The sequence below is a fragment of the Plecotus auritus genome (assembly GCF_963455305.1).
Source record: "Plecotus auritus genome assembly, chromosome: 6".
Taxonomy (NCBI): domain Eukaryota; kingdom Metazoa; phylum Chordata; class Mammalia; order Chiroptera; family Vespertilionidae; genus Plecotus; species Plecotus auritus.
The window spans coordinates 140,819,306-141,396,021 of record NC_137773.1 but is presented as its reverse complement, the minus strand read 5'-3'; the positions used below and the strand labels follow the sequence as shown (position 1 = coordinate 141,396,021).

Genomic DNA, 576,716 nt, shown 5'->3' with positions numbered 1-576,716 from the left:
CAATAGAGCGGCAAACCACGGCTCGCGAGCCGCATGTGGCTCGCGAGCCATGGTTTGCCGACCACGGCCCTAGAGAACCTTTCCTGCCATCATCTTCCCCTTTCAGGTCTCCTCCCTTCCTTGCCCCTCACTATCATATTTCTTGAAAGAGTAAGTTTACACGCTGCCAACCCTGTCTTCACCTCCCACTCATTTCTCAGCCCACGGCAATCTGGCACCCACCCCCACCACTCCTCTGAAAATGCTGTCTGTGAATCCCGGAAGCCCTTTTAATTTGGCAAAGCCTATAGTTCCTTGTCCATCCCCATCTTGCCTGACCTCTAGGTAGCGTTCTGCACTGTTAATCCCTTCTTTCCTTCTTAAAATTCACACTTGCATGATTTCCTTAACACAGCCTGCTTCAGCTGCAGTTTCTTTCCCTGTTTCTCTGGTCTTCCTATCTCTCCTCTTAAATTTGGTCTTCCTCATGCCTTTAACCACCCAACTAAATGCTGGTGGCTCCCTAACCTATATCCCCATGTGTTGTCCTGGATGTGTTCAAAAGCAAAGCTGCTGCAGAGTGTTAGGGTGAGAGTAAATGGAATTTAGGTAGATGGGGGTTCAGATTCAGGCTCTGCCCCTTATGTGTTATCTCTTGTCTTAGGCCAGTGGTTGGCAAACTCATTAGTCAATAGAGCGGCAAACCGCGGCTCGTGAGCTGTATGTGGCTCGCGAGCCGCAGTTTGCCGACCACTGTCTTAGGCCCCTTCTTTGCTAAGTAGAGTTAATATTAGTTCTTACCTCAGGGGGTGGGTATGAGGGCTAAAAGCCTTGGGCGGCAATAGGTGCTCTGTATATAGTAGCTATTATTTTTATTGTAATGATGATGACAATGATGTGGATCCCTTACTAAAAAGTCTTCATTGGCCATTCTTCTCCTACAGGGTAAAATCAAACTGACGACCCTGGCTTTCAGAATTACCCCACAGTCTGACTGTCCTTGCCTTTCCCTCTATATTAGTGCCATTTTTCTCCCATGCAAAATTCCACATCAGTGTTTTCATTTCCTTTGGGGTGATTCTCAATGCTGCATACAGAATGGGCAATAAAGAAAGGAATTCATCTTTGACCTTGATAGTCCCTGCACACTGTAGGCATTTAGTACCTAGGAGTTCCTGTGTTAAAATGAACAGCCACATCAAAAGTTAGAAACACATTCCCAACTCTTTTATTGCAATATTAGGCTATCACCACCGAATCAATGTAAACCTCCTTTGAATCTAATTACATTTCACCTTGTACTGCTGCTCAGCACAATTAGCTCCAGGAATTGACTTCCTCTGAACAGCTGTGATTCTGTGAGACCTGCTTGGGAAGTAACATTGAACCAGCATGAGAAGGTGGAGGCTGACCATACTCTGGTGGGGACCTGGGCTCATTTATGCTAATGGGTAGTTCTGTGGCCTGGGTATATCCCTTAACTTCTAAGCTTTGGTGCCCTTGGTTCATTAAAACGGTCCTGACTATCTTCATCTTTTAGGATGGTCTTAGAGGTGAAGCGAGACTACATTTAGAGGACATAGTGCATTTACTAATGTCCCAAACTCACCTCTCAAGTTTTAATATTTCTCTTTATGAAAGTTGACTAGGTCAAGTTCCTACTATTAGAATTCAGTAAGTATATAAAGCCCACTTCTTGAAAAGCCTTAATCTGTTTACTCTGTCCTCATTCAGAAGGGTCCACATTTCCCCTCATGTTGGCACATTTCTGGACCCTTTCCATTCTATTCTTTCTTTGTTGAGGTGCAATGACCTGAAAAATCACATACTCATGTCCTCAGGGTGGATCAAGGGGAATATAGGCCATATCTCACTCCAGAGCTAGTCCTGATATAACACAGCGTAGTGTTTAGGGATGTGGATTCTGCAGTCATACTTCCTGGGTTCAAAGCCCAGCTGTACCGCGATGGCAAATTACTCTGATCCTCAGTTTCCATATCTGTAAAATGAAGATACTAATAGAATCTACCTTTTAATTATTAAGAAGATTAAATGAGTTAGTATTTGTAAAGCACTTGGATTTGTGCCCAATATAGACATGTTTGTTAAGTAAATATCTAAATAGTCCTCAGAGAACAGAAATGACATGACTCCCTTATTCTGTTCTTGGGCATTCAAAGTAGTCAAAGTCTTTTACCTTCTAGAAACAGTAATTGTCTTCCTGAGGTTCATTTAAATTTTAGCATTGCTCATTCCTTCCTTCACCAAATATTTATTGCCCTTCAATTATCTTATTGATCATAGAATACAAGGCCTGCCTCACTGGTGTCCTAAAGCTAGCTCATACCAGCTCATGAGAGCCAATTATTAAGTTTTCAGGGATTTTGTGAGCCACAATTGTTGGTAGCTTGAAATCTGCTGCGGTTGCATTTACACCACTGGAGTCTTGCAGAGCCACACATCACTCCTACACCCACACCCAGCCAGTGTACAGCCCACCATTACGGAAGAGTGGAGAGGCAGATGCTGCAAGTAATCACAGAAATGAATGGAAGGTTGGAGATTCTGGTCCATGCTGCAAAAGAGGGGTCTGTAGTGCTAAGAAAGCTTGTTACTGAGAGATCTGACCTTCTCAAGGAGACCAGGGAGGTTCCCTGAGCAAGCGACAGATGAACAGAAGCCTGAAGGGACAGGCGCAATTAACTAGATGTAGAGGGTGTTGGGGGTCCTGAAAGATGGTCACAGAGGCGGAGGCTGGGTGCAGAGTGCAGAACAAGATGTGCCTAAAGGGGAAACGTTTTTAGCAGTGGGTGACAGGAGCATATTTGCATTAAGATACTACTGTGGTCATGGTGTGAAAGATAGATTATGGGGCAGGATGGGGGTAATGGAGAGGCTACTCAGTGGTCCAGGCAAGACATGATGGCAGCTCATACAAGGGAGAGGGCCATGGAGAGGGAGAAATGATGGTAGAGTAGAGTATAAGGATGGTGATGGGACTAAACCCATTGGACTTAACCTGGAAATAGATATGGAGGGTAAGGACGGGAAGGTGTCAAGTATGTCTCTCCAGTTAGGGGAACTCTAGCAGCCTGTTGCAGGGGTAATGGTCCTGCTCCACTTAGGATTTATTCGCCCACTGATGGCTCACTCAGGGACTGAGAAACCAGAACCACTGGACCAGTGCACTCTCCTCAATTATGTGAATGGCTGCTGGACCAAAAACCTACATATCAGAACCAGGATCAAAGAGAGGAAGCAAAAAGGCATCAAGTACCAGAAAGAACTTTTTCCAGTCCTCCAGTCTGAATAATCTGCCCCAGGAAATGGAGCGATCCTCAGCGCTGGAGATGCAGAAGTGGAAGCTGGTCTGGACATGGCAGGGAGACCACAAGGGGACTTGGGGTAGGGAATTCCCAATCGTGAGAGTCTCTGAAAACAGTTTTCTGCCTTATCTTCCCTCATTACTACCACTATACTTTTTTCTGATATATTTCCAATAATGATCCCAATTCTTCACTCTTCCCTGTGTCCATGCCATTTACCATATAACCCTGTAGTACCCTCCCAGCACCAGTTTTCAGGCATCTGACTTGCTTTGGCCACCAAAATGAGGAAGAAGGGATGATGTGCCAGTTCCAAACCTCAGTTCTTGCCATCTTCTGCTTCTCCCATCACCATGTGAAGGATGTTACAGGTTAGTCTGTTGCTCCAGGAGGAAAACAAGACACACATAGAGCAGAACTGCCCTAGCTAAGGTGCCCCCAGAGAAACCCAGACTGAAGCAGAGGCCCCAGTGATCTACAGATAATGAAAATAAAGCTCAGAGAGGTTGAGCAACTTGTCCAAAACCACACAGTGGATCCAAAATTCAAACCCAGTTCTCTGACTTATATTCTATGACCTCCCAGGTCTAATTAGGTTATCTTGTAGCCAGTGGTTTCACCCACATGAATGTTATCTTTGCCTGTTCGATCTCGGTATAAAAAGGAGAGGACAAAAGAGGAAGTTCATATCCTCTTTCTTCTCTAAGCCCAAGAACATTAGCTCAAAAGTTAATCATTATATCCTGGATGCAACCCCCATCTGGACCCTGGATCTGTGAGAAAATGCTGTCCAAGTTCCAAAATAGTGATTTCACACTTGGGTTCTGAGCTGCAGTCTTTCTGGAGTTGGGCAGCATCTATGTTTGCGAACACACGTGGTTTCTCATGTTCTGAGTTTTCCTGTGTTTATATCTAATCTCAGTATTCTGATTCAGATGTCTAATGTGAGTGGCATGATACAAACATTCACACTTACCCACAGGTAGGGCTTTCAGGACCACTGCATCTAGCCACAGGGGCTGTGTGCTCAACTCCAGAGCACCATTCGCATGGTTACTCTGGACTTGTGCAGCATGGTGGCTCTGAGCCTCTTATTACAGATGTCAGCACTGATCCCGAGTTAGCCAGCTCGTAATATGCCATATTCCCTGCTGGCCCCAGATATACAGTGCCTTGTAGCTATATATCCAGGTTGCTCAGATATTTCCTGAGAGGATCATAAACTAAGAACTGAATGATTATTAAAGACTAGAGGCCAGATGCACGAAAATTCGTGCAAGAGTAGGCCTTCCTTCCCCCGGCTGCTGGCACCAGCTTCCCTCCAGCACCCAGTACCAGGGCTGGCTTCCCTCGGGCCCCAACTTCGTCAGGAAGGACATCCAGTCTAATTAGCATATTATCCTTTTATTATTATAGTACATATAGCCCAAATCATAGCTCTCTGGTTCAGTGTTTCTCTGATAACAATGCCACTCCAAGTAATGTTTTCTACCACTTTATTTTTTAAAAAAATATATTTTATTGATTTTTTTTTTTTTACAGAGAGGAAGGGAGAGGGATAGAGAGTGAGAAATATCTATTAGTTGCCTCCTGCACACCCCCTACTTGGGGATGTGCCCACAACCAAGGTACATGCCCTTGACTGGAATTGAACCCAGGACCCTTCAGTCTGCAGGCTGACGCTCTATCCACTGAGCCAAACTGGTAATGGTCTACCACTTTCTTTATTGCGACCCACTACAAAAAAATAATGGGGGGAATTTTTAAAGAAATTTTCTTGGTGTCCTAACATCCTCCTCCCAGAGAGAGACCCACAGTTATCTCTAAAACCCAACTGTGATGGAAGGTCTGGTGTGTGTGTGTGTGTGTGTGTGTGTGTGTCACACAGTGGGTTAAATGCTAGCGATAGCTCAGAAGTGGTCTTGGCCTTTCAGTGAGATAACAAACAATAGTTCAGCATGGTAGGCACTTAAAAAGAGTTGGATATGTCTTATGGGAACACAGAGCCCATGAAGTACAAGCTGGAGTTGAAGTCAGGAAAGAAGAGGAGGCTGTGCCAGGCAGAGGGCACAGTGTAGGCAAACGTATGAAGTTGTGGAAGTTCCCAGTGGGCTTGGGGTGCCAACTACCTAGAACTGCACTGTGTAGTAGAGTAGCCACCAGACACATGTGGTTACAAGTGATTTAAATGTGACTATAAAACACTTTCTGGATTAAAAAGAAGAATGTAAAACCTCTCATCAGTGATTTAAATGTGACTATTAAACACTTTTAGTATTAAAAAGAAGAATGTAAAACCTCTCATCAGTGATTTTAAATATTGATTACACGTTGAAATGATAATATTTTGGGTGTGATATTGTGCTTTGTAAGAAATTTGGTCATCTGAATGACCAAATATCTATTTCTCATTAGTATTCAGTCTACAACCATGATTCCTGGCTCACAGCTCTTAAAACCCTCAGAATTTCTGGAGTGAAAGAGCAATGTAAGCATCTTTTGTCATAATATTTGGTCTTTTCTTCAGTTCCTGAAGCCTCTTGAGCACTATACAGGTCAAATAGGTGTCATGTTATTCATAACAAGTTCCTTTCCACTACAACTGGGTTTATGTTAATGAGATTACTTTTGAAGAAAAAAAACTAGGGATAGGGTTGGCTGCCAGGGTAACCAGCTATTAAGAGAGAGTTGGAACTTTTAGTCCCACCTCCTGATTTTGGGAGAGGACAGAGGGGTTAGAGGTTGAATCAGTCACCAATAGCCAATGATTTCCAGGGGTCCTCAAACTTTTTAAACAGGGGGCCAGTTCACTGTCCCTCAGAACGTTGGAGGGCCGGACTATAGTTTAAAAAAAAAAAACTATGAACAAATTCCTATGCGCACTGCGGGGCCGGGACGAATCAGCTGCTAAGCAGGACAAGCAGCGGCACCTGGCGGGCCAGATAAATATCCTCGGCGGGCCGCATGTGGCCCGCGGGCCGTAGTTTGAGGACGCCTGATTTAATCAATCATGCCTATGTACTGAAGCCTCCTTAGAAACTCAAAAGGACTGGGTTTAGAGAGCTTCTGGATTAGTGAACACATGGAGATTTAGGGAGAATGGCATGCCAAGAGAGGCATGGAGCTCTGTGCCTCTTCCCCATACTTTGCCCTATGTTTGTCTTCTATCTGGCTATTCTGAGTTATACCCTTTTAGAATAAACCAGTAATCTAGTAAGTAAACTAAATCCCATGGAAGGGATTGTGGAAACCCCTGCTTTAGAACCTGTTTTGTCAGAAGCATGGGTGACAACCTGGACTTGCAATTGGCATCTGAAATGTGGGGAGAAGGGGAGTCTCATAGGACTGAGCCTTTAACCTGTGGGATCTGATGCTATCTCCTGGTAGATAGTGTCAGAATTGAGTTGAGTGGTAGGACACCCAACTGGTGTCTGAGGGCACCCCTCCCCCCCACACACACACATTAGAATTGGTGATTAGAACATTTATTGGGTTGAGGAAAAAATATTATTTCAATTAATTTCATCTTGCTCCTTATACTTTAAAAATACGCATATTTCACAAACCTAGAATGAACTTTCCAAAAATTAATCTGGAATAAAAAAAGACCCCGAATAGCTACAGCAATCCTGAGAAAGAAGAACAAAGTAGGTGGGATCTCAATACCAGATATCAAGCTGTATTACAAAGCCACTGTTCTCAAAACTGCCTGGTATTGGCACAAGAACAGACATATAGATCAATGGAATAGAACAGAGAACCCAGAAATCGACCCAAATCACTATGCTCAATTAATATTTGACAAAAGAGGCGTGAACATACAATGGAGTCAATACAGTCTCTTCAATAAATGGTGTTGGGAAAATTGGACAGATACATTCAAAAAAATGAAACTGGACCACCAACTTACACCGTACATAAAAATAAACTCAAAATGGATCAAGGACTTAAACATATGACGGGAAACGATAAAAATACTAGAGGAATCCATAGGCAGAAAAATCTCTGACATATGCCAAAGCAATTTCTTCACTGATACTGCTCCTAGGGCAATGGAAACTAAAGAGAAAATAAACAAATGGGACTACATCAAAATAAAAAGCTTTTGCACAGCAAAGGAAACCATCAATAAACAACAAAGCCCACTGCATGGGAGAACATATTTGCCAATGATATCAACGATAAGGGTTTAATCTCCAACATTTACAGGGAACTCATGCAGCTTAACAAAAAGAAGATAAACAACCCAATCAAAAAATGGGCAACTGATCTAAATAGACACTTTTCGAAAGAAGACAGAAGGAAGTCCAAGAGACATATGAAAACCTGCTCAAAGTCACTAATCATTAGAGAGATGCAAATCAAATCAACAATGCAGTACCATCTCACACCTGTCAGAATGGCTTTCATCAACAAATCAACAAATGACAAGTGCTGGTGAGGATCCGGAGAAAAAGGAACCCTCGTGCACTGCTAGTGGGAATGCAGACTGGTGCAGCCACTGTGGAGAACAGTATGGCGTTTCCTCAAAAAACTAAAAATGGAACTCCCATTTGACCCAGTGATCCCACTTCTAGGAATATAGCCCCAGAAACCTGAAACACGAATCAGAAAGGATATATGCACCCCTATGTTCATAGCAGCACAATTCACCATAGCTAAGATTTGGAAACAGCCTAAGTACCCATCAGCAGATGAGTGGATTAAAAAACTGTGGTACATCTACACAAGGGAATACTACACTGCGGTAAAAAAGAAGTTCTTACCATTTGCAACAGCATGGATGGAGATGGAGAGCATTATGCTAAGTGAAATAAGCCAGGCAGAGAAAGATAAATATCACATGATCTCATTCATTTGTGGAATATAATGAACAACATAAACTGATGAACAAAAATAGATCCAGAGACAGAGAAACATCAATCAGAATGTCAAACCTCAGGGAAGGTAGGGGAGGGTGGGGGTAAGGGGGAGAGATCAACCAAAGGACTTATATACATGCATATAAGCCTAATCAATGGACACAGACAACAGGGGGGTAGGGGCATGAATGGGAGGTGGAGGGTAATGGGGGAATAAGGACACATATGTAATACCTTAATCAATAAAGAAATTTAAAAAATACGCCTATTAGAACATTTTAAATTCCTTATGTGACTTACATTGTATTTCTGTTAGTACTGGTCTAGAAAAACTGGGACAGTATAGGGCAATACATTCAGATTTGAGCCTTTAGTTCATGTGGGCTGACATGAGCCTTTAGACATGCCCAGTTTGACATACAACTCACAGTACTAGCCACTTCTGTTATATGGCCCTCAGCCTCTTCACACTGCTAGGTTCTCTGCCTGGCCCCTGAAGCATCTATGCTTTTGACCTTGCTATGAGCACCTGTGTGATTGCCACCCCCACTCCCCACCCGCCCCCCCAGATGGCAACCAGAGCATTGAGTGTTCCAGCTTTTCTAGACCAGTGCTTTCTAGTTGAGATATAATGGGGGGAAGTCCAAACTCTCATTCCTGGGCTGCCTGGGGAAAATGTTAGATGATGCTGAAAACCCAATCTGAATCCCAATCAAGTAAGTTCTCAGGGGGCTATTTGAGGTCTCGAATCAAAGCTATTGCAAATCCAAGTCAGACATTTTATTGCCCAAGGCTGTGTATTCAGCCATAGCTTAGAGATCAGGCACCCCCAGTGAGCCATTTATTTGCTTCTCATCAAGACTGAGTTACAGTGTGCTGTGCCCATTTCTAACTTCCCATCTGTTCTCCTCTTTGGCGAATGGCAAGGGAACAGGTGTCTGTTGCTGCTCCAAGCAGATCTTTCTCAACTGTCTTTTTGCAGATTCCTTCACTCAGTCCACACCACAAATAGTGTGTGGTTTGTATTATCATTTCCAATTTACATTTGAGCAAATCACCTGAAAGAGTTTGAATGGCCCACATAGCTTCTAAGTGGGGTTGCTGAGGTTTGGATTTGGGTCTCTGGGCTCCAAAGCCTTCTTTCCACTGCCCAACCTGGCCTCAGTCTTATTGTGTTATCTGATTTCCCAAGCTCCAATCATGAAGCTCTGTGTTAGTTAAGAGAATGCTGCAACTGTAACAGATAAACTCTAAAATCTCAGTGCTTTCACACATTTGAGATTTTTTCTCATTTATGCAAAGCTAAAACAAATATTTGACAGGCAACCTTCTATGCAGTGATTCAGGGACCCAGGTTTCACCCATGTGTGTCTCTATCACGTTCAACATGGGTTCTCAAGATCTCTGTGGGGTATCTCTCCATGGCTGCCATGACAAGATAGAATGCAGTTGACATCCTGTTGGAAGATGCAGGGACAGACAATACCTCAGGTGGCAATTGCATTCCACTTCTAGGACAGAGACTCCAAATGACAATGTCTTAAAGAGACGAGGCAAGCCCCTTCTCCCCTTCCTTCTTAAACGTGCTGCTCAGGACACAGATACGGTGGTAAGCCACATAGATGAGAGAAACACTCTTAAGGATTACAGAATATAAGAAAATAACCTAGCCCTAGCTGGTTTAGCTCAGTGAGTAGAGTGTTGAACTGCGGACTGGAAGGTCCCAGGTTTGATTCCAATCAAGGGCTTATGCTCAGGTTGTGGGCTCGGTCCCCATTAGGGGGCGTGTAGGAGGCAGCTGATCAATGATACTCTCATCATTGATGTTTCTATCTCTCCCTTCCTCTCTGAAATCAATAAAAATATTTTTTAAAAATGAAAATGAAATTCATTTTTTTTAAAAAAGAAAATATCCCAGTCCCTGAATGACTCCACAGAGCACAGTTACCACTGCCCACCTCCAGACAGTATGTGAGAGAAATGGATTTACCCCTTGTTTAAGCCCTTGTTGTTTTGGGTACATGTATCCTATACACAGGAAATCCAATTATTTTTGTCCACACAGGGCTCTGTTCTGCAAATAGTGGCTAGAAAAAGAGTTAGTCAGCCCAAAGCCCCAGCCCTCAGCACAGAAACTTAGTTGGAGGTGGGGGACAGCAGAGGGAGTAACTCCTTTGGGTACATGATGACATTTTTAAATTGTGGCAAAACACACAAAACATAAAATTTACCATTTTAACTATTTTTAAGTGTATAGTTTAGTGGCATTAAGTACATTCACAATGTTGTGCAACCATCAGCACTATCCATCTCTAGAAAACGTTCATCTTCTCAAACTGAAACTCTGCATTCATTCAACATTAATTCCCAATTCTCCTTCCCCCAGCTCCTGGCAACCACCATTCTACTTTCTGTCTCTATGACTTTGATGTCATATAAGGGGAATCATACATATAGTATTTGTCCTTTTGTGTCTGGCTTATTTCATGTAGCATAATGTCTTTACATGTTGTAGCATGTACCAGAAGTCCCTTCCTTTTGAGGCTGAATAATATTTCATTGTATGTATAGATACCACATTTTGTTTATTCATATGCATTCATCCATTGATGGACACTTGCATTATTTTCACCTTTTAGCCATTGTGAATAATGCTGCTATGATCATGGGTGTACAAATATCTCTTGGCGGGGGAAGATCTCTGTAGGAAGGGGACGATAATGTAGAAAAGGCACCCCCATATTTTTACCACGTGGACCTGGAGTGGCATGTAACCTGTCAGCTTACATTCCATTGGCAGGAGCTAGTAAAAAGGGTGTGCTAATCTATATATATCTATATATATAAATACCTAAGGGACCAAATGACCGCTCAATGCAGGAGCTGCCCCCTGGTGATCAGTGCGCTCCCATAGCAGGAGCACTGCTCAGCTGACCAACAGGCGCCAGAGTCAGGGCTCCTGGCTGGCAAGCGCCTCTGCAGTGGTGCAAGCCTCTCCCGATTGGGACTGACTGGGCACGAGCCTGTGGCAGGCGCAGCAGCCAGGATGTGCGGGAGTGGCAGGCAGGAGTGGCAGGCGGTGTTGGACTGCCGGTTTCTGCCCGATCCCCACAGACCATGCCGAGGGACCCCACCAGTGCAAGAATCCATACACTGGGCCTCTAGTTATCTATAACAGATTACACTACAATTTAGTGGCTTAAAACAATATGCATTTACTACGTGTGGTTTCTATGAGTTAGGAAATAAGAAGCAGCTTCACTAAGTAGTTCTGGCTCAGGGCTTCTCAAGAGTCTGCAGTCAAGATGTGGGCTAGGGCTACCTTCATCAGGAGACTTGACTGGGGCTAGAGGACCTGCTTCCAAGAGGGTGCACTCACTTAGCTGTTGGCAAGAGGCCTCAGTTCTTTGCCATGTAGATCTCTCCATAGGGTTGCTTGAGTGTCCTTAGAACATATCAGTGAATTTTCCCCAAACTAAGGATCCAAGAGAGCAAGGTGAAAACTGCAATATCTTTTATGACCTATTATCAGAAATTATACACTATTATTTCTGTAATATCCTATTGGCCACACAGGTCAATCCTATTCAATGTAGGAGGAGACTATACAAGGGTATGGATAGCAGGTGAAGGGGTCATTGGGAGTCATCTTGAAGTCTGACTACCACTGAGCCACCCAGATAAAAGGGCATCTGGGAAATGTCTCTGGGTGGGCAGCCATTTTCCAGCAATAACTACATATATAAGGGGTGATATTTGGTGGACATCTTGGTCATCTTGGCCAGAGACATCTCAGTGGTGTCTCTGACTACTTGTGTGAACTGGTCCACAGTTCTCCCTCTGTTCAATGCGCATGTTCTTTCCCACGAACATGGAAACCAGCACTAATATGTTCTCTCTTGGCTCCAAGCCCAAGCCAAAGCCATAAGTGGTACTTATTGGTGTAGGTCAAACCCCAGTCTCAGAGAGGCACTACTAGGGGAGGGGTATCGTCAAAAAGTATGGGTGGGAGCTGAATTAAAGGGCTAGGGGCCCAGGAAGCATGTTAGATAAGAACACTGGTTTGGGGGTCAGCAACCTGGGTTAACCCTACTTGAAATTCTTTGTCCTTCAATGAGCAATTCACCTCTTGGAGTCCAGTTTCCTGTAAAACAGGAAAACAACAACATTGACCTTGTATGGTTATTAGAAGGATTGCTAATCTAATCCAGTGTTTCCCAAGCTTGTATTTGTCTTATCTGTCTCCTTAATGCTTTTTCCATATCTGTATGCCATCTGAAGTATTATCTGATATTTTATTTATATATGTTATTAATAAAGATGTTATCTGATAACATCTTTATTATAAATAATTCATATAATATAATGTACTCATTTAAAGTATATAATTCGAAGATGGCGGCATAGGTAAACACCTAAACTGCTGCCTCGCACAACAATTTCAAAACTACAACTAAAAGACAGAACGGACTCCATCCAGAACCACAGGAAAGCTGGCTGAGTGAAAATTCTACAACTAGAAGGAAAGAGAAAAGCTCACAGAGAATTGGAGGTACGGCAAAGGGTCTTTGTGCGCGCAGAGAGGAAGGGCGGCTGAGAGCCTGGCTGACTTTCTCTGGTGGAAGGGGGAAGGAAGCCCCTGACTGCACTGAACCCCAGTTCTGACTGCACTGAACCCCAGTTCCGGGCAAGCCCCTGGGGACCCACGCTCTTACTGGGCGAGTCTGGACTCTCGGGCGGAGACTTGGGAGCTGGGGAAGGCAGAAGTCTGAAGGCGCACAAAGGCTGCGGAGGTTGCCACAGGCTTTCCCTAGTGGAAGGGAGTCGGAGGCTCCTGACTGCACTGGGCCCCAGTTCTGACTGCACTGAACCCCGGTTCCAGGCGAGCCCCTGGGGACCCACGCTCTTGTGGGGGGAGTCTGGACTCTCTGGCGGAGACTCGGGAGCCGGGGAAGGCAGAGGTCTGCACGTGCGCGCAAGGGCAAGGCTGCCGGGAAGCCAAGACTGTCTGCTTCACCCTGAAACTCCACCCCATCCAAGCCGAGCACAGAGGCTATTGCAATTTGGCAAGTCTAATCCTATAAGGCTGTCTCCAGCACCGAACTTCTCCCAGCATAGACGCAGCTGATCCTTACAGCCAACTGGCCTGGAGGTCAATTCCTCCCAGTGATACCAACAACAATCAAGACTTAACTACAACAAGGCTGTACACACAGTCCACAAAGTGGTGCACCAAGAGTGTCCACCTCAGGTTAACTGGGGAGGCCGACCCACTGGGCCATATAGGAAACCTAGCACACAAATTTACCCTACCAACTCAGGGAAGCAATGAAAATGTGGCGTCAAAGAAACAGTTCACAAACAAAAGAAATGGAGGAAAACAAACGACTGGCTATAGAATTCAAAACCACGGTTATAAGGCTTTTCAAGAATATCCTAGAAAAGGCCGATAAGTATAATGAGACCCTCGAAGATATGAAAAAGGACCAACTAGAAATTAAACATACACTGACTGAAATAAAAAATATTATACAGAGACCCAAAAACAGACTAGAGGAACACAAGAATCAAGTCACAGAATTGAAATACAAAGAAACAAAAAACACTCAACCAAAAAAGCAAAAAGCAAAAAAAAAAAATCCAAAAAGGTAAAGATAGTGTAAGAAGACTCTGGGACAACTTCAAGCGTACCAACATCAGAATTATGGGGGTGCCAGAAGAAGAGAGAGAGCAAGATACTGAAAACCTATTTGAAGAAATAATGACTGAAAACTTCCCCCACCTGGTGAAAGAAATAGACTTACAAGTCCAGGAAGCACACAGAACCCCAAACAAAAGGAATCCAAAGAGGACCACACCAAGACACATCATAATTAAAATGCCAAGAGCAAAAGACAAAGAGAGAATATTAAAAGCAGCAAGAGAAAAACAGTTAATTACCTACAAGGGAGCACCCATATGACTGTCAGCTGATTTCTCAACAGAAACTATGCAGGCCAGACGGGAGTGGCAAGAAATTTTCAATGTGATGAATAGCAAGAACCTACAACCAAGATTATTCTACCCAGCAAAGCTATCATTCAGAATTGAAGGGCAGATAAAGAGCTTCACAAATAAGAAAAAGCTAAAGGAGTTCATCACCACCAAACCAGTATTATATGAAATGCTGAAAGGTATTCTTAAAGAAGAGGAAGAAGAAAAAAGTAAAGATAAAAATTATGAACAACACAAATACATATCTATCAACAAGTGAACCTAAAAATCAAGTGAATTAAAAACCTGAGGAACAGAATAATCTGGTGAATATAATAGAATCAGGGGCATAGAAAGGGAGTGGACTGATAATTCTCAGGGGAAAGGGGTATGGGGGGTTCATGAAGAGACTGGACAAAAATCATACACCTATGGATGAGGACAGTGGGGGGGAGGTAAGGGCAGAAGGTGGGGTGGGAACTGGGTGGAGGGGAGCTACGGGGGGGAAAAGGAGGAACAATTGTAATAATCTGAATAAAGATTTATTAAAATTAAAAAAATAATAATAAAGTATATAATTCAATGTTTTAATATATTCATATAGTTGTGTAAGCATAACCACAATCAATTTTTGAACATACTTATTTTCATCACCCCAAAAAGAACCCCTGTATCCTTTAGTAATCACTCCCCATTTTCCCCCAATCTAGCTCTAGGAAGCCACATATCTAATTTCTATCCCTATGGATATGCCCATTAGGAACATTTCATGTAAATGGAATCATAAAACATGTGGTCTTTTTTCTGACTTTTTAAAAAATATATTTTATTGCTTTTTTATAGAGAGGAAGGGAGAGGGACAGAGAGTTAGAAACATCAATGAGAGAGAAACATCGACCAGCTGCCTCCTGCACACCCCCCACTGGGGATGTGCCCGCAACCAAGGCACATGCCCCCGACCGGAATCGAACCTGGGACCCTTCAGTCCGCAAGCCGATGCTCTATCCACTGAGCCAAACCGGTTAGGGCTTTTTTTCTGACTTTTTTTCAGTTAGCCTAATGTTTTCAAGATTCCTCTATTATGTAGCATGTATAAGCAGTTCATTCCTTTTCATAGCTGAATAATATTCCATTGTATGGATATTCTACATTTTACTTATCCATTCATTGATTGATGTAAATTAGGGTTGTTTTCAGTTTTGGGCTATTATCCTATATAATAAAAGCCCAGCGACCAAAACGGTGAAACGACCAGAACGACCAGAGACCAGAACACCATGGCCCCTCGCCCTGGCTGACCCTGCCCCCCAGGGAGCAGTTAGGGGCGATTAGGCAGGCAGGCAGAGTGGTTAGGGGTGATCAGGCAGGCAGGCTAGTGGTTAGGGGTGATTAGGCAGGCAGGCAGAGATGGTTAGGGGTGATCAGGCAGGCAGGTGAGTGGTTAGGGGTGATCAGGCAGGCAGGCTAGTGGTTAGGGGTGATTAGGCAGGCAGGCAGAGGTGGTTAGGGGTGATCAGGCAGGCAGGTGAGTGGTTAGGGGTGATCAGGCAGGCAGGCGAGCAGTTAGGAGCCAGCGGTCCCAGATTGCGAGAGGGATGTCCGACTGCCAGTTTAGGTCCAATACCACAGTTGAACATCCCCCAAAAGGTCCTGGATTGCGAGAGGGTGCAGGCCAGGCTGAGGGACCCCCCCCCCCCACCCTGTGCACGAATTTTGTGCACTGGGCCTCTAGTCTATAATAATAAAAGCATACTATACTAATTAGACCGAACAGCAGAATGACCTTCTGGATGTCCTTCCAGACAACCTTCCAGATGAAGCCGGGGCTGCGAGGGCTGAGCCCCTTGCATGAATTTCGTGCATCAGGCCTCTAGTGACTAATAAGATTCATGTAAGCTTTCCATGGACAGACGTTTTTAATTCTTGGATATATACTTAGGAGTGGAATTGCTGGGTCACTTGTTAGCTCTATGTTTAACCCTTTGAGGAACTGTCAGACTGTTGTGCAAAGCAGCTGCACCATTTTACTTTCTCATTAATGGTGGATGAGGGTTCCAGTTTCTTCATCTGCTCATCAGCATTTATTATCTGTTTTTTTTTTTAATAGACATTCTAATGTGGTTCATGCCAGCAGCACCTAGGAGCCAGTTAGAATGCAGAATCTTTGGCCCCATCCAGACCTACTGAATCAGAATCTGCATTTTAACACTACCCCCAATGCACGTTAAAGCATTTTTTTACATTAGACAGTAGAATGAATAATTCTAAGTTAACGATTCAGAAACCTGGACTAAGATATTACACTTGAGTTTATTCATGCAAAACCCTTATTTGAGCAACTACTATGTACCAAGCTCTGGTAAGTGCCAAGCAGGCAGAAATGAATAAGTCCCCATTCTGCCGTCAAGAAGGTCCAGGCTAGTCAGAGAGATAGATGAAAAACCAAAGATTACAGACCTCCCACTGAGTTTTTCTGACCAAATAAGTACTTGCTTTATCAATTTTTTTAAAAACGAAATGCTAAGAATTCCATGGTGGCTATTGTGGGTGTTGTTGAATGTCTGTCCAGCATGCTTTCCCTTTTGTCATCTTTCACATCCTTTGGGAAACTCCTCCCCTACTTATTTTTTTTAATTCAAAAATATTTATCGCCTTGGCCTGGTTGGACATCATTCTGTGCACCAAAAGGTCGCTGGTTCGATTCCTGGTGAAGGCACATGCCAGGGTTGTGGGCTTGATCCCCAGTATGGGGCATGTAGGAGACAGCCAGTTGATGTTCTGTCTTACATGGTTGTTTTTCTCCCTCTTCCCTCTTCTCTGTCTAAAATCAATAAAAACATATTTTTTTAAAATGTATTTATTGACCACGTTTATATGCCAAGTCCTGTTCTAGATACTAGGGATACAATGGTCAAGAAATCAGACGAGGCCCCTCTTTTCAGGAAGCTTCTTTATATTCTAGTGAGGAAGGAGAAATAAGTAATATAAAAGAGTTATAAGTATTATGGAGGAAAAATAAAAAGGGCAACAGGGTTAGGGGAGAGGTATCTTTTTGGTAGAGTTGTTAAGAACAGAATATCTAGAGAGGTAGCATTCTTGTCCAAAACCTGAGAAGGAGCCAGCCTTGTGGCAACTCAAAGAATGGTGTTTGTTTGGTTTTGGAGGCTGTCACTCTAATTTGCTTTTCCTTTATATTGACCCCGTCAGTCCTGATCAAGAGAGAGACTTGCGCTGCCACAGCAGCCCTTGCCAGCCGTGAGCCTCGCATCTGGTGCCCATCAGCTGAGTGGTGCTCCCACTGTGGGAGTGCACTGACCACCAGGGGGCAGCTCCTGCATTGAGCGTCTGCCCCCTGGTGGTCAGTGCGCGTCATAGTGACCAGTCAACTGGTCATTTGGTCATTTGGTTATTCGGTTGCTTAGACTTTTATATACACAGACTAGAGCCCTGATGCACAAAATTCTTACAAGGGGCTCAGTCTCCGCAGACACGGCGGCTGCCTCTGCCTCAGCGCATGTCCCCCCTCCACCGCAGCTTCGTCCGTCCGGAAGGTCGTCCAGTCTAATTAGCATATTACGCTTTTATTATTATAGATGTTTTAGCACTGGGTAAATCACTTTACATTACAAGAGATGGTAGCCTATAGGGGAGAAAACATGAGATTTAAAGAATACCAGACCTGCCTCTTCCTAGCTTCCTGACGCTGGGCAATTCAGTTCAGTCCATCTTGGAGAGCCTTGCTTTCCCTTTCAAGAGAGGACTCGATGCCCATCTTGGAGGGTGGAGTGTTATCAGCAAGCCACCTCCAGCTGTCAACTCCTCAGTGTTTGCTTCAGCTGGAGATAACCCCTTTGCTGAGATCATGTCCTTCCCAGGGCAGTCTGCATGTAGCATATAAACGAGGTGGGGTATAACGGTCCAGCAATTTTGGCCAGTTCAGGATGCACTCATGGTCAGGCTCGGACCAGAACTACCCCCGATTGACCAAGGCTTCATCAGGTTTTCATCAGACTTCCACTTCTCCCTCTGCCCAACCCCGCTTTCTCCTTCTTCCTTCACAGGTATTGATCCCTAACAAACATCTTGCACCCAAAACTCCATATGGCCATCTACTTTTATAGCACCCAACCTCCAGTACTGGGTGCCAGGACTGGTTTGAGTAAGCAGGTGGGGAGATGTGCTTTTGGAGTTCAATTATTCAAGGCCTGGATGGCAAGAGGGCCCAATCACCAGTGGCTGACTGAGCAGAGACAGTGCAATTATTAAAACTGCCATGAGTGGGGAATTGGGAGCGTGAACCTGTGGAAGGAAATGCACTAGCAGGCATGGTGCCTCCGATATTTGACATGAAGGGAGAACTCAGTGAGACAAATGAGATTGATGGCTGTGGTAAGCATCGCTGATGCTCTGTACCAAGGGTCTGCAAACTTTTTTCTCAAAGGGCCAGATAGAAAATATTTTAGACTTTGCAGCCCACACAGTCCTCTGCAACAACTCAGCTCTGCTGTTGCAAAGCAGCTGTAGACAATATGTAAACAGATAAAGCTTTAGAAAAACAGCCCATGAGCCAGATTTGACCTGTGGCCTATTGTTTGCTAAGTCTTGATCCATAGAAAAATAATGAACAGCTAAGAGTAACAGACAGTTGAAAGCTAGAGTTTCTTTTCTGGCGCTTTCAAAAAAGCTTTCATTTTTTTCGCTAGCAGAAGAATAAAGAAAAGTGAGGACCAACATCAGTCCCCCAGGACATAATAGAGTTAATTTTAAAGACAGTTAAATGGCTCACCAAGGCAGGTCTGCTCTGCTAAGATTATCACCCTACAGCCAATGGTTTCCAGGGGAACAAAGTCCTGATTTATCATGCTGTCTATCCATGCTGTCTATCCATGCTGTTCCTCTTGCCTGGAAAGCTCTTCCCCACTGCTCCTCTCATAGCAGCCTCCTCCTCACCCTCTAGCTCTCAGCTAAATTCCTCTACCTCTGAGGATTTCTCAGGCTGACCAAATTCTCTTTCCAGCACTCTGTTGGTTTCCATTCCACACAGTAAGTCAACCTTTTCTCTGAAGTGTGACCTACAAAAGTGTACAAATCTTAATTATACAGCTGGGTATATTTTCACAGGGTGAACCCTTCATAACCCAGATCAAGTAACAGGGCCCCCTCTCAGTCACTACCACTCCTAAGAGGACTACTACCCTGACTTCCAACACTATAGATCACTCTTCTCTGCTTGTGAACTTTACAGAAATGGAAGCCTACTTATATATACTCTTGTATGTCTGGCTGGATCTTTTACTCAGCATTACCGGGTGAGCTTCATTCATGTGGTTATAGTTTGTTCTTATGGAGTGAATATACTACAACTTTTTGGTCTGCAGTTGATATACATTTGAGCCATTTCTACTTTAGGCTATTAGGAATAGTCTGCTGTGAATATATTATGTCTTTTGATGAATGTATGCACATATCCCTATTGGGTATATTCCTAAGAAGCAGAAACCCTGTTTGGGTTTAGCAGGCCCTGCCAAAGAGTTTTCAAAATGGTTATGCAATTAACACTTTTACCAGCAATGTGTGAGAGTCCTTTTATTCCACATTCATGTCAACACTTAGTATTTTTTACCTTTTAAATTGTAGCCATTCTATTGGGTGTGTAATGGTATTATATTGGGTTTTTAATGTACATTTTTACATTTCTTCGTTAAGTAATGATGTTTAGCACTTTTCACATGTCTGTTGACCATTTTGATATTCTCCTTTGTGAAATGCCTATTCAGGTGGTTTGCCCATTTCCCCCCTCAGTTTTCTGTATATTTTATTTACTTGTAGGCGTTTCTATTTGAGTTACGGATATCAGTCTTGTCATGTATATGTATTGCAAATATCTTTTCCCAGTATTTGACTTTCCTTTTCAGTATCTCAACTTTAATGTTGTGTGCTTTTGTTTTCAGTTTAAGAGTTATTTGCATACTTAAGGGCATATAAATATTCTCTTCTCTTTTCTCCTAAATGATATATTGTTTTGCCTTTCATATTTAAATCTATGCTCCATCTGGAATTTATTTTTGTGTATGATATGGGCTCAGAGGCAAGGTTCTTTTTTTCTATATAGTTATCACATTGATCTGGCAATTTCCTTACTAGATAAAAGGCTATCTAGGATATATATTTATCCTTAAATGAGCTTTGGTAATTTGTGTCTTTTAAGGAATTTGTTTATTTAATTCAAATTGTTGAATTTATTCACATAGATTTGTACATAATATTCTCTGTTAACCTTTACTGTGTGTAGTATCTGTGGTCATGTTACCTCTCTCATTCCTGATATTGAAAATTTGTGTAATTTCTCTTTTTTTCCTGATTAGTTTGGCTAGTGGTTTATTAATATTTTCTCCCATAACCAGTCTTTGATTTTATTATTTTTGTTTCTATTTCATTCGTGTTTTTTTTTCTCTATTTTTTTCTGCTTATTTTAGGTATAAGTTTCTGTTCTTGTTTTAGTTTCTTAGAATAAATTTGAATAGAATATAAGTTAGAAACCTAGGTTATTAATTTGAAACTCTTCTAATTATAAGCATGTATTACTATAAATTTCCCTCTAAGCATAGTTTTACCTGCATCCCACAAATTTTGATATATTGTATTTTTATTTTCATTCAGTTCAAAATATTTTGTAATTTCTTCTTTCATCCATAAGCTAGTTAAGAGTGTGTTGCTTAGTTTCCGATATTGAATGAGTTTTTAAATATTTCTGTTATTGATTTCTGACTTCCATTGTAGTTCAGGAACATAATTTATATTATTTGAATCCTTTTAAATTTATTGCTTTTTATGTTGGTCCTGTATCTAGGGACTTTGACAGCTTCACTTATTAATTTTAATTGTTTGCTTTGCCCCTAAAGTTGTGAGCTAGATAATGGGCATTCTTATCTTGTTTCCAAGCACAGGAGTAAAGAATGCAATAATTGTGATGTTAGCTGCATCACTTCTACATTCTTACATTCTCATTACCTAGTTAAAAAACTTCCTTTCTATTTATAATGCTAAGATATTTTTATCATTAATAAGTGTTGGTTTTATCAAATGTTTTTTATAAATCTTTGAGATATGACTTTTCTGTTATTGTGGTGAAGTGTATTGACTGAAATTTGAGTATTAAACCATTCTGCCATTTTTCAAATAAACCTCACTCAATCATGATATATTATCCTTTTAAAAAATATATCACTGTATTTAATTTGCTAATATTTTGTATAGAAATTTTCATATCTCTATTCATGAACAATATTGGCCTACAGTATTTTTTCTGATGACATCCTTGTTTGATTTTGGTACCAGGGTTATGTTGGTTTCAAAATAATATGTTAGGCAACATTCCCTTTTTATTTTGGGGACATGATGATGTAAAATTGGTATTTTTTTTAAAATATATTTTATTGATTTTTTACAGAGAGGAAGGAAGAGGGATAGAGAGTTAGAAACATCGATGAGAGAGAAACATCGATCAGCTGCCTCTTGCACACTCCCACTGGGGATGTGCCCGCAACCAAGTTACGTGCCCTTGACCGGAATCGAACCCGGGACCCTTCAGTCCACAGGCTGACGCTCTATCCACTGAGCCAAACCGGTTTTGGCTAAAATTGGTATTTTTAATGTGTAAAAGTTGTCTCTTAAAAAAAAAAGAATATAGGACTATTTATTCTTGTTTTGATGTTGGCAAGTTGTGTTTTTCAAGTAGTGATAGCATAAGAGTTCCCTTTTCAGCACAGCAGCATGCACATTAGCTGTTAGCTCACATAAGGCAGAGAATATCTGATTTAGCATATCAACACACACTCCCTGTGGCCCATGGGCAAGGCCGGGAAGGCATCCCACACTTTTGGAGAAAAAAATATGGTGGTATATGGCAACACTTTCCATGTTGTTAAGTGCATGTTTAAAGATAGTTGGTTTTTGGCAAGGTGGGAACATATTTTGGAATGCCTGAAACTCTTTTGCTAAGCCTATCTGCGGTGCAAAGATGAGGTGGAAACCATAGATTGCTAGGCGTTTCCCTGGGTCCAAGGAAAACTGTTGTACATAGTTGCATTACCAGGTTCAGAGTAGTCAGGAGTTGAGCTGCTTTTAGGTGGTGAAGACACCTCACTGGAAATCACTTTCTGTAATCACCCGAGATACTCAGACCAAGAACTTGCTGGAAACTGAGACCAGGAAAAATAGTACATGAATCAGAAATCTGAGAAATCCTTCAGAATCTTGGCATGGGGCTATGTAGCAGCAAGGTCAGGGTCAGAAACAAAGTGAGGGCCAGGCAGGGCCACAAGGCCCTGAGCTAAAGTCACCTCCTAATTGAGGGCACTCTGTACCCTCAATAGCAGCTTGTCTGTGCCTCCCATCTTAGGGACCAGAGGCTGCCCTGGGTTCCCACAGTCACCAAGCAAGCCACCATCTCTGGCTGGAGTGGGGCAGATATTGGGACATTAATTTACCCAGTTGCTCATCGTGGGTCACAACTGAGGTATCAGGGCACTGATGACTTCCAGCCTGGTGAACAGAAGGCTTCCCTCCCTGCCCTTTCACCCATCTCTTTCCTCTTTTCTTCATAACTTCACGTTTTTTCTCCTGCCTCATTACTCCTGATTTTTCTCTCCTTTCCTTCATTTTTCCCTTCTCTCTACTTATTCCTCACTTGTGTCCACCCTTCTTTCATCTCCACCTTTAACACAGGTTTCTCCCACTCCTCCCTCCAGGCCTCTTTTCTTGGAGGTGGTTGCCAGGATATTAGACTAAAACAGTGATAGAAATGCAAACTAGGTGTTGTTGGAGCAGAAAAGAGAATGAAAATAAATTCAGATTAATAGATGTCAAGCCACAGATCTTTCAGGTAGAGCCAGCCTTTCCTATCTGGGAAGGAAGGACCAACAGCTCTCTGGCCCTGTAAGGGATTTAATGCTAGTGGATGTGGTTCTCCCCTTGGGACACAGAAGGGGCATGTACTTCTGGTGTTGTGCGCCTAGAACTTGGGAAAGAAAAAAGAAATTGGGAGAGTTGTTACCCAGAATTAGGGAGGAGAAAGGCCAATGTCCTTCTAGATCCAAAGGTTCCACTTCAAAGTGGAAGTCCCGGCATGTGATAAGGACATTTTAAAAGCCTATTAACTTGAACCTTTGGAACATTTGTTATTATGTCCCTGAGACAAACAACAGACCAGAAATCAATGGAAAACCAAACTCACTGCCCTTGCCAAGGGAGCGGTGGCACAGGCCTACAATTATGGAAATGCCCATTAGGGGAGGTAGTGATTACTGCAGATTTGGGGCAATAGACTGACTCTGTGTGTGTCACTAAGATCACACACACACACACACACACACACACACACACAGAAGATCTATAGCAAAACAATATCAAATATTATTCAACTACTACTAAAAAAGTTTTGATATTGGATTTAGAATAAGATAGAGAAAATTCCATGTTGCAACTTTTCTTGTGTTAAAGTTCAGTTGGTTTCCAACATGATGAAGACACAGAGGCTTTCTGGGTCTCCTTGATCCCCAGCCCAACTTCCTGCTTTTCCGTATGATGACTTCAAATGGATTATTTTAAAAGTCTTTAACTATTCATTTGCTCTTATCAGATAGAACTAGGTAATTACCCTTTTCAAAAAATTTCAACTTGAGGACTTCATATGCTAGTAATCTTTCCTACTTCATCCCCGCCCCCTCTCCCCCACCCCCCCCCCCCCCCCGCATTCAAATAGAAGAAATTTTCTTTCCACCTGAGGACAAAGCCAAATTCTCCTTTATGTTAATTCAAGAAAGGTCTCTTAAAACCTGGAATTACATACCCAGTTTCCTCATATCACATTCTTCAGGACTCCTTTCCTTTTTAATCTGGAGAAGGATCCCAGGCATCTATTCCTTACCTTCTTCTTTTCTCCCACTTTTGAAGTTCAGGCTCACTATCATGAAATGCAAAAACAAATTACTTATTAAAACTCTATTAGCAATCCTTGCCCCCCAGGCCTAACATTTTCTATTTTTCCTCCTCTGAATATTTAAAGACCATTTTAAAAAACATTTGACTAACTGGGTTTTTAACCAACGTTTGAACAATGATGGATTCTTGAGAACAGAATTGCTCAGAAGCCAATGTGCAGTGCAAAACGGCTCCTCTTCTGAGCCAGCTCATTTATTTGCTTGGGACAGTGAATGCTCTAATTACAACAATTTGGTTTCCTTTGTAATACTGGAATTTTCTTAAGTGTCTTTGGACACTTTCCCACCCCTCAAATATTAGTCATGCCGCTTAATGCTCAAACAAATCCTGAAGTCAACACTCTTAAACAAATTCTTTCCTATTTGCATGGAAATTAGATTTTAAAAACATTAAAATGAAAACAAGTTTCATAGCCCATGTCCATAAAATGCCTCTCCATCGGTAAGTGGACTGTAAACTTCGCTTCCAAACAGTAGCCTTCAGTTCCATTAGTTTATGATGCTTGAGAAGCTAAGCGGGAATTGCAAGCTGGCGCACTTCACTCTTGAGGGGAACGTTTCCCTGGGTGCCAGCTTCACTGTGTTTGGCTTTGCTTGTCTGAATTGAAGCACCTTTGGGTCTTTTACCTTGGTGTTTTTATTACACATAAACAAAGTAAATCTACATTTGATCTCAAGTCCGTAAGATTTGTTTGATTTTTAAATATCAGTAAATAAATAAAGCCCTAACCATCTTTGGCTATTGATAGAAAAACTAACTGCCTCCAGTGTGGGCATTAGGAATGATCATATCTCACAATTTTACCCTATCATTTTAAATTAACTAACTAGTTAACAATTTACTGAGCACCTAGTATGTACCAGATGCTGGTGTATAGAGATAAATATGATAGTGTTCATGCTGGTGGAGAGAGAGACTTGTGAAGAGATTTTAATAGAAAACAATGCATAATATAATCAAAGCAAGTTAGGTTGGTGGGAAAGTAGATAACTTTCCAGGGAAGTGAGGGAAGGCATCACAGAAGAGATAGCATTTGAAATCTGCTTTGGATAAGGAGCAGTATCCTAGCCGGAAGTTGAGCATAGGGTATATAAAAAGGGAGTTTGAGTTAGACATGGGAAGGTCTCCAAATGCCAGCAAGAAGCCTGGCCTCTATCCTCTTCACATTCATTGGGAAACATTTATTGATTCATTGGTTTATTCAACTATCTGAGTAGTTGGTCCCTGGAGGCAGGGATACAGTGGTTTGCTGGGATCTTCTTTGGCTCCTCCAGTCCACCATCACCTTTCTCTGAGCCTCTGTATGCCCTGAGAGGCTGGCCCATGACCTCTGGGTTCTGGTTATAGGTGACAAATTAGAGGCACTATCAAGAGAACAGAGGGCAAGGGGAGGGTAGGTATTTACATCCCTGTTACCTTCCTGTGGAGTTACAGTGCCTGAATCTCCCAGGCCACAGCTGGTCAGTCCACCCTCTTCAGATAGCTCTCTCTCGGGGTCAAGGAAACTTCTCCCACTCCTTAGTCTCAGGCCTGTGCTGGTGATGACCAGCGAGTGGGCAAGAGCGGCTGGTATCTGCCTCCTCCCACCCCCAGGCACTGCACCATCTTTGTTGCTCTCCTTAAACTCTGCCTGCACTGTTTTCAGTCTCTTTATTAAGTTTTCTTCAATTACTCTGCTTGGGGGGTGTGCCATCTGTCTCCTCCCAGGACAGTGACTCAAAAATGGCAAATGAGGTCCCAACTCTCATGCAGCTCATCATCTAGTACTCTTGAATTTGTGTAAGCAGGAGAAGACTGGATCAGATATTTGTGTTTTGGGAAAATCACTGGATTGAGGCGAAAGATTTAAATGGAGGGGAAGGGTCCTGAGGGAAGGGGCTCTTACTGTTGTCCAGGTAACAGATGCAGATGTCCCATATCAAGGAGGGGAGAGGGAGGAATGGTCAGAGGGAGAGGGGCGGGGGATGAAAGAATCATTTGGAAAACCATGAGGTTTTGGCAGGATCTGGCGAGTAAGAAGAAATAGTCAAGGGTAGTGCTTATGTCCTGGCTGGGGTAACTGGGTGGATGTTCCAACCCTGACCTGGGGAACCCGGGAGAAAGAGTTAATAGGCAAGGAGAGACGATGAGGGCTTTGGCATTAAACATATTACGTGTATATTGCCAGTGGGACATCCAAGTGATTGTGTCTGGCCAGCTATTAGATATATAGGTTTGTGGGAGAGGTCAAGGTGATAAATATGGATCTGGGCATTCCTTGGAGTCTGGGTGGGCATGAAGTCAAGGAAGTGTTTAAGACAGACAAGAGAGAACGTGCTGAGTGAGCACCCCAGAGGGCCCCTGAGAGATCCCGTAGGGCTATGATTTGTAAAGAGCAGCTCAGCACTGATGCAAGGGCCTGAAGCTCCCCTCTGTCAGTGATGGGTCCCTACATCTCAGCCCCAAGGTGGCAGTTGGGGTCTTACACCACGTGCATGTCTAGGAAATGCCATTGAAGCTGCCCTTGATTATTCAGGTTTGCCAAGCTTCCCAGGCTCCTGTTCCCCTGAATGTGGAGATGGGTAAGGAAGAGATAGGACAATGTGAGTCTGAATTAGCCCCAGACATAGTCTGAAAGTGGGATTTTTAGAAATCACTGGTATGTTTTGGTAACGTGGCTGAGGTCACCCCTCTGGTCTGTGATGGCACTGGGGTTAGAGCTGAGGTCTGCTCTCAACGCCATTATCCCTGTACTAAAGAGCAGAGAACAGGGTAGGGGCTGGCTGGAAAGGCCAGGTGGAAGAAGGGTAGAGGTAACTGCTGGAGCAGAAGCAAAGGGGCAATTTGCCCGCTGAGAAATGGCAAGTGAGGTGTCTAGAAAGGAAGGTTTAGCCCAAGGAGGCAGGGTCTCGTGTGCCATCTGAGGTAGGTCTTTGTGCTTAGTCATTGAAGCTGCATGGGGGGAGTAATGCAGCCTCCTTCGTGCTTTCGGAAGAGTCACTCTTGTATAGAGCACCTCCCTGGGCACGAGGCGTGGTCTTTCCACCCACATGCTGCAATCCTTTTCAGACTTCACAACAACCTATATTCCTCACTCTGAAGGCACAGAACCACCATGCAGAGAGTGAGTAGGTCCATTAAAGAGGTGGAGCTGGGTCCCCTGTTCAGGCTTTGCATCTCTCATCCCTAGTCCCCCCAAAGCTCCCACCTTAGCTGGTGGGAATAATAAATACAGGAGTGCTCTGGGATCTATAACAATATTTCCCAGATATGGTGAGTGGGCAAGAGGGGCTGATATCTGCCTCCTCCCACCCCCAGGCACCCTCAGACCCAGGAGCAGGATCCCTGATTAGGGTGTTCAGGGTCATGAGCCATAGAAGGCTTCATCTATGTTATTTTTCCCCATGCTCTTGCCTCTCATTTTGGTCCAAAAGTACCTGCTGTTCTTTAGGAGGGATTAAAGGGTTTGAGTGGCCCAGGGAGTAAGTACCCAGGGGAGGGAAAGCAGAGCCTGTTCTGAGTTTAGTATGAGGGAAACCTTGCTGCCCAGCCTGCCTGGCAGATGCTGTGACCCAGCAAAGGTGTACCTGTGGTGGGAGCTCTCAGTCAGCTGGAGTCTCAGGGAGCTGCACATGAAACCCCACATCATAGAACAATGAGTGGGATTGAAAGGTAGTACAGGCTGACTTGTTTCCCCCAAAATTCATATGCTGAAGTCCCAGTCACCCAGTACCTCAGGATGCAACTTTATTTGGAGACTAGAGGCCCTATGCACGAAATTTGTGCAAGGGTAGACCTTCCTTCCCCTGGCTGCTAGCACTGGCTTCCTTCCGGCTGTCGGAACCATGGGCTTCCCCCAGCTGCAGGCAGCCAGCCCTGCCCCCTGCCCACACCCACCTTTGCCTGGTGCTGCCCACATCTGCCACCATCCCCCTTCCTTCCTTCCTGATTGATCACCCTGCCAGCCGGTGTCCTGGGCCTCCCTCTGCCAGGTGATCCTAGGGCAATGGTGGGGCCCCTCCCCCACCCCTCCACCAATTGCATCGCACCTGCCTTGGCTGGCCTGGTGCCAATGTGTGTCATAGCGTGGTCATCCGGACTGTCGTTCTGCTGTTCAGGCCATTTTGCTGTTCAGCTGTTTGGTCGATTTGCATGTTATGCTTTTATTATTATAGACTAGAGGCCTGGTGCACAAAATTCGTGCATGGGGGCAGTGTCCCTCAGCCCAGCCTGCATCCTCTCCAATCTGGGACCCCTCAAGGGGTGTCCGACTGCCCGTTTAGGCCCCATCCCTCTCACAATCCAGGACTGCTGGCTCCCAACTGCTCGCCTGCCTGCCTTCCTGATTGCCCCTAACCGCTTCTGCCTGCCAGCCTGATCACCCCCTAACCACTCCCCTGCCAGCCTGATTGATGCCTAACTGCTCCTCCCCTGTAGGCCTGGTCACCCCCAACTGCTCTCCCCTGCAGGCCTGGGTCTCCCCCAACTGCCCTCCCCTGCAGGCCTGGTCAACCCTAGCTGCCCTCCCCTGCAGGCCTCATCCCCCCCAACTGCTCTCCCCTGCTGGCCTGGGTCCCTCCCAACTGCCTTTCCCTGCAGGCCTGGTCGCCCCCAACTTCCCTCCTCTGCCGGCTTGGTCACCCCTAACTGCCCTCCCCTGCAGGCTTGATCGCCCCCAACTGCCCTCCCTTGCAGGCCTGGTCCCTCCCAACTTCCCTCCCTTGCTGGCCATCTTCTGGTGGCCATCTTGTGTCCACTTGGGGGCAGGATCTTTGACCACATGGGGGCAGCCATCTTGTGTGTTGGAGTGATGGTCAATCTGCATATTACTCTTTTATTAGCTAGGATAAAGGCCTGGTGCACGGGTGGGGGCCAGCTGGTTTGCCCTGAAGGGTGTCCCGGATCAGGGTGGGGGTTCCCTTGGGGTGTGGGGTGGCCTGGGCGAGGGGCCTGTGGTGGTTTGCAGGCCAGCCACGCCCCCTGGTGACCCAAGTGGAGGCCCTGGTATCTGGGGTTTATTTATCTTCTATAATTGAAACTTTGTAGCCTGGAGCGGAGCCAAGCCTTCTGCTTGCTCTGTGGTGGCAGCCATTTCTGTTGGGATATATGTATCTTCTATAATTGAAACTTTGTAGCCTTAAGTGGAGGCCTGGACCGGCCAGGGCTGCAGAAGCTTGGCTTCCTCCATCGCCGCAGGCAACCCTAGCCTCCTGCTCTTTCCAGTTTCGTGGCTGCCGCCATTTCTGTTTGGATTTATGTATCTTGTATCATTGAAACTTTGTAGCCTTGAGTGGAGGCCTAGGCCGGCAAGGGCAGGCGGAAAGCTTGGCTTCCTCCATTGTCAGGGAAACCCAAGCCTCCCTCCTGCTCTCTGTGGCCGTAGCCATCTTGGTTGGGTTTATTTGCGTATTCGCTCCTGATTGGCTTGTGGGCGTGGCTTGTGGTTGTAGCGGAGTGATGGTTAATTTGCATATTACTCTTATTAGATAGGATAAGGCTTTGTAGGGTTTTGTGTGTGTGTGTGTGTATTGATTTCAGAAAGAAAGGGACAGGGAGAGATAGAATCATCAATGACAAGAGAGAATCATTGATCAGCTGCCTACTGCACGCCCCTACTGGGGATTGAGCCTGTGCTGTGATGGGAATCGAACCATGACCTCCTGGTTCATAGGTCAATGCTCAACCACTGAGATAGGGTTTTTAAAGAAGTGATTTGGTTAGGCCGTTGGGGAGGGGCCCTCATTCAATAGGACTGGTGTCCTTATAAGAAGAGAAAGACATACCAGCAGCACCCACATAGAGGGACACCCACGTGAAAAGGGCAGCCAATGAGAGGCCTCAGAGGAAACCAACCCTGCTGATGCTTTGAATCTTGAACTTCAGCCTCTAGAAGTGTAAGACATAAATTTTTGTTGTTTAAGCCACCCAGTCTATGGCACTTTATTATGGCAACCGAGCAGACTAGCATAGAAGGCAAGGTGATAGGATGGTGAAGGCCTGGGGCGGGGTGGTGGAAGCAGGCTAGAAGAGGTCAATGGGGGGATAAAGGGGGACATATGTAATACTTTCAACGATAAATATTTTTTTAAAAAAAGAAGGCAAGATGATAATAAAATTAGTTATGATTCTGAGTTATGGTATCTCAGAATCATGCTGCTACACCTACTACAACCATTCACTCCCTGCATCTGCGTTTCACCCCCTAAATAAAGAAGTTGTTTGAAGGATGAGGACATGCCCTATGCCTTCATACCTTGACATATTCAACTAAATAAATAATTTAGACAAGAAAAGTAGTGAGTTAACATATGTGGCTGATTAGAAGGAAGACTGGACCGTGGACAGTTATGCTGTGTGGTGCAGGTGCCCTGTGCCTTATGTATAATCTCACTCAATTCCAAGAACAGCCATTTGCCATGTACCTTATGAACCCCTGGGCTGCAGGCAGGGCAGGTAACTTGCCCCAAGTCACAGTCATAGTACTAGAGCTGGTATCAAACCCAGGCCCGGCCAAGTCTAGAATCATAATTATTTCCATTATCCTCTGTACTTAAGTCCCTAGGGCAGTGGTCGGCAAACCGCGGCTCGCGAGCCACATGCGGCTCTTTGGCCCCTTGAGTGTGGCTCTTCCACAAAATACCACGGCCTGGGCAAGTCTATTTTGAAGAAGTGGCGTTAGAAGAAGTTTCAGTTTAAAAAATGTGGCTCTCAAAAGAAATTTCAATCATTGTACTGTTGATATTTGGCTCTGTTGACTAATGAGTTTGCTGACCATGAGTCGCAACAGAGCCAAATTACTCATTAGTCAACAGAGCCAAATATCAACAGTACAACGATTGAAATTTCTTTTGAGAGCCAAATTTTTTAAACTTAAACTTCTAACACCACTTCTTCAAAATAGACTCGCCCAGGCCATGGTATTTTGTGGAAGAGCCACACTCAAGGGGCCAAAGAGCCGCATGTGGCTCGCGAGCCGCGGTTTGCCGACCACTGCCCTAGGGGATTAAAAAGAAGACAGGGGCCCTGTATCCTCCTCCCCCAATCTCACATTCAAGCCCACAATACAAGTTATACACAAATGAAAAAGTGATGAGCAGTCAGTCCCAGGTGATATACCTACTCACCATGACATGGAACTACTGGACTCTGCTCTCCCACCCACATGCTTGCCAGGTGGAACTGGGCTTCACAGAGAGGCCCACAGTAAAGATTTTGGCCCTGGGGGTTTTACTTGCAGACATGATCCCAACATTTGCAGTTTTCTTGGTTCACAACACCTAGCCCAGTTTTTCCCTAACTACAGATTAACTGTGTCTGTGGCCCTGATCCCCAGCTAAATATTCCTGGACCCTTGACTTTGGGCTCTGACCTCCCCATTTGTCCTGGTTGCAAACTGAGCACTCCTTTCCACACCCATTTTGACTGGTGCTTGCAAGTTCCTAGGTCACCAGTTCTTGGATCTGATTCCAGGTGGTGATAAGAAGCAGAAGTCATTCTGGGCAGGTAATGATCAAGTGTAAGAGGAAGAAACACCCCCAGGAAACAGAACCTTTTAGACATAAAGCGAAAAGACCTGCCATGTCAAACAATCTCAGTAATGGCTTTGGCATTTTGATCGGCTTCGCAATTCTCTTCTCCTTTCTGAAAATCCATGTACACCCTCATTCTGACTCGCTGACTTGCTTGTAAGAAGGCATCAATACACACATCATCAGTCAAAATGCACACAAAACAGAGAGCATAGAGGAATTTGAGTTACTCTGAGTGGAGTAAGCTCCAATGAGTGGAAGCAAAAAAAATACAAAAGACCAGTGTGGAAAAGAGGGGTGAGGGAGGAAGACCCCCAGTATCAGGTGAAAGACTCTCACTTCTCACACCCACCTCTTCTCCTTGGGTTCATCTATGAGTACAAAGGCAGCAAGTTGATTTAAGTTAATTTGGCAACTCTGATTGAGAAGGATTTGGAGACTTACAGGGGACCTTTTTGTTATGGATTAGTTATGTCTGCCAGAGCCATAGGCTGCAGACTGGTGGGGTGCAGCCCACTGATTTGGCATCCCAATAAAGCCACATTCATCGCCTGCTAGATTTCAAGTATTACTGCAACTTGAGTTCTTCTGCTCCCCACCCATACAAAGTTGCCCCCCACTGCCATAGATGCTGCAACCAACCCCATGTGTGGTATGCCCACTGTCCCCTGATGATCACCCCCAGGACTCTCCCTTCTGGCTGGGATAGTTCATCCAGTCTTCACTTCTACCTGTCCCTAGCTTCCTGCTTGAGAGGAATAAACAAGCAAATGTATAGATCATTTGGCATTATCAGCACATAGTAGGTACCATAAATTAATCTTATTACATCACAACAGTCAGTCTTCCTTAATAAATGATAATTGAGTGCCTACTAAGTGTCAGGAATTTCCTATAGCTTCTCCCATTTAATCCTCCTGACTGCCATAGAAGGTAGGTACTACTATCATAGTTCCCGTTTTACAGATAAGGAAACTGAGGCTCAAGATGTGAAATTTCCTTGTCAAAATTAAATAAGCTGTAGGTGATGAACCAGAGATTACATCCCAGTCATGTCTGGTTGAAAGCTCAGTCCCTTTTCAGTGTTTGCCATGTAGGCTCTCTCCCACAGTCAGAGCATTTCTTCCCTCTTAGCCCCCTATACACTGCCTAAAGATCTACAGTACCCACAGTGCTGGGTGTCAGTCTGCACTTGTCTACAGAGCATGGAGGCACCTTCTGGGTGTCCTTGTGCAGTTTCAATAGGACAAAGTCAAGAGCTTGTGCCTAGCATCCATTCCTACTCCCTGAAACTCTCCAAACACTCTGGCCACAAATCTGAGGCCTCAGGAGTAGGCTGGTAGATGCTGGCTCCCAGCTGCCTTTGCATTTCCAGCAGGGAAATTACACTTAATTACCTTTCAGTGCATTTATTTGAGCATTCATTCTGGCTGATGTCTTCCATGGAACTTTTTGAAGCAGGAAGAAAGACTTTAAGAGGTGTGATTACAAGAGCTTTATCACTGGGCTGAACTGGTTCTGTGGGGGCACTGCTCCCTTCAGAGGCAGCTGCCCTGGCCACCTGGTCGCCTGCTCACATGGATACCAGCTTGGCTGTCCTGCTGTGCTGCAGGTGAATTTCTGTGCACTCTCAGCTTCCTCCTCTGCTTCGCCCCTCCCCTGTTGATGAATGTGAGTGAGACAGTCTGGACGTGGACTTGGAAAGGGCAGAGGAGGGGAAGGAGAGTGGGAATGGACACGTCCTGCAGAAGGTGAGCCTTGGAGCAGTGGCTGGTGCACCTCAGGCACCTTCTGTGCCTTAGTCCCCCATCTCAGAGAATACAGTTACGTCTCTCCATTCCCACATGGTGGAGTCATACCTGGCCTTTTGCTGCCAACACACACACCCATAGACTCACCCCAATTTCCACGCCAATCCGGACCAATGCAAGAAATGCACCAGTGGCCCTGGCACCAACATCCAGTTGTGCCCCACAGTTCTGAACGCCAGGATAATATCCAAGGAAGAGGTGCTGTGGATTCACCACCTGGACCCCATCTGTGTGCTGACAGCGCCTCCTCTGGAGACCTGGTGGGTAAAACCCCTGTTGGGATAGCTCTGAAGCAGGTTCTGTGCTGTCCCCTGGAGGTCTCCTGCAAGCCAGGCTGTAGTTGCCTACAGAGATAGTGTGATTTATAACAGCCACCCCCTCCCCTACTGGTATTTCCTAGGATCACATGCCAAATAAATGATTTTTGCTTAAACACTTGCCTCCAGTCTGCTTCTGGGAAAACCAAACCAAGACATTTCACACACCATTCCCAGCCTCATCTGCTGCCCCCAGATTGGGTGAGCTCTCCAGAAGACACACTGGTTCAGCCCAGCAGGCTCAGCCTTCCTCTCTCCCCACACTTCCTTTACTAACTTTGTACTTCTCCCACTACCACCTTCAGGACTGGGGTCTGGCTGTCAACTGGAGTCTTGCCCATTGGGACCTTAAATATTTGCCATCTATGGTTTCCTCTACTCCGCTCCATCCGTCCCAGTGGCAGAAATCTCCAACATCTGCTAGGACCCTTGAAGATGCTTGCATCATGTGCCTGGTGCAGTCACAATTTCAGAGACAGGCCTTCATTCTTTCCTTCCCGTGAGTTGAAGGACCTGGCTCAGACAGGAAGAGAATCAGGGCCCTAGGCAGAGACAGGATAGCTCAATACAAAGACCCAAAGTGTAGAAGGCAGACAGATATGTGTTCAGATCTCTTGCTCTACCTTGTGCGAGTTCATCTTTGAGATTCAGCATCTTTATCCTTAAATGACAGGTGGTGGATATGGTTTGTGCTCCCTCTTCCAGAGTACAAAGTTAGATCATGGCTGTCCAGCCAGGGATGGCATTTCTCAGCCCTCTGCTCACTCAGTGACTAGTTCTCACCAGTGGAATATAAGTGGAAGGGATGTGTGTCACTTCTGGGCCAGTGCGGTTAAGGAGCAGATAGATGTATCTTCATCATCTCTTTCAATTTCCTCCTAGATGCGGAGAACTCCAGAGTCTAAGCCTAGGTCTCTGAATCACCATGTTGAGGACAGCTATGTGCCAACCAGAAACACCAGCGTTGGAGCATGTGAGCAAAAACTACTAAATTGTGGGGGTTTATTTGTAACTACAGGCCCGGTGCACAAACTTGTGCATGGGTGGGGTCCCTCAGGGTGGCCTGTGGGGATCGGGCCCCAGCTCGCACCTCTAGGCTCGCAGCCCCACAGCTCCGCCTGGCACCTCACCACGGCCTGGCACCGCCCCTTCACCTGCTACACCATCCTGCCTGTGGGCGATTGATTAGAGCCGAGGCCGGCTGCCTGGCTCCCTTAGTACCTGGGAGCCGGGCGGCAGCCCTGCTCCCGCCACTCTGCTGGTTGCCATCTGCGGGGTGATGGGCAGGGCGGTTGGGTCGCGGCTTGTACCTGCCTTGGCCTGGCACCGCCAGCTCACCTGCTCCACCATCTTGTCGTGGTCCGCTCTCATTGGGGCCTGGTAGCGCCTCCACTGCCGCCTGCTGCCAGAGCCCTGTTGTCCTTGCCCACCATGTTCTGCGCCGCCCCCTGGTGGTCAGCGCACATTATAGTGAGCAGTCGAACTCCTGGTCCAACTCTCAGTCGAACAATTTGCATATTAGGCTTTTATTATATAGGATAGCAACTGGCATGACCTTAACCAATACATAATGTTATGTCCATGTTGTCACGACCTAAGATATAATACTGATAGCTGGTGTGTTAGGAGCACTGATTGTGTGCCAGACACTATTCTTGATATGTGCTATTATTGAATCCTCAAAGCAGCCACATTATCCACATTTTTTTTAGCTGGGGAAACCCTTGCCCAGAGAGGTAAAATTATATGGCCAAGGTCACACAGCTAAGCAATGCTAGATCTGAGCTCTTAACCATCAGGCAAAATTGCCTCCCTCGCATGCACAGCATTGACACAGTGCCTGCCACAAATGCTTCCTAAATGGGCGTCATCTTGGTTAATCAGGCCAGGGCCACTGTTCTGGGGGCAGATGAAATAGACAAGGCTAGGCTTTTAGGGTCACGGGAGCCCTCAACCAGGGTCACATAAAATGCTGACCTTTCATTGCTCCCCAGACATGCCCCTGAGTGATTCCTCATTTGGCCCCCTTGCTGGTGGGTAGCATGAAAATAAACCTAGATTTCCTGGGGCAAAAACATCCCCTGGGAGCCCTTCCCTGGAACTAGCAGGCCCTCAAGGGACTGGACAAGCAACACCCCTGTTCCCCTCGGAGGGGCCTTCCCAAGGCCCCCTGGGATGGCTGCTTGTCCCTTGGCCTCAGTCCAGCTTCCAGCAGGACTATTTCTGGCCAGGCGGGTAATAGATTTCTGTCTCCTTTTTGAGGGCCTTTTGTGTGCCCTCCAACCCAGAGCCAAATGCTCACCCTCCAAAGGGGGAAAAAAAAAAAAAAAGAAGCTGTGTTTTCCAGTCCCTGCATGAGACTTGTGGAGCAGGAAGACCTGGGGGAGAGCTGGCCCAAGGTTTTATTTATGTTAATTGCCCACCCCTCTTCCTGGCCCCTCACTTCACAAAGCTCTCTTGTGGGACACCAGTGAAGCATCTAATGTGTAGTGTATATCGAGGCAAGGGTGCCTGCCCTGCATTTCCTGGCTCATGATTTATGAGGTGAGGCTGCGCTTGCCTCCCTCTCTGCTTCCCACCCTGCCTGGTCCAGGAGATACAGCTAGAATTCTCTCTGATGGGGTCCAGGATCGGACACCCTGCCACACCACTCTAGGAACCTACTGTGCCTCTGCCTGCCTGTCAGAGGCTCCACAAAGCCATGATTTCCACATTGTATACAGGGAACTGAGGCAAAAATTAGGTAGATGTGGGTGCTAATTAAGAGAGCGTGGACCGGCAGAAATTGTCTTCACTAGAGCCCAGTGTTTTCCACACTGATCTACTCACGGAAATCTCTGGGAGGTGTTTAAAAATAGTAATTTAGTCATGTTGGGACCTGTGGTCCCAGAGGGTCAACTTTAATAGGCATCAGAGACTTGCTCAGGGATTATGTTGAAACACTCCAAGGCCCCAGCCCCAACCTGAACCTGGACCCCATCTTGAATCTCCAGGGATGGTGCCTGGGTGTTTTGCTTTCAATGAGTCTGAGAAACTCCCAAATATGAAAGCTGAAAGGGACTGTAAAATCCATAGAGTCCAGATTTCCCATTTTCCAGATGAAAACATTGAGGCTTGGAGGAAAATGGGATCTTGACAAAGGTAACACATCAAGGGTGGTTGGGTCTTTCTCTGGGTGTCTGCAGGAGGTCAGAGGAAGAGCTTCACCAACTTAGGTGTGGATGGACTTGAGTAGTGAGACCTCTTGGAGGCCGATGCTGGCACCTGATTCTAGGCATTCTGTGCCCCCATCACGCGGTCTCAGAAAAGCCTCCTCCACTTTCTTGAGGTGTGACAGCCCTGCTCTCTAACTTAGTCAGGACTTGGCATCCACAGAGTTGGATTGAAGACTGTCAGGCCCCTGGCAGGAAGTCTGGGCTGTTCTAGAGGAGGAAGCCACAGCCATAACTTAGCCTATGTGACATGGTCCAAGTCTGCCTTTTCCCATCACCCACCCCAACAGCCTGTGGGTCCCTGGGACACCTGTCCCCAGGCGCGCAGGCAGACTGCTTTGACAATGGCTGCATGTGTGTTTGTGCGAATTAAACAGAAATAGGTGGGCAGAAAGGAAACAATTTATAATTCATGGAAGATGGTGCCTGATTTAGAATTTCCTTTCAAGTTTGAGAATTTTGGTCCAATGTGAACAGGCAGCAATGCCCTAACAGAGGAACATGGACTCAGAGCCAGATGTCTTACATCCCAGTTCTGGCACGTGGCTGTATGCCCCGTGAATGCTATCCAGCCCAGGAGTCCTTACCTGTAGTGTGGGTCGTCATCTGTCCTGCACAGCTTGTGGGGACTGTGACGTGAGATAGGTAGGTAAAAATTCCTGGAACAACCAGGTGCTGGGTAAATGATTGTTAAATAGGAGCCTAAAAAGGACACACAAACACTTCACAGAGTGAACCCTCTCACCTGTCCATGCGGAGATTCTGCACACCGAGCACATTCTTTCCTGAGAGGCATATGTTAACAGACTTCATTGTTCCTGCAGTGCTTCCGAAAAGAGTGAGAATGTAGTTGGGTAAATATTTTTCAGGAAAATTATATCTTTTGATACTTTTTCTGCCCTCAGACACATGTGAAAATGGATGGAATTAACACAGAAATATCTTCTTAAATGGTTTTCCCTTAATTTTTATTCAAGTATTGCAGAAAAATGCACAAATTGTGTTAGTTTCATGGTTTTACTCACTGACGGCATCCATGAAACCAGCACTCAGGTTGAGAAGCGTCTAGTGGCAGCATCGCAGAAGCCTCTGCTGTGCCCTTCCCAGCCGCTTCCTACCCTTAGCTTGCACAACCACTGTCCTGAGTCCTACCCGTCTGCCTTGGAACTTTATAGGAACAGGTTTGTATCTGTATCTGGCTTCTTTCCTTCATTGTTGCATTGGTGAAATCCATCGATCCTCTTCCAACATCTGAACATTTCAGGTGATCCACATCCTCGAAAACTCCTGTTTTGTCTGTCTTGCATTTTAGTGATTCTGGTGGGTGTGTAGAGGGATTTCACTGTGGCATCAATTTACCTTTCCCTGATCAGTAATAAGGTTGAGTCTCCTAACATATACTTATTGGCCATTTGGACATTCTCTTGGTAAAGTACATCTTCAAGTCTTTTACCCAGGCCTCTAGTCGGCTACCTGTCATCTTACTAATGTGTAGGTGCTTTTTTAAAATTCTGAATACTCTTTATTTTTTTAGGGCCTTTTAGAAGACTTACCCTCACTTAGATATTTCACCCTGAGTTCTGTGGTTGCTCCGGTGTTGATGGAAACCTGTTGAGTATAAGCATTCAATAGACTCACTCTTCCCCAGCTCTCAGTAACAGCTTAATGCTGCATATTCCCTGCAGAGGGCAGGGCAGCTCCTCTGCACCCAGAGAAGCTGGAGAAGTTTGTCTCTGGCCTTCTCCCTCCTCCACCTCCTTCTGTGCCTCTTCTTTACTTTTACTTTACTTTTGTTTACTTCTTTACTTTGGTTCCCTTATGTTGTAACTAGCTGCTGTCATTTTGAATTAAAGCTTTGCAGCTAGTTACAACATAAGGGAACTATTTCAGTATTTTAACAACAGGTTTATGTGCTCTAGAACATACCAGCTGGACACCAGCCACACTCATTGCTAAGTCCTGACCAGGTCTGTGGTGGCAGGCTTATTCCCATCTTAGCCTCACCTTTGCCTGGTTCCAGAAGAAACAGCTCCCAGAGACTCCTCTAGCTTACTTCCATCCCATATCACTATCCTTTAGATCCTCAAACCTGATGCTTATCACACATTCCTAGTCACAAGTCAGTAGCTTCATGGATTCCACTTTGCCATGCTCCATAATAGAGCATTTTGGGAGGCCAGAGAAATAAAGCTTTAATTATGGAATTACAGGCACAATGAGAGGTGGTTAAGGGAGATGTTTTCATAGGGGTCAATCCAGCTAGCTTAAGTGAACCAGTAAAAGGCTGTTGTTGGACATCCTTCCAGAGGGTGGATATACATTACTCTGTGCTGCCTGTCTCCAGAGCAGGAAACTAAAAGGGCTTGTGGAAGTTATTGCCTTGACATTTTGACTGAGCCATTTCCCTCCAGGTGGGTGACCCAGAGCCTATTTGTGTTGGGCAGAGACCAAAAATAACATCCATGTCCCCCAAAGCATTCTCTTCTGCACATTCAAGTTCTAAAAAGATATTTTAAAAAGGTTAGGCATCTCCTCTGGGAAAGGCATTTTGTTTTCTTGCTTGAGCAAAGAATGTGCTTAAAGCCCCCAATTGACCCTGCCAGCCTGGGCAGAAGGATGATTTCATCCATGAGGGTCAATATGAGGGTAAAACTTGAAACACTTTTAGACCAGTTATTTTTTTAATGAAATATATGCTCAAGAGCAAAAATTCAAGTAATACAGAAGATCTGAATACTCAGCCTAAATTTTCAGCACTTGGTGGAAGAACAAGCGTGTTATCAGCATCATTTCCATGAGTGCACCAGTCAGCAAAATATATGTTATGCTGTGGTAACAAGAAACCCCAAGATCTCTGTGGCTTACAGCCGCAAAGGTTTATTTCTTACTCAAGTTCCTTGTCCGCTAGGGATTGGCTATGGTCCTGTTTCATGTTTCTTCCACTCTAGGACCCCGGCTGGCAGAGCAGCCTGTTTCTGATATGTTGCTGTCTCATAGTCAAAGGGAAACAGAGAACTCAATGGCACCAGACAATGGCTCTTAAAGCTTCTTCCCACAAGAGACACTTGTTACTTCCTCTCACATTTCATTGGCCAGAACAAGTCACATGGCCACGCCAGAGGTCAATATAGAGAGAGAGCGCATATGTTGATCAATTTTACAACCTTTCATAATGGACAAAGGTCAGAATGACCTTCTGCTTCTCTAGACCATTTATTCCCTCTACCTGTGCACCCCTGTATCATTGTCCCCAGCATGTCCTAAAGTATGTTCTGCGCAATGCCATTTTCCCTGATGTCAGTAAGTGTTGGGAGATGAAAGAGTTCCATTGTTAAATAAGTTTGGGAAACATTGGGTTAAATGGGGATCTTTACTGTAGGGGCTCTCAGCACCTTTAATAGAAAGTGCATTGTTGATTTTAAAGGAAATAAATAAGTGGGCCCACTGCTTGGTGCTTCTAGGTCAAGATTCATAACTGTGGCTGCACACTAGAATTAACTAGGGGAGATTTTAAAGACATCCTGATGCCCAGGCCATACCCTAGACCAGTGGTTCTCAACCTTCCTAATGCCACGACCCTTTAATACAGTTCCTCAAGTTGTGGTGACCCCCAACCATAAAATTATTTTTGTTGCTACTTCATAACTAATTTTGCTACTGTTAATGAATCGTAAATATCTGTGTTTTCCGATGGTCTTAGGCTCTACAGCAGCGGTTCTCAACCTGTGGGTCGCCTAAGACCATCGGAAAACACAGATATTTATATTACGATTCATAACAGTAGCAAAATTACAGTTATGAAGTAGCAACGAAAATAATTTTATGGTTGGGGGTCACCACAACATGAGGAACTGTATTAAAGGGTCGCGGCATTAGGAAGGTTGAGAACCACTGCCCTAGACCAATGATCTGAGCATCTCTTGGATGTGGGTATTTCTTGAAGCTCCCCTGGCAATTCCAATGGCAGCCAAGTTTGGGAACCATTTCTAGAAGAAAGATAAATCTGAGGAATTGGCTTCCCATAGGCTCCATCCAGCAGCCAATACCCAGAGGGGCGAGGGTTGATTTATAGCACTTTCTTGCATGTATTGAAGAGACTAACTATAGCCAGAATGTTCAGCACAGAACCAGAGGAATGTAATGAACCCAAAGAACCAAGGTTCTGATGTTGGCAGAGACCTCCTACTTTATAAATGGTAGCATTGCCGACTTCATCTCTCTTTGTGGACTTAGCTATGCCAGAGGCCTGAGCCCCTACCCCTGGGGCTTACACTGGAACATCACCAAATTTGTCTGTGATCTCCACACCAAACAGGAACATTTCTATGGTCTGCCTTTTCCCTTAAGTAAACATTAGACTCTTTAACAAGGTCACTAGTGTCTTAATATCAATCTCCATCTATCCTGTCAGGACCCTTGCAACACTGTGCATGTTTTCAGACTTACCAGACCATAAACCTTGTCATAAAGGGCATCTAGGCACTGGTGTTCCCTGGACCCCTTTGCCCCATAAAATAAGCTTTAACTAAGGTGTGTAAGATGAACTTACAGACCCACTTAAAGGAGACACTCTTCTACCTCCTGAATCATTCCCCTTCCTCCTCTGAAGGAATGATGAAATGTGCACCCCCTAGGGGCTAAATGTGGGTAATTGCATACCTCTCTGGTTGGAAGGAGCTTTACACTGAGCCCTTCCTGTTGAAGAGTTTTAAGTATTAATGACACCTTCGCTCCCAACTGGGGTGTTCTCCCCAATGCATGCAGAAACTCTGAAAAACAGAGAATGACCCTCCGAAGCATTTTGTGCTCAGATTCCTCTCATCAGTGTTCTTTAGAAATGAGTCTGGAAGGAGTGAGACAGGAGCTAGTGTAGAAACTGCCAGAGCCATAGTCTGTATTTGTCCCGAGTGGGGTGATTGAGTATGTAACCACTGCATCCCTAGGTAACTCACGAAGCCAGGACACCACGGTCAGAGTCACACTCTTGCATCTTGGACATCCCCCTATTGGTCGTTGCATGCATGGTATGGTAAGGAATCCACTCCATCTCTCTCCCCAGCCACCCTGAGGTTCCCCAAGTCAGAGCTGATGTTTACTCACCTCTGCATCCACATGATCCAACACAGTTCCTGGCACATAGTAGACACTCAATAAATGTTGTACAACAGCATGCAAAAATATCTTTCATCTTAAAGGACCCCTAATGGTCTCAAGGCTGAAGTTGCCCATGTCTGTTTTACAGGGTTAAATTCAGATAAATCCCAGGGGAGTGAGAAGAGCATTTAGATTCCTTTGACATCCATACTGGGGAATATCAGCACAGGCTTAGAGATTAACAGCTTTACTGTGGCTGTGAAGGAAATGGAAAATTAAGGCCTGTGTTTTGGGTGATGGAATAGAATTGGTTCTCTTTATGACTCCCAGAGAGAAACATTTCCATCATCTCAATTTATATAAAGCAATCTTAAGGCCAAGAAGAGATAAGTGGAGTAATTTCAGAAACCCTCAATTTAGGCACTTTATTAAATCCCACAAGTCTGAAATTGCTGCACATGAACTTTTCTGCAAGCATTGCATCTCCCAGGGCCAGCTTATCCTCAGATAACTAATTGAGCGGGTTAAGGGTGCTGTAGACTGGGACCTGGGACAGGAACAGGAAGGGAGGGGTGGGAGCTGAGTGTGGTAGTGACTTTGAATGGCAGGCCAAGAGTCTGGGCTTTATCTCCTAGGCTGAGATTTTAGTGTATTTGAAGATTATGTGGGATGGTATTGAAAACACATCTGCCTGCACTTTTCTCCTACTCTTCATGAAATTCTTCTTCAGTAGGGAGCTACTCAGACAAGCAAATCTGAGCAGGTAAGTGACATCATAGTGTAAGAAGCCCAGCCACCTGGGTTTCCACGCACAGCAGCAGACTGTCATCTGTGTCCTGCTCCATCCTCTCTCCTTGACCCCTTTACTGCACACCTGCCTGACTTCTACCTGCCAGCCCTGCATTCCTTTCTTGAGGGCTCTCTCTGGTCCCAGAGCCACTCTTCCCTCACCGACAGCAGGCCAGAAATGCCAGGGGGAATTAACACTTCCTGGAGCAGCCTGGGAATGCTGATGGGAAGGATGTATAAACTCCCAGCTCCCTCATCCATAGAGCAAGGGAGCTTAGAGATGCATGTTCTATGCTGTCGCCCAGAGGTCCCTAGCAGGGTGGAGCTCCAGCTGCCCACAGGGGCCACTGTTGATGACACACCCTCTGTCAGTTTCCTTCCCTTCCCTGTCTCACTTCCTACTCTGCCCCCACCCCCAGCTGTTTCCAGAGATCACCTCCCAACCACCTGCCCTCAGACCCTTGTCTCAGGCTTTCTGGGAGAATCTAAACCACGGCTGTCAGTGAGAGCTGTGTGACCTTGGACAAGTAGCTTAAATCCTGGGAGTCCCAGTTTCCTCGTCGGTGAAATGGGGATAATGTTACCTAAGCCATAGGGCAGGTGTCACAAACAGGAGGCCTAGGGGACTAGATGTGACCTGCAAGTAGGTTTTATCTGGTATCCAAGGGGTTTTAAAATAATTTACTATGGAGTCCATGGATTGCATTCCAAAGAAAGCATATAATCTATAATAATAAAAGCATAATATGCTAATTAGACTGGACAGTCAAAGGGCCTTCCGGATGTCATTCTGGACGAAGCCACGGTGGTGGGCCGAGGCAGAGGCAGTTAGGGGTGATGAGACAGATAGGCAAGTGGTTAGGGGCGATGAGGTAGGCATGCAGAGTGGTTAGGGGTGATCAGGTAGGCAGGCAGGTAAGCAGTTAGGAGCCAGTGGTCCCAGATTGTGAGAGGGATGTCCCCTGTGGGGTCCTGGATTGCCAGAGGTTGCAGGCCAGGCTGAGGGACACCCCACTGCCTGTGCACAAATTTTGTACACCAGGCCTCTAGTGTTTCTATAAAGCATAGAGAATCATGTAATAAACATCTGTGTACCCACCTCCCAGCTTGTGAAATAGACCAACCCCAAGACTGCTCAGCCTGTCTCCCCTACCCCCAAGGGTCAATACTATGCTGAATTTTGTGTTTTTCATCTCCATACTTTATCCACAGTTTTACTTTAGATGTAAATGATTAGTATTTCATTTTGCATTTTTATAAATTGAGAAGTTTCCAATCAAAATCCAGATTTCCAACTACCTTTCAAAACAATCAGAAGAGCCCTGGCTGGTGTGGCTCAGTGTTTGAGTGCTGTCCATGCACCAAGAGGTCGCCAGTTCAATTCCCGGTCAGGGCACATGCCTGAGTTGCAGGCTCAATCCCCAGTAGGGGGTGTGCAGGAGACAGCTGATCAATGATTCTCTCTCATCATTGATGTTTCTATCTCTCTCTCTCCCCCTTCTTCTCTGAAATCATTAAAAATATATTTTAAAAAACACACAGCAATCAGAAGATCTGGACTCACACTTTCACATGTGGTTGGGGACCTAGTAGGTGGGGCCAGGATCCCCATGTGCCCACAGTGCCCACCACCCACTGTGTCCTGCCCTGGGCTGCATCATTCTTCGTGTTACCTGCTTGTTGTTCCCTGCAGACATCCGAGCTGGTAGATTCTCATCGAAAGAACCTTTCCAGTGAGATATCCCATGGGAGCCCTTTGCAGAGAGCCTGACACAGAATTAGTGATAAATGAAGTGACTCCCTATCACTGTCAATATCAGTGACATCCAAGGAGGCAGCAGCCTCAGCACCCTTGTCTTGAGGATGATGAGGTGACATGATGAGGCCAAGGCCACCCATGTGGACAGAGGTAGGATAAAGATTCCACCAAGCACCATGCTTGGGACAGAGCATCTGCAAGGCTACTGGGCTTCAACTCTTGGGGGCAAGTAGTCCACGGTGACCTCCCTCAGGCCTCATGTGAGCATCAGCTGAGTTCTTCCAAGACTGTCCCTAACCTAGATCCACCTGCCGCTTACATAGCCCCCACTAAGAAACCAAAGGCTGGGGCAGGTGGAGAGAACTTTGGCCAAACAGTTCCTATCTTGGCTTCCCAGATGAGAGAGAAAGGGATGCACCAGAACTCTGCCTCCCAGAGCAGATCTGCCATCTCGCTGGGCACCGAGGTGGACATTGGGGCCTGTGAATCGTCGCCAGCGGATGGAGCTTTGTTTGCCTCACTGAGTCCTGACCAGGGGCCGGCCGGAGAGAGGGCTCTTTCCTGAAGGGCTGGACTTTCCCACAGGAACAAAGTGGGGCTTGTTAGTCGGGCATGAATCTTGGCGTGGGGCGGCCCGGGCCAGGCTCCGCGCTGCCAGGCGGCAGCTCAGCGATATCAGGCAAATTCCGCCTTCCGCACAGCTGGGGCTGACAGCAGGAAGCCCCAGGGAGGCTCCAAACAAAGGCAGAAAAATGGGCCACGTTTATTCATTCACTGACCAGCCCAGGCCTGGCTGGCCCATGGGCCCTGTCTCCATGGTGATGGGCAGCCTTTGGAGCTCTTGGTTGGCTCCTCCGTGACCAGTGCCTCTTCATTCCCGTACCCCCGACACATAGGCACCCAGCACCCTGTGGCTGCCTCGGCACAGCTTTGCTCCATGTTGTTTTGGGGGACATGGGCTAAGCTGATGAAGAATCAAGGGCTTGCAAGAAGTCAGGAGTGAGCCTATGTTGAGTTCTGAAGGCCAGACACATGGCTAGTCTTTGGTAAGTGGGGTGAAGGTGATGGATGCAAGTCCATACACTAGCTAAGCACCTACTGTGTGCTGAACCAGGGGAGCATGCATCAAGCCAATTCAGCTTGTCCTCTCCAGTCTCATTCTAATACAGCATGCAAAAGTAGAGGTCTGTTTGAGCCCAGTGAGTGAGATACTGCTTCAGCCTGGGAAGGAGTATCAGATAGGGAACTTCCCAGAAGAACCGACATTGACATTGGGTCTTGAGGGGTGCACAGGAGTTTGCCAAGTGGGGAGGAAGAGGGCATTCCAGGTGAAAGTAACAGTGTGAACAAAGGCCCTGAGGCCTAAAAGTACATGGTGTGATTAAGAGTAATTGTAAGTTTCTATTCAATTACTAAAGTGAACTGGATGTAGCTGGAATGAGACAGAATGGGAGTGGGATGACCATGTGATATGACACAGAGAAGCAGGGCCATCACTCCCTAGTCACGCCCAGAATAGGCCCTTGGGACTTGCTTTGAGTTGTGAATTTTGGGACGGACACAAATTAATGTATATCCAGTACTTTGCAGTGGACAGAGCTCTTTCAGATACACATGCTCTTATTTAGTACTATAACCACCTTACAGGAGGGAACCTACAGGTCTCTGAGCCAGGAAGTGGCCTAGCTGGACTGGGAGGCAGGGGCCCGAGTCTGACATTCATGCTCTACCCACTCTTCTTCATCTCCCTCTACAGCAGCAGGGATGGGGAACCTTTTTGCTGCCAAGGGCCATTTGGATATTTATAACATCATTCATTTAATCTAAATTTATGTTGCTATAAAAAAAAGCTCCTAGATTTATTGAATTTCAAGTCCCACCTGCGATTGCTTTGGAGGGCCAGACTCAATGATTTCGAGGGCCTTATATGGCCTGCGGGCCAGACATTCCCTATAGAAAGGTTGTGAAGGCACCCACCCCTCCCCCCCCCCGCCAGGATAGGTATTTATAGCCCAGTAATGTAAGTGCCACCTTACTCTCAGGAGCCCTGAGATCCTGAGAAAGGGCTGGGACCCGACAGATGATAAATGATCATGAGCACCACCTGGTCAGTACTCTGAAGTTTTAGAACAGTTGCAAAGAAAGGAACCACAAATCTCCTTTTGGCACCATTCCTAGCTGGTACCAGAAGGAGCTAGAAACTCCTGGGCAGGGATAAGTCTAAATCCTAGAACAACTTGCAATCTGGAATATTGGGGACATGCCAGGGCCTGGTGACAGGGACGAGAGAGGCCATCAGTGATTGATGACTAGAGAATACTTCCTGTCTTTGACAGGCCTGCTCTGTGTCTTTGGTACAGGGTCTCCTGGTTTGAGCCAGAGGGCTGGGTATTCAGGGGTTAACTTGGGACCCAAAGGCTGTCAGGAGAGGGAGTGCCCTGGGACATGGCCAGGTTATCCTGTCATGGAGTCATTCAGTTTTCACAAGAAACCCGAGGTAGAATGGTGGTCTCCATTTTACAGGTGAAGCCACTGAGTCTCAGAGAGGCAGTGGCTCACTGCATCCCACAGCTGTGGAGCAACAGAACTGTGCTCTTCCCACGCTCGAGGGCAGCGCTCTTGCTGAAAGGTTTGCTCACCGTGACTGAGTTTCCTCGTGCTCTCGGCCCCTCCTGACTGGATCTCTGGTTCCCTGACCTTCACTCAGAGGACAGGTCTCTCCACCTCTGTGGCTCCTGGCGATTATGCCATTGGCTGCCTCTGTGAGGTGCCCTCAATGTGTCCAACCTTTTCCAAGTGAACCATGCCTCCAGCTCCTTCTGCTCTTCAGACTTGGTTGGATGTTATTGATCCTGAAATCTGCTCTGAGCCTGCTTCACCTGGTAATACTACCTGGAAAAAAAGGAGAAGGAGAAGAAAAAGAAAGGAAGGAGGGAGGAAGGAAGGAAGAAAAAAAAAAGGATATGAGAGATGAGCATCAAAAGCCTCCTGCATACTGGCCTCTTAGAGTGGTTTTGGCTTTGGACTAAAGAAGAAATGAAAATAATATCTTACCATTATTTAGGATGAAAATGGCAAATACATAGGCTAGGAGGGGGTGCCCTCCCATCTTGGCAGACATAGCTAAGTGATCATAGCCCACTTTCTGGCTCGGCTTGGCTTCAGCTTCAGAATCCTCAACACAGTTACCCCTGGTCATTCCCTCTTCGCTCTCCGGAGAGCTTGCTCACAGTCTGGCAGATGTAACTATCTTCCCTTCACAGACAAGGAGACTGCGGGCTGGAGTGACTTCCTCTGCAGCACTCAGCAATTTCATAACAGAACCAGGTTGAGAACTGAGGGATCTCCACTCTTAGTCTATTCAGGTCCTGTTTAGAAGTCCCAGTGCAATCAAGGTGTGGCATTTGAGTAGATTTCTCTTTAATTCTTTCCCACCCCTCGAAAACCCACCCAGTCCCAGCTTCCACTACTTTGGCCAGGAAACGCATCCCCTGATGTGGAGATAGGAAGCATCACTAAATCTGGTCATCCTCTGAAGCGCCCAGCCTCAGGACTTCCTGGGGCATGCATGAACGCTGCTGCCACAAATTTGCTCTGACAGCGCTGACAAGGGGAGGCAAGAGATGTTTGTATAGCTCTACTGGGCCAGAGGGAGCTGCTGGGGGAAGCTCCCAGGCTGGTGGGCCGGGGCAACTTGAGAGCCATAAGGGCAACCTAGGGGGTGAGTTCACAGCCCCCCAGCTGACGGCTGATTCTGGGTGTGGGCATAGATGACCCAGCTCCCTGACCTTGCATGTTAGTTTGGCTGCTGAACTGAATGAAGCCTCATTCTTCGAGCCAAGCCTCTGCTGTATATTTTACTCTCTTGTTTTTCTTTGACCTTCCTCTGCATCTCCACACTCAGTGGGTGCCAACTGTCTACCACCTACCTGCCTGGATTCCTGCTCAAGGCTTGCTCCCAGGTGGCTGTGTTTTTCTATTCATCTGCTAGGACACCCACTGCTCACCTTCTCCTTGCTGTCTGCCTTGCAACTAAGTGAAAATGTCTCACCAGTCCTCATTCCACCTGCCAGACTTACCTTCTTCCCCATCACCTGCAGATAGGTACTTCCCAGACACACCTGACCTGCTCTGGCTCATTGGCATGGTGAGGCCCTCAACCCTTTCTCTCCTGGGTACCATTAGCCTTCCAGACAAATTCACCTAAATCTTTCTTGACCTAACTCTGTCCCAGAAATTGTCACCTTTGCTGTAACAAATACCTATATTAGCTGCCAGGTAAAGTGCAAGTACTTGTGCATTTATGTGTCTCAGGCAGTGGAGAGTGTCCTTTTTCACTCTGTCTCCACTGAGCAAGTCTACTTGTAATTTTTTAAATCCTCACCCAAGGATATATTTATTGATTTTTTAGAGAGAGAGGAAGGGGGGGGGGAGAGAGAGAGAGAGAGAAGCATTGATGTGAGAAAGAAACATTGATCAGTGCCTCCCATACGTACCTGGACCAGGAATCGAACCCACAACCATTTTGGTGTATGGGATGATGCTCCAACCGAGCCACCTGGCCGGGGCTGCTTGTAATCTCATAGACTTGGCTCACCTTCTCCTTCCTCCACCTCAGCAATCAGACTAATGACACAAGTCATTATTTCCTGAGCACCTGCTCTGTGCCAGGCACTGTGCTAGGGGTTTTGCCTACATGGCTTCTTTATGATATTCTTGCAAGGGAGCCAGCATGCTCCCTAATTTTGAAGATGAGGAAACAGCTTCAAGGATGGAGATCACTTTGCCCCCAGATCACCAAGCCTGTAAGTGGCAGAACTGTGTCTAGAAGTCAGGACCGTCTCCAGAGACCATGCCTACCTTGGCACACTGCTTTTCCAGCCGAGGAGGGAGCTTAAGGACATCTACCATCCAGAACACTTGGAATTTTTGTTGGAACACAGAAGGGAATCATGCGTGTCCTATCACCAAAGAACTGATACTTTATCTGGGGAAACAAAACAACTCATTGCCAGCCAATATTCATTGATATTTCATAGCAAGGAAAATGGCAAAAGAGGTTTCATTTCACCTGCCAATGCCATTCATTTGGTGATGTCTGCTTGAGTGCTGTGTGGGATAGGCATCTAAGGCAGCCGTAGACCCAGTGGGGGAAAAGCTCAGCAATCAATTATTAATGTCTGTTTGGAGCACAGGAGTGGGCAGTAGAGGTACATGTGCCACAAAGTTCATTACTCTGTGTCTACACCAGCCGTGGGCAAACTACGGCCCGTGGGCCGGATCCTGCCCATTTGGCTGTTCTATCCGGCCCGCGCAGCCAAAAGAGCAGAGGGTTCTCTTGCTCTCCCCTCCGCTCCTTTACTTTGAATTTATATTAGTTCACACAAACACTCCATCCATGCTTTTGTTCCGGCCCTCCGGTCCAGTTTAAGAACCCATTGTGGCCCTCGAGTCAAAAAGTTTGCCCACCCCTGGCAGTAGAAAATACGGGAATTTCTATTAAGTTCCTAATTGTGTAAAGCGATATTAGAAGGAAGAAAGAAACTAGAGTGATTAGAAAAGACTGCCTGAAGGAGGTAAGATATGAGCTGTTTAGGGTCACTGTGCCCCCTCTCCGGGATCTGAGGTATCATCTGGGCCAGATTGAATATATTCAGATGTGACAAAAGTTTGATTCTTCCTATGCCTTTGTTTCCCTTCTTTAAAATAGTTATTGCTGTAAAAAATAAGATTTGGAATGTCCTTTCTGTCCCCAGTGTTCCTAACCAATCCTGTCATAAGGGTAGAAGGCTTTTTTCTCACCTCCTGACTTTCTGTGCGTGAGTCCTTCCTTCTGGGAACCGCAGTAGGAGCCCCTTGCCCTGGAATCACTGTGACCAGAGCTGGGCATTGTGTGGGTGTGTGCTGCCCTCGTGTGGCTAAGATGAACATTGCACTAATGTTGGAAGGGCTTCTGCCCCTTAAGCAGGACTCGGGGAGACTCAGGTGCTGAAAAACCAATGCAGGGTCCGGAGGGGCTGTGTCTCTAGGCCTGAGGTCACTTGTTGGCATGCTCCATCAGCTAATGGTTCTCCTAATGTGGGGTCTCCCATTACCTCATTGTTATCCCAAAATTTGGGAGAAGTGACTGCCATGTACTGGGCACACATCTGCTAACACCCTTACCTAGTCTGTCTGATTTGATCATCACTTGGACCCTGCCAGGTAGTTGGCATGATGGCTCAGAGAGATCAAAGCTACACAGCAAATTGAGGATGGGAAACTCCCTTGAGGAATTCCAGAGTATGGCAGGGAGGACACCCTCCTTCCTCTGGTGGGGTTTAGACTCTAGCTCTGGAAGCCTGGCAAGAAGTCAAGGAAGTTTGGAAAGGCCCCAGCACTCACATACACACTTTAATCTCTTCAGCTCTTCACCCAACCCCTTCCACACCCTGCCAGCCCCGACTTTGTGACCCAGGGGAAAGTTACTTAACCTCTCTGAGTCCTGACTCAGTGTTGCAAATAGGGTTAATAATGCCCTTTTTAGGGTTGTCATACACAGAATCGACTGAATATAAGTTAAGCACAGTATCAGGAAGACAGCGCATGCTCATAAATTACTCCCCCAAGACTGCAGCATCCACAAAGGTAGGGGTTATATCTGCTGTGTTCACTCCTATAACCCCAGCCATTTGGATGGGTCAGTTCCCAAAGAAGAGCAAGCTCAGCTTTAATAGTGGGGTCTTTGCAATCGGATGCCTGAGTTCCAGTCCTGGTGCTGACTCTTTGGTCTGGGTGGCCATGACAGGACTCAGTTACAGATGAGGTTAACCATTTGCTCTATGGGATAGTGTAAATGAATGGGCGAATGTGAATAAAGAGCCTGATATGTAGCTAATGTCCAAATAAATGCTAGCGAGTAGTCTAAGATGGGGATTCAATATTAGCTGTTGATGCTGTAAGGAGGAGGATTAATAGTCAATGGGTTGTTCGAATTTCCCCTCAAGGCTGCACCAGCTGCAGCTCTAACCTGACCTCCTCTGAATTCATGTGTTTGGTAGAAGAAGGGCAGTGATGGAGTGCCCTCCTGGTCTCCTAGAAACTACCACCAGCACAAGGTCACCAGCCCTCAGTAGTGATGGGTTCCCAGTGGAGGGGAGCGGGCTGTAGACTTGAACTCTCTCCACCCTGTGCTGCTCTGCCTGACCTGGGATGGGGGCTCAGGGCTGGCACACAATGAAGGGCTCTTTCCTCTTCTTAAACAGATCAAACTGGTCTTACAGATTAGTGCTGCAGTTGGAGCTGGACTTAAAGGTAGGAAGAGAAAGTGGCACAAGTGTGGTGAGCTCTAAGATAGAAGCCTTAGACGGCAACATGCATACGACCTACCTGAGGATCTTGCTGGGATGTAGATTCTGACCTAGTAGGGCTGGGGGTTGGGGAGGAGGAGTAACTGAGGTTCTGCATTTGTAACAAGTTCCTAGGTCACACCAATGCTGTTGGTCCAAGGCCATATTTTGGTTCTAGTATCTCGTGTGTATGCTTTAGTGGCTCCTGATCTGAAAAGCACGTCCGATATGGCTGTGCCAGGTCAAGTCAGGTGACCGCTGGAGCTCTCACTGGCCTCTGGGGGTCCTTGCTATAAGGCAACCTTGGCTGTGATGCATAGCCTTACTTTAATGCTGTTACTGTCTTCTGTTTTCCAGCTTTATGATTGACAGGTGAAAATTGTGTATATTTAAGGTGTAAACGTCATGTTTTGATATACAAAACATTGTGTGAAATTATTGTGAAATGTGAAGTGATTACCACAATCAAGCTAATTAACACATCCATCATCTCACATAGTTATTATATGAAAGTGTGTGTATGTGTGATGAGAACACTTGAGATCTTTTCTCTTAGCAAATTTCAAGTATACATCACATTATTATTAACTACCATACTGTGCATTAGGTCATGCTGTTACTACATCTTTTTTCCTGCAATAGACCTTAGATGGGTAAGCATTGCCATTTAGGATCCTGTCAGTTTTTGTCTTTTTTTTCCCCAGTGGAATCCAGTCTAGTTGCCACCATTAGTGCAACAGGCCTGTACATACTGCCCCTTGTGGGTGGGGCACTGTGCTCAGCTCTGTGGAGAGGTAGTTAAAGCTCCACTCTGTTCTCTCAGGAGAGCTGTGATTCTCAGCCTTGGCAATACATTGGTATCCCTGGGGAGCTTTAAAAGTACTGGGCCTGGGCCCCATCCCTAGAGATTCATATGTAATGATGGTCAGGGGGTGACCTTGGCATTGGGTTTTTAAAAAGCTCTGCAAGTGATTCTAATATGCAGCCTGTACAGCATGAATCACTCACATAGATCATGCAGCAATAATATTAGAAGGGGAAAGTGCTGAGTGTGGGTTGAGAAGGGAACTAGGCCACCATCCATGTCAGGGTCATAGGAGAAAGGGCCCTTTACAAAGTCTTGTCCCGGGGTACAGTTGGTGTTAAATTTCCCACCTGTGATGGTTAATTTTATGTGTCAACTTGACTGTATCAAGGGGTGCCCAGGTGAAACCATTTTAGGGGGGGTGCATCTGTGAGGGTGTTTCTGGAGGAGATCAGCATTTGAATCAGCGGGCTCAGTAAATTAGACTGCCTTCCCCAGTGTGAGTGGGCAACATCCCATCTGTTGAGGGCCCGAAGAGAACAGAAAGTGCAGGAAGGAGGAATTTGCACTCCCCCCCCTTTTTTTCTTCCTCACAGCTTCAGCTGGGACATCTCATTTCATCTAATTTTCTCCTGCCTTGAAATGGGATTTATATCATCAGCTCCCCTGGTTTTCAGGCCTTTGGACTCGGACTGAATTATATCACTAGCTTCCCTGGTTCTCCAGCTTTCAGATGGCAGATCATGAGACTTCTCAACCTCCATGTAGCAGGGCCAATTTCTCATAATCTCATATTCTCCCACCCTTCTTTCACACATTCTACCTACCTACCTACCTACCTACCTACCTACCTACCTATCTATGCTGGTTCTGTTTCTCCCTAGAATCCTGACCAATACACCACTCAAAGTAGGGACCAGTGTGGAAGTCCTGCATTTTGAGATACTAGTGGCATTCTGAGTGAGGGCACAGGGAGAGAAGACAACACTGAAACCCAAAGAAAGGCTGTCATCTGCAAGGACTTCTGACCCCATCACACTTGGGTGAGGGGACACTTGGGGACATATGTCTCATGACACACACCAGGAGTAAAACCCAATGCAGACACACAAGAGTGTCACTCAGAAGTGACTATAGCTGGTTTCTCTTCCAGGGTCTAAAGCAGCTCAGCTTCTCTGTCCCTGTGCAGGCCTCTGGGTTACAGGTGTTGTGTGTTTGTTATGACCTAGAGTGAGGCCTTTCCTCTCTCCAAGCTGTGCTGTGATTCTTGCTTCAGAGAGTTGGCATCAGGATCCCACTACCTTGTATGTCATCAGGCCTCACAACTCTGCCTACATTCACAGACAATAAACCAGTCAGAGAAAGACAAATATCCCATGATCTCACTTATAGGTGGAATCTAGTGAACAAAATAAACTGGCACCAATCTTTCAATATGCAGAAGGGGACTGGGAGGAGAGCTCTCTGCCTGGCCTGGCGGTGTCTGCTGGGCACACTGAGCTCCTCTCAGCCTCACGCAGGCTAAGCGCTCTCCAGGGTCCTGACCTGGGCCTGAGTTTGGTTCTCTGTCCTGGATGCTGGCTCCTCAGCCACAGGTTCCCGATAGTAGAATCCAGGGCTCAAGGGCAATTTTACCACATCACCCTGGAACAATTTAGAAATTTATTTTTAATCAGTTTTAAAACCAATTTTTAAAGTTAGTTTTACCTTTCCTTGCCAATATTTTAAAATGTTTTCAATACAGATCTGGAACGTTTTTGGTTTTTATTCTTGGTTTGCCTTCGTCCATCAAGTCACAACTTTCCCACTCTTATTTCTCTCTTCTCCCTCTCTCCTTTCTTTTTTCTTTTTATTCTCTCTCTGTTTCTCTCCCTTTTATCTCTCTCCTCAGACTGAGTGTCTGCTTCTTCCAGGGGTCAAGGAAGTACATTCTAATCATCCTTAAAAATGATTGCCATTGACTTCACTTAATTTAGAGCTCGAGTTTGAATTTAAATAATTCTGAAGTTCTCTAGACTAGGAAACCCTTAATTCTCCACAAGCTCTCGTGTTGCTAGAACATTTTCTTGCCATTTGGGGATGACTTGACTCCACTTCTTACACCAGCCTCAAATCACAGTGGAGAAACTTGGTTGCTGAATCCATTCATTCAACAAATATGTACTGAACCCGTGCTATGTGCCTGGCATTGCTCTAGATGCAGGAAATGCAACCTTGAAAAAGACAGATACATACCCCTGCCCTCAGGGAGCTGGCACGCTCACAGGGGAGATGATATGATGAAGCTGGTAGAATGAAGCCTTCCCATTGCTGTATGAGGCTGAGAAATCATACAGAAAAAAACCCAACAGAACCAGTAACAAGATACCCCAAACATCCAAAGTGAACTCAACAGCTGCTGGTCTTGGGTGCAGTTTCAGATTGCCATCCTGGTGGGTGGGAGAGACACCAAGGCTGTGGGCCTCCTCATTAGAGGAAAGGGGGTGAACTGACAGGTCCACAGGAGAAAACACAAGGAAATCCTTTACTTGTTCCAGGGGTCAGAGAATTGGGGAAAAGAAGGAGCTAAGATTTGGGTACAGAGGGAGAAGATTTGAGGCCACAGGGGCTTTCAAGGGGTGAACTCTGAGCCAAATCACAGCTTTGTCTGAAGGTAGACCTGCTCTCCTCTTGAAATGCACATATTTCTAAAGCCCTAGACTGCCCAATATGTCGAAAAAGTTTCCAGATATTCCTACTGCTGGCATTCATGGCCAATTCCAGAGCACACTCCATCACTGTGTGTGCTGTGAAACACAGCACAAGTTGTGAAATGCTACAAGCTTTGGGAGGAGAAAGGGGACATTGCCAATGGGGATTAGATCCATATACTTTAATCCAGGAAAACCAATTTTGGAAATTTATCCTGTGAAAACATTTAAAAATAGAGAAAGTGCTTTTCAGGGGCAAAACACATTCGAGGCCATGGAAATTAGAACTGGGAAAGTCCAGAAACAATATAAATGTCCTCTTGTGGGGATAAGCGAGCTGTGGCGTATTAATTGGTGGGTGTTCAATTTATTACTAAATCATAAACATAAGGCCCCAACAGATTATAAATGTCAGAAATCCTCCAGGTCCCCTGCTCTCAGAAATGAGAAAACTGAGTTCTGGCGAGCAGGAGTGATTTCTGAGATCGTGTGTAAGGCTAGACCCTGGCCAGGACCAGCCTCAGGGCCACCTTGCAGTCCAGCTTCCTCTCCACCATTCCAGAATTCAAAGGGAGGCTTATACTTAATTCTGAAAATGAGTTTGAGTTTTGGGGGAAACACAGGCAGGACATTAAGTGCCATGAATTTGAGAGCATTGAGTGCCTTTGAGTGACACTGAGAATGTTGATGCGTCTCCAAGGCCCTCCAATGCTGATGAGTCCACTGAAAACCTCAGTGGGGAGCTCCTGGGTCTTTTCTTTTTAAAAAAATATGTGTGTGTGTGTGTTTTTTAATTTACTTTAGAGAAAGAGGAAGGAAGAAGGAGAGAGAGATAGAAACATCAATGATGAGAGAGAATCGTTGATTGGCTGCCTCCCACATGCCCTCTCCTGGGGATCAAGCCTGCAACCCGGGCATGTACCCTGACCGGGAATTAAACCGTGATCTCCTGGCTCATGGACTGATACTCAACCACTGAACCGCACCAGACGAGCCTGGGTCTTTTTTTCTCTCCCAGTTTTATTGAGACATAATTAGCAAATACAACTGTATATATTTAAAGCATTCAATGCTTTAATTTGATATACATTGTGAAATGATTACAAGTTAATTGACTCATCCATTGTTTCAGTTACCTTTGTGTGTGTGAGAACGTGTAGGATCTATTCCCTTAGCAAACTTCAAGTATACAGTACAGAATTAATCACTATAGTCACCCTCCTCCTGGTCTTTAATGTCTCTCTGATGGTGCTGAGTTCTCTTTTCACAAAAAGCAAAGGGGGTGAGGAAGTCCCAGACCAGATGAGAGTCTCTCTATCTAGAATTTAATCACATTATTTTTGTTTTTATTTTATGTTTACAGTTACATTCTAATTAGGGGGAGTCACACTGATGTCTCATTTATGGCAGTGTTATAAGATTTATTTTTATATAACTTTATTTAAGTAAAAAGGTGAGTTGTTTTAAATAAAGCTATTGAGGATTGTGAAGGGGTATACGAATGTGGCAGAAGTCAGGAAGGGGAACCAGAATGGAGAAAACCTGGGAAGCACTGCCTTGAGCCACCTTGCATTTAGAATATTTGTCAGTCTGCATAGGGAATGGTGAGGTGAGAGAGAAGAACTCAAAATTGTACATGCACATTGGTGGCAATTATATAAAAAAGAATTATGCATTTGGTTTGTGGTGAAAGGAAAGATGATAAGCTAAATAGGCAAGGAAAGATTTTTGTTCTGTTTCATTTGTTTTAAAAATAGAGACTTGGACATGTTTGTAGGCTGAGGGGAAAGATTCAGGACGGACATGGACATTTATTCATAGATACATTCATTCATTTATTTCATAGTAGGTATTAAGCACCTACTTTGTGCTAGAACTTTGCTAGTTGCTGGACACACAGTAGTGTACAAAAACAGAAAAAAAAAACTTTTCTTTTAGGGGTTTGTATTCTCATGGGGGAAGACAGCAACAAATAATACACAGGTATGTTATGTGTCCAGTGGTAGAAAATGTCATGTGAAAAAAAATCAGTCGGGGAAATGGAGGTAGAGAGTGACAGGGAGGGGTGGAATGCTGTTCTTTAATGGGTGGTCAGAGAAAGCCTTGCTGATGAGGGATATTTGAATAAGTCCCAAATGAAGTGAGAGTGTGAGCTGGGAGATCTGAAAGAAGAGTGCTTTTGGTGAAAGAAAGAGCAAGTGTGGTTGTGAGAAACAGCAAGTGTGGTTGGGGAGGAGTGAGTGAGGGGAGAGCAGCAAAAGAGTCAGAAATCATGTGGGGCCAGATAGGACAGTGTAAGGACTTTGGCTTTTACTCTTGACTGAAATGAGATCTGGGGGATTTGAAGCAGAAAAATGTCAATTATTGACTGACCCTTCATGTGAAGGACCTTGGATATTGAGAAATGACTGAAGGGGCGGGGAGAGATATGGATGCGGGGGCTATTGCAATAGTTCAGACCAGAACTCTCAGTGACTCAGACTGAGGTGGTAGTTGTTGGTTATAAACATCAAATAAACAGTAACTGAAAGGTAATTAATAGGATGATTCATGGTAAGGCAATGGGCTGCAGAAGCAGGTGGGAGTGAGACCAAGAAGATTGAGGTAAGGGAAGTGAGGAATTATCCTAGAAAGGGAGGTAGAATATTCTTTCCCCTGGGGAGGACGGAGATGCAGACCATCGAGCAACAGACATATAGAGGAGGAGGTGAGAGAAAATGAGAAGCTCAGGGGCAGGGCCTGGGGTACGCCAGGAAACAGGACCCAGAGTTCCCTGTAAATAATGACAGAAGAGGGAAGATACCCTGGCAGAAGGAGAGCAAGTACCTGTTCCCTGTCCATTTTAAGCCCACAAGTTCAAGTCTTTCCCTGCTGGGCTCACCACTATCTACCGAACCCCCAGCAATGGGTCTGGCTTAGAGTGGGTTCTCAGCCAAGTTTTGAGGGAACTAATGGATAAAATGGATGAAGATGGATGGAAGGCTCGATGGAAATATAGATGGAAGGAAGAAGGAATGAAAGAATGGAAGGATAATATGCTAGAATAGGTGTCAGAACTTCTAGCTCAAAATTACTTTAAAATGAAAGAATGGACAAAATAGTAAAAAAGTTTTGAGCGGTGCATTGGGGAATAACCGATTTGAATCAGATTTGAATAGATGAAAATCAATCTATAAGTCAAAGTTTCCTTGGAGGATCAGAGTTAGAGCAGCAGGAGCTGGTAATCTGAAGGGATGTTTTAATCAAGCTGCCTAGCCTGACAAATGCAGTTCTTCACCCACTATGGAATTAGGAAAACTGCACTGTTCTTGAAATTAGGAAAGCTAGGTACAAGTGAAGCAGTTGTTCCCCTTAAGCAGGTACGGAGCACAGTCTGACAGAGTTTAGTCCCCTGGGGGAATATAGGCTGGAGAGACAAGTTATCAGGCCTGCAGCCAAGTAGAGCTGCACTCCAGGGTTGGGTAGAATAAAAGTTTTCAGCATAAATTCAGTCATATAACATACAACCTTTCTCTTCCCTACATCTGAACTTGATTCTTTTATTTCTCATTCCTTTAAGATGTTCCTAGGAAACCAAGCCAATCTGATGGGCTAATTCATACTAAAGTGTTGGTGGCCATTGGGAAATCAGCCATTCCACTACCTTACACCAATTTGTCATTGGAACTAGGATCAAAAGCGAGGAAATGACTTGATCAACCTGGAATAGAGAACAGGGTCATGGAGAGCTGTTTAGAGATGACACTTGAGCTGAGTCTGGAAGGTGTTAGAGAATGAAGGAGGAGAAGAGAATTACAGGCAGAAGGAACAGAGTGAATGAAGGCATGGAAATACAGGGCTCTTTAAGCCATTCTAGATGCCTGGTGCAGAGATGAGGCTTGGAGGAAATGAGGCTGGAAAGCTGAGATGTATCAAATCACATATGATGTTGTATGCTTAGCTAAGGAATTTGGACCTGATCTTGTAAGCATTGGGAAACTCCTGAAGAATCTGGAGCCAGTCATCTTAGAGGCAGCAAATTATAGTGGTTAAGAGCATGGACTTTAAAGCCAGATTGCCTGGGTTCAAGTCTTGCCTCTGACACTCATTAGTTGTAACCTTGGACAAGTTACTTAACTCTCTGGACCTCGGTTCCCCATCTGTAAAACGGTACCTTTGTGAAGATAGTAGGTGTTATGTAAGAGCTAAGCACCATGCCTAGCATATACTAAGTATTCTGTGTGTCTATGCTAGCAGCTTTCTCCTCCTCCTCTTACTCCTCCTCCTCCTTGTCATCTTCGTCATCATCATCATCATCACCACTATTAGGTTTTTGAAAGATCCTTCTAATAGCTAATGTTTTGGGGTGGATAGCAACAGGGTCAACCTCAAATAGGAAGACCAGGTACAGTAACTCAGGGTGAGGGGGGTTGGAGTAGACTATGACCTGAAGGCCAAATCCAGCCTGCTGCCTGGTTTTGTAAATAAAGTTTTATTGGAACACAGTTACACCCCCTTATTGACATACCGGCTACTATGGCTTTCACACTACAGCAGCATAATTGAGTAGTTGCAACAGAGACTATCTAGCCCTCAAACCTGAAAATGTTCACTATCTGGCCCTTAACAGGTAGGATTTGCTGACCCCTTAGCAGGGCACATGCTTCTATGCTCCTCCAGCTATCTTCACGAGGGCCTGCCCACTCTTTCTAGGCTCCGAATACATATGGCTCTGCACCTCCCAGCCATCATCCCGAACAGATGGACAAGATGCTTAGATTCTCCTAACTCAATTTCCTCTACAATTAGTTTGTACGTCTTTATTGTTCTTTTGCAAATTAATTCTTTCATCTTCAAATCTGTAAAGGAAAGAAATATTGAGAGCAGCCCATGACCTCTCTGGCAGTTTTCAATTTTTTTCTCCTCATTTTTAGCTTTCATTACCCCCAGGATGGCATCTAATTATTTCTTGAATAATCATGTCTCCTGGGCTCTGAGGAAATTTGAGAAGTTTGCTCCCTATTATGTTTTCCAAATTAGTTTCTCTTCAATTTTTGTGCGCTCTCTTTTGTCTCTTCATCTTGGTTCAGCCAAAAATAGTTTCTCAAATTGAGTGCTAAATTCTTCAGTATTTTGTTCACTTCAATTAACTTTCCTCAGGACTCTCTTTGGTTTTATAAATGAGGTCTCTGCTGGGCTGCCTTTTAATGCCAGCCTCGCCTCTTGGCCTCTTCAAACTCCGTGAAGGCTGGGGGCTGGAGGATTTGAGGGAAGGGTGGGCGGGGGGTGTAGAAAGAAGCAGGACATCTGGTGTGTCTGGACACTGCTACTTACAAGTTGATGGATATTGGGCAAGTTGACCTTTGATTTCCTCATCTATAAAATGGGAGGAGGTACTTACTGCATTGAAAAGCATATTGATGAGAGGTATCAGTATTTTAATGATGGATGCTGGGGAACAATCACTGAGAGAATAACACTCCTTCTTCACTGTTTCTCGGCCTCTAGAGGGTTACCCTTAGTCAAGGCCACGCACATGCTTGAAGTCCAATGACCAAGCCCTTAGCAGTAGCTTCACTCACAGGAGAAATTCAGGAAGCAAAAGTATTATTAACATCATCATAATATCATCTGTATAGCAAAATGCTTTTCAGTTTACAAGTTTCTTCCACACGCATTTTGTTACTTCACAGCCTCCTGGAACCCCATGGGGTAGCCTGCACCAAGGCATCAACTCATTTTTAAAGTCCTGCAGAACTACAGGCATACCTCATCTCATTGTTCTTCACTTTATTGTGCTTCAGCGATGCTGTGGGTTTTTTTACAAATTGAAGGCAGGATCAGCAAAAAGATTATGACTTGCTTTATTATGATACTCACTTTATTGGGGTGGTCTGGAACCCAACCCACAATATCTCTTAGATATGCCTGTATTTATAACAAACAACAAAAAAGGAAAAGTATGTATAAAACTCGTTCTTTCTTTCTTTTTTAGATTCAAGTTCAGGTTTATTGAGTTTTTTTATTTTAATATATTTTTTTTATTGTTTAAAGCAGTGGTCTGCAAACTCATTAGTCAACAGAGCCAAATATCAACAGTACAACGATTGAAATTTCTTTTGAGAGCCAAATTTTTTAAACTTCTTCTAACGCCACTTCTTCAAAATAGACTCGCCCAGGCCATGGTATTTTGTGGAAGAGCCACACTCAAGGGGCCAAAGAGCCACATGTGGCTCGCAAGCCGCAGTTTGCTGTCCACTGGTTTAAAGTATTACATGTAGTAGTACATATATCTCCTTATTTTTCCCCATTGACCTTCCCCCATCTTTTTTTTTTTTAATATATCCCTATTGATTTCAGAGAGGAAGGGAGAGGAAGAGAGAGATAGAAACATCAGTGATAAGAGAGAATCATTGATTGGCTGCCTCCCACATGCCCCCCACTGGAGATTGAGTCCACAATCCAGGCATGTGCCCCTGACTGGAATTGAACCCGGGACCCTTCAGTCCACAGGCCGACACTCTATTCACTGAGCCAAACCAGCCAGAGCTAAAACTGTTTCTTAATAGAACTTTTAAAAATGATTTTTCTCAAGGAAGTGTCTTTTCTGCTAGGATTTGTATTTATGACCCAAACACACTTATAGGACCAGGAAGGTGGCTTTGGGGGTTAGAAGCACAAGCCTTGGGCCAGGAGAACGGAGTTCAAACTTGGCCTTGGGTTGGTTTAGGTTTATGACTCTGGACCAATTACCTCACCTCTCTGTGCCTCAGGTTCCTCATCTGCAAAGTGGGGGAAATGATGGTTCCTAGATCACAGGGCCATTGTAAGAGAGAGATAGAAACATCAATATTGAGAGAGAATCATCCATTGACTGCTTCCTGAATGCCCCCTACTGGGGATTGAGCCCACAACCTGGGCATGTGCCCTGACCAGGAATTGAGCCATAACTCCTCGTTCATGGGTCATGCTCAACCACTAAACCACACCGGTTGGGCTCAAGTATCATTTTTAATGGGTGCCTGATACTCCACTGAGTCTCCTGCTTGCAAGCCACTGTGGGTGTTGGGTCATTTTGCTGCTATAAAGGCTCCAGCTGTACTAGACCTTCTTGGCACCTGCATAACTTCCCTCCTGGAGTCTCAAGTCCCTCTGTTGATCTGCTAGTTGATGACTGAAGAATTGGGTGTAAGGAAGACTTCTCAGGTCGGGAGGGAGAGTGGCAACTGTGAGTCATCACAGAATCCTAAAGGCCGCTGAGGTTCCCAGGAGCTGGGCTCAGGCTGGGGACACTGGTGTTGAGCTAGGTAGGAGATGCAGTTGCTCTGTCTGGCTCCTGTGGTGGCACCTAGCAGCACTGGGTGGCAGGCTTGTCCTGCTTTTAAGGACACCAGTGTTCCCACAATGCATCCCAGAGTGAGCATAGAGGAGGCTTTGCTGGTGGGATCACCTCCCCTCCTCTTCTCATGCCCTGTCCCTTCTCATGTCCTCCCCCACCTCTGTGCTCACACTGTCTATGGTAACAGCCTTCACCACAGGACAGGCACAGGGCTCACTCAGCATTTCATCCTCCCTACCAGCCACAGGTTCCATTAGTGGATCCATTTCACGGCAGAAGAGATTGAGGCACAGAGAAGTCAGGGCACTTGCACACCTTGTTGAGAAACCCAGGTCTGGGTCTAGAGCCTGCATCCACGTCTGCCAGAATTTCCCTACTGGGTCACTCATCTTGCTCACTAGTCTTGACTCTAAGTGACTGAAGATCATCAAGGATTAAATCTACTGCTGAAGGGCAAAGGTCTGCATTTCTTAAATATATTCAAAAGGACTGGAATTTGGTGTCATCATTTATTGGCCTGAATGCTCCTATCCACCAGGCTGTGCAATCTGTTAGTCAGGAATCACATCAATTTACCTTTGGTCTCAAGCACCTGTTATGAGGAGCTCACATATCTGGTGTAGGAGCCAATGCTCCAGCCCAGTTCTGCTTTTGGAAAGGGAGTTCTCAAAAGAGAGTCACAGCAGCTTCTTGAGACGAGCAGGTGCTCTACTCTCAAAGGTCATTTTGGAAGTTGTGGGTCAGGGACTTTTCATATGTCCAAATTGCCTAGTGCTCACCACGCCCTTAAGTCTGGGATCACTGACTCATCGCGCAGATGAGGAAACTGAGGTAGATGTGTATAGGTACGAGGAGGTATGGAAAGAATGGGCAGCTTCCACCAATGGCCAAGCTGCTGTGGGTCTTGCTATTTCTGCCCCCAGTTTCCTATGCTTGCATCTGGTACCAATCCAGTTCCAATCAAGTCACTGATCCGTTTCATCTCGTCTTTTCTTTGCCTCTCAGGATGATATCCAGGTCAATGTCATCCTGGCAAACGCTGCATTGTTTCCTTTTGGTTCTGATTTTTGTCGTCTCCCTTGGGGCACCTTACCATCTCTTTCCAACTTTCATCTAGATACAGTTGTCCTGACAAAAGTTGCCCCATGAAACTTCTGACGCCACATTTGACTTGGAGTGGAGAAATCCCAACTACTCTCTCTTGCCTGCCTCTTGGGAGCAGTGTTGTGCCCTGGGCTGCCCTAAAGTCAAGATACCTATGACTTTGCTCTGTACACCTGTTGCTCCAGGATGTTTCTGAGCAGTAAGCATCTTTCTTCCCTGAGAGTTCTGCCATTCCCTCTCCTGGTCTGGCCAGAAGATAACAGTCTAGCAGTGGGGTCTGCAACCCCCAGTCCTGGCCTTTGCTGACATCCTGTGTCATACACCAGCTCTACCCAAGTCCATCCCAGGTGGGTAGGGCCTTGTCAGCAGTCAGGTCCATAAATCATGTGTGTGGGGCTTGAAAAGGTTGGGGCCAGCCCAGCCTGACTAGCCTTGGCTGCCAGGCAGTCTCTAAGAGTCCCTCCCCATTCTAGGGGACTAGAGTTTTGCTCCAAATCCTATCCTAAGGACTGCCTAGGGCCCTGCTTTGGCCCTCAATCTTCCTCTAGGGGTGCCCCCTAGATTCTGTGTAACAGTCACCCCATGCTGTCTGACCCCCAAGTTTTGACCTCCCACCTGCACTCTATCACTGCAGGACTCTTCCTTCCTGGGAGGCACCTCACCTGCATTGAGCTCAACCTGAGCTACCATCAGATAACCACTCATGCATGGGCCTGGAGTCACACCAGACTTGGGTTCTTGGCCCAGGTCCCCCTCATTGCTATGTGACCTTGAATAAGTCAATCTTCTCTCTTAGCTAAGCAATCATCACATTATATAGAGGGCAGTAATTCCCACTTTGCAGATAGGAGGGAGGAGGATAAAAATGTAAAAACATCCAGCTAGCACACATAGTCTCCTCCCTTGGTGGTAGCATTCATTCATTCATTCATTCATTCATTCATTCTGATTTATTGAGTATCTCTTATGATGGGCAAAGGCCAAATATGGTCCTTGCTAGACACATACCAAGTTTAGACTATGTGGGTAATGACTAGTGCTATTAAAAAATAAGGCTATGGGGAGAAGGGTGGGGGTGTCTGGGAAGGTGACATTTGAACAGGGACTTGAATTATATGAAGAACCAGCCATGAAGCAATCTGGAGTCGAGGAGTCACAGGTCCTGAGATAGGATCATGCCTGGGGTGCAGTTAGGAGATCAGTGTGGCTAAGGGGAAGGGAGGTGGGTCAGTGAGGTTGGTTGGACTGAGAAGGAGTTTTTGTTCTCCTCCAGGTGCAGTGGGGGCAGTGGGAGGTGGAGAGCAGGCTGTAACATGATCTGATTTTCATTTTCCAAGGTTGCATTGAGTCCCTGTCACTGGCCTGTGCTGGGGCCATGGACAGCTCCACCCAGCCACTAGGATGATGGGCCTCTGCCAGCTATATACCTGGAAAGGGAAATCACCAGGTGGGAAGGGGGAGCCAGACAAGCTCCCAGTGGGTCCTGGACCCTGTGACTGTCCTGGGAGGCCTATCCTGCCACTGGCCCACGCTACCCTGGCTGGAGCACCCCCCAGAACCCAGCAGCCAGGGAGATGGTGTAGGCAAGGAGGAAGGCTGAAGACTCCAGTGCTCATGGTGGATAACGGGCCGGTTTACAACTTCTGGATTTGATCCTTGGGTAATTTTGGTTTCAGTGAGGAGGCTGGTGAATGGGAAGAAGAAAAGGAGGAGGGAAGTGGAGGAGGTAGGTAAGGAGAGAGATGAGAAGGAGGGGGGAGGAGGAAGGTGAAGAGGAGGAGGTAAAGGAGAGAACTCAGAGGAGGAGGAAGAAGGTGGGAAAGAAATGTGAGGAGGAGGGTGGAAGGAGGGAGGTAAGGATTAGATGAGGAAGAGAGGGAGGAAGAGAGTGTCAGTGCACTTGCTTTACTGGAGCAATTTCAAATTCACGCATGGGGGAAACTATGTCAGAGCCCTTCTGGACCCATCAGTATTAGATGCCCATACATTTTAGGAGTTAGAAACCAAGTAATTTTAGAGAAAGAGGGGAAAAAAAAGCTGTCCTAGTTCTGTAATTGGCTCCCAAGGCTCTGCTCAACAATTATTAAAATACTGGCATGAAACCTCCAAGAGAAACTGCTCTAGGCCCTATCATTTGCGTAAGAAAAGCAGAGGCCTTTCCATGGAGTGTCAGTTGTGGTACGTTTCAAGGTCAGATAATTAACTTTATTAAGAGTCAGATTTGCAAGGGGAATAGGGACCAAGACTTGGGTGTCCCTAGCTAAACAGAATCTTACTGAACAGAACTCGCAGCCTCGGGATCTGAGGGATCGTTTCTTTGAACAGTGGTTCTTAAGGTGAAGTCCATGGGCCCTCCTCCTTCCCAAAGTGCACAAGCAGCTCCAGGAGATCCATGAGCCTCCTGAAACTGGAGACAAAATTTCCCTAGGTCCGTGGTTCTTGCAGTGAGACCACAGCAGTAGCCTCACCTGGGAATGTATTGGCAACACAGATTCCCAGGCCTTACCCCAGACCTACTGAGTCACACACTCAGGGATTGGGGCCCAGTCATCTGTTTTAACTAGCCTCCAGGGGATTCCGATGCTCACTCCCATTCAATGCTGGCCAAAGCTGTGCTCTTTACCAGGACACAGCAGCTGAGAGTGGGGCCTTGGGGGTCATCCTGACCTGGATTCAGATCCCAGTGCTGCGACTTAGTTGCTGTGTGAGCTTGAGCAAGTCATTTAACCTCTCTAAGCTTCTCTTCCCTCATTTACAAAATGAGATAATAAAAACCTTGGGACATTGGGGGGGACTTTTAATACAGCAATGATGACAGCTTTAGTCTTCATTAACAAGAGTCCTAATGAGATGTGATAATGTCTTTGAGGAGGGGAATGGTATGAACAGAAGTGTGGATTAGAAAGACAACTCTGTAGGATGACTCAAGTACCTGAGTGGCTACAGGTAGTACCTCCAGTGATTAGGGTCATAGCTATAGTAGCAGCAGTGAGTGGTGTGGGTGGTGGGGGTGAAAGGGTCATCAGAGGTCAAGTGGACAGGGCTTGCAAGCAGTTTGATTCATTCAACAAATATCTATTGAGCATCTACAATGTGCCAACCCCTATTCTGGACCTGCCCTCACAGAGCTCATGTGCTTATAGAAAATAAAGTCAGTGAGCAAGCAAAGGGATGCATAAGGATTTCAGAGCATGGTTAGTGCCATGAAAAATGCTGAACAGGGTGACAGGGCAGAGAGGGACATGGGGGAGGTAAGGTGATCAGCGCAGGTGGCATTGAGTGGAGACCTTATAACAAGTAGGAGCCAGCCAGGAGAAGATTCTGGGGACAAGCATGCAGGCAGAGGGAAGAGCGAATGCAAAGGCCTGGAGGTCAGAAGAATGTGGTGTGTGAGAGGAACAGAAGGAAGGGCAGAGGCCTGAGAGTGCCCAGGGCACTGTGCCTCTCACCTCTCTGAGACTCTCCTCTTTCACGAAGGGCCATTGTGAGGAACCGATGATATCCTGAATGTATCCAAGTCTGGCACATAGCAGGCCCTAGAAAAGTGTTTGCCATTACCCCACAATGGCCAGCTTAATATTTCCTGTGGCAAGGATTCTAGCCATCTATCAAGACCGAAATCAGCATGAAAATTAGAAATAAAAGTTCTGATGGCTTTAGACCAATATCAGGTGTTAAAATAAGAGGCAGTTCCCTTCAAGCAACAGATATTGATTGAGCATCCACCGAGGAAGATAAATTTGGGGTCACAGAGGATTGTAAATGCCCCATCCCTGGCACAGTTTACCAACTCATGACTCACGCCAGTCACCTCTCTGAAGGGAGGTGAGATGTCCAACAATAGTTTAGCATTATAAATACTTATTGAGTCAAGCCCCCTAGAACATGCATGTGATGGGATCTAGAGCTCACCATTGATAGGATGTAGCAGCAGGGATATGGGGAATATGGGTGCAGACCATGTTAAGCTGTAGACTCATTAACTGGCAGGTGATCGGCACGATTCCCTCCTTAACTTCATGAGCCTTAGTTTCCTCATCTGCAAAAGGGGGATAATCTCAGTGCCTACCAGGGTAGTTGAGAGGATGATATGATGTAATGTACAGTTTTGAGCACAGACTAAAACAAACTAAGAGTCACTAAATGGTAGCTGCCATTATTATCATTAACAATATCATTATCATTATCATCAATAGTCGTACCAGAAAGGAAAGTTCTACCTCAGGGCTTCCTGGAGGGACATTGAACCATGGTGCATCTGTGGTCAGGTATAGGATGCAGGGAGGGTAGCCCTTTGTCAGCCAGTCTGAGACAGAGTCAGAAACCCCAGAGGCTGCTGGCAGCAAGGAGCATAAAGGAGCTGCTTTGTGATACCTTTACCTATAAGCCTTCCCTGATTGTTTTGAGTGCTCCCAGAGCCTTTGCACTTACTTTTGTGGGGGTCACAGATCCTGCTATGATGTAGTAGTTTGTCCTTCCATCAGACTGAGAGCTCTTTGATGTTAAGGCTTGAGAATGACCCATGTTTGTACTTCTAGGTTCAAGCATAGTCACCTGGAGTGTAGTGGTTGCTTGAATGACTAAACCAATGGAAAAACAAAGTGAAGAATGAATGACTAAATGAATGGGAGTAAATGCGCTGGCTTGTCCAAAAAGGAGCAAATTTGGGGTGGAGAGGGTGAGGAAAAATGCCTCTCCCCTGGAATGATTTTGGCTTGTGACAGCTGCACCTCTTTTCTTGGACACAAGGGGACGCCATTACTGCAAAGCCCACCAAGGCGAGACTGCAGGAATCACAGCAGTTCCCCAGAAAACTGACCTGATGTTAAGTCAGCCTCCCTGAGACCTGAGTGGTGGGTTACAAGAGAGGAACTTGCTAACAATGACAAGCAGCTTACAGTAGAGGTGGTGAGCTCTGTGTTGCTGCAGGTGTGCAAATGGAAGCTGGCTTCCAGTCCTGGTCTCTGAAGTCAGCCCTAGGCCTTTTCTGAGATATCCAGGGGCCTCTCACCAGCCTGAGACGGGGGAAGGAAAGCCTTTGGCTCTCCTCAGAGAGTTCTCCCCTCTCCCTCTTGCCACCAGCGAACACCTTCATCAGATAACAACTGAGAAAAGTTTCCCCAAAAGTTGTTCCATTTTTGTTGTTGTTTTTAATCATATCAAATGTACAGAAAGTTGTAGCAGTAGTACAAAGAGCTTTTCCCTCTGAACCATTTGAAAGTAAGCTGCTAACATGATACCCTATCTTCCAAATATTTTGTTTGTATTTCTTACAAACAAGGACATTCCCTACCTCACCACAAGCACCCACATCAGGAAGTTAACATCAGTGTACCATCTAATCCTCAGACCTCATTCATAGTTCACCAACTACCCCAATGGAGTCCTTTATATAGAAGGATCCCATCCTGGTTATATCTCTTTAGTCCTTTGTCTCCTTCATTCTAGAATAGCTCCTCAGTCTTCCTGAGGCCAACATGACCTTGACACTTCAAAGATTGCAGCAGGCCAGGCAAGTTGTAGAATGTCCCTCAACTTCATTTTGGCTACTATTCTTCATTATTGGGTTCAGGTTGCCCATTTTTGGTAGGAATATCACAGAAGGGATGTATTCTTCTCATTGCATGCAGTTAGGTAGCACACAATTTCTATTTGTCCCATTACTAGTCACGTGAACTTTAATCACTAGATAAGGTGGTGTCTGCCAGGTTTCTCTGCAGTAAAGTCCCTTTTTTCCCCCTTTATCACCAAAAAGTATTTTCTAGAACGGGTACATTGTAATTATGTGAATAATCCATTCCCAATCAAACTTTCACCTCTGCTGGATTTAGCATTTATTCATGACTCTTGCCTGAATCAAGTGTTATCAGCACTGTGGCCAATTGGTGATTTTCTGATCTGACCATTTGTTCTAAATTTATCAGTTGGCAACCCAACTGTAAGGAAAAGCTTTCTCCTCTCCCATGTATTTACTCATTTATATATGGACTTATGTATTCCCATTTTATTTAATGGATTATAATTTATAACTGTGAATGTTTATTTCGATGCTCAAATTGTATCCTATTTGGCCAGCAGGAACTTTTTCAAGCTGGCTCCAGTGTTCTTTTAAAGTGCCCCCAGCATTCTTTGAACACTTTCTTTCTCACACAAAATAGTGCAGGTTCATCTTGTGTTTCTGCCCCGGTTCTTCCTGTTTGCGAGGAGCCTCTGTTTATTTTTCGTCAAAAGGGCATTTGCAACCTCATTGCTCTGACTTCCAGGCTGTGAGAAGCCTCCCTATGCAAGAGGTCAGGGATTGGAATCTGCAGTCCAACTGACATGGGTGTAGATCCCACCACTTGCTAGCAGTGTTTCCTTGGGCGAGTCATTAAAGCCTTGTAAGTCTTTCCTCGTGTGTAAAATGGATATAATAGTCTCACCCCCTCACTGGGGAAGAAACGAGGGAGACCACTCCTAAAGATGGGTGGTTAGCCCCTAGGGCTCACTTTGCTACCACTGGCTTAACACACCACAGAACTGATCACATGGCCAATGGTCTGGGAAATGATGAAGGGATTCCTGGTTCTGCTGCAGAGGTTAGAGAGCCCAGTTAGAGACCCTAACTCTGTTGAGCTCACCTGGTGGTACAACTTTCCCTGTCTGAGTTGCCACTTCATTCCTTCCAGCAGGACTTGAAATTTATCCTGTCTTCCAGCACCTTTTTGGTGAAAAAAGTTGAATGTTTGTAGGAATGAGACACACATGCAATTGGGGTTTTGTGAGGGGAGCCTTCACATCTTAGAGATGCACCTTAGGTAAAGCTCCTGACATGCAGAAAGTGCTTAATAATTGATAACTCCTACTATGCTTCTGCTCTTCAAGCAATTGAATGAGTTTGGGAAATGCTGCATTCCAGAGCACTCTTGGAGATTCATAATGCAGGTCAGGATAATACAGATGCTGGTAACGCAGACTTGTATTTTGTTTCTGGAAGGAAGGAGCTTGTCACATAATAGATGCACAGTAAATGCTAAGTGGATTATCTCCTCACCCACCAATCATTCTTCCTCCTCATTTTTCCATCTTTATGCCATGGACCTTTCAATCCCTCTGTCTCAGATTCTCTCCTCCCTCTGCTCTGTCCTCCACCTTCTGTCTTTTGGCCCCTCTATGGTCTCTTAAACACCATGCATCTCTAACTGCTTCCGCAGAGGTCCAAGCCTTCATCATTCCTTGCCTCAGAGGGAATAATTTGCATATTCCCTCTTCATCATTCCTTTGGGTCTCAGTCTCCAGTCTGCAGCACCATCACCCATGCATTCCACACCCTTCAGCAAATGTGTTGCCTGCTGAAGTCCATGCCAGCTCCTCAGCCTGGCATTCAAGACTCATAGTCTTCCAGTCCTTGGGGTAGTCCTGCCCCCAGGTAGACCTAGGAATGCACATTTTAACTAGGGTGTCTGTCGTAGGGAATCCTGCTTCACTGCAAGATATTAAAATAGCCATCCCAATTTCCTTTAGATTAGTATTTGTATGGTAGGTCCTTTTCTCTTGTTTTCCTTTAAACTTATTTGTATCTTTATATTCCAAGTGGTTTACTATAGACAGCATGTAGTTAGGTCTTACTTTTTAATCCAGTCTGACAACATCTGCCTTTTAACTGGTGTGTTTATGCCATTTAAATTTTATGTGATTATTGATATAATTGGATTTAAATCTACAATCTTGGAATCTGCTTTCTATTTGTCCTACCAATTCTTTATTCACTTCCCCCTCTTTTTTTTTTCCACTCAAGTATTTTTTTATGATTCTACTTTATTTCCTTGTTGGCTTATTATATACCCATTTTTTAGCAGTTGCTTTAGGGTTTGTATACATACTAGTGACCCACATTAAAAGGGAATTAATTAGAGGAAATAATTTAATATTGCTATTTGCTCTTTCTCTATAATAGAAGTGTCAGAGATGAAAGAAAACTAGTAAAATGTATATCAAAATCTTCCTCCTGTCAGAGTCTGGGGCATGCCACGGGAACCAGAGTCAAGTCCCCGCCCACCCACGTGCACCTCAAAATTGCGCGAGACCCCGACCAGGCCGGCCCCACCCGCATTGGGCTAGATCCAGATCCGGCCGGCCCCACCCCTGTCAAGCCCCACTGGTGGGGGGCGTGGCCTCAGGTCACCTGGCCTGGCACTGGGGCAGGGAGTGCAACCTCAGGTCCCCCATCAAGCCCTGCCAGGCGGGGTGCATGGCCTGAGGTCCCCCGGCCTGGGCCAGGGCAGGGGCGCACCTTGAGGTCCCCTGTCAAGCTCCGTGGGTGGGCGGCGTGGCCTGAGGTCTCCCGTCAAGCCCCGCATGGTGGGGGGGCATGGCCTGTGGTCCCCCATCAAGCCCTGCCAGGTGGGGGGCATGGCCTGAGGTCCCCTGCCAAGCCCCACCAGGCGGGGGCACAGCCTGAGGTCCCCTGCCAAGCCCTGGCCCAGCACCACGCAGCCTCAGGTCCCTGCTGATTGCTCATTAAGGCTCATTATGGGAACTTGGCCTCCACTGTGGGCGCAGCCATCTTGTGTTATGGGATACCCGCCTCTGCTGTGGGCACAGACATCTTGTTATGGCGTGATGGTTAACTTGCATATTCCCTCTTTATTAGATAGGATATTTAATTTATCACAGACTACATTCAAGCATGCCACTTCTCATGGAGTGGAATGTAAGAACGCAGACAGAACACTTCAGTTTACTCTCTTGGCTTTTGTCATGCATTTTACTTCTATTTCTATTATAAAACCCACAATAAATCATTACTTTTGCTTTAAACAGATAATTATCCTTTTTAAAAATATGTTTTTATTGATTTTAGAGAGAGAGGAAAGGAGAAGGAGAAAGAGAGAGAGAAAAACAGAGAGAGACATCAGTGAGAGAGAAACATCAATCAGCTACCTCCTGCACACCCCCTACTGGGGATCGAGCCCACAACCCAGGCATGTGCCCTGACTGGGAATCTAACCAGCAACCTCTCCGTGTATGAAACAGTGCTCAACCAACTGAGCCATGCTGGCCAGGGTGGCAGTTAATTATCTTTTAAAGAGATCTAAAACCATTATTTCTTATTAATCCATCTGTTTCTTACTTCCAGTACTCCACATTCCATTGTGTAGACCCATATTTTCCATCTGATTATAATTTCCCTTCTGCTAAAAGAGTTTCTTTAACATTTCTTGAGGGGCTTCTGATGAAGTGTGTGTGTCTAAAAAAAAGTCTTTATCTCACTTTTGTTGTTTGTTTTTTTAAAAAAAATTATAGCTCCATGGAGGTATAATTTACATATAAAGTTCACCTTTAAAAATCTACAATTCAGTGCACAAGTTAACTGTCACTACTATCTAATTTTAGTACGTTTTTATTACCCCAAAAAGAAACCCCTATATCCATTTGCACTCACTCACTCATTATTTCCCCCTCCCCGTAAGCCTTAGGCAACCACCAATCTATTTTCTGTCTCTATAGATTTGCCTACTCTGGACATTTCATATAATTGGAAACATACAATATGTGGCCTTTTGTGTCGACTTCTTTCACTTAACATGACTTTGAAGTTTATCCATGTTGTAGCATGTTATCAGTACTTTGTTTTTATGACTGGATAATATTCCATTATAGGGGTATTTCACATTTTGTTTATCCATTATCGGTTGATAAAGGCTTGGTTTGTTTTTACCCTTGGCTATTACAAATAATGCTGCTATAGATATTCGTGCACAAGTTTTTGTGTGTGGAAATTTGTTTTCAGATCTCTTAAGTATATACCTAGGAAAAAAATTGCTAGGTAAATTGATAAGTCTACATTTACTCTTTTGAGGAATTGCCAGACTATTTTCCATAGTAGCTACACCATGTTACAGTCTAACCAGCAATATAGTAGGGTTCCAGTTTCTCCACATCCTCACCAATCTTTCTGGTTTGTTTTCTTTCATTTTTGAAAGATGTTTTTACTATGTATAGAATTCTAGATTGACACTTTTCTCTTTCAGTACTTTTAAAATGTTGTTCCACCTTTTTCTGGCTTTTATTGTTTCCCATGAAAAATCTGCTGTTATTCTTTTCTTTCCCTTGTTTCCCTGTACATAATGTGTGCTTTCTCTCTGGCTGCTTTTAAGATTTCCTCTTTTTTAGTCATTTTAAGAAGCCTAATTATGGTATAGTTTTTAAATATTTCCTATGTTTGAGCCTCTTGAGTCTGTGTATGAATAGTTTTCATCAACATTTTAAAATACTTGGCCATTATTCCTTAGCATATTTTTTCAGTTCCTCCCACAACCTCTTTTTTATCTCTACTTTGGAGACTGAATATTGGGCCCTTTGTTTCATAGCTCATGGATACTTCGTTCATTTTCTTCTTTATTTTTCTCCCTGTATTTCATTTCTCCCTGTATTTCATATTCATAAAGTTCACTAATATTTTCTTCTGCTGAAGCTAATGCTATTAATCCCATCCATATCCCTCACATTCTATTTTTAATCTCTAAATGTTTGATTTGGGAGTGTTTTATATTTTCCACATCTCCTCTTTATATGCCAATGTTTTCCTTTATCTTCTTGTGTATGTAGTGTATTTTTTAAGCAGCTGTTTTAATGTCATTCTGCTAATTCTACCATCTGCATAATTTCTGGACCTGTTTCAATCCAATGAGTGTCTCACTATGGGTCACATTTTTCTAGTTCTTTACATGCCTAGTAATTAAAAGAACATTTTATTGTGGATTTAATGTTGAGAAATAGATAGAAAATTCCTTCAATTTTCTTTAAATATTCTTTAACTTTGTTCTGATGCAGTTAAGTTACTAGGAAACAGTTTGATACTTTAGAGGCTTGCTTTTAAGCTTTGTTATGGGAGAACAAAACATCCTTTATGCTAGGCCTAATTTGGCTCCACTACTAAGGAAATTGCCTTCTGAGTACTCTACTTGATGCCCTGCGTGTTAGAATGTCTTCCACTCTGGCTAGTGTGAATACAAACCATTACAGACCCTGTGTGAATTGGGGTGTTGGGAATTATTCTTTTCACTCCTTTTCAATGGTTCCTTCCCAACCCTTTGGTAGTTTCCTCACACGCATTTGCTAATCGGTACTTAAGACTTGAGGGGAACCTTCTAAAGCTCTCCAGGGTCCTCTCTGTGCAGCATTCTACTCTCTTTGCTCTTCCCTGCAAATTCCAGCCTTTTCAAGCTCTATGGATTTTCAGTTCTACCTCCTCAAGAAGACTACTAGGTTCTCGGTGGGTTCCTTTTCTCTGTCCTGTGGCCTGGAGACTCTCACCAGAAAATAATGCAGTGCATTCAGTATAGGGCTCTCCACTTGTCTCCCTTCTCCCAGGAATCACCATACTGCACTCCTGTTATCCAATATCTATATTACTTACTATAATCCTGTCTGTTTCTCTTTTTAGTTGTTTAAGGTGGGGTGTGTGTGTGTGTGTAAATCACTCCTTTGTGGCCAGAAGTTCAAGTCCCCATTATTTGTTATTAAATCTCTCATTTAAAAATTTGTTAAACTTATTTCCTTACTACCAAGGTTAAAGATTTGTTCAAGTATATGCAAAGCCATTTGTAACGCCTCTTTTATCATTTGTTCACATCTCCTGTGCTCATTTTTCTAGTGAAGAAGTCTTAGTATTTTCTTATTGATTTTTCTCCACTCTTTATACTTAAAGCTTTTACACTTGATGAATAACCACAGTGAAAGCACCTCTGTGACCACCACCAAGGTCCATAAAGAGAGTTTTACCAGCATTCCAGAAGCTTCCCCTTGTGGCCCTGCTATTCATGACCCCACCTTCTTCCCCAAGCATAACTGACATGCTGACCTCTAATGATTAGTTTTGCCTGTTTGAATTCTATGTAAATCGAATCATATGGGATATGTCCTTTTGTGTTCAACTTCTTTCATTCAGAATTCATTATGATTGTTGGATCCAACCATGGTGTTGCATGTAGTAGTAAGTTTTTCTCTTCAATGTTGTATGAATATACACAATATGTTTATGTGTCCTACGGATAGTGGACACATAAACATAGGTTGCTTCTATATTTTGGATATTTTGAATAATACCGCTTTGTTTTATTTTCACATTTAGATCTAAAGTCCACCTGTGTTTTCTTATCTGTGTTTTAATACCACATTGTCTCAGTTACTGCAGGTTTAAAATATACCTGGATATCTAGTGGTGTACATGTTCTAACATTCTTTCCATTTGTTATTTTTTCTCATTGCCCATGACCACATACATGATCAATTGAGATGAGCACAGCTTAAATTAAAGCTTGGTCCATTTTTTGTTCAGCCAACCATGATCATGGAGATCAGCTTCTCCTACTTGCAAACAAAGAAAGACACTGCTACCACAAATCCTGTCTGGAATTCTCTGCTATGGAAGCCTCCCAGTGCACACAGCTAGACTCCCCACATACATCTGTTTCTGGGTCTGAGACTCTGGAGTCTGACAAACCTGAATTCAAATCTCTACTCTGCCACTGTGAGACTTGGGTACAAATGAGACCTGGGGCAAGTTGCTTTTCTTTTGTAGCCTCTGTTTCCTCATCTATAAAATGGTAGTAGTCATACTACTTAACTAATAAGGTTATTGTGAGGAGTAAGTAAAACTATGTAAAATATGTAATACATGCAGTAATAGACAGGTATCATCATCATTATCATCATTATTATTGCCCCATAGTCTTGCCCAGCCTAGTAGCAGGATGGGCCAGACCCAAGTCAAGCATCTTGCTGCATTCACACTGATCATGTGGCCTCTTCTGAGAACTAGGCTTCCATCTTCTTCTTGGGCCAAGACCTGTTTTACCTGTGACCCTTCTCAACCCCTCTGACATACCTCCAGTTATCCAGCCCTGGGTTCCAGATATTCAGTTCCTGTCTTCTCCCATATGGTAGGGCATATTGATTTTGGACTTTTATCTTCTACAGGGGTCCTCAAACTTTTTAAACAGGGGGCCAGTTCACTGTCCCTCAGACCGTTGGAGGGCCGGACTATAGTTTAAAAAAAAAACTATGAACAAATTCCTATGCGCACTGCGGGCCCGGGACGAGTCGGCTGCTAAGCAGGACAGGCAGCGGCACCCGGTGGTCCGGATAAATGTCCTTGGCGGGCCACATGTGGCCTGCGGGCCGTAGTTTGAGGACGCCTGTTAGAACTAAGAGAGGATAAATTTCTGTTGTTTTAAGCCACCCAGTGGACATTAATATGGCCTCCCTCTCTCTGCTCATTTGCCTGATAGACACCAAATCGTTGCTCCTGCCTGGACTTCCCCATTCAATCAGCATTCTTGATTTCCAGTGACAGAATCTAGGAAAGGATTAAGCAGAAAAGGACATCTGGCAGTGTAAGGAATCTCCTACGGGGCTGTAGAGGGGTTCTTGGAAGTGGGCTGATATCAAGGAGGGAAGACACTAAAAATAGCCCAATCCCAACCATAGGACCCATTGCGTGTAAGGTAGGCAAATTCTACAACAGATCCTTACCTCTTTGTATTCACACCCTTATGTGAATCCCCTCCCTTGAGTGTGCATGGTTTTAGTGTCCTACTTCTAATGAATAGAATACTGTAAAAAGTGATGGGGGCATGTTAATTCTTATACTGAGTACAAAAAGGCTCTGGCTCCCTCTTGCTCACCCTCTCTTGCTCTCTCACTTGCTTACTCTCATGGAAGGTAGCTGCCATGTTGAGAGCTGCTCAGTGGAGGGACCCTGTTGAGAGTGACCAATAGCCAGTGAGGAACTAAGGCCCTTGGTCCAAAACCCCATGAGGAACAAAATCCTGCCAGCAAGGATAGGAGTGATGTTGGAAGCTGATCCTTTCTTGGTTGATCCTGCAATCCTGGCTGACAACTTGATTGCAGCCTCATGAGAAACCCTGAGCCAGGGGACTCAGCTAAACAGTGCTCACAGGAACTATGAGATCATAAATGTTTGTTCTTTTACACTGCTCAGTTTGGGGGTGATTTGTTACACAGCAGTAGATAACTAACAAGGGGCAATCACTAGGAGAGGACCTGGTCACTAGACTGGTGATTTGTGTTTACCTGCAGGATGAATCACCCACTGTCCCCACCCCTTTGGTCCTTCATTCTAGATAGAAAAATTCCTAGGTGGGAGCATTTGATTGGCAGGATTTAGGTCAAGTGCTGAAAAAAAAAGGGCTACGGATGCTATATGGACAAAAAGAAAAAAAATCAGTCTGTTTAGGCTTCCTGTTTGTATGCTTATAGTAATCCTGACTTCTTCTTAGCATTTATCTATGTCACTAAATCATTAAAGTCTTGTCCATTAGACTGTAGGTTCCTGGAAGGCAAAAACGATCTGTGTTGTTCATTACTCATTTCCTTGCACCTAACACATGGCCTAACCCATAGTAGGTGCTCAATAAATGCTTGATAAATGAATGGATGTATGGATGGGTGAATGAAAGCTTGGCACCATTTATTTTATTTTATGCACATTGTCTTTTCAATATTTCCTAAGCTTTTCTTATCATAAAAATCAGCTGCAATGCTTCTTAAAAATTCAGAATTATGGGGTTCATCACAGTGTTGGAATGCAGCCCAGGAAATTATATTTTAACAGTGCCCATGTTATTTAGGTAACCTATAACTAGGGACATCTGTATGGGGGATATTTGTCTCTTAAGGCCTTGTGCCCCTCGGCTCAGCCCACCACTAGCTGAAACACATCTGGATATTTTATAGTCTTTTTCTCTGGGACAAATGACCCTTGTTCTTTACTTTTTTAAATAATTTTTTTCTTTTCTTATATGAATAACCCATAGACACAGACAACAGTGTGGTGCTGGCCAGAGGGAAGGAGGATAGGGGTCTGGATGAAGGTGACTGAGCAATTTTTTTGGAGGACCTGCTGGTCTCCCCCTATAGTCATCTGCAATGTCCTCTTTGCATTCTTTCTGCTTTCTCTATGACCTTCAAACATCGATCCTGTCATTGGACACTGAGGGACTTTTGTGCAGCACTGTGTATGGGGCATCTCAGCCTCTTTAGCACCCATAGGCAGCATTGAGTTACGTATCTCACATCTCACTTAGTATTATGGGGCTATGGGGATGGTGAAAATAGACATGACCTGTTGAAGATGGGCTGAAAATGAACATTAAAAGATGATTATAAAAGAGAGCCATCTGTTAAGTGCCAGATGAACAGTAGAGATGGTGAGTGCTATGGGAATTAATGTAGGGAGTAAGGCCAGCAACTGAAGCATTCAGGGACATCTGTATAGGGGAGGAGTGACTTGAGCTGGGCTTCAAAGAAAGATGATTGAATCCAGTGAAGTAACCAAAGGAAAAAAAAAAAAGGAAAGACTATACCAGGCAGGAAGAATTGAGTGAGAAAAGCTGTGGAGATAAAAATCGCCATGGTGAGTGTTCTGGCTATTACAGTCATCCCCCTGTATCCATGGGGGATATGTTCCAAGACCCCCAGTGGATTCCTGAAACTGTGGATAGTACTAAACCCTATATTCAGGGTGGGGCAAAAGTAGATTTACAGTTGTGAGTATGCAAAACACAGAGTTTATTCTTATGTTATTCTTTATTAACTATTGTATTACTAGAGGCCCAGTGCATGAAAATTCATACTCGGGGGGGGGGGGGTTCCCTCAGCCTGGCCTGCCCCCTCTCACAGTCTGGGAGCCCTCAGGGGTGGGAGGTGACCTGGCAATCAGGGGAAGCTGACACCCTCATCACACCTTTGCTGCTGCCACTGCTGGCAGCGCAAGCCTCGGCCAGCCCTGGGTGGCTGGGCAGCTGCCATCCAAGGCTTGCCTGCACCTCGGGCCGGCCCTGGGTGGCTGGGCAGCTGCCATCCAAGGCTGGCCTGCACCTCGAGCATCGACTGGGCAGCTGCCATCTGAGGCTTGCCTGCACCTCGGGCCGGCCCTGGGTGGCTGGGGGGCTGAGAGGACTGGGCACCGCCATCTTGTGGCTGTGGGCACTGCCATCTTTGAGGGCATGGCAATCAATTAGCATATTCCCTCCTTATTGGCTGTGGGTGCTGCCATCTTTGAGGGCGTGGCAGTCAATTAGCATATTCCCTCCTTATTGGCTGTGGGCACCGCCATCTTTGAGGGTGTGACAGTCAATTAGCATATTTCCTCCTTATTGGCTGTGAGCGCTGTCATCTTTTTGATGGCATGAGGGTCAATTAGCATATTCCCTCTTTATTAGATAGGATTGTCCATATGAACAATTGTAAACCTACTTTTGCCCCTACTCTGTATGCTCTGTTTATTCCTGTACATATGTACCTATGATAAAGTTTAATTTAAAAATTAGGCACAGTAAGAGACTAAAAATAATAAGTAATAATAAAATAGGACAATTATTATAAAATATTGTAATAAAAGTTATGTGGATGTGATCTCTCTCTCAAGATATCTTACTGTGTTGTACTCACTTTTTCACTTTAAAGAATAACTTCACGGCTTCTCTTTGTCATATCCAAATTGCCAGCATCACTACTCTTACACTTTGGGGCCATTATTAAGTAAAATAAGGGTTACTTGAACCCAAGCACTGCAACACCAAGACAATTGATCTGATAACCAAGCAGGCCATTAAGTGACTAATGGCTAATGGGCAGAGAGCGTGTGCAGGGTGGGGCGGGGGGGAGAGATACGCTGGACAAAGGGATGATTCACACATGGGCAGGACGTAGTAAGACGGTGAGAGATTTCATCACACTGCTCAGAACTACATGCAATTTAAAACGTATAAATCATTTCTAGAATTTTTCATTTAATATGTTCAGATCATGGATGACCATGGGTAACTGAAACCTTGAAAAGTGAAACCGCAGATAAAGGGAACTACTGTACTGTGTAATAATTCACCCCAAAATTTAGAGGCTTAAAATAACAACAATTAATATATTATCTCTTGTGGTTTCTGTGGGCCAGGAAATCAGGAAAGGCTCAGCTAGATGGCTCTGGTTTTGGGTTTCTCATATGGTCACAGTGAGTCAGTGGCTGAGCTGAGATGGGATGGGGGTGGGGTGGCTGAAGCATTGGGAGCTAGCTGGCAGGGTCTCTATCTCTCTTTCTCTCTCTCTCTCTTTCTCTCTCTCTAGTCTCAGGGCCTGTCCTGTGATCCATCTGTGTGGATTAGCTTGGTCTTCCCCACAGGTAAGTCAGCTGGCTTACATAATGGCTTAGGTATCCACAGGTGAATGTCTAAAGAGACCCAGGTCTAGCCTAGCCTCAAAGTCAAATAATGTCATTTCTGCTGAATTCGATTGGTCAAAGCCCACCTAGTTTGAAGGGGAGGGGACATAAACCCCACTTCCCAATGGGAGAAATGTTGAAGTCACATTATGAGAAGAGCATGTGGGTGAGAGAGATTGTTGTGTTCCTCTTTGGAAAATGCCATCGATCTACCACAGCAAGTTTGAGGAACGTGTAAGAGACCATCTTGGCTGTACCAAGAGGTCTGTGATGATTCATTTTATGTGTCAACTTGACTGGGCTAAGGAATGCCCAGATACCTGGTAAAACTCATGTGTGTCTGTGAGTGTGACTCCAGAATAGACCAGCATTTGAATTTGTGAACTGAGTAAAGCAGATTGCCCTCCCCAGTGTGAGTGGGCATCATCCAATTCTTTGAGGGCCTGAATAGAACAAAAAGGTAGAGGAAGGGTGAACGCTCTCTCTCAATTTGAGCTGGGACTTCTGCTTCTCGTGCCCTGGGACATTGCTGCTCCTAGTTCTCAGGCCTTTGGACTCAGGCTGAATTATACCACCAACTTCCTGAGTCTCCAGCTTGCCAATAGCAGATTGTGGGACTCTCATCCTCCATAATCATGTCAGCCAATTTCTAGAATAAATCTCTATTATATATGCATATACATATATATAATCTCATATATATGTGTGTGTGTGTATATATATATATATATATCCTGTGTGTGCGTGAGTGTGTGTGTGTGTGTGTGTGTGTGTGTGTGTGTGTGTGTGTGTGTAATTGATTCTGAAGAAACCTAACACAGGGTCCATATGGTGGTTTGAGGAATTAAGCTCATAGAGATTGGAAGGGGTGAGCTTTTTAGGAGGAATGAATTTGGACTTGGTCTGAAGGCAGAGAGAACAATGAAGGTTTGTGAAACAGGAATGAGATTTTGGGGAAAGTAAAATTTGGTGCTGCTTGAGGAAAGTATGGAGGAAGGAGAGAGCCATTTAGGGATGGGAGCAACATCACATTGTTGAATCAGCTTGTGAGCATCTGTGATCCCTGGGTCTTTTTCTTCTATGCCTGGGTGCATTACTGCATTGGAATTGCTTTTCCATCTCTCCCAATGTCAAAGTCAATTGCTTTTGCATCTCCAAAAATTTTGTAGGTTTTTTTTTTATTTGGCCAGGTCATGTTTTTCCATAGGTCAAGAGCACTCTGAGGGTCTCTTCCTTTCTCCTGGAGTATTAGAAACTACCCCAAATGCAGTGTTATATGCAGTTTTGATGCACACACTCTAGGTCCCTCTGCCTGGGTCGTGAATTGACCTAGATGAGTCTGGCTCTGATTTCAGTAGGCCTCGTCTGCCCTGATGCCAGACTGTGAGCAATCTCCCACAGAGAGAGCCCCTAGTACTGGCCCTTCCTGACTACCTGACTTGGTAAAATAACTTAACCTCCCTGAGACTAATTTTCTTTATCTGTAAATGGAGATTATAATGGGACCAATGTGCTGAGGCTTTAGCAAGATAAACCATGAAAAGCACTCAGCTCAGAGCCCAGCCTCTAGTAGCCTCTCAATGAGCATGAGCTGTTATTACCAAGATCTGGAAAGTATCGTCCAGGATCAAAAGCTCCATATGGTGTGGTAAAAAGAGAATAGGGTCCACAGTCAGATATCACATTCAAAGTCTAGCTGGGCCATTTGCTAGGAGTTTGACTTTGGGAAAATCACTCTCTCTATCCATCCATCTATCCATCCAACCACACAAAACCTATTTTTTAAGTATTTTTCTGCCTGGAAGTGAGTTCAGTGCTCAGGATTTATAAATGGATAAAGCCATCCCAGCTCCTACCTTCATGGAATTTACAGTCCCTTGGGGAACACCGATGTTGAACACCTAGTAACCTGTAGGTTGTGTGCTCATGATGGAGGAACAAGGTGCTAACCCAGTGATTTTCAACAAGGGATGATTTTGCTTCCCTCAGCGGACATTTGTTAATATCTGGAGATATTTTTGGTTGCACAACTTGGGGGTGCTACTGGCATCTGTGACCCTTGGGCCAGGAATGCTGCTAAACATTTTATAATACACTGGAGACCCGATGCACAAAAATCATGCAAGAGTAGGCCTTCCTTCCCTTGGCTGCCAGCACAGGCTTCCCTCTGGCACCCAGGACCTGGGTTTTGCTCCAGCCACTGGCAGGCACCTGGGACCCAGGCTTCCCTCCAGCCCTGGCTTTATCTGGAAGGACGTCCAGAAAGATGTCCAGTCTAATTAGCATATTACCCTTTTATTATTATAGATAGGTTAGCCTCCACAACTAAGAATTGTGCAGCCCCACATGTCAAAATTGTCGAGGCTGAGAAACACTATAGGAGCTCATGGCAGGGAGTCCTCAACTAGTAAGGGAGGTGGAATGTCAGAGTAGGCTCCCCTGAAGAAGTGACATTAGAGATCTCAAAGACAAATTAACTAGTCAGTGTGAATGTATGTGGAAAGGGAGCTTGTGGGGTGGAATAGTGTTCCTGGCAAGAGAGAGCAGAAAAGTTAATTGCTCCTGGAATATAAAAAGTGCTGGGGGTTGGGAGGTACTGATGATATTGCACAGGTGAAGCACATGCTACAGGAAAAGTCTAGCATTCAGTGGGCCAGGCCCTGGGCTGAACACTTCACATGCATTATCTCATTGAATCCTCACTGCAGCACTCTAAAATATGTGCAGTTGTTTTCCCTTTTACAGCTGCTTTACAGAAATGACAGTTTTAAGGTCACGATGCTTTTGTTGCCACAGAGCCTGACACCAAACACATCTAAGTCCAGGCACCAAGGAGGAACTCAAGTTGTGTTTGTTGATTGAGTAGGTGAGCAAAACCAACATAAAGCACAGCTGAGTTAAACAGAGAGGACTGTCCCGTTGGGCCTGCAGCATTGAGGCAGAGCCACACCTGTCTGTCATTTAGGCAAGTGAGGAAATGTCCCTGTATCTGCATGGCCCTGAATGTCCTGTCTTCTCTTGTTCCTTCTTACCCCCTCAAAGGAGAACACATTCCAGAGGCCACCTTCATTCTCAATTCCCTGTCCTGTCACCTCATCACAGGATGTGGAATTGGCCTGGCATGATCTGCTTCTCAAAGGCCACTTCATAGCTGTGGGATAACTGAGGATACATCTGCTGACCTACATTGTGCCTTTTCACAGCATGGCCTGTGGGATCCACAGCAACCCACAAGGAGTTCACAAAAGCGTAGGTTCCCAGACCCCATCCCAGGCTCTGAGGGCGGGGTGCAGGAAGATTTAACAATCTGTAGGTTGTAGATTTTCACAGTATCCTCAGATGACTTTTAGGTAGGCTAAAGTGTGAGAAATGGCACCATGAACCAGCAGAACAGCCAGCATTTGGTATGCAGCCTGCATCTACAGAGTGGTCCCAGCATGTCCTACATTTGTTGAGACCTGTGTGCTGGGCTCCAAGCTAAACCCTTCCTTGCATGGCTTACTCAGGGATCTGTGTGATGTACTGGTACTACTCCCTTCATTTTACAGATGAGGAAAATGAGGCCCAGAGCATTGGCGTGTCTTTCTTCCATCCAAGCAGCCTGATCTGTGGTACAGAAAAATACCACCTCATTAAATACAAGTGCTGAAATCTGTGGGCTGGAGGAGTTCATTTGTTTGAGCTCACCTTGCTGGTTGTGAAATAGCCCAGCTTTTTCTTTTTCTTCTCTCTCCCCATCCCCTCCTCGCCCCCCTTCCTCCTCCCAGTAATTTACCCAAGAGAAAGGCCCCTAGATGTTATTGAAATGAATGAACTGGGGGAGATATTGTGTGAATCCAGCTCCAAGGGAGGAATGAGAATCAAGAAAAACCCAGTGAGGAGCTAGGACAGTGACCCGGCAGGGCTGGCGTCCTGTGCAAGGGAAATTGATTCTCTGAGACCTCCAGGCAAAGCAGTCTTGCACCCAGCAAGAGTGATGCCATTAAACTTGTCTGTAAACACTGGATCTTTGCTTAGCTGGGCTGGGTCGTTTCTCTGGCACCTGTCTGCAGCCTGTTGACCCTCCATCCTCCAGGCCACACCCCCTGGTTGAGTGTCCCAGCTTACACAGCATCTCCTGCACTCTCATCTCTTCCATTCTAGCCCCTGCAATACAGCCAGATGGGTCTTTCCACAACACAACTGGAACCATTGTGTCCCTCCTTGCCCATCACCTGCCCACTGTCTCCCCTGGCCAGGGCCCCTGCATTTGGCCCCAAACCATCTTTCCCCACCATTCTCTCCAAAGCACAGTCCCAAGGGATTTCATGGCTCACCTGGAGGAAGTTGGGAAGAGCAGGGTAGAATGAGGTTACTTCCCTATGGGCCATGTCCCCCGATAGCTTATGGCTCTATGGCATGAAGAAGGGCAGATAGACTGATCCACAAATACATGTAATGTGCAACAACAACCCTTCCCTATGTGCAGGACATGTCACAATGTCACACCCAACCATGAGTGAGGACAATAGGGGCCGGTGCAGGGAGGGCCTTGTTGAACCCTTCTATGACCAACCTGAAGACAGCAGGAGCATAGTTCTGCAGGAAGAGCAGCCAAGGGAGCACTAACTCCGTTTGCTGTGACTGCTCCACTGACGAGCTGTGTGGCTGTATGAGTCACTCTGAACCTCATCTGCGCATGGAGCTTGTGTGACTCCTCTCCCACAGGGTTGCTGGAAGGATTTTTGTAAGATAATGTGTGTGAAGGTGCGTTGCATACTCTGAATGCTTGGTGCATGCAGCACACTATTATCAGGCATTATCAAAGCGAGCTGGCCCTCTATCCAGAATCCGAGATCTCCAAATCCTTTCACTTTAGCTGCTCCCCAATAATGGCCTGCCTGGTAGGGCCGGCTGTGTTTCTGATTTTGACTCTCAGGCAAACATCGATCTGGGGTGTGCTTTGTGAGGATGGATGAGTGAACACCCAGCCACTCTTCAAACTGGAACTGAGCCTTTAAATGATTAATGTATTCAGGCTGCAAATAGTACCTTACATCCCAGTGCCTCCAGGATGCTTGGAACATCCTCAGCACTTTGGAACATGAGGCGAAGCAGAGATGTGGCTCTGTTTGCTAAATTTAGGGTTGGGTGCTCCTTTGTGTAAACAGGATGCTACAGAGTTGGGGGCAGGACTGGTCTCCTCTATTCAGGTGGGTGTGAGGTTTTGTTTCCTCCCTGGTAAACTGGAAAGAAGCCTGAGTTAGGAATAAGAGACATGGGCTTGGGTCTTAACATTCTCTTCAACTGGTTGTATGACTTCTCTGAGTATTGGCTTCCTAACTTGTAAAATGGAGACATCACTCTCACACGGAAAAGCTTTTTGGAAACTAAGAAGCAAGCACCCGGCAGGCACAAAGCTTCTGGGTTTGTTTGTAGACTCTGTGTCTTGAGGAAAAATTGCATGGTGGGATCTATATGCTCTTAGGCTCACTTATGGGGCATAATGGGATGTTGATTAGCTCCAAGCTCACCCTTGTCTCTGATCCCAGGGCAGCTGACTTAGGGCTTCTGGATCTAAATGATGCTGCCTTTTTTTCTCTTCACCACTTAGTTCCCTGGTTAGGCCTGACACATAGTAGGCTTTCATAAAAATGGTCGTTGGATGGATGAGGGCACCACTGCAGTGATGAAAACTGGATCACCCACCCAGTCCCACAAGGAAAGTGTACTGGATGGAAACATCTCAAATAGACTGCATCTTTCCTATTAGTGACCACTGCTTCTGATCCCGCTGAGGACAGGGATAGTGGTGTGGAATTACATATTATTAATTTCATTTATATGTCAATTTGGAGCCTGCCTTGCCTGAGCTCCACCACACAGAAACATCCATGAACGTGAGTGTCACCTGGAACGTCTTCACATGAGAACAATCGCCCATGCAGACAAGCAGAAGCACATGAGTCATTACCACCACCTCCAGGGCTATAGTCATCACCTCAAAATCTTGGAACAACCAGACCCCTGTACACACACTTGCCTTTTGTTTCTCCCTCTAGTCTGGTTCACTGTTTTTCACACTTGACTGGACCTAAACCATTGCAACAGTAGGATTTTTCCAGGGCAAGTTTGACCCTGCCTCATTCACCCACCTTAGGCCCTGTCTTCCCTACCACCGCAGTACATAGTCCTGCTGTACACAACTTGATCACTGCTGTACCCTAGGCACCTGGTGCAATCCTTGTATAGATGATTGATTGATAGGTAGCTAGGTAGGTAGGTAGGTAGATAGATAGATAGATAGATAGATAGATAGATAGATAGATAGACAGATAGACAGAGTCATAATTATAGACATAGGTATATATAACTGCTCAGTAAATGTTTGTCACTTGATTTACTAGGTATTAATTAACAGAACAGATGGACGTTTGAAATCTCAGGGGCTTGGTATTATAAAGGTATATTTCTTGTTCATGCAAAGTCTCTTCTCTATTCAGTGATTCAGGGTCTTCCTGGCTCTGTAATCTGCACTTGTAGCCACACAAATCTCCATGGCACAGAGGGAAAAGAAGGAGGAGGTGCATCAGCTCTTATCTGTGTCAGCCTAGTAATGCACACATTCCCTTGGCTTACAGTCCATCAGCCAGAGTAGACATGCAGCCCCAAGTCAATGGCTAAGGGCGCTAGCAAATGCAGGGGAGCCCCTGGACTATTTGGAGCACCCTAGTTACTATGCCATAGAACTAAGGCTTGACCAGGATATGACCCTGGATTAACCCAACCTGACTTTCTGAGTAGCTGTGTGTGCCAGGTACTGCATGAGGGGCTTTTCCAGCTTTTCCCTCATGCCCTTCTCCCAACACTGCAGAGAGGCATAAATGAATAACTCCATGTAGCGGATGAGTAAACTGAAGCTGAGTGTAGTCAACCACTTGTCCAAGTTCACATAGCCACCAAGTAGCAAAACCATCATTCAAACATGGGCTTGCTTTTTAACTCCAACCCCAGTGCCTTCTCTACTGTCGTCTAGATGTTCTATGAGCACAAATGGTCAAGGGGCTTCAAGACAAAGAAGAGGGGGGACCTGAGAATATGTGGGAACATGGGCAGGGAGAAAGGATGTAAAGGGTCAGATGTAGCCAAAGGAATACATGTGCTGCCATCTTTGTGTGGTATTGTTCAGGAAGCAAGCACTAGACTTGGAAAAACAGCTACTTTTGTAAAGAGAGGTGAAGACAGGAGATGCCTTATAAATGTGACTCAATTTATTGACTGCCTCTCACAAAAGTCCCTTGGACACTCAAGAGAGTCATTTAGATTTTGCCTCATCTTTGAGAAATGAGGACTGTCTCACCATGCTTTCAGGTCATTTTTGAAATGAACATTTCTTCTACCCCACAGAGAACTCATTATTCAGAGTTCTTTTTTTTCCTTGTCAACTTATTTTTTGGTCTGTTGGAATCCCAGAGGGGATAATAAATATAAACAGTAGGAAGCGAAACAAAAGAAAAGAGAAAAAAAAAGAAAGAGACAGGTTCAGTATTCAACAAACTACCTTTAATAAGTGGGTTCAGTATTGTTAACAGGTCTTCATCTGCTCTCAGAAAACCTTTAAGAGGTCTGTTCTGAATACAATAACCTCAATTTGAGTTATGGAGTTGGGGAGAGATGATCCATTTTTATATAGGAGAGCCCTGTGGTTTGGATCAAAACCTCTGATATGCTATTAGACTTGGCCAACAACTACTCAGCCCAGGGCTGTTTGAAAACTTGGGGAGGCAGCTTCATTAAGCAGCTCTGCTGAGTGACTTAAGGAAGACCATTTGGTCACTGGGCAGCTCTGACCATGAGAATGTTCACTTTTCTATTGACTCCATATCCGCCTTCCTGACCCTAGCACCTAAGTGCCCTAGTTCTGTCCCATTCTTCTTTCCTGGGACAAACTATAGGGGCACTTGTTTTATCAAATTTCTCACAGACATAAAAAGTTGGTCACTGAACTATTTCACAGGACCTGAATGAAGCCTTGAACTTCATTGAATGAAGATTTCAGGTTGTGTTACATCAGGTTGTAGGTGGCAGCCACTGCAGGGAAGTGTGGAAACCTAGAGGACAGAACTTTGGTCCCAGGACCACGAATGTGGCCTGCGCATTCATGAGTGTTGGTTGCAGGGAGCGGCATGGAGTTGCAGAAGCTCTTAAATGCATCTCTGTCACTTGGTCGAAGTGACAGCTACTTAAGCCCACCCATGGCTCCCTGTTACCTTCAGATTTCCCCATGCAAGTTGGTAGAAATACAGGATTTGGTCCTGACAATTCTCATGTTGAGGAAGCAGTGCTGCATTCCACAGTCTGAAGGAAGATGCCCATATTGGGCAGAAAGTACAAAAGGAAGCCCGAGAGGACAGAGGCCATCACAATTCATTCTCTTCTGATTTACTTTCCTTCAAATGCTAAAACGGCATTAAAGGAAAAAATAAAACAAGACAAAACACAAAATTGCTTTCATTCTCTATCTTTTTCATCTCTTCCACATGTATACATAATTTTATGTAGTTATAATCAGGGCATTGACAAATTTTGCATTTCTCCTCCTAATGAAGTTTTCCCCAGGGCCCAGCCTCTGGCTTAGTCCCAGGTAGATACAGAGGTGAGGGACTCTGTGCTTGTGTTTGGGCTCTGGCCCCATTCCAGATTCCTCCCCAACTCCTTCTCCTGTCTCCACACCCTCCAACATCCCCAATACCACCCCACCATTCTGCCATAGGAACTTGGCCTGTATGGAGCATGCTTAGTATTTTACTGTCCTGCAAGGTGAGCATAATATCCCTTTTCCTACAGATGTGGAAACTGAGGCTCAGAAGGGAGGCAGCTTGCCCACCAACCAGGCCTTCCCACTCTGAAGCCTGGGGTCTTGGCTACTTCTGAATCAGTCTATCCCATGTTTCTGCTCCAGCCACCTGCCTGGTACCCCTGTTCTCACCTGACAAACATAGAGCCAAACAGAATGACTGACGCACAACCCCTTTAGGATCCAGTTCTTTGGCTCAGGGGTGGAGGTGGGCCCTATACATGATGGGTATATTTACCAGGAGAAAGTCGTGGCTCAGAGTATGGTTAGGCCAGTTGCTTACAGGCTGTGATCTTGGGCAAGTTTCTCAACCTCTCTCTGTCTCAGTTTCCTCATCTGTGAAATAGAATCTATCTCATTTGGCTGTTGTGAAGAATAAATGAGCTGATAAAAGCAAACCACATAAAACAGTGTGGCACATAAATACAATATAATTGCCATTGATGTTGTTGTTATTATTTTATTATTATCATCATCATCTCTGACTGTGACATGTCATTTGTAGGCAGAATACACTCACCCCTGCCCCACTGGCCTCTCTACTACATTTTTTTTTTATTTGGGGGCCGAGGCTTCACAAGTCATAGGATTTTCTGATAGAAAACATTTACTGTAGTCCTACTGTGTGTCAAGTCTTTTATATTCATTATCTCTATTCCTAACAACTAAAACAGGTATTACAACCACCATTTTTTGAAGAGAAAACAAAGATTCAGGCTCCCACAGCTGGTCAGAGGCACAGCCAGGTATTGAACACGGGGCAGTTTGGCACCAGAGCCTGGTTCTCTCTTCCACTTTTCACTGGCAGATAGGGTGCTTACATTTTTCTCTCCTCCTTGGGGGTTCTTTCTGAGGAAGTTCGGTTCTTACTTTGATGGCATGCCATGCTATTCAGCAAGGAAGAGTGGCTTTGTGGGGATCGTGTGAACTGGATCTTCCAGACCATCCCTGCTATTGGCCAGGAAAAGCTGAGAAGACCAGGACCTTGTCCTTGACCGGAGCCCGTGTTCTCAGCACGGCACAGCATGCCTCCCCAGGTCTCTGGAAAATTCTCTTGGGGAAGCTGGATATAAGAAGCTTCTTCCATTCTTTCCTCCTTTTGCCTTCTTCATTCATCACCAAATATTTTTTGAGCCCTACAATGTGCCAGGCCCTATGATAAGTGCACAGTATGTCTCTAACCCCCGACCTAGTGCAAAGGCCCTGAGGTGGGAGGGAGTTTGGTGTGTTGGGATAGAGGGGAGGCCAGTGTGAGTGGCGCTAGCTGAAGCTGGGAAAGTGGGAGAAGATGAGCCTGGAGAGGTGGGCAGTGGCCAGACCTTGGTGGCCTCCTCTGCTCTGAGGTTATATTCTAAATGTAAATGCCCTCGGTTGTTCTGAGGCTGTGAGACCCACTGTGAGCTTATTAGTGGCCCCACCTATGCCTGCTTCCCTCCTCCCCCCCACCCTGGGGCCCTCCATTCATGTTCCAACCACCCCTTAGCTACTCCAGCTAGAACTGTAGAGTCCTCCTCTCACTTCCCTCACCCTCATCATCCATCATCTTATCTACTTCCCCTTCTACAAGTTTCTTCATTACATCCCTTCCTATCCAGCCTTGGGCCCCTCCTCTGGGTCAGGGTCCCCACTCTCTGTATGAGCTTGTGATAGTCATTCTCTACTGTCTCCATCCTTCACAAACTCCTTCAAACTGAAATCAAGCTGCGTCACTCTCCACCTGTAAAACCTTCCAGTACTCCTCAGAGTCTGTGCTGTGCTGTTCAATACAGTAGCTGCTAACCACAGGTGACTACTTGGATCTAAGTTATTAAAGTTAAATAAAATTTAAAATGCACTTCCTTAGTCATGTGAGCCACATCTCAAGTGCTCAACAGTCACATGTGGTGCCATATTGAGCAGCACAAATATAGAATAGTTGCCTCATCACTGAAAGTTCTGTTGGACAATGCCAGACTTTATGAGATAAAATCCAAACTTGTTAGCCTGGTATTTAAAGCCTTAAACAATCTGGTCCCATTTGGCTTGTCCCAGTTCATTTCCCACCAGCCCTTCCTGTGCACTCTCAGCTCCAACCACATCACACAACTCTATGATTCCCAATCATACTTGTGTTAGTGTTTCTCATGTACCCTTCTAGAGTTTATGCAAGTATGTGTTGCATGTGTATGTGGACATGTCTTTGTGTGTGAGTATATATACAGTATATGTGTATACGTATATGTGTGTGTCTATTTTCTTGTCACCCCCCTTTCTTATACAAAAGGTAGAGTACTAAGGCTTCTTTTGGGGGTGTTTAAAGTGTTATAAAATTAGATTACAGTGATGGTTGCACAACTCTTTAAATATACAAAAAGCCATTGAATTGTCACAGTTGAACCTAATGGCAGACAAATTATATCTCAATAAAATTTGAAATTTTTCAAAAAAAATAAAAAATGTTTTAGATTTAGAATACTGCATATGCTGATACAGACTGTTTTGCATCTGCTTTTTAAAAAATTTCACAATATAGCCTGGAGCTCTTTCCCAATCACTGTATACAGAGCTTCCTCATTCTTTATACAGCTGCAGAGTATTCCATTGTGTAAATATTCCATCTGATTTACCATAGCTCCAGCTGATAGACATTTGGGGTCATTCCAGCCTTTGTTGTTCTGGACAATGCTACAGGAATAATGTTGCATGTGTGGGCTGCTGTATTTGTAGAACAACTTTCTACAAGGGGGATTGCTGGGCCAAAGAATAGCTGCATTTGTTATTTTGACAATTATTGCAAATCTCCCGTCATAGAATTACACTGGGAGTACCTATTCCCCAAGATTCACCGACAGACTTTTGAATGAATTATCAATTTACTTTTAAATTACATTTAACTTAAGAGTGGGACTAAGCAGCTTTTTCATATATTTAAGAGCCTTTTGGGTTTATTTTGGGGGGAACTGCCTGTTCATGTCCTTAGCCCATATTTATTATGTTGCTGTTGCTGGTCTTTTTTATCTTGATTTCTAGAAGCTCTTTGTATATTGCAGCAATTACCCTGTCTGTGATATAAGATACACCTTTTTCCCAATTTGTCATTTGCCTCTTGTGATTTTACTTATGTTTTTGTTTTCCCACATAGAAATTTAAAAGGTTTTTAAAAAAATCTTGATAAATGTACCAATTTTATTATTTCGGCTTTTGGATTTTGAATGCTAGAAATAAGTTACCCATTCAAGGTCTTAAAGACATTTGTTTTATTTTGATACTTTATGGATTTATGTTTTTGCTACTAAATCAGAATTTTATCTACTTGATCCACTGAGTGTATGGTGTGGTGTATGAATCCAACCATCTCTTTTTCCAAAGGACTACACATTCATCTCAACCTCATTTATTAATAAGTGCATTTCTTCCCCCACTGATTTGAGATATTGCCTTTACCATGTACCAACCTTTATCACGTATCAACCTCCTGTACAGATTTGACCTTATTTCTGGACTAATCTGTTCCATTGGTATGCCTATCTCTTTATGTGCCAATACCAAACTTTTAATGGTTAAGTTTTATGGTATAAATATGATTTAAACCCACCTCCCCATGATACTTTCCAAGATATCCTTAAACAAATAAAACCGGCTTCTCCCTCTGCTCTGAATCCACAGTATGTCTCTGACCCCCAACCTACTGCAAGCTCCTTAAAACAGGGCCTTGCCCTTTATGACTGTGACCCCAAAGTGCTTGGGGTAGGGCCTGACACAGGGCAGGTCACCAGCATCACATTCATCCCTCTCGTCACAGTGTTAACCTTCAAGCACACAGGGTTCTGGATTCCCAGGTGTCAATTGTTTCTGCGTTTGAAAACGAAGATATAACTTCCCTGCCTCCAACCTTCTGGCATTTCTCCCAGAGTCCCCCAGATGTCTCAGGACCCAGCCTGTGGCTCTGCAGAGAACGTGGGCATTTTCAGGACTGGGTGCTCCACTTTAGGCCCTGGATGCTCAAGAGCCCTCAGGGACTGGCCTCCCCTCTCCTCTCTTGGACTTCATGGCCCGTTGACCCCACTGTTTCATGTCCACTGGGAGGTTCCTTCCTTTTGCAGAGAGAGTGGAGTTGGAGTCTTATTATTCTTTCTTTTGTCAGTAAGACAACAAGGACACTTTGCCCTGCCTTTGTTGTCCACTCTGCCCTGAAGACTCTGCAATGGAAAAAAAAACTTTTTCTTTTGATCCTAGAGATATTTTTACAAGTCTGGGCCAGTTCCTGACTATCAGCTCTTTTTACACATCAGGCCACTTTTAGGGGCTGACCAGCATTTAACAAACAGTTCTGAAGCCTATCCTTATAGCAGAACCCATTCGTTTTCAGCAAGGAGCCTGCATGGACACAGAAAAACAACACCAGTATAGCATTGAGTACGATGGGGTATGCACTGTGTGGTCTTTCTGGGTTTCTGATGCAGCTGGTAGCACAGTGTGACATTTTCTCAAGCTAAGGTGGACCTTAAACCTGTCTAGGCCACTTCATCCTCTCATTTTGTCCATGACATCACTGAGCTTCAGGGACGTGACAACACTCCAGATTCCCAGGAAGCCAGACACAGGGCTGAGAATTGGGACATGGTTCTCTGGCCTTTCACCAGCCTTACTGTCCTCTCCCTGTCCCTCGCTCCCGTGGCTAGATACCATAAACCTCCAAAACATTTCCTTATTCCCTGTATTCCCCCCCACACCTTGACTGCTTCACGGGGGGATCCAAGCCAGCACAATTTCTCATCTGCATCTTCTCAGTTTCTCCTCATTGCTTGAGATCTTTACAAAATGCCATTCTGATCAGATCACCTTCTTGCTTAGTAACTCTCAAGGGCTCCTTATTACTTTTTGCTAATTATTTAAACTCTTTATTTTTGAAATAATTGTAGATTGGCATGCAATTGCAAGAAATAGTAGAAAAGTCCTGGGTACCTTTAGAAACCCAGTTTCCCCCAACATAAATATCTTGAATCACTGTTCCATGTTGCTTTTAAGATAAAGATAGAGATTACTATTCTAGTTTGGCACTGGAATCAGAGAGATCTGGAGTCAAATGCTGGTTTCGCCACTGGCCAGGTGACTTTGGCAAGTCATTTTGCTTCTCTGAGCCTCAGATTCTTTGAGTACAAAATGTACAGTAAAGGTACTCACCTCAAAATGTTGCTTGAGAGTTAAAGAGATAATGCTTAAAAAGTGCTTAAAACAGAGACTGGCATTTTGATTGGCATTCAATAAATGGTAGAATGGCCTGGCATGATATGGTCCTTACCTACCTCTTCTTGCCCACAACCTGCCTTGCTCTCACTGCTCTAACCACACTTCTTTCTGAATCTTCCTCTCTTCTTGCTCCTTCCCCATCCCAGGACCTTTGCTCATGCTTGTCCCTCTTTCCTGAATATTTTTTACCTCTGCACATTATTAACTCTGCTTTAGTCTTCAGTCCAAGCATTCCCTCATCAGAGGAGCCTTTGTGACTGTACAAACCTACTTGCATTCCTTCCTTTACAGTGCTCACAATTTCCTCTTTCAAGGACTTATTTCAGGATACAAATATATAACAATATTTGTTTTTATTTGTTGTTCTCCCCCACCACACTATGAGTATGGAAAAGTCAAGATAATGTTTGTTTTGCTCATCAAAGTATCCCCAGCACCAAGCAGAGGGTGTGGCATTGAGGACGGACAAATATATATTTCACAACTGAATCAATAAGCAAATGTCAGGGTTAGGTAGGGAGAGAAAGTGATGATGAGGATGATGGCGAGATTTTAATAGCAAATATTTATTAAATGTTTATTGTGTGCCATGCAATACACTTAACACTTGGTATGAATTATCTCATTTAATTACTAACATTTAAAATAACCTCAGTCATTCTTTATCCAGATTCATTTTTTTTTTTTTTTTGGTTTGGCTTTCTATCACTGCCTGATATTATATGTTTATTTAGTATCTGATTTCCTCACTAATATAAACTTCGAGAGCTCAGAAATTTAGTCTTTGCTCCCTTCTCTGTCTGTAGAACCTAGAATAGTGTCTAGCACACAGTACGTGCTTAATGATTATCTATGACAACCAGAGCTGATTCCCACAGAGTCATCTGGGAGCTGGTGTAGACAAGCAGGCTCAGAGTTCTGCCTGAGGGATGTGGGGCTGGAGAAATTGCACACTACCAGTTGCTTGTTGAGAGCTGCTCCCAGGGCAATACCTCTCCAGCAGGTCTGGTTTGCTCTGGGAGTCTTCCAAGTCAGACAGAAATTCTCAGGCAAACTGTGGCATGTTTTTGCCAAGGGCAAGTAGTGGGGCACTAGCCAGTGCCTTTTTCAGATGCCATTCAGAATCTCACCATCCAAAGGTTGCTGTATTTTCTCCCAAGATGACATTTAAAAACCACATATTTATAGGCAAAAAGTCATTCCTCCTCTCTCCCCCCAGCTCTGCCGCTCTCCCCACCCACACACTCTTCCTCTCACTTGCTGGGGTCCTAACATACTTCAAGGTCTAGTTTAGATCCCTTTAGGTCCAAGCTGGAGGAAGCCCCAGAGATTACTTGGTGCCCCTTCCAACTCAGTGAAGGGGTTCAGCCTCACTCTATGGGAAGGCATCCTTGTCAGGGCTACAGTCTGATCTCTGGGTGGCCCTATTCTACCCTCCCTAGTCTCATAGAATACATCCTAGTCCAGTGGTCGGCAAACTCATTAGTCAACAAAGCAGCAAACCGCGGCTCATGAGCCGCAGTTTGCCGACCACTGTCCTAGTCCATAGGCAGGGCCTGGAAACCATCCACTCTCTCCCCTGCATTCTCCACAGTTCCTGATGTGACAGGGTTCCCTGCCTCCAACTGCATTCGTTTTTATAGCAGCTACCCCTGGCATATATTAAATCCACAGTCAATTTGAATCCGCAGCATTTTCCATCAAACACTTGCTTCCAAGTGAGACGGCGACCCCCCATCTGAAGCTGAAGGATTGCATCTGCAGAACCACAGGACAGAACAGGCTCTTGGTCCAGGATGAATTTCATCTAGATAAACACAGCCCATGGAGGCATCTGTTTTGCCTCTTCTCGCCATGTTGGTCGATGTTCAGCCCAAGAATCATTCTCTTTCATGGAGAAATGGAGTTGAACACATTTCCCTTATTTCTATCCTCCCTCCTTTTATTTCAAGGAGGGGCTCTGTGCCTACCTACTCTTATTACAGAACCCAGCTAAAATCGCCACTTTTGCTTTCCTTAGCATCTAGGTCTGTGCAAACCTGAGCTTGTTGTCAGTAAGACAACAAGGACACTTTGCCCTGCCTTTGTTGTCCACTCTGCCCTGAAGACTCTGCAATGGAGTCTTCCTATCCCACCAGCCCTTTCGAAGGAAAAGAATTTGTACACACTCATCTTCGAATCCTTCACACCGTGCTAAGGCCTGGCTCACATAGGTACACACATGTCAAATAAATGAATGGGTGAATTCTCTGCCTGGGACCCAAGACCATCTATGGTCATCTTCCTTCTTGCCTCTCATTCCATGTCGCACTTCACACACCCGTACTCCAGCCACATCAGATCCCTCACTTCTGCTTCTCATCCCCCATCTCTGTTGTCTTTCCCTGAAATGCCCTTGCTCCTGCTTTCTCCTCCTCTTGAGGCATCTTCCTGGGGATGGAGAAATGGTAGCTGGCCTGCTGTTCCTCTCTCAATCAGTGTCTTCGCTGTTCATGCCTTCATTTGCTCAACTACAAAATGATCTGAGGTCTGATTCCCCGGAAATAGAGCCTGAAATGGGCATTCTGGTGCATGGAATTTAATTGAGGGAGTGCTCTCTGGAGAAATCTATAGGGGAAAGAGGGAGAAGGAACTCAGGAAAGATGTGGTTTCTGAAGAAGTCCACCCTCAGCCTGATCCCAGGGGGAGCTGGAGGATGAGTTGCTCCATAGAGGTTATTGCCACCTAGGGGTTCCCACCAGCCAAAGATAATATCTGCAGAAAGGGGCAGGTGGGAGTAGCCATACCCACAGAGCCAGAAGCTGGGTGTGCCTGCCAGGTAGAGGGCAGGGGGCATCAGTAGCATCTGCTAACAAACACCTGCCTTATAGAATTGTTGGGAGGATGAAATCAGCATATTTAAAATACTAAGAATATTCCTGGCTGATGTGGCTCAGTTGGTTGGGCAAAGTCCTGTGCACCAAAAGGTTGCTAATTCAATTCACTGTCAGAGCACATGTGTGGGTTGTGGGCTCAATCTCCGCGTGTAGGAGGCAGCTGATCAATGTTCCACTCTCACATAGATGTCTCTCTCTCTCTCTCCCTCTCTGTTCCTCTCTCTCTAGAAATCAATAAAAAATCTTTTAAAAATACTAAGACTAGTCATCAACACTTAATAGAGTTTAGCTCTTGTTCCTATTATTTGTACACTTGCTTCAAAACAAAGCTAAAATTCCACCCCTGAAGTCTTCCTCATCACTATCTAGAGGATTAATTGTTCCTCCCCTGTGCTGCCTCAGCACTTGGTGTTTTTCCTTCTCATTTAAATTTTAAAACTGCACAAGTTAAGCATGGTAGCATTGTTATTGTGTAAGAGTCTAACAGGGCCTGAAATATACTAGTATAGGGTAGACTGTTCTGCTCTCCGCCTGCATCCTCCCCTGAGGAAATTCCTGTTAAGTCTCCACTGGTTGCACTTTTGGTCTCAAGTGTGTCTGGCTGCCTTGTTTTGGGAGAGTTGGGTTTTCCTGGTTGCATTGAGAGTCCCTTACTGGAAGGCATCTGGCTTGTTCTTTCCTTTATCCCCTGCTCATCTCAGAGTCATCCCAACTTTCTAGATCATTGGATGGGGATGGGTGGAGTAGGTGTCAAATACACATTTCCAACCTCCTCTCTTTGGAGATTCCAACTCTGGAGACATGAGTCAGCCTCAGGAATCTCTTTACAGATTCTGCTTACATGTTCTCCAGATATGAGGTAATATAGTTTAGGAATATTGTTTTCAAGGTGGCTTCCATCTGATGAGCACCTTGCTCATTGATTTATTTCAATGTCTCCTGCTTAGTAGGATGATCATTTTGAGTGTATGCATTTAATGACTTTGTGACTAAAATAGTAAAACATGGTCATTATAGAGAATTTGAAAGTAAAGTCAGCTTTATTCCCATCGCATCAAAAATACTTTTGAGGGACTTTCACAGGCCTTGAGCTGACACCATCATTCCCAGTTTTGCTGTTGGCCATTTTGGACCCCTGCCCCTCTAACAGGCCAGCAGGGACCCATGCTTCTTTCTCTTCTGAGGAACTCAGAGATGACATGCTCACTAGCTGGCCAAACGCTAGTCACTTCCTCATATCTTCTTTCTCTTCCCCCCAGAGGAAAGAGGCTGTTTCCCTCATAATTTGCTGCCAGTTACATCTTTTAAGAAGTCTTCAAATTCACGAGTGTTGTCAGGGCCCTGTTTTTAGTGGGGTGGGACTTCTCCTAGGTGTCCAGGTTGTTCCAGCTCCCTCACTCCCAAGTGTGCTTCTGAATGATCAGTGTGACTGCCTGTGTCCTCACTTCACACCCCCATCACCTCACATAAACTTGGCCACATCTGAGTAATTCCTCACCCTCCCCTGCCCATTATCAGATGAGGAAACTGAGACTCATGGTGGAGAGGTAGCTTGCCTAAGTTCCCTCATGTAGCAGTAGGCCTTCCAGTCTGGTTCTGATCCCAATGCCTCAGCTGATTCCACCCCGTTCCCCCGCCCCCCCGCCACACACACACACACACACACACACACACACACACACACACTTCTGTCAGCTACACTGAAGTACTACTTCCACTTCATTCCCATGATCCTTTGTGTCTCTGAGGTGGCCATGATTACATTCTGCCAGAGAGAGAAGGGGGAGTGTGTGTCTGTGTGTAAATAGATAACATTGATCTTTCTCCTTCTAACCCAGAGGTCATAAGCTGCCAACCTGCTGGCCAGAGATCTACCACAGCTATATTGTTTGGTCCTCTCAGAGCTCTAAATTTTTAAAAATTAGTTGATAACATTTAAAGATCAAGAATATTCACATAAAATTTTAGATGTCAGGCTTCTCTTGAAAAAAAAGAAAGAAAACTGGCAGACTAGGTTCTTATCCCTTCTTGGCCACATTAAAGTGGACCTAAGTAGTGGCTATAACAGGGCCAATGTCACAGTCCCCACCGCTCCTTATCACCTCCCCAAACCGAGCCAGTGTCAGCTGCTATTTGTCACCTCACATACATTATTGCTTTTTCTTATTGGTAGATCCCAGGAAAGAAAGCCATCAGTTAGACCAGCCCACCTCAGTATTGCCAGGTCCTTATAGGCATTTGAGTTTGCAGTCCTTACCAGATCACCCTTGCGAATCCTAGAACCTTAGCACACAGTAGGTGCTCAAGAGTAACTAGAGCTACCATTTGTTGAGTGCTTATCCTCAAAGAGGCTATGGAATTTTTCACCCTTTTACCAGATGAACTGATAGGCTCAGAGAGATCAAGGGCATATCTAAGGTCACATAGCTGATGAGTTTTGTCACTGTGACTTTTGTGTGTCATTCATTTTTGCAGAGTTGTCTCATATTTTACAACTTTTCACACCCATTCCTTTTGCCTTTTCAACTTGCCTGCTGGTTTCTGAAGGTTTCATAAAAGAAATAGTAACTAAAGCTAAACCTTGGCACCATGACCGGGCAGAGACTGATTGAGAGAGGGAGAAAAGCGTTTTCATCCAAGGAACAGATGAGAGACAAACATGTAGAGTGCTAAATGTGTATCCAAAGGGGCATTGTGAACTAAGGGGGGAAAGGGGCCAGAGCATGAAAGGCCTTGAATGGCAGCCTGAAACTATAGTACTTCCGAGGGCAGTAGGGAGCTATGAAAGGTTTTAGAGCAGGAGGGGACATGATCTGCTTCTGGCTTCATGAAGGCTATTGTGGCAGTAGGATGAGGTAGAGAGGATGACACTGTGAGAATCCAGAAGAGAGGTGTTAGGTGCCTGGAGCAGAGCCCTTCAACAGAGGGCAGAGAGCAGATTCCAGGGGACTGTGGGCCAGAGGGGACATCAGTAAGGACTTGGTGATGGGAGTGCTGGAGCTGGCCATCTGGAGACACTGCAGTGTCATTAGCTGGGATGGGGGAGGTGGGAAGAAATGTGGGTTGGTCGGGCATCCATGGAGAGATGTCCTCTGGGCACCTCAGAGAGAGGACAGGGCCACAGCAGGAGTTGCAGAGCCACCTGCCAAGCCAGGTGTGGAGCAGTGAGAATGGAGTGCTCTGAGCCAAGAAGAGCCTGGAGATATTTCCTCTCACACCTGTTGGATGTCCTTCTGATCACTGACCTCCAGGCTGCCCCTCTTTTTCCTAAGCATAAGCCTCCAAGAGTGAATATCTTCTGCCCCATCCCAGGGCTGCAGAGCACAGGCCATGATGAATTTTGGCTTCATGAATAGTGGCAAGATCCCAGTCATTTCCAAGAAGCAAGTGATCCAGACACCCAGAGCCCAGCGTTTCCCCAGGCTCCTCATTCACCAAACCAAGGCCTGGGGAGGGGGATTCCCATCGTCAACCCCTCCTGCCCCCTCCTCACCCCCATGGAGGCCCTTCTTCTTCTCTTCCTGCCAGCAGAGCAGTGCATTTGGCTTTTTATAAAGCCAATAAATAAATAAAGCAGGCATGATTAATTGATAGCATGGAGCAGACCAAGGCGCTGGGAGTCAGGTGGCCCGGCTTCCTGGTGGAGCAAGGCTTTTCAGCGACCTGGGGCCTGTGCCAAGAAGGGGAAACCTGCTTTGGGGAGGTGCTTACAGTGTGTGCCTGGCTTTTTTGCTTTTCTTCTCAGGCTGGGACTCTGTCCTGGGCTCCTCCAGGCCCTAGGCCGTAAGCCAGGTTAGAGGCCAGAGGCCAGGAGCCAACAGGTAACCCTGCCCTACCCCCATCCTTTCTCAGTGTCAGTCCACCAAAGCTATGTCTTCCCATATCCCGGCTCCACACCTCAATTCACCCCACACTGTGTGACCTTAGGCTAACACCTCTCTTCTGGATTCTCACAGTGTCATCCTCTCTACCTCATCCTAAGGCTTAGCCACACAGGTTCCAGTTGTGTTGGGGAGCCGGGATGGGGCTGGGGCACCCTGAACCAGGGGAAAAGGTGGAGAGAGGTGTTTCCAAGAGCCGGGCTGATTGGGGGGAGGGGCGGTGGAGTGGGGTAAGTGGCAGGTTCCCATAGAGGTTCCTGGAGAAGACACCCAGGAGAGGCCAGAGACCCCTCTGCCGGCCGCCCCACATGTGCGTTGGTGGAGCGAGCAGGCTGGACAACGCACTCCAGTCCTGTAGGGCGCTCTCCTTGCAGAGTTTGGGGAGGGCAAAGGGGTAGTGCGCAGGGAGGAGGGAGCGGGGAGGAGGGAGCGGGGAGGGGAGGGAGGCGGGCGGAGCGCAGTGCAGCGGCGGCAGAGGCGGCAGCGGAGGGAGGAAGGCAGGCGGGCGGCTGAGGGGCCGCGGCGAGGCGAGCGCGGGCAGCCGCGGCAGAGGATCGCAGCCGCAGCGGGGCCGGGCCGGGCCGGGCGCGCACCAGTGGCGGCGGCAGCGGCAGCATCTCGCTCGTGGAGCCGGCGCAGGTGAGGCAGGGGCGTCAGGTCCGGACTCTGGGCCTCCTCCCCTCTCCCCTGGCTTCCTTTCCATAGGTACTCAGCCCCGGGAATCCCTGCGGGCCAGAGCCCCAACCTACGCCGGTGCACGTCCTGGGTCCCCCTTTGCCCCGCGCAGGCAGGCGCCTTGTCAGCAGTGACCTTGAGCTGGCACCAGGCGGCGGGTGACGCGGGCCGGGGTGGGCGCCTGCGGACCCGGCGCCTGTGAACGCCGGGAGGGGACGCTCAGCGCGCCTTTAGCGCGCAAACTTTCCGGCTCCGAACAGCCCTGAACTGGGGGGCATCCAGGGTGCTAGAACCCTCCTAATTTTGTCCTTCCCAGTTGGCTTGACTTCTCTGCCTGGTCTCTCCCCAGTATTGCGCCCCCTCGCCCTTTATCCAGGCCGCGATTCCTGCAGGTCAGGAACATGACTAGAGCTGTGGACTGTGACCCTGGGCTGGGGGCTTCTCTCTCCAAAGGTGTCTTCTCCCCTGAGTCCCAAGTGTGCGCTGGTGTACCCTCCACCAGGTGCTCTCCACATCTCTAGCTTTGCCTTTTTCTTAAGCCCTTCACCCTGCCCATAGCTCTTCTCTAATCACAATGGGGGTGGGAGAGGGCTGTTCTTGGGGGAGTCCCTCACCTAGTGACACATAGCTCTGAAGCCCCACACTCCCTTGGGCTCTCAGATCCGCAGCTTAAAATTTCAGCTCTGCTTTAAAGGCTCCTTCAGAAAGTGGGCTCAGGCTGGTATCCAGCCCCAGGCCCCCATGATGGATTGATATGTTCCTGGACATCTGGACTCACCCAGGGCCTGGTCACTCTGAAGCCTCCTATGGTCTCAGGAGGAAGGGATGCCCTGGCCTTGGGGTGTGCCCTGGCCTCCTAGAACATTATTAGCCTTGGAAAAGGGAAATGAGGCTCAGAGAGAGTTAGCCAGACTCAAGGTCACACAGCCAGCCCGAGAGGAGCAAGAACTGGGCTTTCTCATTATAATGGATTGGGAGTGATGGAGAAGACTTCTGTTTGGTTCCTACACATGGGGATATGGCTCTGAGGACAATCTGTCTCTTACTATCTCTGTGACCTCTGACAAGTCATTTCCCCTCTCTGACTCACTTTCTCCATGTGTAAAATGAGGGTAGCTACCTCAATAGAGTTGGTCTGATAGCTGAGTTAATGTTCTTTTAAGTTCTTACCATTCATGCCTAGTGCATGGTATGCATCCAAAAATTTTTGGCTACAACATGTGAATTTCCTTTCTGAGCCTGGAAGGGAAATAAATCTTTCCCATCCTTTTCCTTCTGCTTCTGGCTCCTAGATTTATGTGGGTTCACCCCTGTGGCTCTGTGGGCTGCTGGGAGGCAGGCAGTGCCTGTTGGAACCCTGCAAACCTGTGCTCTACTAGTATGTGGAGTGTTGGGTGGAGGCAAGGGTTCCAGCACACTCAAGAGCCTGCTGGCCCACTGGTCAGGCTAACTTAAGCTGTGGCTTCCTGCTGCTTCAATGGGGAAACCAATCTCTAATTTCTATCTGGGAAATGAAGACAAGGCTCTGCTGCGGCTCTAGGAAAAGACCCCCTCTCCATGCAGTACAATGGGAGGAGCATCATTCTCACCTCATCCATCTGACCCACTCTTCTCCTACCTCTGTGAGATATCATTTCTTCCCCCAGAGACACTATTGGCAGCAGAGGAGATGGTGTGGGTTGGGGGGATGGGGAACTCATTCATTCATTCACTCACTCACCAAACCTTGATTTATGCCTTCTCTGAGTCAAGAGATGCTTAGAAATACAGAGAGATTGGCCATATCTGGCAGCTATGACATATCTACCAGGTGCCAGACATTTGCTAGGCACCGGAGACACATTCATTCATGTGATAAATTTTTATTAAGTACTTAATATGTGCTAAGCACAGTTTGACGTGCCAGGGACATGGGTAAATAAAACAGACCTCCTCCCAACTGTCTAGGATAACCATATAATTTGTCATCCAAACTGAGACACTGTCAAGAATGAGAAAGGGCATTATTAATAACTAGAGGCCCGGTGCACGGATTCGTGCACTGGTGGGGTCCCTCTGCCTGGCCTGCTCCTTCTTGCAATCCGGGACCCCTCTGGGGATGTTGGACTGCTGGTTTCAGCCCAATGCCTGCAGATGGCCTGCGGGAATCGACCAAAACCGGCAGTCTGACATTCCCCGAGGGCTGTAGCAGTGCTCGAAGCGGCAGGCAGCCAGGGAAGAGCCTGAGCTAGGGCCCAGGCACTGCCCCGCTCATCCCAGTCTCTTCACCTGCCATTGCTGCCACTCAGTGTCGCTGCTGCAGAGGTGGGAGAAGCTCCTGCTGCCACAGCTGCACTTGCCAGCCATGAGCCTGGCTTCTGGCTGAGCGGTGCTCCGCTGTGGGAGTGCACTGACCACCAGGGGGCAGCTCCTGCATTGAGTGTCTGCCCCCTGGTGGTCTGTGCCCATCATATCAACTGGTCGAGCAGTTGACTGGTGATAACGGTTGCTTAGGCTTTTGTTATATAGATAACACCAGGACCATTCAACCAATTTGGGATATGTGGCTATCCTGTGACCTCATGTGTCCACACCACTGTTAATATTTTGAGCTTGTCTTTTGCCAGGCTCTGTGCTAAGCACTTTAGGGTTATCATCTGATTGAATCCTTACAGTGTTGTGAAGCTAGCTAGTTTACCATCTGTGTGCATCTGGTTACTAGTGGAGCCCCTTCTGCAACTTAATTCCTGGGCTGCACTGCCTCACCAGAGATAGGTGAGTCTCTGCCTCACCAGAGATAGGGCCCAAGGCTACTCTCTTTCTCTCTCAAAGAGGCACATAGACAACTGTTAAGCAGGAATACAAATGCTGTCATAGATATGCCATAGGGGCGCAGATGGAGGGACAGATTCTGCCTGGACGAATCAGAGGCAGCTTCCTGGAGGGGGGACTGTTGATCTGGACCTTGAGTCATGAGTTAAGATTTTGACAGACCGTGCAGATTAAAGGGAGAGCATTCAAGGCCCAGGTTGATAAGGGTTGGAGATGTGGGGTATGTGCACTGTTTGGGGATACCAACTCAAAATATATCTGGATCCACTTGTGACCAGACATGAGTTATGTCTGAAACAGTAGGAGACAGTGAATATTCAGTCCAGGAGTAGTGTGCTATGGCATTCGATGAGCTCAGCATTTCAGAAGGATGCTCTAAAGATGGGCTGTTCTGTGGGCCTGGAGCAGAGAGAATTTGTTGTACTAGATTTCCCTTTGACAAGATTTTCTAGTGCCTGATCTATACCAGAGATTGCCTGCAAGGTCAGGGAAATCATTTTGTTATATAGAGTCACTGCAGAAGAATTTTACCAGCATCTGTAGCAGCAAAAGGGTTTCACCCGGCAAAGTGATTGCCAACAAGAGAAATATTAACCTACTTAAGGGAGAGGGTTTTTAGTAGCACCATTTGCAAATAAATAATATACTTATTATATGTTAAATCTTTTCTCTGTTAAATCTCATAAAAAAAGCTCTAACTTCCTTTCCTTTCCTCCTCTCTATGTCATCGCTGTCACCATATAAATCTGAGAATAATAAAACTATATTTTGTAGTAATGTCTCATTTCTCAAATTTTCATTAATTCAGGTTGGTCTCCTTTCCTCCCTCCCCAATGAAGTGGAATTATCAAATCTTTATGGTATCTAAAAATTTGAACCCATTAATAGAGAGCCAAAAAAAAAAAAGGGTGTCAATTATTGGGGTCTGGGGATTGGAAAAACAGACTAGAAAGGTCTGAGAAGTGGAAGAAAACATGATGGAAGATGGGAAGGAGGAAGGAGTGTGTGGCTTGTGCAGTCAGTCACACAGGGGCCTGTGTTGAGAAGGGCCACACACGTGATTTAATGCTCTGTGGTTGCCATATTGAAATGCTTAATAATTTTTCGCTGGGGGCAGGGGCGGGTGGGGCACATTTTCATTATGTACTGGGTCTCACAAATTATGTAGCCAATCTTGGGAGGGAGAAAAATATAGAGGTAGGAAGTAGAAAAGGAGGAGGGACACCACACAGTGGGGAAAAGGGAGCACATGGGAGGAAGCCCTGGGTGGGGTTGGTCACAAGGCACAGGGAGCAGGGGAAAACATGGGCAGGAGCCTTTATTTTGGTTTCTTCAGAAGGGATTGGGGAAGGTGGGTTTACAGATTTAGCATCGCTTGGTTTGAATAATTTCAGTGGCTCGGGACATAGGGGCTGTCCCTAGCTGTCTAGTACCTGGCACTGGGGTGATTAGGGCAGGAGAATAATGAATGGCCCAGCGTGCAAGAACCCCATAAAGAAAGAAGTGAGGAGGAGTATGGAAGTATGCTGACTCTGCCCCTTCCCACCTGTCCTCACTCCAGCAAGTCATAGAACTTTAAAGTTAAGGTACCCCTTCAGGAGTATCTGGGCCAACTCCTTGATTTCACAGAAAAGGGGAAAGATTGGCCCAGAGAGGGAAAGCAACTTCTCCAAGGTCACACAGCATTCACTTATTCTTTGGTTCACTGTTGTTGTATATTGAATTGTGTCCTCAGCATTTCAGGAGGGGATACCAACTCAAAATATATCTGAGGGAGCTGAGCTAGAATTTGTTCAAACCACTACTTGGTTAGTATTTACTTTTTCTAGAACAGAGTTATAAGTAAAGCAGATCCATCAGACTGAACCAGTTAGGTTCTGAATTCCTGTTTCATTTAATGTCATCCCCAGTGAGTCTGGAACATAGTAGATAATCAATACACAATTGTATAAGTTTCCTAGGGCTGCTGTAACAAATTATCACAAATTGAGGAGCTTAAAACAACAGAAATTTATTCTCTCACAGTTCTAGAAGCTAGTAATCCAAAATCAAGGTGTCAGAAGGTCCACACTCTCACCAAAATCTGTAGGGAAGAATCCTTTTTCCCTCTTCCTAACTTCTGATGGTTGCCAGCAACCTTTGCTGCTCCTTAGCTTGTAGCTACATTACTCCCATTTCTGCCTCTGTCTTCTTTGTATGTGTGTCTCTATTTACAAATTTCTCTCTCTTTATAAGGACACCAGTCATATTGAAATAGGGCCCACCCTAATCAAGTATGACCTCATCCTGATTACATCTGCAAAGACCCTATTTCCAAATAAGGTCAAATTCACAGGTACTCCCACATGTCTTTTGGAGAGGACACAATTCAATATACAACAACAGTGAACCAAAGAATAAGTGAATGTTTATGATTTCAGATAAGAATGAGTTCCCTTCCCCCAAAGTTAATACCAGTTCTGAAGAATCAAGAGTCCTTTAGAAGGTGAAAACAAAAACAGTAACAATGTTTCAATCCACCTGTAGAGAGAAAATAGTCCAAGTGGACACAATAGCATCTCCCACATGCACCAGCCTGCTGGCTTATAATGCTGGCACCATCATTTTCTGATTGTGTCTGTGTGATCTTGGGTAGGTGGTGTCAGCTCTCTGTTTCCTCATATGTATCACAAGAGACTTAACATTTTCTACCACGTGGGAACTTTTGTGAGGAATGACAAAAATTAAGACAAGTTCTTCGAACAGTGCCTGGCACACAGTAGGCACTTTCTAGATGTCAGCATTCATTGCTACCATCATCATCATCTTGTAATTTACAGAGCACTTTTCACATATCTTTATATCTTTCTATCTCTACAGCAAGTCTATGATGTGGCTCAATAAATATCAGTTTCCACTCTAGCCAGTTTGGCTCAGTGGATAGAACATTGGTCCTCAGATTGAAGGGTTCCAGGTTCAGTTCTGGTCAAGGGCATGTACCCTGTTTGCAGACTTGATCTCGGGCCCTGGTCAGAATGTGTGAGGGAGGCAACCAATCAATGTGTCTCTCTCACATTGGTGTGTCTCTCCTCCTTCCTTCCACTCTCTCTAAAAATCAATGGAAAAATATCCTCGAGAAAAGATTAACGTAAATAAATAAATAAATAAATAAATAAATAAATAAATATCAGTTCCCAGCCCTCTGATGTGAAGACATTGCTATCAGATATTTTCTGGTTTCATGGGGCTGAGAGGTTGGGGAGCAGTGACGCGTCAGGCCATGGTAGGGATGGATGTGAGGGGAAGTAGCCAGTATCCAAAAATGGGAAATGGCTTCAGCATCTGTTGCCCAATTGTCACTGTGCTTCCTGGAAGGTGGGACTGATTAGGTCTTTTGTAACCTGTATCCTTAGGCCCTAGCATGTAGTACGTGGTTGATAAATGTGTGATGGATGAATGGATTTCTTATAAAACACAAATAGTCACTTCCTCCACTCCAACAACAATAACAAGACCCTAGGATGTGGCTACCTTGCCTAAGTAGTGATTTCTGTTCACTAAAACTCACAGGTGAGCTGTCAACATATGATCAACTTGAAAAAAATCTGCTTTTGATGTTATTTGAGGGAACAAACCATTGAGGTGAACCGCTGGTGGTCATGTTATAGAACTGAGTGAGTTCTGAGGGGCAGAGGTGTATAGAGGGTCCAACACGTAGGTGGGATATAAGAGGTACTGTGTGTAGTGGATGGGCATTGGAGAGAGATGCCACATTCAACCAAATTTCCCAAATGTTGCCATCAAGGGTAGATAAGAACATGAGGCTAGGAAAGTTCTCTCTCAGCAAATCAGTGCAAAGGACAGCTAGCTGAATTCCAAAAAAAACTGAACATTTTTATTGTGCAGTAATATAATGATGTTTAAGAGTGCATAGGAACACATTCTGGACAGACCTCTTACTAGTTGTGTGACTTTGGGCAAGTGGCTTAGCTTTTCTGTGCTTCCATTTCCTCAGCAGTAAAAAAAGAAAAATAAAAGTAGTGCATGGGATTGTTTTAAGGATTAAGATTTGTGAAGTGTTTAGCAAAGAACATGGATCATAAATATCATCTCCCTCCCTTGCCCTCTTCTTCATCCTCCCACTTCTCCTTCTTTTTAATGTACTGATTTGGTTAGTCATTAGTGATTTTAAAATACTCCCAGTTTCTTACTCTTTAGGCACATGATAAATTGAACTTTCTTACCTCTTTTGACATTAGTTGTAGCCATGTGTCTTCCTTTGGCAGTGAACTTTGAGAAGTGATATGTGTCATTTCTGGGTGGAAGCTCCAATAACCAGCATGCTGTTTACCACTTTTCCCTTTTCCTCCCTTGGCAATTGAGGCAATGGAGCCTCCTTCAGTCTGATTCCTGAGTGAGAGTGATACAGAACAGAACCCCCAGCCAATCCATGATGGACATGTAGCATCACTGGGCAGTAAGCCTTTGCTTTAAGCCACTGGCACTTTGGGCTTATTCATTATTGCAGCATAACCTGGCCCATCTTGACTGATACAGGTAGGGAGTGAGTTGAAATAATCACAATTTGTTTAGAGATATCCATGAGTCTTTTAATACTTTCAAGTGTGATGCCAAAAAGTTTAGTGTTTGAAGGTGAGTAAGAACCACTGTCCTATGAGTTTAAGGCCAGTCTCCCTAGCATGACATATATGGACCTTTCTAATTTCACCCTGGCCTCATCTACTTTTGTCTCCACATGTTCTCTGAGCTCTTCCTGACAAATACACAGCATCCTTGAAATGGGCCACGTGTTTGCACATCTCCAGGCCTTTACTCATGCCCTGTCTAGAATGGCTACGGTGGAGTGGAACAAGTGCATGGCGGGGGGGAAGGGGAGCACTGGGCTTGATCTGTGAGGCACAGAAGGTATAATTAGGACTGAGAATGAGATTCCTGTTCACGGTGAGTTTTCTAGCCATTAGAGCTTGGCCTGGCAGAGGTGGGGTGTCATCAAGGGGGTTCCTGGTTAGCGGAACTAGTGCAAATTCTTCAATCCTGTCACACATGACTTTAGGTGAGATTGGCCAAAGAAGATGGATCTTAGCTGCAATTCTGTATCTATTTTTACCTTTTCAAAATAAAAATAACTTTTACCCCCTGATTATAGACATGTTACATAATGATTATAGAAAATTCAAATAGTATTGAAAAGTACAAAGAAAGGAAACTCAAATAAATGCCACAAAATAGCCAACCTCCAAAAATATTTTATCAAATGTCCTTCCAGACATTTCTCTAAGATTGATAGGTAAATAGAAAGATGGTGTGTGTTTTTTTTAATCTTTCTCACTCAGTAGTAGAGTATGGACATCTTAAATATCAATAAATATACCTCTAATTCATCTTTTATAAGTAGCTCTGCCATAATTGATTTAATGGATCCCTTCCTGATGGACACTTAGGTTGTATTCATAATTTTGCTATTATAGACAACACTGTAACAAACATTCTTATATGTGGACCCCTGGGCATGTGTCCAGGCATTTTCTGAGGATGAATTCCTAGAAGTGGAGTTGCTGAATCAAGCAAAACTGTTTGGAATGAAAGAAGAGAAGAAAGCTGTGGTATGATTAGGTAGAGAAATCATTTCCGGCTTAAGGGCAACCTGAAAAGGGTCTGAAGGAAGAAGGAGGTGAGTGGGAGATTGCAGCTGGGCTGGAAGGTTGGAGGAAGTGAAAGAAGGGGAGAGGATGTGGAGGGAGCTGGTTTAGAGGACCTCAGTTCCCAGTTTGAAATGATCCATTCCCCAGACAAAGGCAAAATGCATATGGCAGTTATAATTTATGTAGATCCAGACAATTATAAGCACTTGGTGTGCTCAGTTCTATTCGAGCTTCATCACCACCTTGCGAGAAAGACCTCTGTTCTCATCTTACAGAGGAGCAAAGTGAAGCCTGGAGAGGATGTGGTGAAAAGAGCAGATAGATGTCCTCATTTTATAGTATGTAGGCTTCTTCACAGTCCTCAACTTTCCTTTGCACAGACCATAGGCTAGCTCATGCCTCCAGTCTTTGCAGATACCATTTCGTCTGAAAGGCCAACACTTCCTCACTCTTGGGAAGGAAGACTGGTCATATGTGACTTCTTTGTGAAACTTTTTTTTATGACCCCCCCATCCACCCCTCCCACCCCTGAAAGCAAGACAGAGTGGGTCAGGGCTCAGAAAGCAGGCCATCACCAGAGCATTAACTATTGTGTTTTAACTTTGAACTAGGGAGTCCACTTTTGGCTTCAGTGAATTGGATTCCCTGACTCAACTGAAAAACAAATAAGACCCTTTCTTATTGCACGTAATCAAAACTTTGCAGGTGCGTAATTCAACAGCTCATCCATGCCATTGAAACCCACAGTCTTGCCGAAACCGGTTTGGCTCAGTGGATAGAGCGTCGGCCTGCGGACTCAAGGGTCCCAGGTTCAATTCCGGTCAAGGGCATGTACCTTGGTTGCGGGCACATCCCCAGTGGGAGGTGTGCAGGAGGCAGCTGATCGATGTTTCTAGCTCTCTATCCCTCTCCCTTCCTCTCTGTAAAATATCAATAAAATATATTAAAAAAAAAAAAAGAAACCCACAGTCTTTCTTTTCTTCTCCTCTGCCATTAGCAGCCAGAAGAATTTCCTATATCCCAAGCATCCCCTGCAGATATCACAGTGCCCAGAGGGCAAAAGGCATCTCTGTGTCTCTTTTATCAGGGAGGATGTCCCAACCAACTTCCCCTGTGTCTCATTGGCTGGAGTTGGGGCACATGGCCATCCATGCCTAACCCAATTACAGCTTAAAATGACCAAGACTGCCCGGCCACCGGCAACCGGCCACCGCCACCGTGGCTCAGTGAACCAGGAGGTGATTGTTTGATTCCCAGTCGGATCACATGCCTGGGTTCGGGGTTGGGGGGTGCAAGAAGCAGCCAATCAGTGATTCTCTCTCATCATTGATATCTCTCTCTCTCTCTCTCTCTCTCTCTCTCTCTCTCTCTCTCTCTCTCTCTGTCTCTCTCTCTCTCTCTCCCCTTCTCCCCCCTCCCTCCCTCTCCCTTCCTCTCTGAAATCAATAAAAATATATTTAAAAATATTTTTTTAAAAAAAGAGAACCAAGACTTATCTCTGAGTCGGTTAGGATATAGTCAGGACTCTTCCAGCCAAAAAGGAGGAGAGAATGACCACTGGAGAGGCCACTCTTGCACTTGTGTACTTGTTATAGGACCCAGAGCCCACCCAACTATGTGCTCACTCTCCTGGCTCCCCTGCTAGGTTGGGTGATATGAGAGAACAGGGGATTGGGGTTTATTTCTTCCCCTGTCCTTTGCAGGTAAGCAAACGGTTTTTCACATGTAGATATTGAGGAAACTATTGGTTGAAAGAAATTAATCAGTAGGTGCTTCAAGAGACTCCATCAGACCTTGAGATTTAAGGATTCTCTGGGTACCAGCAATGCCAATGCTCTGTTAATTTGATGGGTGATTTTTGTATTTTGAAGAGTATATAGGAATGGCTTACATTGTCCTCATAGTTGTGGGGAAAATACTAGAACTTTAAAAAGATGTAGAATAGATGCCCAGAAAAGCAGAACAAGGTGTATTAGGGACTAGATACCATGAAGGGCAGAGGTAAGTGGTGGAGAAAAATATTTGTGTACTCCTCAGAGAGTGGACATGAGTGTGACGGAATTGAGGCAGTGAAGGCACCGACTAGGCCTGAAGGGGACTCATTCCTGAGGGCCTACTCTGTGCTGGGCATCATATTTGTACCTATTTTGTCTCACCCTTCTTGTGTCTCTATGTAAATGGGGAAGCTGAGGCTCAGAGGATAAGGTTGCTTGTCCAATACCACTGAGCCAAGAAGTGGTGGAATTTGGCTGAAAAAGCAGATCTGTTCTGTAAAGCTGGCTCCCTTCTGCAAAGGGGCCATGATGGCCATAAGGGGCCCACCTAAGTCCAATGGGAAATGGAAAGGGGAGCCTGGAAACTGACAGGAGGGCCTAGAAAAGGCTTGGTGCAGTGAAAACACAAGAGAAAAATCCCAGTGGAAGAGGTGTTTATACCAGAATTCAGGGTGGGCTTGAGGAGCCACTCTCTTTGGTATTGAACTTGACTTCAAATCCCTGATCTACCAATTAATAGCTATGATCTTGGGCAGGACACTTCCCTTTTCTATACCTCAGTTTCTTCCGTTATAAAATGATGATAATAGTTAACTATGTGCCCAGTGACTGGCATATAATAAGAATTTAATAAATGGAGTGATTATAATTATCATTACTGTTGTTGCTGTTCTTTTAGAACTTGGGGGGTAACCAGATCTAGAGGTGACTGGCTCTCAGGTATGTCTTGGTCACCATATGTATTGGACCTTGGCTTCATCCCTCCCAGCCTGACTCTCTAAGCCTCACCTGTAAAGTGCGGGGGTTGGGCCCGTTGACTTCTAGCATCCTCCCTTGTTCCAAACCCTGCACTTGTGTGAGGTGGAAGGGGGAGGCTGTGAAGACAAAAGGAATCAGAATAGAGTGAGGGGGATGCCTTTATTCTAGGGAAGCAAAGCAAGGGAAGGGCAGAGAATGGAAGGAAGAACAAGGGGAGCCAGTGGAGGCTGAGCAGCCAGAGAGGACCAGGCAGGTGTGCAAGCCCCAGGCTGGGCAATTTGGAGGCGGGCACAGAAGGAAACGGCTAAAACTAAATGAGGCAGAAGCACATTGAGAACAGCTGCCTCTAAAACCTGCCCAGGTTGTGGGAGAACCAGAGGGACAGGAATCAATCACAGCTCTTCCTGATGCTTAATATCTGAGGTGTGGGGGGCAGGGCTTTGAAGCATGTGTGTTCAAAGACTGAAATTGAATTTCTCCAAAGTTTGCAGGAACATTGCAATTATGCCTGAGAACATGGCTATGAAATCCCCTTGAAATCTATTTTTGGGCACAAGGTTTTATAACCAGAGTCAGAAATTGAGTGGAAGTGTGTGGGAGGCTGACCCTGGATAGTTTCCATGTTTGAGAGGAGGGGAAAGAATATTTTTAACTACAAACACCATGTCTCATAGGGTGAGACTAGGGAGGAGGCAGCCTCACCCCTTTGGGTTTCTTACCCACTGCCATGTTAAGACAGGAACTGTCTTTGACAGAAGTTACTAAAGTCTCTTACTCAGAGTGGGTGGCTGGAGGCTTGGGATTGAGTGATGGAACTTGTCTGAGACTTTTGTGTTTAGGAATAGAGATATCTGAAACTTAATTTTCTAGAGACTCCTGCACTTGTGTACTTGTTATAGGACCCAGGGTACTTTGTCTGGCCAGAGACTTTGCTCTTACACTATTATATCAGTTAGCTACTGCTACGTAACAAAGTGACCAAAACTTGGTGTTCTAAAGCAGTAAGTTTGTATTATTGCTGAATAACCCACAGGACAGCTGGATGGTTTTTCTGGTCCTGGCTGGGTTTCCTCACATGTCTGTGCTTAGCTATTGGTCAGGCAGGTAGCTCTGCTGATCTGGGTGGGCTCTCTCACATATTTGTGGGTTGGCTGGCTCTGATTGGCCTAGGCATCCTCAAACTACAGCCCACGGGCCACATGCGGCCCGCCGAGGACATTTATCCGGCCCTCTGGGTGCCGCTGCCTGTCCTGCTTAGCAGCCGACTCGTCCCGGGCCCACAGTGCACATAGGAATTTGTTCATAGTTTTTTTTTTTAACTATAGTCCGGCCCTCCAACGATCTGAGGGACAGTGAACTGGCCCCCTGTTTAAAAAGTTTGAGGACCCCTGGCCCTAGGATGATTCAGTTGGGATGGCTCATCTCCATTCCATGCTCACCTGAGTTTGTTCACATGGCAGTGGCAATGGCAGGGCTGTGTGAGCCAAGGACAGAAATACACAAGGACTCTAGAGACCCAGGTGTAGAATTGGCACAGTGTCACTTTCAATGCATGCTGTTCGCCAAAGCAAGTTAAGAAGTCACCTCAAATTCAAGGATGAGGAAATATGATGATACCTCTTAATGGCAAAGTCAACTAGAAAAGGCTTGGATCTAGGCAGGCCTTTATCTAGGACCATTGATGCCTTCAATATGCATAACCGCCAGCTTCAGTGTTGGCCTCCAGAGCTGTCACTGCCACAGTGGGTGTCCATCCCTCCTAAAAGTCCTCCTGAAGCCCAGGATTCCCTTGTTGTGCAAAGAGTTTTTCACAAGAGTCTTATTTGTGGAACCAGGAAAATGTATGCCCCCAAACAATGAGAGATTTTCATTCATGAGACTGACAGAAATTAAAAAGTGTGATCCTCTCAAGAATTGGTGAGAACGTGGGGAATGTAGATACTATATACACTGCTGGTCAGCGTTTCCATGCCATGGCCCATTCTGCAGCATCTGTTAGAATTGAGAATACATGTAAGGGTTTAACAGTGGAATACTACTCAACAATAAAAGGGAATGAACTGTTGATATAAGCAACCACCTGGATGAACCTCAAGGAGTGAAAAAGGCCGATTCCCACTGCTTACGTACTGCATGATTCCATTTAGGTAACATTAGTGAAATGACATAATTACAGAGATGGAGAACAGGTGAGTGGCTGTCAGGGGTTAGGGATGGGGAGAGGGGCATGCAGCCATAAAGGGGAGTAGGAGGAGGCCATGTGGTGACGGTACAGTTGAATATGTTGGTGGTGGTGGTGTGGACACAAAGGTACATATATGATAAAATTGCCTAGAGTTACACATAGGCACACAAGTGGCTATACAACTGGTATAATCTGAATAAGCTCTGTGGATTGTACCAATGTCCTTTTCTTGGTTTTGATATTGTATTCTATTCATGCAAGATCTTGGCTTTGGGAGAGGCTGCTGGAAGGGTATGTAGGTCTTCATCATACATTTTCTTGAAACCTCCTGCAAATCTACAATTATTTCCAAACAAAAAGTTAAATGTAACTACACAGGTCCTCTGGCCTGGCAAGCTCACACTATTGTTAGTGTCCATCACAGAGACATGATTCTGTGCCCTGGGAGGCTTATGCAGATGGTCACTGAACACTGTTTAATATTGAAGCGTTGAAAACCACTGGAAATAACCCAAATGTATTCTTTCACCTAATAATCATTTATTAAGCTCCTACTATGTGTCAGGCACTATGCCAGGCTCTGGGGATATAGCTGTGAACAAAATAGTCCAAGTCCCTGCCCATATGGGATTCATGTTTTAGTGATTGTCCTACAATAGGTGATTAAATAAACCACCAAGTAGCTGCGCTGAGGAATTCCATGGTTCTGTCTCCAGAACATATTACTGTGAGGAAAGAGAAAGAAGCAGAATCAGGCATTTAATAATTTATTTAAAGAAGAACAAAGAACCTTAATAGATATTTACAGAACATTCCATCTAAAAATATCAGAATACACATTCCTTTCAAATGTACGTGTTCCATATACAGGATAGACCACATATTAGGCCACAAAACAAGTCTCAATAAACTTAAGAAGACTGAAATCATATTAAGTATCTTTTCTAACCACAGTGGTATGAAACTAGAAATCAATCACAAGAAGAAAAGGGTGGGGGGAGAACAAAACACACAGTCAAATAAAGGAAGGGCCAAGCGTTGGAGTGCACTTTGTTGGCTATTAAGCTAGCCCACCTCACTAGAATTTTGAGCTGTTTTGTTCCTTCAGTTACCCCACATCTGAGCAGGCCTGTCACGTAGGAGGAACTCAAATATCTGTTAAAGGAAAGAGATCATTGTACCCATTTTATAGGTTGGCCAATGAAAATAGGAAGTCCTTAGCAATGATATATTGGCTTTATTCCCAAGAGAGCTGTGAAGTATTGATTGAATACCCTTGATCTTGAGGATACCATATATTTTTCTTTCAACTTTGTCATCATGAGCGCATTTCCTGCAGCTCCAAGTAGTTGTGATTGTCAAATCTTAGGTCTTACTTGTCCACACGGGTAGGTTGTGGAATGGTTTCACACTCTTGTGATTCATGATACAGTATGTCAGGCACACTTGCCTGCATTATGTCATTTAATCCTATTGATCTTGTTTGGGACACAATTGATATTCACGCATTTTCTATGTATCTCAAACCCCAATCCATCCTGTAAGTTTTTATGTACACAGAGATAGATGGCTGGAAGCAGAAGGGTCAGTATGGGACCCAGAAATTCCCTGGAACCTGCATGAGTGCCTTAGAGGACTGGGATGCATTCTCTTTTCTCTCTGCCCCCCACTCAGCTTGTTAGAGAACCCCCTGTTGTCCTGTGGTCCACGGGGAAGGCTCCTCACTCTCAGATGAAGGGCTTCTGCCACCCACTGTGTCGCTCCCTCTCTGTAACCTCCGTGTGTGGTTTAGAACTGAACACAGAACAGACATCTGTGAACTGTTTGCTGGGTTGTTATGAGTTGAGAATGTTTAAAAGCAAGTGCTGAATTTTCAATCACAAGTAACACTTGTATAGCACTTAGCTTTTACTGTAAGAGAAAAGATTGTGTTCATCTCCTTCAAATCACACTAGTTTATGTGATAAGATAACTTACCAGCGAGGAAACAAACACTCAAAGCAACTCACTCACTCATTCATTCATTCATTCATTCACTAAATATGTCTTGAGGGCCTCATGTGAGCCCGTGACTGGTCCTGGACGTGTAGCTTTGACCCAGCACCATCCTCAGGATGAGGAAGCAGGCATGCAGGTTACTCAGTGTCACTGGAAACCTGCATCGTGGAGGTTCACAGTGCTGCCATGCCTTGCTGTCCCTATCAGACCACAAACCATCTTTTCAAGTGTCAGGCAAGCTGCTGAAATATGAAGATGCTCTTGGGGTTACCGAGGGAATCATTTCAAACCCAGGGATCCCCCAGAATGTGGGCATCAGTAGCTGTGATCATGACCTCAACCTGTCCCCTCATCCGTTTCCCTGCTGGGTCCTTGCAAATCATTTATCACTGTGCTGCAGAAAAAAGCTTGCGAGGCCAGACGACTTGTCTGCAGCCCGTGAGTCTCGGCGCCCACAAAGCAGAAATTAATGAATGATGGTTGGGGAGAGAGTCGGGGAATAGGACAGCAGCTATTTTAGGCTCCCGCTGCCAAAGCAGATCCTAATGCCTGCATCTGTGTGTTAACTGTGTCCGCCCTTCGAGCAGAAATCGAAATCACATTGGCTTGATTTTGTTTGCTTGCCAACTCCAAGCTCCTCAAGTTTGTGTGTCTTGTAAAAATATGCAGATTTTGAATTAATAAAAAGAAAATAGAGCTACTGTGAAGATGGATTCTCGTTCTCTCTCTTTCTGACTTACTATGAGTCATCAAAACTTTCTCAGAGCCAGCCAGTAAAATAGACCAAGGTCAGAATGACCTGAGTTCCCATCTTTACTTTTTCACTTTAACTGTCCCTCGACCTCTCTGGGCTTTAGTTTTCTCAACTGTAAAGTGGGGACCAGAAGGTAGCATTGTTAGAGGATTCAGGGAGATACTGTATGGGAAAGTTCCTGGCACCTGTAATCCCTTCCTCGATGTTTACCCCTTATCTATAAGGAAAACCATAACCTCCTTTCTTCCTAGGAAGAATATGGCCTCGGGGTATTAAGGTTTGAGTGTGAGCTGCTGTGTGATTCTGGGGTTTTTGGCATTGATGGGTTCATGAGACATGGAGAAGGAAAGTCTCCATCCTTCTGCCTCAGGGTCCATGCCATGTCTGGGACAGAGAAATGGAAATATAATATTAATTGATTATCAGAATTTTGCTGAGCATCTCCTAAGTGCAGTCCCAATCAGCCAAACCCCAGCAGCAAGCTAACCTTCATGATGACTGTGGGGACTTCCTTGTGAGTTCTGGTGCTGGTCTTTGGTGCTGGGCCCACGCATCATGGAAATGGATCTGAGTTCAATGTGGTTGTTCTCTAAAAAGCAGCAGTTCGTTTTCATGTATAAATCTGAGCACTGCCTTCCTGGGGCTTGGCCGTGTCAGGCTCCAGGTGGATGACTGCTGTGGGGAACCAGGAGAAATGTGAGCTCTCAGGGTGAAGCCCTTGGTGGGGGTGGGTCCAGAGTACCACCGCTGGAGCACTCAGGCCCTCTCTTAGCCAGATGGGGCTGCTGGTCTTGTCCTCCTAAAGCTGCTGGGACATGTGGGGGCCTGGGTAACAGCAAAGGGAACGTAACTTAACGTGGTAGCCAATTGGGACCCACCTCACGGCACTCATGGCCTGGAATGCTTTCCTTCATGGCACAGTCTGTTGTGGTTATTTAGGAAGGTCACTCTCTGAACAGTCCTGTGATGGAGAGATGTCTCTGTCTCCACTTTACAGACGAGACCCCGAGGCTCCAAGAAACTAAGGAAACCTGGAAATCACATAGCCAGCAACTAGAATACAGCCAGAACCTTCTCCCGCCCGTGCTGTTTCCATTCTTATGTTAAAAGAAACATTCCTACTTTGACTAGAAAGTATCTGGTTATGAAGAACTGGACTCTGAGTAGGCCTTCAGAAAGTGCCTTCCACATGGGTAAACAATTCAGTAAAGATTCCACAGGTACCTGCCGAGCACCAACTATGTCAGTACTGTACTAGGTATTTGGGATTCACCAGTGAGCACAGAGCTACACAATAGGTGATTATGGATTGAGTTTAAGAAACTTGATTCAAAGGCTTTTCTAAAATGGATTTGGGCATCTTTTAATTCATAACCAGGTGAGAATTATCAAGCCATGATCTTTCCCATAATTAAGTGAATGATTTTTCTCCGGGAGTCGATTTTGCTGCTTCTCACTGTTGTATGCAGCTGGGCCCTGGGTCCTATCAAAGCCACCTTTCTGTCTCTGGGGGTCATTATGAGAAAATGCATCTATACTTCACACAATTTAATCATTAAAAGGTAGAGAGTTTAAATTCATTTAACAGCTTGAGTGAGTGACTAGAGCAAGTGACTTAAATTTCAGAAGCCTGTTTCTTTATCTGTAAAATGAAAACAGTAGAACCTTTTGTAAGAAGAGACTGAGATATGGAAATATATATCTACTAGAGGCCCGTAGTTACATTTAACTTTTTGTTTTTTTTGCACGGATTCATGCACCGGTGAGGTCCCTTGGCCTGGCCTGTGGGGATTGGGCCGAAACTGGCTCTCAGACATCCGCCGAGGGATCCTGGATTGCGAGAGGGTGCAGGCCAGGCCTAGGGACCCCATCAGTGCATGATTGGAGCCAGAGAGAACTGGTGGGAGGGCTCCAGGGCGTGTCTAGCCTGTCTCACCCAGTCCTGATCAGCCAAACCTTAGCAGCAAACTAACCAATGGGTTGGAGCAAATGCCCCCTGGTGGTCAGAGAGCATCATAGTGACTGGTCAAATAGTCAGACACTTAGCATATTAGACTTTTATTATATATGATGTCTTTTTATCTCCATCCATCCATCCACCCATCCATTCATTACTTAGTCTATATTGGCATGTGTGAGTGCTTTGAGTCAGCTGTTAAGAGTGTGACAGTCCAAGGTTCTACAGTAATGAAAGCTCCCCTGTTGAGCCTCCTATTGATCTTTTTTTAAAAATAAATCTTTATTGTTCAGATTATTACAGGTGTTCCTCTTTTTTTTCCCCCCATAGCTCCCCTCCACCTGATTCCCCACCCCACCCCATGCCCTTACCCCCTGCCACTGTCTTCATCCATAGGTGTAAGATTTTTGTCCAATCTCTTCCCGCACCCCTCACACTCCCTTCCCCCTGAGAATTGTCAGTCTACTCCCTTTCTATGTCCCTGATTCTATTATATTCATCAGTCCATTCTGTTCATCAGATTTTTTATTCACTTGATTTTTAGATTCACTTGTTGGTAGGTATGTATTTGTTGTCATTTTGTTGTTCATAATTTTTATCTCTACCTTTATCTCCTTCTTCCTCTTCTTAAAAAATACCCTTCAGCATTTCATATAATCCTGGTGTGGTGGTGATGAACTTTTTTAGCTTTTTCTTGTCTGTGAAGCTCTTTATCTGATCTTCAATTCTGAATGATAGCTTTGCTGGGTAGAATAATCTTGGTTGTAAGTTCTTGCTGTTCATCACTTTGAATATTTCTTGCCACTCCCTTCTGGCCTGCATGGTTTCTGTTGAGAAATCAGCTGACAGTCGTATGGGTACTCCCTTGTAGGTAACTAACTGTTTTTCTCTTGCTGCTTTCAAGATTCTCTCTTTGTCTTTTGCCCTTGGCATTTTAATTATGATGTGTCTTGGTGTGGTCCTCTTTGGATTCCTCTTGTTTGGGGTTCTCTGCGCTTCCTGGACTTGTAAGTCTATTTCTTTCACCAGGTAGGGAAAGTTTTCAGTCATTATTTATTCTAATAGGTTTTCAATATTTTACTCTCTCTCTTCTTCTGGCACCCCAATAATTCGGATGTTGGTATGCTTAAAGTTGTCCCAGAGGCTCCTTACACTATCTTCATATTTTTGGATTCTTTTTTCTTTTTGTTTTTCTGGTTGGGTGTTTTTTGTTTCCTTATATTTCAGATCTTTGGTTTGATTCTTGGGGTCCTTTGATCTACAGTTGAATTTCTGTATATTCTTTATTTCAGACAGTGTATGCTTAATTTCTGACTGGTCCTTTTCCATTTTTTTGGCATTCTCATTAAGGTCCTTGAAGGTTTCACTAAGCTCCTCGGAGGTCTCGTCAAGTTTCTCGGCGGTTTTTAGAAGATTCTTAAGTAACCTTATAAATGTGGTTTTGAACTCTATGTCCAGTAGTTTGCTTTCCTCCATTTCTTTCATTTGTGACATGTTTCTTTGTCTCCACATTTTGTTGCTTCCCTGTGTTGATGGAGTGGTTTTCTGTGGTAGGTGACCAGTGGTTCAGCCTATCACCTGAGGTAGACACTCTTGGTGCACCCCTTTGTGGGCTGAGTGCAAAGTCTTGGTGTAGTTAAGCCTTGATTGCTGTTGGTACACTGGGAGGAATTGACCTCCAGGCCAATTGGCTGTGAGGACCCGCTGTGTCTATAATGGAAGAACTGCTGTGCTGGAGACATGCTTATGGGGCAGGACTTGCTTCAGTGGGGCTTTGGTGCTCACTGAGTCTGCCTCTTGAATGTGTCACTTATGGATGTGAGTAGTTGAAATCTGGTGTCGTCTCACACTGAACACTAGATACACTAGCTTCTGGATCTCCAATGGGGTGCAGGTCAGCTACTGTCTGAGGCCACCCAGCAGGAGCTACAGCGAGAACTACAGTTTTCTCCTCTTTGCTTGGGGTTTGGAGGTTTTGGAACTGTCTGACCAGAGCTGCAGTTTGTTAGGTTAAGCTGCGATAGGACAGACCATTTATATGCAAAAGCCGCTGTGTGGAGCTTGGGTGGATTTGTAGATTGTGTGGGGCAGGGTCTCAGGGAGTCACTAGGCTAGGGTGTGGCAAACAGCGATGGCTGCCAGTCAGCCATCTCTGCATCTCTGCGTTTCCAAGTCCCTGTGTCCCGCCCCCCAGCACAGTAAACGATGATTGCTGCACGCACCTCTGCAAGAAAGCCACCCTCACTTTCTGACCCGATGGCAGACAGTCCAGCTTCTCCCCATAGGAGTTTGGGTCCCCAGTGTCTCCCCAGAAACTGGAGTTCCGAGTAATCGGGAGCTTGTCTCCCTTCAGGTTGAAAAAAGCAGCGCACCCAGTCGCCCGCCACCAGCCCGATTCACGCGCCTCCGTACCTCAGCTTTTCAGCACTTGTGCACGTCTCAATGCTCTTTTCTCTTTCCTTCTAGTTGTAGAACTTCCACTCAGCCAGCTTTCCTGTGGTTCTGGGTGATAGACGTTTTGTCTTTTAGTTGTAGTTTTGAAATTGTTGTGCGAGACAGCAGTTTAGGTGTTTACCTATGCCGCCATCTTGGTAGGTTCCTGATCTTAAAGGGACCTTGTTCCAGAAATTGGGTGTATACTCTTCTGTGTCAGTCACAGGTGGTGACCAAAGTCATGGCTTGGACTTAGCTCCCTCCCAGTCCCTTTTCTGCTTTGCCTTTTCAAAATGAAGACTTGCATTCTTTTGTCATTAACATTATTGTTGCAGTTTGTCCCCAGAGTCTTTGTGTCTGCTCTGCAGTGTGAGGCCAGAATCCTCTGTATTTGGGGGATGGCAGGAGTGGATTGGTGTATGTTGCCCCTCCCCTCTTCAATTTTGATCTCTGGGGCAGGCCTTCTGCTATCTCTAGGATGTTGTTCCTTCTCTCCTTTGAGCACTTAACTCTGCCCACGCAATACCCACTGCTGGGTGGAGGATGTGCAGCAAACATCTTAACAGCATGGCAGAGTGTAACAAATAAGGAAGGGCACTAATGGCCACCAGGCTTCCTCCATGTGCAAAGTACATCATCTTAAGTGGTTTCCCAGCAACCGCATGAGGGCCAGTGCTGGTCCACAGCAGGGTTCTCTGGGCCTAGGAATTGAGGGACAGTGGGGGAGATTTCTATAAAGCCAAGAGAAAAGGAGGCCCTTTTGTCCTCAGATTACCACCTTCCCACTCTTTCTTTGTTAAAATGGCCTTTTCTCTATGATGCTGATACAAGAAGGCAGTCTTTTTATTTATTTATTTACTCAATTATTTTTTGTTTGGCAGCACTAGACTGATTTGCCTAGTGTTATTTTGGTTGGTTGGTTGGTTTTGTTTTGCTTTTAATTTTACTGGCCCAGCACATCCCTAAATCTGGGAAACACTGACATCTTATTCTAGGAGGGGTTTTATCTTAGTTAATAGTCCTAACAATTTTGTGAAATAGATATGATTGTTCCCATTGCATGGATGAGAAAACTGAGGTGCAGAGAGTTCATAATAGCAAAGACAAGTCTCAAACCTAGTCTGTCTCATGCCAAAGCCCTCACTTGTCCCCCTCCCTAGCCCAGGGCTACTCCAAGTGGCTCAGAATGGTCAAGGTGATGGACTACGTAGAATATATTGAGATCTGTACCAGATAACTCAAGGGCTACATAGTGCTGACAGATGGGTAGGTGGTCTTGAACCTTCAAATCTGGTATTCACACACAGCTCAAAGTGGATCATGTCCACTGGTCATGGATCTGTCCTTCTCCCCAGCACCTCACACCAAGTAATTGCAGCATGAACATTGGTCCACATCAGTACAGTAAAGGGGAAATCTTTTATGATCCTTTTGCTTTTCCATTGTTTTTCTTTTTAATCCTCACCTGATGATATATTTATTGTTATTTTATAGAGGGGGGAGGGAGAGGGAGAGGGAGAGGGAGAGGGAGAGGGAGAGAGAGAGAGAGAGAGAGAGAGAGAGAGAGAGAGAGAGAGAGAGAGAGAGAGAGAGGAACACATCTATGAGAGAGAGAAACATCCATTGGTTATCTCTCCTACATGCCCTGACTAGGGATCGAACCCACAACCTAGATATGTGCCCTGATCGGGAATCCAACCCACAACCTTTTGGTGTACAGGATGATGTTCCCACCAACCAAGCCACCGGGCCAGGGCTTTGCTTTGCCTTTTTAAACTGAGTACTACACTAATACCGCTCAGGGCTATGTCCCTTTCTCTCTTCACTGCAGTTCTGTCCTCAAATCAGCCAAGGTTTCCATCTTTCCCATCTGATGCCACAGGAAATTAATGGCCTGGCATTCTGGTGAGTAAGTGCTTGGCGGGTTTTATAATATGACTTTACTGGTTTGGCTTCTGCTGGCCAGAAGTGGTTTGGTGAAGGATAAATCATGACGAAATGGGAATCTGTTTGCCTTAACTTTGTCCCCTTCTGAGAATGAATTTTCTTTCTCTGGTGGCTGTCTTAGAGGACTCAGGTCATTTGGCACAAACCAACAGGGACAATCTATAACTAAAATGGACTCTGACTCATTTCTGAATAAAAGGTTTTTCCTTCTGATCTTGGACAGTAGGTAGGTGAGGCAAAAGATGTATAGAAGAGTGTTGATAAGTAAGACATATCTGTTATTTTAGGTTTGTGCTCTCAAGAGTCAACGTGCTGTTGATGACAGGTTCCATAGCGACAGGTGCTACACCTTAGAATTGGGATGTCCTTCCCACTGTGGGCCACTGGGGCCCTCTCTGTGGCTGGAGGTCCTCAGAGAATGGCTGACATCTGGCAGCAGGGATCAGCCCTCATTGTTTTGGGTCTGAGAGCAACTTCACATATCTCATCTTCTGGGTGTTCCTGATAACCCCACAAGGTGGACCATTGTGAACTGGCCTCTCTCAGTGTTAGAGAAACTGAGGCTGGGAAAAGTAAATAGCAAAAACACCTAATACTTTCCTCACAGGAGTTGTGGGAGAATTTATTGAGTATATGATACGAATAATGATAACGAATATATATATATGTGTATATATAAAAATCAGAACCAGTAGTTGGCACATAGGAAGTGTTCAATAAATTTTGGCTATTGTCCATTATTATTATTTCTAAGGCCACACAACTAATAACTGGCAGATGTCTTGAGTCCCAATGACTCTTTTGATTTCCACTGTTTTATCACCTTGTTATTTGTTGTTCCACTGAGACTAAAATGCCTGATTAGAGCAAATTTCCTCGAGAGCTGTTCCCAGAAGTTTCTGAACTGTAGAAAACAGTGTTGGCCTGAAATGCCATTGGAATGCATCTTATATTCGATTTGTATATTCAACAGAAGCATTAAGATCGCTCTTTAGCAAGATGATACAAGTAGACAGTACCTGAGCACTTGGTATATACCACACATCATGCCAAGCATTTAACATGGATTATCTCGCTTAATCCTCACAGCAATACTTTGTGCAACTTATTTGTATTGTCCCCATTTATATATGAGGAGACTGGGATGCAGAGGGATTAATTGTCAACCAGAGGAGGTCGCCAGTAAAAGGCAGAACTAAGTCCAAAACCCATGCTTTTTATTTCCTAAGGCATATGTGTATTAGAAGGTCTTCCATGTGGAAGCAATTTCTCTATACCACCCCTTTGGGTCACGCATAATGTGTCAGCCACAGCCCTATGTTCTCAGCACCAAATATGCTTTCAGAAGGTTCTAGTCCTCACTTGTGCCTCTCTAACATCCCAGACTCCTCTTTGGACCTCAATATCCCCATCTGTATAATGAGCATGTTAGGTGGTTTCAGTACTGCACCTCACCCCCACCCCAATGTTCCAGAATTAGAAGCTTCCATGAATGGAGTCCAACTGCTTTTGTTCTGAGTTTTATCTTTTTAGAGCATAGAAACTACTATTTAGAAAATGTTCTCAGTTTACTTATCTGCAAAATAGGGTTGCTGTGAAGATTTACTAAGAATGCAATAAGCACCTAGAAAGGTACCTGGAACATAGTGAGTGCTTAATAACTACTCACTTTAAGGAAACAAAAGTACATCTATTCTATGGAGACACTTGTCACATACTCGTGGGAGTCCCAAGACATAGTCCCTGCTCTCCACAAGCCTAACATCCATTTGAGGAAACCATGTAGAGTTGACTGATCTCTTGGTGCCTTTCTTTGGAAAATAAATCATGCTGGGCTGCCTTTTTTCAGAGGCATTTAACCACTCTCTGCTTAAACAAATTAAAGTTCTCATTCTGCATGGCCCAAATGGGGCAACCATAAGAAAGCAAAAAGGAAGGGGAAGAAGACAAAGGACACAGGAAGGTGGAAAAGATGGAATAAGCATTTTACAAGTTAGCCTTGAGAGGAGAATGAGTGGCTCATTAAAACAAAGTCACCCATGCTCCAGATGGATCCATCTGATTGAAGGCTGTCCTTTGGTGTCTTTAGCTAAAAAGTCCACATCCTGTCTAATAAAGAAGGAATATGCTAATTGACCATCACACCTCACAAAAGATGGCAGTGCCCACATCCAATAAGGAAGGAATATGCTAATTGACTGCCACACCCTCAAAGATGGCGGCACCCACAGCCACAAGATGGCAGCACCCAGTACCCTCAGCCCCGTTGGGGTGGCAGGTACGCGCCTGCTGCCTCTGGAGTCCCCCAGTCCCCTCAGCCTCCCAGCTACCCAGGGCCGGCCCAAGGTGCCTGCAAGCCTCAGATATCGGCTGCCCAGCCACCTAGGGCTGGCCCGAGGTGCAAGCAAGCCTCAGATGTTGGCTGCCCAGCTGCCCAGGGCAGGCCTGAGGCATAGGCAAGCCTTGGATGGTGGCTGCCCAGCTGCCCGGGGCTGCCCAAGGCTCAGGTAACCAGGTTCGACCAAGGGTTGCACTGCCAGCAGTGGCAGCAACAGAGGTGTGATGGGGGATTGCCGGGTTGCCTCCCTTCCCTGAGGGCTCCCGGACTGTGAGAGGGGGCAGGCCGGGCTGAGGGACCCCCATCCAGTGCATGAATTTTCATGCACTGGGCCTCTAGTGTCATATAAAAAGAGACTTCATTTTATAAATGGGAAGCATTTGAGTTGGGGCTTAAAAGACAAATCAGTGAAGAGTGGAACTAGAATTCTGGTTGCCCAAGATTTGTCCATCACAAAGGTCACACATGTATGCATTCATGTGTGTATTTGTGCATGTACACACACACCACTAGAGCATAGGCACCTTTGTGCACATTAGGAAAAGGTGCCCCCTTAGGGACAGAAGCAGCCCTAAGGCACCTCGGTTGGCAAACAGACAGTGCGCTGGATGTAAACCCTACTTGCCTTCTGAGCCAGGTGCATGTGGCCCTGCACAGAGGTGAGTGCAGTCACACACATACTCCCAGCAGAAGAGGAGACTGTTAGCTGAGGTCTGGTAATCTCACAGTGAAGTGGAGACACCTCAGCTAGAGTCTCCACTGAACATGTGGCTTGCTTTCCAAGAGTCACTTCTACAAAACCCACAGCTTTGCTTTGCTTTCTCAGCTGCCTGCTTGAAGATAGTCAGTTTTGTTCTGTGCCTCTTCCCAACCCATCTGGTCCCAGCAAGCACACTTACTGGTCTGACTCCAGAGTGTGGATTTTATTCTTCATTAGGTACCCTCTTTCACTGGGAAACAAGTTTTGAGTCCTGCCATTTACAGAGTGCCTCATTTGATCCTTGCAGTAACCCTGAGGATTAGATAGCTGAGAATTAATACACCCATTTTACAGAAGAGGAAGTGAGCTCTGAGAGAGGAACCTCAGATAAACAAAATGTCATGGGTGATCTGGATTTAGAGAGTGTGTCACATGGTCTTGAGTGAGTCCATAGCTCAAGTTAGCTTCTGGTAAATTCTCGTGAAAGTGTAAACCTTCACAATCTTTCAGGCCTAGCTTCCCTTCCCCATCTCCTCTGACCTGAACCCCCATCCTGACCAACTGTCTTCCATGATGAACTCACAACAACAGAAACTCAACAGTTGTCTTGATTTTGTCATTGTCCCAAGTAAAATAGCCATCTAGTTGCTATAGGAACTTGTTGCCAAACAGTCAATTAGCGTTTGTTGTTAGTGTGATCCCTGCTGTGGTTACTGCTGTGGTCATCATTGCTACAAAGCTGCTTCTAAGAGCTGGAGCGGGACCCAGACATGTTGAACACTTCTCTTTAGAAATTGCCTTCAGAGCCTAGGTTCCATTGCCACAAATATCCTAAGATAATAAATCTTCTCTAATTTCCACTTAGACAGATAGCATATCAGTGCCAGGCTAGAGTGAGTACTAAATAGATCATTGATGAATGAGGCAATTAATTGATGAATCCTTTGAGGGTGGTATTTAATAGAGTCTTTCAGTTGCCAGTGGCCAAATCACAACACAAATTAATATAAGGAAAAAAAAAGAATGTATTGGCTCACACAACTGCAAAGTACAGGGGTAAGGGCATCAGGCACAGCTGAATCCAGAGGCTCAAATCATATTACAAAGGCTTGGTTTTCCTCTCCTCTCAGCTCTGCCTCCAGTGTTGGCATTATTCTCAGGGGTTCTTCCTTCATGGTAAACCAGATGGCCACCAGTAGTTCTGTCCTGACCTGGTTCTTACAGCTAGCTCACAAACTTAGACAAAGGATAATATTTTCCCTTCCCTGTCCACAAAGCAAATCTCATAGATGAACTGAGATGGCCCAGCTTAGGTCATGTACCTTCCCCTTTAAACCAATCACTGTGGGCAGAGGGATGGGCTGCCAGGGTTGGCCAGGGGAGGCACAGTGATTGACAGCTTCACCCAAGCCCTATAGGATGGGAAAGAGATCATTCTCTAATGAAGACTGGGGCTCTGCAGACAGAAGGTGCTCACTCAAGGGCAGATGAAGATTCTGGAACGGGTAAAATGTCAGTAGGATTATAAATTGGGTGATAAGGCTTTAGGTCAAAATGAGAAATAAAGTAAGGAAACATTTTCTTGGATGATTCACCACCGACCTTGAAAGGGGTGTTGGCAGAGATGTTCTCAGTGGTGGCAGCCAAAAAGAACAAGTCATGCTTCTCCCAGAGACTTCTTTGATGGGCAGAGAATCTTAAGGTTGGAGTTCCTATTAGCCAATCATTACTCTCCCCCCTCCCACCCCCATTCTATAGGAAGAAATGAGCAGAGCCATGAAGTCAGCAAAACTTGTCTTTAGCGAACATTCACACCCACTCCCCTCTTCCCAGCCCACGAGGAAGTTTTCCACTATGGTAATTTAGTAGCAATATCTTCCCTCACATGTCCCCTGCGTCTCTTTCTCTGGCTCATCATAGGCATTAGAAAGCATGGTTAAGAGCACAGACCCTGCAGCCACCTGAACCTGGGTTCGAACTCTAGGACTACCCCTTAATGGTTTGACCTCTCTGAGCCTCAGTTTTCTCCTGTGTAAAATGGATCTAATAACAGTACCTATCTGGCAGGGGCCTTGTGAAGGTCAATGAGATTGTGGAGGTGAAGTGCATACAGCAAAGACTCAATGGGCATATGTATGATCATTATTAGTAACCACATTCATTTTGTGCTCCCATCTTTTAGCGTGCCAGATTCCATAGAAAGAGCTAACGTGTGCACAACGCTTACGGGTCTACAGTCTAAGGACTCTGTGCACACAAAGAATAGGCCGGTCTCACATTCCAATCCTCATTCCAGTTGCAAAACTGCTTCCTGCCAGGTATGCTGTGGTTGCCTTATCAGAAGCCAGTGGAATCATGAACTGACCCTTGTGGCCTCCTATCCTCAGTCCTTCTTTAACCAGGCCCCAGGCTTCGTATGGAGGATTCTAGAATTTCTTGTGTTTCTCTTGGATTTATTCACCTGCCTCTGCCCTAGGGCAGTGGTCGGCAAACTCATTAGTCAACAGAGAGTCAAGAGGCTCGAGAGCCGCAATTTGCCGACCACTGCCCTAGGGGAAGTCCTCATACTCAGAGTCCACAGGGACCCCTTGCCTGGGGTGTCCTTTTTATGGACCTTCATGCAACTTCTCTTTCCTAGAAAGCTTCCAGGTTTAGAATATTAAATTAATTAATTTTATTTTATTTAAAATATAGGCTATGCTTACTAAGCATTCCCCTTAGTGCTTTTATTTAAAATATAGGCTATGCTTACTAAGCATTCCCCTTAGTGCTTTGTAAATACTTCTACTGCCTTATTTAATCACCGCTATAGGGTAGGTGCTATTGTTATCTTCTTTTTACAGGTGAAGAAATTTAGATATAAAGGAGTTAAGTAGCTTACAAGGTCACATAGCCAATTAATGGGGAGTTTGGATTTGAATCCAAGTCTCTTTGCTCCAAGGTCATGTTCTTGGCCAGTAATCAGATTCTGTACCTCTCTGATTCATGCTTCCCGTCTTAGGTTTTAATCTTAGGGTCCTCCCTACCTTCCAAGGTAACACATGCATTTAAATGGGACTTAGTGCTCCAAACATGCTGTCAGATGCAAAGCAAAAAGATTTCAGACCAGGTGATAGAGGCAGATGGGAAGTCCTTAATGGCAGACCTTAGTAAGGCATGGATGGAAGCCCAGATAATCCTAAGATTCCTTTCCAGCAGTCTCTGATTATTAGGGGAATTAGTGTGATTTGTTGAAAGAAGGGAATCTGGATGTGGAGTCCTAGTGAACTCCTACTCATTCCTTGATGCCCAGGTCCAATGCTTCCTCCTCAGGGAAGCCTTCCCTAACTGCCTCAAGCATTTGTGATCCCCCTAGGCTGCCAATCATCCTTTTATCTAGCAAGTACTTTTTAAGCACCTACTGTGTGCCTGGAGATCATAAATTTTCCATACCAAACTGCAAACTCTCAAGGCAAGGACTAGATTAGCAGAATAGTTACCTTTGCAGGTTTTGGAGCTAGACTGTGTGTTTGAATCATCATTCCTTCATTTACTAGTAGTATGACTTTGGGTAAATTCCTTAATCTTGGTCAGTATCAGTTTTCCCCTCTGTTAAATGAGCCTAAAAATAGTATCTGCCTCTCAGACTCTCCAAGTATAGTTGTAAATATTACTTGAGTTTATATGTCTGAATATGGTAAGTACTTAATAATTCTTGCTATGTAACAGGTGCTTTATAATTGTTAGCAGTTGTTATTGAGGCTGTTTTTCATATTTGTAGGTACTGAGGATCAAGCACAGTACCTATAGCCAGTAGGTGCCCCATGAATGTTTGTGTGAACAGGAGAAGGAGGGAGAGAAGAAAGAAAGGGGGCAGGGAGAGAGGGAGAGAAGAAAAAAGGAAGGGAGAGAGAGAATTGAATACTTCACCCTTCTGCACGTGAATCCTCTCACTGTGAAATAGGGAGACATGCACCTGCCTCCCAGCTTGTTGGGTGGATTAGTGGGGTGCATAGAATGTGACAGCACCTTGGAAATGGGAGGTGCCTTGCATAGAGTGGAGAGATTGTGATCATGTTGGCTGCAGGAATAAATAACCTGGGGCTAGGCCTCTGGGACCCCAGCATGGGACCCAGCCTGGGAATGCAGTCACTCAGGAAGGGCTGGGAAACCTGTAGGAATCTGCCACCTGGGATATCCCACCTGTAGTGGGTCAGCCTCCGATGAGTTCTGAGACCACCATCTGCTCTCCAGGAAACTTGCACCTTCCAAGAGAAAGAATTAGCATACTCACAGTAGTTCTTGTATTTGGAGGGACACAGAATATGACTTAAAAAGGGCTGTCACACTGGTCATAACATCTGATTGGCAGGTTGAGGATGGATCACAGTTCTCCTTTTTGGATGTGAACACTAAAGCATCAAGCGTTGAGCAATCTGTTTATGGTCACACTGCTGCAAAGGCCAGAGTTGGGGCTTATGGCCACACAACAGAGCAAAGTCTGACCCCAGGCCCTTAAAAGAATGAGGGTAACTTTAGGTTCCATAAAAGGGGAAATTTCATAGGGACAAGGTAGCTGTGCTGGTCCATGACAGCCCCATCCCTCCCTCACTCTCTGTTCACACAGATATTCATGGGACACCTACTGGATGCAGGTATTCTGCTTGGTTCTCAGGATAAAAATATGAAAACCAGTCGCAATAACAACTGGTAACATAAAGCACCTGCTGTATGGCAAGAGTTATGAGGTACCTACCATATTCAGACATATAAACTCAAGTAATCTTACCAGCCACACTCAGAGAGGCAGGTACTATTTTTAGGCTCATTTAACATAACCAAGGGGAAACAGAGTCTGACCCTACTCACCTGGGCCTCCAGACTCATCAGAGACCACAGACTCCTGCAGCAGGAAGAAATGGAGGCCAGTCCATGCAGTGCTCCATTTTACAGATGCCAAAATGGAGGCACCAAGAGGGGCAGTGATCTCTCCCAGGGCCACAGAGCAAGTTGGTGGCTGGCAATGGGAATCTCTAGTGCCAGGGGGTTTTCAAGGTTTTCTTTTGAAGATTTCAGGATCTAGCAGAGAATAATGTAACCAACATTATTTATTTATTCAACTAATTTTTATTGCATACCTAGTATGTGTCAGGCACTTTTCTAGGTGCTGGGACTCCATCAGTGAACAAACCAAAGATCCCTCATAGAGCTGACATGCTACTAACGTTCGTGCACCATTAAGTCACCACCAGCAAGAAATAAAATATTTTTCATATAATTGAACCTTTCTGCTCACTTATTCCACACACACCTTACCACCCTGGAAATGCCACAATCCCGATTTTGAGGTTTATCATCCACCAGGCATCTTTTGATATTTCCAGTACATATGCATACTTTATGTAAGTGGATCGTACTGTTACCAGACAGGGACTGGCCAAGAGAGGGTCTACTGTAGCATGTGGGTTTGTGATTTCCTGTAGGAAAGATTTCACAACACGTGTCCAGGTGATTTTGAGAGTATGTTTTATTAAAGCTGGGGACCGTGAAACAAAGGAAGGACCTTGAGTAGAAGAAGCAACAAGGGAGAGCCGCGGTGCTCTGCTTTGGCTCCATAAAAGTGTTATAGGAAAGTGAGTCACGTTGGAGCTGCTTACAGGAAAGTCAGAGGAAAAGGGGGCCTTAGAAACAGGATCGGGGGATAAGCCTGGGGTGAGCTGCCACTGCCACTGCTCCTCTGGTTTCAAGTCTCATGGAGACCCTTAGAGTTTAGGAGGAAGTACAGAAGTGGCATGGGTGTGCTCTAGATAGATCCTGCATTGAGTCTTTGTGGGTTTGTGGTTTTTTTCCTGTGAGCGAGAATTTTAGGGAAGGGTTTTAATAGAATACTTATCAGCTTTCCAGGTGTGTTTTTAATATGCTGATGCATCAGAATGAGCATATAGGATAGTTTGGAATTATTCTTTGGTCTGTTTTACTTTTATCTTGGGTCTGTCTGGCTTTAATAGGGTTTTTGCTATTTGTTCCCGATTTCATCTGTCCTTGGGTTTAGCTGGCACAAATGGCATTAATTGGCTCTCTGCTTTATTTTCCCCAACCTGGGTGATTTAAGCTGTGTATTTTCTGGTTAGGGAGGAGAGGTATAAACCATTTGCTATCAAGTGTCCTTGGTTAAGGTAGACAAGGTCTTGCGATTCACTAGCTGGCTGTAAGTTGTTCAAATTGCTTGGCCTTGTTCAATTTTCTTATCTGTTTCCCCATTCCACTTGCCCAGAAATTTTCCTAGCGTCTTACTATCCTGCCACAATACTGTACATACCATATTTTTCCATGTATAAGATGCTATTTTTTTCTAAAATCATTAGACTGAAAATCAAGGGGCATCTTATACATGGGAGTCAGCTGAGGAGGAGCTGTGCGGGTACTTAGCTACCCATACCTTATCAAATAGGCTTCCTCCAATCACGAACCTTATTGTTACTGATGTCAGCTGATGCCATAATTGGAGGTGGAGGTGGAGAGTGCGCAGATGCAACAAGGACCAGAGTGTTCTGAGCCCATAGAGTTGTCAAAAAATAAAAAGATAAATACCGGTAAGCGATTGTCTTACTCTGCAAAATTCAAACTGAATGTAATCAGCTATGCAAAAGAGCATGGAAATAGAGCTGCAGAGAGACAATTTGGACCTCCTTGCACTGAGTGTATGATCACACAGTGGAGAAAACAGGAAGAACAACTCCTTAAGATGCCAAAAAAGAAGAAGGCCTTAAGAGAAAAACCAGCAAAATGTTTAAAATATTGATTTCTTAATTTGGGGTTGGAAAAGTGGGAGGCGTCTTATACACGGAAAAATACAGTAACTTTCTGCAACTTACTATCATTTGAGGATATATTCAGATCGATATATGAGGCACTAGTTCATTTTTTACTGCTGTGCAATATTCCACTGTATGGAGATCTGACCATTTATTTGTTCTGATATTTCACAATGACAAGAGTCCCTTCAACTTCAGCCTTGGCCCTCTTGATTATTCTCCAAATTGGACAGGATCTGGAAGCCAAAAAGGATATCTGCTCCTTTTATTTAAAGTGAATTGTTGGTTACCAAGCATCTACCATGCAAGGCCTTGGTTAGCTGTGATTAGGGGTAAAATGATGATGGTGGCCTCCCCTGGGGAGGGTATCCTGCTAGCTCCTTCAATCCTATTCAGGGGTTCCAGATTGGGATGCTATCAATGGAAGAGCATTGCTGAACAGACCTCCTTAGAGTCCCTGACATTTAGAAGATGGGAAAGGAGATCAAATAGCTGAGCATAGACTTAGTGTGTGTGTGTGTGTGTATCTGTGTCTGAGAGCAAAAGAGAGAAATGGCATGTGCATTATCTCGTAAACATCCCTGTGACATAATTTATTAGTTTTCTCTTGCTGCATAACAAATCATCACAAACTTAATGGCTTAAAACAACACACATTTATTATCTCACAGTCTCCATAGGGCAGGAGTCCAGACAAGGCTTATTTGGGTATTCTGCTCAAGGTCTCACCAAGCTGCAATACAGGCTGGGGCGGGGTCTCCTCTGTGGTTCAGGGCCCTCTTGGCAGAACGCATTTTCTTGCAGCTATAGAACTCATCAGTTCTCCAAGGCCAGCAGGAGAGAGGCTCCAGACCAGGGGTGGGGAACGTCTGGCCCGAGGACCATATAAGGCCCGTGAAATCATTGGTCTGCCCCTACCAAGGCATTAGGAGTGAGTTAATTAAATGTTTGACCAAATATAGCAGGCTAATATTTAAGTTCATAATTTTGCATGGCTCTCAAATGATGTTATAAATATCCAAATGGCCATTGTCAGAAAAAAGGCTCCCCATCCCTGCCTAGACCCTCTTTTAAAGGATCACCTGATTAGGTCAGTCCCACTCAGGATAATCTCCATATGACTTTAACTTAAAGTCAGCCGATGAGGAATCTTATTTACATGTGCAAAATCCCTTCACCTTTGCTATATAACCTAACATGATCACTGGAGTGATATGCCATCATATGTACAGGTCCTGCCCACATGCAAGGGGAGAGAATTTTTCAGGGTGTGTACACCAAGGGGTGGGAAACTTGAGGGCCACTTGGAATTCTGCCTACCACAGGTTGGTGCTATTGTTTCACCATTTTAACTCAGCAAAGTGAATTGGTTAGCCGAGGTCACACTTAAGCAGGTGGGCGCTGGGATTCAAATTCTAGCCTACCTTGAGAGCACAAGTTCTCTCACTGCTGCCAGAAGCTCTCAATACTTTTCTGAGAGGGGAGAGGAACCTCCTCCCCATGCTTCACAGACATGTGCTCTCTTGGGTACCACACATTCCCAGGCCCCTTCTAGGAGAAAGGCCATCTTCTCAGCTAGACCTGGATTCACAGAAGCCAGGGTCAATCCCTTAGCCACCAAGCTAGCCCCAGCACACAGTAGGTGCTCAACAGATATTTGCTTGCTGTGGGCAGCTTGTATGTCCTTTCCCTTTCTTCCTCTAAGCTGGCCACTTCTGGGACTGCTGAGCACATTTTTCAGGGAACACCAGATTTAAGCTACAGAATTTCATCTCACAGTTTGGCAAGGACACGATGCTCCAGTTAACTTAGGGATTGCCCATCCAGATTTCATGAAACATTTTTATAGTTTCTATTCTTTTTATAAAAACAATAAAAATTATTTTCAGCATGGGAAATACCAATGAGCAAAATAGAAATAATAATAAAAAGTTAAGCACCTGGAAATCTAGCCTGCTATAAAACCACTGTGAGCACCTTCTTTCAGCAGGCAGAATAGCCTAGCAGTTAGGAGTGTAGATGCTTGGGTCACTGGCCTCATTTTTAATTCTGGCGTCCCTGTCACTAGCTGTGTGACCTTGGGGAGAAGCTGTTTAATTTTTCTGTGCCTCAGTTTCTTCTCCTACAAAATGAGTGTGTCACTAGTACCTGCTTTATAGGGCTGTGGGAGGAGTAAATGGGGTCATGTATGGAAAGTACTTAGAACAGGGCCTGGCACACAGTATGTTTTATGTAATTGTTTGTCATTAATATTGTTTTGATAAAAAAGGATCATACTTAATATGCTATCTTATAATATGCTTTCTTCACATCACATGTCTTTCCTTGCCAGTAGATATTTACCCATTACATAATTTAAAGTGGATAAATCCCCTTCCACTTCATGTATTCAAGCAATCCTTTATTGTGGGCCTATATGTATTTGCATTCTTTAACTATTATAAATAACACTGTAGGGAACGGCCTTGCAGTTTTTGTGTAATCCTTACTTTTCTCTGCTCTAGAATGGCTTTCTCAGAGTATCCAAAGGCCATTCAGTTCCTTGGAGAGATCCCCATTGTCCTTCTGTTGAGTGCCAGGTAGAGTCAAATTGACCTCTGGAGCCCTGGCCGATTTGGCTCAGTGGATAGAACATCAGCCCTTGGACTAGAGTCCTGGGTTCGATTCTGGCCAAGTGCACATACCTCCGTTGCAGGGTCAATCCCTGGCCTCAGTCGGGGTCACGTGAACAAGGCAACCAATCGATGTGTCTCTCTCACATCGATGTTTCTCTCTCTCTCTGTCTTTCCCTCTCCTTTCCACTCTCTCTAAGAATCAATGGAAAAATATCCTGGGGTAAGTATTAACAACAAAATTGACCTCTGGAGACATTTTGCCACCAATTTAGTCCTCACCAGGAGTCTGTGAGTGGTTCTGTCTCCCATGCCAAAACCTGCCACACAGGGGATCAGTCTTTATATTCACTACCTGAAGGTGAGTGAGGGGCTGCTCCAGGACCAGCTCTTCAGACACCGTGGGCTGTGCCTGGACCCTTGAAGGTATTTGCTCCTCAATTATGAGCAAGGAGGTGCCCCAGTATGGAGCAGGCTAGGCCAATGTAGAGGGCCAGAACAGCTCCAGACACTACAATTTGTTCTTATGACTGAAAACATATGATGCCTATTCACTCTTTATTCCTATGAAAATAAATCAATAATCAAAAATGCCGTGAACTACAGATATATGTAGCAACATGCCTGAATCTCAAAAAGATGATGTTGAGTAAGAGAAGGCAGACCCCAGAGGGAACTTGCTGACTGATCCCTTTCGTGGGAGAGTAAAGAATAGGCAGAACTCCCTTGCCGGTGTGGTTCAGTTGATTGGAGCGTTGCATCATCCTGTATACTGAAAGATTTCGGGTTCAATCCCTGGTCCGGGCACATATGGAGGGCAAGCAGTCGATGTTCTCCCTCACATCAATGTATCTCTCTCTGTCTCTGTCTCTGTCTCTGTTTCTGTCTCTCTTCCTTTCTCTCTCTCTAAAATCAGTGAGCATGTCCTCAGGTAAGGATTAAAACAAACAAACAAAAAGAATAGGCAGAATTCATCTGTGATGACAGAACTCACAGGGAGAAGAGGATGGACAGGAAGGGGACGTGTGGGAGGCAGGTTATTTCTGTGTTTTGACCCAAGGGCTGGACACATAAGTGTGTTCAGTTTATAAAAATGCAGTACCTGGCATTTGTGTTATTTCTGTGAAATTTAATAAAATGTTTACTACAATTAAATCCGATTGCCCTCACCTATGTAGTATTCCTGTCTGGAATGTTTACTAAGAATCTAACTGTGAGAAATAGTAAGACAAATCCAATTAAGGGACTTCCCCAAATACCTACATTGCAAGAAAGAAAATATCTGGAGAACTGTTCTAAATTAAAGGAGAATAAAGTGACATGACAACAAAACCTAATGCATGATCCTGGGTAGAAAAAGAAGTTCTAAAGACCAGGGACAACTGGGGAAATTTAAACAGGACTGTGGATTAGATGATGCACTGTGTCAATATTGAACCCTCTGGGATGGAAATAGGATGATGGAATTGTGCTTGTGTGGGAGAATGTCTTTGTTCTTAGGAAATTCATGCTCAAGTACTTAAAACTAAAATGGACTGATATCTCGGGGGAAAAGGAGGGAGATAGGGAGAGAAACAGAGCACAGATGAGGTTGAATGTTAACAATTGATGAATGTAAGTGAAGAGTACTTCTGGCATTAAGATATTCTGGCAAATCTTCTGGGAGATTGAAATTTTCAAAATAAAAATTTGGGAAATAAAGAAAAAAATACTATTTCCTATTTTTTAAAGAAAGAAAGAAAATTTACCAATCATCAAGTTATGGAACTGTGTCTTTTACCTGTTAGGCATTTCGTACACATTATATACAATCTCATGAGTCCTTTGGGTCTTTATAAATAATACAAATCCAACCAAATAACTAAAGTGGACATTTATTGGTCCACATATCTGAACAATCCAAAGATATACAGCTTCAGGTCAGGTTTGATCCTTTTAGGGTTTGAAAGGTTTGACCCATTTTCTCTCCCTGTTTCTCTGCTCTGGTTCTTCTAATTTGGCCTCACTTTCAGAATATTCTCCCCTCCTGAGCATTAGCTGGCTGCCAGGACCAACTGGATAGAGGGTAAACTCCCCATAGGGAGAAGAGAAAGGATGCTGGAAAGGCTTCCGAAATGGCTTCCACACCTGCATGTAATCCATGAGGCAGATGTGTATATCAGGAACTCATGACTCAGAGAAGTTATGTAATTTGTCCAAGGTCTCACAACCAGGAAAGGAAAGCTGGCATTTGAACCTGGGTCTGCCTGCCTCCCCTTCCCTCTTTTTTATACAAGTACCTATGTTATTACAAAAAGTCTGCAAAAATGGCAGAGAAGAGAGCACCTGAATGCCATCCTGACACCATCACTTTTGTATGTTTACTTCCGGTCTTCCTTAATCTCCAAAGGTTTTTTTCTCTTTTTTTTTTTTAAGGGAAGCACATGAAATCAGATATAGATATGAGAACCCCTGAAGACCCCCAAGCTACCAGGACACCCTCCATTTGGGAGCATCTAGGGTCAGATGTTCTAGCCTGTATTTAAGGCTAACCCTTTCCAATGCAGGGTTCCAGATTTGCCTTTACCAAGTGGTAAATCATCTATTCAGGCAACGGGCAACTACTTGGGAAATGAAAGTAATGGTAATGGAATTAATGGAAGTGCTGCATGTTCCCATTGGTTCATATTGTCAATCACAACATATCTTAACCCTCACAACATTCATGAGTGTGCACATTATGACCCCTGTTTTTTTAGAGGCTCTGAGAAGAGCAATGACTAGTCCAGGTCACCATCAGCATGTAGCAGAGGCAGGAGCCAAGCCACGCCCTGTGCCAACTCTTTAAATCACAACCTTGAGCTTCCACCAGGCCTTCTTTGAATAATCCTGGGAGCATGTGCCACCCTCGCCCCCACCCCTACCATGGGTTATAAGAACTGGAATCAAAGGCCCCTCTGTTGTTGGAGAAGTCCTCCGGCTTTGCTTCAGCCCAGGCACTTTCTTTCAAGGGGTAGGATCTGCGCTAATAAAAACAAGTGTCATTTTACAGTGCTTCCTATAAATCTGTTAGTGACCTTTAATAAAAATGTATGACCCTAATAATCCTGTTCTGAACACCCTGGTCAGATCATCGCTCACTGACCAGTAATCTGCAAACCTTTAAAATTTAGTGACTGGACCTGGGCCCATGCCAGGGGTCCCGCTCCAAGTGATGAGAAGGGATGAATAATGATTAATCCAAACCACTTGGTGCCAAATGCAAAGCTGTTTTTTTAAAAAAAATCAGGCCATTGGGCTGGGAATCCTATGAAGAGCAGTACTGGAAGACACCTGGGCTTCCCAGAGAGTCCATAAACCAAATTTAGCCCCACCTGCCTGATCTTTTCCCAAGGCCTTTCTCTTCCTCCATGTCATCATGGAGCCAGAAATAAAGTGTGACACTCACTATCCAGCTGTAGTGGACAAAATCCAAGGGCATGTCCTGAACCCATGAGTGTGTCCACTTTGCTTACGGGGTTGGAAACCAGAGCACCGCAGGGAGGTTGGGGAAGCTGGGATTGACCTGGGTTTTCAGCGTCTCATTTGTTCATAGTTCTCTCACCAGAAACCCAAGTGGGTCATTGAACCATTCGGGACTGATGATCTTGAAGAATCGCCAAAAGTTTGCAGGCCCAAAACACCTTATCAAAATAAAATCATACTGCTTTTGCTCTGAGGCTCTGTAACAGGCAAATACAGATATTTGCACAGACAGTGAAGTACCTTGGGGCTCCCTGCACAATGCATCCTGCAGAGGTCCTCAACAACTTTTGCCTTCTCTATCACTCAGGATTCGGGGGAATGATGCATCATGGGGACTTCAAGGTGATATATTTTCCTTCATCAAAGGGCTCCTCCCAGGTCACCAGCATCCTTTGGGTCTTCCACCTCAAGTTCCTAAGCAGCTTTGGAGCTTCTCCACCAAATTCCCAATTTGAAGAAGGGGCATTTGTAAATCACACGGGCACCAGCCACAAGCACTTCTCTTTCTTTATGGAGGAGGGAGCACGGATTCTGGAATCCCAGACAGTCCAAACAAAAGGCACTGGAAACCGCTGGATCCTTGCTGCTCTAAGTGCGCCCCTCCCCTCACCATCAGCAGCATCAGTATGGGAGCATTACATAAGTGCAGAATCTCAGACAAGGCTTCCTGGGACCTGGAATTCAGGGCTCAAATAGGATGGGTACCAGGCCTACTGAGTCGGAATCTGCCGTTCAATAAGAGCCCCAGGTGATCCATGTGCACATGAAAGTTTGAGATGCATTGACCTAGTCCACGCTTCCCCACTGTGTATTTTGGAAACAGAGGCACAGAGAGGGCCCCAAACCACACAGCAAGTTGGTAGCTGAACTGAAGCCAGTTCTCAAGATTCTCAGCTTTCTGCTGCTTTCTTCTGCCCCCTGCCATCTCCTTTACCACAAACCTGTGTTCCAGCTGTTTTCTGCCATGCTCGTGGCTTGCTGAAAGAACAGGAGGGATGCTGACTATTAGGGTGTCTCTAGGGCAGTGTACTTCAGGATGCCCAGAGGATAACCATTCAGGTGAGAAATGACCACATTTGCACCTAAAACATTCAAGAATTTCAGAGTTAAAGGGACCTTAAACGTCAGTTGATGCAGAAAACCTTTTATAGATTCCCTGCATCAAGGCCAGCCAGCTCCGCTTGGATGCCTGTAGTGACAGGGAAGTTACTACCTCAGAGGGCACCAACTCCGTTGTTGGAAAACACTAATTGCTTTTGTATTCATTTCCAATATTAGATTTAATTCTGCCTTGCTGAGCTTCTACCCACCAATGCTACTTCCACTCCCTGGAGTAGCTTAGAAAGGCCCAGGCCCTCTTCCACTCAAGACTTCTTTAGACACTTAAACACTAATATCAGGACTTACCTTCCCTGTTTTGTTATTCCTTTCCTGCATCCTCAAACCACCATCTCAGTCATTATCTTCAGAGCTGCCTGTCAATATCACTCTTCAAGGGAGTTGAATATCACACTTTAGCTCAGGATGGCCCAGTCCAAAAAAGGGGGCACTATCACCTCTTTTGATTATATTCTACCTCTTTTAATGCAACCTAATTTTGATTTTTTTTATTTTAAGCAACAACATCACACTGTTAACTCCTATTAACCCTGTCAAATATGCCTCTCAAAGCTTCATCACATGAACTACTACCAAGCAAATCCCCCCACTGATTTGTACTTAATTGTCTAAGACCAGATGCCTGACTTTCATCTATCCTTGAGTATCATTCTCTCTCGGTCTGGGTTTCTGCCTGTTGGGATAATTTTGGCTCTCAAGTCTTTTACTTTGTGAATTAGTCATCCTCCCAGCTGAGCTAACCTCAGCCAACCCTCAAACATTTATTGAGCACCTACTGAGCATTCAGGGTCAGAATTAGAAGATAAAAGTGGGACATGTGTCCCTGTCTCTTAGGGGGTTTACAGTCTGGTTGTAAAATGAGGACTCATCTCCAGGGCACAGAGGCAAGTGCAAACCAAGGCCAAGGTTGGGAGGCAGTGTCTAAGGAAGCTCTTATTCAGGGAGGTCTGTGAATCACCCAGCTTACGACTGCCCAGGAGCTTGTCAAAAACACAGGTACCTGGACCCACTCAGCTCAGGGACCTAACCCCTTCATGTTCCTGTAACTCCATAGGTGACTCTGACACAAGCCAAAGTTAGAATCCACAGTTTAAAGGGCTGAAGGAGGTGAGGCCAGAACACAGGGGTCAGGGAGGAGCTGGAAGAGGGGAAGGGAGGGGAGGGGTGGGGCACTCTAGATGCAAAATAATGGGGCATAGGCACAGGCCAGGGGGGGCTCTGGAGACTGTGCTGGGTGAGACAGAGATTAGCTGACCGGCTGTGCCCCAGCCCTGCTCAAGAAAATTCTGCAGCATCTCCATGCTGTAACCTCAAAGATGTGGCCCTGAGTTCAAAAACACCTCAGTGTCCTGAGTGGGGGTCCCAAACTGAGTCCTCTTTTTGACAAGAAGAGAAAAGCATTTGGCAAATAGTCCCACATCCTGTTCTCATGAGTACTGTGGCTTCCCACAGGTTCCCCACCCACACATTCTGAAAAGGGTCGTCATCGCCCCCCCCCACCCCCCATAGTATAGTCTTAGTATCTCAGTTGTTGGATGTTTGCTTCCTGAGGCTGAATTTAGCATTTATAAGCAGTGTGACTTTGGGATAGGGTCTCTAACATCTTTTATAAAAGGGGGATAAAATATTACCTCTTTCTCAGGTTGCTGTGATCTAACATGATCCAGTGAGTGCTTGCTGCTTACTGTGTGCTGTACTCAGTGCTCAGGGCTGGGGATACAGCCAGAAAGAAGCAGATGGGGGGCCCTTCCCTCAGCAAAGATAAATTCTCATGGAGACAGACAGCAAACAAAATACACTGAGTGTTTTAGATGGTAAGAAGTGCAATTGATAAAAAATAAAACAGGACAGAGTGATCAGGAATTTCGGGTGAAGAAGAAGGGGGTGCAATTTTTTTTTTTAAAATATATATATTTTATTGATTTTTTACAGAGAAGAAGGGAGAGGGATAGAGAGTTAGAAACATCGATGAGAGAGAAACATCGATCAGCTGCCTCCTGCACACCTCCTACTGGTGATGTGCCTGCAACCAAGGTACATGCCCTTGACCGGAATCGAACCTGGGACCTTTCAGTCCGCAGGCTGACGCTCTATCCACTGAGCCAAACCGGTTTCGGCAGGGGGTGCAATTTTAAATAGGAGGTTGGGAAGGTGACATTTGAATGAAGACTTGAAGGAGGTCAGGGAGGGAGCCATGAGGATAACTGGAAAAGAGCCTTCTAGGAATGGGAACAGCCAGTTCAAAGACCCTGAGGCAGGGGCATGCCTGGAGGCATAGAGGGTCAGTTTATGGTGAGCACATAGTACGTGATTCAATTGCTCAATATTATCACTGATATACTTAATAGTACTTATAATCTTGATAGAGCCATAGAATTTCACTTGTGAAGCTGTGGCAGTTAGACCATGGATCAGGAGTTAGATTCCTCTGGGTTTGAATCCCACCTCTGCAATTCTCAGGCTGTGTGATTGTGGCCAAGTCTCTTGACTTCTCTGAACTTCCACCCAATGGTGACAATAATAAGACCTAAAGTTCAAATTTGTCATGGGGATCAATCAAATGCACAGAAGTATGGAGTTGACCCTAAAGTGCAGGGCACTGATGAGCTGCTCTGAGCACCCAGCATCACTCTCCCACTATACAGGCTGTGAAGCCATGCCCCAATGCTGCCACACAAGGTCACATGGCACCAATAAAGCCTGAGAGTTCTCTCACCCATGCCCACCCCCACACTTTCTATCCTAGTTCAGCTATTTCTTTTTAAAAGTGAAACTCAGCCTTTGATTTTAAAAATAGATCATTCAGAATTCTCCTTCCTCTAATTAGGTTGTGTCAGTTGTTTATTTTGCATAGTGAGGACGGGAGCTTGAAATTTACCTGGAAGACTGGAGAGAGACCTAAACTGACAGAGTTTTTTGGCCACTCATCTCTCTATCCTGTTCTTTCTGAATGTAGCTCCTGTTCAGAACACACTGGATCTGGGGTCAAAGGATTCAGGTTTGAATTGGGACATACTTTACTTAGCAATGTGTGCCCCAATTCAAACCTCTCTCGACCTCATTTCTAAATCTATAGAATGGGGTCACCAGTCAAGGTGCCCTGTAGAGCTCAGGGCCTCTTTGTAAAGATCAAAGGATGGGGACATGCTAAAGTGCCTCGGTGTTGACGGGCTGAGTGTTCAGACGGTGTGGGACTTCCTGATGTGGCTGCAGCCTAGGTTGACATGCTAAGAGCAGGGAACCCAGAATGGCCATGTACTGAGCCACCTTTCCCCACTGCCTTATTTCTGGAGGGTTTATACTAAGAAAGGTCAGCCTCAGGAACCCATTTGGGTCCTCCAACCCCTAGAGATGTCTCCAAATCACCCAAGGGCAGCATGTCGTGGTGTTTGAGAGCAAGGACAATTCTGAATTAAATAGGTTCAGACTGGAATACCCCCGCCATGGCTGACCAGCTAGATGACCTTGAGCTAGTGACTTGGCCTCTGCCTCAGTTTCCTGATCTATAAAGTGGGGAGAATAAATAACTCTTCTGGCCATTGCAAGGACTTCTGGACAGTGCCCAGCAAAGAGTAGGTGTTGGTAGGAACTACTTCTGAAATGGTCCTGCCCAATCTCTTCATTTTCCAAATGGGGAGACTGAGGCCCAGCTGGGAAAAGAGTCTGCTCAATAAGACACTGCCAGCCAGTGGCCATGCTGAGCCTCTTGGGTCTCTAGGGCTCTGTCTTGCTGGAGCCCCAGTGAGGGTGGAAACCTTGCCTAGATCCTCACAGAAGTCTAAAGTGGGGGGAATAGTCCCCATTGCCTGGTAATCTACTAAAGTGGGAAACCAGGAAAAAGGTGGTGGAATTTTGAAGCTCAGAGAGTAGTTCAGGCAGAACTTCATGTTCCTGAAGGGGTGAGAGACCCTCCCCTCTTCTCCAGCCAAACCCACTAAGCTCCAGAGGAAAGCAGATCTGGGTGTGGGGACCTGTGCCCCTCTGCCCTTGTGGGCTCCTCTCCTCCAGGGCAACAAGATTAAAAACATGCAGAGTCTCCCCATGCCAGGAAGGGAGTGGGAGAAAGATGGCCAGGGACTGGCCAGGGATTGGAGTCTGGTCTATCTATCCATTCACTCTTCCTCTGAGCTTCCACCAGTGCATCTTGAAGGGTGCTGAGTGGACAGGGAAGACCATCAGATGTGCCCAGACTTCCTTTCCCTGGAGGGGGAAACAGATGTACACTTGGACATTCCTAGTGAACAGGAGGCCCCAAGGACTGTGAACCAGAGAGAGCCGGTACCATCAGTAGTGACCTGGGGGACTGCCGGCAAGAGGTGGAGATTGGAGAGCTTGGTGGGACTTGGTGAAGAGGAGGGAAAGGCCCTGGTTACTGGCCTGCAGCTCTGTGCAGATCAGTACCAGTGGTTCCAGGAAGGCAGGGGAGAGCCTCCTAGAGAAGGATGGAGAGGGGCTCTGGGTTCAGAGAAGGTGTGTGTCTAACATGGGGCACAAGGCCACGGGGTTGATATTTTACCCCCATTTGAAAGAGTTGCTTCCCCGGACCCTTTGGTGGTCACTCTGAGTCCCTGCCAAGTCTCTGCTTTTAGAAGCAGCACCGGATGGGGCAGTCCCTAGTCAGCCAAATCCCTCTAAGTGTCTTTGGGGGCTCAGGCCAAGCAGCCAGGGGCACAATGTGCAGCAGGAAACCTCAAAGCCATGAACTAGATTTGATCTACCACAGGCTTCTTCTAACCAAAAGCAAATCCTTAACTGTGTCTGAATTTTGCTTACTTTCTCTGTGACGTGGATAGTGGGGGCCATTCAGGAGGCTCTCGGAAGTTCCTTCCACCCTGAGGAATCCCTCACGGTTGTGCCTCACAGTGAGGGCAGAAGCAGAGCCCTTCACCGGCAGGTTCAGGCAGCAGCCCTCTGTCTGTTTTTCCTTCTGTGATTGATTTCTCTCTGCTCCCAGCTCTGACACCTGCTGATTCCTGTGCTGAGTGGGTAGGACCCCTAAAGTAAGAGCTGATACCATGCCTGTCATTCCTTCAGGAGCTTAAGTTATCAGAAGGGGATGTGGAACCTAAATTTTAGGAAGAAATTACTCTTTGGCAAGCACCAAAGTGTTTCAATTACAAGTTCCCACACATCTTTGCTTTCATTCACTCATCCAGGCAATATTTATTGAGAGTCTACTATGTGCTAGGGGTACAACAATGAGCAAAATCAGATGAAGTCTCCTCCCCATCCAGCTGGGAGACAGACCTTAATCAAGGAATCATAGAGCTATGTGTCAAGTTGTATCTGTGGTGAGAGATGCACACAGGGCATACATGGAGCTGTGGGAGGGTTGTAGGGGGTGCAGCCTGTGCATCATGGTCAGGAAAGGCTTCCCTGAAGAAGTGATGTTGAGCCACAGCCTACAGGATGGGGAGGAGTTATTCAGGCTAAGGGAATAATGAAGAAACAGAGAAGTCGGCCTGTGCAAAAGGCCTGTTGCCTGAACTCTGAAACAAGGAGGGTGTGATGCAGGCTAAGATGGGTGGGGCTGGACCTGAGCTTGGCCAATCCCTGTGGAATTTTTTCCTCACTCCCAAGGCAAAGGGAAGTTTCATGGGTGTTTGAAGCAAGGGAGCTGGAGAGCAGGTGGTGAGGTGACACAGAGCAATTTGCATTCCTAAAAGGTCAGGTGGTAAGGGGCTGAGGTGGATGGGGAAGCCTGGGGAGGAGCTACCTCAGTTATCTGGGCAAGAGGCCCCGAGAAGGGCAGAGCAACAGGAATGGAGAGGAGTGGCTGGATTGAGAGAACACAGAATGAAATGACAGGACGTGGAGATGGAGCACTTGCGGGGAGGGTGTTCTGATGATTCCAGGTTTCTGGTTTAGGTATCTATGCAATTGCTCGTGTTTTGACTGGAATTGAACCCAGAACCATTCAGTCCTCAGGCCAGTGCTCTAGCTACTGAGCCAAACCAGCCAGGGCTGCTCATACCTTTTACTGAGATGGGAGAGACTGAAAGAAGACTAAAATTTGTGGGGAAAAGATTAACTTTTTCTTTTTCCCCAAATTAGGCAAATGTGGCCCTCTCCATTTCCTTTCTTTTTCAAGGCACCAGGGAGATCAAATACCTTTGCTCTTGTGTTTCCAACGATCTTTTATCATCTCTCTTACCTCTGAGAAAAATCAAATTAAAAATATGCTTCACAGACCCAGGTCTGAGGCTCACAAAAGAGTTTTGGTGAATAGGATTAGTTCCTAAGTCCCAGAAAAGCTGTGGGGTCAAGCCAGGCGGAGAGGGAGATCCAACCCACAGAGAAGCTGAATCTCATGACCAGGGAGCCTTTCAGAGGTACCCTTGGTGACGCCCACTTGCCACAGGACCCAAATCTTTCAGGAAAGGAGCTCCGGCCTTTGTAAGTAACTCAACTGCCCTGGAGTTGGGGGCTAGGCAAAAGGGGCTTTGCTTCGGGGGGAAAGGGACATGTGGGCTTGGGTTTCCTTGGGGACCCCAGAAGCCACTTTATTATTAGGACAAATCAAGTCCTCACAGCCACGGGGCCCCAAGTTGCTTCTAAGAAGGGGGGGGGGGGCGGGCAGGTTATGATCTTTCCCCAAGAAACCTGCCAGGGAGGTGACAGGTGCACAGGATGGAAGGACTCAGGGTCCCAGCTCCAGAGTGAAACACTCAGGGTTTAAATTCCTTGGCTGTGGGCCCCCATGCTACCTCCCAGGGCCTTAGTTTCTCCATCTGTAACACAGGCATGATGCTATACATGACCTTTCAGGGGAGATGTCAGCAATCAACGAGACCCCTTATAACATGCTCACTTTCTTGCCTGGCACACAGGCTTTGGGATGGGGTGGTATCTTTGTAAAACAATACTTTTGACCACAAGGCACTCTCTCACTCAGTAAGGTCCTTCCGTGGATAAAGATAGAGGGGACCCAATCCTGTCCTCAGAGAGCCCGAAGTCTCCTAAATGAGATGATCGTATCTTAGCCTCCACTCCTCATGGGGGGTGGGAGGGTGATTCTTGCCAAGTCCAGACCCAGTGGGTGGTGTAGTGAGCACAGCTCATGGCCCCTCACACCCCTCCTGTGTCTGCACTCCCCTCACCTAGCTGGGGTGAGCTTATGCCTCAAATGGCCATATCTAGGACTCTTCTTGCCAGCACCTGCAGAAAACCAAAAATTCCTGGGAGGTTCTATCCCCTCTGGTGTGGAGGTCCTTAGGTGACTGGTGGTTGGGAGAGGGTGAAAGCCCAGCTCCTCTCCCTGTTGGGCAACCCTGAGTATGATTTATCCCCCCAGAGCTTTCAGCAGCAATGGGTTGGAGCTGCCATGGAGAGTTCTGCCTGAATCACACCCTTGCTTGTTCCCTTCTTGTTCCTGGCTGGTGGTTTCCCCCTCTCCCTTACTGTTCTCCCCGGGTGTGCTCTCTTTATACATCACTGGCACAGAACCCTCATCTTAGCAATAAGAGCACCTGTTTTCCCATTCCCCAGATGAGGGGACTGGGGTGCAGGGAATTTCAGCCACTTCCTCAGATGTCTCACAGCCAGGGGTGGCTGAGCTGGGCCTTGGGCCAGTTGTGTTGTGACTCCAAAGCCCAGGTTTTTTCCACTCTGCAGCATGTATGTGATAAGCGTTAAAGCAGAGAGAGAGAGAGAGAGAGAGAGAGAGAGAGAGAGAGAGAGAGAGAAAGGGACAGCAAACTATCATGTTTGGTCATGAGCGTAGATGGTGTATGGCTGACACTGAGCAGTCTGTGGAAGCACAGTGAAATTTTTCAGATGGAGATGATGGGAATGGCATTGTGGGAAGAGGGAACAGCATGTGCAAAGGCATAGGGGTATGAAAGACACTGCTTGTTGGGGAAGCATATGTACCCTCCTCTTCCTGCCTCATCATTTCCCACCTCCTGACTGCCTCCCTACTTCCACCCCAAGCTCCTCCAGTGTATTCTCCAACAGAAGCAGCCAGCAAGGAGGCTTCTTAAAATGTAAAATATAAAAATGTCTTTTAAAAATGTAAATTTGATCATGCCTCACTAAGCCTCCTCCAAAGAAACCCTTCAGTGACTTCCTCTTCCACTTAGAAATAAATCTAAACATCTTTCCATGTCTAACTATCCCTGGTGATCTGGCCCACCCAGGCTCACCCCGCGTCTCCTGCCCTGCTCTCCTTCGCTCTCACCAGCCACCCTGGACAGGGTCTAGCTGTGTTCTCTTTTAGAGGAAGAAACTTTCTTCCTTTAGAGAATGATTTTTAACCGGTGTGCCGCAAGAATTTTTAAAGCATGCAATACTTGACTATTTAGTCAGGGGCACTGACTTCTTTTCCCTTAGATTGTCAAATTAAAAAAAAAAAATGACAACCATAAACACAATAGCCATCCAGTGTGTTAATCAAAATTATACTGATTTTTTTTGTCAGATTGGAAAAAATAAATTTTGGTGTGCCACAGAATTTTAATAATTAGTTTATGTGTGCCGTGAGATGAAAAAGATTGAAAATCTCTGCTCTAGATCTTCGCAGGGTTGGCTTCTTCTCATCCTTGAGGTCTCAGTTTATGTCAGTACTGAGAGAAGTCTCACCCAGCAGGTTGACCTGTTGGATTCATTTGTAACACCAGTTGTCAGGCTTAACTGTTTCCTCCTCTCTCACCTCTTTATCTCAAGTGCCTCTAGCAATGCCTGGCACTTAGTGGGTGCTTAAGAATAATTGCCACCCTACCTTGTTTGGCTCAGTGGATAGAGCGTCAGGCCTGTGGACTGAAAGGTCCTGGGACTGAAAGGTCCTGGGTTCGATTCCAGTCAAGGGCACATGCCTGGGTTGCAGGCTCAATCCTCAGTAGGGGGTATGCAGGAGGCAGCCGAACAATGATTCTCTCTCATCATTGATGTTTCTATCTCTCTCTCCCTCTCCCATCCTCTCTGAAATTAATATATACATATATATATATATATATATATATATATATATATATATATATATCTTTAAAAATAAAAAGAATAATTGCCACATTTGCCTGGTGTGTGTGAAAGGATCAGAGGCTGAGGAGAGGCCTTGAATGGCAAGGTAAGGCATTTGGACATAATCCTTTGAATAATAAGGAGTTACCAGTTCAGGCTGCAAATTCGCCCACAGCTAATGAAAATTAGGCACTTTCAAGTCTTGAAAAAAATATTCCCTGGGTGGGTTGCTGGAAAGCAGCAGTATGATAAGAGTCATTACATGACTGGCTTTCACCCTAACTGCTTTGGGGAACACCCATTGAACAGAAGTCCCACATAGGAGCTCTGCCAGCCTGCTGCTCTGAGTGCTTACCTTAGAAATACCCAGTAGAAGACACTGCCTTTTTTTTTTTTTTTTGCTTTGATTTTTTTTTTTTTTGTATTATAGTAAAATATATAAAACATAAAATTTACCATTTTAATCAATTTTAGTTATTTGGTGAAATAGCATAAAGTACATTCACATTGTAGTAGAACTGTCAGCACCATCCATCTCCAGAACTTTTCATCTTCCCAAACTGAAACTGCCCATTAAACACTAATTCCCATTTCCCTTGGCCCGAGCCCCTGGCAACCACCATTCTACTTTCTGTCTCTATGGGTCTGACTGCTCTGGGGACTGCATATACCAGGTACACTGGTTAATAATGCAGATTTTTTTTCAATAGATGGAGTTACACATATGTTGATATATATGCGATTTGATATGTATGCTATTTTGTTGTATTGACAACAAGCTTCAAAACTTCATATGTCAAATTTTCTGAAGGTGTTAACATCATAGATATTTTTACGCTTAAAAATGTTGAATTTCGTGCCAAAAGAAGAGCATTAGCGGGAAGTTTTAATTCATTACTTTATATTGAAGAAAAGTGCTGCTGAAAGTTATCGTATACTTCGGGAAGCTTATGGTGAACATGCTCCATCTCAAGATACTTGTGAACGCTGGTTTAAACGCTTTAAAAGTGATGATTTCGATGTGAAAGATAAAGAACGTCCAGGTCAACTGAAAAAGTTTGAAGACCAACAATTACAAGCATTATTGGATGAAGATGCATGTCAAACTCAAAAACAACTTGCAGAAAGATTAAACGTTGCTCAGCAAACAATTTCCGATCGTTTACAAGCAATGGGAAAGATTTTAAAGGAAGAAAAATGGGTGTCACATCAACTGAACGAAAGACAAATGGAAAACCGAAAAGTCATCAGTAAAATGTTGCTTCAACAGCATGAAAAAAAGTCTTTTTTGCATCGAATTGTGACTGGCGATGAAAAGTTGATTTATTTTGAGAATCCCAAACACACAAAATCATGGCTTGATCCAGGTCAACCATCAACATCGACTGCAAGGCCAAATTCCTTTGGAAAGAAGACAATGCTCTGTGTTTGGTGTATTATGAGCTTCTAAAACCAGGTGAAACCGTTAATACTGATCGCTACTGACAACAAGTAATCCAATTGAACCATGCTTTGATCGTTAAAACGACCAGAATGGGCCAGAAGACACGGCAAAGTAATTTTGCTTCATGATGATGCACCAGCACACACTTCAAAACCAGTTAAAGACACGTTAAAGGATCTTGCCTGGGAAGTATTAACCCACCCGCCATATTCACCAGACCTTGCTCCTTCAGATTACCACTTGTTCCTTCGATGGCACACGCACTTTCTGAGCAGCACTTCAAAATGTACAAAGAAGTGGAAATTTGGGTCTCTGAATGGTTTGCCTCAAAACAAGCAAAGTTCTATTGGGACAGTATCCACAAATTACCTAAAAGATGGGGGAAATGTGTAGCTAGCGATGGACATTACTTTGAATAAAGCACTTTTGATGTTTCTCTTGAAATTATCGTGTTTTCTTTGATTACAAAATCTGCATTATTAACCGGTACAACTGGTAAGTGGAATCATTTTCCCTTTGTTGCTGGCTTATTTCATTTAACATAATGTCCTCAAGGTTCATCCATGTTGTAGCATGTGTCAGAACTCCCTTCCTTTTTAAGACTGAATAATATTCCACTTTTTTTTGTCCCCTCATTCTGTCTATTCTTCAGTAAATGGACACTTGGGTTGTTTCAACCCTTTGGCTCTTATAAATTATGCTGCTAATTAACATGATTGTACAAGCATCTGTTCAAGTCCTGTTATGTATAAACCCAAGAGTGTAATTCCTGGAACACATGGTATTTTACTTTTAATTTTTGAGGAACCCCCATACTGTGTTCCATAGTGGTTGCACCAAGGACACTGCCTTTTGCTGCATTCCTCCATGTACTTATGCAGGCAAGACCTCCTTGGATTCAGATCACCCTGTAACATCTATGTTCAGTGTTACTATAACAACTTAAGTGACTAAGTTAAAGCTGATGTCTAGTTTGCTGAAGTGAACATAACCAGAAATGGGACAGGTCTGCTTTGTGAGTTTAAAAGATCTTAACTTATAGCTTCACCTCATGTCTGACTCCTAAAGGGGACTGCCCATCCTTTATTTTCCTTGATGTAATTATGGATGGGTGATAGATTTCATCTTTTTTATTAATTTCTTTATTGATTAAGGTATCACATATTTGTCCTCATCCCTCATACCCATCCCAAACCCCTCCCCACGCATGCCCCCACCCCCCTGTTGTCTGTGATCACTGGTTAGACTTATATGCATGCATACAAGTCCTTTGGTTGATCGCTCCCCCTTCCCCCACCCTCCCCTACCTTCCCTCTGAGGTTTGACAGTCTGATCGATGCTTCCCTGTCATCTTGATATGATGGAAATATTCTACTTGAGGATGGCCCAGAGTATCTGCCCCTGAAGAGAGTGTGTGGGATTACCAGCCTTCAGGGGCAATTCACACCAACCAGGCCACATCCAGGGATGGAATGGACACAAGAAGATATATTTATTCGTTTATGATTTTTAAGAAATAGCCCCCATTCTCATGACCAGAATATTTTCTCCTTGAAGCCCCAGAGCTCCATGGGAAACCAACTCATAATAGAAAGCCATTATATTGATTTACCTTTGAACCATTACCCTGACCAGAAACCTAGAACTGTCATGATCAATGCATTCTCTCATGGTTTACCAAGTTATGTGGGCATCATAAAATAGCCCCAAAATGAAGCAACGGAGTAAGAGGGAAGGAGTGTGGGATGGCATCATGCTAAAGAACTCTCTCAATGGGTAAGGATTGGTTAGACGATTACAGTTGTTGACACTAGCTAAATCTACCACTACCTTCACCCACTCATTTACCTGCTCACTGATCCATCCATCCATCTGTTTATCCATCCATATATCCATCCCTGAGCTAACAAGTTTAATAGTACAGAGAAAAGTTATCCAAGCTGAAGGAATATCATGTGCAAAGGGCCTGAAGGAGTCTGTTGGCCAGTAGAGCTGGATTGTGACACAAGATGAGGCTGGAGGGGTAAGCAGGGGCCAGACTATGTGGGCATGTGGAGACCGTAGGAATTTCTGACTATACTAATGGTATCAATAGAACTTTCTGTGGTGATGGAAATATACTGTATATGTGGGTCCAATTTAATAGCCACTAGCTGCTTATTGCAACTGAGCACTTGAAATTTAGCTAATCTGACTGAGGAACTGAACTTTTGTTTCCATTTCATTTTAATTAATTTTAATTTAAATGGTCACATCTGGCTCATGGCTGCTGTGTTGGACTATTCAGGTCTATACCCTAAAAATACTGGGAGGCCACATGAAGTGTTGTAGCAAGGGGTGAATCACCATGATCACGCCATGTCTGGCTGCCATGTGGATAATGGATTGGGAAAAGAGAGGGTGTGGAAACATCCAGTGAGGTGGCTTCTGCCATGGTCCAGTAAAGAGGAGTGGACACCTGGACTGGGATCAGGGCAAGATGGAGGTAGGGAGAAGTGAAGAGATTTGGGAAATCAACAGGACTTGGTGAGGAGGGAGATGGTGATTTTGAAGTGCATCGAGGTAACCTCCTGGTCTCTGGCAGACACAGTGAGTTGGAAGAAGGGTGCTTTCTCTGAGACCTGGAATCCTGGAAGAGGGCCATATTTGGGGGAGTTTGGAGTTCCTGAGTTCTGCTTGGGCCACATTGAGCAAGAGTCGTTTTGAGTTATCTAAGGGGATATGTCAGTTGGGAGCTGGAGCTCTGAGAAGTGTGAATGTGTGGAAATTAAGAGCATGGGTGTGTATGGGCAAGGAAAAGGCATTGGCCAAAGTCTTGATTGCCTCCAACTTCGACGCTGGGTGGATGAAGATGCAACTGCAGAGGTGATGTCAGAGGAAACCAGGATGGTGTGAGACCATGCAAGATTATTGCAAGGACTTTGTTTTCATTCTTGAAGACAATGGGGAACCATTTGAGGGTTTTGAGACAAGGAGTCAAATGTGGCTTGGGTTGAGCAGGACCAGTCCTGTTAGGAGGAAGCTTGGGGCAGAAACAGAGAGACCAGTGATGCCATAATCCAGGACAGAAATAATAGTGATGGAAAAATACAGTAGTTGGCAGTGGAGATAGTCAGATTCTGGATTACTTAAAGGTGAACTGAATGTGGGAGAGGACTTATGGACACTGCCAAGGTTTTGAGCTTGAGAACTGGGAGAATGAAGTTGTCTTTAACAGAGCTAGAGAAGATAATCAGAAAATCGGGGTGGAGAGGAATGTAAAGAGTTTGGATTTTAAATATATTAAACTTGAGATGCCTGTTAGAAATCTCAGAGGAACTGTCAAGCAGACAGGTAGATACAATGGTCCAGGATGGAGATATAAATTAGGGAGTATTAACATGGAGTGAGATAATCTAGGTAGTAAATGTAGACAGAGAAGAGGACCAAGATTCTCTGACTGATTCTGCCTATTCTCTCTCTCTCTCTCTCTCTCTCTCTCTCTCTCTCTCTCTCTCTCTCTCTCTCTCCCTCTCTCTCTCTCTCTCTCCCACACACACACAACTGTTTTTCATCTTTTGTTCTTACCAACAACTGTGCTCTATTGTCCCTCACTCCACCCAGCCATTAACAGCTCCTCAATTTACCAGTCCTCAGTTTTGGCCACAAGAAGAGAGAAACTAACTTCTCTTTCTCAAGTGAAGTTCTAAAATCTCAGGGAAGGAATCTGATTGGTCTAGCTGGCTCAGGTGCCTACCCCTAAACCAATCAGCTTTGCCAGGGTGTGGCTACCTAAGTAATCATGTGGGCACAGTTCCCTGAAATGGCTGGGCATCCTGGGCAGGCACAAATCCAGTATGGTTTTCAAACATGGGTTTAAGGGCACACAAGTGACTCTTTCTTAAGGGAAGACTACCCAGCAAGACATGGACCAGGAAATGCCTGTGTGAGGAGTACCTCCTGTCTATAGACCAGCAAAGTCACTTTCCTCAGTTCTCCAATCAAGTTGCTGAAGCTGAGTCATGATTGACTACTGCTACATCTATTACTGTCATCCTCCCAGCCCCTCCCATTGCCTCGGTCAGCTCCGCAGTCTTTGAGTTGATTTCCTTGCTGATTTTCTGAGAAGACTGTTTTCAACCTTCTCCTCACAACTTAGACTCCCATGTCTGCATCCAAAGGCTCACAGCCAGTCCTTTGCTTCCAGGTGATATGCCATCTTTTCAGGAATAAGCCATGGAGGAAAGTAGAGAGCAGCCTGGAATTAGGTGATGAGGACTGTTGCATGTGAACTTCATCATCTTCCCTTCAGGCCTTGTCCACCCTCCCTTCTCTCCGTGAAGAAGCGGGGCTCCTTTGCGCACTTCCCTGGACTTCATTCACCCCTGACTTTTACTTCCCCATCTGACTATTCTTTTATCGATCACCATCAACTTCTTTTCTTCTCAGACATGTTCAAGCTTCCTCTTTTGATGCTTTCACTGTCCATGGATCATCTTTTAACCTCTCCTTTCTTTTCCAGTCTGAGTTTCCAAGAGAGAGCTCTACACCTGCTGCCCACCCGGTACCCCATCCTCTGAAACTCTAGCAGGGTCCCAGCCTGTCATGGGCAAACCCAAGGGGCCCTTTTCATGCCCATCCTCCCCACTTCCCCACAGCAGCTGTGGTGACAGATTCTGGACAGTCTGCCCAACTTCTTCTTCATGGAACTCTGCTGCTCGGCTTCTGTGTGGGAAAGTTTTGCACCTAGGTGATTGTGGTGGGGCGGGGGGAGAAAAAACAAAGCAAAGAGGGGGGGACTATTCAGATTTCAGTCAGATATGAGGGCACTTTCCCATCCACTGCGCCTCCAGATTCCTGCCACTCACCTTCCTCTCTCCCAGACTTACCTACCCAAGACCCCTGAGCACACCTTCTCTCTCCTGTTTTCACTTTTATAGGCCCATATCACCTGTCAGTTATGCCTTCCCCTCATCTGCCCCATGGAAACCCTCTCTATGGGCTGACACAACTCAAATTCTTCTTTCGCCTCAATCCTGCCCCTTCCCAAACCCTCACCCTGTGGAAGGGGCTGCCCATTTGCTCTCACCCCCATTACCAACTATGCACAGAAGCCCCATGGCTTTGCTGAATCACAGCATCATATAATGTTCCTTTGTAGTCTGTCATTCACCTGGCAATTAATCACATCCTGCTGTGCTCCATCTCTGATGCTGTTGATTTGCAGGATGCTTCATGCCTTGTATTATTATGTAACTCCCCACGTGTTGTCTCATCAACCTGAATTAAGTTCCGGTGGGGTTGGGGGAGTAGGCAGGGTGACTTATCTGTCTTTGAATTCTCCAAAGCTCTTAGCAGAATGGCTCACACAGGAGATGCTCAATAAATGCGTGACGATTGATGGGTTTGTTGTTGATTTTTCTCCAACCTATGCTTTATGCTGCTGTCAGAAAAATCTTTCTCAAGGATTGTGCTCATTATATAACTCATCTAGCTCCTTCAATTCAGTCTGCCAGCATTATTGAGCGTTTGCTGGGTGGGTGGTACTGGGTAGAGACTTTGAGGGTGAAAAAAGGGTAAATGAAGAAACAACTGATAGAGGCCCCCACGGGCCTGACATACTCAGGAAATGGTCACAAGTGGAAGGTGCATATGGAATTAGGCAATGAATAGAAGAACCTTGAAGGGCCTGGGAACTCAGAGCAGTGGGGATATCTTAATAGCTCCTCTGGTCATAAAGGCTGATGTTGGGAGGTAGAGGTGCTTGAGCTGGGTCTCTTGAATGAGGAGATTTGGGACAGGAAGGGAGAAATTCCTGGCAAGGAAAATTGGAGGAGCAAAGTGATGCAGCCAGGACTATGATTGCAGCGTTTGTGTCCTCTCAACCATCCCCAGGACAATGTGAGAAGGTCAGAAACCAATGTGATTTGCAGAAACGTCTGAGTCTTTATAGATTTCCGGAGGGTCATCGATGTTCCCAATAGGCAATCTCACTCAGCTCATGAATGCACTAACAAACAGCGATATCAGCCAGAACTCTCTCAACACCCACTTGCTCTCCCATCTCTTGCCATTTTAGCTCCCCTCCTGTCAGGTGGAAGCCCTCTGCCCCTGATCTGGCATCTGAATCCAGGGATGCAAAGGGTGGGCTTTGGGTGCTTGTCTCTGGGTAGGGTGGTCCACTTGTCCCTTAGTCGCCTGTGATAGCACCTAGCAAGCCACCCTGAGCAAGGCTCCATGCGTCAAGATTTTTTGCAACAGGGAGGTCAGGTGGGTCCTCCCAGGTTCCCTGGAGCCACATCAAAGATCCTGTGAGCACCGTGGTGCCACAGCTTTATGTTGTAACACAGGAGGGTGTAGCCTCCCACTCCTCCCTTTGACTTCTATTCTAGTCACATAAGGAGACTCTGAATGTTTTAGGATGAAGGGAGACCCAGACTATCACCCCAGGAACTAGCCGCAAATGAAGTAGAAATGGGGTCTGTGGGGGGACATGTGAACCAAGATTCCAGGTTTCACCCAGGGTGGTATTACAGGAGATAAATACAAACCCAGTTCCTGGGCCTTGTTTCTCACACCTGTCTCCTATGGCCTCTTTTTTGTCTTTTTGTAACATTTTTCGGGGGTGTAATTTCAACTGTTATTCACAAGCACTCACTGTTTACATTTTCCTCCTGTGCTCTGTGTGTGCTCACGTGTGCACATCTTCTGAGCAAGTTGCAGACCTACTTATACTTCACCTCTAAATATGTCAGTGTGTATTTCCTAAGAACATAAAACCAGTACAATTATCAAAATCTGGAAATTTAACATCAATCCAATGCTATTGCTTAATCCATTATCCATCACATACCATCAACTGCCCCAATAATGTGCTTTAAAGCTTTCCCCCTGGATTCTTTGAGTACACACACCCTTTTTTATTTTTAACTTTTTGTTTGCAAATAATTTTAAGATCTCAGAATAGTCACAAGAATACTGCAGAGAACATTCATAGATTGTATCTAGATTCACCTACTGTTGATGTTTTTCTTCACTTGCTTTACCATTTACACAAATTCTTGCTTTCATTCTTTCTTTTTCTTCCTCCCTTCCTCTCTCCCTTCCTTCCATGTTTCCTTCCTTCCTTCCTTCCTTCCTTCCTTCCTTCCTTCCTTCCTTCCTTCCTTCCATGTTTCCTTCCTTCCTTCCTTCCTTCCTTTCTTCCTTCTTTCCTTCCTTCCTTCCTATTCACATACATAAGATTTTTTTCCTAAACCATTTGAGAGTGACTTGCATTCACATATCCCTTTGCTCCTAAATACTTCAATTGTATTTCCTAAGAATAGAAACATTCCACAGTACAGTAATATACTCCATAAAATTAACGCTGATATAATTCTTTTTTATTAAGATGAAATTCACATAACATAAAATTAATTGTTTTAAAGTGAACAATTCAATGGCATTTAGTACATCACAATGTCATGCCACCACCACATCTATCTACTTCCAAAACATTTTCGTCACTCCAAAAATAGACCTTGTACCCATTAAGTATTTTCTCCCCATTTCTCTCCTTCCTCCAGCCCCTGGTAACCATCTATCTGTGCTCTGTCTCTATAGATTTATCTGTTCTGGGTGCATCAATGGAATTATATAGTATGTGACCTTTTATGTCTGGCTTCTTTCACTTAGCATACTATTTTCAGAGTCATCAACATTGTAGTATGTATCATCACTTCATTCCTTTTTATGACTGAATAATATTCCATTGTATGGATATACCACAATTTGTGTATCACTTCATCCATTGATGGACATTTTAGGTTGTTTTCACCTTTTGGCTATTGTGAATAGTGCTTCTATGAAGATACCTGTACATATATTTGTTTGGATACCTATTTTCAATTCTTTTGGGCATATGCCTAGCAGTAGAATTACTGGGTCAGATGGAAATTCTATATTTAACTTTTTGAGGAACAACCAAACTGTTTCCACAATAGTTGTATCATTTTACTTTCACCAACTACATACACAAGTTCTGATTTCTCCACATGCTCAGCAACACTTATTATTTTCCATTTTTGTTTGCTTATTTGATTACTAGTGGCCCGGTGCACGAAATTCGTGCACATCAAAGGGGGGTTAATTAGAGGAAATAATTTAATATTGCTATTTGCCCTTTATCTATAATAGAAGTGTCAGAGATGAAAGAAAATTAGTAAAATGTATATGAAAACCTTCCTCCTTTCAGAGTCTGGGGCACACCACGGGACCCAGAGTCAGGTCCCCGTCCACCCACATGCACCTCAAAATCGCGTGAGACCCAGACCTGGCCGCCCCCCCCCCCCGCCCCACTCATTGGCATAGATCCAGACCTGGCTAGTCCCACCCTTGTCAAGCCCCGCAGGGAAGGGAATGTAGCCTTAGGTCCCCTGGCCTGGTGCCAGGACGGGGGGCATGGCCGGAGGTCCCCCAGCCCAGACTGGGGTGGGGGGGCGTGCCTTGAGGTCCCCTGTCAAGCCCCGCCAGGTGTGGGACATGGCCTGAGATTCCCTGTCAAGCCCCGCTGGGTGGGGGACATGACCTGAGGTCCCCCATCAAGCCCCACCAGGCAGGGGCGGGGGCGAAGACTCAGGTCCCCCGGCCTGGCACCGGGAGGGGGGAACAGCCTCAGGTCCCCTGTCAAGCCCCATCAGCAGGGGGGTGCAGCCTCAGGTTCCTCCTGGGTGGGGGGCGCGGCCTGAGTTCCCCTGACCCAGCACTGGGGGTGCACCTTGAGGTCCCCTGTCAAGCCCCACCAGGGGGGCACAGCCTCAGGTCCCCTGGCTCAGTGCTGGGGCGGGGGGGGTGCGGCCTGAGGTCCCCTAGCCCAGCACCAGGACAGGAAGTGCACCTTGAGGTCCCCTGTCAAGCCCTGCTGGTGGGGGGTGTGGCCTGAAGTCCCCTGTCAAGCCCCACCTGGTGGGGGGTGCGGCCTGAGGTCCCCTGGCCTGGCACTGGGGCGGGGGGAGCAGCCTGAGGTCCCCTAGCCCAGCACCAGGATAGGAAGCGCACCTTGAGGTCCCCTGTCAAGCCCTGCAGGGTGTGGAAGGCGGGCTGAGGTCCCCTGTCAAGCCCCACGGGGGCGGGGGAGGGCGTAGCCTCAGGTCCCTGCTGATTGCTTGTTAAGGCTCCTTATGGGAAGTTGGCCTCAGCTGTGGGTACAGCCATCTTTGTGACAGAGTGATGGTTAACTAGCATATTCCCTCTTTATTAGATAAGATTAGAGCCATTCTAGTGAGTATGAAGTGTGGTTTTGATTTGCATTTCCCTGATGGTTAATGATGTTGAGTCTCATTTTATGTGCTGTGGACCATAGGTACATCTTGAATGGGGTGTTTGTCTTTTTTTATAAATTGTAACAGTTCTTTATTCTGGATACTAGACTTTCATCAGATAAAAAAATTATAAATATTTTATCCCATTCTATAGGTTGTCTTTTCACTTTCTTTTTTAAAAATATTTTTTTATTGATTTCAGAGAGGAAGGGAGAGGGAGAGAGAGATAGAAGAATCAATGATGAGAGAGAATCATTGATTGGTTGCCTCCTGCACGTCCCCCATTGGGGATTGAGCCCGAAACCTGGGCATGTGCCCTGATGAGGAATTGAACCGTGACCTCCTGGTTCATAGGTTGATGCTCAACCCCTGAGCCACACCAGTTGGGTTTTTCACTTTCTCAATAATGTCCTTTGATGTACAAAAGTTTTATTTTAATGAAGTCCAATTAATCTATTTTTCTTTCGTTGCTTATACTTTTGGTGTGTGCTATAATTCTTTTATCTAATTTGCTGCTCTGTTTCAAGGGGAAAAGATAAGTCACTTGCATTTGGTTGACATAACTCCTTAGCTTCCTTTAATTTAGAACATTTACCCAACCTTTCTTTGACTTTTATGACACTGAAATTTTTCAAAGAATACAGTCCCTGTACTTTTTTATAGAATGTTCTTCATTTTGGGTTTGTCTGATATTTCCTCATGATTAGCTTCCAGAGATACCTTTTCAGCCAGAACACTGCCTAGGCAATGCTGTCCTTCCCAGGACATCGAGCCTAAAGGCACATGATGCCCAAGAGCCCTGCACTGGAGATGTTAATTTTGATTATCTAGCAAGGTATCATTTAATTCCTCCACTGTATCCTTACCAATTTGTCTCCAACCTCAAAGACCATGTAAATATCCTGCTTCTCCACAAAGCTTTCCTAGACTGAGCATCCATTGATAACCTGTGCCTGATCCATTCTGTACTGTGATGGGTTCCAAATGCTGATTTGCAACTCCAGCACTCTCCCTGCATTTACCAGGTGGGTCGTGGCACTCTAAACAAGAGCTCTCCCTTCTCTCCGTTGATTCATTGATTTATCTTTTTTTTCGATGTGTTCATGAATTCCTATCTTTCCCTCAGTGGTTTATAATTCATTACAGTGTTTAATTATTTTGTTGGTTAAATCATCTCAGAATTGGCCAGTGGGAGCCCCTATAAGATGCTGTTTGTGTCCTTGTAACAGGCCTCCATATCTCTCTCTCTCTCTCTCTCTCTCTCTCTCTCTCTCTCTCTCTCTCTCTCTCTGTGTGTGTGTGTGTGTGTGTGTGTGTGTGTGTGTGTGTGTGGCTAACAAGATGTTCCTCCTGGCTCACCATGAATCCAGCCCTGCAGTTAGCCATTTATCTAAGGATCTATGGTTCCTGTTAGAGGAAAATTGCATTAGAGAGCAAGATCTTTGCCCCAGGTGGCCACACACCTTTGCCAGGCCCCCTCCATATATAGGTGATGTGGAGGGATCAGAGCTGCTTCCCTCCCTGGCCGTGGCTCTGCGTGGAGCCCCCGCAGTCACAAGTGTAAAACACCCAGCCCACCATAGCAAGTACTCAAAACAGATTGGCCTCAGGCATTATTTCATGCCACATCTCTTTTTAGCTAAATCTTTGTGCATACCTGTGTTAATTTCCAGAGGAGTGGGCCTCCTGCATCATGAAAAATCATGTATTCTTTAAACATAGAAATGGATTATTTGGTGGTATGTGAGCACAGGGCTCTGCAGAGTTATACAGGCCGGACACTTGTGTCTATGTACTTGCTGTGGTCCCCATCCATCCTTCCTTACTCATCATGTACTTGGCCCCTAGAGGGCCTGAGTTTGCAATCCCAGGTCAAGACACTGCCTCCCTAGTCAACCAGTCCCAGGTGAGATTTGCTTTCTTGGCTGCAGCGTTCCACCTTTGCACCCCTGCTGTAGTGGATCCTGCTGTTTCTGTGTGTTTCCTTTTGTTCAGTTATGGTCCCAAGGTTGTTGGTTGCACTGAATTCGTTTGAGACTCTGAGGTTGCTTCCCACCCTAGGGATTCCCTAGTCCTCCCTGCCTTGAGTCACATGTCTACACTGTTGGTCAGGAAGCCATTAACATTCTCATCCAGATCAATGATCAACATGTTGAAGTCCCCTTTGACAGAAACATGTGCTGTCAAAGATGCCCCTCTAGTTGACAGTTCCAAATTCATTAGGTCATCCAAACACTGTGAATCCCTCTGTTATACTGTGACCTGGTCCTCCTCTCTGCAACATTTCCTCAAAAGCATCAAGAGAGACCTCCCCGCTCCGCCCCCCCCCCCCCCCCCCCGCCTCCCCGCCACACACACACACTGTTCTTGTTTCTCTGCTCAGAGATCCCTGTGAGAGACAGCAGGAGGCAGGAATATTCCAGGCAGAGGTGGCAGGGTCGGGGGAGGGGGGGGGGTGGCGGTGGGAGGCGGGTTTGAGCTGAGGATGTCCAGGCCTTGTTCTCCTCCCCCATTGCCGAACCTCCCAGGAATCCCCAGGAAGGTCACTGCTTCTCCCTGCAGCCTCTGGCACCTCCTGCCTTCAGGCCCTCCCACAGTTCCTCAGATCCCAGACAACCACTGGGAGGTCATGTCACAGGGCCCTCCCTTCCCCTGGATGACCCCTAGAGAAACCAATTGTTCCCAGGCCAGCGCCACCCCCTTGCCAACTCCCCTCTGTGGAGTTTGCAGCCTGAGGATGCAAACTCCACCGAGGGGAACTGTTTTCTCCCGTGGGGCCACCTGAGTCCTCTGTGCTAACCTTTGCACAATGGCCAAATCATTTCCCACCTTCAGAGCGAGCCCTATATGGTGAAAGAGTCCCTTAGATGTGAGATCAAATCCTGCTGCCTTGCTGTGTAGATAAGTGCCTTAGCCCCTTAGCCCTCAGACTCTGCATCTGTATAAGGGGAATGAGAACATTGCCAGTGTACCGATTCCTCACCATTTGCCAATCCACCAGAGTACCTGCCCTTTCCCCTCCCCGCCCCTACCCCATCCCAGGTTGCCTGAGACTAACAGGATTCCTGAGATGTAAGACTTTCAGTGCTAAGATATGGACAGTCCCTAGGAAGATCAGGATGGTTAGTCACCCTCTGGCCCTACCCAGATTCACTCTCCACCCTGCTCTGTGATGTGGGAGACTGACCCCCAGGGACTGCTCCTGTGAGCTCCTCTGCCCTCCAGCGTTAGCTTGGGTTCAGCCAATAGGAGGCACCAGCAGGAGATGGGAGGGTTGGAGGAGAGGAGGGGGTGGTATTTCTTCCTCGCTCCCTCTCTGCTTCCAGGCCTCTGCCATGGCTCCAGCTGTCACTGGGCTCCATTGACCCTATTTCTCCTTGTCCCTTCAAGTTTAGGTGAGGTAATAACCTTCCACCCAACAGCTAGCCCTTTGGGTACCTTAATACCCCTTCTAGGACCGCATCTACTCCTTGCAAATATTGCCTGCATTCATTTCTTTTTAAATTCATCTTTATTGTTGAAAGTATTACAGATGTCCCTTTTTCTTCCCCCATTGACCCCCTCCACCCTGCACCCACACCCTAAAGTCTCTCATGTGAGCCATCTGAGGTAAATGCTGCTGGGTGTGTGGCAAGGATTCAATTATATACTGTTTCTGAAGGACCCAGCTCAGTGGCTGACACAAGATGAGTGCTCTGTAATCTTTTTACTGTTTACTCTTCTTATCGTGCTAATTTCTAGCTGTCACCTTTTTTTTTTTTTTTTTTTAATCTGGGTGGGATAGAAAGTGTACTGGGTTTGTAGGTCCTGAATATATGGCCTTGGGCAAATCCCTTTATCTCTCTGAGCTTCAGTTTCCTCATCCTGAAATGGGGTTAATAACAGTATCCTCTGCTGTTGACTGGTGGGTGTTTTGAATCTGTGCTTGGTGTCATCTAAAGCCGTGATCAATGGTGCAAGACCCTCCCCATGGCCTCCACTGCCTTGTGAGCAAGAGGAGGACCGTCATCTTTGCCCCCAAAAATCTACTAGTATATCTGGATGAGAAAATGCTGCTTCTCTGTCCTTGTTTGTCCCCAGGTAAGCACTGGTGACAAAGTACAACAGTCAGAGGTTGTTTTCAAAGTTTCTCTCTTGGCATCTGGCCCTGAAGCAGCTCCTTCACTCAACCTTTCCATCTGGCAGATCAAGAGGAGGATGCAAAATGTGGGTTTTTGCCAGCTCCTCAGTTGGTACAGCTTCTCATCTGCCAAATAGGGATGGTGCAGCACCTCCCAGGCACTCCCTTTGTGGGTTGAAACAGAATGTGAACAGCCATCATTGAGCTCTGCCAGTGTGTCTCCCAGGGGAGGTGGGAGAGAATGGGGTGCAGGACTTAACACTGGTTTAGAAAACACCCTTCTCAAAGCAAATGGCCCCGATGTGGCTGGAAGGTGTAATGATTAGCATAGTACACACTTAGAACCCTAAGATCCCTTCCAGCTTTGAGATTGGGAGGCTCTTGTGTCCCCTATTGCAGTGCTCAATGGCCTGTTGCATTAATTTTTGTTAGGAGCACCCTGTCTTTTCTTTGATCATTTGGGTTGCAAGTTGTATAGGTTCAGTTTTGATGGTGATACATCTTTTTCCATCTTTTGTTTTGAACATATGTTGAAGTGCATTTCTTGTAGGTAGCACAGAGTTGTGTCTTGCATTTTTACTAATCTGACAATCTCTGCCTTTTCATTGGGGCTGCTTAGACCACTTACATCCATTGTGATCATAGATATAGTTAGCTTTAAATCTCTCATCTTGCTATTTGTCTTATCAGTTTTTTGTTTCCCTTTTTCTGCTATCTTTTGAATTCATTGAATGTCTTTATGATTTTATTTCCTTTGTTAATTTATCAGTTCTATTATTTTGTTCTTTTAGGATTTATAGATCTTTAATTTATCACAGTCTATCTTCAAGTGATATGTTACATTACATGTTGTATATAGTATATCTTATAATAGTATACTTCCATTCCTCCCCCAGATCTTTGTATTAATATTGTCATATACTTTACTTTTGTGTATGTTGTAAACACCACACTACTTTTTATTATTTTTGTATAAACAGTCAATATCTTTTTTAAAGTTTTGAGTAATTTTTTAAAATCTTCTATATTTGCCTATTTATTTTCCATTTCCAATGTTCTCCATTCCTTAAAATAATCTGTATTCCCATTTGGTATTATTTTCCTTCTGTCTGAAAGACTTCCTTTAGCATTTCCTATAATAACTGTTGGTGATGAATTCTTTCAGATTTTGTGTGTCTGAACATGTCTACTTCGCCCTTGTCTTTGAAAGATATGTTTGCTGATAGTTTACAGTTATTTTTCTTTCTGGGTTTTAAAGATATTGCTCCACTGTCTTCTCACTTATGTATCTCACCACAATGAGAAATCCATCATCATGTTTCTTTGTATCTTTTATTCTGGCTGCTTTTAATATTTGTCTTTATCCCATGTTTTGGGAATTTTTACTTTGATGAGACTTGGTACAGTTTTCTTTATATTTCTTGTGCTTGGGATTCTTTGGTTTCGTGTGTGGTTGTGTGTGTGTGTTTGTGTGTGTATGTGTGTGTGTGTGTGTGTGTGTGTGTGTTTATAGTTTTCATCCAACGTTGGAAATTTTTCAGCCATTATTTCTTCAGATTTCTTTTCTGCACTTCCTCCCCTTTCTCGTCTCCTATGAGGACTACAGTGAATGTATGTTAGGCCACTTAACATTGTCCCACAGCTCGCTGATGTTCTGTTCAGTTTTTTATTCTCTCTTCTCATTTTTGTTGCTGTCTTCAAGTTCACTAATCTTTCTTTCCACACTGTCTAATATTGATCTCATCCAGTATCTTTTTTTATTTCACACATTGTAGTTTTCATCTCTATAAGTTCAATCAGTATCTTTTTTTGTATCTTCTTTATCTCTACTTAACTTTTGGAACATGTAGAATCCAGTTATAATAACTGTTATTGTGTCCTTATCTGCTCATTCTGACATCTGGGTCAGTTCTGATTGACTGATCTTCTCATTATGATTGTAATTTCCTTCTTCTTTGCATGCCTGATAATTATTAGATTCTAGACACTGCATTTTACCTTGTTGGGTGCTAGATATTTTTGTGCCCCTATCAATATTCTTGAGCTCAACTGAGATGCAGGTAAGCTACTTGGAAGCAGTTTGATCCTTTTGGGTCTGGCTTTGAATATTTGTGAGATGGGCCCAAAGCAGTGCTCAGTGTAGGGCTCATTATTCCCCTCTCCTCAGGCAAGACCCTTCCTTAACTCAATGTCCCACAAATCCTGAGATTTGCCAGTCTGGCTGGTGGCAACAGGCACTACTCCCAGCCCTGCCTGAGAGTCAGGCTTTGTTCCTTCTAATCCTTTGGGTGGTTCTTTCCCAGAAATTATTCCTGATCTCCCTGGGTCTTAGGCATCTGGGCCTCTCTGCCTGGGTGAGCTCATTTTCTAGTTTCCTCACACACAGACCCTCGGCTGATCTCCAGAGATCTCTCTCTACACTGCTCTCATCTCTCTAGTTCTCAGTCCTGGACTCTCAGCTCCATCTCCTCAATTCAGAGAGTTCACTAAGTTCCACCTGTTTTCCCTCCTGAGCAGTGAGTGGCCTGGAAACCTCTTAAGGTAGTAAGCTGAGGCAATCACTGGGTTCACCTCATATTTTCCATCTCTCAGTTATCACTTACTGTCATTGTCTGATGTCTAGTTGCAAACAAATCATCGTTTTGTATATTTTGACCATTTTTAGTTGTTTGCAGGCATGAGGATGAATTGGTCTTTGTTACTCCATCTTGGCTGGAAGTGGAAGTCCACTGAGCAGTTTAAATCAGGAAAGCAATGAACCAGCTCTGTTTCTAGAACAATCTGTGTTCTAAAAGTTATTCCTGATCTTCCTGGGGTCTTAGGCATCTGGGCCCCTCTGCCTGAGTGAGCTCATTTCCTAGTTTTCTCCAGCCCAGGGAGGTGGTGTTGGCATGAAGCCAGCCCTTGAAGACCAGCCCTGTGCATTTCCCAGGAAGTGGCCCAGCCTCCCCTGCTGTTACCTCACATTCTTGTCTGCAGGTCCCTGGCAGTCAGAAGCAGGGAGCGTTTGGTTAAGCAAAGCAACTTGTCACTGTATTGGCAAGAGTGAGGGAGTTGATGCCATGAGAAGAGGAATTAGGGTTTACATTGGACCAGCACTTCCGCCTCAGACTCATCCACACCCTGACCCCCATGGGACTTTTAACCCCTTCCTAGAGGCTGGAGTTATGAGAGGTCTCCCAGATGCTAAGTGGTATAATTTGTGTCTCTGAGCACTTGTGCAGGTTTTGGGGCCCAGAGCATTGATTTGGGTGCCTCCAAAGGGTCCTCTGCCCTTGCCCATGTCCCCAGGAGGCCAGCAGGAAGACCTGGGAGTGACTCTAAGAGCCACCCACAGCCTTCCTGCCAGCAGGAATCTCTTTGAGCTAAGGCTGGAGCAGCTCAGTGAAACACCCCCTGGGGACCATTTACAGAGGCAGGCCTTGCCTGGTCAGTGCAAAGCTGGCAGGGATTGATGAGGAGGTCTGATGGGAAGGGGGGCGGGGGAGACATCCTTGTCAGGGAAGAACAGGGCCTTGTGGCAGGATGCCTGTGGCTGCTGTGTTGTCACTGCATGCAAAATGCTACCTAAGAGGAGCCAGTGGAATTTTCCACCAAGGCTAAATTATGGCGGACTGTGCTAGACAGCAGCCTCTGATTCTTGTCTGTCCCTGTGATGTCCAGTGCCCAGAACACTGGAGAAGGCAGAGGACACAGGAAAAATGGCACAGGGGTGAGATGAAGAAGCTTCACTACTGGGCACACACCTAACAGCCAGAGTTAATTGTGTTGTCTGGTGTTCTCAGATGTCATCTGTGGAGGAAAGGGAACGGCATGTGGTTCCAGAGCTGCTTCCCAATTACTTGACCTGCAACATTCCTAACCATTGAAATTCTTAATCAGAGCCTCCAAACTGGGGTGAGGGCTGAGGGGAGGGTCTTCAGGCTTATTCTGTGAATTTGTGTTTAATTTTGTGTATATTACATAATCTCACCTACTGGTTTAGTTACCCAAATTGGGAGAGGTCATGGGAAAACCTGAATTTTCAACTTCTCTTGAAAATTTAGAAGCTCAGGCATCCCTGAGCTGAGGGGTGAACACTCTCCAAACCCCCACAGTGCCCACAATTCCCTATTACCTTCCACATACCGGACCAGTGAGCACCCACTGATTCCTGTGGACACTCACCTTATGATCCTGTGAGTGATGGAAGACCCTGTCCTCTGCTGTATAGAGCCTGTCCCCCTCTAGTTTCCACTCAAGGGGTCCCTGGAACTACATGGAAGGATCATCTCCCTTTTCATTTGTAACAGCCTCATGTTGCTGTGTCTCCCTTACACACTCAACTCAAATCTCCCAGCCTCCTGACAAGAGTCTTGGATCCACATATAACAGGGCTTCCTGATCAACCTGCCCCTTGACAAAGTGACCTGAAGCTCATTCCTGGGAAAGTGGAGCAGTTTGTCTTGGCAAAGGGCAAAGCCTTACACCACAGGCATGACCTGCTCATGTGGCATTCTGGCTGCTGAGGGGCTCACAGGGGAGGGACTTGGGGGACAGGTCCTTGTGGGTGACCTGGCTAGTCTGAGATGGGAAGAGGGTGAAAAGATAATCATGTACTCTTCTTCCATGAAGAGGACAGTCCATCCCTCTGAAGGAAGGGGGCTGAGCCAAAGCCTATGATTTGGAAGCTCCCAAAGGGATGCATTTTGTATTTTCTGTATGTCACAGTGACCCCAAAGACATGTTTCCTCAAGGCCACAGAGAGAATGTTTGGGGGCTCTTTTGAGTATTGGGGAGCTTTTCAGTTGGTTGGGGTTTGGGCACTGGCCTGGAGCTTCTATAAGAGGCCATGGAAGGTACATTTTTTTAGGGGAGGAGAGGCTTGTGCCATCCCTGGGCTGTCTCCCAGACTGAGTTGGATGGGGCCCTCACAGGGTCACCTTGGGATACAGTGCTATGGCAGATATTAAAACTATGGAAACCAGGGTCTCACCATGCAGCCACCACCGCCAGCTAACAGTGAGCTGGCCATAAGCAAGTCATAGGGCCTCAGTTGCCATGTGCACCTGGAAGGAGCATTTTGCTGCAGGTAACACTATATAGCTAAAAGTACTAAAGTAATAAGCACCTAGTAGTGGAAGATCCCAGGTTGATTCAGTAAGGATTCAGGTGCCATCTCATTGTGTCAGGGAACAGTCACGCTCAATGCCATCCAATAGTTCACCTACACAAAAAAATCATCTGCAGGCTGGATTCAACTTGTGGCTATTGTCCATGCTCAGGAGGCACAGAGAAGAATAGGATTTTCCTGAGATCACGCAGCAAGATAGCGGCTGAGCCCAAATCTTCTGACCCAAGAGGGACCTCCTGGGCCTGCTGCACATTAACTTCAAAGTCCATTCTCTCTCTGGATGTTGGACAATATTTTAGCTTTGGGTTCAAACCATGTAGGGTGAGAAATACAGCACTCCAGAAATTTTTTCTATAAGAAACAAACGGGGGAATTGATAGCAAGTCATGTTAAATCTCCTGGCACCGTCTGAAGAGTGGCCAGCAATTTTAATCCTGAAACTGTGTTTGACATGGAGCCATTTCTGTCCTCTTGTTTAGAAGGCAGAGGACTCAATGCCTCCCCTTTAAGGGAGTCAGAGCCCATCGTTCATGGAGTATGGAGCCCCTTTTTTTGTTTTTGTTTTTTGTTTTTTGTTTTTTTCTGAGCTGCCTGGCCCCATGTAGGGCTAGGGGAGGGAACAGTGGGGTACACGCTGTGTGATCTGTCCTGCTGTGTCCACAGCAGACCCTTGACAAAGACCTTGTCTCCCAAAGTCTGGCCTCCAGGAGCAGGTCTCAGTAGGAGCTTGTGTACCACTGATTAGATGGGAGGCAGAGTGATTAACAGCACAGGCCTTGTTGCTGAATGGAACTGGATTTGAATTTTGCTCTGTCACTTACCAGCTGTGTAAATTTGAGCAAGCCACTTCACCTCTCTGTGCCTCAGGAGTCTTCATCTATAAAATGGGTCAACAATACTTATGTGAAGAATTGGAATACAACTCTGTTCCTACTTAAAGTTCCTATAGGTAGGAAAGACAGACTTGTCACTCAGCTATTAACAGTAGTCTTTTTTTTTTTTTAAATATATTTTATTGATTTTTTTACAGAGAGGAAGGGAGAGGGATAGAGAGTTAGAAACATCGATGAGAGAGAAACATCGATCAGCTGCCTCCTGCACACCCCCCACTGGGGACGTGCCCGCAACCAAGGTACATGCCCTTGACCGGAATCGAACCTGGGACCTTTCAGTCCGCAGGCTGACGCTCTATCCACTGAGCCAAACCGGTTTTGGCAACAGTAGTCTTAATTACAACAAATCAACATGTAGTTCACTGAATTAAGAAACAAAAAATTTGGGGTAGCAACAAAATTGGCAATTGCTTTCCCCTTCTGATTTATGCCTAGGTTAATTTTTTTAATTTTAAAAATTATTTATATAGCATTTACTATGTGGAAAACTCTGTGCTAAGCAGTTTACAAATATTGACTCATTTAATCCTTACACCCATTCTCTGAGGCAGGTACTATTTTACAAATTTACAGATAAGGAAATTGAGACCAGAGAGAGGAAGTAACTTGCTCCAGTAACAAGCTGCAGGGCTGGGCTGCAAAACCAATCCATATGGCTTAGGGGCTGTTCAAGTAACAATTACTTCCTCCTTTGCTGCTTTATTCCTCTGAAACACTTTTTCCTATTTGGAATTGATCAACTAAAAGGAATAAGCCATTCTTCTTCAACCTGAGGAAGTAGTTGAAAGACTGTGATGTTGGGAGATAAAAGACATAGATCAAATTTCCACTCTGCCTCCTGCCCAGCTATGTGTGTGACACAGGCCAAGTAAGTCCCCGGCCCCTGAGCCTGTCTTTTCTCATCTCTAAACTGGGCTGATAGCCCACCTACTCCTCAATTGGAGGGAAATGGACTTAGCCAATGGATATGAAAGTGCTTTATAAAGCCTTAAATGCAGTCTTTGGGGCTTGGGGAAGTTAAATAGAATCATAAAGCTGGTTTTCACTAAAAAAGTGTCCAGCACTTAAGGGTTGCTCTCCATTGTCTATGCGGGTCCAGAGGCTCACAGTGAAACCAACAAGCAAAGAGCAACCCACACCCCTCGCCATGGCGAGTGGTCATTCTGACCTTGGGCTTGTCCTAAGACCCTGCCTGGACTCTCTGCTCCAGAGTTCAGGGGTATTGAACAATCAGCCACTGAGAAGCTCAGCTCTCCCTCAATGCACAGCATCAAAACCCATGTGAGTTGTAAGAGGATTGCTGCCTTTGCGTTACTTGGCGATATTTTGTTTAAATGAATTTATGCCATGGATTAATATAGTTTGTGAGCTGAACTGCTTACTTGGCAAGCAGGGGGAAATGAACAGGATTTTAAGAAATCTGGTGTGAAATCAGTTTTTAGAATGAGGGTGTGCCTGGGGTTGTGGAGCTGGACTCCAGAAGAAGCACCCTTGCTTTCCATCCCTCCCGGGCCACTTCCCAACTGGGACACTCCACCTGCAACCAAAGCTCTCCCTCTCCTCTGGAAAATAACAGTGCCTACCACAGGGTGGTGGGGCAAGAGGATGCACGTGGGAGGCTGCACAGTCCCTGGTGTGCAGCACCGCTCAGCTCCATGAGAGCAGACTCTGTGCCCCTCATGGGCATGTGGCACATGGGAAGCCCTCAGTGAAAATGTGTGGAATCAACAAATGAGTGGTAAATACAGTCATTTGTTATTCTTCACAGATTCCTTGTTACTTATTATATTCTCCTACTTGCTGAAATTTATTTGTAACCTCCAAATCCATACTCACGGTGCTTTCACAGTCATTGTAAACATGTGCAGAGCAGTGAAAATTTTGAGTCACCCAATGCACACGTTCCCAGCTGAGGCCAGACAAGGTGTCGCTCTGCCTTCTTATCTCAGCTCTCATATGTAAACAAATACGCTGTTTTGCAGTCTACTTGGTGCCACTTTTTTTTCTTATTTTTGCACTTTTTGTTGGTGATTTTGCTATTTAAAATGACCCTATGCTGTCTAGTGTTCCGAAGCCAAGAAGGTTGTGATGTGTCTTATGGAGAAAATGAGTGTGTCAGATGAGCTTTCTTCAGGTGTGAGTTATAGCACTGTTGACCACGAGTTCAATGTTAATGAGTCAACAGTAGATATTAAATAAGGTGTCTTTACACAGAAACATAGATAAAACAAAGTTATGTGTTGGTAAATTGATGAAAAGGCTGTGAATAGAGGTTCGCAGGAACCTAACCCTGTATTTCCCCTAGGAACAAGGTTTCAGTATTCACTAATTCAGTTTTGTAGAACATGATTACTGCAAATAATGAAAATTAACTGAATAGCAATAGTTATATGATTATTATTGTTTTTATTATTCAAAAGGGAGTCCATTAGTTGGAGCATCACCCCATTCACCAAAGGGTTTTGGGTTCAATCCCCAGTCGGGAAGCATACAGGAGCTACCTGATCAATAATGTTTCTCCTCTCTCTCTCTTCCTCTCTCTCTCTCACTCTCCTTCGCCTCTCTCTAAAATAAATAACATGTCCTTGGGTGAGGATTAAACAAAAAAGGAGTCAGGAAAGAGGTTGGAGTTTGGAGTTCTCTCATCTTGACCATGGTTATGAAGATCACATATGATAATGTCTGTGAAAGGTGGTTGTAAACTGTGAAGTCTGTGGATGAGCATTGCAAGTGGCATCACATTAACTATTGCATGGACAATACTATTCCAGGGAAGTTGTCCTGCACGGAGGCCTCTGGGGAGGGCCTGCCTTGGTCCATGGGGCTGAGATTGAACTTTAGGGCCTTAAGAAACTACACTGAAAGGAACAGGAGAAGTCCTAGTGGACTTCACAGGCATCATTTCCCTGCATATGCCAAAATTTGGATGAGGGCTGTTCCTGCCTACTGTCCACTCTATGGCCAGCATCCAGTCTGGGCCACATTGTCTCTTGCCTGGACAGTAGCATGGCTGCCTCACTGCTCTCAACCTCTCCTCTGGGTTTTCTACGTCCATTCTCCACATCACTGTGACTGGCCTCCTCACTCTTCCACTTTATGCCCTTTAATGCTTCCCATTTTCCCAGGAAATAAACCCAAAGCCCTGCCTGTGACCCATGAGTCTCTGGGCAGCCAGGCCCCTGCTCATGTCTTCAGCTTCCCTGACACTATGCTGTCCCTTACTCTCTGCTGCAGCCATACTGGCTTCCTCTCAGAGCCTTGAATGTGCTATGCTCCTCCTGCCACAGAGCCTTTGTACTTGCTAAACCTCTGTTTTTGTGACCCAATCCCCCACCTCCACCACTTTCACCTGATCACAGCCTGCACATCCTTCAGGTCTCAGCACAAGTCACTTCCTTGATGACCCTGCCCAGAACAAAGGGGGCCCCTCACAGCCCCCGCTCTACCCCACTTTCCCTTTTACTGAACCTGACACTTCACATTTATTTGAGTGACCATTTGGTAAATGACCATCTTCCCATCCCTTCCCCTAAACTTTAAACTCTATGAGGTCAGACACTAGAACTGCCTTAGCTCACCACTGAATCCCCAGAGCAGAGGAAAGGGCCTGGCACATTGTAGATGCTCAATAAACGCAGTAAGTGAGCAAGCATCCATACCCATGCTGCCCACTGGGGAAAATCCTACTGGACTAGATCCAGGCTCTCCCTGGCAGTTTACAAACAGAAGGACAATGAGCTGACATCTTTGGAGCCCCCCAACCATATACATGGATTATCTCCTTCAATTCTCTCAACTATCCAATGAAGTGGAGAACTAATATGTCCCCTGTTTTGGAAGAAAATGATGCTTCTCAGAGAGACAGGGAGAACTGACCCAAGGTCACAAGCGAAGAAGGGGCAAGGACAAGATTTGTACTCAGGTCTGGCTGACCCAGGAACCTGTGCTTTGAGCCTCTACCTCTGACCCCTCCCTTGTCTTCTCACCTTTGGTTTGTCCACACCCTGTACATGACAGTTTTATATGCAAAGAGATGCATTATTTGGGGATTGAGAACTTGACCTCATGTCACAGCCATTCAGATGTTTTCTCCTTTGTTTCTTTTTTTAAAGTATATTTTTATTGATTTCAGAGAGGCAGGGGGAGAGAGAGAGATAGAAACATCAATGATTAGAGAAAATCATTGATCAATTGCCTCTTGCAGCCCCACCCCACCCCACCTCCACCACCACTGGGGATTGAGCCTACAACCCAGGCATGTGCTCTGATCAACCACACCAGGCTGGGCTGTTTTCTCCTTTGTATACTCTGGGTCCAAAGGCAGAGCCCTCTTGCTGATTCTGTTCTTGGGGGGCGACTTGACTGGCTGCCTTCAGCGTATCACTTTGCAGAAGCCAAATCTGACTGACAGATTAAGTGCCTATAGTCAGCATTGGAGGTGCTTGGGGAGGCTTTGGCCTCTGGAAGGCATTGGAGGGCCACAGGATGCTGAGATAGTAGAACTCATTTGACTCGACCCCTTATTTTACACATGGGGAAACAGAGGTCCAGGAAAGGGAGGGAGTTTATCCAAGGTCAGAGCGTTTTAAAAACAAAATGAGAAGCAGAGACTCTGGGCTTTCTGGGCACTGTTGTTCACCTTTGCCTCAAGGTCTCGCTGGCAAAATGGAAACTGGAGAAGGTTATCTCTACCAGTCTGTTATGGTACCTGAAATTTCACCATTAATTCTTTTGTCTTAGAGAAATTCTGCTAGTTCTCTAACAGAATGAAAATACCCTTGGATGGGTGAAGTGGGGAGAGAGATCCTAAGTCATCAAACAATTTATTCGTGTCTCCCCTCATCCCCTCTCTCTCCATCTATATCTCCATCTATTCACTTATCTGTCTCTCCAGCCATCCTTATACCTATCCATCCACCTATCCATCCATCTACTCACCCATTCATCCATCCATCCATCTACCTACCAACCCCTTCACCCATGCAGCCCTTTTACCAGATTCTCACTGAACACCAATTCTGTGACTATTTCTGTGGGATAAAACAATAAGTAAGTCTCAGTTTGGGCCTCTGCAGAGCCCCCAGTGTCCTGGAAGCAGCAGAGCTATGAGGCCACATTTCCTTTGCCCTGTAAGGACCACACTGAGGGAGGTGTTCACAGCTGGGCTTCACAAGCAGAAAGAATCTACTGACCCTCATTCCAGCTCTTGCTGTGTGTGCTTGGGCAAGGCTGCTCCCCTTTGGACTCAGTGCACCCATCTGTGATGTGGGCAGATTGGACTAGATTCATGTTTCCCAGACTCCAGTCATTCATACACCTCCCTCCACACCTGTAGATTAGATCACCTGCACTAGAAAGTACTTAATGTCTTTATTCAAATGAGCTCACTTTTTTTTTTAACCTAAATAAATTTTAGAATGAAACCTTACTGCTACCATAATGGGAAAACATGGTAATAGCTGTTATAAATAAAAAGTAACTGTAAAAATAATTGTTAAAAAGTAGGCAAACTGCTAGTGTGGTTAAATTCTGGGTAGACATTGCTTCCTACTAGTGTGGTTAAATTCTAGGTAGACATTGCCTGTTCTTGGTTAGGAGAGAACTTAGCAAGTATTGGAGAGGTGGTAAAAGTCACCTCGGACTCTCCCCTGGGAGTGTTTTCCCTGCAGCGTGCATGGAGTGATGGTGGGGATGAGGGTCACCCCTGAAGGGTCTGAGTATAGATGCCACTCTTGTGCAGGAGGGGAAACATTGCCCTGGAGGAAGCTTCAGTTCACATGCTGTCCCAGACACTCCCTTCTGAGCCCTTTGCATGTGCCCTGGGCCTGACCCTCCTGAGAAATCGCACCTTTCCTGTAGGCCTCCCAGAAGGGTCAGGAAGCCGTGAGTCAGATTCTGTAACTCAAACTGGGTGGTATCTACTTCAAATCCTGACCGAGGAGGGAAACCAATATGGAAATCTGAAGCCAGCCCATCAGTGCTTAGCAGGCGTCAGGTGCAGCCCATCACTCAGAGAGGGCCCTGACCTTTTCCAGTTTTACCTTTGGCCACCAGACTTCTCCATCCTGTCTCTATCACCCCTAACCCAGGGTCCCTAAAGCCCATGACAGTATAGGGTCCCCATGGTGTGGTCTTTCTGAATTTCCCTGTGGCATTATCAGGTCTGATCAGAAAACAGTATGTCTCTTAGATAAGCCAATGCCTGAAGTGTCTCACTAACTCTTCATGCCCCTGGAAGGCAGGTGATCTGGCGGATGGAGCCAAAAGGTCCGGGGTTTGGGTTACCTTGTGTTCTGATGGCTCCCTGCGTGTCCTCACCTCTGGGTTTAGGGGGTTGCTGAGCCTGCTGCAGCAACACTAACATCAAGGGTATTATTTACTTGAAAAAATGGTCCATTTTGGACTCAGATTTCAGAAGAATATTTGAAATACTAAAGCTGCTGCCAACTCTGTTGAGGACAGAGAAAAGGCCTTGGCTCCAGCTGGGGCCCGTGGCAGGGAGGGGTGGTCTTTGCAGCCCCCAGACCTCACTCCCAGATCTGAACAGCCAAGTCAGAAAAGCCCCGAGTGGGGAAAGGTTAAAAACACAGCATTGGGTTTTGCCTTAGAAAGTGCTTTTCCTCTCCAGGTAATAGGTATATTCTCTCATGCAGTTCTTGCAATTCCGGTCTTCCTTCCTTCCTTCCTTCCTTTTTTCCTTCCTTCCTTTTTTCCTTCCTTCCTTCTGTCCTTCCTCCAGGCTGATGTTCAACTAACTAGCATGGTCAGGAGAGCCCTGTAGGTTATTTATAGCTTGTGGACCTCTTGGTACATGCCATGGCCATACTATTTGTCAAATATTTTAAATCTCCTTTATTCAAAAATATTTATTCAGCACACTGTCAAGCCCTGGGACACCTCAGTGTCCAGACATGGTCCCTTGCTCAAATGCTTGTGGTCCACTGCAGAAGGAGACGTGTCCCCGACTGCAGCGCAAGGATTGTTGTGGTAGAGATCCAGACATTGTGGCTGCTGTGGGACCTGGAGGAGGGTGTCCTCCCATCTTGGCCAGAAATAAAGCAGATATTTTGAAAAAGTTACCCAGAGAGTAAAATTCCACACCCCAGACTTTCATTAAATCCCCTATTGACAGAGCAGGAAGGTACCTGAGAGATCTTTGAAACTAGCATTCCCTCCCAAAGTGGGTTCTGAGGAATGCTAGTTTTGTGGTGTGTCAATAGACATTACTCAAAGAAATGTTCCAAGGTCAAGGTAGTTTGGGAAAAGCTGAGTCAAGCAAAGAAACGAAGCTGGTTTCTATGTTGCAGGACTGAGCAGAGCCTTGATCTATTTAGTCATTGCTTTCTGAAATCTACTAGGAAGGCAATGGCTCCAGCATGAAACACAGTGCCATGTTTGCAGGAGCCTCTCAAAAGACTAGTGCTCCCTGGTGTCACCTGAGAAACTCTAGTCTAGTCCAACTCCCTTGTTCACAGATAAAGGAAACTGAGGCCGAGAGAGTGGCTGGCATTTGCCCAATATTTTACAGGGAGCAGGGGGCCACGCTAGGACTAAAACCCAGGGCTCCTTCCCTGCAAGAAGGCTCTTTAGGGTGTGTGGTTTGGGCTTTGAGTGCTATTGGCACATGAGAAGCGTGGGATCCATGTGGGCTGAAGCAGTCCTGGAAAGATTCCTGGAGGAGGTGGGATATGAGCTGGAAAGTCTCGGGCTCCTGGTTGCCATTGACTCGTGACTTTATTGTCTAAACAGTAGTACCACTGCAAATCAGATATACACTCACTGATGCCAGTTTGCCTGGAAAGGACTTCAGGCTGGGCAAGGCTTCCCACCAGGGAGATTTCAGTCCCTGAACTCACAAAGGATGCAAGCACTCGCAAGTGCATTTTCCAGGTCCTCTCTTCCTGAAAGCCTTGCCTGACTGCACTGCAACCTCTAAGCCAAAATGATCTCTCACCCAAATTCTTGCCCTGGGTGTCATTTTATTGTGAGTTTTGTTTTTAGCTAGTGTGAGAGTAGAGTTGGTGGTTTAGTCTTCTTTGTTACAGTTAATGTTTATCAGGAATTTACTGCATGCCGGGCACAGCACTCAGTGTTTCCCCTTCTCATTTACCTTCTCCATTCAGTGGCTGTTTCTAACCTCATTTTATGGAAGAGAAAACTGAGGCTCAGGAGGTTGAAGTGACTTGCTTAAGAACATGGACCAGTAAATGATGCAGAGACTCGAACCCAGGCTTTTGTGTTTCTTTAGTGTCTGGCTTGTGAAATTGGACAGAACTGAATCATGGATAATCTCACAAGCATCCTGCTCTCCCTGGGGCAGTGATCTGAAGCCTGGTCTCTCCTGTGTCTACAAGGCTGGAGTTGGGGCCCCTGCCGAGCGACCATGCTCCACGCTCAGCACTGTCTTAGCTCATTGACTGTAAGAGGATCCAGGGTGTGTGCCCTTCTACACCTGCAATGTAGAAGGGCAAGAATCATAGACTGACAGCTGGCATGGCCCCCAGGCTCCTAGACACACTGCCCCTATGTCCGACTTACCCAAGACCCTTTAGGAGTCCTGATTTCACTCTCCCTCATCTTGCTCCAGAACTTTCCATGCTGGGGGCCCGGCAGTTTTTCCACCGATTACCCCCATCTCAATCCCTCACCTTTATTTATGGACAGAAAAACTTGGACCCAGGGTTCACAGCTGTTGTCCTTGTGGATGAAATTTAACAGTGGTGACACCCAAGAAGCAGCCTGCCTTGGTTTAGGCCAAGGGCTGGGGTCTTCTTTCTTCCATAATTAAAAATTCACCAGTGAAGACAGATTGCTCATCAATCTTTCATCCCAACAGTTCCTGCTGGGGAAGAAAGGGGCACCGGCCTCGCTGCCCACAGCCCAGGACCTTGCTCATGTGCATGAGTTCAGGGCCTTGTGTGTGCAACAGGGACACCCAAGCTGGGGAGGCCCATTGAATATCACAGGGCACTGGGTGTGACAGATGGCCAATACTGAGCTCTCTGCCTCCCATAACCTGAGACATCAGGAAGAGGCCCACAAAGGGTCAAAAAGAGAGTGTGTGGAGCAAAACAGTCAGGAGGCGTCTGAATAGCCACATGGCTAGTCCTATCCGATTGACACTAGGGGAGATGTGCACTTAAAGTTGCTAAGAGAGTAGATCTTAAATGTTCTCACCACAACAAAGAAATGGTAATGCTGTGATGTGATGGAGGTGTTAGCTAACACGATGGTGGTAATGACATATAATGACCTGATCATTACTAAGCATATCAGATGAATACATTTTACACCTTAAGTGTACACAATGTTATATGTCAGTTGTGCCTCAATAAAGCTGAAGAAATATATATATATATATATATATATATATTCCATGTAATATATATATATATATATATATATATATATATATATATATATATATTCATTCCATGTTTTAGCCAAGTGGAAAAAGTTAATACAAACAAGCGAACAGTGGGATAAGGTGTTGGAGGACCTCAGCACAGGGCCAGCCTGGAGAAAGCACCCTCGTCGGCAATGCTAGTTATTACTGCCGATGGTGTTGCCTCTGCCTCAGAACTCACCGACTGTGCTGGTCTAAGGATGTTAGGTAACTTCTCAGGGACTGAATTTGCTAATCGGTAACACGGGAATCTTAACAGTGCCTGCCTCAGGAAGTTGGGGTGAGGTGTGAATGAACTGGAGATCCCTTGATGTTGTAAAATCGAGTAAGCCCAGCCTGACATCAGTCGCCTGACACAGCCAGGCCCTCATGTGTTCTGGGCCAGGAGGAAGAGACAGCCTGGCGGACAAAGCACTGGCTCTGTCAGTATCCGCTTGTGTGGCCTGTGCAAGGCCCACTCATTTCCTGGCCTGTTTTCCCATCTGACCAAAGTAGGTACCAGAGCAGATGATCTCCTGGGTCACTTCCGACTCTGGGTTCCAGGAAACCCTGCACATGGTTGCCTCTTGTCAGGCTAGTGCTTTTCCCAGAAGAGATTTGGGGAGGGGAGTCCTCCGCTGGCCACTTTGTGCGTCCTGTGACCACTGTGTCAGCCTCGTGCCTGCAGCTGTGCTCCCGGACCTCTGGGAACCTGGGCTGGGCTGTCTTTCCCAGAATGGAACAGCCTGCCTCCACAGTGAGAGGAATTTGAAGGCTGTCTAGTGGAAGAGAACAGGCAGAGGCAGTGAGGGGGACTCAGAACCTGGGCTAAGCTCCAAATGCTGGGGGCCAGGGCAGGGGCAGGCACTGGGGGATATGGCAGAAAACTGGAGTTCAGGCCAGGTGAGCAGGACAGAGGCTTGGCACCAACTAATAGGCCTTGGGGTAGAACTGAGCTCCTGACACTTGGGAGGACCTGGTTAGCCTTGCCTTGGGGCCTGAGGCTCCTGTGGGTGAACAGAAACAGGACCACTGTGCTGGACATCTGCCATTTGCCCCTTGAGATTCGCTCTCCACCCTTTCTCCCCACCTGTGCCCCAGGAGGTGTCTTGTATGCATCAGTGCCCCTCTCCCCCTCTGGCTTCCTGTTGGCTTTCCAGGCATCCTCAAACTACGGCCCGTGGGCCACATGCGGCCTGCTGAGGACATTTATCCGGCCCACCAGGTGCCACTGCCTGTCCTGCTTAGCAGCTGACTCGTCCCGGGCCCGCAGTGCGCATAGGAATTTGTTCATAGTTTTTTTTTTTAAACTATAGTCTGGCCCTCCAACGGTCTGAGGGACAGTGAACTGGCCCCCTGTTTAAAAAGTTTGAGGACCCCTGGAATGTGGAGCTTTGGAAGGATATAGAGTGAGGGGGGAGAAACGTTAGGGTATTTAGTCTCTCAGCTCGCTTTCTCCCTCAGAGTCACCTTAAGTTGGCTGCATGCCTTGTCCACAGGTGACAACTCTGTTGGGGTCTCTTCCACGCAGCCCTCTCTGTGCCTGGGTCTGGAAACCATTCTCTCCTCCCACCCCCTTCCAGACTAGGGGTGGTAGCAAAGGAACCCTCACTTCTCCTCTCCTGCCCATGCCTTTGTCAAAATGTCCTTTATTAAACACTCAGGACCCTGTCTGACTCATCTCCACAGCTGCAGAGCAAGAATATTGGAAAGGGACCCTGGAGAGGGGGCAGCAGGGCTCCCCATCCAAACTTTGTCTGGAGTCTGCCCCCATCTTCTTTCCCTGGATTTCTCCAAGGGACGGTCCTGGCATTCTCCCTCCGGATTTCTCAGTTGTTGTGTCTGGAGCAGGAAAAGGGAAGGGAGGCGTGGGAGCCCAGGCAAACCCAAAAGGTGAACATACTGGGCTTCCAGGTCAAGGGCAGACACCAGAGCAGGGGCTGAACTCCAGGTAGGGGGCAGAGGGAGATGGCAGACAGGTTGGGATAGAGGAGCATTTGTGGGTCTACAGAGGTAGCCCATGTGGATCCAGCCCTGCAGCACCCTGCTGGCACTCGGCCCAGAGGTGCAGCTCTCCCCAAGGGATTCAGAAAGTGAGACTAATGCATGAAATCCCTTGGTTTCTAAATACTGGGATCAGTTCAAGTATTAAAATTTCAACCAAATTTGAAATAGCCAGATCTGGATCCCTGGCCACCAGTTTGTGACCTATAAAATACAAGCCCCTCTGATGGGCCTTTCTGATCTCTTTGCTTGTAGGTTTCCCACACCTGGAGCCAGACTGAGAGCAGCCCGGGAGACAGGTGAGTGTTTGAGCAAGACCCTTGGTTCACCTGGGGGGACTCAGGATCCCTACCCATAGCGGTGTGCACACTTCAGCGCCGTTAGTGGCCCCAGAGCTGTTAGTGGTTTGCAAACCACCTGTCTGTACAGTCAGCCACCCCCTATCTTCCCACCCCTGCTGCTCTGACCACCTTTCCAATACTGGAGCTCTCAGCAGCCACTCCCAAAAACCTGTGGGCCTGCAGGTAGCAGGGAGGAAGAGGGGAGCTCCAAGCTGATTGGAAGCTGCAGTTTGGACATATTTCCTGCATGTATGACTTCTCCCCTTTCCAGTCCCCACAGAGCCTGGGTGTTGTCATCTTTACTTCGGTGTGATATCCTACCAAATAGAGGTGCACTCGGATTAGTAAATGTCCTTTTGAGATAAAGAGCAATATTTCTGTGCAGACTGGCTATCATATCAGTCATTCATCCTTTACTATCTTTTAACACCATCATGGAAGTTTTGTTTGTTTGGGGAGGGGGTACTTGAGAAGGGGGAGTAATGTGCCCAGGGCCTGAGCCCAGCCTGGGAGCCTGAAGAGGCCTATCCCCTGGGAGCTTAATGACTGTGAGTCCATCCATTTACAAATGAACATTTGGGGACACAGCCTCCCTTGCCTGGGGCACTGCCTGGGAGTTCTGCCAGTGGCCCGGGGCTTCTACTTCCCCAGCAATGTCTAAGAAATTGTCCTTCACGGTGTGTGCTTGTGTGGACCTGGCTTCATTCCTAGGTGGAATAAGCTTGTTCCCGTGTTTGATAGAATAGAACCTTCCCCAACCAGTGCCCCTCCCCGTGACCTGTCATAGCACCCAAATTGCCACCATCTGTGTCACTCCTTGGGAGTGGATGAGAATGCTTTAAAAGCTTCCTTCAAAATGTCATCTGTAGGTTAGTAGTGGTTATTTCTAACTTATGAGAATATGAGCAATTTCGGTTTTCTGTTTTCCAAGTTTTATGTAATAAGTATGTGTTGCTTTAGTCCCCAAACCCCAGCCCCAAATGCTATCTGGAGTGGTCCAGCAACCCATGGGCACCCATGTCCATTGTAGAAATTATCTGACCAGATTAGCCCCAGCAGATAGCAGGGTTTGGGGAACTGGGACATGGAACAGGTAACTTTTGATGGAGAAGTAAAAGGTGATACTAGGGAAGGATTAAAGATCTATCAAAAGTGAATGTGGCCTCCTCCTCTGATTTTCCTGTGGTCAGGAGCTAAAGAGACAAATTATTTTCTGAAAATAATATAGCCTTGGTTTGTCCCTTTGTTAAAGTTCTTATCACCTCAGAATATAATTTTTCTCCCTCTCCACACTTTGCTCCTCCAAGAGCGGGGGCCCTATCTACTCTGCATTTCCAGGGCTCAGCAAGGTGTTAATTGTATGGGAACTTGTATTTGCTGAGTCCCTGTCCCATGACAGGCACAGAGCTAAGGATGTGATGGGAACCTCTTACTTCAGTTCATCCTGAGAACAAGACAGAATGCTTCTCCCCATTCTGCAGGTAAGGAGACCGAGGCTCAGGAAGTGAAGCAGTTTGCCCAAGGTCACAACCGGTGAGAGGCTGGATAGAAGCCCATGTCCATCTGACTTCAAAGACCTAAATTTTTCCACCACATGCCTGTGAAAGCAACGTCACTTTTTCAAAAGGTTGGAAAATACAGATAACAACTGATTCACAGTTTTACGTCCTTGTTACCACAGGGTTTTATTCTTCCTCTTTGTATCTATCTATGCTTGCTCTGACATGCTACTGCATTCTTCTCTAGGCTGTCACACCACTGTGGCTGTTCTCAAACACTTAGTACGTCAGTGAGAATTTGTGATCCAGATGAGCAGGTGGAGCATCACCTGGTGGGATCAGGTGGGCCTTGTTGGCTCATGTGCCTGTGAGGCACACACCAGCCCTGCCTCCTCCCATCCCTGCACACCAATGCCTCATGTTGCCAGTGAGATCAGAAGGTGGAACAGGACATTTGGGCTGGATGTGGAGCCATCCTGGAGTCGTCCTGTCCCCACAGACCCTGTCCTAAGGTAGTGTGTGTAATGGTTAAACTCTTGGTGGTAGAGCCAGGCAAAACTGACTTTCAGTCCTGACTGCTTCATTCCCAAACTGTAGGTAGCCTTGGACAAGTGAGTGACGGTACTTCTCTGTGCCTCAGTTTCCCAATCTGTAAAATGCATACCCACTCCATCGAGTGTTGTGATTATAGCCAGACCCCCTCCTTCCTTTTCCTTTCTAAGTAACCAGGCTTTAACCTGAAGGGCAACTTTGTCATAGCCAGGGATGGATATCACTTTCTGGCATTGACTATAGCCATATAGTGTAGGTTTTCTTTGTTCTTCCTTTTGTATTTTTTTTAGAGATGTCTAAAATTATTACATAGATTCTAGGGAGCTTTTAATATGTGTGATTAGAAGTTGTTACACCCCCAGAGTGGCATAACTTTATAGAACATTTTAGGAATTTAAAAAAGTTTTCTCTTTCAAAATGTGAGTAACCAGTAATTCCACTTTTAGTGAGTTTGCCCTGAGGAAATATCCCAAGACACATACTAAGATTTATCTACAGGGATGTTTATGGCAGCATTGTTTTTATCAGTGAAAAATGGGGAACACCCATGAGTGCAATAGCAGGGATTGGGGATGCCTCTCATGGCACATATAGATAGTGGAAGGTTCTAGGCAGCCATTGTATACAATGGTTGAGATGAATTTTTAATAACTTAGGGGGAAACATTCAGATTTCAGTGCTAAGTGAAAAGGCAAATTGCCAAATTTAATTCTAACTGAATTTTTAAAAATAGATACAAAGGACATAAGTAAGCAAAGTAGAAAAAGATGAGAGAATGAGAGGGTGGGGAAGTGTGGGAGGGTAACAGGTAAGTTATTTTCTTCTCTGTGCTTTTCTGCATTTTCTATGTCCCACAATGGGATGTTCACTGCGTATATTATTATCACAAAGAGTAGTTATAGTTAAGAAAAATTCTCTGCCCCCACCATATGCGTGTATGTGTGCCAGTCAGCAATATATATTAGCATTTTCCACTCAAAAGAGTTCTTTTTCTCAAAACGTTTTTTATCCAAAGCCAATGCCAATGTCATGTGGTCTTCCATCCCTAGAACTGTCTTTGGGGTCCGTATTAGTTTGCTAAGGCTGCCATAACAAAATACCACAGACTATGTGGCTTAGGCAATAGAAACTTATTTCCTCACAGTTCTGGAAGCCAGAAGGCCAAGATCAAGGTGTTGGCAAGTGTGGTTTCTTCTGAGGCCCTTTTCCTTGGCTTGTAGATAGCCACTTTCTCCCGGTGTCCTCACATGTTCTTTCCTTGTCTGTGTTGTCTGTGCCCTAATCTTCCCTTCTTATAGTGCCATCAGTCATATTGGATTAGGTCCACCCTAATGACTTCATTTTACCTTAATCACCTCTTTAGAGACTCTGTCTCCAAATACAGTCACATTCTGGGCTGCTGGAGTTGGTGCTTCAACAAATGAATTTTGGGGTCACAACTTGGCTCATAATAGGGGCAGCCTGCCTACTTCTGGTGACTGTGGCTATCTATTTTGCAGAGCACGGAGCTTGAAGCTTGAGTAGGAGCAGGGGAATGTAGATGAAAAAGACATTGTCCCTGCCTAGGGGTCCCCAGGGAGGTATAATGCAGACACCTAATGCAAGGAGTACACCTCCTCTCTCCAGCAGGACCCAGAGCAAAAGTATAACCCTTCCTAGCTGAGCCCATCCATCACCAATTGGCTGCTGAAGGTTAGAGCAAAAGAGTTCAGCCCACAAAAATTAATTTTACTAAGAAACTCTCATATACTTCTACTATGCTAAGAAGTAGTGAGATAGCTATAAACAATTAAATCACTCAAATGGACTTCAAAAATAATTTTTCTTAGCATAACTCAAAAACAATTTTTATTTATAAAATCAATGGTGGAGAAAAGGAATAGGATGAGCAAGTCAGTTATGGAAAGTTGTGGTTGTTGAGTTAGTGGAAGCAATGCTGATTATGTCAGTGGGTAATGAGAGAAACAGTCACTGAGAGTGAGAGCAATAGGGAGAAGCTGAGGCAGGCATCCAGTGGCAAGCAGGCACCTTAGATTTAAGGTGAAAGGTAATAGGGAGCCATAGCAGGTTCTTGAGCAAAGGTGGAACAGAATGAGAACAGAGCTAAGAGAGACTGCAGCAGAAAAATCTAGTTAGGAGGCTTTGCAGAAGTGCTGTGATGAGGTACTAGATATATAAGTGGCACTCCAGAGGAAGATTTGGGAAGACGTTATTAGTACTATTTCATTTTTCTGGGCCTTTTTCCATGCCTTTTCCTCTAATCACCCCCAACCTGGTAAACTCCTAAGCACCCTTTAAGACCCCATTCATGGAGCCTCTCTGCCCTGAAGCTTTTCTTGACTCCTAGGAAGTCACTCCTTCTCTTGGGCTTCCCCCCAACTAGAGCACTGGCATACCATATTATGGGGACCTGTCTACACATCCTCCTGTTTGCTCTGGGCCTCACTCAGCTGAGAAGTGGGTGCTCAGCAAGTGTCTGTGGGGCAAGATTGATGATGTAAAGGAAACCAGTGATTGGGTATAGGCTGCAGAGGAAGTTAGGTTAAAATATGATTCCAGGGTGAGTCTATAAAATTCTACAAATTATCAAGTTCCTATTATGAGTGTGGCACTGGTAAGAGAGGAGTAAGCAAGGTCCCTACCCTTGTGGCACTTACAGCCTAATAGGGAAACAGATGATCAAATAATAATTATAATATGATGAATGCTAGGAAGCCAGTTGGCTATGAGAGCCTAATAGTGGGGGAGGATGGTAGAGACAAAGAAGGCTTCCTTAAAGAAGCACTTACTTACAATGAAAATTGCTTCCAATTTTCCATCTACTTGAGTAGGGAGGTCATAGATGTTAGATGATGGACCAAAATGGGGGTGAGAAAAAGGGAAGCCTACAAAGGGCACAGCCGGCACAAAGGTCCTGCGGTGAGTGAGAAGCATTGGAAACACAGAAACTGAGCTTCACTAGGGAGCAAGGGGGAGGCTGCTGAAGGAAGGACAGCATCGTAAGGCCACTATGGTCAGGAGCGTTTAGATTTTAGCCTAAGAACACCAGGAAGCTACTGGAGGGTTATAGTCAGTGAGTGATGGGAACAGATTTCTGTTTTCAAAGACTTCCCTGGCTGCTGCTATGGAGTGAGTAGATGGCTGGGAGCAGGAAAGGGCCAGTTGGGAGTCTGATGCAGTTATGCAGGTGAGAAATGGTGGTGGCCTGGACTCGGTGGTTGTGGGTGGTGAGAAGTGGACCAAAAAGAATGACAGTCAAGATGTGGGCAGAAAAGGAGAGTCAAGAATGACTCCAGGTCTTGGATTTAGGTGAGAGCAGAAAGGAGGACATTCACAGAGATATTTGGGGAGTGCCTTTGCCAAACTCACTTCATGTTGAGCCCCAGTAGTCCTATGTCAGCCCCTCAGAGGGGTTGTGACTCACATGGACCCCCGCAGGTCAGTGGACAGGAATGGCAGGACCTCTCAAAGTCTAGGGAGGTGAAGAGGCCACTGGCCTGAGGCCCAGTGTCAGGGCCCAGGCTGGGTCCCAGACCTGAGCCCAGGCTCTTGGAGTTGTGGAGGGGATGGATGGTTGAGAAAACCTGGCCCCACAATGCATGATAGCTTAGTTTTCAGTATTTTCCTCTGATTCAGCAAAATCTCTTCTCTCAGAACCTTTCCTGGGAAACTGACAATTGATTGTTATTCCTAGAGATTTGCTTGGTACTCACTTTTTATTTCTTGCTCAAATGTCCTGGGACTTCCTGCCCTGGTAGAGGTCCACCCAGGAGTAACCTAAATAACATCTGATGGGTCTGATCCATCCACCTCTCAGATAACTCTGGCAGTGACTCTGGGACACAGGCCAGGAGGTATTAGCATTCTCCCATTCTGCAGATAACAAAACTGAGGCTCACAGAGAGGAGCCACTTGTCCAAAGTCACACAACTCAGAAATGGGAGAAACAAGACTAAACCCCAAGTAAGGAGTTTCCATGTCCAGTGCATTTTTCTCAATCGTGTTTTTTGTCTTTAATTTCTTAGTAACTTTTGATGTAAATGGTCTGCCACATTTTGCTTTCAGAGCATCTGTTTGTTACCTGCTAACAAAGCATGTTTTTTAAAAGGGTTTAAACTGTATAGCCCTATTGTGATTCCTTCCACCTCTATGTAAATAAGCCTATAACAACCAGCTGCAAAGCAAGAGATTCCATGAGATACTAGATCATTTGTATGAAACCTTTCCCTGCACCTGGCCAGTTTTCTTGGTGGCATATATTTATTCATTTGACAAATATTTATTAAGCCTAGTACTGGGAATACAGCAGCAAACCATGTGGCTGTGGTCCCTGTCCTCAGAGAGCTGCAATTCTACTAAGGGAGATGGATGATAAGCAATTACAGTCACACATAATTAATGCTATAAAGGCTCTCGGGAGAATAAAGCCAGTGAGAGGAGAGAGAGGAGGGGAGGGGCTGGAGGGTGGGAAGGGAAGACCTCTCTGAGGAGGTGGCCTTTAGGACTAGAATGAAAGGAATGAGGACCTAGAACATTCCAGGAAAAAGGAAAGGCATAGCCCTAAGGCAGGTGAAGGCTTGGGCTGTCTGGGGAATATGGAGGAGCCAGGATGGCAAGAAATAGAGCAGGGAGCAAGTGGTAGGAAGTGAGGTCAGGGAGGGAGGTGAGTAGTCAGACAGATAGGGAGGACTTTGCTTCATTTCAGGTGGGATGGGGGCATGTGAGAACTCAGGCAGGGGAGTGACTCTGGCTGGCTTGCCTTAACGGAGGCCCCCTGGGCACATGAGTGGAAGCACGGAGACCAGGAAGGAGGCTGCTACAGTAACTCAGGGGAGAGAGGATGGGGCTGGAGAAGGACAGCATCAGAAGGTGGAGAAAGGGGCCCCGTATTCTGAGTAGGTGAAGGTTGAGCTGATTGGACCCACTCTTAGAGTGCGTATGGGGGAAGAGGGAAGGCGAGGAATCGTGGGTGACGCTTGAGGTGTATTTCTGACACCAACTGGGGTACTGAAATTCAAATCTGGTGCTAACTCCCTAGAGTTAGCACAGACACCACCCTCCCCCCAGTTAAAGAACACAGTTCCCAAGGAGACTGTCTCCACTTCAGGTGACAGCCGCAAGTGTGGTCCCCAACCTACCTCATTTCTGATGGGCCAGCTACAACTCTGCGGGTTCCCACACCCACTCTGGTTTGATAACTTGCTGGAATGACTCATAGAACTTGGGAAAGCACTATATTTACAATTGCAGTTCTGTTATAAAGGTTACAGATCAAGACCACCCAAATGAAGACAGACACAGGGTGAGGTCTGGCAGAGTCCCATGAGGGACATGCCACCCTGTGGCACATCGATTGTTCACTAACCAAGATCCACTGGGCTCCTGAGATTTTAGATTTTATTGGGGTTTCATTATGCAGGCACAGGTGATTAAAAATCTCCATCCTCCCTCCCCTAACTCAAAGCCCGTCTTCTAACCCCTCAGTTGGTCTTTCTGGTGATCAGCCCCCATCCCAACTTAGCTGGTTAACATAAACTCATGTGTGGTCCCCGGGGCTCTATTCCAAGGATATAGAGTCTCCCTCCCAGGAACCAGGGGCAAAAGACAATCAAATGCTTTATTATACAACAGGATCTAGAGGCAAGTGAGGCTGAGGATGCCTGGCCCCCTCCTACTCCCGCCCATTCTCACCAGGTAGCCTCAGAGCCAGTTCTTAAAAAGCCAGTGCTTGGCAGGTTACCTGCTGCAGTCCTATCTCATAGCTTTCTGGAACTGCCCTACCTAGTTCTCAGTATCTTCCATGAGCCCCTGGAGGGGCAGTTAGGAGAGAGGAAAGCCCATCTCTTGAGCAGTTGCCATGTGCGAGTGCCGTGCCCGGAGCTTTGTGGGCACTATTTCACTTGAGACTTGCACCACTTCTGAAAGGGTGGGAATCGCTCTCTCCATTTCACGTGCAGGCAGACTGGGGCTCAGAGAGGCCAAGTAACTTACCCTGGATGACCCAGTCAATGAGCACCCAGAGCAGGATGGGAAGCGGTGTCCATGGGACCGCAAGCCTCAGTCTAGAGCAGTGGTTGGCACACCGCGGCTCGCTAGCCACATGCGGCTCTTTGGCCCCTTGAGTGTGGCTCTTCCACAAAATACCATGGCCTGGGTGAGTCTATTTTGAAGAAGTGGCATTAGAAGAAGTTTAAGTTTAAAAAATTTGGCTCTCAAAAGAAATTTCAATCGTTGTACTGTTGATATTTGGCTCTGTTGACTAATGAGTTTGCTGACCACTGGTCTAGGGGTCCTCAAACTTTTTAAACAGGGGGCCAGTTCACTGTCCCTCAGACCGTTGGAGGGCCGGACTATAGTTTAAAAAAAAAAACTATGAACAAATTCCTATGTGCACTGCGGGCCTGGGACGAGTTGGCTGCTAAGCAGGACAGGCAGCCGCACCCGGTGGGCCGGATAAATGTCCTCAGCGGGCCGCATGTGGCCCGCGAGCGTAGTTTGAGGACCCCTGGGTCTGCCTCCTGCTGCCCGGTATGCATGCCCTCAGGCGTGGTCAGTGAGGCTGGTACGACATTGATCCTGAGCTAGTCTCTCAGCTGCTCCTTTCTCCTCCATGCCTTTGCAACCCTAGGGGCCTGCTTTCCTCAAATCCAGTTCACATTGGACTCCACTTTGGAAATCCCTTGGGCAAATCTTGGGAAAGCCCAAGGTCCTGGAAATGCCCCTAAATGAGGCCACTCAAAAACTAAGCAAAGAAAATGAGAAGCTTTAAGAGTCCAGAGGACAGAACTGATTGGTCAGGGCTAGAAGGAAAGGTTAGCCCAGAGCCTAGAATAGTGGAATCTTTTCCTAAGGATGGATGCATAGATAAATAGATGAGAGAGACATAGAAAGGAAAAAAGGGGGGACAGGGAGAAACAAAGGAACCAGGAATGGTCAGAGAGGGTAGGCTGAGTCACAGCTTTTTCCAGACCTGTAATGAGTCCATTGGGAATGTGAGATGACATCAGAAGCAGCACAGTGTGGGGGGTTGAGAGGGAGGGAGCACAGTTGGTTGAGGAGTGACCTAGCACTATGGGGTCATTCACTGTCTGGCCATGAACTCACCCATGAACAGACCAAAGGTACTGTAGTGTCCCAGTGATATTCACCTCTCAGCCCTGAAACATCAAAAGATGCTGAAATTGCAAGTGAGTTCTGCTGTTCATTATTTTTTGAATTTTATACCGATTCCCATTAAAACAAAACCAAAAACCTGGTTGGCAAAGGAGTTAACTCTCATAGGGTTCACCTTCAGCTACCTGGAACTCCCTCCACAGCCCCTCCCCTTGCATAGACAGTCAGAGGGCCTTCCTCCACTCTGTCCAGTGACATTTTTGTGTTGGCAAATGGTTTACATCTGCCCTCACCAATGACCTTTAGTTATATGTTTTTTTAATTTAGTTTAGTTCTTTAATTTTCTACCTCATTTTACACAAACTCGCAAAGATCCTAGCTTCAGCCAGGCGTGCCAAGGAGGCTCGTAGTAGCAGGACTGATCAATGCCGGGAGGCTGCTTGCGGCTGCCAGAGCCGCAGTCCTGAGTGGGGGTGGCTGCGGGCTCTGCAGCAGTGGCTCTGTCCGCCTCTGATGCTGGCAGCCAGAGCTCCGGACAGCTGCTCACTCTGCAGAAGAGCCTAGGGTACCGGAGAGATTTGCTCCTCTGTCAGCACTCGCCCAGGACACACTTGGAAGGGTAAGTGAGGGGCTGCAGGTGCTGTGGACAATGGAGACTGGGAAGGAGCCAGGGGCTCTGGGACTTCTAGAAAAACAAAGCTGATAAAGCTGTTGCTGCTGCGGTTGAAGGAGGAAATAGCTCAAGAGCTATTCCTGGTGATTCTGTGAAGTAGCAGCAGGACTTGGCTCTGTCTACACTTGAGGTGGCCCAGAATTCTGGGGAAGGAAGGTTGCTATTGGCTTGCACCCAAAGCAAGGCGGTTATAGGACTTCCCCGAAGGAACTGCGCTCCTTCCCTCATTCTTTGCCAGGACCATATACATGCCAGGCTCCCTGCTGGGTACCAGGGGGTTCGAGGAGCACTAGAATGAGGCCTCTACCTAGAAATACTCCTAGTCTTGCCAGGAGGATGGTTGTTTAGATAACTGTAGTGTCATGTGATATATGAAAGGAGATGGTCTGTCAAAGTCAGGAAGAGGTTAACTGGGCTTCGGGTGCTAGAGAATATTTTATAGATAAGGGGCCATTTGGGTTGGGTCTCAAAGGATGAGTAGGAGTTCCTCAAAAGGCAGCCAAGATGTTATGGACATACAAAAAATATAATAATGTGTGATAACGGGCTCATCAGGCCTGAGCAGAGGTTATGGAAAGTTAGCAGAAGAGTCCGATAGGGCCATATCATGAAAGGCCTCAAATGCCAGGTAAAGGAGTTTGGACTCAGTCCTGCAGGTAGGTGAAAGGCACTGAAGACTTTAAAACAGTGGTGTGACATGGTCATTTTTGCATCTTAGAAAACTCAGTCTGGCTATAGCATGGACAGGGTGAGGAGAAACACCGTAAGATCCGGAAGAGAAAAACGTGACCTCAAAGTCATGGAGGCCAAGGCTTTAGACTGAGACCATGGAGTCAGAAGGTGGGAACAGGGGGCAGCACTGTTCTTTTCTGAGGTTGAGTGGCAAGGCTGGTGAAGGATCAACTGTGAGGGAAAAGGAGGGCAGGGCACTGGGTGGGCGATAGGGCCTCTTGATGAGAGGGGACATGCGGGAGGGAGGAGCAGGTGGAGGGAAGAAGGAAGTAATGAACTCCATGAGAAAATCTCTGGAGGTTCCTAGTCAAAGCTGGATTCCTATTACTCCACATGTGGACACTGAACTTGTGATATCAGCCATCAGTCAGACAGCAAGGTCTTACCCTGCACCTACTGTGCGCTTAGCCTCATATTGGGAATCATACTGAGTACAAATATGGAAAAGAGGTGTCACATCCCCACTGTGGGCATATTTTCCAAATATTGAAAGGGAATGCAACTGTGCAGAGCCTAAGCTTGAAGTTGGGCATTTAAAATGACCTCGTGTTTTGGCTAGATGCCAGGAGACCCTGGACAGGATGGCAGAGAGCCAGGGGAGGGGTGACTAGAGACTAGTTAATTGAGCATTGCCTCTGCCCACCATTGACCCTTCTCCTAGAAGGCCAGAGATTCTGCTTGGCTTTGGAAAAGACCTTAAGGTTAGTAGAAAGCCCCAGTGCTGGAGGTGTGGGGGATCTCCCAGGTCAAAGTCACCAGGACAGAAAATTTTATTGTATTGTGCTGGGCATTCCCCTGTCTGGACATATTCAATCCTCACACAAGAGGATCAGAGAGGCAAAGCATCTAGCCATGTCATACAGCCAGTACATAGTAGAACTGGGTTCCTGCCCAAGCCTGGCCAACTTGGGTGTAGGGTTTCTCCTCTCCCTATACTGACCACCACACTAGTGGTGCACTTCAGTCTCTGGGTGAATTGAGAGAGTACATGTAAAAACAGTATGAGCCCTAACTGGTTTTGCTCAGTGGATAGAGCATCGGCCTGCGGACTGAAGGGTCCCGGGTTCGATTCTGGTCAAGGGTTGCAGGCACATCCCCAGTAGGGGGTGTGTAGGAGGCAGCTGATTGATGTTTCTAACTCTCTATCCCTCTCCCTTCCTCTCTGTAAAATATCAATAAAATATGTTTTAAAAATAAATAAATAAATAAATAAATAAATAAATACAGTATGACATTCATCCCAGAATTATCGAAATAGAGGGGTGTGTGTGTGTGTGTGTGTGTGTGTGTGTGTGTGTATAGACTTCTTCATCATACTTATATTTATTGAGCACCTACTATGTGCCAGGCCTTGGGGATATAGCAGTGACTGAGACTGACATTGTCCAGGCTCTCAGGGAGTTGTGGGTGGGCATATGGGGAAGGCCTTTTACATAAGCAGATATGTACAAACACAAGCACACACATAGGCATGCCTTGGTGTTCTAAACCAATGTTAGGAGGATAGACACATTCACCTCACCCAGACACACACAAATACATGCCCCCATGCTCACACTCACAATATCCACCGCTCCGTGCACACCTGTTCACCCACAGGAGTTAACTAAAGAGAGGGATCTAGAACGATAGCCTGATATGGTAGCAGGAGGATTTGAAGTGCCGCTTGCCCTACTTCTCCACAAAGGCCATTGCAGGATCTCAGTGCAGGCTCCTATATCCACCCCCCTCCTCCCACCAGTCACAGTTGAGCTCCTGGAGTTAAATGGTGCAGACTGCAGCTTTGCCCAGGGACTCTGCTGAGAGTCGTCATCACCATCTGTTAAACATGGGCATAGGCGCTTGGTGTGCATCGTCTATCACCTTTACTCCAGCCCAGGAAGTGGATACAGTTGTTACCTCCGTTTTATAGGTGAGGAAACCAAGGCTTACAACACCAGTGAAGCCAAACTAAATATACCTGGGGACTGCAGTCTGCAGCCTCTCCTGGACATCTTGTCTAGGGCCTCATTCAGCTCGAACAGAGCCTAGACTTGAACCCTGAACTCCTCAACTGAAAACAGCAGCCCTGTGTGAGGGCTGCTCAGGATGACCTGGATGCCAGGGGCCACTTTGGACAGTGGAGTCCTGAAGTCTTTCCTGTCGCTTTCTGAAAAGCTGAGACCTCCCGAGACATGGGCACTTCTTTCCTGACACTCCAGGCCTGGTTCCTGGAGCCACTGTCCAGTTTCCTTCACGCATGGCCCCTTTGGGCAATGACTTATCAGGTGAGAAGAGAGAACTTTGAGCCAAACAGAGAGGCAGAAGACTACCGCTCAGGGTGGTGATCAGGCCAGCTTTGCATTCCCCACCACACTCCAGCCTGTCTCTCCACCATACAATGGGGATAATAATTGTATTCCAATTGGGTTCTTTTGAGTGTTAAATAAGTTTCCACATGTGAAATACTTAGCCCAGAGCTTGCACACAGGCCAGCACTGTTGTTTTGTTACTATTAGCATCTGCCCATCCACCCACTAGTGATTTCCTATGGGCCTGTCTGGTGGAGGAGTTAGTGTGTTATGCTTTAGAGAGATGGGGGAAGCTCACTTTCTAATAGGGAGATGGAAGTATGAATAAACAAGGGTGCTTTGATGTTTAGGGGGTTGTTTCCTCATCAGACAGGGTGAGGAAGGAGATTCCAGGAAGAGGAACCAACAGAGGCAAAAGGTCAGGGCAAGAACAGTCAGATGCACTGGAGAAACTAGACATGGAACAGGAAGAGCAGGTTCTGCTATCCACAGGACCCAGACACTTGGGTGTAAGGCAATATGGAGGGGTGGGAACTGTGGCCAACTGGAAAGTGCTCTGGGGGAAATAGGACTCAGCTCTAGGCAATTGTTGTGAAGGAAAGCTGGCCCAGTATTGCCAGGTCTTCCAGGTTTTGAAGAGATGCCAGGAACCTAGGTTTTTATGTGAAATCTCATAACTTTGAAACATGGGGCCAACACTAGGGAAGCCAAACAAAATATACCTGGTGAGTACCATCTGCAGCCTCAACTGTAGACCCTAGCAGTGGGGTGGATGGTGAGTGGTGTCACCAGAAGAAATGTAGCTGTGGTTCCAGACTCTATGTTGTGCCGGCAGGCTGGGTCTGACATTTGGGTCCAGGATCTGCCACATAGGTGATGCCTAATTCACACTTGCTCTACAGATGAGTCAGGGAATTTGGACTTTATCTGGAAGCTCAGGGGAGACTCTGAGGTTGGGAGCAGAGGAGTGAGGTAATGGGAAGTTTGTCTTACGGCTATCACTCCATATGCCACAGGGAAGCTGGCTTGGAGGGGGGCAGATGACAGGCAGAGAGGCGGGTCAGGATGCTTAACAGGACTCCAGGCAGAAGGTCATACTGCCCAGGACCAAGACTATTGGGTGAGAGGAGAGGAGTCCAATCTATGCAGAGATGAACTTGGAGAGTGCAGGAGAGGAGAGGCCAGGGTGTGCCACCAGCTCCCTGACCCACCTGGTGACCCAGTGGTGCTTCTCACTAAAGAAAGTAATTGGGGATGAGAAATGTGCAGGGGCAGTGAGAGGAGGTATGATAAGTCTGGTTTGGGCCAAGTTAAGTTTAGATGCCCATGGGACACCCAAGGAAAGATGTGTCCCTGCCAAACATGCAGGTCTCAAGAGAGGGAAGGCTGAGGACTCAAAGTTACACCCCCATCTGGCTCTCACTGTCTCTCCAGGGACCCTTACGCTCACTGTGCTCTGTAGTCTGAGTTGAGAAGTTTATTTCTTGGGTTTTGGTTTGTGTTTTGTTCCTAGAAAGGCTGAAGAGGGAGAAGGTGGATTGATCCTTAGTGCCAGAACAGATGTCTGTGAACACATCAACTCTGATAGGCTCTCCCCACCCACCCCATGATGTGGGCAGCTGGTTGTGGGGCAGGAACACATGGATTACCCAGGCCCCACAGTTACTACATAATAATACCTTATTCCCAAAAGCCAGTCTCTGAGCCCGGCTATTTTGTGCTCTTGCAATGGGATTTTACCTGCCCTTGAGAGAAGAAAAGGATTTGCTAAGCAGATTGATGGTTTAACAAGCCCACTTAGGAAAGCAGGCTTTTAGCAGCAGCATTTGCATTCCAACAATGAGTGTACAAATTATAAATGACTTCTTGTCTATTTTTAAAGTAGTTTTAAGACTTCTCTTCCGCTGTCAAGAGTGTCACTGAGTGTACCAAGGATATTCACAACACCCCTGTGCTCCTTTTGGGAAAGGAAGGAAGGAAGGGAGGGAGGGAGGGAGGGAAGGAGGGAGGGAGGGAGGGAGGGAGGGAGGGAGGGAGGGAGGGAGGGAGGGAGGAAGGGAGGGAGGGAGGGAGGAAGGGATTATTCTATTATAGCAGTGATTTTCAACTGGTGCACCACAAGAATTTTTCTAACATGCAATACCTGACTATTTAGTCATGGGCACTGACCGCTTTTCCCTTAGATAAAGGAGGGGGAACTCCAGCCCCGGGCCATATAAGGCTCTGAAATCATTTGGTCTGGTCCTGCCAAGGCATTAGAGATCAGTTAATTAAATGTTTGACCAAATATAGCAGGCTAATTTTTAAGTTGATAATTTTGTATGGCCCAAGAATGATGTTATAAATATCCAAATGGCCCTTGGCAGAAAAAAGGTTCCCCACCTCTGCTTTAGATTGTCAATTAACAAAACGACAACAACCAACATAGCAATAGCTGTCTGGTGTGAATGGATCAAAATTATACCTATTTTTTTTTTGTCAGATTGGCATAAGCTATATTTTTTGGTGTGCCACAGAGTTTTAGTCATTAGTTTATGTGTGTCATGAGATGAAAAAGGTTGTAAATCACTGTATTCGAGAACTAGCATTCATTGAGCATCTGCCAAATCACCAGGCACTGTGCTAGGCATTTTAGTGTCATTTAAGGCTCACAGTGGTCCCCAGAGAGGTGTCTATTTTGTCAATTTTTACAGAGGAAAGAAGGTGAGGCCCAGAGACAGGGCTGCCAGTGCAGATATGCTCAGCTTGCAAGGACCAGGCCACCCCGGTCTGAGTTCTTTCTAAATACACCTCACAGGGGTTTCTCACTAATTCAAGTTTCTGTCACTTGACCAGAGCAGGAATGGTCTGAAATTATAGCTTATTGGGATTTGGAGAGCTGGGGCGGGGGGTGGCGGGGGAGCCTAAAGGGAAGGAAAAGGTGGAAGAGGGAGCTAAGTCAAGAAAAGGACTTGTTCATCCACCCATTAGTTCAGAGAGAAGAAACAGCCGTACAAATGGAGAAGGAGGGAGTCTCTGAAGGAAAGTATCAAATATGACCTGGTTCAAATCCCAGCTTTGCCAGAAGCACCCCTTGGACAAGTCCTTACTCTCTCTGGGTCTCAGTTTCTGCATCTGCAAAGAATGGAGTTTGTCCTCCAGATCAGCTTTCCCCACCTACAGTCATTTGTGTTGTGCTTACAATTTTCACCATGTCCGAAAACCACCTGCACTATTATCCACTTATTCTTACTTTTATCTATTCATCACTTTACTTGCTTATACTAGTTTAAAGATAAACTTTATTATGCAACTTAAATGGAATAGAAATCACTTGTCAGTCATAGAAGCTAACCATCAAATAAATACCAAAAAGAATAAAAATATATTATTATGTTAAATTCTACCCATCTGTTGTGGCCTGAGGTCTGCTCCCCACCCCCACCACTCCCATCTCTGTCTCTGTTAGAAGGGTAGGGGTTCAGCAAGTGCCAGCAGATGGGTGTTAAAGACACACTGGCTTTGAGCTGAGTCATTTTTCCTGGAAAGAACCAGCACGAAGAAAGGGAGCTGGAACCCCGTTTCCCCATCGTGGGGCAGCGTCATTTAGCCCCTCCTGAAATTCCCTCCCCAGCGGTCTCCAGGGTCTGAGGTCATGCTCTGCAGAAAGCCAGGCCAGATGTGGTTATAACCCTGCTGGCACTGACACAGCCTGGGGAAATCTGGGCTTGGGAAGTCCACAGAGGGGCACGAAAGAGGACAGGAAGTAGGCAGGATTCCAGGTCAGCTCCCCTTTCTGTGACCAGGAGGTGACTGTGCTTTCATGCTTCCTCCCTTTTGGTGAGGCTGGGGAGGGCAGAGCCGCTACAAGGGGCTTCAACCCAGCAGTCTTTCTGCCTTCCTGGCTTGCTGCTCGAGCCTCATTTTCTTCCTCTGCCAGGTGGGAAGGACACCTGGAAGCCCCTCAAGCTTGCCCTGGGTCACCTTCAGGGTAGGGCAGCCTATAATCCCTGTAATCCCATATTAATGAATTTATGTGCCCAGGATCAGGCTTAGTGGGGAGAAATGGAAAAAACTAAGCAAGCTCCTCTCTCTCCCTGGGAGGGTAGGGGTAACCGACAATGCTCATAATGGAGTCAGTGGTGCTAAATCCCTCATCAACACTGAGCCCTAGTCAGACTCCTTTGGGCTCCAACCAAGTTCTGGGGTTGTGGGTCCCCTCTGTGGCCTTCTCTGCTGTCGTGTGAGCTTGTACGGTACGTGCGTACGTGCATGAGTGGATTTTCCCCTCCTTGCCTCTGATGGGGCCTTCCCTACTTGGCTTTGCTCAGCTGCTGGCCTTAATGAGGAGGGAGGACAGGGAATGGGAGGGATAGACTTACTCTGAGCCACCAAGAGCAGACAGAGAATGTTAGATTAAAAGAATCTTAGAGACTTCATAGTGTATTGTTACTCCACAACCAGGGTTCAAATTATGACCTCCATTTCACAAATGAGGAAACCAAGGCCCAGAGAGAGAAAGGTCTAACAGCCTGTCTGGGGCAGAGCCAAGCCAGACCCGGGCTTCCTGACTCTGGCCCAGGCCTCTCTACCTACATTATTCCTCCTCTCAGGGGAGCTGATGTGGGTGGCTTCCGTCAGAAATGCCCTGCCAAGTGGGTGTTCATTAAATGGACCTTGTGCTCGGGGTTTGATCCAATTAGACTCTTATCTGTGCTAATGCTAAGTGTTTCAGGAGCATCTTTGCTCACACTCACCTCCAGTCGTGGCTTCTATGGACACCTTCCCCTTGAGGTTGTAGCCTGTCCTTTGCCAAGCTTGACACACGAAACTCACCTGGGCAGGCAGGCAAGGCTGCCCAGGCTCCCAGCACACATAAGAGGACTGCTCCCCACTTGCAGGGTGTCCTCTCTGTGTGCACCGGGACCTCTTCTTTCAGAGCATCTGACTTGTGCAGGCTCAGAGTATGTCCAGGTCTTGGAATCTGGGGTCTTGTCTGACTACAGGATGGACTCTTTAGCTGCTGGATGATGAGTCACAATTACAGACCCAAGCTCTCTCTGGGGGACTTCTCAGTTTTGCCCTGCCTCTGACACTTCATCTAGTCTCTGTCTGACCTCCATCTGTTTTCCATGGTCACCCTGCTCATTCCAGCTCATCTTCCCAGGTCCTCCCCAACTTTGCAGGGAGGGAAGAAGTTGGCTTTCTGGTGAGTAAGGTACCTGTTGTTCCCCAGGTCCCCCTAGGACAGTTGCATGCAAGCCCTCAGAGCCCCCTGCCCAAGTCTGAACCAGAGTTGGCACGGGTTGGGCCAAGAGCAGAGAGAGGGCTGTCCATCCTGCTGATGGAGAACTAAAGCACCAACCCGTCTGGAGTTTGAAACCAGAAGCTTGTGAGTAAAGCCATAGCCGACGCCACTAATGCCACCGAGCCAGTTCCCACCATGAAAGGGCCTTTTGTTTTATTCCCTGGTTCCTGGGTGAGCAGTGATTCCATTTTAATTAAATACTCAGCAGCTGAGGCTGAGCAAGCTGCCAGAGCCCTCTTCCCCGGGGCACAGGGGGAACGACAAAGGAGAGGTGAGGGGCCCCCACCCTGGCTGGAATTGTGAGCAGGAGCAGTGGAGCCCGGGGAAGGTAGTTCTATGCTGGTCAGCAGCTGGTTAATGTTCAGTACAGAGGAATTCACCCTGCAGGATGCCAACCTTCCTTGGGTGTCCGGTTAACGGTACCTTCAGGGACACACTTGGGAAATTAAAGCCAAGGACAGGAGGAAGATATATTTTTTTTTATTTTGCACAGACCCAGGAGGGACTCAGGGAGGGGCTGATGTAGGGCTGTGCTGGGATGGCAGGCTTTCTACCCCCTGCTGACCCCAGCCCCTCTGCTCTCTGATACCATCTTCTCCGCCTGCCACATGTTGGCTTCTTGCTCAGAAACAGTCCACTATTCAGCAAGACAGCACAGACAAAACTCTGAATCAAGAGACCTGAGGGAAAACTCAGCCCAGTTACCTTCTGATCTTACCTCCACCTTGATCCTTGTCATTGAGGTTCAAATGTCTCCTCCCCTTAGAAGCCCTCCAAAATCTGGCTTAACTCCTACCACCCCACATTCTGTGTTACCCATCATGCTGAAATCATCTTGTTTGTGTATTTGAATTCTTGTGTGCTGGCTGTCTCTCCCCTATAGAATGTAAGCTCTGTGAGGTCAGGGGCTTGGTCTACTTTAGTCACTCAGTGTCTGGCACAGATCAAGTGCTCAGTAATGGTTGAATGAATTAATACACTTCGGTAAAGTGTATTCCACCTGATGGCAAAGACTCTACCTAAAAATGAGACATAGGGTAAAAGTCCCTTGTGAACACCCTGATTCTGGGGCTAATCAGCAGAGTTTCCCTGAGCCCCTGTCCTGCTCTGTGCCAGTCTCTGTGCTGGGCAGTGTTGGGGTACAGAGATGAAGCCAGCACCATGTCTACCCTCAAGGGGCTGTAAGTCAAGGGGAAGACAGACACAGAATCACAGTTCAGTGGGATACAGCTGTAACGGAGGGGACACTCTTGGAGGAGCCAACAATCAAGGAGGATGAGCAAGAGTCCCCTGGCAGAGAAGAGCCCACAGTTAGAGGTGGAGTGTCCAAAAAGGGTGGGGCCAGTTCTGAGAACCAAAGGTGAGAAATGGCAAAGCCTGGAATTGGAGGATAAGTGAAGATCTGTTTCTAAGGGGCTTCAAATGCCACACCCCGGCTCCGACTGCAGTGGGAAGCCACTGAAAGTTATTCAGCAAAGGCAGTGTACCAGCAGAGCTGTGTGTTAGGAAGATGCCTCCAGCAGGAGCTTGGAGTGTGAACTGAGGCCCTAGAGGATGTAGGGCCTGCCTTTGCTCCCTCTGGGGAAAGGGAATATGATCCCAGACACTGGGCCACTCTCTGAGGACGATTGTAAGTGCAGGCCTCTGCAGAGGGTCTGGTGGTAATGCAGGGGGAGGGGGATCACTTACCTGTTATAAGATATGCTTCCCTCTGAAAGGGATAAATGTCTTCCTAGACCAGAGGCCAAGAGGGCAGGTACCACGTCAGTGTTCCCTGGTATGATCTCTAGGCCTGAGACTGCAGGTCATCACCCTGCTTAGTTTGTTCCAGGACTGAGACGCCACCTCGGAAATGTTATCCTCTTGTTTAAATGCATGTTGTGCGGTCAATCAACAAACACTTATTTAGGGCAGACCAGGTTTTTGTTTGTTCATTTCCTTGCTTACTTTTTGCTTTATTCTATTCAACCACAGATTCTCCTAGGATGGGGAGTGAGGGGACCTGCATGGGCAAAGGCTCAGAGGTCAGAGTAAGTTTGGAATAAGTTGAAGAGGAGGTTAAGGATATTTTCTTTTAAATCTCTGTAGGCTTGGAGTAGAGTTCTCTTTCTCTCAGTGAACAGTTGGGAGATGTAGAAACACATTTCTTTGTGTCCACCACACATTTTTGTCATTTAAGAACAAAGTTTGTGTCTTTAGGCTACATGCCTGATGACATGTAGACCAAGCCCCTATCCTCATTGTGTTGGCCTTCTCCAGGGGAGAGATAGCCAGTACACAGGAATTCAAATAATTAAGGTAGGTTATCTCTTCATCTTGATAACAATCCATGAAGTAAGAACTGTAATTACCTCCATTTCACAGTTGAGTAAGCTGAGATGCAGAGCAGGTAAGTCACTTGCTCAAGGTCACACAGTTTGGAAGCAGAGCAACTGGGTTTTGAACCCAGACCCTCTACTCACAAACCCTGTTTTTATCCACTACAGCAGTGCCTTGTCCTTTACCTATCTCTGAAGCTAGGTTAGTTAACCGCAAGTTATGTCAATTCACCTTTTTTTTTTGAGGCCTTTCTGAAACATAGACCTCATACCTTCCCGTGAATTCTGGGAAGGCCTGTGCATTCTAAGGAGTCTACTTTGCTGGTGGGTTTCTCACTTATTTTCCCCTGATATCTGACTTTCCGAGTAGCCCTACCTGGAGTCTAATCCTTCCCCTCCTAATTATGTGACCTTCACTGTTTGTAAGTCCTTTTGCTACTTGATCCTTGCCACATCCTTTTGAGAGTTGGTGGCTTGAGGGCCATTTGACAGAGGAAGTGACCAGGGCACAAGTCTTGAGGACAATGACAATAATAAAATTGCAGCAGCTAAAATGTATGCAGGGCTTTCTTATAGGTAGTAGTAGATACTGTTGTTGTTCCCATTTAGCCGATGTTGAAACTGAGGCACCGATCTCTAGAGCAACTCATCCAAGTTCACAGCAAGTAAGAGGTGAAACTGAGGTTCAAACACAGGAAGTCTGGCTCCAGAATCCATACTCTGAACCATTTCACTCAGCTGCCAAACATTTGGCTTATGGGGAGAAGGGCAGAAGCAGTGGCAAATATTTGGGCATGACTTGATTGGCATTACTGCTCCCTACTTTAGCTCCATTGGTGGCTGCCTCTTTCATTCCATCTCAACCTAGGGTTTCGGACTGCCCTGGCCACAACAGAATCCTGCAGGTTTCATGCTTCAGGGGTTGGTTTTAAGTGCTGTTAGTCCTGAGAGGATGTGCTTGTGTGTGTGTGTGTGTGCACGCGCACGCACGCGCATGTGTACTTGCTTGCTGTGCCACATGCAGGTTTGCTGAGATTCCTTGTAGAGTGTGCCTGGGGAAACCTAGCACATCCACGCTCTCCCTGACTCCCTTAGCCTCCTTCACTGAGGAGGAAGTCTTTCTTGACTGTGTTTCTCCCATCCGTGGATGGCAGCTGACTGTAGAGTTTTCATCTTAGGGACACAGAGAAGTGGCCTTTCAAAATAATTTGAGCCTTTAGGAAACTCTGGTTTCCTTTTGAAACTAAGCCATGCAGGAATGACAGCGAAGGAATTCACAATCCTGCCTGGGACTGTTTTTTCCTCTTTGAAGAAATATGGGCTTTTTTAGCTACTGGAGTGACTCTTAACCTATTCTAAAGTGATAGCCTCTCACTCTACAACTGTGATATGGGTCATGCTAATTAAAAAAATGTTTATAAGGACTTTTTTCAAAGCCTTGGCATCTCTCTCGAGGTAATGAGAGACACCTTGGAGACCTGCAAAATATAAATGTGCATGATATAAATGATAAACTTTATTTACTCAGCAGACATTTCTTGGATGTCTATACTGTGCATGATGTGGGACTTACAGTGATGTTCAGACCCACATAGTCCCTGCCTTCATAGAACTTGGGTTCCATACAGGGAGAAGACAATGCACTAGTGAATCAAGTAGATCATTTCAGATAGTGGTGAGTGCCAGGGACCATATGGCATAAGGTGATGTGATAGAATGACGAGAGGCTACTTAGTCAGAGAGGCCCTCTCTGAAGAGGAGGCCTTGGAGCTGAGAGTGCAGTGACAAGCAGGCAGCTTTGCAAAGATCTGAGGGGAGAGCATCCTGGGAAGATGGTACAGTCAATGCAAATGCATCAAGTTGGGAATGAGCTTGGTGAGTTCAAGGAGCATCAAGGAAGAGGACATCAGTAGGAGATGAGGTCAGAGAACTGGGCAGAGGCCATTTACATAAAGCCTTGTAGGCCAATCAAAGAGCTTGGATTTTATTCTATTAAGTAGACTACATTTTTGTTAATTAATAAATGTTTGACTCCATGAAAGGTGATATATTATGGTTATTTTATTGTTTTGCTCTCAAAACAAAATTTTCAAACATCAGGTAAACAATTTTGATTAAGGTATGCAGGTTCTCTTTTTTTATTGTAGTTTTATTTATTTTTTATCTTTTTATTATTGTTTAAAGTGTTAAATATAGTATTACATATGTCTCCTCTTCCCCCATTGACCTTCCCTCAGCTACCCCCACCCCCTAGCACATGCCCTCACCCCCTAGTGTCTGTGTTCATTGGTTATGCTTATGTGCATGCATACAAGTCCTTTGGTTGATCTCTTACCCTCCACACCCCCCGCCACCCTCCCCTGCCTTATGCAGATTCTCTTTAAATGAGTCATGGCAGCTTGATGTAATGATCACAGGGTTCAAGTTTCAGCTCTGAGATTTCCTAACTGTGTGACCTTCGGCAAGCCATCTACTATTCCCAAGCCTCTGTTTCCTTATGTGCACAATATGGTAATATTTATAAACTGCCAGGTGGTATGTCACTGAAAATATGTATTATTCCATTGAAAATTCTCCTCTAAGACACCCCTTACTAATTAGGCCTTAGATTGCACCTAGGGGAGGAGATGCTTACTGGAGTGGTAAGAAAAGGTCTTGAATTACCTCAAATGGGTGTGGTGTGTAGAGGGGTGATATCTAAGAAGAGATCTAACACCCCAGCTTATACCCTGATGACCTCCACCACTCCTCCTTCCCCCAAAGGTTCCCAACACCTAACAGTGCCCTGTACCTAAAGACCAAGTTATAGCAGAAGATGTCAACCCTGCAATGGCTTCCTGGTCGGAGTGGGAGGGATCTGTCCAAGACAAGCCGAGAGCCTTGAAGTATACTGAGATCAAAATCCTGGAGCCAATCAGCACAAGGACTCTTGGAGCTCTCCAAGGTCCTGGCAAGCAGGGAAATCCCAGAACATTTCAGTCACCTCCAACTCCAGATGCATTGTCTTAGAAATGGATTGTGGTTACCACTGCTGGACCAAGAATGAGTGTTTGGAAAAGGAACCATATTCGGGATCATGCAGACCTGGGCACAGACAATAGGGTGGCAAGGGCCTGGGCCAGGGTGGGAACCAGGTGGAGGGGAGCTATGGAGGGAAAAAAGAGGGACATCTGTAATAATCTCAACAATAAAGATTAATTTTAAAAAATATATCTAACTAGCCTTGGCCTGGTGGCTCAGTTGGTTGAAGTGTTGTCCCATGCACCAAAAGGTTGTGGGTTCCATCCCCGGTCAAAGCACTTACAGGAGGCAGCTAATCAATGTTTCTCTTTCACATAGATACTTCTCTCTCTCCCTTCCTCTCTCTATAAAGAAATCAATTAAAACACATTTTAAAAATAGCTAACCAGCTGATGACCTTATCCACTTAAACCTCCATTTCCTCATCTATAAAATGGGAATCGTGATGCCCATTTCTCATTGGCTGTATGAGTTAATGAACTAAAGCATTAAAAGAACCTAATGCAATGTCAGACAAATACAGATGCTCATTAAATAGATGTTTTTCTCCCCAGGTAGAGAACTCTCAGAGAAGCCTGTTTCTGGGCCAGAATATTGGTTATAAGAGTATGGACTCTGGGGTTTCTCAAACCTAGTATAAATTGCAGCTTTGTTTCCTCCTGGATGTGTGAGTGACTAAACCATTATCAGTCTCAGTTTCCTCACCTGTAAAATAGGGCTAGTCCTGAATAATTAATAGGGTCTAATAGCTAGAATTTGGTAAGTACCCAACAAAACCTTGTGATTTGTACTGAATTTTTAGGTCACCTTCCTTTCCTTCTCTCTTCTAAATAGAAGTGAATTTGGAACCCACCTCTAACCTGACAGCAGGTCATTGACGTTTCTCTGAACCCCATTATGAGGGGGAAGACAGTAAATGGAAACAAATGGACATGTTCCTTTGTGACCGTGTGAAAGGAAATGAAACCTGAGTTGTCTGAGTTGAACAGATATTACCACCAGGGGAACACCATCAGTCTTTGGTGGAGTCTAAGGCACATGACCATCATTGTTTCATGGACATGACCCCAAGAAAAATATGTGTGTGTTTTTTTCTTACGCCCTTGGAATATAAGAGCAAAAATGTCTGTGAGGTTTGTTACTAAAGTTTCATATTCATTGAGAAAGAAGAATGAAGCTGTGGTCCTTTGAATGCCTAAAACTTTTCCAACAGAAAAGCACAAAGTTGGGATGGGCAGAAACCCTGTGGAACAAAGAGGAAAGCACATGGGTATTGAGAAACCACAAGGCTTGACTTCCAATGTCTACTACACCCCTTAGCTGGTTGACTTATTTGTGTTTAACTTTTAATTATGGAGACTTCAATCATATTGAAAATAGAGGCACACTCTCCCTCCTGGGAACATGCCAGAGCCTTTCCCTTCTCCCTCTTCTTCCTCCACAAGCGTGCATCTCCTAAACTCTAAGGTACCTCATGAGACTTGCAACCAAGGGAGCAATGGGCAGTGGCAGCTCATCCCAGGCCAACCCCCTGAACCTTTTCCAAGGCCCCCTTTTCTCTGACTCTCCAGTGAGCTGATAGCAGTCCCACCTTGGCTCACCTCTTTCCCGTAACGTTTCTAGAAAGCCAAAGCAGCCCCGCCTAGTTTTCTCCTGTTGCTTCTTCTGTCATAGGCCCTCCTTGTTTCACTGTCCCCAGCTTCAACAAATGTACTCTCAAAAACACCTGGAAAAGAAAAAAAATAAAGCCCCCTGTACTCAATACCCAGCTTCAATAATTATCAACCATGGGTTAATCTTGTTTCACCTCTCCCCCATCCTTTTCCCTTCCTCTTGTATTGTAGTGAGGCAAATCAGCTGGGTGCAATAAGTATTCACCTCTCTGAGCCCAGTTTCCTAAGCTCTCAGTTGGGGTGATAGTGACATCATAGGGTGTCTGGGAAAATAAAAGAAGAGCATAATGAAGTCCTAACAGTGGTTGTCCTCAGTGCCTGTGAGTGCCCTTGTCTTCCCAGCCTCCCACCTAGTTGAACCTTAGACCAATGCAGACTGGGGCCTCAGAGCTCCTTCTCCATGTTGAAGTTCTCTGATCTGCCTCCTACTCAAACCTGACTTCTGCATGTAGAACTTCTGGAACTAGGCCCCCATTATTCTATTTGCTCCTCATCTTTGGTAATTAAGGTTGCCTCTCAATCCTCTGGTCTGTTTTGATCCAGGGCTGATGAAAATGCGGTGGAATTGAAAGTCAGGAATTTCTATCACACTAGTTAAATGGCTTTCACCAGTGCAGACCTCAGCTCCTTCATCTGGAATAGTACCACCTTCATGTTTGCAAAATTTAAGCGATGGGGACTGTTACAAAGCTAATATTTGTTATTCATTCACTTTGGAGTAAGCATTGTGGAAAGGGATTGTAGCCATCAAGGAATACAGAGAAATGGAGCAAGAGGAGATACCTGAGATCAAGAGAAGTTGTGTTTAAAGGATGGGAGAGAGCACAGTGTGCTTGGAAGCAGTAGAGAGGGAGCAAGAAGAATGATTCAGGGGAGAGAGGCCGGGGTAGCCACTGGAGTGAGCTCTTGTGTGAGGCTTCAGTGTCAGTGGGCATTCGGTCACAGAGGCTTTAGTAATCAGCTGGTATGTGACCCTTATTCTTAAATCTTTGGGGCCATTGAAGAGCTTTGAGAAGGGGAGGTGACATGATCATGCCTGCTAGGTGGAGGACAGATGGTGAGGGCAAGACAGTTTGAAGAGGCCCATCAATGGGGGTTTGGGGAATATTCAAGTGAAGGAGACCATAAGCTCCTTACTGAATCCCCAGTGCCTGGCACGTCCTCTGGAGGGATTCAGTTAAATATTCAATGAAGGAGCATCTGCAATGCTTCTGGGACATCTGCTGGGGAAGTTCATGCATGGTGGGAAGCACCAGTGTTCTTTTCAGAAGAATGTGTTGACTTGGGGGTCACCAGCACTGCGGTTCAGCTGTGGGAGGGAGAGGATTTATCAGATAAAGTATATCTAGCCAGGACTTGTAAACTCACATGCCAATAGGGACCGAGCACATTGTGTAAATACAGAAGTAATTACACCAGAGAGTTGTAATGCAACAGGGAGTGGTAGAGACTGTGCAAACTGGTGGCACGTGCCATCTCAAAAGCTCAGCAGCTACTCAGCCCCAGCTCAGGTATCTCCTCTTGCTCCATTTCTCTGTATTCCTTGATGGCTACAATCCCTTTCCACAATGCTTACTCCAAAGTGAGTGAATAACAAATATTAGCTTTGCAACAGTTGCCTGCAGACCCAGTGTTGCCAGAATTTTCAAGAGGATAACAGAAGTTTAGATTTTTTCTAACACTAGTCTGGTAGCTCCTTCATTTTTTAAATATGTTTTTCTTATTGATTTCAGAGAGGGGAAAGGAGAGGGACAGAAAGATAGAAACATCAATGATGAAAGAGAATTATTGATTGGCTGCCTCCTGTATGCCCCCTTCTGGGGTCTGAGCCTGCAATCCAGGCATGTGTCCTGACCGGGAATCAAACCATGACCTCCTAGTTCATGGGTCGCCTCTCAACCACTGAGCCACACTGGCTGGACCAGAAGTTTAGATTTTTGTGTGAATTCACCCATCCTTTAAACCAAAGTGAAGCATAGAAATATAATTTAAGCCGCATGGGTAATTTAAATTTTTCCAGTAGTTACATTAAAGAAGTTAAGTTGCCTTGACAAATTTGACTTAGTGGATAGAGCATCGACCTGCGGACTGAAGGGTTCTGGATTTGATTCTGGTCAAGGGCACAAAACTCAGTTGCAGGCTAGGTCCTCAGCCCTGGTTAGGGCATGTAGGAGACAACCAATCGATGTGTCTCTCTCACACTGATGTTTCTCTCTCTCTCAGTCTCTCTCAGTCTCTCTCTCTCTCTCTCTCTCTCTCTCTCTCTCTCTCTCTCTCCCTCTCTCTCCCTTCCACTCTCTCTAAAAATTAATGGAAAAATATCCTCAGGTGAGAATTAACAAACAAAAAAAGGAAGAAATTGAATTTTATTTTGATATATTTTATTTAACCAAATACATCCAAAGCATTATTTCAACATGTAATCAACAAAACAAAACAACAAGGGGGAAGACATTTCTATCCTCTTTTTTTCACACTAAGTCTTTAAAATCCAGTATGTATTTTACTAAAGCACAGCTCAGATAGGACTAGTCACATTTCAGCTTAGTGGCTCTAATTGTTTTAAAGCACAGTGAGGGTCAAACAGAAGAGGGCTCTAGGCATTGGTGCCCACCTTGCTGGTGCTGGAATGGAGTAACTTGCCCAGAGCCCTGTAACTTGCTCAACCCTCCTGCTCTGGCATTTTTGCACTCGGGCCTGGCTGGCATCCCTCCCCCTGCCCCTCCCCATGCTGAGTTGTCTGCCAGGGGAGACACCAGGGATAATGAGGCATTTTTGAACCTTCAGCAGGAAACTCTACTTGCCTGGTATCACCACTCTACAGTTTGTGCAGTGTGGAGACCAGGAAGGGTGTCCAGGAGCCAAACCTTCATGTCAGTGGACATGGCCAGCTGGTCTTTGAAACCTGATCCCCAGTCCCTTAGTCCAAGGCATGTGCACAGGGGCACATGCTGCAGACCCTCTTTCCGGATGCCAGGGCTGTGAGCACAGCTGCCTTCCCCTCAGCTTCAGCAACTTCCCCTGGGGAGGAGGGCGCATGGGGCCTCCACACAAATGAACTGACAGAATCCATAGCTCCCACGACCCTGGGAAGCTGCTGAGGAAAGCGAATGCTAATGATGAGACAGAGTAGATCCAAGAGCATTTCTGCCTCCCTCTCCACTTTGGGCTGCCAAGCAGAAGGAGGTGAGGACACACCAGCCCTGGGCAGTCCAGGGAAGAAAGGATTGGTTGGAAGTGGTCCTGGAGCCTTGAGCAAATCAAGGACATTTTAGAAGTTTCTTCCCCCCTATTTTATTAAGGTTAATTTTCTTACAGTAAAAGTAACCTCATTTAATGTACAGTTCTGTGAGTTTTCACAAATGCATACAGTTGTGTAACCACCATTCTAATCAAGATATAGAGCAGTTTCATCATCCCTAAAAATTATCCCCTATCACTTTGCTGTCAACTTCTTCCCTCTCTCCAATCTCTAGCCACCATTAATCTATAGATTTGCCTTTTCCATAACACCATATTGATGGAATTGTACACTATGTAGCCTTTGAGTCTAGCTTTTTTCACTCACCATGGTGCATTTGAGATTCTGTAGCATATACCAGTAATTCATTGAGTAGTATTCCATTGTAAGGATGCCCCAAAGTTTGTTTATTCTGTCATTTAATCATTGATTGAGAGGTATTAGGATTGTTTTCAGGTTTGGGTAATTATTAATAAAGCCACTTTATTTGTAACACTTAGGAGTGGGATTGCTGGGTTATATGATGCTGATATTTAATTTTGTATGAAACTGCCCAACTCTTTTTCTGGAATGGGTGCCCCATTTTGCATCCTCACCAGCAATGAATGAGAGTCCCAGTTGCTTCACATCCTCACCAGAACTTAGTATTGTAATCACTTTTGTTTTTAGCCATTTTGATAAGTGTTGGGGGCTATTACCAAGTACCTCCTAAGTGCTAGGAGGTACTAAGTGCTCTACCCACATTATCTCATCAAATGTTGGGTCTATGATACCATCTTGCAGGTTTAGAAACTGAGGCCTAGAGAAGTCTCTGAGGTCCCTCAGGACAAGGGCTGGCCCAGATCATGGAATCACAACTGTCTGATTTGAAGCTGAGCCTTTCCCCTGGGCCATCCTGAGAGGTCATGCCCAATGCAGGGATGAGGTCACCCCACAGGAAAACTGGGTTCAGCACAGACTTGCCTTTCCTTCTGCTCTAGCACGACTCTCATGACAGTCACTTCTTAGCCTGTCTGCCTCCTTGAGGTCTGTCAGCTCTTTGAGAGGCTGTGCGGTAGTCAGCTATGTATCTCCAGGCCTGGGTCAGACCCAACAAAAGAGCCAGCCAGCAAGTGTAGGAGCTCCTGCTGCAAGGCTGACTCCCAGGCTGGCCCCTGCGAGGCTTCTATCTTTCTCTGCATTCCAACAGCCTTTCTAGACCACTGGTCTCATCCCCTAAAGAGGGAGCTACTGAGAAGATGGGGCAAGAGGTCAGGAGGACCAGGCCAGGCGTGAACAGTTCTGCCAGCCCTGACCCACCCCAGCCCCCCAGGTCCTCTCAAGGACTGGCTTCTCAAAACCAGGTGCACAGTCCCCCTCCCCAGTCTGTGGGCTTTCTTTCCTCATGCCTAGAAGAGAAGTCAGGATCTAGGAAACTTCTTACTATCTCCCAATTCCTCCTAATATTTAATATACAGGTGCATGAGGCATTGCCAGCAATTGACAACTCTGGGAATCCATCTAGACTTGAAATATAGACGGGAAGATTATTTCCAGTTGGATCTACATCTAGTTATTTTCTTCTTAACAGTAATTTGTATTTTTTATTGTCATAACTAGGTAGGAGCTACTGACATCCAGTGGGTAAAGGCCAAAAGAATTATGCAGCCCAAAATGTCCACAGTGCCATGGTTGGGAATCCTGCCATAGTCAAAGAGTTCATAAGAGCCCAGTACTTAGCACAACTCCTGGAATACAGTGAATATGCAATACACCATTTGTGAATAAGTGAGCCTGTGAAAAGACACATCTGTCTGTGATAAGTAAAATCTGGCAGAGAATAAGTAATGTAGCAGTGGCATGGTGGGATTACTAAAGATTCTTATTTTCCTCTCTGCTTATCTATATTTTTAAAAAATTCTCCCACTATGAATTTATATTGCTTCTGTAATTAAAACTTAAGCCTTAGCTGGTTTTGCTCAGTAGTTAAAGCGTCAGCCCTAGGACTGAAGGGTCACAGGTTCAATTCCGGTCAAGGGCACGTGCCTGAGGCAACCAATCGATGTGTCTTTCTCACATCAATGTTTCTATCTCTCCTCCTTTCTTCCACTCTATCTGAAAAATCAGTGAAAAAAATCCTCCAGTGAAGATTAACAAAAAACCCACAAAACTTTATTTAAGGAAGAAAAAGACAGAATAGGCATAAACTGTGTACTGAATATATACAGTAACTAAATTCATTCACTTATTTAACCAATATTTATTGATCCCTCACTACATACCAGACATGGTTCTAGAAACTGGGGACACATAGTTGTGGCGGGGGGAGGAAATAAAGTTGCCCTCTTAGAGATTATGTTCTATCAGAAAGAGACAACAAAGAACTAAACAAATAAATGTATGGTATTTATAATACAACAGAATAGCTAGTGGTACCAAGAGCTATGAGGAAAACTGGAGCAGGGTTAGGGGAAGAATGTGATGAAGAGCTGATCAGAGGAGACCTCTAAGGAGGTGACTTTTGAGTAAGGACCTGAACACTGCTGGCGAGCAGAACATGACATGATGAATGAACCAAGTGTGGATGTCATGTGTGTTTAAAGCGAGACATGCACTACCCTTCTCTGGAAGGTCTCTCTCCGTCAAGCTTTGAGAAATGGCAGGAATTCTTATTTTGGAAATGCAATCTATCAAGATGCTCCCTCTGACACCTCTGAGAAGAGGCTGATGGTGTGTTTCTAAGCAGTGCCTTCCTCTGAGAAGGACAGGAAGGATGCACAGGCATATAAGGTATGGACTTTCAAAGATGGGGAAAAGGTTCTTTCAAGGAACCTCACAGGTCCTCTTCTAGGGGGGGGCAGTGTAGAGTTCAACTCTCAACACTTGCCTGCTGTGTGACTTTGGTCAGGTTGCTTAAACTCACTGAGCCTCAGCTTTCTCATCTGCAAAATGGCAACACTAACATGTGCCCCACTGGGGTGATGGAGACTCGGATGAGATGATACAATGCAGTGGGTATCCTTCTCTCTCTCTCTCTCTCTCTCTCTCTCTCTCTCTCTCTCTCTCTCTCTCTCTCTCTGAATCTCCAGTCTAGAGAGGAGAAACAGAGTGATGGTTGTCAACTTGGGGAGTTAATCAAAGACCTGCAAAGTCTCTGCAACTCTCAGGCATGGGCACTCACAATAAGCTCTGCATCACCTCTGGCTCTTACTCCTTTGTCCCCAGAGCTCAGGTCCCAAAGAATACAGTGACCCCAAAACTAAGGGTTTCTCCCTGGACCTGGTTGCTTTGGAATGGGAAAAGGTATTTTTAAATGTTCTTGCAAGTGCCAAAGTGTGTCTTGTTAAAAATAAGGTTTGTGTTCATTGAAATGCTGTTCAGGTTCACCACTCTGCCACAGTGTTTAAATTAACCACATTGTGCACCGAGCGAATTCCAAACAGCGTGTGAATCATTTGAGTCAAAAAATTTGGGACCTGCTATTTGCTAAAGTTGGATCTTATTTGTGTTCTGTATTTACCTAACACACTCTTTTATAGCACTAACTCCGTGCCAGGCACTGTTCGATGTGCTTTGCAAATATCAATGCCTTTAACCCTCACCCTAGCCCATGGTGTTTCCAATTTTACAGTTGAGGAAATCAAGGCAGTGAGTTAAATTACTTGCCCAGATTTCTACAGCATGCCATTGGGGGGTTTTGCTAACATTTTGGCCACAGGGAAACCTTGCTTATAACCTGCACTGCCAAAAGCCGCCCAACTTACCCTTGTGTCCTTTTTAGGAAATTAGGAATTCCTTGCAATGCCTAGGTAAGGAATTTCCTGCAGCATTCCCTCCTTACCTGCCTGTGGACTTGGCAGCCTTTTGGAGTCCTGCAGATAAATCACCTATATGCGTTATTTTAAGTGTCCTTTTGTGGTTCCCCATCACCCCGGCTTTAAGCCAGCCTTCTCCCGCTGGCTCCTGCCCCTGCTTTGTCCCAGTTACCTGGCCCAGGCTTCCAGATTTTCTTATATGCTCTTCCAGATCTCTGACCTCCCCCCTCCAGCTAAATCTCCTCTCCCTGAATGACTCAGCTCAGTTTCTGCCTCTTCCAAGAGCCTTCTGGGCTCTGCTGGCCCCATTTACCCTCATCTACAGAACTTCTCTTGTGCTTCTAGAATCTACTTGCAACATGCAAGCTAGTCCTGTTGTGCTTTTCTTGTGTTTGCAGTTAGAGACTGTTCCTGGAATGTGGGACATTGGTGAATTCAAATCCCAGCTCTGCCGCATACTTGCATGACCTTGGGCAGGTCCCTTTATCTCTGAGACTCCATTTTCACTTCCATAAAATGGGCATAACAGTAGTTCCCAAGCTCCTATAGTGTTGTTGTGAAAAATAACAATGTAAAATCTCATAGTCTCCACTTAATCTATGGCAGAGGTCAGCCAACTTTTTTTTTTTGTAAAGGGCCAGATAATAAATATTTCAGTCTTTGCAGATTGGACAATTTCTGTCACAACTTTTCAGCTCTGTTGTAGTGTGTAAACAGCCATAGACCATACATAAACAAGTGAGTGTGACTGTGTTCAAATAAAACTTTATTTACAAACACAGATGGAAGCCAGATTTGGCCCACAAACTGTATTGTTTGCTGACACCTGGTCTATAGAGCAGCCTTTGTTATGATTATCTCTGAAATGCTGTAGAAGATCAGAAGAGCGAAAGCTCCCACTCTCCTGACAGACATGATAGTGAAGAGCAAGGCATGGGAGCAGGCAGGCGGGGAGCAGGCAGGTGGGCAACAGGGAGTCAGGGAGCAGGTGGCTGAGGACTGGGATAAGACCCAAAGATAAAGAAGCAGAGGGTGGGGGAGGGGCTCAATGTAGAGCATGTGTGCAGGAGTATTATGAGAGGGGGCCTGGAGATAGCAGTTCAGGCCAGGTCAGGCTGACCTTAAATGCCACACTCATTCACAGAATCACCAGTTCCCTCATGTAACAAGTATCGACTGAGTACCTACTAAGTGCCATGCATCGTGCTGTGTGCTGAGGCCACAGGAGAGCAAGACACACAGAAAACCTGGCCTCATAAGAACTTAGGTTCCCTTGGAAGAACTGAGGCCCAGAGAGGTTAATGACTCCCTTGGGGTCACATAGCCATCTTTTGGTTCAATGCATTCCAAAGTTATTGTGGTTGCAGTGAGAAAAGCACAGGACTCAGGTTCACAGTGACCTGGACTTGACCTCGCTTCCCCTGCCAGGCAGTCCTGTCACCTCTGTGGGCCTCAGTTTCACTGAAGGCAATATGAGGCCCATGATCCACACTCCCCCATTGATGCAGGATGGTTGGGACCTCAGCCTGTCCTTGCTGTCAGAGACCCTGTGTCATGGCTTCACGAGTTCCCTGATGCCTCCCTGTGACCAAGGCACTCAGAACTCCTACTTGCTAGGGAGCATTAGCAACGTAGTGAAGCTAAATGGCGTGACTTGTGCTATAATTAAGGAAGGGCATGGGGCGGGGTGGCACTTTGGGGCAGACTTTCTGGGTCTCCTTCTTGGAGCATCCCAGAGTGAAGGGCAGCTGCACAGACACCCACCTTGACCACCTGGATGGCAGGCCCCATTCTATGTGCCTTCAAGAGGAACCCCTCCTTATTCCCTTTTACAGAGCAAGAAACCAAAGCCTGAGAGAATGAGAGATACTCCCCGACTAGATTTCAGTTTAACTGTAGTGATCACTGAGAGTACACTAGGAGCTGGGCACTTTCTCTTCTGTAATGTAATTCTCAGAGCGCCCCTGTGAGGTGGGGACGACCCTTCCCATCTCTTTCACTCTCTGAGTAAGATTGCACAGTAAAATGAAGAAAGCTGACGTGTAGCTGGATAGATTTTTACCTCCGTTTATACCTATGTGACCACCATCCAGTTTATAGCATATTCCCAGCTCCCAGGGGCTCTCCCATTCCCCTTCCCCATGATTCTCCCCTTCACCTACCCAGAGGTAACCACTACTTTGACTTTATCACCATAGACTTGTTCTGCCTACTCTCGAACCTGTATCAATAGAATCAGATGCTATATTCTTTCTTGTGTCTGGATTCCTTTGCTTGCCATGTCTCTTAAGATTGATCCCCTGTTGTTAGGGGCCTTCATGGTCCATTCTATTTCAGTGCTCCGTAGTATTCCTTTGCATGATTGCATCACAAGTTCTTCTGTTCTCCTGTGGGTGGGTGGATGTTTTGGATGTTTCTAGGTTTAAGTCTCTATGAATGTTCATGTCAAGTCTTTGGACATATATTTTTCATCGCTCTTATTCAGAGTAGGATTGTTAGCCATTAGGTAGGTATAAGTTTAGCTGCCCCAGAAACTGCCAAACCTTTTTCCAAAATGGCCATTTCATTTCCTACTCCCACCAGCAATTTATGAGAGTTCCTATTGTGCCATGTCCTCATCAACTCTTGGAACAATCATTTTCATTTCAGTCATGCTGGCAAGGATATAATTATACCCATTTCATGGAAGCAGAAACCGAGGCTCAGAGATGCTAGGCCACTTGCCCCAAACCACATGGCTACTGATATCAGAGCAGAGATTCAGGTTCTGTAAGATTCTGAACTCTGGGACTGTGTCATAGCCAAAATCCAAGACATGGAACTCAGAACAGAATCAGAACGGCAGAGGTGCTTGTAAATGTTTTCTGAACATGAAGCAGACGGTTGAAAACCAGAACATTAGTCAAGTGGCAGTGACAAGCCATGCCAGTGCTCATCCCCCCATGGCATAGTGCCTTGGGTCCCCTCCAATATCCCCAAGGAGAGCCCAGGCTCCCTGGTAACCCTGCTCTCCCAGGCCACTCTGCCAGCAATGAGTTGCCATGGGCTTGCCAGGAATGACTGTTCTTTTGGGGGCTGGCAGGACACAGTCTCCATTCTGCAGCCCAGGTCCCTCTCAGAGCCCCATCTCAGGGGCTCTGCTGTGCCCAAAGGCACTGATTGTTCCTCTCAGGAAAACAACCCGTCTGAGGTTGGGAGATTAATGGGACTGCTGGGACTGCCGAACATGGAGATTCCTGGTTGGCTCTGGCACAGCCTCAAATTTCTAGAGCCTGTGTTCCCCTGTGTGTGCCTTGGGAATTAAAGCTGGGGCCTCAGACACCAAGAGCCCAAGATCCTAGACCAGCTCTACTACTGTCTTCCTGGGTGACATCAGGAAAGTTACCTTCCCTCTCTGAGCTCCTGTCACTGTGCATAACATGGAGACACTGGCTAAGAAGAGGCTGGGGCTTGGAGGCCTCCCTCAGGATTCCTTATGGCAACTTGGTAGTTTTGCCACAACTGTGGACCACCCAGGCCAAGTTCTAATGTGCATATGATTCTCCTGGGGGTCTTGTTAAGTGCAGATTCTGACTCAGTGAGTCTGGGCTGGGGTATGAAATCTTGGATTTCTATCAAGCTCCTGGGTTATACTGATGCTGCTATTCTAAGGACCACATTTAGGGTAGCCACAGCCTAGGCACCCCTCCCTCAATCCAATCTTTTAATTACCTTTTCCTAAACTTAGGTTTATCCTAACCAGTAACATAGATGAACCACTGGTTTGAAGTACCAGGCATATTTTTTGCCAAACACACAATGAAATGGACACATTAACTATTGACATAAGGATGGTTTCCCAGGTTACATCAAGCTCATCTCCCTGGCCAGTTCTTTAAATGGACTCTGGACCTTTAATCATTCTGGTTGAAATTAGCCTGGGTAACGAGGGGAGATCCAGCCAGGACCACCCATGCCCATGTGGAGGGCCTTCTGCCAAGAGTGCAGCAAGACCTCCTCAGTCCCTGCCTTTCCTCCAGGTCTCTTCACTCAAAGAAGTCATCCCAGCGTCTTGGGCACCTCTTGAGGCTGGATGAAGTCAGGAGAACTGGGTTTGAGACGTTGCTGTGCCAGCAGCTAGCTGTAGGCCTGGGAGGAGCACGTTACAGCACTCAGGGAACCATCCGTTGTGTGGAGAAAATTAGACAACATACAAAGAGCTTGTTAAGTTGGAATGTGTGCCTTGTGAATAAGGGATGATTTACAATTTTTCTACCTTGTTTGGAACCAAACACATGCAGTCTATAGAGCCCAGGCTTTGCTCTGTTTTCAGACGTTAGATTCTCTCTCAAGTAATCATCCCACCCCTGGGTTATCCTAGAGGCTGTAGATTTGGGCCAAACAAGCACACGTGGTCTACTCAGAAATCCAGAGACTCTCTCCTGCCCAGCTTGCCCAGAGACCGCTCACCAGCCCTGTAGACCCCCCACCAACCTTCACAACTACCAGTGTTAAGAACAAAGGACTTTTGTGCACCTTCCCCAACCTCCCTACCCCAGATGTGATCTGGCCTGCACCTGCTTCCAGCTAAATCTTCCTGAGCTCGTACCCACAGATCATTCACTTGCTCACGAACCTTCATAGCTCCCCACAACTCTGGAACTCTATGCAGACCCCTCACCACAGACAAAGCTCCAACATAACTTTGCAGCATCCCTGTTCTCGACACACACACACACCCTAATATGAGAAACTTGCTCTCCCCAAAGCATTCTCTGAGCTTGCCCATCTCCAGTTTCTGCTCCTCCTCCCTCCAGTTGGATTGTGCCTTTATTCCTTCTCTCAATTTCCAGCAAGGTATGTCATGCCCAACCCCCAGAGCCACATATGTGTTCTCTGACTTTTACATATGCATATACTAGTATACACCCATCTTTGACTCTGACTTACACTCACCACTGGTGTGTAGTGTGTGTAGTGGTTCTAGCTCCTGCCAACTATAAAGCTAGTCCTACCTGGCACTAGGACCACACTCAGTGCTTTTTCCAATGACCTTTTATGGTCATTATCTCATTTGAACCACATCTGTCTCCGTTTTCTCATCTGCAAAATATGTATAATATCAGGGCCCATAGGCTCAGCCCTCTCCCACATTCCCCCAGTACACCCTCCACCCAGCAATTCTGGATTCTGGTTCAGACAGCTTTTGCTGGTGGTGAAGCCTGAGTGGGAGGGTTGGGGAACCTAGCCTGACCCATCCCTTCCCCTTAGGTACTGCCCATGGAGGGCAGGTTGCACTGTGAACCCAGGCACTGAGCAGTCAGGAGGGGGTGGCTTAGCCAAAGATTCAGAAATGCTGTTGTGTCGTCAGGGGCCTGTGGATATAGGGGCCTGGGTGTGTCCCAGCCCTGCAGGCCCTGAGAGGCAGGCCCAAGAGGCAAGTTAGTTGGCAATAGGAGTTGCTTCCATTGTAGATAAGCCAAGTAAAGCCAAGTCTCCCACCCTCATATCCACGCCCACTAGGTCTCCCTTCCCCCACATCCTCCCCCATTCCCTCAAGTCTCTCACCCCTGAATGATCTGCCTTCTCCCTCCCCACACTGCCAAGACCTGTTTAATCTTTAAAATTAATATTTTAAGCTTTGCCAAGTTCCTTACACTCATGACCTAATTTAATCTTTAAAATAGGCAAGTAGTTATTATTTTTAAATATCTTTTCTCCATTTTATGAAAGCAATATAGGTATAGTGAAACCAAAAGAACAATTAGAAGGTAGAGGTAAGAAAAAATAAAAAATACAAACTCATTTCTCAAAAGGAAACTGAGGTACAGATACACTTGAGTAATTTATCGACAGTGACCCATTTGGCAATGTCAGAGCTGGGGCATGGATCAGGTCTGTCTCATTATTTTCTATGATTCCACACTGCCTCGATTTCAAACTGCTTTTTTAAAAAGTAATCAAACAATGTTATAGAAAGTTTTTTTAAATCAAAGGAAAAGTATGGCACTATCATGTTTTTGTATTCCCTTATGGCTTTATTTTTTTGCATTCTATTATTACAATATAATTGTGAAGTGCAATCAATTTTATATTGTATTTTTTAATTGATTCATTTTTCAGTGTTCTTTTCTATAAAACTGGATGTGACCTAAGGTTGGAGTGAGGAAGGGACATTAGCCTGCATGCAAAGCACAGGGCCCAGCACCTATTAAGTGCTCAGTCAAAATAAACACTATATTGCGGTAGACATTATAATCATGATTTTAAATAGCCATGCCCTAGAACAGTGGTCGGCAAACTCATTAGTCAACAGAGCCAAATATCAACAGTACAACGACTGACATTTCTTTTGAGAGCCAAATTTTTTAAACTTAAACTATATAGGTAGGTACATTGTTATTAACTTAATTAGGGTACTCCTAAGCTGGCCTTTGCTAAAAACTCAAGGGTCCAAAGAGCCACATGTGGCTTGCTAGCCGCAGTTTGCCGACCACTGCCCTAGAACATCTAGTCAATGTACCGCAATTGACTGAACCATTTCTGTGTTTCTGAACAATGAGAAGGATTATAATTTTTGTTATAAATAACAGTACAATGAGCTGGATTATGGCCTCACATCTGATTCACTTGACTGCATCCAGCATCCAGCAAAATGGCCAAGTTCTCCCCATCAAGGGCACATCAAGGGCACACTTGAGGACTCCATACACCTATGTAGAGGAAGAGAAGCGTGAACATTTATTGATCACTAATGATGTACCTAGTATTAGGCCAGATACATTTATACTTGCCTTTCTTAATTCTCACAAGTCCCATTTTACAGGTGAGGAAAACTGAGGCTCAGGCAGGAAAAAAAACACACAAAGAAATAACCTGCTCTCTATTAGCTAAGACTCTTGATTAATTATAGTGTTATTTTTCTTAATATGGCACTTTTAAGGGAAAGCAAATAAAACCCAAGAACTCCTTTTAAGTTTTTAAAGAAAAACTCCACTTATGTCCAGGAGTAGCTTACCCCTTAACCTTCTCTATTCCTAGTCCTGACTGGCAAGGACTTGGAGGGCTGGAAGGGGGCTCAGTTCTGAAAGCCTGAAAAGACCAAGAAAAACAGAATTCCTATGCAGCTTCTGCTCCTCTGAGACAGGAAGATAACCAGTGCCGGGGTGGGTGGGCAGGAGGAACACGTGGAGGCCGCGTGGGGGTGGGACTGAGATTTTGGAACCCCCGCTGCCCTCTCCCACCTTCCCCCAGTACACCCTCCACCCAGCCCGTTTGTCTCTCTGGTCCTCAGTGTCCCCACGTTTTCAGTGATCCTAGAAGGGACTTCCAGCTCTGAAATTTGGTGAAGTGAGTTGACATTTTTAACAGTGAGTTAACTTAAACAAAATGGTTAGAGTTATTTTCCTTCAAGTTCTGTATTACTAAGAAAATAGAAGAGTGGGATGAGGAGACAGGGAGCTTTCACAGGTATTGCATATATTTATGAATTATGGGATATGTTTATACAGTAAACAGAAAAAAAAGTCATTACAAGAAAAGAAAGCAGTCTGGCCCCTGCTCAGTGCTTCTGAGGTTCTTTCTGAGGCCCCCCATGATCTCAGTGACTTCATTGGCTCCCTCCTCCTTCATCCCTAGAGATGTAAGCAGCAGGACCCTTTGACCCTATTCCTACCTGGGCTGTGTCCACCACCTGCCTGCACCAGGCAACCTCCTTTCCACTTAAGGCCCAGTTTGAATCGAGAGCATGCTCAATTCAGAAATGTAGCAACAGCAAGAAAAACTAGCATATACCAAGTGTGTGCCCTGCACCAGGCACTGTGCTACGTGTTCCACACATTCTCTCCTTCATCCTCTCAGGGGGGAAGTGCTGCTATGATGCCTTTCACAGGGCAGAGACTAGATTCAGAAGGGCCAGCACTTGCCAGGCCCCGGTAGATCCTGAATTAGGGCAGTCTGGCTCCAGAGCCAAGACCATGGCCATCTTGCTGGGTGCATGAGGCTCAGAGGAAGGGCAAGCAATGCTGGGGGTGGGGACATGAGGCTTGCAAGCTAGGCCTTTAGGGGGCATCCAGCAGGGCCTGCAGGGGAAGAAGAGCCTGTGCCAAGGTGGCTGGAACCTGGCAGTCTCAGGGGGTGGTCTGATGCACTGGGTGAAAGTGTGTTGAAGGGCAGCTGAGGGTGGCGGCAGTGTTAGAGGCCACGTTAAAAGCAGGGTTTGGAGTAAAAGTGAACAGAAGAAAAAGTCAGTATGGGGAAAGCCCCTTGCTCTGTTTGCTCTGAGAATGCCTGCAGCCAGGCAGATCCCCCAGGCAGAGCACTGGGCAATTCTTCTCTAAGGAAACTCACCAGCCCCCAAAGAAACCCCCATGGATACTGCCATGTTAGAGTTTCCTAATGCACAGCCTACCTCGGCCACCTCCAGTGAAGCCCAGCCTTCACGGATCACCCCCACCCCACAGAGCTCCCAGTCAGCTGTTTAGTGCTTCTCCCCTAAATGGAAATAGACATCCAGGCTCAGCAAGCATCTGAAGGAAGCAGGGACCAAAACAGAGAAAAAAGAAAGTGGGAGAAAATAGAGATGATGCAGAAAGCAGAAGATAACTTCCCCAAACCACTGTAATTAACATCTCAGAGAGAGAAGGAGAAGATATGCATCCATGAGACAGAGAGGCAATAAAGGAACTATTGGGAGAACAAAAAGAACTCTTGGAAACCAGCATTTTAAAGTCTCAAATGAATATTCCAATAGGATTTGTAAAGGGAGGGGAAGGGGAAGAGACTGGAAGGATCTGGCTGCTGAATGGACGTTTGGGGAAGGGCTGGTGAGAGACTTCTGGGTTCGAGCAGAGCCCTTATTTGCTGAGCTGGCAACTCACAGGAGAAAAGCAGGTTGTGGGAGGCCAAGAATGGATTCATTCTAAATGAGTTGGGCTGGAAGGCAATCCACCAGCAAAGAAGCAGAGGGTTGAAACCCTCTGAGAGGAAGCCATCGTTCTCAGAGTTTGAACCCTGGTGTCTCATAGGGCATCTACTTCAGCCAGCGCTTTTCAAAGGGAACCCAAACCCAGCCTCTGAGATACTTGTCAACAACACAGGTTCCCAGCCTGCCAGATCAAAACTTGGAGCACAGAAATATGCATCTCAACAAGCTCCCCTGGAGTCAGATAAATGCCAAAGTTCAGGACCCACTGATTTCCGAAGCGAGCGGTAGACGGATCCAGGGAAGAACTAGAGAAGTTAGGATAAAAGGAGCGAACAGGAAGCACAGGTAGGTTTAAACCCAGGAGGACACTCCACTGGTGCGCTCTGCCATCCCGGTGCAATGAAATTATTACTAATTTCCAAATAGCAACAGCTCTTCAGTAGCAAAATCACTGATTCAGGAAGCAATTAACATAGACATTCAATCAATTATTCATTGCATTACTAATGTGTAGCAGTAATCAAATTGGCCTTTTCATATGTATTTTTTCTTTTAATTAACTCTGTCCAAAACTGGAGTAAAGATCCCATGCATAAATGCATTCAGCTAATTTTAAAAAGGAGGAGAGGGGAGGGAAAGCATTTTATCTCCTTATCACCTCTTCAAAGAACCCTCTGGCAGGAATTGCTTTGTGTGCTGGTTGATGTTATGCTCACATAGTTTGAGATGCACAAGGAATTCCCAAATCCCTGTAGGTACCTGAGATTCTATCATTAGTGATTAGATGAAGCCTGATTGTGGCAGAATAGAAAGAGCACTGGACTAGGAGTCCAGAGACCCAGCTTCCAATTTTAGATCTGCCATTGATTGCCTCTCTGAACCTCAGTTTCTCCCACTAAGGGGATTAGACACTGCTAAACAGTCTTCCAACTCCGACATTACTCTCCTCGTGTTACCACTGCTAATGCCCCTGAGCCCGTTAGTCTGAATGAGTTTATGGCCCTTCTTTTAAGAATTGACCAGAGAGGTCAGGCCCAGTCACTCCAGAGCCATTCACCTGGGAGACTTGATTGACCACCACACGCCTCCTCCTGCCTTCTAATAATTGCTAGCAGTTGTCAAGTGCTCCTTATGTGCCAGGCACTAAGTGTTGTTTTTTTAACTGTGGTAAAAATATACATAATGTCAAGTTTACCATTTTATCTATGTTTAAGTGTAGTTTAGTGGCAGTAAGTATATTCACATTGTTGCACAAACATCACCACCTTCCAGCTCCAGAAAATTTCACCTTCCCAAACTAAAACGCTTGTGTAAGTTTTATGTGGATTATTTTCATGGACTCCTCACCACAACTCTGTGAGATAGGGTCTGTTGTTATCCCTGTGTATCAGAACCACAGCCATAGCCATACTGTGTAATAAACATCCACAATACCTTAGCCAGATACAATCTAAGCACTTCTTTAGCTCAGGAGTCTGCAGGCGGGCCAGGGGTCGGCTGATCCAGGCTGGCTTCCTTTGTCTCTGAGCTTCTGCCTGCAGCCAGCAAACTCATTGAGGGGAATGTTCTTCTCATAGTGATGGCAGAGGCACAAGCGGGCAGATGGAAACCCACAACACCCCTCAAGGTCTAGATTCCTATCTGCCAAACTAAGTCACACAGCCAAATGCAAAGCCAACAGAAAGGAAATTGACTGTACTCCCTGAATGAGAGTAACAGCAATGTTACTTAGCAAAAGGCATGAATCGGGCAAGCTCAAGAATGGGGGCCAATGATGTATATGGATCTCCCGTAGCTCCATTGTAAATTACTCATTCCTTCCTCACAGGATCATTTAAAAGAGTGGCCAGGATGCCATGGGAAGTCATGCAGGACACTGCTGGGTACAGAAGAGCCCAGCTCATTTCCTGTAGGTAGGGATTCATCCAAAATGTATTTACTTACGGGCACACAGCCCCCCGACCCCCACCCCCATCACAGAGATTTCAACTTTCTTCCACAGTTTACAACTCCATCCAGTGCTTCTGGGAGCAGAACTTGAGCAGCCCAGCCAAATTTATCTGGCCCACCCTGCCAGGCTCCCAGCACTTGCCACATTGTTCACCACACACCCATGTTTGTGCCTTTGCTCATGTGGACCTCTTCATGGAAACCAGGTCAGGGCTCTCTTCTCCAGGCTGTCTGCCACTAGAGACTCCAGGCAGAGAGCTGGCTCCCGGCCTTGTGTGGTACTGCTGGCTTTCATAGCCCATGGCGCCCAAGGCCACAGATCACCTGCCCTATCTCCTTGCACCCTGACAAAGGCTCTGTCTCTGACATCACTGGATAGTCCTCCTGCCCCCAGGCAAGGACCTTCCCCAGCTTCTGTCCATCTCAAGAGAGCTGGAGAAGCCAGGGTGATGGCATTGACCCTGTGGGCACCACATCCATCTTGGGAATATTCTTCTCTTTACTTGGGGTAACCACAGCATGAGGAACTTCTAGAACACCTCCCCCTCCTCAACCCCTAGAGTTTTAGAATTACTGTTGGAGCAGCTGGAACATGGAGAGATTTCTCTCTTTTCATTTGAGGCCCTAGGTAGATGAAAAATATGAAGTAGGCCAGCTTCCTGACCCAGAATTTTATATTTAAACCTAGCTTTCCATATGCACTTTAGTAATGACAGTGAGAATTTATCTTCATTAAGGACCAAAGGACAGGGTGGGCTCAGGTTGGCAAAGTGGGCATGGCAGACAGCGGGAGGGGCCTTTTAGGCCTGGGTCAAGATGGCAGGATGCTGATGGGGCTGAGAAATCATGGGAAAAGCGGTCTGTCCTTGGAAGGCACAGGAAGCCCTTCGCTTGTGGAGGACTGGGCTGGGCTCCAGTGGGGGTCACCCTGTGCCAGTTTATTATTCCACATGCCAGGGGTTTTCTATGTGTAACTCTTCACTAAGAAGCCTTTGTGTTCACATAATTTTGGCCAGAGAAAGTGAGGAATCTACCTTCTTACCCTTGCCTTAATTATGGGATAAAATCAGCTATGATAGTTGACAACAATTTCTTTGTTTCAGGTACAACTAGGACCCATTACAGCTCTAGCCCAACCTACTGGGAAGACATAGATTTCTTAAAAGCACAAACAATGGACCAAGCTGACCACATGGTCACTAAGCAAAGCGGTGGTCACCTTAGTGATGTGACTTGAAGGTTGCCAGGAAGCTCTCCTGCTGAAAATTGCTCCCACTCACCAAACTGCTGCTGCCTGCAATTCCACCATTAGCATCAAATCATAAAACATCATGTTGTAATTAGCTTAGGAACCTGTCTAGTTCAGTGTCCTGGCTCTAATTACTCTTGGAGAATACCTGAACAGGCCCCTTATTTTAGAGTGAACTTGCGGCAGAGCTGGGATGAGAGTTCAAGGGATGAGATTCTCAGTCTAACACTAAATTCCCGACGCTGGTGCTCTCAAACTTTCCTGTGCATTTCAATCTCCTAGGGACTTTGTTAAAAATGCATATCCTGCGTCAGCATGTATGGCATGTGGCCTAAAATTCTGCATTTCTGACAAGCTCTCTCATTCAATCCTCATAACTATCATGAAAGAGATGTTGTTATCCCCATTTTATAGATGAGAAAAATGGAGGCTCAGAGAGTTAGGTAATGTGACATGCAAAACAATAGCTCTTTTAAAATGTTAGTGCTTTTATTCTAGGAATCTGTGAATATGGGACCTTATATGGCTGAAGAGACTTTGCAGATGTGATTAAGGTTATGGAACTTGGGGCAAAGATTATCCTGGATTTTCTAGGTGGGCCAAATCTAATCACATGCATTCTCAAAAGTAGACAAGCTTTCCCAGCTGTAGTCAGAGAGAGCTGTGACGATTAAAACAGGTCAGAGATCAACCAAAGAATTTGTATGCATATATGCATGACCCATGGATACAGACAATAGGGTGGTGAAGGCCTGGCGTGGGGGATGATGGGGACAGACTAGAAGGGGTCAATGGGGGGAAAAAATGGGACAGATGTAATACTTTCAACAATAAAGATTTAATTTTAAAAAATAAAAAAGAGGGTCAGAGACATGTGATGTTTGCTGGCTTTGAAGATGGAGAAAGGGACATAAGCCAAGGAATACAGACAGCCTCTAGAAGCTGGAAAAGGCAAGAGAATAGATTCTCCCCTAGAGCCTCCAGAGAAGAATGCAGTCCTGCCCACACCTTGATCTTAGAGTGAGGCCGGTGCTGGAATTCTGACCTTCTGAACTGTAAAATGATACATTTGTGTTGTTTGAAGCCACTAAGTTTGTGGTAATTTGTTATGACAACAGAAAAAAAAATGCAGATTCTGGTGCCCAGAGTGGGTTGTTGCTTTTATAAATATTTTGAAATGTAGAGTAGCGTTAAAACTGGGCAGTGGGCATAGGCTGGAAGAATTTTGAGAAGTATGATAGAAAACCCCCCGAGGGCCTTGAATATGCTGTTAGCAGAAGTATGGTTATTATCGCCTTGCTTAGTGGTGACTTAGAAGGAAATAAAGAGCACCATGTAGAAACGGTCAGTAGCAATATGGACATTTCAAGGCACTGCCAGTGAGGGCTCGGGAGAAAATGAGGATTATGTTATTGGAAACTGGACCCCCGTCATCCCCTAAGCCAGGCCTTCGCCATCCTATTGTCTGTGTCTATGGGTTATTCATATATGCATACAAGTTCTTTGGTTGATTTCTGCCTTGTTACACAGGGGCAGAAGTCTTAGCAGGATTGTGTCCTGTGGTTATGTGGGAAACAGAATCCTATCTCATAAAGAGGAAATATGCTAATTAACCATCACTCCATCACAAAGATGGCTGCACCCACAGCTGAGGCCAAGTTCCCATAAGGATCCTTAACAAGCAATCAGCAGGGACCTGAGGCTACACCCTCCCCCACCCCTGTGGGGCTTGACAGGGGACCTCAGGCCACCTTCCACACCTGGCAGGGCTTGACAGGGGACCTCAAGGTGTGCTTCCCATCCTGGTGCTGGGCTAGGGGACCTCAGGCTGCTCCCCCCGCCCCAGTGCCAGGCCAGGGGACCTCAAGCCGCACCCCCCACCTGGCAGGGCCTGACAGGGGACCTCAGGCCACGCCCCCCACCCAGCGGGGCTTGACGGGGGACCTCAAGGTGCGCTTCCTGTCCTGGTGCTGGGCTAGGGGACCTCAGGTTGCTCCCCCGGCCCCAGCTCCAGGCCGGGGGACCTTAGGCCGCATCCCCTGCCCCAGCACCGAGCCAGGGGACCTGAGGCTGTGCCCCCCTGTCTGGCGGGGCTTGACAGGGGACCTCAAAGTGCACCCCCAGTGCTGGGTCGGGAGAACTCAGGCCGTGCCCCCCCGCCCAGGGGGGACCTGAGGCTGCACCCCCCTGCTGATGGGGCTTGATAGGGGACCTGAGGCTGTTCCCCGCTCCTGGTGCCAGGCTGGGGGACCTGAGGCTGCGCACCCCTCCCCCCGCCTGGCGGGACTTGAAGGGGGACCTCAGGCCATGTCCCACACCTGGCAGGCTTGACGGGTGACCTCAAGTCACGCCCCACCACCCCAGTCTGGGCTGGGGGACCTCAGGCCACGCCCCCTGTCCTGGCACCGGGCCAGGGGACCTGAGGGTACGTTCCCTGCCCGGAGGGGCTTGACAAGGGTGGGACTAGCCAGGTCTGGATCTATCCCAATGGGGGGGGGGGGGCGCGGCCGGGTCTGGGTCTCACTCGATTTTGAGGCCCATGTGGGTGGGCAAGGACTTGACTCTGGGTCCCGTAGTGTGCCCCAGACTCTGACAGGAGGAAGGTTTTCATATACATTTTACTAATTTTCTTTCATCTCTGACACTTCTATTATAGAGAAAGGGCAAATAGCAATATTAAATTATTTTCTCTAATTAATCCCCTTTTAATGTGCACGAATTTTGTGCACCGGGCCACTAGTTTGTAATAATGAACTTGGATATTTAGCTGAGATTTCTAAGTAAAGCGTTAACGGTTGTCTGGTTACTTCTTGCTGCTTATAGAAAAATATGAGAAGAAAAAGACAAATTTGAGGGAAGAACTGTTAAACAAAAAGGAAGCAGGACTTGATGATTGAGGAGTTCTCTGCCTATCTCACTGTGAAAAGATGTTAAAATAAAGAGGCTCACTCTCAGGAAATCACATTCTAGAGAAAAGCCTGAGTGTGGAACTATACAACTTTCTGCTCATACCTTAAGATCAAAAGTGCAACATATTTAGTCACACAAAATGCTCTTTAAAGAGATTAAGGGAGTGAGTCACAGATCCCCTCCATCAAGCCAGAAAGTATGCTTGAGGTTGTAATTCCTCAGCCATCTCAGGAAATACCAAAAATTACAAAGGGATTATCTAGGAAACATATGGCCATAAGCCTCTTGTCTGATAGAGTGAACCTCCATGACATATACAGGAGACCCACAGTTTTTTGAGAATGTTATACTGGCAGAAACACTGTCATCTTGGGCTGAGATAGAATATGAAATGAAAGAAGGCTGTCAGACCCCCTAAAATTCCTCTGCCAGTACAGAGGCTGGTAAAATTAGTCATCCACAAACACATGCTACCTTCCATGAAAAAGGAAGGAAGACTTAGATCAGGCGTCCTCAAACTACGGCCCGCGGGCCACATGCGGCCCGCCGGTGCCGCTGCCTGTCCTGCTTAGCAGACGACTCATCCCAGGCCCGCAGTGAGCATAGGAATTTGTTCATAGTGTTTTTTTTTAACTATAGTCCGGCCCTCCTACGGTCTGAGGGACAGTGAACTGGCCCCCTGTTTAAAAAGTTTGAGGACCCCTGAAGATGGTGACGTGGCAAGCCCAGAGGATGAAACCCCAAGTCACAGAGGTTTATTCCCAGACCTTGAGACTTAATGGAATTTACCTGGCTGGATTTCAAAATTGCCTGGGAGCAGTGACTCTTTTTTTCCTTCTATTTTCTCATGTTTTGAATAGGAATGTCTATAACTGTTATCTTACATCTGTCTCATCATCATATTTTAGGAACAGATAACTTGTTTCTTTAGAGCAGGGGTTCTCAAACTTTTTAAACAGGGGGCCAGTTCACTGTCCCTCAGACCGTTGGAGGGCCGTACTATAGTTTAAAAAAAAACAAACTATGAACAAATTCCTATGCGCATTGCGGGCCCGGGACGAGTCGGCTGCTAAGCAGGACAGGCAGCGGCACTTGGTGGGCCGGATAAATGTCCTCGGGGGGCCGTATGTGGCCCGCGGGTCATAGTTTGAGGACGCCTGCTTTAGAAGAATTGGACCCCAGGTGGAATCATACCCAGAGTCCCACCCATTCCAGTTTACATGGTTTAGTTGATGACATTTGGGACTTTTGAGCTGAAGTGATTCAAATGAGATTTTGAACTTCAAATTGATGTTTATAATAGGGTGAGAATTTGGGGGACCTTCTGATGGAGGGAATGTATTTTGCATGTGGGATGGACATGAATATTAGCAGGCCAGATGACAGTTTGTTGTAGACAGAATCATAACCCCCAGATCCATACCCTAATCCCCAGAACCTGTGAATATGTTACCTTACATGGCAAAAGGGACATCACAGATGTGATTAAGTTAAAGAATCTGAGCTGGGGAGATTATCCTGGATTATCTAGGTGGGCCCAACACCAGTTCTTAAAAGTAGAGAAGTTTTTCCAGCTGTGGTCAAAGAGAGACGTGATGATGATGGAAAACGGGTCATAGAGATGTGATGTTTGCTGGCTTTGAAGGTGGAGAAAGGCGTGTGAACCAAGGAATGCTGACCACCTCTCGAAGCTGAAAAAGGCAAGAAACAGATTTAGACTCTAAAGGTTCTAGGGGGAAATCTGTTTCTTGCCTTTTAGAGAAGAACACAGCCCTGCTGACACCTTGAGTTTAGCCTAGTGAGACTAGTGCTGGAATTCTGACTTGCACAACTGTGAGATGATACACTTGCATGTTTTAAGCCACTAACTGTGTGGTAATTCATGACAGCAACAGAAAACTAATACAAGCAACTTCTCAAAATGGTACAGCTCACAGGGAGGTGGTAGTAGAACTTGGGCTGCTTTGATTCCTGTGCTTCTGCTCTTTCCCCTATAATGGACTTCTTCCGGGTGGAAGTTAAGCTTTGACCTCTTATTTTAATTGTAAACGTCCCTGGACAAGTAAGCCTCGAAGTGCTAGATCTGCATGGATTTTAGACTGCAAACAACAGATTGATTCTGGATGATTTGGGCAGGAAAGGAGTTTATTAAAAGCACCTGGGGACTTAGAAGAACCCTCAGCGAGGACTGGGAACTGGGCTCAGGGATGTTTGACCAGGATCAAGACCCCACGGTCTGCAGCAGAACCAGCCTGCAGAGGACCCCTCACCCAAGGTCACTGCCTCTGCACGCACCAGTTCCCAATGCCAAGTCTGGGAGAGCTACTTCTGTAGCGTGGAGCCTAACCCTGAGCAGCAAAGGAGGTGGGGAAGCCAGTCACAGGCATTTTCAGCTTGTTGAGTGGGGAAGCATGCTCTGGGTCTCAAGGTTGGCAGCTCCCCAAATAGAAGAAGGGGTTCAGACACTAGGTAGCCAAAGTATATGACAAGAGTCCCAGGGACAATGTGACAGGCCAGGCTGGATTTTAAACATTCTTCCTATGGTCCAAATAAGCCATAAAATGGCCCCCAGTAGACACCAGTTTAGCTTTCTAATTTCATTTCCTCTCTTTCTACTCCTGGAAATTCTCCAAAGTCCTTTGGCCAACCATGTGTCCCAGTTTGTGTGTGTCAAATAGAGTCAGTAGGTAGAGGCAGCCCCATGGGATGTAAAGAGCAGTCCCCACCATGAGCCCCACTAGCCTGGCATTGCTGACCCCTGGTGGGACCTTTCACTTCTGGGCCTCGCCTCCTCCACTGTCATCACAGAGGGCTGAGCCTGAGCCCCTCCTAGCCCAGATACTCCCCAAGGCTCCAAATGGCTCAACTTAATATTTTTTCTTGAAGTCACTTGCTTTAACCATTTAAATATCATCCTTAGCTTTGTCATCAGGAATAATATCCAGGAAGTCTGCGTTTACATTCTAGTTATATATATTTTTTTCTGCTTCATAAAAGTAATCCATAATTACTAAAATAAGAAAAGCTGTTTGTCAGGGCACCTTCTAAAAGCATCTCTACCACTTTTTGGGAGAGGAAAGGAATCAAGTCAGTCCTGTTTCCACCACTTCACGTGGGACCCAGGGCAAGTCACTTCACCTCTCCAAACTTTAGTCTCTTCACCCACAAAATAGGCTGAATTCTTCTAAAATATATCACCTATAAAGCCAGGGCAGTTCCTTGCACATACTAGGTGCTCAGTAAAGGGTAGCTATGGTTTTCAAGATTGTCACCTTTGTCACATTACTCTTGGGTGGAGCATGGGCTTTGGAGCCACATGAGGATTTGACACCTGGCTCTGATGCTTCCTGGAGTGTAAACTCAGGTAATTCATGTTACCTCTCTGAGCCTGACTTTCCTCATCTGGAAAAAGAGGACAGCAACCCGCGTCACAGAATTAACCGGAGGCTCAGTCGAGATGGAAAGGGCTCTGCAAATAGCGGCTGTGGTTATATTTGGCCTGATTGTTTTTCCTGTTGATGGCAAAGCTCAATCCTTTCTCTCTCTCTCTCTTTTTTTTTCTTTCCATGGACACTGGTCAGTCTGCAGGCTTTTAGTTTGCCTGTCTGTTGTTCAAACAAAAATGAGGCAGGGACAATGGAAAATTGAGGCTAAGTGTCTGCATTCTAAATAGTGGAACCACATAAATGGAAAGAGATTATTTTAGGGTTGGAACGAGTGGCCAAGGCTGGGGAATGTTATCTGAATCATTTGAGCAGCTAGTAAGAGATGTTGCCTGATCTTATCGGGGAAGTCACCCATGATACTCAAACCAAGCCAATGGCTCCTCAAGACCCCTCTTCCAAACAGACATTTCTGAAGCAGTGGGAGCAAAAAATAGCTGGTAGTAAACTGATTGTCAACAGTCAGAATGGAGGTGTGGGAGGCAAACTTTCCCTTGTGCTCCAGCCACCTAATCCAGCCATCTAAACCTATGTCTCCTTAGATCTCAAAAAATTTAGGCTTTCTCTGGGCCTTATGTTTGGGAGGTTGTTTTTATCCTTTTGAATGTCAGGTGTATGGATATATCCACACTACAAGTCACCCCTAACCCCTGATCCTGCCAGTGGCCTAAAAGCCCAGCCTGCTTTGAATATTGCTTCCTGGACTCACATACCTTTGGAGTGTGGATGGTGGAAGGGTGGGAGCAGGCTGGCTTAGCTCTACCATCATGGTCCAGACAGGCCCTCCGCCGCCCTCCCCAGTGTCCCCTGTATAGGCTGAGCAGAGGAGAGGTTTGCCTTTCATTCAGCAGCGGCTCTGCACCTGATGCTGGCTGGCATGACTTGAACCTTAGACCCCATCCCTAGAAAGGACCAGGCGCACCCTTCCTGGTTCTCCTTGACTCCCCTGAGAGACAGAATCTGCCTTCAGCAACCAAAGGCCTCTGCATCTTGCCTTCCATTCACCTGGGGAGCAGGGGTCAATTTTGGAATTGGCCAAACAGGAAATACTATCTTAGCCCTTCTCAGAAGACTATCAATGCTTCCTCCTTCACACAACTCACTCCATCTTCAATGGCCTCTGGGTACAGTAGGTTAATTTGTTCATTCTCATCATGAACCCAATAACCATTCATTAATTCCTGGAGCACTTACTAGGTGCTATGGATAAAACATAGTCCTGACTGGCATGGAGTTCCAAGTCTAGTCATTGTTTTCTATCATGATATCCCATTCCCCAAGGCTAGCACATAATCCTTATCTATAATAATAAAAGCATAATATGCAAATTGACTGAACGGCCAAACAGCACAGCAGAATCACCACCTGGATGACCATCGGGACGACCACACTATGACACCCACTGGCGCCAGGCCAGCCAAGGCAGGTGCAATGCGATTGGTCGGGGGCCTGGCCATCGCCCCATAATTGCCCTGCAGAGGGAGGCCCAGGCCACCAGCTGGCAGGGCAATCGATCAATCGGGGACTCCACAATCACCCCAAAGAGGAAGGCCCAGGCCACTGACCAGCGTGCTGCGGCGGGTGGGTGGGTCCTCCCTCTGTGGGGACAATCCATCACGGAGCCCCAGACAGGTGGGCAGGGCCTACCTCTTTGGGGTGATCAATTGCGGGGCTCCCCGACTGTGAGAGGGCACAGGCTGGGCTGAGGATTTCGTGCACTGGATCTCTAATGTTCATAATAACAATCAATAGAAATAATCACAATAATCTAACTAACGCTTATGCTCTGGCTGAAGCACCTCTGCAAAGCACTTTGCATGAATTTTCTCATGAAAATCTCACAATTATCTTGTGAAGCAACCTCTGGTATCCATTTTACAGATGGGGAAACTGAGACTCAGAGAAATAATACATCTTGCCCAAGGCCATGCCCCTCAGATGACAAAGCCACACTGGTGGGTTCCTCGTCTTCTTCCCATCATGCCTCTCCTGTCAGCGTGCACAAAATCAGCATTAGTCAATTCAGGTTTGATTTGGCCTCCTCTTTACACAGGAAATATTCTCATTGTGGTGATTCCTAAAGTTAAAGCTCAAAGAGGTCAATAGACTTTCCTGAAGCCACCCAGCTGAGACTTTGGTTTTGGCACTTCTGGTTGCAAATCTACTTTTGCTGAATCACGTAGCCCCTAAATTCCAAACGGGCATTTTGTCCTTCAATTAGGTTTTGATTAGCTAGGGCTAAAAGGACGTCTTGTAAGTTTATAAAATATACCTTGGACACCTGGCTCCTGTCACACTCTGGCTGTAAGGAGAGACTGCCATCAGGAGAATCCATTCTGAAAAGAGGGGGCCCAGTCTGACTGTCATTGGTGGGAAGGGGGAGCATTCCGGGTTGTCACAATGGCTGTAAACTAGTGATTTTCAACTGGTGTGCCACAACATTTTTTAAAACATGCAATACCTGACTATTTAGTCAGGGGCACTGACCTCTTCTCCCTTAGATTGTCAAATAAACAAATGACAACAGCCAACACAACAGTAGCCATCTGGTGTGGATGAATCAAAATTATACCTTTTTTTTTGTGGGGGGGGGGGGGCGGTCAGATTGCAAAAAAATATATTTTTGGTGTGCCGCAGAATTTTAGTAATTAGTTTATGTGTGCCATGAGATGAAGAAGGTTGAAAACCGCTGCTGTGGACTGCTGTCTCTTGTGAGCAGGAAGCAGGGGTGCTATAGGCCCTGCAGTGCACATCCAGGACCTGTCCTGAGTCTGGCCAGAGTCAAATGTTTCGTTGGATGTTGATGTCAGTGAAAATTCTGTTGGTTTGTATCTATGCTCAGAACCCAACTCTGCTACATATTAACACAGTAACATGCTAGAATTTCCAGGAATAGAACTACCAAGTATATTGAAGGAAAACCGTACTCATTGTGTTCAGAACTTCACCAAGAACTGTTCCCATTTTAAAACTCAGAACCAGCAGCAGCATCTGTGGTAGTTGATATGCAAATAACAGCCCTGTCTGTGTTAGTGGCTGTCACCTTTCCAGTGATTCAATGTATATCTGTGAATATTATTTATTTAGCCCTCACTTCAAAATGTCAAATGTAAAAAAAACGAGAGAGAGTTGACAATACTCAGTTGAATATTGTCTCCTCTTTCATCCAAACCTGTTCATCCCAACTAGAATCCATCATCTGACTGCCTCATTATGTCTTCTAGTGTCATCACACACAGTCATTGAGATGTGGAAATGAACCTCGTGTTGTTACAGATGACTTTCCTTTTATTTCTCCTCTATATTACAGTTGAGGCATTATACACCTTTTTAAAATTATGTGTATTGGTAGCTTACATTACCTGTGTGTTTGCTTTCAGGATAATCAAAGGAGTATTGGGTCATACAGGGCTGCCTTGTCCCTAATTGCTGGAACTTCAAAGCATTAGCTCTTACCCCAGGCCTCTGAAGTCTGTTCCCCCACTAGACTAGTGGGTAAATAGTGGGTGTTGATAGAAAATGGGTGATGGCCATTTGGGTGGACAGACAGGAAAGTGAATGGATGGATGCATGGACAGGTGGGTGCACAAAGAATTGAGTAGATGGATGGACATAGTAGGTGAATAGACAGATGAGTGGCCAGGTAGGTAGATTGATACAAGAGTAGGTGGACAAATAAGTGAACTGATGGGTTGGATTGGTTCACAGACAGGCAGGTGGTGAACAGACAGACTGATGGGTGGATAGATACATAGGTAGGCAGACACAGATGGATGGGTGGATGGACAGATGGGGAGGTGGGTGGGTAGAGGAATAGATGAGTGGATGGTTAGGTAGAGGCATGCATGAATGAAATGAGAAATAGTGGAAGGAGAGGCACAGAAAGGTTTATTCACTTGCCCAAGGTCACACAGATAGTAGAATTTGGAACCCATTCCTTTAATTACTGCATTACATTCGATTAAATCACTTGCCCAAGTCACCAGTCAGGAATAGGTGAAACCAAACTTTGAACCTGGATTTGTTTGACTCATTACTACTCCACTGGCTGAAGACTGGAAAATATGAGGGGTCAATTGTGACACAGGAGCCTGGACCTCGTCCTCAGGCAACCAGGGAGCTGGCAAAGGGTTTGTTTAAGCCTGGCTATCACATAATCACTTCTGAGTTTACCAAGACAAGTCACCCAGCAATGTAGTGGCAGGTTTTAAGGGAGCCCACTCATCAGGAAACTGTTGTAGTAATAGTCAACAAGTCAGCCAGAGATATGACTGAGAGGGCAAAGAAGCAAGAATGGGTTCAAGAGACTTCTAGCATTTGAGCTGTCAGAACCTGGTGATTAAACCCATGTGAGAGATAAGGAACAGTAGAAATCACAGAGATCTGTGTGATGAACATAGTCACTTCCCCTTCTTGAGCCTTGCCTCCTGCATCAAATGTGTTAGTTAGGGCAATAAAGGCTAGGCTGCTATAACAGAGAGACCTCAAAATACTGTGGCTTAACCAAGGTAGAAGTGTTTTTCTAGGATAACACTTGGCTGCTCTAGCCTGACATAGGTGCTCTGCTCCACAATGTCACTCATTGACTCAGGTTCCCTTCGCTTCATTTCTCTGCCACTTAGGATGTTGCTCTCATCAGCACGGCAGAAGCTGGATCCAAAGCATATCACATTCCAGCTCACAGGGAGGGGAACCAGATGGAGAACACACACACAAATGTTTTAAGGCAAAGTCTAGAAGTAACACACATTTGTTCTATTCATATGCCACTTGATGAGGATTTGGTCACATGGCTACACCTAGCTGCCGGGGAGACTAAGAAGCATAGGCTATCTGAGCAACCATGTGCCCAACCAGATCTCACTTACCCTGAGGGAAACACCTTTGGGAGGACAACAGAAAATCTATCATATCTTGGAATTGTTGGGGTACAGAGTTATTACCAGGACAACATGAGATACTGTTCATGGCGTACCTGGCACAGGACTGGCATGAGGTGGAAGCACACAAAGGAACAGTAAGGTGCTCCCAGAGCTGTGAGGTATGGTCACAAAATCAGGATGTGGCGAAAGAGATCAGACATATCTAGAGGCAGTTTCAAAATGGAAAGTCTTTCATGCCAGAATCTGGGTAAGGCAGGGTTGGGTGAGGGAATGTCATAGGAGAAGAGGGAAACAAGGTCAGCCTGGAGCCAGGATGGAGATGAAGGCAGAGGGATTTTGGCAAGAAACATGCCCCCCCCCTGCCCCCACCTTGGGGAGGAAGGGAAGAGGGGCTGCTGGTCTAACAGCCCACCTGTGCAGCCAACTTAACTCAGATGTGAACATGGAGGGGCAGGAAGCCAACCGGGACAACAGAAACCACTCCAGGTACTTCAGACAGAGGGAATTTAATGCAGGGAATTGGTGGCATGGTAATAGAATAGAAGCCACGTAAAGAACAGGGAGGCAAACCAGGGATTAGCAACAGCAGAAAGTTGCTGCCACCCTGTGGCTGTTGTTAATCAGCCCCCAAGAGTTTGGTTAGCATGAGTCTGTTCCCAATGGACAGATCCACATGGCCTTAGCTGCCCTGATCAAGATTCCAAGCGTCAGAGCCAAGGCTAGACCCAGAACGGAGATCTGGCTGCATCCTTGACACTTACTTCTCACCAGAGTTAGGGGAAGTTTCTGCAGTGGCAGCACTATGGAAACACACTCCATGTAGGACTTGTATGTGTGTGGACACCAGCTGATATCATTTACCATAGCTACTACTCTTCCCCTTCCACCCATTCGTGCCCTGCCTCACCATAGCTCCTATGTCCAGGAGACAAGAGATCAATCTCCAAATATCTGAAGAGCTACCTTGGTCAGAAGTGTGGGCTTGTTTGCTGTGTCTCCTGGATGGTGGAACTGGGTGAAAGTATAAGCAGCCTTGGTTCTCAACTTGGCTCCACTACTTAGGAGCTATATATCCTTGAACAAGTTGCTTAACCTCTCTGAGCTTCAGTTTCCTCTTCTGCAAAATGAGGATGTTAATACTGCCCCTGGAGAATTGTTTACAGGGATTAAATGAATTAGTCATAGCAAGGTGGCTAACACAATGGCCTGGTTTTCTTGTTCATTGTTATTAATGATATCTAGTTACAGTGAGGCAAATTTCAGTGGAAAGAAGTGATTTCCAACAGTCTGGGACAACCAATGTTGAGAGGCTGCCTTGGTAGGTGGTGAGGTCCCTTTCACAAAAGGTATGCAAGTAGAAAAGCCTGGCAATTGCTTGTCAGGGCTCAGAAATCCACTGCAGATAGGGAGGAGTTGCTCTGGATGTCCTCTGAGGTCCCAGACAGCCTGAAACGCAATGATTGGAGTATTTCCTATAACTTTTCAGGGGCAATCTGGGGGTCACCCACATTCAAGGAGGTTATGGTTCTCAGACTTTGACAAGTTTAACCAGCAATGCCTGGTTATCTCATCTGTGATAATATGAGGAGGAAAGCTACATAAGATCTTGGCCACCCAAATGGTGAGGGTTAGAGTGGTTCTATGATGACTTAACTGGTTTACTTACCTGTCAGGAGGTAGTATGGAATAGTGGTTAGGACTTCAGCTTCTGGAGGCAGGCAAAACTGGCCTTAGTCCTGGTCCAACCGCTGAGCAGTTGACCTTTTAAACGTTGCTTAACCTCTCTGGCTTCAGTGTCTCCATCTGTTAAGTGGTGATGATAGTATCTTCCTCATAGGTTGATGTAAGAATTGGATGAAATAATATATGCAAAGTTCTTAGCTCAGTTGTTGAGCCATAGTCAACACTCAATATAAGGTGCTTATACTTTAAGAATTTTTTTTAAAGGATGTGTCAGCCTATGTATACAATAAGATTGAAGAGAAATGAGCTAGGGCATCAAAAAACAATGGTAGAAAAATAAGATGGAACCATGGGAAGGTTAGTTCACAGCATGTAGGCTTTGTATTTGGTTTTGAGTTTCCTAGAAGCCAAATCAGAGGGAAGCCAGATTACTTGTGGATACATATATAATTGTAACAATACCTAATGTAAAAACAATCATATTCATTATAGAATACATGGGTGGGTATTACATAATTTATTTAATTAATCCCCAATGATGGGTATTTATATTGTTTACAGTTTTTTTCTATCATAAACAATGTTACAATGAATATCCAAGTACCCACATGTTTGACTGATTCTTGAATACTTACCTAGCACTTCTATCAATTCAATGACCTTCCAGAGTCTTTCTGAAGAGAAAAGACAGAGATCGGATGGGCTAAGGGTCCTGAGAAGAGATTAGGGACTAGAGATGGAGAAGAGCTGGTCGGGGGAGAGGGCAAGGCAAGAAGTGATTCAGGGAATCAGACATCCAGCCATTGTTGCCTGCTGAGTATTCACTACTCCCCCAATGCCCAGTGGGAGAGATCCTAGGGACTGAAAAGGGAAAATGAGACAAAATGTCCACCATAGCAAGAATTCATCATGAGCTTATGCTAGATATGATACTGAGAATAGCAGCTCACCCTCCCACCCACACACAGACGCATGCCTCACTCTTCAGCCATGCCACTCTACTCGCTATTCCCATCATGCCTCTGCTCCTGCTACCCCTCCAGTCTGGAACACCCTCTCATTGGTTCTGGCCCCCAGTAAGCCTCTCAAGATGCAACTCAAATCATCTCTCTTTCAGAAAGACTTTTGTCCCCACCCCACAGCACTAAGAGTAGCACAGTTCCTCCTACAATGTAGCACCATGACTATTTATGTAGTGGTGAGCCCCACCCAACACCCGGCTCTGATGTTGTCTTACTGAGTCCCTCACAGAAGCATGTTCTAGAAATAAACAAGGGACACAGCTTTTGTATGAGGTGACTTGAAGGTACAGGGTAGCCTCGCAGTTAAATGCAGCAACTTTAAAGTCAGAAAGCGTTCAGAATTATGGCTCTGCCTCTTGCTAGCTATGTGACCTTGGGCAAGTCACTTCACCTCTCTGAGCCTCAGCCTTCTCATCTGTAAAATAAGGATAATAATAATATAGCTGACATATTCTGATCCATGTGCCACACATTGCAGATATTTGCTTATTTAAATGTCAGGGGACTCATGGAGAGTTCATCACTATGAAGAAATACAGTATTTAGCACATGTGCCATGAGAGGCAGATGCTGCCATATGCCTCTCTGGCAGGGCATTCATAGACCAGCTGTCTTCCCTGTCATTCACTCAGACGATCAGTTGAGCACTGACTTGGACTGGATACAGTGTTAGCCTCAGAGTATGACTTTAGACAGTACAAGTGTTCTCTGCTCTCACGAGCTCTAAGCCTCGTGGGAGTGACAAGTATCAAACAAATCATCATGCAGATAACTGCACAGTTTCCACCCCAGGTAATTGCTATGAGAGACATGTACATAAAGCTATGCAAGCCCAACAGCAATGGCTTCTGATTTGAGGGTTAAGAGAAGACCATTCTGCAGCGGTGACCTGGCTGATCAAAAAGATATGCCAGAAAGAAATAAGTGCACATGTGGTCCAGGTAGAGGCCCTGAGGTAGGAAGGGGTCTTATGCACTGGGAACTCTGAAGGAAGGCCACTGTGCTGGAGCCTAGAGAGCAGGAGATGGTGCTGGGAGGAGGGTGGGTAGAGAGGGGCTTGCACGATGTGTGTGGCGTTTGGACTTCATCCTGATTGCAGGAGAGCCATCAAAGGACTGAAGCTTCATGTGATGGGATTCAGCTTCCAGAAGACCTCTCTGTTGCAAAGTGGATTATTGGGGGCAAGAGTGGGAGCTAGGAGTCCCGGTGTAAGGTTCTGCAGTCGTGCAGGTGAGCAAAGAGGTTGGACTTATGAGATTGATGACAGTGTAGGGAACAGGCTGTAAGAGGTACTGGGTGTGGAAGCTACCAGATTGGGTGGTGGGCTGGTTGTGAGTGGGTGATGGATGGCAGACAACTGGTTGACTGGCTGAAGAAGCCATATCCTGAGATGGGAAGACTGGAGGAGGAGCAGGCTGGAGAGAAGGATAGGACTCAGTTGGGGCCATGAGACATTTGAGGTGCTTTTTAGTTGTAAAGGCCTGCCACTCAGAAGAGGGGCCAGCCATGAGGAGGTTTCTTTGGTTTTTCAACACATTAAGGAGCCTCAGTGAGACATCACAGGTTGTCAGCTCATCTCTTAAACACCTGCTGAGCGCCATGCCTCCTAGGAGGGCATGTCTTGGCTCTCCATGGCCTTCGTCAGAAGCTTGGAGCATTCCCACTGCAGAGTTCCCACTCCCAAGGCTTCCCCATCCTGGCCCACCTGTGACACCTCGTTATAAAGGGCGTCCATGACACAGTGGTTTTCCCTGGTTTGTTCAGAAGCCCAGCTGCTGCCTTTGAGTTGTTCCCATCTTATTATCCCCGGAGTTTCTACTTCTTTTTGTGAAAATTTAATTTTCTTCTAGATTTGAAAGGGCCTGGACCAGCTGTTCAGGTTTGGGAAGTCAGAGTTAAATGCACCATGATCAAAGGCTGAAAGAGGCCAGCAGCATCCATCTCAGCAGCTCCTTAAATCAGAGCAACTTTACTCCTCCCAAAATGGAAAGCAAATCGCTCAGCATGGACACTTGAAAGCAGGAGTGTTAGGCAATTCCCAGCCTTCAAACTGCCTGCTGCATCTTTGAACCATTTTGCTCTAGAAATGGCATACCCAGGCTTCGTCCTGAGCTCCCCATGAGGAGACGTGCAGAGATGGCATTTCTGGGCCTTGTACCTCCTTGAAGTTTCTTTCAAATCAAGCCCAGGATAAATCTCGAGAAGCCAACAAGCTCTGAGAATTATCTCCAAGCTCCCTCCTACCCAGCCCACCCCCAGGTCTTCTGAGCAGGATTAGAAATCAGGCCACCTGGATGCAAACCCCAGCATCACAGGCTGGCAACCTTGAGCATATATGTCTGTGCCCTGGGTTTGCTCATCTCTAAAATGGGCTGATAACTTCCATGTCTGCCTCACTAGGTTTTGAGAGGCCTTAGTAAGTCACAAACTGTGAAAGTGCTTTGTAAACAGAAACATACCCCCATCAGTGGTTACTATTGTTCATCTTCTTACCTACCCAGTGATACTTGCATTTCAAAAAATAAGGAACTTTGAGAAGCAGGCAGTGTTTCTCAGAGAAGAAAAGCATTTCTAAAATGCTGGAAAACAAATTAGTGTTTGAAGGGCAGGGACACCAGGTGTGAAGTTACCTTGAGAGCCATGAGGTATAAAAATAGCAGAGTAGGTGACAGGAGCAGCTGGCCTCCCTCCTGGAGGCTACAGGGCCACCGTCTGTTACTCTCCTCCTTCCACTCCTTTCCTCTCTTCCCCTCATCTCTCCTGCCTTCCTGTCCTCCCCTTCTTCTCTTCTAATGTCTTCCCTCACACATTTTTTTTATTTTTTAGCACACTGGGTTTTTTTTAAATTTACCATCTTAACTATTTTAAAGTGAATGTTTCAGTAGTGTTCATTATATTCACATTGCTGTGCAACAAATCTATAGAACTTTTTCATCTTGCAAAACTGAAACTCTATACCCATTAAACACCAGTTCTCCTTTCCTCCACCTATCTTTCTCCTGTTTTTTTCTTCTGAGTGCCATTCTCCCTTTTGGTTCCAAGAAAGCTATGTAAGTTAAGAATCTTTCTGTTGAAAGTGACTCAAACTGGCTTACACCCAAAAAGGAGTGGATTGGCTTGAGTAACTGAAAAGTCCTGGGGTAACAGGCTTCAGGTACAGCTGGATCCAGGGGCTGGAACAATAATCAGAACTTATTCTCTCCTCTCTCTGTCTTTCAGCCCCGTCTGTGCTGGCTTTACCATTAGGCATGCTCTACTTATTAGGATCCTGTTCTTCCTTCCCAGTTTTGCCCAGTATTGCATATGGGGGAAATGTCCCCGTATTACTTCCTTGCCACAGTGCCTTCATAGTATCATATTCAGCCAGGATACAGCCCTGCCCCACTCCCAGCTTTGGGGCATACCTGGCCCCACCACTGGCCCTTCTGGTCCCACTTCCTCCCAATTACATTGGTCCTGCCACCATGATGGGCCACCTTCTAGTTCCTAGAAGAATGACATAGAAACAGCATAGGCCTCAGACTCACACAGATCTGAGTTCAAATCCCTCCTCTGCCACTTACTGAGATGATGATGGGGGAAAGATAAAAACAGAATAATTATATAGAACATTGCCATCTGGTACAAAGTCCATTCTAGCCATTTCTGAGCACTCTCCCTAACTTGTGCACAGCCCTCAGTGACTGCCCTGCAGTCCATTTCTCCTTCTTCCCCAGAGGGCCAGCACCAGTGCCCTGTCCTCTGGGAATCTGCCCCCTCCACCCCTGCCCCCTGCACCCCAATGCAGCCTGGTCTCTCCTGCAGGCCTCACCTAGATCACTCTCTCCATTTCTCTCCTACTGAAAGGTCCTCCTGCCTCCTTCCATTTCACTGCCGAGCACAACTGCCCTGGGAATCCAGCCTCGTCCAGGCAGCCCAGATGCTGCAGAGGCAGTGAGAGTCTTAAAACGATCTCTGACATACTTTTCATAAGTCCTTAAAGGCTCACATATCCCAGGCATCTACCTGCCCTCCAGCATCTTCATTTATCTCCTCAGCAGGCAATATCCCAGGGGCCATGAACTGGAACTTCCTTCCAGAGCCTACAGTGACCACAGAGGGCCTACATCCCATGTGCATCTCTGTGTCTCAGAACAGAGCCCAGCCCAGGAAGCCACAGATATCCTTTCTAATAAAGAGGGAATATGCTAATTGACCCTCACACCATCGCAGAGATGAAGGCGCCCACAGCCAATAAGGAGGGAATATGCTAATTGTCTGCCCCACCCTCAAAGATGGCGGCACCCACAGCCACAAGATGGTAGCACCCAATCCCCTCAGCCCCGCCAGGGTGGCAGGCATGCAGCAAGGCCAGGCCTGCCTCGAGGCGGGCCCAGCCGCTCTGTGCGCCTGCCTCTGGAGACCCCCAGTTCCCTCAGCCCCCCAGCTGCCCAGGGCCAGCCCAAGGCACAGGCAAGCCTCGGATGGCGGCTGGCCAGCCACCCAGGGCCACCCGAGGCTCAGGTAACCAGGGCCGGCCAAGGCTTAAGCTGCCGGCAGTGGCAGCAGCAGAGGTATGATGAGGTGTTGCCTTCCCCTGATCGCTGGGTCGCCTTCCGCTCCTGAGGGCTCCTGGACTGTGAGAGGGGGCAGGCCAGGCTGAGGGACACCCCCACTCCAGTGCATGAATTTTCATGCACCAGACCTCTAATCAATAATAAATACCCAGCCAGGGAGGGAAGGAGAGAAGTCACCCCTGGAGCCAGGAGTGACTAATGGTGGAAGAGCAGGAATCCTGGGGTGAGAATACCACCCCAGTCTGGTGTCCCAGGAGGAAAAGCAAGAACTGAAATATCACAGTCCTGGGTTTAAATCCTGACTTAGCTACCGAACTGCTGTGTGACCTTGGGCAAAGCCCTTTACCTCTCTGAGCCTTAGTTTTGCTCATCTGCAAAATAGGGACAATTGTGCCCACCCCAGAGGATGGCTGTGAGCATTCAGTGACACAGTACATGAAGAGGATCAATGAATATGAGTTTCCTATGAATAAGAAATAATGAATAGGCATAACTAAATATTACCTATAAAATAGTATAAATAATGTAATAACATTTCAGTCCTGCATATGTCTTCTGAGTACACACTAGGTGGCCTCCCTCTGTTCCTCAAACCTGCCAAGCACACTCCCCTCTTCAGAGATTTTGCCCTTTCAGTTTCCTCCCCAGAAATGCTTTTTCCCACATTTCTGTGTGGCTCATTCCATTCCCTCTCTTCAGTCAGGGCTTAAATACCACCTCCTCAAAGAGGCCTTCTCTGCCCTCTTATCCAAAATAGAGGCTCTCCTGTTACTCCCTGCCCCTTGCCCTGCCTTTTTAGCTTCATCGGCGAGATCCCTTCCTGGTACATCTTTTTTTTTAATTTGTGTAGATTGTTCAGCGTCTGTCTCCCCTGCCGCTAGAAAGTCAGCTGTTGGGGACAGAGACCTTGTTCCCTCTGTCCTCCCAAAGCTAGAGGAAAGCCTGGCACATAGTAGGCACTTGATAAAGATTTGAGTTCTAAGATCTGAGTTCTAAGAGATGCCCTGGAGACCTTGGTTTTGTACTAGGTGGCATCTAAGATGATAACCATTCTAATGAAACCAAGTGCCACTTGCTGCATGCCACTCTGCGCCATCACTGCACTAAACCCTCCCCATGTGCTCCTCACCCAGCCCCACGATGGAGGTCCTGCCACTGTTCCCACTGAACAGAGGAAATGAAGCTCAGAGAAGGGGTGGAACTGGCCCAGAATCATGCAGGCACAGCCAGGATTGGAGGCCAGGTAGGTCTGCCTCCATGGCTTAGTCCCTAAACACAAAAATCAGGGTACCACAGGGATGTCAGAAGCCCAGCACAAAGAGAAGAGCATGACCTTTGGGTCAGGAAAGGCTGCCTGGAGGAGAGGGCATTTGAGCTGGACCTTGATGGATACATAGGAGCCTTCCAGGCAAAGAGGAGGTAGAGGAGCACTCAGGTGTCAATCCTGAGTTCATTCCACAAGCATTCATTTAGTGCCTGTGTGTGTCAGGCAGAGATAGCACCTTTAGGGAATGAGGCCTTCAAATTCCGAAGGAATCTGAGGTGTTAGAGTCAGCAGCCTTGTTAGAACCAGGGCAGGGCCTGGACCTCACTGAGAGAAAGGGAGAAGCAGGCATTGAGCACCCACTGGGTGCCAGACATGGCGCCACAGACTTCCCTTTATCCTCTCACATTATATCCTCACCATTTGATGTGGAAGGTGATGTGCCCACTTTCAAATGAAGAAACTGAGGCTCAAAGGCCATGCACTGCGAGTTCTGGCTCCAGACCACCTGTGTTTGGTGGGGAGGACATAGGAAGAGAGTGCCTTCTATCTGCCTCTAGCCAACAGACACAGAGGAGCTGGGGTTTGGGGCCCAGGTCCTGATCAGGCTGGTTGTTGATAATCAGCAGAGAAATGGCCTATAAGATAGTGGACAGTCTTGGTGGCCTGCAGGAGATCCGACCCACACCCGGAGGTCTCAGCTGTCTGTGCCACTTGCTTTGTGACCCTGAACAAATCACTTTATTTCTCCCAGCCTCCTTTTCCTTAACTCCAGGGAGTTAAATGTCTCCCAGGCCCCTCTTCTGGCTCAGACCGTGCAGATTTCGAAGCTTGGTGTGCTTCCTATCGCTGCTCTGACGAGTTACCACAAACTGAGTTGCTTAAAATTTACCAGCTAACATTTCTATAGGTCAGAAGTCTGCTGCAGGTTTTCTGGGCTAACATCACGGCAGGGCTGCGTTCCTCCTGGAGGATCTCATGGAAGATGATTCCTTACTTTTCCCAGCTTCTAGAGGTGGCCATGTTCCTCACAGGCCCTTCCTTCGTCGTCAGGCCGGCCTTGTTTTTCTCTCATGACATGCTGACTTCTCTGCCTTCCTCTTCCACTTTGCAGGACCCTTGTGATTACATTGAACCCACCCAAATCATTCCACATCATCTCCCCTCTCAAGGTCAGCCCATGAGCAACCTTAATTCCATCTGCAACTTTCATTCCCCTTTGTAACCTAACAGTCACAGGCTCCAGGGATTAGACCATGGATGTCTTTGGGTGGCCATTGTTCCACCTGAAAAACAAGACATTTGGGGGAGACTTTGGGCAAACTGCTTCTTGTCTTTGGACTTCAGCTTCTATATTTAGAAATGGGGGTGATCATTATGACCCTCCCCCCCCCCCCCATACAGCTGCTTTGTAAACAGACTGTGATGATGTGCGTTCAGGTGGATTGCAGAAGGTCAGGCACTGTGCGTGGGGTTCAGTCTTTATTTCTGGGGTGTTTCAGTGGCTGGTAGCATCATCTGATGGCTCTCACTAGGTACTCAAGCCTTCTTATGCTTTGCCCTGAAAGGCTGCACCCCCACCCCCACAGCCGACCCTGAGAAAACAAATGTGAGTCTGTCAACTCTTCCTGCTTGTTATAATCTGTCTTCTTTTCACAGAACCCCAGGGGGCCCTGGGATTTAGGAGTTGGGGAATGTCACTCAAGGATGCCTATTGAGCGCTGAACAATAGCCCCTCATGAGGTCATACGGCCTCTTAGCAACCACTCAGGCCCTTAGTAACCAGCCCAGAAGTGTTGATATTTACCCAACAGAAACTTTGGGTTATATGGATAACGCCCAGTTCCTTCCAGAGAGCCACAGGCCCTCAAAAGCAAGTTCCACCCACTAGTAGCTGCTGTTCTGGCTCTTCTAAGAGCAGGCCTGGGAGAGAGCAGGGAGCTGTTCCTCTCCTGGGACTCATTTTCCACCACAATATGGGGATCAAACTAAATGATCAACAAAGAGGGTGCCCATGCATCCTGTTTGGCCTGGAACAATCCCAACTTATCATGATTATTAAAAGTATCCTTTTAATTCTCAAAAGTGTCCCCAAATTGGAAGATCCATTTTCTGCTAACACTAAGGTCATTCCCAGCCCGTGATTCTATTTTTCTTCCCCTCCAGTCTCTTCCCCTGAGCTGAACTAATCCTGGGACTCATTCTGTGTCATGCTGTGAGCTTGGGAAACTGAGGAAAACCAGACATGGTGCCTGCTCTGGGGAGCTTCCAGGCCAGGGAAGAATACCACTTAAGCACTCTGCAGAACTCTAGGATTGAATCCAGGACCTTGTAATTCTCAGCCTCACTTGCATTCTCCCCACTAAGCTATTTTAGTAAATAATAATACTCCTTAATATTCGAGTGGCATTTTGCAGTTTCTAAAGCATTTCCCTTCTGTTACCTTATTTCACCCTGACATCAATGATTTTCACATATCTCCATTGCTCAGATGAGGAGCTAGAGGCCAGAGGTCTTTGAGGGAAGTGGGTTAAGACAGCGAGTGGCAAGGAAGCAACTCATCTCCATTTCCTCACCTGTGAAAAAGAAATGTCATCACCTGCTTCATAGAACTGTAATGAAAAATAAATGAGACAACACATACAAAGTCCTTTTAAAAAAATACCAGCTGCCCTGGCAGTGTGGCTCAGTTGGTTGGGCCTTGTCCCATGAACCAAGGGGGTCACTGGTTCCATTCCTAGTTGGGGCACATGCCCGAGTTATGGACTTAATCCCTAGTTGGGGATGTGTGGGAGGTGGCGGATCGATGTTCCACTCTCCCATCGATGTTTCTCTTTCTCTCTCCCTCTCCGCTCTCTGAAAATCAATGGAAATGAAAAAATAACAGCTGCCAAAAATGAATGCCTCTGCTGTGAGCTGTCGTGCCCCAGCAGTTGCATTTCTGGAACATTCGCCTGCTTCTCACGTACCCGCAGACACCACTTTGGGGATCTCCTGAAATATTTCAGAGCACTAGAAACAGATCTTATTGGAATTACAGCTCTGCCTCCAGGAGCTGTGTGACCTGCTTCCAGCCTCGGTTTCTTCATCTGTAAAATGGGCATGAGAACAGGTAGTTCTGAGGATGAAATAGAGCAAAGCACATAAAGGGCTTGGTATTCAAAGTGGATGGGACTGTATTACTTTCTGATGTTCAGTGTTTGAGGAGTCTTTGAACCTGGGAGAGGGAAGGGAGTACCCACAAGGTGGGATTTGCCTCCCACCCCAGGAGCCAGTGCCAGCACACATTTTAGGGTCTTTGCTTCCAGTGGCGTTGACAGTGAGGGAGTTCAGCTGATGAAAGCTGTTCCCTCCATGCCCCATTCACCTTAGGGAGGAGAAGGGGCCCCCCTTCCCCTTTTCTTTACAGAGCAGCTCCACAGGGGTAAATCTGTCAGGTTCCATGGTGATGCCTAAGTGGTTTCCTGCCCACGCCCCTTGCTAGTGCTATGAGTCACCACCCAGCTCTGAGGTGGCGGCCGTGGGAAGGGTGTTCCCTCTCTGGCTGCAGAAATGCTGTTGCAGGATTGCTCTAGAAAGCCAAAACCAGGCCCCATGATAAGCACAGCTACCCTTCTTATGCAACTTATGACATTGTTCAAAAGCAATGTTAATGTTCTTAACTTCCGTTTGCCGAGGGCCCTAGAGAGCTTGCCCAGCCCGGACCTCATGTTCTGCTTTCAACAGCCCAGGCAGAGGCTAGCATTCACATTTGACAGGTGGGGAAACTAAGCCGCACCTGAGGCCACAGGACTAGGACACTCCCAGCCTGGCTCTCTGCACCAGCCCTCAAAACTATCCCCACTGGCCATCCTAGTTAGCTTTTGGAACCAGAGACAGAACAAAACAGGTAAATTTGATACATTTTATTCTTTTTCAAATGAATGTAATTGTTAGCATTTATGTCCTGCTGCTGGGGTAGAAGTTTGAACTCCGATTTCTGATAAAAAAAAAAAAATCTATTTCTGTCCTATGAGCTAATTAAGAATCAGAGCTGAGCTCCAGGAGGCTGCGGGAGAGAGGGAGTATAAAATATCTGCATAGTCATTCGGGGGATTTTGCTTGTTGGCTGCCTTTGGCTGGAGTCCTCTTAATGAAACACCTCCACTGTCTTGCCCAGGCCAGGGAGAAATAGCCATAAACAAGAGTGGATGGGACAGAAAGGGTCCACATGCATTCCACCCACCTCAGTCCTGTTTAAGCCTTAAACTTGCTTGACCCAAGTCAAGAAAAGCCAGACTGCACCTTTCAGCCAAAGAACTGAGTCCCATCCTGCCAGCAACCCGGGCTGGTTGATATATCTGCTCTGCGTCAGGCCTTGGCCACTGTACATGACAGCTTCCTTCTCTCCCAAAGCCACTGCGAATGTTTCCCCTTCGTCTGCACCATGACCTCACCCAGAATAGATTTCCTACTATTTAAAACTATTTAAAATTAATTCTGTAGATTTTGGGGTGACACTGATCTTCTCCATAATCAGAAGAGTATGTGATGTTGGTGCCCAGATAGCCTGGGTTCCTGGAATGGACACATTAAGTCTTGACAGGCTGCCTGTAAAATGAATTTTTTTTAATATCAGCACCTGTATTCTATAGACTTTCATTGGAGCACTCCATTGAGAATGTGTCCGTCTGAAAGGGATAAGAGCCCTATACCTCAGATTATACTGGATCTTTTTTTTTTTTTTTTTTTTTTTTTTAGGAAAAAAGAACCACATAGAGAAAAGTATGCTTCTGAAAACGAACAAAAAATCTGATCTTTAGAATGAGGATTTGCAAAGGAAAAAATATATTGTTCTGTAGTTGAGTTAATCTTGAAGTGACTGAAAAGAGAAACCGTAGCCTACAGCAATGTAAAATGCTCTAAGTTCCAATGTGGTCCTTATTCTTCAGTAAAGTGTCTTGTCCCATCACTGCTATTTGCTTAGGTTCTAAGTCTCAGAAGAAAAATCAGTATGTCTTATCAGCTCCCCTTTGAGATAAATATTTATTGCTTTCACATTGTTCATAATTCTTCAGTTGCTCATTGTAACGAGACTTCAGAAGCTTTGTTCTCTGTTGGTAGCCAGCCACAAAACACTCACTTGGGCTGAGTCCGCAACCTGTCTTGCAATACAAGTCATTGTTATTATGGACTCCTTGGGGCTCTTAACAGAAGGTAACCACATAGCATGATATTAGAAATCATATAGGATTTGGAGTCAGACCAACTTGGTATGTGGCCTTAAGCAGGTGACTTAACCTCTCTGAGCTATGTGGCTTCCTCCCCTCAATTCTAACATTACCAAGCAAGGTCAGTTGCCCATCCTCATGCACCCCTATACTTGTGTTGGCTTTTGTTCACCACACTGAGCTATACAGTTAGTTCCCTTGTCTATCTTCCCATTTCCCACAGGCTCCAAGAGTTCCCTGGGGCAGAGTCTTGTCATATCTGTGTCCCAGTGCCCAATACAGGGTCTGGCAAGGAGCAGAGAGGCCAGGGGTTGGGTGGGTGGGAAGAAGAAGGAAAGAAAGGATGGAGGGAGAAAGGACAAGTAGAGGGATATGCAAACTTTAAACTCCAATGCAACTCACAGTTATTTACTGTAACTGTGGACTGGCCTAAATGATAAGACATGCTAAAAATTATAATATTGTTGCCACATATCACTTCCCAGTTTTCAGCACTGACATCACCATCATTTTATAGTTAACCATATTGACCACTTATTTATACGTGTAAGTCTCTTTACCCTCCCAACCGTCTGTGAGGTAGGTACTACTATGGTCCTCCATTTGACAGATAGTACAGCAGAGGTAAGGAAAGGTTGAATCACTCACCCACATGACACAGCTGGTACATGGTTAGAGCTTGGATTTGAGCTGAGGTTCCTAAGATTCCAGAGCCAGAGCATTTAAACAGCATGCTCCCTGTACCCAACTCAAAGCTTGACAAGTAGTTAATTTCAATAAAGAGTCCTGAATGAATGAATGAATGAATGAAGTGAGTTAATGTGCCTCCATGGCCATTGACTCTCAGTCTTACTCTTAATTCTTTCTTCCTGGCATATATGATTATTAAAACAAAAAGTCTAAGCTTAATTGGGCCTGGGCTCAGATTTGGACTTTCCATGTCACCCTGGGAAAGTCGCTTCTCTCTGAGCATCAGATTGATTCCCATCAAATGGGAATAATATTAGTGCCTTCCTTTCTCAGGCTGCATTCTCCCAGAAGCAGACCACAGGACAATAATTCAAGTGCAAGCAATTTATGTGGGAGGCACGGGAATGCTGATAAGGGAGGGGGTAAATGAGACATAAAAGAGAAGGAGATGTTTTCAAGAAAGTTAATTACCACTGTGGACAACTGGGGCTCAATCACGCTGGGGACTCTGGGAGCCATTGGAGAACTCATAGCTCACAGTGTCCACACCTGAGGAGCAAAGAAGCTGGGGTAGTGATATGGTGCACCAACTCCCACCAGTCATTGGCTGAGGGTGCTGGAGTGGGAAGAGTGGTATCACTTCTCTAGAACTTGCCCACCAGAGAAGGTCCTCAGGCAAAAAGCTGCAGATGCTGTGGGGGAAATCGCACCAAGTGGTTAGTTAGATCTGTGGAATTATGGGCAGGGCAATAGCAGCATCTCTGAACTCTTAGCATCACCATAAGGATTAAGTGGGTTCCTTAACTCACTTGGAGTGCAAACTCTTGCACATATTAAACATTCAATGACTGGCAGCCTTAAGGGGCCTTTTTCCTCCATGTGATACAAAACAGATGCCCTTGGGATTTGCTCCTTAGAACCTTGTCACCAATCTATAAGCAGCAATATGATTCTGCTGAGTGCCAGGGGATGGGGTACAGCAGTGAGCATTGCCAGCAGGGTCCTGGCCATCCAACATTTATAACCCTTTCTGGCTGACAGAAGATGAATGAGAAATGACAGACTCATCTCTGGTAATGACTGGAGCAGTGCTCAGAGTGGTGAGGACCAAGGGAGCTGCCTGTCCACCCCCTTCACTTTACAGAGAGGGACTCAGCCCAGGGCACACAGCTGAGGGGGGCAGTGCCAAGACTGGACTCCTCATCCAGTGCTCCTCCCAACTTCCTTCAAAGTGGGTGTCACACATGTGAAGGGCATTAGGCAAACTCTCCAGCTGGGATGCCCAGCGATTACTTTTGTAGCACAGGAAGCATGTTCTGCATATGCCTAAACAGAAATTCCCTCTATGTGGCTTCCCTCCAACCTCTGGTACAAGATGGTTTTGCTTACGAGGGACTTCACCTTCTCTGGACAGCTGTCCAGATAGTCCTTGCCTGCAAGCTCTCTGGGGACAATATTTTAGAAGTTTCATGAAACAAATGCATAAGAACAAGGATCTGGCCTCTCTGTCATGGGTCAGCTGTGTGGCCTTAAGCTACTCTCCCTTTCTGATCCTGTTTCCTCATCTGTAAAATGGGGACCTTGAATGAAATGGTGGGCATGAGAGAGATTTGGGAGATGTAAACTGCCTACGTCTTATGGGCAGGGGGAGTATTATTATCATTGTTGTTGATATTGTTGTTAGGAATGATGTCACCTTGGGCCAGCCAGTTCTTCTCTCTATGAATCCTATCTTCTTTTCCCACTGGCTGTTGTCAACCCCAAAGGATCAGGAAGGCAATCCCAGAGACCTGCAGCCATAGAATATGACCTTGTTAGGTTTGGGAAAAAACTGTATGTTCCAACCCCTTGTAATGGGGGAAACTGAAGCCTGGAGAGGGAAGAGGACTTGTCTAAAGCCACCCACCTTCAGTGGCTGTCAGCTTTTGCCCACAGACTTACCACCCACAGCTCTTGCCCATATCTACCAAAAACTTTGCCTGCCCCAGCCCCTCTACCCCACACATCGGCCCAGCCAGGGAAGCCTGGGAGGGCACAGGCCTCTTGCTGTTCAGTTCCCGGCTGCAGGCATGTTCCCTTCTGCTGCAAGTCAAGGTTTCTGCCTCTGAGTTTGTGTGTGGCAGATGGCTTAGCAGAACTGAGCCTCGATTGCTGATGGGGGCAGCAGGTCTGGAGCATGGGAAGTAGAACCTACTGGCTTTGGGAGCCACACAGTCTGGCTTGGCCACTGTTAGGTGTGTACCTTCAGATGTGTGGTCTTACCTCTAAGGGTCTGTCTCCCATTTTTAAAATGGGGCAATAAGGTGAATAGGCCGTTCCTCATCAATCTGATAAGCAGGTGTGGCTTCATAGTGGGAGAGGATACAGATGTGGTGGGGGGGGGGGGGACTTTGGAGGCTGATTTCTATCTCTGGAGAGGAGAAGTGGTGGGAAAGTGGGGACCTCAGGAAGGAGGAATCCCTAGCAGGCCCCAAGTCCTGGCCTGGAGTGGAGCTGTCCAAGGTTCTGTCCCTCCATGCCCCCCAGGGAGGAGCTGAGTGGCCCTAGTTGTGTGGAGAGGCTGGTGGCTGGGCAGAGCCAGGCAAAGCCCAGGGACCTGGCCCCTTCCTCCGTTTTCAGTAGGTGACCCTGCACAGAGGGGCTGTATAGGATCAGACTGAGGTGGGGGGTGGGGGCAACCTGAGGTGGTGCTTTAGTCCAGAGACTGAAGGCTGGGAAGGAGGGGGTGTGCTGAGGGGCTGTCAGATGCCTCCTTTCCTCCCTCTCTAGTCCCCTGGTGGAATCAGGCTGATGGATAACTATCAGGCACTAAACTCCAGCCTCAGGGAGCAGGTGGGTAGTCATTTAAAAAGAGGGAGCTCTGAGGGTGGTGCTAGGAAATGGGCAAGCTGGTCTTCTTATACTAACGTGCCATGTGCTAGCATGTTTTCCTACATGCGTGTTTACTATGGAAAATGGGGAATATATATAGACTTTTTATAGAAGAATAAAAAAACTTAACTCCACCAGTGTTGATATTTGGAGAACATGATATCTTTCAATGTTATATGTTTCAACATTATGTCTTTTTTTATACTATAAACATAGATTTCTTGTTGGGGCCAGGAAAATTGAGATCCTATTTTATTTCCATTATCTATGCGGCTTTTTTCACTTGAGGATATTAAGAAATTTTCCTGGGTCATTCAAAATTATTTGAAAACATGATTTTTGATGGATACATAATCTTCTATTTTGTGGCTGCTCAGTAATTTACTGAACTAACCCACTAGGGTTGGATATTAAGGTTATGTCCAAATTATTGACATGATTTAAAAGGGAAAACACTGATGAACATCTTTATGACTAAAATGTTCGCATTTCCAATTATTTCCATTAGAATCCTATCTAATAAAAGAGTAATATGCAAATTGACCATCACTCCAACACACAAGATGGCTGCCCCCTTGTGGTCAAAGATGGCTGCCCCCATGTGGACACAAGATGGCCACCACAAGATGGCCTGCAGGGGAGGGCAGTTGTGGGCGATCAGGCCTGCAGGGGAGGGCAGTTGGGGGTGACCAGGCCTGCAGGGGAGGGCAGTTAGGGGTGACCAGGCAGGCAGGGGAGGGCAGTTAGGGGCAATCGGGCCAGCAGGGGAGCCAGTTAGGCATTGATCAGGCTGGCAGGGGAGTGGTTAGGGGGCAATCAGACAGGCAGGCAGGCAGGAGAGAGGTTGGGAGCCAGTAGTCCTGGATTGTGAGAGGGATGTCTCACTGCCTGTTTAGGCCCTAAACAGGCAGTCGGACATCCCTCAAGGGGTCCCAGATTGGAGAGGGTGCAGGCTGGGCTGAGGGACATACCCTCCTCTGTGCACAAATTTCATGCACCGGGCCTCTAGTATGTTCATAATAAGCAAAATTACTGGCTCAGAGACTGTACATTTTTTCTTTTATTATGTTTTAATATCATATTTTGACACATGCAAAAGAAATTACGTAGCATATATGTTAGTTTGATAATACAATGTATATTATGGACCTACCACCCAACTCAAGAACTGAATGACAGCAATTATTTTGCGTATTCCTAAGAATGTGAGTCTCCCCACCTCAACCTCTGCTTCTTCCATAGGAAACGATTATCCTGTGTTTATCATTTCTTTGCTTTTTTTTCCCCTATAGACTGTAATTTTAGAGCAGTTTTAGGTTCACAACAAAACTGAGCAGAAAGCACATAGAATTCCCATGTGCCGTGTTTCTTAAACATTTTTATCTCGTGGGTGTATGCTTACACTACCTATAATTTAGTTCTGCTTTTGTTTTAGTTCTTTGAAATAGCATTACATAGTTTGCAATCTTCTGAGACTTGCTTCTTCCAGGCAACATTGTTTCTCAGACTTATCCATGTGGTGGCTGCTGCTGGAACTGATGCATTCTCGTTGCTGGCATGAAGATACCATAGTCTCCTGCTGGTGGACATGTGGGTTGTTTCCAGGGTTCAGCTCTTGCAAACAATGTTGATGGGAACATTCCTGGCCATGGTGCCATTTACTTAGAAAAGGAACATGGGAGGGAAAACTTATTTGGAAGGATTGAATCAAGAGTGGAGTATGCACAAGCTTGAGTTAAGGTGTCTGTAGGCCATAAACTGATTTGATTTTTGGGGAGAGTTGCAACAAAGAACATCTCATGGGCTTGCCTGAGCTAGAGCGGCGGTCGCCAACAGGTGGTCCGTGAGGTCCGAAAGGTTGGCGACCACTGAGCTAGAGTATGCCATTTCTCAAGCTTAGCTGCAGTGGTCAGTGATCTTGGGCCTGTGAGCACAAGTAGCACCTTCTGCCGTGCCCACCTTTGAGAAGGCAGGGTTTGTGAAGGGAACAGTTCCCCCACCTTTCAGTCTCTGTGCCTTTAAATCTGAGTGTCCCTAAGTGTGAAGTATGTGTCTCTGACGGTACCTAGAAGGATATTAGGTAGTATGCAAGATCAGCCCATCAACTGATAGGAAAACTAGTCTATTTTCGGTTCTCTTTCAGTCTTCCAGGTCACATCAAGGCAAAAGGAGCTAGTGCATCTGTAATTACAGCCTTGTCCCCACTAAACATTGTCTAAACTGAGCAGAGAGCAAGCTCAGGGTCTTAACGGGACAATCAGATCCACTAAATGGAAGGACATCTTGTTGCATTTCTTTGATGCAGTCATCTTTTATTTGTGGTGCGTAGCATTGGTTTTCCATTGATGGTAGTGACAAAGTTTCTTTTTAAAATAATGTTTAAGTTTTAGTCAATCAAGTTATTAAGAAAAAACAAACATGAGCTTGATTAAAGGACAGATACTAACCATCTTGACAGTATATTTAATTGACTCAGGTTTGGAAAACACTGACCTCAATCAGTCATCCTCAGACTTTCTGTCTCAGGACCCTTTATATTCTTAAAAATGATTGAGAACCCCAAAGAGTTTTGTTTATGTGAATACTCTGCATATTTACCATGTTAGAAATTAAAATTGGGGTTTTAATATTTATTAATTCATTTAAAATATCAATCATAAATTCACTATGGTACCATATACAACATATTTTATGAAAAATAACTGTATTTTACAAAATAAAAATAAATTAGTGAGAAGAGTAATGTTTTACATTTTTACCAATCTCTTTAATGACTTAATTGAGGGCAGCTGGATTCTCATCTGCTTCTGCATTCCATCTATTGCTATATGATGTGTTGGTTAATGTATATGAAGAAATTCCACCCTCACAGAGATATGTGATTGGAAAAGAGAGAAGTATTTTAATAACCTTTTCAGATAATTATAGATTTTTTTCTTCAATACTACACCCAAACTTAATAAGTGATAGTGTATTAGTTTGCTACAGATGCCATAACAAAATGCCACAGGCTGGCTGGCTTTAATAACAGAAGTGTATTTTCTCACAGTTTTGGAACCTTGAAGTCCAAGATCAAGGCTTTATCAGGGTTGGTTTTTTCTGAGGTCTCTCTCCTTGGTTTGTGTGGGCTGTCTTCTTGCTGTGTCCTTACATGGCCTTTCCTCTGTGCACATGCATCCTTGGTGTCTCTTTGTGTGTCCCAATTTCCTCTACTTATAAAGACATCAGTCCATTAGGGCCCACCTAAAATGACCTCATTTTACCTTCATCGCCTCTTTTAAAGGCCTTATCTCCTAATGCAGTCACATTCTCAGATACTGGGAAGTTAGGACTATAACACATGAATTTTAGAGGGGACACAATTCAGGCCATGATAGCATCTTAAAAATTAGTTGCAATGAAGAATCTAAAGCCATCTCAATAAATTTTACCTGCTGTGCATTAAAATCCATTTTCTCTATCTTACACTTTAATGAATCTGTTACCTATGCATGCTTTTCTAACATCATTTATTGGCCATTTAGAAAATATTGGCTCATTGAGTTGTATAGATCTTTCTAATAGTTACACATTTTGTTATATAAGATTTTTTAAAATCATATCTGTAATCTCACCACTGACCTCATCAGAAGTGTTTCTGCATCATGGGAAGCTGTCAAGCTCATGATATCAAATACAAGTTTTCCAAAATTCTGATTTTCACTTTGAAATCTCAAATTTTATCATTAGCAACAAAAATTGCCAGTTGTTTTCCTTAAAGCAGTAATCTTACTTTGTTTACTTTTTGAGAAAATTCTGCCAAACACCCAAGTCTGAATAACCCTCGTTTGTCTGTCAGTTGTTCCCTTGGGTAAAAAAAAAAAAAAAAAAAAAAATAGCATTTCATGAAAACAGAGGCTAATTCAGCTCACAACTCAAATGATCGCACAAAAACTTTTCCTCTAACACCCATCATAGTTTGGTGTGCAACAGACATATCCTATGTATTCTTCCCATTTCATGTTCTCAAGGGTCAAGCTTTAATGAAATTAATCATTTTTCCTGCTTCACCCAGGATATTCCTAAGTGAGGCTGGCATTTTTGTACCGCAATTGTGTGGTGATGAAAGAGTAGAATAACTGCTGTACAATTTGGTGACACTCCCTTGATTTGCACTAGGGCACCAGCAGACTTACTCACCATTGCTTTTGCACCAGCAGTGTAAATATCAACACAGTGAGGATGGCAAATGGCATCCTAGTGTTATTAGGAAAATAATTTTGACCTCTCAGTCCACCTAGAAGGGTCTTAGGAACTGTCAGGGGCATGTGGATTACACATTGAGAACTGCTGATGTAGATAAAAATACAGAGAAGATTTGGGGCCAGACAGGGCAGAGCCTCGAAAATGACATTGGTGCCAGAGTCACAAGGCCTTGGTGTGCACCAGGCTCTTCTAGTGTAGAACTAAGTGGCTTTGGATAAGTCACTGTTCTCTGGAAGCCAGACACTTAACACACAAAACTGGTGGGTGCTTCCTACATCCCAGAGCTGGGGAAGTGGGGAGATGAGGCCCAGACTTGAGAGCCTCTTAATGCATAAATGGTAATGCACAGACCAGCGGGAGCAACCAGCAGCTTTGAGGAATGAGGCCAAGTTATGAACTTTCACATCCTGGCTTAAGCCATTTATGATTAGAAACACTGCTTGGATTCCTGTATTCCCCTGAAGAGAAAAAGAGAGCTAGGCCTGGAAACCCTGAAAGAAATCCAATTGGGTTTCTAATTTTAACAAATTGACAACTTTGGGGCTCTGCTTCAAGTCACCCATTACCACATATAAAAGTCCACATTTCCTCTTGTCTCCTATTGGACAGGTAAGCTCTGACCCAAGTCAGGTAGAAGGCTGGAATCCCATGGGAAATGACAAGCATTTCAGAAAATAAGATTTGATTAGCAGTGTCAAGAAGATAGGTGATTCTGTAAAACTCCAGGGAGCTAGGAAGTACTTGTTAAAAGGTTTTCAAGTGGACTTCCGCTTCCAGGAACATGGAGTAGAGGTACTTCTACTTCTTCCACTCACAAAGTGCAACTAAAACGCTTGAACATTATATATTAAAAAACAAACATTAGCCCTGACCAGTGTGGTTCAATTAGTTGGAGCATCGTCCCATACACCAAAAGATGGTAGGTTCGATTCCTGGTTAGGGAACATACCCAGGTTGCAGATTCAATCCCCCAGTCGGGGCATGTGCTGGAGGCAATTGATCAATGTTTCTCTCTCACATCAATATTTTTCTTTCTCCCTTCCTCTAAAATAAATAAACAAACAAACAAACAAACAAACAAATAAATAAATAAATAAAATTAAAAACTCTGCTAATGAACAACACTTATGAACAAAAATAGATCCAGAGACATAGAAGCATCAAACAGACTGTCAAACCTCAGAGGGAAGGCAGGGGAGGGTGGGTGGGTAGGAATAGATCAACCAATGAACTTGTATACATATATGTATAACCCAGGGACACATGCAATAGGGTGGTGAAGGCCTGTGGTGGGGGCAGGGCAGGCTGGGAGAAGTCAATTGGGGGGGAAAGGGGGCATATGTAATACTTTCAACAATAAAGATTTTAAAAAATAAAAAACTATATTTTAAAAAATAAAATGCAGAACAAACCAAAAAAAAAAAAAAAAAACTCTGAAAGGGAGAGAGAAAGAAGACAGATCTGTTAGGGATCTGCAGACCCAAGAAACAACATAGTAGTGAGTTTCTGGGCTTTCTTTTGTCTCACATATCCCAGAGTTAGAACTGAAGAAGCAAGAAATGAGGAAATGCCAATGAGTAAGCAAAACACACACACAAAAAAAACAAAAGACAAGACATCAACAGAAGTTTGCTCTCTCTAGCCAACGAACAAGAAAGGGAGCAACACTTTTATTTTTTTTAATAATTATTTATTGTTGAAAGTATTACCAATGTCCCCTTCCCCCCCCCCCCATTGACCCCCTCCAGCCCGCACCCACCCCTGCTCCAGGCCCTCACCACCCCATTGTCTGTGTCCACAGGGCCATACATATATGAACACAAGAAAGGGGCAACATTTTTAGATAAAAACTGCTCTACCAGCCAAACACCATAAAAAACACTGTGTCCCCTGACCCCACCAGCAAAGATTGAGTAGAGAAACTAGACTTCTACTTTCATCAGGCTATAATGAAGTACCACTGGGATGGTGTCAGAGAAGGACAAGTACGGAGTCAGGACTTTCATTCCCCACTGGGTGGTAACAAGACCTCACCCCCCAGAACCCATGGTGTCAGTAGAGTAATAACAAGGCACTCCTAACCTTCCCATCCAGGGAGCTATCAGTGGAAGCCTAATGGAGAGCTGGCGTTTCCAACCCCCATTCCTGTACTGCAGTAATGTCAGAGGAAGCCAGCTGAAATACTGGTAGAAGGGTTAAATATGATCCAGAGGCCATAACATAATATCCCAAATGCCCAGACTTCAATTGAAATTTATTTATACCAAGAACTAGGAAGATCTCAAACTGAATGTCAAAAGACAATCAGTAGATGTCAACTTTGAGATTACAGAGATGTTATTTTATCCGACAAAGATTTTTTAAAGCAGCTATCATAAAAATGCTTTAAGGGTCAGTTATGAACACACTTGAAACAAATTTAAAAAATAGAAAGATATAGCAATGAAATAGAAGACATAGAAAAGAACCAAATGGAAATTTTAGAACTGAAATATAAGATAACTGAAATTTTGTTAGAAACTCAGTGGATGTGCTTAACAGTGAACTGGAAGGAACAGAGAAAAGAAATCATTGAACTAGAACTTAGGACAATAAGAATTATCTAATCTGGATAACAAAGTAAAATAGACTTTTACTTTTTTGTGAGACTATAACAAAAAAATCTAATGTGTATGTCATTGAACTCCTGAAAGAAAATGAAAAGGGGAGTGGGGCTGAAAAACTACTTGAAAAAAAATTTCTAAAAACTTCTAAAATTCAGCAAACAAAAAACCATAAACCTACAGATTCAAGAAGCTGAGAAAACTCCAAAGAGGATAAACCCAAATTAATCCACACCAAGATACAAAGTAGTTAAACTCCTGAAAACTAAAAACAAAACTAAAATTTTTAAAGCAGTGATAGAGAAATACTGTAAGTCACTTATCAGGGGGAAACAATTTGAATGCCAGTGGATTTCTCATCGGAAACCATGGAGGCCAAAAGGAAGTGGCACAACATCTTTTTCAAATACTGAAAGGAAAGAATTCTGTCAAGTAAGAATTCTATATCCAGCAACAAGATTCTTTAGGAATTAAGGGAAAATCAAGACATTCCCAGATGAAGGAAAACTAAGAGAATTTGTTGTTAGAAAATCAACCTAAAACAATGCTAAAAGAAGTTTTACATGCCAGGACTGACCAGCAGACCCTGAGCGATGGATGATCTACTCTGACACACGTTTCTGTGAAAGAGAAGGCTAAGGGGCTGTTTGGCTATAGGCACCAAACATCCCCATTCACGTGTCTCCTTAGACTTTTATTGTAACAAAAGCTTGAACTAAAATTAACTTGTTAAGTATCCTTGAGAAAGCACATGCTTCTACATGGTCAGGTCTAAAGACTAACCATAGAGATTCCAGTAAAATACCAAGGGGCTTGGACTTGTTTGGAAAATCAAGGCAGGGGCTGCCGCCTTTGGCAAGGCCCCACCTAAAGGCCCCCAACCTTTCGGAGAATCCTCCTTACAGACTTTCCAACCAAATCCCATGCTTCCCCACATCTACAAACAGAAAGGGAAAACATTTTTAAAGGAATCTTAGAATATCAGAAAGGAAAAAAGAATCTAGTAAGCAAAAATGTGGGTAAATGCAATAGAAATTCTTTCTCCATAGCTTTCTAAATTATGTTCGATGGTTAAAGCAAAAATTATAAAACTTTTAGATATGGTTGTAAGTGTATGTAGCAATAACAGAAAACAAAAAAATAAAATTGTAGACTTAAATTTTAACATATTACATTTAATCTCCAGACCAGATAGTTTCACTGGAGAATTTTACTAAATGTTTTAAAAAAAAAAACACACACCAATTCTACACAATGTCTTTAAGTAAATTGAAGAGGAGGGAACACTTTTCAGTTCAATTCATGAAGCTAGAATTACCCTGATATCAAAACCAGACAAAGACAGTACAACAAATAAAAATAAAAACTACAAGCCCACATCCCTCATAAATATAGATGTGAAAATCTTGAATGAGATATTAGCAAATAGAATTCAACAATGTAAAAAAAATTATGCCTTATGACCAAGTAGGGTTTATTCCAGTAATGCAAGGTTGATTCAACATTTTAAAATCAACAAATATAATCCACTATATTAATAGGCTAAAGAAGAAAATTCATATGATCACATCCATCGATTCAGGAAAAATATTTCATAAAATTCAACACTGATTTATGATATAATGCTCAGAAAAATAGAAATAGAAGGGAACTTTCTCAATTTGATAAAGAATGCCTACAAGAAAATACATCTAACATAATAGCTAATGGTTAAAGACTAAATGCCTTCCCTAAAATTAGGAACAAGACAAGGTATCAACTCTCATCACATATTCAATTACTAGCCAGTGCAATAAGATAAGCTAAGGCATGAAGATTGGAAATAAAGAACTAAAACTGTTCCTATTTGCAGATAACTTCATTTTCTACATTAAAAATCCCAAAGGATCTACAAAAAAAGAAAACCTCCTAGGACTAATAAATGAGTTTGGGAAGGTCATAGGATACAAGACACATAGAAAAATCTATTGTATTTCTGTATATAAGATTTGTATACTGAAAACTACAAAACACTGAAAACAGAAATCAAAGAATACCTAAATATATGAAGTGACATAGTGTGTTCATGGATTGGAAGACTCAGCAAAGTTAAGACTTCATTTCACTGCAATTCCTACCAAAATCCCAGCAAAATTTTTGTAGATATAGAAATTGTTATTCTAAAATTTATACAGGAAATGTAAAAGAGCTAGAATAGCTGACATAGTTTTGAAAAAGAATAAATTGAAAAGAATCAGAATACCTGATTTCAAGATTTATTACACAAAAATCAAAACTGTGTAGTACTGACAGAGAGATGACATATAGATCAATGGAATGGAATAGAGGATCTAGAAATAGACCTATACAAATAAGCCACACCCATTTTTAACAAAGGTACAAAAGCAATTCAATGAAGGAAAGATGATAATCTTTTCAACCAATGGTTCTGAAGTCATTGGACATCCATGGGTTAAAACACACACACACACACACACACCTTCTACCTAAGTCTTGCACCTTATACAAAAATGAACTCAAACTGGACCACAGATTTAAATGTAAAACTAAAACTTATGGCTTAAAAAAAATGTAAGAAGAAAATATTCAAGATCTAGAGCGAGGTAAAGCATTCTTAGACTTGACACCAAAAGCATGATCCATAAAAGAAAAAAATGATAAACCAAACTTAACCAAAATTAAAAGCTTTTGCTCTACAAAAGACTCTGTTAAGAAGATGAAAAGATAAGCTACAGATTGGAAGGAAATATTTGCAAACCACAAAATCTGACAAAGTACTGATATCTGACATATATTTTAAAACTCAACAGTAAAAGAAAAAAAAATCAAACAATCCAATTAAAAAATAAGCAAAGATCATGAAGAAACATTTCTCCAACGAGTATATATACAGATGGCAAATAAGCACATGAAAAGACATTTGACATCATTAGTCATTAGAGAATTGCAAATTAAAACCACAATGAGATATTACACACCTATCAGAATGGCTAAAATAAAAAATAACACCACCAAATGTTGATGAGGATTCTGAAAAACTGGATGATTCATACTTTGCTGGTGGAAATATAAAATGGTACAGCCACTCTGTAAAAGTTTGGAAGTTTCTTTTTAAAAACACACACAACTAGACATGCAACTACCATGCAACTCAACAATTGCACTCTTGGGCATGTATCCAAATAAATGAGAACTTATGTCTACACAAAACACCTATACACAAGTATTTATAGCAGTTTTACTCACAACAGCCCCAAATTGGAAATAAACCAGATATTTTTTGTGGATGAATGAATGGTTAAACAAACAGTGGTACATCTACCAATGAATAGCATTCAGCAATAAAAAAAAATTAACTATTGATACACACAACAACTGGATGGATAAATCTCCAGAGAATTATTCTAAATCCGAAAAGATTACATATGGCGTGATTCCACTTATAGAACATCATTGGATGAGCAATATTTTAGACATGGAGAACAGTTTCATGACTGCCAGCGTTTAGGATTGAAGGTGGGGAGGAAATGAATGTGACTATAAAGGGTTGGACTCAGTAAGCATGTGATGGAACAGTCCTGATTGTAGTGGTGGTTACATAAAACTACATATGTGATAAAAGTGCATAAACCTACACAACCACAGACACACACACACAAACACACACACACACATACACACACACACACACACACGTGTGTGAATGCACATAAAAATAGATATTATCTCTATCCTGAAGTTGAGGAAATGGAGATTCAGAAAGGTTGAGCCACCAGGCCCAGGGACTCTGTCTCTCCAAAGCATACTTGCATGACCACTTTACCACACCCCTGCCCTGGCAGGCTACCCCAACCAGCAGACAGAGGACAGAGACCCCAGCTTGACACCCCTGACAGCAGGTGGACTTGATTTCCCAAGACAGGGCCAGAGAGGGGTGAAGCCCATCCGGCAAGTTTTGATGGGGGAGGCAGGGGCTGGGTCCCCATTTGGTTGGGTCAGCCCCTAGGAGGTAGGTGAGGAGAAGGGCGCCCCTGCTTCTCTTCTATCTCCATCCTTACCTAACTCTGGCCCCAGCCCAGTGCCAGCACACAGAATACACCACGCCAGTCTTCCCTTTCTACTCCTTCCTGACTCAGGTCCCCATCAAGTCACCCACCCCTAATCATTGCCATCTCCCTTTTCCACAGCTGAACTTCGTCACCCAGTCCCCAGAGCCAGCAAGACATGGGCCCCACTTTCCAACCCCCCAACGCCTTTCATTTAACCAGACACATGGAGGGGTGAGTTGAAGACTGGGGATTTGTTGGGGGTGGGGTAGATGTGGGAAGAGGGCACTGTTGCGGGGCTGCTAATGGAGGTTCAACCGAGCAGGAAAGCAGGGTTTGACAGCAGCGAACTTTCCTGTGCCGCCCTGGCAGGGACACATGAATTACTTATGCACCATTGTGCTGCTTTGGGGAAATTCCCTTACATCCCTTTTGTGTTTGCATAGGGAGTAGGCACAGAACGCAGAGGAGGAGGAGGACAGCATCACTTCACACAGTGAACCGAGCGAGTCTCAGTTCTCTCACCTGTAAAATGGGGACAGTGCAGCATCTTCTTGTGTTAGTCAAGCAAAGGTGATCCATGTAAAGTGCTTAGCAGAGTAGCTGGAACATAGTGGCTGCTCAATAAATGCTTGTGGAATGAATAGGCATGCGAGGTGCCCAAGGCGGGTTAGTTAAATGGGCAGCCCTCTCTCTGGGGTCAAAATGCCATTCAGCCTTCCAGAGCCAGCTGACATGGCAGCTCTGTGAGATTTCTCTGACTCCTAGCCTGGATTAAGCACATCTTCCTCTGTATCCCGAAGCCCTTTGGGAGGGCCTTTGTTGTTGCCTTGCTCAGTTTACCTTACGTTATATATCTCCGAACCCCAAAGTCCATGCCCCACACCCCCATCCCCACCCCTGTGGAGGACCAGAGCTCAAACTGCTAATCTTTCAGCATCAGACCCAACTTACCTTCTGCAAGAAATCCTCTGAGTCAGAGCTCGGAGTCATGATCTTGTCTGACTTCCCAGAAGGCGTCTATAACCCTTTCACAGATGAGCAGACTGAGACCTCCCTTGCCAGCCAAGAGGTGGGAGAGCCAGGATGCAACTCCAAGATCCTGAGGTCGCTTCCTATTATCTGCCCTTACTGCCAGGGCAAGGAAGATAAGTAACTCCAGACCGAGTCAGGGAGGGAGCAAACAGGCAGACTGGCCAGGCGCCTCTGTCCCCAGCCCTGGGAGATCACCCAGACCTCTTGCTTTGCTGAAGTTTTGTTTCTCACCCAAGCACTCTGGGACTAACCCGACTGTTTGCAAACACATTACATAATTGCTCACATATTTATTTAATGCCATCTCTTGAATATTAAACAATTGATAATACAGAACAGAAACATAGGCATTTAAACCCAGCAGCTTTTGACAGGCGTGGGTGGGCAAGGAGGTTGAGGCGAGCCATTGATGAGCCATCCTGTCAGAGGGGGAGGTGACATCTCCCCTCTCCTCCTCCCAAGATGAGTGAGAGGCTTCTCAGGCCCATGGCTGGCAACCGCAGTGGAATTTTCACCGTGGGGCTCAACCTCTTTCATTATATAAAGAGATGCATTCTCTCTTCCCTGAAGGAGGCTTGGAGCCAGTGTTTATTTGTTTACTAGCGTTTATAGAGCACCCTCTATGTGCAGTCACTGTTATGCTTTTATTCACCCCGGGGGCGCCCTGGGAATGAAACAGACATGACCCCTGTCCTCATGGTGCCGACACTCCAGCAGACAGGTGACCAAATAAATAAAGAAGATAGGTTCAGGGCATCATAAGACTGAAAAAACAAAACAGGGTGGCAGGTAGGGAGTGATGGGCAGTTGCTGAGGAGGGAACTTTGACCAGAGCTCTCACTGGTAGAAGCAGCCAGACATGCAGAGGTCCAGGGGTTGAAGAAGAGCATGGAGGGCAGTGGGCTGGGAGGAGTGAGCAAAGGCCCTACATGAGTGATGCATGCAAAGGAATGCCTGCTCCAGGGCCGATGGGGCCAGGCCTAGAAGCACCCCATGCAAAGTTTGAATTATAGTCTATGTGTAGTGGCAAAACTATTGGAGGGTCCTAGCAATCTAGTGAATGTTTGGAAAACATTTCTCTTCATCTGGGAGAGGACTGGCAGGTGACAGGTGTGCCAGGAAGAGCTGGGTCAAAGTTCCTGGTCTACAATGCTGGGGAGTGGTCAGGGAGAATCTAGGCAAAGCATAGGAATGGCTGCCAAGGCCCCAAATGCTTGTAGATCTGTTAAAATGAGTTTCTCCCAGGCAGCAGTGGAGGGCCTGGCCTGACCCAGGAATCATAGTAACACCAGTGATATAGATGATAACAGTATCTAGGATTTACTAAGTACTTACCATGAGCTAGGAAAGGACATACCCTCTGTCCTCACCACCAACCTGCAACATATGCAGTTTTATTGTTCCCATTTCACAGTAAAAGGAAACAAGGCACAGAGTGGTTAAGTAAAACACCCAGGATAGCTGAGCAGGTAAGTAGCAAAGCTGATCCATCTTGACTCCACACATATGGTCCTCAATCCATGTTGACTGAAAGAATAAGAATAATAGCAATAATGATGGCAATCACGTAAGACAGTGTTAGTTATGTGCCAGGCCCTATTCTAAGTGCTTTAAAAATATTAATAATTTAGTCTTCACAACAGCCCCATAAGGTAGTCATAAACACTATCCCTACCTTATAAAAGGAGAAACTGAAGCAAAGAGTATTAAACTCACTTATCCAAGGTGGTACTCAAACCCAGGAGGTCTGGCTCAAGTTCATGATTTTAGCAAAATGCCGTGGGAGTTGAGGAAACTGGGGAACCAGCAATCCAACTCAGCTATGTCTGCATTTCTAAGTCTGGGGTTGAGGCCACTTGCCAGCAAGCATTCAGCAGCACCCATCCTGGGCTGGGCCAGGGGATACAGGTGTGTGAGGTGTTGCTGCAGGAGCCAGGAGCAACCATGACTGGCAGCATCTGGCTCCCCATTGGCCAAAGAAGAGCCTCCCAGACCCTGACCTATAGCCTGCAACTGAGGAAATGAGCCATTGCAGCCTACTTGGAGAAATGTCACCTCCTAGATCCAGGAATGGGGAAATCCCTTCAGAGCATCCAGAGAGAAATGAACTGAGAGAGGTTAATGGACTCTAAGAATATTTATGGGAAATGTTTTACTCCAAGTCTGTGCCACAATAACATCCAAAACATTCTCAGTAGAAATACCTTATAAGTAAAAATTACAGGCATCCTTTCTTATAAATAAATGTGATTAGTAGAAGTTCCATGTTGGACCAAGGTATTAGGCGGTTATAACTAACACCAATGTACAAAGTAACTCATCCCCCTTCAAATGTGGACGGTAATTCCCACTTGAGGGGCAGTGGTGGCGGGGGGTGAGGGGGAACAGTACATGGGAATTGCTCTGAAAAAGGTGAAAGCTTGCACAAATGAGGGCTTTAAAAGCACTCCAGGCTTCTTAAATGCCTTATCCTCTTAGGCAGTAGGAACGTTTCCTTCCTTTCTGTTTCCTCAATGAGAGAATGGAGAAAACCATACACCCTCCCCCCTGGCCAGAGTCTGAAATACAGGGGACAGAGCAAAGAGGTTGGGCCAGTGCATCCCAAACCTCTGGTACTAACAGTTAATTCCAGGGAGCTCTTCTGCACAGGTCTGTCTTGGGGTTGAGGGTCATGTGGCACCCTATTGACAGCCTAGCCACACAGCTCACAGTCCTGGTGCAATCCTGCAGTTGTTTACATGCTCTCCCACCTCAGTGTTCTCTTCTTTTAAATGCGAGTAAGAAGCCCTTCCCTTAGAGCAGTGGTTCTCAACCTTTCTAATGCCACAACCCTTTAATACAGATCCCCATGTTGTGGTGACCCCCAACCATAAAATTATTTTCGTTGCTGCTTCATAACTAATTTTGCTACTGTTAATGAATCATAATGTAAATATCTGTGTTTTCCAATGGTCTTAGGCTCTACAGCAACGGTTCTCAACCTGTGGGTCTCAACCCCGCTAGCAGGGTCGCCTAAGACCATCGGAAAACACAGATATTTACATTATGATTCATTAACAGTAGCAAAATTACAGTTATGAAGCAGCAACGAAAATAATTTTATGGTTGGGGGTCACCACAACATGGGGATCTGTATTAAAGGGTTGCGGCATTAGAAAGGTTGAGAACCAGAGGATTTTGGAAGGATTAAGTGGGAGAGAAATCCTGATGTGTCCAGCAGAGGGCCTAGGATATTAGGCACTGCTTAGTGGTCCTCTGTTCTCCTGGTGGCCCCAATGGGAACAGTAGCCTCAAATTGTGGGGACTCCGGGCTCCTTTCCACTGGGACCGTGTCGGTCTCTCTCACAAGTACTGGGAATAGACATCCGTATTGCTTGCTGAGGCTGCTGTAACAAAGCACCTCGAACTGAGTGGCTTAAAGTAACAAACACATGTTGTCTCATAGTCCAGGAGGCTGGACGTCCAACATCATGGATTCAGCAGGGTTTGTTCCTTCTGAGCATCACGGCAGAGAATCTGTGCCAGGCCTCTCCCCCAGCTGCTGGTGGTTTGGTGGCAATCTTTGGAGTTCCTTGGTTTCTGAGTGTGCTACCCTCATCCCCCTTCACACCATCTTCCCTCCATGAGTGTCTGTCTCTGTGCCCAAATTTCCCCTTTAAAAGGATACCAATTATATTGGATCAGAGCCCACCCTAATCACCTCATCTTAACTTGCTTGCCTCTATAAAGACTCTACCTCCAAGTGAGGTCATATTTGTAGGCTCCCCGCATATCTCTACAAAAGGAAGGGATACAATTCAACCCATAACACCATCATAATTGTTTGAAGCTGATTCTAAACAGGCTGCCAGTTCATTCATAACATTTCTCAAATAGACTCAAAGAATATTTTGTGTCATTTTCCGAAAGAGCAATGTCCTTCAAAATCATAGACTCTTTAGCTTTCAGAAGATTCCCATTGATGCTTGGCCTTCACAAACTTCAGTCTGGGTCTCTGGTCATTATATTACACAAAGAGAAAGTGGGTTTGAACTCAGGCTCTTTGTCAAGAACTCAGGCCCAATTATGTGCTGGACTCTGGGAATATGGGGAGCCAGGGTCCTAGCCTTCGAGGAGGTCACGGGGAAGGCCACAAGGAAAGGCAGATGACAGGCAGGTGAGCAGCTGGCTGTTACTGGGCAAGTGGGTGCTGGGGCCACCAGGGCCCTTCCCAGCAATGATCTACAAGGAGCAGGAGAAAAGGCTTCCTTCCTGGGCCACTTCCTGCCTTGAAGTGAGAAATGTCACCTTGAAGGGAGAAATGTCCTTCCTGAGTACTCCGAGGACCACGGGAGAACCCCAGTCACTCTTTGTGTGGTCAGATAATTGATCAGTCACTCAGCTTTCATTCTGGAATGAGATCTTGAGTCCCTGCCTACATAGCAAGTCCTGAAGTGCACAAGAACCCAGGGCCCATCAACCCCATAGTACCCCCAGCTTGGCCAGGGTCCCTGAGGGGTCTGTGGTAGACCACCCTTCTTGCCAGATCCTCATTCTTAAAATAAACTTCCCAACCGTGAATATTGGAAGTTCCCAATCACTTGAACTGAGAGCACGATAACCTACATTTCCAACGCTATAGTGACCACTGAGGACAAGGCACTATGAACTGGTCGGAATGCACCAGACTAGGCACACTACGTGCTGGGTTCGAATCCCAACGCTGCCACTCTGAGCTTTGTGATCCTAGGTGAATGTTGCCACTTTTTCTGTCTCGGTTTCCCCATATGCAAAGTAGAGATGGTTCTCACCTCACAGATGAGGGAAGTCTATAAAGGGCCTCATGTGATGCTGGCCCCCCAGCAGGCACTCTCCCTCTTCTCTCTCTGGGCCTCAGTTTCCTCCTCTGCAAACAAGGGACTTGGACCAAGTGGATTCTGGCCAGCTCTGTAGGGCTTTGGGGAGTGGCCTCCAGGAAGTCCAGCATCTGGCAGGGCAGAGGAAACCTCCCACACCCACAAACCAGAAGCTGCTGTGGGACCTGGGCAGGTGCTCCCTGCTCTGTGCAGGCCTGGTGGCTCAGGCTGACTGGTGAGGCGCCCCTGACTCGGGGGCTTCCAGGGCGGTTGCTGAGGGAACCAGTACCCATGAGCCTGGTAGGCATTTGCTCAAAACTATTTGTTGCTTCTGAGTCAAGGGCTACTGGGCTCCAGATATCATTGAGCCCCCTCAGGTCAGTGGGAGAACTAAGGCTCCCCTCCCCAGGTCAGTGGGAGAACTAAGAAGGGACCTGCCTTCCTTTCACTAGGTCAAGAATAATAAAACTTACAGGATTTTATTATTAGAAGGAACCAACGAACTCCTCCACAATCCCACCCAATGCTAAAAGCTTTATCCAGAATCCTTGACTGGTAACTTTTTAATTTCTTCCTAGTTACCTCCAGGGTTGGGGACCTCATTACATGTTATGTGCAAAGCGGAGAGATGGCACGCCATTCATGAACTTCATGTTCAGGCATTTTATATATGAAGAACTTCTCACTCAAGGCCATTTGACTCTTATTTTAGACACAATTTTAACATGAGTTATCTGTTTCTTAAATTAGAGAATAGAAGACCCTCCTCAGGTTTCGCCTCCCCTGGAACAGTCCCCAATGTAACTTCCACCCCCATGAAAATCAATCACTTTATCCTCTGTCCGGCCTCTTCAGATGTGCCTCTGTAGAATGTATCATAACATGTTTTATTTGGTTATTTAGTTATATCTCTCCCACTAAACCCCTAACTCCCCAAGGGGGTAGAGGAGGTGGAAAGAGCTTGCTTGGGGCTTTGACTCAAATAAGTGTAATGTTCATGCCCTATTTCCTCCTACCTGTGTGACCCAGAGGAAGTGACCTAACCTCTCTGAGCACACGTATCAATCAATGTGTTCACAATCTCCCTGAGCCCAGAGTCCAGGTCTTGGTGATCTCTGTATCCCTAGTCCCTGACACACGGTGGATGCTTAGCACTTGTTGAGTAAAGGAAGTACCAGGAGGCCTCTGGGTGTGGTACAATATGAAGTCACAGGAGAGGGAGTTTGCTACTAGGAGCAAATACACCACAGTCATAGAGAGCTTGCAGAGTTAAGCCGAGAGCTGAGACAAAACAGGAAAATAAGATGCACGGGCTTAAAACATGCTGCTTAGTGAAGGGACAGCAGAGGTAAACATGCTTGGGAGAGCCTCCCATCACCACCCAGCAGTCACCCCACAGGAACCACCAGCACTGTGGTCCCTGCACTAGCTTGGACATATGCATCTAGCACCTGTGTGACTTAAACTGGGTTTTAAAAAGCGAGAGGCTGGGAAGCAAAGGAAGTCACTACATTGACTAAATAATATGTTTGCGACATAGATGTTCAACTATTTGTCAAATAGGAGCTGTTGTGACTAGCAAAATATCAATTCACTTAAAAACGAAATAAATAGTCGGGTTAGTTCCTCACCCCTGAAAGGCTTAAAATAAAACGTACGTCAGCACATGAAGAGGAAGATATGGGAGCTGGGAAACCACTCGTGTGGAAACACTCCCTCTCCAGTGATGTTGGAGAAAGGATGTGGGCTCTGCTTCATGGAAAACAAGAAATGGTTTTTGCCTGTTCAGGTATGTTATAAGGCAGTGGTCGGCAAACTCATTGGTCAACAGAGCCAAATATCAACAGTACAACGATTGAACTTCCTTTTGAGAGCCAAATTTTTTAAAATTCTTCTAACGCCACTTCTTCAAAACAGACTTGCCCAGGCCGTGGTATTTTGTGGAAGAGCCACACTCAAGGGGCCAAAGAGCCGCATGTGGCTCGCGAGCCGCAGTTTGCTGACCACGGTTATAAGGGAACAAGCAAGGAGTGTCATGGGGCCAAGAGACAGGGTGGATGGGAGACTGTCGCCATTTTCCCCTGTAGTCCAGGGAGGCTTCCTGAAGGAGGTGAGATCTGGGCTGTTGGCCCAGGCCCTCCCCACCTCTCCTGGCCTGGCCTCTGCCAGTGTTCACACCCTGTGTCCTGATTCCTTGGAAACCTCCGTTCTTGGGTCCTGCCAGATGCACACATGGCAGCTGCCCTTTCCTCACGTTCCCAGGGCCTCCCAGCGTACAGGGAGTCCTCAGAACAAAAAGCACTTCCAGGTAGTCAGGACTAGAGCCAGGGCACGGCTGATAGGATCAGAAACGTCAAGTGAACAGTGGCCCAGGAGGAAACTGGGACACAGGAATGCCCACCACCCACACTGCTTTTGGCAGAGGCCACTGTTTCGCCAATCTCACAGCCCTGCGGAAGCCAGCCCCTGGCCTTGATAGCCAGCTACCCTCCCTTGCCCCTCCCAATCCGGCCTCTCCCCCTTGCTGATCCCAAGGCCCAAAAGGAAGGCAGCCCTGCTGGCAGCAAGAGGCAACCACAACCAGCACCGTGGCTACAGCAGACTGCAGACTTCTGCAGTGGCTGTTGGTGCTGAAGCCGAGAGGTCAGAATAGGGGTTTGTGTCTGTGGCTTGAGACCCAGCGGGGTCACCGGGAGATTCACCACCATCTCCAGCCCAGGTATGGGAGGGCGGGTTCATTGGGCACTGGCCATGGCTCTGGACTGGCTGAACCCCTCAGGGGCCTGGATCTCCAGGGCACAGGGCTGCTGAGATGGAAACAACTTAGTGTAAGGGGAGGGACCTGCAAGCCTTTGAATTCTGGGCTAGGAGGGAAGGTGGAGGGTGAGGCCTGTTCACAGGGCCCTTTGGAATTGAAGAGGAGCTCGGCTGGGGAACAGTCTCTGGCCCACACAGTTTATGGATGCCCTTTCTCCAGAGGGCTGTTAGAGTGTGCAAGAGCATGAGCTCTGGAGCCAGATTGCCCAGGTTCAAATCCTGGCACCTGTGTACAACTTTGCACATTTGCCTCGGTCTCTCTGTGCCTCAGTTTCTACCCTGTAAAATGGAGGTGGTGATAACCATATCTATTTTATTTGGCTGTTGTGAGGATCAAATGAGATGATAAACACAGCCCCTTAGCGCAGGTAAGTGTTCCACGACTCTGAGCATCCTCACTGGAACTGGCTTTCAGAGGCCACAGGGTCAGTCTGGAGACCCTTTAGGCTACCTGCCCATTTCACAGATGCAACTACAAAGGAGACCAACTCAGACTTTTGAGTCATACAGACCAGGGTTTGAATCCTGTATCTGTAAATTTGTCAGCTAGGAAGCCTTAGACAAGTCCTTGCCCTCTGACCTACTTCATGGCATACTTAAAAAGATGAAATTATGCTGCAAACACATAAAAGATTTACCCTGTACCTCATACTTAAATTAGGAGCCACTATCACCACCACCACCATCATCATCACCATCATCACTGTTACTACTTATTGGTGGTGTTGTTATTGCTATTGTTATAATTAATATCAGGAAATGGAGACTTAGAGAGGAAAAGGGACTTGCCAGTGGCCACACACCAAGTCAGAGGGCAGGACAGGCCCCAGCATGGCCTTCTAACCCCCATCCCTATTCTTTCTGCTCCCCTCACCATCTCAGTGGCCTTTATTGGTCTTTGTTGTCTCTCAACACATCCTGCCTAGAGCTTAGTTTCTCCTTGCAAGAGGTCCCCCTAAAGCATCTGAGAACCCTAGAGCACTAACTGCATTGTTTCTGGGCACAGATCTTGGGGCATCACACAGGGGAAACTGGCATCCCCCAAGAGGCTGGGCCAACAGAGAGCAGGGTCGGGGGGCACCGTCTTCCATGATTTCCACAGCCCTATCCCAAAGCCCTCCAGCTTCCCCACTGTCCTAGGGATCCTTAGCCAGGATGCAGGCAGAATGCAGCTTTTGAGGGCTGATGTCGGAAGTGCAGAACTTCTTGCACCCCAAGGAGCTCCTTAAGAAGGGAAGGATCGGGACTCCAACTTTCACCAAAGTTTCCTTGGACACTGAGGTAGGTCTAAGGGTTATCCTCAGGGGTCTCCTGGTTCTATTAGTAGAGGTAGGCCCTCTCTGAAGGCTTGTCTCTGTCTCTTTCACCATCTGGCATTCAGAGTTTGGATCGTCCCTAGCAGGGAGGGATGGAGACACAAGAAAAGCCAGAGAAGGGGGACAATCGGGTTTGCTTTAAGGAGAAATAAGAGCATATACCTGTTTTAATAATATAAATGTTACATGAGCAATTTATTCAACACTTACTTATGTACCGGGCACTGTGCTAAGAACTTATGTATGTTATCTCACTTAATTTTCACTACAGCCTCATCAGGTAAAAAATATCAGTATATTCATTTTACAGATGAGTGAACTAGAAGTGGCTTACTTATACACCACATGGTGACTACATATGCCAAACAAATGATATCAAAGAATGATGGACTCAGGGTAGAATGTAATAGGGAGCACTGCGGACTGTGGCAAATTGAAGAGAGACATTCAATTGTTTTTTGTAGAGGCATGATACACATTCATTAAAGTGGATAAAATGCTCTAATCTTAAATGCAATACTTAATGATTTTTACGTATATTTGTAGATGTGACCACAACCCAGATCAAACTATAGAATATTCCTGGTACCCTAAAACATTCCTTCTAAGGCATTAAAATTTTTTTTTAATTCTGCAAAACTTTCACAGCCAAAAAGAACCTAAAGAGATATGATGACTAAATATAATGTGGGATTTGGAACAGAAAAGAGGACTTTAGGTAAAAACTAAGGAAATTTGAAGAAAATATGGACTGTACTTAATATTAACATTTCAATATTGATTTATTAATTGTGACAAATGTACCATACTAATATAAGCTGTTAATAATAGGGGAAACTGTATATGGAGTAGATGAGAACTCTCTGTACTTTTCTTAGCAATTTTTTGGTAAATCTAAAATTGTTCTGAAACAAAACATTATTTATTTATTTATAATGTGTTTATTAATTTTTAGAGAGAGAGGGGAAGGGAGAGGGATAGAGAGATAGAAATGCCAATGAGCAACATCATCAATGGGCTGCCTCCTTCACGCCCCCTACTGGGGGTCAAGCCCCAAACCCTAGCATGTGCCCTGACCAGGAATCAAACTGGTGACCTCTTGATTCATGGATTGAGGAGCAACTACTGAGCAACACTGGCCAGGCCACATTTTATTTTTTAAAAAAGCATTCTGCAAACACTCAAGCAAAATATGTCCTTGAGCTGGGTCTGGCTTTTGAGCTGCCAGTTTGTGACTTCCAATAGTCTAATGTTCTCATTTTACATTTGAGGAAATTGAGGCCCAGAAAGGGGAGGCCCCTTGTACAGGGCTCCACATAATGTCAGTGGCAGAACCAAGACTCAAAGGCTGGTTGGTACTCCAGCGGTAAAAAGTGGGTCTGGGGGTGTAGGTGGGGGGCTGCTGAGGCTTCCCTGACAATGTGCCTTGCTGAGGACTTGCTCCTGCAGGAAGCTGCCAGGGGCCACCCACCTTCCCTCTGCTGCTTCCTCCTGAGCTCTCCTGGGCTGTTAGTTGAAAACCAGTTCTCCCACTGGCCTCAGCAATAGAGGGAGTGGTCATGGGCAGCTCCTTTTCTGACAAGAGGATATCACTTTCCTGATCCAGCCAGCCTCAGTGCACCTTACAGCTGTCCCTCATGCCCAGCACACGGTCTGAGTTGAGTGCTGGATTGATGGGTGAGTAGAAAAATAAAGGAGGGAAGAAATAAATGTCAAGGGTGGGTGCTTGGGGTGTTTAGGGGCAGATAAAGCCAAGAGCACAGACTCCACACCAGATGGCCTACATCACACCCTGGCTCTGCATGATCTTGGGCAAGTCACTTAACCTCTTTGTGCATCAATTTCCTCATCTTAAAATGGAGATAACAGATGACCTTACAGAATTGTTGAGAGAATTAAGGAGTTGATTAACATATGAGGGAGGGAAGTAATCGATTAAGAGAGAAAAAAAAGGGGAAATAGGGAAGGGTGTATTTAGTTTTCATATCGGGACATAGAAATTTGGACAAAGCCACAAGTCTGGCCACTAACACAGGAAAGGGGATGAGTAGTTTCATGCTGTGGTTAGAGCACAAATTCCAGAGCCAGGCTGCCAGGGTTCAAGTCCCAAGGCCACCACTTACTAGCCATGTGGTCTTGGATGAGTAAGTTAACTTCTCTGTGCTTTTGTGTCTTCATCTGTAAAGTGGTGACAGTGGCTCCCACCTCACAAGGTTGTTATGAGAATTAAGTAATTTACTGGTCTGTGATTAGTGCTTAGGACTATTCCTGGTATGTTTAAGACAACACTTGGCTTATAGCAAGTATTTGTTAAATAAATGGGAAAGCCCACTCTTCTCTGAGGGGCCCTGACTCACCAGGCACGGTAAATCCCTTACCTCCTGAATCCAGGCGAGAACCACCCTTAATGAAGTCAGATGAGGAGAAGGCTGAACTGGTAACCAACCAGCTGCCCATCTCTAAGGCCTCACCCACCTTCGGCCAATCCCAGAGTGGGCAGCATTTCCAATATTTTAAAAGAAACCAGAAATCTAGATTCTAATGCACGATCTCCCAATTTTTAAACATTGGCATTTGTTCAATTTTATATTAAGCTCTGAGCAAAACAAACAGATGTATTTTAAGCTGGCTACTCTCCCAAGTGGTTGGTTTGCAGCTTTTACCCCAATCTAGCCCTGCTTTCTTTTATTTTTCTCCTGAATTTTAGAGAAAAGGAAACTGAGACCCAGAGAGAAGTGCTTGGACCAGCTGTGTCTGACCAATTAGTGAAGCCAAAAGCAGTCTCCTAGCTCCCCAATCCTGGTGGCTAGTGACAAGGGAGTCCCTGGGTAATTTGACCAGACTTTGGACTAGGTGAGGGAGGGGAATTTCCCCCTCAGCCTGGGGCTCTTCCAGTAGCATATTTGAAATACAATATTTGTTAATTAGGTGCCATCTGCACCATGTGTCAGGGGTGCAGCTGAATATAAAGCAGGGGTCTCCCCCAGAGCAAAGATTTACAATGCACAGAGCCACAGATTCACTCCTGGCCCTGGCCCAGCAGGTGAGGGGCCTGGATTCCAAGGGGCTCCTGAATCTCAAGCTGAAAGAGGGAGCTATCAGTGAACTCTATGGTCAAAAAAGCCACTACATGAGAGCTGGAGCAGTTGAGGAGAGAAGGGCAGTGTGTTCTGGAAAGAAATTTTAGAGGGGTATTTTGGGGGAAGAGGGCTCATTTACAGCAGCGATTTTCAACCAGTGTGCCTCAAGAATTTTTTTTTTTTTTTTAAATATATTTTATTGATTTTTTACAGAGAGGAAGGGAGAGGGATAGAGAGTTAGAAACATCGATGAGAGAGAAACATCGATCAGCTGCCTCCTGCACGCCTCCCACTGGGGATGTGCCCGCAACCAAGGTACATGCCCTTGACCGGAATCGAACCCGGGACCCTTCAGTCCGCAGGCCGACGCTCTATCCACTGAGCCAAACCGGTTTTGGCAAGAATTTTTAAAACATGCAATACCTGACTATTTAGACAGGAGCACTGACCTCTTTTCCCTTAGATTGTCAAATTTAAAAATGACAACAGCCTCTCAGGTAAGGTGGCTCAGTTGATTGGAATGTCATCCCGTACAGGTTTGATTCCCGGTTGTGGCACATACCTAGGTTGCCGGATTGACCCCCGGTCAGGACATGTACCGGAGGTAGCCAAATGACATTTCTCTCTCAAATTGATGTTTCTCTCCCTCTCTCTCACCCTTCCTCTCCCTCTCTAAAATCAATAAAACATATCCTCAGGTGAAGATTTAAAAAGTGGTAGCAGCCAGCACAGCCGTCCGGTGTGAATGGATCAAATTTATGCCATGGTGTTTTTTTGTCAGATCAGCAAAAAATATATTTTTTGGTGTGCCACAGAATTTTAGTGTTTAGTTTATGCATGCCATGAGATGAAAAAGTTGAAAATTCCTGATTTATAGGCTTGTAAAACTCAGAATTTGAGTTGTTGTTTTCTTTTCTATCGAAAAAAACACTCTCTGATTCCCTCTTACTTAACCTGTCTGCACCTCTACTTCATCATCTGTCAAATGGGGATCAAAATTGTATTCACTTCCTGCAGTTTGTGATGAGGATGAAATGAGACAACACGTGCAGAGAGGATTAAACAGTACAAATCAGCGATTGTTTTCATTGTCCGCAGCAGCCAGCCTGCCTGCTTGCACTAGTGGTGGCTTGAGAACCTTTCACTCTTCGCCTTTCTTTACCCTAACTCTACACGTCTGTGGTCTTTGTTTTGTCTGGAGAGCCAAGTGCATATACCAGCTGTGGAGCACCTCTCGGAGTCAGGTTCTGTGCTAGCCCCTTCCACCGTTTTCTCTTCCTTACCCTCAGAGCAGCCGTGGGAAGCCACCACCATCACCATCTTTTCAGATGAAGAACCTGAGGCTCTAGGAGGGAACTTCACTTACCCAAGGTCACCCCCAGTTGGGGATATGACCTTGAGTAAGCCCCATTACCTTCCTGAGCCTCCCGCTTCCTCATCTGTAAAAGGAGGTTCAGGACACCTATCCCGGGCCGCTGTGAGGATCTATGAGGTAATGAGTTGGAAAGTGCCTGGTCAGCTGTAAATCCAAGCCAAACGGACATCGATGTGAGTCCTGCAGAGGCCTGCTCCTGTTTAGGGTTCAGTTCATTTTGGCAGCAAGATCCATGGAGAAAAGTTATTTCAAGTGTCTTTTTCTTGGGTGGTTTCCAAAATGCATCATCTCCCTCCAGCTAACAAGTGCAAAACTCGCTTCCACAGGGGCTTTGCTCAAAGCAAGTAACTTCCCATGGGATAACCTGAGAACTGAAAAAGAAGGGCATGAGGGTCCCAGGGAAGACGGGGTCACAGAGAAGGCCTCAGGCTACAGAGTCAGACAGATGTGGGTCCAAATCCTGGCTCTCCCACTTGTTAGCTGTGTGACCTTGATCCAGCTAGTTAACCTTTCTGAGCCCCATCCAGAGGATTGTTATGATGAAGGGGATGAGAACAGTAGTTGAGAAGAAGCAAAGCTTGGAGGTCCACTAACATCCAGTGGGACCAATACCAAATCCAAGGCTGGGGCTGCAGACCTTACATGGGGTGGGGAGCAGGATAGAAACTAGTCAAGGGACCCAGAAAACGGTCAACTACTGAACCGGGAAAGGAAGACTGGTCAAGTAGTGCTCAGCAGAAAACATACCCTGGACCATGAGCAGCTGGAGAGCAGGCACTGTGTACTTTTCATCTCAGTGGCCTGGCACACTATAGGTGCACAGCATCCATTTCAAACACTGAATTTAATATTCACTTTCTGCCTCATAATCCTCTGTGACGTGTAGGACAGTAGCCAGTTCTGTTCATTGACAGATTTGGGTTCAAATCTAAGCTCTTCCCTTTCTGGCTAGGTAGCCTTGGGCAAGTGACCTCCCCTCTCTGACTCTCAGTTTCCTCCTCCGTAAATGGGCTGATGCTGCCTCCCCAGCAGTTATTGTAGGAGTGGGAGATGATGTATGTGAAAGCACCAACATGGTCCGAGGCATTCTGAGAGGCAGCAGTAAATGCTGATGCTCCTTACAAGGGTAGCCCAGGGCCACCTCTGCCTTCCCTACTCACACACAGGCTGAATTCCCAAAGGCGCTCAGGATTTGTCTTTTCCATCACAGGTGACACAACACAAGCACCTGGGCTGTGTAGGGCTAGGAAGAGTGAAGTGTCACCTCTGTTCCCACTGCAGCTTTATATAATTTCCACACTGCACTGTGTTGGTTGGACATGGTGGGGTTAACATCCATAAAACACCTCAAAAATGAGCTACTACAGGCAAACCACTCAAGATCAAGGAACAAACTGCCCTCGGGGACTAAAACGCCCATCCTCCATCGCTAGCATTCACCCATTGCTGCAGGTTTATTAGTGTCTCTGGATGTTTTCAGGTTGCTAGTTCGAGAATAAAGGGCTTTCTGGTGCCACATTCCATGTCTTATTCTCGAGGATGGCCTGTCAGCTCCACAGTCTCGCTTGACTATTTATGAGTGCTTCTCTGGTACCTGCAGGTCAAGCTGAATTCCCGAAAGGTGGGACTGGCTCTGTCTTTCCCTGTGGCAGAAAACCCACCAAGGTGGGCCTGTGAGGCTGGGACCCAGAGAGTTTGGGATATGTGTGCCCTTGAAGTCTGAAGCTGGCAAAGGTCTCCGGCAGAGCTTGTCCATGTCTGCTACATTCTCTCCCTGTTCATTCAGTGCAGACCCTGTCCTAGGAACCTCCTCCTCAGAACTGGGAACAGGTTTTGCCCTGTGGTTAGTTAGGAAAATCTTGCTTTATCTCCTGGCACCATTGGAGGATCTCCATAGCTATGTGCAGGGGCCTTAGAGAGTTTACCTGTAGCAATTTAGCCTCATCACCAACCTCTGAACCCATGGTGAAAAAGTCACATAGTTTGGTCCAATACACGTCAAAATGCAAAAGCACAATGTCAGCTCCTCCAGCTCATACCTCTTTCTCTGCACTTATTTAGGATTTTTCTCCTCCCATCTCCACAGGCAACAAGGGGTTTGCCCAACCTCCATTAACTGGCAAGACCAGGACTCTGAGCTTAAAACCAGCCCCCACCCACCCCCACCCTTTATCACCTGCTCAAGCTGACTCCCACCCCAGCCTCTACCTCTGGGCCCCAAAGCTAATTACAGGTTTCCCTAAATCATGCTAAGGTAAAGCTAATTAAATCAGGGTCGGCCAACAATTTTCTGGCTTGGGGCAGGCAGTCCAACACCTCTCTTCTACCCCAGGATCCTAAAACCACGGCTTGCAGCTTCGTTCGAGTTTGAGAATAGGGTTTTATCACTTAGGACTGATTTTAGGAAGAGCAGCAAACAGGACATTTTCCCAACTGCTCCTTTGCACCATGTCAGGGTGACCATGTGGGTCAGGTTGGGGGCTTGAAAAATTGAGGTGCAGCCAAATCTGTGCTGCTAGGGGAAGGTGTGTGCAGAGACAAAGTAGGTAACATCTTCTTCTTGGCAACTCCCCACCATGGGGGGTGCCCCGCCCATCCACATCGGCATCTCTGTAGCGTGAGCAAAAGCCCTATCTTCAATCCCAGTCCTGCCACTTGCTACACTTGCTAGGTGAATACCCTGGGGCAGGAGACTCTGCCTCTCTGTGCCTCATGCTCCTCATCTAGTAATGATAGTGCCTACCTCACAGAGTTGCTGAGAACTAAATGAGAAAACGTCTAAGGCAGCCAGTGTGGAACAAATTTCTGAGCCATTGTTTGTTGAATGAACAAGTGCCTGGCGCAGAACCACATACACCAAAGAATATTAGTTTTCTTGTCCTTGGATTTATAACTGTGAATATTCATGGGACAGGGTGGCTACGTTCCAAAAAGCTTTATGTGAATAAATTGCATATTTTCCCCCTTTGAGATGCAAGCGTGAGGGCAGCAGGGGTAGGAACTGAGGGCTCCATTCTCACCACCTGCTCTTCCTTTTTCTGGGCCTCAGCATCCCCCTCTGTAAAGAGAAGCCACTTGCTCATTGTCACTCAGAATGAGAGACTTGTACCAGACATAAGTTCCACCTGTGATTCTCAGTTCCTTCCTGCTCTGTTTCCTCATTAGCTGTGTCCTCACTATCTTCCTAGAAGGAGCCAATGTCCAAGACCAGCACGTGGCCTTCATTATTTGCCACCACCACACCCCAAGCTACTTGATTGTGGACAATGAGTGACATACTTAACTAATTAAGGAGGCCCCAAAGGCCGGGAACATATGGGGGCAGGTCCACTATATGCCTGAGGACCTACTCTCAGCCAAGGCCAGCATAATACTCTGGAGTCTGGTTTGAATCCCAGATAGCTGTGTGGCCTTGGGCAAGTTACCTAACCTTTCTGTGCTTCCATTTTTTTTCTCTGAAAAATGGGCATGATAATAACTGTATATCCCTTATAGTGTTGCTGTAAAAACTGAGTTTATATGTGCCAAGTGCTTAGAACAGGACCTGGAACTTAGTTGGTGCTCCCCAAACATTTGTCATTACTCATATTTCAGAACCAGGATCTCACTGAAACTCACCACAGCCAGCCCAGCCTGGGGGTCTGATGGCTCCCATTTTATGGATGAGGTTCGGGGAGGAGAAGCCACGTGCCCTGGTCACCCAGAAATGAAATCCTTGCTGCAGTCCTCTGTCTCAGTGAGGACAAGCAGGGCTGGGGCAGCACAGGGGTGACTGAGAAGAGCCAGGCCTTCCTCAGAGGTGCAGGCAGAATAGGGAGGTGGCTATAAATATGAGAGATGAGGGGCTTTCTAACTAGGCCAGGAATGTGTGTTAGTCATTGAGGTCAGAACAGGCTGCAGTGGCTCTTGGCTGGGAAAAGAGTGTATCCAGGAGTGAGCTCTCCTGGGCTCAGGTAAAGCCTGATGATCCGAGGAGGAGGGTGACGAGCAGTGCTCAGCTAGGAGACACACTGGCACCACCCACCTTTGTGATAGGGGCAAGGGTGACCCCCCGGAATGCCTCTCCTACCCCTTCTAATTGCCAAGAAATCCTTCTATAACCCAGATTAGATCAGTCACCCAAACTCACCAGTGGGCCCAGGCCACAGCTGCCATTCCCAAAAAGTAGAGCTAGCCACCATTCTGGGGAGTGAACAAGCTCATCCTTTCTATTTTAATAGCTGTGTACTTATGTTAATGTGTTAGGAGAAAAATACAACTATGATCAAATTTATGTTCTCATGGCTATGAATGCTTAAGATGATGCTAAGTAGGTGTATATGTTTTCAAAAGAGGGAGTTGATTTTTTAAGAATGTGAAGTATGTGCTAGTACACGTGGAACTGGCAAACATTATGACTGAGGTTTCGTGGGTTCTGGGTCACAGTCAAAATGCTAACCCCCTTGCTGTGGGGTTCCAATTATTTTCTGTGACTCCCACTCACAGCCATCCCTGCCTTGCCCCAAACATCCCAGGCACTTGTACCCTCTCCCACCTCCACTCTCACTGTGCCCACATCTGGGATGCCTTTCCCATCCACCTTTCAACTGGCAAGGACCAGGAGAAATGAGATCCTCGCTGGAACTTCCACGAGGCCAAATGGAAGCATCCTCCTTCAGGCCACCCAGGCCCTTGTCCATCCACTGCCACTCCCTGTACTGCGTGAGGGCTACCATAGCTGGGACCATTGCTCCCTCTGTGGCGATGGGGAAAGCAAGGTCTGGGTGTGTCTGTTTTCCTACCTGCTGTGCCCAGCTCAATGCCTGGCACTGAGCACAGGCCCAGGAAGCAGACATCTGGTCACATTCTGAAGCTGTCACTGCCTGGCTATAGACCATGCATATGCAACCTCACCCTTGAGGCTTAGTCCACTCCCTCATCTCTCACATAGGGGACAACAACTTCCCTTCCTGGGGGAGGGAGTGGTGCATGGAGTCAGCGAGTTACTCCACCTAAAGGTACCTAGGGACATGTGCCTGGCAGGTTGTCAGCGTTCCACAGACATTGGCTCTGATGATTCACCTCACCAAGGCTATGGTCATTATCAGAGGCCAGGGGATATTCATTGAGTCCACAATGATGCAGGGTAGAGGGGAGGGAGATAAGACTAGAGCATCTTTGCATTTAGGACCAGAGAAAGCTCTTGGCACCTATTTACTCCACCCCTCTCATTTTGAATATGGGGAAACTGAGGCCCACACCTCAGCCTGGAACAGAGCTCATGACTTCCATCTATGGTTGTCCCACCATCACCTCCCTCCCCAGACTGGGGGAAAGGTGACTGAGGCCAGGACTCACCTGCCCAGCCAGACACTGTAGTCCCCTTGCCCTCAGTTTCCCTCACCTCTTCAGCATGGGCCAGCGAGGAATTCCAGGGGCAATGGCTCGCAATTCTCACTTCACTGAGGCAGTGAGTCAAAAGCCTTATTCTTTGTAAATTCCTCTGATAGGTGGAAGCAGACATGACCTTTGTCATTTGTTATTTTTAGCAGAGCAGGCGAGGAATGATAAAAACCTGTATGGGAGCTGACTATAAATAACATGTCTGTGGCGTATTTTTCTAAACACATTTAAAAATTGTAGATCTAAACAAGTCTTACCCTTCAAAGCAGAATAGCAGTGTTAGCCTGGCACTTTACAATCAACAGAGCCAATTTCACAAAAGACATTGCTGGGGATCACTACACAGGTCCCTGAGGGAGACTCTGTTATTGCCCCCATCTTGCAGATGAGGAAATGAGAATGAGATTCGGCCAGTAAGCTGTCAGCAGAGTGCCTGCCCCAGGACAAGAGCCCCAGTATAGATCACTGTTCTTATTGTGGTGCCTTCAAGAGACCGAATAGCTTGTCCAGGGAGAAGGAAGGGAGCAGGACCCTGACCTCCGTGGGGCCACCTGTCTCTAAAAGCTATGAACCAGTAGCCATTGGAAAGATGAGAGGAGTGGGCAGTGGGTGTTGTGGAACCTTCAGGATGAGAGTTTGAGTAAAAAGGTGGTGGCTAGAGTGCTGGAGGAAAAGGGGGAGGGGGGAGAGAGAAGGTAATTGGGCATCAGTTTTCTAGGGCAGTGCCACCCCAGAGTCACCTCATCTGACACTGAAATCCCTTTGGGCAGAGCAGTGATCGAGTGATCCAAGGCAAGCCCCGTGATGGGAGAGTAAGCGAGATGACCCAAGAGCAGGTTTCCAGTGCTGGGTGGGCAATGGCAGTGGGCAGGGAGGAAAAGGTCAAAGGAAACTAGAGCAGAAAAGCAATCTGGGGACACAAAAGGCAGTGACTCCAGACAGCGTTGAGCTCCTGCCCAGGGCTCAGTGGTGTGCAGTGAACTTGGAGTGACCGGCTCTCAGGAGATGAGGCCCACTTTATAGTGTTCACCAGTTTTCTGGCAGGTGGGGGGTGGGGGGTGGTAAATGCTCCCACCCTGGCAAATTGCAAGCTACCAACACAAAATCGTCAATATGCACAGTCAGCTCTCCTGAGTCAACGCAAGCAACTCCAGAACACCATTGGGCAAGACTGCTGCCACGCCAAGCCTCCAGGATAGGATACTGTGGTCCTGCTCGCTTCAAGGGAGAGAAGAGGGGCTCAGGCTCATTTTCAGCTAACATTAATTGTGCCTGTAACACATGAACTAACTGTGGCATTTCAGTTAATTCTCAGCACAATCCTCCAAGGTAGACATTATCTCTAGCTTACTGCTAGACTCAGAGAGGTGAAGTGACTTGTACAAGGCCATACAGCCAGTGAGTGATGGAACCTGGATTTGAACCTAGGTGTGTGTGAGTTCAGAGCCCATACCCAAGGCATACAGCTGGCCTCAAGCCAGGATAATTCTAGAAACTGAGTTGGGGATGGGTTTTCAGGCAGGAGTTCATGGGTGGGCTCCTCTGTGGGACTGGCAGCTGAAAGCCCCAACCAAGTCTCAGAGGAGTTGGCTACCAACCTTGGGGGAGGTCCTAAGAGGGTTGAGACACCCCTACAGGGGGAGAGTGCTGAGCAGGAACACTGTCTCCCCCTCATCTCAGGGCAGAGCCACCACTTGGCACCTCACAGGGCTCCCTAAACCATCCCTCCCTCCTTCTATGCAACTGAGTATCCTATGGAGCCCTGCTCTAGGAGGCAGTCCCGACATTGCTGGGCATGTAGTAGGTGCTCAATTAATGCTAAAGAAATGAAGAAATGAACCAATGATATCTTCACATTCTCTATCATTTTGTTTGAAATCAGAGACCAGATTTGCTATGACTTAAAAGGGTTGTCACCTTTGCAGAACAGAGATGGAGAAGCAAGGCAGACTTTGCTAGGCACTGTGTTATGTGCCCCATACATACATGTTACTCATCGAAGCCTCCTAACACTCTCATAATTGCAGGTATTATTATTCCCACTTCACAGATGTAGACATTGAGGTTCAACTTGGTCAAGTGATTAGCCCAAGGCCACCCAATACTAAGTGGAAGAATAGGGGTTCAATCCTGTATCTTTTTTTTATCTCCAAGCCCCTGCTCTATTGTGCTATGTCCCCCCAAAACAAAATAGCATCTTATATCTGAGAAGCTGCTTTCAGTTTGCCAAGACCCATCCACCTCCTTCTTATACGTCATTTTTGCAAATCAGTCTGTGGGGTTGGCAGGGCAGAAAGGCTGGGGAGAGAGGAGGGTGGACTCAGGAGAGCAGGACATCCCCTACCCCAGCTGGCTCCTGATCCAGTGTTCACCCCACCCCCTGGGGCAGCCTGTCAGTGGCCTTGTAGTGAGAGAGCTGGCCCAGACTTGAGGGCAGTCCCATCCACAGAGGGCCTGCAGAATGGAACAAGTATGCCTGGAACGCCTCCCCACTGATGCAGGGTCTCCTTGAAGGAGAGCTCTGGCCCCTGTGCAGATGTTCTTTGGAGCCATATTTGATGAAGATGAGTTCTAAGCAAGATGGCCCCACAAGGTGACAGTGGGCTTTTCTTGTAGGGTTAAAGGGCTGTCCTGGGGCCAGCCCTTGCCTCCCAGCCCTTGCCTTGCGGTGGTGTGTCCAAGGTAGGTGGCTGCCCCTCTCTGGACCTCAGGTTTCCCATCTGTAAAATAGAGTAAGGCTGACAAAGGGTCCCCAACAGCACCTCCCAGCCCCAGTGGGCCACAATTCCACATAAACCAGATCCATAGGCAGGTCCCAAAGGGAATTCCCTCTGGGGAGAATGTGGGAGGCCCCATAGGATTGACTTAGGAGACCATCAAGGCTCTGTCAGCATTGCCCAGCATCCCTCGCCCCCTCCCCCCCATCTCTGGCTGCACACCCCACCTCCACCCTGCTCCCTTTGGCCACTTGCTGGACAACCTGGCAGGGCCCAGGCATTTCCCAGACTAGCAGGGTAGTGAAGAAGATGTCTGAGCTCAAAACCCAGTGCTACTTACCAAGAAGACAACCTTGGCCAAGTTATGTGACCCCTCTGTACCTCAGTTTTATCATCTGTAAAATGGGGATGATAATCAGACTACAGTAAAGGGTAGGAATTAAAAGAGCCAAGACATGAAAAGTTGTTAGAATAACATTCCATGGCATGTGGTAATTATTCACTCAATGCCACCACTCAGTACTATTATTTGTAATAATTCATAGTAATACCATCTCTTCTACTCAGCAGCTCTCAAACAGGGCTACCATTAGGGGCAGCCTGGGGGCCTAAGGGAGCACTGGATTGAGAGTTCTCAGCCCAGAACTCTCATTTTAATTATCCCTGGCCCCAGGGGGTAGGGGCTTCTTCACTTCTCCTGGCCTCAGTTTCCCCTTCTGTCAGGTAGCTCCCCTCAGCTCCCAGCACCTTTGGGACTCCATAAAGATCTACTGGATGTTCTTGTCCTCCTGGCTGTGGCTCTGTGCAAGCAAAACCCCTATCCTGCTTGCTGACATGTGCCCGGAGCAGGGTCGGCTCCAGTCACGGTTGGAAGAATGAATGTGTTGCCTGTGGAAGGTGTGATGTTACTGTGGTGTGGCTGTCTGACAACAGTGTGGAATTCTATCATATGGCAGACCCCTCACCAAGGGCTTTATGTTCCTCATCCTGTTTAATACTTAAAACCCTTCTAAGGTTCCTCCTATTTCTGTGATGAGGACAGAAATCTATAATGTGGTCTAAAATGCTCCCACCCCCTTTCCTGCTTATTCCCTATACTCTTCCCCTCTAGTCATTCAGGCCTCCTTTCAATCCCTTGGGAATTTATTAAGTTCTTTCCAGCCTCAGGGCCTTTGCATATGTCATTCCCTTTCTCAGGAACATCACGTTTACCTAGTGAGCTGCAGTTCAGCCTGCAGACCCCAGCCCAGTCACCACCCCCTTGGGGAAACCTTTGTGTGATTCACCCTTCTACTCCCACCATAGGCAGCCATGTCCTCCTATGGACTGTGCTCGTGGCCTCTGCCCTTTCATCTCATGCCCCTGTGTACAGTTACATTGGTTTGTGTGTTCATTTCTTTTCACATCTGTCTTTAAACCCTCTCGAGAGTAGACACCATAGGCTTTTCTGTTTACTGCTGTATCCTCGGCACATAGCACAGAACCCAGCAAATACTAGGTGTTGATGGATGCTTGTTGAACAAATGAGCAGGCAGAGAGGTAGGAAGTATGCCTGTCTTACAAATAAGGAGCTTGAGGCCAGAGAGATGAAGAGACTTGCCCAGAGTCATGGGGAAACAGGATTAGCACGAGTCCATTGGGTTCCAGCTCCCAAGCTCTTGTCACCCAACCTCACTCCCTTGTCACCTTTGAGTACAATGGAGGACTGAAGCAGGTGAGCCCCTTCGCATTTCAGAGGGAGGGGGCCTGAGTGACAGGGCAAGGTCTTCTGTTCCTCTGAGAGCCCTGGCTGCTTGGAAACCTCTCACTGCACCTCTGCCAGTCTTCCAGGAAAGATCTGAGTTCTAATTCTGCCTCTAGCTATGTACTTGTCACCTCCACTCTCCAGACCTCAGTTTCTTCATCAGTAAAATGGGAATGATACTCTCCACATAGTGGGTTAATAGATTGTGCATTGGCACACAGGAAAGCATTCGGCAGAGACAGCTGATGTTGCCCCTGTGGACTCCATTCCACCCTGATGACACATGGATAGCTGGGATGGCCACATTTTATTCCCTAACTTCCTATTGGTTCCAATCCCAGCAGTGTCCAGCCATCAAGCCAGTCAGCTTGCAGCATTCTCAATTGTCACCCACTCTTCTCCTATTCTCTCTCTGGCATCACTCTTTCTCTACTGGGTCCTTCCAGCCTCCTCAATGGGAACACATCCAGAGAGATCACAGGCTGTGTGGCAGACAGTGGTTTGAAGGCCCAGTCCTGTGCCACACAGCTGTGCACCCCTGACCAAGACACATACCCTCTAAGTTGAGGACTAATAACACCAAATTCTCCTGGGGTAGTGATGAGGACTAGATGATAGCTCGTGTGTTAAGTGGCTGGCACATAGCAGGTGCTCAGCAAATGTCAGGTTTCCTCCCCTGGATTCATCATACCCATTCCCTGCCTCCTTTTTCCTCTTCCTGTTTCCTCAAAGGAGTCAGCCTTCCAGCAGGAGTGAAAACACACACACACACACACACACACACACACACAAATGTTAACTAGGGACCCCAGCACAGAACCTCACATTCAGTGAGAGCTGACTATATATTTGCTGAATGAATAATGCAAAGGAATGCATTAGTAATGGTGAAATGTCAGGCTGTAGAGGGAGCATTTAGGGACAGGGGCTCCTCCCTGCGTGCTCAACTCACCTCAAGTCCAACCCTGGACTCAGGCCTTCTGATCCCAGTTGAGACATTTCTGGTCTTGGGTATTGGAGTGAAGTTAGGGTCTTCCTTTCCTCTGCCCTTGCTGGGCATACAGAGTGAGCCCGGTTCATTGACAGGTTCAGGAAATAGCAACTCTTAAGCCAGGAACTCCAAGCAAATGCAAAGAAAATTTCCAGAGCCACAGAGAGATACAAATACTAGTTTAAAACTACCAAGGGAATTGTTTTTTCATTCAACAAACCTACCCTCATCAGTTCAATCAATATTTATTGAGGCTCTGTGCCCAGTACTGGCAATACAACAGGCAGATGAGACCTATTCCCTATCCCCAGAGAATCCCCTAGCCCAGTGGTCGGCAAACTCATTAGTCAACAGAGCCAAATATCAACAGTACAACGATTGAAATTTCTTTTGAGAGCCAAATTTTTTAAACTTAAACTTCTTCTAACACCACTTCTTCAAAATAGACTCGCCCAGGCCGTGGTATTTTGTGGAAGAGCCACACTCAAGGGGCCAAACAGACGCATATGGCTCGCAAGCCGCTGTTTGCCAACCACGGCCCTAGCCTGATATACAAGTCAGATACACATAAAAAGTTCAATTGCAAGAATCTCTTTTTAGGAGGGGAGGGGCAATGGAGGGGAAATCATTAAAGGCTTCATGGAAGAGGGGTTGCTGGATCTGACTCTTGAAGGATGAGTAGGTGTGCTCCAGGCAGAGAAGTGGGGGGGGGGGGGGAGGGGGAGGGGTGGCCCCCAACCGAGTGGATGGTGCATGCAAAGGAACAGAGGCACGGAAATGCAAGAGTGTGTCTAAGGAGCAAGGGAGGCTTGGTGTAGGAAAAGTAGACAGAGGACAATGGGAGATGTCTAAAATAGTCATCTGGGCCTCATGAACCATGGTAAGGAATTTGGGTTTGATGCTGAAGGCACAGGGGAGCCAAAGAAGGGTTTAGAGGAATTGAGAAAGCTCTTTAAAATACAGGGGGTAGATAAATGGGAGGGAGATGCAGGAGAAGAGGCAGGGAGACTGATGGGAGGAGTTGGGATTGATGGATGGGAGAAGGCAGTGTGTATGTGTGCCTGTTAACAAGATGGCATGTTAACTAAAAGTGGTAGGATAGCTGAGACCTGGAAAAGGCAGCCTCCCCCAGGAAGTTCTCCCAGGGTAGCTCTTGACTCCTCAGGCTCTCCCAGGAGAGAAAGTGCCAACTCCCTAATTGGCCCTTGTTCCTGGCCTCTTGGACTCTCAGAGGGGTTACAAGGTCAACCATCACAACATACTTGCCCTGCCAGCTAGAAGGCTAGCATAGGCCCTCCAGGCTGAAGATTTATGACCTGTTCCAGTGAGAGGCCACACCTGCAGCTGTGGGAAATTCAGGTTCCATTGGCTCCCTGGACAACATAGTCTATTGGCTAGGAGTGGGGCCTCATGCAGCACTGGTTTTGAGCCCCAGTTCCCGTACTCATTCTATGACCCTGGGCAACATTGTTTCACCTCTCTATGCATCGGTTTCCTCATCTGTAAAATGGGGATAAAAATAGGACCTACCTCCCAGGATGTTGTGAAGCTCACATCATGAGACACACAGTAGGATGTCAGTGTGAATGGTGGCTGGAGTTTGCCAGCAGTCAGGCCTGCACCCGCCTTATTGAGGGAGTAAGAACCATGGGGAGGAGCCAGGAATTAGGGCCTGGGTTCAAGTCTCAGCAGAGTTGCTTGGGCCCTAGAGACCAGTCCTGACCAGCCCCAACCAGTGACATATGAGAGCCCTCATACCCCAGTGGGATGAGGGACTGAAACAGACCCACCCCCTAACATTTCCCAGGAGCTATCCAGAGAATCTTACCCCTTACCCCCACACTACCATGTTTCTTCTATTAATAACAGCTGCCTTCTCCTTTAGCTTGCAACTCTGCCAAATAGGTATTATTGTCCCCATTTTGCAGATGAGAAAACTGGGATTCAGGGAGGTTGGATCATTTGCCCAAGGTCACATAGCCGGTAAATGAAGGAGCTGGAATTTGAATCCAGGTCTGTCTGGCCACAAAGTCCCAGCCCAAGGTTGGGTTGGCTGAGAGAGTTTGGGGCCTTGGTAGGCGTGGGGATGGGCCCGCAGACGGTGGAGGAGCGACTTGGGACAAAACAGGCCATGTGGTCCCCCAGGCACACATTCTGTGGCCTCTCAAGGCCATGGTCCTAGGAGAGCCTGAGCTATGTGCCTCACATTTAGGTAACTTGAGGCAGGGACAGAGGGAAGGGTCTAGAGCTTGAGTGAGACAGATATGGTTTCTAACCTCGCCTCTTGTCCTCACTGGCTCTATAACTCCCTGCAAGTCGCTCGAGGTCTCCAGGCCTCAATTTTCTTTTCTGTAAAATTGGAAGAAGCCCAGTTTCTCTGAGGTGAGTTGTGGAGGTCAGACAAGGGAGGGATGTGAGCAGCCTTTGGATGGATTCTTGTCCCCTAAGGGGCCCTGTCAGCATCTCTTTGTAACAGCAGCTGACCCAAGAGCTGCCCTAAAATCCCTGCCCAGGTGTCAGAAGACCCTGAGCTGGGCAAGGTAAGGGCAGATGTAGCCCTCAATCCTGCTTCTCCTCATAGGGCAAGCAATGGAGAGCCCACAGCTTACAGAGAAGACACAGCTGGCCTCTGAGTGCATCTGTTTCTGCCTCCATCAGACCTGTGTGGACCTACCTCATCTGTCTCCCTTATGCAGATTGCCACCATCAGATTGGGCCAAGCTGCCCACCCCCATCCCTAGGCAGACTGACCCTCTCCACTCCCCACACTCCCCTGCTCTAGGATATGTTCCAAGGGAGAAAACATGGTCTGGCCAACTAAACACCATCTAAAAATCAAACTAGACTGGCTCTCCCCTTACCCCTGCCTCATTTCTCATGCCTTCCCCCAACCCTGACCCTCGCTCCATGTCCACCAAATCAGTAATCCTCCTGGCCAGCTTCCTGCCTCTCTCCCCCTCTTCCCTGTAGGTAACCCTGACCTGTCGTTTCCAATCTTCCCGGAGTTGCAACACTAGCGCCATTATTTGTCTGATTTCACAACACCTCTGCCTGTCCAGTTGGCCCTGCCTCTGAACATATCCTGTAAGGACAGGCCAGATGCCCCAGGTGTGTCTGCTGCAGGAAGGGGAGGCACAGGAGGCAGGGAGTGGACAAATATCTGGGATCAAGTTCCACACTTGACCTTGGGCAAGTCATCCTTTTCTTGAGGCCTCAGTTTACTCAACTGTAAAATAGGAGAATTGCATAGGAGTCCTTGAAGGGCCTTCTAGTTCTGGCATTTGACGAATCAAAATCACAACAGCGGATTCATTCAAGGTTTTACTATGGCATCTACCACATGCTGGGAGCTGGGACTCTGGAGACAGCTTATGTGGTCATAGGCCAATGAGAGAGACAGATGTGTAGACCATCACAATACGATGTGGTCAGAGGATGGACAGAGTCATGAACTACTTTTCTTGGTGGAATCAGGAAGGATTGTCTGAGAAAAGAACACTTGAGTTGGACTCTGAAGATTGAGTCGAAGTTCATGGGCCTAACCTAAGGAAAAACTTTCAAACTATGCTATTCAGCATTTGGACTATCTCAGAAGTTAGCAGGGTGGGTATCCCGAAATTAGGGTGTGGATACAGAAGTACACAAGGCCTGGAATGCCAAGGAGATGGAAGCTTACCCAGGTGCCAATTCTAGCCTTTGATTCTGGGAACGAAAACCCAGGAATTCCTGAGAATTTGGTGTCTGTTGGTGAAGGCCCAGCCACCACAAACAGGCCAGTGAGCAGGTAGGACTCGGGACTTCCAAGTAGATGAGTGTGAGGGCTCCCAGCCATCCCACACCATGCTGACCTCCACACGGAAAGAGCCCTGGGCTTGGAGTCTGTCTTGGGTCACAGGTTTGGCTTACTCCTTCCTAGCTGAGGGACCTTGTCCTGGCCACCACAAACCTCTGAGCCACACACAGCTTCCTCATCTGTAACTTGGGTGCTCAGCAGCCACTCCAGTAGTTGTTATGAGGATCAAGGGATTTACTGTTTTGCAGGCAAGGTGGCCTTTGAAAATGTAAACTGTGTTGGACATGGGAAGGATAATTATTGTTGAAATGGTGGTTCATAACCAGTCCCTCGAGGGGCTGTTTGTTTTGTAATCTAGGAAAGTGTTGCCCCCAATGATGTTATAGTAATAATGGTGGGATTCAGAACACAGACTCATTTGCTCAGACCAACTGCATATGAGCTGCAATATGCCTTTCACCCTCTGCCCTTCTTTGCCACCCTCACCCCGCCATCTCAGATCAGTTTTACTTAGTCCTATGTTGGGGGACAGAGGCTGCCTCTAGGTCTTGGAGAAAAGGGGACTCCTGGCCTGGCCCAACCCTGGAACGGGGGCTGACTTAGAAGTCTGCCTGGAAGGGGCCAGTGGAGTCCCCCATCCATACCCCCAAAAAGTGGGCCCATGTGGGAACTCCCTGTCCTGGGCTGTTGGTGGGAGGCAAGAGGCTTTCTGAGAGCTGTCCTGGGCTGCTCTGGTACCCTAGCTAGGTACCTGCTTTGCCTGCCCAGTGAAACCCAGGGCCACCCAGTGCTCAGCATCCTTAGTTTCTCAGCATCCTCCCTGCATTGAGTCCTCTCTATCTGGCCCAGGGATAGAATGGGACCCTTGCTGGGGCTTGGGGGGGAGGGGTAATGGTGGAGGCAATGAAGAGTAAGGGGTTATCAGTGTGGTCCTGCTGGCAGGGGCCCTGCTGTGGTGCTCTCAGCTCTCTGCTTCCCATGCCCCTCTGCCCAGCCAGTTCTGATTTTGGTGCAGTGCAGACTTTCAGCTTAACGAGACAAATTGATATTCTGTGCCAGCCCAGGGATGGAGCGGCAGCTCGGGACACTCTGGCAGGCAGCTCAGAAGTGGGCAGGGGGTGGGGGCAGGGGAAGGAGGCAGCTTCCATCTGGAGCTGCCTCCTCGGGCAACTCTCAGCGCTACCCCCCCCATGCACCCCCTCCACACTGACAGGTGCCCTGAGACTTGCCCTGAAGGTCCTTCCACCTTCAGTGACCTCCTCCCAAGCAGAGCACTCCCTCCTGGAGGGGGCAGGGCAGTGGAGTGGGAGGCTTCTAAAGCTAAGAGAAGCCCCTCCACCCACTGTGACCTCCTAACCTTGCTCCTAGGGCTGCCCCCACCATTCTGGAATTAAAGGAGCAGCAGCTCCGCCAGAGATGAGGCAGGAAGATGTGGGAGGGGTTCCACCCCTCTTTGGGAGTCCCTGAGGTGCTCTGGACATCATCTGTTCCCCAATATGGCCAGCCCCCAACTCATCGCAGATGTCCCCATGGATTATGTAGATGCACAAGACATATGCAGACATCCCTGCCAGTGGGTACCTGTCAGGAGAGAAAGCACCCCTTAAAGGGGTCTTCTGCCAGGCCTGCAGCCCCCGCAGGTGGGAGTGCATACCGGCCTGTGGCTGGGTTGCAGAGGTAGTGTTTAGGTGGCAGCAGGGAACTCACTGCAGGCTCTACTCTGCAGGCCCTGCAACCACAGATGTGTAAGTCCACTCCAACCCCCACGTGACCTTTGCCCCCAGGTATGGGAGTGTCCTGACTAAAAAGAGGGAGGGGCAGATCCCCTTCCCAGCCACGGGAGGCCCCCCAGAAAGAAGGGGAGGACTTAGACCCATTTTTTCCCTCTCTGCTATCATTACCCCACCCCTTCCACCACTGGAGGGATCCCTCCCTCCTGCTCAGCCCCAAACCTATCCTCACCATGCCCTTGACATTCCCTCCTACTTCGAGGGAGCCGGCTGATTCCTGGGACTCTGCCAGCTTTAGTTCCTCTTGATCCCACGGGAGGAATTAAAACCGCAAACAACACCGTGGTGGTTCGGTCCAAGCAACACCCCCCCACACACCGCCCCCTACTCTCCTCCCCTGTCCGCCCAGCAGAAAGAGCCCTCGCAGAGGCCCTCCCCTGTTCTCCGCCCCCTCCCCCAGCCTCCGGCAACGCAGCGGCAGGGGTGGCCTCTGCCTCCCCCGAGATCGCATTTTTGCCGGTGCGATGCTCTCCTAGAAGCCAGCGCCGCGCCTCCGCCCCCCGCCCCCCCACCTGCTCGGGAAGGATGGTACAGTCTGCAGAGGGACCGGGCACGCTGGCTGGGCTCAGCCGCGGCACCAGCTGCCGCACCGCGATTCTGGGGCTGCCCGCTTGTAAACCCTGCCGGATTTGTGCCGATTTTCGTAGCCAAGTAAGTACCGGCATCCCCCAGCATGAGAAAATAAAAAATAAAAAGCTCCCCACTTCGCTCTCCCCTTACTCCCTCACCCATTTTATTTTGTTTCATTTCATTTGCTTTTTCTCAGCGCTTATGGTGGTGGTGGTGGTGGCAGCGTGGAGAGGGGGGGTGCGAGCTGGGCTTGTTTATCTGGCAGCAGCCGAGGCTGCATTGGGAGTTGCTGCTGAGAGAGACACTAGTTTGAGGGTCTGACCGTGCGTTGGGGCTGAGGGCTGGAGTGCCGGGGACACGGGCAGGGGAGCCTCGGACAGGCGGATGCCTGGGGTCTCAAGTAGATTCCAGCAGCCTCTAAACAGCAAATGCCTCAGTGGATGTTATTATGCAAGGGCCGGCAAGCTGGTGGTGGGGAGCAGGTGTGTGTGGGGGAGGGAGGGGGGAGGTTCTCTTCCCTCTGAGCTCCTGGACCTGGGTACCCTGCCTACCCCAGCCAGGGTCCCAGGAAAGAGGCAGCAGGAGGCCCCCCACGGAGGGTGGGGTAGGCTGCCGCGTGCTGGGACTCACCAGGTCTGGCCAGCCAGCCTGGGCATGTGGCAGCAGGAACCAGGTCCCTGAGAGGGCCAGGATGGGGACACAAGTAGGATGGCCAGGCCGTTTTGCAGCAGTCATGCTGGGTGGTAGAGTTGGCACTTTCTGCCAACTGGAAGCCCAGTTCCTCAACCAGTCTGGGTGGCCTCTGGCTGAGCACTTGGACACCTGGGCTTCTCCCTGCCCCCTGCAGGGTCAAAATTGGGAAAACCAGCAGGGGACTTCTGAACTCCCAGAGGATGGGCTGCTGTGGGCAGCCTTCCCTCACTAGCCAAGTGGCCTTTCCACACCACTTTGGTCCTCTGCTCACCCACGTTGTGAAGGGAGGGGTCTCTGCACTGGCCAGCCCCAGTCAGGCAAGGGCCCCAGGAGTCTCAGGGTCCCCACACAGAGGCCCAGCCTGGCTCGACCTTCAGAAGGGTAAGTGAGCAGGCAAACTCGCCAGCAGATGCACACCCCTGGCCCAGTGCAGAAGGAGCTCCCCTCCTCACCTGCATTGCTCTCTAAATCATTGAGAGGAGGCAGAGCTGATATTTAGGGCAGTTCCAGGGGTGGTGGGCGCCATCCAGAGAAATTCCCCTTTGACGTGTGCAGTAGGAGGGGGCTTGGAGTACAGACTGCCAGGGCTTCTACCTATTAACTTCCTTGAAGGGGCAGTGACAGATTTGGGGCTGTGGCTCTGGGTCCAGGAAAGATACCAATGTTATTTAGCCACCTTCATATGTCCAGTCCCATTCTCATCAGGGCCTATACATACCCACAGATTTGCACAGATGCATATATACGATAGAGTGCCCATTGTAATGCACGATATAGTCCAATCATAGACACTCATATAGAGTACCCATGCCTACAGATACAGTCCACCACTTGGGAATATACTCACATCCCTATATACCATCTAGCTCACCTGCAAAATACAGCCTGCACATGAATGCAGCATGCACGCACGCACACACACCTGTGAAGAAAGCATGCCCACATATGCAGGTAGCACAAACATAGGAATGCAGTAGGCTGCACATGGGAAGTTGGCATACATGTAGTGCCCTACAGCAGCCACAGTGTGGTGTGTGCCCATGTGAGGGCTGGCCCTGGTGTGAAAGCTATAAGCACACACATATGGGGTCCTGAATGCCAGCTGCATGCATGTCTGCACATTGGCAAGTACATGGCATGCTGGAATGTGCCCACAAGTGAATGTAGGTTGCACATGTAGAAGACAGCCCTGGGCACACACAGATGCAGCACCTCTGCGGGATACTAAATGCACACCCCCACTCAGCCTCCAGGCATCTCGTGGAATTGAAGGTGCCTCTGGGCACTGGGGAGAGGCTAGCACTTCAGGGGCCTTCCCGTGAGGACAGAAGGACACTGGCCTCCAAGTGGCAGCCGCAGCCCTACACAAGCCTGAGGGGAGGGCCAGCCCACATTTCCAGAGAGCTGGGATTGGATTCAGCAAGGCCATCTTGGGTTATTGATGTTCTGCAGGGAAGGCTGCCCAGTGTTGGAAAGGAGACAGAAGGGGGCGGGCGCAACAGCTTCCCATGACCCAGACCACCAGGACCCCACAGGCCCCCTTCTCTGGCACCAGGAAACCAGCACACTGGTGGGGGATCTCTGAGCGATGGGGCCCCAGATGCCTCCAACATTCTCCAAAGTCCTCTCCAGACAGAAGGTCAGAAAAGCTGCCTGTGGCTTACGCTGTAGAAAGACAATCGCTGGGCCCCTTTATCTGTTCTCCAACTGCCCCCTCTCCCTTTCTCCCTACCCAGCACAATTATGGGTCAGGGGAATTGGGTAAATAATAACCCAGCAAGGACTCACTGAGCAAATTCTCTGCATACATCACTACGGTGGGGCCTCGCCTGGCCTTGTTATTCTCCTGCACAGATGAAGCAGCAGCACAGAGAAATGTAGACACTCACCCAAGGTCACACAGCTAGAACATGCAGAGATGGAAGCCAGGCCATCAGGCCCCCTGCCTGCCATCTTAGACCCTCACTTCCCCTCCTGTGTGAGTCCAGTTCCAATTTGGGGTGCCAAAATCTCGAGAACCAACAGGTCAAAAATGTGTGGGTTTTTTGTGTGGTTTTTTTTGTGTGTGTGTGTGTGTGTGTGTGAGGATCCAAGAAAGGGTCTAGAGCAGGGGTGGGCAAACTTTTTGACTCGAGGGCCACAATGGGTTCTTAAACTGGACCGGAGGGCCGGAACAAAAGCATGGATGGAGTGTTTGTGTGAACTAATATAAATTCAAAGTAAACATCATTACATAAAAGGGTACGGTCTTTCAGCTCCGCGGGCCGGATAGAGCAGCCAAACGGGCCGGATCCGGCCCGCGGGCCGTAGTTTGCCCACGGCTGGTCTAGAGGGTCTCCTGTAGGTAAAGACAAAGCCTTCCCTGGGCACATGTGGACCTGTCTTAGGCAGCCAGATAACACTGCCACCCCTTTACCACATGGAATTGATAGCACCTAAAAAACCAAAGCAGATGAGTACACGCAGATGTTACCTGGCCTGGGTCTGTTTGTTAGAGGGAAACTAAGGCCCAGCCAGGTCCAAGGTCACATTGTGCTCTCTGGAGAGCAGGGAATCTTGCCAACCTCTCTCAGGTCCCGGGCAAGAAGCAGCAGCTGCCTGTTTGGGCCCCTCGTTTTCCCCAGATGTCTGACTCCACGTTAAAAAGATGAGCACACCAGGCCCAGCTTCTGCTCCTGACTAGCTGTGTGACCTTGGGCAAGTCACTTCATCTCTCTGCATCTCAGTCTTTTCATCTGTGAGCAGGGCATGCCTGTCCTGCCCTGCCTCAACCCACAGCTGTCTGAGAGCCTTGGATACTGTGGAAGGCTGTGCATAAAGGCGTGGTTGGCGCCAGAACCTGGGACCAGAGCAGGTGAGCATCTTGCTTCTGCTATTGGCCAAGGTCAGGAGGGGAATCAAGGAAGGAAAATCTCTAGACTGGTGGATCTCAAGCATCAATGGACATGAGTCACCTGGTGAGGGCCAGGTTTCTGCTCCCTCCCCTGATTCAGGAGGTCTTGAGGGCTACATTGTCACAGGTGCCCCAGGGAGCCAAGGTGATTGAGAGTGGGCTTGAGGGAGCTCATAGGCTTTCAGAGCTGGAGGGACCTGAGCATCATGCGCTGCCCCCACTCCTGCCACATCTAGAGAAACTAAGGTTGCCTGGCAAGTTGGTGGCAGAATGAGACTGAAACTCAAGTCCCTAGCCCTCCAGTCCTCTTTGCCACCCCTAGGCCCTGGCTTCACCCTGCATCACTAAATCAGGCCCTTCTGGGGGCAGGTCAACCTTCAAATCCAAAATGAGGCTATATTCTCAGCAATGTGGCTGAAAGGGTGCTCCAAAGAGACCCACCGGGCCTTCTGGTTGGTCCTGGTGAAGCCTCTGCCAGCCATTTGACAGTGGGGAAATGACTCCTCTTCTATAAATCTTAGCCTTCATTTTTCTAGAAGGGGGTTAGATTTAAAGCAGGAATGTGTGGAAGATTTTAAATAATGTGTGTGAAGCAGCTGGCACATAGTAGGTGCAGGGTCAAGATAGAGAGTACTGGGGAACCCTGAGGTGCAGGATGTGGCTCCTCTCGGCTCCCTTAGAGGAGCTGTGTGGTGTGCAGGTGCTGGGTGCTACATGCACACACATGTTGTGGCAGGGGTGGGGTGGGGGAGTGGACAGGCTTCCTCCCCTAACCCTACCTGGAATACACAGTTCTGTGTGGGATGCAGGGCTGGGTCTCCTGGCCAGGACAGTGAACCTGCAGTTATTCATTTCTCGCTTCCAATGGGAGCCTCAAACTTTAAGAAAATAGTTAGGGAGAATGTTCTCCCGGACAGATTCAGCTGAATGTCTATAAGAGCTGGTAGTAGATGGAGAAGATGGCAAGGGCCTGGTGTTCACAGCAGTAGGGTAGCGCCTCAGTTCACCCATCAGTAAAGTGTATGATAATAATACCCACCTCTCAGGCTGTTGTGAGGGGCAAATGGGAGAAGTAATGGGCATAAAGTGCTGAGCTCAGGCTCATATTTATGGCTCAGTGAATGGAAGTTGTCAAGATTGACAATCAGAAGGTGTGAGTTCAATAGCTACCTCTGCCACTTAGGGATGCCCTTGTATCGTCACTTTGCCTCGTCAAACCTTGGTTTTTGATCTGTAAAATGGAAATATGCCACTCCATTTGGAAAATGGAAGGCTGCCAATTCATAGGGCTGCTCTATGACAACAATAAACAGTAGGTGACTCTTTCCACAGCAACTCCTGAGAACCTACTGGATGTGCTGAGGGCTTCACCATGGTCTCTTGTTGGGATCCCTGCAGTGGATGGAGGGAGTGTTGTTAAGATCTTAGAAGCATCACCTGGCCCATGTGGCTCAGTGGTTGAGCATCGACCTATGAACCAGGAGGTCACCGTTTTATTCCCAGTCAGGGTACATGCCCAGGCTGAGGGCTCCATCCCCAGTGGGGGTGTGCAGGAGGCAGCCAATCAATGATTTTCTCTCATCATTGATGTTCCTATCTCTCTCCCTTCCTCTCTGAAATCAATAAAAAAATTTTAAAAATAATAAAGATCTTAGAAGCATAATACACAATCTAGGAAACTTCTGAAGAGTCAGAGTGGAGGGCAAGGTGGCTGGGCCTGGTGGAGGTGGGGTGAGGGACCAGGGCTGGCGTCCCTGAGGCTAAAGAGATCCCCAGGTGGGGAGAGAAGGCCTTTTGGCTTGAGGGCCAAAGTAGCTGGTTCTGGGCCCAGCTCAGTCACTGTGGGTGAGCTTAGGCAAGTCGTGTCAGCTCCCTGGTCTCATGATTTCCCTTTGAAAGAGGGGGCAGTGATCCTGCCCACGTTGTGTCTTCAGTGAGCCTCCTGCCCTCTGGCTCTGGGGTGAAGGGGTTGAGACAATGCAAGTCTGCAATCGCCACTGTGTTTGTTTCCTATGGTTGCCATAACAAATTACCACAAATTGGGTGGCTTAACACAGCAAAACTTGATTCTCTCACAGTTTTAGAGGCTGCAAGTCTGAAATCAAGGTGTTAGCAGGGCTGGTTCCTTCTGGAGGTCCCGAAGGAGAGTCCACCCCTTCCTCTTCCAGCTTCTGATGGTGGCCAGCACTCCTTGGCATTCCTTGGCTTGTAGCTGCATCACTTCAATCTCTGTGTCCATCTTTACATCACCTTCTTCTCTAGGTGTCTCTTTGTCCTCTCCTTTTTTTTGTTTATAAGAACATCAGTCATTAGATATAATCACCCTAAATCCAGGATAATTTCATCTCCAGATCTTTAACTAAATACATCTACAAAAACCCTTTTTCTAAATAAGGACACATTTTTGAGGTTCCAGGTGGACATGAATTTTTTTAATATATTTTTATTGATTTCAGAGAGGAAGGGAGAGAGGGAGAGAGAGATAGAAACATCAATGATGAGAGAGAATCATTGATTGGCTGCCTTCTGCATGCCCCCTACTGGGGATCAAGCCCGCAACCCAGGCATGTGCCCTTGACTGGAATTGAACCTGGAACCCTTCAGTCCACAGGCCGACGCTCTATCCACTGAGCCAAACCAGCTAGGGCTGGACATGAATTTGAGGGGAGATGGTATTCAACCCACTATAGTCACTAATATTTATTTACTGCTAGTAAGTCCTTTGCATGGTGTCTTATTTCTTCCTATTACCCATTTTACAGATAAAGAAACCAAGATCAGGGAAGTTAAGAATATGCCCAAGTCATACAGCAAGTGAGGGACAGCTCTGGGATTTGAACCCAGGTCTCTGGTGATCATTCTTTAGTCCACTTTTTTGGAGCTTCCTAGGGCTGCTCATAGCCAGGAATTCATGGGCAGGAACTCCAGCAAACCCTGTGTTGACTCAAAGAGAAGAGCTGGCGGCGGGGAGGGGAGCTTGGAGGTGTGAAGGGGGCTGCACAGGAGAAGGTTGAGAGACCACAGTCCTTTAAATCTGTCACTCACTCTCTGTGAACCTCAGTGTCCTCACCTGGAGAAAGGGGACAGCAATACCAAACTTGTGGAGTAATTGCCAAGTTCTAAAGTGTTAAACATAGTACCAGTTACTAAGAGCTAAAATGTATCCATCCTCAGCACTTTGCAAACACTTTTTCATTTGACATGTGGTACAGTCATTGCTTATTCCAGGCCACAGCCTACCTAATAAGTGACTTTACCATTAAAGAGCTGTGTGTTGTTGAACTAGCGACTTACCCTCAGTTTACTTCTCCATAAAATGAGGGTCACATTAGTATGCACCTTCCTAGTTGTTCTGAGAGACAAATGGGATTTAGGTAAAGTGCCTAGCCTGGGGTGATGGTCCAGGTAAAGGATCAGAGGGTGTTTCCTCATTTGTAAAATTGGGGTAATAATAGTGTTGTTGTTATTATTATTATTATACTATTTGTTGTGTGAGGTTTTGGTGAAGCAACCAGAGGAAGCACTTGGCTCAGGGCTTGTCCAGAGATCAGTAGTTAAGTGACCTCCTCTCGTGCCATCAGAAATGCAACGAATTAAAATCCCAGCACCAGTGTTTACTGCTGTGTGGCCTTAAGCCAGTAGCTTTGCCTCTCATAGCTTGGCGTCCTGACAAAGTAGGGTTGAGAAAACCTGCCTCACAAAGCAGTTTGTATGATGTGATGTGATGGATAGAAACCTGTCACAAATGGAACCCCAGTCATCCCAGACATTCGAAATATGTCAAGCTTCTGTCCTGCTTCCAGGGAGAGGCCCTCAGAACAGGTCATCCTAGTCCAAGGGGGAAGATTAGATTTTTGCAAAGATGGTGAGAGGCCATGCTGTACTGGAACAGGGGGTTGGAGGAGCCTGTGGGAGGAATCTGTGAATGGGTGAACCTGGTTAGGGTCCAAGAGCCACAAAGCTTGGAAGGAAGGAAGCAGGTCTCTCTCTGGGGCTCCCATGCCAACCTGAGCAGTTTCCTGTAAAGTGGTAATGTTCTCCATGCTGGCTTGGGCTGCTCCTCTGGGCCATGCCAGGCCGTCCCAGGGGCCACTTTACAGGAGCCATGGGGAGCATCATTCAGAGGAGCTTTTCCAGCCTGGCTTCCTCAAACCCCTGCCTCACTGGGCTGGCTCAGGGATCTAAGCTGTCAGTTTTCTGTTGAGGCTGTGGAGGGGTGGGGCATACTTGGGAAGCCGTTTGGGGGGTGTCCTCCAGCCTGCCTGAGGTTCTGTGTTGGGTGTGGGCCACAAGCTCATTGGGAGCAAGGGGTGCTAGGCTCTGGCTGACAGTCTTCTCAGCATTCTAATCTGTGCCCGTGGGCAGGGCACACAACCCACGTGGCCTGACTCAGCCGTGACGTAGCATGGTGGTTCCAGACCAAGTCTGCCCAGCGTCAAATCCGAGGTCTGGGGGCTGGCCAGCTATGCATCCTTCATCTTCAAGCCTCGGTCCCCTCAGCTGCTAAATGGGGATAGTAATAGTGCCCTGTAGGGTTGTTGTGGTTAAAGCTGAATTGTGTGGGTTCCCAGATGCATGTTTTGATATCTCTGAAACAGGGTGCCTGTTACAACTGGCAAGTCACAGTAGACCAGCCATGCCTTTGTCTTAAGTACACATAGAGTAGTACTGCATCTTACAATGGATGTATCTCAGATTCAGTGAAATATGGTAAGTAAGATAAAACCTATAAAGAATTTAGAACAGGGCTACCAGGCTGGTGGGAACAAGCCATTCTCCCAAGCTCAGTCATGATGAGATTTTAGGTATTTCTGTGTACCTCACAGGAGCCTTTGTGTCCTCTTCTGAAAGAATGGGCATGAGAATACCCACCTCCTAGGGTTGTTATGAGAAGCCAGCACGTTTATGTGTGTATCATATGCCCAGCAGAGTGCCTGTATGGAGTAGGTGCTTAATAATTCGCAGCTCAAAACAAACAGCAAAGATGATAGTACAGGGAGGAGTTAAAAGCACAGACTCTAGGATTCCAATTCTTGCTCCACCACCTCCTTACTGTGTGACCTTGTACAAGTTTCTTAACTTCTCTGTGCCTTAGTTCCACCATCTGTAAAAATAGAGATAATGAAAGTATCCAATTCATAGGATGGCTGTGGGAATTAAATAAAATTAAAGTGCTTAGGGAAGTACTTTGCAAAAGTGTAGGCCAATGGTTGGCAAACTGCGGCTTGCGAGCCGCGGTTTGCCGCTCTGTTGACTAATGAGTTTGCCGACCACTGACCTAGACTCTCGATTCCAGTAATTACAGGCTGTTGTTGTTCCTTGTGATTAAGCCCCTATCCCAGTGGTCGGCAAACTCATTAGTCAACAGAGCCGCAGTTTGCCCACCACTGGTGTAGGCAATTATTATTTGATGAACTTTTAACGAGTCTCTTCTAGTTCAATTAATGGTAGCTAAAATAGACACTTGGCTCAATAAAATAACAATACAGACCACACTCATTTTACAGATGGGGTAGCTGAGGCCCAAGATGCATGTTGGTTTGTCCAAAGTCACACAGCTGCCTCCCCCCAGTGCTAGAACCGCACCCCAATGTCCAGTCACCAGCTTGATGTTGCCTCCTTGCCTGTGTTAGTCTAGGACTCTATGATTCTTATGAGAAGGGGGTTCTTGACAGGGGAGGGATGGTTTCTAGAAGAAGCTGCAGCCAGATGTGGTTTCCTTCTTTCTTCATGTTTCTCTCTATTTACCACAGTACAGGGGAAGGGGCTGGGCTGGGCTGTGTCCAAGGTCAGCTGAGCCGGCCAACCACTGCATAAGCCAGCACTTCCTGGCCTCCAAGTGTCTTCTCAGTGGCTGCTGCAGAGTTGACACAGCAAAACTCCCTCCTGAAGAGAGCAAAAGCTCCGGCTGGCCAGCTGGTCCAGCCACCAGGCAGTGTCAGGGCCACAAAAATGGGTTGGGGAAGGCGTTGAGGAGCAGAGACCTAGGTGCAGCCTGGCTTTGACAAACACTGGCAGTGACCTTGGACCTGTCACAGTCCCTCTTGGACATCTGTTTCCCATCTTTGAAATAAGGACTTTGGGGTCAAAAAGGGCCTCCAAGCACTTTAAATGTCTAAGATTCAAAATTGCTCTGGCATTACTGATCATCAGTCACAGGAAGGAACACAGTAAGGAGCTCATGGCTGAGTGTGTGTACACTTCTGTGTGGATCTAGGAGCAAGCCTGACCCAGCAGCAGCTGCAATTCATCCCAGGGTGGTTCTTCAGAGAAGGAGGCAGATGGAAGGTACACAGCCCAGCAGCTAGGGTATAGGCACTGCAGGCTGGCAAAGGGTACCCAGGCAGGGCAAGACAGTGTCAAAGATGTCATATTTATTTGCAATGCAAAGGTTGCTAAACCCAGTTTTTCCTAGCAACTATCCAAAGACAGGATATTAAGAGCTCTTTAAGCCACTTTAACTTTATCAATGTATGTGACTTAATTCATATTAAAATTCGGCCCTTTTCCCCATCCCACCTCCAGCAAATTTTGGGTTTCTAAACTCAGAGGATCTTGAAGAGGGGAGAGAATGTAAATCAATAAAATCAATACTGGCTAAGGACTTGGTGTGTGCTGGCCATGTGCCAGGCTCCTCACTGACCCAGACATGAATCAGCTCCAGAAACACCTCTCACTGGGGAGCCCAGGCAGCCCCAGAAGAAAGTGGCAGCTGATAGCAGATATCCAGCTGGGGGCTGAACCATGAATGACTTCCATGGCCAAGACTGGGATCCTCACCAACTGGACCCCATAGGGCCTCAGTTTCTTCATCTATAAAATGGGACCAGCGTAGGGCGGAGTCTGTGGCCTTGGCTACCCCTATGCTCAGACAACAGAACTAAGTGTGGCTGGGTATTGTGGTCCAGGGCTGTTTCTGGGTGTTTCTCTGCCCTCTCAGAGACTGAATCTTCTCCGATGGCCTCAGGGGAAGGGAATTCCAATAACTTCCCTTGCCCTGAGAACCTTCTCCAGAAAGTCTCTCTGAAGAGAGAGTGACCTTGAGTCAGACCTCTACAAGGGGACTACAGTCGCGAAACATGAGTGCAAATGCTGGCTTTGGAAAGGGGCCAACAAGCCTTTACACCACAATCTCCCCCAAGCCGCACTACAGCCTCCAAGGCAACCTCGAATAATTACAGCCATCGTTAACCGAGCACATTCCATGCTGGGCTCTCTATGCACAAGTGTTCCTGCACCCCTACAAGTGTGAAAGGCTCCTGTGAGGTACACAGAAATACCTAAAATACCTACTTATAGAGGAGGAGACTGGTCTCTGGGAAGAGCTGAACTCACAGGGAGATTAAGGCCCAAAGCAGAGTTGCCCAAGGTTGCCAAGGGAGAGCCCAGAGGACTGGGACTCTGTCCATGGTGTTGACTACCCCTCCTCTCCCACTATGCTCACATACTACCCAGCCCTCCAGGAGAAAGGGCAGAGCCTTGAGCCAGACCTTAAGCCAGGAACAGGGCCATTCATACCCGGAATGTGTCTCCAACACAACTGCCCACAGGGGCACAGGGACAAGTTCAGGACACCCTTAAGATGACCCCTTGGCAACAACAGGCCTGGGCCCAGGAATCAACCATGTCCTTGCTCTTCATCCTCAATCCCTAAAAGACACTGGGTAACCCTCATTAAGTTGGAGGTACACTGGGTCCACATTTTGGGGAGAGAGGACTTACATTTCTTAAGCAGCTACCGAGGGAACTATAGTTCAAATACCTGTAGGTGAGTTATTGTTCCTTTCTGCCTCAGCTGCTTTTCCTCTATGTGGGGGAAATGACTGCAGCCATGTGGAGATTATGCACAATGCGAGTGAAAGGCCCTGTGTAGCTCCTGTCCGATTCCTGGTCACTGCTGTGATTATCACCTGACCAGAAACATTTCCATCTCATGTTCATCCTGCGAAGAAGGCATTCTTATCCTCACTTTATAGATGGGGACACAGGTCCCTCAGAGAAGTCCAGGGACTCACTCCTGGTCCCCCAGGTTAATAATGATGCCATGAGTGGGAGCCCATCAGTTCATATACTATGAGTTATAGTCTTGGAACTTCAGAGGGCAGCCAGGAACATACTATCTAGATGGAGATTGTTTCTGCCAGGGAGACAAAACAACAGATTGCAAAACTGTGGAATCATAGATGGACGAGACAGCACAGGTAGTGGTTAAGAGCAAACCCTAGACTTTAATTCTAAGCCTAGCACTTCTTAGCTGTGTGGCCTTGAACTAGTGACTTAACCTCTCTGTGCTTCAGTCTCCTCACCTGCAAAAGTGAAGTAAATAATAGCACCAACTTCTTGTGCGAATTAAATAATTTAATAGATGTAAAGAACTTAGAACAGGGCCTGACACAGGAAACTCAATGAAGTATCAGCTGTTTATTATTATTAACCATGGAATCAGAATGGGAGGGGGAGCCAGGCCCTGCCCTTTCCCTCTCTCCCTGAATCTTGCCCCAGCCTTCTCCATGGACCCCCATGGTCAGCAAGGGACCATTCCAAGAATGTCATCTGGCTTGCCCCTTTCTGGTCAAGGTCTCCACTGTTCCCCATTGCCAAATAGATAGGCCCAGACTCCTCGGCCTGCATTCAGTACATCTGTGATGTAGCCCACATCTCCTCCATGATTCATCTTCCTCAGTTAATTACTTCATCCACTAAGTCAGTCAAGAATTTAGTCATTCAGTAGAAATTGGAGTATAGTTCTGCCCTTTCCCCACCTCTGAGCCTTTGCCCAAGCTGTGCCCATCCCCAACACACCCCTTAGCCATTCTTCAAAGCCCCCCTTAAATGCCTTTTTCTTCAGGAAGCCTTTGTGCCTCTCCCCTTATTGTAAGCTCCCAGGCTGCAGACCCTGGACCTCTGGGTCATGCCCCAGCTGATGAGCTTGGTTTGTTTTCATTTTTGTGTTTTTCAGAGATTTCATTAGAATGTTTTTGGATAAACACAATGAATAAATGAAAGAATGAACTTCCTTGTTGGTTCTCCATATGCTGTCCCCCAATCCCACCCCAATCATGTGTTTTCCCTAAGGGGCCAGGTGGATCCTTTTAACAATATAAATCAGATTGTGGTGCTCTCTGCTTAAAACCCAATAGACCTCCCTATGATGCACAGGATCCAGACTCCTTTCCATAGCCTGTGAGCACTTCATAGTCTGGCCCCCCACCCACCCCTCTTTCCTCACTCACTCTTCTCTAGCTTACTGGCCTCCTTTCCATTCCATGAACTCATCAGCCTCTTTCCTGCCTCGGGGCCTTCGTGTGTGCTGTTTCCCCATCCAGAATGCGTTTTCTCTTTCTCCTTACAAGATAGCTTCCTTCTCATCAAGCTAAATGGTATTTCCCCACTTAGGCTATTTAAAGGAGCTTCTTCTGTCACAGCACTTGTTTTTTAATAGAATTTATCACAATTGACATTCTTTTCAGTATTTATTCCCTTGTTTGTTGTCTGCCTCTCTCAATCACCTTCTTGACTGCTGGAAGCTTACTATCTCATTTACTCTTGTATTTAAGGGCCTAGGATGGCGGGGGGAGGAGGGCTGGCGAGTTCTGTTTTGTGCATCTGTGAAGGAGAAAGCAGTGTCCTGCCTCAACGTCACACCTGACCCGCTATCTGCAAGACAGGGAAGGAATGATTGTGGGAGGTTTCCCAGGAACCTCATGCTCACCCCACCTCCCTGTGGGGGTGGGGTGGAGAGAAAGTGGGCAAGAGGTGCGGCCTAAATGACGCAAATGCAGTTTCTAGTCTCCTGCCATTTACAGTCTAGCTGGGGAGAAGGCAGCAGACAGGTGGGTCTACACCAGGTCGCAGCAGGATGGTTTGAGGCAGGAGAAAGCAGAGGAAGGCACGAGAGGAAGAGCTTGGTGGCGTGCAGTTCTCTGGGAAATTGGGCTTTGTTGCATCGTTTGTAGTCCTCTGAGTATTTTTTATCTTGAGGACACCTCGTTTAGGAACCAGGACTTAATAAAGGGAAATTTCTGTTGATTAAACCCATATAGAGCTGAGCTCTGAAAAGAGCACACCTGACACTTACCTGTCCCACCCCACAAGTCCCAGCCTTCTCCCCCAGCAAGGCACCCCAGAGCTGCCCACCCATGAGGTGGCCAGAAAAGCAGCCAGGCAACAACCATTTGGCAAACCCTATTTCCCTTTTTAAACTGCAAATTTATATCACATGCTTGTTGAAACAAGGGAATGATACAGAAGGATCTATAGTAAAATAACTAATTTTCTTCTCCCCACATGTGCCTCATGTAACCTCTATTAATATCCTGTTTTGTCGATTCTGGAATGTACATTTTTTCCACATTTCACATCCCTGAGATCAGGATATATGTGGGAGCTGATGACAAGTCATAGTTTTGCTGGAAGCCCTCTATCTTTCTTAGCGATACAAAAAATCATGATGGAACATAGGATTCGACTTAGAATCAACGAAATCTGGCAACTTGCTGTTTCTTTCTCTTGCTTGTTCTTTCACTTACTGGCAGATATAAATTCAGAGGGTTTCTGTTTCTTTCCTAGGGGATCATTTTATTCATACCCATGACCTTATTCTGTCCCTAGTGGACTGTGGCCATCCAGGTGGCTCGGCAGGCTTTGAATGAGAGGCAGCAGAGGTGAGTGCACATGACGCTGGCTCCGGAGCTGCCAGCCCTGCCTTTTCCCAGCTGTGGTGTGCCCTCTCTATGCCCCCATGCTCACATGAAGGCACTAGCATATGTGCACCTGGGGCTGGCACTTCCCTTCTTTCCCCCGGCATGGATGGTGTGGCATAACAGGACACGTCATTGTCCCTCCCCAACCAGGTAGCCCTGAGACCCAGAGGATGCCAGGGAGTCTGAGCTCAAATACAAAAGTTGGGTGCAAAAGGTTGGCTTCAAAAAGGCACATGCAAACAAAGGCAGGAGGTAAAGTCAGAAAACAGGCTCAAAGGTCAAAAGAGAGAACAGAAGGGCAGAAAACATGAACCTGAAAAGACATTTCCCTCAAAGCAAATAAGACATTTTTAAATATCAATGGAAGCAAATAGAGGCTTCTCAGTAAGGAGAAAGGCGCAGAAAGTTCAAGGTGATCTACCGGCCTCATTGGCTCAGCCCTCTTCAGGTGAAGGTCCAGCATACTAGGAGTCCCTGGCAGCCAGATGCACCTGCTGGCCACAGACCCCTGAGTTCCTTCTAGCATTGGTTTCTGAATCAGACTGCTGCTGACTGAGCACAATGCCATTGACTTAGGCACTGTTCTACGTGCTCTGTGGGACTTAGTTACTACAACATCCCTCTGGCTCTTATTACCCCCATCTATATATATATAAAAGCCAAGCGGCTGGAACGACTGGTTGCTTTGATGCCCACTGAGGCCCCAGTTGCCCCCCCCCCCACACCCCAATCATGGGTGGGGCCAGCCGGTCAACCACCCATGTCCCCTCCCCCAGGCCAGCCCAGCCCTGATCGGCCCCAATTGGAGCAGGCCAGCCAGACCCCACTAGTGCACGAATTCGTGCACCGGGCCTCTAGTTTTACATATGAGGAAACGGAGGCTCTGCAACATACAGTGACCTGCCCAAGGGCACCCAGCCAGCAGGCTGACTCCAGAGCACCCAGCTTAACCAAGACAACAGTGGCCTCACAGTCCCAGAGTGCTCAGTCTAGCAGGGAGATCAGTAAACATGAAGCAACATGAGCACCAGGCCGGGGGCAGGCACTTCGTTGGGCAGCCAGGGAACAACCTTGAGAGGGCCGCACACAGTAGCCAGCTTAGTGGAAGGATAAATAAGAACTAGCCAGCTGGAAGGAGGGAGAAGGTGGGGAGGTTGCTCCAGGCACAGGCACGGCTTGAGCAGTGTGGAGGCCACCACCAGCCAGCAGCCTAGAGGCTCCAGGCAGGGGTGGCGAGTGCTCAGCTGGAGAGGTGGCTGAGCCAAGCAAAGGGCTGAACAGTTTTAAGCTGGGAAGTAATGTGATAGGATTGGCCATTTGGAAGACCCTGCGGCATCAGTGAGAAGAACGGTTTGGAAGGAAGAGCCTAGAGGCCCACAAGGAGAAAGTCAGATAGGCATCCCGTGAACAAGGGCAAAATGGAGAACACGTTTCCAAGAAAGGGGACACGGGCCAGCTGACAGGACTTTAGGACTCACAGGAGGCATCAGGGGAGGCTAGAGTGAGTCCTAGTTAATGTTGGAGTTGTTGGGGCCCTTTAAAAAGGGATGGAGGTGGTGAGAGGTGGACCAGGCAGAAGCAGTGAGAGCCCAGATCACATGCGGCTTTGTAGGTCATGGTATGGAGTTTGGGTTTGACCCTGACATTGAAGGTCTTAGGCAGGGTGCAACACATACACAGCCCCATCTAACTGCTATGTGAAAAAGGGATTATTACCTCATTCAGTCCTTACAACAGTTCTGGGCAGTTGGTGATGATATTCTCATTTTACAGATTTAAAAAACTGAGTTGCACGGGTAGTAGGTAGCAGAGGAAGGTTTGAACCCATGTCTGCGCGACCATATCCTGCATGCTTGATCAGTGGGCACCCATGGAAGGTTCCTGGACTGGGAAATGATATGGTGCAAGTAGAATTGAAGGATGCTAACCAGGGGGAGGTGCCTCAGGTTTGGTACCTGCCCCTGCACCTCCATGCCCCTAGGAGCAGAGTCCTGGCTGAAGGGCCAGCCTTTGGGCCAGATAGGGAAGCCCTTTGCTTAAGCCACCCACCCAGTAGACCATGTCAGCTGGTGCTCAGCCTGTCTTTGTGATTCTCTGTAGAATGAGCAGGAAGGATGGGCAAGGCTCTGCCTACCCCACCCACATCTCTGGAAAAAATACGGAGAAAGGCAGAACAAAGGCCTGTTCTGTGAGGAGACAATCGAGGGGCAAAGGGAGCAGGACTCACTGGCTGGAGAGGAGCCTGTTGCAGGTCTGCCAGGCCAGGGGTGGCTGTGGCAGGTGTGACCCCCACTTGCCCTTAGCAACCACCCACAGGAGAGGACGTAAAACCATCACCTGCCTCCTCTTCTAATCCTTTTTGTAACCCCACTGCTCCGCTCCTGTGCCCTTACTCAATGCAAAGCTCAGGGATAAAGGCACTGCCATGTCTGTCACCCACCAGCCAGTGACCTCACCACTCTGAGCCTCAGTTTCAACAGCTACAAGAAGCCCTTCACTCAATGCCTGGCACATAGTAAGTTTAAAAAGCAGACACTGCCTCTGTGATGACAGAGATGACAGTGGCTACCCAGCCTCCTACGTCTCCTGGCCTCTTGCCCCATGCCTCTGCCTCCCTCTCCTCCCCTTCCCCCCCTCCTCTATCTCCCTAGCTGAGGCCAAACAGGACTCAAACCAAGCCCTCACCCAGCGCCTTTCACAGAGGGTTCCCATCAAGTCAGCTCTGTCCAGGCTCTGCTCCAGGCCAGGCTCTGTGCCAGACCTTCTGTCTCATCCTTATCTTACCCTCCCGACAACAGTACAGTGGACACGTCCTCATCCCCATTTCATGTCTGAGGAAACCGAGGCTCAGAGCCATGAAGGAGTCTGTACAGAAAGTGAGGAGCTGGGCTCAAACCCAGGTCTGCACAGGAAATTGCCTCTTTTCCCAACCTGCTGGGGCATTTTCTAGGGCTCTCAGTGAAGGCTGTATTCTGTTGAGGGCCTCTAAAGTGTAAGGGGATTTTCCTGCATTTGGAGGTGAGGTTTTATGAGAAGAGAGGTGATGCAATGGGTCATTGCCCTGATTCTGCAGTAGCTGGGAATTAGGGCTGTGGGAGCCCTGCAGCGGGGTCAGCAGGACAGGGTCAGAGCTGGGATGAGCAAAGATCAGCCTGGCTGGTGAGTGAAGACAGTCCAGAGTAGAGCAATCTGGGGACAGGTGGTGAGGAATTAAGCGGGGCAGAAGGGGGTAGTGGCTATAGCAGGTGGGTGTGGAAAACTAAGAATGCCAGAGACCTTCCCAGAGCCAGCAGCCTTGGAATGGCTGTGGTGATAAAGGCGGGGGAGATGCCGAGGATCCTCACCTTTGTGCAGATCCCCAGCCTGTCCCTTCCTCTCACGGAAAGGCAGCTGGGAAGCTGTGTGCCCGTGGGGGAGGCAGATGGCGGCCAGGCAACGGGGAGGATCCAGCTTGTACCCTCCACGACCTGCAGAACATCCAGGTCTCTCCCTCCCAGGAAGCCTCTGGTCCCTTTAGAGATGGCCAGAGTTTCTCTGCACCTTTCCCATCCTCAGTCCGCAGAACTGACACGCAGTCAGTGCCAGCACACATCACGAACGCTTCAGACCTACAGAATTCCTCCAGCTGCCTCTTTTCACAGGGAGGAGTTGGGCTCAGAAAGGTCTAGTAACTAGTTGCTCAAGGTCACACACTGAACAGGTGGCAGAGAAAATAGACTCTGGGCTTGTGACTCACTCCTAGGGGAGCATCTTATGTGTTTCCATCCAGAAGAGAAAGGGATCCCCATTTTCCTTGTGCTGTGCTGGGGACTGATGGTGATGCACTGGTTCCTGCACTTTTTCGTGGGCAGCTCCAGCGTCTGCCTGGGCTGCAGTGGGCCAGTCCAGCAGTTTGATTTTACTTTTTTGGAAGTATTTTTCAGGGAGGTGTTTGGAGGCCAGCCAACAAGTCTTTTCTGCCACCATGGAAATTTCCAACAAAGGAATTATTAAAACCTCCCGTGACCCTTCTCCCACCCCATTATGAAAAACAGCTCTTTGGTGGCCAGGCAGTGGGCAGAGCAGCTGAAATCCCAGAATGAAACATGCAGAGAATTCCCCAGTGAGAGACTCCCAAGTAGATGGCTAATCAGACCCAAGAGATCCCAGTTTGGAACCCAGGCAGCCTCTCAGGAAAGGATTTCCAGCTGCTGTGGGCCAGGAGCCAGGGTGTCTCCTGAGTCCAGGACTTCCTCCTGTCAGAGCTCAGGGGGTGTTGGCAGGGCCTTGCACGTCATTGATGCTCAATAAATGTTGGTTGTTAAGTAGGTGCGTAAGTAGGTTGGTAAGAAGGAAGGACAGAGGGAGGATGAGATAGGTCCCATTAGGAATCATCTGTGCCGTGTGACCTTGGTCAATCACTTCACTCCTGTGCTGTCCGACTTTCTGTAAAATGGAGACAGTTATACCTACCTTTCAAGGTGGGTTGAAATGAGAAATAATGCATGTGAAGTGCCTGGCATAATAAACACCAGTGACTTGATCATCTCCATCATCACCCTGAAGATGAAGTAGAATAGATAACATGTGAGCTTGGGAGACAGCCCTGAATCTGTCTCAGAAACCCCTTATGAGCTGTGTCACCTTTGGCAAGTGACTTCACTTCTCTGGGCCTCAGTTTCCTGATCCATGAAATGGGGATAAAAAAGGAGCACCTGTTGCAAGGTTAATTGTAGGGATCAAATGAGAGTCAAATTTGCCAAGGAAGCACTGCTCCTCCCCACAGTGTTGTTCCTCTGGTTCTGACCAGGAGGGGCAGGGCAGGGGGTAGTGGTGGGTCTAGAATGGCAGAGAGACACCCCTTCCTGAACTAGGGAATGGGTAGGGTATTTTCGTTTAGACCTCTGTGAGCGAGCAGAATACAGGATCCTCAGTGCAGGGGTTAGGGCCAGCTGAGAATGCTGCTGTGATTGACAAGCCTTCAAGGAGACCTGGAGTCAGTGGAGCCTGGACTAGAGGTTCCCTGGGGATACACAGCTCAGGGACAATGACCACCACACTCTGAGGTTCCAGCCTTCGTCCAGCCCCTGAACTTCCCACTCTCCCTCTTCTCTCACCCACAACCTGGTCAGGAACGATCTGCTCTTGGGCCAGTTCTCACCCACTTGGATGGGGCAAAGCAGGGAATGGGCTTCTCTGGGCCCAGATGTGTCCCATTTAGGCAACAGGAGCTAAGGGTCAGTTGGTGTGAGCGAGCAGGCAGTAATTGGGAAGCATGCATTTCAAAACAATTAAGGGGTTGACTTCTGGAGCCTGGCAGAGCTGGATTCCAGTCCTGCCTTCCCAGCTGTGCAGACGGGGCAAGCTGTCCAAGCCTCAGGCTCCTCATCTGTAAAATGGGCATAACCGGTTGGCTGTGAAGATGAAATGAAACAGTGTACATAAACACTGCAGGGTACTACCTGGCAAGGGCCTGCACTCATTTACCAACTCAACTGTGTGCTGAGCATCTACCATGTGCCAGCACTAATGTGGGTGGGGGAGGGTGAATATGGTGAACAAACAAGGTAGTCTAGGGTGATCAACATGCCCTGATTTGCCCAGGACATTCCTGATTTTAGCACTAGAAGTCCTGTATCCCAGAACACCCCTCAGTCTCAGGCAAACCAGAATAGCTGGTCACCCTAATACAATCTGTGCCCTTATGGAGTTTAAAGTTTAGTGAGAGAAACAGATAGTAAATATGTAACAGTCATGGTAAATAAAGGTGATATTTAAATAATAACACCGAGTAAAGGAGTAGGCTTGTTATTTTTGATGGGGTGATCAGGGCAGGCCTCTCCAAGGAGGTGACATTTGAGCAAGGACCTCAAGAGGTTAGGGAGTAAGACATGTACATCTGGGGAAAGCACTGCAGGCAGAGGGAACAGTATAGGCAAAAGCCCTGAAGTAGGACATTGTAGGAACAGAAAAGGGTATAGGGTCAGTTGAAAAAGGTTGGCCAGTCGAATTAATTGGGACGCCCTTCAAAAGTAAGTAATATAAGTGCCAACTCAAGTTAGCCTAAGAAAACATTATGCTTTGGCTAACCTAACAGGAAAAGAAAAAAGGTATGGCTATATCCTGGTGCTCAAATAAGGTCTTTTCATTACTCAGTTTGCAGGTGTGTTACCTTCATTTTTAGGAAGGTCCCAGCAGCCCCAGGCAGACCTCCTACCCATCTGTAACTGCAGCAAAAAGACATGCTCTGTTCTGGGGTCCAGGCATGGCAGGTGGCAGCAGTCTGAGGTCTAATGTGGCTGGAGCAGAGAGTTGGAAGATAAAGTTGTGGAAGAGGAAGGAGGCAGGAGGAGCAGCAGGGCCAGAGCACCTGGGTCTGGCCTTGTAGATTCCAATGACTTTGGATTTAGTTCTGAATGTGATAGAAGCCACTGGAAGGTTTTAAGCAGGGAATTGGCATGATCCAATTTATGTTTTAGGGATATCAATCTTGTTAGTGTGTGGAGAATGTGTTGTAGGAGGCTGGGGACAGCAGGGAGAACAACTAGGAGGCTAGTTCAATCACCCAGATATGAAGAGAAGGGAATGGACTTGAGAGGGACTTAGGACAAAGCCTGGACCATGCTTTGGGTCTGGGTAGGGGTAGGAATATAGGCAAAAACTTGGGTCTCAGCCCCAAAGGAACTGGGGTATGGGAGGGAGTTAGGGACAAGGCCAGCCAGTCCCTAGAGTTGGGGCCTATTTGCCTGGATGACACAAGCCCCCTGAGTCACATGGGATCTTTGAATCCCCTCCCAGTTAGGGACGAGCTGAGCCCAGAGCCTGAAGCCTGAAGTTTGCAGGTGGGTCCAAATGGCCTCAGCTATGAGGAAAGAAGTGTGGAAGGGCAGGGAGCCTACCAGCAACCATGGGAGACCCAGAATTGAGGGAGCCTCCTATTTTAGCCATGGTTATTCCTCATTCCTTCAGTCCTTAGAGGAACATCAAAGTCCAGCTTGGGTCCCAGAGCTTCTAATGTTCTGGCTTTCACTTTGTGCCTAAGGGCAGCTAAGGTGTCTCCTCTGCCCACCAAGGAGACTGGTTGAAGTCCAATGCAAGGAAAGACTTGCCCAGAAGGTTTTGGCTTGTAGGAGGCAATAGGCCCCCATTGGGGTCACCTGCCTCCTGAACCACCAGACTGGACTAAGTCCTGGGCCACTTCTAGAATGGGTCTAGTTTTGTATGTCCAAGTAGATGAGCCATGAGCATTTTTATAAGGTTCCTGACCAGCCTTCTGGTATGGCCATCTCCAGGTATAACTAAGTTAAGCCTCTGAGGACATGTACCTGGGGGCAGAAGGGACTCAGTTCTCCATGCACCATTCTAGGGATGTGTCCATGCCCAAATCTGGCAGCTGATGAACAGAAGACTAAGGCACAGAGAATCTAGGAGAGTTGTCTATATTTGGGAGCATGGCTGGGCTCAAGGTCATCTATGGAACACCCCTTTGGGGGCTCAGCACTTTCATACATATCAACAGCATCTCTTCTATTACAACAATTTTGCAGGGGGTGGGGGTGTTGCTTTTCCCACTTTCCAGATGAAGAAACTGAGGCTGAGAAAGGTCTGTATGGCATTTGTTACATAATAAGTTCCCAGAAGTTTGAAATCAACCTAGTGAGTGTCACCTCCTGCCCCCTAGAGATCATGCACTGAAAGTCATGGCTTCCCACCTTGGGAAGAACATTCATAGCCAAGGAAATCAATCTTTTCATTCCATGCATCCATCCTCCCTCCCTCCCTTCCTCCCTCCCTCCCTCCATCCCTCCTTTTCTTTTCTTTTTTTTTCCTTCCTTCCCATACTATTTACAGATGACCTACTGTGTGCTAGACACTGTGCTAGACCCTTGGAATACAATAGTGATTTAAAAAATACAGGCCCTGCCCTCAGTGGTCCAGTGTCAAACACTAATCCAACAGTCACACAAAAACATGTAAAATACAGTATAGTAAGTGAATCAGGGAAGGCCCCCTGAGCAGGTGGGATTAAGCTTCAATAGAAGGATGAGTAGGAATTTACTAGGTAATGATGGGGAGGAAACAACATTAGCTTTCCAGGCAGAGAGAACAGAACAAAATCCTGGTGGGTAGAATGAGTAGCATGGCTGCAGCAGAGAGAGGCAGGAAAATGGGATGTTGGAGCCAGGACAGACCACCCAGGGCTTTGAAGATCACATTAAAGAGTTTTGTCTTTATCTAAAGCAGTACCAGTATGGGTGGAGGGAGGTTGTGATATGATCAGAATTGCTTTTCCAAGTGCCAGCAGAGAAGCCAGTTAAGAGGCTACTATAGCCTTGGCTGGGTTGCTCAGTTGATTGGAACATTGTCCAATACACCAAAAGATTGCAGGTTCGATTCCCTGTCAGGGCACATACCTAAGTTGTGGATTCAGTCCCTGGCTGGGGCATGAACGGAGGCAACTGATCAATGTTCCTCTCTCACATCAATGTTTCTTTCTCTCTCTCTCTTACTCTCTCTAAAATCAATAAAAATGTATATCCTCAGGTGAGGATTTAAAAAAGAGAGAGAGAGAGAGGCTACTGTACTCATCCTGGCAAGAGATGAAAAAACTTGAACAAGGGGTAGGAGCTGTGAAGATGCAGGGAAATTAGTGGTTTCAATGAAATGTAGGATGTAGCAAAATCAATAGAACTTGGATGATGGAGAGGAAAGTGACAGGAGTGACTTGTTTTCTAGCATACTAACAGTGAACCCCAAGGGAGAATAAGGTAGGGGTAAGAAAGCTTAAGGGTTGGATTTCAGAAATGTTAAGTTTGAACTCCTACCTCACACTACACAAATCAAATCAAGATAGAAGAAAACAGGGGGCAAGCTTCATGACATTGGATTTAGCACAAGCACAGGCAACAAAAGAAAAAAAAATAGATAAGTTGGACTCAATCACACTTAAAAACTTTGGTGCATTAAATGATACTATCAACAGAGTGAAAAGATAACCCATGGAATGGGAGAAAATACCTACAAATTGTATATTTGACAAGCGTTTAATATTTAGAATACATAAAGTACTACTACAACTCAACAAATAAAAGACAACCCAATGCAAAAATGGGTAAAGGGCTTGAATAGACATTTCCCCAATGAAAATATACAAATGGCCAATAAACATATGAAAAAAATGCTCAACATCACTAATCATTAGGGAAATGCAAACTAAAACACAGTGAGATTCCATCTCATACCCATTAGGATGGCTACTATAAAACACAAAACAAAACAGAAAATAGTGAGTGTTGGTGAGGATGTGGAGAAACTGGGACAGTGGGTGCTATTGGAGGAAGTGTCAAATGGTGCAGCTGCTAGGGGAATTTATATGGTGTTCCTTCAAAAAATTAAACATAGAATTACCATATGATCCAGCAATTCTACTTGTGACTATATCCCCAAAGGAACTGAAAGCAAGCACTCAGATATTTCTACACCCTTGTTCATAGCTGCATTATTCATTATAGCCAAGATGAGGAAGCAACTTATCAACAGATAAGGAAAGTATGGTGTATACATACAAGGGAATATTATTCAGCCTTAAAAAGGGAAGAATTTCTGCCTGGCCAGTTTTGCTCAGTGGTTGAGCGTTGACCTATGAACCGGTCAGGGCACATGAACTGGGTTACGGGCTTGATCCCCAGTGTGGGGCATTCAGGAGACAGCCAATCAATGATTCTCTCTCATCATTAAAGTTTCTCTCTCTCTCCCTCTCCCTTCCTCTCTGAAATCAATTATATATATACTAGAGGCTCAGCACATGAAATTTGTGCACTGGGGGGTCCCTCAGCCCAGCCTGCATCCTCTCACAGTCCGGGAGCCCTTGAGGGATGTCCGACTGATGGCTTAGGCTCACTCCCGCAGAGCAGACCTCAGCTGGCAGGCAGACAGACATCTTTAGCACTGCTGCGGAGGCAGGAGAAACTCCCGCCACCACTGCTGCGCTTGCCAGCCGTGAGCCCAGCTTCTGGCTGAGTGGTGCTTCCCCTGTGGGAGTGCACTGACCATCAGGGCGCAGCTCCTGCATTGAGCATCTGCCCCCTAGTGATCAGTGCGCATCATAGTGACCAGTCATTCCACCATTCAGTCGATTTGTATATTAGCCTTTTATTATATAGGATATTTTAAAGGGAAGAAATTCTGACACATGCTACAACATGGATGAATCTTGAATACATTGTGCTAAGTGTCACAAAATGACAAATATTGTATGATTTTACTTATATGAGATCTCTGAGCAATAAAGTAAAATAGTGGTTGCTAGGGGTTGGGGAGAAGGGGAAATGGGTAAAAGGTTTCAGCTTGGGAAGATTAAAAAGTTCTGGAGATGGATAGTGGTGATGACTACACAACAATATGAATGTGTTTAATGCCACTGAATATACTCTTAAAAATGGTAAATTTTGTTATGGAGATTTAACCACAATAAAAAGACAAGTAGATGGAAAAAATTAAGGTAATTCATAGTTCTGAACATAAAAACTGCAATTATAAAGCTTCTAGAAGAAAACAGGAAAATATCTTACCACCTTGAAGTAAGAAATGATTTTTCAGAGAAGACACAAAAAACACTTATCATAAAAGAAAAAATGGACAAGTTGGACTTGAAATCTGTTGAGTATGAAGTGTGGGAACATCCAAGTAGAAAGACCAGGTAGGAAGCTGGTGTCTGTTGGTCATGATGAGGCCTGGACTGGAGGGCCTCCATGTTGAGGCTCCTGCAGTTACTATTTCAAGCTACAATCTGCCTTTTGGGTCCACAGTGGAGGCACCTACCTTAGGGCCCACCAAACTAGACTAAGTGACTTTGAGCCACTTCTGGAATGGGTCTAGTTGTGGATGTCCAAGCAGATGAGCCCCTGAGTGTTTTCCCAAGGTACCTGCTCAACATGACTAATGATGAGTGGCATCTTACTGGGGTGCAGCCAAACTTGGGGTGCATCTGAGATAACAGCTCTCTGTATAGCTTTTGCCTTCACTCCTGTCCTTGGGGCTAATGAGGGAGTCAGATGAAATCTAATTTCCTCTAAACTAGAGGCTGATCAATTATGGTTACAGGAGCTTGCTGTCTAGAAAAATTAGCTTTGCCATATGCTTGGAAAAGAACAGCATCCAAGTTCTTTCTCCTCCACCATGTTGGCATGGAGGGGAGTTGGTTATTGCAGGATCCCGGGTGACAGGACCATGGGAAAGATGTGGAGCGAGAAGTGATTGTCAAGTGGTCTTGCCTTGGGTGTCCAGGACTCAAACCTTGCTCTCTCTAACCATCCCCAGATGCCTGGATTTCCTAGCTTTGGCATCTTGTTGTTATTTCTACCCATCATTCATTGGAAAGCAGGGAGCTGAGTTGGTCCCACAATATATGATTCTGGGGCTTTGTGGTACAAAGGGGTTAGGGACTCCTTTAAGAAGCTGATGAAAGTCACAGGCTTTCTTCTTAGAAAAATGTAAATCTACACAAACCTTACAAAGGACCCTTCATGGACCTCAGCTAATGACAGCCTGATACGGGGCTCCCTAAAATGACACCCACCTCACCCAAAGCTTTCCTGCTTAGCCCTCTAGTTATCTTCTGAGGTATCATTATGCCAATTTTGCAGATTAAAAATCTGAAGCTCCTGTGTACAAACTCTACTATCCTCCCATAAATAACAATTCATGTTAAACCTCAGGACTGGGCTTGGCACATACAACATAACAGTAGGCACTAAACAGTAGCTTTCTTGCCACTGTTTTGTCATTCTCACAATGATTCTATTGACTATTTAGCATTACTCAGGAAAGAAGATAGATTGTACTGTTCTCTTTTTAAAGGATTTTTAAACAGAGTTTCTGATATCTTTTAAAGTTAAATATTTAGTCAAAGTCATTTTAGCCATAATGGCTCCTGACATGTACAGGGATTAGTGCACTGGTCAGGATATGGGATGCTAGCTGTTACAATAAGCAGTCCCCAAGTTTATTTGGTGGTTCAAGTTTATTTGTTGCTCATATGACAGGGAGTAGCTCTCCTGGTGGCTCTTCTCCAGTGGAGACTCAGGGACACAGGTTCTTACCGTCTATGACACATGGTTTCCACAGTTGCCATACAATGGAAAGAAATAGCATGGATGATAACATGGATGAGTTTATGGCCAAGCCTATTAGTGGAATGCAGTACTTCTGCCCCCATTTCATTGGTCAGAACCTAATCATATCACCCCAATTTACGTGTATTCCCAGGAAAATGAATAAGATTGATGTGCTGACATCATAAGCTATATAAACGTTGAGTCACTATGTTGTACACCTGAAACTAATGTAATATTGTACATCAACTATACTTTAATTTTTAAAAAAATGTATTTAAAAAGAAAAAAAAAAAACCTGAAGCTCAGAGAGGTAACCCAAGCTGCCTGTCTGGTCCCAAAAGGAGCAACAGGCCCTTTGAGCTGGGAATTCCCAAACTCACTCTCTCCTCCTGTACAGTTGGGAGTCCCCACCCCCAGCTTCTCTGAGTGGGAGTACAATGTAGTCAGTGGGGGGACCCTGGATGGTGGAGGGTAGAGCTTTTGTCTGAATCACCTTTGAGTTCCCAGTACCCAACCCAAAGTCCCAGAATCGACCAACTGAATGATTAGATGGGAGGATCCTCTCTCTGGCTTTGGAGGTAGAAATGCTCTTAGACATCATCTCTATCCATCCTAGCTCTATGACCTGGGCCTCTCTGAGCCTCAGTTGCCCTGTACCAAAAAAAAAAGGTGGCGGGGGGGACCTCAACACTCCTCTCACAAGATGGTTAGAAAGACGAAAGGAAACAGTTGTGTGTCAGGCACTGTGCTCAGTGTTTCACATGTCACCTCTCTCAGAGCCGAAGCAGGGGTGTATAAATAGCCCACATCTCACAGATGAAGAAACTAAGACCCAGAGCAAGGCACTTACCTAGCCAAGGCCATGTAGCAAGCAGGAGAGCTGGAATTAGAGCCCAGGTCCATCTGACCTATCTGTGCCCTTGACCAAATGCATGGCACCTGACACCAAGTAGGTGCTCCAAAAATGCGCAAGTTGCCCCTTCTGAGCTTTCTTCAGGAGCCTATAGTTGGTAACATTAAACATAAGACAGAATAAAAGTGGCCCAGGGCGGGTATAGGAGCTTTGTATGACCCCCTCCAGGCCAAGTCCTTAATGTGCTTTTTTATTTCCTACACAGTAAAGTCTCTCATCATAAGCTCAGGGCAATAGTAAGGGAAGTAAAATTCACTGCTCTTTTTCTCTGCTTTCATCTTTTCATTTCTCTCTCCCCACTACTGCTGCAATGGCAAGTGGGAGGCCCAGCAAATGCCCAGTGTGACCACCCCTCATTCTCACACCCACTCGCCTCCTCCCTCTGTTAACCTTCCTTCCTCCAAGTGTGTTCAGAGCAGAAGCCCAGGCTCAGCTGGAAGTGATGAAGTTCACGTGCTCAGCCCACCGCAGCTGTGATGGTGCATCTCAGATTGTGGGGCACAAGGGCTCACCATGAGCCTTGGACATGCTGGGCCCAAGTCACAGAGATGGACCAGCCTCCTTCCCTTGGAGCTCCCAGAAAGACTATAATAGTGTAGTATGTCCAGAAGGCCATAGAAACACAGAGGAGGGTGTTGCAAAGTCTGCCCTGGAGGAAGCAAGAGTTACAATTCACTTTTGCCTGTAGAAGGACACGTCAGGCAAGGGAACTGCCTGGGCCAGTGGTCGGCAAACTGCGGCTCACGAGCCACATGCAGCTCGCGAGCCGCGGTTTGCCGCTCTGTTGACTAATGAGTTTGCCGACCACTGGCCTGGGCAAAAGCCTGGAGGTGTGGACCCTCCCAAGGTGTTTATTATTATTGGAAAGAAGGATACAAGGAAGGGGTCGAAGGACATGAGATTGGAGAAGCAGGCAGGGCCTGTGTCTCAGGCTAAGGATTTTGAACCTTGCTCTGAGGATAGTAGGGAGTCACTGAAAGCTGTTGAGCAGAGAAGTCACCTAATGGGGTCAGTCAGTGTGGCTACATGGCTGCTGGGGCTCCTCTCTAAGCCTCTACCCTTCTCTCACTACACTTTCTCCTCTGATGATCTCACCCTGTCCCATGGCTTTAAATACATCTCTAAGCTGCTGATTCCCATATTTATATCTTCAGCCGGAGTCTCTCTTCTGCACTCCCAACTCATCATCCAACTGGCCACTTGGCATCTCTCCTTGGACATCTCACAAGCATCTCAAAGTTAACAAGTCCAAAACAGGATTCTTGATCATGCCCACCCACCCCCCCAAACCCACTCCTTCCCCGACTTCCCATCCCAGTAAATGGCACTGCCAACCAGCTTCTTGCTGAAGGAGAGTCTTTATTGGCCATGCTCCTCCTCCCCCTTCTCCTGGATCAACCTTTTGGTTTCACATCCTAACTCTCACCTGCCCACGTCTCTTCAACACTACTGCCACCCCTGCAGTCAGCGCCCTGTCCCCATTTGCCCCGATGACACAGCAGCCATCTCTTTCTCCCTACTCTCCTTCTTACCCCCTGATAGTTCATTCTCCAATGAATGAGGGATCTTAAAAACAAACAAACGAAAAAAAACTTTGTGCTAATCTGCCACCTAAAATTCTTTAGAGGTGCCCCTCTGCACCTGGGATAAAATCCAACTCCTCACCACGGCTTCGAAGCATTGCAGTCCGGCCCCTGCCCTTGTCTGAGCTTACCTTTTCTCACTCTCCCTTACTCACATGCCCCTCTCTGGGTTATTAAAAGCATGCCCCACCCCTCCCCACCTCAGGATCTTTGCCTGTGTTATTCCCTGGAACACTCTGGCCCAGCTCTTTGCATATCTACCCAGCAAAATAGGTCTCTTGACAGTTGGTCATAACACCTTATTCTCTTCAAAGCACTGTTCACCATCTGTCTTCCCCAGGAGCAAGCACAATGTGCCAGGCACACAGTAGGTGCTTATTAAATAACTATTGCAGTAATAAATCAGAATATAGCAGGGGAAAGAGAATGAGATCTGAAAGGATAATGGAAGAGCAAGTAGAAAAGGAACTACCACCAGATGGGATGTCTGGATTTTATTCTAGAGGCACTGGGGAGCCACAGAAAGTTCTTGAGCATAGTCATGGAAGTGGAAGTGATCAGTAGAGCAAGGGAGGCTGTATGCCTGGTGGTCATGTGATTATGCTCTGAAATCAAACTGTCTTAGGTCAGATCTTGGTTCAATTCCTTCCGAACTGTGAGACCTTGGGCAAACCACTTAGCCTCTCTGAGCCTTGGTTTCCTCCTTGGTAAAATGGCACCTTCTAATGAAGCCTACGCATAAGGCTATCGAGAGGTTAAATGAGATGGTGCATGTAAAGCTCCTGGGATGTCATAAGTTCTCAATAAACATTGGCTGATTCTGCTGCTGTAGGATTGTTGGTGCTGCTTATTATGGCCAGGTATGTCTGGCATCGCATTTGGCACTGGGGAACCAGCCCTGGCCGTTAGTAAGCTTACAGTCTGATGGGGGAGATGGGCAGATAAAAGCTCTGCCTTTGGTTGCTCAGGGTAAACACCCTACTATAGGTACAAGGTAGGCCCTGTGCAAACAGAGAATTAAATCTGGTAGAGTCTGGGAAGCCCTCCCAGAAGAAGTGACATTGGATTTCTGGGTGACAATTTCCTTGAGAGAATATTTTGAGTCAGCAGCCACTGGCCCGTGAATAAGGGGGGGCGGGGGTGCATGTTCTGGCTGCTCAGCTTCCAAAATAACCCAGATTCAAGGGCGGACAAGCAAGCAAGCCCCAGGAGCCACCACCAGGCCTTCCCTGGATGGGTTCCAGTGACCTTGGATCAGTCCTTGCCCTTCCTGGGGCCCCCAGATAGCAAGATGGCCTGGCAGAGGGATGCCCAGGCCAGAGCTCCCCCGTCCCTTCAAGCCGAGGGTCTGGGGAGTCAGCACAGGCACCACAGTGTAGGCCCTCTCTCCTCTCACGTGCAGGCCACTGAGATGCCCCCATGAGACCTGAGTCATGTTTGCTTTCCAGCTTCTAGGCCAGCAGTTTGACTACCAGGGCCAAAGAGGACGAGCTCTGGAACTCGGGCCCTGCCCTCTCCCTCAGCCTCTGTGTCTCGACTCCCATCCCACATGTACCCATCACTGTGTCTTTGCTCCAGTTCCTCTGGCTCTTTGTCTGTGTCTCCACCTCCCTCTCCCTCTCCTTTTCCCTTCTTTCTCTTTTCCTCCGTCTCTCCCTCCCTCTCCTCCTCCTCCTTTCTATCTATCTCCCTCTCCCTCTCCTCTCTTTTCTTCTACCTCCCTCTCTGTCTCACTCTCTTGAAGTCTGCCTCTGTTTCTCTCTCCCTCTTCCCCCCTCTCCCTCTCACCTCTCAGCCTCTCAGGTTGCTCTCTGCCTTACAGCTTCTTTTTCTCCCCTTTCTTTTCCTTCCGCCCCTACCCCCTTCTCTCCCTCCAGTGGAGGCATCCTAAAACACAGGCGTGTGTGCACAAATACACACACACACACACACACACACACACACACACACACACACACACACACACACACACTGATCCCCCTTAAGACCAGAGCCTAGGCTTTAGCCCTGCTGCTTTCCACCCACAAGTCCCATTCCTCCCACCCATCCCCAGACCCACAAACCAAAGCCTGGCCCAGGACACAAGGATGAAGATAGGATTGGGCAGAGAGGTGGATATTGAAGCGAATAGAGATAGCCGGGGAGAAGAGGGTGTTCCGTCTTCCCCCTGACCTTCCCTCACCCTTGTGCTCAGAGCAGGGGCCCGGGAGGAGGTTCCTGAGCTGTGTCCTCCCTCTGTGCAGCTGCTGGGCTTCCCAGTGTCAGACAGCAGGTCAGGTCATTGGGCCCATTCAGCAGAATTATAAATAGCAGCTTGTGCCCAGCCTGGCCCACAGAGCAACCTACGCTGCCGCAGGGTCCCCAGGGCCCCTGTCCTCTACCCCTCCATCCATCTCTCTGAGGCAAGGCCTGCCCCTCCCCTGTGCCGCCAGTGGGTCCTCAGGTCAGTATCTGATGTGCTGTCACCATAGCAACCTGCTTGTCCAGCCCAGGCTTAGGTTTCTGGGAGGTGTGGGCAACTGAGGTAGAAGGTCCAGTGGCCTGGAATCAAAGTTTATGGCTCTGTGCTGGGGCTTTTCTCTCTTGTGGGCTGGGGAATGGGGTCCTGTCCCCCGGAAGTCTCAGCCTTCTGGGGGACAGTGGGCAGAGATGTCTGATACTGGGAGACCTGGCATAGGAGGACCACCGGAGGCCTCTGCCACTGAACTAGGGCAGTGGGTTAGCCCTGGCCTTGAAGCCAGAGAGTTGTGGGTTTAAATCCTACATCCATGCCTGCTACTTAGGTCACGTTGGGACCACCATTTAACCCTCTGAGCCCCCCCCCCCCCCGCACCACTTTCCCCGTTTCCAGGGGTTGCTGTGAGGCAGGTCCCTCAGTCCTCTTAGCCCCTGGGGGCAGGGCAGGGGCTGGTGAAGCTTGCACTGACCTGGGTTCCAATCTGGCTTCTGCCATTCACCAGCTGTATGATCTCAAATAGGTTGCACAATCTCTCCGAGCCTCAGTTTCCCCATCTATAAAATAGGCACGAAAACAGTGACTGCACCTCACCATGTTGTTTGAGGATGAATTGGGCCTCGGTGGGAGAAGCCATTGGTATAGTGCCCTGCACATGGCAGCCACACTTGCCATCACTTTCTGAACTGTTTTTTTCTATTCCAACCTTCTTGGCCGAGATGACCCTGCCTTTATCACTAATTCACTGGTCACTTCAGACAACAGTCTCCCCATCTGCAAAATGACCACAGGACCACTCAGGCCCTACCCAGGTCTGAGATTTGTATATCTCAAGCAGCCCCACTAGGCTGGGCCGTATCTAATATTATATACTGACGTCCTCACCAGGCCCTGTCCTTAGCTCTTGAAACCTGAGCTGCATAGTTGCCTAGCAACCAAGGCGTGAGCTCAGAAGGCTTGGGTGTCAGGGTGTCCAGCTGCAGCCCCTTCCCTGGAGGCCAGAGTCCCAGCAGGGGGGATAAGGCCAGGGACCATTGCCCAGCCCAGCCCAGGAGGGGCCTCCTGCTCCTCTCACACCTGTCCAGGTCCAGCCTGTCTGAGAGCCCACTTTTTCAGGGTAAAAGGGACCATTGGCCTCAGATATTTTTATAGGTAGGGCACGTGGTCAGACTCAGAGAGAAACCGGAGCCTCCTCTCGCTGCTAATTGATACAGTGGCTGTCACCATCACCATCTCCCTGGAAGCTTGCAGCCAGGTTTGTCCAAAAGCATGGAGAAGTCCCTGACCCTCTCTCAGCACTGCCCTCAGGAGACTGATGCCACCTCCTGGAGCTCCCAGGGCACCGTGCATGGCCACACTTAACAAATCATACCACCCTTATGTTTACCTGCACGACCTCTCTCACGTTTCCATTCATTCACCCAGCAAATATTTTACTGACCATCCATCCCCGCTCTATTATATTCTGCCTGAGTGACCTTGGGCAAGTTACTTAAACTCTCTTTGCCTTAGTTTCCTTTTCTGAAAAAAATGTGGATAATAAGAATACCTGCCTTGGAGAATTGTGATGTGGGTCAAATGAGATGACATGTATACAGTGCTTGGCACATAGAAAATGTTCCATAAATATTAGCTTATCATGATTTTTTTTTTATTAAACTGTTAAAATGTTCAGTCACTCTGCCAGAGGGAACAATGCACAGCTTTTTGAAAACAGGGCTGTGTCCAGTTTCACTCCATCCACATTGCATCCCACATAACCCTAACCCTAACTCTAACCCACAGCTCCTGGCCCACCAGCTCTGGAGATGACCAGCTCTGGAGCTGCATCTTTTGTGCAGGATCTTGAGCCCCCAGGTCACTTCGTGAGGAAGTCACTCTCTGTGGGACCTGTGATAGGCCCCTGAATCTCTTTAGCCCTAGTTTCCTACTTGTGAAATAGAAAAATTCAGTAGGTTCTCGGTGGCCTTCAAACTGAAAAGCTCTTTAGGAACAATCTTATAAAATGCCATTTTGTTATCACTGTCTTTTTGTTCAGGGTGAACCCTAATGGCAGAGTTCCCTGAGAGCTACAGTAAAAGTTTGCCAGATGAGTAGAGGTGAAAAATGAACTGTTTCCCCTGAAATTCATTACTGCTCAGGGAACTAATTAGTGAAACATTGACTTTAAACATCTTTTACAGTCCGGGTACAGGCTACATCATCCACAAAGTTACCAACGTGGGTTTGAAATCTCATTGTAGATTTTCCACCTCTGCCTGTGTTTGGGGTGGGGAGGGACAAGTAGTCCCATGGATGCTTGAGGTGGACTTAAACAGCAGGGCAGACAGCTCCTGGAGGGAGGGGATCTGGCATTTACAGGAACCTGAGCATGAATACCTCCTGCATTTTGCACCCTAGGTTCAATTTGCCTTACCCTAACCCCAGCACTGTGTCCTCTTTAAACCTCAGTCCCCTCATCTTTAAAATGGGCACCCTGCTCCCTCTGCCCCATGGTCACAGGTGAGACAGAGGAGGATGTACTGGGAAGAACCCTTTCCAGTAACAGTCCTTCTTAATAAGAAGATAGCTATGCTACCCATGGAAGAGCGCTGGGCTGGTGGCCAGCTCTCCCCAGAGCCTAGCATTCGGGAGCAAAGCCACTTTGGGTGGCCGCCAGCCCTCTGGCCTAGGGGCTGTTTCTAACAGCAGGTAATGCGGTCAGGCTGACGGCTCCAGGATTTCACCCTCGACTTCTTCCAAACACAGGAAGGGGCTGCCATCTGCTTCCCACCCCTCACCCCCAGGCTGCCAGGTCAGCCAAAACTCCCGCCCCACACCTGTCAGCAGTGCAGGGAAAAGAACCCAATAGGGGGTTCCCTAGTGGATGCTAAAGCTAGTGATATCCTGGGGGCCTCCACCAGGACACTGTGCACTATTCCTCCACCTTGGGGAGGAGCAGGGAGACACTGGGTTTCTCTCTCCCCCCTGAACACCACATTTCACTCCACCGGTGTCCCCACTATGGGGCAGCTCCATTTGTGCTGACTCTGGGTCTGGAAATCTGTTGAGTGCCATGGTCAAGAGCACAGCCCTGGGACTCAGACCCTAATGCTGATTCTAATGTGACCTTGGCCAGCCACCCCACCATCTGAATCTCAGGTTCCTCATCTATAAAATGCAGAAGAGTGTCTACCTCAGGGTCTATCATGGATATGAGTGAGATCATGCCTGGGAAAAAAACTGAATACAATAAGTGGTACTTGATAGTAATAAAACTTTGCTACTCTTAACTATTATTTTTGTTTCTATTACTGATGTTCTGATGTCATTATTACTGTGGCCACCTTCCTGCCAGAAATGTTATCTCGTGTCCTCTTCTATCATTCCTGCAGGCCAGGGCTGGTACACAGAAGGTGCTCATTGCATGTCTCTGCCTTTGAATTTAAATTCAAATGTTTGTTGAGGAAGTGGATGAGCCTATGACCCAGGCAGCCTTGTTCCCTCTCAGTTTATGAGGTCAAGCTGTGTGTTCCTCTAGCCACTCAGAAAGCTCCTGTTAGACACCAACTGAGTCTGTCAGATGCACTGGGGACCTAGAAATGGATGGGCACAGCCCTCTAGGACATGAACAGTCAAGCCCGATGGAGGGATCAGTTCACTCTTCCTGGAGAATGGGATCAGCATAGTGCTCACCAAGGAGGGGCCTTCTGAGTTGGGCCCTGCAGGGTGAATAGGAGTCTACCAGACAGAGAAGCAGAAGGGAAGGAAACAGCTTGTGCTAATGCATGGAAAGTGGTCCACAAGGGAGCTCTGAGTTGATTTTTTTATTATTAAAGCAAGAAATCCACCCCCCATGGACATCTCAGTATCCAGAGGATAACTGGCTGATTCAAGGGCACACACATGCCCATCAGAGTGGGGGGTGCCAGGAGTCAGGGAGCCCCCTTCCCTGGCCTGACCCAGCATCCAAGACTTAACACAACTGAGCATGTGAAGGTCTCTTGGAAATCATCTAGTCCAACATCCTCATTTTACTGATGGAGAAACTGAGACCCAAAGAGGGAAGACAGGAGAGCAGGTACAGCTAATGGGGGACCTTCTAGCCAGGTTGGAGATGACCAGCTCTGGAGCTGCATCTTCTGTGCAGGATCTTGAGCCCCCAGGTCACTTCGTGAGGAAGTCACTCTCTGTGGGACCTGTGATAGGCCCCTGAATCTCTTTAGCCCTAGTTTCCTACTTGTGAAATAGAAAAATTCAGTAGGTTCTCGGTGGCCTTCAAACTGAAAAGCTCTTTAGGAACACTCTTATAAAATGCCATTTTGTCATCACTGTCTTTTTGTTCAGGGTGAACCCTAATGACAGAGTTCCCTGAGAGCTACAGTCATCTGATGGAATGGTTTCTGGGTTTAGAGGTTCAGAGCCACCCGGTAGACAGTCTCAGAGATAATGGCGAGGCATCTATGACAAGCAGGCTATCCACACCTTATATGTAACCACACATGTGCTCTGCTCTGCCCTGACATTCATAGACACATCAGTACATGCATGCCTGGTTGCACAACCATGCATACATTCTACTCTACATATACACACATATACAACACACATTTACGCAATCATGGACATGAACTTCCAGTGGAAAAGAGGGAGCAGGGGTATTCTGCATGAGTCATAAAATGCCCTTTAACTCTGAAATAGTAAAAATAGAAGAAAATTTCAGGTCAACCTAAAAGAACTTTGAAAAACCACAAGCACTGGCACAGATGATTATGGAAGGAGGGAATGAACCCCTGTCAAGGGAGGCGTGTAAGCACAAGCAGGACTTGACACGGGTACAGTGAAGAGGCTTAGGCATCGCAGGGATTTTCACCTCTGAGGTCCCTTCTGGTCTCTAGAGTCAAGTGAGCTCGGGGAGTCAGGGCTTCTTCTGACTTTTCTGTCAAGTTTTGCAATAATGGTGCCCTTTTGGTGGCCCTGCATAGACTCACATTATCTTCCAACAACCCTGTGAGGTAGGGATGATTATTGTCCCCGTTTTAGAGGTCTGACAACTGAGGCCAGAGAGCTGCCTTGATTTTCCCACACTCACTCAGTGATGGCAGAGCAAGGGTTCTAGCCCAGATTTCTATGACTCTAAGCCTTAAACAAAGGGGTTCTAACCCCCACTAAGTTGTGAGTCAAATGAAACGTGGTTTAAGAATCCAGAGAAGAGAAGTTTCTGGAGTGAAAGGAAATTCCCAAGAGAAGATGGCACTGGCAATGGTAGATCTAGGGACCCAGATATGGGGTGGAACATAACAGGCAAAGAAGAGATGGTGGTCCAGGTAGGGATCCCTGCCATGCAATATATGGAAGTGCAGCTGTTACAGTGGCCGCAATGATGGGAACAGGAGGGTGCCAGGCTGTACATACCCGCCGTGGGCTTGCTCACTTTCATTTCTGGGCTTGGAGCCTCAAGATCAGGCCATGGGTCTGCACAGCTTCAGTAAGGCTGGGGTCCCCTGGGTCTGCATCCCCCGGGGTGGCTGCATTTGCATCTGTCCCTGCACAGATGGCTGGTGAGCACAGCTAGCAGCCCTCATCCCCACCCGCACCCCCTTCTGTCGCGGGGACTCGGCTGCACCGGGGAGCGTGGTATGGTTTTATTTTTAGAAGTGGCACCATCTGTTCAAGGTGCCGGGTGGATTCTGTTTGTCTCCGCAGTGGCCGGGACAGCCATGCCAAGTCAGAGGAAAACTGCAGAGCTGGCCGGCGGGGTGGTCACTAATTAGCATGCCGACCTGCTGAATGCAAGAGCCAACGAGATTCCATAGGCCTCAGGGTGTGAGATTCTGGAATCTGGGGGCTGGGGCTGCTAGTGGGGTGGCTCTGGGGCCAGGGCAACTAACTCAAAGGACAAGCACAGCGTGGGATGCATCCTGTGTTCCTAGCACCCCGCCTAGTCCCTGGGCCTGAGCCTGGGCCTGCCTCCTGGCAGATTCAGTGTCCTGCCCTGATCTTATCCCTGACCTCCAGCTTTGGGTGGAAAATGGGGAAGAGACATCAGGAGAAAAGAACATGGCTAGTCCATAAGGATCCTCTGTGGGACCTAACATTGGGTGTGGCAGAAGACACTGTCGTGAGCAGTTTGGTCCAGCGGGGCTGGCACATCTCCCCACTGGACTCCAAATGCTTCCATGTATCCCACCGCCTGAGCTACCGCCACATTGGGCTTCTGAGTCATCTTGGGGAGGATTTAGGCTGGTGATTCCAAGCAGAGGCTCTGATGGAAGACTGCCTGGGTTCAAATCCAACAGTTATGTGATCCTAGGCAATTTCCTTAATCTGGCAGAGCCTCCATTTGCTCGTCTGTGGAATGGGATGCTGGTAGCAGCTACCTCATAGGTTCCAGGTGTAGATTTGCTGAGTTGCTGCCTGTAAGGCTGTGGATTGCACCTGGGTGCATTCAGCATCAGCTCCTCCTACCATATGGCTGACCAGGTTCACTTTTCAAATGCAGACTGCACCCTAACGTTTGTTGTCCTCCGTGTCCTTCCACAATCATATTGCTTTCTCAGTTGTGGAACCAGTACTGGTGGAGGCCTATGCCATGCTGAGGGTTGGGGAGGTCTTGTTCTCAGGAAGTTCATGGCCTAGTGAGGGAGACACGCTGGCAAGACTCACTCCAAGACTGAGGTTAGAGGGTGTGAAATTGAGGAACAAACCACACATGATGGGCTGGCAGTGGGAAGAGGGTTGGAATTTAGAGCCGGGGAATTAGAGAAGTTGGTATGCTGGGACTTGGAGAGGAAAGTTTTGATTAATGGGAAAGCAAGTGTAGACAGTCCTGGAGAGAGAGAACAGTGTATGCAAAGGGTGGGAGGCAGAGCATACATTCGTTGTTCTGGAAATGCAAGAGTTCAGTTAGACCAGAGCTCAGGGAGGCTAGCTCCGGGCCAATCAGGCAGGATCCTGGATGGCAGTGGGGAGCCAGTGGTGGTTTTTAATCCAGAGAATGGTGTGCACAATCTGAGAGGCAGCATAATATGGTGGTTTCAGCATCAAAGAGGTCCCATTTCTGCTCCTGCCTCTACCGCTTGCTAGCTGTGTGATCCTGGGCATGATGTTATTTTACTTCTCTGAGCTTCAGTTTCCTCGTCATAATAATGCCTGCCTCGTGGGCTTATTGTAGGATAAGGTGTGTTCAGAGCCTAACACAGCTCCTGGCACATGGACACCACTCAGTGAAGGGCAGTCACCATCAGCATCACTCTGAGGACAGTGAAAGGACAATTGAGGGGCCAGTCAGGAGGCCATGGATGAGGAGCCTGCATTCTCAGCCCACAAAGAATGACTTTCCACCACATCTTACCTTCCTTCTACTCTGGTCTGGACCCCAAAGGACTCACTAGCTATTCAAAAGTAATCTTCCAACTTGGACTCATCCCCTGGCACGCCTGTGGATGAATAGTCCTACTCCACCCCATAGAGGAAAAATTTTAATAAGCTCAGTCAGACTGAGATGCTACCACTTAAATATGATTCTGGCAGGAACCAGAAGGAAAGAATCATGCACAGTGCAAAAGAATGGGTCACTAGTGGTGGGTTTCTGGTACTGGTGACAGATGGCATTGATGGACCAGGGTGAGTTCTCTGTGCATGCACTTTAGTGTCCCTGAGTGGCCTTTTGTTTAGTGTCATTTTGTTGGCTCACACCTGTTCACTAGGATACCCCATTGTCTGAGAACCTAGCTTTGAGTGTCAGTACCAAATTTCTGAGGTCAGCTCTCCATGCCTATTCACAGAGCTCATGAAACAGGCCCTGTGCCTTCCCCAGTCAACCTACACCCAGCACCTCAGGCTTCCCAACCCCACACTTTGTTGGTGGGCACTGCTATCCTAGAAAGCTCTTGGGGCACTTATAATCCTTTGCTCTATGTCGGTCAGCACCACCGCGTGTGGACAGCTCCTTGGCACCCGGTTCTTAAAGCCCACCTCATACCCCGAGTCAGCACTGTGTCCTTGGGAACAGCTCCCAGTGAAGACACTTCCTCAGTGCGTGTTTCTTTGTCCTCCCCAGAGGGGATGTCAGTCAGCACCAGGACCACGTGAACAGCACTCACTCCCAGCCACCGCTGGTCAGCCCTGCAGGGAGTGGGGGCCTGCAGTTATCAGGTTCCTTGACCTCAGCCATCCAATCCCTCCCCAGCACCCACCTCCATCCATCAATCAGTACTTTATCCCCAGAGACAGCTCCCTGCACAGTCAGAGGTGAAGCCTGAAAACTCACCAAGTCATCTGTTGTGTGTGGCCAGAGCACTGACACCACAGAACCCTGTGCTTCACTACAGGAACCAGAGGCAAGGGCAGGAGCCTGGTCTTTTGGAGAAAGGGATGTGAGTGAGCATGGCGGGGTGGGCGCCTTAAGCGTATCTCTGTGTGTGTTTGATATCTGCCTCTGCTATTCCCTACCAAGGACCTTTCACCAGTCACTGTACTCTCTTTATCCCTTTTTTCTCCTCTGTAAAACAAGGTGCCAGCAGTTACTGTATCATAGGGTTGTTGTGAAGGATTAAATGAGATAACAAATGTAAAGTACATAGGATGGTGCTTGGCACATAGTAGCTGCAGTCTAAGCATTGCCGTTATTATCATTCTTTTTCTCCCCCTCCCCCCCCCCCCCGCCCCCTTTCAGGCCTCTGCTTGTAATCCATGGGAGAGCAGGAGGAAGATGAAGGTAGGATGGGACAGTGTCACTGCAACCAGTTAGGATCTAGAGGCTGGGGGCAATCAGGGCAGCAAATGGGGCCTCAAGGAGGTCAGTGCAGCTATAGGGATAGATAGGCAAGTGAGAGCTGAGGCCAGAGAGGTTGCCAAGGCTTTTGGCTGAAGCCAGAGAATGAGGTCCAGAGCAGCTTGTTCATCCCAAGCACAGTCACCGTCCACAACCTTCTTAATGCATGTCCTTTTCTTGCAGCCCAAAGTGAAGTCTCCACACACTTTTCTGTCTCCACTAGGCTTTCTTGCCTCCATCTGCTAGTGACTTTACTATTTTAGCTTCATCAGGAAACTCTCAAAGATTTTTTAAGGAAAGATTTCTAAATAAGGAGCATATCAAGGGTACAAATCTTGGAAAGCAGACATTGCCCTGCCAAGACCCAAGAAGGGCAGTGCATGTCAAAGACAGCCGGTGAATTTTGATCAGCTCGTGACTACTGGGTTCTAGGGCATTTCTCCTTCCTTCGGCCTGCAGCCAAGCAGGACTTGGCCTGCAATGGGGATGATATGGTGGCAAAGAGGCCCAAGGAATTATGCGTGCTCTGAGAAGCAAGTAACAGATGATGGGAGAATCCTTGAGGATGGTGCTACACTGGTCCTTTGAGACTGAGTATCTTTCCATACTCCCTCTCACTTTACAGAAAAGGAAATTGAGGCACAGAAGAGAAGGCTACAGTCCAAGGCCATACTACAAGTTGGTGAAGAACAATGGGGCACAGAGGAAAGATGGAGGCCTTGGACTAAAACAAGTGTATTTAAGCTGTGTCAAGTCCTATCTTAATAGCTTTGGCCACCTGTAACCTCTCTGAGTCCCAGCTTCCTCACCTGTAAGGTAGGGACAGTGATACCACACAGCCCATGGAGGCTTATATTAAGCAAGACCAATTAATAGTAGTGGTCAAGCCAAGATCGGGACCCAGCTGATCTGGTTCCCAGGAAAGTGCCATTTGGATTACATCCTTCCAAAATCTGAAGCAAAAGTTGTGCAGGAATCACTCAACTCAGCCTGCAGATCCTGGCCTTGGAGTTGTCACAGGGGGTTCTTTATGGCAGAGTGATCAGACCTTAAATCACAGGGTCTGCTCACCTCTCTTGCTCTCCTCAGAATCCTAATGATTTGGGGCAGGGCCTGAGATGCACCTCCTTAGTTGACTGACTTGACTGAGTGGAAGAATGGAGAGATAGACAGATGGACAAATGGATGGACAGCAAATGATGGATGGATAGATGGATGGGCAGATGGATAGGTGGGTAGGTGGGTGGATGGATGCATGGATGGATGGACAGATAGATGGATGAATGGATTGACAAGTAGATAAGTGGGAGGATGAATAGGTATTAAGACACTTGGAAGACTAGAAATGGGTGTTTTCTACCATCTAACATTGGCAGCTCCTCTGGAGAACAGGGATAGTGGAGGGGGTTGAACCTGGTAGGCAGCTAAGGGCTGGATCTCCTCTCCCTCAGGACAGGCATGAGGATAAGAAGGTACATGAAAAGTCCTACATCACGAACATCCCACCCCCTGGCCCTGCTTCTGCTATCTGTGCCTTCGGGGCTGATGCATGGCTGTTTCTGCCAGACTTTTTAATTTTTTTTAGATTTTCCTTTTCTGGTTAGCAGGATAGGAGTTTTCTAAAAATAGCACTAAATTTGCCTCTGAGGTATTCGTTTTTCAGTTCCCTTCCTCATTCCCAGTTCCCTCTCCTAAACTGTGAGAATTCAAAGCTGAGATTTTCTTTGTCAGCTTTGATGCACACACACACACACACACACACACACACACACACACACACACTCTGTGGGGCCTGTCTACTTAGAGACAGGTGTGGGCACAGACATCTCTGGCTCACTCACACTCACAGACACATACTCATGCTGGCAGTCCAATATAACTGCACAGCAAACCTTTTCCTTCAGGGTCACCCACACTAGGCACAAATCTATCAACACACCGCAGGGACCATCACACACACACACACACACACACACACACACACACAGAAAGGGGCATCTAAGGCAGTAGCTACAATAGTCTGGCTGAGGCTGAGGGAGGAGCAGTTGTCTGTGGCTGGTGGCTGAGTCCACCCATTTTCCTGGGTGATAGCCTAGTTGGAGGTTCCCATTGCTGGGATAGGGGGCCCTACAGAAAGACCAGAATTTGCATCTAGGAGAGGAAAGAAAATGTCCTACCCCAAAGAAACTAGTCAGCCAGGACCAGAGCAGACGGGAAACTAGCCTTCTGTGTTGTGCCAAGCTGGGACCCTCCCCAACCTTTTGAGCAGTGCCAGAGGCCTTGTGGGTATGGTCCTGTCAGTCTGAGTTCTGCGTTGAGCACAGTAGTGTGGGGGACTGAGGATAGAGGCATTGAGTTATCATGATTAGGACAACCACATTTAACAAGTTCTTCCTCTGTGCCAGGAACTGGGCTAAGCTCTATCTCAATTGGTCCTCACAAAACCCTATGAGGTAGGCTGCGAAGTTGGCTTTGTTGGGGAGGAGAAAACCAAGACACAGGGAGAGGTTAAGAGCCTTGCCCAAATCACAAAACTAACCAATGGCAGCACCAACCCTCCTCACCCGGGGTCCCTAGATGGGGCCTGTGTCCCCTACATTTATCAGGCTGCCAGAGATTATTCAAAGAGAAGATGACTTTCAAAATACATATTAAGGTGGCATTTAAATTCAGCACATCTTAAAACAGAAGAATTCAGCATTCAAAAGTTATTTTTAACACATAATTCATTTGCAATTGTCCCAGCTACCATCCTTCAGCAGGATTTAAAAAGCTGTTGGTTTGGGGTTTTGTTTTCTTTTTTAATCCTTCCTTCGAAAGATAGATTCCTTCTTTGTTAAATTAACTAAAAAAAACACACACACACAAAAAAAAACATTGCTCCTTCCTCTGCAAGCGTCCTTCCTGGCAAAGACTTTTTATTAAGGTGCCCCTAACCTATTCTTGAGTCATTGAAATGTAACAATACAGTCATTTAAATGCTAATGAGATGAAATCGAAATGCATAAATCCAATATTGTCAGAATGTTCTCCTGGATTCTGAAGGTCCTGGCACTGTCAAAGCCTAAAGGGACCCTCAGAGAGCACTAGTCAAATCTCTTCACTTTCCACATGGAGAAACTGAGGTCCAGGGAAGAAAGGGGCTTGGTCAAGTTCATGCTGCAGGAGCTTGGAAAACAGGGAGGGGCTTTCAGTGGGCTCTGGCCTCAGGTGGCTATGTGACCCCTAGTGTGTTGCTCACCCCCTCTGTGCCCAGAACTGGTCCTATGTCCTGCCCAGGCCCCTGTCTCATTCCCCGCAGCCACTATAACAGAATACCATAGACCGGGTTACTTAAACAACGGAAATTTTTTCTCGCAGTTCTGAAGACTGGATAGTTCCGCTCAAGGTGCCGACCGATTGGGTTCTTAGTGAGGGCCCTCTTCCTGTCTCGCTATGTCCTCACATGTCCGAGAAAGATCTTTCATGTCACTTTTTATAAGAACACCAATCCCATTCATGAGGCCTCCACCCTCATGACCTAATTACCTCTTAAAGGCCCCACCTCCTGATACCATCACATTGGGAATTAGAGCTTCAACATGTTAATTTGGGATAAACACATTCAGTCCATAGTAGCCTGTGTGTCTGTTTTTTTTAGGGCAGGAGTGAGTGCAGTGTTGAGAACTGGCTGCAAATGAACCTCATTGCAACCATGAGAGAGCTTTACTTCTAATAACAGGGTGGGAGGGGAAGGTACAGGAGCCTGCATTGAAGGGTCTCCATAGGTCCTCATGGCAGCCTGTTAGACAGATGGGTCAACTCCAGTTTGCAGAGAGACCCACCAGTGAGGTTAGATGACTTCTCCAAGGTCACACCACTCATTAAATGTCTCAGCTATACAGTGGTAGTTCAGGTGGTATTTGGGCAAGGCAGCAAGGATGTCAGAGTCTGGTGAGCTATGACTGAGGGGACAGCTGCCTGCTCCAGCCTCACACCCATGCCTCATTATGATGAAAGGAACCTGGGACATGGAGGGCAGGGGATGCATCTCAAAGAAAAAAGTATGATTACCGATTGTGATATCTTTCCTTATCTCTAGCAAACCTATAAGATAGGCAGGGTAGGAATCACTAGCCCATTTTACAGATGAGGAATCTGAGATCCAAGGACTCCCAATGGATGGATGACCCAGGGACTAATCTAGACATTCATTCATTCATCAAGCATTTATTGGGAGCCTTCTGGATGCCAGGTACCATAGTAGGTACAAAAGTGACATGACTACTGCCCACTGGGGAAGGGAGACAGCTAAGCAGGCCCAAGCAATAGCATGTGAAGTACGGTATGATACAGGAGGCATCCAGTAGTCAGGAGCATTTACATAGCCCTGCATGGTCAGGGAAGGCTTTCAAGTAAAGGACATTGCTGGGCAGAACCGGTCATTGTCAAGGCAGCAAAGGCTGGGGGAGTGGAAAGTGTTTCAGTCTAGAGAATTCAGGAAACTGATAGATTCTACACTAACAGGCAGGTCTTCAGCTCTCCGTCTATCAGAATATCATTTGAGAGGCCTCATATAAGTACTTCTGTGCCAATGGACTTCAAGCTCTCTAAGCAAGGAAATCCCACAGTTAGATCAAATACCAAAGTGAGCTCTGCAACTTAGAAGGAAAAACCAAGGTGCCCAGAACAGGGTTGGTCTCATGCATGCACTGGTGACATGCAGGAGCAAGGGGTGATGGTTTGGGGACAAGCCACATCAGAAGAGTAACTACAGTGGGAAGTCTCAATGAAGGAAGTTTAAGATCAAAAATCTACAGTGTTAAAATTCTGGTTTTTAACTGATTTTGCTATTCCAGCATTTCATTCTTCTATACCTGCTCACACAGGTCCCTTTCTGAACCTTTTACTATGTCTCTCCTGACCTTTTACTAATAGATAATTGTATACTTCAGTTTCTTCCATGTCCATCTTTTGGCTTAAGGCCTACTTAACCTGCAGAAGGGAAAATATTCCCTACTCATCTTCCCTGATACCCTGGGTCAGATCAGATCTTTCTTCTCTGGTTGTCCACAGCACCTGGGATTTGCCATCATGGCAAACCCATCATGTTATATAGAAATTACCCATTTAATTGTTTCTCCTCTTTACTGTCAGCTCCTGGAAGGCAGGGACCATGTCTGAATTGTTCAGTGCTTGAAACAGAGTAGATGCCCAAAATAGTTATTGGATGGATGGATGGATGGATGGATGGATGGATGGACGGACGGACGGACGGACGGACAGTTAGATAGGTAGATAGATTGTTGAAGATCATTATTCATCTTAACACAATAGTCATTAAAATTACCAGTAGGCCGTTATTAACTCATTCCTACTATTGTCATCACAAATATAATTACTGCTAATGCTTCTCATGGCTCGTGCTGTCAGATGTAATTATGAGTGCCTCTAAGCCACACCACAGGTATCAGAGAGACAGATAGAAAACAGTGCCTCAAGTTTAGAAAGTCCTTCATGGTTTACAAAGCACTTACATTCACATATGACACTTTATTAAGTAGCCTAAGAACCCCAGGAGGGAGTTTCACCAGGGAAGGCAGCAAAGTGTCCTGATTAAGAGAATGTCTCTGGATCCAGAGAACCTGAGTTTAAATCCCAACTCCGCCACTCACTAGCTGTGTGGCCTTGGACAGATCTTATCACCTCTCTTGGCCTCAGTTTCCTCATATGTTCTGTGTGGGTAATAAGACCGTCTGTCTCCTAAAGCAGTTATATGGGTTGGTAACAATCAAAATAACTATGGAGTGCTTATTCAGTAATTACTAGGCTCAGTTGTAAGTATTTTACATGAAATAACTAATTTAAACCTCATAACACCTATGAGGTAGATACTATTATTCCCCCTCCTTTTTAAAGACCATATAACTGAAGTTAATTTGCCTCCCATCCTGCTGGGAGGTGGAGGAATCAGAATTTGAACAGAAAACTGTGGCTTTTAGAGTTCCTATTGTTAACCTCCACAGCACCTGTACATGCGGGCATCCTTGGTCCCTGCCTCGTCTGTTGGTCCCAGTGTAAAGATAAGGCTTCCGGCTGCAGCCTTGGGTAAAAGTGCCCTCCTGGAAGGCATGACCGTGTCTCCTGCAGCTCCAGCACCCCTTAACCTTAGCTAGGAAGCGCCATACCCCAGATGGAAACATCAGATTTGAACATGGTTTATAGTTAGCTCCCAGTAAATTAGTAGGCAGCAAGAAGAGATGGACTATTGTCTTACATATGAGGAAACCAAGCCTCAGTAAAGCGGAGGGACTTGCCCAGGGTTCCACAGGGTTTGGGAGAACTTGGATGGGAACCCAGATTGCCCAGACTCCATCCTGTGTTCTTCACTGAACTCAGGCACGATCTACCCACCAGCCTTGTCTCTTCAAGAGAAAGGAGAGAGTGCCCCTTAGGGGAAGGGGAGAGAGCACCAGGGTGGAAGTCAGGAAACCAGACATGCAGGCCCCTCTGCTTTAGCTCTTTGTGGCTCTGGACAAGGCCCTTTTCCTTCTGAACTTCAGGTTCCTCATTGGGGAAAATGAGATTAACTCTAAAATGTCACCAGCTCTGAAATTCTGTGCAAGAGGAAAGGATTGCAAAGGAGAGAGATGGGGCAAGGGAGAGGCAACAAGAGGGAGAAGCTGGGGCTGAGGTGTGGTCTCAATCCCATCTTCCTCCCTCCATTCCCCCTCACTGTCCTGGACCTAAATGGCCAGCTGTCTGAGACTGCTGGGTGGAGCCGGTCCCCGTGCCAGGCCCAGCCGAGCTCAACAGGGGCCCTTTGTCACCCAACGCTTGCCGAGGCCTTGGCCACTGGTGTTGGGTGTCCAAGCAGATTGGATTCTCTCCTGGCAGCCCTGCAGATGCCGCACTCCTGCAAGGCTGGCCAGGCAGGCAGAGAGAAGCCAACGCTCCCTCCTCTTCCTGGGCTCCCAGAGGAACGTGGAGGCCACTATCTATGGTGCTGGACTGTGAGAGCCCCCAGGTGAGGTCTCCCTGGACCCCAGCTCATGTTTCGGGCTAAGCTGTGGGCTCAGTGATGTCCTGGTGCATACGCATGATCTGGCTCCTCTGGCCCAGCCAAGAGCTTTAATTAATGTGATTGGGGGCTTAGGGTGGAGGTGGGTGGCTTTCTCCCATCCCCATGCCTGTAAGACCCAAGTGGAGAGGACAGTGTGTATCAGCAGGTATAGGTGGCATGGACAGGGGTGACATCTATAGGTGGGGAGTATGCCCCAAATTGTGTGGACATAGGATGTGTGTAAACACGTTGGCATAGTGAGAGAAACAGGGGCCTTTGTGTGCACAGAGGGGCTGTGAACACAGGTGTTTTTGAGGGAAGGAGGTTGGGATGTTAGATGTATGCCAGAAGTGTTACTGCTTGTAACACTGTGTGTGGCAGAGAGGGGGGTGTTTACCAGCATGTGTGGGAAGTTGGGCTTGTGAATTGTGTGGGGTGGGCCCTAAAAGTAGGTGGATTGGGTGTTGCAGGGCACCCTGAACCTATGGGTCTGAGGGTGTGTGTGCACCGGGGTGTGTGTTGTGAATACAGTGTGTTACATAGCACAGTGGACAATTAGGAAATTGGGTATTTTATGCCTTGGGTATTATATCATGGGGTCTCCAGGAGAGTGCCAGTATGTTAAGATTTATAGTATGTGCTGGTGTGTTATGGGGTGTCATACAAAACACCCACATTAGGGTGCCTGGGTGTTACTTTGGGTGGGCACACATACATACACTGGGCCTTCCTGAGCACCCATCCCATAAGGCCTCCAGTTCCTGACTCTTGTCACCACTCTGTGCTTGCCCCCACAGGAGCCACCGTCCCTGACCATGTAGATGCCAGCTCCGGGGAGCAGCATGGGCCCCGCTGAATGGAGACTACTGGGACTAGAGCCCTGAGCCCCTCCAGCCCCTGGACTTCACCCTGCACCCAGAGACACCCCTTGGAGTTCACCACTGCTGTTGTCAGCCCACCTCGACTGCCCCCTCCCCCTGGGACCCGGAGTCGGCCACCAGGAGCCGCAGCCATCCAGTGAGGTTGGGCTGAGGACAGCCGCACAGAGCCATCACCCAGTAGCCTCTGGTCCAGTGCTGACCCTCGGGCCCACCCTGAGCAGGGACTGTGGCAAACATGGGTGACATGACCAACAGCGACTTTTACTCCAAAAACCAAAGAAATGAGTCGAGCCATGGGGGCGAGTTTGGGTGCACGTTGGAGGAGCTCCGCTCCCTCATGGAACTGCGGAGCACTGAAGCTGTGGTCAAGATCAAGGAGACTTACGGGGACACCGAAGCCATCTGCCGGCGCCTCAAAACCTCACCTATCGAAGGTAGGTGTGGGGGACTCAGACCCAGGGCTGTCGTCCTGGTGACTGCCATGTGTGTTGGCTCCATGAGCAATATGCATAATATTTAACCTCAGGGATGTCTTGGACAAGGGCTGATATGCCAGTTTGGCCATTCTGGTGTATTCTAGCTGAGGGTCAGCCCCTTTGGATAGGCCAGAGGATGGGGCTTCCATTTTCTCCCCATTGTGAGTTGGGGTCTGACCCAAGCCACCTGCAGAGAAAACCACAGGAACAAAGCTGGGTCAGGGCCTATGTTCTGGAAACCAGATGCCAAAATCAGCCAGAATGGGCAACTCACATCCATTTCAGGAGTGGGCTCAGTCTGGGAGGCACCCAGTCTCCAAGGCGGGGCCAGAAGGGAGGCTGGTGGGGCCAGAAGAGAAGCCATGCCTTGCTTGTCTTTGTCAAAGCTCAGGTGGGGCTCCTGCTTCCCCCTCCCCCATCTACAGTGGTTGGATTCCAGGATCCAGCCACCTAGCCCCTGGCCTCCCTTCCCCAGGCCCCCAAAATTCCCTTGTCTGGGCTCCAGCATGGAACCACAGCATTGCTGCAATGCAGCCAATTCCAGCTCCCCAACCCCTGCCTCTGGACTGGGTCCTCTCCGAGTGTCCCAAATCCAGACTCTGACTTGGGGACTCCTAGGTCTCTGGGCAGCCATAGGCCTTGAAAACTGCTGGACAGACAGGGCAGGCAGGAAGATGGGCCATTACGGGAAGGGTGACAGGTGTCATGTCTGTCTTGCCCTTGACATGGGTGTGGGACTTTCTTGCAACCGCCAAAATAAGGAGGCCTGCAACGCCAGAGAAAAGATTTCACCCTCCTGGGGGCTTCTCCGGAGGGGGCCAAAGCCCAGCCGTCCACCGTGAGGCAGAGAGGAGAGAACCAGTCCAGCTCACTCACCAGAACTCAGTTTGAGTCTCCACCCCCACATGACGGAAAAGAGTTCCCCACATGATCCCCAAAGGCATGGTGTGAGGCTCTTCTCAGGGAGTCCCCAATCCTATAACTTTTTGCAAAGAGGTTGCATCAAGCCTCAGTTTCTTTCTCTGGAAAATGTGGCCAGCACCTACTTCACAGTGCCTAGTGCAGGCAGTAGGTGCTCAACAATGGGCAGCCATATTATTCTAAGGAGAGTGGACGACGATTCCTCCCCCAGGTATAGACCACAACCTGGGAGGCAGGCAGCATCTGAATCCTTATCCCCCTATGACAGAGAACAAATCTGAGGCCAGAGATTCCTCTCACTCACCTCCTAACTCCAGTCCCCACGCCTTGTGCATGGCTGGGCACTAACCCTGAATGCATTTCCTATAGATGTTGCTTATGGACCTAGTTGCTCAGCTGGGACCTGCCAGTCTGTGGTTGCCTGTGTCTGCACCCCACTGCACCCAGTAGCTTGGGGCATCTGTGTCTCTCTTCTTCTGGGGCCCTTTTGAGTCAGGAGGAAGAGCTAAGCCTGTTCCTTCTTCCAAGATTGGCTGCTGTCTCTGATGTGCCTACGGGCTGAGCCCAAGCTGAAGTTTAGAAACACCTTTGTTTTCTTGGTGTCTGATTGTTTGGGCAGGGCAGGTAGGAGTAGAGGAAACATCCTCTCTTCACTGTGTGCTTCTAGCTCAGGTCTTGAGAATGACCACATGTGGCCCTGCAATGGAAGCGGTCTCTGCCTTGGGGCTCCTGAACCCCAGCCTTGTGCGGACACTAGTCTGTGGCAGAATGGCTGTGCGTACCTCCGCCACCAGGCTGGCATACCCGGCCTCCTAAGAGGCAGGGCTGTCCAAGGGGTCTTTGCCTGGTGAACAGGACCAGGAGATTCTCTTGAATCAGGAGTTTTTAAGTGTCTCTGGGCTCCAGGCCTAGATGAAAGCTGTGGCCCTTCTCCTCAGAAAAGCAGCCAACTGCATGCAACAGATATGGCTCATACCATCAGGCCTTCACAGAGCGCCACAAAAAATTCCGTCCTCCCCTCCCACTTGACAGGCTCTCACCCGCTGGGACATTGAGTGGCCCATCACCAAGCTCCAGCACTGTGTGGGGCCAATTCCAGTCGGCTCATTGTGTCCTGCACCTGAGGGCAGGAATCCTGTCCTGCTCCTCTCCATAATTCAACACCTAGTCTGGTGTCTGGCACAGAGGAGAGTATGTAGCTTGCTCATAAAACCCTGAGACATGGCCATTGAGTCCCTAGCCCACAGGGAGCAAGCAGCTCAAATGTCAGCAACCAAATCAGTAAGTAATCCAGACCAAGTGCAGCACAGGCCCCAGAGCTCATAGGAGAGATGAGGTGGGTGGGCAGTGAAGGTCAGAGCAGGCTTCCTGGAGGAGAAGGTGTTGGGCTATGGAGGAAAGAGAAGAGAATAAAGCATGGAATAAAGCAGCATTTCTTAAACAGAATTCCATAGAATTTCAGTGTGTTATAAGAATTAGGCATTACATGAAAAGTAAAGGTGACTCAGTTTTCTCATCTGTAAAATGGAAAGAATAGTGACAGCTCTGACTAGTGCTCTGCCACCTGCCAGCTGTGTGTCTGCCTTTACACCTTTTGTCTGACCTCTCTAAGCTTTGGTTTCCTCATTTTTCATGAGGACCAAATGAGATCTCTGATGGGAAAGGTCTCAGAGGAGGAGGAAAGCCTGTGATAGGGTTAACCAGAGCCCTGCTGCATTGGTCCCTAGAAGGATCTCCCAGGGTGCAGGTGGAGCTAGAAAAGGCTTGGGGAGGGGCAGAAGAGCATAATACCACAGACCCTAGATTTGGATGCCCTGGGTTCAAATCCCAGTCCTGCCATTTACCTGCTGTGTGACTGTGGGCAAGTTACTTGACCTCTCTCTGCCTCAGTTTCCTCATTATCTCCTGTAAATGGGGAAATTGATAGTGGTTACTTCATAGGGTTGTGGTGAGGACAAAGTGGGATAGCTTGGAGGAGCACTTGGCACATGGGCAGACTAAACACCTCAATTTCCCCATCAGTAAAGTGGGTTGTGAACATTCTCATTCACTGAGATCAGTATCTAAGTGACTAATAAATGTCATCTCTTATTGGTCTTCATTGATTATTACTACTCTGGAAGAAGCAGTCACATTCTCCAGAAAGGGTGGAATCTGACTCTTCTGGAACACTGGTCAGTGTCCCCACATGGTGCCTCACTTTGTAGTGGGCTATTCTGCATCCTTATTACACATGTGCCTGGAAGCAGGAGTTGTTATCTCATTTTACAGATGAGGAGCATGAGGATTTGAGGTCATCACCACAGTTCACATCAAAGCAGACTTTGAACACAGCTCTGATGGCGACCAGGTGTGCCATCAGCCCCGAGCCAGGCATGTGCACCTGGGCACAGACCTCTAGGTGCTCTCTGTCTGATGAGGGCCTGAGTAGGGTGGGCCACCAGGGAACTTTTTGTTCTCTCTCATGTTTAGCATTTGTCCTGACCTGTGTGCCTCTTCTGATTTACAGAAGTGCTTCGCCTCCAGCCCAGCCCCTAACTTAGAGCCGTGTGGTGTGGATCTGTGCCAGTTCCACACAGGGACTCAGGTTGGCCATTCCTGACACCCCTGCCCCTAATCTGCTCCCAATGAGCAAGCCCTGGCCTCTGAATCACACTATAGGAAACTGCTCCAGGCCATGCATAAATTAGCCTTCCCCTTCATCCAGCTAACTTTAAGCAAAAAGATCTCTGCAAGTGATAGAGAGGGTTTAAAGTCGTGGAAATCTATTCCCACCCAGGGCACCGCCTGCTGCCAGCACAGGCCAGAGGCTCAGCTCCCACAGACAGGCAGTGTTGGATTTTCTACCAAAAGGCCCAACTCTGGGGACAACTGCTGTGTAAACCTCATCCCTGTGAGGCCAGGGGTGGCCTCTGCCCCCGACTTGAGCTTCATTTATTTCCTTTTCCTCTACTAGTTCTGTTCTATTCTGGTAATGCCTTTTCCTCTGCCCTCACTGCCCGCTTTGCTTCCACACCCTTTCACTCGGGGACATAGGGCCCCAGAGACCCAGGTTCAAATCCTGGTTGGCTTACTCTTACAAGACACTGGGAGAATTTAATGTAACCTCTCTGAGCCTTAGTTGCCTTATCTGTGAAATGGGGATACTAACACTACCTAACTCTCAGATGTTGTCCACATGAAAGGCTTAATGCAGTGTTTGGTAGATGCCAGACACTGATGAAATGGTGATATCATTGTTATCATTATGCCTAATATTTCTTTTCGAAAACAATATGCATGAGCCCCATCCTTGTGAGTTAGGCAATTAATAAGACAGTGCCCAGCGAAGAGTTAATGTGCTGTTAGAGGAGACTTCCCAGAGTAGGCAAACTCATGATGAGTCTGGAAAGATGGGTAGTGGATGTTGGGGTGGCTTGTGAGATCCTGGAAGCAGGAACTGTTTGTCATTCTCCACCGTGTCCCCAGTGTGATGCCTGGGGGCTCGGAATTATTCACAGAAGGAAGGAAGGGAGAAAGAAGAGATGGGGAAGCCCTGGTGCCCCTCCCTGTGTAGGATAGAAGGCTGCAACCTGGGGACAGGACACAGGACACCCTATGTCACCCATGGAACAGTTGGCTTCAGGTCCGCAAGCCTAGAGTGGCACTTCCCTAAGCTGCCCCACACACAGCTCGCGTCCTTCACTTCCTGTCACCCGCACCTCAGGCTGTCGGAGGGGCAGCTCAAACAAGTCCCACTGGGCACTCCCTGTATTGCATGTTTCGCAGTGTGGGAGAAAGGGGAACAACGAAGATGGGGTAGCAGCAGGTGGGGTGGGAACTGGATACTTCAGAGTGTTGTGAAACGGAACCTCCAGTTAATTTTGTATGAATCCTACAGCCTGCCCAAGTGGAGAAGACAGAGGGGCTGGGGGAGGATAGGAGGGCAAATCATGGGGGCTGGTGCCTCGTATTGCATAAATATGATGTTAGCAGAGAATGTCCCTCCAACCTGGCAGGGCTCAGGTCATCCACAGAGCTGCTGCCACCAACTGGGCATGGGAGAGTGTGGAGGCAGCAGGTGGGGGTCTTCTGTTTGTCATTGTGATGTCACTGTCTGTTTCCCCAAGGATCACTGGGCCCTGACAGGTTGACAGGGAAACTGAGGCAGCCACAGATTCAGTTGTGTGCCAGACAGGGTGAAGCTGGGGACTGCTCAGATACAGGGTCCACATGGGGAGTTCACTGCCTGGCCAGAGATAAATGTGAACAGCTCCCTGGGTCTTCATATAAGGCCCAGGACTCTGTCGGGTGCAAGGCCTGGAGGAGAAAAACATCAAAGTATTTAAGAGACTGAGAAAACTAGCCACCTTTGCAAATACATGCATGGGTCAGGGAGGGGAAAGCATGAAGATTGTTGGGGAGGTGGGGAGGGGGGCAGTTTCCAACCTCATCTGTCACCACAGACAAGATACTTAGATTCTCATGACCTCACTTTTCTTATTTGTAAAATGGGGATTGTGCTACTTCACTCTTTGCCATTCGGAGATAGTGATTTGAAATACTCCAGTGCCAATGGGCACCTCTTTCTCAGGGCCTCCCCTTAAGTACCAGAACAGACTCTCAGTGGCACAAGCAGGAGTCACATGGCCAATCTTGAACCAATCTATGTGGCCGGAAGATGGAATAGGCTAATAGGTCAGACCTGGGTCACATGCTTGCTACAGAGGGGCCAGTCCACCCAAACCACATGGAAACTGGAGGGGGAGAGGGAAACGGAGGCAAAATACACATGCTTGTGGGCCTACTGTGTAGAAGGCTCCTGCTGTCTGCTGAGGAGTGTATGGAGGAAGAGCAGGCATGTTCTGTGTTCTTGAGGGGTCTTTGACCTGATGCGGAGAAAGGATAGAATTAAGAAGGCAGTTGAGGAGTGAAGGCAGGATTCAGAGCACCAAATATGGAGTGATAATAGCCAAATCACAGCACTGTTAATTGTTACACCATGGTAATAGGCATAAACTGGGTCTGTCTGGGCAAAGTAGGTCTACGACTAGTGTTCCAGCAGTGAAGTGGCCCACTCAGGTCATAGTCAAATTCTGGCTCCACTTCTTATCCAGCTGTGGAGCATTGGGCCCTTTCTTTAACCTCTCTGTGCTTCAGCTTCTTTATCTGTGACATGGAATAATAACAGTGCCTCTTTCATAGGGTTGTCGTGAGGGTCAGAGTAATACGTGTAAAGTGCTTAGTGCCTGGCACATGGCAGGTGCTATATTAGGGTCAGCTGTTTTATTGTTCTACTAGAGGCCCAGTGCATGAAATTCGTGCATGGGTAGGGTCCCTAGGCTGGCTGGCAATCAGGGCTGATCTGTGGGGCGACCAGTGGGGCGATCGGTGGGGCTGCCCACTCATCGGGCCCACCCCCTGCCACTGCTGCCAGTTGCTTCCCTCTGCGGGGCAACAGGCAGGGCAGTTGGGGGGGGGGGGTCCCTACTGGCACCTGCCTTGGCTGGCCTGTGGGCTGGGGGCAGCTCCTGCATTAAGCATCTGCCCCCTGGTGGTCAGTGAGTGTCATAGCAACCAGTCATTCTGCCATTCGGTCGATTTGCATATTAGGCTTTTATTATATAGGACTAGAAGCCCAGCGTGCGAAATTGTGCGGCCCCGCCTACACCCTGCCCGAGCCACTGCCGCCACTGCTGCCACGGGCCTTGTGAGCTCATTTGTGCCTAGCTGGTCCCCATTCCTCTCTCCCCAGTGTTGAGTGTCTGAGCTGTTGGCTGCTCCAAACCATTTGGCTCTTTCCTTTAGTAACAGCTTTTACCTTCTGCCTCAATTCCTCTCCCAGCTCGTGCCCTTCCCCAACGCGCAGTCTCCCCCAACCTCAGGCTGCGTGCACCCCAGCCCCTCCCCCCATGGCGGGAGCACCTCCGGTCGCCACCTGGGGACCTGCACCACGCTCCCCGCCCCCGCCCACCCAGCACCTATCCCCTGTGCCCTCTTCACCGTGTGGCCCATGGAGAGCCAGTGTCACAGGACTCTCCCGAGTCCCAGAGTCCCGCCCCGTGGGGCCGGTGCCACAGGACTCCCCTGATGCACCTCCTGGGCAAATCCCCACCAGTGCCCACGGGGACACAGAGTCAAGTCCCCGCCCACTCACGTGCGCCTCACAGCACACGTAGTTCCACCCACCCACGCATGCCTGTCGTGCACGCAGCCTCCTGCTGATCAGTCGTTACCGCGTGATGGCGTGATGACCACAGGCTTTTTATAATATAGGATAGCAGGAACTCTCTGTGTGACTATAAGGGACAAGTTGGATTTAAATTAGTGGAGCTAAGAAAGGTAGCTTATCTGAGCAGATCAATGGGCTTGAGCAACAAATGTGAATCTATGATTTCTTTTTTAATGTCAGCACCATATTTGATTTGCAGTACTTATACACCCCACCCCACCACCACCACCAGGGGGGAAAATCCTTTAAAAGCACAGCTTTCTATGAAAGTCTGATGAATCATATGTGGACACTTTCCAAAATGCTACCCGCACATCTTTCTGAATCATCAATAAAATAAACCCACCTGTTGATTAATATGTGCTATCCACTTTCCTAGGGTGGGGGCAGGAGAGTGTGTGCTAGGCAAACAGTTCTGCAGGCCTGGGGGTGGCTAGCAGAGTGCAAAACAGATAGGGAAAGAGCCCGACCTGTCACTGACCAAGCACTTCTAAGTGGATATCAGCAGGACTAGAGGACCTCATGTCCCAAGGAAGGCATGCTGCCCAAATAGGTGCTTTGCACAGTCAGGTACCTAAATGGGGAATAGAGGATATGGGCAGTGGGGGGAGCCTCTCACCAGGCAGACCGACCATGCGAAAAGCCTGAGTCCCAAAGCCACCCACCGGCTGTAATTTACTGTGTGCAAACTTACCAGGTTCACACTCTCTCTCTCATGTAGTCCTCACAGCAGCCCCTTGAGCAGGAAACAAATGCTTGGAGAGGAAGCCATCTCCATGGAGGCATCTTTGCTTTGCAGAATGAATATACACTAAACGCTAAGTGCCTAGTGCATGCTCAAAAAAGAGGAGGAATGAGAAGAGTATTAACTTGGAGTCCCAGCTCCAGCACTGAGACCCTTGAGCAAGTCACTCCATCTCTCTGAGCCTCACTTCCCCATCTGTAAATGACATCATAATAATGCCCACCTTCCAGAACCAGAAGATACAGGTGTTCAGAGAATATCCCATTGCTTCCCCTGCTTCTATCATGCCAAGTGGAGATGTAGTCTGACACATACTCATTTGTTAAACAGATACGTGTGTTATACTATGTGCAGGCTTGGGCCACATTGCTCTTCTGGGAAGAGAAGTTCTAAACACTCTGCAGGAGCGATTTGTGTGTGGTGTGGCTATACATGAGACAGATGGGAGGCCGGGACAGGGACAGCCTTCCAGGACATTCCCTTTCCATACCAGGAGCAGAGATAGAGGTCAGATAGGAGACAACCCCAGGGGCACAGAGGCAGACAGGATCCAGTAGGAAAGATGGCAGCCAGGGGCAGGGGCTAGGGAGGAGCCCCTTCTGACTGCCTTTCTTCCCAGAGCTCCCTAAAGATTCCCAGGAAAGGGGCTGCAGAGTTGGGTTGTACATCACCCCTTTCCTGAAGACTCTCCCCTTCTAGCTGCAGTCCTGGCTACTAGCTGTGATATCAGAGATGCATCACCTCATTGAATCTTCACCAACCTTTGAAGCAGGAACTGTTCGTATCCCCAATTTATGGATGGGGAAATCGAGGCTCAGGGCACCACTACTAACAAGAGGCCCAGTCAGGATTGGTACCCAGACAAGCTGGGTCCCGAATGTGCACATATCCTCTTAATCTACTGCCTCCTGTTGCCAAAGTAACTCTACAACAAGAGGGCGTGTGCTGAAGGTTAAGGAAGGGTCAGCCCTGCCTGATTGGCGAGGCTTCCAAGGACAGGGAGGAGCTGAACATGCAGAGTAGGGAGGAGAGCACATTCTTAGTGCGGGTGACAGCCTGAGCGAAGGCCCTGAGGAGAAACCGGAATGTGCACGGGCGACATGAGGAATTCATTGTGCTGGAGCTTAGGATATATCTCAAAGGGCAGAGGACTCCAGCCCACAGACGATGGATTGACTTCTGTAGACTCTAGGTTTTAGTTGGTTTGATGCAGTATGTGCAGACTGTCATCTTGGATAACAGGTCTTTCTGTGCCATCCATGTGAGTGTGGAATGAGCTGTGAGCTCTATGAGGGTAAGGCCCTGAGTATAGTTCCTCTCCAGGGGCCAGGTGAGCCAAAGAACTCACTGAGTGCAGGGAAACTGAAGGTTCCCTTGGGGTTCTACAGAGGTGCCTTAGGGGACAGGGCAGTGCTGAGTGGCCTTTCCTCCCCACCATGTACCAGAGAGGCTCCTCTATTTAATCTGTTTTGCATGGTAGGGCATCTGGTAAAATTTTTAAAAGGGTGTTTTTGTTTTTATTTTCAAAAGGAAAGAAAAAAATTTTAAACCTCTGGTATAGGAGAAAGGTGCTAAATTAGAGTGTCGAAAGCCTGGGTTGGGGCCCAGGTAATTTAAGTTCCCAGTGCCTCAGTTTTTATATCTGTAAAATGGAGCACGTAATATCCAGCTCCCAGGACCCATACTAATCTGTTGGTTAAGTGAGAAAATACACACAGAGTACCTGGTCCCCAGGGGACCCTCGGGGAAGGTTCACCTTGCACCACCCCACCCTAGCCATGGTCTGGCCTCGTGTGCTCCAACCACCTGTGTAGCTGAGCTGGGGAGACTGAAGAGGAGACCAGCCTGACTTTGGCCCTTATTAGCCAAGACTCTCCCCAAGCTCCACGTTAAAAAAGAGGGTGGATCTGGCAGTCTCTGCGGCTATTTCAGACTCAGACATTCTAGAATTGTGGACTTGCTGCTGCAGTGCCCCCAGGAGTGCCGACATCAGACTGGCCAGAGGGAGGCTAGCTCACAGCCGGGCCCCAGATTCCTCTTCCCTTGAAAGACTGACATCAAATCCTTTGGGTATGGCCAAGGCCCCACCACAGCCCAGGCAGGGGCAGGGCCCTTGGCCTCTTGCCCCAAACCCAGGCCCAGCAAACTTTTCCTCCCAGGAAGCTTTGGAGCCCTACCCACACTGGCTTCCAAAGGCCCATGTGTGTGCCCTGGTCTGGGCCTCTGGGACACCGGACTCGGATTACTTTGCACCCCTGGGTTTCCGTTTTCTTATCTGTCAAGTGGGCTGAAGAGTGAGAGATGTTGCTCAGTAATGCAGGCTGGACTGTCTCTAGCGTTAGGCAACCTCGAATGTCCACCCAGCCTGGGTCCCACAGAGGTCAAGAGAGCTGAAGCAGCCTCTCCCTCCAGGCCTGCCTGTCACACGAGAGGCCCTGACAGAGCAGGTAACTTATTTATGCAGGCCCCCCTCACCCCATGACGATTATCTTACTCCTCCTGGCACAATCCAAGCCCCTGCTGTGGTTTCAGACCTGGAGTTATTTATAGTCAGTGGAAATTAGCACCTCTGCAGATGGTTCCCTTGTACCCACCTGGCAGCGTCAGCCTCCACCCCAAAGGGAGGCCCCCTGGAAATTTCCGTGGTCCCAGCAAATGATCCAAGGGACCATTTCTAAACAGAGAAAATTCGGCTCTTTCTGTGGGATAGCTCTGGACAAGTTGCCATGGAGTTGAGAGGTACAAGCAAGCTCTCCAGCTCTATGATAAGGAAGGGCTGCATGGAAGAGGTGGTATTGAGCAAGATGTTGAGAGACAGCAGGATTTGCAGTGGGGAAAGGCACTCCAGGTAGAGGGAAAAGTATGGACAAAGGCACAGAGGCAAAGAAGAAGGATATGTAAAAGGAAGAGCCAATCATCTGGTCAGGGCAGGGAGCAACCAGAAGTAGTGATGATAATTAAGAGTAACTGAGCATTATAGATGTTCCAGATACCATTCTAAGCGCTTTACATACATCATACCTCATTCAGTCCCCCCAACCACCTTATGGAGTAGGCACTGGTATTATCCTCATTTTTACACATAAAGAAATTGAGGCACAGAGAAGTTAAATAACTTGCCCATGGTCACACAGCTAATGAACAGAGGAATTGGATTCAAACCCTGGCAGGCAACTCCAGAGTCTGTACTATGACTGTAAATGTTAAGTCAAAAAGTTTGGGCTTAAATTAAGTGGCAAAATGGAACCCCAACTGTTCTTGAGCAGAGAAGTAGTGTGGCTAAGACAATGGGTCTGGCAGTAATGAGTTTGGTTTGGAATGGGGAGATAAAGCCAGTGGGGAGGGAGGAACAGACATCTGAAAGAGGGGTGCCAGGGTTGGACCTGGCCAGGGAGGTGGTGATAGAGAGGAGGAAGCTTCAAGCAGCAGAACTCAGCCTGTAATAGGTGACAGAGAGAGGGGTGTCAACTCAGAATCATTTTCAAGATAGCACTAGCTGCTCTTGATAGAGATGAGCCAACAAGGAGAGGAGCAAGATTGGGGGTGAGATAAAAGGTTTGTGCTGGGCCTGGGGGATAGGATGGCGGGCCTGGAACCCTAGAGAGAGGTGGGCCTGGATGTGGAACATCCAGATGACAGAGATATCTATAGAGAAGTCTTGTCTCTACTAACAAGTCCCAAACCTGCATGGGGGGAGTCAACCGTGGGAAGGCAGAGATTTGGGCGTGTATTGTTCACCACTGTATCCTGGCACCTAGAACTGTGCCCAGCATACAGTACGCTCAATAAATATGCAGGAATGAATTCACCTGGGGGTTCATCAAGCACAGGTCCTTAGGGAGCATCAGCTTCTAAGGGAACAGGCATCAGGCAAAGTAGAAGTCAGAGAACAGAAGGAGAATGTTGGCTGCAGGTAGGGTATGATCAGGGTGTCTGACACTGGATGAGCAGTCACTTAGACATAGGGGTTGCAGGAGAATTGAAGGAAGACAATGAAGGAGTAACAGCCTCAAGGACAGACTACTAGATGAACTCTTGGAAAGATGTCTGCTGGACAAAAGAGCAGAATACAGCATTCCCTGGGGCTGCCCTGCCAAATACACACCAGCTCAGTCCAGGCAGGGCAGATGGGACAAGAGCCTGGGGGACTCATGGACCCATGGGTCCACAGGTCTAGAATGGCTCTCAGGAACCGTTTCATCCAACAATCCCAGGGTGCACATGAGACTCTGAGGCCCAGGAGGGAAGAAACTTACCCAAGTGCACATTGGGTGAAGACCAAACCCAGGGCTGGGGCTCCAGAATTGCCCCTGCACTTGGTAAAGGGGGCAGATGTCCCTCTTCTCTATCCCCATTGCAGCCTGGACCTCCCCACAGACCCTCAGCTCTCTCATCTATCCCTGCCCTGCCGCAGTGTAGTTTCCAGGGGCTGCCATAATAAATGACTGCAAACTGAGTGACTTAAAGAACAGAAATGCATTGTCTCACTATTCTGGAGGCTGGAAGTCTGAGATCAAGGTGTGTGTGTGGCGGGGGGGGGGGGGGGGGGGGGGGCGGCGCGGGCGGGGAGACATCATTCAACCCAGAACATTCTAACTTGAGACAGTCACTTCTGTGCTTGCAGCCTCAGTTTCTCTTCTATAAAGTGGGGATATGATGGGAACAGATGAGGACCATGGTGAGAGCAAATGAGCTCACTTCTGTATGAACCTGTGTCTCCAAGAGCCCATCACGCAGTGCAGCCTAAGCATTAAGCAGCAGATGCCCTGGGTCTGAATCCCAGCAAATGACTTCACCTCTCAGACCGTTTACTCATCTGTGACGTAGTGCTGATTCCTGGGCCGTTGTGAGGAATAAATGAGCTGGCATAAGTAAGCACGCACAGCACAGTGCAGGAAGCCCACAGCGAGTGGAACTGCCATCATTATTATGCAGTGGAAATTAGCATCAGTGACATTGTACATTGAGGCACAATGTACCCAAGGTCACTTGCCAACAGGTTGCCATCATTCTATCATTATCATCATCATCATGAACATATTATAGTTGTAAGAAGCTGAGGCCCAGAGAGTGAAAGATCTTATCCAAGCTTGCATAGCCATCTGACACAAAACCAAATGAGAATCTTTTTTAACCACATCCCTATGTGATATATTTTTTAAGTAATTCCTAAATGCCCAACATTAGCTCTTTCAGCTGTTCTATGGAACATTACAGAAAGTAGATGTTACAGAGAACATAAAGCAACGTGGATAAGGCTCATGAAATAATGTGGCATGAACAAAGCAGGGCTTGGCATGGTACATGACAAGAACTCCATAAAAACAAATGCAGGGAGAAAAGACTTAAAGGAACCATCCAGGCTGTTCCTGTGTTGGGGTTGTGGGGTGAGATTAGGGGCGATGGTTTTTCAGCTTCTCTTTCTGCACCGGTGAGTAAGGTGGGTCAATGAAGGCATGCTGGTTGTAAGCAAAAAAAGCTGACTTCGTGGGCAGAATGGGGTGGTCTGCCCAAGTTGGAGCAAAGGCTGAAAACCCTAGTTGTGTTTTCCTGAGTGAAACTGGGACATGCAGGGATCTGTGGCAGGACTGGCAGAATAGATGCCTTTGGGGAATGTGGGGCGGGGGGAAATCCACTCCCGCTGTTTGGGGCCCTGTGTCACTCAGGATTCCAGGCGGTGCTGTGCTAGTACATGCCATCACCCAGTTCTCTGGGTCAGGAGGGAGTCCTCCTTTGCAGTGTGTGCTGATTTTGTAGTTTAAATGCTCCCACCATGTCACCAGTACGATGGCATTAATGCACAGTTGGGAGGAGATGTGCAGTAGCCCACCATTAAATAGTATTTCTACCACGCAGATTCAAGAGAGTAGAGCCTGTCTGGCCAATGTGGCTCAGTGACTGAGCATCAGTCTATGAACCAGGAGATTACAATTCATTTCTTGGTCAAAGCACATGCCCAGGTTGTGAGGTCAATCCCCAGTAGGGGGCGTACAGGAGGCAGCCAATCAATGATTCCCTCTCATCATTGATGTTTCTATCTCTCTCCCTTCCTCTCTGAAGTCAATAAAAATATATTAAAAATAAAATAAATCAAAGAATCCAGGGCTTAATCCTGAGAACAGCAAGCCAAAGGACCCATCTAGGAGAGGTACAGGGTCTCAAAGCAGCCACAGCCAACCCACACCCCAACCCCACCTCAGCCCCCCACCTTCTCCAGGAAGGAAAGTAAATAAACTAATTATCTTGTCACACTGCCTGAGAGCCCACCCTTAGAAATTCTCCTAAGAGGACACAGACACCCCTAGTTGAAGAGTATCCTAGGACAGTCTTCTCAAGTACCCCTAAGGGTAGATGAGAGTGAATGGGGACCCTCAGGGGTTGGGAGTGACCCAGATATGAGGGAAATACCCCTGAAGGCTTAGGTCAAATCCCACAACTATAGGCAGAGTGGGCGTCCTAAGCCTAGTGAATCCATGATTCGCTAGGAAGCCCCATTGACCCTCCAGGAAGATGCTAGGTCTCTCCTGTGACTGCAGGTCTCTAGCTCATGGCCACAGTTGGCCAAGGTGAAGAGCAGCCTCCCACCTGAGAACCCGAGTGTCTCCAGCTCCCTCTTATTGGGGATCATCTGGTGGCTAGCAGAAGGCTTGGCCTAGGGCAAGCCAGGTGATCTGATTTAGAAAGGAGCCGGAGGAGAGGTGCTGCCCTGTCCTCCAGTAATAGCTGAGTTGGTGACTACCTTGTATGGAGCAGCAAACCAAGATGACACTATTATCCCTATTTTGAGGAAACAGAGTTGACTAAATTGCCCAAGTCACACAGCTGTTGGAGTAAAACCTGGGCCTGGATGAGGCCATACCTCATGCGCTTAACCATCTATCAAAAGGAGAGGAGGAGGTGTCCCAGGACTCCATGTTCCCCACAGAGTGGTGCTTGGACTCTGGCCCAGAGGCCTGGGAATTTTCAGTTGCTCCAAACACCCTGGAGCACAAGCCCAAATATGAGAAAGAGGGACAGGGTTGGGGTTAGGCAGACAGACACCCGATCTGTTAATGGGGTGGCTGAGATTTGATTCTGATTTCCGGGTCTCACGCACTGCCTCTTTGTGCCCAGCAAGAGCCCCTGAGCCTGGGCCTCATGGACTACAAAAGATGAGTTTGGGGATAAATGGTGATAGGAGGAGAGTTGATTTGGGGTGGTGAACACACAATACAATATACAGATGATGTATTATAGAATTGTATACCTGAAACCTATATAATTGTATTAACCAGTGTCACCGCAATAAATTCAGTGGGGGGAAAAGGGTGAGTCTGGAATCCCAGACCCAGGGATTGTAGGCTGTCAGCCCTGGAGCCATTTGGCAGGGCCTGGACATGGAATACTGACTGAGAGTCCAATGCTGGCTCCTCTACTCACTTGCTGTGTGATCTCAGATAAATTACTTGCCCTCTCTGAGCTTCAGTTTTCACATCTGAAAAGTAGGTTTAGATATGCCTGCCTACAGGGTTAAGAAAATTAAATGATAATAATGGGTGTATAAGCCCCTCCATTTTTCATCATCCCCCCTTCCAAATTCTTCTCCCCACAGTGGCCAGAGTAAACTTAATTATGAGTCCACTTATGCCACCCCTTGCTCAAAACCTAATGGCTCCCACTGCTCTTAGAATGACATCTAAACTTCTCACTGTGACCTGCAGACCTGGCATGATCCAGCCACTATCCTGTTGCAGGGTCTTTAAGAACAGGCTGCCAGGCCCTTAGGAGAGCTGAGTCTCAGAGCTTCCTTTAAAACTGTAGAGCTGGACCCTCCATTAATACCACTTGGGGTTCCAGAATAAATTAAAGATTGTAATTGAAAATCAATGATAATAATTATAATGTTGAAACTATAGATGCCTTGCTCCTTACTACCCTCCACAAAATTTTGACACATTCTTTGGTGGGGTGTGATGCCCCACCCCCTGGCTAAGACTGATTTCATTCATTTATTCATTTATACATCCTTTAAGGAAGTGTTTATTGAGCACCTACTTAATACTAGATACCATTCTCGGTGCTGGGGATAAAGCAGTGAACAAAGATCCCTTCCCTCACAAAGCTTACAGAAACAAATAAGTGAACAAGAAGATATCAGATGGACAAGGGCTTTAAGAGTAACTAGGGGGAGGGACAGCTTAGATGGGCAGTCAAGGGGGGCTTCCCTGTGGAGGTGACATTTAACCTAAGTCTCAACTGACATGCTGGATGCCTAAGAATTGCTTTCCACACTTGACTAAGGGTGAGTTCCAGTGGGGCTCTGGGTCTTCAGTGTTTTTAGTTCCCCTATGTTAATGTCTTGGGCTCTGTCAGGCATTCTGCCAGGCCCTGTAACCTTCATGATCTCCTTTTATATCATGGCTACCTTGGGAGATAAGCATTTTCAGCCTCTCATTTTATAGTAAAGAAACTGAGGCTCAGCCCTGGCTGGTGTTGCTCAGTGATTAGAGCATCGGCCCATGCACGGAAGGCTTGCAGGTTCAATTCCCAGTCAAGGGCATGTACCTGGATTGCAGGTTCGATCCCCAGCCCTGGTTGGGGCTCATGCAGGAGGCAACCAATCGATGTGTCTCTTTCACATTGATGTTTCTCTTCCCTCCCTCCCTCCCTTCCACTCTCTAAAAAAATCAATGGAAAAAATATCCTCGGGTGAGGATTCATAAAAAAGAAAAAAGACGAAGAAAAAATTGAAGCTCAGAGAGGACTTGAACAGGGTCACACACAGTAAGTGGGTGACAGAGTCAGGACTTATCTTTGAGTCTCCTAACTTGGCCAGTACTGGGCCTCTTCCCACACCTCTTTCCTTGCTGAATGAGTTTGGGGAAATCATGGTATTAGGGGAGAATAAAAGCCTCCTACTCTATTAGAAGCTGATGTTGTCAGCTAAGGCCCATGAGGCCAATGGGTGTTCAGGGAGATGAAAGGTCACCAAATTATTTCAATCCCAGAGAAACAGGTATGTGGGAAAATCCTGGGCAAGCCCCACTGCAGGAAAAAAAAAAAAAAAAAATCCCTGCCAAGGCAAATTGTTGAGCAATGCAGGTAGCTTTGTAAATTACCACACTTTGGCTCAACGCTTAACAACCTAAAATGTTTTCTTTCCACTTGAGAGAGGCATCTGTAGTATATCTTATGGGTAGGCAGGAACCATTCTATACTTTTGGATTTTGTGCTTTCTGAGGGCAAGGGCAGTTTCATTTACCTCTGAAACCCAGCACCCAGCAAGGATTTTATATAAATAAAAACCTGGGTGATGATTGCATGCATGTGTGCATGCTGGACTGCCCGGTCCCTACTCCACCTCCCCCAACCAGAACCCACAACCCAGCTCAGCTTAGGGACCACAGAGATAGCAGAGACTCTAACCCTGGCCAAAGCCTCCAGCAGTGTCTTCACCACCTCCCTGTACATGTCCCTTCCCAGCTTCCCTGCATTCCCTCTGCCTGGTAAGGCATGTCCCTTTTATCCCTGCCTAGAGGTTGGGTCCTGGGGGAGGGTACCAGCCTGGGAGGGGCTGCGATCTGACTACCACCCCCTTGCCAGCCTCAAGAACTTACGAGCTGGCACAAAGCTACCAGCATCCTCTTGAAGTCCTGGGAGATCTAATTACCCAGAAAGGAGAAAGTGTTGAGCGAATGAGCACAGGGCTCGGCATAATCAGTTTTTGACTGCTGCAGTTAATGCGAGCCCAGGCTGCAAAGCTGTCCCTCTGATGTTCTGATAACAGGCTCCCTCCATGGCTAGCTGTTTGATCTGAAACTGCCAGCTTTTCTGTCACCCCCAAAAGCTTTTCTAAATTGTCCTAAAATTACCATCTCTGGGAGCCAGCCATGCTTCAGGCCCTGGCTCAGGAATGAATAAAGTACAGCCAAGAGGTGGGAGACTTAAAAAACAAAAATGAGGTGGGCTGATGGAGACTTCCCTGAGGTCCCGGGTGAGTCCCAGTCCTGAGATTAATTCTCAGCACTGGAGTGGGGTGGGGGGACTTGCATCTTGTTTCAGTATTTTGGCCATTTTACAGATGAGGCAACAGGTACAGTGTACCCGAGGCCACTTGCCAACAGATTGCAGAGGTGACATTCCCACCTGGCCCAAGCCCCCATTCTTTAAGTGTATTCCAGATGCCCTCAGGTCTTAGATATTTTTCCCTCTCCCTATTTTGTGCATTTGAATTTCAGAGCCCCATGGGACACATCATGCCAGCTCTGTCCTGAAGTTTTGTCCCCAAAAATTGCCAGGGATGATGATTTTCTACAAACGTGTTTCTCGTTAATCAGTATTTTTACCTTTTGCTATAAATAGCCAAAAAAAATAATTGCCTCCAGTAGATTTTGGACCAAGCAGTACAGGGTTTAAGGGTGTCAGCCACCCCCCCTTTGCAGAAATGCGTAGTTAAACTAACAGTGAGAGGATTATGAGCACCTACTGAGCACTGGGCATTGGGAAAACTCCTTCGTTTGCTTATTCACCCCTTCAAAAGGGGTTTCCTGAGCACTTACTGTGTGCTAGATATAGTTGTAGGCCCTGGGGATAGACACAGCCTTGAATAAAATAAATGTCACTGCCCTTGTGGGGCTTGCATTCGAGTGTGAATGGCAAATAAATAAATAATTGAAATTATATATTGCAGTAAGGTCTCTGGAGGATATAAGCAAAAGCCTGGGATTGGGAATAACAGATCTTCTGAGATCCTGGGATCAGGAGGCAGAGAAGACCTGGATAATGGAAGGGAGGCTGCCACGTGGAATGAGGAGGGAGCATGGGCAAAGGCTCAGAGATGGGACCTGAGGCAACATTTGGCAAGAAGTGAAGCCAGGATGGTGAGCAGGAGCTGGACAACAGGAACCTGGAGGAGGAGTGTGGGTTTTTCCTCTAAAGTGAGGCAGCTGTAGGACAGCCAAGAACAGAAGAGTGACATAGTACATTGTCTCATTCATTTTCACCAAGGCCCTGCAAAGCAGGTACTTAACCCTCACTCCAGCAGGTGAGCAGTGACAGAGTGAGAAGAGAGATGGTTTAGCCAGTGAGGTGACAAAGCCACTTGTTGAACCCAAACGTGGGTGAGGATCTCTGCATAGCCCAGCCAGCTAAGGTGGGCGTGGCCAAAACCTCAGCTAGGCTCCTACCCAGTGCCCTGCCCCCAAATGTCTTGGCACTTTGTTCTGTTCCTTTTAGTTTTGTTGCTGGGCCTCAGGCTGAACAAAACTTAATGGGATGTGATTTGAGGGTTCATCGGGAACATTTTGTTTCCTCATAAAATTGCAAGCCTTGGCAGAGATGTGCGTTCCTGGTTGCTGGGCAACTAGGTATGACCCCATGAGTAGTGGGGGTGAGGATTCTTCCCAGAGAGAAGTGGCTAGTCCACCCACCTTTCCCTCCCCACAACTCCCTTCAAGACGCAGACCCTCCCATCCAGTCAGGAGAACTCACAATGAGGGGGACAACATACAAAGTAGATGTAAGCAGGAGAGGGTAACAATTTCAAAGAGACATTAAATGGGCTCAGCCCCACCCCAAAGGAAAAGTAAAGAGAAGGACCTATTCCAATATGTAGGGAAAATCCTTTATGACCACAATAGTGGCCCACACTTTACCATGTGCCAAACACTGTTTTAAGCATGTTAACATATATTAATTCATCATATCTTCACAAGAACCTTATGAAGTAGATACTATCATCACCCCCATTTTAAAGATGGGAAAACTGAGGCACCTGAGGCAGTCTGGCCCCAGGCCTGGAACCGAAACAAATGGATGGATGGATGGATGGATGGATGGAATGATTAGGAGTCAGCAGGAAGAAATAGAACACTTGAGAGATTTACTCAAAAACTGGAGTTGAATCAATTCAACTCTTAACAGGGCCCTGTTGTGTGCTAGACAATTTACTTTCTACAGGAATGAGGTAAAGAACTCAAGCTGGTGGAACAGGAGTAGAGGCAAATAGGCCATATTTACCAGAGTGTGGTAGGTACTATGAGAGAGAAGAAAAGGATGCTGGGAGAAGATGCATTGAGGCAGATCCCAAAGAAGGTGACAGACATAGGCCTGGGAAAGGAACCAAAGACAGAAGGAGAAGCATTTCAGGTGGCATTTTATCACCTTGGATGGGAATTAATTTTTTAGGTGCCGGTCTCTGCTCTACTACCATCACCACCCCAGCCTGTGAGCAACTCAAAGCAAGGGTCATGTGTAATTTATCTTTGTGTCCTTAGGAGACAACACATATCTGACATTTTGTATACAGCAATCACAAAATGTTTGTTTTAAAAATATGTAAACACAGAAGAAAGGAAAGGGGAATGAATGAATGAATGAATGAATGAATGAATGAGAATGGGCTTACCTATAGAACAAGGGATGTGAGACACTTTTTGCTGAGCATTTAGAGCATTTAGAGCCATTGCAAGTTCCATACTGGAGAAGGAAAAGTCCACAATGGGCACTTAAGGGAGATCAGAGCAGCATAAATTGTGGGGCAGAAGGTGGTGGGACTGGGAGGGAGACCCAGTGAGGAGCCATTGCAGAAACCGCTAATTGAGAGATACTGGGAGCCCAGATTCAGATGATGATCTCAAGAGTGAAGAAGAAAGGTCAAATCCAAGAACCACCAAGGAGGCTGGTCAATCTGGTCTGAAAGAGGAATAGATTTGAAGGAAACCAAGAGCTTCGTCTTAGATTTGCTGAGTTGGAGATGTGGGCAAAACAATCAAGTGGGGCTACCTTGTGGGCCCCAGGAAACCCTGGCCCAGAGACTGAAGGAGAGAGAGGACAGGATGAGAGACATAGCAAATACCTGGAAGGCAAGTCCCCATCTGTGGCAGACATCACTAATCAACCCCAATGCTCAGACTCCTCCATCTCAACTCCAGGTAGCCCCTATTAATCAATCACAGTTGAATTGCAAGATTAAATGTTTTTGTTGCCCCTATCCTAGGGGCAGCAAGGGGAGCCTTCAGACTGAGCCACTCTCTGACAGCCAGAATAAAAGAGGGAAAGGGGCAATGAAGGAGTAGATGCGGGATCAGTGAGTCCTCTAAATTAATGTCAGGTGTAAACCTCCTGAGATCCAGGTCGGAATCATGAACTTTTCCCTCTATAAGCCTTTAAACTCTTCTTTTAAGAAAGACTTTAAAAGCTTACAGAGTTTAAATGCTTAAATTCTTTAAGAGTTAAAAAAAAAAAAAAAGAAGAACTCTTTTTTTTTTTAAGCACAGTCACCCAGCTGTTATTATTCTTTCATTCCAATTAGTGAAAAAGCATTCATTCTTATGAATAATAATATTCTGAGGGTACAGTTTGATAACTTTCCTGATAAGCCTAACTATTCTCAACTTATTTCAGTTTTATTACTTGGTGAAGACTTTAGGGAGCATGTTTTTCTCCTACTGAGGGATCTGTAGCCTGTCAACCATTCATTCCATACCTGTTTGTTGAATACCTACTGTGTGCTGGGCTCTGTTCTAGGTAACATGACTGTCTCCACCAACCTCCTCATGGAGCTCACAGACTGGTGAACTAAAACAACAGCCAGCCTCAGAGCCATCTAAGGTTTCACAGGTGGCCAGGGCTGATGACCTTTCCTTTTCACAGACAGTCAGCTTAACAACTGAAAAAAGAGAGAGAATGTTCTCAGTCTCCTCCCAATTATCAAGGAAGCATTGAAGGTCCCTGCTTTCAAACTGGCAAGAGCAGGGGCATGGATGTTCCTTCTCTTTCTAAGAAGGGCAGACTCACCTCCCAGCAGGAGTGGCACCCAGGGGATGGCCAGGGACCTGTGGGTCCTCCTGCATCTCAGGAACCAGATTTCTAAACCAGAGACACACAACTTCTCTCGTGCTTAGAATTAGCAAAACTTCAGGAACAGTTTGCTAAAGGAAGCACACACTCTCCCAAAACAATGCACTTCTAAATAATACCAAGAGAGAATGTGGCAGGTTTCTAGATAGAGACTTTAGTGGGTTTGCCATAAATCAGTAAATTAATGTGGTGATGACAATGGATGCTCCAATTGTATTCACTGTGTATGTTTTCTCAGTGGTCACCGTGGCTCTAGTATTAGTGTGATCCTTGGTCAGTCCATTACCAACCATCACCACCCCACACCCGCTGAGGGAGGGGAGTAGCCAGCTTCCTGCCAAACAGGAAGTGGCTGGCACGTAAAATGAAAGAGGTGATAACCCTTCTCAGTTGCACAGGCAGCAACAGAGGGGCCTTTGTCAAGTTATTAGAGAGACACACAAAACATTTAAATTACAAAAGAATCCCCAACAGTGTGCAGTTAAACATCAACATGATGGTAGATATGGGGTGCAATTGCTTAGCCATTTCCAAAAGAGATACCCACAAGCACCAATGTCATAGGACAACAAGAGCATGGGGTCTTGGTGTCTCAAGACCTGGGTTCTTGTCCTTGTTATGCCACTACTAATTGCATGAGTTCAAACAAGTCACTTCATATCCTGTTCCCTCCTCCATAGAGTGTAGACAAGGCCATTGGCCTTATGTAGTTGATGTGCTTTAATGGGTAAATTTAGGGCATAATTATCAACGTCCACTCTATGCCAAGCACTGTGTGCTGTGCATTATCTCATATAACCTTCTCATCGGCCCTCTGAGGTCTGAAGGATATCCCCATTTTATAGCCCAGAAGGCCCAGAGAAGTTGACTTGCCTCAGGTCTCCCCACTGGAAAGTGGTACAGCTATAGCCGTTGTTAGTCACTGGATGCTGTGACCACACAGTTCAAAGGATATGGTAACTCCATTACAGAGTAAGGCCCCCAAATGGATGTAGAAAATCCAGGGAGGTTGGGAACTGACATTTCTTCTCACCAGTGTATGACCAGGGAGGTGCACAGTCACAATTTATTGAATGAATGGATGAATGAGTGAGGCCAAACACATGTAGTTCAGAAGAGGACTCAAGTTGGTTTCCCTAGGTTCAGTTCCAGCTCTGCTACTTACTAGTTGTGTGTAAAATGGAATGATGATAGGCCCTCCCACAGAAGTCACTTCAAGGATTAAATGAGTTTATACATGTGATAGCAGGTAGTGTAGAAGCTGGTACAGAGTAGACATAAGTGTCATCTGTAATGGTGAGGATGAGGGATTTAACCAGAGGGTTTTATATGTATGCTGTGATTGAGCCTTATAGCTGTTGCCCCAAATGTTGTTATAGCCAATGATCCTCCTTCCCTCTCTCCCTCTCTCTCTCCTTCCCTCTCCCTCCCCGTCACTTTCTCCCTCCATCTCCCTCTCCTTTTCCCTCTCTACCTTTTCTTCATCCGCAGGCACAGTGAGTATTTACTGTGTACAATCTATAACCAAGGACATAAAATGAAATGACACAGTCTGTGCCTTTCAGGAGCTCAAAATTGAGTAATCAGTTAAAATACCACTTAATAACTTCTATAGGGGGACAAGGCAGCAGAGATGGGACGTTAGATCAGTGTGGGTAGTCAGGGGTGGCTTCCTGAAGAAGGTGCTGTGAGCCATCCCAGAGGATGAGGGTTGGAAGGGCAGCCCTGCAGGTGAGTGGCCAGACCGAGAGAGAGCAGGCATGCTGGAGGGGCAGAGGGGGAAGAGATAAGAGGTTTGCCACCAAACTGCACCCTCTGCGCTGCACACACACACAGCACAGGTTCATCCCTCAGTCGGGAAGCACCCTCCACTTGGTGTGGGGCCACAGCACTGACCCAGCAGCCTTAGAAGGCCCTTCATAAAAGGTTAATGGCTTCATGAATGAATGATGCAGTTACAAGAGAAGTGTGCAAAAGGATCTTGGAATTCTTAAGCAAGAAGAGTCCTTTGAGAGCTAATCCAAGCCCCTCAGTCAAGAGGAAGGGGAACCCAGGAGGTCACATGGCTAGTGATTGGAGGAAGATCAACACGTCTTCATTTGGGTTCCCCCAAAAGCAGGGTGAATCGACAATAGGGTGCAGGTTGTCTATTTAGGAGTGGTCTCAGGAATCAGAGAGTGAGGAGAGAATAACAAAGAGAGAAACACCCATATAAGGTATGCTATTGAGCTGGTTACTGCTGTGAGCAACAAGGCTCAATCCTACCAGGGCCTTGGCAGCAAGTATGTGGGCTGTGCCTCAGAATTGCCCCTCCCAGGGTACAAGGCTAGAGCATTTGTGCTGATTCCCAGCTCCTGCTGTGTATGGACAGTTTGGATAACTCCTAGCACTTCCGGGCCCCCTGCTTGGGAGCACCTAGTTACTCCCCACTGCACTGCAGGAAAAGCCCTAAAGCAGAGGTGAGGTTCAGTGGGCACATGAGGGGGTACAGCCAGCATGCTCAAGAGCTACCCACCACACTGTAGCTTGGAGTCACAAAGGACTGAGGGGCCGTGGCCCTGGGCATAAAAAAACAAATATCACCGCTCCTTAGGAGATAATAATAGTACCAGCAATGGCTTCCATTAATTGAAGTATTTCTCTGCACCAACTGCCATGCTGAGTGCATTGTGTGCACTGCCTCATGTAATGCACATACCCATCTTAGAGGGTAGCTACCAGTGACCCCATTGTACAGATGAAGAAACAAAGGCCCAGAGCTATGTATATAACTTGTTTAAGGTCAGACAGCTAGAAATTGATAGAGTTACAATTCAAACTCAGTCTATCTGACTCCATAGTCCTCCCTAAGCCTCCAGCCTCACAGGTGAACCTGCCAAGTGGCCCAGGTGCAAGGAGCATGTCAGAGTTCAAGGCTCTAAAACATTCCCCTTCAAAGGATGCAGCATGCATGAACAGTCCAGAGCATGGATCCAGGCACCTTCAGTGATTCACCTTAGGGAGAGGCACTTTCTTCCCTTCCTCATCCATAAAACAGGTCTCCTATAATGCTTTTCCAGCCTCCTTCATAAGGGTCAGCCTGGGGAAAAGAGCTAGCACAGGTTCTCTGCAGTGAGGGAAACCCAGGTTCATGTTCTGGGGGGTATGGTGCAGTGGATAAGACAGATTCCAGATTCAGATGAGCCTGGAGTTGAAACCCAGATGATACAGGTTTCTTTATATCCCTGTGCCTCGGTTTCTCCATCTATAAAATGGGGTAACAAAATGAAGTCACAGGGAAACCATGAGACCTACATGAAATAATGCCCATATGGGGCCTAGCACAGAGGAGGTGCTCAAGGGAGCCGTGGGTGTCATCATTACTTTGACCTTTAGGTCTGAAACCTCCCGTGGTCCCTTAACCTCTGTGAGTCCAGGTTTCTTCATGTACAGCAAAGACCTCTTTATAGCCCCTTATAGAGTTGCAAGGCCCACACGTGGTAATGCACATGGACGTAGTTCCTAAAACAACTTTCTCAAGGGAGTTTCGCTCAGCTTTCTGGGATCTTCATAGGTTTTCTGGTTTGCTTAATAATTGTCACACCACCACCTTCCTTCCCCCATCCCAAGTCTCTTGTCCACCCCCACCTCCTAATTCTTTCTTCTTGAGGGAGAATCAATTTCTAAGAGACACCTCTTGGTCCTCAGAGAAGCTGCCTTTGTAAAGAGCTGGAGAAGCTAGTGTTACAGAAATGAAAGCCTCTGCTTTCCTGGTTTTTATTTCTGTTATTGGATCTCACCAACAATTGCCCCCCAATAATAACTTCAGGCACCTAAGTGGAAAGTATGAGGGATGCTCCAGGGTGAGGCTGAAGCTACACATGTGTGCTTCTCCAAGTTCTTTTGTAAGCTGTTTCAGCAACAAAGACAGAAGAGTCCACTGAGGCAGTTGGGCACAGAAAAAAAAGTGACTTGAGAAGACGCCAAGTATCTGCCCTGTCCCCCAATTCTCAGTGTGAAAATGCCTTAGAGCAGACATTGGAGTCAAGCATTGCCCACCTCTTACCTCCTTTCTTCCTATGCAGTGTGTCTAGGAGAGGCCACATGTTGATTAAATATGTATCAGACCAAGACAATGCAGTCCCTTCCCTCTTGGAGCTTGGAGTCATCAGGGGAACCAAATATTAAGAAAAATCAGTTACATTATTAATTATTAAAATAATCATAAGATAAAAAGGATTTTCTGGAAGCTATAAGAATATTCAAAAAGGGCTCAAACCTATGGGAGGGGGAGGGGGACAGATTCACCTAAAGGAAGCCTGAGTTAGGTGCAAGGTGGGGAGGAGCATTCCAAGCAGAGGGAACAGCACATGCAAAGGCCCTGAGACGGGAAAGCACTTACATTGAAGCCACAGAAAAGAGGCTGGTGTCACTGGAGCACAGAGGTGGTGAAGAGATGTGACATCAGAAGAAAGCAGGGGCCAGCCACACTGTACAGGGCCTTCCAGATCATGGCAAGGAAAGTAGATCTTAGCTCTATGCAAAGGAAGCCACTGTAGCATTTTAAGCAAAGGCCTAACATTAACAGTGCACTTTACACTTTTAAAACATCCCTCTAATCGCTGGATATACTATAGACTGGATTGAGGGTGAGAGCAGGGAGACCAGTGAGATGGCTACTGAAGCCATCCTAGACTAATGTGCATGTGGGGAAGGGGAGTGGTCATATCAGATAAGTGTTTGTTAGGGTGGATGTACACAGGTAGTAAGTGATGAAGCCAAGATTCTAACCCAGGAAAATTTGTACCCACGTCCACTCCATCCAAACAAACCTATATTTTCTTACAATATGGACTGATTTCCCCCCTTTAAATTAAATTTTCAATTATTCAAGTAAAACATAAGCACGTTCTCTTGGTTAAAATTAAAGTATTTCAGTCAAAGCTAAAGTCTCCTTGGCCACTGAAATTAATCGTAATGCCCTTCCCCCTCCTCAGAAGTCCCACCTTCATGTGTTTGGAGCAGATCCTTACAGGCTTGTTGCTACACATTTACATATACTAGTATGTGTACCCATAGAAAATATACACTATTGTTTTGTTAAATTTTCTGTTTTACATAAGTGGAATTAAACTATACATATTACTCTATAACTTGCTTTTTTCACTCAACAGTTTGCCTTGGAAAGCCTTCTATGTTAGTACACATATATGGATCTCATTTTTTTTAACTGTTGCATAGTATTTTATGGACTGGATGTACCACAGTTTATTTAGCCCACTCACTTTCCAAAGACAGAAATGCATTTTTGCTATAAATGTTGTAGGGTTTGTGGATTTTTTCTTTTAAAATATAAGACTTTTATTTATGCTAATGGAGGAACCCACACCACAGTGGCAACACAAATATTTAGCAACACCCAGGCTAGTGACTAAGTTTTCCCATTTCCCTTCAGGTGCTTGGCATCCCTGTGAGCTGGTTCTTGTCCATTGCCAAGTCTCTGATTATAGCAAAAGGCTGTATTGAAAGCAACAAGGAGAGTGGTGGAATTGTCGGCTTTTATTTCAGTGCTGGGTCCTGAAGCACACACATTCTGGCATGGTGTGAAAGGAATATAGCTATGGAGACTTGAAAGCCTGGATTTAAATCCTGGCTTTAGTTGTGTGACCCTGAACAAGTCACTTTTCCTCTCTGAGTCTCAGTTTCTCCACCCATAAAATGAAGTTTATAATCCCAACCCTATACAATGGCCAAGAGGATTAAATGCAAGTCATGACATATAAAGTGATAGTCTTATAAAAGCACATACATGTGCATTTAGCACCTGCCCTCCTCACCCCTGCAGCACCAGTGTAGTGTGTTGGGGTGGTCCTGCATCTCTGAAGGAATCACTCAAGGTCACAGAACACTGCTGCAGATGCAGTGTGGGGGTGGCATTTGAGGAAAGGGATTTTTCTGCCCAGATTCTAGACACCAACTGTATGCCAGACACTGCCCATATTGCACCTCATTTCATCTTCACCCCAGTGGGCAGAGCTAGGTTGCCCCTCTTTCCCAATTTGGGGATGAAGAAACTGAGAGGGGACACCATTTGCCCAAGGTCTCTTTAAGTGGTAGAGTGAAGACTGGTACTTCACCCCCTCTGCCTCCACAGCTGTCCTGGGAGGCTGCAGGCAGCAGCTCTTCAGAGCGCCCCCTCCTGGAGGGATAGGGAAGCTCCCTTCGTGATGACATCTACGTTCAACCATCAAGACCCCTGCACAGAAGGGGAGAAAAACAGTTTTTCTGACCTCCATTTTTCCAGGGGGATGAGATAAAGGCTTCTCTGAATCAAATCTCTTTAAAGGGCAGAGAGAGGGCATATGAAATGGCCATAATTTTTGTGCAATAAGGTTCAGCTCTTTAAAGTTCACTTGAGCAAGATGTGTCCCCTCCCTTGGTGAGTCAGGAATCAGGAGTCCAGCCCTGTAACTGGATCACCCTGTATCTGAGTCAAGTCATTTCCCCGCCTCTCAATTTTCCCACCTGTCAAACAGGGTGAGACTACCTGTCTTGCTCTAACAGTGGGGGAACCAGGGAGAAAGGACTGGAGGGGCTTTAAGGTAGGGTTGTCAGATATAACAAAGAAAAATACAGGATATCCAGTTAAATTTGAATTTCAGATAAAAAATAACGTTTTTATTACTACTATGTCCCCAATATTACATGGGACACAGCTTATACTAAAAGTTGTTTACTGTTTATCTGGAATTCAAAGTTAACTGGACGTCCTGTATTTTATCTGGAAAACCTATTCAGGGCCCCCAGCTCCATTGGACACCCCCATTCTTTGGTACAGATAACTGATATTTTCATTGCTTCAAGATGAACCCCTGGCCACCCACCTTTCAACCAGGTCCCCACCACCGGCTCCCACATGCCCTCCATACACACTTCCCTGCCCACATTAAAATTCTGGAGCCATGAGCAAAGAGGTTTTGTGGGTCTAAGAATTCCTACAGTGGAAACTGGGGTGGAAATTCAGTCTGACTTGGGGAAAAGACAAGTGATGCGTTTAAATCAGTGGGGAAATTTGTGCCTACATATGTGTCAAGATGGTTAGAGGGACAGTGTCTGGAATGCTTACGAGCAACTGGTTTCATTCTGTGCCATGTCCATGTGCACATAAACTAGTGGACACCACATCCACACGTTTACAGAAAAACCAGCCCGTGCTGTGGCCAGGCACATTCATGCCAATGGTCAAATGCTGTATCCACAGCTGTGTGCTGCATCTGCGTGCACCTGTGCATAGCTAGATACCGGTTTTGTATGTGAGCAAGTGAACCAATAACGCTACCTACATGTGATCACTCATAATGGATCCATAGAAAAGTCCCCTGGGGCTGTGACATATCAGAGAGACACCCCTGACCCTGCCCATCTGGAACCATCAACACCGTGATATGATTGTAAACTCCAGGCGCTGACACATACCCACCGTGCCTGCTGGACAATAGCCATCAGATTTGTTCTGAACTTAGAGCAACTGCCCAGTCAGACGCAAACCACAGGGAAGTTACACTGTGCTCTTCTCCCACAGCAAAATTGTTGAGCCATGTTTGTTAACTGGCTCTTACAGGTGGCACGTGGCCACCCAGGTGTACAGGCACCTCTGGGTGGCCTCAGCACCCACATCTCTATGTCTGCTCCCCAGTGAGGCAGGAGAGGGAGTGAGGGAGGGAGGGAGGGAGGGAGGGAGGGAGGGAGGAAGGGAGGGAGGGAAGGAGGTGGGTTTTCCTGAGGGCCTACTGTGTGCTGGCACAAACAGCCTCCTCTAGGGAATGAAATTAGCATCCAGAAGATAGTCGCAGCAAAGGGTAGGTCTCAGTCAGTATTTGACCCCCAGAGCCAAAACTTGGCACAGGAAAGATGCTAGTGAATGAGTGACCTGAGTGACAAATGCTACCAGGGAAGGACAAGAAGGTTGGGTTGTTCTTTTTCTTTTTTTTTTTTAAATATATTTTTATTGATTTCAGAGAGGAAGGGAGAGGGTGAGAGTGATAGAAACATCAATGCTGAGAATCATTGATTGGCTGCCTCCTGCATGCCCCCTACTGCATCCCAGGCATGTGCCCTGACTGGGAATCGAACTGTGACCTCCTGATTCATAGGTCAATGCTCAACCACTGAGCACACAAACCAGGCAGGATGGGTTGTTCTTGCTGGGTAAATCAAGGAAGGCTTTCAGGAGATGGTGGTAAATTTTCTTCTGGGTCTCAGAAGACTAAATATCTCAACAGAGGAGAGGGGTGAGTGTCTTGGTTTAGGAGCCAACTGAACCAAGACAGGCAGAAAAATGCCAGGTATCTTATGAGGCATGTTACTTGGCAGAAAAGTGGGATAAACACAGCCAGGCTGAGAGTAAGGCAAGGAGAGTTCTTGGGACAACCTCAGAGAAGCTATCGTGAGCCCAGGAGTTAGATGCAGCAATGAATGGGGTGTAGAGCAGGTCAGGGATACTGTCAGAGCAACCTTGAGTGTGCGCTCCTAACACCACACTGCCTGATCTCTACTGGTTTCCTTTATCTCCCACCTTATTACTAGTTTCTCTTTCTCCAGACCTTTTCAGCTGGCGGAAGACAGGTCTGAATATCATCCCCACATCCCCTGTGGCCTCAAGTCTGGGTTTGTCAGCTTTTCAAACCACAGCACTGTTCCCTCCTCTGCTGCCTCAAGGTAGATTGTGAGCCTGGCTGTAGGCAGCTTTCAGGAAGGGAAACAGGCCCTGTGGGAGCTGGCAAGCCCTGCAGAAGGAAGAAAAAGGTAGACCCAGGCTCTGTCCCCCACCCACTGTGTGTACTAAACAAGCTGCTATCCTCTCGGGCCTGCAGCAGTACCCCATGTGCCAGCGTTGTTGGTGTGGCTCAAAACCCCTGTCAGGTTAGTTCCCTCCCTCCCTCTCCCACAAGGCAGTGGTTCTTCAACCGGAGCCTGCATTCCTGTCCCCAGGGGAGAGCTGTCCCAATGTACAAGCCTGGGCCCCACCTCCAGAAGATCCAAGGCAGGAAGTCTAGGTGTGCTGATAATTTGTTATTTCTAGCCTGTGTTCAGGTAATGCTGAAGCTGCTGTTCTGGGAACCACAAAGTCTTAGATCCTGGCTGTGTGTCCCTGGGAAGCTCTTAAGACTCCCAAGCCCACGTCTCACCCCAGCTCAATTTCATGGGAATTTCTAGTTTTGGAGCCCAGACATTAATATTTTTTAAATGCCCTGGTGATTCTAATGTACAGTAAAGTCAGGAGCAAGTGGGGGAGGGTTGGGGGGTGGTAATCAGAGTAACAAACAGCTGATACTTATCAAGCTCTTACCATGTGCCAGGTGTCAGCTCCTGCACATCAGATGTGCTTCCTCCTCCCACTGACTCTATGAGGTATGTGCTATCACTAGTCCCAAGTTGCATGTGAGAAAGCTAAGGCCCAGAGAGGGAAAGTCATCTGCCCAAGGTCACACAGCTGGGAAGTAGAAACTCTCAGACTTGTTTCTTCTCCCATTCATTGTTTTGTCTTGAACATTGTGAATTTCCCAAACTCGCCGGCAACGATGCTTTTGTAAACTGCCCATTCTCCCTGGCCTCTGACAGGGTACACACACATCAACTCCTCCTCCCACATACAGCCCCATGCCACATACCTTCATGTGTCCAGACCTGAGCACGGACACACAGCCACACCCCAGGTGTGTGCATACCACAGACAGCCTCTCCCAAGTACTCCATCACACATCTGCCTTCTGGGGGGCCTCACGGGCACCACCTTATTGGAATCTTGGTTCTGTTTTTTAAATGCATGCAGCAGGGCCATGAAACCACCTCCGGTTTTCATGGGAAAGCATTCGAAGTTCTTTAATCTGAAATGTCCTAAGCTCCCCAGAGTGACAGGATCAGGCTGGTATGAATTAATGACTCATGTCGGCTTAATCAGGGAAGGTCACTGTAGGGCATTTGTTCTGAGCAGACACAGCCCACCTTTGGCCAGATCAGACTGGAGCGGAGCAGATGTGAGCACTGAGCTCTGTGACAAGAGGCCTGACTCAGTTGCCTTCCCAACAGTATGACCCTATGCCTCAGTGTACACACCTGCATAATGGGGTGATCACAATAGAAGAAGAGGGTTTTACAGTTCACAAAGCTCTGTCAGAGCCTTGGTTCTGTTTGATCCTCAAGTAAGATAGCTTAAGGCCCCTCCACCCCAGAGAGAGTGAGTGATGTACTCAAGGTCACACAACAAGTAAAAATGCATCTAAATGAGGTCTCAGGACCAAAGTAGAGGTGTGTTGTGGCTGGGATGGTGGGTTCTGATATATCTAAGACAGGGTAGAAAGTAAGTCATATTTTATGTCCCCATTCTTTCAGAAATATCTGGGTGCCACCTTCCAGGCCCAGAGTAACAGAAGGAGTGGTAGTGTGCTAGTTAGTGGTAGTGAGGTAGTTAGTGGTAGTGTAGTAGTTAGTAGGAGTGGTGGTAGTTAGTAGTAACAAGTGCATCTATCATTTATGAGGGTCAACTGTGCCAGCCTTTAAGCCTTAGCATATTCCTGATCTTTCGTCAATCCTGCAAGACTCTTGTACTTTTATCCCATTTCACAGAAGTGGAAACTGAGGCTTAGAGTGGAAAATGATTTGCACAAAGCACCAACTCTGAACCAAAGAGCATCTGGGATTTGAACCCAGTTCTGAAGTCATTAGAAATAAGGGCCTGGCCCAGCTGGTGTGGCTCAGTGGTTGTGTGTCGATCTAGGAACCGGGAGGTCACAGTTCGATTCCAGTCCAATTCCAGTCAGGGCACGTGCCCAGGTTGCAGGCTCGATCCCCAGTAGGGGGTGGCATTGAGGCAGCCGATCAATGATTGTCTCTCATCATTGATGTTTCTATCTCTCTCTCACCCTCTCCCTTCCTCTCTGAAATCAATCTCTCTCTCTCTCTCTCTCTCTCTCTCTCTCTCTCTCTCTCTCTCTATATATATATATATATATATATATATATATATATATATATATATGTTTTTGTTTTTTTTAAATAAGGGCCTGGTTCCTACTCACCCCACCTCTGGAAACAGCCTGCCCTCAGCTCACTTCTACCTTCCCCTCGCCTCTGCCTCTGCAGCTGTGGCCTCTGCAGCCGTGGCCTCCTGCCCCTGGCCTCTGAGGGAGCAGTTGGTTTTCACAGTAGCATCCAGCAGCGTGTGGAGAGTCTGAGGGACATGATTACTGTGCTTACTTTTTACTTGAAATCATTTGCTCAGGCAGTGGACAGGTCCACTCAGCCACACAACGCCTCCCAATATCAAACAGCTTCAGTGGGCAAAGTTCATTCCGGCTCCCACTGGGGATTGAAAAAATTCTCCAGGGTCCCTTTGCTGGAAAGAAGGATGCTCAGCTTCAGGGGGCCACAGAGTAGGGGAGGAGAGATCAGGAGTCATCTGGATGGCCTAGAAAACTCACCCTGAGCACCCCCCCCCCCCCCGGCCCCTCCACCAATAGCCAGAGGCCCCTATTTTTTTTTTAATATATTGTTTAATATATTTTATTGATTTTTTACAGAGAGGAAGGGAGAGGGATAGAGAGTCAGAAACATCGATGAGAGAGAAACATCGATCAGCTGCCTCCTGCACACTCCCTACTGGGGATGTGCCCGCAACCAAGGTACATGCCCTTGACCAGAATCGAACCTGGAACCCTTGAGTCCGCAGGCCGATGCTCTATCCACTGAGCCAAACCGGTCAGGGCCAGAGGCCCCTATTTTTATCCCAGCCTGTTGGCATGAGGTGCTTTGTTTTGGTGCCCCATACACAGAAAGAACAATGCCCTGTCTCCAGTAAACAGGGCAGAAAGTAAGTCATATCTATGTCCCCATTCTCTCATCATGCCCCTTTATCCTGACACTCTCACCTCTAACCCAGCACCTGTGCCTTTACTTACCTCAGTAGCTTTTTAAAAATTCTGACTAATTATGCATGTCCTACCTCTAAAGCAGTTTATGAAAGTTTGTTTCATACAGAAAGATTTTATATGACTTAAGTGAGGAAATTCAGACAAAGGGGAGAAAGGAAAAATAAGATGATGATTCACAGGCATAGCACATGCCACTACAGTACAGCTCCAAGCAGGGAGCTGCAAATTCAGTGCTGAGCTACCAGACAGGCAAGGGGAAGAGGGCAATAAGTTGAGTTCCATGAGCCAGAATCTCCATTAGATCACCCTTCACCCTCACCACAAGGCCTGCATAATGATGACCCTTTGTGGCACACAATACACGTGTCCTTGTCTGTGGAGACCATCTGTCCCCTCTCCTGAGGGGCAAACCAGGGAAGCTCCAGCCACATTCGCTTTACCCAAGCCCTTTAAGGTTTCTTAGGCCTTTGAAGACCCCCTCTTCCCCACCCACATCCTTTCACCTGATTAACCCCCACTTCTTCTTCTAAGCTCACCCAATTACACTTCCTACAGGAAACCCTTCCTGGCAGCCAGTCTCCTCACTGCTGTATCCCCAACATACAGAGCAATGTTAGGCTCATAGTAGGTGCTCAATAAATATTTGTTGATTGTTTAAATGAGCAAGTGATGATCAGATGCATACCATCCAATACAACCCTAACTACTTTCTCTACCTTGAGAGGGGCTGAATAGAGGGGGAGGAGAAGGAGGAACTCGGGCTTCCTTAAGTAAGAGGCTCCTGAGCACTGGGGCCCTCTATCTAATGCCAGGACACCCATGGCCAGTAGTCCAGCGTCTGCATGCACTCTCCCTTTCCTTCTTCCCTATCCACCTTCAGCTCGCCTATTAGGAAGAACCCTCTGCCTCCCTCTGCCCCCAAAAGAACTTAAGCCGGCACTCAGTGTCGCCCCGAGCTTTCCTTAACTGGAAACATGTCCCCAGAGCCAAGGCAGGATCAGTGTTCAGGTCAGAGAACTTTCACAATTCCCAGCTCCCTGAGGTCTGTGCGCCTGCGTTGGAGCCAGATGTCGGGATGTTTATGTGGAATAGCCTGAGTTTTTAATGTTTGTGACAAATTTCCATTTGTTTAAAGCATAGTGCCAACCAAACAAAACCCCTCTGGTGGCCTGAGGCTACCATTTGTAGCACTCAAGGCTGGATCCAAAATGGCTAAGAAAAGAAAGGATGGCCTTCCAAGCAGAGAAATTGGGGAACTGGCAGAGGCAAAGGCTTAAAGGCTGGGGGCGGGGGGAGGGAAATACCGTTTATGTCTAGGTCAGCTGGATAGAGATGAACTCTGGGACAAGGATTCCTCAAATATCCAATGACAGCCAGCAGCCATTACAACAAATAATTCCTTTACAACTGAAGTCCCCCACACTCTGCACTTGGCTTTCTCCTTTTATGTAACAAATAGAACACACAAGTTCTGACTCCAGGTGCTGGAATATTTTTTATTGTGAAGGCACTTACTGCATCTTTGCAGTTTAGAGAGCATTCACTCACATTCCCCTCTGAATAGCTCACCACAGTCTAGGAGTTAATTTGCTCCCATTTTATTGATGACAAAACTGAGTCTCTGAAGCAACTGGCCCAAGTTCATCCACAAACCTCTACCTCTTGCACAAAAAGAAACTCACGTTGAAAACCCACAACCCCACACAGCGTCCGATATCAATTCCTAGGCATTTGTAGTTTCTGAATTTTCAGTGCCTGGCTGGTTTTTTCTAGTATATTTGACACCGTGTATTAATTTTTAATATGCTAAATGGTGAGATGCTCTCTAATCTAACTTGAATCTCCTACACCATTCATCTCTCACACCAGCCTTGGTTATTTCTGCTCCCCAAACTAGGCATGTTCCTTTTCAGCCAGAAGGCAGGGGGACTATGCGATTCCACTCCGGGGTAGGGTTTGGACTCAGATGGCATGGGTTCAAATCCCTGTTCTGAGTGACTCTGGGTAAGTGACCCTTAGTGCCTCAGTTTCCCCATCTGTAAAATGTGGGCAACAGCAGGGGATTGGTATCCCAAGCTACAGCTCAGCCTACCTTCCCCTGAGAAAGAGAGGTGAGTGAGAGGTCATAGCCACCAACTGCCCTTTCAGCTACCCCACATGAGCCTCAACACTTAAGGTTCCCATCTTGGATTTGCATACTGGGGTGTTTGTTGTTGTGAAAACTGCCTAACAATTTCTACCACAGAAACAGCCCTAGCAGAACACACAAATATTTTTATTCTGTGAGCTGTTATTTCTGAAAAACAGAGGGGCTCACAGAAGCTTGTGAGGAGCAGGGCAGGGCCTGATGCTGGGGAGGGAGCAACTCAGGAGAGAAGAGGAAGCGACAGAGAGGCTGTTCTGCTCTATCCCCTCCCCCTTCCAGCCTTCTCCCCTTTCCCAACCTTGGGGTCTCAAACTAGCAATCCCGGGGCCAAATTCAGCTACGGATGTGTTGTATTTGGCCCAGGAATGATTTTACTGGGAAGATTTTACATCAAATTCCAGGTGTCCAGATTATTTTAGATTAGAAGATCTTCTACACTGGGCCCACATTCTCCCACAGGAGCTGAGAAATAACTGCTCTCTTTAGAAGAGCTGAGATTCTTCTCTTTGTCCCAGTCCCCACCACTCTCTGTTGTCTCCCACCCATCTACTTCACTCATTCATAAAGCTTACTTGGCCCTCACAGCTATTCGAATTTGCAACCCCTGGCCTCTGCCCTGTCCCAGGACCCAGCATCTCAATGTCAGGCCTGTGAATCCCCAGTGTGGCAGAACCCCTGGGCCATGGCCAGATTCCCTGAACTAGAGAACACCCACATTTTCAACTAGTCACACTGTAGACTCCAGAACATTTGAATCACAGACCCTCAGAAGATTCAGCAACTCACCTCTCTCTGAGTCATTCAGGAGGGGCCCAGGAGATGGGCTGGCCACACCCCTACCAAACTTCTTAGTGAAGCTCTTTATTTACACCAAGCCTTATGAGGAACCCCAAAATACCAACAGACCCCAGCAGGACCACTTCAGAGCCTGCAGACCTTGGAACCCTGGATCCTTCTATTGAACTCCCCTCTTGTCAAGATGGGGAAACTGAGTCTCAGAGAAAGGAATTGGGTGGCCAAAGGCATAGCAAACTGCTACAATAGGCCAATGTTGACTGGTCATAGCCCCCTCCCTTCCTCAGAGGCCTACCCACGCTCTTGAATTCTCCCTTCTTCCGTTGCTCAAAACCCACTCCCAGGAGAAAGCCTGAAACTCCTTCAGTCCATGGTATCCAGAACTGGTGATGGCTTTTGCCTCTCAGGAAATCTAAAGGAACTAGAGCTTTTAGTTAAAGAAATGAAGCCCGTGAAAGAATTGCAGACATTGGCTGTGGATAGAATTAGGCAAAGGAGGAAAAACAAGGAACCTGCCTGCAGTTTCTAGAATCACTCTACGTCATGTGTGATTAGAACAAGGCTGGACTAGGTTCTCAGCCCCAAGGCAGCAGCTTGGTCTCATGAAGGCCCCAGTCTCCCCATCTATAAAATGGGCATAACCCAGCTCTGAGATCCCTCATTCTCAGTGCACAGGCAGGACATTGGCTATCCAGAGCTTATCCCCACTAATAGGCAAGCTGGATGCAAGAGCCATCCCCGGCCTATCCCAGAGGGTCTCAGCCAGTCTGGCTCTTGGAGGCTCCCAATGGAGGTCTCATTGTCAGCATCAGAGGAGGCTCAGCACCTAAACCCCAGACAGGGACATACCCATCTCCCTGTATCCCTGAGCCACAGACTGCTGGACACCCAGGACCACTGAGCTTTCTTTACTTCACTCTCCCCAGCACTGGCACCAGATTGCACCCACAGTAGAGGTTCAAGAAACATGCACTGAATGAACAAATGGATGAATGAGCCAACAAATGGCAGGTTGTTAGAATCCCCTACCAATGTGACATTAGACCACATGCTCCCTTAACTGTAACAGCAGAATGTTCCATCGCTCTGACCCCAACATTCTAATAATGGTACTGTTCTAGAGATCCCTCTGGATCCCCACTTCTCACAAGTTGACTGAGGCCAGAGGTCTGATGAGGTCTGTCCCCTCCCCCTCCCCCCACCGCCTCCCCCTACCCCTTTCCATCCCTCAGCTGTCTTCATTAAATCACAGGTGAGCTGGGGTTTGGCTGGCCTCAGGGACAGGACTGACATTGCTCTGCTGCAGGGGACCATTCATGCTGCGTTTTCCATGATGACACCTCAGGGCAGGCTCATAATACTCGAGCATGTCACCTGTGTCCAGTGGGTGGGAGGAATCTAAGGTGGTTGGTGACCTCGAGTGCAGGCCCTGGAAGAATCAGACTGGTCTCTTCAACAAGGCACAGGTTGTACACGAGTTGGAACACAGGTAAGCCCTGCTGTGGTCAAGGCCATGCTAGGTGATGGCAGGGAGATGCGGTCTGCCCGGGGTAGAGGGGCGGTCTTCTCAGCAGAGGGCCCTGAGAAGGGGCTCGCCAGTGTAGATGGGAAGAAAGGCTCTTTCTAGCTCACTGTACAGCATGAGCAAGGCAGGAAGTGTGCCAGGGCACTGGATAGGGAAAAATGAAATGGCAACAGTGACTTGGGTGACACAGGATAGCAGCAAAGGAAAGAAAGAAGCAAGGGGAAGCACTTGCCTTCAAAGAGCCCAGTAAACAGAGACGCTGGCCCCTCCCACTGGATCTGCCTTTGTCTGTCCCACCCCTGAATTTCCACTGTGAGAGGTTTCTGTTCCAGGCTCCTCTTCTAAGGCACAAATGCACCTGAGGGAAGGTGGGGCCATCCACCCAGTTGAGCATCCACCCCTCCCCTCCAAGCACCACTCTAGCATGTCATGTGTGTCCTTCGGGGGTCAGCTCTTCGGGGCAGGCACTCTGTCTGTCCTTTTTGCCATTCTATCCCAGTGTCCAGAACAGTGCCAGGCACATAGTAGGTGCTCAGCAAACACTCAATGACTGCATGAATTATCTCATGAGACGCTCACAAGCACCCATGGGTTAGGTACGCTCACCCTCCCACACAGCCTGGGATTCTAACCCAGGCAGGAGCTTCCTAGTCTGTGTTCAACAGGGCAGGCAGGTGCAAAGCAGGAGCAAGGGTGCGGGTGCAAGGTGGGCATGATGCTGGGTATTCACTTCCTGTAAGAAATGACCATAAACCAGTGTCTTTGAATAAGGGAAATGGGTTCTCCCACTGTTCTGGAGGCCAAAAGTCTGAAGTCAAGGTGTCGGCAGGGTCATGCTCCTTCCAAAAGTTCCAGGTTACATTCCATTCCTTGACTCTTCCAGCTTCTGTTGGCTCTGGGCTTTCCTTGGCTTGTGGCTGCATCACTACAATCTCCACTCCATCTCCACATGGCTTTCTTCCCTCTGTGTCTGTGTCTTCTCTTCTGTCTCTTACAAGGACACCTGTCATTGGGTTAGGGCCTATCTGGATAATCCAGGGTGATGTCATCTCAAAACCCTTAGTTTTATCCGCAAAGACCATTCTCCCAAATAAGGTCACATTCACAGGTTCTGGGGAGTGCTGGGCTCTAGGCTGGTGCCTGCAAGTTTCCTGCTTTGTTTTTCCCTCTCTCTGTTCTTTGCCATGTGGCCAGACCCACTTGGGACAATTCCGGGTACGTGTGTGTCTCTCCTGGGCCCTCCAGGCCAACCTCTATGTACTCTGTCCACAGGTTTGCCAGGCACAGCTCCAGATCTAGAAAAGAGAAAGCAGATTTTTGGACAAAACTTTATACCTCCAAAGAAGCCAAAAACCTTCCTGCAGCTCGTGTGGGAAGCGCTGCAAGATGTGACACTGATCATCCTGGAAATCGCGGCCATCATCTCCCTGGGGCTCTCCTTCTACCACCCACCTGGCGAGAGCCAAGAAGGTAAGGCAGGGGGACCCCTGCTCCCCTCCCTGCAACATGTGTGCCCAGCCACACCAGAGGGCATTCCCTGCTAACAGGCACTACTCCTTCCAGGTGAAGAAGCCAAGACCCAAGGGGCTGGGTCTCACCCCCAGCCAATCAGTGGCCGAGCCAAAACCCAGGCTCAGAGCCCTGCCCCTAGTGTTCCCAAGTGTGAAATGCAAGGGCTGGACCAACAATAGTAATAATTATAATGATCATTTATTGAGCACTTACAGCATGCCAAGATCTGTGCTGAAATGTCCTCCTAACAGCCCCCATAAGGTAGTGCATGATTCTGCCCATTTTAAAGACATGGAACCAAGGCACAGAGAAGTTCGTTAACTTGCTCAAGGTCACCCAGCTAATTAAGAGTCCTTAGGTTTTGTAGTGGAGCTTAGAAAAACTGCTGCCAGGTCCCTCTCTGAGAGAGTCTGGTTTTATTGGATGGAATCCAAGTGAGGGTGGCTCCGGAAGTGACTGCTCTCTGAGAGCTCCCCACTCTCACATCTGATGACAAAGCCCCCAAATTGCTTACCTGGTGGGCTGCATTCACACTTTTTGATTTGACAGTGCTTCAGCCCATTCACAGAGATTCCTCTCAGGTCCCCTGCCCTCTGGGTACTCGATCCTCTGAAGGACCCTCCTTCAGCTCCAAAGCTGGGCTTCTCCTCAGAACCCCAAGTCACTCATTGCTTGAGGCATGCAACTATGAAAAAAAAATCATGCACTGAATATTCTAGAACACGGATTACAAACGATAGCCCACAAGCCAAACCTGGCTCACTTTCCTGTTTTTGTATGGCCCATGAACTAAGATTGGTTTTTACATTTTCAAATGGTTGAAAAAGTGAAAATAATATTATTTTGTAACATGTGGCTTTTACATGAAATTCCTACTTCATTGTGTAACAATAATGTTTTATTGGAACACTCCCATTTCTTTTTCATATTGTCTACGCTGCTTTCCTACTATAATGGCAGAGGTAAGTAGCTGCGACAAAGACTATATGTATGGCCCACAAGGCCTAAAATATTTACTATCTGGCCTTTTACAGAGAAAGTTTGCCAACCTCTTTCCTAGAAGGTCAGGATGTGGCATTTTGCCTCAAGAAAACCATTCTTCTTCTCCTTAATCCCCTCCAATCTGAGTGTGGAGGTCAACTGCCTCAATTTTATACATAATATTACTAAGTTGATTTTTTTTCTCCATGGCATCTCTCCAAAAAGGGTTTAAAGGCATAATAAAGACATGTCTCATAATATGAGGTCATATAGAAAGCCAGACAGAAAAGGAATGGAAGCAAATAAACTATGTTTGCTACTATGATTGGGAGATAAATTTGATTTTGAGCTTCCTGGCAGCCAAGGCAGAAAGGGAGTTAGGATGATTTGCATAGCTCAGATTATCAACAGGAGGAAAAACAGTCCTGTAGGAGGATAGCATGCCCCTGATTATGAATTCTGGGATGAACTTTCACATAGGCCATAAGAGATGAATCATGGGCAGCATTCTTTGCAGAAGTTTTATAGAAAATGTTGAAGAAGATCGTGCATGGCTATTTGAATAGGCCTTGAACGGAGCTAAGGGTGCAACACAAAAACATAATAGTTGTTCTTACTATTTTTATAAATACCACTAGCTGAGAGCTTTTACAGTAGAGGTTCATTTGATCCTCACAACAACCCTGTGGGTAGGTGCTATTATTATCCAGGAAACCGAGGCCCTGAAATAGGAAATGACTTGCTCCGTCACTCGCTAGGAAGCACAGAACCATGACTCAGACAGAGACGTTCTGGCTTCTGAGTCCTTGCTCCTATCATTCAGAAAGAGATGGAGTTGAGGCAGTGCCAGCTGAGTAAGTGACCTCATGTGACCCAATTCAGTGCAAGATTAGAACTCAGAGGGCAAGTAGTGGACGGGGTGCAGCCGGAGCATGCATAGAGCTTCCAGTGTGTGCCAGGGAGAGCCTTCCAGAGCCCTCCAAACAGATGCCTCTGATCACCTCCATCTTCAAGAGGTGGAAACCAAGGCCCAGAGTGAGGACGCACTTGCCTAAGGCCGCACAGCTTGTACACAGTAGGGCTGGATCTGAAACCCAAGTCTTCTGGTTCTTTTCACTGCCCTTCCATGCCTCCAGCTGAGACACTAGTACAGACCATACTCTGGGTCAATGAGGGCAGTTGTGCACACTCTAGCTCAGCCGTGGGCAAACTACGGCCCGCGGGCCGGATCCGGCTGTTCTATCTGGTTCTCTTGCTCTCCCCTCCGCTCCTTTACTTTGAATTTATATTAGTTCACACAAACACTCCATCCATGCTTTTGTTCCGGCCCTCCGGTCCAGTTTAAGAACCCATTGTGGCCCTCGAGTCAAAAAGTTTGCCCACCCCTGCTATAGAGTGCCTTGCAGCACCCACAGCCCTTCCCTGTTTTCGTTCTTGGCTCAGAGAGCTCTAGACCAGGGGTGGGCAAACTTTTTGACTCAAGGGCCACAATGGGTTCTTAAACTGGACCGGAGGGCCGGAACAAAAGCATGGATGGAGTGTTTGTGTGAACTAATATAAATTCAAAGTAAAGGAGCGGAGGGGAGAGCAAGAGAACCCTCCGCTCTTTCGGCTCCGCGGGCCGGATAGAACAGCCGAACGGGCCGGATTCAGCCCGCGGGCCGTAGTTTGCCCACGGCTGGTCTAGACACTTGTCAGAGGTCACACAGCGTATTTGTGACAGGGCTGGGATCAACACACCCAGTGCTCTCAACTCCCTGCCCATGACAGTTTCCCTAGTGCCAGAGTGCTAGCAGAGTGACAGGCACATAGTAGGTGCTTAGAAAACGTTTGTGGCTTGACCAATTTTGAGAGTCTTTATTTGGTAACCACCTAGGTCCTAGGAGGTAGCTTCCCAATGTTACTGGTTAACAAACAGAGAGAGGCCCAGAGAGGCCATGTGCATTCTCCGAGGTCACACAGAATGAGGCCACACCTTAGAAAATCTCAGATCCAGGGGAAGCAGCTGCAGATTCCACAGACCCTGTGGTCACAACCTCTAGGTCCCGTTTCTGCCCCAGTCTGAGGGGACCCAGAGGAGATCTCGGCAAGGCCTGCTCACTCTCTGCTTTCTTCCTGTTCCTGGTCTCTTCCCCCTAATGCACCAGGGGCAGCAGGAGTTGTTCCCAGAGTCCAGCGGCTCCCGATGGCTGAAGACCTAACCCAGAGATCCAGACCCCACTTTCTGGCCATTCCAAGGCACGATGTAACCATCAGCCAGTTGTCAGAAGGAAATTAAAGCTAATGGGCTTTGCTGGCAGAGTGAGTGCTCTGATGGGCCCAGAGGGCTCCTTGGTATTGAATCAGCAAGGGCAGCAGGCAGGACTGGGAGTCAAGGCAATGGGGTGCGAATCCCACTCAACTGCCATGCCTGGTTTCCAGAAGCCGGTCCAAGGAGAGCAGCTCATGAAAAGGGGGAGTGAATCAATACTTATTGTGTGCCATGTGCCAGGCCCTTACTAGGTCCAGGTCTCACCAAGTCCCTGGGGTCATCGCACTTTACAGCTGTCCAAACTGAGGCTTAAAGAGGCCAAGTCGCTTACTCTTGGTCACACAGCAGAGCCTGGACTTGAAGCCAGGTCTTTCCAATTCTAGAACCTGAAGGCTTTCCATTGTCCTGGGATGTTTCCAAGTGTCTTGAATGCTTCAATAACTAATTGGGTTGTGTGGGGGGGAGCACATTAACGAAGCACACAACAGGGAAAGAACAGCCTTCCCCATGCAGAGCATGTAGCAGGGGCAGGGAATAACAAAAGCTCTGTAAAGTGAAGCACTGGGCTCTGTATCTCAAATCACTCCCCTGAAGTTTAAGAGAATGCCTTTCCATATACTGGGTTTCTATTTAGCAAGGTTCACCTGTGTTTTCCAGCTTTTTTGGGGAGGGGTGGGGGCGGGGAGGGTAATTGGTGTCGTTCATGGTGGTAGAGGGAACTCTAGTTCCCCTCCTCCTGTCATCACGTGGTCTGGAATATAGCTGGATCCCCTCTGTGACACGGGGCTCATGGCTCCATTCAGGCCGGCTGTGGGACTGGAATGCCATAATGTGTGCCAAATGCTGGGCAACAGGAAGCAGCAGCTCTAACTGAGCCTGTGTGCGCACTGCAGTAGCTGCTTTACATAAAGGCTCACCCTGAGTCCTCCCACTCCCCTAGGAGGGAACGCCTGTCAGTGCCCTCATTCTGCAGATGAGAAAACCCAGGCACTGCGGTTCAGTAGCTAGCTCCTGGGCACACAGCAGTTAAGTAGTACAGCTGGGATTTGAACTCAGGGCTGGCCCAATGTCCGTTATCCACACGATAATGAGTATCATTACAACCAAAGGCTGATCCAATTAAACAGTTTAAAATTACTGGAAAAGCTTTGAAATTCCCAAAGGAAAAAGGTAGCTTTGAGAACCTTATACAGCAATGTGATTGTTACCTAGCCTGTACAAAACAGTTGGGGACACACACTGCCCATCCACATTAATTCTATACCATCCCAGCCTGGACACACTAGCTGAGCCTGGACCCTCCCAGCTGCTGGGAGCTAAAAAAAAACACAACACACAACTCTCTGGTACCACTTGGCCTTTTTGTCATGTTGTTTCTGTCCGCTGACTTTCCCAGATGCTCCTGCTGAGGTCTCCTAAAACTGCTGTTCTGTCCTGGCCATTGTGGCTCAGTTAGTTGGGTGTCGTCCATGCACCAAAGGTTTCTGGCTCCATTCCCAGTCAAGGGCACATGCCTAGGTTTGGGGCTCAATCACTGGTAAGGGGCATGCAGGAGGTAGCCAATTAATGTTTGGCTTCACATCGATGTTTCTTTCTCTCTCTCTCCCTCTCCCTTCCTCCCTCTCTAAAAATCAATAAAAAATATTTTTTAAAAACCTGTTGTTCTCTCGCCCTGGCCGGCGTGACCCAATGGTTAGAGTATTGGCCCGAGCACCAGAGAGTCACGGGTCTGATTCCCAGTCAAGGGCATGTGCCTGGGTTGCAGGTTTGATCCCTGCCCCCCATCAGGGCACATGTGAGAGGCAACCAATCCATGTGTCTCTCTCACATCAATGTTTTTCTCTCTCTACTTTCTCTCTCTCCTCCTCCCCCCTCCATTCCACTCTCTCTAAAAATCAATGGGAAAAAATATCCTCCCGTGAGGATTAACCAAAAATAACAACAAAACCTGCTGTTCTCTCTTCCTTGGGATTGAATTGAACTTCCATACAATTGGCCATAGGTCGGTCTATGACAATATTTTCTACTTTCCACATGAGGCCAGCAAGTGGCAGAGAGTATAGTAGGCTCAGTGACAGTGGGCAGGGCAGGTCCAGTGTCAGATTCTAGGCCCAGGTCTGGATTCAAACTCCAGATCTGCTGTGTGACCCCAGGTGAGTCACTGTCCCTCTCTGAACTGCTTCCCTTTTTTCAGCCATCTTGATGATTAAAGTGAGTGCTTGGCATATAGCAGGTCTTGCAAATAGGCCAGTCGCCTGCCCAACCCCCAGGGGAGAGAACTACCCTGAGTTTTCCAGGAATGGATGGTCAGACATGGAAAGGGCTGTTCTCTACCCACACCCTCATCCCCAGTGGAAAAAGGACCTGAGCTAGTCCTGGCTGCAGCAATCACCTTGGCTGTGTCACCTCAGTTTCTGGGTCTCAGTTTCCTCACCTGTTAATGGGGGAAATACCACTCACTCTCTGGATCCTGTGGGGAAGCAGAAGACAGAGTGTGTGTAAGGGCTAGGAAATGCCCTAGCACTTGGCACCATATGGACAGGACCTGCCTTTGCGTCTGAGGCCTTTGCATTAAATGTGTGTGTGTGTTTTTTTTCATTTTCTTTTTCACATGTTGGGCCCGGCAGGCCTCAAGCAATTTGAGGGCCCAGACTGGGAGGTTCAACAGAGCAAGGGTGTGAGGTGTAGGTCACACTGAGGCTCAGATGGAATGTGGGTATCCTCACGGTGTGGTTGGGGCTCAAATCCAACAAAGGCCAAGTAAGAACCTCCTGTGACTGAGCACAGGCCAGAGCTTCCACCTTCTTTTCCTTGAGCCCAGAAAGTGGTCTCAATGAACCCCATTTTGCAGATGAGGATGCTGCAGCTCAGGAATAACAGTGATTGACGCAGGCTAGTACAGGGACAGCAGTGGGATTAGAACCAGCTCGTCGGAGGGCAGTTCCAGTGCTGTGGTTCCTACCCCCCAACCTGGAGACCTGCCTCGTGGTTGCTGGAAGAATGGAGGAAAGGACAGCAGAAAAACTACATTTTAAACCCTAAAGCAGGTACAATGTTGATTGGCCCCATTCTGTTACATCCTCACTTTTTCTCGTTTCTTGTTAAGCAGGCATCTCTTTTGTACCAGGGCTATGCTGGAGATGCTATGGACCTCACCTCATTAAATTCCAGCCCTCAGAGTGGTCCCTAAGATAAGGACTATTCTTCCTATTTTACAGATAAGAAAATGGAGGTTCAGAGAGGTGAAGTCATTACCCAAGATCTCACAGCTAGAACAAAGGCAGAAATCCACAGTAGGCTCTGAAGTCAGATATCCTAGCTCCCCACTTGCCCTTCGTAGCTTAGACAAGTCATGTGGCTTCTCTAAGAAGCCTCAGCTTCCACATCTGTGAAATGGGCAGAGTAAGTGCTCTGAGATAATGTGTGTGAAGCCCTTTGCACAGGGCTTGGCACCTAGATGCACTGAATAAATGATTCATGATTATCTGATTATCAACATTTTTTGTTTGACAGAGCTGGGATTTAAAGCCAGACCACTCGAGGCCCCATCTGCCTAGCTGACCCCACACCATTTGCTTCCTTCTATTCTCTGCAGGATGTGCCACAGCCCAGGCTGGGTCTGAGGATGAAGGGGAGGCAGAGGCAGGCTGGATTGAGGGGGCTGCCATCCTCCTCTCAGTCATCTGTGTGGTCCTGGTCACGGCCTTCAACGATTGGAGCAAAGAGAAGCAGTTCCGGGGCCTGCAGAGCCGCATCGAGCAGGAGCAGAAGTTCACCGTGATCCGGGCTGGCCAAGTGGTCCAGATTCCTGTGGCCGAGATTGTGGTTGGGGACATCGCCCAAATAAAATATGGTAAGTGTCCCAACCGCAGAGCTACATGCTAGAGCTGGAGCAGAGATGGGACAGGCCAAGCAGACCAAAGAGGCTGGCCCAGGGAAGGAGGTGGGTCCCTGAAGGCTGATCCCAAGCCAAGATGTCTTCTGCGATCCTTTGGAAGTAGAAGGCTACTTCCTGGAGGGAGTAGATTTCAGAATTGATTTAACTCAGAAATTGCAAATACTTGGCACATGTGCCACAACTCTCAATACCTGTAGACGTTACTAATCAGTCACAGCTCAGGGCCTCCATACAACCTCAGAAGCTTTCTCGACACAATACTCCAAGGACTACTAATACTCAGAATGGGTTTATGGGATGAAGTCCATTTCCTATCCCTGATTTGGCTATTGATGGATGGTTGTTGGGCCAGAGAGGGTGTTATGGGGAGTGAACATAGATGAGTGAACAGTCTAAGCCTATGATACTACCTTGGAGAAAGTGAGCAAGCTGGTGTCAAAGGAGTTTAGATGAGTATGTCCTTGGGGAAGTAGAGGCAGAAGATGGAAGCGAGACTGGAGTATACCCCTCCTCACTTAGCCCTCGGGGGCTTGGTTTCCTCTGATAATGTGACTGTCCTGGAGTCTCCTCTGCCTAGTCCAGATGGACTAATCCCTTTCCAAAGAATTCCTCAAATCGTAGTTGAAACCAGAGAATGAATTGTTGAGAAAACTAGGCCTCAAGACCACACCAGGCCAAGGAAAGCACTTAATAAACTAAAGAACATGCCTGCCTGAGCTAGGATTTTTGGACCCAACCTCAACCCTCCCAGCCTGTACCATCGACTTCAGCTCCAGTCTTCAGCTGCCTATTGGCCTGTGATGGGCACCATGTTGGTTCCTGCACCCTGGAAGCTCTAGGCAGCTCGTCCCAATAGTGAACCTTCCCTTATAATCATAACTTTTGGGGACTATTCCAGCCTCTTCAGCAACCTGAGACCTTGCTGACTCCCTTGACCTTCCTCCCATCAGGTGATCTTCTCCCTGCTGATGGCCTCTTCATCCAGGGCAATGACCTCAAGATCGATGAAAGCTCCTTGACAGGAGAGTCTGACCAGGTGCGCAAGTCCGTGGACAAGGACCCCATGCTGCTGTCAGGTGAGCTGCAGCCCAACAGTGGGCTCACTCCCATTGCTGGTTTCTGTCCCCTTCATGAGGCTGGAGGGTCTTGGAGACTTTGGTCCTTGGCTTCAGATCTCTGGCCTGCTCAGCTCCAAGTGAGAACTTCCTCTCTTTTCCCCAGAAAACATGCATTGAGCCTAATGGGCTCTCAGCACTGCTTTAGGGATACCACAGTGAATAGAATCGACTGCCCTCGGGTAATTTACCTTCTAGTGATTTAGTTTTCTGAAAAGTCAAACGTTGAAGCCCATTCTTATCAGAGATGAGAAAGAATCAGTCAGGTGACAATTGTTTTGTTTTGTTTAATCCTCACCTGAGGATATTTTTCCATTGATTTTTAGAGTGAATGGGAGAGAGAGGGGAAGACAGAGAGAAATATCTATGTGAGAGAAACACATCAATTGGTTGCCTCCTGCAAGCCCCAGACCAGGGCCCGGGTCAGGAAGGAGCCTGCAACCGAGATGCCCTTGACTGGAATCGAAACCAGGACCCTTCGATTCTAGAACCCTTGGCCCAGGCTCATGGGAAAAGACAGTGAGCCAAACCAGCTAGGGCTGGGTGCAAGACAACTAGGAAGGGATGAGGTAGTTAAAGCCTCAGTCCTGAGGAGCTATGTGGTGTAGTGAGAAGAGATAGGCAATGGGAAAATTCCAGATGGTGGTAGGTGTGGGGCAAAAATAAAGCAGGACAAGGGGAGGCAGGTGGCTGGAGAGGTCAGGGGAGGCCATGTGTGAGCTGAGGTGTGAATGATGAGCAGGAGCTGGCCTTGTGACTATCCAGGGAAAGTATACTAGGCAGAAGGAACAGCAAGTGCAAAGGCCCAATGGCAGGATTGTACTGGAGGACTGTGAACAAGATGGAGATGTGGAGGGGCCAGATGTCAGGCCTCATGGGCATGGTCAGGAGTTTGGAAATGTTTTGTGTGATGAGGATTATCTGGAATGGTTTTAAACAGTGAACTGAACACATTTACTTTTTTAAAATCTCACTCTGGCTGCTGCAGGGGGCAAGACAGGAAGCAAGGAGACCATGCAGAGGTAAGGCACCAGCCAGGTGACCACCCTCCCTCCAGCAGGAACACCCAAAAGGCCTTATTGTCGAGCAGTGCTCATCAAGCAGCCTCTGATCAGCTACTTTAGGCCTGACCCTGGACTAAGCAATGGGACCCACCTCTGGCTTCAGGAGCCTCCAGCCCAGATAGACTGGAATAAGCAGACCAGCAAACAACTGGAGGAGTGAGGAAGGTGTACAAAAGCCAAGAAGGGAACAGAGCGGGAGGTGGAATTGAGCTGGGTTTTAAAGCATGGGTAGCAGCCCACCAAACAGAGTTTTGGATAAAGGGCCCTCCTAGCAGAGGCAAACATGTGAAAGGCACCGAGGTCTGAAGGATTGTGTGTCATCCTCGAAATACAAGGTCCCTGCCCTCCTGTAGCTTAGACTCCTAGAGACAGACAATAAAGAAGCAAGCAAGCAAATATATAACGTAATTTCAGATAGTGATAAATCAGTGATAGTGATAATTCTGCCATGGTAAAGAAATAGAGACCCAGAGGAAAGGACAGGAATCTTAGCTGGTCAGGGAAGGCGTATCTGAGGAGATTGCATGGGAGCTAAAACTGGAACTATGACAAGAAAGAGCATTATAGGCAGAGGGATAGCAAGTACAAAGGCCCGGGGGTCTGACTGAGAGATGGAAATCCTCAGATGCTCTCTTGGAACTTAGGGCTACATGGCCCTGTGGTCCTAGTTCCAACCTCTGGTTAGCAGAGAGGCGAGCATTCTTGGGAGCAGTGGCCAGGTGCGTCAGATGGGTCATCTGGGTCAGTGGAAATTGAGGGGAGGTTCTGGGCCTGAGCGGATGGGTTGTGTCTGTCCCTCTAGTCAATGATAAGCCTCATAATTGGGTAGGGGTGGTAGGATGTCTCCGAGGGAACTGGATGTCCCAGAGACCATCCAGAGAGCTTAGGCCCTTGGAGACTTGGCAGTGATCTCTGCCTTCAGTGGGGAAGAACAGGGAACTAGGGACAGACAAAAGTGTTCCAGGTCTTAACAAGAATCTGGGAGAGCCCCGTGAAGCTCAGACTGGTGGGATCACAGTGGGGTCAGCACTGGTCCTCAGCTCGGGAATGGGTGGTCTCTGAGCACTGAGAGATGAGAGGCTCAAGTTGAACCAACTGCTTTAGTCTCAACCTATGCAACTTGGCTCTGAGCCTTTGGATGTCAGGAGACAGCAGCCATGGTCTCCCACGATGTCCTTGTGGACAAGATGGAGAAGGCTATGCCAGAGGCCAGGAGATTTTGGCCAGTTTGTGCTGATTCTTGGATTGCGGTTATCTGGTTTCTAGTGGCCTTCCCTGGAGCTCTGTCCTGTCACAATATGGAAAGTGTGCCATCAAGTTCACAGAGATCACCAGCCCAGGGAGCATGGCAAAAAGAAAGCAAGAGTCAGGACCCACAGAGATCACCAGAGTGCAAGACGAATTAGACGGAAGGAAATGGAGCTTGACTGCACGCAGCAGTGCTCACATTCAGAAACACAATTGCATGGGGGAAAGGAGGAGCAAGTGGCTTGGCCCGGGCTCATGGGAAAAGACAGTGAGAAAGTGGCATCATTGGCCCAACAGAAAGTAATCTAACTGGGAAGAGAATTCTGTTGCAGAAGAACCATTCTAGGACAAAAGAGGCTGCCTGTAAGGTAATGAGTTCCCTGTCACTGATTGGAACTTAGGGCCACATGGCTCTGTGGTCCTGGTTCCAACCTCTGGTACCAGAGAGGCGAGCATTTCTGGGAGCAGTGGCCTGGACAGGCTGTGGGTGGGAGTGGTATAGAGTAGGCCCAAGCACTGAAGGGACACTGCATTCAGTGCCCCTCCCAGCTATGAAAGTCACGGATTCACCACATCCTGCTCACCCTGTACCTCTACTTCAAACCCACCTGGCTCCATTCCTGTTCCCTGCCTCTGTGAAAGCTGTTCCCTCCTCCTAATGGCCCTCTTTCTCCCTTTCACATTGCTCATTTAACTTCTGTCCATCTGCTCGGGCTTACCTCCTTCACAAAGCCTGCTCTGAGCACCACCTCTGGCAGTCACTCTCATACCACCTGGGATCCACAGGTCAGCCTGTGACATTCACTCTGTGCTTGTCCCATTCGGGCACAGCCTTGTAATGTTGATTGAGATTTTTCTGCACAAACTGTCTCAAATAAAATAAAGAACAAAACCCATCCAGATCAGATCTAATAGGTCTCATTTTATCTTTGGCCGTACACAGATAGAAGACACCAGGACAGACACACGGGTGGTCCACTTCTATTTCGGTCCTCTCACCCAAACAGATCCAAGCAGGCGGGAGCCCACGCATGAGGTTATCAGGAGGTCATGCCCAGCTCCACCCCTGGGCCCTGCACACCTTAGGGCTCAGGCACTGCCTGCCAGAGTGAGGAGAGAGGCTGCATTGTAGAAGAAGCAGAGTTGGGCCAGGCTGAGCCAGATCTGGGCTCTGAACTCTCTGTGTGGCCTCAGGCAAGTTGCTTCACTTCTCTGAGCCTCAGTTTACCTGTGAGGACAATAGGGGTGTCCTGGTGTATGATATAGGTGAAGCCCTACCTAGCATAGCACTGGTAGGGGGATGCTCATGCTGGGTTGGTTCCCTTTCCCGTTCCTTGGGTGGAACCTGGACTTGGGGGCAAAATAGTCTTGGGTTCCAATCCCGACTCCACCCCTTATTGGCTGGGAGACCCTGGACAAGCTTCTTAGCCTTTCTGAGCCCCCATTTTCTCACTTGTAAAATGGGACCATAACCCCAGCTCATAAGATTGTGTCAAAGCATCCGCTTTCCTCTCTCTCGCTTCATCTCAACTGTCTACCCTTGCCCACTCTCTGGACTGCCCACCTTCTCTCCACCATCCAGCTCCTCCCACCTTCAGCCTGCAAGAGCCTGCTTCCTCCAGGGGGGGGTTCCTTGATAGCTCTCTCCCCAGTGCTGTGAGTTCTGGATAGCTGCTGTTTGGATGCTCATTTTTGCGCATGATGAGACACCCCAGATCCTGTCCCTGTGCTGGGAGGCCTTGCTGGGCCTTTTGGTCAGATGACCCTCAGGGAACACAGAGAGACCAGGATAGGGGTGCCTGCGGGGTCCTCGTGGTGCAGAAGCCCCCTTGTGGAATCTGGCACACTGCGTCAGCCTAGAGGAAGGCAAAGGACACTCCAGTTCTGAGTCAGTTGGCCCAGCCATGTCTGGCCTGTGATCCTGGACAGGTCACTTCATCTCTTGGAGCCTCCATGTTTGTGTTTGTACAATGGGGAAGCCAGTAGGGGCCCTTCCCCCTGCCTACCCCACAGGGAAACCACATGCACAGATGGATGTGACTGTCCTTTGTCAATGGTGCTGTGTGAGGTGCTATGTGAGGAATAAGAGCAGCGTTTGGAGACAGAACACTCGGGTTCTAGCCCTCCATCAAGCTTTGGCTTTGACCTCTACCCCCAAGGACTTCAGCATCCTCATCTATTACTCAGCAGCATCTACTCTGATGTCCCCAGTGCTCCAGGCACAAAGGAAATCATAAAGGCCTGGAGCTCCTTCCCCAGCATGGCCAGGCAGGCCCCAGCCCATGTCCGGTTCTTCAGACCAGGCAGAGTGGAAACAGTCAGGAATCACAGGCTCCCTGGTCCCTGGGTCCAGGTAAGGGGGTGGGGGCGCCAAACCAGAGCACAGCTGGTTCCGACTGCTGCCTACCAAAGTGCCCCTCAGTGCCGCTGCTGAGTTCCCTGTGCAAGCAGAGCCTCCCAGTGTTTAAATGTTGGCAAGAAATCCCTATTCTTTTAAAGCCTGTGTGGGTCAAGCAACAGATGGGTGGGCCCTAGAGCACAAACTCTGACCTGGGCCCATTTCTTTTGTTTTAATTTTGTATTTTAAGATAATATCAAACTTTCAGAAAACTTGCAAGAACAATACAAAGAACGCCTACGTGCCCTTCCCTCTGATTCCACTGTTATTACCGTTCTGCCCTGTCTGCTCTCTCAGGAGCCTCCCTCCTCCTCGTCATGCACGTGATTGCCCTGGGCCCCTTCACATTTCAGTCTATTCCCTAAGAAAAGGTATTCTCGTGTGTAACCACAGCACAGCTGTCAATTCAGGAGACTCGACACCAATGCAGTACTGCCACCTAATATACTGTCCATATTCATGCTTGCCTGCTGTCCCCACAGCATTCTCCAACTGGGACCCAGTGCAGAACACTGTATGGCATTTAGGTGTCCTGCCCCTTCAGCCTCCTTTAACACGGAGCACCTTTCATGGAAGGCCAGTGGTTCTGAACCCTCCTGGGTCATGAACTCTGGTGACAGTCCCATGGAAACAGTGATCCCTCTTATGAGAAATAAATACCTAGACTTGTGACTTAGCAACTTCTCATGGGATTTACAGATCCCTAGAGAACCTAATCTTGTCTTGATTTGCAGCTGGGAAAACTGAGGCCCAGAGCAGGAGTGTAAGGCCCCACGGAGGGGAGGGCCAGAGAGAGACCCTAGCCCTCTAGCCCCCCAGCCCTGTACTCCTGCAGCCCCCATGAGTGAGCTCTCCTCCAAGGGCCCCGTGACTTCTATTACCCAGCCACATGGCCTGTTTGAAATGTCTTATGGTAAATTCCATCAGGAAGCCAGCAGCTAGGTGCCATCAGTGTGACCATGGAAGGGCCCTGGGGGCCAGGGTGAGGGCTTGTCCTCAAAAGCAGCAGGATCTGGCTCCAGCAGGCCCATTAGCTCTGCCCCCTACAGGACCCCCCAGCCTCCTCCATCACCACTGGAGTCAGGGTGTTAACAGCACGAGGTTGCACAGGACATCAGCAAAACCCCTTGGGCCTGCTGCCCACCCTGCCCACCGAGTGGTAGGCCAAGCATAGAGAGCCACACCTGCCACCACTGCTGCCGCCTCCAGGAGCCTAGGATGATATCTTGACGCTGGAAGGCCCAGTCTGCTGCTCGGCCCATGCTTTCTCCATTACACTACCCTGCCTCTTCTCCATGAGAGGCAGTGGGGGGTAGTGGATAGAGCACGGGTTCAAGTCCCGGCTCCATCGCTCACAGCTGTGTGACCCTGGGCAGAGAGGCCAGGGTGGTTGGAGGAGCTTGGGGTTGTGCTTGCGCCAGAACCTACCTCACCGGGCTGTTGTGAGGGAGACAGGCTCATGGGCACTAAAGCACTTTGCCAACTGTCGTGCTCCGCAAGTGTGCGTTATTACTGTTAGCAACGGGGCTGGGAATCATATAGCTCTGCTTGGTGCTTGTGCCTAGAGCAGGGGTGGGCAAACTTTTTGACTCGAGGGCCACAATGGGTTCTTAAACTGGACCGGAGGGCCGGAACAAAAGCATGGATGGAGTGTTTGTGTGAACTAATATAAATTCAAAGTAAAGGAGCAGAGGGGAGAGCAAGAGAACCGTATAGAACAGTCGGATCCGGCCCGCGGGCCATAGTTTGCCCAAGGCTGGCCTAGAGGCAGATGATAATCCCCAGAAATGGCTTCCATTCCTTTTTCACATCTCTACCCCCAGAAAGACACCTTTTGGAAGGTATGACCTCACCCCTTTTCCTGTCCAGAGAGAGTTCTGGGAAGTCAAAACTGGGAGAGCGAGGAGCACTGGTTCAAGCCTTAACCTATGCCTCAGGTGCTGTGCAACCAAAATCAGCCATTTGCCTTTTCTGGGCTCAAAAGCTGCGTTTTGTAAAACTAGGCCCCTCCAGCTCTGCAAACAAGGGCTCAGTGTACCCCACTTGCCACTGCACGAGGCTTTGGTCCCAAGACAGCCAACATCTAGACCAGGTCAGGTGGGGGCCATTTCCTACTGCTCATAGCAAGTCTCACGTAGGGATGAGCTTTGAGCCTACAGTCAGGAAGGTTCTGGCCTGCCCCCTGCTACCAGGTTAAAGGTAAGGTTCCAGTGTGGTAAGACAGGATGACCAGTTGGCAGAAGCCACAGTGTTCCCTGGGCCAGGGCTCCTTTCTCTCTCACAGACGGACAGGAGCCGGATGGCTGACACAGCTCCCCACCGCTTTCCTGCCTTCGTCTAGCTTCCTGCCTTCCAACTCTGCCATAAGCCTTCCCTACAAGGTGGGAAAAACAGAGACTAGAGCCCCACCCTCACTCCACCCCAGCTCTGCCCTCTCAGCTGAATGTGGAGATGACCTCTTGGGGGCAACTTTCCTGTCTGTGAAATGGGAGGGAGATGATGATTACCCACAGAGGAACTGTGAGGGCCAGGTGGAGAAAGTAACTGAGATAGTACTTGACACACAGTGAACCAGCTCAATAAAGATTAGTTCTCTTCTTTTTTTTTTTAAATATATTTTATTGATTTTTTACAGAGAGGAAAGGAGAGGGATAGAGAGTTAGAAACATCGATGAGAGAGAAACATCGATCAGCTGCCTCCTGCACACCCCCTACTGGGGATGTGCCCGCAACCAAGGTACATGCCCTTGACCGGAATCGAACCTGGGACCCTTGAGTCCGCAGGCCGACACTCTATCCACTGAGCCAAACCGGTCAGGGCAAGATTAGTTCTCTTCTTCCCTCACCCAGTGGTTCCCTGCTGAACACCAAGCAAACCCCAACTCTGCACCCTCACACAGGCTGCTCCATGGTCCTGCTTCTCTCCCACTCCTCCCTTCATGAGCCCAGCTGATCCACTGCCGTCGCCTGTCCCACCTCCCACCTTTGCCTGGGCTGTGCCCCCTGCCAGGACACTGGGCCCTTGGATCTCTGTTGTCTTGTGCTGTTATTGATCTGTGTGCCTGTCTGCTCCCCTCAAACCCAGCTGGACTGTGCACTCCTGGAAGGCAGAGATCACAAGAGACCTTCCCTTCCGGCCCCAGAGCCCAGCACAGAGTTGGCACTCCACAATATCTGTCCATCAGATGAAACGTGTGGCCTGGCAGGAGGCTTCACGTTTGGTCATCTATCCACACAAACCTCTGATGGCCCCATCTTAACTGAAACCCAAACTTTCCAAGAGGTAGCCTCTTAATGGAGGCTGCCCTACCCCAGCCAGGGATGGCCCTTGTCTCCAGGGACCAGGGGACCCAGACTTCATCACTGAGAGGTGAGACCTAAGCCAGGCCTCCCCATTTTGCAGAGAACAAAGCTGAGGTCCAGAGAGTAGAGGGCTGGCCTCAGGTCACACAGCAAATCAGAAGCAAACACCAGACTGGTTCCCAGGTCCCCTACTCCTTAGCCCAGGGCTCACTTCATCCCCCCGCCCCGCCCCCCATGCTTGTATATCCTAAAGGGCTCCATGGGAGCTTCAATGAGGTGGGAGCTACAGGATGGTGCCCAAGAGATCATGGACAGTGAAGTCTTGGTGCAAGGCCCTGCTGGGGCCCCCACACTCAAGGGGTTCTCACCTTGGCCCCTACACAAAGACCCTGCAGTTTTCCTTTGAGAGATTTAGTCATCCAACCTTTTATTTGAATGCCTGTGGTTCTGCCATTACAGCCACAGGCTTTGGGGTTAAGCATTGCTCTCTGTAGAGGATCCTGGAACTGGGGTGTGACAATGTAGCGGGGGTGACCTGGCAGAAGGGGCAGCCAGGCCCTGAGGTCCTTGTAGGAGAGAGATCCTGGTAGGAGAGAAGGACCCTTGAGGAGGAAGTTTTGGATGAGAGGTAGGGGAAGGGCATTCAGTAACTGTGTGAGCAAAGGGGGTGGGGGACTAGACACAAAGCCCAGTGAGCTATGCACACTCCCAGGGCAGAGGCCATGGGGCAGGAACCAGTGGTCGAGGGCCAGAAGAAGGCCGGGGTCTGACACAGGGGGTACTGACCGAATTTGGACTTTGAGGAGTTTTGGAGGGTGTCTGAACTGGGGGACAGCGGTCAGAGGTGAAAGTGGGGCACAGAACGAAGGAGGGCCAGAAGGAGAGGTTGATGTCCCATCTACTGCTGGGGCCTGGAGGACCACCTGGGGCTTATCTGAGGCTGGTTAGGGGGCTGTGCCTTCATGTTGTCCCCTGAGTTATGGCCCGAGGTCACCTCCCTGGCTTCCTCCTCCTTCCTCCCTCCTCCCTGCCTCCCAGTGCAAAGCCGCCAACTCCCTGCAATGATGGGAGTGATTAGATTAGAAGGTGATTTTGGGGTCTGATTATCTTAGGTGGAAATTGGCCCCCTGTGTCTTTTTCCATCCCACCTAGAGCTGGGGAGGTGGGGAGCAGTATTTCCATTGCCACCCAGGCAGAACAGACTTTCACAAATGTGTTTGAGATCAGGGTGTGAAGACCTTGTTTCCTGGAGAGACAGATGACAAAGAAGATAGTCTCTATCCACTTCAGACAGGAAAGTTCAAAGCCTGGCTCTGCCCCTCACCAGCTGTGACCCTGGGCAAGCCACTTCTCCCTGAGCCTCAGCTTCCTCCTCCATAAACTGAGGGTCAGTGTGAGGACTCAGAGATGACTGCTGTGAGGGGCTTAGCACACTGCCTGCACAGAGCAGGTGTCCTCCAGAAGGTAGTGCCAGTACCGGCAGTGCTGTCTGCACTCTGAATGCATGAAGTGTGTTCCTCCCTCACCTTTAAAGATCTACAATGACCCCACCCCCACATGACCTCTGTGGGCCTCAGTTTCCTCATCTGTCTAACACTGCTGGCATTTAACAACCCCTCCTGACAGCCCGCACACAAGCTGAGCTGGTGCACCACAAAGCATGTTAGCAGTAAGTTATCGTATTATCCAGGGTCCTGTTACTGGGCCCTGGTTCTCCCTGTTGGTGCTCCTTAGGGGCTAGTTAGGCTGCAGGGTCTGCCCGTGATAGAAAGACACCAGGCCTGGGATGGTTGGCCTAGAATCAGTGTCCACGCTCATTCTGTGGTCCTCACTGTTCCCTGCCCCAAAAAGCACTGTCCTTCTGTCCTGGGAGTGGGCAAGGAGCAAGCAGAAGAGCTCACGTCTGAGGATCTGGGTTCTGTTACAGATTGCCAGGTTTCATGACCCCCTGGGAACCTCATGACTTAGTTTACCCATTCATGGATGGACAAACTGACTTTTCCCTGCCTTAAAGGAACTTCCTGGAGTGTGTTTATCTGCACTTTAAGATCCTGAGATACTGGAAGCCAATGCTAGAACACCACACACATGCGCACTTTCACACAGATACACGCACAATCTCACAATTGTTCAGATCCTAGAAGGAAAGGGAAGGAGTGGGTGAAACATCTTGGAAAGTAGAAATAGATTTCCTTGCTTTAAGGGAAGTACTTCCAGTCCTGACTCAGAACTTCTTAACACTTATTTTAGATACAATTCTAATGAGTTTGTTGACTTAGACTTCAAATCTGAAGCAAATTGGAAAACAAGAAGAAGGCTGTTAGAGACAAGTTACCCTGATAATGGGAGAAGAGGCAATCAATCTTGAGAGGAAAGAAGGAAAAACTCTAAAAAGCAGAACTGGATTCAAGAAGCAAGTCATCAGGGCTGTTTAGTATTGGGGGTCAGCATCCATGGCCATTGGGCCCCTCAAACACTGTCTTGCAAACTCAACATAGTTCTTACTGTGCAGCCTGAGGATGGCCCAAGACTGCTTCAGGCCAGGACTGCATTCTGACTTCTCTGTTGAGGAAAGAAGTATGTGCTGCATTGTAGAGAGCTTTCTACCCAGAGTGGTAGAAATTAAAATCAGGGGAAAAAATGGGCACCTAACTATTCTTTACTAAAGAGCATGGCCACTGGCAGGACTGAGGGGGCCTCCCCAGGTGTGTCCAGAGCCTCTGCAGGTGACACCACTCCGGCCCAGTCAGTCCCAGGTGCCAACTCTCTATTTGTGAGTGGCCCGTCTGTTCTGAGAAAGCTGCAGGACCCAGGAGCTATGTGTTTCCAATGCCACTGAGGATAAAGGGCCAGCGGCCTCCGGATGTTAGGCCTGGGCTGTTGTAGCTGCTGTTCATTTCCTGTACCGGGTCCCAGCACCTTTGCTAGGGTCACCTTGTTTCCTCAGAGAGGCCACAGCTTCAGTGGTTTCCCTTTTCCCCCCATATTTTTCCAATTTTTTTATCGTGGTAAAATACACATAACATAAAATTGACCATTTTAACCATTTTTAAGTGTACAGTTCCATGACTTCCTACTGTGTTCATATTGTTGTGCAGCCATCACCATCATCCATCTCCAGAACTTTTTTCATCTTGTAAAACTGAAACTGTCCCCATTAAACACTATCTCCCCATTCCTCCATCCCCAGCCCCCAGCAACCAGCATCCTACTTTCTGTCTCTGAATCTGACTACTCTAGGAGCCTCATGTAAATGGAATTAAACAGTATTTGTCTTTCTGTGACTGGCTTATTTCGTTTAGAATTGTGTCCTCTAGGCTGATCCATGTGGTAGCATGTGTCAGAACTCCCTTCCCTTGTAAGACTGAATAATATTTTATTATATAGATATACCACGTTTGCAGGGGGGTTACCTTTGCATTTTATCCTCATTCTGCAGGAGACTTCCTAAGTGGTCTTGGACAAGTTGTTCCCTGACCTGTATGGTGGAGGGGCCTGCCTTACACTAGCAACAAGACACTCCAGTCAAACAAAAGCTGACAGAAACCCCAAAGATAAAAATGGAGCCACTCTGACCAAAGGCCTCTCACCCCCCCATGGCTGTTCTTGCTGCCCCCTGAAAAAATTTCAGGGCCCTTTGAAACTCATTTTAAAAAATCTAAAATTCCAGGAAAGAGGTTCTTAACTTTTCTTGCACCACATACTCCTGGGGAAGTCTGGTGTCATCATGTGTCACCCCTACTCAGAATTATACTTTGAAATGCATAAAGCAAAATATACTGGGTGACAAAGGAAGACAGTGAGACTGAAGTAGTTAAAGTAATAAAATGTGTGGTATAGTGATGCATGGGCTTTTTCATTAGCACACTGCATAACAAGATCAGCAGTCAGTTTAATAACGGCCTTATTTGTAAAGTAAGGGTGAGTATCATGATATCTGCAACAGCTGCCAAGCGATATGAAAAAAACCTATGATTCTTGTAACATGTGTGATGGTGTTGGGGCACCACTAACACTCATGGGGTTAGTTGCCTACATTCATAATGGGGGGAAATGCTACATTTCAGCTAGATGTTTGTAAAACTAAAGATGTCATTATTTTCACCCAATTTTACAGAGCCCTGAATTCTTTCACCAGATCTTTAAAGTGAGAGTGGTGCCCACTTTAAGCAGTCCTGTAAAGGTCTTAGTTGGCATTTCTTTGCTGGTTATAGAAGTAAGCAAAATGAGGTCTCATTCTAGATAAATCAATAAGGAAAAAAAGAGAGTGGTCCCTGCTTGGCCTATAAGGGTGAGAGAGGAGAAGCGAAAGAGAGATAGAGGCAGGAGGGAATCTCCAAGAGAGCATGGCAGGTAGTATACCTGTGCTGTCCGGAGGCCTAAGAACTGAGGTATAGCAGTGTTTGAGCCCCAAGCCCATTACAGTGCTGTCCCAAAGTGAAGTCATCCTAAAAGGTTCATAGTTTGAACCTTAACTATGGGCAGTACCCTTGGACCTCAGCAGGCAAATTGCCAGCAGACTCTGGATGGAATTCCTTCCACTCTTTTGGGGAGGGGACTTGAGCCGTGCAATGGTAACTTGGCTTCCATCCCCTTCTCCAGGGACTCATGTGATGGAGGGCTCTGGACGGATGGTGGTGACCGCTGTGGGTGTGAACTCTCAGACTGGCATTATCTTTACCTTGCTGGGGGCCGGTGGTGAGGAGGAAGAGAAGAAAGACAAGAAAGGTAAGCCCACCCCCCTTGTGGACCAGGAGAGGAGCTCTTAAGGCCACTTTTTTGTTGTTGAATCATTCACTCCACAAAATAGTTATTGAGTGCCTTTTATGTCCATGCCCTGTGCCAACAGCCACATCCTGCATCCTCAAGGCCCTGCTCATGCCAGGGGGCTCTGTCTGTTCCATATCCAGGGTTTGTCCCAGTCTTTGTCTTGTCCAGTCATGTCATAGAAGCCCCTCCTCCTCCACCACTGGGCCAGGCCAAGGGTGCTGTGCATTTGTTGAGTATCCAGCCTTAAGTGTAACCTGGTCCCATCTGCACCCCTCTTATCAAGTAGAAATCCCCACCTGGGAATATTTCTCCACTCTTCTCAACTCCACTGAGCAGAGTGGCAAACCCACTCATCATAGATTCTCCCCAGAGAAGCTTCTAGGGAAGGTGGTTCCAAGTCAACTACTATGAGCCCCTCTCAGATGCCCCTGACACTACCACCTCACCTGGGTTCTGGCTCCTCCTCCCCCCTGGAAACAATAGTCCTTCTTCCCTGGGTCCTCCTCAGAGCACCAGGCTAGCAGCCTGGGCTAAGGTTGCCTCTCAGAGGAGAAGAGTAATGCTCAGAAGACACAAGAGCCAAGGCCTCTAGCCCTGGAATGGCCAGCTCCTCACCCAACACACACACTTGGTCAGAACAGCCCCCTCTCACATCTTTAGTCTTTTGTCTTGTCTCCTTCCCCAAGCTCCAGAAAAGGGTCCCCAACACCCAGACCTTCTGAAGTCCAAGAGAAGGAGATGATAGCAGTTGACCTGTCCTTGAGTTTTAGGGGCAGCCCTACTACCTCCAGTTCTCAAAGGTCAACCAGGCACAGAGCCTGGGTCACGATCAAAAATTACTTGTCCCCAAGGATGAAACCCATTTCCTAGTGGGGTTCCCTTAGGATTATGGCTTCCTCACCAATAGGGATAATGGAACTAAGGTGTGATCTGTGAAATCCATATCTGGAGAGCAAGAGGAGAGCTGAAGTTGAAACTGAGAACAAAGTCCTGGCCAAGAGGCCCAGAGCATGTCAGAACATTGTCCATGCAATGACATAGAAGCTGGACTGCTGTGGCCCCAGGTTAAAGGCAGTTGAGTAGATGTGGGCAGTTGGACAGGATGCAGCAACCTTTGACTATTTCCTTGGCCTCACTGGGGCCTGGGTTAGGGGCAGAGGCTCCTACAAGCTACATCTGTATTTTTGAAAATGCCAGTAGGAAGACAGGCCTCTCCTGCCCCAAAGCACAGGACAGAGTCCCTCACTCAATATTTACTTCCACTCCAAAGAAATGAGGGCATCAGTGTAGAGGGAAGAGGTGGGAAGTGGAGGCAACATGGCATAGGAAGATGGGGACAGCCTTGCCCCTTACATCCTCGTGAGCAGTACAGCTGGGGCTGGGGCCCTCAGCACTGCCATCCCATCATCTCCATCAGGGACATTGCTTAAAGCCTGATAACTGTGAGTCCCTATGTCCAGATGACCTTGGGCAAGCCAGGATATGTGTGTGTGTGTGTGTGTGTGTGTGTATGTGTACACAGATGAGGCTGTGTGCTTCTCCTTCATTAATATGTCTCAAAAATCATCACACAGGTGTGAAGAAGGGGGATGGCCTTCAGCTACCAGGTACAGTAAGACACCCTTCAGGGTAGATGGGGCTTTTAGAAATAGCAGCAGCCTTTGACCACTGAGCCTGGGCCCTAGACACCAGCACACAGCTGGAGGAGGCTCCCTGACTGCAGGGGCATTGCCAGACCCTCAGCTGTGCCCCAGGTGATGGCAGTCCCACAGGACAAGCCAGCACCTCATTCTACCTACTTGCTCCTCCAGTCCATCATCCTGTGGGCCAATGCCAATGGCATCGCCAATGTCTCCACATGGGCCTCAACCCCACACACATACATTCAGGGGCCCGTCACCATGGGACTACCACAACCCTGCTCCCCTGCACATCCCCACAGAGCCTGGCTGGCTTCCCCTTACCCACGGTGTGTCCACTTCACCCAGCAGTCTCTTCCCTCTCCTTCCCACAGAACCTGTTCCCCCACCCCAAGAAAAAACAACACAAGTGAATTTGACCATCTTGTATCGTCTTTTAATTTCTAAATTAAGGGAAACTCGCTAGGACCTTCTCTGTCTCGTGCACAGAATGTGACATGTTTGATGTCGCCTTTCAAATGATGGGAAGTGCTGATTAGGAAGAAGGAGGTGGCCATGGGTGGTGACCTGAGTTAAGGGCATGAATCCTGCTAAGTCACTGCCCTCAATGGATGTTTTGCTGGAACAAGGGATGGTGATCATAGCAATACCCATTCGGAATGGCCAGGGCCACAGTGCACCAGTTGTCAAATGTCTTAAATTGACTCTGTGCCATTGGCCCCTCTGATGGGAAGCCAGAACCCCTCTCCTCATAGAACTCTCTTTAACGGGGACCCCTACCTGATTGGTTGGGCCAACTGGGTGCATCGGAGTAGACCTCACCACAGAACAGTGCCATCCCGCCTAACCACATTGATCATCTTCCATGTTTTATTTCAATGACCCTCCATGCCTGAGTTTTTCCCCCCTGACTTCTGTGGCATCTCTATGAGAATATTTCACCCCGACCCCTGAATTTGAGTTTCTTGATCTCCAACGGAGATTTTCCTTGAAGACTATAGTCATGTTACTTGCCACAAGTTGGTTCATGTCTTTATTGTTGTTGCTGTTCTGCATTGTTGCTTTTCTCCATTGTGACACACTGCATTTTCCATCCCTCCCACCCCCGCAGCGGCCGATGGTGCGGCAGGTTCAAATGCTGCAGATAGTGCAAATGCCAGCCTAGTCAATGGTACGTCTCCCGTGGCAAGCTCTCGGTCTCGGGTGGATGGGCGTCTTCTCCTCCACCCCCAACTTTGGGCTGGCCTCTCCCTATTCTGGACCGCACAGATCTTGGATGTGCATGGACAGCTCTGGGACATTCGTCCTCTCACATGGGGCAGGTGCTTAAGAGAGAAGCCACCACCGGGAATCAGCTCCGCGCCCCCTTGTGGCACCAAAATGGCACTGGCTCCTGTGGGGCCTTTGACCCCCAGTGGAGCCCTGAAGAGGAACACGACTTTGGCTTCAGATTTGGCCCCAAGAAGCAATGTCCCACCTGTGTGGCCCTCTCCTAAGTATGTTCCTGGCCCCCGCTTTGGGAAGAAAGCCTGGGGTCAGGACCTGGGCTGAAGCTGGCGTCTGGGTCCCCAGTGAAGGCTCCAGTCCTCGACTCTAAAATTACCTCGAGGCTGGGGGACCCAGGCCAAGTTTCAGCTCTTTGGCCCCACCCCATAGCATGGCTGAGCCACCAGTAGACATTTCTTCCTCTTCTCTTTCACGGAACGAATGGGCAAGGGGTTCGCTTGGGCTCAGGCCTGGTCTGTCCCTCAGATGTGGACTGGTGTTTCTTGCTGTTGCCTGTGCTGGAGCATTTGTCCTGGGTCTCTGCATTCTGACTGGCCCCCTCGGGGAGGGAGCTGCCACTGTAGCTGGTCTGCATCTTACCTCCTCACACACAGGCAGGGAGGAGTTCCATGCACTTGCCTCCAAGCCTTTAGATTTCTTATGTCTCTACCCTCTCATCTTCAGAGCGGTGAAGCTTCTATTACTCAGACAAGTTCCCTGTTCCCAAATTAGGTAGCAAGATAGTCACCCAGGCTGTTTCTGAACTGCTGAGAGCTGTTAGGGCTCAGTCATGAAGCCAGTGCCCCAGCATTGCTGCATACCAGGCACCCGGCTGTGGGTTTCTCATCCATTGTATCATTTACTCCTCACCACTCCTGGAAAACATGGAGATCTTGTCCCACCTCATCCTGCCCCAGACCAAAAATGGAAGTACCTCATAGATGTCAGGGGCTGGGCTAGACACTTCTGCAAGCAGCGTCTTGCCAAGAAGGGCTAATTTGGGTGTGGGTCTATTTCAGGAGCAGGAGGAGAATGGAAGACAGCTTGGGTTGTGGGAGGTGTCATTCGTCAGGGAGGGGTGGTGAGGGATGACAGAGAGAAACATAGGCAAACCCAAAGCCTAGGAGGGAAGGAAACAGGATGTGGCATCCTGCCTCCCCCAGGGCAATGAGCCTGCATCTGGGCTGGCCAGTTCTTAAAAAAGGGCACCTTCACTTCCAAACTATAGCAGAAAACTCCAAGTACCCCAAGAAAAACTGCAGGAAAGATGGGAAACTGACATTTCTCCTCCACCTAGGCACTTTGCAAGCATTTTATGCTTGCCATCTTACTTAATCCTCATGACAACCCTATGATACAGAGTTTATTATCCCACTTTAAAGATGAGGAAACTGAGGCTCAAGGAGATCAAGACCCTAGTCCAAGGTCACAGAGCTAGAAAGTAACATAGCTGGGATTTGAACCCAGGCCTGGCTGGCTCTAAAGTGCGTGTTACTCTACTTGATCCAGAATTTCCCCATGGAGTGTGTCTTGAAACTTCACAAGAATATTAAGAGGTCTTTCCCCCAAGAAAAAGATCCTGTGGTCAAAGATGTTTAAGATCCTATGGATAGAATTGGTGTCTTCCCTGGTGGCAGGACTCCTCACTGCGTTGAATATGCTGGTGTGTGGTGGTGAGTTACAGAGCCATGCAGGGGTTCCCAGTCTGATTTGGCTGGAGGACGTTTTCTGACTTTATCTGTGGGATTGTTATGCCTGCATAATACACTTTGGGAAATAGTGCTCTAAGCCATTGCTCAAAATGCAATCAGAGGAACAGAAGGCTGGGCATCTCCTAGAAGCTTGTTAGAAATGCATAATCTAGGCCCCACCCCAGATCTACTGAATGAAAATCTGCATCCTGTCAAGCTCTCCAGGCTACGAGAGAGTGCATAGAGGTTGAGAGGTGCGGGGCTGAGGCGTGGTGAGTGAGAGAATTACTGTCCCTTCTCCCTCCCTCCTCTGAGCCAAGTCAGGATAGAAAACAAATTAGGGATAGAAAGCAAATTTAGTGGCAGTATTACCCCTGCCTTTACTGTCCCAAACCCCACCCAACTGAAAGATGGTTGGGCGCCATTCATCTTGGAAGCTTATGACTGCCATTATTATTTTATTTTTTATGATTATAAATGTAATCACTGTTTAGTACATCTCTTATAATCATGATAAATAATACATCACTCTTAACTCAGGACGTTTACAGGGCACTTTGCGGTGCTTTTCATAAGTTCACCTTGGTTGAAATTGTTGCATTTCACAGAGAAAGAAATGGAGACACTGGGAAGACAAGTGACATCTCCCAGGTCTCCTCATTAGTGGTCTGTCTCCCCAGAGAGGCAGGTCACCTCTCCATGAATCCTCCACATCCATGCTTTTCACACTCATGTCCCCGGCGATGCTTGAAGCGAACAGACCCATTTGGCAAAGCTGCATCTGGCATCGGATGCAGAGGGGCCTCCTAGTCTCCACCCAGTTCCTCATCTTGAGTCCTGTCCTACATCCTAGCTCCCCTGAAACACAATCCATCCTCCAGGTCCCACATGGGGCCAGAGCTGGCTGTCCCGCCACGTTCAGGGCCAGGCGAGCCCCCGTTTAGCTGAGGAGAGCCCCAGAAAGTCCTTTGCTTTTGAGAAATCAGGCCATCTGCACCAGAGCACACCCAGAACACAACTCCCTTTCTCAAACATATGCATTGCTGATTATTTTTCTGGCCACGTGGTCGCTGTGGAAATAAAAGAGGAAATTGCTAGCTTGGTTAATGGGCACACGCACGGGCTATTGCCCCTGATAATATGCAATACAAATAAAGGCCCCTTTGTGCCCTCTAAAAGCAACTACTGAAGCGGAGTCCTCTGGTGCCCAATTCATAAAGTTATGTTTTAAAATAAAAATAATTGTTGTAGTTCATTTCTCTTTGCTCTAAAAAGGCCTTTTTCTATTTTGTTTCTTAATCTGGTAGAAAGGATTTTACAATAGAGCAACGGGGCCTTTCTCTTTGATCCCAGGTGGGCCACTGAGCCTTTGCTGTGAGAGGCAGTGGAGAGAAAGAGAATGGGGTTGAGGTCCAGGAAGGCCACTGTCCCCCACCCCCCAAGTCCCTACAATGGGGTGTGGTGATGGTGATGACACTGTTGATGGAACTAATAACATAGCCCCAGGATGCTCTATTTGAGAACTGCCTCTAAACCTTCCTTGGTCTTAGTTTCCTCATCTGTAAAATGAGTGAGAAAAGCCCACCTTGCAGGGTGTCGGGAAGACTGACACTTGCACACTGCAAAAGGCTGAATGGGCCAGTGATTATTACTAAAGCACTTTTAGGTGTTCTGGGGGGTGAACCTGGCATTCCCATTTTACAGAGGTAGGAGCAGAGGCTGGAAGAGGAACACCACACAGCAAGTTGGTGTCAAACAGGGGCTTCAGGAGCCCAGTCCCCCAGTGCCACCTCAGTGCCCCTCCCCTGGGCTCAGAGGGCTGAGAGGTGGCTGGGTGGAAACATGCACACACTTTGGAGCCAGCTCTCCATTTACCCACTGAGACTCTGGCAGGCCTCAGTTTCTCATCTGTAAGTGGGTATAAATATAGGAGCGTCCTTGTAGGGATGTGGTGAGGACTAGATGACATCATGGAGGTCATGTATGCGCCTGGCACATGGTGGGTTCTTCCGGAAAGTGAGCTGTGGGACTCACCTTTGCAGCAAATGTCCTGGAGTAGCTGACCTCCTCAGACTCCTCCAGAGGTGGTGAGGTCTGCATGCACAGTTCTGGGTGAGCTTAGTGGGCAGGCCTAGTGGAGAGGGTGTCCCTCTCCGCAGTGCCAACAGGTGAAGGCAGGTGTCTCAGCCACCAGATAGCAGCCTCCAGTTTCTCCCACCTGCCAACACAGCCTACACCTCTGGCTGTGGACAGGGCCTCCCAGGCAGCCCTGATTAAGGGGTGGAAAGCTCTAGACTCAGCCTTTCTCCAGCACTAGGCAACATCAGACCCTGGTATGCAGGGCCAGGGGTGGGGCACCCGTGGGAGCCCACCAACCTGACCTTTCCTATCTAATGTTGTCGGAGCTGGTCAACCTCAGAATGAAGAGCACACATCCAAACAGAAAGGAGGTTGGCAGCTTCCCCTGGGAGCTGGGATATTCCCACCAAGGCCCCTGGACACCCTTGGGGTACCTCAGAGCCCACCTTTTGCATGGGTCACTCTCTGTCAGGCTGGGCATGGGGCTGTCCATGCTGTGGCTTCACACCCCTTCAGAAAGAAAAGGAGAAAGTAGTAGTATTTCTCCTGGAGCCAGGAACCAAGGAACACATTAACCAAACTCTTCCCCATGTCTCATTCTAGTCTCTCTCTCTCTCTCTCTCTCTCTCTCTCTCTCTCTCTCTCTCTCTCTCTCTCTCTCTCTCTCTCTCATTTTCCTTTGCCTCCTCTCAGCCCACAAAGGCACCAACCAAATTACTCATGGGAACCTGAGAACTCTCACTCTTCTGCTTCCTGCAAGCCAACCCTGGTCCCTTTTACCTTCAGTTCTGTCCTTTAATCTGTAAGATGCCTAGGGCCAAAATAATTCCCACAGAAACACTCTCTCCAAGTCCCCAGGGAATCAAGACAGACCTGCAGCCAATGCGCTGGCAGGTTTGTTCTTGTCTCTGAGGCTCCCCAGTATCCTGTGTGGAGGGATGGAATCGGCTTGGCCCTTCCTCCATCTGTGACATGAATGTCCGTGGCCCTGTGGCATCTTTGTGATGACAGATGTGTGTTGTCTGTTCTCTGTTGTCTGTTAAAATTCTTTGTCGTGTAGGTAAAATGCAGGATGGCACTGTGGACACCAGCCAGAGCAAAGGTAACCCTTTTGTATTAACCGGGTCCTGTGGTCCCTGTGGCCCCTCCCCACCGGTTCTGAGGGCTATGCCAGAGGCAGATGCAGCTGCAACTATGGGTGCCTGGCGTCTTTGGGGGGTATAGCTATGATTCACGTGGCACCAGGCCAAATGGAGGCATCACCTGGTGAGGATGGGACACCTGCAAGCCAGCTTCTCCCCGGCCTTTGAGCTCTGCTGCCCGTTTAGCTGAAAACTTGAAGCTGGTTCTTCGAGATCCTTAGGGGATAAGGAGTAGGACCTCGGGCCACTAGTTAGTCCTGATCTGAATGAGGAGAGGGCTTGGCACCCATGGATGGGGACACTCTCTTTTACCTTTTAAGTCTCTTTTTTTGTCCCTGCTGTCTGGTGATTACTTAATATCCCAACGACATGGCCCAAGGACCACTGGGTAAAGCCCATGCCTGTGTCTTGTTTGAATGTGGGAAAAGCCAACAGGTCATTGGGAGAAGGCCCAGAGGAGCCTCCAGCCCACTCCTGCTGGGAGTCCAGGGTGGAGCCTTGTCACTCCCTGCTGTGTCCTGGATTCCAGGCCCCAGGCAGGCTGTGGCCCTGGTTGCAGTGTCTCTGGCTGGAAGAGACAAGACACCACCCCCATCTCAGGACTTCTGTGCCGGCCATGCAGGGGCCCAGGCAGGGAAGTGGGTATCTCACCACACTCCCCCAGGCAGGCAGGGTGGGGGCCAGCATCCCCACCCTGCAAGCTGACCTGTGTGTGTGCTTGTCTGTGTGTCTGTGCGTGTCTGTGTGTACACATGTGTGCTCTGCCACCTGCAGCCAAACAGCAGGATGGGGCCGCCGCCATGGAGATGCAGCCCCTCAAGAGTGCTGAGGGTGGTGATGCTGACGACAAGAAGAAGGCCAACATGCACAAGAAGGAGAAGTCGGTGCTCCAGGGCAAGCTCACCAAGCTGGCTGTGCAGATCGGCAAGGCGGGTGAGTGTGTAGGGTGCGAGGGGGGACACACAGTAGGACCCCAGGCAGGGTCCTGCCCCAAGCTGGGCCTCAGTTGCCTCATCTGTAAAGTGGTGGATTGCATGAGATGGTCCCTGAGACACACCCTTCTCCATCTGAGTCCTTACACAGTAGGTGCTCAGATAGCACTTAGAGAGAAGAGTGAAGCTGAAAGCCTGAGTTGTGGGGGCACACGGCCTGTGTTCTTGTCCAGCTAAGGTTGTGAGAACTTAGGCAAGTAACTTCCCCTAGCTCTGAACTCCTGCCTCCTGGTCTGTGAAATTGGGATGCCCAGTGGTCCCTACTTCACTGGTTGCTATGAGGATTAAAGGAGATTATGCACAGAGTGTGTAGCACTTGGCGGGTGTATGTCTAGAGAGGGGGCAGGTCCTGCTGGGCCTGGAGTTTGCAGGCATTATCCTGAGGACAGTGGTAGCCATGGAGGTTTGATCAGGGAATGGCAGGGATGCATTTTGGACTCTATAATGAGCACCCCAGCTGCAATGTACAGGAACGATTCAAGAGGTTGGGAGCAGTGCCAGGATCCCCAGCACAACAAGCTGGGCTTCCCAGCTGAGTTGGTAGCTGCAGGTGAAGGCTGGTGACAGCCCCTCTGGCCCAGGAAGCCGAGCCCAGCTGCAAGGTGAGCCCTGCCCATCTGACATGGCCTTGGACTCCCCTTCTGGGTAAGGACGTGGAAAACACCAAGGCCTCCCCACCTGGCTGCTTGCTCCTCCATGGCTGTCTCCCTGCACTAATTATAGGCACCGCAGTGTGGAGAAGGGAGGCAAATTACAGGCTTGGCTGTCTATATTTAAATTCGGGGTCCTGGTGACAGCTCCCGGCTGCTGGGAGCTTGGCTTCCCGCCCCTGGCGACTGTCAGAGAGGGATAGAGCAGACTCTGAGGCTCCGCAGCTGGAGGGGGTGGGGAACAACGGGCACAGAGATTTCCTCCATCCCCACCATGGAGAAGACTCCCAGGAAACATGGCACTGCAGGGCAGGGCAAAGCGGGGAGAACAACATTGTGGCTTTCAAAGTCCTCTCTCCTCTCCCTCCCTTCCTTGGCCCTGCCAAGGATGGAGTTCAGAGTCAAGCACTTTTGGGTTTGCATCTCACCTCTGCTTCTCTCTTGGGTTGAATCCCCTGAAAACAGAGCTGAAGATGGGTGGGCTTGGGATTTGGGGAGGGGTGTACACAGGTGAGACCTGTAAAAAGTAAAGGATGAGATAGGGCCAAGGAAGAAACCAGATAACTGCTGAGGTTTGGCGGGGGGAGGGGGCGGAAATACCAGTCTCCACCTGCTCCATGGGGAACACTGGAGCAGAGGACCTCTGCAGGGTCTGCTCCACCTTGTAGCAAGGGGTAGGTGTGTTGGACCCCTCAAGTCAGCCATTGGATCTTGGTCATCCAGTTGGAGTGGAGTGCATTCCCAGGCACTTCCTGAGAAGGAGACTCCTATCACCCAAGAGCAATTCTCCTCTGGCAGAGGCACCTGAACAGCAGCTAAGGCACAGAAACTGGCAAAAGGGATCGCAGGGGATCCCAGAAGGTAGCCACCTGCATTTGCTAATTCTACAGTGCCTCCCTGGCCTGTGGCCTTGAGCAAGTCACATCCCCTCAGTTTTCTCATCCAAAAAAGGACCCCCAACTGTTTCCTCTGTCAGTAACTCTCTTCACCCAGGTCCTCCTTCTCATCGTTCAACTGTCTGCTCATCTGTCACCTCCTCCAGGAAGTCTTCTCTGGCCACCCTAGCTTAACTAGCCCTCTCCCTACCTGCCCATGTCACTTTTTTTAGCTATATTGAGATATAATTTATACATAAAAAATAACACACAATGTGTTATTAATGTGTACATCTTGATGAGTTTGGACATATGCAAACACCTGTGAGACTATCACCACAATCAAGATACTAAATATATCCACCATCTCCAAACATTTCCTTGTGGTCTTTTGTAGTTTTGTGGGTTTTTTTTTGTTTTGTTTTGTTTTGTTTTGTTTTGTTTTTTTGGTGGGGCTGGTTTTTCGGTAAAACCATTTAACAGGTCTATCCTCATAACCAGTTTTGAAGTGTACAATACCACATTGTCACTACAGGCACCATGTCGTACAGCAGAGCTCTAGAACGTACTCCTCTTGCATAACTGAAACTTTATACCCACTGAAAAACAACCCCTGCTTCCCTTCTCCCCGCAGCCCCTGGCAGCCACCCTTCTATTCTCTGCTGTGAGGAGTTTGCCTGTTTTAGATTCCTCATACAAGTCCTTCTCTGTCTGCCTTATTTCACTCAGCAGCATGTCCTCTAGGTCCATCCATGTTGTCACAAACAGCAGGATTTCCTTCTTTTCAAGGTTGACTAATATTCCATTGTATGTATGCACCACGTTTCCTTGATCTTCATCTGTCAATGGGCATTTAGGTTGTTTTCTTATCTTCCAAATCCCAAGCCCACCCATCTTCAGCTCTGCTTGCAGGGGATTCAACCCCTGCCAGGATCTAGCATGTCATCTGGAGTCTTCTTCACAGCGTTATCTGTCTCTGAATTGTCTTCTTCGTGTTTGTTTCCCGTCTGCCTTCACCTCTAGACTGTTAGCTTTCCAAGGGCAGGGACTCTGTCTGCTTTACTGGCGTGTCCCTAGTGCCTGAATGAATGAGTCAATAAATGGCACCGACTGCACTTCATTATTGTGTGAGAGCACCACCCAAGCAGTTCTTATTTATTCACATGGTCACTCAGCACACATTTCTTGAGCACCTACTATGTGTCAGGCACTGTCCTAGGCACTTTACATGCAGTGATCGCATTTAATCCTTACAAAACCATGTGAAATAAATATGCATCCCCATTGCATAGAGGAGCAACTGAGGCTCTGTGAGGGTCAAGGACTTGCCCCAGGCCACAAAGCAAGTAAGTGGCAGAGCTGGGATGTGAGCTAGGGTTGGCCTGACCCCAGAGCCCTTTTGGCCAAGGGTTCGGTCCACCTCTCACTTCCCAGGACCCCTGACCCTCAGGACCGCCCCTGAGCAGGTCCCTCCCACCCCGTGTTGCAGGCCTGGTGATGTCGGCCATCACGGTGATCATCCTGGTGCTCTACTTCACCGTGGACACCTTCGTGGTCAACAAAAAGCCATGGCTGCCCGAGTGCACGCCTGTCTACGTGCAGTACTTCGTCAAGTTCTTCATCATTGGTGTGACGGTGCTGGTGGTGGCTGTGCCCGAGGGGCTCCCTCTAGCCGTCACCATCTCGCTGGCCTACTCTGTGAAGGTGAGCTGTGGAGAGCAGGACCAGCCAGCTGGGGGTCTGTGGGTTGCCCAGGGGTCATTGCTGGGGTTGAGAGAAGAGCTAAGAAGAAGGGAATGGACACATGGGAAGCTCACAGAGAAGATGTAAATGGGAACCCAAACTCACCAGCCTTCAGGGGCCTGTGGCAAACTGGAGAGCTACACCTTAGCTAAAGGGACAACCGTTATTCAGCCCAGACAGTGTCACCTTGTGGGGACACGGGCCCAGTGTTGCCAGATCTTTACCTTTTTTTTTTTCCAAGAGAAGCCAGAAATCTGGACTTAATATAAACTCTCCTTATTTTTAAACATTGACAATCAATGCAACTTTAAACAAAAAATAAAATGCAGACATCACTGTGCAGGCCCAAATCCATCGCACACCTCCCCCCCCCCCCCTCCCCACCCCCCCCCCCCCCCCCCGCAGATGGTGGCAGAAGTCTGGCCGTCACAGGCACAGGCCCCACCATAGCCTTAGTGCATACATGACTACTAATCTCAGAGGTCATTTCCTAAAGTTTGAAAGAAATAAAACTAAAACAAAAAGGACGTCTGACTTTAGGAAAGCCCCTCCTCTCAGGAGTTGGGCTGAAAATACAAGGTTTTAAAAGCAGTTCAATGCGTGCCGACCACTGGAGAGCCTTCCTAAATGCTGCCCTGATGGCACAGCCCCACCACCCCTGCCCCCAGGCCTATGGCCATCTTCACAGCCTGAGCCCTGAACTGAGCAGGCTAGTATCCCCGTGGGCACTGCACGCCCAGCCCTCTGCAGGGCACCACCAGCCTGGCTCACCCCCAGGTCCTCACACCCTGCGCTCATCCTTCCTCCCTGGCCTGTGGTTTTCACACTGCGGGCGGAGGGCTGCACTCCCCTTTCCCAGGGCCCGATGCCAGGATGACCCTGCAAGGGTGGAGGCCTGAGCGTGTTGATAAGAAAGGCATTCGCTCTGAGACATTGGCAGAGCCGCCGGAGGGCACAGCGAGCGTCAGTTTCCAAGCTGGAATTTGGGCTGGGCTCACTGATGTAATTTCATACAGAAAAGAGATCTCTAGGCAGGTGCCAGAAAGTGGCAGTTCTGTGTAAAGGATACGGCCCTTATCACCTCCCTGTTTTAGGCCTCTCAAAGAAACTCCATCCCACAAACCAGGACCCAAACAGGTCACGACACGATGCTCAAGGGCCAGGGTCCTGGAGATGAAGGTGCTCACACAGCCATGAGTCAGGACCCTCACACCGCCCAGCTGAGCTCGGGTGGAAGGGGTGGGGTCTCCTTGAAAGTCCTACAGAATTGCTTTGGGGGAATTACGTACAGACATTTTTAGGCCTCCGCACCTTCTGCAGCTTGTATCTCTGGCACCTGGTGCCTTTTAGCCGTATTAGATAATGTTACTTATACAGTTGCTTGATAGACTTGGGACAGCACCCCAACCCAGGAAAAGCACACTCTCCCCTCTCTGAACCTGGACTTACCCCCCAGAAGCCACCATCCAAAGAAAAGAGATGATCACTTAGATCAGCGCTGTCGAAGAGAGATCTAGTGTAAGCCGCAGGTGTGATTTTAAATTTCTGAGTAGCCACGTTAAAAAAAAATTTTTAAAGAAACAGGCAAAATTAATTTTAATAACATAATATACTTAACTCCATATGGCCAAATTATTATCAAGCCAACGTGTAATCAATATAATGAATTATTACTTGAGATATATTTTACTTTTTTCACAATAAGTGTTCAAAATTATATGTGTATTTTAGACTTACTGCACATTTCAGACCAGCCACCTTTCCAGTGCTCAATAGCCACATGTGGCTACTGTATTGGATAGCACAGGCCTAGGCATTTTTAAGTCCAGCAGACAAACCTTCCTCAGTGAGTACAAATGGGCACAAGCCCGCTCGAGGGCCAGGGTCCTGGAGTTGGAATGATCCAGGCTGGGAGGTTAAACAGAGCTAGGCTCAAATCCCAGCTCTAACCCTCGCTAGGTGTGTGCACCTGGTCACGTCACTTTGCTGTGTCTTCAATTGCCAAGAATCCTCCCAGGTTTCACGGATTCTTATAACATCAGGCAAGAAAATAAGTGCAGAAGAACTTTGCAAACTATAAAGTGTGTTGCAAATTCAAACTGCTGTAGGTCATCCATTCAACATACTTTCATTGTTTCAGTTACCACAAGTTACAATAAGAGAAACTGCAGTAGTTATATAATCCCACCAATATTCATCTTGGCCTGTGGTTTTCACACTGTGGGCGGAGGGCCCCGATGCCAGGATGACCCTGCAAAGGTGGAGGCCTGAGCATGTTGATAAGTAAGGTATTCGCTCTGAGACACTGGCATTAAAGGTATTCTAATTGCACTCTCTTTTGACCCCTGTTATAAAGAGTTACAATGAGGAGAAAGAATAAAAGAAATCAAATTCCTAGTTCCAGGCAAGAACTACAGCTGATTCAGCAACTTTTACTCCAGCAACATTTCATGTCCCTCCTTGCCTTTTGGTCACTATGATGGAGGGCCTGCATGAAGCAGGATGGTTCCTAGAGAATTACTTTCTTTGCATTACTTGCTTAAAACCTGGAAGAAGCTAGGAGTGTGAACCTGGGCAGAGAGAAAGAGAGGTGAATACATTAGAAAATTAATAATAAGCCCTAACTGTTTTGGCTCAGTGGATAGAGCATCGGCCTACGGACTCAAGGGTTCCATGTTCAATTCTGGTCAAGGCATGTACTTTGGTGGTAGGCACATACCCAGTAGGGAGTGTGCAGGAGGCAGCTGATCAATGTTTCTCTCTCATCGATGTTTCTAACTCTCTATCCCTCTCCCTTCCTCTCTGTAAAAAATCAATAAAATATATTTAAAATAATAATAATAATAATATGTATTATAGGATTCCATTTTTATTATGAATTTTTTTAAAAAGGATCTTGATGTGTGGGGTGTATCAGTTATGAGTGGTAACATTATGGCTGATTTGTTTTCTTTTTTATGTGTCTATAATTTTTTAAAATTTGTGTTTTTATCATGCAAATTACAGTGTGTATTTCTTGTAGAAAAAATAAAATCTATAGATTTTTTTAAAAGACAATAAAAATCTCCTATAGTTCTACCACCCAAAGATAATGACACTAATATTTTATATTGTTCCAGATATTGTCCTATGTCTATAAACACATATATCCCCCAAATGTATTTACTTTTAGTGAAACCAAAGTGACAGTAAAAACCAGGCACCAGTGAAAGATGGTACATTTGAGAACATTCATAATGAATAAAAAATAGTTAATTAGGGTGTCAGAGAAAAATATTTGAAGTAATCAGAGAGGACCCAATTTTAATTTATCCTTATCCTTATTTTTCCATAAAGAATGTAGATTACTTCTGTAATCAAAATTAATAGAATCAATTAATCAACTTTTTTATTTTTTATTTTTTTAATCCTCACCCAAGCACCTGCGTTTATTGATTTTAGAGAGCTAGGAAGAGAGGGAAGGGAGGGAGGGAAGGAGGAAAGGATGGAGAGAGTGAGGGAGGGAGGGAAAGAAACATACATCAATGTGAGAGTGAAACATCAATCAGCTGCCTTGACTGGGAATTGAACCCACAACCTGGATACGTGCCCTGACTGGGAATCAAACCCATGACCTTTCAGTGTATAAGAGGACGCTCCAACTGAGCCAGACTGGCCAGGGCAATCAATTCTTTGAAATGGCTCAGCTAATAAAAGGGAGGAAACGGGTGGCACACACAAAGGAGCCCAGGTGTCAGAGGCCTTAGAAACCATGATCCTTTGCACGTGTAAAAGCAAAGGGACAGACTGTGGCAGCCCTTCCTCTTTTACTACGTGTCCACCCAGTGCCCCTGGCACCCCAGCACCCCATCTCTCTCTTCTCACTGTCACCCTCTCACATGCCCCTCCCCCAGAAAATGATGAAGGACAACAACCTGGTACGCCACCTGGATGCCTGTGAGACCATGGGCAATGCCACGGCCATCTGCTCAGACAAGACGGGCACGCTGACCACCAATCGCATGACGGTAGTGCAGGCCTACCTTGGTGATGTCCACTATAAGGAGATCCCGGACCCCAGCTCCATCAATGCCAAGACCATGGAGCTGCTGGTCAATGCCATTGCCATCAACAGCGCCTACACCACCAAGATTCTGGTAAGTGGTATAGTCTCCACTACAGAGAGCCATCTCCGTGGGGGATGCAGAAGTACTGGGCAGGTTCAGCAACATGTTTCATATTTCTAAATCCTGCTGATGTATTTTCAGGTGGTCAGATAGTAAGTGACTTGATTCTCTTTGACTTAACTTTTATGTTTGTATGACCAAAAATACAGGGTGGGGCAAAAGTAAGTTTGCAGTTATGTGTACATGAAACACACCGTTTATTCTTGTACTATTTATTAATTATTGTATTATTTTCATACAAACAACTGTAAACCTACTTTTGCCCTGCCCTGTGTATATATATATTTAATTGTCATTTTTATGACAGAGTGTGTGTTTTTATTTTTATTGAATTTATTGCGGTGACATTGGTTAATAAAATTATATAGGTTTCAAGTGTAAAATTCTATAATATATCATCGGTATATTGTATTGTGTGTTCACCACCCAAAGTCACATCTCCTTCCATCATCATTTATTCCCCTTTATTGTCTTTTTAAAATCCTGTCATTGCTCACCCCCTAAAAGAATCGTTTTAAAAAACATTTTTTTATTAGTCAGCTTTTGCTACATGACTTCCTGGTCTTACTCCAAGACTAGGAAGTCATGTAGACAGTATTAGTCTTACTCCAAGACTTCCTGGCTCAGATCAAAACTATATTTAGCTCACAATTCTGTGAGTCAGCAGTTAGAACTAGGCTTAGCTGGGTGGTTCTTCTGGTCTCGGTGGGGCTAATCTTGGCAGGACTGGAGGCTGATGAGAATGGCCTCTGCTGGATGGCTCATCTCTGCTTTTTGTGATCGGCCCCACCTCCTCCAGGCTTGTCTGTTGTTAAATAATATAAATTCAACTGAGTAAAATTTAAATATCTTACTGCTTTATTGAATGGCTCATGAACCGGGCAGTACTCAATCTAGCAAATAGAAAGGACCTCTGAGGAGCTGTACAAAATGGAAGGCTTTTATAGGTAAAGGGGGAAAAGAGTGGATTTTTTCAGGCATAGGTAACCTACTTTTGGGGTTCAGAAGGGGGCTATCAGGTGAATTCCCTCACTAGTGCTGACCAGGAAATCCCAGATTGACTGGTTAAGATTAAATTCCTGAGAGAGGCTGAAACTGCCATTAAGTTAGGCATTAAGCATTGGTTTGGTGATGTGGACTTAGCACAAAGGACTCCATTTGGGGCCTCTTGCCTCTTTCTACCAATTCCCCCTTTTGACCAGATTCTCAGTTTAACTAAGAGATGTGATAAAACTTTAGGGCATTCACCACTCTCAGCTACCACTTTGTATTTCTCACAGTTTTTACTGACCCTCTGTGTGATTCAAAGGACATGGCTGAATTTCGGTGATATTCACAGACCACAACTTCAGGTTCACAATTTTGAAGTCAGTCAACTCTCGTCTTTCCTTTTCTGGTGATCCAGTCTTAGGAAGATCATCTGCTTGGTTAGTGGCTGCAAGCATGCACTTAAAGCCTTTGAGAGACTACAACATGCCAGGGAGACTACTATGACTATGATAAACAGGGTAATTCCCAGTATCTAGAGTGCACTTTGGAGCCATGGTCCCCAAGATCTAGAACAATTAAAATCAAGTAAGTCAAAGGAATTCCCCACTGAAGGCGTCACCTTTTTAAGCCGAGTAGCCTGCTCAGTGGTCTTACGTAATTGAGTTTCAACTTCCTCAGAAGTGTTAATCCAGGTGCAATAGGTGGGTTGGCCACAGTTTATAGACACCTTCCTGCTCAGCTAAAAGCTGATAGGAGACTATTATCAAGAACAACTTTGGCCAGAGAGTCTAGGATTTTTCTTGGGTAGCTATCATCTTAGCAGTGGATTCTGCAATATCCTCAAGGGTTTAGGAGAGGTTTCTAATCATAACCTCATTTACATTTACTCCTAACCAGGGAAGGAGAGCCCTCCCAAAGGAAGTGAACCCTGAGTTATGAACGCCTTCTGGTAGGTCCTTTCTAACTCAACAATGCAAATTCAGTGGAGTTGACCAATGAGGTGTCCCACTTTGTTTTGTAAACAGTTAGGAGCTTAATTAGATAACCTAAGAAGTGTTACCCAGTTGTGTGCCAGCCATCGAAGCATTCGTAGGCCCAAGGAAAATGATGACTGCCACAGACAGAGAAAAATCCTGTTAGGGCACAAACTACTTCCACTTCCTAATGGATTCATTTGCAGGGATTGTTACACTTGCCTGTTCAAGCCAGGGGTCACTTAGGTTTTCAGGGCATTCTGGAAGTAAATCTCCTAGAGGGAAACAAAAAGTTGTTTCAAATTCCAGAGGTTACCCCTCTTAGCAATGTCCTGGGAGATGGGGATTGTGGAGTTACCTTTCCAGGCCAATGCCAGAGTAAAGGAATGAAAGAGAAGAGAGGGTTTCATGCTTAAAGTATGAAGTCTTGACCCATCATCTTCAGAGGAAACAGTCTACATGGATGTCAGCTAATTCTCTTCCTAATCAATTTGATGTGGAGTCTCCAGCATTTGTGCAGGACCAGATGTCAGGTGGAGCCTTCATTAGCTGTGAGATGTGTTTATAAGGCTCGAGTCCCTGAGGTCGGCCTGCCATCTGGATAGTGAGAAGGACCTGGAGTAGTCCTTTCCCAGAAGATTTAAGGGCAGTATTTATTCCAAATCAGAGGGTGGGAGAAAATTGGAAACATTAGTTTGAATACAGGTAGCCAAATTTTTTTAGAAAACTACCAGAATTTAAGTTCCAATCCAGTTTACAGGCATATAACAAAACCTCAAAGACAATTGACTTTGCTTGGTTGGTGGCGAGGATTAGAATCTAATACAAACAAAGATGCAAAAAAATTTTCTCCCTACAATTATCCCATTTCTCTTTTCCAAAGATAATCATAGCAAAACTAATTTGTTTGCATTAGACTTGGCCTGATTATTTACATAAGTGCAGCAAGAATAGTGGTTGCTTTTCTGGAAATTTGTAAGCAAAGTACCAAGGCTAGTTTTTCCAAGGAGACTTATTGGCCTTAAAATCATCTGGTCAGCCCTAGCTGGTTTAGCTTAGTGGATAGAACATAGGCCTGTGGACTGAAGGGTCCCAGGTTCGATTCTGATAAGGGCATATACCTCGATTTCAGGCTCGATCCTGGTCAGGGTTGTTCAGGAGGCAACCAATCGATGTGTCTCTCTTACATCAATGTTTCTCTCTCTCTGTGTCTCTCCCCTCCCTTCCACTCTCTCTAAAAATAAATGGGAAAATATCCTCATTTACCAAAAGAGGTAAATGAGGATTAACCAAAAAAGAAAAATCATCTGTTCATATCTGAGTCTATGCACTTCTTTCTCAAATGTGATATTCTAGTCAAAGCCTTAGTAATATAACCAATATTTCCCACTGTGTCCTCTTATAAGAACAGATTGTCATTGGACTTAACTATGTTGTCATGAAAAGAATACTCAAGAGTTTCACAATTCTGGAGAAATAAGGTAGGGGGTAAAAAGTAAATGTTTCATCTTTGTTTACATAGATATATCTTGCCAAATTATTGATAGCTAAAGAGAAAAAATTTCCTGCCAGGCTAGCATGGCTTAGTGGTTGAGTGTCAACCTATGAACTAGGAGGTCACAGTTTGATTCCTGTTAGGGCACATGCCCAGGTTCCAGGCTCAATCCCCAGTGTGGGGCGTGCAGGAGGCAGTCAATCGATGATTCTTTCTCATCATTGATGTTACTATCTCTCTCCGTCTCCCTTCCTCTCTGAAATCAATAAAAATTAAAAGAGAGAGAGAGAAAGAGAAAGTTTCCTTAAGACTGGTAAAGCAAAACATTAGAGAACCATCGATGCTTCAAACAAGAAGTCAAAAATTATCATCCTCCTCCTCAGTTCATTCAGTCCTGTGTTAATAATTCTTAGTTCTGCTTGAATCCAATTTTTCCAGAAATTCTTACCCAGTTCATTTTAAGATCTTAAAGTCATCAGAGAACTGTACTAGTCAAAGTTTTTTCATGAATCTCCTCCAAGACGAAGCACTTTTGCAAGAACACGTTTCTACAAGCACCAGAGTAAAACAATAGCTCTCTGTAATGGCCAGACTCATTAAATGCCCTTATTAAAGATCTAATAAGAGCTCATTATAATGGAATTGGTTATCTCTGTAATATATAACAATTTAACATGATAACAGGAATTATAACTGATGACATCACACCAGGACATATCAGATTTCCAAGAATTTCACACAATTTCTGGAACACTTATAACATATACCCATTCAGATACAACATAAAGAAGGCTTAGTATTAATTCTTCTTTTACAGTGCTTCCCATATGACTTAACACATCAAATAAGCCTAATTAGTTTGTCTCCTTTTTTATAAAGAGAGAGAACAAATCTTTTGAGATTTTTCAAGGACCCTCTGGAAAATCCCAAAGTTAATTCAAAGTCAAAAAGAATTCATTTAGGATAAGTTTGTCAAAAATACACAAAAAAATTTCAAACACTGGTTAAATAGAATCATAGTTCACTGTGAAACAATACTTACCTATTTAACCAAAGTGAAAATAAGGACTTTACAGGCAAATTTATAAGGTTGCATAGTTCTGAGCAAAACTTAGCTTTTTTAATATTGAGAAGACTACGTTAGTTCAGAGATTTACTTAAGTAACCGAAGACCTGATAAAAACAACATGGAACATAGGTGATTTTTATTTCAATTACAGTTGACATTCAATATTATACTAGTTTCAGAAATCTCATTTTAAGTTTTTAGCCATGAGACATGTACAGTAATATAAAATTCACTAATTATAAAACAACTAGAGGCCGATGCACGAAATTCCTGCAAAAGTAGTCCTTCCTTCCCCCGGCTGCCGGCACTGGCTTCCCTCTGGCACCCGGGACCCGGGCCTCCCTCACAGCCATGCCTTTGTCCGGAAGATCATCCAGAAGGACGTCCAGAAGGACGTCAGGTCTAATTAGCATATTATGCTTTTATTATTGTAGATAGTTGGAATAAATTAAGTTTATCTGCTCAGATGGCTAAACTTTTTCCTACTACTATTTGTGGAGAAGGCACAAATTTTTTCATTCATCTGAATTTCAAATGACCTTTCCACCTTTCATTTTCTTTCTGATAGGAGTAACCTCTGAAGTCTGTAAAACGTTCATATCTCAAAGACACAGGGAAGGACTGCGAGTTCCTCCAAGGACTTTGGTTTCCCAAGGCCACTATTTACAAGCCTTTGAGATGAACAGGGGAGGTTTGGGGATTGCTGAAAGAAATAGGTGAACTTTGAACCGCCTCTAGAGTTTATTTCTCATTTGGCAAAGATGTATAAGACAAGGACAGTTGCTCTCATTTCCCCCAAGGAACTGGTTTGCAATTTAAATGACATCATAGATTGATCTACCCACAAATCCTTTTACAAGGGCTTTAAAAGGTTTTTTATCCCCTCTGGGTACATAGTTTTTATTTGAACTTAGGGGGAAAAGCCTAGACATTTTTCTATCAGGCTCTGCCATTCGGCCAAATTCTAACCACAGAGCTACTTTGTAGTTTTTAGTCAGGACAAACAGGAAATATTTTTGGCAGCCCTGGCCGGTGTGGCTCAATAGTTAAAGTGTTGGCCCTCAGGTTTGATTCCCAGTCAAGGTCAGATATCTGGGTTGGGGCACGTGCGGCAGGCAACCAATCGATGTGTCTCTCTCTCACATCAATGTTTCTCTATCTCCCCTTCTCTCCCTCCCTTCCACTCTCTCTAAAAATCAATGGAAAAAATACCCTTGAGTGAGGATTAACAACAACAAAAATACTTTTGGCAGTATTGAACAACCACTTGGACTCAAGAGGGACCCCCAAAGAGGGTGTAAAAGACATTTTATTTTCCTCTCTCTACTGGGGACTACAGACAGAGATCTGGGAGAGCTGACTCTAGAAAGAATTTTCACCTTCAGCCGACTTCTGCCAGTTTTTTCAGGTTCCCACCTGCAGTTCTGGGTGGGATTTATAGTAGAGAGTACAGCTTCAATACTGTGTTTGCCAGTATTGGGCAAGGTTTTTTGGGGTTGTTTTTTTTTTAAATTCATTTTAAGTTTAGTTCCCCCTTGGCTGTTTTAGGGACTAATGTAGCCGTCTACCAGAGAATTCCTCAGAGGCTCATCAACTCTGGGAGGGGTCCAGATGGGGGCCCTCCTTTGAAGGTAGATACAGGGGTGTCTGTAGGGCCCTTACCTTGGCAGAATTTTGTTTATGGTCTGTAGTCTCTCCAGAGAGGAAAGACAATTCAGACAGAGGATTACTAGGATAAGTACTCAAATAAAGGAGGAAAGAGGGGAGCAGTAAGAGTTGTGTCCATTTTATAGCATTTTGATTTAGATACCTCTTGTCTCCTTAAATGTTTTTCCTTAACTTTTGCCTGAAACTTTCAGTAGAGCTATTTTGGAATTTTGTAGACTTTTGGAAGTTTCTGCATGCCAATTAAAGTAGGTATCCCATTCTGTTTGTTTAATTTGGGAGCCTTCACTTCAAAGTGCACTTCTTAAATGATCTTATCTCATTGGAACATTCCCCCTAATGGCCATTGTAATACCTCTGAGGGCTCACAGCAGTATGGTAAGACCCCAGCCATAAATGGAGTACAGCCCAGGGCCTCAAACCTGACAGTTACCAAGCCAACCTCTCAGAACACAAAATAAGCTTAGTAAGATTTTGCCATTTCTGTAGATATTTATAACTTCTGGGACCATAGTTCTTAATTATAAAATAAGTAGGTGTGCTGAAAGGTGCTACACTTAAATCTTTAGATTTTAAGGATTTCATCTCTTTTCAGCAGAGCTTTTGGGTCTCTCAAAGCCAAAATAATACCTAAAAGGGACATGTTGCTGGGTTGGGGATTGTGCTGTGTTTTGCAGTGACCTTGTTACACAGAAATTTTCTTAAGGTTGGCAGGCTGACCTAGGGTCAATCTAACCAGATCTGTGACCAATTTATACTAACATGGGAATCTTTGCATTAGGTGGTGAGTGTTCTAATAGCTCCTTTTACTTATTTATTTTTAATTTTTTTTCAATTATAGTTTACATTCAATATTATTTTGTATTAGTTTCAGATGTACAGCATAGTGGTTAGACAATCATATACTTTACAAAGAGTTCTCCCCTGACATTTCTAATAGCTCTTAAATGCTCAACCAATTCCGACCGATTTTTGTGGTTTCCAAGATTCCCATTAGCAACAATCTTTACCTACTGGACCCAGTCCAACTCAAGTCAGGCGCAGTCCAATCCCAGACCCAGTCCGGTTTTTTTAAGTTGGACCCAGTCCAACTTCAGGCAGAACCACCAAGAGTTTCCTACATGGAATCTGGTGGTCGGGGAAAGGATCGAACCAGCAGACCTCAACAAATGGGGACTGTGGGCTGGGGGTTCCACATAAATGGGGAACTGGGAACTGCCCCTACAGTTCCCACGTGGGTCTTGGGACAGACTCAAGGGCTGGGGTTTCTAATCAAATAGGGAACTGTGAAATGCCATTTAGATCAGTAGCACAATGCAAAGAAAGCAGAGCTCAGAAACAAAACGGTATTTGCCCACAGCCCTCCGAAATGGCAAGAAAGACAATGAACTCAAAGGCTTTATGGGGGTACCACACTTATATTTCTCATTGTCCCAGGATGCCTTCAGAAGTTTGCTTTGGATACCATTGATGGTACCAAATAACAGAAAGTCAACTGAGTAAAATTTAAATATCTTAATTGGCTTTATTGAGTGATTCATGAGTCAGCATCCCATTTAGCAAGTAGAAGCTGTACAAAATGCAAGGCTTTTACAGGCAGGAGAGGAAAAGGGTGGATTGTTTCAGGCTTAGGTAACCTACCTCTGGGGGACAGGAGGGGACAGTCAGGTGAATTCCCTCACTAGTGCTGGCCAGGAAATTCCAGATTGACTGGTTAAGATGAAGTGCCTGGGAGAGGCTGAAACTGCAATTAGGCTAGGTTTAGTGATGTGGGCTTAGCACAAGTGACTCCATTTGGGGCCCATTGTCTTTTAATACTGGGCTTGTTCACATTGTCATTATGCTACGTTCTATTGACTAACGAAAGTCAAGAGACCTGCCCAGATTCAAAGAGTAGGGAAACAGACTCCATTTCTTAATGGAAGAAAATGCAAATTCACATTGCAAAGGGCATGGATTCAAAGAGGAGACTAATTATGGCCGTTTTCACAATCTACCACCAAGGACACTGTTGTTGTTAAGTAACAGTAGGGTATTCCTAGCTTTGATAAGAAAAACTCTCATGTTCCTGCCTCAGCTAAGCTGCCATGACTCATCATGCTGTAATCCCTACTTGGTTTAGAAGCACAGGTTGCCTTTTTTGTAACTCACCAGCATTTGAGTATTTGAAGGAAGAGAAACAGAATTGTCCATCCAGAGGTCAGCTGGCACCCCAGAAATGTGGGGCATTTCTGCATGTGAGCGTATGGGTGAGCGGGTGAGCTTTTGCTAAAACCCTCCAACTGTGCCCTAGCTCTCCCCTCTCTATTCTGCCCCTGAGCCCGCTCGAACCTTCATGATCAGGTTGGGCTGTGGGAGCTGGGAGAACAAGAGTCAGCAGCAAGGGCTGAGGGCTGGTGGGGGGAGGAAGAGGAGGCAGCTCCTGCCTCCATATACTGGGGCTGCAAGAACTGCACCCAGAGCTGCAGGCTGACGGGGGCAGACCTGACAAAGGGAGAAAAGTAGGTTGAGAGGACGCATGCAGACAGTGAGGGAATCCGGGTGATGCCAGAAATGATGACTTCTTTGTCTTGCCCCTGCACCCCTGCCCCCAGGCCCAATTTGGAATTCAAGGGGGGTGAGCAGTGCTTTATTCCATTCTCCAGGCCTTTCTAAAATAACGGAGGTCCTGTTAATCATCTTGTCCTTCGGACAGGGGAACAGGGTGAGTCCCAGAGCAGGCTTCAGGTGGAGGGGCGGCCACTTGGATTGAGATATATGTTATGCAATTACAGTAAAAGGGAGTTGTGGGACCCGCCTGGAGGGCTACAGCAACATCACTGCAGTGATAAATCTCAATTAGGCAGCGTTTCTTAGCCCTGGAGGCAAAGCTAAAATCTCATTCCCAGATGCAGGTTGACAGAGGCTGTGACCAGGTAGCTGAAAGGACAGGGGTCAGTCGATCTCTGAAGAGAAGGTGTAACTACTGAGACAGGAGAGAGCTTAGGCACCTTGGAACTAGGCAACTTGGTTTATAGTCAGGCCAAGTCACTTCTTAGGCACCAGTGTCCCCTTCTGTGCCTGGAGCACTGGCATCCTAGGACCCCTGTGCCTCTCTCTGGGTGTTTCCTAAAGGAACCCTAGCCATATGGTTCTCCTTGCTGGGGCTGATGGCCTTCAATGTGAAAGGGATACAGAGCCTCCTGGTATGACTGGGTGGTGTTAAAGCTCATCTTCTGGTCCAGGCCAGTTTGGCTAGGAGGATAGAGCATCAGTCCTTGGACTGAAGAGCCCCAGATTCGATTCCAGTACCTCGGTTGCAGGCTCCATCCCTCTGATCAGGGCATGTGTGGAGGCAACCAATCTCTATCTCTCCCTCTCCCTTCCACTCTCTCTCTAAAAATCAATGGAAAAATATCCTAGGGTGAGGATTCTCTCACACACACACACAAGCTCATCTTCTAGAGCCAGATGGCCTGGGTTCAGATCCCTCACTAACTGTGTGAATGTAAACAAATTATTTAACCTCTCTATGCCTCCATTTCCTGGGGAAATTGTAAGATTATTGTGAGGATGAAGTGAGTTTTAAATGGAATGTGCTTAGCACAGTGCCAGGCACATAATCAGCATGTGGTACAATCAGTGTTCTTTATTCAGCAATAAAATATCCAGTAAATAAACAAACAGCAGAGACATCAGGGCTACAGAGGGAAAGGGTCCTGCTCAAAGTCACACACCCAGTTAGTGGCAAAGCCAACTTACAGGTACCCTAAACACAGCTGTTGAGTAGGGTGTCTTGGTCTTATGAAGGAAGCCCTAGGGTCCAGAGGATCAGATTCACAGCCAGAGGCTGACAGCCATTTGGGGCAAAGAGACTCTTGGGGACTGCCCTTCTAGGCCCAAAGGAAGCCTGAGCAGAGGCAGAGGCTGCTCAGTCCAGGGCAGAAATCCAGCCTCTGCCAAACCAGGCTGGGAAGTCTGGACTACAGGACATCCTAAACGTTCAAGAGGAGACAGGGCAGGAAGGACCTGCAGTGTCTTCCCCGATCTTTGGCTGGTAAACAAGCCTGGCCTGAGAAAATAAGACCCTGAGTAGGGCTGTCTTTCCCCCTCCATAAAGACACCGATTCTCCTGTGTCTTGCTCTCTGATGGAGGTGGTGGGCACTTTGAGAGTGAGAGACACAGCTGAGTCATCTCTATGGCCCCTGGCTTAGGCTCTTAGGAAACACTGGTTGGGTAGGTGAGGTAAGCAAATTGATTGGTGAATAAATGTGTGTGTGTGTGTGTGTGTGTGTGTGTGTGTGTGTGTGTGTGTGAGAGAGAGAGAGAGAGAGAGAGAGAGAGAGAGAGAGAGAGAGAGAGATCAATGATAGGGGATGGATGGATAGATGGATGGATGGATGGATGAATATGTAGGTGATGGATGGATGAATATGAACTAAAAGGAAGCTCAGGACATGACTGATATTTCTTCCTCTACTTACCTGTTCTTGTGGTAGAAAACGGTAGGAGTTGGGCCTAGTCCCAGTCCCATGGTCAACACTAGTGCTTTCTCAGTACCTCCAGCTTATTGAGTTGATTTCTTTTGCAACTGCCTGAGCTCTGTAGTCTGCATTGATGCAGAGATCTCCCAATTAGCTAGTGCCTTTTATTCTTAAAAAAAAAAAAAAAAAAAAACAAAACCACAGTAGACGAGTATTTGCAAGGATAGGTTGTGTGGGTGTCATCTACACGGATTCATAGACCTTGTAGACCACCTGGTCCAGCCCCCTCACTTTACTCTGAGGCCCAGGAATGGAAGGACTTTTGCCAAGCCACCCAAGGGCTAGTGGAGTTAGAATCCAGATGTCCAGGAAGTGATGGTTAAGAGCTTTGGCTCTAAAGTCCATTAGATCAGGATTTAAACTCCAGGTTCCAGCAATCACTGAGTGTGACCTTGGCAAGTTAAACTCTTCAAGCCTCTGTTTTCCAGTCTGTAAGGTAATATAAATAATCACTAACATCCACTTAGCCAGGCTCAATGCTGTGTGCTTACACCATATTGCCTTGTGCCACAACCCCATGAGGTAGGTGACATCACATCTTTAATCCATAGTTATGCACACTGAAGCTGGGAGGAGTTATAAAACGTGCCCAGCGTCCCAGAGCAGATAAGAGGCTGAGCCAGGACTAGAGCTCAGGTCTATGAGATCCAGAGCCAGTGCCCCCCACCACTCCCTGCCCAACTCACCTGGCTGCACCTTGGCTTTAAGGCAGTTCCAGGGCCGCTGTGAAGATCAGATGAGAAATATGTGTGGAGCTCCCAGCACTTGGTCCACACCAATTATTACTCTTATTGCCTCTGTGATTCTTTCTGAGCCTTACCCTCTGTAGTTTGCTTTGCCAGCCACTGTCTTGCTTTACCCTCCACACCCCTTCCAGGTAATCAGGCAAATATGAGCAATCCCGTCTTGCAGCTTAAAAAACTGAGATGCATAAACATCAAGTAACCTAACCACCAAGTGACAGAGTTGGGCCCAGAGAATTCTGGAGGAGTTTACCAAGTGGGCAAAGGGGCATAGCCCTGTAAAGGGCCAGACACCTGAAGATGTATGGCTTATTTGGAAAATGTGGGGACCTGTGGCCAGGGCATGTCTCTTTCTAGGCTGGAATAATGAGAGGTGAGGCTGGAAGGACTGGGGGGGCTGGGGGTGGGGGGAGCAGCAGATAAGCCCTTAGTAAGTGTTCAGAACCACTCCAGACATGGGTCGAGGGTGTTAGGAAGGCCAGGGCTGTTGGTAGGGAGCCCAGGAGGAACCTCCAGAGGGCCAGCCTCAACCCCATCCCTTCTAAGGATGGCAGCAGCTTTTTTCTTTCCACTCTTATTTCTAACCGTTAGGAACTAAACTTGCCCTCAGAGAAAAGCTGCATGAGTCATCTTCTAGGCAGAAATTGCTTCCCTGTCTCAGAAATCCTGGCACCCGCTCCAATTTCCTTTGCCATCTCCGACTCTTTGAACATCAAGACATCTATCAGCTTCTTCTCTTCGCCCTGCTGCTTCTGAGAGCACAGCTGAGCGTTAGAGGGAGATAGCTCCTTCCTCAGACTTCCAAGGTACAGGTGCTTTCTTAGAAAACATTCTCCTTTTCTGCCCGCATTTATTCTGCGTACTAAAACCACCTAAGTGACCTTTAATTTCATATTTTATGAGTCCTCTTTCAAAGTAGGTTGACACTACTGTTAACATTTGAATTATTAAACTGAGGATGGGTGCTTGTGAAGCTAGTTGTTGGCAAGTTATGGCATATTTCTGAAAACATAAACTACTCAGAGAAAGGCAAACCTCCCTGGAACCCTTGGAGTGTTCTGAGAGAAGGAGCAAGAAGCACTTTCCTGGCAGGATGGTTTTCCTGAGTAAATAAGCGACCTTCACCCAGTTAGAAACCCAGGTCCTCGGCATACCCATCCCTAAACTGAGGTCGCTACCGAGCCCAGAGAGCCCCAATCACCCCCAGAAGGTGAGAACACAGTTAAGGGGGAGGAGGTAGTGACTCTGGGAAACAGAGAGACAACTCTTGAACCATATCTCCTGGCTCAACTGAATATTTGAATGAGCCTCAAAGTCCCCCAGTCAAGCCATGCTCTGAGACTGGCTCTGGCCAAGTGAGGGGTGCCAGAGGCATGGCAGACTCTGGAAATGACTTTGCAGGGCATTAAGATGGCAAGGTGGAGTAGGGAGTGGAGGTCTGGTATACGAAATGGCAGGGCCTCTGCATTGACTTCAGCAACTGTTTGGGGCTGTATGTGTTTTTTTGGTTTTGGTTTTGGTTTTGGTTTTGGTTTTGGTTTTGGTTTGATGGTTGTTTTGTTTTGTTTTGCAAACACCATCTCTGGGAGAAGAGTTTAAAGCAAATAACCCCAGTCAGGGAATTCCAATTTTTAACAGAGCTGTTAATGCCTACATCTTATCCCTCAACCTACACACACACATACACACAGCATACCACACACACAAATACATCCATATGCACATACCACACACTATGCATATAAACACAACACATACATATACCACACATAGATCACACCACACACATACACCAATGTTCACACACCTACACACAGTATACTATATACGTACACATACCACACATATCATATACATACACAAGCACCATATACACTGAGTGGCCAGATTATTATGATCTCTGAATGCATAATAATCTGGCCACTCAGTGTGTGTGTGTGTGTGTGTGTGTGTGTGTGTGTGTGTGTGTGTATTAGAGGCCCGGTGCATGAATTCGTACATGGGTGGTTGGCCGGCCTGCCTGCTGGTCGAACTCCTGGTCAAGGGGACAATTTGCATATTAGCCTTTTATTATATAGGATATACACTGAGTGGCCAGATTATTATGCATTCAGAGATCATAATAATCTGGCCACTCAGGGTATATGGTGCTTGTGTATGTATATGATATGTGTGGTATGTGTACGTATATAGTACATCTCACCCTTTTTTTTTTGTTTTTAAGCTACTATAATGAAAGTAAAATTTAAACATCAATAACAAAGCTCTGATAATAAAACAATTGCAAACACCAAACTACTTAAATGTTATCATTTTAAAACTTGAATGTCAAGAGCAAAACTCTAGCTATTAAATAATTACAAAACAATGCCAATGCAAAACTGCAATAAGAGAGAAATCAAAACTACAGACTTATTAACATTTTTAGCTACTAAATGAAAGTTTCTTTTGCTGCTGGTGTATATTTACTCAGAGTCCTCAGACTTGGCTGCGCAAGACTTTACAGAAGACTGGCAGCTAACCAATGCTAGCATAACCAGAGACATGGTTGAAGAGGTAGCTTCCACTTCTTGCTTTTCTACTTATCTGCTGCGCTTCAGTCGTTAACTTCTTCAGATGACCCCATATTGGCACCTCGGTCCCTTGGGTAGCCTTCAGTTTTCTTCTTCTTCCACTTTGCTGTCATTGGGGCAACTCTCAGTCCTTTTGAGTGAAGGGACAAGAAGCTTCTCTGGGTCCATTGTGGTGACGCACATAACACTCTGGCACCCAAATTGGCTGCATTGCTCCTTCTGGAAAGATATAAAACACAAACTCTTCCCCACATTATTAATCTGATAAAACTCTTGTCTGGTTTGTGCTTCCTTCCACCTAGCTAACTTGGCGGAGGCTATTGTACAGGAGGCCTGATGCCTTTCAGCTGCTGTACAATCCTCTGCATCACAATTCAAAAATTTTAAAGTATAAAGAGCATGACTGAGTTTGTTTTGAGGTGACACATAACATCTGTCTCTCCCTTTTTGTTTTAGTAATTGCATTTTAAGAGTATGATTGGCTCTTTCCACTATTGAGTGACATCTATTTTGCCAGATTTGATTAGGTTTAAGTCATCGGGGATTTACCCCTAAAGTTGGCACAGGGAGGTAGATAACACACTGAGGACATTGCTTCCAATAAAACATGGAAATTGTCGTTCTCAAATAACATTTTGAAGGCTGAAAATAAATGAAAAAGTTCCTCTGAATTAGTGTGCCCTATAGTAGCTGTTTCAATAATTTTGGCCATACTTACCACATAAGTACTATCCCTATAGGTTGATGGGCTCCGTAGCAAAATCTGTTAAGGCATAAATAAGAGCTTGTATTTCTACTGAAATATAAGGGGTTTGAAGGACTTTTTCTCCCCTGATGCAGTAGATCCAGCCTTTCCAGAACTGGACCCATCTGTAAAAATGGTTAATGCCTGAGGTAATTTTAATTTTTGCACAGAAATATGACTGCTTTGGATTTGTTGCATGTTAAGCAATTTTACTATGAGATGAACTATCAATAAAAATTTTAGTTAATACTTCAGAAACAGGTTTTTTGTCCAGTACAATTAAATTTTCTTGAGTATTCACTTATTTCAATTAGCCAATTTAAGTTAGTCTGAAATAAGGTTAATTTATTTAACTTTATTTGTCCTAGGTTATGGACAGTAAATGACATTAAGTTTCTGCAATTAGTCTTTAACTTTACATAAAATTTTTCAGGGAGGCAAAAACACAAATTATTTACTTTAGTTTAAGAGGCCAAATATATAAACTTTTAATTAGTTCTTAAGATGTTTGAAGGAAACCTATCTTTATTTCCTTCCAAAATAATTTTCAGGCTACAGAAAGTTTTATTTAAAAACCTTTGTCTTTACACCAGCCTACAGGGCTGCTGCTTAAAACTGGCAGATATTGCCAAATAGCCATATTACAAGAAATTTCATTACAATTAAGTTGATTACTATTTTACTGTCAGATTTAATACTTTAACAACAATCTTAGTTTATACTGTAAATATTAGTGGAAGAGATTTCAAAATTTTCAAATTTCTCCTTTTTATTAAGCTAGAATTTTATTTTTAAAGAGTATCCCCTTTGGCTTATTTGCATATACAAAGGGATTATGAGAGGTCTCAGTAACTTTCTTAGAAGACTTAATCAAATTGCTTACAAAGACATTGGCTTATTCAAAGGAAGGGGGTTGGCCTTTTGCTGTTTCAAGATGGCAGCCCCCATGGGAGCCATGTGGCCAACATGGAGGCTGCCAAGTCCTCATGGTGGCTTCTAATCTGTTCTTAGATTTTACTTGGATTCAATTACTTATAAAAACATTGGCTTCTCATGTAACTTAATTTATGTAAGACCTTGATTATATTTTAAAAAGCTAATTTATAAAGTAATTTAAGTAGGTATTTTTATTAAAAAGGCAAAGCAAGCAAATTTAGTAAACTTATAGGTCTGATTCACAAAGCACAAACGCTGCCCCACAACCAAGCTATTTAAAATGCAGGCGGCTATGGGCTTTTTGTTACTTTAAATTCCATCTTAAAATTTTGCTATTGGATTTTAAGAAATATTTTGCCCTCCTTAGAGGCCAAAACCTTCATAACATTTAATATATGTATATAAGTAAAATATATTGATTAATTTTTATTTGATAAAGCTTTCCATGCGATTTTAAGTATCAATCGGTTTAATTAAAACATATTTCTTTTAAGACAGAACAGACTTTTGAAAACACTTCAGGGCCCATGAAATGTCCGAAAGTTTTTCTCAAAGTCTTGAAATAACTTGGAAAGATAAAATATATATGATTTATATATATGATTTAAAGATTATACATTGAAATTTTCTTTAAGAATATCTATCAAATTCAAACTGGTCTTTGCATCAAAGAATTCAGTTGGGATCACAGAATTAATCCTCCTTTTTTTAATTAGACCAATAATCAACATTTTGAATTTCCAATTATTTCAGAGAAAATGCAAAAATTATTTTCTCAAGAATAAATTTCCATACTTTAGGCATCCAGTTACCACAGCCACATAATTTCTCTCAATTCAATTTGAACCTCAAACCTTCAGAGCTTCAAATTTTAGGTAGCAAGTCAAATACCTGGCACTTCTCAAATCAACAACACTTTTACATTTTTAAGGATACATTTCAAATAAAATACAAGGCATATTCAATTAATAGATTAAATTCTATCCTCTAGACTTCATAAGAGGCATACTCAGATCAACATTCAGTATTATATCATTTCAATATATTTAGATATAAGTTTTTATCATTTGATTTAGTAAACTTCAAAGTTTTTAAGTTTCCAGCAGCTCTGGAAAACCATGCTTGAGGCTGGCAAGCAAAACAGGCTAGGGCTAGGCCCAGCCTCTTGACTTTTAAAACAACCATAATTTTTCTGCTGGGAACTCAAGAAGCAAACCTGTAGCTATTCAAATGCAAACTTGCTATCTACTTCCTGCTGATTACTTGCCTCTGGGCGGGAAATTTTAAAAGAGCCACTTTTTTTTTTTTTTTAGAGAGATTGCCTTGGGAAGCCAGCCTGTATTTTTTCCCAGGTCAAATCCACCATCTTTAAGCATGGTGAAGATGAGACCTTTTAAAATGGCTTTCTCGGGGAGTGGGCATCCATATTGGATCGCCACGTGTCTCCCCCTTCCCCCACCTCCTTCCTGCTTTGGGGGGAAATTCAGTAATGGTCTGGCATCTACTGTTTTTTATTTTTATTTTATTTTTTTAAATTTTCATTTATTTTTACTTTTTAAGGAAAGAAAAAGATTTTTTAAGATAAAGAATCATTGGCAGTTGCTGAGAAATTCCTTTAATCCTTTCTACTTGGTTCAGCTTAACACCAGTAGTTTGAGCCTCCAACAAAATGAAATATGAAGTCACTTTCGGCCAAGCGCCAGCATCCAGCCGTAAAGGCTGGGCAGCTGTGAGCAAAACCTTTCTTATCCCACTCACAGTTATGCTTGTCCTGCTCTTTTTCTCAAATTCTAGCTCCCGCTCATATTTAGGAGGTAAATCTTTGTCAGGTGGGCTCTTGACTGTGGTCGCAGGAGCGACACATGGAGGCGAAGGAGGTGCAGAGGGGGGAGGTGATATTCTTAGAGATTCGCACCCCTCCACTGTAGGCTGTAAGGCCGTGGCCACATCCCACTTAGACATTCTTAAACTCTCCTGTGCTGGATCAAGGCCATCATGAATTAAAGTAGGAATAGGAATCTTCTCTGGACCTTCTGCTATGTATCAGTCATGCAACTGCTTTCTGACCTTTTCCCACGTTTCATCAACAAAACTTAAGAAATCAAGAATCTGATGATGCTTAGCAGAGCATCCTTGAGCTTTGAGCATAGTTTTAAACATTTGAGAATTACCCATGTTTTACACCCAGCTAATACAACTTGCAATAATCCGCTCCTTACCTTACTTCTTTAATCTGTGGTGCGCACACTTCTTGGAGTGACCCCCTCGCTTCTTGCCTCTGTACTCAGCGGGACCATGTTAGGTGCCAGATATGGCGGGGTCTCTCTTTTCTGCATCCAGCACGGAAAGAGAGATGATCCAGTTCTTCGAGTAGAGGAGCTGGGGATTGAGAAATAAAAGAAAGAGACAAGACACAGAGATAGAAAGGAAAGCTGGGGCCGGGTGGACCGCTGCCCTCTTCTGGTGGAGAGACAGTGACCCAGAGCCGATGCAGTGTGTTTATTTTATACCCCCAAATACCAGGAAGTTTCACCAAAAGTCAGGACAAAGGAGATTATTTGCATTCTTGCATTCCTGGTGCTTGACTGGATTTACATATCAAAACCCACTTCCCCACACCTGGGCAAAGATAAGAGTCAATGCTGAGAACACATCTGTCTTTTTGGTAAGATGTGTAACCAAGACGCAGCTTTGCCTGTCGCCTTGGGTTCAGCTGACAATTATTAAGGAAGAATGCCCATGTGCCTTCCCAGGCGCTCTCTACAGTTTTTAAGTGTATAGTTCAGTGGTATTAAGTAGATTCACACTGTAACCATCACCACCATCCATCCCTGAACTTTTCATCTCCCAAACTGAAGCTCTGCCCATCAAACACTAACTCCCTATTTCTCCCTCCCCACAGCCCCTGGTGACCACCATTCTACTTTCTATTTTATGGATTTGACTCTTCTAGGTACCATATGAGTGGGATTATACAGTATCTTTCCTTTGTGACTGGCTTATGTTTTCACTTATAATGTCCTCAGGTTTATCCATGTTGTAGCCTGTGTCAGAACTCCCTTCCTTTTTAAGGCTGAATAATATTGCCTTGTATGTATAAACCAAATTTTCTTTATCCATTTATCTGTCAATCGACACTTAGGTTGTTTCCACCTTTTGGCTATTGTGAATAATGCTGCTATGAACATGTGTGTACAAATATCTCTTCAAGTCCCTGCCTTCAATTCTTCTGGGTATATACCCAGAAGTAGAACTGCTGGATCTTATGGTAATTCCACATTTAATTTTTTAAGGTATCACCATACTGCTTTTCTAAGCAGCTGTACCATTTTCATTCCCACCCACAGCATACAGGGCTGCAGTTTCTCCATATTCTTATCAACACTTGTTTTCTGTTTTATTTTTTGTAATAGCTACCCTAATCGGTGTGAGGTGGTACATGCCAGCTACATTTTTTAATCTCACTTTTGCATATGTTATTTATAACTTGTAGCTCTTCAAGTCATCATTTCTTGATCTTGGATGTATTTACTCCCAAGTATCCCAAAACAGAAACATGAATTGTCCTCTCAAAGTTACAGCTGTGGCTGCACCAAACACTCCTAAAGGGCTCAGTGCCCACACAGGGAAGCCTGCACAGGAAGTCAGGAGGCTTGGGAAAAGGCCCCGGCCTATCATCAGCAGATCTGTGACCATGAAAAAGTCACTTTCCTGCTGGGCCTGCTTCCTGTCTATCAAGACAGAGTAATACCCACACCTAACTCCCTACAGAATTGGAGCCCTGGGGATAAAAAGGTTCCTGGAAAGTCTACAGCAATAGCAAAACCTCTGCGTTTGTCAAGATTAAAAAAAGCCAAAAGAGAAAAGGGTGGGCCCCTGATTCTTGGTAATGCATGTAGGCAATTTCAGAGCTCAAGTTCATGGAAACAAATTGAATTATGTTGAATTATGGGAGAGGCAACTCTGCCATTTGCAACCATGGATTGTTTGAAATCCCTTTAGAGGAAAATTAAAATATTTCACAGAGGGTAATAAAATGCCGGGTGTTTTGCAGGCATAATTGCTCAGCTCTCTTGGGCAAATAAGTAATTAGGCATTTTTATTTAAATCCTCTGTGTCGTCATTTTCTTTTATTAGTGGAGTGGGAAAGAAACTGTTGTGGAAAATACATAAAATTCTGGAAATCACCAGAAGGTTAATTATAAAATTGTTTTAAAAATAAAATAAAAAGTAAATAAATATATAAATTTTAAAAGCACAACATCATAGCATTCTGCAAACACAAAGGAGAGGGCTGAGCATTTATTTTCCCGAACATCAGAAATGGAATGCTGTATTAAAGATTCCTTTGCTTTCACAGCAAATCCCACCAAAGAGCTTGGCAGAGGGGACCCTTCCAAGGAGATGGAGCCAGCATGGCATGGGAGCAGGAAGGGTGTCCTGAGCCTCATTTCCATGCACACAGCCTTGCCTTGCCCTACCATCCCTCACCCTGATCTGCTTGATGGGAAGGGTTGTAAAAGGGTTGATTTTTCTCTCAGCTAGAGATCCTCTGCTCCAATCTCTTCATTTGCAGATGAGAAACTAAGGGTGAGGTGTTGGAGTCCAAGGCTCAGTCCTCCTTATGAATCCTGGGTCTCAGGATGGTCAAGTTATCAATGCCCATGACCCCACAGGTCTCAGGTCAGCTCCCTAGCCTAATCCCTAAGTGTAGAAGTGGGGGGAGGCAAGAGACATGTCCAATTGCTGTCTATCATCCACATAGCTGGTCCATGTTAGCATCCAGTCTAGGCTGCTCTTTTGAGCAATAAGAGGAAGGCTGAGGGTGAGAATGCAGAGGGTTTATGTGCAAGGCCAGTCTGAGACCCATGAAAAGCCACTAATGGTACAGGGGACAGGGGGGAGACTCGGGCATATTCATAGGTAGTTATTCCTCTTCAAATTCTCTCTAAGGTTTGGGTTTAACTGTGGTGGCTTTCTGAGTATGTACATGTTAATTTTGTACAAGTACTATGAGTGGTTGTATGCACATGTGTGTGAGTTTGTGGGGGAAGTGAGTTTACCTGCAAATAAGAACCTTCCATAGCCTTCTGCTAATCCCACAAGTGCCCAAGGAGGTGCCTTGTTCTAACCTGTCAACCTACACCTCCCCAACCAGAGTGGTCTGCATTGAGCCATCCAGCAAACAATTAGTAAGTGCCTACAGTATACAGACTCTGTGCTGGCCCTAGGAACCCACAGGGAAAAGAATACATTAACTCCTTCATTCAGGGCCATTTTCAAAGAGAGAGAGATTTCAGCTGGCTCTTAAAGAGCAAGGAGGAGTTTGCCTGGCAGGGAAGGGAAGAAACAGCAGAGGCGTAGGTATAGAGGCATGAAGCAGCCCCGGTTCAGGCAGCCACTGCAAAAGTGAGAAGGGCTGGGGGATGTGGTTGGTGGTTCACTGATAGTCTTGGGTCAGGGGCTGTGGTGTTCATGCAGCCCAGCACCTGGGCTGGAGGGCCAGCCCTTCGCCGGTGCCAAATGCTGGAGAAAAGGAAAAAGGAGGGAGCAGGAGAATGGAGAAGTGAATTGTGGCTTATCACAGAATTAAATTCATAGAGCAGTTAAAACTAGCACAATAAACACAGATGACTCTTAAAAATGTAATGGTACATGAGTAAAGCAAGAAGCTTTCAACATGCAAAATAGTGCTACACATACACACACATACATACATTAGGTTAAACTACATGAAATTGTCAATGTTTGACCATTTTGACCTACAAAAATAGCATTTCATTTGGTTTGCACCTGGTGGACAGCTTCAAGCCACAACATATTACAACTCTCCCACCTCCATGCGTGACACATTCAAGCGGGGGGACTCAGCAGGCACCAAAACCCTACTGAAGCAAGTCTTGCTCTGTAGGGTTGATTCCTGCACAGCAGCTCCTCCACTGTAGTCACAGCTGGTCCTCACATCCAATCAGCCTGGTGGTCAATCCCTCCCAGTGGCATGCCAACAGCAATCAAGGCTCAACTATAGCAGGACAGTATATACAGCCACACAGGGGTGCACCTGGAGTACCCAGCTTGGATGACTGGGGAGGCTGCACCACCAGTCCTACAGGATACTGCTAACTAAGACCACTGTACCAAGCCCAGGAGACAGCAGTTCTACCTGATACCTAGAAACAAACACAGAGAGGCAGCCAAAATGAGGAGATAAAGAAACAGATCCCAAATTAAATAAGAGGAGGAATATCCAGAAAAAAAGAATGAAATGAAATGGAAGCAAGCAAACTACCAGATATAGGGTCCAAAACAATAGTTTTAAGGATGCTCAAGGAACTTACTGAGAATGTCAACAGCATAACAAAAGGACATGGAAACCATGCAAAAGAACCCATCAGAAATGAAAAATACACTAACTAAAATGAAGAATCAATGACAGGGAATCAACAGTAGAGTAGATGAAGCAGAGAATCGAATCAGTGATTTGGGATATAAGGAAACAGAAAACACCTAATCAAAACAGCAAAAAGAAAAAAAAAATTCAAAAAATGAGCATAGCGCCGAAACCGGTTTGGCTCAGTGGATAGAGCGTTGGCCTGCGGACTGAAGGGTCCCGGGTTCGATTCCAGTCAAGGGCATGTACCTTGGTTGCGGGCACATCCCCAGTAGGGGGTGTGCAGGAGGCAGCTGATCGATGTCTCTCTCTCATCGATGTTTCTAACTCTCTCTCCCTCTCCCTTCCTCTCTGTAAAATATCAATAAAATATATTTTTTAAAAAAAAATGAGCATAGCAGAAGGAACCTCTGGGACAACTTCAAGTGTACCAACATTCACATCATGGAGTGCCAGAAGAAGAAGTGAGAGAGCAAGAAATTGAAAACCTATTTGAAAAAATAATGACAGAAAACTTTCCTAACCTAGTGAAAGAACTAGACACAATCCAGGAAGTGCAGAAAGTCCAAAATAAGATGAACCCAAAGAAGCCCACACCAAGAAACATCATAATTAAAATGCCAAAGTTAAAGACAAAGAGAATCTTAAAGGCAGCAAGAGAAAAGGAGTTAGTTACCTATAAGAGAGCTTCTATAAGACTGTTAGCTGATTTCTCAACAGAAACTTTGCAGGTCAGAAAGGATTGATACAAAATATTCAAAGAAATAAAAAAGCAAGGATCTACAACCAAGATTACTCTACCCAGCTAAGCTATAATTTAGAATCAAAGACAGAAAAAGAGCTTCCCAGAGAAGAAAAAGCTAAAAGAGTTCATCACCACCAAACCAGTATTACAAGAACTGTTAAAGGGTCTTCTTTAAGAAAAATAAAAAAATAAATAATATAAATAATAAATGGCCTTGTGACAGCATGGATGAACCTAGAGGCTATTATGCTAAGTGAAATAAGTCAGTCAGAGAAAGACAAATACCATATTATTTCACTTATATGTGGAATCTAAAGAAGAATATAAACAAACAAACGAAACAGATTCACAGATGCAGAGAACAGACTGCTGGTTGGCAGATAGGAGGGAGGTTGGGGGTCTGGGTGAAAAAGGTGAAGGGATTGACAAGTACAGATAGTTACAAAATAGTCATGGGGATGGAAAGTACAGCATAGGGAATATAGTCAATAATATAGTAATAACTATGTATGGTGCCAATTGGGTACTGGAAATATCAGAGAGAACAATATGATTGTCTAATCACTATGCTGTACACCTGAAACTAATACAAATAATATTGAATGTAAACTGTAATTGAAAAAACATTTTAAGAATTTATAAATTTCCTATGTGATTCTGGGTGCAACCAGGATCACGGATCTATACAAATACCAGCCTGGCTTAGTTGCATCAGAACAAAAGAGAGCTACTGGATGTTCCCAGGGAACAGGGAAGTAGGCAGTGACATTGCTACTGAATGTGAGACAGGCAGAAGGAAACCTGTATGGTCAAGGCCCATGACTGCTCTATACTGGTCAGGATTAATACCTATTGGAAAGTGTTGTGAGCTGAATTGTGTCCCCCTAAATTCATATGTTGAAGTTCTAACTCCTAGTACCTCAAAATGTGACTGTATTTGGAAATAGGGTCTTTAACGAGGTGCTAAGGGTGAGCCCTCATCCAATATGACTGGTGTCCTTATAAGAAGAGGAGATTAGGACACGGATGTGTATAGAGGAAAGAGCATGTGAAGACACGGGAGAAGATAGCCATCTACTAGGATAAGCCAAGGAGAGAGGCCTCGGGAAGAACAATCCTGCTGACACATTGATCTCAGACTTCTGCCTCCAGAACTGTGGGAAAGTAAACTTTCGTTGTTTAAGGGGAAAAAAATTACATACAAGGTAATGATTAATGCTAAATTTAAGAGAAGGTTCTTTCTGAAACAAGGAATGGATTATACAGATGGAAAGAGATACATGGGGGGATGCAATTTTACCTGTCTTGTTTTCCTTCTTAAAAAAGAAAAATCTTGCCCTAGGTGGTTTGACTCAGTGGATAGAGCGTTGGCCTGCGGATTGAAGGGTCCAGGGTTCGATTCCGGTCAAGGGCATATGCCCGGTTGCGGGCTCAATCCCTAGTAGGGGATGTGCAGGAGGCAGCCAATCAATGATTCTCTCTCATCATTGATGTTTCTATCTCTCCCTCTTCCTTCCTCTCTCTCTAAAAATCAATAACAATATTTTTTTTAAAAAGAAAAATCTGAAGAAAAGAAGGCATAATGCTAAGATTTATTCTTTTCTATCACTTTTGTATGTTTGAAATAGCTTGTAATTTTTTTTAAAAGTCGATCTGGCATAACTCCTTGCATTCGGAGCCAGGGTTGTGTCTGGGATGCAGAGGGCTGAGGGTGCAGGGGAAGGCAAAGGGCTCCCAGAGCCTGGCCCCCACCCCTCAGACCACAGAGACAACCCCCTGTGAAACCCCCCACCTCTGTCTTCACAGCCCCCAGAGAAGGAGGGCGCACTGCCTCGGCAGGTGGGCAACAAGACCGAGTGCGGCCTGCTGGGCTTCGTGCTGGACCTGAAGCAGGACTACGATGCCGTGCGCAGCCAGATGCCAGAGGAGAAGCTGTACAAAGTGTACACGTTCAACTCTGTTCGCAAGTCCATGAGCACAGTCATCAAGCTGCCAGACGAGAGCTTCCGCATGTACAGCAAGGGCGCGTCTGAGATCGTGCTCAAGAAGTAAGTGGCACAACAAGCGGGCAGTGGCGCAGGGAGCCAGGGGCGTCACAGCTCCAGCTGTCCAGCCAGGGGAGCCATCTGGCACACAGAGGCTCAGAGAGGGCCTTGCCCACCTCCAGGTCCCTTGCCCAGTGCTTTTTCCACTATTTCCTCTCTAAAATTTCTGTCGAGAGTCCTCCTCCTCCTCCTCTCTGGATGGTAGTGATTTTCACTGTCAGCCAGTCTCCTCTGACTCCAGGTACCAGAAGTAAGCCTAGAGAACGAGGCAAGTTACTCCCTGACTCTGGGCCTCAGTTTCCCCACGTTTACCCTGAAAGGATTGGTCTAGCCTCGTGGTTCTGAACCCTGGCTACACCCTAGAATCACCCAGGGAGCTTTTAAGAAACCATTGAATTACCCCAGACAAACTGAACTGAAACCTCTGGAGTAAGGCTCACACATGGGTATTTATGTATTGTGTTCCCCCATGCCATTCTAATGTGCAAGCAGGGTCAAGAACCACTAGCCTAAGTTTTATACCCTTTAAGAGCCGTTTTAGCTGTGGAACAATTTTTTCAAATGAATCTTGTGAATATAAAACAGATAAAAGTAAATCTGCTCTTGCTGAGTGCACTGGGGCAGATATTACAATAAGGCTGCCTGATTTCTTCTTGGTGGTTCCTATTTCATCCCTGCCTGGGGCCCATGGGGCCTGGACCAGTCCTGGAACCTTATGGGAGATGGGCTGGACAGGCATTGGATGACCCACCACAGCCAGCTGGGCATCACTGGGGAGAAGGAGGTGAACTTGAGCCAGTCAGAGGAAAGATCCCTGGACCCTTGGCTGGACCTTACCCATCTCCATCCCTCCCCGCCAGGTGCTGCAAAATCCTCAACGGGTCAGGTGAGCCCCGGGTCTTCCGGCCCCGTGACCGGGATGAGATGGTGAAGAAGGTGATCGAGCCTATGGCCTGTGATGGGCTCCGCACCATCTGTGTGGCCTACCGCGACTTCCCCAGCAGCCCCGAGCCTGATTGGGATAATGAGAATGATATCCTGAACGACCTCACTTGCATCTGTGTGGTGGGCATTGAGGACCCCGTGCGGCCTGAGGTAGGCCCCCCACCAGCAGATCAAAGAAAAGCGTTGAGGCTAGGAGTCCAGCTGGCTGGGTGACCTGGCATAAATCACCTCACCTCTCTGAGCCTCAGTTACCCTGTGACACACCTAGGGTCTTCTTACGTTCTCTTAAACATTCAGACTCATCAGACCAGCATAGGCCGAACTTGGCATTGATCTGCTCAGGTTATAAGGTGGAATCCACACCATGCCAGCAATCCTGGAGCCATCCACCCAGCCATTGGAGACCTTCCACTGGCCCCCCCAAGGGATAGGCATGAACACTGTCCTGTTTTAGAAGCCTCCTGCTCCACAGGAGCCAGGACTTCCTGTAACAAATTCATAGGCCTAGATCAGCCGTGGGCAAACTACGGCCTGCGGGCCGGATCCGGCCCGTTCGGCTGTTCTATCCGGCCCACGGAGCCGAAAGAGCGGAGGGTTCTCTTGCTCTTCCCTCCGCTCCTTTACTTTGAATTTATATTAGTTCACACAAACACTCCATCCATGCTTTTGTTCCGGCCCTCCGGTCCAGTTTAAGAACCCATTGTGGCCCTCGAGTCAAAATTTGCCCACCCCTGGCCTAGATTCATAGGAGATGGCCAGTAACAAAGGTCACCAGACTCAGGACAACCCCAAGTGTGGTATTCCTGGCAGCATTTAGAGTTCTCTCCATCCAGATCCAGTTTACTAATTAGTTCACAGTTGCCAGCTTGCCTAGGGTCACAGCCGACAGTTTACCTTGATCAGGTTTCCAGGGGAACAGAGCTAGAAAGTCAGTAATGCTGACCGAAGGTCAGATTCTCAAGCTGAAGGGTAGGGGAATGATGACAGCACAGCCTTCCCCAGGAGGATGGAGAGAGTTGATGTACCGAGTTCATCTACGGTAATGAGGTGCTCAGCTTACAGTAGGTCTTCAGTCTCCTTTAGCTGAATCTGAGCCAAGAATTCAGGGCTGAGGATTTGCAGGGTTGGGAAGGATGGGACGTGAGTGGTTAGTCAGGCTGCCCAGGCCAGTGAGAGGCTGTGGGGAGAGGAGAGAGGCTGTGGACAGGCAGAGGAGTCACTTACCCTGAGGGGCCCAGAGGGCAGAGCCTAGGACACCAGGCAAGGAGGGAGGGGCCAGCCTCCCCTTCCTCCCAGGACTAACACAGCCTCGGGGGGTCTAGACCAGATTTCCTGGCCAGGCCTCAGCTGGGTCCAGATTGGCCACCACTGTAGGATTGGTGACAGTGCTCCTGGGGCCACCCTCCTCCACCAGTGGCAACTTCAGTCTTCCCCACTTGCCCTGACTCTATTTTCTGGGGCCTCTGGGCATTCCCTGCTTCTCTTAGAGCCTCTGTCTTCCCTTCTTTCAAGTGAAAGGGGTAGACAAGATGCTCACCAAGTTTCTAGCCCCGATGTTGATTCCAAAGACCAAAAGAAACAAGCAGGTCACAGACATGGACTTTCACGTTTAGGCAGCAGGGAGAGGGATCAACAGTGTGAGCTCAGGCATCAGACACTCCTGGGATCCTGAATCCTAGCACTACTGGCTGCAGTGACCTGGGACCAGTTACATAACCTCTCTGAGCCTCCGTTTCCTCATTGTAAATGGGATAATAGTATTCTGTGTGCGGCCACGCACACACACACACACACACACACACACACACACACAGGGATACTGAAATCACCAGATCATGTACACACAAGCAATAGGAAGGGTGGCACAAGATAGGTGGTCCATAAATGTGGATCCCCTTCCTTCCTGCCCCTCCCCAGTAGATTCATAATTCTGGTTCTAATAACACATAACAGCCCCTAATACAGAGCCTCGCTTGCAAAAGATGCTCGATGAGTGTTTGTGAAAGGAATGAATAAGAATGGATAGGACTTGAACCCCAATCTTCTAACACTGTGCCTGGTGTTCATCTTACACACTCACACGCACACACGCACACACAAACACACACACACACACACACACACACACACACACACACGCACAACATGCCTCCTCACTCCCACCCAGAGCCTAAAACTGCAAAGGCACCTAGTGCCCTGGTGCTTACACCAGAGCCCATATGCGTCTTCCTGCAGACTGCATCTCTCCCTGGACAGACAGGCCGTTTTTCAGCCCCACTATGGGACACCTGCTCATTACCAGCTGCTAATGGGTTCAGGCTTCACCGTGATGTGTTATCTCCTCACAAGCCACGGAGACTTGTCCCTGCACAGCGCATGAGGCTGGCCTGTCCTTCCCATCCCCAGGATCCCCCTCCAGCTCCACATGCCCAGAGCTCCTGGCTCATCACCCTGCCTCAAAACACCCCTGAGGTGGGTGCAAAGTAGCCATGAGTGCAATGATAAGAAATGTACTTTATGTCATGACTCAGTAAACACACATGCTTAACCGAAATAAGAATCTCACAAAGTAATGTGATGCACTTAAGTATTTCTTATTCTCTTGTATTTCTTTCTTTTTTAAATTCTGGTCACCACCCATTAAACTGACTTCACATTCCACTAAAGAGGGGGTGGGGGTGACTCAAGGTTTGCATTGCTGATCTAGTCTAAACACTCCCTCACACCCCCAATTTGCAGATAAAAACACTGAGGCCCAAACAGGAAGAGTGACATTCCCAAAGTCTCATTGTAAGTGGCAGAGTGAATTCAGATTAGAACAGGTTTTCTGTCTTCCTGACCCATGACCTTCTCCTGGGTGCCATAAAAAAAGAAAAGGTGCCCTAACCAGTTTGGCTCAGTGGATAAAGCTTTGGCCTGCGAACTGAAGGGTCCCAGGTTCGATTCTAGTCAAGGGCATGTACCTTGGTTGTGGGCCATCCCCAGTAGAGGGTGTGCAGGAGGCAGCTGATGGATGTTTCTAACTCTCTATCCCTCTCCCTTCCTCTCTGTAAAAAATCAATAAAATATATTTAAAAAAAAAAAAAAAAGAAAAGAAAAGGCAAGGCAAGCAGCTCTAAGTCAGGAGGGTGAGGAGAGGAGAGAGGATTCCTGAGAAGGGCTGAACTGCATCTCTGGCATTTTCTGTTGACAGTATGATCATCCAGAGACGTGGCTTCAGGCTCAGACTGTGGGAGGGTTTGCTGTCCCACCCAGCAGGACTTGGGTGCACTTTCATCCTGGAGGCCTCTACAGTAAAGAAAGTGGGCCTGGGTCCAAGCTCCAATCCTGCTACTGATAAGCCACTTCCCTCTCTGTGCCTCAGTCTCCTCATCTGTAAAATGGGAGGTTGGCCCAGGTGCCTCTCAGGTCGCTTCCAAGCTCTGACATTCTGAGCCAGACTGGAAGGCTTACCTTCACCCCTTTCTTCCCTCCCTTCAGTCAGCACATCCCTGTTGGTGATCTCTCTCACCTTGGCTCACCCCCAGGATGTAGATTTAGCAGTTGTAAATTGTGTTAGAGAGCAGCAACTTACTGAAGTGACAATAGCAGTCAAGGGACCTGAGTTCTAATTCTGTGCCTGCCACTCCTTCACAGAAGACCTCCCTGCGTCTTTTCCCCAGGCCTTAGTTTCCCCATCTGAACAATGCCAAAGTTGGACATTCACCGTAGGAGTTAATGGTGATACTACTCGAAGGTATAAAGCTCTTACATGCTGATTCAGCATCTCGCAGAGAGGCGGGGTTGGACACAGGGCCTGAGGAAACTGGCAGGTGTAGTTTTTTTATTCTTTTTCAGGCTAAGTAATTTATGCACGTGGAGCCAAATTCAAACAGTTCAGTGGTTCAGTGGCACAGGCAGGGTGAAGTAGCCCCCCTGCTACCCCCAATTCTCCAGTTCCCGCCTCAGCGACAGCACCCTCATCAGTGTCATGGATGGCCCTGGGGAAATTCTATGCCTGCAGTGGGTGTGTTTGTGTCAAGTTCTCCTGGACAGCCTTGAGGCCGGCCAGGGTGAAAACCTCAGCCTGGACCACCTCTAGGGCCCTATAAGCACGTTCAGACTCGGCTTGCAGCTGCCACAGGAAAACAAACTCTGGCTCCTTGGTTTCCCCATTTGTCAAGGGGGAGGACCTCCAATTGCCTTCCACCTGCAAGAAGACAAGGACAGAACAGATAAAAACAGGCTTGCCAAACACTCCACCATAGGACGCGACCGCAGGTACATTTTCTGGGGCTGATCGGGGCCAGTGTGGAGAAAGCCATCAGGAGAGTGCCCATCTGGGATTTGCTGGGTTATCCGGGGGTGTGGGAGCCCTTGGAGTCACAGACAACCGGCTGTCACCAGAAACAGCAGATGTTTAAAAGCCTTTATTTAATGAAAACAGGAAGCGCCCATTTCCTGGCTGTTCTTCCTCGGTGAGAAATATTTAGGATAATTTTAGCAAAAGAAGGAATCTTTTTTAAGTTTTATAGCTATTTTATCTATGTAGAAAGCATATTTCAGGCAGATTGATGTCCCTGGGGCTTGAATTTTAATCATCTCTGAATCCTCTGTGCCCAGAACCATTAAATGTTCAATAGCTGTTTGCCAAATAAGTGAATGAGTGAGCAATAGGAGGAAGTACTGAGAGAGCTGAAGGAAGTGTGCCCTTGGGTTGGAGAAAGCCAGGATGGCGTATGAGTAGAGAGCATTTCCCATGAAAGATGGGCCATCCAGGCAGCGGGCGCAGCACAGGCAAAGGCAAGGAGGTGGGAAGGGTTGCTAAGTGTTGGAAACTAGTGAATACCCCAATCGGGTTTATAAGAAAAAAGGCTAGAAATGGATCTTGGAGCTGATTTGTGAAGGGTTTGCAAATCCCCATCCAAATGCATTCATCTGGCCATGTATAAAATCACATGTCCCAGCTCAGACTTCAAGGGACTTAAGCACAGAGCTGGTTCACAATGCCCCGCGTTTAGAGAGCACCAACTCTGTGCCAGGCCCTCTGGAGGGTTCCAAGCAATGGGCAGCACCCACACTCCAGAGCCCAAAGCCTAAGGAAATGTCTGGTGAAGGGGAAATGTAGACGCCCAGCACACAAAAGCATGAAGCAGGACCGGCTGAAGCACAACCAAGGCATCCAGTTAGGAGGGCCACTGCCCAGGAAGGAAGTGGAGTATCTCAGGTGGCCAGGGGGCTCCTCAAGTGTTTCCAGGTCTGTCTCAAATACCCACACATTTGAGGCAGGTCACAAGCCCCTAAAGTATCTGACCCAAGAGTCATGGTGGGGTGCCCATCTATACCACTACCTTACACCGGCTCCTCCTTATGCCCGGATGCCCACTGCACCCCACCCGCACTGCATCTGCATTCGCACCCCTCCCCGCCCCCAGCAGAACAACATAAACAAGGAAGACTGGGGTGTGGATGCAGATGCATTCTCGTCACCAGCATCTGCAGGCCCTGTGCTTGGTGCTGTTCAGCCCTTGTCACAGAACTCTGCAGCCTCGCTGAAGGGTGGAGACGGTCATCCCCATTTCACAGAAGAGGAAACCAAGGCTGAGTTGGGAACCCAGGGCAAAGCCCTAAGCCCTCTATCCTGAGGCAGGGAAGCTTCCACTGCACAGAGAAAAGTGTGAAGCCATAATAATTAGCCTCCTCCTTTTTCTCCCCAGCGGACCTATTTAGGGGAGACCCAAAGAATGGGGTTCCAGGTAGGCAGTTTAGCTCCCTGAGACAGTCTTGAAAGCAGAAGTCTTTCTAAAACATGGCACCAATAACCTTCCCAGTTCAGAATTTTCCATGGCTCCCAGGCCTGAAGGAGTAAGGCTCTGGTTCGAGCACCTTTGGACCTCAGGCCCCTCTCCAGCCTCATGGCCCTCCCTCAGCCTCAGCCCCTCCAGGCCACCTGCAGCGGTTCATCTGCAGCACCTTCCACCTTCCCTGCCCGTGCACCTCATGGGACAATCTTCCGCAGCCAGGACCATGGCCAAGGCAGTGTGCCAGGCACTGCAGCCTCAGTTAGTGTTGGCTGAGCAGAAGCAGCTCTCTTCCAGGAAGCTCTCACAGATTTCTTTTCCCCAGCCACTTCCTTCTAAAGTAACAGCATCCTCCTCTGTGCTCCCAGAGCCCTTTATGCAGATCTTTACCAAAGACAAAGACCCTGCCTCCATGCAAGAGTACAGGACAATTATGTGAAAAATGTAGAAGGACACGATAGACTTGTTCCACTGTGGAGCAATCAGCCGGGGCAGCAGTGAGCACCCTGTCATCAGAGGCGTGCAAGCAGAGGTTGGCCGGCCATCTTTCAAGAACCCCTGGGGGGAGACCTAGGCAATGAATATAGGTCAGAGTCACAACCTATAGCTCCTTCCAACTCCAAGACCTCAAGTTTCTTTGAAAAATATAACCTGAATTATTTATTTTAGGGCAGGAGCCGCATAAGTATGCGTTCCCAAAAGAACAGTGGCTCCTCCCTATCCTCTGGGACAGGAGACAGCGGGGGCTGCAGCCCCAGCTACAGCCATTGTGAGGACACGATACATTATGTAAACAGGATGTGGACATTCCACATCCCCACTCCCTCCGGCTCCATAAAAAGAGGTCACATTTGCTTATGTGAGCAGCCACTGTGGCACAAGGCAGAGAACTTGCTCATGTGATCCCCATCCCTGAGTAGGCCCCAGAAGGCTCCTCCTTGACCCTGGAAATACACCTCGAAGAGGCCATGGTCAGCTCACCTGTGCTAGTACCTCAATGACAGGGAGATCACTACCTGCCACCACAGAGCAGGTCTCTTAGGGAACTCGTAGCTGGAGAGGCCTCCTTATCAGGACCTGATCTGCCTCTCATGCCATTTGTTCCTCGCTCCACCACAAGGTGGTCATTCTTAGGAGCCTGGATTTTCTCTACCAGGGGCAGGATGCAGCCCCTGAAGGAGGTGACACAGGCTGAGCTTTAGCAGGTCACGCTCCTGGTGGTCAGGGCAGGGAAAAGGAGGAAGAGGGGCAAGGCCAGAGGCAGGGAGGCTGAGGAGGGGCTGGACAGTGACCCTGACCTGAGATGATGGTGTAGAAAGGTGTGGACAGAGGCCGGATGTTTTCAAAGTCGACCCTTGTTTTAAAATCCTGGGGGCAGAAAGGGACCAGCAGGCAGGAGTCCTCAACAGTCAGGTTTTGGACCGACATTCTAACGCTTTGTGTTTGCTAAGGCTGCTGTAACAAACTGGGCAGCTCAGACAACAGAACTGTGCCGTCTCACAGTTCTAGAGGGTAGAAGTCTGAGATCAAGGTGTGGGCAGGTCAGTTCCTTCTGAGGCTGTGAGGGAGGGACCAGTCCCAGGACCCTCCCTGGCTTCGGTGCTCGGCTGGCAATCTCTAGCACTCCTTGCCATGGAGCAGCATCACCCTGACATCTGCCTTCTTCCTGTGTGTGAGTCGTGTCCAAATGTCCCCTCTTTATGAGGCCACCAGTCACACTGGGTGAGGGCCCACTCTAATGACCTCATCGTTTTCTTTTTTAATATATTTTTATTGATTTCAGAGAGGAAGGGAGAGGGAGAGAGAGATAGAAACATCAATGATGAGAGAGAATCATTGATCAGCTGCCTCCTGCATGGCCCACACTGGGGATAGAGCCTGCAACCCGGTCATGTGCCCTGACTGGGAATCAAACTGGGACCTCCTGGTTCACGGGTCGACGCTCAACCAGAGCCACACTGGCTGAGCCCTAATGACCTCATCTTAACCTGATTACCTCTATAAAGACCCTTCCTCCAAATAAGGTCACATTCTGAGGTCCTGAGGGTGAGGATTTCAATGTATCTTGGGGGGGGACACATTTCAGCCCCAAACAGTCTTCAAACTCTCTCAACAGTGACTTGGCAGATTTAGCTCCCTGAGACACCCCCAGGCTGGAAGTGAGCTCCCAGGCACTGATATGTGCAGGAGTGGGATGTGGGACTCAGCCCCTCCAGTCCAGAGGTGCTACAGTGCTTTGGTCTCTTAGTACATAGGGTTTTCTGCCCTTAACATGTCCTTTCCTGCTAAAAAAAAAAAAAAAAAAAAAAAAGTTTTGCACCAAACATCGCCTTATTATCTGTCACTGTCCATGGGTAAGAGTTTTGTCCAGTTGATCTGTGTTGTCTATAAAGTTGATCTGTGTTCTGGCAGCTTCAGGCTGGTTTTTGCAACCTAACTGCTGGCCACATCCACAATTCTGCATAAGGTTAGGGACTGGGTGAGGGGATAGGGTGAGGCCTTGCTGGCCTCTGACTGGCTAGCTCTGCCTGGCCTGATTGGCCTCGATATTACAGAGAGGGCAGGAGGCAGTTGTTACTCTCACAGGGAAATGACATATTTTACATGAAACATAATATTTGCATTTATTCTAAGCTAATGTCACATTCTGTAAATAAAATGTCCCCAAATGCAATCCCCCCCCCCCAAAAAAAAAACACCTAAAAATACACAAACATATTATCATTGACTTTGCAGGAAATGTGCATGTGGATAAAGCAGAGACAAGATCCTGTGCAGTAGAAGAGTGTTCTATACTCTCATGGGGCCAGATCTGAGGGAGTGTTTATTGGGAGCTTTCTCAAAGTCCTTGCCTAGGTCTGGATAACATTGTTTTTATCCTGCAGTGGGCTTTCACGGTTGATAGGTGGCAGCTGCCTGGCACTCTGCGGGGAAGAATTCTGAGGCCACATCAGGGTTTAATCAGAGGGTGCTGTAATTGATTAATAATGCCTTCCATGGGAGAAGCAGGGGTGGAGATGGTCCATGTGCCATCAGTAGCCCCATGTGGTCATCTAGGCCCCTTACAGTGGCGCTGCCTGTGAGCGGGGCTCACTGTGAATCCATGAAGGCAGGGAGGGCCTGACCAAGGTGATGCCCACCCCCATGGCTCCTGCCCTCCCACTCAGGTCCCAGAAGCCATCAGAAAGTGCCAGCGGGCAGGCATCACAGTCCGCATGGTCACCGGCGACAATATCAACACAGCCCGGGCTATCGCAATCAAGTGTGGCATCATCCATCCTGGGGAGGACTTTCTGTGCATTGAGGGCAAGGAGTTCAACCAGAGGATCCGCAATGAGAAGGGGGAGGTATGTGGCCCAGTGCAAAGGGCACTCAGATGTGTGAGCTTGGACGGGGGGCTGGGAGGCATGGGTGCTGCATGATTGTCCAGAAGCCAGCGAATGTGCCAAGAGCCCAGTGATTCTAGGCGCCTCCCTCCTTTCTCCGGCCCTCAGTTTCTCTCCCCAACCCCACCAATCCGCCCCCTCCTGCATCCCTCTCCAGATTGAGCAAGAGCGAATCGACAAGATCTGGCCAAAGCTGCGGGTGCTGGCTCGCTCCTCCCCCACAGACAAGCACACCCTGGTCAAAGGTAAGACTTGGGCAGGCACAGGCAATTCTGAGACCCAGGTGCCAGGCCCCTACAGTCTCCTCCCTAGCACCTACAGCTTCTTCCCAGGACAAAAGGGCTTTTGCCTGGGGCCCCCCACATGTGGGACACCCTGATCTCACCCTCTTTGCAGCCCTGGAGGCCTCCTAAGGGCCATAATGAGATGAGGAGGCTGTGAATCTTCTGTCTGGGCTTCAGTTCCTAAAGGAAGCAATGAGAGCCAAAACTCATGGCCTGAGGACTGAATGGGGCCCACAGATGTATTTTACTTGGGTGGTACAACGCCTCTTTTATGTTGAATTTGAATGACTTTATACAGATCCTGCTCTCTCATGTTTGACGCCGTCTTCAATACTCATTATTTTCTGACACTCAGCACACTTCATTTATTTGTGCTCTGTCTGGCCCCAGAGCTTGGGAGTTTGAGACCTTTAATCTGCTTGGTCTCTGAGACCTTGAGGATGGCCTAGGAGAGCAATCTGATGGTTGAGGCCAACAACCAGCATCCTTTTCCTTTCCTGTCTCCCTCCAGAGAGGGAATGTACCCTTGCTGAGTCCACTCAGGTGGCCAGATGCTGGGTACTTTCAGGGTCACACAGACCTGGGTACAGGTCTTGGCACTGCCACTGACTTGCTCTGTGGCCTTGGGCAAGTTCCTCCCACTCTAGCACTCAATTTCTATCCCCATTTCTTATTCAGCCACTCATTCATTCATTCACTCATTGTCTTGATAAATGCTTATTGAGGATCTACTATGTGTTGGGCCCTGCTCTTAGTAGTCATAGCCTTTCCCTCTTGGAATCATGGTCCAGGTCTCATCCAGCAGATATTAAATAGCTGGTTTCCCTACATAGAGATAAAGGCTTCACTGGGGGAAAAGAAGGGTGATCTGAGACCCTCTGCTGGTGTCAGATCACAGGCCATGGAAGGTAGTTTGGGGGGCCAGGAGCAAGTGCCTGTGTTTCAGGCAGGGCAGGGAACTGCATTATGAAAACCCAGAGGCAAAGACTTCCAAGCACCTTCTGGTGTGGAAAGACATTCAGTTGGCTGGGCTGGACCTCAAAGAGAGAGGGACATCAGAGGAGGAGACCAGAGAAGGAGGTGCCAGCCTCAGCTCATGCAGGGCCTAGAATGCCAGGACAGTGACCCACACAGTCAGCTCAGGGTAGGGACTGTGGGCGGGCCTTGAAGGGACATGCACTGTTTTAGAAAGTTCACTCCCTGCTGTGTGGAGAGTGGCCCAGAAGCAGAGGGACCACCAGGATTGTCCAGCTGTGAGAGGTGATACCTGGACCAGGTGGTGACAGTGCTGGTGGACAGGAAGTCAGCAGGTCTGAGAACTGTTTTGTGTGGGAAGGGCTGGGCCTGGCGATTGTTTGGATGTGGTGGAGGGATGAGGCAGATACGGACCCAGGATTCCATAAGTCTTCACCTGTTTCAGAGCCTGCTGCGCACCAGAATGCACGTAGTTTTTGAGCAGCAGCTAGGTGTTAGGAGTTGTGAGAGAAGGGACAGATTTGAGGGGAAACTCAGTGGCTGAGCTGAAGGCTCTCTGACATCCACGTGGAGACGTCTGGAGGACAGATGGATATCCGTGAAGTCAGGGCTCAGGAGACAGCTGGCCAGAGGTGAAGACACAGGTGGGGTAAGCCGAGCAGGGAGAGCAGAGGAGCCGGCTGAACCCAGGACCTCACATCTGAGCGACAGGCAGAGGAGGTGGACAGGGGTCTGGTAGAAAGTGTCCTCCCAGCTCCCCCCTCTCCTGGGAATAGTAGGAGGCCTGTGGGAAGGTCAGTGCCAGCCTGAGAAGCCTCAGAGAAAAAAACAGCCCTTCCTCTGCCTTGGAGGAGCACCCAGGCAGGCCAGGGGACCCCGCAGGGATGAAGGCCTCAAATGCCAAGTGGACAGAAACTGGATAGTCCTTGGCAGCGGATCAGCTGGGGAGCAGCCGGGACGACTCCCGAGTACATGCCTTGGAGCTGGGCCTGGAAGCAGGTGGAACTTGGATGGTCACAAAAAGCTGGGTGGTAGGGTAATGGGAGCTGTAGTGATCAGTTAGGGTGGGGGCCTGAAGGGGGTCACAGAGGCTTCCCAGAGAAAGTGGCCTCTGAGCTGAGCCTGCAGGTGGGTGACAGGGAGCTGGCTAAGGGAACAGCCTGTGCAAAGACAGGGCCAAGTGGAGCTGGCTCTGCAGGACCAAGAGCCATTCCTGTAGTTAAATCACAGATGAGGGATGGCCGGGGGCTAAGACAAGAGATGATCAGAGAATGGGCAAGTTCTGACCATGGAGGACTTTGTGAGTGGAGCTAAGAATGCAGATGTCCCTCCAAGGCCAAGTGGGCAGTGAGAGAACGACTCAGCTGATGCTGGGGGCTAGGTTCAGACCTAGGTGTTCACCCTGGCGCTGCTGTGCAGATTGGAAGGGGAGCCCTGGGTTAGTGAGGTAGAAGGGATGGGGACAGAGATAAGTGGAAGGATCCCAGTGGGATTTCAGAGCCAGGATCCTCAGGCCTTGATGACACATTTGATGTGCAGAATGAGAGAGCAACATGTCAAGGTTGACACTCAAATTTCTGTCCTGCCCATAAACTCCACACATGCCCAGTGACATATTTCACACATCCTTTCCACTGGCCCCAGCTCAGTGACAGGGGCCACATGACATCTGTTCATTCTGTTATTTATTGAGGATTTTATTGAGGATAAATGTCTAGAGAGAGATCAAGGCCAGTACAGTGGGTCAGGGGTCACTGGCGAATGGCACAGCCTAGACCTCCTCAGGTGTGACTGAACCTCCCAGAAAGGTGGTGCTGGGGGAGCACATGGTAGGCCCCTGGCAAAACCCTGGAGCCCCTGGACAGGCAGGGGGGCAGCAATTCTGGCCAGGGTGGCTGCTGGGGTGGCCATGGGTTGCAGAGAGGAGAGAGGGTGCTGGAGAGGTGAGCAGGCCCAGACCATAGAGGGCTGCAAGCCAGTACTGGGCTAAGATGCCTGACATCCCCTGCAGGTGCTGGGAGCTATGGGTGACCCTGGAGCTGGGAAGAACCACGACAGGGTTGGGGCCGGGGGGGAGGCGGGCAGGGCAGAGGCCAGAGAGGAGGCTGTGCCCAGTCCTGTGTCCTCCTGAGGCTCAAGACTGGCCAGATTGTCCCTGCCCCATGGAGCATCCCAGGGCCCTGAGCACACTCCTGCCCCCTCCCACAGGCATCATCGACAGCACCCACACCGAGCAGCGGCAAGTGGTGGCCGTGACAGGAGACGGCACCAATGATGGTCCTGCACTCAAGAAGGCGGATGTGGGCTTCGCCATGGTAGGAGCGGCTTGCAGGGGCCAAGGGCAGCATCTCGCAGGAGCTCACGGGCAGGGGATTAGGGGAACATGGACAATACAGCCTCAGGCTGGCGATGCGGGACCCCCAGCTCACATTCAGCCCACCCACAGTCCACCTCATGTGCCCAGTGGTCTCAAGGCCCAACCTGGCCCCCTGGAAGGGCAGAGGGAGGCTCCCTGCACTAATGGGTCTAGGGCAGCCTTGGGCAGACTGCAGCCCGTGGGCCGGATCCGGCTGTTCTATCCGGTTCTCTTGCTCTCCCCTCTGCTCCTTTACTTTGAATTTATATTAGTTCACACAAACACGCCATCCATGCTTTTGTTCCGGCCCTCAGGTCCAGTTTAAGAACCCATTGTGGCCCTCGAGTCAAAAAGTTTGCCCACCCCTGGTCTAGGGGGAGGGGCAGGAAGAGGCTTCCTGAAGGAGAGGGCTGGCCCCAGGGTGCTAGGTCTGTCAGGAGTAGGTGTGTGTGCATGCATATGCGTCTGTACGCACATGTGTGTGTGTTGTGTGATCTGGCTGTGCTGGCAGTTGGGTGCATATATGTGGGGGTTGTGTAGAACTGAGGATGTGTAGGGGATGAGAGCAGTGTTGCTAGAGCTGCTGGCCTCCTCGGTTGACCCACCCAGGCTCCTGTCCACGTCTCCACAGGGCATTGCAGGTACAGATGTGGCCAAGGAGGCCTCGGACATCATCCTGACGGATGACAACTTCAGCAGCATCGTCAAGGCAGTGATGTGGGGCCGCAATGTCTATGACAGCATATCCAAGTTTCTGCAGTTCCAGCTGACAGTCAACGTGGTGGCTGTGATTGTGGCCTTCACGGGGGCTTGCATCACTCAGGTGGGTCCCCCGAGGGGTGGGCAGGGTGGAGCATGCCGGAGCCTGGGGGAGGGCATCCCAGGTTGTCCCACCCATCAGTGGTGCCTGCTGAGGGCCAGGAACTGCAGTACAGACCTCAGGCGCCAGCCCAGCGGAGCAGAGGAAATGAGGCTCAGAGATGTGGCGGGTGTTGTCCAAGGTCACCAGGCAAGTGGGAGATGTTAGGCCTCACTTCCACGCCTGCCTGACCCAGGCACAGCGCTGGCCATTGCTCCAGGAGGCGGGAGAAGCTATCCTCAGGGGAGGCAGAGCTCATGGCCACATAAAGGACTAAAGGGAGGGTGGGGCAGGGCGGGGCCCAGGGGGATCAGGCAGCCAGATGGGGGGCAAGGAGCCCCGGCAGGGCCCAGGGGGCCTTAGTTCTGACATGGAGCGTGTTGGGTGAAGCCTGTTGGCCTGGGTTCCTGAGCCAATTGGGGGCCATAGGAGGGAGTCAGGGACTCTGTCACGGGGAGAGACAGTTGTCTGTCAGGATCTCAGTCTGCATCTTGAGCAGCCCCAGGCCCTGAACCCAGGGGCAGTTAACCACAGGCCCCAACATCAGCAGCTCCCTGCTTCCTCACCTGTCCCATGCAGCAGGAAACAGTGATGATCCCCATTTTACAGAGCCAGAAACAGAGGCTTGGGGTATGGACAAGCCAGGTACCTGCCACTGCTCCCACAGCCTCCTGCCTCCCCCAAGGGCTGACCAGGCTGGCCTGGGGAGGAAACAGGCGTATTCCAAGGCTGGCCCCTCCTAGCGGCCAAGTGGGCAATTTCCTGCCCATAGGAACCCCCGGAGGCCCGGAGGCTGGCACTGCCCCAAAGATCTGTGTGGCGCTGGGAATACTGCTCCCCTCTGCTTTATTCTGAGCCCTTGGGGATACACATGGCAGCACCCAATACCCAAGCCCTGAGAGAGTCTGAGGATTGGCTGAAGGGGTCCCTTCCTACTCAAGCGCCTTCTCTCCTGGTTTGTGAATGAGACGCTCCCTCTAGTGGTGACTTGGGGGCACTCCCACAACATGGCAATTCACAAGGCTTCCTCGAGACCAGCAGATGCCAGATGGGGAAACTGAGGTTCCAAGAGGACTACCAGTTTGCCTAAGGTCTTAGATTGAGTTGGTGGCAAAGCCATGGAGACCTTGATGTGGAGATCGGGGACCCTAACCCCAAGGTGAATGTGATCAGAGAAGGCTGATGGCAGGAAGAAGCTGAGGGTGTGACTGTGCCAGGGCAGAGGTGGGAGAAGTGGGCAGGAGGAGGACCTCTGATAAATACTTAGGAGGTAGTGAGTATATGGAGTGCTGACAGGGGGCCTCGGGAGGTACATGGAGAGGACAGAGGGACCAGGAACAGCTCAGTTCAGGCTATGAGGCTCTCAGGGTCTGTGGCTTCCTGTAGGAGGTGTTTCACCATTGGATGAGGCTAAAGCCACAGGGAGAGGGCTGGGCTGGAAAGAGGGTAATGTGAGGGAGGATGGGCCCCCTGCAACCAGGGGATAGGTGTAGAAAAAGAGCAGGGCTCGGGGAAGGGGCCATGGGGAGCACAGATTTAAGAGATGGGGAAGAGGAGAAGCACCCTGAGGGAGATGGAGAAGGAAAAGGAACATTCAGAGAGGAGGAGCTCAAGGTGAGTGGGGTCAGGGGTGCAAGGAGGAGGCTGTGGCCAAACACCAGTGAGGCCAGTGAGATGGGCTGGAAGATGTGTTCCTCGATTATGACAAGTGGGCACTGATGACCTTGGGGAAAGGCTTTTGGGGGGCACGGAGAGGCCAGCGTCTGGCTGCCAAGGACAAGGCACACAGGGTGCGAGGAAGGAGGGGGACGGATGGATTCAGCAACTTTAGGCAGTGCCGACTGCATGGCATGATTGCACAGGACGGTATGAATAGTGATCCCAGTCTCAGGCAGAGGTGTGGAAGGAGCCACACCAGACTGTGGGCGGTGGGAACCTACAGGTGGTTCAGTCACTGATGAGTTTTAGCTTCTGCTATTCCTTACTTGCCCAAATTTTCTACCATAAAAATATTATGGTAGAAATAATATATAATAATCTGGCCACTCAGTGTACTTCTCTTGAGTACCTCATTTATTTGATATCAAAGGTACTATAAATCGTGCACCTGATCAGTTTTCCCCTTTGCACTGGCTGATAGAAAGCTCAGGGCAAATAGGTGGTTGATCTCCAGCAAAAGTCTAGAATACTTTTGGTACCCATTTGAGATACAAATACACTGAGTGGCCAGATTATTATGCGTTCAGAGATCATAATAATCTGGCCACTCAGAGTGTGTGTGTGTGTGTGTGTATAGACAGACACACACAGTAACTGCTGACATAAAGTGGGGTAAAGGATAAAGAGAAATTGAGTGGTGGTGAGAAGAGGACAGGGTTGGGGCACTGCTGGTAGCGTAGGAGAGACATGAACCATTATTGGTTGAGGGGAAAGAAGCAGCGGGGAGGGGCAGAGGGAGACAGAGGAGATGGAGTCTGTGCTGGAGATGGTGGCAGACGTTGTAGCCTTGCCTAGAGGTGAGTCTCATGGAGGGGAGGAGAGGAAAGAGGGGAGGTGGCAAGCAAGGATGTGGCTGTATTTACCAGAGAGCCAGTGGCCACTGGCCCTGGGGAGTCCATTTTGTCCTTGGGGAAAAAAAGACAGCCAAAGTGGGCAGGTCTGGGCTGTCCTCCACGGAAAGCCTCAGCGAACCTGCTCTGTGCCTACTCAGGAACCCAGGGGGCAGGCCAGCAAGGGCAGACCCACTGGGCAGAGCAACCTCAAGGCTCCAGCAGGAAGCTGCTGAGCCCCACACCAGGCACGTGGTGGCAGCAGGTGGGGCCGATCTCCCCATGACAGCCCTCTCCACGGTTGCTGTCCCCAGGACTCCCCTCTGAAGGCCGTGCAGATGCTCTGGGTGAACCTCATCATGGACACGTTCGCCTCACTGGCACTGGCCACCGAGCCGCCCACCGAGACCCTGCTGCTGAGGAAGCCGTACGGCCGCAACAAGCCCCTCATCTCGCGGACCATGATGAAGAACATCCTGGGCCACGCTGTCTACCAGCTCACCCTCATCTTCACACTGCTCTTTGTTGGTGAGTCCCCCACCCCACCCCGGGGACTGACCCAGCATTCTGATTTACACCCACCTTCCTGTTTGCCAGTGGGGGATGGAGGCCCAGGGAGATGAAGTTAGCTGCTCAGGGTCACAGAGCAAGACTTGGGCAGAGCCAGGTTCTGTCCTGCATCTGGCCAACCCCAAACCAAGGATTTTTCCACGGACACCAGCTCTGAACACTGAGTATACCCTACGTGAGGTGGTGCCCAAGTGTTGATGAATGCCCTCACGCCAACCCCAGAGGAGCCTGAGGCTTTTGGGGTAAATGACTGGCCCCTTCTCTAATGCATTCCCACATGTCAGCCTTGCCCTGTGGAAGGTTACCCAGTGAGGCTTCCTACACACCTGCCTACCCACCAGTTATTTCCACGACACTTCCACTTAGATTGCCAACCACTCCATGAGGCAGGCACCTTTGCCATCACTCCCCATGACAATGCTAACAGCAAGCACAGAAAGGTCAGGTGACTTGCCCAAGGGCATGCAGTCTGAGGAGGAGCCTGGGCAAAGAACCAGGTCTAGGTGGGCTAAGACTGGCCTGGTTTCCACGAGTGCTTCAGAGATGATCCATGCAGAGCCCACCCCCGGATAACAGATGAGAAAATAGATGCCCAGAGAGGGGAAGAGGCTTGCCCATCGTACACAGCCAGTCGGGCCCAGCTGGAGTCCCCACCTGGGCAGGCTCCCTCCACGTGAGCCTCCTTGAGCTGGACTTTCAACACCAAGGAGCACTTGCCTTCAGAGTACAGAGTACAGATGCGGTGGGGCATGGTCCTGTTCGTTCCTCAGAGGGCAGGCCTCTTCCAGAAATCTCCAAGGTGGAGTGTTGGCAGGGCCATTGCAAAGACCACATGAGAAGCCTTGGAGGAAGCCCCAGGAAGGCAGAAGTAGGAGAGACTCCCAGAAAACGCTGCAGGCGAGGAGAGAGGAGGGCAGCCTCTGCCTTACTTGCTGGCTTCCCCATTTGAGCACCTACCCTCGGGTCTTGGGTTCAGGTGCACACTTCTCACACAGAAAACCTGCCCTCCTGGCACCACCTGTCAAACAAGCCCTCCTGGCACCACCTGTCATAGGCATGCCATCAGCAGGTGTCCACACAATACCGGGTGCTCTGCCCTCCACCGTGTGACAGCTCAGCTGTAAGAGAAGCAGCAACATGGGTGGGTCCAAGCCAGTCTGGCCGAGGAGCCCAGCATCCACATGGGAATTATATGTCTTATAATAGCCCCCTGAGTTTCCAAAGGTCTCAGCAAGGAACATGCCCAGTTACAAAAAGCAGCACTTTTGGGGGAGCCCAAAGCCATGGCCTCCTACCAGGTATCCCTAGTTCACCTCCAGTCCTCACAGTACAGATGAGTCTGTCATTTTTTATAAGCAATGTCGCCTGATAACACAGCCAGCATCCCACCTTTACCAGATTTCCATGGAAAAGTGGAAGGAAGTTCACCCAAGGTCTTGTTCCCTTAGAGAATAAAGGGTTTTGTTACCCCTTCACTCACGTTCATGACCACCCAACAGCACAGGCCTACCTGCCCCGTGTCCGGGCGCACCTCCATGCCTGGGCTGCCCACCCTGCTGCTGGGCCCAGCGTCTTCCCCCACCCCAACCCCCACCCAGCTCGCGCACTCTCGGCTTGGCAGGTGAGAAGATGTTCGAGATCGACAGCGGGAGGAACGCCCCCCTGCACTCGCCACCCTCGGAGCACTACACCATCATCTTCAACACCTTCGTCATGATGCAGCTCTTCAACGAGATCAATGCCCGCAAGATCCACGGGGAGCGCAACGTCTTTGACGGCATCTTCCGGAATCCCATCTTCTGCACCATCGTGCTAGGCACCTTTGCCATTCAGGTAGCCAGGCCACCATTTAACCTGGGCCAGCGGGCAGTGGGCAGCTGGAGCCCCCTGCAGTGTCCTGAGAGCCCAGGCCTCCAACCTGGCCCCTGATGGCCCATCTCTCTGTCTCTGTCTCTGCTCCCTTGACCTCCAGATAGTGATCGTGCAGTTTGGGGGGAAGCCATTCAGCTGCTCTCCGCTGCAGCTGGACCAGTGGATGTGGTGCATATTCATCGGGTTAGGAGAGCTCGTCTGGGGCCAGGTAAGTTCTGAGTGGGTTACAGGAAGTGCCTCTTAGTGGGAGAAGGGAAAGAGCATTAGCCAGGCAATCTGGGAGCCCCAGGAATGGGTCCCAGTTCTGCCAGGGACTTGCTGTGTGGCCCGGGAAAAGGCCCTTCCTGCCACTGGGCATCTGAGCAATGGAAGTTGGCCCAGGTCCCAAATGCTTGTCATTTGGGTATCATCACTGTGATTTTTGCCATATATCTAGGTACCACTGATCATGTTATTTACTTAATAGTTTCTTTTCATTGTATCAGGCTTTTTTTCATTGAAATCTATTTCAAAAGACAACTTTATATTACTAACATGAGTAGGAAGTCAATATCACTTGTCATAAATAGAAGCTAACCAAAAAATAATGTAATGAGAACAATGGTATTAAACTCTAACTGGATGCCATGGCCCACCAAGGCTCAGAGCCTACAGGCGGCTAGCTGCTAAAAAGGGAGATTAGTTAGGTGGTGTTACTGATGGTACTGATGGGAGATTAGTAGTTGGAGCCACACCAAAGAGAGGCTCTTTCAGAGGCTCCAAGGGAACATAAGGGCAACTCTGCCACATGGCAGACCTACTCAGTGCTGTGCCTGTGGCCATCTGAGATCCTCCTGGCTTTAGGCACCACTGGGCTAGATGCTCTGTGGAGGCCTTTCATCTATGACCCCAGAACATTCTCCCACCAGTTCCCTTTCCTACCGTTGCCCATGTTCTTGGGGCACACACACACACACACACCCATCAAAGTGCTCACAATTTGCAGCTCAAAGCTCCTGACCAGGATGTGGTGTTTATGAGACACGCCCAAGCTGGGCCAAAAGGGCTTTATCCCTGAGGTGCTCTGTCACTCAGGCAGGGGGCCCCAATGGACCTGAGACAGTGTTCTTGCCTCCAAGCTGTTCTCAGGCTTGAGTGGGACTTTCCAGTGGCAGAGATTAAGTAGAAGATAAAGAAGAAAGTTTAGTTTTATTCAAAAGAAACTTTTTTAAACTTTGGGGCTTCTTGGGAGAGTTGATAAACTAGATTTGACTCAGCAACCCCATTCCCTGGGCACCCTCAGGGCCAGGCCATCTTTATTTCACTGGGGCCCACTCCCTTAGAGAGCTCAAGGTGTCTGGGTGAGCAGACTCCTAATGCCTAAGTACGATGCCAGCAGGCAATGCCCACCTTAAACTCCCAGGGAACCCCTGAGGCTGTGTCCAGGTCAACCCATCTATCCCTCCAGGGGATACAAGGAGCCTCTGACCTCTGCCACCTTGGTTCCCCCGTAGGGCCTGCCTCTCAAGCCTCATGGACAAATCCTTTGGAGAAAGAGGAAGAATGAAGGTTTACCCCTTCTCATGTTGCCTCCCCTTGTTAGGAAGGCAACCATTCCCAGAATCCCCAAATTGGCTCTCCCCAGGGTATGTAGGCCCTGAGCCCCTCTTGCTCAGGTTGGGTACCCAGGACCCAGAGGCTTCAGGAGGAGGGAGCCCAGAAGCCTGAGGACCTGCCAGGCTTCTGCATGGCATCTTAGACACACCATCTCGCTTAACCCTCCAGCCCTGAGAATTGCCTTCAGCTTTACAGATGGGAAAACCAGAGCTCAGAGAGGTTAAAGGACTTGCCCAAGGTCACATGACCAGGTAGGTCTGGTGTACTCAAAGTCACATCTGCCCAACTCCTAGAAGCCAAGATTTTCCACTGTGCCCCCCTGACTCTGGATGAGTGAATGAATTGAAAAGCAAATTAATAAGAGATTTAAAATTGAATTGGGATGAGTTAATTAGTTGAACATGTAACGAGGTAATTGGGTCAGAGAAGCAAGATATTGGGAGGGCAAGAAGGGGGTGGCAGGGAGGGAAGGAGGCTGACTGAGGGACAGCCCCCATTGCCCTGACTTTGCCACATCCCCTGCAGGTCATCGCCACCATCCCAACCAGCAGGCTCAAGTTCCTCAAGGAGGCAGGCAGGCTCACGCAGAAGGAGGAGATCCCAGAGGAGGAGCTCAACGAGGACGTGGAGGAGATAGACCACGCCGAGCGAGAGCTGAGGCGGGGCCAGATCCTATGGTTCCGAGGCCTGAATCGGATCCAAACCCAGGTACAGGAGGCTCCCAGGGCTGGGCCCACGCCTGGCCGGGCAGGCAGGTGATGGAGTGAATGTGCTCCATACCACCTCCCAGGGCCCCAGAGGTCAGGGTCCTGCTCTCACCACCTCACCAGCTTTTTGTACGCCCACATTCCTCGCATGCACTCTCGAGTGGCTGCTGAAGAAACAGTGGCCTCCTCAGGAACGTTCCACATCACCTTCTCGGCCAGCAAGCGATCCGACTGGGGTGTCGGGGGTTACCCCTGAGCAGGGGAGGGGTTGACCCAAGAGCTGAGGGGACTGAGGGACTCTAGTCAGGGCTGCTGGGGGGACTGGGATCAGAGCTGCAGGGCAGCTACCAGAAGGGACAGCCCAAGGCTGGAGACTGGTCCCCAGGAGGCCAAGATGGCAGCTTCAGGCCAGGGTTGGCCCCAAATTCTCCCAGGGCCAGGGGCCCGTGAGGTCCGGGGCTTATGCACATTCACACACCTTCATCCTCCATAGTGGGCTTCCGAGTTTTCAGGCAGCTCTGGGAAGCAAAGGTTGGTTTTCACTCACAGACACACACATACATGCCAAAGACACCTGCAGAGCACACGTGTTTCTTCCCCAGCACAGAGACTGCATGGCTGCCACATGGCAGGTGCTACAGTGTGCAGCCCTCCCACCACACGCCGCAGGCTCTCATGGAGCCAGCCCCTCTACCTGGGTTGGGGTTATAGTTCACATCATGCTTTCACAGCCTATGTAACTAAGAGAGGGTCAGTCTCTTACCCAGACCACCTGGGAGAGCTGCATCTGGCAAGTTCATGGCCCCACCCCATCCCACTCTGGGATGTGTTGCAGAGTCCCCACCCGCATCCTGCCTGGTGGCCTAGCACTTCATTTAATAAACATAACCAACAGGTCACCTGGGTTGCCTCACACCCACAGTGCACTGTCCCAAACATCATCTCACTGGCCTTCACAGCCCCCTGAGAGGTAGGTAAGCCTCCTCCAGTTTTAGAGGGGACTGAGGTTTAAAGGGGAGGCAGCCCTTTCTGAGAGCTGGGGTGTGGGACAGAGGCAGGTTTCAGACCCAGAGCCACCTGATGGATGCAGCCTGGGCTCCTCCCCAGCAAGAACCCGGCACCCCGCCTGCAGGGGCCGCTCTCAGTGCACATGGCTGTTACCAACCCGCGCAGAGCCTTTCAGAGGTCTCCAGGTTGCAGGACACCGGGACTGTAGTTTCTTGAATGGACAGAGTGCCTATCCAGCTTGGCTCTTAAGGAACACTAACACGGGCCAAGTGCTTGCCACTCACAGAATACCCTGCCAGGTAGGTGGCATCGCCCCTTTAGAAGGATACGAAACCACTCAGAGAGGTGACTTGCCCAAAGTCACCTGGCTCATAAATGGCATAGCTGAGATTTGGGCCAAAGTCTGTCTACCCAGAGCCCCCACCATACCACTCAGGCTCCACCCCTGGCCCCAAGTGGCACTAAGCACCCCTCTTGCTTCCAAACACCATGTTTAATCAACCCCAGCCCAGCCCACTGGCCCCTGAGCCACTGGAGCAGAGCAAAGGTCGGGCCCTGGGATCCTCCCTGGGACCCTGGGCCTGCAGATGGGCCGGAACCGAGCAGACATCTTTCAGAGCCTTGGAGTGTGTCTGGTACTTTTTATTTTGATTTCAGTGACGTCGTCATTGTTGCCGTGGCTGCGGCTGTTCTCGTGGCATTGCGCCTGTCAGTCGTGTAGCTGTTGTGTTCGTTCTTCTCGCAACTTGTCTCGTTCTCTCCTCCGTTGCAGATTGAAGTAGTCAATACTTTCAAGAGCGGGGCCTCCTTTCAGGGGGCCCTGCGGAGACAGTCCTCCGTCACCAGCCAGAGCCAGGACGTAGCCAATCTCTCTAGCCCTAGTCACGTGTCGTTGTCCAATGCTCTTTCCTCTCCGACCAGCCTTCCTCCTGCTGCAGCTGGGCGTGAGTGTGAATCCTTACCGCCTCGGGCACCACCGACGCTAGCGCCGGGCGGGCAGGCGGGCAGGGGCCGGGACACCAAGGACATGGGGGGCAGCCAGTCATGGTTAGGCCCAGTGGGCTGAGGGGCCACCATAGCCAGTGATGGGGGGCAGTCTCTTGGTGGGCCAGAGTCGGCTGGGGTCAGAGTCAGGAGTTACAACCAGTCAGTCAAGGGGTCATGAGGATCACAAGTAGTCAAAAAGTCTGGATCAGTCAAACGATCATCATCGACCAGGAAAGTTTCGGTAATTAAATGTCCCCCTGCACCACTAGGTCGCAGCAGCCAAGGGGGAGCAGTCAGCCAGGGGGCACAAGGTGTCCCATCTAGGGTCATATCAGTGACAAAAAGCTGGCTTACAAGGACAAGGGTCAGAGTTGGCCAGGAAATCACAGTCTCCAGTCAGTCAGGCAAAGGGTTACTGTGGGTCAAGGCCCTCAGGGGTCACAGTCAGTCACAGTGAGGTCCAGCGAAGGGAGTGGTCACTGTAGGTCAGAGGTCATAGTCCGTCTGGGGTCCCAGGAGATCACAGCTCAGTGGTTCGGAACCCTCTGCCCTCTCTCCTTGCACACCTAAAAGCATCAGCTGCCTCATACCACTCTCCCTGCATGCTCAAGGTCTGATGCCTTCCTAGAAGGGACAAGGCCCCTAACCCATTCCGCTTGACCTCAAGTAGAAAACAGTGGGCCAAGGTTCAGGTCTCACGTGGTGCTCGAGGCCCTGAGGGATCTGGTCTAGCCCTCGGCTTCCTGCCTTCCTTACCTGAGCTACAGCCTGGGGCTCTGACCCCCTCCATCACCTCCCTCCTGCCGAGCTCATCACCTCACGCCATCACTTTTTACCTGGGTCTCTCATCTCTGGCCTTGTCTAGATCTTTCTGAACCCCCATGTCCTCAGGTCTCAGAGCAAATAAGAAATCTGTTTACCACCTTCCTCCCTTTCCTTGTCTCCAAACTGCAAGGGAGCCCTGTTCTGGTCTTCTCAGATGGCCCCAGACAGCATCTCTTGATACTTTATGAGGTGCCTCTACCCCCATCCAAACACAGAGCACCCATAACACACTGCACAGGAGAGGACCTGTGTGCTAGGTGGGAACTATGCCATCTGAGCCCTCTGGCAGGGGGCATGAGCCATAGAGAGCCTGTTGATGGCATATGCTCATGTCCCATGACCTTTCAGTGGATGCAGTCCTTCCAGGTATGCATGATGACAGGAAGGATGCAGAAAAGGTGGGAAAGCCCCTCCTTGTTCATTCATTCATTAGCACAGAACCACAGTAATGAGGAGGCCAGACTAGCCAAGGTGATGTGCAGACCTATTTGAGCAGATGGTGTCCAGAGTCACATTCCCATGAGCTATCACTAGGAAATCACTGCCAGGCTTTCTCAGGGCAGGAAACCAGAGCCAGTGATGAGGTCCCATCCTCTCCCCTACGCATTAGAGAGCCCTCCCCTTGGTGAGAGGCCCTCACCCAGCTGACCAACTTCTGCATCAGCTTAGCTCTGACCTTGCTCCGTGAACAGAAGTGTTCTGGCCTAGAGAGCCACTTGAGGAAGACTCCGTTCCTTTGGTTTCTGCCACCCCTCCCCGTGACACCTGCATCCCTCTGGCTGGGTCTGACCGCCAGAAGCCTAGCTTCTGAGTGCACACTTAGTTCTTTGTCCCTTGGTTCAGCCTCCTTCTTGAAGTGTGGCACTTCGCACTGGCCACAAGAGAGCCGCTCTGACATTCCTGCCTCACAGCATTTGGAAGTCTTCCCTTGGTTTATCCCCCTCCTCTTAGCTTTCAGTCTAAAAGAAAGAGCTCAGTCATCTCAAACCTTAGCAACTGAATTCTCGTCTTCTGTCATTTATAAAGCCAATTTTCCCTTTATCCCAGGGTGACCCCAACTTTGGAACAGCCTTTGAAAAGGAGCCTGTGCCCTAGCTGGTTTGGCTCAGTGATTAGAGCATCGGCCTGCAGACCAAAGGGTCCCAGGTTTGATTCTGGTCAAGGGCACGTACCTTAGTTGCAGGCTCTTCCCCACCCAGACCCTGGTCCGGGCTCCTGCAGGAGGCAACCAATCGATGTGTTTCTCTCACATCGATGTTTCTGTCTGTCTTTACCTCACTCTTCCACTCTCTCTAAAAAAAGGAGCCTTTAAGCCTTGACCCTTCATTCTCTCAGAGACCTCAAAGCGGCTGGTCAGGCACAGCTCCCTCCCCCCCAGCCACCACCTTGCCTCTCCCTTAGGAATCATGCCTCCTTAAGAATCTTGTATTCCTACCCTCTATTGTAGAATCCAGCCTGTAATTCTAGGTTCGTTCTTGGACCCTTTCTTGGACATATGGTCTCAAAAAGAGCCTGTCTGTCCCCTTGCCCAAGGGTACTGGTTCCAAAGGGATCGCAACCTCTGTGGTTTCAGTGCACACACTTGGGTCAACATAGTCACAATGCAAACTCTAAATAAATACCCGCCTAGTTCCTCTTTTGCTGAAATAGTTTCTATAACAATGTCACATCCTTTGGTCTCCAAGGTCTCTGAGGGTCCCCTAGACACCAGGCAGGGTCCCTTCAGAAGCCAAAGGCCTTCTTCCCATGGGGAGGTGTGCAGCAGGTGGCCAGGAGTAAGATTGGGCGAGATGAATCGGTGGCTGCCTCCCACCTCCTCTCAGCAGGGTGTTCTTCCTGGGGGTTCTCCAGCAGAGGAGGGTGGCCATGTGCATGCTGCATGGAAAATGCTGGGGTCTGTGTGCTCTGACAGGAGCCAAACCACTGTGCCCTGGGTTATCAAGAGTTGGCTACAAAGGCCAGGGCAGGGCACTCTGTACTTGGACTGACTTCTGACTCATGACATCGGGGTGAGGAACCTGCTCCCCCCACGACACACATCCCTCCCCCAGCACCACTGTGAGATGGAGGGCCCCCGGCAGACAAATGCATGTGGTGCTTGGACAGTCCCATCCAACTGGCATCTGGAATGTTCAAGAAGGAACTCTGGCCTAGTCTCTTGCTTTCTTCTCCTGACTTAGTCACAAACAAGTTTGTTTTTACCCCCAGAAACTTAATAACACACCCTACTGACGTATCCTTGAGCCTCACTCAACATCTTCCCAAGCAGTTGCCTACATCCTTCACTTCACATATGCCTCCAACTGAAATAGGAGGAGGGAGGATCTGCCAATACATCCATTTAACTGAAAAAGACACTGAGGCTCAGAAGTGGACTGACTTGCCCAAGATCACAATAGCAAGTGAGTGACAAGAGGTCTGAGTCCAAAGTCCCTCATTTTTCCTACCACCCCATAGCACTTCCCAGACAAGCCCACAGACCTGGAGCCCACGGAGGCTGAATTTCCACTCTGGAACCAGCACTCACACCCACAGCCTCATCCAGCAAAAAGAGCTAATCCTCGGGGTCCCAAACCCAGGGGAGTTGTTTCTCTGCTTGACTCTCCCCAGCCTGGCAGGGACGGGAGAAGGGTGCCTTCCCACTGGTGATCAAGGACAAACCAGCATTCAGCTCTTTGATCCAAGGCCAAGTTGCACGACTTCTCTGCCTTATTCCCGTCAAATTCCTAACCCATCTCAAGCCACCTTTGTACGTAGCATGTTTGTAGCAGGCTCCGTGTTCATCAGTGAAAGTCCTGCTTCTTCAAACCAGCCAGGCCACGAACCTCAGGCACCTACCCCCAAGACCAGCCACTCTCTCTGGACGCTGCTCCTTCTAGACAGGGACTCTCCTGCTCCCATTTCCCCCGCCATTCTCCAGGTTCTGAGGACTGCTGTGGCAAGGAATGTGCATCTCTTAGGGGGAGGGACGGAGGAAAGGAGAGAAAGCTGGACCTCTCATTAGCATGCGGTAACTAGTTTAGTGCAGTCTTGGGTTGACAAGAAAAATGGCTTGCTTCTGGGACGGGGGGACCCTAGACCTCTCTGCTTTCTGAATATTCCATGTGTTTGTTTCCCTAGAGGGCTAGAGAACCCTGGACACAGAGTTCAGCAAGAGAGAGTGAAATTAAAAGAGGTTGTGAGTCTTTAACCTTGAGCCTGAAATGAATGTGAATCAATCCCAGACTCTTGGCTTCCTTGAAGCCGGGTAAACATTCGAGTATGTCGAACCATCGCAGACCAAGGCCTCTGCATTTCCTCAGAGCCCTCCTAGTCCCTTTGTGCTGATGAAACCAAAATGCCTGAAACCTCTCCCCTCCCCCCACGCCCTATGCGGCTCATACCACAAAACCCCATCTTCAGGGTAGGCAGGAAGGGGAGATGGAAGAGCTTTTTTTCTTCCCATATTTTTTTCCATTTCAGCCGCGGAAAGAACCGAAGTGGAGACTTGAGATGGCCGTGGCGGGGTGTCCCAAAAAGTCTTGTCCCCACAGTCTTGTCCAGAGCAGTTCATTCTTTCTGTTGTCTCCATGCCAGGGGGAGGGTGAGGGGCCTGCATCTCATTGTGTGTTGTTCCCTCTGCGTTGTCAGTCACATGACAGGGTCCTGCAACCATCCCTCCTCCTCCACCAGGGGCTCCGGCTGGAATCTTATTATAGTTCAGAGCCACAGAACATTCTGGGCACTAGGCTAGGCAGCTACTATGATAATTAGTATTCCCATTTCACAGATCAGAAAACTGAGGCCTGCAACACCTTTTTTGTTGTTTGCACTTAATCAATGGTGTAATGGCCCACTACTTATCAGGACATCAGAATATTAATAATCTCTACAGAGCCACAAATATGGAGTCCAGGGAGAAAGAAATCTCAGGGCAGCCAAATAGCCATCACGGAGAACCAGCACTAATGCACCACGTCTGGCTGGCTCACACTCGGCACCTGAGGCCTCCTATTTAAAGCAGTGGACAGGGTTCCCTAGAGTCCCCAGCCAACAGCACATAAAAAGAAGACAGAAATGCTTTTGAGAAGACAAGGAAAAATCAGAACTAGTAAGTGATGGCTGACATCAAAGAAGAACTTTTTTAAAAAATATACTTTTATTGATTTCAGAGAGGGAGAGAGGGAGAGAGAGATCAAAACATCAATAATGAGAGCGAATCATTGATTGACTGCCTCCTGCACGTCCCACACTGAGAATCAAGTCTGCAACCTGGACATGTGCCCTGACCAGGAATCAAACCATGACCTCCTGGTTCATAGGTCGATGTTCAACCACTGAGCCACACCGGCCGGGCAAAAAACTTGTTTTTTTTTCTTTTCTTATTTTGTTTCTTTCTTTTTCTTTCATTTCTAGAACTTTAAAAAATAAAAATAAAAACTGTGGGATCTTACACAAGACCAAAAGATTCTTGGCAAAGTCCACTTCTTCTCTGTGTACTCTAAATTAAAAGCCAGAGGAGCATATGATGTGCTTTAGAAAGACTCCCCTATGAAATAGTAAAATAAACCCTGAGCTGTGACACTTGAAACCATCAGCGACAGTCATCAAGAGAATTCATTTCCATGGACAGGCTTTCCCCACCTTGCCCCCCAACGAGCTGCCCCTGGGTTTACTCTGCCCATCCTCTGTCCCCCATAGGCCTATGGTGTGGGAGCAGCCACTGTTCTGCAGCGAAGGCCATGCAGGGTGCCCGCAGGACCACAGCCACTTCGCAGGACCACAGCCACTTCGGCTGAGGCTCTGCTCCTTGGAGGCACTGATGCTGCCCCCACGGCACTCCCCTTGCTGCTGCTCCACTGTGAGGTGGGCTGGGAAAAGAGAGGGAAGAACCTTTGTCCCCAGTCCCCTCAGTCCCTTGAGATAACAGTCATGGCTTCCCCTCCTAGGTGTCCAGAGGAGGGACCCCTCTCTTCTAAGTGAGGGTCCTGTTCTCTGCACCCTGCAAGGACAGAGGATGGCCAGGGAGGGAGTGTGGCTCACCCACTGTCAAGCACCAGAAGTGGCAGAGCTGGGACTCAGACTCCAGGTCCAGTGCTCTTCCCACTAGCCCAGTGGATGCTGGGCCCCACCTCCTTCCATTCTTCAGGGAACCACAGGTTCCAGCTGAGACACAGAAAATGAAAGAACTTGCTATTTTGAGTTCAGTTCCACACCCCCTTAGAACCCCACCCAGGGCAGGGCTTGACCATCTGATTCTGGCCTCGTTTTTTGGTTTTGTGTTTTCAAGGCACAAATAAAAATATCAAAGCAAGGAACCCCAAAGCCAACTACAATGGCTGGCCAGGGCTTTGAGTCAATACTCGAGTGTTTACCTCCCAAATGCATGAAGGAAAGAAACGTTGGGTACAAACGACCTCCGTTCACATTGTCCAGGCTTCCAAGTGTAGCGTGTGTCTGTCTGTGTGTGCCGTGTGGTTCCGACCCCCACCGTGGCATGCTCCCCTCCCGAATGTCACCCATCCGCCGGCTCCTTTGTGCTTTCTGGCTGCCTCTGCTCTGCACCCCAGAAAGCCCTGAGTTGGCTTTGGTTTGCTTTGCTGCCTTCGTTTTGACGTTCCAGTTCTCTGTTTGGCCCTCGTGTGTCTTCTCTCATCCCGGTTTATCCATCTGTCTCTCCTTTCTGTTCCTTTTCTGTTTATGACATGTTATCTGTTCCATGTGGTATGGTTTCTTAACTGCGTGTGGGGTTTTTTTTAATATTACTTTTTTAAAAAATAGCCTCTCCTCCTTCCTATTCTGTTCCCACCTGGCCCCGTTACCCTTCTGCATGGTCGAACCTGCTTTAAAGTTAACAAGGCTCAGTCTCTCCCTAGGTCTGGGTGCCCGCCAGAGTGGACCATGCTTCCTCTGACCAGTTTCCCATCATCTCTTTGATGGGCCTTGATTCCTCCTGTCCTAATATTGTCGTTTTGACCAAAACCAAAGCAATGTTAAAAACCTCATGGGTGCATATAACCTGAGCCCCTCTTCCAATCTTCCCTCTCCTGTCCATGCTCGTAACACCCCGAGACTATGGATTCCACCCACTTGCTGTGCCCTAACCCCTCTCCCACCTGCCCCTCCTCCAAGCCCCCCCAGAGCACGCATGCGTGCACACACACACACACACACACACACACACACACACACACACACCAAGGCACTGCTTCTCACCCCTGCGCTTCCCTTGCAGATCCGCGTCGTGAAGGCGTTCCGTAGCTCTCTCTATGAAGGTCTAGAAAAGCCTGAGTCTCGAACCTCCATCCATAATTTCATGGCTCATCCTGAATTCCGGATCGAAGATTCACAGCCCCACATCCCCCTCATCGATGACACCGACCTGGAAGAAGATGCCGCGCTCAAGCAGAACTCGAGCCCGCCGTCATCGCTCAACAAGAACAACAGCGCCATCGACAGCGGGATCAACCTGACGACCGACACAAGCAAATCAGCTACCTCTTCAAGTCCAGGGAGCCCCATCCACAGCCTGGAGACGTCGCTTTAGCTGAGGACCCCACCGCCACCCACCTCCCGGGCACCCACCCATCCAGGCACCCAACTCACTCAAACAGCAACAGAGCAACAACAGGAAACCAAATACTGGCGAGAAAACCAATGTTTCCACCCAACAGACCCTTTTTCTGGCTGTGATGCTGTTTGAACTCTTTTTCACTTTGAGGCAAGGGGCGGGATCTCCTCCTGGGCTTAAGGGCGTGAGCGATTTTCCCAGAACAAGCCCTTCCTGGCTCCTGCCCACACATGGACCAGCCATGCGCCCGCCCAGCCGCCATGTCCCCTGCATGAATGTACTGTACACTTCCAGTCCTCCGCTTGTTTGGTTTTGGGGGGCTGGGGAGGGTTTTTGTTTGTTTTCTTAGGCGGGAACTGCAAACAGACTATTTTCTGAGACTATTTATCCAATCCACTGGTCTGTGAATTTTTGAAATGCTTGCAAAGCATGGTCTCAGTTGTATAGGTTAATTTAACAACTTTTTGACATTGCAGAGCTTAACTCGCCTAGTAGATTTGCACCAATTGAACCGAAGAACTTCATAGACATTCACAAGGTTATATCCATTTCTTTATATCTATATCAACGTATACTTACTCAAGACTGTATACGTCCATATAGATAGGTAGAAATATATATATATATATATAAATATATATACATGGATATATAAAGTTTCTTTGCCGGCATGTTGCCTTGTTTCTGCTTAAATTGCTCTATTTTAACTTATTTATGTCCTAAAAGAAGAATGTAATTTGTTTACAAACCTGTAGATAATGTCTTTGGCTATTTGTATGGTTTAAGAACACTGGTGGCTGAGATGCTATAAAAACAGCTCAGCCCAACAGACACTTCCCTGGATTGCATCCTTGATGTTTTACGATAGCCATGCTCTGATTTTTGCCTGCTATTTCCGTTCAATAATGTCACTACCACAGGAGGCTCAGGCAGAAGCCAAAAGTTACCAAGTATCCATCCTGAGGGCTTTAACACCATGCTCCGTAGACAAAGGGAGAGGAGAGAGAAGGCTTCCTGGGCTTGGAGCGCTAAGGGTCATCCCGGCCCAAGGATGACGGAGCAAAGCATTTGTTGAAGACTTTTCTCTCAATGAAACTCACTTGGGTTTACAAAGAGCATTTCGAAAAGAGGTTCTCTTTGGCACTGTCTGTACAGAGATTGAGGTAGTGTTGCAATACTATAAATGCTATTGTGTTGATTTTTTATTTTAGTTAGTAATTTAGAGGTTTGTTTCCTTATTAATTGCAGCATTTGAGCTGTTGGTGTATTGGATGAGGATCATTATGGCTTGCTGCTTTTATTTTTATTTTTGAAGAAGAATAGCCTTTTTCTCTGCACTATTTAGATCCGAACAAACCTTATGATGTGTATATTGAGATGTATTCAGTGTGATTTTTAAACCAAATTGTCTTCCTATAGTCGCAATATATACTGTAGCCTTTTAACAGCAAGTCGCTTTCCCGACAGAAAGCCATTCTGAAACCCTACAGTATCACAGGTGAGAAGAGGAAGTTATTTTTCCCTCAAGACAATTACAGCACTAGTAATCCCACTTAATAAGAGCTTATTTAATTGTATGTCAGCCTCTTAACTGCTAAGCACTTTGTGGGTATCAGCTTTTTTCATAAAAGAACTTTTGTATTTAATACAAAGTTTGCTTTGAGACTTTTCAGCATACGATCTTTTTCCATAAACTTGTACAGTGCAAAAGACATTTTGAATACCATGATCGATGACGTCCCATGCTTCAAGGAAAACCAAACACTTTCCGCCTCGCTTGTGAAATCCATTCCTCATAATGACCCTTCCCACAGTTGCTCTGCATCAGCCCAGCCCCTTCCCTTCTCCAGGCCCAGAGAATTCTTCCACACACAAGATGAGAGCCACTCGGGAAAAGAGCCATAGTCAGCTGGGAGGGCCTACATCTGGAGAAACCTGAGGGTTTGGGATCCCAAGTCAGCCCATCCCACCTGGCAAAATCTTCCTGGAAGGAGGACCTTCTTTGCGCAAGAGCATCGCCTGAATGTCACGAAGAAATATCTCTGAATGTACCCAGCAGAGGAAACTGCACCCCCAAAGGGGTGACCAGCCCTCAGATAGGCTTATTGGATTCCAATACTAACACCACCAAAAGCCAGCCCACTGCTCTCCTGCCTACCGAGAGAGGAAAGACCTGCACATGGAAAATGTTGGGCAGCCTTGGAACATGGGGATTTTGTAGTTTCCTTTCTCAAGGTTTTCCATCTCCCCACTTCTTTGTTCCAATCCTGTGCCCCTGACCTCATTCCATGGCCCTGCGAAAGCTGCCCTTGCATACCACGCTCCCTATTTATTTGGGGCCAGGACACAAGGGAAACAGGAGGGGTTTCTGTGTGGATCATAGCTGGGGGAACAGGGAGCCATGGAAGCTACCGAGAATGCCCCGCATTAGGGTTGGTCTTTTCTTGTCAGGAATGACGGATGCTCATGCACACGCACACACGCACACACCCTCCCTCTGACACTTGCACACACATCCACACAGGAAATGATTGGGTTTGTCAAAACTCACTGTAGTACATAAAGCTTGCACTCTGTGTCCTATATCTAGCAGCATGGGGTACGTTTGGCAGTTCACCCCATTAGGGGGTAAATAATTTATGACCATTCATCTGTTTTTATGAATTTTTTTATCTAGACAATAATTGTAAATAAAGAACTCACCGTCTCTGTTCATTTAATACTATGCAATGCTTTCAATTGCTGACTCTTCTTACTCCCGCACTGTGGTTCTGAAATGTCTGTGGTTTAAAAAAAGGCAAAAAAAACAACAACCATCAAACAGAATATAGTAAATATATATCCTGTAACTAATACTTCTTTCTATAACTGCACCGTCCACTTAGCTTCCTTTCTGTCCTCTGGACAAGGGCTCCAGAAGGAGACTCAGTTCTAGGTCTAAGCTCACCAACTTGTCTCCCCCAACAGCTAAGGGAGGAGCAGAGGGCCCATTCAGTAACCCCTGGGGTTGTAGAGTCACCCACCTTTGGAGGTGGGCAGGGAGGAAACCTCAGGGTTTCCTTCCACAATTCAGGCAGCACTTTCCCTAAATCAGAAGCAGCCTTGATTGCTTCCTTCACCATGGCCCCTGGGCCCCTTGTCCCAACCAGAGCATGGAGTTGGCAAGAGGGAGGTTGTCCTACTTCTGAGACCAGACCAATGGCAGTGACTGCAATGATGCAAGGACTCTGGACCTGTTTTATCCTGGGTATCCCAGTTAGTGAATAGCCACTCTTTTCCCCAACCATGTTGAAATGTCACCTTTACCATACACTGATAGCTGAGATATAGGTGGGTCTATTTCTGGAATTTACCTTCTCTTCCCTTTCGGGGTGTCTCATCTGGCACCAGCCACATAATTTTAATTATTGTTGTTTTATATACTGTGTTATTATATGGTAGGATATGTTATCAAGTTTTATCATGTGGTAGGATAAGTACTCTTCACTCTTATTTTAACAAAATTTCCTGATTATTCTCTCACATCTGTTCTTCCCAGTAAACTAAAATTTTGCAAGTCCTCCACCCACCTCAAATACACTGGGCCCTGTCATTCTGCATGTAAACATCTTCCTGCCATTGTAAGTACTGTCCACTCGGGGTCCCTAAGAGTGTTCTGTAAGGAGAAACAAAAGGGGCATCCTGAATCTTGAGGGAAGCCCAACATTCATCTCATACTCCCACTTGTTCCCTAGGCCAGGGTGTCATTAGGAGAGGCCACCAATTGGAGGCAGGGGCACCAATCTCCCCCCCCCCCCCCCGCATCCCAGTTTGGGACCCAAAGTCACCCACTTGGTTGTACTATGGTGGACCTTTTATCTGCCCTTGTCCAGACAAGAAAGAGGGGTTTCTCCCAGACCTGAAGCTACGAGAATGGGTGGCCCAGTTGTCTGTATGTCTAATTCTCCTCCTGGAGAAATGTTTATTCCTGCCTCCCTTTCCTGAACTGCTTTTCTGCTCTTTATTCAAAGTTTCTAGTGGTTGTGTGATACTTCCTGGATGTGTGATACTTCCTTTGGGATGCAGCTATTTCTTTTTTTTTTTTTTTTTAAATATATATTTTATTGATTTTTTACAGAGAGGAAGGGAGAGGGATAGAGAGTTAGAAACATCGATGAGAGAGAAACATCGATCAGCTGCCTCCTGCACACCTCCTACTGGGGATATGCCCGCAACCAAGGTATATGCCCTTGACCGGAATCGAACCTGGGACCTTTCAGTCCGCAGGCTGACGCTCTATCCACTGAGCCGAACCGGTTAGGGCAGGATGCAGCTATTTCTTGTCTGGACCTTCTCACCACCCTGACACCCCCCCCCCCCCCACTGTTGTTGTTCTTCTTACAGGAGGCTGTCCGCTGGGCTCACTGTGACATGCCTCCCATCCAAAACTCTCTCCATAGTGTCCAAGACCCCACAATTAGAAGATCCGGGCTGGGGAGCGGGAGGCGCATTTCTTGAAGGCTTTTGGGACTTCCAGAGCCAAGACCTAAATCAGACAACAGCAGAAATTCCTAGGTCCTTCCCAAGTTCCAAAGCAAGCTCTCCTGATTTTGAGGTAGAGATCCTATTTGCCCAAGTGGAGAGAGGGGGATCCTAGGCCCTGGGTATCAGCCATCACCCCTCCACTGAAAATAAGATACCTGAGGCTGCGACTGCCCTTCTCAGCCCCTAAGTCTGTTTGTAATGCCTGTGGTGCTTTCCCGCCGAACCTTTCCTCTCGGGGGTCGCCACACTTTGCTAACTCTTGTGTGCACATATTTTATAACAGAGTAGCGAGGAAATGGTGCCGCACGCCTCCAGTTTCCACAAGCTGCCCAGGCTCTGGGGGGTTCTGGGACAATCGGGGCTGGGAAGTGACTGTGCTCTTATTGTACACTCTTTATTTCTCTGTATCTCTGGCTTGTGCTTTTTTGTAATTAATGGGATTTGTCTGCCTTTTCAACACTATACTAAGCAATAACAATAAATGCACACGTGGAAACACTGACACCGTACACATCACAAGGCCTTTTTCCAAAGGACAACTGGGTCCCCACCCTCGTGGATCAGAACTCAGGGGGAAACTGAGTCCCTGGGAGGGGAAGGCACTTTGCCCCAGGGTGTACAGCTCAGTGGGTGGTCTCTCTCCTTCCAGCAAGTCACACCTTTCCAACATCCACCATTTGAGGGATACAAATTTAGCCTGCCATGAGTCATTAACCGCCCATCAGGAGCAGCTAACAGTGTCAGACAGCAAGACTTGTGGTGAAGAGGCCTAAGGAAGGAGGAGGATGAGGAAGAGATTCAGGGAGCAGAGACTCTGGGAGGTAGGGGCACAAATTGGGAAAGCTAAGAATGGCCTGATTTTGGGTCTGGTATTAACCAGAGCAAGGTGATTGAAGATATGGACAAAAGATGTAGGTGTCATCCCCTACTGGGGAGGTTGACAGAAGGGGGCCTGGCACCCTAAACCCCAATGTTGGTCCAAAGGTTGAGGGTTGCACATGCACACTTCACACACATGCACTAAATCCCAGCTCTTTTCATGGAGAATTGATCTCCAGATCAAGCACCATAGGCCCATCCAACTTCCAAACTGTTTCACATCCAGGATCCATGTAATCCCAACATCAACTTTCAGAGGAGATATTATTGTAATACCCACTTAACGGAAGAGGAGACAGCAGCTCAGAGAAGTAGAGGGTGTGCCCACCAAGTAATTAGGAGATAGAGTACTGATACCTAGCAGTTTTTATGCCAGAATTGGCACTCAAAACCTCTATATTATAATGCCGTTCAGTCCCACCAGGAAATACCTTAATGAATAAAATAGTTGCATTGCTTGTCCCAAATCCCCAATCTCTCAAACTTCAATGCCTACACCAAGGAATTCTTCTAATAACAACTATGCCCATATATTTGTATTATACCTAATATGCCATTGTTCCCATTTTCCACTCAAGAAAAGTGAGGCTCAGAGAGAATGATATGACTTTACTTATTAAATATATTCTTATTGATTTCAGGGAGGAAGTGAGAGAGAGAGATAGAAACATTAATGATGAGAAACATTGACTGGCTGCCTCCTGCACGCCCCCTACTGGGGATCAAGCCTGCAACTCAAGTATATGTCCTGACTGGGAATCAAACCATGACCTCCTGGTTCATAGGTCAATGCTCAACAACCCAGCCACGTAGGCCAGGCAAAGAGATGACTTTATCACCCAGATCAGTGGTCGGCAAACTCATTAGTCAACAGAGTGGCAAACCGCGGCTCGAGAGTTGCATGTGGCTCAGGAGCTGCAGTTTGCCGACCACTGACCCAGATGGTCAGTGATGCAAATACAGATCCAAGGCCTGTCCCTTGGATCCAGGGAGGGCCTATCCCTTGAAAAAACAGGAAACCCAAGAGCCCTGCCCCCTTTATTCCCTGCCCCACTCTACGCACTACCCCCTCACACCCCTGCAATATGTCTTTATTAGAGGGAAATAAGGAGTCTTGAAAGCTGGGGTGGAGGTGAGAAGGTGGGTTGCAGTCCAGAGGCCCAGCCCTGAATTCTGTAAGACCCACTCTCCTAGGCTTCTCCAAAGCTCCTTAATGGTCTGGATCTATCACACTTTCTGAGACTTAACATCTTCTCTCCAGTAGTGACCATCTCCAGCTAGGGTTCTCTCCTCCACATCCCCCCTTTACAGAAGAGGGAACTGAGGAACTGTGACTTACCCAAGGGGAGCCTAGGCTCCACCCAAGTCACTATACTCCTTGTCAAGAGGGGCCCAGGGCTGCCAGACCTGAGGGGAGCCCCAGGCTCTGTCCAGAGTGCAGCATTCTCACTGTGCTTGTGGGAAGCCAGGGACCTAAGGATTGGGAACACCGGGAGATGGATCCTGAGCTCTAGCTGCAGAAGCTTGGCTGAGATTCCTCTTTGCCTGAGGAAATCTACTTGATGGGCCAGATTCACCAGGTCCCAGAACTGTGGGAAGAGGCAGTTTAGATCCCGTGGCTTGGAAAAGGCAGGGCGAGAGGACTCAGCCTCTAGTAGGGGGCATTCCCCTAGCCTTCTCTGCCCCTGGTCCCAGCCTCAGGTCCTGAGGAGAGACTAACAACAAGGAAGCACTAGGACCAGTCTACCCACTCCCCCCCAAATTGATCATCCTTCCTTGCTCATCATAAGGCCCGTCGCACCCAGAATCCCAGGTAAACAGGTGAAGCTGTAGTTAGGAATCTCTTCTATCACGTAAGGATCTCGGGGGGGGGGGGGGGGGGGGAAGGGGCGGGGCGGGGCAGGGTTGGCCAGGAGAGAAGACTAGAGCTTCGGATACCTAAAGCCTTGGAAACGGGAGGCTCACTGTGGGTTTCGCGCGTTCCTCACGAGAAGGGGAGGGGCCCAGAGGAGGGTGCGGCGCTGCAGCACGGAACCCTTGTGCGAGCAGAGCGCGTTGCTACCCGGAGGCTCCTGCGCTACAGCCCGGCCGGCCAGCCCGGCGCCGGAAGTGAGCTGTTGGAGGTGCTGCCGGGAGCTGCCACGTCCAAAGCTGGGAGCCACCGCCGCTGCAGCCATGGTGAGTGTTGTGGCCCGGAACGCCGAACGGGGTTCCCGCCTGGTCTGACCGTCCCTCGCCGACCGCTCTGAGGTTCAAGCTCCATGCCCGGGCCGTTCAGCTCCCTTCCACCGCTTAGAGGATGTGGAGCCTCCGGCCCTGCCTCTCGGCACCTTTCGCGGAGAGAGGCCCGGAACTCTGCCGGCCGCGCCTTTTGCTCGCTCTTTCCTTTCCTTCTCTTTCCCCAACAATGGAAAACAAAACAAGGAACGTTGTAGGAACTACTGTACCATTAGTAAATGCCAAGCATTGTTCATAATCTCAGCCTTCTAACAGTCCTTACAGTAAAGTAGGTGCTGTTACTGACACTTTACTCAGAGCGGGGAGGTGGCAGAGCTGAGATCCTAACCCTCTTCACCATTCCTTAGTGATGTGTGTGGAACAGGGGCTAGGGGCAAGGCCCCCAGTTATAATGGGCACTTGAAGAAACGTGTAAGGATGAGCTAAGTCTCTGAGGGCAGGGCCTCAGTTTTTCAAATCTGGGGAATCGTCCGTTCACTCCACACTTCCTCACTGAGTGAATGACTGAATGGGAACATTCAGTCATTTACTAATGGATAAAAGTATCTGGCCTGAGCCTGGCACAGAGTGGGGGTTCAGAAAACCAATGCTCTCGGAACACGCGTGTGCCAGGAGGTTTTAGGAAACCTGGGTGAGCCCAGATGTCAGGACTTTGGGTTTAATTTTTGCTCTGCATGGGGGCTAGGTTTAAATTGCTCATCTTAGCCTCTGATGCTTCAGCTGAGAATTGGCAATTCCTGTGCTCTGACAGACAGTTCTTTCTAATTAAATTGTTAACACACTACTGATTCTGAAGAGCTGATATGTTTTGAGAGCTGCCACTTTCTGCTTAACAAGGGCCAAAACACTTTAGGTTCTCCAAAGCAGCAGTTGCCAACCTTTCGGACCTCACGGACCACCGGTTGGCGACTGCTGCTCCAAAGCACTTGGTTCTCCAATTCTGGCTGGTGGTGAGAGTCGTTAAAATAAATGCTGGTTAGCCCTGGCCAGTGTCGTCAGCTCACACACCAAAGGGTTGTGGGTTCAATCCCGGTCAAGAGCAAGTACCAGGGTTGCAGGTTGGATCCTCAGCCCCAGTTGGGGTGCGTGTCTCTCTTCTCTCCCACCTCCCCCTCTCCCCCTCTCTCTCCACTTCTCTCTCCTCTTCTCTCCCTCCCTATCCCCACCCGTTCCCTTCCACTTTCTCTAAAAAATCAATAGAAAAACATATCCTCTGATGAGGATTAACAAATAAAAAATAAATGCTGGTTATCTCTAAGATCCTTTGGTGACCTGATATGAAACTACTAGTAAACTTTCTTCCTGGCTTTACTTAGCCCTCAGGCATTAATTTAGGGAATTCAGGGTAACAACTACTTTATGTTCTAGATAGGCAGCCTAATGGGTTGGGATGCTTTGTGGGCTGGGAATTAGCAGGTGGAGCTCTTTTCCCAGCTCCACTTTTAACTGGCTCTGTCACTTTAGTTCTTTCTCTCCTCTGGGTTTCTTCAGTTCCTTAGTCCAGCGGTCGGCACACTGTGGCTCGCGAGCCGCGGTTTGCCGCTCTGTTGACTAATGAGTTTGCTGACGGCTGCCTTAGTCTGTCAGACAACTCTAATTAACTGTGCCTTTCATCCTTCCCAGGGCACATGTGAAAGCACTTGGTGACCTGGCTAGCTTGGCCTACAAAGGAGATTTCTTCTTATCTTGCTTGCTTGCCTTTGGGGACCTGGGGGCCCACTTTTTAGGGAGTCTAGAATTTGAATTTGATGAGAGAGCCTGTGCTTACTTGGTGGTACCTTTTGAACTGCTCTGCAGCCATCCTCTTCCAGTGTCCACCTTTCTGAAAAGTAAAGCCAGATTTTATGCTTGCAGGGTTTGTGCTGGAAAAAGATGAAATGGGGGAAATGCTAAGAAATATCAGTTCCGAACTGAAACCTTTTCAGTCATTTTCTATCCCATGAGTTTTAAGAGAGTAGTGGTTGAGCAAAGTAAAACTATTTGTTTTTGTTCATTTACTTATTCGTTCAGCAAATAGTGCCTGAGTTCCTTCTGGTTGCAAAGAACTTTGCTGGATGATTTGAGAGGATTCAAAACTGCAGACAACACAGACCCTAACTCCAGGTAGCATGCCTTCTAGTTGGGAGAAGAAACAGCATAAAGTGTTGTAGACATTTTAGTGCTGAAGATATTCAGAGGAGTACAGCCAGGGGGGATCTGGGAATCTTTGAGAAGGCGGGCATAATTTGATCTGGACCTCGAAAAATGGGTAGAAGGGTGATGACTGTGGCAGCTGTGTTCCAGACCTACAAGCTGCTCATTACTCCCTCAGGGTCTCTTTTCCCCCTCAAAGGTAGCCAGGACTATTTGCATCTCCCCTCTTTGCTCATGGTATGCCCTCTGCTTAGACTGTACTTTGATTTCCTGTGCCACCTGGCAAATTCCTTATCATCTAAGTCCCAGTTTGTGTCCAGCACCCCCAGCCCTTCAGGTGCTATAGCACATGTAAACCACTTCTAAAGTATGTATCTTGCTGTGTTAGGATTACTTGTGTGCAAGCTTGTCAGGGGCAAGAAGCGCCTCTTATTTGTACCTTTATTTTGTGTTTGGCAAAAAGAAGGTACTGGATTGAATGTTTACTGAATGAGTGAATGAATGAACAAATGCAGTTAACTTTAGAAATGATTGGTGGGTTTAATAAGATGATTGCATTCTAAATGCCACCAGTTCATTTACCACTGATATCTCTGGTTCTAGGTGTCAGTAATTAACACTGTGGACACCTCCCATGAGGACATGATTGTAAGTATTCTTTCAGCCCTCCCTCACAGGCTGTGGATCTGGGCATTTCTGTGGGAGGGAAGCATTCATGAATCCAGTGTGGCTTTGCAACCTTTGCCAGTCAGACTGTAGCCTCAGGGGTATAGTCAGTCTCCCAGCAGTGCCCTCTCTGTTAGCAGGGCTGTGGCAGTCTGGTCACTCTGGCTGGTGGGAGGAACCTGGGACTGGTTTGTAACTCAAGGCCTTCAGTCTTCTGACCAACAAAGTAACTGGGTCTGGGATGTAGACTGAATAGGTACAGAGATTGACAACAGTCTTCCCACCTGTCTTTCTCCTGCTGTCACTTCTTAGCCCCATTGAAAAGGTGGTTAAAAGAAAAGAGAGTAGGAAGAGACTCAATATGAAGGCAGGGGGCAGGCTTGGCAAAAGCCCAAGGCAGAGCCAGATAGAACCACCACAGACAGAGGTGCCAGACAAGGACCTTTGGACCAAAGTCATTAACTCAGGGTGTTTCCTGAGACAAACACAGGGCTCAATATAAGACAACATGGCTATGGGAGAAGGTTCAGAGGTTAAAGTCTTCCACAGCAAAGATGCAGACTCTGTTTCATGCAGGGTCAAGCAGTCCAGGCAGCCTTTGAGCAAGACCCAGGTCAGGGTTCCTGCCCAAAAGTGGTTCCTTTGGGCCTTCTCAGAGTTGTCTCTGTTCCCTGTGGTCTAGCTCTAAGATCACACCTCCTTGGAGATAGTGTGGCACCATCAGGAAGAAGATCCAATCTGAGACTCCTTAGCCAATCTCAACTCTTCTGAGCCAGCCTTGATTTCCTCATGGGAAAAATAATGAATGTGATAACCTGCTTGTGTGGGTTCGATTTGAGAAACAGATAAGGCAAAATAGTAATGACTAATGTCTGCATGCTCACTAAGTGTCAGATCTCATGCTAAATATTTTCATAACAACCCTTGAAGTAGCGCCATTTAAAGATAAGGAAACTGAGGTTCAAGGAGACTAGATAATTTTCCCAAGGTTGTACAACAGATAAGCTGAGGAGATGGGATTTAAATCTGTTAGGTACTGTGCCCTACTTCCTCCCAAAGTGTGTGATAGCACTCTATAGGAGAAGTGCTTCAGAAGTACATTAACAAAGAAGATCTGTCTTAACACCTGCACTGCCTTCCGAGAAGTCAAGACCAGGACTAGTAGAGAGGATTGACTTCCAAAGAATAATCAGGAAGTTTTCTTCAAGTAGGGAGGCAAGGAGAGAATGTTGAAGCACATGGACTGATTGCTTCTGTTGAAAGGGTATAATTGTTCCTGATGACCACAAGAGTGGCAGCTAATAGTTCTTGAAATCCACAAGGTGGAATAGCTGAAGAAAGTGCCATCTATTGGAATAGGAAGGGCCAGCAAACAGTGGGGCAGCAGGCGTAGTGACTCAGAGGAGTTATTGCCCCAGATGGACAAGTAGCTGTGGGCAGAGGTTCTGGATAGCCAGGCAACATCTTGGAAGTCCATTTATCAGTGGTTGGACGAGTGACATTTAAGGTGTATGTGGACAGTCTGGGGTGCTAGGCACACTACTAGAAAAAAAAAAGGCCAAGCAGAAACCTAGGAACAAAGGTCCATAACAGATCCAGGGCCATGGATGGAGGAAGGAGCTCAGTGTCTGAATAGAACCCTGTGTTTAGGCCAGATGTACATCATGGGGTACCTGATTGGGGTCTACAGGAAGGCAAAGGCCTGCTCCTCTGGGTCAGCATTAGCCCTTGGTTCTGGGCTGAGTTGAACTCCAGGTGTTGTCCCCAGTAGCTCACAGCCTCAAAACACGGTGGGGGCTGAGGAAGAAGGAGGCTAGGCCAGCTTTTTTTCTCCCATACCCAACCTGCAGAACAGGATGAGAAAGGCCTCCCCATGTATATAAAGGGTCTACAAGTAGCTGGGTATAGTTTGTCTTGTCCCATTAGGAAAGATATTGCATGTCAGAGAAGTGAGATTGTTGACATGCTATCTTCCTGCCCGATAGTGATGATTCTTTGAGGTTAGATTACTTTCAGGTAGATTCTGGTCCAAACTAGATTCCCTGTCTTGGTGACTGGCCCCCACCCACCCAGCCTGCAGGCTTCCTGAGCTGTCCTCCCTTTGCAGCATGATGCCCAGATGGACTACTATGGCACCCGCCTGGCAACCTGCTCATCAGACAGGTCCGTCAAAATCTTTGATGTACGCAACGGAGGGCAGATCCTCATCGCAGACCTCAGGGGGTGAGTGCAGCCAACCGGCCAACCGTGGGCAAGGACTGACAATGATTGGGCTTTTCAGGGAGGGCAGGAAAGCCCGAGAGCCAGAGTAGAGCAGCCCCGCAGTGCAGTTAGTAGAGGGGACACTCGGGTCCCAGCCAGCCTGCTGCCCTCAGTAGGCATCCTGGGCTGATGGATCCAGGAGTGAACCCAACTCTGCCACCCATGTACCCACTAGAAGATCTTGGACAAGAGTCAGTTTATCTGGGAGCCTTCACCCACTCACCCTCAAAATGGGCTGATGCTACCTGCTCCCAGACTCCCAGCAAGCCTTCAGTAGCTACAGCTACTTCTGAATGTGGGAAACTTCCTTTTTTGTTTACCCAGCATGATCTAAGTCTCACTGAAAGGTGGTAATGTAAGAATGTAATGGTGAGTATATAAATCCTGTAATTCTGCCTGTTTGTCCACAACAGGTATCTATACTAATAAAAGGTTAATATGCTAATTAGACCATTCATCTTCCGGGCGTCCTTCCAGACAAAGCCATGGTGGTGGGGGCCGAGGCAGATGTGGTTAGGAGCAATCAGGCCTGCAGGGGGGAGCAGTTTGGGGGCTATCAGGCCAGCAGAGGGGAGAAGTTAGGAGGCGATCAGGCCAGCAGGCAGAGTGGTTAGGAGCCAGCAGTCCCGGATTGCAAGAGGGATGTCCCCCAAGGGGTCCTGGATTGGAGAGGGTGCAGGCAGGGCTGAGGGACAAACCCCTCCTCCCCCGCCCCCGTGCATGAATTTTGTGCACGCAGCCTCTATTAGTTTATATTTACAAATGTTTACCCTTCGTCCCCACTGAGATTCTTGAGATCCTGGCTGTCATTTTTATGGCCACATCGCTATTGCTTTCGCTCGGTTCACTGCCTTTCAGATAAATGGGGGTTTTTAACCTGGATCCCATGGATCTCCAAGGGTTCCATGGATAGAAATCAGGGGTTGGTGAACTGGGGCAGGAGGAAATCATCTTCTTTATTTTCAGTGACTGATATTTAGCATTTCCTTCCATGATGGATGTAGGCTGGAAGTCACAGTAGTATTGACAGTACCTATGTTACCAGTGCAAGTCAGATATTTTTATATCACATTATAGTTGTAGCTTTCTCAAAATAGTGGTTGCTAGACCTGCATGTGTATCATAATCACTGTATCATAATTTGTTCTTTAACGTTTTCATAACTATTTCAATGTACTTGGGTTTCTTGTCTAATCCTAGCTCTATGTATTTGATCCATTGTTCTGAAGGGACCATAACCTTCACCAGACTGTCTAAGAGAATTTAAAAACCCCTGACAAGTAGGTGCTCAGTACATGCTAGGTAACTGAATTAAAGAAGACACAACTTAGGAGCCATTTGGGGAGACATTCCCTTCTTCCTGAGTGTCCAGAAAAAAGTGATTGAGGAGGCAAATGCCACTTTTTCTGTGCAGCAGCCCATGGCTGAGCAGAGAACTCCTGCGGTGATGCCTGGCTGCCAGCCTGACAGAGGGGGTCGCATCAGCTGCCACTCAGTCCTTTCTGCTGTTTTTCTTATGCTCAAAAGATATGAAATATTGGAGGGATAAATTCAGACCTCCATTATTTTTTTGCCTTGGTTAAATCTTTGCTAAGTGTAGGATATTTGAACCTACTGAGAGTTTTATTAGCAGCTCCTTTGTAAGGCCTGGGAATGTGCTATTGTTCCATCCAGAGGAGGAGGAGACTTTGAGTGCCTGTAGACTTGGGGTGAAGGAGTAAACAGGGACAGCAGTAATAGCTGACTGACATTGAGTGTTGGGGCTTTTTCTTGTACCAAGAAAGCTCTTTATGTGAATTATTACAAATATTTCCCTCATGCCCAGCCTATGAAAGAGGTCTTGTTGATCTCTCCATTAAGAGACTAAGCCATAGAGAAGATGGTCCTTGCCTAAAGTAAAGCAGCTGGTGAGTGGAGAGTGGGTGTGAGAGAACCTGGCCCTGTAAGCCAAGCATGTCAAACTCAAAGGCTAACACAGGCCAAATAAGGTTTAAGTTGATGTGGGCCACAAAAAGACAAAAGCTTCAATTTTCATAGAAACATAGGTTTATTTTGATAGACACACGCTGAATACCAAGGGCTGAAATATATGAGTAATTGTTAACATAAAATAATAGAACATTTAATAAAAATATATTTTCTTCAACATTAACGTATCAGACACTGAATAACTGTACAAATTAATAAGTGTAACGCCAATAAGCGTAATTTTCTTTTTTATTTTGTTTGGGTTTTTTTGTTTGGCTTTTTTAATTTTATTTTATTGTTTAAAGTATTACATATAATAATACATATATCTCCTTTTTTTCCCCATTGACCTTCCCCCAGCCTCCCCTACCCGCTGTAACATGCCCTCATCCCACCCTCCCAGTGTCTTGTGTCCATTGGTTGTGCATATATGCATGCATACAAGTCCTTCGGTTGATCTCTTTCCCCCCTTCCCCAACACTCCCCAGCCTTCCCGCTGTTATTTGACAGTCTGTTTGATGCTTCTTTGCCTCTGTATCTACCTTTTTGTTCATCAGGTTATAATGTTCTTTATTTTCCATAAATGAGTGAGATCATGTGGTATTTTTCTTTCATTGCCTGGCTTATTTCACTTAGCATAATGTTCTCCAGTTCCATCCATGCTGCTGCAAATGGTAAGAATTCCTTTTTTATAGCAGCGTAGTATTCCATTGTGTAGATGTACCATAGTTTTCTGATCCACTCATCTGCTGATGGGCATTTAGGCTGTTTCCAAATCTTAGCTATGGTGAGTTGTGCTGCTATGAACATAGGGGTGCATATATCCCTTCTGATTGGTGTTTCTAGTTTCTTGGGATATATTCCCAAGAAAGTGGAATTACTGGGTCAAATGGGAGTTCCATTTTTAGTTTTTTGAGGAAACTCCATACTGTTCTCCACAGTGGCTGCACCAGTCTGCATTCCCACCAGCAGTGCACGAGGGTTCCTTTTTCTCTGCATCCTCGCCAGCACTTGTCGTTTGTTGATTTGTTGATGATAGCCATTCTGACAGGTGTGAGATGGTACTGTATTGTCGTTTTGATTTGCATCTCTCGGATAATTAGTGACTTTGAGCATGTTTTCATATGTCTCTTGGCCTTCCTTCTGTCTTCTTTCAAAAAGTATCTATTTAGGTCCGTTGCCCATTGTTTTATTGGATCATTTATCTTTTATTAAGTTGTATGAGTTCCCTGTAAATGTTGGAGATTAAACCTTTATCAGTGATAACATTTGCAAATATGTTCTCCCATACAATGGGCTTTCTTGTTATTGATGGTTTCTTTTGCTGTGCAAAAGCTTTTTATTTTGATGTAGTCACATTTGTTTATTTTCTCTTTAGTTTCCATTGCCCTAGGAGCGGTATGGGTGAAGAAATTACTTTGGCATATGTCTGAGATTTCTCTGCCTGTGAATTCCTCTAGTATTTTTATGGTTTCCTGTCTTATGTTTAAGTCCTTTATCCATTTTCAGTTTATTTTTGTGTATGGTGTAAGTTGATGGTCTAGTTTCATTTTTTTGCATGTATCTGTCCAATTTTCCCAACACCATTTATTGAAGAGACTTTCTTGACTCCATTGTATGTTCATGCCTCCTTTGTCAAATAATAATTGAGCATAGTGGTTTGGGTCGATATCTCGGTTCTCTGTTCTATTCTATTGGTCTATATGTCTGTTCTTGTGCTAGTACCAGGCTGTTTTGAGAACAGTGGCTTTGTAATACAGCTTGAAATCTGATATTGAGATCCCACCTACTTTGTTCTTCTATCTCAGGATTGCTGTGGCTATTCGGGGTCTTTTTTTATTCCAGATGAATTTTTGGAGAGTTCTTTCTAGGTCTGTGAAATATGCCATTGGTATTTTAATGGGGAGTGCATTGAATCTATATATTGCTTTGGGTAGTATAGACATTTTAATGATGTTGATTCTACCAATCCATGAACATGGTATGTTCTTCCATCTATTTATGTCTTTCTCTATATCTTTTTTCAGTGTCCTGTAGTTTTCTGTGTATAGGTCTTTTACCTCCTTAGTTAAGTTTATCCTAGGTATCTTAATTTTTTTGGTGCGATGGTAAATGGGATTGCTTTTTTAGTCTCTCTTTCTGTAAGCTCACTATTGATGTATAGAAATGCCATAGATTTCTTGGCATTAATTTTGTATCCAGCTACATTGCCGAATTCATTTATTAAGTCTGTTAGTTTTTTGATGGAGTCTTTAGGGTTTTTTATGTACAATATCATGTCATCTGCAAATAAGGACAGCTTTACTTCTTCTTTTCCATTGGATGCCTTTTATTTCTTCTTCTTGTCTAATTGCAATGGCTAATACTTCCAACACTATGTCGAACAGGAGTGGTGAGAGTGGGCATCCCTGTCTTGTTCCTGTTCTTAGGGGAAATGGTTTTAGTTTTTGCCCATTGAGTGTGATGTTGGCTGTGGGTTTGTCATATATGGCTTTTATTATGTTGAGGTATGATCCTTCTATTCCTACCTTGCTGAGAGTTTTTATCAACAGTGGGTGTTGGATTTTGTCAAATGCTTTTTCTGCATCAATTGATATGACTGGTTTTTATCTCTCAATTTGTTTATGTGATGTATCACGTTTATTGATTTGCAGATATTGTACCATCCTTGCATCCCTGGGATAAATCCTACTTGGTCATGGTGTATGATCTTGGTGTAGGATCTTTCTGATGTACTGCTGAATCCGATTTGCTAGAATTTTGTTGAGGATTTTGGCATCTATGTTCATGAGGGATATTGGCCTGTAATTCTCTTTCATTGTGTTGCCTTTATCTGTTTTTGGTATTAGGGTGATTCTGGCTTCATAGAAGGAGCTTTGAAGTGTTCCTTCCTCTTGAATTGTTTGGAATAGTCTGAGGAGAATAGGTTTTAGTTCTCACTTGAATGTTTGGTAAAACTCCCCTGTGAAGCCGTCTGGCCCTGGGCTTTTGTTTGTTGGAAGCTTTTTGATGACTGCTTCAATTTCTTCTGTAGTTATTGGCCTATTGAGATGTTTAGATTCTTCCTGATTGAGTTTTGGAAGGTTATATTTTTCTAGGAATATGTCCATTTCCTCCAGGTTGTCCAGTTTGTTGGAATAGAGTTGTTCATAATATGTTTTCATAATCGTTTGTATTTCTGTGGGATTGGTTGTTACTTCACCTCTTTCATTTCTGATTTTGTGTATTTGGGTCCTCTCTCTTTGCTTCTTGGTGAGCCTGGCTAGAGGTTCATCAGTCTTGTTTATCCTTTCAAAGAACCAGCTCTTGGTTTTGTTGATCTTTTGTATTGTTTTTTTTTTTGGTCTCTATGTCGTTTATCTCCACTCTGGTCTTTATTATTTCCTTCCTTCTGCTTACACTGGGCTTTTCTTGTTGCTCTCTTTCTAACTCTTTGAGTTGTAGGGTTAGGTAATTTATTACCATTGTTTCTTGTTTTTTGCAGTAGGCTTGTAGAGCTATGAACTTCCCTCTCAAGACTGCTTTCATTGTGTCCCATAGATTTTGGATTGTTGTGTTTTCATTGTTGTTTGTTGCCATGATGCTTTTTATCAGTGGATAGAGCGTCAGCCTGCGGACTGAAGGGTCCCGGGTTCGATTCCGGTCAAGGGCATGTACCTTGGTTGTGGGCACATCCCCAGTGGGAGGTGTGCAGGAGGCAGCTGATCGATGTTTCTCTCTCATCGATGTTTCTAGCTTTCTATCCCTCTCCCTTCCTCTCTGTAAAATATCAATAAAATATATTTTTTTTAAAAAATGAAGTTGGGAAAAGGAAAAAAAAGTAAGAGAGAAAAGAAAGAGAATAAGAAAGAAGAGGGAAAAAACTATATGGGGAGAAAACTCCAATAGAATAGCCACTAATCCCAACAAATGCCAGCAACAAATACGTAGAGATGAATGCAAACTACAAACAACTAATATCAAGCGAGGTGAGGGAAAACAGAAGCAAAAAACAAAAACAAAACAAAAAAAGCAAAACAATCTCACAAACAAGCCAAAAAAAACCAATATAATCAACAATCAAGCAAACAACAACAAAAGGACAGAGAGAAAAAAAATTGGATAATGACGAAAGAGAAGAGAGAGGTATGTATGGACTTGGAGCAGGGGATTGGAAATTAGATATATAAGTAGGGTGAAATTTTAACAGGGGCTAAAAAGAAGAAATAGGGAAAATCTAAAGCAGGAATAGGGTAAGAGAAACATGACAACAAAAGGGGAAAAGTGAGGCAGAGAGTGTTGGCATAAAGGTAAAGTTGAGATAGAGTAAAATGATGCTAAAGGAAAGATGAAAATAGAATGTAGAACACTAATCCCAAAGTAAAATAAAATGACACTTTTACAAAAAAGGTAAAATGGTAGTAGTAATACTGATTAAAAATAAAAATGTAATAATTAAAAAGGTAAAATCAAGTGAGGAAAAAAGAAAAAAATTTAGTTTCTTAAGTAAAAGATGAAAAAAAAATTAAAATGTGCAGTAGTGAAGGTCATTCACTTCCTCTACTGTCTGTTTGGCACGCCTGTTTCTTAGTAAAGACAGTATTGAAGTTCCCTGCATTCCACCGCTCCTCAGTATTGTAGGCCACAGTCCTGATTTTCAAGCAGGCAGTACTTCTTTATTTCTTATACTCCTTTATTTGTGTTTACACAAGAGTCAATTTGTGATTCAACCCCTGGGTGGCAGTGTTTCTGGATTGACTCTGGGTCTATAGGTCCTCTCTAACTAGTGTTTAGATTTTGTTTTCCCTCTGGCACTTGATACTGGTTTGGGGGAATGGGCTGCCCCAGAGCTGGGTCTCTGATGGTTATTCCCCGTTCTGATCCCCAGGTTCCACAAAAACAACTTTCCCCTGCAGTCTCTTGGAGTGTCCCAAATTGGGTGATCCTATGTATTGGGCTTAGTAATCGAAAGCAAGTATTTAAAGAGAGAGAGAAAGAGCCAGAGTAAGTACGTGAACTGCGGCGCAAGTCTGCAGTCTTTTTTTCCCCTTGGGTCTAAGCAGCCGGCACACTGTTGAAATGTTTAGGCTGTCCTTTTGCGCCCAGTTCAGCTATGGGTTGCTTTTTAGAGTTCCCTTCTGTTAGCAGCCCTGCAGATCTCCTTCCATATTTGCAGATCATGCCAGCCCCAATGGCAACGAATTTTTCTGGGCGCAGACTTCCCTGGATCCTCCAGCTCCCACCATGCGCGTTTCTCTCTCCTGCCTGGACCACAGACCTCACCTTATCCCAGGTGAAATCTGACCTTTCCGTGAGGAGGCGCAGAGTTCCTCCGAATCCACGTGCTCGCGCCACTTGGGGACCGGTGTTCCTGAGTTCGCAGCTGTTGGATGGGTGCCGTAGTTGTAGATTCCCAGGATTTTCAGGCTTCCGATAACATCCACTCTCCCCTTCAAGATGGCGTGGTCTCTGCATCAGAGCCGGTCACTCCAGGAGGGATCCCAGCAGCAGTGGAGGCTGCCCGGTCAGGGGAACCCCGTCCAGCAATCCCCCACAGTCCCCTGAAGTATAGCTGTCCCTCAACTCACCAACAAACACTCCCCGTGCGACCACACATTCTCCCTTTGTTCTCTCACTCACGCACACACTATCTTGCAGTCTGCCTTCCCGTCGGCAGCCATCTTCCTTCAAGCCTATTTTTCTTGTTCTCCAAAAGCGAAATATTTCCTGTTACGCACACCAAACAAGTCAGTACAAGACTAATGAGTGGCAGTCAGCTGCTAAAATATTCGCTGCTAGTATTAGTGGAGAGAAGTGGTGCACCTATGCATAAGGCACATAAGGGAAATGAATGCAACACGATTATAGTAATCAGTCATTAGCGAATGTTGTAGTTTGTTATTAGTAATTATGTATAACAGGATATTGTAAAAATTAAGTTACTAAATTGTTATTAAAACATTTCTTACATACCATTATATTGGCTGGGCCGCAAAAGTATTCGTTGTGGGCCGCATAGTTTGAGATGCTTGCTATAAGCAGAGCTACCTCTCATGTGCTGGATGCCCACTTCTCCCTGAACCCAGAGATGGCCCCGGCACCAAGCCTGGCACAGGGTACATGCTCAGATGATACTTAACATGTGAACATACAAAGATCAGAAGATAAGAAAGAGACGTGGCCTTTTGAGCAAATTTTTTAAAAGAGTAGCAGAAATTGCCGAAACCGGTTTGGCTCAGTGGATAGAGCGTCGGCCTGTGGACTGAAGGGTCCCAGGTTTGATTCCGGTCAGGGGCATGTGCCTTGGTTGTGGGCACATCCCCAGTGGGGGGTGTGCAGGAGGCAGCTGATCGATGTTTCTCTCTCATCGATGTTTCGAACTCTCTATCTTTCTCCCTTCCTCTCTGTAAAAAGATCAATAAAATATATTTAAAAAAAAAAAAAAAGAGTAGCAGAAAATACCAAAACAAAACAGATACTGCTGCCTCAAGAAGTTGACCATTTGGGAGGATAAATGATTCACTTTACAGATACTTAGTGCTTGTGGGTGCAAAACCTAGATTGATCAGTGACTCTCTGATGACAATAGGTCGGGACTGAGAGGCTAACTAGAGTCCTGCCTCACTTTTGGCGCCTCTCTAGTCCTAGTCTGTTTGGCTCAGTGGATAAAATGTGGGCCCATGGACTGAAGGGTCCTGGGTTCGATTCCGGTCAAGGGCACGTACCTTGATTGCAGGCTCGATCTCTGGCCCTGGTTAGGGAGTGTATGCAGAGGCAACCAATCAATGTGTCTCTCTCACATTGATATTTCTCTCTGTGTCTCTCCCTCTCCTTTCCACTCTCTAAAAATCAATGGAAAAATATCCTCAAGTGAGGATTAACAACAACAACAACAAAAGCCTCTCTGGTCTCTGGGCCTCAAGGTCCTCACTGCTCAATGAAGTTCCCTTTTGGCAGTGACATTCTATGTCTCCCTTTTGAAATTCTTAGGCAGTTCTGTCCTGAGACACTCTCTGCCTGCCAAGGAAGCCATTTAGTTCTGTCCACAGAAGGGGCTGGCAGAGCCCTGTGGGTTCCTGTGGCCCATCTCAGCAGCCTCTGACCCTCTCCCCTTGCAGTCATGAAGGACCAGTGTGGCAAGTGGCCTGGGCCCACCCCATGTATGGCAATATCCTGGCATCCTGCTCCTATGACCGGAAAGTCATTATCTGGAAAGAGGAAAACGGCACCTGGGAGAAGACGCATGAGCACACGGGACACGACTCCTCAGGTACACTGAGTGCAGCAGGAGAAGGTGGGTGGGTGGTCCTTGGGTGTGAGAGAGGCCTCTGTTCTAGTGCTCTGATTCTTTTCCCCTTGTGATGATGATGCTTGTTTATCCCTTGGGTTTGAGTTGGCTTTTTTGCTGGTTGTCCACATGGGAGATAAGGCCCTAAGAAGACTTAAAGCCAGTCCAAAGCGAAATGAGAAAAGCAAAGATAATACAGTTTTTTAAGGTTTATTCATTTTAAGTACTGGCCTTTATTTTCAGATAATTGTCCAGCCTGCTTTTTGTTAATGTAGACATTAGTTTAGGAAATGATGTTAGCAGGTGGTGGGTTTTAAATTTTTTCAACTGACTAAGTTACAATTTCCCTCTGGTGGTCCCTGCAGTTTTTTTTAGAAATTTAGTAAAATGGTAAATCTGGAAAATCAAAGTTTGCTCACTGTGCCTCCCTCCTTCCTGCAGTAAATTCTGTGTGCTGGGCCCCCCATGACTACGGCCTAATCCTGGCCTGTGGGAGCTCAGATGGGGCCATCTCCCTGCTGACCTACACCGGGGAGGGCCAGTGGGACGTGAAGAAGATCAACAATGCTCACACTGTAAGTCTAGACCCTGCCTGCCTGCAGAGGGTAGCTCTGCTGACTTGCCCTATGTCTCCTGTAAATCCCCTAGAGAGGGACAAGAATAGTGTCACTGTTTTGCAGTGGGCCAGGGGAGGGGCTGCTGATTAGACACGCTTGGTAGAGCAGCTTTGAGCTTCTTTGCTGTGAAGCCAGACAAAAGCTGGGGTTAGCACTGGTTCCTCCTCGCAAGCTTCTAAGTTGGAGAAGACCAGGGAACTGGCAAGGTAGCAGCAGCAGCAGCCTGCCTACCTGCCACCTTTGCAAGTTGACATGCCTTGTGGTGGTCATTGGGACCCCCTGGAACTGAGTGCTGTTACAAAAGCATCATAGGAATTTAGTTTTCTGTACTTCTAGTCATTGGACATTAAGGATGAAATAGTCAAGAAAACACTGTGGACATTGTGGGTGAGCAGGGGGGAAGCGGGGGATTCATATTTTCTTGAGCACCTACTGTGTGTCATGTAACTCACGAATGTTTATGAACAAAAGAAGCTAACAAGACTAGAGGATCGCAAGAATCAAGGTACGCAGTCCTACTCCGATTTTATGTTGAGACAAGTGAGGCTCAGAAAAAGTAAGTGACTGAGAGAAGGCACTGTACCAGAGTTAGAACTCTAGAATTTGCCTGCCTTCTCTCTACTCAGCAGTTATGGCTTTGATGGTCCCAAACACTTCTGAAATCTACCCAGATGGAAACTTAAAGTTCCGCCAATTCATGGATCCACAACCTGCCCACCCTTAAGACCCTAGGAACTTGTCTCAGGGTCTTATTACTTGGGGACTTCTGATCCCCATCTGCTGACTAATTTGCAAAAATGAATAGGTTGAGGGGCTTCTGGCAAGATATTGGGGAGGGGCATCATAGTTTTTCAATCTTTCTACATCTCTACATAAAACCAGCATAACGACTAGGTAGCAAAACCAAAACTTCATGAACAACACAACAAAACTGGGTAACAAGCTATTTCCACAAATTTAAATGTTAGTGCAGAGGAATCCACCACCAACAATCCCTGCAGAGTATTGGTATCTGAACAGGAGGAGAAAGAAAGCAATGGGGTGCCTTCTAAAATAGCTAACAAGTATTCACTGCAAAGCATAGCTGGCCAGATTAAGAATAACTGAAACTGGGAGAAATTTTGTGGTTTTGTTTTAACTTTTTAAAAAATTAATATATAAACTCACACACCATTAAAACCCCCTTTTTTTTTTATTGTTGACACTATTACAGATGTTCCCCATTTTCCCCTGCTTTGCCCACCTCCACCACTGACCTTCACCACTTTGTTGTCTGTGCCCATGGACTATGTATATATGTTCTCTGGTTACTCTCTTCACCTTCTTTTATCCAGTCCCTCCACTTACCTCCCCTCTGAACTCTGTAAGTCTCCAGGTCCATCCATGCTGTCACAGAGGATAAGAGGAAGTTCCTTTTTTTACAGCTGCATAGTATTCCATTGTGTAAATGTACCACAGCTTTTTTATCCACTCATCTATTGATGGGTACTTCAGATCTTGTTTCCAGATCTTGGCTATTGTAAATAGCGCTATGAACATAGAGGTGCATATATTCTTCCTGAATGGTATTTATTGGAATCTATCTTAGGATATATTTCCAGAAATAGGATCAATGGGTCAAACAGCAGTTCCATTCTTAATTTGTTCAGGAAACTCCATATTATTTTCCACAGTGGCTGCACCAGTCTTCATTCCCACCAACAGTGCATGAAAGTTCCCTTTTCTCCTCATCCTCACCAGCACTTGTTTGTTGATTTATTGATGGTAACCATTCTGACAGGTGTGAGGTGATACCTCATTGTAGTTTTAATTTATATCTCTGATGAATAGTGATGTTGAGCATTTTTTCATATGTCTATTGGCCATTTATGTCCTTAGAGAAGTGTCTAGTCAGGTCCTTTGCCTATTTTTTTTTTAACTGTAGTATAATTGAATGAGTGAAAACTTCCAAGAATGAGAATAAAGATGTTTTTCAGTGAGGACCTTTGCCAATTTTTTAATTGGATTGTTTGCTTCCTAGTGTTCAGTTATATAAACTCTTTGTGTATTTTGGAAATTAACCCCTTATCAGATGTATCATGGTGAATATGTTCTCCCATATAGTAGGTTCCCTTTTCATTTTGTTGGTTCCTTTTTTTTTTTAATTGTTTATTACAAATAGTAGTACATATGTCTCCATTTTCTCCCATTGACCTTCCCCCAGCCTCCCCTACCCCTCAGCACATGCCCTCACCCACCTCCTAGTGTCTTGTGTCCATTGGCTATGCTTATATGCATGCATACAAGTCCTTCAGTTAATCTCTTACCCCTCCCCACAACACTCCCAAGCCTTCCCGCTATAATTTGACAGTCTGTTTGATGCTTCTCTGCCTCTGTATCTACCTTTTTGTTCATCACGTTATAATGTTCTTTATTTTCCATAAATGAGTGAGATCATGTGGTATTTTTTTTTACTGCCTGGCTTATTTCACTTAGCATAATGCTCTCCAGTTCCATCCATGCTGCTGCAAATGGTAAGAATTCCTTTTTTAGCCCAAGCCGGTTTGGCTCAGTGGATAGAGCGTCTGCCTGCAGACTGAAGGGTCCCGGGTTCGATTCCCGGTCAGGGCACATGCCCAGGTTGCGGGCTCGGTCCCCAGTGGGGGGCGTGCAGGAGGCAGCCAGTCAGTGATTCTCTCTCATCATTGATGTTTCTATCTCTCGCTCCCTCTCCCTTCCTCTCTGAAAGCAATAAAAATATATTTTTTAAAAAAATTCCTTTTTTATAGCAGTGTAGTATTCCATTGTGTAGATGTACCATAGTTTTCTGATCCACTCATCTGCTGATGGGCATTTAGGCTGTTTCCAAATCTTAGCTATGGTGAATTGTGCTGCTATGAACATAGGGGTGCATATATCCTTTCTGACTGGTGTTTCTGTTTTCTTGGGATATATTCCTAGAAGTGGGATTAATGGGTCAAATAGCAGTTCCATTTTTAACTTTTTTTTTCATGGCTTATTTTTTTATTTTTTAATCTTTATTGTTCAGATTATTATAATTGTTCCTCTTTTTTCCCCCCATAGCTCCCCTCCACCCTTTGCCCTTACCGCCCCCACTGTCCTCATCCATAGGTGTACAATTTTTGTCCAGTCTCTTCCCGCACCCCCACCCCACTCCCCTTTCCTCCGAGAATTGTCAGTCCACTCCCTTTCTATGCCCCTGATTCTACTATATTCACCAATTTATTCTTTTCATCAGATTTTTTTATTCACTTGATTTTTAGATTCACTTGTTGATAGATATGTATTTGTTGTTCATAATTTTTATCTTTACCTTTTTCTTCTTCTTCCTCTTCTTAAAGAATACCTTTCAGCATTTCATATAATACTGGTTTGGCGGTGATGAATTCCTTTAGCTTTTTCTTATCTGTGAAGCTCTTTATCTGACCTTGAATGATAGCTTTGCTGGGTAGAGTAATCTTGGTTGTAGGTTCTTGCTATTCATCACTTTGAATATTTCTTGCCACTCCCATCTGGCCTACATAGTTTCTGTTGAGAAATCAGCTGACAATCGTATGGGTGCTCCCTTGTAGGTAACTAACTGTTTTTCTCTTGCTGCTTTTTTTTTTTTTTTTTTAATATATTTTATTGATTTTTTACAGAGAGGAAGGGAGAGGGATAGATAGTCAGAAACATCGATGAGAGAGAAACATCGACCAGCTGCCTCCTGCACACCTCCCACTGGGGATGTGCCCGCAACCAAGTCACATGCCCTTGACCGGAATCGAACCTGGGACCTTTTAGTCCGCAGGCTGACGCTCTATCCACTGAGCCAAACCGGTTTTGGCTCTCTTGCTGCTTTTAAGATTCTCTCTTTGTCTTTTGCTCTTGGCATTTTAATTATGATGTGTCTTGGTGTGGTCCTCTTTGGATTCCTCTTGTTTGGGGTTCTGTGCGCTTCTTGGACTTGTAAGTCTATTTCTTTCACCAGGTGGGGGAAGTTTTCTGTCTTTATTTCTTCAAATAGGTTTTCAGTATCTTGCTCTCTCTCTTCTTCTGGCATCCCCATAATTCTGATGTCGGTACACTTGAAGTTGTCCCAGAGGCTCCTTACACTATCTTCATACTTTTGGATTCTTTTTTCTTTTTGCTGTTCCGGTTGGATGTTTTTTGAATCTTCGTATTTCAAATCTTTGACTTGATTCTTGCAATCCTCTAGTCTGCTGTTGGATCTCTGTATATTATTTTTTATTTTAGTCAGTGTATGCTTAATTTCTAGTTGGTCCTTTTTCATATCCTCGAGGGTCTCACTAAACTTATTGGCCTTTTCTAGGAAATTCTTGAAAAACCTTATAACTGTGGTCTTGAACTCTATATCCAATCGTTTGCTTTCCTCCATTTCTTTCATTTGTGACCTGTTTCTTTGTCTCCGCATTTTGGCTGCTTCCCTGTGTTGATAGAGTGGCTTTGTGTGCTAGGTGTCCCAGTGGCTCAGCCTCCCCAGTTACCTGAGGTGGACACTCTTGGTGCACCCCTTCGTGGGCTGTGTGCACAGTCTTGTTGTAGTTAAGCCTTGATTGTTGTTGGTATCACTGGGAGGAATTGACCTCCAGGCCAATTGGCTGTGAGGCTCAGCTGTGTCTACGATGGGAGAACTTCTGTGCTGGAGACACCCTTATGATGCAAGACTTGCTTCGGTGGGGCTTTGGTGCTCACTGAGTCTGCCCCCTGAGTGTGTCCCTTATGGATCTGAGGAGTTGTAATCTGGATGGTCCTACTCTGACCCCTGGGTACACTGGCTCTTGGATCTCCAAGGAGATGCTAATTTAGCCTCTGCCCGAGGCCACCCAGCAGGAGCTACGGAGAGATCTGCAGATTCCTCTTCTTTGTTTGGGTTTTGGAGGTGCCCAAATGAGGCCCAGCTGTGAAGCAATGCAAGCTGCTGTGGGACCTTGGGCCTTCTTTTGGATGTTCTGGGTCTCTCTGACTCAGCTGCAGTTTGTTAGGTAAGTTTAGATTTCAAAGGACCAGGCCATTCATATGCAAAAGCCTCTGTGCACAGCTGGGGTGGGGTGGACTCTCAGGGCGGAGCAAACAGCAATGGCTTCCCGTCAGCCCTGCCCTAAGAGGCCCCCAGGTCTCAGTGTCCCGCGATAATTGCTGCAAGCACCTCTGAGAGAAAGCCACCCTTGAGTTCTGGCCCGATGCCAGACAGTCCAGTTTCTCCCCATATGAGTCTGGGTCCCCAGAGTCTTGCCCAGAACTGGAGTTCAGAGCATTCGGGAGCTTGTGTCTCCCTGCGGATTGAAAAATCCAGCCCTCTCCACGCGCACGCCTCCGTACTTCTGCACTTTACTTCTGCAGCTCCTCTGAGTCTCAGTGTGCTTTTCTCTTCCCTTCTAGTTGTAGAATTTCCATTTAGCCAGCCTTCCTGTGGTTCTGGATGATGTCCGTTTTGTCTTTTAGTTGTAGTTTTGAAGTTGTTGAGCAAGGCAGCAAGTTCAGGTGTTTACCTATGCCGCCATCTTGGTTTCTCCCCATTTTTAACTTTTTGAGGAAATGCCATACTATTTTCCACAATGGCTGCACCAGTCTGCATTCCAACCAGCAGTGAAGGAGGGTTCGTTTTTCTCTGCATCTTCTCCAGCACTTGTCATTTGTTGATTTGTTGATGATAGCCATTCTGACAGGTGTGAGGTGATACCTCATTGTTGTCTTGATTTGCATCTCTTGGATGATTAGTGACTTTGAGCATGTTTTCATGTGTCTCTTGGCTTTCTGAATGTCCTCTTTCAAAAAGTGTCTAGCCCTGACTGGTTTGGCTCAGTGGATAGTGCGTCGGCCTGCAGACTGAAAGGTCCCAGGTTCGATTCCGGTCAAGGGCATGTACCTTGGTTGCGGGCACATACCCAGTAGGGAGTGTGCAGGAGGCAACTGATAAGTGTTTCTCTCTCATCGATGTTTCTGACTCTCTATCCCTCTCCCTTCCTCTCTGTAAAAAAAAAATCAATAAAATATATATATACATATATATATTTTAAAGTGTCTATTTAGGTCCTTTGCTCATTTTTTGATTGGATCATTTATCTTCCTTTTATTAAGTTGTATGAGTTCCCTGTAAATGTTGGAGATTAAACCCTTATCAGCTATAACATTGGCACATATGTTCTCCCATGCAGTGGGCTTTCTTGTTGTTTTGTTGATGGTTTCTTTTGCTGTGCAGAAGCTTTTTATTTTGATGTAGTCCCATTTGTTTATTTTCTCCTTAGGCTCTCTTGCCCTAGGATCTGTGCTTGTAAAGATATTGCTACAACATATGTCTGGTATTTTGCTGCCTATGGAGTCTTGTAGGATTTTTATGGTTTCCCGTCCTACATTCAAGTCCTTTATCCATTTTGAGTTTTGTTTTTGTGTATGGTGTAAGTTGGTGATCTAGTTTTCATTTTTTTGCTTGTATCTGACCAAATTTCCCAGCACCATTTATTAAAGAGGCTGTATTAAAGAGAGGCTCTTGCCTCCTTTGTCAAATATTAATTAAGTATAATGGCTTGGGTCAATTTCTAGGTCCTCTATTCTGTTCCATTGGTCCATATGTCTGTTCTTGTGCCGGTACCAGGCAGTTTTGAGAACCGTGCCTTGGTAATATAGTTTGATGTCTGATATTGTGATCCCTCCAACTTTGTTCTTCTTTCTCAGGATTGCTGTGGCTATTCAGGGTCTTTTTTTATTCCAGATGAATTTTTGGAGAGTTTGTTCTAGATCTTTGAAATATGCCATTGGTATTTTAATAGGTATTTTATTGAGTCTATAGATTGCTTTAGGTAGTATGGACATTTTAATGATGTTGATTCTACCAATCCATGAACATGGTATGTTCTTCCATTTGTTTATGTCTTCCTCTATCACTTTTTTCAATGTCCTGTCGTTTTCCAGTACAGGTCTTTACGTCCTTGGTTACGTTTATTCCTAGGTATCTTAATTTTTTTGGTGCAATGGTAAGTGGGATTGTTTTTTTTTTTCATTTCTCTTTCTGTGAGTTCATTATTGGTGTATAAAAAGGCCATAGATTTCTGGGTGTTAATTTTGTATCCTGCTACATTGCCAAATTCATTTATTAGGTCTAGTAGTTTTTTTATGGAGTCTTTGGGGTTTTCTATGTATAGTATCATGTCATCTGCAAATAAGGACAGTTTTACTTCTTCTTTTCCAATTTGGGTGCCTTTTATTTCTTCTTCTTGTCTGATCGCTATGGCTAGTACTATGTCAAACAGGAGTGGTGAAAGTGGGCATCCTTGTCTTGTTCCTGTTCTTAGGGGGAATGGGTTTAGTTTTTGCCCATTGAGTATGATGTTGGCTGTGGGTTTGTCATATAGGGGTTTTATTATGTTGAGGTATGATCCCTCTATTCCCACTTTGCTGAGAGTTTTTATCAAGAAAGGGTGTTGGATCTTTGTCAAATGCTTTTTCTACATCAATTGATATGATTATGTGATTTTTGTCCCTCAGTTTATGTGATGTATCACATTTATTGATTTGCGGATATTGTACCATCCTTGAATCCCCGGAATAAATCGCACTTGGTCATGGTGTATAATCTTTCTAATGTATTGCTAAATCCAATTTGCTAGAATTTTGTTGAGGATTTTAGCATCTATGTTCATCAATGATATTGGCCTGTAGTTCTCTTTTTTTGTGGTGTCTTTATCTGGTTTTGGGATTAGGGTAATGCTGGCTTCATAGAAAGAGCTTGGAAGTGTGCCTTTCTCTTAAATTTTTTGGAATATTCTGAGGAGGATAGGTTTTAGTTCTTCCTTGAATGTTTGGTAAAACTCCCCTGTGAAACCGTCTGACCCCGGGCTTTTGTTTGCTGGAAGCTTTTTGATGACTGCTTCAATTTCTTCTGTAGTTATTGGCCTATTGAGATGTTTAGATTCTTTCTGATTGAGTTTTGGAAGGTTGTATTTTTCTAGGAATATGTCCATTTCCTCCAGGTTGTCCAGTTTGTTGGAATAGAGTTGTTCATAGTGTGTTTTCATAATCATTTGTATTTCTGTGGGATTGGTTGTTACTTCACCTCTTTCATTTCTGATTTTGTGTATTTGGGTCCTCTCTCTTTGCTTCTTGGTGAGCCTGGCTAGAGGTTCATCAATCTTGTTTATCCTTTCAAAGAACCAGCTCTTGGTTTTGTTGATCTTTTGTATTGTTTTTTTTTTTTTTTTTTTTTTTTTTGGTCTCTATGTTGTTTATCTCCACTCTGGTCTTTATTATTTCCTTCCTTCTGCTTACACTGGGCTTTTCTTGTTGCTCTCTTTCTAACTCTTTGAGTTGTAGGGTTAGGTAATTTATTACCATTGTTTCTTGTTTTTTGCAGTAGGCTTGTAGAGCTATGAACTTCCCTCTCAAGACTGCTTTCATTGTGTCCCATAGATTTTGGATTGTTGTGTTTTCATTGTTGTTTGTTGCCATGATGCTTTTTATTTCTTCTTTGATCTCTCTGGTAACCCAGTCATTGTTTAATAGCATGCTATTTAGTCTCCATGTGTTTGATTTTTTTTTTTTTATGGATTGTTTTTATTGTTGATTTCCAGTTTTATGCCACTGTGATCTGAGAAGATGCTTGATATGATTTCTATCTTCTTGAATTTGAAGAGAGTTTGCCTATGACCCAACATATGGTCTATCTTTGAAAATGGCCCATGTGCACTTGAGAAGAATGTATATTCTGTGGCTTTGGGGTGAAATGTTTTGAAGATGTCAATTAATTCCATCTGGTCTAGTGAGTCATTTAGGGTTGATGTTTCTTTGCTGTTTTTTTGTTTAGAGGATTTGTCCAGTGGTGATAGTGTGGTATTAAAGTCCCCTACTATGATTGTATTGCTGTCAATCTCTCCCTTGATATCCTCCAGGAGTTTTTTTATGTATTTGGGTGCTCCTGTATTGGGTGTGTATATGTTTACCAGAGTTATTTCTTCTTGTTGGATTGTTCCCTTTAGTATTTTGAAGTGTCCTTCCTTATCTCTTTTTATGTCCTTCACTTTGAGATCTAATTTGTCAGATATAAGTATTGCTACCCCAGCTTTTTTTTCCATTTCCATTTGCCTAAAAAACCTTTTTCCATCCCTTCACCCTCAGTCTATGTGCGTCTTTTTTTCTGAGGTGGGTTTCCTGTAGACAGCAGATATATGGGTGGTGTTTTCTTATCCACTCAGTTACCCTACGTCTTTTGATTGGGGCATTTAATCCATTTCCATTTAAACTTATTATTGATAGGTACTTGTTTGTTGCCATTTTTATTCTTTACACCTGTGTTCCTTCTTTGCTTCCTATTTCTTCTTTTTACAGCAGACCCTTTAGCATTTCTTGCAATCCTGGTTTGGTGCTAATAAACTCCCTTAGTCCTTTTTTTCTGTGAAGCTCCTGATTTTCCCCTCAATTTTGATTGATAGACTTGGTGAGTACAGTATTCTTGGATTCAGACCCTTTCTTTGCATGACTTTGTATATTTCATTCCATTCCCTTCTTGCCTGATGTGTTTCTGTTGAGAAAGCAGTCGCTAGTCTGATGGGGGTTCCTTTGTAGGTAACTTTCTGTCTCTGGCCACTTTTAAGATTCTTACTTTGTTGTTGGTGTTTGCCAATTTAATTATAATGTGCCTTGGCGTTGGTCTTTTGGGGTTCATTTTGTTTGGAACTCTGTGAGCTTCTTGGATTTGTGTGGGTTTTTTCTTCCGTATATCAGAGAAGTTTTCTGTCACTATTTCTTCAAACAGGTTTTCTATTCCTTGCTCAGTTTCCTCTCCTTCTGGCATCCCTATTATGCGGATGTTGTTTTGTTTCGTGTTGTTCCAAAGTTCCCTTAGGCTCTCCTCCTGTTTTTTAAGTTTTTTTCCTAGATTCTGCTCTGCTTGGGTATTTTTTCTACTTTGTCTTCTAGCTCACTGATGCAGTCCTCTGCTTCTTCTAGTCTACTGCTGATGCTTTCTATTGAGTTCTTTATAGCAGCGATGTCATTTTTTATTTCTTCTTGGTTCTTCTCATTTCCTCTTGGTTCTTACACATATTGTTGAATTTGTCTTCCATTCTTTTCAGCGACCTTATGACCATTTCTCTGAATTCTTTCTCTGATATATTGCTTGCCTCCATTTCATTTACTTCCTTTTCTGGTGATTCCTCCTTTTCTTTCATATGCAGGCTGTTTCTTTGTCTCCCCATGATCTCTTCTCTGGGTACCTGGTTATGTAGCTCTCTCTCTCTTCCTAGGTGAAATCTAACCTTCCATGAGAAGGTGCAGATCTCATCTGAGTCCGCATATTTGCACGGCTTGAGATCCAGTGTTCCTCGGTTCGCAGCTGTTCCCTGGGTGTTGTAGTTGTAGAGTCCCAGAATGTATAGTCTTCCGATAACAGCCACTTTCCCCTTCAAGATGGCGCGGTCTCCACGGCAGAGCCGGTTGCTCCAGGAGAGATTTCTGCAGCAGTGGAGGCTGCCTGGTCAGGGGAACCCGGTCCAGCAATCTCCAACGGTCCCTTGGAGTATAACTGTCCCTCACCCACAAATATACACTCCTTTTACATCCATACACTCTGCTTTCATTCTCTCACTCACACACTATCTTGCAGTCTGCCTTCCCGTCAGCAGCCATCTTCCTCCACCTTGTTGGTTTCTTTTGCTATGTAGAAACTTTTTAGTTTGATGTAGTCTTATTTGTTTTTTTCCTTTGATTCCCTTGCCCTAGAAGATATGTCAGTAAAATATGGCTATGCCAGATGTCTGAGACTTTATTGTTTATGTCTTCTAGGGTGTGTTTTTTTATATTTCGTGACTTACATTTAAGCCTTTTAATCATTTTGAGTTTATTCTTGTGTATGGTGTAAGTTGATGGTCTAGTTTTATTTTTTGCATCCACCTGTCCAATTTTCCCCATACCATTTATTAAAGAGATTGTTTTTACTCCTTTGTATGCTCTTGCTTGTTTTGTCAAATATTGTCCATAAATGTGTAGGTTCTTTTTCTGGGCTCTGTTTCTGTTCCATTGATCTATATGCCTGTTCTTATACCAATACCAGGCAGTTTTGATTACAGTGGCTTTGTAGTATAATTTGATATTCAGTATTGTGATCCCTCCAACTTTGTTCTTTCTCAAGATTGTTGAGGTTATTCAAGGTCTTTTTTTGGTTCCATATACATTTTTTGGAATACTTGTTCTAGATCTATGGAACATGTCTTTGATATTTTAATAGGAATTGCATTGAGTCTACAGATTGCTGTGGGTAGTACAGACATTTTTATTATGTTAATTCTTCCAGTCCATGAACATAGTATATACTTTCATTTGTTTGTATCTTCCTCTATTTATTTCTTCAGTGTCCTGTAGTTTTCCCAATACAGGTCTTTTACTGTCTTGGTTAAGCTTACTCCTAGGAACCTTCTTTTTTATTTTTTTGCTGCAGTAGTAAATGCGATTGTTTCCTTAGTTTCTCTTTCTGAGAGTTCGTTATTGCTGTATAAAATGCCACCAATGCCTGTGTGGCTCAGTGGTTGAGTGTTGACCTCAGAACCAGTAGGTTGCAGTTCACTTCTCTGTCAGGGCACATGCCTGGGTTTTGGGCTCTATTACCAGTGGGGGGCATGCAGGAGGCAGCCAATCAATGATTCTCTCTCATCTTTGATGTTTCTATTTCTCTCTCCCTCTCCTTTCCTCTCCAAAATCAATAAAAATATTTTTTTAAGTGCCACCAATTTCGGGGTCTTTGCTACTTTGCTAAATTCGTTTATTAAATCTAGTAGTTTTTTGGTGGAGTCTAGGTTTTTTATGGACGATATCATGTCATCTGCGAATAATGACAGTTTTACTTCCTCCTTTCCAGTTTGGATGCCTTTATGTTTTCTTGTCTGATTACAGTGGCTAGGACTTACATTACTATCCTATATAATAAAAGGATAATATGCAAATTTTCCCCTGGACTGGGAGTTCGACCAGGGGGCTGGGGCCGGCTGGCCGGCCAACCGCCCATGGCCCCTCCTCCCAACCAGCCAACTCCCTGCATCCCCTCCCCAGGCCAGTTGGCCCAGTCACCCGATCAGGGCAGGCCGGACGGACACCACCCATGCACGAATTCATGCACTGGGCCTCTAGTGTTGAATAAGAGTGGTGAAAGTGGACATCCCTGTCTTGTTCTTGATCTTAAAAGAAACACTTTTAGTTTTTGCTCATTGAATATGATGTTGGTTATAGATTTGTCAAAATGGCTTTTATTATGTTGAGGTATGATCCCTCTGTTCCCACTTTGCTGAGAGTTTTTATCATAAATGGCTGCTGGAATTTATCAAATGTTTTTTCTGCATCTTTTAATGTGTTCATGTGATTTTTAGCTTTCATTTTATGTGATTATTCACATTTGCTGATTTGCAAATATTATACCTTTGCAACCCCAGAGTAAATCCAACTTGATCATGGTGTATGATCTCTTTAATGTATTGCTGGATCCAATGTGCTAATATTTTGTTGAGGATCTTAGCATCTATGTTCATCAGAGATATTGGCCTATAATTCTTTCTTTATAGTGTCTTTATCTGGTTTTGGAATTAGGAAAATGTTGGCCTTGTAAAAAACGCTTGGAAGTCTTCCCCCCTCCTGAATTTTTTGGAACAGTTTGAAGAAGATAGGTATTAGTTCTTCTTTGAATGTTTGGTAAAATTTGCCTGTGAAGCTATCCCGTCCAGGACTTTTGTTTGCTGGGAGTTTTGTTTTTGTTTTTGTTTTAATATATTTTATTGATTTTTTTACAGAGAGGAAGGGAAAAGGATAGAGAGTTAGAACCATCGATGAGAGAAAAACATCAATCAGCTGCCTCCTGCACATCTCCTACTGGTGATGTGCCCACCAAGGTACATGCCCTTGACCGGAATCAAACCTGGGACTCTTCAGTCCACAGGCCGACACTCTATCCACTGAGCCAAACCGGTTTCAGCCTGCTGGGAGTTTTTTTATTACTGCTTCAGTTTCATTAGTTGGTATTGGTCTATTCATGTTTTCCTGATTCAGTTTTGTAAGATTGTTGTTTCTAGGAATTTATTCATTCATCTTTTCAAAACACTAGCTCTTAGTTTCATTGTCTTTTTGGTCTTTATTTTATAAATTCTTTCTGATCTTTCTGTCCTTCTAACTTTTGACTTCATTTGTTTTTATTCTAGTACTTGTGATATAACGTTAGGTTGTTTGAATATTTTTATGTCTTGATGTAGACATTTATCAGTATAAGCTTCCCTCTTACAACTGCTTTTTCTACATCCATAAATTGTGGTATACTGTATTTCTGTTTGCATTGTTGTTAATCCTCACCTGAGACAAATGGAAATTTCCCTGGATGGTGTGCTCAGTGGTTAGAGAAACATCAATGTGAGAGATGCACATCAATTGGTTGCCTCCCACCCACCACACACACACACACACACACACACACACACACACACACACCAGGACTAGAAGTCAAACCTGCAACCCAGGTGTGTGCCTTTGGCCAGGAATTGAGCCCATGATCCTTTAGTGTGTGGGCCAACACTCTCTAACTGCTGAACACACTGGCCAAGGCTGTTTCCATTTTCTCAAGTTATTTTTTTTTCTCTTTTGATTTCTTCATTGACCAATGGTTCAGTAGCATGATGTTTAATTTCCACATATTTGTGAATTTTCCAGTTTTCTCATCATTGATTTCTAGTTCATACCATTGTGGTTAGAAAAGATGTTGAACACGTTAAGCGCCCCGCCTGTTTTGTCTTCCGGACGGAAAGTATAGTGTCAGTCACCAGTGACTAACTGGGCGCTTAATGTGTTAATAGGATTTCAGTCTTCTTAAATTTGACTGGTTTTGTGGCCTAACATATGGTAGGTCCTGGAAAATTTTCCATGTGCATTTGAGTTAAGTCTCTTGATTGAACATGTTGTTTAAGTTTGATATTTTCTTAGTGATTTTCTCTGGGTGATCTATCCATTGATGTATGTGGGGTATTAAAGTCTCCTATTATATTGTTTTCTATTTCTCCCTTTGGATCTGTTAATATTTGCTTATATATTTAGGTGTTTCTATGTTGGGTGCATAAATATTTACAAATATTATAAACTAGAAGTCCGGTGCACGAAATTCGTGCACTGGGGGGTGGGGGGGTGTCCCTTATCCCAGCTTGCACCCTCTCCAATCTGGGATCCCTCTCACAATCCAGGACTGCTGGCTCCCAACTGCTCGCCTGCCTGCCTTCCTGATTGCCCCTAACGCTTCTGCCTGCCAGCCTGATCACCCCCTAACCACTCCCCTGACAGCCTCATTGATGCCTAACCACTCCCCTGCCAGTCTGATTGCCCCTAACTGCCCTGGGTCCCCCCAACTGCCCTTCCCTGCAGGCCTGGTCGCCCCCAATTTCCCTCCTCTGCCAGCCTGGTCACCCCTAACTGCCCTCCCCTGCAGGCTTGATCGCCCCCAATGCCCTCCCTTGCAGGCCTGGTCACCCCCAACTGCCCTCCCCTGCTGGCCTGATCGCCCACAACTGCCCTCCTCTGCAGGCCTGGTCCCTCCCAACTGCCCTCCCCTGCTGGCCATCTTGTGTCCACATGGGGGCAGCCATCTTGTGTGTAGGAGTGATAGTCAATTTGCATATTACTCTTTTATTAGATAGGATATTTGTTGGGTTGACACCTTTATAATTATGTAATGCCCTTCTTTGTCTCTTATTAGTGTCTTCATTTTAAAGTCTATTTTGTCTAACATAAATATAGGTATGTTATATCAAAGGGTCACGGGCTCAATTCCTGGCCAAGGGCGCTCACCTGGGTTGCAGGTGTGACCCTCCAGCTTTTTTGTTTTCCATTTTTCCATCTCTTCACTTTCAGTCTGTATTTTAGATCTGAAATTATTCTGCCAGCAGCATATTCATGGCTTTTGGTTTTTTATGTATCCAGCTATTCTTTTTGTTGAATTTAGTCTGTTTACATTTAAAGTAATTGTTGATAGGTATGTGCTTATTCCAATTATTAATTGTTTTGTGGCTCTTGGTACTTCCTATGTTCCTTTCTTCTCTTGCTCTCCTCTTAGTTGTGGTTTGATGACTTTCTTTGGTGGCATGCTTGGATCCCTTTCTCATTATCATTTGTTTATCTACTATAGGTTTTTGCTTTGTGGTTCACATGAGGCTTACATATAATAACCTATATAAGTCTGTTTTAAGTTGGTAGCTTAAGTTTAAATACATTCTAAAGCTCTACATTTTTACTCTCTCCTCACCTGTGTTTTATGTTTTCAGTGTAACATTTCACATCTTTTTATCTTTTGTATCCCTTAATTATTGAAGTGATAGTCATTTTTACTATTTTTGTCTTTTAACCTTCATAGTAGCTCTGTGATTAGTCCACTAACGCTACTATATATTTGTTTACCTTTGCCTGTGAGATTATACTTTCTTTAGTTTTCTTGTTACTAATTAGCACCCTTTATTTCAGTTTAAAGAAGTCACTTTAACTTTTTATAAGGCTGATTTAATCATAATGAACTCCTTTAGCTTTTGCTTGTCTAGAAAAAACTCTCTCCTTCGAGTATGAATAATAACTTTACCAGGTGGAATATTCTTAGTGTTAAGGTTTTTTCTTTCTGCACTTTGAGAGACGTATTTGCTTATTTTTAACAAAGTTCCGTTTTTTATTGAATGTGTTACAAAAGAAGTTTAGTCAAAAGACCAGAGCCCATGATATCATCAGACTCTTCAGAGTCTCCTTTCTTTGCTTCCACTTTCTCCTCCTCAGCTGGGGCAGGTCCACCAGCCCCTACATTGCAAATGAGACTCCCAGTGTTGGCATTGGCCAGAGCCTTTGCAAACAAGCCTGGCCAGAAAGGTTCAACATTTACTCCAGCTGCCTTGATGAGGGCATTGATCTTATCCTCCATCACTGGCTCCACATCGTCATGTGGGAGAAGGGCCATCGTGCAGATAGTGGCTGGGTAGATGCAGCTCTGAGATGGAGGCCTTGGTGTGGGCGAGTGCTGGGTGGGTGAGTGCTGCCAGGAGTGGTACTTGTTGCCTGGTGAAGTGAGGGCCTCCTTAGCTTCCTTGGAAGGACGGAGCACCTTACCAGCAGCTGGGGAAAGAGAGAGATGTTTGTTATCTTGATTGTAGTGCTAGTTTTTCAGGGTACATCTACGTCAAAGTTCATCAAATTGTGTACTTTATGTGCAGTTAATGTCAGGTATACCTCAAAGCTGTTTTTAAATTTTTATTTTGGAGAATAACAAGTTGTTAGTATGCAAGAACTCAAGAATTACTGTTTTCCATTATAAACTGATGAACAAAAAGATAGTTACAGAGGCAGTAAAGCATCAAACAGACTGTCAAATTACAGCGGTAAGGTTAGGGAGAGGTGGGGGAAATAAGAGATCAACTGAAGGACTTGTATGCATGCATATAAGAGTAACCAACGGATGCAAAACATTGGGGGGTGAGGGCATGTATGGGAGTGGGGTGGGGGTGGGGAGCAATGGTAAGATATGTACACATATAATACCTTAATAAAAATTTGAAAAAAAAAAAGAATAAAAACGCCCAAAACACACACACAAAAAAAAGAATTACTGTTTTCACGAGCCCTTCTTGAGGCAACCAATTGATGTGTCTCTACTAGAAAATAAGCTTCAGACAACAAAAATTACTAGAAAGACTTTATACACGCATACCTTGTTTTATTGCACTTCGCTGTTGTTGTGCTTTTTACAAATTAAAGGCAAGACTCCACCAGCTCACTTTATTTTGATACGTTATAGCAGTGGTCTGAACCACATCTGCAATATCTCCAAGGTATGCCTATATAAATACACAGTTTATGGTAGAGAACTAAGACTAAATGAAGGTTAGAAGGCAGAGTATAGGATGTATTGGCCATGTGCTCTGCTAAGGCAGATAGAGTACAACTGTTAAAATGCTGTGGCATCCCTGGCCTGTGTGTATCAGTGGTTAGATTGTGGGTCCACACACTGAAGGGTTGCAGGTTCAATTCCCAGCCTCGGTTGGGGCGCATGCAGGAGGCAACCAATCAATGTTTCTCTCTCACATCGATGTTTCTCTCTGTCTCTCTCTTTCTCATTCTACCCTCCTCCCTTCCCTGCCTCCTTCCCTCCCTTTTACTCTTTCAAATGGAGAAAATATCCTCTGGTTAGATTTAACAAAAAAAACCAGTGTGGCACATGAGCAGCTGAAGATCCACATATTTTCATGTTGGTACCATTCACACACAAACACCTCCTCCCCACCCCCACAAAAAAAATAAAAACAGGGAGAGCCCAGCCAGCGTGGCTCAGTGGTTGAGCATCAACCTATGAATCAGGAAGTCACTGTTCAGTTCCCATTCAGGGCACATGCCTGGGTTGCAGGCTTGATCCCCAGTGTGGGAATGCAGGAGGGAGCTGATCAATGATTTTCTCTCATCATTGATGTTTCTCTCTCCCTCTCTGAAATCAATAAGGATATATTTAAAAAAGAAAAAAGAACTAGAGGAGAATAGGAAGAACATTGCAAACACTTTAGTAAAGATTTTAGTAATCATATTGGCAATATTATTTTAAGATAAATAATTATGTGCCAGTGAGCATCCCTAGCACCAGATTGTGGTCTTGGATACAGCTTCTCACTAAAGGAAACCAGAACGCTTGAGGAAATGGCAATTCCAGGTCTGAAGTAGGAAATGTACAATATGAGCTTGTACCTCTTGTCAGACCAGATTGAAAAGAAATAAAGTGATATTTGACATACTAGTACTAGGATTATGTCAAAGGAGCCAACTTGGACAGGTTCACAGTGCCAAAGATGGGCAGTATGAGTGTCAAAAATGAGAATAATTGCAACAAACTGAACCTACCACATATGCTTAAATCCATGAGTTCATACATTTAAGAGAGAATCAATCATCTTTGGAGAAAGTTAGGGAACCAATTCTGAAAGAATCGAGCATATTCTGCCTTTCCTATCTGATCTGTACCCCTGGGCAACCAAATATTATGAGGGGAGTTGTCCCTTTCTAGGGTATTCCATGTAATAAATGACAAATGAATTACAGTATCACCATTTTGAAACTCTGTGAATTAAGAGAGGCATAAATTATTGACAGGTTCTAACAACATAGAGACAATCTGACATCATGTGCCTGCTGATGAAAGAATACACCACCACATGTTGTCTTGGCAAAGGGGTCAAACCTGAGTCTGATCCCGTCATGGATTCAGCTCGCAATATAGGAATTCAGAGGAACATGTTGAACTGAGTATGCAACAGCAAAACCCAGCCTGAGAAACTACAGATCAGATGACACTGATTTCTTCAACAGAAAAATTGTAAAGAATAAAAGGATCAGAGGAGGAAGCTATAAATTAGGAGATGTAAAAAACAGTAAAAAAAAAAAAAAAGACTAAACTTTAGTGTCAGGATGCACATTTGGGTTACAAAACTAAAAAAGATTACAAGTCAGGATAATGGGTACTTATGGGGTGAGAGGGTCTGTGATTCAAGTAGGACATGATGACAGGGCTTTGGGGGTAAATTGCAGTCTTATTTCTTAACTTGGTGATGGTTATAAGAATGCTTTAGAGTAATTCACTAAGCTATATATTTACTATATATGGTTTTCTGAACCTGCCCTCCTTTCATATGTTTGAAAAATGTTCTGTTTCTTAAATTCCTGAGAGTCCCTAATTCTCACTTTAAATGCATATTGCTGAAAAATATACACCCTGGTAGGAATCCTTAAAGGAGAATTATGAGTGGCTAATCCTTAGTTCATCAATACAGCTGTCCTACATAAGCCAGTCCTGAGGATTAGAGGGTAAATGAGCAGCAGCCTTGGGTCTGCCAAAGCAGTGTTCTATTGACAGGCAAAAGGGCAAAGTCACAAGTCCTCCTCCTTACAGATTGGCTGCAATGCCGTCAGCTGGGCCCCTGCTGTTGTACCTGGAAGCCTCATAGACCAGCCATCAGGACAGAAGCCCAACTACATCAAGAAATTTGCCTCAGGCGGCTGTGACAACCTCATCAAGCTGTGGAAGTAAGTGGGGTTTGTGAGCTTTTCAAGGGGACACTTCTTACTTTCTACTTTACCTCCCATGACAGCCACAGTTCACAAAAAAACAGGATCATCTTTCTTTTTTCCTCTTGCCCATAGAATACTAGTACTATTTTCAGTGTCAGAGGACATCCTTTAAAGAACACACACCTTGCTGTTAGCTGAAGCAGTTTCACTCTTTCCCTAATTCCTAATTGCTAGAGTTGACTTGGCTATGGAAGAGCAGTGCATTATAGCTGGTGAACTGGATAAAACTCTACAAACTCAGGAAGATGGAATAGCTTCTCAGCCCCTGTGGAGCTTACAATGTGGAGAAGGAATGTGATCCACGTGCACAGTAGAGGTGTGGGAAAGGCTCCTGGGCTGCTACCTGATTCTCTTCTGATCTCCCCTTTAGGGAGGAAGAGGATGGCCAGTGGAAGGAGGAACAGAAGCTGGAAGCACACAGTGACTGGGTTCGAGACGTGGCCTGGGCCCCTTCGATTGGTCTACCCACCAGCACCATTGCCAGCTGTTCCCAGGTCAGTTCAGACCCATGAGGGTATCCCGTGTTATTTAATCTCTGAGTGAGTCCCATCAGCCCTTCAGTCCCCTAGGGGAGAGGCCTTGAAAGGTAAGAGCAGGGCAACAAGTATCTTTGGGCCCATGCAGATAGCAGAGCGGTGGAGCTGGTCATCACACAGTGAACTCTTGATGTGAAGCCACAAGTGGCTCGCCTCCACTGAGCCAAGAGCAGGACCAGCTTCCCCTGCTGAACCTTGTGTGAGTAGAGAATGGAAGTGCTCAGGTACAATTCTGAGAGATTGTTCCCAAACAAGGACCAGGGCAATGGGAAAGTCTTAAGACCTTGGGCTCATCTACACTACCCACTCCCCAGGCAGATCACAAAATTAAGCCTTTAAGTATAGGCTACCAACATCCCAGGCAAGAATTAAGCCAGGCCTTTTATAAATATAATTTGTGCCTGTTTTGTTTGGTCCTATTTTTGAGAGGGTTTTTTATTTTGGTTTTTTTCTCCCTTCTTATTCTCTGAACTTGGTTTTTAGGCAGCCAGACCCATTCATTTGAGAAAGTATAGACAGAACAGAGGGAACTGAAACAAGAAAGTGACTTTGAAGACATGAAAACTGCTCCCATCTCCTGACTCTCCTGTCTTCCCAGGATGGTCGTGTATTCATTTGGACCTGTGACGATGCCTCAAGCAATACGTGGTCTCCCAAACTACTGCACAAATTCAATGATGTTGTGTGGCACGTGAGCTGGTCCATCACAGCCAACATCCTGGCCGTCTCGGGTGGAGATAATAAGGTACACAGCATTTCCATGACCTGGGGGACAGGGCCCCATTTGTCTTTGCCCACTGGAAAATGTAGTTAATGAGGCCTGCATTTTGAGCATATGTCCTAATTATATCCTTAAATCTTACTGCCCTTTAAGAGGTAGTATGAAAAAAAAAAAAAAAGGTTTATATAAGGATGTTAACTTCTGCATATTTTGTTACTGTTTGAGTTGTTTAATTCCAATTTTCTTAAAATGTAAAGGTATTTCTAGCCCGCCAGTGTGGCTTCAGTGGTTGAGCATCGACTTATGAACCAGGAGGTCACAGTTCGATTGCCAGTCAGGGCCCATGCCGTGGACTCGATCCCCAGTGTGGGACATGCAGGAGGCAGCCATCAATGATTCTCTCTCATCATGCATTATCCCTTTGTCCAGCATATCTATGTCATTATCATAGTGACTATTGTGATAGCACAGTGTTTATGTTCAAGTAACCCTTTTTGTACTTAATGGCCCCAAAACACAAGAGTAGTGATGCTGGCAATTCACATATGCCAAAAAGAAGCCATAACATGCTTCCTTTAAATAAAGGGTGAGTATAGTACAATAAGATAACTGAAAAAGAGACCATATTACATAACTTTTATTATAGTATATTGTTCTATTTTATTATTGTTACTCTCTCTTACTGTGCCTCGTTTATAAATTAACTTTGTCGTAGGTATATATGTGTAGGATTCAGTACTACTATCCACGTTTCAGGCATCCACTGGGGGAGTCATGGAACATATCCCTTGTGGATGCGGGGGGCCTACTGTATTGGTTTTGTGTGGTGGTTGTTTTTTTAGGGGGAGGGGTGGTTTCATTAGGTCCCATAATTCCTGTAGGCTTTCTATACTCTTCTGACTGGATACTTTCAACTGTTCTGTCTTTCAGATCATACTTCTTTCTTGTACATTGTTGAATTCTTAAGTTTAGTTTCTGAATTTTTAAGCTCTAGGATTTGAGTTTTTATTTTTGTTTTCTGTTGCTTTGCCAAAGTTCCTGTTATTCATGCAGTTTTAACTAATCTTATTTAGTTGTGTATTCTTGTAGTTCACTAAACTTTAAAAGTATTATTCTGAATTCTTTATCTGATAGTTCATAGGCCTCCATTTCTTTAGTATCAGGTACTAGAGCTTGATTAGTTTCCTTTGGTGGTGTCCTATTTACCTGGTTTTTCATGATCCTTGGTATCTGCACACTGGAATAAGTGGTCTCCTCTTCCAGACTTCACAGGTTCACTTTGGGTTTCTGGACGTGTCTGTTGGTAATATCTTTGGACAGATGGGGTCCTAATAGCAAAGATAGACCCTTTGCTGTTAGGATATGTCTTTGGGTGAGGCAGCTGTTTGAGCTCTGAGGTGGGGGATGCGGGGTGTGCCATTGGCTGAGAACAGCTAAATGATTGCTGGCTGGTTTCCTGCCCAAGTGAGTCTATACAATGAGCTTCACAGTTGCCTGGTCAGGACTGAGTATGCTACTCAATAGTAGGTGGGACAATGGGACAGCACCCAGAGCTCATTTGGGGACCCCAATCAGGCAAGAGTGTACTAAATATCTTGGTCAAGGAGGTCACTTGTTTTGATCTGGAGAGAGGAACAGCCGTAGTCTTTGCTTTCTGTTCCAGTGGCTGTTTGATGGGATAAACCGCTTCGCATGTGCTCTGGGAAGGGGCCCTGGTCTGAAGGCTGTTTTCAGCAGTACGTGTAGTTACAAATTAGTTTCTTTCCTGGGCTCAGCAGGAAAAGCAGCTCTAAGGCCACTAATGTTCTTTATGGCTTTGACTCAAGCCAGTCCATGCCCCAACGGATGACATGGCCGAACAGGGCTACTGGCTTTGCTCTGGAGGTAATCAGCTCTGCCTGCCCACCTTCCTCTCAGCTATACAGTTGGTGGAACATGTGGATTCGAGGTGTTCTTGCCTGCTCTTCCTGCAGCAGGTAGGGCTGTGACTTAAAAAAGTAGGCAAAACTCTTGTTTGGGGACCTGAATTAGGCGATCTGCACTCACCAAGTTCCCTGGTCAGACTGTGCCCTGGGACTGGTTGGATTCTGCAGGTAGGAACTAGGTCTGCGAAGATCTGAGTGCTGGTTGTTGGAAGCCCCTTCTCCCTCACAGTCGGATTCCCAGTAGTTGACCCCACACGTTCACCTACAATCCCCTCTTGTGGTACTGGATGTCATCCAAGTGCTCTCCTCCCTCCAGAAGAACCACACCTGCCTGGGGGAGAGTGGTGCAGTTAGCATGTAGCCATCCCTCTTACCTTCTAATGCAGTCGGCCTGGTCTCTAGTGCGGAGCGGGGTGGGTTGTCAGCCTCCCTCCCGTTCTAGGACTCTCTTAGTGGTGTCTTGTCCATGAATAGTTGTTCTTTTAAGGGGGAGTGAAATCATTTGGAACTACTCATGTCACCACCTTTGTGCAGATCTTTATTTTTCTTGTTTTGATGGGATTTCAGTGAGGAAATCAAGATTAGTCCTCTGTTTACCCACATGGCTGTGAGCCATGGTTCTTTACAGGAATTTTGGCCCTTATTCAGGGATCCATTGAGATGAGAGCAGCGGGAAGGGGTGCTGACCTGTGTGTGTGCTGGCTTGCAGGTGACCCTGTGGAAGGAGTCAGTCGACGGGCAGTGGGTGTGCATCAGTGATGTCAACAAGGGCCAGGGTTCCGTGTCTGCTTCAGTCACAGAGGGCCAGCAGAATGAGCAGTGACAAGACTGACGGGGCCCAGCTCCCCACCTGCCAATTCCTGGACCAACTGACCAAACGGCGGAAAGGAAGCGCTCCAACAAGATTATTTCCCCAGGAATAGTTAAAACTGCAACGAGATTGGTCATCTGTCTTAACATGATTTGATATGGTTTGTAATTTACAAAGCACTCATGAGGGGAAAACTACAAATGATCTATTATTTAAAAATATTTTTTGGCCATTGTTATGTACCTTTTGGGTTCAGGCATTATTTGGGAGTTTTTGTTTCCAAAGTAATTAAACATGATGTTCATAATTCTCCCTACATTATCCTCCCTAAAAAAGTTCATTTTGACTCTTGTTGGTCAACATGAACCAAGTCCCTGTTGGTCTATCACAGAGTGAGCATCCCTGTGATGCAGTTTATACAGAAGGTACCATACAAAGGAGTGCTAGACTTGGTCTTCAGTTATGGGGACTGTAACCCTGGCTCTGCGTGCACATCCTCTTCTGTAGAATGAGACTAATAAAGTCTGCCCTACAGAATGGTTGCAAGACTCAAATGAGCTAATATGTGGGTGATCCACAAAATGCCATGTAAATGCAGGACAGTACTAAGCAAGTATCAATATAGTTAAGAGACTGGCCGGAAGGGAGGGCACCATTCATTCAGTTTATTGACCCTGTCAGTGATAGGAGGGGCCTGTGATGGAGACCATGGTTCTGGTCTAAACTGATCCTGAGCCAACTATCACCGCTCAGCAGAGGCCCTGGGACCCTTGCCTGACTGAATCAGCAGTCACAATAGCTATCATTTCCTGAGACCTGCTGTGAGCTGGCAGTACATTTGGCTCTTTCACACATTAAGCAGCACAACAAACTATAGGTATTTACTGAGGAACTGGCACAAAATTGACACTGCCAGGTTGGTAAAGCCAGTACTCTCAATGTAGAATGAGGGGACTCCTCAGCTGTTATCTAGGGGTGGTGATCACAGTAGTTTGATATGAATGCACTTAGACAAAACGTCAAGCCACTCACCTCAGGAGGCTGTGTGCAGAGGTAAGTGTGGGTCCCTATTCTTCTGTTTCTCATCCTTCGTTTGTTTTTCTGCAGCAAATCCCCTGTTTTGAAATAAATGTTAGATTGTAATATATAAAATGGGAAGCGGTGAAACTATGTTGGTTGAAGTGAGGATAGAGAGGCCATGGCCCAGACTTCCAGGTCATTTGGTAAAATCCAAGCCTTTGAAGAACAATATGAAAACTGCAGGTGATTTTTTTTTTTTTTTTTTTTTGTGGTTTTTCTTTCCTGTTATTCACATGAGAAAAGAAAGGCCCAAGGAGGCACCTTTGCATACTTTTCTCAGTGGACACAGACTACAGTGAATTCTAGTTAGCTCTACATACCTGTCTGCCTTCCCTAACAAACTCTGCTCCCCAGGGACAAGTCTAGTCTTCCTGATGGTGCCAGGTACTGTCAACAAATGAATGAGAAGGGACTGGTTCCATGTCACACACTGGGTTGGTAATAGGTCAGTGGTGTGCTGGCCATGTGCTCTGTGTGTAATTTACACCAGTGAGGATCAGTTTAGATAATCTGGAGGGATATAAAATTATCACCTTCAACAGTTATGCTTAGAGTAGTAACAAATTCACCATTTGGGGGTAAGGAAAATCCCCCAAATTTATTACCATAAACTAAGCTAATTAAGTGGAAATACTATGTTAACTTTCCAGGACAGTGGCTACCTAAATGAGATGAATAAAAGGGTAATTTATACAGAGTGCTGGACAAGACAAAAAGGCAATAGCAGCCAGCATGGCAGAAGGAACCCCCCGGCAACATTAAGGTAGTCCCTCAAACCATTGAATCTGGAGGAGTAGGGCCACACCATTGATAGCCATAATACCTGTGTGGTATCTACATTGCGGGGGGAGAGGGTTCTTATGATCTTTTGAGCCAGGTAGCCTAATAATTACCATCAAATAATTATCCATTCTGAATAGAAAACAGCAAGCCAATGAGAACTGTCAAAACTAGAAATTTCCCAGGCTTTCGTTATATGAGTTCTACAGTAGAGGTTTCCACTTCTGCACATGAAGGATTAACAGCTGTGATTTTCATCACACTGTAAACACTAGTATATATGACAACAGGCAGTACTAGGGAGAACAAAAACAAGTGAGGGGAACACAATTATCCCAGCCTACTGCCAGGCCAAAGGACATGGAGACAGAATCCAATGGTCTCACTGACTTGAAGAGACAGATCAGAGTTCAGGAAAGCCAAGCCACAACATATGGGGCAGAGTACTAAAGGAGGGAGCAAGCTCCTGAGATCTGCAAAAGGGGTTCTTAGAATCTTTGATCGATTATTAACCTGCATGTATCAAGGGTGAAACTCTTCATGACTGGAAAGCAGTAGACCAAACAATTCCTGAAAACTCGCAGCAGTTCATTTTCCCAATAACTAGAGTGCAAAAACTTCATAAGACATTGGGTACTCAGAAAGATATATACCTTAATAGTAAATCTTAATTTAGGTCTAGAGTAAAGGTTGCTCTGGATCTTAAAGCAAGCCTTGAAAGGATCAAACTGATCCACAAATAATTTCACTTAGTGCCTGATCAAAGCCCAACATTCTTTAAAGTAAAAACAAAATTTACAGTGTCTAGCAGCCAATCCAAAATTACCAGCATGCAAAGAAGCAGGAAAAAAAACCTGACAGTCACAGAAATGAGACCATGTAATTAGCAGAGTAGTACCTTAAAACACTATTATTATATGCCGAAACCGGTTTGGCTCAGTGGATAGAGCGTCAGCCTGCGGACTGAAAGGTCCCAGGTTCGATTCCAGTCAAGGACACGTACCTTGGTTGCGGGCACATCCCCAGTAGGAGGTGTGCAGGAGGCATCTGATCGATGTTTCTCTCTCATCGATGTTTCTAACTCTATCCCTCTCCCTTCCTCTCTGTAAAATATCAAAATATATTTTTTTAAAAACACCACTATTATAAATATGTTCAAGAATGTAAAGGAAAAAGAACATAAAAATGGAAGATAAAAAAAATGTTGCCAACAATTTCTAGAAATGAAAAAATCAGTATCTAAAGTGAAAACATACTGGATGGAAGAGCAGATTAAACACTACAGTGAGAAAGATAGCACTAAGTCTGAAGAGAGAGCAGTAGAAACTACAAATGAGTGCAGAGAAAAAGGAACTCAAAAGATAAACCAAGCAACTGTGGGACAGTATTAAATAGTCTAAAATGTATAAATTGGAGTCCCAAGGAGAAAACAAGTTTAAGGGTGGTTGGGGGACAAAAATATTTGAGAGCCTGGCCAGCAGGAATCAGTAGTTGAGCATCGACCTATAAACCAGGAGGTCATGGGTCAATTCCCAGTCAGGGCACATGCCCGGGTTGCAGGCTCAATCCCTAGTGGGGATTATGCAGGAGGCAGCCGACCAATGATTCTCTCTCATCATTGATGTTTCTCTCCCCCTTCCTCTCTGAAATCAAAATATATTTTAAAATATATATATATATTTGAAGAAAGAAATTTTCAAATTGGAAAGTTATAACCCTACAGATCCAAGAAAATTGGAGACCCAAGTAGAAGAATCACTAAACACACATACATACCCCATAATAAAATTGCTGAAACTTTAAATTATACAAGCAGCCAGATAAAAAGACATATTACATAGAGAGGAATAAGTATAGTTGGCCCTCCATATCTGCAGGTTTTGCATCTGAGGATTTAGCCAACCACAGATCGAAAATATTCAGAAAAAAAAGTCCAGAAAATTCCAAAAAGCAAAATTTGGATTTGCCACACACCAAATACTATGTTGAATTTACCCACATATCAATGAAAGTGCTATACCACATTAACAAATTGGAGGATAAAAATTATATCTCAAGAGATGCAGAAAAATATTTGACATGATATGACATCCACTTATGATTTAAAACCTCTCAAATAAAGGTTATAAATAAACCCACAGCTAACATATTCAGTGGTGGAAAGCTGAAAGCTTTTCCTCTAAGATCACAAGACAAGGATGCTCACTCCACTCTTACTCAACATAGTAAATACTGGAAGTCCTAAACAAAGCAATAGGAAAGAGAAATAAAAGGCATCCAAGTTGGAAAGGAATAAGTAAAATTGTCACTATCTCTGGAAGACATAATTTTATATATTTTTAAAACAAAAATCCACCAAAAGAATAGAAATAAATGAGTACAGTAAAGTTGCAGGATATAAAATCAATATACAGAAATCTGTTGTATATACTACCAATGAACTATCTCGCCTGCAGACTGAAGGGTCCCAGGTTCAATTCTGGTCAAGGGCACATGCCCAGGTTATGGGCTCAATCCCCAGTGGGGGGCATGCAGGAAGCAGCCAATCAATGATTCTCTCTCATCATTGATGTTTCTCCCTTCAGCTCTGAAATCAATAAACATTTTTAATTTTTTTTAAATTAAACTACCATATGACTCAGTAATTTCTTTTCTGGGTATTTATACAAAGAATATGAAAACATACATACATTTATTTATTTATTTATTTATTTATTTATTTAATATATTTCATTGATTTTTTACAGAGAGGAAGGAAGAGGAACAGATAGTCAGAAACATCGATGAGAGAGAAACATCGATCAGCTGCCTCCTGCACACCTCCCACTGGGGATGTGCCCGCAACCAAGGTATGTGCCCTTGACCGGAATTGAACCTGGGACCTTTCAGTCCACAGGCCGACGCTCTATCCACTGAGCCAAACCGGTTTTGGCAATATGAAAACATTTAAAAAGCTACATGAACCCCTATGTTCATTGCAACTCACAGACACAGCTCGAAGCTCTGGTGGCCTGGTGCTGAGATGCTGAGAGTCGGTCCTAGAGAGGGAGTTTGGTGGTGCCACTCTTGCTGCTCGGAGTGCACGCTGCCCCTATAATGGCTTGCTGCAAAATAAACAGTGAACTCTTTTTGCTTTTTGACATTTTCATAAAAATGAAAATCCTCTTCAGATTTCTTTCATTTGATAAAAACATAATGTAGGTCTTTCATAAAAACGAAGCAGCATAACATGAACTTTCAAAGAGCAGGAGATACCTGTATTAATATAAAAGGACTTCAGAACAAGAAATATCAGGGAGAAAGAGGACCATAAAAAAAAGGAACATGAGCCGAAACCGGTTTGGCTCAGTGGATAGAGCGTCGGCCTGCGGACTGAAAGGTCCCGGGATCAATTCCGGTCAAGGGCATGTACCTTGGTTGCGGGCACATCTCCAGTAGGAGGCGTGCAGGAGGCAGCTGATCGATGTTTCTCTCTCATCGATGTTTCTAGCTCTCTGTCCCTCTCCCTTCCTCTCTGTGAAATATCAATAAAATATATTTAAAAAAAAAAAAAAAAGGAACATGAATTCATCAAGATTACATAATTCTAAATGTGTATGCACCTAAAATAGAGCTTCAAAATATGTGAAACAAAAACTGACAGAACTGAAGAGAAATAACCTACAATTACAGCTGGAGATCTCAGCACTCCTCTTTCAGTAACAGAACAAGTAGACCCCCCAAAATCAATAAGTTTATAGAATACATAAAAAAACCTACCACTCAATTTGACGTAATTGGCATTTATAGAACATTCTACCCAGTGACGCTTAAATGCATTATTTTCAAGTGCATCTGGAATAATCATCAAGACAGACTAATTTCTGGACCCTAAAGCAAACTAACATCTAAAAAGAACTGAAATCATACAAACATTATCTGACTATAATGAAAGTTAATTAGAAGTCAATAATATAAATACATTTAGAAAATCTTCAAATATTTGGAAATTTAAGCAATACACATAAAGATAATTCATAGGCCAAAGAAAAAAATCACAATAAAAATAGTTACCTTTCGCCCTAACCGGTTTGGTTCAGTGGATAGAGCGTCGGCCTGCGGACTGAAGGGTCCCAGGTTCGATTCCAGTCAAGGACATGTACCTTGGTTGCAGGCACATCCCCAGTAGGGAGTGTGCAGGAGGCAGCTGATTGATGTTTCTCTCTCAACGATGTTTCTAACTCTCTCCCTCTCCCTTCCTCTCTGTAAAAAATCAATAAAATATATATATTTTTTAAAGAAGTTACCTTTAGCCCTAGCCGGTTTGTTCAGTGGTTAGAGCATTGGCCCTCAGACTGAAGGGTCACAGCTCTATTCCAGTCAAGGGCACGAAAGTACTTTGCAAGCTCCATCTTCAGCCAGGGTCGGGGAGTGTGCAGGAGGCAACCAATCAATTTGTCTCACATCGATGTTTCTCTCTGTCCCCCTCGCTTCCACTCTCTCTAAAAATCAATGGAAAAAATAATCTTGGGTCAGGATTAAAAAAATAAAAATTCCACTCAGCTGGTGTCGCTCAGTGGTTGAGCATCAACCCAGGAATCAAGAGGTCACCAGTTAGAATCCTGGTCAGGGCACATGTGAGCTTGACCTGCCCATAGCGGGCATGCAGGAGGGAGCCGATTGATGATGTTTCTCTCTCAATGTTTCTCTCTATCTCTGTCCCTTCCTCTTTCTCTAAAAATCAATTTTTAAAAAATAAATCCCTGAGTTTATGATAGGAATAAAATTTTGGAGGTAGCTAGGACACCAAATGTACTTTGAAAATTAGTAAACAAATAGAAAAAAAATCATGTATTTTGCCTTTCCTGTATAAACTATATTAAGGAACAACAATTTAAAAAATCACCATTTGGAGAGAAACCAAGATGGCGGCATAGGTAAACACCTAAACTGCTGCCTCACACAACAATTTCAAAACTACAACTAAAAGACAGAACGGACACCATCCAGAACCACAGGAAAGCTGGCTGAGTGAAAATTCTACAACTAGAAGGAAGGAGAAAAGCTCACAGAGAATTGGAGGTACGGCAAAGGGGCTTTGTGCGCACAGAGAGGAAGGGCGGCTGAGAGCCTGGCTGACTTCCTCTGGCGGAAGGGGGAAGGAAGCCTCCGACCGCACTGAACCCTAGTTCTGACTGCACTGAACCCCAGTTCCGGGCGAACCCCTGGGGACCCACGCTCTTGTGGGGGGGGTCTGGACTCTCGGGCGGAGACTGGGGAGCCGGGGAAGGCGGAGGACTGAAAGTGCACACGTGCGCGAGCGCTGGTGCGCACAAAGGCTGCGGGGGTTGCCACAGGCTTTCCCTAGTGGAGGGGAGTCAGAGGATTCTGACTGCACTGAGCCCCAGTTCCAGGCGAGCCCCTGGGGACCCACGCTCTTGTGGGGGGAGTCTGGACTCTCGGGCGGAGACTCCGGAGCCGGGGAAAACAGAGGACTGAAAGCGCGCCTGCGCCGGTGCGCACAAGGGCTGCAGAGGTTGCCGCGGGCTTTCCCTGGTGGAGGGGAGTCAGAGGCTCCTGACGGCACTGTGCCCCAGTTCTGACTGCAGTGAACCCCGGTTCCAGGCGAGCCCCTGGGGACCCACGCTCTTGTGGGGGGAGTCTGGACTCTCGGGCGGAGACTCGAGCTGGGGAAGGCGGAGGACTGAAAGCGCACGTGCGCGCAGGGGCGGGGCTGACAGGAAGCCAAGACTGAGGCTCCACCCCATCCAAGCTGAGCACAGAGGCTATTGCAATTTGGCAAGTCTAATCCTATAGGGCTGTCTCCAGCACCGGGCTTCTCCCAGCATAGACACAGCTGATCCTTACAGCCAGCTGACCCGGAGGTCAATTCTTCCCAGTGATACCAACAACAATAAAGACTTAATTACAACAAGGCTGTACACACAGTCCACAAAGGGGTGCACCAAGAGTGTCCACCTCAGGTTAACTGGGGAAGCAGACCCACTGGGCCATATTGGAAACCTAGCACAAATATCTACCTTACCAACTCAGGGATTCAGTGAAAATGCGGGGTCAAAGAATCAGATCACAAACGAAAGAAATGGAGGAAAACAAACGACTGGATATAGAATTCAAAACCACGGTTATAAGACTTTTTAAGAATATCCTAGAAAAGGCCGATAAATATAACGAGACCCTCGAAGATATGAAAAAGGACCAACTAGAAATTAAACATACACTGACTGAAATAAAAAATATTATACAGAGACCCAGAAACAGAATAGAGGAACCCAAGAATCAAGTCAAAGAATTGAAATACAAAGAAGCAAAAAACACTCAACCGAAAAAGCAAAAAGCAAAAAAAAAAAATCCAAAAAGTTGAAGATAATGTAAGAAGACTCTGGGACAACTTCAAGCGTACCAACATCAGAATTATGGGGGTGCCAGAAGAAGAGAGAGAGCAAGATACTGAAAACCTATTTGAAGAAATAATGACCGAAAACTTCCCCCACCTGGTGAAAGAAATAGACTTACAAGTCCAGGAAGCCCACAGAACCCCAAACAAAAGGAATCCAAAGAGGACCACACCAAGACACATCATAATTAAAATGCCAAGAGCAAAAGACAAAGAGAGAATATTAAAAGCAGCAAGAGAAAAACAGTTAATTACCTACAAGGGAGCACCCATACGACTGTCAGCTGACTTCTCAACAGAAACTATGCAGGCCAGACGGGAGTGGCAAGAAATTTTCAATGTGATGAATAGCAAGAACCTACAACCAAGATTACTCTACCCAGCAAAGCTATCATTCAGAATTGAAGGGCAGATAAAGAGCTTCACAGATAAGAAAAAGCTGAAGGAGTTCATCACCACCAAACCAGTATTATATGAAATGCTGAAAGGTATTCTTAAAGAAGAGGAAGAAGAAAAAAGTAAAGAGAAAAATTATGAACAACAAATACATATCTATCAACAAGCGAACCTAAAAATCAAGTGAATTAAAAACCTGAGGAGCAGAATAATCTGGTGAATATAATAGAATCAGGGGCATAGAAAGGGAGTGGACTGATAATTCTCAGGGGGAAAGGAGTATGGGGGGTTTATGAAGAGAATGGACAAAAATCATACACCTATGGATGAGGACAGTGGGGGGGAGGTAAGGGCAGAAGGTGGGGTGGGAAAGGGGTGTAGGGGAGCTATGGGGGGAAAAAGGAGAAATAATTGTAATAATCTGAATAAAGATTTATTTAAAAAAAATAAAAATAAAAAAAATAAAAAATCACCATTTGTAATTCCTAATAAATGATGATGTAGAAAATTATCAATGGAAGATAAATCCATTAAGTGAAAAGTTAACAGGGAACTTTAAAATGAATAGGATCATTTAACACTTGAATTCATGGATAAATCTTATTCTTAAAACATCAGTAAAAGTGGAGCCACCAGATATTGTATGCCTTGTAATGGAATTCAATAATAAGTACACAACACCGACAATGAAGTATTCTCCCCCAAAAGTAAAAGCTAAATCCTAATAAAACTTCATCTGAAGATATAACTGCCAGTTTACAGAAAGCAGGGGAGAGAGGAACAAGTTAAGTCATACCACAAGGAAGCGATCAGCAAAGACCAGAAGGTGGGAAATTGTACAGGACAAATAACCTGTTTTGTTTTTTGTTGTTTTTTAATAAATGGCGTGGGCCCTGCTGGTGTGGCTCAGTTGGTTGAGCATAGTCCTGTGCACCTGAGAGTCACAGGCTTGATTCATGGTCAGGGCACTGCTTGATCCCCAGTGGGGGGCGTGCAGGAGGCAGCCAATCTATGTTTCTCTTTCTCCCTCTCCCTCTCTAAAATTCAAAATAAATATATATTTTTAAAAATATAATAAATGACTTGGGATGAAAGAGAGGAGGAACAGGTAAGGGAGATTGTTATAGACTAAAAGAGACTTAAGACATACATCAACCAAATTAGGTTTTGTTTGGATCCAGATTCAAATAAGGCAACTGTATTTTACCTGTTAAAAACATATACCTAAGTTTTTAAGGCTGAAATTACATGATTACTAGGATTTGCTTTTACATTATTCCCCCCCCCCCAAAAAAAGGCAAAAACAGTGTGGGGTTTAAATAGAAGAAGCAAGATGTTAATAAATGTTGAAGTTGATGGTAGATGCTTGGAGACTCATTATATTACTCTACTTTTTTTGCATGTTTGAAATTTTCCAAAGCAAGTTAAAATATACATAGAGAGTTTATCTTCCTTCCACATGGCCAAATTTTCTGCTAGGATCAAGTATTATTTTATACTCAGAAATACTTGTTAAAATATAGACCCTGGGACCCCACTCCAAACATCTGATTAGGCATAAAATGATCTGCTTCCCCCATGACACCAGTGCAGCTCAGCTAAGTATTCACCCAGCAGGTGACACTGCATGCCCCTAAAGGCCTCACCCTAACATCCTACAGTTTGTAGTGGTCCCTAGGCTAAGGCTGCACCAGCAACTCTGGGTAGAGATGAGAGTCGAGCTATAGGACTTTGAGGGATCTGTGTACAGTAAGGAATAGGATGCATAGAAAGGGAATTCTGCCTGGAAGTGGTAGCATGAGGAAAGGGGGGTTGGTGTGAATCAGACTTTTCCAGGATTAGAGACCTGGGCTGAGGGAAGAAGATATTGAAGAGAAAGACTGAAGATACAAAAGAGACAATTTGTTGGGGCTCCAGCCCCACGATGGCAGGAGAACAGGGAAGCCCCAGTGGGAGAGGCTTGGTGTGGACAGCAGGGGATGAAAGAGCGAGCATGGCTGCTGTTATGGAAGTTTGAAGAGTGGCACCCATGAGTATCTAGAACTGTTGTCCAGAGCAGTAGCCATAAGCCACAAGCAGCTACTGCGTACTAAAATGTAGCTAGTCTGACTTATGTGATGTACCAATACAATGCACTGGACTTTGAAGATTTAGTAAAAAGAAAGCCAGGGTCCTAGCTAGTTTGGCTCAGTGGATAGAGCGTCGGCCTGCGGACTAAAGGGTCCTGGGTTCGATTCAGGTTGCAGGCTCGATCCCCAGTAGGGGGCATGCAAGAGGCAGACAATGATTTTCATTGATGTTTCTATCTCTTCCTCTCTGAAATCAATAAAAATATATTTTTTTAAAAAAAGAAAGCCAGGGTTAAATACCTCGTTGATTATTATATTTATTACATGTTGAACCAATAATATTAGAGTATTTAGATTTAAAATATTATTAAAATTTATTTTACCCGTTTCTCTTTGCTTTTTTAATAAAACTCCTAGGAAATTTAAAGTTACATAGAGGCTCTTATTTGACATGTTATTTCTATTGAACAATGCTGATCTAGAGGCTATGGGAGCCAGAACTAGGAGAAAAAGGCCACCGAAAAGCCCCATCTCAGAAAATAACACCTCTTCCTACAGCCCCAGAACCTGCCTCATTCAGACCAAGGTCCAGCCTGATTAATGAAAAAAATGCTTGCTAAGCCAACTAATTATTTGTACAAATGAAATTATACTGCAAAGTATATAAAGATTTGTTCTCAGACACCACGTACATATAACAATTAAGTGGCGAGTGCTTCTCCATTCATTAAGGCAGGCCCTCGAGGCCCTGCAATGGGAAGAAAATCACCATCCAGCAAGCTATCCAGAGGAAGCATGCGTAGAGCACCTAGTAAGTTCTGAGGAGGATCCAGGTACAGGGAGGTGCCAATCTGGGCTTGGTATTACCCACCCTGGGAAGGAATGAGGAGGAAAGTGAGCCAGGGAAGTTGGCTTTCCCCAAGTTTATGGTCTTCCTCCTGGTCCAGATTTGCATGCATTTCCCACCCGGGTCTGTCCCCACTCCCCAACTGTGAGTGGGCAGAGAGATACTTTTCTGGGTGCCACCACCCTCCTCCCTCAGTGGTTCTGCCATCCATCAGATTTTCCTTCCTTCCCACCAGCCTCCTCTGTGGTATGTGGTCAGGGTGGTTTCCATCACACAGGCCACCTCTCTGTTTCCCAAAGATAACACAGTCCGTGCGGGTGTTTGCTCGCTGGTGCTGTTATCTAAGATCAACACAGCGGCTCCTGCCTCCAGAGGCCTCCAGGGTCAGGAAAAAGCAGAGGCTTCGTGTCTCAGTTGGTGCCTGGTCACCATAGTTGGGGTTTCGGGTTGTTTCCTTTTGGTGGGGGTGAGGGTGGCTGTGAACAAGCTGTGGATCTTCTCCCCACCTGTCTCCACCTTCAGCCCTCTGGCCCTGCAGCCAAGAGGTCTAAGCTCAGGTGGCTGTCAGGGTGAAGCCCCCACCGCAGCTGGTGATGAGATGTTTTTCAGCAGGAGGTACTCAGTCCCCCACACTCTGAGGGGCTGTCCAGCCCCTCCTATGCCTCCACTGTCCCAAGAGTCTCCACATGGGTCCTGTGCCCCCTAAAGTCAATCATCAAGTCAGGTGTCATTTAAACATCAGCTGTTCTACTGCCTCAAGATCCCCCTAACTGGTTCTGTGCCCCAGGCCCACCCTGCTTGGAGCACACTGATTTTCCTGGAAGCAGGAAGCAGAGAGAGCACTGGATTAGGAGCCAGGAACCTAGGCAGGAGTCCCAGCATTGCCACTGATGGCTGGGTGGCTTTGGGGGAAGTTTTCTTTTTCTTCCAGTGAAATAAAAGGTCCAGTATCCCAAGTCTTTAAGGTCTTTCCAACTCGCTCATTATTCTATGCTCTGTCCCTCCTGTTAAAAACCCTTCAGAGGGCGCCCTCCTACACATAAAGCCCACACTCCGTGTGCCAGGAGCTTTCAAGGCAGTGCAGAGCCTGACCCCAACTGCCTTCGAAGCCTTTCTTTTGGCCTTCTCCCACCACCACTACCATCCTCCAAGCCACCCAGCCTTCTCACCGTTGTCCCAACAGTCTACACCATGCCTGTTTGCTCCGGTCACTCATGCCACTCTGCTTGCAGCGATGCCCTCCCTTCAAAGCCTGCTCCATTGCCACCATCTGCCTCTTGCATGGAGCCCCAGCCTGAAGTGAGCTCCTCCTGAAATTTGATACAGACATTGCATTCAGCCCTAGTAGTCACTGCTTGGGCATCCAATTAGATGAAGCATTGGGGCAGATTGAGGTTACTGTTAATTACTCTTCATCCAAGAACATGTGACCATCACACATGCTTGGCACAAGGTCTTGGGCCTGATACAAAAATACTTGTCATCTGTATGCTGCCTTACAGATTATAAAGAATTTTCACACACACAACCTCATTAATCCTCAAAGCCACTGGGACAGGCTGCCCTGCCACAAGGGGGATTAGTGATCTGCCTAACGCCAATCAATGTGAGTAGGTTACCTGTGCCAGTAGCAGGTCACAGCCCTTCTGCCTCCAGATCCAATCTGTTCCCTCTGCCCACTAGTTATCTAGGTAACTAAGCCCACAAGTTAAGAAACACCAAGCCAGGCAGAGTCATCATGCTTCACGCAGGAGGAATGACTGAGGTTTAACCACTTATTAAAATGACTCCCACACCTGCTCCATGGAGGACAGTTAGGAGCTCATGCTGCCGCCCCTCCCCGCAGTTTCCTCATCTGTGAAGTGGGACGTCCCTCGTGGGAAGGCAGAATTCATGAGCTGGCTCCCTTGTGCTCCAGAGGCTTGTGGGAGCCAGAGCAGTGTCAGTCACAGAACTGCAGGTGCAGGACTAGAAATCTCTGAGAAATCTAGTGACGGTAAACTCGTTCTATCCAGGCAGAGGAAGGCTTCCGAAAGGAGAGTGAAGTCTAGTCATACCACCCTGAATGCGCCCGATCTCATCAGAAAGGAGTGAGCCAAGGTCCCAGAGCAGCAAAGCCAGCCTGGACCCCCCAGCCACTTCCCTCCCTCCCACCTAAACCAGGGCCGGGCCATTTGTGGACAGCTGGAGCAGATGGCCACCCCAAGCCAACCCAACAATCTCTCTGGGCATTTGACCTCCATTGTTGATTTCTACCCAGAGGACCCAAGGAATGTAATCAGCCCCTGGAAACTAGGCTGCCCTGAGATGAGGTTGCTGGTTTAAAACAAACACAAGGCTTCCTATATAAGGACCAGCCAGCCACCAGGCACCACCTCCGCCAGGAATCCCAGGTAGGCACCCTCGCTCACTCTGTGGGTTTGCTTATGGGTTTAACTTATTGGCCGTTCACAGGCCCACCTGAACGAAGGGGAGGATGCACAAGCTGGGGCAGCCTGGTTGCTCAGACATAACTGGGCTTAGGTCTCCTGGGGACCTTGCTGGGTCAGCTTCATCACCCATTAAGAAACTTGGCACGAGGTCTTTGGGGGCTGGGCAAACACATGGGGAATCCACTGCCAAGGGTTCTGCCCTGAACAGTCTTGGAAGAGAACACACACATCCTTCAATTCATTCCTGCCATCCCAGGTCAAAGTCCCTCGCCCTGTCTGCTAGGCGCTGGGAGGGCAGTGGAAGCGAAGGGAGGGGAGGGGGAGCGTGTTAACTGGAGACTCTCTCTTCCCTTGGCCCCTCTGTCCCAACCCAGCTGAGGCCATGCCTTCCCCGGGGACCATCTGCAGCCTGCTGCTCCTCAGTGTGCTCTGGGTGGACTTGGCCATGGCAGGCTCCAGCTTCCTGAGCCCTGAACACCAGAAAGTGCAGGTGAGATTCTCCCCACAAAGCCCCACATTCTGACGGGGCATCTCATTCCAGCCCTGCCACATAGCCAGCTGTGTGACTTGAGCAGTGGCTCAACCTCTCTGGGCTTCAGCCTTCTCGGAGAACACAAAGGAGGTCCCTGGGTCTGACTTATAGGCCCGCCTCTCTCTGCTCAGGAAGGATAAGGGGGCTTAGGGTCCTAAAGAAAACTTTCTCTCTCCAGCAGAGAAAGGAGTCCAAGAAGCCACCAGCCAAACTGCAGCCCCGAGAGCGAGAGCTGGAAGGCTGGCTCCGCCCAGAAGACAGAAATCAGGAGGAAGGGACAGAGGATGAGCTGGAAATTCGGGTTGGTTCCTCTGTAGTTTTATGCTTTTGTGGCAGGGGAGGGGTGAGGGAAGGGGAAGGCAGGGGGTGATGGCATAAACAGGGGTCCACTTACCAGCATGAAAATAGTTGACTGCACTGTGCTCTATGAGGTCTTTGCCCATGAAGAGGCAAACATCTAAGAGAAGTAACTTTGCTACCACAGAATGGGAACATACAGGAACTGTAAGCAGAGAAGGGGACGCTAGCAGGCGCCAGATATTTTCAAAGGGTGCAACAAATGGGGTGCCCAGAGAAAGACACCCAGGAAGACACAGCTGGTCATAGACTGAAGGTGTTTCCCCACAGAAAACGTTCTGGTTGGCCCAGGGCCTCAGACCTCACTTGGGCTGCAGTGCGCCCAGACCGCATCCGGGAAGGCAAGCGGCTGCTGGCGGGGCTCCAGGGCCCACTGAAGCCCATCTGCGGATGAGGACAGGCCAGCCAGGCTGGCCCTGGCTCTGGCTAATCTTGCCTGAGATAAGGAAACAGTTTAGAGATAAATGGAGGACTAGGAAGGGGGAGGGGAGAGAAATGGATTTTATAGGGTTATCTAGGTAACTTCCCTGAAAAGCTGGCTGTGTGTGGTTGGCAGATGGTTCTGACAAGCATTTAGGTGGCGACAGACACCTCCATGCTGAGAAACCAAAATTCTCTGGATGGCACTTAATAATCAACCATGGCAGTTACTGAGCTATTGAGAGCTGGTATCATTGCCCTCATTGATTAGAAGTTCAGACAATGCACTTGCCTGAGATGCACAGCCAGAGGGTAGCAGCGGTGGAACTGAAGGTCAGGGCTGACGTCAGTCCCCAAGTCCTCTCTTCCTCCTTACAGTCTCTCTCTTCTGGCCTGAGAGAAGCTGAAGCCTTGGTCTTTCTCTAACCACCCACCAGCCGCTTCTCCTGTCAGGGATGAGCTCGCCGACCCATGCTCTCTCTGACCCTCTGTAAACTTAAAGGTGTCCTCAGGCACTTCCTCCGTACCACCTCAGGACATCCTCAACCTACCACATCCCACTCCATGGCCTTAAACTAAAATCAGGGAACTCTCTTGTGAGATTGCCAGCTCCCGCCCACAGGTACTCACCCAGCTAGGGTCGCTCTAAATTAGCCCAGATGGGAAGAGATTTCAGTGGCGGCTGACTCAAGGCAGGGCTGGAAGTTTCCAGTTCCCATGAAGGCTGGCCTCAGAAGAAATGGCCCGTGCTGCCTCAGCTAGAACCAGGAATCTGAAATGTCTGGGAGGGGGTGTAGCCGAAGAAGGTGGCTATGGCAGGAGGCCAGCAACACCTTCTCAAAGCCCCTCCCGCCCTAGGGCTCCACCTCTTTCATCCCGGGCCCCCACTTCCTTCAAACATTTTTCTCATAAAATCTAGTTTCAGAGCTCTAAGGTTTTTCAAACCAAGTCTTTCCCACTCCCCTACCCCACCCACCTCCCACTGAACAGATGAGACTCCGAGGCCAAGGGAGTCTTGAGGTCACCGGAAGCTCATCTCACAACCACCAGTCACCACGTCGCCTCTCAACTGCCCCTGCCGCTCAGTTCCAGCCAGCAGGTCCCTAAGAAGTCTGTTCCAGTGATCTGACCACCCCACATTAGCCACGAGGGTGGGGGCGTGGGGAAGGATGAATCTTTGAAACGTTACTGGAGGGAGGTAACAGGAGGGTCCAAGTTCCCTAAAAAATTAATCATGCCATTCCCCACGCTCTCCACCTTCACAGTGGAGACAAGTGGGGAAGGTAAATTGTTTTAATGGAATAAACAGCCATTTGTTGCTTTAATAACTTCTCTGAGCATGTTTGCTCATCTGTAAAATAGAAGTCATAGTGGTACCTGCCTGCAGGGGAGGCACCGAGGGCTGGATACAGTGGCCTCACACAGGGTGGGGCTCGCTCTTGGCGCTGCCACACCCCTGGGGCGAGCAGAGGTCCCAGGGCTGGTGGACTTAAGAATCCTGCATTCTAGTCCATGGCCACCAACTCCTCAGAGGCCTCAAACAAGTCCTTCAACCTCTCTGGGTCTCGGCTGCTTTATCTGAAAATGGGGGTAACACCTCCTGTCTGGAGGGTAGTGGGCAGAAGGACCAATGACCAGGGGTCCTTTCCAGCATCAAGAGTCCTCCTCCACTGACTCATGGAGGTGTTCCAACATGGCCAGGTGCTGAGGCAGCTACTGGATGAACAGAGATAAAGATACAGTCTCTGGCCTCAAGGGAGAAAACAATGATGTGGCTGCAAACACAGCTCTTTCCTGTTTCCCCAAAGCTTTTAGTGATAGTAAATCATCTCATAGATTGCCAAGTACGGGAAATGGTGCATTCTCCCTGCAGAAGGAAAGAAACGGAAGCAGAGAAAGAAGAATGAACTTAGCTCTAGGAAAAGGTCAGCTTCCTGTCTGACTGCACTGAACAGAGGCCGGTGCATGAGAAAGAGCACCTGGGAAAGGAGAGAGTTGGGGGCAGTGGAGGAGGCAGAGACCATCACCTAGGCTAGTGCTATGTACACCAGCTAGGCCCACTTCCCCCAAACCTCCCTGCCAGGGCCTGAAATTCCACCACTGGCGATTCAACACTGTCTTCGAAAACTGCACGGCAGGGAGGGGGGCTTGCTAGGGGACACCCCAGCTTTTACCTTAGCGGTAAAGGAAGAGAGTCAAGGTTAGCCTCCTAAAGATGGAGGGGGCAATAAGAATGGGCCTACAAAGGAGAGTAACTGAGCTATCCCTCAGTAGCACCTGCTTGGCCCACAGGCCCTTTTATCTCCCTGACCCTTTGGAATGGAAGTGTTTGGGAGAGGGGCCTCCTTTGAGATGAAGTGTTTGGGGCAGGGGTTTGGGAGGCTGTAACCTCTTGACATTTCCTGGGTCCTCCCTACTCTCCTCCTAGTTCAACGCCCCCTTTGATGTTGGAATCAAGCTGTCGGGGGCTCAGTCCCACTGGCATGGACAGGCCCTGGGGAAGTTTCTTCAGGACATGTTTTGGGAAGAAGCCAATGGTAAGTCCCTACCTGGGTCAAGTCAATTCAAGAGTTTTCTTGGAGTCCCAAATGTGAGCCCACATTATGGGTGACACAAGAAAAGTTCTCTTCCCTGACCCCTGCCTCTCAAAGAGCTTCTAATTTCTCGTTCCCAAATATCGGCAGGAGTGGGCTGGGCTGGTATTTGAGTGGCTGAGAGGGTGTTGAGCCCAGTTTTTTTGTTTTGTGGTTTTTTTTGTTTTTATATATATTTTATTGATTTTTTACAGAGAGGAAGGGAGAGGGATAGTTAGAAACATCGATGAGAGAGAAATATCGATCAGCTGCCTCCTGCACACCCCTACTGGGGACGTGCCCACAACCAAGGTACATGCCCTTGACCGGAATCAAACCTGGGACCTTTCAGTCCGCAGGCTGACGCTCTATCCACTGAGCCAAACCGGTTTTGGCGAGCCCAGTTTTTGTATTCAAAGAGGGTACTAAGTTCCGAGAACTAGCTTTGGAGCCCCAGTGAGCCCCAATTTCCGTAACCATAAAATGGAGCTAACACCCCTAATAGAGTATAAAATTATTTGGTGTTACAACACCTTTACTGTATAATTCTACTTCACAAAAAGAATTAGTGCTACAATTGCATTGAGAATGGGCTCCGCAGCCAGTTAAGCGAAGGCTTTTTTTTGTTTTCATTTGAATCCCCTCTTACCTTGTAAAGATACCACTTAACTTTCTCCTGACCAAGGAGGCCATTGGAAGCACCTTACAACCTGCAAAGCACTTCCATCACCAACATGGCATCACCTACCCCATCCACCACTCAGCAGAGAATCACACTCACCCTTCCATGCAGATAAGGAGACCAAGACTCAGAGCTTTTAGGTGACTTGCCCAAGTCACAGTCCAAGACACCACCTCACTTGTCACCACTGTGGAAGAAAACCATCTTTGATGGCACCGGCCAGATAGCAGATTCAGAATTTTGACATCTACACCCTTGCTTTTCAGAGGCCCCAGCAGACAAGTGACCATCCACAAGACCGGCCCACCTCTTTGTTTTCCTACTATCCTTAGAAGTGCTCACCATGGCATTTAGATTGCTTCTACAACTCCCAGCTCTGAGTGGTACTAGCTTAGGAGCTGAATAAATATTCAAACTGTGTGCTAAATGTTCATAATGAGAATTATTTCACCAAAGAGGAAAATTTCATTGGAAAAAAAAAAATCTTGTTCTATGTTCAATAGAAAAGAAAAGAATATGTAGCAAGGCAGGTGTGCATGCTTAGAAAACCAAACTAGACCAACTCATACAAGCAGATAGACTACTGGTGTATGTATGGCAGAAGAGGAGTGGAGGAGAGAGACAAAGAGAAAGAGGGGAAAGGGAAGAGAAGGGAGGAGAAGAGGATGGGGAGGGGAGAAAGGAAAAGACACAGTTCCTTTAAATATCAAAGTGCAAAGTTGCAGTGAGCGCTTATTATCAAGAAGGACTGTGTTGCCCTAGCTGGTTTGGCTCAGTGGATAGAGTGGTGGCCTGTGGACTGAAGAGTCCCGGGTTTGATTCCTATTAAGGGCACATGCCCAGGTTGCAGGCTCACTCCCCAGAAGGGGGCGTGCAGGAGGCAGATCAATGATACTCTCTTATCATTGATGTTTCTATCTCTCTCTCCCTCTTCCTTCCTCTCTGAAATATGTATTTAAAAAAAAAAAAAGGACTCTATGGACAAAGAAAGTGCAGGTGATGTTATCAGAGCTAAAATCCACTAACCACATTCAAGATCTGAAGAGGATTCTGGGAATGCCAAAGCATGAATCTAAAGTTATTAAGTGGGTGCTAACGATGGCTTCTAGCCACTGCTGGGAAGGGCTTCCTCTTTGTTCACTATTGAGAAGCCCAGCAAAGTAGATACCAACTCATATGGGCAAGGCAGGCCACTGCCTTTATTACTTCACTGATACCCGGTAGTTGTCCCAAAACATTTCCAACTCCAGCTCACAGGTGAATCAAACCTTGGTCTTTAAGTTCCACAATTTAATTCCAGGGAAGACACCAGTCTTCCTAGGACAGCCTTGGGCAAACTACGGCCCGCGGGCCGGATCCGGCTGTTCTATCCGGTTCTCTTGCTCTCCCCTCCGCTCCTTTACTTTGAATTTATATTAGTTCACACAAACACTCCATCCATGCTTTTGATCCGGCCCTCCGGTCCAGTTTAAGAACCCATTGTGGCCCTCAAGTCAGAAAGTTTGCCCACCCCTGTCCTAGGAGGAAATGTCACTTATCAGTCATTTACACTTTAGCATAAACATGCAAACTGACTTCTGAGAGCTGGCAATGATGGATGGGTGAATCAATAGGAGAGAAAAGCCAGCAAGAAGGGAGATTCCAAAGAGATGCACTGCCAACCTGCCCAGTCAGACACATGATCCCCTAGAAATATGTAGGACACCCCTCTGCAGAGTGGGGTAACACCCATACTGGAAAAAAACTACCACAGAGGGCTCTAGAAGTCAAGTATCTTCTTGAGTAAAACTTTGGCCACCTGGCACTCAAGGCACAGCCCTATAGGTACCAACCACTGGTGGACTTAGTGGGCCCACCGAAACCCAACTGCCATTCATCATCCAGGAACTGCATGTGGTCTGTGGATCATCTGGGAATTCCTTAGAAATGCAATCTCGGGCCCCATCCCTGCCCTACTATATCAGGATCTGTATTTCAACAAGATCCCAGGTTATTGAATGGCCTATATAAAGTGGCTTAGAGGCAACTGGACTCTATTCAGACAGTACAGCACACTGGACAGCTAGACTGCCCCACCTGGCATAGAATAGGTGTCGATTGTTATGAAACTTAAAAAAATTGAGACCTAGCCAGGTGGGATCCTCAACAGAACTGTGAACACATGAAAAAGGTGTCCTGTTTCTTCTCTCTTACCTTCTTCCCCATCGATTTAGTCCCAGCTCTATTGTCGACTCAATGTCCATCTGTTGGGCAGATGGCAGACCACACACACATACTCCCATCTCTCAGATGATCAGACACCTGATTATATGACTACACAGTAACTTCATTCACTGAGTCCTTGCTTTCAAAAGCATCTTCATCTAAGCCACAGACTGAAACATGTTATCACCATTCAAGGAACTTAAGGTATTGGAGAACAGGTGAACTAAGTGGGGGGAGTGGAAGAAAAGAAATAGAAATGGAGGGAAATGACCTTCTACAGCCCCCAGATGGCTAGCCCCTAAGACCCAGCTCCCTAGTACTGAGGCCTAGACTGACATGCTGTCCTGAAACTTAGCCATATCCCAACTCCACTGTTTATAGGGGCACAACCCTGATCACCACTATCCACACCCACAGCCCTCTTCTTAATAGCTAGAGGATGGAAGTCCCAAGTGTGATCAAATTGACCCAGGACACCAGATGCTGATCTGGAGAAGCAGCAGCCATGGATTGGACTGGGGGCGGTGCTCGGGGTGGGGATGGGGGGGGGGGTGGAGAGGGATGTGTGCCAGGCCCTGGTGGGAATACTGGTCAATTCCACCCCATCAAAAAAAAGAACAAAGACTTACTTTTCTCTCAAAGGACTCACAAGCATTCTCTGCCACTTATCTGCATCATTCATTAAGTTAAAAAAAATTAAAAAAACATTTTAAGCCCACTCTGGACTGGGCAATCCCACCTGGGGCAGGCAGCATGATGTGGTTAAGAGCTATGGGCTAGACTCAGACCTGATTTTGAATACCAGTTCTGATCCAGACCAAAATATTGAATTTCTCAGGTTCCTCAAATTAAAATACCCACCTTCCTGGGTTACTATAGAGACTGAACACAGTATCTCCCTCAAGGGCACCTGGCACATAGTAGGCATTCAACTATTCTAACAATCATCACTTACTTCATCCCTGCTGTGCACCAGGCATTGTTCTAAATACTTGTAATTAATGCAATTTCAGCTAATTTTCACAAGCTACTTAGGAGGGAGGAAACTGAAGTTTGGAGAAATTAATTTTCCAAGGTCACACAGCAAATACATTGCCCACTCATATCCAGAGCTGTAGTGGTTGATTGAGTCCATGCTTTTCAAAGTCTACTGCCTCTCAATGGTATTTTCTTGCCCAGCTGCCTAGGGTCCAAGAGATTTCTTTTGTTTTATAAAATGAAATAAGTTTATTGACTTTTAGAAAAAGAAGGGAGAGGGAGAGAAACATTGATGTGAGAGTGAAACATTGATACGCTGCCCCTCCTGCATGCCCCCTACCCAGGCATGTGTCCTGACTGGGAATTGAACCAACAACCTTTCAGTGCCACACCGGCCAGGGCTTGTTTCTGTTTTTTATTTTCTTTCATAATACACTGGGTCAACTTCAAGTCAACAATTGGCAAAATAAAACATCAAAGGAAACAAGGGACACACTTGAAAAAAATGTAGCATTTCAAACAAGGTCCTATGTCACCCTTCTTAAACCTATTCCTCTAACATTATTTAATGATACCACTAACTTAAGGTTCTCTGAATGGGATGTATTTACCCTTGGGGTGAACGAGAAATTTGTTGAAGGAAAAAAAATTCTCCTTATAAAAAGCTTATTTTGTGTTTTAGGATATACCTAGTATATCAGTATACTAGCACATGTATTTAACTCATCATACACTTACAGGTGTGTGCTCAGAAATTCCCTTATGGCAACATGTAAACAGAAGAATGGGGACCCAGGCTTAGCTACCTTCCTTAATCTGAATCCACTCCAAATGAGCACTGACAGGGACTACAAGGGCTGGCTAGCCACTGATCAGCAATTCTGCTGCCATCTTTGTTTGACTGAGTTTGTTTAATCACTGAATATTTCAGTGGCCATTTGCCCTTATTTTATAAAATGAGTGGCGTAAAAATGAAGGTCCTGACAGCAAATGATTAGTATTAATCCCAACTCAATACAGAGAGAAAGATGTAAACACCAGAAACACCAAGAGCAACAGATTTTCAGCCACAAACAGACTATCACTGAGTATACACAGTCAACTGTGTGTTCAACTGGAAAGGAAACTGAACCAAAGTGAAGGAATATGCTGAAAATGCAGTCAATGACTGCGTCTCAAAGATGATGCATTAAGAGATTTCAAATTTGTTTAACTTCTTGCAGCAGAGCCTTCCTTTTTCCAGGTTTACTTTTGGCTTGTGCATTTGTGTTCAACAATACCTCCATACAAAATTAGAGGATCGAGTTAAATACATATGCAAGTAGTAAAATAGAATCTCCTCCAGTCTACCCAGAGGCATCAGGATTTCACAGTCCAAAAAACAGTACAAATGATTCATCAGTACCACACCCGTGTACTCGATATTTCTTCCTCTTACTGCACTGCTCTGGAAAAAGAAAAGGTATCTGTATAGTTTTCAAAGGCTAGGAAGCAGCAGTATTTCTGAGTTCCCAAAGTGTAAAATAAACATTAATGCTCAAAGGCAGCAGAACTTTTAAGAAGATACCATGTCTTATCTCATGCAATTTTGCAGAGAGGAACATGTATACTCGAGAATGTCAGACCTTCGGGTTCGCAAGTTTCGAAGTCGGCCAACAACTGAACCACTGTTCTCATTCTGAGAACTCTAAACAAACGTGGAGAGCATGTGAGTTGGCTGGGAATCCTATCCCTTTATTTTCAGAAACTGATGGCCAGGGATAGGGGTAATACAGAGGCATTCCAGCAGCATAGCAAAAACAATCAAGTCAGCCATCCAACATCAAAAACATTGCCAACCAGCTTTCACGCCACAGCACAGAAGTAATCCTAAATCCTAGAGATAAAAGTGTATAGCACCTTGTGCGTTGCCTTGGCAGGAAGACTGCATAGGCTCTGAGATATCCATTTAGTCATTACTTTAACCCTTTAATGCAGGACTAGCTGGTTTCCCATGTAGGCAGTATTGACATACAGGGCTTATGAAGGAGATATATATGCTGTAGTTCATTTGGATGACAATGAAGCACTCTGAAATATCTAGCAGTTCCCCAAATCTTCCAAGCAGGAGAACGAGCCCCCAGTTCCCCACACTGGCAAACATGAGGCACAAACAACGCATAACTAATCCATGGAAGGTCAACAGGGAATCAAGGCCCACTTCTCAGGCCAACAACTGTGCACAGGGGCAAAACAGAAATACCATATAGAAAAAATGTTAAGCCCATTTCCTTTTAACTTACAAGGCTCAAATGTACCTTCCAAAATCACCTAGCGAAATCCAGCATTAAGTGATGGATTTTATGATTTAAGCCACTAGGTTCTAAGAAACACACAAGGAATTTGGTGGCCTGTCTCACTGCAGATTGGGGTAAAGGATCCTTTTGGACAAAGTGCAGAGTGTCCTTACATTTACCCCATGACCATTATAACTTTCCAGGGCCTGTAATGAATATACCTTTACAAGGCACCAGCAGGGAACAGAACACAGCTTAAAATTTGAGATGACCCAGTTGCTCAGAAGTCAAAGGAGAGTCTCTCATTTCCAACACAGAGAAAGGACACAGGGAGGCAAAGGCAAGGGAGACCGCCCGGAGGGAGAATGAGAGATTTACAGACATCAGGCCTGCTTGTTGGGCAAAGGCAACAGAACATGGCTGAGTGACCCCAGCAGAGCTTTGAAGAATTAAACTGATTTACCTCTCAACTTGGGAGGGACACACAAGAGGCTGTCATATGCAATGAAAAAGAATGAGTATTTCTGGTCCAGTGTTCCAGGGAAAGAGAGCAAAAATGGAACAAAAGGTGGCTGAGACCTCACCAACATACTAGCAAGTAGCTTCTGCTACAAGCTGGACCTTTATCAGTTTAACACAGCCGAGCTGCAGCCCTGTGGGCATCAGTAAGTAGAAACACCTTCTTGGGGGTCCTCTTCCTCAAGAAGGCCTCTTCCTTGAGTTCCCCCATCTGTCCAGATCTCCATCAGCCAGGATTTTCCCTGGACAATGAGTGCCTTTCTTCCCCCTCTGTATTGATGGCAATGGACCCAATGAAACCAGTAGTCGAGTCCTTCCACCTGTGCCGATGCAGAGTTGACACAGCAACAGTGACAGCCAAACTGAAGAGTTATCCAGGGAAGAGAGGGATGACTCCTTTGGTTGCAGGGGGATGACTTCACCAGTCTCCAGTGAAGATCCCCCATAGATGATTTCCCACTGGTAGCTCATTCTCAGAATTGAGGACCAGGAACCAAGTTACACACCAACATGGGCTTAGACTAGTAGGAGGGTGACTTTATTCGCAGACTGCTCAAAAACACAGGCTGCAGAGAACCAGAGATTTGGATTGGCAAACTTGCTGCACCCTTCTACTAGCCTTTCTTTCTTCCCTGACTGCCCTGGAGCATGTGGCCGGAAGGCAACCCCCTCCCTGCTCCCCCCCCTCCCTCCACTGCACCCCCCAGCCCCCCTCCCCCGCCCTACCCATAGCCAGGATCAAAAGCCTTATGATGGAGTTTCAAGGAAAACATCCTGTTTCCTATCTTGGTTTTCTCCATTCCAATGGGCTCTCCAAACACACCCTTGTCCTGGACCCAGGCAGAGATGAAACCCAGCCTATGCTGTTAGGTCACTGGTCGTCCTGGAGGGTAGAGAAGAGAAAAGGAAGGTTTCAAACCAAATTCACTTAAGACAAATCAGGCTACTCTCTACTCTCTACATTAATAAAATGCAGCAAAAGAAGCTTTTGTCCCGATTTTTAAAAACATAAATGTAAATTTTATGACCTTTTATAGAAGACTCCTGCACCCTCACTGCTTAAAGATTGTAGAGGCGACTGGTGTTCTCACGCAAGGTAGCCAAGGTGCGGGACAGCGGCTGATCTTTGACCCTGGCAATCTCTCGAACTGTATGCAAGGCCAAGCCTGGGTGGGCATACTGGCAAAGGCTTTTGGGAACCTGGAAGATATCAAGCATTCAGAACATCGCTGAGCTGTCTACGCACAGTCATTACACAGAGCTCCCTCCCCGGCCCTTCCCCAGTAAGGACCTCTTTGGGGCTGCCCTGTAGAGACCCCTTTACCTGCAGGTGCAGGGAGAGTCCTAGTCATGGGGGGCTCTGGGTGAGCAGGGTCCCACGCTTCCTTGGACTACCCTCTACAGGGTAGGGCTTTGCACTGCCTGGAAGAGAGTGGTTACCCTTCAGCTTCTCAGCCCCCTAGACTTTTGGTTCTGCAGAGCAATACAAGGAGACATCTATACAGCCCAGGGTGGGACCTGGATATCACTGGGGCTCTGGCCCTGCCAACCTTGTAAGGGTGACCGCCCACTTCCCCACCCTCTCCTCAGTGCCTCCACTCAGCCTGGAGACACCCCTACCTGTCGAGGCAGGAAGTAGGGGGCATCAGTTTCCACAATGATTCTCTCCAGCGGGATCTGTTTCAGAGCTTCCCGGGCCTCCCAGGCAGAAGAGTACGTCAGGACTGCCGTGAAGCCCACAGACATGTTCGGGAAGTGCTTCAACAGGGGCTCAATGACCGGGTAGCTGCCAGTGAAGCAATGCCTGAGAAGAGAAGTCCAGATCAGCACTCTCTCACAATCCCCTGGGCAGCAGCCCCCAACTCCCTCTAGACATATAACCCCTTTTAAATTATTTTCTGTGGATAAATATTCAGAAATGGAAAGATTGCATCCAAAGGAAGGACTCCACAGTAAACACAGACAAGAGCTGGTTCCAACACAGTAAGACCCAAGATGACTCCTAGTGAGCAATGCTCATCCATCAACCCATTACACCACAGAATACTATAAAGCCACTTGAAATAATTACCAGCAACAATACAGGGACAGGATATGCTTATGACACAAAAAGAGAAGAATTTAAAACTGTGGCCCCTTTAATATTACAACTACAGTAGGTAAAAATTATGTCCATGCAATCAAATGAACTCAAAGGAAAAAAAAATGTATCAGGGATTGAGACTATGAATAAATTTTCTTCTCTTAATTTGAAGGCTGTTCACGTTCCATGTTCATAATATAATATAATAAATATAACTACAATATAATCCTAACCTATATAATAAAAGGCTAATATGCAAATAGACTGAACAGCAGAACGACTGGTGCTATGACATGCACTGACCACCAGGGGGCAGACACTCAACACAGGAGCTGCCCCCCTGGTGGTCAGTGCACTCCCACAGGGGGAGTGCTGCTCAGCCAGAAGCCGGGCTCACAGCTGGCGAGCATAGCAGCTGTGGCAGGAGCCTCTCCCACCTCCGCAGCAGCGCTAAGGATGTTCGACTGTCGGCCCACTCCCCACAGAGACATCCCCCAAGGGCTCCCGGACTGTGAGAGGGCATAGGCCAGGCTGAATTTCGTGCACCAGGCCTCTAGTATAATATATATATAATATATATTTGTGTGTGTGTGTGTGTGTGTGTATCAATCTGGAAATTCAGGCCTTCCTCCAGCCACAACATCTTGTTGGACCATCCTAGCCTCCTTCAACCTACGACCAATCTTTAGAATTCCTTTACAGGCAGTCCAAAATGAAGCAATGAAAAAACAACAAACCAACCAGAAGGGCTGAGTGACTGTGCTTCATCTCTGATGTGTGCCATCAGTCAGAGGCTTCACTCTCTGCTTAGACACCCAAAAGGCAGCAGCTTAGAGGCCTGACAGGCCCACCCATTTCTACCACCTGTCAAGACTTGGTTTGGGTTTCTAGACTCCCTGCTTTTCTCAGTTAACTCATCGCACTCATCTTGATAGAACCAGCCCAGCCATTGCCTCCTGATCCCTTTAGAGTCAGGCTTAGCTAATGGCCCCTGCTCTGGCTCTCACAGTACCATATGCCCACCTCAGACCCACACTCTCTACAGTAGAGAAGTAACCAGCTGATTGACCTGTCTCCCACAGCTGAACTAACAGCCAGGACAGGTACACAGTAAGAGATCAGAGAGTATGTCAAAGTGAACTTAAAAACCTCTAGATACTATTCACATCCTGCACTTCAATGAGCTTTCAAATTCAAAAAAGAAAATTTTTTTTCAGGTGCCCAGGAATCTTCTGTGTGCTAAGTCACTGGACTCTACAGCAGTCTTTCCCGAAATCAACAGCCCTCATTTCTGAAAACTGAGACTCCATTCTCACCTGCCACCGGGACAGAGGTCACAAAAGCCCCCTTCTTGCTCATTGATGATTTAAGGTATTAGCTTAAACCATATGAAGTTGCAGTTTTGTAAGTAAAAAATGGTTAAATAACAGAAATTTCATATGGTTCAACCTAATATTTATTAAAGATACTACATAAAAACATAATAATATCCATGCTCTCCTACTGAGTTTTCGTTTTTCCAACTAACAGCCCTAGACAAAGGAAGCATTCATTTCATTTGCCCACTGAAGCTCCCGCCTAACCTATGGATCTTGTAGTCTGAGGGCACAAATTTTTTCATGATGCTCAGCAGATCTTCATCAGCTTCTCGGCAGTGAATCACCAAGGGCTTCTTTAGAGACACGGCCAGCCGCAGCTGTCTCTCAAATACCTGGGAGAAAACAAAGTGACAATACATGCAGGTTAGAGCCACTTCAGAAGTCTGTTACCTCCAGAACACCTAGTCCAATGGGCAGCTCCACTGTCTCCAACTCTGTGTTTTTAAACTATAATGTACAGTAACAGATAAGACTTAATGGGTCTTACTAAAGAGCCAGGTAGTACTCAAAGCATTTTAGGTACATTATAACCTATATCCCTCACAAGCACCCTAAGTTAAGTATTGCTCTTAGCCCATCCTGCAGTTGAAGGAGCCGTGGCTCCAAGTGAAGTCAAGTAACTTGCAGCTGAGAAACTGTAGTGCTGCCAAATCTGAACCCAGGAAGTTCACATAGCAACCACTATGCAAGGCTTATTAGGGGTTGCAGGGGCAGAATGGGGCTCAAGAACAGAAAGTACAAGCTAAATGTCCTTCCCCTCATCCTCCCCAGATCTACTCCCAAGAGGTAATTACCTTCTACACCTTTTCCTATACATACTCAATATCAATACCTGGCTTTCAGGTAAATACTAGACATATTTTCTTTACTCAACCAAAATCAGATATTCTTCCAGATATGATATACTCTTTTTATAAAACTCTAGCTATTTTTAAATCTTTATCAATGAAATACACATACTGTTAATGATTTCAATGAAAAAGTAGGGCTAGACCTTAATTTTTCCTCAACAAGTCCAGGTTTAGAACAAAAGTATTAATTCATTATAAACAAATTACCTCATCTTAATGTTTTCATAAGTAGTTTTTTCAATTATGGAATATAATTCATTTTGTATTTTTTACATCAAATAATAAGATGCTGCCGAAACCGGTTTGGCTCAATGGATAGAGCGTCAGCCTGCGGACTGAAAGGTCCCGGGTTCGATTCCGGTCAAGGGCATGTACCTTGGTTGCGGGCACATCCCCAGTAGGAGGTGTGCAGGAGGCAGCTGATCGATGTTTCTCTCTCATCGATGTTTCTAACTCTCTATCCCTCTCCCTTCCTCTCTGTAAAATATCAATAAAATACATTTAAAAAAATAAAAAATAAAAAAATAATAAGATGCTTTTGGTAATTTGAGTCAGGTGACATTCACTTGAGAATGACATTTTCGAATCTAACACTTCTGCTACCTCTTCTCATAACAGAAGCATTGAGCCAGTACCAATTCTAATGTAACTCTTGTTTAACCTGTATTTTCAACTAAAGGAAAATGACCAAAAGAACCAAAATCACAGAATGCTTGGTAGGGGCTTTAAAGATGGGCTAGTTCCAATATCTATAGCTGGCTGGATGCTCTCCTGAACACATCAGCCCTCCTTGAACCCCTACAGAGGCAGGCGGTTGCAAGAGATTATAATTCCAACGTTTAATTCCTGCTTCCAAAAGTATTATTCTTTAGGGCAGTTAAACTAGTACAGTTCTTTGGGTGGACTATAACACAGCTGGTAAGAAAGCATATTTTTTCAAAGTATATTTAATGAAACAGAACATTCAAAACGATTACTTTCGCCCGGGCAGCTTGGTTCATTGGTTGAACGTTAATACATGAACCAGGAGGTATGGTTCAATTCCCAGTCAGGGCACATGCCCGGGTTACAGACTCAGTCCCCAGAGTGGTGCATGTAAGAAGCAGCTGATCAATGATTCTCTCTTATCATTGATGTTTCTATATTTCTCTCCCTCTCTGAAATCAATAAAAATATATTTTTAAAAAGGAAAAAAATACATATTTTTTATATGTTTCAAACCGATTTTTTTTTAATTTCCTAATTTCTTTTTTAAAAAGCATGTATATACAACACATATTTCCTTGATTCTATGACAAGTGCTTATAAAACATGCCACCAATTTTCCCTTGCAATTTTCCAAGGGACAATGGTATTTAAAATATAATGTTTGGCCCTGGCCAGGTAGCTCAGCTGTTTGGAGCATCGTCCCATACACTGAAGGGTCACTGTTAGATTCCTGGTCAGGGCACATACCCAGGTTTTGGGTTTGATCACTGGTCCGGGCACATATGGGAGGCAACCAATCAATGGATGTTTCTTTATCTCTCTAAAAAATAAATACATACATACATACATACATACATACATACCCTCAGGTGAGGATTAAAAATAAATATATAAATAACGTTTTGTAAAACACATCTGAATTTCATAGATGTTAGTTAAGATGGAAGAATTGCTAGTAGGCAGGAGCTTGTGGCTGGGCTGGACAAATCTAGAGCATTGTCCTCATCAGAAACCTTGCTGAATAAAAAAATCAGGAGTGAATGAAGTGCAGATAAATTATTTACCCAGCATAATTACTCTCTTCTGCTTGCATAATCAGGTTCCCAAGATCCATTATTTCCAGGGATTCCAGAGTTAATCAGTCTCTCTTGGGGGTGGCCCTCCCAGTAGCTCTTGCATAATCATTACCTCAATACTTCATTCCAGTCAAACACAAATACAGACAGAAGCAATCTGGTTCAGCCTGCCCAGCCCAAGAGGGGAGAGACAAACTATTCACCCTGGCTTTCCAACTCCAGAAACCAAGAGATTCTGATAAATATATTGGCTGATAACGTGCAACTCACACACAAACTATCCAGGACCTAACTCTTTGGAATTAAACAGGCCAGTAAACAGTTAAATTTATGAACACACATAAGCAAGGAAAAGTTAACTATGGTTTGCTCTGGATAGCAGAATAATTAGTGTCCCTCCTCCCCACCCCCTCCCGCCCATTCTTTTGCTTTTCTCTACTTTCCAATCTTTCTGGAACATATTAGGTAAAGGAACCAGACATAGCTAGCACCCTCTCACTTGGTTAGATACAGTCCTTCCATAGGCTTTTCTTCTTCCCTTCACAGATAAAATATTCAGGACACACCAAGAACTTGCCAACTACTCTGCTTGTAGGCAAATGCAACTCAATGCCAACATTCAACTAATACACTTCTAATTTTGGTGCCCAAGTTTAGATTTACATCAAGAACATGGCATCCTCTTCCCATAGAGCTGTACAGAAATACCTTATCTTCCTCTCTTCTACACAGTTCAGCCCTACCCCTGCCAACAATTTACTTCCTTGAATTGCCATTTTCCAGTCTTGAATCCAATTTCACCAAGCCAAATGATACTTGCAAGATTCTATTTATCACCCTATGCTATAACTTCAAGTTCAGTCAGCATGCCCTAGATAACTCTATATGCAGATCTGATACCACGATGATTTAATAAAAGGAAAAGTTACTGTGAAATACTTAGCACATTTCCTGGCACACAGCAAGCATTCAATAAACATTAACTATACAATCCTATATAATGAAAGGCTAATATGCAAATTGATCGAACAGCAGAACGACCGGTCACTATGACACGCAATGACCACCAGGGGCAGAAGCTCAACACAGGAGCTGCCCCCTGGTGGTCAGTGAGCTCCCACAGGGGGAGCGCCATTCAGCCAGAAGCCAGGCTCACGGCTGGTGAGTGCAGTGGTGGTGGCAGGAGCCTCTCCCACCTCCAAGGTAGCGCTAAGGATGTCTGACTGATGGCGTAGGCCCACTCTCCATGGGCATTCCCTGAGGGCTCCCGGACTGCAAGAGGGCGCAGGCTGGACTGAGGGACCCCCTGGGCCTCTAGTTAAATATAATGCTCCTCCTCCTCTTTCCAGTCACCTTAGTGTACACATTTCTGAACTGTGATCTTCTTTCTCCATACCACACCTGCCCTGTGCCATAGAAACTAATTGGGAAAGCAGAATATTAAATATTTGTCTCACTTTCTTAAAAATCTATTCTTCCTGTTTTCAGATTTAGCTATTGTTCCATTCGTTTTTGGCTAATAAATCACTGTCTCAAGTCAGAAATTGTAAACGTCCTAGTAACAAAAAGGAACTCTGACAAGAGATTATTTGAATGTACAAGACAAACCTAATTCTGAATTGAAACCTAATTCTAAACTGAAACACTATACTAGAAACCCATTCAAGTAAAAAACTGAAAACATTCACACACATAAACTCTCACCCACCTGTCAGAATGTAGATCAAGTCAAAATCATGCTGCTCAGAATTTAATAAACTTAACAGGTCCTAGCAAATTCGTCTAAAAGAAAATCCTTTGGAAACATCTGAAGTTGTTTCTTATAGAAATTAACTGTTAAGCCTGGCATGCTTACAGCTGTCATGGACAACTGTACTCAAACTGGAATATCTATCTCCTAAAAGTGTACAAAGGTCTAGAGCAGCCATGGGCAAACTACGGCCCGCAGGCCGGATCCGGCTGTTCTATCCGGTTCTCTTGCTCTCCCCTCCGCTCCTTTACTTTGAATTTATATTAGTTCACACAAACACTCCATCCATGCTTTTGTTCCGGCCCTCCGGTCCAGTTTAAGAACCCATTGTGGCCCTCGAGTCAAAAAGTTTGCCCACCCCTGGGCTAGAGTCTTCTGCTAGAGCAGAAGGGCACCATACCTTCCTTGAATTTTTTCTCTTTGATCAAAGGAAAATTAAGAAACCACTGACTCTGAAAATTCCTTCTTTTAATTCACACAGCTATCCACAGATGCCAGTATCAATGGCACACAGCATCAGTGCACTGCTGAGGATGCCCCAGTTTGATTGGAGACAGCACCAAAGAGAAAGCTGGTACCAAATTTGCCCAGGCTGGAATCCATACACGCTCACCAAGGCCTGAGCATATTGGGCATGCAAACCCAGAATTAACAGGCATCAAGAGAAAAACAGCACAACAACAAATTCAACCTGGCAACATGCATAGTGTGAGGGTCTTTCTCCTTGTCCTGCTCCTGCCTAAATCAGAAATTACTCATACCCTGCCAAATCTCCATGCTAAAAAGATATTGGGAGTAAAAAATATTAAGATGGTAATAGTTGTTATCTCTAGTAGAATGGGAAATTATCACCTTTATAACATTTTTGTATTTTCCAAATATTTTACAATAGGCATACTTAACTTTAAAATCAGAATAAAAATAAACAAAATTTGTTGCTTCCCAAGAAAGAAAATGTTTTGATACATATCATTAACCATAAGAAGTCATAAAGTACCTATCACTTTCCCCCATCCCTTTATAGTAAAGCTGAAAGAAATAGCTTGTGAAGAATTTGAGAAAAGACATATAGATGGTCTGGATAAGACCAATTTCATTTTTAGAAATTCTTAATTCTTTAGTTCTAAAATAGGCACCTCCCTCCCAAGTAGAAAACCCCAAAGGTTAGATTTCAACAACTAAAAGAGGAATTAACACTGTAAACAAGTGGCCCTGGCCAGGTGGCTCAGTTGGTTGGGCGTCATCAGGGCACATACCTAGGTTATGGCTTCAATCCCCAGTGAGGGCAAGTACGGGAGTCAACTGATCAATGTTTTTCTCTCACATTGATCTCTCTCTCTCTCTCTCTCCTCCCTTCCTTCCCCTTCCTCTCTAAAAAAATCAATAAAACGTATCCTGGGGTAAGGATTTAAATTAATTAAAATTGTAAGCAAGTGGATTGCCATCATAACATAGTTAACTATCTGACCAGGAAGTTCATGACCAATAGACTACTTTAGTGTAAACCAATGGTCACTGACATTCTTCACCCCAGGAAGGCAGCAGTACTTAAGACAGAAATTTGGGAAAAACTAGTCAAAATGTCTAAGATCACACCAAATACCATCTTTGTATTTGGATTCAAAACCCACTTTGGTGGTGGCAAGACAAGTGGCTTTGGCATGATTTATGATTCCTTGTATTATGGGAAAAAAAAAGAACCCAAACATAGGTTTGCAAAAAAAGCCCATATAAGACTTCAAGAACAGAATGGAAGTCAGGGAAACTGCAAAGGCCAATGCTGGTGCTAGCAAAAATGAGCAAGATTCTTCAGTGGCTTTATCTGTATAGATTTTTCATGAGAGGATTAATAAACTAAGAATGTAAAACACACACACACACACACACACACACACACACACACACACACACACACAAAATTATAAGCAAACTAAAGAGAACCCCATTACCTTGTGCTGTTCAGGGACAGGTGTGGTGCATTTATAAGAGTAATCCAAGCCCATTTCCCCAAATGCCACAGCCTTGGGATGCCTTAAGGCTTGCAAAAGATTTCTTTCTTGACTCTCACTGTAGTAACGAGCAAAATGAGGGTGACAGCCAAAGGCCCCCCAAACCAGATCCTCTTTCAACAAATCCTCCCATAGGGAATCTGTCAGTGTCCTGGGATCACAGAAGTCAGAGATGCAGCCCTGAAATTCCTTAGGGAAGGAGGTGCTATAAATTTTCCTGAACTTGCTAAAGGTCCCTTTGAAAGACAACTTGGAATAGAGCATGTCCAAGTGACAATGGGTATCAATGAAACCCTCCTCTAGGTTTGGCTCTAGATGGCTCCTTGGCAGAGAGCTAGATGCGTGTCCTTCATAAGAACGGGGTGGCGTCTCCTCCTGGAATGTTCTTTTCTCCTTCACCTTCTCTTGTAAGCTTCTGGAGAAATGATATGAGCGAGAATTCTGGGATCTGCCTTCCTCTGTCGCCTCCAAATCTCTAGAGGTGTTTTGGGAGCTCGCTGTAGAGTTGGGGGAATAATCACTCAGGAGGCCCCGGCTGCTCTTCCCAGCCTGCAATGTGTCACTGCTGCTGCTGCCCATGGAGGGGTAGTTAGAAGTCTTGCGACTGTTGGCCCAATAGCTGGCAAAATCACACCAAGGACTACTGTACAAGTGAGCCGGGTACATGACATAGTCAGTGGGGAAGGCAGAAGGCTCTGGAACTGCTGAGAGTTTCAGTGAGATGGGCTCCTCCTGAGAGAATCTGACTGTGGAGACCTCGTCCACGTCGGACCAGTCACTTCCTGAGGAGGTGTGCTCTATCACCACCTCCCTTTCTTTAGGCTGCAGAAAAGAAGCAACAAAGGGTTAGCCTTCCTGCGTGAAGACAGCCTCCCATACTCTGTCATCTACAGAACATAAGCTCTGGCTTGTTTTTTGGCCATGGTGAAGGCTTTGCATGGGCTCATTTAACTCACCTGTCACCTAGGATTCTTATTATTTCCAGAAAGTGAGCCAGGTTATAGCTATGAACAGTCAAATCAGGGATAAATTCTAATGCCATCCCTAAAAGGATGCTATATCAGCACTCTCTCTCTGAATGATCCCTCTTAAGAAAAACTGCTCTGTGTATTGGGGATATTAGAAAAAAGCAGTGCCAGGAATCTCATCTCTAACAACACGTTTCTAATACATTCAAAATGCAAAACCACCCGCAACCTGGGTATGTGCTCTGACCAGGAATTGAACCTACCACCTTTTGGCCTATGGGACAACGCTCCAACTGAGCCACACCAGCCAGGGCCATTTTTGTGTTTGTTTGTTTTTAACATTTTTTAATTGATTTGAGAGAGAGAAAGGGAGAGAGAAAAAAAATCAACTTGTTGTTCCACTTATTTATGCATTATTGGTTGATTCTTATATGTGCCCTGACTAAAGATCAAACCTGAAACCTTGGCATATCAGGACGATGCTCTAACCAACTGAGCTACCTGGTCAGGATTTCAGTTGTGGCAGTTTTAAGATGTGTCTACAAATTCTGACACTATCCCCAATGAAAGATGGTGGTCTGTCCTTGAACCTGGTCCAACCTACTTACTTACTTGTAACCAATGGAGTGCAGTAGTGAAACTGCGTAATTTCCAAGGGTAGGTCAAGCTGTAGCTTCCCCTGGTTCTTTCAGCTTGCTTCTCTGGGGGGAGCCAATCACCATATAAGAAATCATACTGCCCAAGACCACTGCTAGAGAGGTCATACATAGGTACCAGCATCAACTGCCCAATGTGTGAGTGAACTTTTTTTTTTTTTTTTGTGAGTGAACATTTTGGATGTCAAGTCTTGTTGAGCTTTCAGACTGCAGCCGTCCCAATATATGAATGAAACCACATAACAGATCCCCTCCCAACCCCAAAAGCAAGATATGCCCAGTCAGGACTTTTCTGAATTCCTGATTCACAAAATTGAGAGCAAAATAAAATGGTTATTTTACATTACTAGGTGCCATAGTGACCAGGACAACTATACAATGCATTAAATCAAGTTTGCTAGAACCTAAGTTCCACAAGGTTAGGTATTTCAATTTTCTTCAATGATGTCTTCCAAACAGCTAGAACAGTGTGTCTAGTATATAGTGAGTGTTCATAAATATTTGTTGAATTAGTTTGCAGGATAAATGTTGTGTACAATGGTTCCTGAACTTAGCTTCACATCAGAATCTCTAGAGGGCTTTTGAAAACCACAGCTTTTTATTATTATTATTACTTTTAGAGAGGGAGGAACGGGGAGAGAGAAACTTCAATGCCTGACTGAGGATCGAATCCACAACCTAGGTATGTGCTCTGACAAGGAATCGAACCTATGACCTTCCAAAGCATGGGACCATACTCCAACCAACCGAGCCACACCAGCCAGGGCTTTTTTTTTTTTTAAAATCCTCACCTGAGGATATGTTTTTATTGATTTTTAGAGCAGGAGAGAGAAACATCAATGTGAGAGGAACATCGATGGGTTGCCTCCCATACACACCCCAACCTAAGAATCAAACCCACAACCTAAGGATCAAACCTGCAACTTAAGAATATGCCCTGACCGGGAAGTGAACCCGAAACCTTTTGGTGTACAGGACAACGCTCCAACTAACTGAGCCATCCAGCCACGGCTCACTCTCTCCTTCCTAATAGCAATAAAAGTTTCTCTGGGTGTAAGTCTGCCCAAATGGAAGTTAATTTTCCAGACTCTCTTGCAGTTAGGTGTTGGCCAGATTTCTAGATTTTTGTCAATAGATATGAGCAGACACTATGTGGACAACTTCTGAGCCAAGCTCTTAAAAGGGAGGGAGTGTACTTTCTTCTTCCATTCTTCCTATTGGCTGGACTGATCAATGTAATGTACTGAGTCCTGTCAGAGCAGTCATTTCAGATCACAGGAAGGAAACTGCTGAGGAGCAGCAGAGCATCAAGACAGAAGGCACCAGGGTCCCTGACACAATGGAGTCATCCTCCTCAAGCCAAACTTCTATTTAATGTAAGCCACTGTTATTTTGGTTTTTGTACAGCTGGCAAATCCATATCCTAACAAACCTATAAATTAAAAAAAAAAAAAAAAAAAAAAAAAGAAATCTCAGGTTGGTGCTATCTTAACTCTGAAAGGTATTTTAGAAGAAAACCATCAATTTGTTGCCTGGAATCCTGAGTAAGTAAAGCACTGCTTTAATGAATAACACTTAGGCTCAAACCAGAAAGAACAAATACTACATTTAATCAAGAGAACTAAAAACCCCCATGCTCGACATGAGCAAGACTCACCTTTTGGCTTTCTGAATGAGAGTCAGAGTCATCCAAAAATTCTAGGGGTGGAGAGCACTTGTCAATAATTGTCCTTCGGTCACCAAGTGGCTCCTCGCTGGGTTTCTCCTGAGGGTCTATCACCACCCTCCTGTCACAGAAGCTGCTTCTCTCCAGCACAGCCTTTTTTTCCTCTTTCACTCTGACCTCTGGGGTCGCCTCCTTCTCTTTCTGAGGAGTAGACACAGTGACACTCCTGGCTGGTCCTTCTCCACGGTTGGGATGATCTGCTGTGTTTGGTTTTGCCCTAGTGGCAGTCTCGCCCTTCCTTTTTGGCATCGACTTTCCCAGGATGCCCTGGATAGCCTTCAGGTAGATCATTGTAGAACCTTGGTCTCGAAGTCTATCCCTCTTCTTTTTCTGAACCTTGCTTGGTTCCTCAATTTTATCATTTTGACCCTCAGCTTCAGCTGCAAACTCAGAATTCGTGGAATTACGAGAACTATCTTTGGAATTAACCTGGAAGAAAACACAGATCATGAAAAGATCGGTTCATACATGAAGCACTTGGCAAATTAAACACCAGTGGCACTCCACCAATCAAAGGGAAAGTGATAGTGTCCAAGGCAAAGATTCTCTTCGAGTGATGGTTTCCATCCCATCCACTGTAAAAGAGACTGAACTGCCGCTATTTCTTTTTTTCTTTTTTCTCTTTTTTTAATCCTCACTCAAGGGCATGCTTTTATATTGATGGGAAGGGGAGGGGGAGAGGGAAAGGACATGCTTTTATATTAATGGGAGGGGAAGAGGAAGGGGAGGGGGAATGGAGGGAAATTAATGTGTGAAATAATCGATTGGTTGCCTCCCACACACACTCCAACCAGGGATCAAACCCGCAACCCAGGTACGTGCCCTGACCAGGAATTGAACCCGCCACCTTTAAGTGCACAGGCTGACACTCCAACTGAGCCACACCAGTGTGCTGCTATTTCTTAATGTTCACTTTCTCACACTTATCAGATAGCATCCTCATACTGCAGTAGGAAGGAATGAGCTGAGAGAACAGTCTACTAACACTAGCTCCTTAAGAGCAAGGACTACCACATACTTCAGAACACACCCAGGCAAAACAAGTTTAACATTTTCGTACTGGAAAGGTCTCCAGAAACCAGATAACCCAATCCCACAACGAAGAGTGAAGGAACCCATGGGCCCTGTGAAGAGTGAAGGCCAATCTTCTGACTCCTGAGGGCAGTGTGCTTTCCACTATACCCCCAGCCTGCTTGAAGTTCTCTGCAAACTCCTTCCCCCAAAATCAAAACCTTGGTTTTGAAAGGTACCTTAGTTCCAGGGTCAATCAAGAGACCTAGCCCCTCACCCCAATCTCCTCAGAGATGCAAGTAAAGTCTCAGCCCCTTTCTTCTCTTCCTCTCCACATGCAGCCATTCCAGAGTCCACAGGAAATAAGCTAAATTACTTGCTCACAATATTAATTTGCTGTGAAACTCAGATCTAGTCTAATCCCAGCCTGGTGTAAGAATGCTCCATAAATCTTCTGAGAAACATCCCCAAAGCAGTGCACTCCAAACACCCCACTTGTGACCTGGACTTGCCATTATCCCAAGGCAGTCTACAGCCCCTACAACTTGCACTATCAATTCACTTGCATTAAATTCCTCTCAAACAATTAGTAAGAAACTCCACACTAAACTTGCTAATCCTTTTCCTCTACTGAGAAAAAGCAGAGTCCATTCAAAAGATGTCCATCAATAGGGATTGATTAAAGTAAACAAATACAACTTTTAAAAAGAATGAAGGAGCTCTGATGTCCATGCTATTCAGTAATTAAGTAACAAGCGCAATGTATAAATTCACATTTGAACAGACAAAAATGCCTTACATGTATATATTTGCAAAAATAGTCTGAAAGACCAACTGTTTCTTCTAATGGCTATCTTTGAGTTGATTAAGGGGAAAGAGGAAAAAGGAGCTTTAGCTCTTACTTTATATGCTTCTTGTACTATTTGAATTCCCGCCCCCCCCCCCCCCCCCCCGCCAAGAAGCACATATCTTTGTTTAAAAGAAAATCATTAAACCTTTGGAAATACAGGGTGTCCCAAAAAATGTATTCACACTTTGAATAATTCACTCCAATGGATTAAATCTGAAAAGAAACATCAACTGAGTTAACAGCTGTTAAATGTGTATACATTTTTGGGACACCCTATATATAAATCTAAGTATTAGTAGAGGCATAAGATTTTTTTCCCTCAAAGTACTTAAATTGTTGGCAGCTATTAACTTTGGGAAGATGGACAGGAAAGGTGACTTTTACTTTCATTTTTAATCTCTGAATTTTCTAACACATTAGACCAGGGGTCCTCAAACTACGGCCCGCGGGCCACATGTGGCCTGCCGAGGACATTTATCCGGCCCGCCGAGGACATTTATCCGGCCCGCCGGGTGCCGCTGCCTGTCCTGCTTAGCAGCCGACTCGTCCCGGGCCCGCAGTGTGCATAGGAATTTGTTCATAGTTTGTTTTTTCTTTAAACTATAGTCCGGCCCTCCAACGGTCTGAGGGACAGTGAACTGGCCCCCTGTTTAAAAAGTTTGAGGACCCCTGCGTTAGACATTTTTAAAAAAATGTCTATAGGGATTATTTGGGAAAGGAGATTATGGGCTATTTTTGTTTTATTTATACCCTTATTTAGGAAAATCTAATAATATTAAAAATAAATTTGAAGGTTGCCTGGGCCTGCCCTACAGGACACAGCTATACTTCACAGCCCACTTCTCCACTACCCGCTTCTGTGACTGCCACCAATCACTTGCCATCCTGCGTCCATCATGCCCTTTTATACACTGTCACTGGCACATCTTATTTCCTCTGCTTGCCATACCCTTGCCTCAGTCTCATTTTATGCTTTAAGGCCCCACACCCCTTCTTTGATTGCCCCACCTCTGCCTGTGGGAACAACTGCCCTTTTCTTGTTCCCCCAGGCCAGGTGTAAAACAACATAGGAAGGCGTGGTCTACAGCAAACTGAGGAGCCCCTGTACCTTCTGAATGGCCACAGCTCCTCACCTCAAGCCACCTGCGCCAGTTGGGAGTACAAACGCAAAGTTATAGATTCTGGTTTTTCAAGTAAAACTATAAATTTCAAATTTAATGTATTTTTCATCCAGTCAACAAGTATCTGTTGAGCACTTACTATGTGCCAGTAGGCACTGTTCTGATCTGGGGTTTAGCCTTCAATAAAACATATCAAAAAATGCCAGCTTCTTGGAGTTTATATTCTAGTTGGTAAGGGAAAGGAAAACAGTATACGTTAGAGAGTGAAAAGTGCCAGGAGAAAAATTAAACAGGAAAGGGAGTAGAAAGTGGGGAAGGGAAGGAGGTCACTTAAGTCTTGAGTTCAAGGCAGAGGTTTGAACTAGAGGCTTGTGTGTGTTTAAGATTTTTTATTGGTTTTTAGAGAGAGAGGAAGGGAAAGGGAAAGAGTTCTCAAAAAGGCACATTCCCTGACCGGGAGGGAATCAAACCAGCAACCTTTTGGTACATGGGACCACGCCCAACCAACTAAGCCACACTGGGGCTAGAGGCATATATTTTTAATGGGAACTTCCCAAAATTTTAAAATTTGTGAGGACCTAGCAGGCCACATTCAGTATATGGACCGCCTTTTGCAAACCATGGTAGAGAATATCAGGATTGTACTTGTGGGAATCAAAAAAGGTAAGGGATATAAAAACATACCTTATACTTTAATATACTTAAAATTTACAGAGCTGCCCCAGCTGTTCCCCTCCTTACAGAGAGGGGCAGTGTCACATGAATTTTAAGTGGCAGAAGCAGGATTCAAATTCAAGTTCCCTCTAACACCCTGGAAACTAAGGAAGAATAGGGAAAATATGAAAGTTGAGAAGCAGTATCGAAGGCTGAGATGTCAAAGGCCATGAGGACCTAAGATCACTGAGGAAGAGTTTCAACAGTGGATAGGAGGCTATAAAGGTCAAGATTAGACAGAAAGTACTAGAGCAGAGATAGAACAACTGGCTTTGAAAAGGCGAGATTTAGCCCTGACTGGGTGGCTCAGTTGGTTGAAGCGTCATCCCATACACCAAAAGGCAAAAGGCTGTGGGTTCAATCCCTGGTTGGGGTGCGTAACGTACAGGAGGCAAATGATTGATGTTTTTCCCTCTCTCTCAAATCATATTTTCCTTTATTTTATTTATAAAGTCACAGAAGTAGAAGTGACCTATAGAGAAAAATATGGGCTCAGGAAACAAGTTACTTCTAGAGGCAAAAGAAAAGGCCTTTGGAGCTTAGGAGAGAAAAGAGTAAAGGTAAGTAGGGGCGGGGGGTGGGGGAGAAGACACAGGAAAGGCTCAGCTGTGCTCCAGAGATGGAGAGTGCCCAAACTGAACATTTTCAAGAGTTCCTAACAAGCTTCCTGCCTACTCCCTCCCATCTTTTCTCTACAATGAGCCAGAAGTTCTAAAATCTGGCGATGTCACACCTCTGCTTAACACCCTTCAATGGCTCTGCATTTGCCTACAGAATGCATCCCCAACTCCTGAGCATGACATTGGAACCCCTTCCCAGGCTGCCCCCCAACCTTTATTTGCCACATCATTTCCCACCTTTCTTCATACAGCCAGGTGCGTGGGAATGAAGAAAGATGCTGGAGAAGAGGGGAAGGAGGACCCACAGGAACCAGTAATGTCCCCAAGCACTGCAGACCAGCAGTATTTCCTGACAATTTTTGGACTCACATTGTTCCTGTTGCCTGAAATATCCTTTCCTCCTCCTTGTCCACCAGAACTAAAATGATACCTCTTCTACGAGAACTTTCCCTGTGATTTGTCACCCATTCCTTTGACCCTTGGTACTTCAAATATTGCTGTTACAACACTCCATGCACTGCACTATGATGAAGGCTTTTTTCAGTCTATTCTTTGCACATCTAGCCTCTCAAACAGACTTCCACCCAAGCACTGGACATCTGCTAAGGGAATATACAGGAAATGGGTCACATGTGAAGAAAGCTTTAGCATTCAAGATCCAAGGTATACAATGGTTTCTTTCTCTTTTAATATGTTTTTATTGATTTCAGAGAGGGAGAGGGAGAGAGAGATAGAAACATCAATGATGAGAGAAAATCATTGATTGGCTGCCTCCTGCATGCCCCCTACTGGAGATCGAGCCTGCAACCCGGGCATGTGCACTTGACTGGAATCGAACCCAGGACCCTTCAGTCCATAGGCCGATGCTCTATCCACTGAGCTAAACGAGCTAGGGCCACAACAGTTTCTTGTGTCTGGGCTGTGTCACCTTGCAAAGAGCATCACAGGGGAAGGATCTTGCCCTCTTCATCTCTCCATCCCTCACATCTAATGCTGGGCCAGGACAGAGCAGGTGCTCCAGAGGGCAGCAGTGGAAAGAACCCTGCCTTTTAAGCCAGTCTGATCTGGCATTACACCACAGCTCTGCCGCATACAAGCTGTATTGGCCCTACTTAAGTTATTTAACCTAAGTCTCATTTTCCCAGTGCCTTCACATAGTAGGCGCTCAAATATTTGTTAACCATATGTAACTATTTGTTAACTAATATATAAAGATAACACTGCTTCACAAGACTCTGAGAATTATGAATCTATAGGGCAAACACTGAGAATCATATTTGATCAAAGCCTATCACATTATAAATGCTCAAATTTTCCCTTCCACTCTTCCTTTCCTATTGAATATAAAATTTTGTGTCAAAATTAAGACTAAATTAAGGTAGGTGAAGGTGTTCATAATAGACACATTTAACTTTCTCTATAAACAAAGATCATCAGCTACCATTAGAATTTGAGAAAACCTCTCAAACAATTGTCCTAGAGGTGATAAGGAACAAACAATGTGAGGCTGGCCAGCAGGATGCTCTACTGATTCCATAATGCCCCAGTCTAGCTATGGTCTGAATGTGTCTCTCCCCCCACCCCAAAATTCATATTGAAATCTGACCCCAAGATGATGGTACTAGGTGGAAGAGCCTTTGGAAAAAGATTAAGTCATGAAAGCGGAGCCCTTAGAAATGGGATTAGACCAGCTGGCATGGTTCAGTGGTTGAGCATCTACCTATGAACCAGGAAATGGGTCACAAGTGAAGAGGTACCTATGAACCAGGTCTCCCTTCCTCTCTGAAATAAAAATATTTTTTCTTTAAAAATGAAATTAATATTCTTACAAAATAGGTCCCGAAAGAGCTCCCATGACCCCTTCTGCCATGTGAGGACAAAATGAAAAGTCTGCAACCTTGGAGAAAACCATCACCTGACCATGCTGGAACTCTGATCTCAGACTTCCAGTCTCCAGGACTGTAGGAAATACATTTCTGTTGTTTATAAGTTACCCAGTCTGTGGTATTTTGTTATAGCAGCCACAACAGGCTAGGACAGTGGTCGGCAAACTGCGGCTCACGAGCCACATGCAGCTCTTTGGCCCCTCGAGTGTGTCTCTTCCACAAAATACCACGTGCCCATGCGCAGAAGTCGGTTTTTGGCTCTCAAAAGAAATTTCAATCGTTGTACTGATGATATTTGGCTCTGTTGACTAATGAGATTGCCGACCACTGGGCTAGAACAAACATCTTCCCCCTGCCGGGGTGGCATGGCTCAGTGGTTGAGCATTGACCTATGAATCAGAAGGTCACAGTTTGATTCCTGGTCAGGGCACATGCCTGGGTTGTGGGCTCGATCCTCAGTGTAGGGCGTGCAGGAGGCAGCTGATCAATGATTCTCTCTCATCATTGATGTTTCTATCTCTCCCCAACTCCCTTCCTTTCTAAAATCAATAAAAAATTATTTTAAAAACAATCTTCCCCCTGAATATTCTATGACCTGGAACAGAGATCTCCGTGTTGAGGCTGTGGAAAGGGGGGTAGAGGTAACCACACACAAAGCCAAGTGTGTATCCCTCAAAGGTTACAGAGCAAACAGAAGAGCAGGTGATGTGTGGGTAGAAGAGAGCGGAGGGGACCCTGGAAGGACCCAGATAAGAACATGCCGTTGTTTTTTGTGTGTGCCCCTTAGCTTATACTTACTAAACCAGCATGTTGGTCTGCAGAGAAAGGGGTTAGGAGGTACAGATTGAGGGGGAAGGTAAGAGAGGCATTTTGTAATTCATCAAGATGAGTGAAATACTATACACCTTGTTTACAAACTCACTCTAGGGAGAGCCCTTAGCAGTGCTAGAGATAGACAATTAAGATTGATAATACAGTAAAACCTCAATATAATGGACTAATTTGAGCAAAGGGGGTGGAGGGTGTCTGTTAAAGTGAAAGTCTATTATATAATAAAGTTTTCCAAATGCATGTTAAAAAATTGATAAATTAGTTTTTACTTATGTAGACACCTCTGTGTAATTAGAATTAAGTATATATGAAAAGTTAAATTTCACAGAAAACTTTCTCTATGCATTACTGTAATTTTAAATTTATACTGAATAGGTCTAATAAATGCATGCACTCACCAGTCACCTTGAGTGAACAAATGCACATGACTGGGGCATGGTTTAGCACACATCGGAATATCACCAACTTGAATTAAAACTCCTGCAGAAAGTCACCCCAAGAGACAACAGAACCGATTACCTCGGGGCAATGCAGTGTGACCATGTGCTAATCATTCACCAGACACTGCTTGCAAGCAATGGCTCTTGGATTTAAATATGTAGACTACAGTTGTAAATATGTAATATTTATGTCAGCGCAACTACTACAGTGTTTTTTCCAACATATGGCCTATTTGCTAAAATTCGTTCAAAATAACTGAATAACAGAAAAATAACTTATTAATATAATTATAATCAAATCTTGGTTCAACACATTTTAAAATTACCAGGGTGTTAATTTTCACATACAGACTGGAAATTTTTTTTAATTAAATATATTTTTATTGGTTTCAGAGAGGAAGGGAGAGGGAGAGATACAAACATCAATGATGACAGAGAATCATTGATCAGCTGCCTCATGTATGCCCCCTACTAGGGATCGAGCAGGCAACCTGGGCATGTACCCTTGCTGGAATCGAACCCAGGACTCTTCTGTTCACAGGCCAATGCTTTATCCACTGAGCCAAACTGGCTATGGCATTTTTGTCCATTAAATCCGAAGCCCATTAAGTCAAGGTCAGAAAAATTAAGGGTTCACTGTATCAACATCCTTATATTCTAACCTCACTCAACATGAATGATCTTTCAAAATGCAAATCTGGCCGAAACCGGTTTGGCTCAGTGGATAGAGTGTCGGCCTGCGGACTGAAGGGTCCCGGGTTCGATTCCGGTGAAGGGCATGTACCTTGGTTGCGGGCACATCCCCAGTAGGGGGTGTGCAGGAGGCAGCTGATCGATGTTTCTCTCTCATCGATGTTTCTAACTCTCTATCCCTCTCTCTTCCTCTCTGTAAAAAATCAATAAAATATATTTTTTAAAAAATGCAAATCTGCCTTCCCTCTGTATAGAGTCCTGTATAAACTAATGGCTTAGAATAAAATACAAATTCCCTTGGCTAATAAATCCCTGCAGCAATCTGCCCCCTATCTCACTCTCCAGCCTCCATTCTAGGCTCTTTACTCCACCATACCACATCATGAGACAGTCTCATGACTCCTCCAACCCTCCCAACAGACTGTGCTCCTAACAGACTGTGTGCTCCTCAGAAGCCATTTCATGGCTCCAAGACCCAACAGAGTGTTTGGCACACAATAACCCTCAAATGCTTATTGACCGAAAGCAAGGCACTGGTAAACCCAGACTTCTAGAAAGGCCTGGACTACTCATTGCTCCATGGTTAACCATTAAATTGATTTTGGCAAAACAAGACCCCTTAGGACTAAATGAGAGAAAGGTGGGTCCATACTAGGATTAGACCCACCTGGCTTAGAGGCCACCAGAGATGCAGCATACCTCAAAGACTAATAAGCAAGTTTAACGTTTCTGCCTCTCCTAATACCAGGCTTCACTCTATCTGTAATTGCCATAGAAGTTAAATTTAATCCATTGAGATACATATAGATATAGATATACTTTCTCTGGTTAATCCTCGCCTGAGGATATTATTTTCAATGATTTTTAGAGAGGAAGGGAAAGGAGGAAAGAGAAGGAGAGAGAGAAACATCGATGTGAGAGAGACACATTAACTGGATGCCTCCTGCACGAAAGCCCCGACCAGGGCTGGAAATCAAACCTGCAACCCAGGTACCTGCCCTTGACCGGGAATTGAACACAAGACCCTTTGGTGTGCAGTTCTACAACTGAGCCACACAGGTCAGGGCTAATCAATTGATACTATTTTATGTTGTACCAAAACCACAGAAATTACATCAAGAAGGATTAATGACAAGATTAAATTGTATGCACAAAGCCCCATGTTCACCTTATTTACAATGAATCATATTTAGCATTCTTTTTTTTTCTTTATCCTCACCCGAGGACCTTTTTTCCATTGATTTTTGGAGAGACTGGAAGGCGGAGGGAGGGCGCTGCCCGGGGCGGGGGGGCGGGAAGGGGGAGAGAGAGAAATGGGGGGGAACAGAAACACCAATGTAAGAGAGACACATCTATTGGTTGCCTCCCACAAGCCCCTGACCAGAGCCCGGAAGCCTGCAACTGAGTACATGCCCTTGACCGGAATCGAAACAGAGACCCTTCCGTGGCCAATGCCATATCCACTGGCCACTGGCTAGGGCGTATATTCAGTATTCTTATGCCAAAGACAAAGCTTTTAAATTCACCATTAAATTTTGTAAAAGATCCACATGACCATATAAAGTTCTGCGAGGTTCATACTGAAAACACCTGACTTGGAGCACTTAGCACAAGAGTTCTCCAGGATAAACAGGCAAATACTACAGCCTCATTGCTCGGTTCCACATAAAAAAACCACTGAACAGACTTAAAGACAAACCCACTTTTCTTGGGGCCTTGTTTTTATTGCTTTTGTAAAATAACTCTTTTCTAGAGACAGTCCACCTTCCCCCAACCCCAAATAAAGACTTTTTCTCCACTCTTCCACATGCAGACCTCCTCACCTTTTAAAGCCCAGAGCTCCAAAACCTAAAATGCAATCTAACAGGGCAGTGATCTTTTTGTTACTGGAGCATCCCAATCAACTAGAACACTGCCTGACACAAACTAGGCCCTCAATAAATATTTGTTCAAAACCTGATTAAGTGGATGAAGCTTACACAGTATAGCTGGTGATATTAGCTAGTGCTCACTCTAATGAGTAAACAGCAAAAAAGAGACTGAACTGTATTTGCTTCTATTTCAAACAGACTCATGTTCAACTGTCACACACACACACTCACACACAAAAGCTGGGAAATTTTTATTACCCCTTTCAAAAAAACACACGTTAATATAAAATGAATGAGTAGGTGTAAACTTCCTCTATGAAGCACTCCTTAGTCCCCTTGCAAATACTCAAAATCCCACCTGTGTGTTCCCATCGGGGAACTAAAAGTTTAGACCTGCAAAACAACCCTTGCCCCACCAACCAGAATTCCAACATTCTGGAAACCATAACTTTAATGAAAAGCCATACCAAACCCAAATTCTTATCCCCTGGTTCGGATTCAGAGTAGTCCAAAGTACAAGGGCACAATTCCTAAATTTACACAACTAACATACATACATATGTGCCTTTGGAGCAGGCAATCCACATTCTACTACAGTGCTTCTCCAACCTCGAAGCACATTACAATTACCTGAGGAGCATTTGAAACTGTGGAAGAACTGACCACACCACCACTCTAGCCCAATTAAATCAGGGTGGGTGGGAGGCAGGCCCAAGTGTTTTAAAGCTTTCCAAGTGCCTCCAAGTTTGAAAACTACCTCACCAGGGAACTAATTTAGGCCACCTCTGTGGGCAACTGCTTGCTTGCTCTTCGGTGTTTGCACGAAGAAGACCTCTGGGAAGAACCAAGAGATCTTAAAGGACATGATCTTTTTTAGTCTCCCTCCACCAAAATCCCCATCCCCAACATCTCGAGCCACGTGGAAGGGGCTTCACCGGTTGCAAGGCGTTGCGGCCACCTACCTTAAGGCTACAGGTTTCCTCCTCTAGAGAAGCCATTTCTTCTAGAGAGGGGTTGGCAGGGCGCGGAGGGGAGCCCCCTGACAAAAGGAAAGCCCGTGTGCTCCGAATCAGGCAGCCTTTGGAGGCAGCCCCGTCCACACCTGGGCCAGAGGAATGGGAGGAGGAAGAGGAGGAGGAATTTCTGCGGTGGGTTGAGTCCCAGGCCAACTTCGGTGGGCAGGCCACATCGTCTTCCTTCTGGGCTTTCAGGCGCTTGGGGCTTCGGGCCCCTCCGGAACGCGACGCAGAGCTATGAGCTGACCGTCTGGAGGGGGCCACATCACTGGTCTCCCGGAGGCAGCTGCGCTTGCGGGAACACCTTTCCGTAGTGCTGCTCCAGTGGTACTTGACCTTGCGCCGCTCCGACGCCATGGGCACCTGCAAGGTAAAGAGGAGACCCGGATTCCAACACCACCCCTCCTGGCTGCCCCTTCTCAGACTCCTGCCATCCCGGGCCCGCTGGGCGAGGGCAAGCCCGAAAGTCAGAGTCAGGTACTGACCTTTCCCCCCTCTTTCCACTGCCCATCACAGTTCTCTAGGTTTCAGAGATGCCAAAACGCTTCGGAGAAGTCAAACCACTGCAAGATTTACAGGCTTCGGTTCGGTTTCCAAGCCCACAACGTGTTTCCGCGATAACCAAACGCTTCAGTTTGCACAACGCTACTTCGGAGATGTCAAAAAGCTTCCGGGATTACTCACAGCGCTTTGATTTAGTTTGCAATATAAAGCCCTACAGAGATATCAAAGCGCTTCAAAGACTATAGGCGCTTTAAGGTTTACACATGGCGGCCGGACCCGCAGCCCTTGGGCGGGCGCGCGGTCCGGAGGCCCAGAACGCCGACGGCGGGCCGCAGGGCAGGGCCGGACCGGCGCGCAGCCCGCCCTGCTCCCGCGGCCCCGCGGACCAGCCCGGGCCAGAAGGGGCCCGAGCCGCCCCTCAGGAGCCCGAGCCGCCCGGGTCCGCGCCTCGAAACAACCCCCGACTCGACCGGCCGCCCCTTCCGTCCCTGTGCCGCGGCCCAGACGTCGGCCCGCTGCCGCCACGGCCCGGACGTCCCGCCCCGGCCGCCCGCTCGCCACCCGCCCTAGTACTGCGGCCTCCGCCCGAGATCCGAATCCAAGGGCCTCCGCTGCGCCCGCCTCCCGGAACGAGCCCTGCGGCCCGCAGCCCGGCGTGCGGCGGGGCGGGTCCTGCGCCAGACTGAGGGCGCCTATTGCTCCCATCCACGAGGGGCGGGACTCCGAGCAAGACGGAGCTCGCCTGTTGGTCAGGAGGCTGGAAGGCGGAACCCTACGCCTTATAAAACTCGTCCATTGGTCGGAAGCGAGGTGGGGCGGAGCCACTCACGTGGGTCCGAGGACCGCGAAGTTGGAGCAAGGCCGCGCAGTGCCTGGGGCCGCCCTCTCAAGAGGTAGGGGGCGGCCACGGACCGGTATTCCGGAGAGGCGCTTTCCGCTGCTCTGCGTTAACCCCCTTAGCCCGACACTTTCAGATCCGGATATCCTCATCAAACCTACATCATCAGCATCATCACCCCATCCATGTAAGCGCAGGAAACTGGCTCAGAGAGACCTAGTGACCCACTCAGAAAGTAGCAGAATTAGACGTTAGAAGCCAAGGGGAAAAAAGAGACCACGCAAATGTAAAATATCCGCTTGACAAAAAATACCAAAGTCGAAAGACAAGAAAAATAGTTGAAACATGTGACAAAGGTCTGATGGCCTTATTATGTAAAAACTATAGCAATAAGAGAATTCGTATTAAAATGAACAAAGGAATGAACATAAATTACAAAAGCCTCTTTAACAAAATATTTTTTAAATGGATCTACTTCAGTCATTTAAAAAATACAAATAAAATTGTTTTCACCCATTAGATTGGCAGTAATTAAAAAGCATAATAGTGCCCTGGCTGGTTAGAGCTTC

General features: G+C 46.6%; 4 protein-coding genes across 15 annotated transcripts; 3 read left to right on the top strand and 1 right to left on the bottom strand.

Moving 5' to 3' along the window:
• The first annotated feature begins 102,396 nt into the window (after positions 1 to 102,396).
• ATP2B2 (ATPase plasma membrane Ca2+ transporting 2) lies at positions 102,397 to 483,086 on the top strand. 10 transcript variants are annotated; one of them, XM_080675176.1, is made up of 26 exons: positions 102,397 to 102,562; positions 183,599 to 183,642; positions 346,783 to 347,300; positions 386,706 to 386,903; positions 393,773 to 394,030; positions 395,026 to 395,151; positions 407,806 to 407,931; positions 409,548 to 409,580; positions 410,725 to 410,784; positions 415,710 to 415,751; positions 416,566 to 416,724; positions 419,798 to 420,012; positions 423,945 to 424,187; positions 448,874 to 449,115; positions 449,973 to 450,207; positions 459,005 to 459,184; positions 459,381 to 459,468; positions 462,691 to 462,797; positions 463,470 to 463,661; positions 466,561 to 466,774; positions 468,438 to 468,649; positions 468,789 to 468,896; positions 470,810 to 470,992; positions 472,772 to 472,947; positions 476,932 to 476,986; positions 480,026 to 483,086. In XM_080675176.1, exons 3-26 carry the CDS (start codon positions 347,102 to 347,104, stop codon positions 480,335 to 480,337), a joined length of 3,963 nt encoding a protein of 1,320 aa, XP_080531302.1. In that variant the 5' UTR covers positions 102,397 to 102,562; positions 183,599 to 183,642; positions 346,783 to 347,101; the 3' UTR covers positions 480,338 to 483,086. The 10 variants fall into 10 exon arrangements, with proteins under 10 accessions (XP_080531302.1, XP_080531308.1, XP_080531304.1 ...); XM_080675182.1 differs by having other exon boundaries at positions 472,772 to 472,943; positions 480,026 to 480,108; XM_080675178.1 differs by lacking the exons at positions 472,772 to 472,947; positions 476,932 to 476,986 and adding an exon at positions 267,550 to 267,642.
• A 4,734-nt stretch (positions 483,087 to 487,820) lies between these two features.
• On the top strand, positions 487,821 to 527,269 carry SEC13 (SEC13 homolog, nuclear pore and COPII coat complex component). 2 transcript variants are annotated; one of them, XM_080672089.1, is made up of 9 exons: positions 487,821 to 487,942; positions 490,739 to 490,783; positions 492,909 to 493,024; positions 502,129 to 502,280; positions 502,740 to 502,873; positions 521,832 to 521,965; positions 522,381 to 522,504; positions 523,145 to 523,291; positions 525,902 to 527,269. In XM_080672089.1, the coding sequence occupies exons 1-9, from the start codon at positions 487,940 to 487,942 to the stop codon at positions 526,013 to 526,015; spliced, it is 969 nt and encodes a 322-aa protein (XP_080528215.1). In that variant the 5' UTR covers positions 487,821 to 487,939; the 3' UTR covers positions 526,016 to 527,269. The 2 variants fall into 2 exon arrangements, with proteins under 2 accessions (XP_080528215.1, XP_080528216.1); XM_080672090.1 differs by having other exon boundaries at positions 487,871 to 487,942; positions 492,875 to 493,024; positions 525,902 to 527,264.
• Positions 527,270 to 539,664: 12,395 nt separating this feature from the next.
• Positions 539,665 to 544,991, top strand: GHRL (ghrelin and obestatin prepropeptide). The gene is made up of 4 exons (XM_080672088.1): positions 539,665 to 540,494; positions 540,715 to 540,837; positions 543,742 to 543,850; positions 544,835 to 544,991. The coding sequence occupies exons 1-4, from the start codon at positions 540,387 to 540,389 to the stop codon at positions 544,852 to 544,854; spliced, it is 360 nt and encodes a 119-aa protein (XP_080528214.1). The 5' UTR covers positions 539,665 to 540,386; the 3' UTR covers positions 544,855 to 544,991.
• A 2,999-nt stretch (positions 544,992 to 547,990) lies between these two features.
• Positions 547,991 to 575,933, bottom strand: TATDN2 (TatD DNase domain containing 2). 2 transcript variants are annotated; one of them, XM_080672087.1, is made up of 8 exons: positions 575,291 to 575,932; positions 574,752 to 575,168; positions 563,684 to 564,181; positions 560,343 to 561,224; positions 554,213 to 554,340; positions 552,167 to 552,350; positions 551,575 to 551,746; positions 547,991 to 551,429 (listed from the first exon to the last, which is right to left on the bottom strand). In XM_080672087.1, the coding sequence occupies exons 2-7, from the start codon at positions 575,160 to 575,162 to the stop codon at positions 551,606 to 551,608; spliced, it is 2,244 nt and encodes a 747-aa protein (XP_080528213.1). In that variant the 5' UTR covers positions 575,163 to 575,168; positions 575,291 to 575,932; the 3' UTR covers positions 547,991 to 551,429; positions 551,575 to 551,605. The 2 variants fall into 2 exon arrangements, 1 of the variants encoding a protein (XP_080528213.1); XR_013960803.1 differs by lacking the exon at positions 547,991 to 551,429 and adding an exon at positions 551,871 to 551,968 and having other exon boundaries at positions 551,627 to 551,746; positions 575,291 to 575,933.
• Positions 575,934 to 576,716: the final 783 nt, after the last annotated feature.

Bases quoted from the DNA above. Each gene is read 5' to 3' on its own strand.
- SEC13 (XM_080672089.1), top strand. The intron at 490,784-492,908 runs GTAAGTATTCTT...CTCCCTTTGCAG, and splicing joins CCTCCCATGAGGACATGATT to CATGATGCCCAGATGGACTA. The intron at 523,292-525,901 runs GTACACAGCATT...GCTGGCTTGCAG, and splicing joins TCTCGGGTGGAGATAATAAG to GTGACCCTGTGGAAGGAGTC.
- GHRL (XM_080672088.1), top strand. From the start codon at position 540,387: ATGCCTTCCCCGGGGACCATCTGCAGCCTGCTGCTCCTCAGTGTGCTC. The intron at 540,495-540,714 runs GTGAGATTCTCC...TTCTCTCTCCAG, and splicing joins CTGAACACCAGAAAGTGCAG to CAGAGAAAGGAGTCCAAGAA. The intron at 543,851-544,834 runs GTAAGTCCCTAC...CTTGCTTTTCAG, and splicing joins GTTTTGGGAAGAAGCCAATG to AGGCCCCAGCAGACAAGTGA.
- TATDN2 (XM_080672087.1), bottom strand. From the start codon at position 575,162: ATGGCGTCGGAGCGGCGCAAGGTCAAGTACCACTGGAGCAGCACTACG. The intron at 564,182-574,751 runs GTAGGTGGCCGC...GTTTTCTTCCAG, and splicing joins AGGAAACCTGTAGCCTTAAG to GTTAATTCCAAAGATAGTTC. The intron at 554,341-560,342 runs GTAATGGGGTTC...GTTTTCTCCCAG, and splicing joins CTGTCCCTGAACAGCACAAG to GTATTTGAGAGACAGCTGCG.
- ATP2B2 (XM_080675176.1), top strand. From the start codon at position 347,102: ATGGGTGACATGACCAACAGCGACTTTTACTCCAAAAACCAAAGAAAT. The intron at 395,152-407,805 runs GTGAGCTGCAGC...CCCCTTCTCCAG, and splicing joins GGACCCCATGCTGCTGTCAG to GGACTCATGTGATGGAGGGC. The intron at 476,987-480,025 runs GTTGTGAGTCTT...CTTCCCTTGCAG, and splicing joins AGAGAGTGAAATTAAAAGAG to ATCCGCGTCGTGAAGGCGTT.